Source organism: Tympanuchus pallidicinctus, unplaced genomic scaffold (assembly GCF_026119805.1).
Source record: "Tympanuchus pallidicinctus isolate F22 unplaced genomic scaffold, pur_lepc_1.0 scaffold3, whole genome shotgun sequence".
Classification (NCBI taxonomy): domain Eukaryota; kingdom Metazoa; phylum Chordata; class Aves; order Galliformes; family Phasianidae; genus Tympanuchus; species Tympanuchus pallidicinctus.
The window spans coordinates 87,471,470-88,048,185 of NW_026294747.1; the positions used below are offsets into that span (position 1 = coordinate 87,471,470).

The 576,716-nt window shown below is 37.4% G+C and overlaps 3 protein-coding genes and 2 long non-coding RNA genes across 17 annotated transcripts; 2 read left to right on the forward strand and 3 right to left on the reverse strand.

The window, feature by feature from the left end:
* Positions 1-16,243: 16,243 nt before the first annotated feature.
* LOC128086943 (uncharacterized) lies at positions 16,244-18,794 on the forward strand. The gene is made up of 3 exons (XR_008209607.1): positions 16,244-16,521; positions 16,615-16,779; positions 16,977-18,794. It is a non-coding gene; the product is annotated as an uncharacterized LOC128086943 (long non-coding RNA).
* Positions 18,795-35,404: 16,610 nt separating this feature from the next.
* Positions 35,405-473,549, forward strand: HDAC9 (histone deacetylase 9). Of its 13 annotated transcripts, XM_052696013.1 has the most exons (26): positions 35,405-35,639; positions 68,245-68,358; positions 256,045-256,286; positions 257,238-257,388; positions 259,458-259,584; positions 261,556-261,677; positions 277,195-277,326; positions 279,805-279,920; positions 285,407-285,529; positions 287,317-287,527; positions 287,889-288,106; positions 295,848-296,117; positions 332,530-332,707; positions 336,943-337,076; positions 344,892-345,012; positions 351,119-351,168; positions 365,899-366,006; positions 376,751-376,806; positions 377,050-377,137; positions 381,310-381,429; positions 381,762-381,859; positions 416,651-416,769; positions 448,314-448,447; positions 458,210-458,294; positions 463,225-463,378; positions 472,475-473,549. In XM_052696013.1, the coding sequence occupies exons 2-26, from the start codon at positions 68,337-68,339 to the stop codon at positions 472,512-472,514; spliced, it is 3,219 nt and encodes a 1,072-aa protein (XP_052551973.1). In that variant the 5' UTR covers positions 35,405-35,639; positions 68,245-68,336; the 3' UTR covers positions 472,515-473,549. The 13 variants fall into 13 exon arrangements, with proteins under 13 accessions (XP_052551973.1, XP_052551966.1, XP_052551964.1 ...); XM_052696014.1 differs by lacking the exons at positions 35,405-35,639; positions 68,245-68,358 and adding an exon at positions 205,601-206,351; XM_052696006.1 differs by lacking the exons at positions 332,530-332,707; positions 336,943-337,076; positions 344,892-345,012; ... (9 more) ...; positions 463,225-463,378; positions 472,475-473,549 and adding an exon at positions 206,289-206,351 and having other exon boundaries at positions 35,524-35,639; positions 295,848-298,422.
* A 43,332-nt stretch (positions 473,550-516,881) lies between these two features.
* Positions 516,882-519,131, reverse strand: TWIST1 (twist family bHLH transcription factor 1). Its single transcript, XM_052693880.1, has 2 exons — positions 518,258-519,131; positions 516,882-517,752 (listed from the first exon to the last, which is right to left on the reverse strand). Exon 1 carries the CDS (start codon positions 518,872-518,874, stop codon positions 518,302-518,304), a length of 573 nt encoding a protein of 190 aa, XP_052549840.1. The 5' UTR covers positions 518,875-519,131; the 3' UTR covers positions 516,882-517,752; positions 518,258-518,301.
* A 16,051-nt stretch (positions 519,132-535,182) lies between these two features.
* Positions 535,183-535,731, reverse strand: FERD3L (Fer3 like bHLH transcription factor). The gene has a single exon (XM_052695454.1). It carries the CDS (start codon positions 535,729-535,731, stop codon positions 535,183-535,185), a length of 549 nt encoding a protein of 182 aa, XP_052551414.1.
* Positions 535,732-562,558: 26,827 nt separating this feature from the next.
* On the reverse strand, positions 562,559-570,820 carry LOC128086470 (uncharacterized). The gene is made up of 3 exons (XR_008209377.1): positions 570,595-570,820; positions 565,879-566,002; positions 562,559-563,075 (listed from the first exon to the last, which is right to left on the reverse strand). It is a non-coding gene; the product is annotated as an uncharacterized LOC128086470 (long non-coding RNA).
* Between the last annotated feature and the right edge of the window lie 5,896 nt (positions 570,821-576,716).

The following is a 576,716-nucleotide window of genomic DNA, read 5'->3' on the forward strand; positions in this document are numbered from 1 at the left end:
CTGGCTTGCATTTTTTCTTTCTTAGAATACAAAGTCCATCTATAAAAGGAAAAGGTGTTAAACTTTCCTCTTAGGTTTCATTATACCACTTAAAAATAGGAAGAGGGGGCATGCTTCTAATTTGGGAAGAGCATTGTGAGTTTTCTGCTTATCTAAGAAGTTGCTGATACACATAGAAATCTTAGTAGACTTAGCCAGTAACTTTTCTTTCCTTACTTAGTAACGATTACTCATATATTTATTTCAGTATCAGTTTAATATGCTGTTTCTTTTTTCAAGTCTATTACTATATATTGAACAAACTGGAAAGTATTTTGCAGTGGAGCGATTGCATAACGTACAACTTCTGTATGCCAGAAACAACAAGTGTTCATTTTGGCTTGCTGACTTCATTAAGTGTGTATAACACTAAAAGAAAAATGCGGCATAATGTTGTTCTATCTCTTACTTGAAATTTAACTCCTTTACCATTAACTGTACTAGATGCAGAGTTATGCCAAAATCAACAGTTCTCTCTGCATGCTACCAACTCATTTCTCTTGAAGTTCTCTTGCTTGACACTTCAGATTAGAGCTAATAAAACCATTTCTCTCTGTAGAAGTGTGTGACAAATCTATTGCATGATCTAAATTACCACAGCAGCTGTGGGGAGAAGGAAGCAATGTGAGTGAAGCAAGCAAGACCATGGCTTGCTGGAAAAATCAAGGGTATTGGATGATTCCTTGTATTTTAAAATGTCCTGAGTGTTTTGTCACCCACTGATGGATGAAGTTGGTTTTATACTGGGGCTATGATTGGTAGTACTGATCTTTTTATGTTCTGCAAGAAGTGCTGGAGAAACAGTGTAAACTTTTATTGTGGAATGTGCTAGAACATAAGATGAATTTACCACTTTGGGAAAGCAAATGAAATTGCTGAGCCTAATTTACTTGGAGGGTGGTGGGGCACTGGTGCAGGCTGTGCAGGCTGCCCAGATAAGCTGTAGATACCCCACCTATGTAAGAGTTCGAGGTCAGGTTGGATGGAGCCCTGGGCAGCTTGATCTGGAGGGTAGAAACCCTGCCCACAGCAGAGGAGTTGGAACTAGATAGTCTTTAAGGTCCCCTCCAATCTAAGATAATCTGTGATTCTATGAATCATTGATGTGACAGAGGGTGGAGCTCTACTTCCATAGAAGGGCTCTGTAGATGTCAAAGATGTCACAGATGGATCACTCTAGTGTGAAACTTAAAGGTTAAAAGACCTGGAAAAGGACTTTTAAGACCTGAGAGGAATGCTCTCCTGGGGAACAGCTGAGAACTGCAGCTGAATGTCCAAGAATGATAATTTAAAAGGTGTTTTACACATCCGCTCTCCAGGGAATGGTGTAACTCCATGTAATAGCTTTTTAACTGTTTGCTTTGTGTACAGCAATTCTGAACCTGTGAAATGCCAGGCAAGGGCTGGGAAACATGATTGCTCTGTTTCTAAGAAAACTATCTTAATTACTACTAAACACTATGGCTTGGTTCCATTCTCCAACCCAGACAGGCCCATGGCCTTTGCTAGCACTATTGGGTGCTGTGCATCAGCAGGACTGCCGCCCTGGAGCAAGCTGCCCAGCCTTCTCTCTGCCTCCTGGGTCTCTTCACTCCAAGCCTCTCCTCCCCCAGGCCAGGGCAGCTCAGGAGTGCTGTATTGACCTGGTAAAGTCAGGAATACTTTACTCATTGGTGCCTGGAGAAAAAAAGCTTGACTTTGCTTATTAAGTTACATATAAGAACTTCTGTCCTTAAGCAAGGATTCTGTCCAAGCTAATACTAATTTCTATCTGTCTTTGAAACATGCACTGAAAGTGTTAGAATTTCTGAAGGTTTCAAAGGAACGTGTGGCTATATATATATTCAGATTTTGTTTCCTTCATTGTAGTCTTTGTCTTTGAGCCATTCGGCGACACCTGAAATAAGAGCAGGTTATTAACTGCTGCTTAGAGTTTAGCTCTGCAATTAGACTTCCAAATTGCAATAAATGAATTTCTGCAGCCAAAGACATAGTCAGTGAACAAACATTTCTGTTCAGTGCAGTGTTGTCTCAAATGTCACATGCATGATATCATTCTTCCTAGATGAAGTTGGCAAAGTGTATACCTTGTGGATCAACTCAGCTTACAACTTTGACAGCTGTCAAACTTAAGATAATGGTAGTTTTGTTGGTATTTTTTATTTTATTTCCCTTTTATTCCTTAGATATGACTTGTAAGAAATGTTTAATGCCATTCTGTCCATATCTGATAGCTAAATACACAGCAAAGCATGGATTGTATTTGGCAAGAAAAGGCAGGGATATTTCACCATTTCTTTTCCCAAATGGGACTCAATTTCAAAATTTCACAGACTGAGAAGGTCATAGGTTTTGTTTCCTCACATTTGGAACTGAGTCATTAGAATTTGCAAGACATTTTACATCTTGAAAGTGCTCAGGTTGCTTATTGACCAAAGTCTGCCTGGGCTACTTGTAGAATTGGAACCCAACTTCTGCTAGTTTTTTGTTGTTTTGTTTTAAACAAAGATTGCCAGAGAAAAAAATGATAGGAATTCAGTTGTATGACGAAAAAATATGCTTTTCTACTGTCCTTTTGAGTACTTTGATAGCTGTCTGTCACTGGAGTTAAGTATAGAAGTGTACAAGTACTTGAAGAAACACACCTGCTAATACTGCAGATGAAAGTAATTCTGCAGTTGAGATCTTAATGCAGACCAGCTTTGAGGGAAGAATCATGCATTTGTGAATAGTCCAGGTGTTCAACCTAGTTGTCATAGGAATCTGGGGCCTTCAGGACTGACTGCTGTGGTGTAACTGAGTAAGGCATGAGCTTGAACCCCATGTAGACTATCTACAAAGATAATCGTACTTCTAACACAAATCATGTATTCGTAAGCTTTCAGAAAATATTACATGCAGCATTCCTTTCATATAATACTGATCTATGATAGAATTCTGAATATATACAGGGTATACTCAGAAGGAAGAATAGGATCCTTTAATCAACCAGAGACAAGGAATATTCCTTCTAATAATACCTAAAAATACTACTGATACTAAAAATTTTACTAATGATACTGAAAATACTATTGATAATGAAGCCCAGGAAACATTCCCAGTGTGAGAAAGATTATCTGCTGGCATGTGTCCGCATCTGTTCACTGTTACCAGGTTAATACAAAACTAAAAGGACTGAAAGGAAAGGAAGGCATTTGAGGAAGGCAGGAAAAGCTTAAAAGCAGAGTAGGCTTAAGGTAGGGAAGCCATTTACTTTTACTGTGTAACTACAGCTTGATAAACAATACTTATTTGATGTAAACTGACCTGCACAGTTTTCCTGTACCACGGGAACTCAATACTTCAGCTGTGAAAGTAGATACAACTTTTTTAACATCTGATGACTTGTAGTGAACTCTGTATACTTTTTTTTTTACTGCTTTAATATTGATGATGTCAATTCTTCACAAGCCACAACCATGGATGTAGCAACAGTAAAAGCATGTTTTCTGCAAGGGCTTACACAGTGCTGGTGACAGACATAATGCTGCATAACAGCTTTATAATGGGAACTAACATGATTATAACAGTCAGATGCTGTATGAAATAGAGTTTATAGGTGGCATTAAGTTCTACTGTAAGCTATTACAGAGGAGAGAGACAGTATTTCCAAATATAGTGGCTGCATAGTGGATATGCACAAATGAGCCTACTTTAAAGTAGTGAGTATCTATCCAACTATATAAAAAAAGAACTCCCTTTGGTTTAAGTTTTGCTGTTGGAAGGAAGAATATAATTCTGGTCAGGATTATAGGTGTTAAGGAGAATAGTACAGACAGCCAAAAAAGCTTAGCACGCTTCAGGAGAAGCTGGAGAAAAAAAAAAGTATTTGAGAAAGGGATGATATTATCCAGTCTGTGTAGCTTATACCTACTGGAAATTTAGAGCAAGGCTGTTGGATGGTTCTGCAGTACTAACATGAAAGCTTCTGAATGAATGTTTTGTATTTTTTCTTTGAAAAAAATCAATGTCTTATATAGCAGTACAATAGACATTCTTTTATATGAGGAAAATGTTTTCACTAACATAAATGATTCTTGAACATCAACTTGCATGGTGACTAGAAGGCCAAATTCAGTAAGTCTGAGTATAAAATTAATCCCTAAGAGATTCATTCTTAAAAAAAAAAAAAAAAAAAGTATTCTTACTGAAGCTAATAAAATATTGATAATTTCTGTTCCAGTCAGATAGGATAAAATTGCATGCCTGCACACTTTCACAAGAGCACTTGCTCAACTTGATATTTTTGAGATCCAAAGACAATCATGGAGGAGATTCAAGAAAGTAAAACTTCATACAGAGAAATGATATTATGTTGCTCTGAAAGTAATACCTTCCATTTATTTCCATGGAGACTACAACAGATATAAAGAGCACTGTAATGCTATTTGATAGAGCAAATTCTCAGCTATAGAACACTGTGTTTTTTTTGTTTTTTGTTTTTTGTTTTTTGTTTTTTGTTTTTTGTTTTTTGTTTTTTTTTTTTCCATAGCCAGCAACATTAACTATGAATTTTCAACAGGAATGAACAATTGCATGCATGCCATGCTCTGCACCAGCAGAGGTGACCCACTGTTTCACAGCTGCTATGACAGTATCATTGCTAGGAAAATGTTGCCCATGCAGTCTATCTTTCACTGGCCCAAATACATGGAAGTCATAAAGTGCCAAATCTGTATCTGGAATATACAATGGATTTGGTAGGAAAGTCCAACTAAGACTGGCAACATGCTTCTCAGTCTTCAAATTGGCATGGAGTCTGGCATTATCATATAGCAATGGAAAGGTTGTCTTCTTCTCTGTCCTGATTCTGGAAATTTGAGCCATCAGCTTAGTTAATCAATGTTGTGATGCACAGGTCAGAGTTGATGGTTTGCCTGGCTTCCAGGAAATCTAGAAATATTACTCTTTTCCTATATCCAAAAGACAGTGTTCGTCCCTTTACCCATTGAAGGCTTGTGTCTTGAATGTTTTATTTGTTGGAGAACTCACATGTCACCACTTCATGGACTGCTTTTGAATCCAACTCACAGTGGTGACATCACATCTCATCACCAGTAATTATTTGATCCAGGAAACTGTCATCTTCAGCCTTGTATTCATTCAATAATTTCTGACATACATGCTGACATGTTTTTTTCAGTTCCTGTGTGTGATCATTCATGGGACCTGTGTAGTGTAAACTTTGTGATATTCCAATGTTGCTAACATAATTTCCAACACATTGAAGCTGATATTCAGCTGTATAAACAGTTCCCTGTTTGGAATCCACAGATTTGCACAGATGAGCCAATCAAGAAACTCTCCTTTTTTGGTTGTGACTGCTGTGCACGGCCATTTAGAATATGGCCTACATTAGAGGAACCATCCCACCAGTATCCCATTACATTTTGTTCCTGTGCAACAGATGGCAGTAGAGGGGCAGTCTGACAGAATAGCATCTGACATGGAAGTGCAGATGAAACGAAGGTGTGCCATTGTATTCATTCATAAAGAAAAAGTGACATCCACTGACATTCATCAATGCTTGCTGAACGTTTATGGGGACCAAAAAGTGGATGTGAGCACAATAAGCTGGCGGGTAGTGTGTTTCAGCAGTAGTGGTAGTGACACAAAAGAAAAGCCAGTGGGACATCAGAGGGATGGTTCAATCACTACCACCACACCACCAACATCCACTTCTGACGTCATGGGGCAACACAATAAAATAGGAGGCATTATTTTGGAGCACTACTTCTAGCTAACGAACAAATTGCTGTTGAGGGAAGAAATAATGATTTCTTGTTTGTTATGGATTTCTCTTATTCCTAGTGCCTCTCTCCACTGCAAACCAGTCTTAAAAAAAAAAAAAAAAAAAAATAGTCAGAAAGATCAGCATGGTGGAAAGATGAAAGATGATACAGGAATGGAATAGCAAAAGGGACAACAGGAAATAAATGCTCACCCACCCCCAAGGAACCAGGCTCAGAGGGGAAAACTCCATAAGGGAGGAATCTCCAAGTAGAGATGCTTCCCTAGTGGCTGTCAGCCCTTAAATGGGGTCTAGGAGAGGTGCAGCCAGGCTCCACCCGTTCTGGTCACACAGCTGAATTGTCTTCACCTGTGCTCCCAGGGCTGACTTGGTTCTTTCCCCAGGTGATCCATCAGTGGTTCCGGCTGTAACTCAATGGTTCTCATACAGTATGTAATAACCCTGTCTTACATTAAAGGGGGTAGGCGGTGGTGCAAGGGGAGTTTTTCTTATTTCTTTCTTGCTTTCTGTCTCAGACTTGTACACTTCTATGATGTACTTGTATCTCCAACAAGGAGTTAATTTGTTCATATAAATTATGTGTAAAGTGCTATAGAAAGTCATGTTTGGAGAATCTAGGGACCTGTGGCATTCAGTAGCCTACGTTGTTTGTACAGTGACCGTGTACAAAACTAACTGCTGTCCCCAACTCTCACAATGGCTCTATATAGAAATCAGGATAATGTAGTTTTTCAGCTTATGTTACTTAATACAACAGTTCGGTTCATATACGTCAAAATTCAAGTCAGTATGTGGGGGGCAATAGGTATTATAAAATATCTACTAGATAACATGAACCAGCTAATGCAATTGTAGAAGCTTATTATATGTGCATATGCAGTCCCAATCGACTGAAATTCTGTCAAGAAATAAAAAATAGTTCCTTATTTTTATTATGCTCGTTCATTCTATTTATCTCCGTTAATATTCAGTATATTCCTGTCAAATGGGGTGAGAATAACATGCTAATAATGATCTCCAGTTCCTTACTGATTTTAAATTGATTGATATCTGTCAAGAAATCATGTGCATCATCACATCCCGCTTGTAATCTGTGACATATCTCTACCTATTTTGTCAGCGTTCAAACACTGTACTGACAGGTGCTGTTTAGGTCCTGAATATTGAAATACTAAAGCTTTCTATAAATATCACCAACATTAACATCAAAGTTTTAACTCTAGGTGGCAGTTTATTCCATCTTTTTTTTTTTTATTTAAAGTAGGCTTAGCAGCAGCATATTGATTATCAAGCTTTTCTAAATGCAACATTATGAATATTGAAAGAAAAAGCAAGTCAGACTATGATAACAGCTATTCTGATTTTTATGTATACTTTCCTAGAACCAGATCACTGAGTGTCTGAGTTTTAGAGGGTATGACTCACAAATTTTAGCTACCAACTGATTGTGATTATCACTGAATCAGAGATAATTGGGAATGGCCTGATCCTGATCCTAAAAACTTTCTGAAGCTTCTTTTACCAAATGTGGCGACAAACCAGTTGGTAGCTACTTAATAATTTGTCTCCTATATTCTTATTGTTGCCATATCAAGTACTTGATGTTGGTTGCTGCTCCTGAGCAGCTCACAGCTGTTTCTGCAGCCTTATGCTGAGACTTTTGCTGTTGCAATGCAACCCTTTTGCCTTCTGCAAGACATTTGCACCAGCACTGTGCATTCACAGCAAGCTAACTTTTTCTATTTGCACTTGCTGAACTGTGTAAAACTACTTCTTTAAGGATACGACCTCCCCAGCATCTTTCAAAATCAATCAGACACAAGAATTAAATAGGGGTGAAAGAAGAACCAACAAGCAGTGGTGTAATAATGCTGTGTTTGTCCCGTGTGCAGTTAAACCAGTGTAGTTCTCCAAGAACAGATCAGATCTCTGATCAGATCCGTTTTATTGCAGCTTGACACCCATATTATGTGGAAAAGTAGATAACTGTTAGAGTACGTAGGAGTGATTCAAAAAGAAAGCACTCTGAAAAGTTATTGGCAAATTCCTCAGTCACTAGAATTGAAAAAGATAATAGGTTTTCAGCACAATTTTGGATGTTTCAATTTTGTTCTTTGACTTTTGACTGTGAAGGGCAATTGTGAGCATTCATCATTTAACAGGCAGAGTCTTCAGGGTATTCCCAGTAAGAAATGCTAATACTCCGATGTAGTAGATGAAAGCTGTACTCAGTTTTTTTTCTGGAGCTTGAGTTTACTGCAGATATTACTGCTTGAAGTTAGATTTTTAAGGAGTTAATCAATTTAGGCTGCACAGTTGAATTAAATCATTGAAGGCCTGTACAAAGCTAAGAATATTCTATACTGAGCTCCACAGCCTTTAACATAGCTTGGTATGCTTAAATTCAGTCTCAGAGGCTTGCCACCAATCTGGTCTTGTAGAAGCACTGGTGGGCTGATGATTTTAGAGAGGACATTTTCATGTTATGAGGAGAATCATGACACCATAATGTTGAGGTTGGAAGGGAAGAGCTCTGGGATATTCTAGTCCCAGCTGCTCTGCTTTGAGCAGGAGGTAGGAGTCAGACTGGGTTATTCAAATCTCTGCCAAGAGGTTCATTTTGTAGGACGATGACTGTTGCATTACAGATGCAAAGAAAGCCAAGGGAGAGGAAGGCACATCCTTCACATTGGCAGGAAGTTATTTTTGGAACTAACAAAATACCTTGTAATTGCTAGAGTCAGTGGGCACTATTGGGCGTTACTTACAAGGAAAAAATGCTACCCTTATTAACAGGCATATACTTCAACAGAATTCTGATGTCTCATGTGATGCACCTTGTCACTCGAGGCATAAGCATTTGACAGGCAGCAAGAACCAGGACCACTGTTTGAACCATATTTTTTTCAGTTGGAAAATCTAAAATGTAAAGCTGAGAATTTCACTACAGACCTCCTTTGTAAAACGATGCACATTGGAGAAGTTCAACAGGAGAAATATGGACAGGTAAGAAGGTACACAGGAAAGGCATAATCTGTCAGAAACAAATCTCCAGCAGTTACTGTGGATGGACTAGGCTATGATCTGTCTGCTAAGCAAGATGAATGAAGACATGAACTGACATAAAACATAAGCAAAGTGGACACAAAGTGTTTTGTGGCACAACTAAGATCATCTCAGATGGTCTGATATTCTCTTCTAGACAGAAAATGGAGAAAAAAAAAGTCAGTGAGTGCTTTAGACCTTCTTTGTTACTGACGGAGGGAACTGAATACAGCATGGTGTGTTGTCAAACACTAAGTATTTGGTAAGAGGAAAATATATATATCAGCTTGGAAAATTCTTTTGTGTGTGGTTGTAGATTATCAAACATTACTTTCACAGAAATTACATATACACAGGCAAAATCTCGTTACGGTTCACCAAAGGGAACAATCTAAATACCTGAGGGAAAAAGAAGAAATAAATAGTACAGAGCTTAGAAAGACAAGAAATTGAGCTAAAAGAAAACATTCAATGTTAGGTTGAGGAGCATACTTAAAAAGGAGAGACTAGAGAAGGAGTTAAATATACAAAGAAGGAAACTGTATGTGCTTTTTTTTAATGTTGCCTTTTGTTGATTCGGTAACAAGAAAACCTATCCTGCTGTTATCAGTGACAGTGAAAAAAGTTCAGTGGCACCAGCTGTGTCCGGATCAGGCTCACTAACTGCAGCACCTGTAAGTGAGGTGGTAACAGATGTGTGTGCTCCAGCTAATCCATGTGCAGGGTGTACCATATGCTAGCTGTTTGGTTTAGAGTTAATTGGAAAATGTCCCCAGGTTAGACTTAAATGTCATTGTTGTGTTAACTATTCTCCTTGTGCAATGTTTCCCACCTGCTGGAGTGTTTTTACTTGTTGATGCTAAAGATCTCAGTTGATGTTTCCTGTGAGCCTAGATGAGTGTGGATAATTTTAGGTGTTTGATTACTAGGACTCTGTATCATATCTGAATACTCAGACTATTATACGAAGATAAGCAGAGCTCTGTTGCATGACTGGCAAAACACCAGCACCACTTCACTTGTAGGCAGACTAGCAAAAAGTTTTTTAATCTGACGGTATCTAATTTAAAGAAAAAGTATTTACATAAAATGTGAAATGTCAACATTTTCAGGCAGACTTCTCTGAACATCAAGATATACACGATAGTTCCTAAGTTGGAAAGGACTTCTGTATTCTATATTTATAGAAATGAAGCATTTCAACTGACATTGTAGTGCCACAAAAAATTTGAGAGACACTTGCCTCACACTTCCCACAAATTATAGGCTACTTGTGGGATTTGTTCAGACTTGGTTCACTTTGAGTAATGTTTAATATTACTAAAAACAGCAAAATATTTGAAAGTTAAATGCTGCTTTCAGAAGTGATAAACAATTTAAGAGTTAGCTGAGAGTCCAAAAAACTGTGTCACAGTCCCCATTGCAACTGCATCTATTTCTCTTATACAACATGGTTTTTGCTCGTACATAATGGAAATACTAAGTCATGTCTTGAACCAGTGATTGAGCACCTGGTGGGAAGGCAGGGCCAACCCAGAGCCCAGCAATGCACCTGAGTGACTGGAAGGGGTGAAGCCAGGATCCATCCCTTCCCAGACCTCATTTAAGGGTTGGCAGCGGAGGCAAAGGTATCTCTTTGGAGATCCTTTTGCACCTGAGGTCTTCTAAGGGTAAGTACTTCTCTCACTTTATCTAAGAAACTCTGTGGATAACCATTACAAACCTTATATCTCAGGCATGTAATCTAAGTGCTTTAAATAAGGACATTCTCTAATGACTTTGTACAGTAACGTATGCTTTCATTTTAATGAATGCTCCTTTTGAAAAGGCCTAGTAGAGCTGTACTTAACCTAAATGAACTAGTGGAGCACTCACGCCAGAAAGAACCTAAAATCTTACCTAATCTTTGGTGTTTCTGTAACTATCAGCTATTTATCTGCCTTCGCTAAATTCTGTACAATTGGGATTTGATGCTTGCATTCTGGTAGATCTGTGGAATACACTTTATTATCCCAAAAATTTCCTATGGAATTCAGTCCATTACAGAATATTCTTATTAGCTAATCGCTCTGAAAGTTCTTTCCCCTACAGCAGGTTGGTACATGTCTTACTATCTAGAATGAAACTGTAGACCACTATGTGGTAAGCTTTACTGATACAAAAGTAACTGAGATCCATGTGATACATTGCCCTGCAGGAGATAACATTGTGCAGACACACCTGAAGAGTGAGCAAACTGTGTCAGTACTTAAGTTCTTTAGAATGCAAGTAAATGAAATGTTTCTCAAAGAAGACAGTTAAAGGAGAAGACATCCTCCACAAGATGAGGTCCTTCCAAAAACTCATCGTAACAAGCTCTGCTTTCCTGCCTTTTTCTTCACTTAATACAATTCAAATCAAGGCAGGCTGTACCATCTGCTTTTGCCATTAATGCTTTATGTGCTATCCATTTTTTCTCTTCCAAATCCTATTATTTTCATTATAACCAACTAAACTGTCTGACATTAAGAACGGTAAGCTCAATCACAGAGGCTCTTGCATTGGTGTCATTACAAAATGGGAGGCATCTCAGGGTTGGTAAGTTCAGTTTCAGTGCTTTTTGAAGACCTTCATATGGTATATAACGCTTCTGAGTTCACTGACTTCTATGGTTTTGTTCTTTTATTTCTGTCTTGAAAATACCCAAATCCTGAACTCACAGGCTTCTGGCTCAGGAGGGATTCATTACTAAGACTTCTTCCATCTCTTATCCTCAATTCAGTTATCTCCCTTAGATGAATGCCCTCTCACACAGGTCATGCATTGTCATCTCATCTTTTTCCTCCAGAAGATATGCTCTAAGAAAGACTATGGGTGAATTCAGACCACTGAATGCAAGTTCGAAGTGCTGTCTCTTCAGTTTTGGCAGGCATGTGACTACATAATAATATCCTTTAAGCTTTCTGCTCATGTCGGAAAGCATGGATGCAAAGTGGTTTATCATAGGCTAGATTTCTGTGCACTATGAAGACAATAGGGGACCCAAAATTATGTTAGTTTGATGCAGTCTCACTTTGAAGCACCCCAGTTGCAGTTTATAACCATTCTAAGCATTAACATTAATGACATTTTTGTTTTTCTATCACTATTGTGATTCATCAAAGCAGTGCAAAACTCTACTGGTTCAACAACTTAAGATGCAGTACATTCGCTAACATATGAAAATCAGAGTGAATTTTGTTTTCAGAGTAGGCACGAATCTCCATAGAAAAGTTATTATTTTTTTAATAACTACCTTGTTACTTTAAATACTCTGTTTTTCCTCTATTGTGCATTTCCCCCCACATGTCATTATGTTAACACAGGATGTCCTTAACTTCACACTGCTATATAAGCACATGTTAGGAGTATGCCATTGATACTCAGAAATAGATGATATGTAAAGTTAGCTCAGGTCTCTCATCTTATTCTGTACTTACCTTTTCCTGTACTGCAGGATTCCTCCCAAGGTACACATCCTCAAATAGATTTCCAGATGTACTAATAAAAAACTTCATTTTTTGAGCAGATTCATTCTCCATGTTTCTGATGGAAATTTAGAAAAACAAACAATTAAAACAGTATTTCTTCTGGAACACATACTGAAGTTGATAACCTGATGCAACTTTATCTGCTGAAACTTCAGTATGGAAAGACTATTGTTCAAGACCAGGTTGGATGGGGCCCTGGGCAACCTGGTCTAGTATGAGTTCTGAAGGTCAGTGGCCCTTCCTGCGGCAGGGGGGATGGAGATCAGTGATCTTTGGGGTCCTTTCCAACTCATGTCATTCTGTGATTCTGTGACTATGCAATGAAACAGTTATCTTCCAATCAGTTGACTGCTGTTAGTGTAGGACATCCATTGCGTGGACTCCTCTGCTCTATATTATGGAGATAAGGAACTGCAGTAGAACTAATCTGCATATTAGATAAAAATATTTTATGTCAAAACCTCATGATAGTTTTGTGGATTTGTGTGTGTGTGTGTTTTTTAAGCTACTATTTCTAATGAGAATTAGTTACTTATATTTAATAATTGTTGCGAACTTTGTATTTTCTTTAGCAGCTTAAGCTATTAAGGATCTTGGAACAACTTTGAAGAGACGAGAGTTTCTAACACGTTAAAATCCAAGGAAATTATGAAGAAGTTTAATTCCAAAATATTTTCTGGAAAATAACTTGTTCTGAATGTTAGAGACGTCAGCTCTTCTAACAATGATGGACTTGGGCATTTCCAAACTCTTGTTACGAATACAGAAAATAAAGAGAGAAGTAATGGGATTTATCAGGGAAACATCAGCTTTAAGTAAAAAAAAAAAAAAAAAAAAAAAAAAAAAAAAAAACTTGATTGAATGTATAGTTGCTATTCTTACGCAAAAACAGATTCCCAATAGAGAAAATTGGACTGTGAATTTGGTTAAAGAATATGTCACAAGCAGCATTAATTGAGGAAAAAAAAAAACTGCTGTAAAGCAAGTATTAGTTATTGAAATATTTTTATTATGTTTCAAAAGCAATTCTTTTTTTCTTCTGGGCATTTCTTGATAATCATCAGCATTCAAACATTTTTGTGCTCAGTAGTAGCTGGTAATTTTTAGGCCTTTCTGACAATTTCAGCCTTAAAACACAGTTGCAAAGATTTACAGGGAAATTATTCTGTTGAAATAAGCAAACATTATAGCAGAGCACCTGGTAGTATTATGAAGAGGAATATATGCATCCTGGGGAAATAATATAATCAATCTATCAGAGTAGGAATGTTGTGCCAGTTCTCCTTCAGCCTCTGCTGTTGTTAATTGATTTCAATGTGATATTTGGCTTTTCATAGCAGTGTGAATCTGCTAACTCATTCCTTTCATAGTGTATATCTCTTAGCTCTTCTCCCAAAGTAGTGTTACCTAAACTTTGTGTATTTTGTACTTCTCTCACCCAAGCACCGTATTTTCACTTTCACTATTGTATTTTCCCCCCCCCCCCCCCCCCCCTTTTTTTTTTTTTCTAGACTTGCTCAGTAATTTGTCAATGTCCGTGAATTATGACCTTCCCCTTCAGACTCCTTCTAAGTCTGTCTTTTCCTCAGGTATAATAGCTCTCAATATAACTCTATTCAAACATCAAAGCTGCACAAAACATTGACTAGAACAAAAGAAAGGAATCTTTACATTTACATCTCTTTTCCCAGGGAAAAATACATCTTTAGGTATATTGCCCAGTTTGCATCAGTTTATGGCAGTTCCACCTGGGCCAGGCTTCCCCTGTTTCCATATAAAGTTATACTGAGCAGTGTGTAGTTATACTGAGCAGTAACTTTGTTACTTCAAGATTCAGGAACCTGGTTTCCTTTCCCATTAAAGCAGTGATGCCTATTATAAAGGAAAACAGATTGGTTTGATGTCAGTTGTTTATAAAATCTTCAGTTATAGATAATTTTGTGGGGATTTTTGTTCTGGATTTTTGTGTGGTTTTAAAAGTACAGTTCTGGATCTAGAGTTTACTCTTCCACTTTATTTCATAATTATTCTGAGCAGTGAGGTTAAGTTCTAGAGTTTATCAGCCTTTTCCATTACTATTTTTTAAACGTAGATATCATGTACACTTTTTCCAGTCTCCCAGGAAGTATGCTATTTTTCATGCATTTCTAAATATACATGTTTAATTCTGCAGTTATGTTGATCAGGTCTTTATGTATTTGATGATGAAGTTCATCTGATTGAGCTAATCTGAATTTTTTTGCATTAAAGTATCAGTTCTCTTCATTCTTTGAAATAGAAACGTATTGCTCTGCTGGTGGTATTAATGTCTAGGCCTCTATCAGTTAGTTGTTTTAGTAAAAACATTTAATTAAAAAAGGCTTTAAGCACTTTCAACTTCTCACCATAATAATACTGTGGTGTTTGCTCATCGTCTTATTGCTGCTTATAAAATTAGTTCTTGTAACCTTTGCTTTCTTTTTTTATTTGTCTGTATTTTATGTTCCTAGTTTCTGCCTTGTGTATCCATGCACTTTAATATTAGATAATTACAAAGAAACCTGATTTCCACTTTCTCCCTTTGTTACATATTATACCCCCGAGATTTTTTAATTTATCAAAGAATTCATGATTTTGATGATTTTGATGATTTTACTATGCTTTCTTCCTTCATCGTATTTCCTCTGCTTTGGGGTAACGTGTATGTGTGGTTATATTTGGGTTTAATATAATTTATCTGAGGAAGAATTCGTTTTAATTTTTTTCTTTTTCCTTAGATGCTTACCTATATTTAATCTTCAGTCTGATCTTTCTTTCTTTCTTTACATTTCCTTAGGTCACTATGATTTTATCAGCCACATCTCTGTGTATATGGGGAGATATGCATTGTTGTTAGTTTCCATTCTTCACTTCTAGGGAATAAGAACTCTTCAATTTCATCTTTTCCATCCAATTTAACAAGGACTTAAATCTTAGTATTCTTATTAGTCCTAATGACATTTGGAAGAATTTTCCTTCAACTGTCTTCTCCATTTCCTGTATTAAAAAACCATTGAAACATATTCCCATAACTTGCTAGGAATTCTATGTTTTGCAGTATCCCTCCCCCGGTGCAGCTTGTAAATATGACACTGCCCTAAATTAGCCTCTCAAATGCATTGTCCTTTTCCTGAAAATATGAATAACATCTTACCTGTATTACAGCTATGGTTATAATTCTGAGAAGATGCTTGCGTACTAGGATCCTCCATAAACAAAATACAAAAATGTCTGAAAATTTTCTGTCCATTGGTTCAGGTTTGCTTCATTCCAGCATGCAATTTGAGTTACTCCTCTGCAAAAGGCAGTGTTACACTTGTGTAGAAAAAGCATCTCCAAGCAAACTGATTTCTTAGATAAAAAGCTTTCGCCACAAGAACTGAAATGCTGGTTTATTTTTCACTGCATCACTTATTCATGTGCATGAAACACAATCTGTACATAGATCCAATGGCTTGTGGAAAATGAGCATGGAATTACTGGACACTGGTGCTACACAAGTGTAGTGTTTGTTTCAGAACGTGCTTTACTTTAGGTAAACTTGCATATCCTGAGCTATCTTGTTCACAGAGCTGAACATAACAGAACAAGTCTTATGAGAAAACAACAATGAATGGCATCATTTAGGCAAATGGTTAATTTTGTCTTTGTTTTACTAAGTCACAATTCATTGTCCTTCTTGATGGTGCAAAACTAATTGGCTCTTATTGGAGTTACATTACTTCCAAAGGCAGATAAAATTAATGCAAAGTAAACATCACCATGATCAGAGACTGATTAAAGGGGAAACAGACTTGCGTAAAGTTGATGCAGAAACCCACTCTCAGAATCATAAATTGGAAAGTTCCACAGATTATCAGATGCTGCTCTGGTTCATTATTTTGCATTCTTTGTTTTAACATCCGGTCATCCTTAATGTATCTTTCTGCAGTGATTAATATTACTGATGAAGATGAACTACGGAAGAGCTGTGCTGTGTTGCATGACCAATTAGTCATCAGATTGCATGTTTGCAGCATTTTAAAAATGTTTCTCTTCACAGAAATAATTCAAAGCATGTGAAGCTCCACATCGTGTGAGAAACACTATCATATCTGACCCTGGAACTTCCAAAGGCAGGTACTTTTCTCTTCCAAATAATTTAAAAATTGAACCACAATGTCTCCTCCACCTTATTTTCTTACATTAAATCTCTTTAACATTTGCAGGAAGCTCCAGTGAGAGTCTGGGAATTATGTTATTTCTTTCCTCAGAGAGTTCACACTTTAACAGATCTGTGTACCAGATTCCTTCCAAGAAATCTCAAATGTCTTTGGCAAGAGGAAATCACTGTGGAGTCTGACTGGATCAAGGAGAACAGGGCATGCTCACTGAGAGGTCAGGGTTGTCATTTGCCCTTATAATTTTGAAATGAAAATGCTTGTAGCTTTAATCCTTAATCTTTGGAAGAGTAAGGAAATGCTAAATAAGCCTGTAATATTTAATCAAAAGGTGCAGTTTTATGTGAAGCAGGTGAATATCTAGAGAAAGATGAAGAGGGATTTCTATTTACAGGGGATTTTTTTTTCTTTTAGGGATTTCACAGTCTCTCTGTTCAAGATGTTTGACTTCTAGTGAATATAATTCTTCACTAAACTGGATCAAGGCCTCCTATGTGCGAATTATTAAAACCTGCAAAGAATAGGGAAGTTCAGAAATCACGATGCTGAACTTGATGAAGATGTAGAAGACTCACATAAAAGAAAGAAATGCATTGTTCTCCATGTGTGCTTGTGTCTGAACAAGAATTATGTGGCTTAAAATGTAAGGAAGATGCCTCTGTGAAATGTGTGTCTACCTGAAGGACAGGGAGGAGGACCTCCTCTTCACAAATGTGCCTGGACAGTCTATCTCTTTCTGATCTAAATAAAGTGTGTTTGTGCTTTTGCAGAGGACACACTGATGATGACAGGCTTAATTAGTTGTATCTATAATTAATATTCTCTATAATGTTTGATATGTGGAATATTAAATACCTGAAAGAGTTTTAAGATTTTACCTGACTGAATCCAAAACATTATGAAAATGGGACCTGGGATTTTTCTATATATTTTCTGTATATTTCTGTGTTTCCTATAGAAACATGCTGAAGTCAAAAGTACAGCTAGAAGATGATATTCTTATATCTATGGTCAGCTCTGTTTTCTGTTTAATTTACATGTTTGTTGGTTTTTTTTTTTTTTTTTAAATTCATCCTTCAAAGCACAGTTTGAGTTTCAATTTTTCAACTTAAAACAGTGTGCGATTATTTACATTGCTTTACCATCACCTCTTTCTCGCTTTATGTAACCCGGTGGGTGGATCGTGTTACAACTGGAAAACTAATTGTGTTCTGTCTTCATGAAGAGAAGGAATTAGTATGTAAATGGAGTGGTGGCAGTATAGAAGGAGCTAAGCTGTAGAGGTTATGCTTCGTAAACTGAGAACGCACAGAATTTGCTGAAAGTTTCCAGAAGTTCAACATGCAGTCACTATGCAGTCAGACGGTGCTTTTGAGGTGTTTCTGATGGGTGTATGGCGATGGCCTCTTGTAGGCTGCAGTCACACATTTTACTGCACAGGCCCTCCTGCAAGGCATCAGAGTAAAGCTTCCACTAGACAAGTCCACGCTAGGTGGAGGGTTTAGTAAGCTGTCGATTAGGTGGGAGGTTGTGTAACCGTATTTAGAGGTTTCTGAGAGCAACACTAATGCAAGACTTCTCCCAGCAATGGCAAGATACATATGATTTAACTTAAGAACATTGAGGTTTTTGAAACTGTTTTCAAGATCGTGTTTTTGACTTCCTAAAATCCGGCACCTATTTTATGGAAAAGAATCTGTATTCTACTTCATTTTGTTGACAAATGGTATGAAAATGTTCACTTCCAAATATATTAATTTTTATGTAAAGACCTGAACATGTGATAAAGACAAACTGTACTTCTGTGTCCATAACACTGTTTCAATGACATGTACACTTCCACCTCAGAGATCAAGTCCAGAGAAGAATTAAACACAAATCTGTTGCCATGCACTTGTACAACTGATTTCTTAGTCATTTTTGTATATAGGAATGAATAACTGCAGCTGTGTTCCCTACAGTAGAATTGGTAAACAGAAGGTAAAACTTCTGAAAATACCAGCTAGGTCATCCTATAATGAGGGACTGAATCTGGGGCAAACATACTTGAGGAATGTAGGGAGTTCAGATAGGCTTTTTCATGTTTAAATGTACTTTCTTCTTTGTTAATCTATTACTGGCTCATTCTAATATACGTGTTTGAATCTGAAAATCTTATCAATGTGTCTTTTATATATATATGCTAATTCTTTTACTTTTCTGCCACGTCTTTGTGAGTGTTGGAGAGCAAGTCTTTCTATTTTCCTTTCCATCAAGGTCAGCTTTTCTCTTGCATGAAGAAGCTTTCTTGCAGGGCCATTTAGCTGAGGCTGCTGACAACTGTCAGAACGCTTTCCCATGGACCTCCTAGCAGACAGTTGTGTCAAGGCCTGGGTGCTGCTCTGATGGCCATTAGCCTGCTGCCACCATTTTGCTTAATGTTAGCATCTTTGTACCATAGCAACATACAGAAATGCTAAGCACATCTAACAACACAGTGGTGTTTTGCTACAAAGACAATTGGAGAATTCCTGACTCTTACATTTGAATGATCTTTATGAGCAAAGGCTGTTTCACAAAGCAGGTTTCCCACATGAGGTACATAAATATGTCCTAGTGTCAAACCAATTTCCAAATAAGTAAAATGACCTCTTTCTGCCTTAGAGTACGTGACTATATCACCTGTTCTTCCATCACACAAGGAGAAACAAGTTCTGCAAGGTTGCAGTGATGGAGGCAGGTCAGCTGGTTATTTTTAGCTCCAGCTCTCACATTTAGCAAACTTTCTTTACCTGCAGCTGATTAGCATTCAGAGCCACACTACTCCATCCATTTAAACATAAAAACAGCTATTTTACTCTTATTCTTAAAACCAAAAGCTTGCTGTTCGGTGTGAGGAAAAAGGTACACTCCAAAGAAATGCCATAAAGCGTTTCTGATCCAGAAAGCTAAATGCAAATAGTGATTACTGAAGTCTCTTACAGTGGAATAAAAAGAACATAAACATCAGTATTGGAACACAGTTACCTTGTCACTGTGAAGGCTGTAGCCATTAAATCTTCCCTGGAGTAAGGAATGGAATTTTCCGTGTATTTTTTTTGTAAGGCTTCTTTTGATGGAAGTTCCCATTACCAGTTCAAAAGCTTTTATTTAGGAGCTGTTAGGATATTATTTTAGGACAGGCAGAGTTTCTTTTAACAGTGCCCCTTGACCCGGCTCCAGAGTTTTACACACCGAAGACTTTCACTTTCTCTGTACTCAGCTCGCCAGACACAGGTATCCCAGGAAAAATGCCAAAGTACCTGGAAGGGCTGGAAGTATGATTTAGGATATTAACGGCATGCTCCAGCAGAGCCACCTGAGAGTTACTCTCAGAAAGAACCTCACAAGAAGTCCTCCTGCAGACTGTCATCTCCCAGATTTCTTTCCCATTACAGGGGAACTCAATGTCATTTTAAAACTGTTGTTTACCAGTAAAGAGCAGAAATATTCTTTCCTTCTCTTCTACAGAAGCCTGTTTAGAATACAGAAAATATTTTTTATCACTTCTCCTTGTATATACTTACGGACAGTACTTATGATCATAAAATCTGAATTATTGAATCCTAAGATGAAAAGGGCTCTGTTGGTCCCTTTCTAGTTGCAGTAGGTGCTGAGCATTTATCAGGGACTCTTTGCATCCTCTTAAGGTCTCAGTGTGCCATTTTCTATTCCCATCTTTTCTAAAGATTTCCTGAACTCTTCTGCCTCCTTCTGTTCGCTGCCCTGTAGAGAGCTCCCAACCCCCATTCCCAGAATTTCAACATTTCTGTATATGTTCTAAGCTCCTTGTTCTCACTCCCATCCAAAGCTCTTTCACTCCTCCTCTTAGGCTAGTGTTTCACTTTACCAGGTTCATTTTTTAGGTCATTCAGGATGATTATAAACTGCATAGCACAGCTCAATAGCCAGATAATGAACCCACTGTTCTTCTGGAAGGTGTTACTAGTTGGCAAATAACTGAAGCATTCTTCTGTCTCCAGTTACACACACCTGAAGCTGCTGGATATCTGAGCACATTGTCAGCATGTTCATTGGTCCTGTATTGCCGAAGTTATCTCTTCCAGTTTCCACTGAGCACTTCAGCCACCTAAGGGCGGAATTCAGTTATGCTTCACTGTCTGCGACACAGGAACAAGAATGTAGAAAAAAATTTAATTAATAAGGAATATACAAGCACTGCTCAGGAAATAATGCCTCATGTTTTATAATATTGCACTATGATATTAGAGGCAGATGTTGGTGGTATGACAATAGAGATTAAACCTTCCCACCAATACTCCTCTGCATGTTGTTGTTATGTGATAGATGGCAGCAGAGGGGCAGTCTGACAGCAGGGCATCTGACGTGGGGAGTGCATACGAAGCAAAGGTGTGTCATTGAATCCCTCCAGGCAGAAAAAATGGCACCCATTGACATTCATTGATGTTTGCTGAATTTTTATGGAGACCAAACTGCGGATATGTGCTCACTGAGGCAGTACATAGAGGTGTGCTGTGGAGACAATGACAGTGAGTCACCTCTGCTGGTGCAGATTTTTATGAGAGCAGCATGCAGGCCCTTATTCAAAGCTGTTTAAAATGCACAATTAAAGGTAGTGACTATGGTGAAAAATGATGTTTTATAGCTAAGAATTTGCAGTTAAATTTATGTTATAGTTCTCTTTGTGTCTGTTATAGTTTCTCTGGAAATAATTAGGAGGCATACATTTTGGAGCAAACTACTTATAAACTGAGACAAGTGTGAAAACAAGAACAAAGCAGCAATTCTTTGTATTTTGGTTTCCTAGCACACTCCAATTCAAGCACCAGAGAGGAGGAAGGTTCCGTGTATTTGCTGACCCCTCCAGCCAACAGAGACAGAGCTTGCCCTGAGCATCCGTACAGCCCCATCTCAGCACAGCACAGTCAAGCCTTGGGTATGCATTTCTAAGCACTGGCACACATGGCAAGGGGAGGCCAGGCATGCAAGTTTAGATCTAGGGTCTGAGGATATCCCTTTGTATGCTTTCTTGCTATAGTGTCACTGTGACACCAATTGCATGTGGAAAAAGTGCCAATTCTGGCATAAAAGCTCTCCAAAGCACAGCTTGCTGCTTACTACTTGTGAGCATTCCTGTGAATCAGATTTGATTGCTGGATTGTTTGTGGTAAATAAACACAGAAGTACCGTGAATGCTGCCAGAGAGATGAAAACAATGCTTCTGATGTAGTAGTGGTGACTTTTAATAATTAGTATTTCAAGAAAGCAATTAAGGTGAACTCTTTGGCCTGATGAGGTTTAGGATGCTCCTGAACCACCCAGGGAATGAGGAGTTCTGCTTTAGTTGCAATCTGAACTGTGGAGGCTGTTGAAGTCCAGAGGCATCTTATTTCCCTCATCCAAAGCTTCCCTTGCTCTTAGAGCAACAGCTCTTGTCTCCATCCTGCACCAATGTTTGCATGTGCGTTAGAAGGCCTATAGGCAGAGGACGAAGTTGACATTGTTACACTTATTGAGAGTAACAAAATCAGCAAATACTGGGATATTTGCTCCTCATTTTCACCTTGGTTCCTGTTGTGATATTCAGAAGCATGTCTTTCAAAACCAGCTTGATGTTCAAGACTTTTCAGTGGTGTCAATATCTTTGTAGATGTGCTCACAGAATTTCTGTTCGATTGCTGTTGGTTTCCACCTGCTAATCATTATTCTTTTAATCTGAAAAGTTTCAACTTCTGTCACTGGAAAATTAGTGACAAGCACAAAGGAGTAACAAAACAAAACAAAACAAAACAAAAAAAAAATCCTTAAATCTGACTTGCAACCTCTAATGAGAAAAGAAAAACAAATCTGTCATCTCATTCAGAAAGAAAAAAATGCTGTGTTTTTTTTTTTTTTTAAGCGAAATAAATGCTTTCCCTAAACATGATCGCAGTTGACAAAATGCTGGATGTTTAGGTAGCAATTATAGCTCTTTCAGAGTCTGTCAAATCTTGTCACAACACATGTTATAAACGAGGACAGATTTAGACATCCTTTATGACAGTTACGTGTAGGATGTGGATGGTTGGCAGTTAAATTTCAAATGCAAGGAAATTTTCCTTCCAATAGATCTTTGCTTGTTTATTAAGAGGGAGTTACCATGCGCTGAATCTTGTATCTGCCATGTGCAGCTTTTCATCCTTACAGCTTTTGACATTTCACTTTAACTTTCCCCATGACAGCCATCTGAACATTGTTTTAGGTAAAAAGTAACCTTCAGTGCTCTAGAGACGCATGAAATTTTTAAAGCTCTTCACGTTTTCGTATTGAGATTGCAGATGGAAATGTGTCATATTATACATGGATGGATAGATAGTAAGAAAGCAAATAACATAGATGGTAACAATAATGATTGAAGGGAGCAGCTTCATGATATTCACAGAAAAAGGGATAATGCAGTAGCCCACATTCATCATGATTCACATAAAATGTTGACGAAATATTAAGAATAATAAGGTGTATCACAAAGTACAATTCATGTGATGACAGTCTGTACAGATGTCATTAAAGCTAAGCCTGACATGGATTTTAAAGTGCTCCTGATGTTAACAGCATAAATTGCATGAGGAGAAGAGATAGAAATGAAGTCATGCTGCCATGGAGAAGAGTCCTGACACGGTCAGACAGAACTTTTTTGGAGAGTGTGCTGCAGCAGCCTAAATGTCACATTTCTGAGTGCAGCATAAGCATTTCTGACTGCACCAGCCTCACTCTGCTAACCAGTACAGACACTGACAAGCTTTGCATTCACCCTTTCTGCAGAGCTCAATAGAGGTGGGAAAGGGCTTGGCAGTATCTCCCAGATGGGCAATGTACAGCATGTGCTACTCTGTATGCAGCTAGTGGAGAGAGGGAAGCTATATCTGCTGTAGCTCTCTCTCCAAATTCTAATAAGTCTTTCAAGCTCCTGGAAGAAACTGGTAAGAAGAAAAAAATCCGTTTGCCCATTTTGTAGTCCTCCCACACTTGAATACAGCAGGCTATAGACTAATTTTTATGAATGGTGGTGTATGAAAATCCAGAGAGTTATGTAATGCCAGCATTTCAACGAGAATGTAAAGAAGAGTTGTCATCTATGATATCAGGACCTTGTGGCTCCTCTATTTAGCTATAGTAGCAGTTTAGTGCAGCAGAGTTATTCATGTGCATGCTGCTAGGCAGATACTTGAGCTTGCTGGACTGGGACCAAAGTGCTCGCTGTGTTGGAGGACTGAGCCCGTAAACTGGAACACTGTGGGCAGCTCTACCTTTTGCAGAACTGAAGTTTTTGTACTTTCTATTTTAGTAAGAGTGACAGTGTTATGTAACTAGCAGATACATGAACTTGTGATCATAAAATACTCAGAAATATTTGTGAAAGTCTGTCTTGAGTAAAACAGCCTAAGCCCTTGAATTCTGAATGGAGTAGCTCTCCTCTTTCTGTCTGGCTTCAGACCATTCACTTAGCGTTAATGACATGCATCCAAATAAAACTTGCTATTTCACAAATGTGAAAATAAATGTACTGTTTCTATCAGCATTCATTGCCTCATTTGGGAAACCAGCAGACTCACTTGGTTCATTTATACTCTATCCAAATAGTGTTTCAAGACAGAGACCAGGATCTTGCATCTCAGAGCTTTTCATAAACAGCTCTATATCTTCCCTTCTAATCGCTTGTACAAAAAAAAAAAAAAAAAAAAGACAAAAGATTATAAGATATGCAGCCTTAATTTACTTGCAAGTTGATAAAATGCAACATAGCCACAATCTGCTATTTGCTCAGTTCCTAACGGATAAATTCTTATGTCTGTTCTTGATTTTAGAAATTGACTTAATTGTGTGTGAATAAATTCTACCCAACAGTCTCTCTCCTCAATCTCTTGACCACTGAAGACGTTCTGGTAATAAAACATTACAAAAAGTTTGCCTATTTGAGAAGTATTGTGGAGTATTTTGAACTTCAAGGAAGAGTCATATAAAAAAATTGGTGACTTTAGAAGACAGCCTTCAAATAATCAGTCTGTGATGGGAATGCATCATCTAGTTTTACGGCTTTATATAGTAACTCTGGTTGTGAGAAGCACACAGAAATTTAAAAGTACCCACAATTCCAGTCCTCTTTAGTATCATAAAACGAATCTTTAGGACTGTCACTTCTAATTGAAGGAAAAAAGATACTCTCCATAAGGAAAAAATAACATATTTTTGGGTAATGTTCACAGTGGAACTAATGACTGAATTTGAAAAAAATTAAAGTGCAATGACAAAACATTCATCTTTAAATAGAGGAACTCTAAGGTTTCTCAACGGCTCTCCTTCAGGTCAGATAGACCTTTTTTTAAACTCACACAGTAATAGGTATACCTATACTCTACCTGCTTAAAATCTTGACCTCCAAATTCTCACTCCAAAAAAGAGCTCCAGGTCATAGATAATAACACTGCCTTTGAGGCTGTAATGATATTCTGTCACTATTTCTGCTGTTAGTGTAAGATGGGGACAAAGTCCTCTTAGATTATAAAGGGATTTTTACAAAGAGAAGCAGAAGTTTAACCCCTCTGCTTCATTCCTTGATGTCAGTTCTTAGTTAAGTGAAGGCATGAATATATGGAAGCCCTCTTATATTGCCAGGACACTGCCAGGATTTACTGCCCTTCTTCCCAGGACTCAATTCCCACCTCACTTGATCTGAAAATTGCCGTCCCTTGGGTAAAGGAATCTGAATGGTGAAACATCATCAGAATGAGAGATCACATCTCCAGCAATCACATCTACTTCCAGCAAAATCCACATGGGTTGCATTGCGAAACTAAGAACAAAAGATGTCTGATCTAAACTTGCTGTATTTCAATGAAATCAAGAGGAAAAATGTGTTGATGTAGATTTGTATACTTAATTCTATGCACCAACATTCTAATGGATTTGTTGTAATCAAGAGCAGTATCCAACACTGACGAAATAGCTGTGCAATTCTTCACCATTTAGCTGCCCACCACTGAGATCTGAGGGATACTTTTATTTCAGCTACTCAGTCTCCCATTAAAAGCTATCTGTAATTGGTGGTAAATGGAATCTTCTGCATCACTGCCCACAGAGTGGGCCCAAAAATAATTAGGGTGGTTGTAGATACTCATGCTTGTTATGCAATCAGATCTTGAAGAGTAGCTTGATAGTTTTCTTCAGGCTCTGGATGAAAGTACAACAGCCATTCCTTATCTTCGCAGTGTTCTGGGATAGAGTTACATCTTAAACTTATCAAGATGCTAGGTCACCTTGGTGCGAGAAAGAGCGATAGAGAAAACACAGGAGAATGTATTTGGGAAGTTTGATTTTAGACAGAACAACAGGGAAAAACAAACAAACAAAGACACAAAACAACCACAAAAAAGCACAGCTTAATTGGAACTTATGGTTGTCAAAGTGATGACTATTTTTTCAGCCAGCAATTGTAAGCAGACCTGGTATATTCTGCTTAGTTTTTACGGGGGTTATTGTTGATGATTTTCTTTCCAATCAAGAAATCCCCACTTAATATAAAACCTCTCAGATGAGTTTAAGATTTTCTGAAGTTTTAGTTGGAATGACTGCTTAAGTTGCACAGTTGTATTCCTTGTCAACAAAACACACTTTTTTTTTTTTATTTAAACAACCTCACACAAATAGTTGTGAGGTTGTTTAAATTGAGTTCTTTAACAGACAAATCTAATGTTACTTTTTAATCTTATTTCCAAAAAGACCTGATTATTCTCTAGTAACTACAGTGAATGAAGAGAAGATTTAGAGCTAAGATGATAGTTCCTCTGCCTTACATGCAAAGGACAGAAATATTGAAAGAACAGATTCTCTTTATTTTCTGCTTCTATAATTCTACTATTGTAATTCAGTGGAGAAGGAGGAGTTTGAGAGGTTATGCACAGGTGAACTTTATTATATTCTTAAATTCCTTTTTTCCAGGAAACAGATTGCAGTGATTTGAGATAATATTTCTCATTTAATACAGACAAGCACCCCAGCTCTCAACTGTAACTTGGAATGTGCATGTGCTTAATATATAAATATAATACATACACATCTATACACAATAAACTTATGTTATGTGTATATGATATGTAACAGATCTTCAGGCATACGACAAATACTACAGATCTTGTAAGATCTACATCGCACAATTCAAAAATATTCCTTTTAATAGAATCATTAGCAAAAAAGGAATAACAAAACCTGTGACTATTTCACCCCTACAGAACAGGTGGTATTCAGTGAGTAAGTACATTTTTCTCTTCAGGGTACAATACAGAGCATGAATTCTTCAAAATCAGGCATTCATGTAGTAGAGCAAAGATGTGTGACCCCTACAAAGGTATTCATCTATGCAAAATAACGGTGAAAAAAAATGGTAGGCTGATAACAGTTAAACGTGGGCCTCTTGTCAGCAGCATTTCCTGAATTCCTTTAGCTGAGAAATAGTAACTGTGTAAAACAACAAAAAATAAAAGAATGATATAGAATAGAGGACACAGAAAATTAAAAGACACCCCTTTTCACTGAAACAATTTTGTCCACTCTCAGGTTTGTCAGGAGATCACATTCAAGTGTTAAAATTGAAAAACACTGAAATTCTAGAAAATGCCTCCATTTGATAGTCTTTATGTACATAACATGCTGCCATAATGGCAGGTGTACTTTTAATTGGATATTAATTTCAACAATCCAGATTTCACATTAGAGTAGATATGTCTCTCCTTTACAGTCTCCTTTACTTCTGTATGTGAGAAGTTCTATTTCTTGACCACTAGACTGATAATAATTCCCCTACAAGACTTCAAACAATAAAAAACCTCATAGGGAATGAACAAAAAACAGCAGACACCTTGGGTAGGCTTCATCTCGTCTCATTTTAGGCACCTGCAACTGGATGAACAGTATTTCTCTTTATTGCCTTAAGAGGGAACCTAGGGTAATGCAGCCTCCTAAGTTGTGGAAAATCAGTTCCACTCCTTGTGTGAAAGAAAGCAGGCTGCTGATACAGATTGCTGTTTGTAGGATGTGTCTGTTGGAGGATGCTGATACAGCATGGTAGAGCAAGAAACATTTTTTGATGTTTGTTGGGGAAAGAGAGCCTTGATGCTCTAGGCACTGAGACTCTGTGCCTCCTGTTGGGTTTCACATAAACTGGTGGTTCTTCACACCTGATGTGGCTGCAGGATCAACACGTTGCCTTCCTTGATCTCACCAAGTACCTGCTGCGAGGTGCTGAGCAACCTCAAATTTCATTAAAGTCATTGGATAGAGCCCTCAGCTAACTCATGCGATGAAGTTGCACTATTTATATGATGAGAACATATGCATGCTGTACTATTAGTGCTAATATTTTTGTCAGAACACTTTTTTGAAGTAAAATGTGAGAACATTTGTGGGCAGTAATCACAAAACAGGGTTGACAGCTCCTTCCTTCTCATACTCAGTCACAAACGTTTTTCCTTTCAACACATTATGAAATGTAAATGGAACTGGTCATTTTCAGAAACCAGTGTTATTTGGTTGATAATATGTGAATACCAAAAAGGAGCTGACAAGGTTATCACTAGATAGCAACTGATAACAGCAGGCTGCCTGCAGCTCTACCTTAAATTGAAAGGGTATCTACGCAGCTTGACAGCAATACCTGTGAGAGGAAACCACATACTGCACTTGCAAAATTTCATAAGAGATGAAGAGCACTAAGACTTTCTCTTTCATCATCACCTGTCCAGCAGTGATTGGGCATTTTTATTTAACTAATAGCCTTCCATTCCAGAAGTTGTGATAATATAAAATACGTATTTTAATGTTAATATCAGATGCTATTACAAAACTATCTTGATTTCTGTCTCTGTGATTACAGGTTCAGGTTGTATGTTACGAAAATTTTCTTCTCAGAAAGAGTGGTGACGTATTGGAACAGGCTGCCCAGGGAGGTGATGAAGTCACCATCTCAGGATTTGCTCAAGAACTATCTAGATGTGGGACATGGTTAGTGGGCATAGTGGAGATGGATTGACAGCTGGACTAGATGATCTTAGAGGTCATTTTAACATTAATGATTCTATGATTCTGTGATCTATGAGGAAATGTGTAACAGTGAAGTCCTTCAAGGTGACCGCAACAATCAGCCAAGTCTATTGCACATTTCACCTTCCCCAGCTAGAAGAGCCATGACCGCATCAACAAGAATCTCTCTTCACGGCTGATAACTGCAGGAAAAGCTCTCTTTCTATGAGCATCCTGATTCACATTGCTTTCATCCTGAGCTATAGGATCTCTGGAAATATAAACAGTACTGATGTTTCAGAACAAAAGGCATGCAATCATATGAAGGAATAATAATATCATCAAATTATTTTGTTCTCCTCATCCAGAATGGCAAAAGACTTGCTCAGATATTCACATTCAGATGTTTGATGTGCTTGATCATCACTGAATCACCATTGTGCTCAGGCAGCCTGAACAAAGCTTGACACAGGCTTACGGTAGTAACTCCTGCCTGTTCTCCATCACAACTCTGTGTCATCACTATAGAGCGTGGGATAATATAAAAATAATGATTAAGCAAAAAGCTGAAACAAATTCTACCTAATGAATCATTATAGTAAGAAAGGTCTGTATAATTTCAGGCTCACTCTTTCCTTCAGTATTATCTATTAAATCTGCTAGTGCAGTTAATTGTAGTAAGCTCATGACAAGAACAGATGCAATTGTCCACCGAAAGAAGCATGACCTGGTCAGGTTTAATGTCAGTGTGTTCCTCAGAGTTTCTCTTCTCAGCTTAAATACAGCTTGTGTTCTGAAAGAGCAGCTCAGTTAGGAACTAAAGAAATTCATGTACAACAACATTTCTCTTCTAACAATGCTTATGAATTGTCAGATGAGACATACCAAGTGCAAAGACCAGATTTTTTTTTAATTTTTTTTTTTTTAAGTATTAAGTACTTTTACAAAGACTGATGCATACTGGAATTTTGTAAGCTAGATATATTTACGATCTGTGGGCAGCTCTTTATATAGTTACGATCTATCCTTGTTTGGATAAAATCCATTTTCTATTCAGGGTAAAGGACTAATTTAATATCTCCTAGCTTAGTAATGGATGAAAGAATAGAAACCACCTTCCAAACTGTGAATCAACATTGCAAGGCTGAAATAGGTGCTCGAACTCCAAAACTCAGCTTTGTAGAATGAGATGTGAATCCAGCAGCACTCCTTTGGTGGAAGGGTACATTGCATGCCAGGAAGAAGCAAGGACATTAGAAAGTCAAGAAGAGAAGAACATGGGGGTTATGCAGATAGGGAACAGAGTGATAGAAATTGCTTCTTGGTGGGAATAAGGCTGAGGGTAAAGACAATGGCTGGATTCTGTCATCAGAGGACTTCAGAGAAAATCATTTCAGAATGAGGAAGAGGTGTGGTCAGGGTTAGAACATCCCATAAGTTATTCGCTTCAAAATAATGGGATGTATATTTTCAACACAAAGTTTAGAAAATAGAGCATCTCAGCAGCAGAAAGAATGGAATAAAAAGGTCCGGACAAAAAGCATGCAAAATTGTAACAGAGTCAGAAAATGCTTAGGGTCAGAATAGTAGAGGGTTCAGGATCAAAAATGAAGAACAGCATTGAAAAGCAAAGAAAGGGTTCAGCACTGGTCAGTTTAATTATACCAGGAAATCTCTGAACAGATACCCAAGCCAAAACAGACACTTGGATCTTCTTTTTATACAAAAAGAGCTATGCAGTTCATCACATATTCAGGGGTCACTTAAAAACCTTTATTTAATGTGATTGAAAGAAGTGCTTTGGGGGCACAGCACTGCTCCGTGTAGGCAATGCAAGGGCTTGGCATTCTGAACAAATGGCTGGGTCCTGTCATTCATGTCATACTTACTGTGTTCAAGGAGACAAGATTTGTTTACATTCTCTGCATGCAAATAGGTCTGGATCAAAAAATACTTGACTCTGTCGTGTTTCTGAGAAACAACCCACACACTTCCAAATACTGGCTAACCACTGGCCCTAAAAAAAGGGGTAATAACATGTTTCATTTTAACCACCTTAATAAAACTATCAAATGTAGGTATGTGTATACATTCCTGAAAGTTCCCACACTGAAACAACTAATCACACATTCAATTCTCTCTATTGTGCAAGAAATACATTTTCATGAGACATTTAAGTATGCATAAAACTATTCTTTTCAATGTCAATACAAAAAAAATCTGTTATATTTAAAATGTTGGCACTGATGCTGGTTTGTTCAGATTGCACACTTCTGTAGCAGTTGAGTGGTTATTTACAAATCAAGTAAAACTCTCTGATCAGCCAAACCACTGTTCTTTTTCTGTAAACAAAATTGACAATTGCATCCAATCTGAAATGCATGCAATTTTCATCTTCCTGAGCCACTAAACAAAATACTTGCTAAAAGGCAAACAGTCTTACTCAGAAGAAGACTTTTTAACTAGTTCTCAGTCAGACTAACAGATTTCACCAATAAATTAGACTCTAGCAAAATTTCCGTTTTTTTGATTGGAGAACAAAAGCAAATCTTAAAATCACGGAGAAACAAGCAATGTAATTCTTTTTGTAAAATACAAATAATTGCAAAAGCAGATAGTTTTGTAAGCAAAATACCTGGACAAGCTTGAGAACTGGGCAGTAAGAAACCAGATGAGGTTCAACAAAAGCAAGTGTAGAGTCTTGCACCCAGGGAGGAATAATTGCATGCACCAGTACAGGCTGGGGGATGAGCTGCTGGAGAGGAGCTCTGCGAAGAGGGACCTGGGTGTCCTAGTGGACGACAGGTTGGCCATGAGCCAGCAGTGTGCCTTTGTGGCCAAGAGGACCAATGGCATCATGGGGTGCATTAAAAAGAGCGTGGCCAGCAGGTCGAAGGAGGTGATCCTCCCCCTCTACTCTGCCCTGGTAAGGCCTCATCTGGAGTTCTAGGCTCCCCAGTACAAAAAAGACAAGGATCTCTTGGAAAGAGTCCAGCAGAGGGCCACAAAGATGGTGAAAGGCCTGGAGTATCTCTCCTATGAAGAAAGGCTGAGTGAACTGGGTCTGTTCAGCTTGAGAAAAGAAGACTGAGAGGGGACCTGATCCAGCTCTATAAATATCTGAGGTGTGGGGGCCATAGTGGTGAGGCCAGTCTCTTTTCAGTGGTACGTGGAGACAGGACAAGGGGAAACGGACATAAGCTGGAGCATAGAAAGTTCCGCACAAATGTGCGCAAGAACTTCTTTACGGTGAGGTGACGGAGCACTGGAACAGGCTGCCCAGGGGGGTTGTGGAGTCTCCTTCTCTGGAGATGTTCAAGTCTTGCCTGGACACCTACCTGTGCGACCTGGTTTAGGGAACCTGCTTTAGCAGGGGGGTGGTCTCAATGATCTCTCGAGATCATCCCCTACAATTCTGGGGTTCTGTAAGCAATGACTACAGCTGCAAAGAATATATGGAGAACTGCACAATGGTTAGAAGTGACTGCAATTTTTATGTATGTGGTACATGGATGTTCTTTACAAAATGTGAGGCACCTGTTGATTTTCCTTTTTAGAAATCTAAATCCCTAAAAAAAAAAAAAAAAAAAAAAAAAGTGACTGAAAAGATGTAGCTCAAAAAAGGGCCAGGTGAGAGGCAGCAGCTATTGATTTCTACAGAGGAGTGCAACATGACTTGAACTTCTCAGGACTTTAAGGATAAAAAGCAGAGCCACAAGTTCAATTTAAAACTGGATGTGAACTGAAAGAATAGACGTCAGCTAAGTTTTGGTGTGCTAATTCATCATGCTCAAAAAGTAAGTGGCTGCCTCTTTGATCTACACACTGAATTTAAGAATCATCTCTTCAGCGTACACACTGTTAGTCTGCTCTGAATGTGACTAGAAGCCCTGGTGCGTTGCAAGATTGCACCAGGGAAGAATAACCAAATGCCTTGACTGTTGAAGAAAAGGTTCTACTGTCTGACAGTCAAGGAGTAGAAATACATGAAGACTAACCATTTCAAGAAAGAGCTGGTATACAATAGCAAAGAATGCATCAGATTTAGCTTTTGTTCTTTCCTCAACATATATTTTCATGGGCAAGCATTACTGCTTATTTAGATCCACATCAGCAAGCACTCATGCACTGGGAGTGCAGTTTGGTCTTGTTAAATGTTACAGATCTTTTTCTGTTCGTTTATTAAAATCTGGGTTTTGCTTTCAGTGAAGTGATGAACTATGAATTGGATTGGAATAGCTGAATATTGTCTTAATTTTAGTGGTTGCAGAGTACAGAGTATCCCACACATTTCCTTGTGGTATTATGGAGAGGAAATTGTGTGGACAGAGCCTGTGATTTGTTCAGCGTGTTACTGCTTTTGTCAGCTCTCAACTTGTTTTAAGCACTCCTCCATTTGTGCTATACCTCAGTGGCTTTTTAATACCCAAGGTGGTTCCCAGTGATGTAAAGGAATTTCAGATAGATACTTTCCATACTACTAAAATGTGTCATTGTGAGAAATAATTTACTGAGAGGTACAAAATTTTGTATGCATTGGCTTTTCCATTGTTTACAATTTTTTACAGTGCTTCTAATTGAATAAAAACTTGTTATTTTCCCCTTATGGGTCCTTCAGCCTTTTCTGGTGAGGAAACAGTTGGAGAGAACATAAGATTGAATGTAAGAGGAAGCATGAAATTTTCATTATGGCCTTTCTCTCACTGTCCCTTATAAAAGTATTCTGATCTCATGAGGACCACAGGAAAGACATTTTTTCTGTTTCTGTGTGGTTTCCAAAACCCTTCTGTGGCCCTTCCAAAAATGACCTTACTCATCTTCAGTGTGACAAATATACAGGCTTTATTCCATCCAACCCCCAGTTACTGTAAATTGGAGTGTATATGATGGGCATCAGAACTTTAATGGCTGGCAGACACCAGTTCACAATGTGCAGGGATGCTGCTACAAGGATGTTGCGAGTTTTCTTTTAGGGATGAAAATCTTTTAAGGGATTGAGCAGCTCACCTTGGTCTTTTACAAATTAAACTTATAAATTATAACGCAGGCCCGCCACATTCTTTTCTGACCCCCATGACTTTCAGTAAATGTTTGCAATAACTCAGAAAGACAGTGATAAAACGGGGAACACTGTGTTTGGAAGAACAACTACACATATCCACTCCAGCAAATCAGCCAGGCATATATATCATTTTCGGTCAGTAAGATTAGGAGTTGATAATGTAGGAATGGAATAGGAATGCTGAATCTAACAAAAGCAAGATAAAGTCTGCCTGATGATTACCATGCAACATTTCATTTTATTTTTTAGCTCAGAATGGAAATGAGTAGGGCAAGCATAGCAGTAACCAAAACTTGAAGGTGCCTCCAAGGCACTCTCACTTCTGAGAGTAAGTTCATGAGTTTCCAAGGAAGCATTAGAAAAGTGACTACTCTTATAGAACATAATTACAGTACTGATGCTTCCTTTGAGTATACAGAAGACAAGAGAATATAATGAGACAGAAAGTTGTATCAGATTGAAGAGCATCAATTTGTTACAGCATGGTATGATTTCATTAGCCAGTTTGGACTTGGACCTGTCACATGGTACTACATGAGTTACATATAAACGTAACATTTGAAAACAATATAGTGGAAAGTATAAGAACAGTCAAGACATAAAAAAATAGAAAGCACTGAGTAAAACACAGTGAAGTCTGGGCAACAGTAAGCAGAAAATTAGCAAATACAAATTCTGAAGACTCATCCACAGCATGCTCACTAACCATGCCTGTCAGTGCCACATCTACCCTCTTCTTGAACATCTCCAGGGACAGTGACTCCACCACCTCCCAAGACAGCCCGCTCCAATACCTCCCTATCTTTCTGAGAAGATTTTTTTCTTAACATCTACAAACTGAAACAAACACCTTTAAAACATTCCATGGACTTAAGTGCTTCAAACACCCAATAAAATAGCATTAGGAAAAGGGAATTATGGAGGCTATCAAGCATTCCCAGAGGAGAAGTCTGACATGGGCTCAGAAAGATAAGGTCTTCTTGTTGAAGACCTCGAGAATGTTAAAACTAGCAAAAAGATGTGAATGTGGAACACCGCTAAATAGAGCTGCAGAAATTCACAATAACCTTGGGCTATGATGGCCCAAAGGAGCCATCCTGTAGTCTGTGGTTTCTCCCAGCGGGAAATGCCAGAGGCACAGTGGTCGTAGTGAGTGACACCACCTCACGGTACTCCAGCACACCTTTCCTTATTGGAGAGACGACCCACAGGTGCACCTCCTCCTAGAGATGCTGAGATGTCACCATTGGAAAGTGCCACCGTGTGACACTCCCGCAACCAGCCCGGCAGCAGTCGGAACGGAAGCCCCGCGGGGGCCAGGTTCAGCCCTGCGACGGCTGGCACTGCCTTCTCAGGCCGGAGCGCGAGCCCCTTCCCGCTCCGGGACTGTCCCGGTGCTGAGCGGGAAGCGGAGCCCAGGTGGGGTCCGCCCGACCACGCAGCCAGGCGCTGCCGACCCCGCCCGCTTGCGCCGCGCAGCGCCCGGTCGGCTGCGGTGCCCCATTCGCCTCGCGGGCGCCGCCCGGCCTAGGCGCTGCCCGTCCGCCGCGGCCCGGCCCGCTGGCCCCCCCAGCGGCGGCGGCGGGGAGCGCGTTGCAGCCCGGCGGCCGCCCCCCCGCCTCCTCCCGCTGCCGGGCGGCTATTTTTAGTAAATCCTCCTCGTGTCGCCACGGGCTGCGAGCGCAGCGCTCAGCCCCTCGTCAGCTGCCGCCGCCCCGGCGCGGCGCCCCGCCCGCCCGGCCGCACTCGGCACGGCTCGGACTCGGGCTCGCCCCGCCGGCTGCTCGCCGCACCCTGCCTTGCCCTGCCTTCCCCTCCTCGCCGCCCCGATGGCCCCCTGACCTCGCCGCCGCCAACTTTTCCTGGCCGCCTACTCCCCGTCCGCTCCCGCGGAAGATGGCAGCAGGGGGAAGGACTGGAAGTTACAGCCCGAGAGCAAAGAGATAAGGAGGCGGCGCGGGAAGGTGAGTGGCACCGGGCGGCTGCCCAGCTCCGCTCCCGGCTCTGCCCGGCTCCCGGCCCCGCCGCGTCCCGCTGCTCGTGGCAGGTTGGGGAAGTTGCGCTGTGCCGGCATCCCGTGCAGCTGCAAGCTGCGGAGGTGGGCGCCCGCGGGCAGCCTTTACGGCAAGTTTCCTATAGCTGCAGCGTGCCTGAAGCGGGAGTTCTCTGCGCTGCTCCTCGGGGCCGCGGGCAGGTGGGAGCGGGGCTGCCGCCCGGGGCAGCGCGGCGGTGTCAGCCGTGCTTCTCCGAGCGGCGGTTTCAGAGGGTGGCGGAGCAGCGCGTTGCCTTCCTGCAGCGGGACTTCCAGGGCAGCAGCGTGGGGTGGTTCGGGGTGAAGGTACGGCTGTTTGGACCTGATCGCTCGTGCTTATCGTTATATGGGGAAAAGAGAGATGCTGCTTACAAAATGTGTACTCGTCTTAGAAAGGCTGCCGCCTTTTGTTTTTTTAAGTGCTCTGAGGAGGTCTCAGAGCATCCACAAACTGCATGAAAATTAAGTAGAGAAGGAGTGTTTAGAACAAGCCTAGCGTTGATGCTGAAGTACGGAAGCAAATTGTGGAGCCCTTCTGACACGTGGAAACGCGTGAGTGTTCTTTTCTAGTGCGAAAGCTGCTGAGAATGTTTGTCATAAACAGCACGGGATAAGCACAAGCACAGAAAGCAGGGAATTCTAAACATATCTGTCTTCCAACGTTGTCAGCTTTAGTTCTGTGACATTTTGTTTTCTGTGACAGAAGTGTAGTTTTATGACAGTTCCTCAGGATGCAGTCTGCAAGCTTATAAAGGCCTGTGAGCTTTGGTCAGAACTCAGTGAGCAGAAGCTGTTTCAGCATTACGGTTGTTTACATGCCCTCTCCTATTTTCCTCTCCCATCTCTCCTCTCACTGCTCCCCAACAGTTTCAGATCTGGGTGCTTTATCTTTTCCTTTATTGTTTCTAGATTTTTCTCTCATGTCCAATGCATTCCTGTGGCAGTGGCCCCAGCCCACATATGGCCCCAGCCCACGTATGTTTTGTACCCAAAACGCCTACTTTGTTCAGAGAGAAACACAGGCTTGTTCTCTGCCATAATACCGGAGCGTTCTTGGAAGGCGGTTCCATCCCCACATACTACTTGTGTTGTGTCATTATGCGTATGAAATATATAGGTCTCAACTATATATAACTTTCCACAGGCAATGATACAATAATGCACTATTTTGACACCTCTTTTTCATTACGTTGGCAGAGCTCTGATCCAAAATGTAGGAAAAAAACATGTAATGGCCCGAGAGGAATGCTACAGTCATATTTACCTAATGATTGTGCCAGCTTCCTCCTATAAATATTAAAATAGCTCTGCTTTATATGAAAATGGCATTGTCAGTTGAAAATTCCTAAAAGAAAAAACCACGCCATTGTATGTGGCAACCAAGTTCATGCCAATGCAGCACCGCAATTAGTTAAGCCTACCCAAACACTGCTCTCAAAAGTGTCAGATTGCTTTTTATTTTGGTATCAAAATCTGTGTTTAATACACACAAGTATCTTCAACCTGACGTTAAATTGCCCGTTTTTGAACAAGTAGTGTTTGGTTTTCTGTGAACCCTTTTTTCCATGAATGAAGAGCAGCCTACGTGCTGAAACAGGAGTAGTCATCTGTAAGCTGCTGGGTGTCTTCTGTTTGACACTGCCTTCCTGTGCTGAGAGCACTTTTTGAAAAAAGAAGTGAAGTGTGTCCCATTACATGCTTGATTTGATGCAGTTGTTCCTATTAGATCTTATTTTCTTCATGACAAAATGTTATATCTTCTATTATGAAAAAGTGTAACAGTAGTTTCATTTATAAAACCTATCTACTTTCTACAAATATTTGAGGTGGAAAACAGTTTTCAGTTGTTTTGCTGCCCTATATATTTCTGTTGAAGCTGCTGTTAAAAATACAATTTGCAGAAAATATAATATAATACAGAAAATGTTGACCAAATTCGAGTTTTTCCATTCCCAAAATGACATGAATCCTGGTACGAATTACCATGAATGTTGAGAGTGGCCTAAATATTGCTGATATAGTTTCATCTTGTTCACGTAGTGTTCATTATGAGAAATGTAGTTTTGAAAATAATCAAATCCTGATGTATATGAACCATTAGAACTAATGAAAATGACCAAAGAAAGTTTGAATGTAGCAGAGTGATGTCCAAAAAGACTAATTAAGTTCAGCACATGTTGACCAGACATCCTGCACTGTCATTGTTTTTTATTCATCAGGATTCAAACCAGTTAATGTAAAGTTGTTTTGGGTACATGTACACAAACTGCAGAGCAAAGTGCCTCTGATTTACAGCCTGATCATAGCTGAATCATGGGGCTTAGTAAGCTGCTTTCCTCTCAAGAGTGAGGGATTTTTCCTTTTTAGAGAAGAGATTTGGGCCTGATGTCCTGAGAATTATATGATGTTCCTTATATGCATACTATATAAATGAATTTCAATAGGAACTCAAATTAGAAGAATCAGTATTTATCAGAGCTTTCCAGTCTCTCTAGGTCTGTGCAAGAAAATGTTTTCTATTTCTGTGTTTAGATAGGAAGGTGCATATTACATTGGAAGAGTTTAAAAAAAAAAAATAAAAAAAATAAAAAAAATAAAAAATGATAAACCACACTTAAGGACAAAACATTGGACTATTCCATGATAAAAGATATTTGTCATGCTTTGACCTTTTAGTAATGATTTTCAAAGGAGTAAATGTTTTCTCAGACAATGTTGGGTTGCTGAATCAAATAAAGTTAGACTGTTTACTGGAATTGATGTGCAAGTCATTTTTAGAGCTAACATATTGACGAAGTCACCTTTCATTTATTCACTTGGTTTTGAGTATTTGGATGAGAATAATCATATGTGACCAAAGAGTTTATCTCTTATTAGATGTAGCTTCTGTGGAGTTAGTATATATCGTGTACTTTGAACTATGTCAGCTAGTGTTGACTTATTATATTAACATTTATAATACTATGAAATAAATTCATGTTACACTATGTTGTCAACTTGAAGCAACTCTAAATGGAAATGAAATAGTGCTTAATTTCTGTACAAAAATGTTTTAATACCTCAAATCCACCTTAAAATCCTTTCCACCCCAAGGTCTGATCTAACCCTGGTGAGACATATCAAAACTTTCTGATATTTATCCACTTTTATGTACTTTATAGTTTTGTAACTCCTTGATAGAGAAATATGTCAATGTAAAATGTTAACGTGAGTTTAAAAACTAGAAAAATTCATAGATGGAAGAAATGAGCCAAGGGCTAGAAAGCACAATGATGGTAGTTCTAGATCAAAATGTGTCCAACCTGCATATATCCCAAAGACTTCAGGGTATTCCAAGGAGGTACTGCCACTTGGTTGCCCCACTGTTCCTTACTCATCTGCTGCTGGGTATCTGGGAACCAGGAGTTGGGCTGCACAGATCACAGGTCTTCACTTTCTTAGGTCATACAGTTCATACATTCTCACACGGTTAAGCTTGGCAAACTGAAATTTTGCAATTCAGAAATTTCTTTGGGAGGAAAAGGAACTGTGAAGTTTGGTTATACAACCTTCAAGCTCAGATGTTCGCTTATCTTTAGCATTAATTCAGTGTGTTATGAATTGGGCAGATAGCAGGATGCAAATATTTATCCTTATTTTCCAGTAATTCTTGGTTGTTTTTTTAAATATAAATATTAGTGTTTATCCCCCACAAATCATGATATATTGTTGAAGTTTCCCTATCATACGTAATGACTATAAGGACAGTTTGGCTTTACAGCTGTTGCGTAACTAAACTGGTTTTTGTTCAAGGAAATGAGTCTTCAGCAAAGGTAACTCAGAAGTTAACTCAGAAGATGATGGCTTACAGCACTTATTTTGTTCTCAGTTCTTTAGTTTTGGAGCAGAGGATGCTGGGTTCCATATCTCACCATTTGATTTCCACTCTGAAGGATTCAGTCTTTGAAGTTAAATTCTGTTCAGGGTTCAGAGTGTGTGCTTTCTCTGGAAGGGATGGTTCTGGGCCCTTGAGTCCCACACCTTGTTGAGACTGAGCAAGTGTGAGCAAGTCCAGTTTGTTGTGCTGAGCAAATCAAGCTTTTGTTTCTGTGCTATTTCAACCTGTAAAGCCTTATTCAGAGTACCTTAAAGATAGTGCCTGCTCTACCAGAGAAACCATCAATATTGAAAAATAAATGAGCTTTGTTTTATTTATACCAAGATAGAAAGGGACTCGAGCTGTAACTTATCTGTGAGGGAGGTGGTGTGCTGCATGATGTTATATGTGCCTTAACTATTTGCTGAGAGTCTTCCATGGATAGCTCTGCATTCTGCTTATCACGTGGGGCCCTGTAAGTTTTCACAGAAGCTGCTATGGCACTGTTTTTCACTATAATCTTCGTGCTCTTCTCATGGCTTTGTCCCTGCAAAACTACTATTGTCAAGTTTCCCCTGGAAGTGATCCCCACTGGTGCAAGAGCCACCAGCTTTTGCTTTTCCCTTTGCCTTTTCTATCTTGTCTTCTCTCTCTCTCTCTCTCTCTCTCTCTCTCTCTTTTTCCTGAAGAAACTTCTGTTATTGGAACTGTTGTATGATGTATTTGCACAGTTTATAGCTGACATCAAGAAGGGGTGTGAAAATGCTTACATATTTGTGGTGAGAAGTCTATGTATGTGGGTATTTGTACCTGTTTAAATACAAATTATCAAGTAGCTTTCCTTGTTTTACTTTTTTGGTCGAACAGAAATTATACATATTTGCTTTCATTTTGACAACCTGAGTTTCTATTCCTTAAATATATTTGAATCCTTCTTTGTATCCTTTTCAATTGAGTTTATATTGCCTCATTGAATGAGATCAGAGTGATAGTCTGTGGCCATGTGAACTCTCATTAGCATCTTGTTCAACAGCGTTAATATTTTCTTTTTGAAGAAGCTCAACTGATGTATACTAGAATCTATACCGGTCAAAATGGAGGTTTCATTTTCTGTTACTTTTTGAAGCTCTTTGAAACACTGAATCGGAGAAACATTCAGTTAGAAGTGACCTTGGGAGCTCTGTTGTTCAGCCTCTCACTGGAACCAGGATCTGCACTGAATTCAGGAGGGATATTCCACAGCCTGTCTGACCCGATGCTTAATTAAATTCATGGTGGTTTTTTTATTTGTTTATCCTGAGTTAGAACATCCCATTTTCAACTTATAACCATTGTCTCTTGTCCTTCCATCATGCGCATCTGTGAAGAGCCCAGTTGCATCTTCTTGGTTACCTTTTTCTGGCAGGCAGTTCTTAGGTCTCTTCTGCAGGCTGAAACATTTCTCTCAACATCTTCTTATGGGGTGAGTTCTCCAGCCTTGGCTGTTCTGGTGGCTTCTGAAGGACTCGAGAAGAAGCGTCTTTCCTTTTACTGGGAGTAGTAAATCAGGAGTAGTATCCCAGATGAGGTCTATTGCTTGAAAAGAGATGATTCTAAAACATCATGTTGGTAAAAGTACCAAATACTAAGCACAGGATCTGAAAATGCACAGATAAGGCGTTGAGCAGAACTCTACTGTCTTGAGATTATAAAATTAAAAAGATCTATTATGTGTTTTGAAGAATGTTGTCTTGTATTTTGCATGGTAGAAACACAGTTTAATTTACGGTTCTTATCAGATAAGTTCTTGAATAGTGTTATTTTCTTGTAGTAATGTGACTTTGGAATTTTGTTTTAACATGACTTATGTGGATTGAAGTACTCCCTTTGTAGAAGCATACAAAGCAAATGACATAAACAACCTGTGTCTAGGGTTTTAATTATGCAAAATTCTAATTATTTGAGTTTTTGACAGTTATCACTAGATATCCTGGGTGCCTAACTATTGAACTGAAACCTTGCTTTGACAAGAGGTGAGTGAACTACAGGCATGAATGTAAGATTTCCAAGGGAAAACATTGAAACACTAAATTCCAAATGGAAAATAAACAGCGTGCACAAAGTAACTGTATTTTGTGTTTAAAATAAAAGATTTATTGACGTGTTGCATGATTTATAGGCACAGCTATTCAGATGTTCATACAGAGCTCAGAAATAGATATATTGACAATATAAAATAGGTACAATTACTACTTTAATCTTTCATGTTTCTGCTTTTGGTGGACAATATAACCAGCACTGATTAATAAGCCATACTTTTAATTAAGTGGAATTTGATATTTAAGATTGAAGTAAAAGCAATTTTATTTGGGATATAGATATATATTCTCTATCTTCTCTGTGAATATGGTATAAATGGGAAGATCAGTGAGTTGAAACAAGACAGTATTCGGTGGCTAGAACTGCATGTATGTTTAAGATTTGTATTTTTAACATATTTCTGTTGTTACGAACATAACTGAAGGCAAGTTAAGAGCTGCTGCAGTCATGATCAGCATATGAAAAGAGTGCAGAAACTGCAAGGAAGTTTTTCCTTGCTTTTCAGTATTCCAACACATAGAATCTATTGTTTTGGTCTCTTAAGGAGCAGGAACTGACATGAGAATACCGCATTTTGTTATATTGAGCAGAAGTTAATAGAACGAGCAGGAGAGAATTTCTTAATTTTCAGACTACAGCTGGTGTGATCTTCCCAAGTCCCCCCTAAAATGTTTTAAGAGAGAACATACCATCTGGGAGTGATACTCTGTCACTGCAAACTCTAAGCAGCAAAAACATGAGCATTGAATAATTCAGCAATCCATTCTAGATATTGAAATAGTTACTTTCTCTGTACTGTATATATCTGAATATCAGAAGTCACTTTGGTCTTTACAGTACCAGGGATGTGGCTGGATGTTGCCATAAGAGCTCTTTTTTTGGCCCAGTTGTCCTTGCCATACAGATTAGAGTAGGCAGAGCGGAGAAAAGCTGTTGTTCAGTCTCACTGACAGCAAGAAGACATGACAATTTGCAGTCCTGAAACTCTAGGCCACAGAACTGACAGTCAATAGTTGGTGAGGAATCTGAGCTAAGACCAAGCCAGAGAAAGGAATTGTCATTTATAAATGATATATCTAGATTTACTTTTCAGATAGTCATTCGTAGCTGCCCAGCAATCAGTACCTCTTACACATGCTCGTTCCTTGCTGGAAGATAGATGCACTTGACACAGACAGAGAGAGTACTGTTGGGCATAATATGATGAGGAAAAGCTGAGCAAAACCTGTTAGAGGTGTAAATTCTATTGGTTACATATTGATCTCTTAAAAAAGGTCTATGAATGATGTATGTGTCAAAGAGAGCGTTCAGCTGCTCTCAGTGAATCGAGATTTCTTACGCATACTTGCTTAGAAGAGTGTAAAGGATCCATGTTTATGTCATCACATATACCTTGTCTCCTACTCTATCTGACCATATCTTTTTTTTTCTATGAAAGAAAGAAGTTAGAGTCCTGATATGAGAATGCTATTTGTTACAATTTAGTTAGTATTGCTTTTTGTGCTGGGAAGCTTCCATCAGAATCTACTGAAAAACTACAGGATTAATGTGATGAATTGGTGTTACCCTAGGTTTTTACTACACTTCAGTGATGTGCTCATGACTTCTGAATTACCAGGCCTCTTGCTGTGATGAGATGTCTTCTAGCATGTCCAAGATCTGATAAAAGTCTTTTTCCCTTTTGCTTACGTGTATCATCAATATCTAGGTAAATGCACCTTAAAAAGAAGGTGTGCATCTTATAAATGATTTGTTGAGATCACTGCTGTTAATAGTGTTTGGAATTTCACTGCAAAGGCAAGGATTTTACTTACAGATGAGATGTTCTGTCATTGACTATAATGAGGTTAGGATGTCAGCTTTGTTTGTACATAAAATTTTCCCCTCTCTGGTGTTTTTGTATTGGGCAGAAAAGGTAAGACAGCATAGAGAGCTTGCTGAAAGCTCTCTGCAAGGCATATACTGATTTAAGACTTTCCAGTGCTTCCAGTGTGAAAGGCTGTAGTATCATCATTTCTTTCCCACCAGCAGAAACAGCAGGGAGTATGAACGATGGGCTTGCAGCTAGCAGCAGGTAAGCAATGCTTAGTGCTAATTTAACCATTAGCTAAATGATTTAATTTAGGCAGTCCACCAAAGCAGTGGACGATCCACAAAAATATATCAAAATAATTCTTGATGATTCGCCTTTGCTGTCTTTTGTCAATTACTTCGAAATAATTGTATTGGATTTCAGTATGCATGCTAAGCTCATTTTTCCTGCATCAAAATATATGCATGCTTTTGTCTCTTCCATCACTACTTTTCCTTGCTGCATAAGGACAACTTTGTAGCTTCTTCACTGTATTCTTATTATGTATAAATGCGGTGTGCTGGTACACACGGCAGGTTGTTGTGGGCATTTGACAAATGAAACCCTTTTTCTCCAGGTTGCAAAGTAGCAAAAGAACTGCTTTCAGAATTTCACCGCATTTTTATGCACTCTGTACACAGAGCATGTGAGAAATGCTGACTGACTTTGTAGTTAATAAACAAGTATCATTTCTGACCCTGCTTCCATTTACTCATCCTCAGAATGGCCTTCTATACTTCTGGAGTGAGATGTTGGGATTATCTTTTCCCCATGGCATCTGAACACATCATTTCTCTTAATTGCTTTCATTTCTATATATATAAATATATATACATATATATGTATGTGTGTGTGTGTACATATATACGTGTATATATACATATATATATATGTATATATGTACACACACACACATACATATATATATATATAATAGAATAATGCACCATCCGATGCATAATTATTGAAACAAACAAACAAAAAAGGTATTGATAGAACAGCCTTTCATTCTGTGAAAGACTGTAAAATCTACCATTTTGTTACAGAACGGGCTGTATTTCCCCTTTTGTCATATTACTAATATGCAGAAGATATTGAAGTGCAGAAGGTACATTTCTGAGTACATAAGCACTGGATACTGAATTGGAGTCAACTGAATAACTCAAATAAAGGAGCTGAAGGATGCATTCGATACCTGATTTTGTTTGCACAATGAGCTATGAAAAACTGATGTCTCACTTATATGAAAAAGAACTAAACTTTACATTCCTCTCTACAATAAAGTTAAATGCAGTTAATATGAATCTGCTATTGCAGTAATGAAAGAGGATGTTTTCTGTGTGATTCTTGCTGAAAGAATGTTTGTTTCTTTATAATTTTATTCAAATGTCAATAACCCTCTAATTATTCTGTGCAGTTGGCATAAATACTATTTAGATAAAGCACAATGCTGTGTTTGTGTCTAAGCATGCAGAATTTCATCTGTGATTGTTTATGAAGGCTGGGATTCATTTCCCTGCCTGGAGAAAAGTTTGGTGCTCAAAACTATGAGTCTGAATTTAGTTGTGAAAAAATTTTCTTGATTAAAGGACTAATTTCCCTATGTGCAACTTTATGCCCTTTGGATGTTCAGATCTGCATTTTAAACTATTGCGTGCATCTCTCTGTAGGCTCTTCTAGATATCTGAGCATTCTCAAGCATGCAAGGTGCTGAAATATTCAGCAATGTGTGTAATTTTCCATTCTCAGAGTTCTGTACTGGGATATGCACTTTTTTTTTCTTTTTTTTTTTTTTTTTTTCCCAGAAATACCATTATTCCATTTTACAAAAAAGCCATGAAGAAACATATTTTTCTGCCTCTGAAAATTTTGCCTAACAATTGGGGCATTCAGTGTGGACGAGAAGGAGTAGGATGTGTCCTGAAACTCCTGAAGGTGTGGATTCAGCCTTCAGTCCCATGGAATGCCCAAACTTCTGCCTGTTTGTCATTGTCATTTCTGTCCTTCATAAATATACAGGACAATCCAGAATATTTTCAAGCTCTTTGCTGGGTTCTGGCTTATTCAGGAATGCCTCAGAGAAGGGCTTTTCTTCATGCAGTATAGAAAATAAGAAGAAAAGAGAAAGCAGAGATGGTAGTCAGTTCCTGCAGTTCTTAAAACAGAGAACTTGAAGATATCTGCTCTCATTTCTCCGTGCTTTATTATTACAATTCCAAAAGAAGTATGTGGAGTACAGAGACATGATAAGGTGTCTGTGTGCATTGCCTCTTCTCAGGTCCTCAGCTGACCTAGTCACTGTATAGTCATGCACAATCACAGAGGTGTTATCTGTGCACACTTAAAAGGCATGCATGGAGATAATATTGACTTGTTCTTTGTTTTTATAAATTATTCTTAAAGTTGACAGTGCTTTCCATTGTAAGAACATTTATTTCCCTATATTCTTTCCTGCAACTTTTTCCAGTCTCCATTGCATCCCAGTCTGTTTCATAGCTTGTAACTGGCAGTTCTCTAACAGCCCTAGACAACCAGGATGGACAACTCCTGTCCTAATTTTCTCCCTCTTCCTTGCTTGAACACTATTGAATTTTGAAGTATAGGCATCTTAGTGACTCAGAATCAAGAAAGACAATTCTTTGTGGAATGAAAAGGAAAAAAAAAAGCTTATCTTTTCGTGGGACAAGTCCTGCCATGCTCAGCATCTGAATCACAGAAACCATCCAGATAATCCACGTGTTCTTCTGTCACAAGGCATATAAACAGCAACCATTCAGCTGTGCTTGCAACTTCTATTGCTTTTTGTACAGCCCTCATGAAGCTCTAGCTACTGGTCTGGGGAATGTCTGCTTATAGGCAGGAAGATGGTGACAACCAGAGCAGTACAGTCGTGACAGTCTGAAAGCAGCAGAAGTTAAGCAGGATCGTATTAGTGTTTAATATATGAATGTTGACTTGGTCACAGCACACAGTTCTTGACAAGCTAAACACAGAACTCGGGGAGAGTGAATGAGTGTCTTCTCAAGTGTCTTCAGCACATGCTGCTCCTAGCATAACCATAGGTGCCTGTGGGGTATGTTTCTGCCCCATTTGATTCTGATCATCTGCTTGTTCACGGCTGTGAGTGTGGACCTAAATATCTGCTGTGTTTGAGATACAGGGGATGGAGCATGTGTCTGGGGTCAGCTGGGATCTGGCAGACTGTGAAATTCATCCTAGATAGGAACCCTCAAGGCAAGAGAGAAAAGACTGTAGTAAACCGATGTATTGATGCTGCGTTTTTGTTCTGTCTGTTTCTAAACTAAATGATAAGTGGATCAAGACACTCTTGATTCAAGTCTCCCTCCTTCAGACTGGAGTGGGCACTTGAGACTAGCAGTCATTTGCTCTGACTATTTATGGCAAGGCTGCTTCATTTGATCATCTGTCCCAGTCATATCCAGGAGAGAGCTGAGGTAGCAATGCTGGAAGTGTGACAGCTGTGTTTGGTCTGAAATCCGGAGGTCTTGCTATGTAAGAAGTTTTCCTGTTTTGCATTTCTCAAGTAGTTTGGTGTCTACTGAGCTGCAGACAGGCAGTCCCAGTAGAGAACAAGAATGCTGGGAAAACTGGAGTTTCCAGAATGGCAGTCAAGGATTTACTTGGGATTTCAGGTCAGGGATTCATATTGAAGTTGCAAGTTGTCATTTCCCTCTCATCTTGCCATTAGAGGATATAAAATCTCTCCTCCTGTCTGATACAAGTGGCAAGCTAAGTCTGAATTACCCACTACCTCTGGAGTTTGGCAATTGCATAGGTTATATAGCCCACTACTCTGGCTTTTTCTCTTACTGAATGAAATTGGGTCACTCTTAAATGTATCTGGTCTAGAGCCACTGCTGTTTTTGTGTAAGAGCAAGTTTTGGGACTATGAGTTGGAAAGGACAATTCTATGTTCTTGAGGTGTCAGCTTCCCTGTCGTTACTTGGGCAAGTTGATCTGCAGATACGTAGAAGAACATGTTCTCTAGGCAGAACCTATTCATCATTGTCCTTGAGCTTATTTTCTGCCTCAGTGACAAAATTAGGAGCTATAGATACAAACTTAATCTAGTTCTTCCTCACTACCTTAAGGGAAATCGGTGAGGTCTAAGGAACCTGCTTGAGGTACTTGAGGGTTTGCAGTTTGTTTCTCAGCTATGGCCCTGGTGTGGGCCTGAGAGAAGGCCTTGAGACAAAGGAGATTATATCTGGAAATCATGCTGGTACTGCAGTGAAGATGTCTGTAGAACACATTGCTAGCATCGATGGCAACCTCTGAGTGTTTTACATTGAGCTTCATGGAAGGAGCAGGCATGGCTTGAAAGGTAGGAGGGTGTCAACATTTTTTTTATATTAAAGGAAGCTCTTGAACTTTTAAAAACTGAAAACTAGAATGTTTCCCTTTCCTGGAGGACCTGACATTGTTCACAGGCCTGGCATGTGGACATGACATTTTGCTGGTAGCACATTTATACATCTACATGTGGCCTTTCAAATGTTCCCAGATCTCCTTAGTGCTATAAATTCTGTATCTCCCTGACTTGAGCCAAAGTATTTCCTTTAGAAATGAAATGGCAATTCCAGGTTTTTGTGAGTAACATTTAGTAGAGGAACGCTAAGAGAAAGGTGAGATATGATGGTTTGGCAATGTGATGACAAACCTCTGCTTGTTTGTTGTTTTGTATAATTTTCCTGGAAAGATGTTTGTTAAATGATACCAACATATTGCTTCCCTAGCTGAACATTTCTGAAGCTAGTTTTGTATCAAAAAGACATTAGTGAAGAACTTTTAATAGCAATGTGTCTCCTCTCTACATCTAGGGGGAAATATAGTGCTGTCCCTTGAAGAAGTCGCTTATTTTCTGTTTAGAATGATTCTAACAATTTGTTGTTTCTCCTGTGGCATTTGTGGATCCTTCCATCTGACCTCATGTAAGTTAGATGCAACATGAAATGTATGAGGGCTGCTTCAAAAGTAGTTCTTCCTACTTTATTATGTTGGCCTACAATGTCATAGGCAGATGTTGGTGGTATGGCAGTAGAGGTTGAATCTCCGCATCAATATTCTATTCTGATTTGTTGCTGTGCGACGGATGGCAGCAGAGTGGCAGTCTGACAGAATGGCATCTGACATGGAAGTGCAGATGAAGAAAAAGTGTGGAATTGGATTCTTTCATGCAGAAAAAAATGGCACTGACTGACATTTTTTGGTGCTTGTTGAAAGTTGATGGAAACCAACCAGTGGCTGTGAGCACAGTGAGGTGATGAGTTTCAGCAGTGATGACAGCATTAGTGGCTCACCTCCTCAGATGCAGATTTTTACGAATGTGTCATGCAGGCTCTTATTCATCACCGCTGAGAATGCACTGGTGGTTCCTATGCTGAAACATAGCATTTTATAGCTGAGAATTTACTCTATCAAGTGGCATTACTGTGTTCTTTCAATCTGTTGTAGTTTCCATGGAAATAAAGAGGAGGCACTACTTTCTGAGCAATCTATGTAGCTAAGGCAGGTTATAATGTGAATAAACACCTTGGTTCACCTTTTAAAATTGGCATAGATAAGCAAGGGGTCAAGGCATGGGTCAGGCTCAGGCTTCTAGACTACTTAATACTCTTCAGCTGCATTCATTGGTTCATATTAACTTTCACATGTTTTCACATGTTCATCTACAGTTGCTATGGAATATAATAGTAAGTATGTAACCAATTGGAAAAATAAGTGGCTCTTTACCCTTACCTCCAAATGACCTTCTGTTTTTTTTTTTTGTTTGTTTGTTTGTTTTTTTAAAAAAATATAGTATCACCTTTGGAGTCAGGTTTCAAGTTATATTTTGTTCTAAATTCTTTTGTTTCTCCTACGTTGTTTCTCCTACTCTCTGTCTAGTTTCTTGAATGGATCATCATTCATCCAGTAGTCGTTCTTCCCTAGTAGTTTACATTTGTATTACAGTGTAGTTTACATTTATATTTATATTGTTTTTTTTCTCTCTTACACAGTCACATACTCAGATACTGGTTTCAATGAGTGGGATTACTTTATTATCTTATCACCGCTTGTAGGTTGAATTCCTAATTCCTATAGCAATTTTACTCTTCTGTCTGAGTGAATCTATGAGCTGTGAGGACTTTTTTTTTTTTTTTTTTTTTAATAGAAGATAGTATTTTTATAAGTATTTAAATACCTGCAATTTTGAATATTTCATCTCTTTCATTTGCTTTTGCAAATGGTCTGCTGTTTCGAAAATACGTGTTTGTTAAATCTAGTTTATACTTTGAAGTTTGTTTCTTTCAAATTTAGATTGCATAATTTGGAAGTTAGGCCTGCAGAACTTCATAGACTCACAGTCTTCAAGTGAAACCAAGGACTGACACTTTTCAAAGTACCCATGACAGATAGTAGGCTTCCATGTGCTATAGGAGTAGTACTTAAAGATGTTTGCTCTGTTCTTTTTTCCACTTGGCTTGTCTTGATTATGGTGCTGTAACACTTGTCCCAACCTCTCACCACCTTAAAAAAAAAAAAAAAAAAAAAAAAAAAATTATATGTAGGGAGGTTAAATACATTTTCTCTAAGAAGCCTGATAGAAAGCTTAGTTTTTAGCTCAAAGCAACAATGCACATCCTGAGAATTTATTTTTTTTCCAATACAGAAAGGCCTTTTGAAGAAAACAATGATGGTACATTCATTACCTAGATAGCAAAGCTCTTAGATTTATTTTGTGAGTTTTCCTTTGGTTTAATGCCTTCTCTTTGATTTTCAGTGGTGAATATGACTCATATGAGATGAAGGGTCTCTTTGACATAACTCGTATTTCATCAACAGTGGAAGTGCTGTAGTCACTGTAGAAAGACACAGATGAAGGAACACAAATCATAGTATTTGGTGACATCAATGGGCAACGTTGAAAAGAGAGCCTTAAAAATCAGACTAAATGGATTAATGGCCGGGGAACAAAACTAGATAGAACAATCATTGTTATATGATTAACAAATGAAAGTAAGTTTGTAGACTGAGATCTGAAAAGAAACAGGAAGAGTATAGAGATGCAGATGCCACAGATAGACATAGTATGACACAGATAACCAGGAAAAGTCACAGCCTAATCCAATCTGATAAAAGAAATACAGGTTGAAACTAGTGCAGGGTGAACCCCTGGGACACTCAATTAAGTTGAATGTATTTCATCTGGGAGTGGGAATGTAACCCTAAAGAATTATAGGAATTATAGAAAGATATTAAAGCTAAATCTGAGGAAGGAAAATAATTAAATATTAGTTGAGGTTAATGGATTGTTGGTAACACCAGGGCTATGTAAGCAAAGATGTAAGCAAGCTAGGTAGTTTTGGAGGCTTTGTAATGAGATCAGAGAAATAGTTTAGATGTGAGGAAATCTTAAACTTAGAAGGACAGTTGACACAGAAAATTGGTGGTAATATTGGCACCTGGGAAGTAGGGCATAATGCACAAGTTAAATTGATTAGAGGGGGAACAAATTAAGTTCAAATTAAGTTGATGAGCTGGACAAATAAAGTTGATGTGTGTAGTAGGACTAAGCTATTGGTAGCTAGCTTGGGATCTGTTCTGGGTGAATGAGTCTAAGAAGTGGATGAAAATTTTAAGTATTGAGAGGTGTTTTTCTGATGCTCTGATAGATGTTTCAGAGTCAGTGTTTCAGGGAGGCTGTTACAGGCTGGAAGAGTCTGGTTAAATTGTAACCATTATTTTAGGTACTTAGTGGGAGAATTACTTTGTTATCAGATCAGGTAAATAGGAAACTGTTTAACTTCACAGTGTTACTAGTTCAGGCTAGCTTTGATGAGGAGACTCCATTTTATCCTCATGTATGTTTTAAATACACATCACAGTGTAGGAACTTACCTTGATCATTTTAGCTTGTTGAGAGCCTGAATCAGAAATTTTTGTTTTCTTGCTTCTAATGCTAATGATAATTCAAAGGATTATGAGTGCGACACTACCTTGACATGCAGATGCAGGTTGTTAATAATGATGATAGTAACCAATTCAGATTTATGTGCTGAATAAGTCCTTCAACTGTTCATTATGCATTTAAAGAAGTTACTTGTAACAGTCAGCTTACAAACCATGTTTTTAAGCACTAGCAAGAAGTAATTATATTTAAGTGTGGTATCATTTTAGAGACTGACTCAATTCCTTTCCCAGTGTAGTTAATTAGTCCGTTTGAGGTATTGAACTTGTTCTTGCTTTTATAATGTAACATAAGTATGTCAGCAATTACATTTTTGTGCCTTCTTAGAGGTACATAAAGGCAAAATTGGGGTCAAATATTACACTGTAATCAAGTAAGAATTTTTTTTTTCCCTAATATATATATTTTTCCCCCTGTTTCTGTGGTTTTGCTGTTCTCTTTGAGGGGAGCAAGTAAGAGTTAGGTATCCATCTAACTTCATATTCATTATTAATTCCATTGATGATTATTTGGATGACTTGGAACAAAGCTTGTCCTTGTTAGATTAGGACTTTAAATCTTACCAAGAGTGCACTTTGTGAATGTACTCACGGTTGCATAAATGTAGGTAATAAGCCTCAAGGGGCAGATAAAGACCACAGCACTGTGAATAGAGTAACCTGTGACAAGCACGCTGATCCTCTCCAAAACCAGTCAAGTTTGAAATACTGTTAGGCAAAGTCCTCTGAAGAATTTAAGTAAGCCAACATAGTGAGCAGTGTGTACTGAAGAGGATGTGAGAGCTACGAGAAAATGGAATGTAAAGTGAGAGAGCTTAACTCACTGTGCTCCAAATGATTGGAGCTTGTGAGAATTATATAATGAAGTAATGTTTGAAAAGTGGATTTAGTGTGTCTGAACAAGAGAACCAGAGTACTTTTGTTTGTTTGCTTAGACCTGTTGTACTGTTTGTGCTTCGGGTGTTAGGCTGTCCTGTTTGGGAAATCCAGTGTTCAAGTGATGATGTGGTGATCTCAAACAGAGCAAGTTGGATCACTGGAAGAAAAGATGCTGACAGAGGTTTTAGAACTGTTTGTAGCAGTTAACAAGGTATCAGCTACTTCATGGAGCATTACTAATAGCTCTGACTTCTGAAGAACCAGCTGTGGCCAGTGGAAGGATCTCAAAGATAAGCTATTCTTTAGTCAGATACTCCACTTAATAATCCTCATAGCATATAGAAATTCAGAAATATGAAATTCAGAAATAGTTATGAAGAACTACCTGCATTGCTTAGACTCAGTAAGTCTTCTATGTGACCCTTGTCAACTTACTAAGGGTAAACAAGGAGTGAATGTAAGCAAGTTATGAGGAAAGACAATCCTTATTACTATTTCCAATTAAGATGAACTCAATTAAAAGATGTATATAATTCTGATAGAAATGGCCAGACATGAATTTTTGAGTTCAAGATAGCAATAAAAGTATAAACAAAGTTTTATTTAAATTCATTTTACAAGTACTGTAAATAAAAAGTAATAACTTGATTAACTGAAATATTTGTGAAAATGTGAAAACTGAGTCAGCTTCTCATACCCACATTTTGTTCCTAAATGTAAATGAAATACTTTATCAGATAGTGAAAAACAGAGTCCTTGTGAATAGGTAACCTTTGTCATCAGAACTTACAGCCCAACCTTGAAGATTCTGACCTTTAAAACCTTTCCAGACCTGAGCTTTCCCTATCTGTAAAATGATTTTGATGGTATTTTTGAAAGTACTTGCATTGTCTTTAACTTTCAGATTTCAGATCCAATTTCAGGTTCATAGAAAAGAACTTGATGTAAGCAAAAGCTCAACCAGCAAAGGCTCACAAAAATTGAGATTTACTGTTTATAAGTAGTGTCAGGGTACATTAGGACTGATAGTGAATTGCTTAGGTAAAAATCAAAATCTTCTAAGTGACTTTTAAGAAGAGTTGAAGTCTGGGAAAGAGCTGCGACTGTAACAGGTAGTCATGTTAATGACAAGAAACTAGGAGATATGGGATAAACAGAAAGGACTGAATATCAAAGAAGCACTATGCTTTTATAGTGGGTGAAATGGAGAGGAGACAGAAATGGAGAGGCTACAGGAGGAGAGATGGCTAAGAAAAACTCCCTAAAATGTGAATTGAAACAGCCAAAATTCCACTGAGTCTTAATCTCAGGAGAGCTTTTACATAGGAAACTTGACATGATATTAGAAAGACTTTTTGTTTTTTGTTTGAACAAAGAATAAATGGATTATTGCTGAATACTTGAAAGCCATGTGAAGTCACTAAGTTATTGAAGACTGAAGGCTGCCATTCTCTGTAACCCTTACTTTTTAAAGTAAAACCCCTGTATGTAGCTTTCTTTAACTTCAAATCTTGAGTTGCTTTTCCACTCCCCAGCTTAATGAGGTATTGACTTGATGTAATGATAGGCTAGGAAATGTAGCACTTCAGATAGTTGACCCAAACCACAGGACACTTTCCAAAATGAAGCTCAGAGTAAATTTTAACTCATTCATTGTGTGTAAGAAAAGTTTAGTGGTAAAAGTGTCTGAAAGAAAGAGCTGTGTTATATGTGTTACCTCTTCAGTACAGACTGTCTTTAAAGGGATGGAGGAATGGAGCTGTGCAGTGTCTCCTTCAATCCAGGAAGGAAAATCTAAATGTTACTTTTTCTGAAATGAATTATTCCACAAGTCTGTGCAAATCAAAAGGAAATTTAATTCGCTTCTTGGCAGCTGCCAACTTTCTATTTATTTATTTATTTGTAAGATGGTAGATGCAAATCTACTAGACGTGTTGAAGGAAAGTGTCCTTTGTGTCCCTGAATGTGTTTAAAAACCACTTGGTGCTCAGGGACATGATTTAGCAGTCGTTAGAGTCAGGGTAGTAGAGTCAGGGTAGTATGGTTGTGGTTGGATTTGATGATCTTTAAGAGCTTTTCCAACCTGAGCAAATCTACGATTCTATGTTTCTTATGCTTGCATTCTTCTACCTCTCAGCTTAACCTGGTTATTTCAACTGGTGCCCTGGAAGAAGAGGTGACCAGTGCCTGTTAAATCATGGGCCACTCACACAGGTAGCAGCATGTCTGACATGAGTCCTTAGAGCAGTTCTTTTATTTGCTTTTTTTAATGAAATGCACTGTAAAGTTTACACAGACACAGCTTTTTCGCTTTATTACCGATATCCACGTACTCTGTTATCTGTATGAGAACAGTAAAGAGAGATAAACATGTGAAAGAAGTAGGTTGGTGCAGATGTTCACTGGACAATGCCTCACGGTCCTGCAGAGCTACTGCCACAGCTCCTGCTTTTGTACAGGCACTGAAAATGGTCTCCCTATCTTTTGCCAGGTCAAGAGATAAGGAAAGGAAGGAGGTGGCCAGCACTGTTGAAGGTTTTCTGAGCTTTCTTTTACCAGGAGGTGAAGGGACACGTATACAGTTTTTAACAAAGTTATTAATGGTAATGAGCCTGTTGTGGTGGTTAGTTTATGGCAATGTGTGTTGATAGGGTTCAAGTCTTGCTCTGGAAATGTGAAGTAGGATGTAGACAGCTATGCATCCATTAATTTAAACACAACTGTTGGAGCGAAGATTAGAATCACTTTTGCATAAACTGTGATTTAGAATGGAGAACTTGGTGAGTTCTGAAAGATCTGGAGTTGCTGTCAGTTTTTTCCTCTTTCACATACAGAGGGGATGCATGTATTATTACAGTACTGTGGTTTTATAGAGGGTAAGGTGTAAAATGTACTCTGAGCAGTGTGGTTTAAAAATATGCATTGTCATAGAATCAAATGAAAGAGTTTGTTTCCTACTCTAACTTCCTAAACTATAGTAGTGCAAATAATATTTCCATCAGTGGAATAAATTCTACAGATCTATATTATGTTTATTGTGGGACTGACATCTCATTTTGAGAAAGCAGAGTTGTAGCTTTAAATGCTTCTCTCTCTCTCTCTCTCTTAACTAAGGTTTTAGTGTGGCAGAGGAACACTAATAGTGCATATTTTTCATCAAAGCTGCTGTAGTCTGTAATGCATTTTTTTTGGCAGGTGCCCACATTTAATTATGAGTTCCGTGCCTAAACATAGGTAACTGAAGTCTCTCCTTCCTGAGAAAAGAAGTGTTTTTTTTCACAGACAGTGGAAGCAAATATTCCTTGGAAAAGTTGCTTTACCATTGGAAAATGCCCCTTAATTTTGTTCCTCTGACTTTATTCTTTTGCTGTGTGAATTGCATCATGAAAAAGCCTTTTTATTTATTTTTATCAGTATCTGTTGCTTTTCCCTGCTGAAGTCGGTCATGAGACTAGGAAGAAAAAGCAAAGCCAATGAATGTTTTCCCAAGTCTTGGCATGTTCATTATCTTGCCTGCATATGTTGATTTTTTTTTTTTTTTTTTTTGTAATGTTGTCTAAGTAAGAAGAAAAATAATAATTAAAAAAAAAAAAAAAAAAAAAAAAAACCATGAAAAATTAACAAAGACAATAGATACTACTTTTTTTTCATGGTCCAAGAGCTCAAGACAATGAAGTTGAAGTAGTAGCACATTGTACCTTTAAATTTTACCAGGATCAGATTTTTATTATTGCATTAATATATATTTTTCATTTCCCCGACAATGCATTACTCTTGCCAAAATGTAGATGTTTGTAGTCTTGATCTCTTTAAACATCAAAAAAATACTCGAAACTGTGGGTTGTGTGGCTTGCCTCTTACATGAGTTGCTTGCACCTCCCTTTTTCCCCCTTGTTTTTCTCCTCTGCTGATGGTTCCATTTGTTTCCGAAGGAAAATTCTGCATTTTTTGAATGCTGCTGTACTTTCACTTGCTGCTTCTTTTCCTTGTCCCTTTATCACAATTGACTATTTTAGCTGAAGGCAAATCTTGGGATAGGACTCAGAACTGTCATTCAGGATGTTTTCTGGCAGCTTAGTGAATTCTTATAACCTCTTCCAAGCCCTCTTCTGTTTCCTGCTCTGTTTCTGAGCTTCAGAATTATTTTTTCTCTTTCTCTGCAGATCTCTCTACGTGCCTCTGGGAAACAGGATTTCTTCCTGCTTATACCAAAAAGGAGAAGGAAGGAGGGAGGAGAAAAAAAAGTGATGTTGAAAATGAAGTTTGTCAGCCTTAGAAAGCTTTGCCAGTGATCTCTTCTACCTTTCTAGGGAGTAGAAGAAGGAAAAAGGAGGGGGAGAATACCCACAAAACTAACTTTGTAAGGTGATCAAATGGCTAAAATACTATTAAAATACGTGGATGACTGAAGCATCTGCAGACCTGAAAAGTGTGCATGCTGTTGACCTCTGGCAGCATAGCTTCTATTGTATGCTTACCCTATTGTTGTTTATGGAGTTCTTTGTGGTGGTGTTAGAAGTGCTATAACTCACTGATAAGGTTTCTTTCAATTTCCCACAAGTAGCTCTTTCACCAGTGTTGAACTTCACACCTATATAGCAACTTTAATTTTTTTGGCAGAAGCATCAATTCATCTTTCTTCTAGCTTCTTCAAATTAGAAACACAATAAATGTGAACTGAAATTATTTGCCCAAGGTAGAATCCATTCCATGAAAAGAGTTCTACATTTTGCTGTGAAGGCAGGTCATTGGCTAGCACTGAAATAGCTGAACACTCCAATAAGTGGGTAAATGGAAGGTTACTCATTTTCTTTTAGTTTTATTTTCAGTCAGTTAACTAGATCGTATATTTTCTTCAATTTTCTGATTGCTGTGTTAATCAGAAACATCTGTAGTCCTGAATCCTACGCAGTGCCTCTTGGTTTTGCTCAGTCCTTAGACCAGAGATCCATGAAAAGAAGTTCTATGCCACTCTGGCCTAGCTGTTGTTTTCAGAGCCTGACGTGACCTCCCATTTGGCTCCCTTGGAATGTGAACGGCTTCCAAGAGGAGATGACGTCGCCAAAGTCGTTTGTCGAGAGACCTCATCCGGTTTTACGCAGGAGCTTTAGCCACAGGTTTATGGTTAGGGATGTTTGCATTCATGAGGAAAGCAGCTTCTTCCAGCTGTGGGACAATGCTGTTCTATAATTGCTAGTTTTAAGCTCAAATTGTATATTGCTGTTAAAGTATAGCTGATGTCAAGTAAGGAACTCCTTCAGTATTAATATCTGTAACTTTACTTAAGGTTTCTATGTCTATTTAATGTGCGTTGCTCTGTGAGTAATTAGATCAGGCATTTTCCTTTAGGTAGGACAATTTTTTGCTGTTCTGCTTTCAAATTTGCGTTAGGTTTTAATTTGCTGTAACTTTGTGTAGATAATTCTGAATAGGAAGTTGTCCATGGGTTGGGAGGGGTTTTATTACCATGTTATTTAAAAAAAGAAAAAATCTCGACTTGAAGAAAACTAGACAGATATACTGAAAAATATTTCATTGTGATGCTTATTTGCTCTTCAAGTGCATTGTAAGGAATGCGTAGTATCCTTGAGTGTAATGAAACTTCTCTTGAAACTCATTTCTATCTTTATTTGCAGTATGCTAGGTGAGAGAAGTGCCTGCTGTCAGGAGGCTGCAGCAGGAAATCTGCCACTGGATGAGCTGCCATGGGCTGCGGACAGGTTGTTGGGCCTTTGCCAGTCCAAGAACATAAAAACTATTTCTGTTTGTGCATCTGGTGTTACTTGCTGCAAGGGCTTGGCACTAGATCCAAATATAATGCTACAATTTTAATTATTTTTTTTCTTGTGCTTCCTGTCTGTCGTGGAAAAAGAATCTGTGACCAGTTTCATTAACTTCTCCCTTTCTACAGAAATGCAGTGACCAAGGTGACTTACACCTAAAGGGCGAGCTATTGTTCATTTGGATATATATGTAATTTTTTTTATAGCGAGAAGGATGGTAAAAAATTATGTTCATATTAATTTAAAACTTGAGTTTTCTGAAAACTGGACTGTTAAATTCTGTGTTGAATATCTTGTAATTCCCTAAAACCTTCCTTTCTGGCACACTCATAAACATTGCATCTCTGGTTTCTATCTTAATTCCAGTTAGTTCAGAATGGAGCAGTATACGAGTTTGGAATAACTGTTGGTGACTGCAGTTTTGGATTTCTTTTTCTTACAAACGGAACATCCCATGTCTGTGAATGTTGCATAAGAAAATTTGTTTGCCTCGTTTTGTCCATCCCAAAATGTGGGCTAGAAATCAGGCTGTTTCCCTCTCCGCCACCTATTGTGTCCCCTTCCTGTCTCTGTGTCTGTGCACTTTCATTTGAGTCCCAAAGGCTTAAGGAATGTCCTATTTTGTTTGACATTAGCTTTGTTTACATTAGTTTGACAGGTGATGCTTTGATTTAGAATCGCCTCTGCAACCTGGAAATCCTTTTTTTGACATATGACATATCTCTTCACTTTCAGATGCTTTTGGACTTTCAAGGCTGCACAGCAATATTTAAAATCGTTGCATTGTGTAATGCTTGTGAGTAACAACACCAAAAAAATTGGCATGTGATAAATTTGGTTAAGTTCTGTGTCACTACCAGTTATCATAGGGAATAGTCATTATTATTTTTAATAAGGTGATTACTCCTCCTTTAGCTATTTTTTTTTCTCACTGATATGCAACAGCAAGTGGAGTACAATCTCACTGAAGCATAAAATGAATTATTTGTTTGGCTGCTTGACATCCTCCACCTGTTAATTCCTAAAAGATTAAAAATAATAAAGTTAATAAAAAAATTCACAAGCTGAGGGCCAACACCAGAATTTAGTATGTTTGTCAGGAGATGTGGTCTGTTCTATGGGTATTCAGGCTGCTCTTTATGACAGAATAGGAAATAAAAACCACAAGCTTTTAATGTTAGAAAAACTTGTTTAGAATTTTTATTTATCTATTTATTATTTAAACTAATGACAGCAGTAGTGTTATACAGTGCACCTACTGATGTGTTTGCCAAAACTTCAATTTTTAATTCAAACTGTTTTCATGCAGACAGAGTTGCTCTTGTTTGAATAAGTCTTTATGGGACTCTTTGGTTTCAGGTGTGATTTTTCTTGAGGCCTCAAGTATATTAAATCTGCAGTTCAAAATCAAGTTTTAGTGCTGATGGAGCAAATACACATAGCTGAAACTTAAATGACTGCATGTGAAATCTTTCAAACTAAAATACATGCTGTAGTTGGAATTGTGACAAGCAGGGAAACTGAGTCACTTGGAAAGAAGCTAATATTTTTTTTTTTTTAATGCTTGTAACTAAATGCAAAAGAGAATGGATACAAAGTTTTCCTGATATTTACTTGTAGCTTGTCACTAGATACAATTTTTAAACATTCCTATTGAAACTGATATATGTATCAGGAATTCGTACATTTGTAACTTTTGTGTGAATAATTGAATGTACAGAAATATTTGCTTTAAATTTCTTACAGTTGTTCATACTCAAATTATCTGATGGGCAAAATGGAGCATTTTGATTGGGGTTCTTTTCCTCAGAGGGGAGAGGAAGGGTAGGGCAGCACTTTCTTTAACCCCTCTGAAGAAGACTTAGCGTCCATGATAATTATGAATGTATTTAGGTTTTCCCATTATGTATGTTTGCAGCAGAGATCAGAATTTTCTCCTGAGTTCTGGTTTATGATTTCAGTTCATTAGACAGGTGCACCACTAGTTCTCTTATGTTGTGTCTGGCAAGTTCCTCTATATTATCAACTTAGAAATCACCAAAGATAATTCTTGATTTTATTTTTTTAATTTTTTTTTCACATTGATTATTGATCTATGATTGATCAATCATAGAAAGCTGATCCTACATGAAAATAACACTGGCAGGAGCCAGTTAACAGATTAACAGATTGTCTGTGTACGGGAACTGCTGAATCACGGCCTGAACCTCTGATTGATCACCTGAGGCGAGCACTGAGTCAGCCCTGGGAGCACAGGTGAAGGCAATTCAGCTGTGCTGCCAGAAGGGGTGGAGCCTGGCTGCACCTCTCCCATTTAAGAGCTGACTGCCAGCGGGGAAGGATTTCTTTCAGGAGGTTCCTCCTGTGGAGTTTTACTGTGAGTCCAGGACAAGAGTAAGCGCTCTATCTGTTTTCTTTTTGGTATAATAGCCTGCTTAGCCAAACTCTCCTGTTTATTTCATAATTATAACATCTGTATATTCACTGATTATACAATCTGTTAACAGTTAACAGATGTGGAAGTCTTGTATTCCACTGCTGACAATGCAGAAGTGTTAATCAAAGTTAGTGTCACTTAGCCTCTGCTCAACCATACTCTTAACAAACATCAGTTTTAATCATAAGTTTGTTTTGTGAAGAAAAGCAAAACTCTACTGTAGATAAACCAATCATTGAAGGATGTCCAAAATAAGAGTTTTTAAAGTGTCAGCTTTAGTGAAAGGTTCATATTCTTGCTACACAGCTTCTGCAGAATTCTTTTTTTAGCTCCATGAAATTCATTACTTTTTTCTTTTTAATTTATCCTAGTTAACTAGAAGAGGAAGCTTATGGTTTGTTTTTTGTGTACGCAAACATAGAATAAACAGGCTATGATCTTCCTACTTTCTTTCCTATATTCTACTGTAACCAATAATTAATAATTTCCATAGTTAAAAATCAAATTTAAATCTCATGTATTTTTAAAGAATTTTTTTGAATCATCGTTATGTGAATAAATTATTGATGAAGATTGGTAATAAATTATTGATTATTGAAGTCTTGCATCAAATACCCCCTGAAGCACAGTGTAAATAAGCAGCGTGGAGCTCACGCTGCTTGTGCAAGTCTCTGTACTCCTGCTCTCATTAAGATCTGCCTTTGCTCTACAGAAGTTGTCTTAAAAGTTTTTCAAAGGCAAATTTAAAAATCTTCTTACAGTCTGATACAAAGCATTACTCTATTAGGTACCTCAGCCTCTATCTGGATAATTGGTCCTGGTAGTGTTGGAGAAGAGGAGTAGGATAAAAAAAATTAGAATTTGAGATTTTATTCGGATATTCTATGCTCTATAATTTCTTGCAGTAGCTTATTAAATACAGCTTTTTGGAAAAGAAAATTATACGTACATGAAAGTTGAATACTTTCCTTTAGCTATGTCTATCTCATGCTTTTCCACACCCTAGTATTTAGGGCAGTAGACCATACCAGCACAGAATTCCCTACCAGAGATGGTCTGTGTGTGTCAGATCATCTGATTCAATGGCAGAGCAGAAAGCATGTTCAACTGGAATAAACTGGTTAGGACCGTGTCCAAATGGGTTTTGAATACCTCCAATGATGGACACTACACATCCTATCCAGGTGACTTTATGCTAGTGCTTGGAAAGTGAAGGAGCAGAGGGAGCAGTGTGGAGGAGGGAAGCAGGATAGCCTAAGCTGCAGCAGAAACATTTCTGCAGCTGCAAGGTGAACCAGTTCAAAAGTCTGATGAAGCTGACAAAAAAGATGTTTTCAGATAGATTGTATTTCCTACTGGCTTCACTGAGAAGTCATAATTGGCACTGCAGAAGTTCAAGCAGCTGCTTGAAAGCGCATCATTTAATCCTGATGATTGAAGCCTAAGACTGTTTTCTGATGGAAGGCATCATCATATCTTGCTGTTCAGAAATCTTATTTACTTCATCTGAGCAGTAGGTGGTGAATGCAAAAGAGACTGACCAAATGGCTAGATGGCTATTTTGCTTGAGAGGGCTTCAGAGAGAAGGATTTGCTGTCTTAGCAGTCTGACATTTCCTGTGTAGAATTACATAAGTAGTACGCTCACAATATGTGAGCTATGAAACTATGATGTTGTGTATGAGTGACTGGAAAAGCATGATGATGTAACTTTTCAAAAGAAATAATCTAAATTTCTTGGCTCTGCATCCAGTAGAAGCAACTTAAATGTGTGTGTGTGTGTGGGGGGGGGGGGGAGGGGGGGGGTTGGTGTCCTTGCACGTGTGCTGCTGGTATATTGAGACACACCAACACCTAGCCAGTATTCTTCTTGGATGGGAAATGAATTGACCATATCATCCGAGTTGCACAACACGGTGCACCTCCTGCCACCCAGTGCCATTCTGTACTAAAGTTAGTTACATGGTAGCATGTCTGGAGATTACTAACAGGCTCAGTGAAAAAAAAAAAACAAAAATCTGATTGGCAGAATAAAAAATGATTTTAGTGGGGAACTAAAATAGTGCAACAGCCCAGATCTTGTGGATGGAGTAGTTTCTTATTGACAGTTTTGGTGTTATATATAGTGCAAAACTGCTATTGACTTCAAAAGTTAAGTGGGTACCGAACTAAGAATAAGGAGCCTGAATAGCTTCTTGTGAGATACTTAATCCCGAACTGAGCATAGGATACTGAAGGCTTGGTCTATGGAAGCCCTAAATTCCCTCTGAATGCAGTTACATATCCCAGTAGCTCTTGTAGTTGACTTTGATAATGCTGCCAGGAAGTTTGCACTGTTAGGCAGTAGCCTTTATATATAGCCTTTGCCAAAGAGTGTCATGCTGCATTATGCCATGGTTTTAGCTTACCTTATTCTTATATTTGTAAACCAAATATGGTAAAAATTCAATAAAGAAGCACATAGCTATTAATAACTGATTTGCTTTTTTGAGGTGATATCTTTTTTGTGTTAAGATGTTGGTGTGAATTCTAAACATTTGTGATCCTATTTTTCTCCTTTTCCATATGCCAGCTTTCTAATCATACTCAGATGGTTCACGTAAAGTTAAAAGGGTTGGATGTTGCTACTTTGGAGTTAGCTCACATTGGTGAATTTAGTATATGTCCACTGTAGTTTATTGTCTAGTCGTAATACTGCCATGCAGTGTTTTTGAATAAGATCTGTAGCTTGGTTATTATTTTTTAGCATCTAATTTTCATTACATGTACTAGAAATACTCATTCAAGTTTTTTTTTTTTTTTGAAAAGTTCTTTGAAAGAGATTTTTTTTTTTTTTTTCAAACCGTTGTGCACTGTAGTGATCAGTTGTTATTTTGTTGGGTTTTTTAACTTTCAGGTTTTTTTTTTAATCATGCATTTTGCCCAACTGCTCAGTGGATAACAGCATTTGTATTTATTCTGATAAGCTGATGCTTAGTTTCTACACACAAGCTGTTGTGAGAAGTTACTACAGTTCCTTTCCTCGAGGCAAATGACCTACAGCAATAAGAGAGAAAAACTTTGTCAAAAAGTAACAGAGCTATTTTAAAACAGTATATTCAGCAGAGAATCAACAAGATGTGATCAGGGGAACTGTTCATAACTTAATGAAGTGTAGCATTCTATATTTTTTATTTTCAAAATCTCTGCATAATGACTTTCTAAAAGCCTTTACAAGTAGACATAATTTGAATTTTTGTAGAGATTCTCTTGGAAGAGAAAATCCTAGAGACACCTCTGGGAAGTAGTTTTGAAAACGATGTGCCTATGGAATCATTTCAGAAGTGCACATGAAACATTCATCTTAGGTAAGAGGGAAATGGAAGTAGAAATATCTATTTCATTTGAATCCTCTTAATTTGTGTTCACTATGTCCTATTTCAGAAACTCAGTTCTCTAAGGAATTTTGAAATATAGGCACGAGATAGGGGGAAAAAAAAAAAAAAAGGTAGTCTGTCAATGCAGTCTTAGAATAGCAGAGTGAAAGATGACAGTTAAAAGGAATGGCATTAATTGATTTGCTTATTTCTTTTTAAAAGTGTTGTATCTGTTTATGGTAATGGGAAACATAAGCTTTATGGTGGCCACTGGGCATGAAAATCTAAATTGTTTCACCCTGCTTTTCTGTAACATTTTCAAAGCTGCAACTATCCTTTGGAGTACATAAACCACTGAATTTTTTTTGAAGTACAAGGAGTAGCATCACTGTTCCTGAGTTTTGCTCATTCAGGATCACAAACAGAAGTCACTGATGCATTGCATCACCTCCAGTGATACACTGGAATGTAGAAAGTAATTTGCTGTATACTGGGCTATGGTGAAGTTGTGACACTAAGGGACATGATTTAGTAATGGGACTTGGTAGGTTGAGTTGAAGACTGGACTTGGTCTCGAAGATCTTTTCCAATCTGGATGATTCTGTGATAACTTGGCTAATGAGTAAGAGATGAGTTATTGTCCAGTGAAAGTGGATTGCCTTAAGAGTTGGAGATAATATATAATGAGCCCTGCAATCGCTTTATCTTCATGATTTTATATTTTACACATAAAATTTTAATCTACTGTGGCCAGAGCTACTCTTTTTTTTTTTTTTTTTTTTTTTCCCTTTGATTCAATGCTAACGTATGGCACTGCAGGTCATACTGTATGACATTTCCTTAGTTAAAGGAAAGAAACGAAGCATATCAGCTTATAAGTAGAAGTGCATTTAAAAGAGATTCTCTGTGTTATGGTGTAATTCTGTATATGATGATGGGAATTTTTCATGGTTCTAAATGCGAAGTCTGATAATATGAGTCTTCCATCATAGTTGTAAGGAGTTGTTAAAACTGAACCTGAGCAATAACACTTGGCTTAATGAAACTTTTGCATTTCCAAGAAATATATGGAAATAGAGTATCAGGCAGGATGCCAACATCACTTCATAAAATATAAGATTACCAGTGCAGTTGAATTCACAAAATTAGTTAACAGAAATCTTTTTATGGAGATCCCAGAGGAATGTTTTATTACATGGGAGTTATTCTCAGAAGGTTTAGCTTCAATGATTATTCAGTTCTGATGCTCTCTGTGATGATTTTGGAAGGGAAAAATCCTTAGCTTGCTGATCATTAAGTTTCAGAGTAGCTGAGGATGGACTCTGGAATGGATCTCTGGAGACAGCCAGTCCATCACCCTCCTTAAGGCTGGGTCAGATAGAGCAGGCTGCCCTACATAGTCTACAATCAGACTTTGAATATCTCCAAGAATAGAGACTCCACAGACTTTTGGCAGCCTGTTAAGAGGCGTTTGGCCTCACTAATGGTGGAAAAAGTGTTTTCTAATGTTTAGATGGAACTTGCCATACTTCAGTTTTGCACAGTATCTCTTCTTCTGTCACTTCGCATCACTAAAAAAGCTTGGCTCTACCTTTGCTTCTTAGTCCATCAGGCATTTATGCACACTGTTAGGCTCTCCTTGAGTTTTCTCCTCTCCTTTCTAAGCAACTGTCTCTCTCTCTGCCTCACCTTATGTGAAGGACATTCCAGTGTCTTCAGTATTAGCAATGTTTTCTCACTCTAATATTTTCATGCAACACTGGCACTACAATGCCTTGAGCTAGACGCCAGTATCCCTCCTGGTGTACTTCACCAGAGTCAGTGCTGGACTTTGGGCTGCAGATCGCATCCTTTTGAGACTGGCATTCAGCCTACCTAATTACCTGTCTGTGTTTCACCAGTTCATCTGAGGATGTCACAGGAGATGGTGCTGAAAGCCTTGCTAATTTCAAGATAAATCATGTCCACTACTCTCAACAAATCAGCTGATCATTAGGTTAGCCAGGCATAGTTCTCTTTCTTAAATACATTTTGACTACTTCCCATCATTAACTTATCCTTCAGGTATTTAGAAATTATTTCCAAGATTATTTACTGCATCATCTTCCCAGGAATAGAACAGAGTATGACTAGCCTGTAGCTCTCTGTGTTCGCCTCGTTGCCCTATGTTAAGATAGGAATAGCATTTATTTCTGGTCTTTATGAACCTTCCTTGGTGCCAAGACTTTTCAAGGTAGTCTGAGTGGTCTTGAATTGACATTAGCTATCTCCATTGGCACTCATCAGAATATCTCAACCGTCAGCTCACGCGGGTTTGTGTATGTCTAACTTGTTTAACTTCCCTAACTCTATAGAGTTTAGCAAAACTGGTGTCCCTAATGCAGTAGTTTGGTATAGGCACTGCTACTGTGTTGATGGAATGTGGAGCATCACTATTTGCAGTGAAAGAAACATGCCAAGCATACTACCTTGCATAGGAATCAAAAATTACATGCAATTATTTTTATTGAGGGGAAGAAGTGAAGATTTGACGTGAAATGAAAGCTTAGCTGTTTGAGAAAATTCTGAGCAGATGGCGTGTTGTACTAGTGGTACTAGTTCAAAAAATAAGATAGGAAGATCTATGTGAATTGAAGTCAAAAGAAATAATAGTTTTAGCTTTTGTGATCATAAAAGTGTTTTTATCAGAGTACTGGCAAATCGCAATGTTCAGACTTTTCTGTAATGTTTAGTTTAAATCTCTACTAAAAATTCATTCTGTCAAAGGTCACAGTTAAGTGTTAATATCCATTACCTTCTATGAGATACCAAAGAACCAGCAACTGAGGCTGGATACTGAATAAATGTATGTTGGATTCCTGGAAAATCTTCTTCATTATCTTTGTAGCTGCTAAAATGAAATTAAATAATAATCTTAAAACTCCACTAGTCTGAATTGTGCACTTGTACTCATTGAAATTTCCTGAAGCTAGATGGGAAAGTAACTGCTTGCATCAGTCAGCATAAAGATATGCATAAATAGAGCTTTTGGATTAGATTAACACTGGAGTCTGTTCAGTTTAATAGTGGTTACATCTAATGTTTCAAAAAACTTGATGCACAAGGTAAGCAAAGAAAAGTACTCAGGATTTCCATGAAGTATAATGAATCTTAGTTCTCCGGATGCTGTCTGTTGGAACACTGGCTGTGTCCAAATAGCATGCCTGTTTGTGCAGGCTACTTTAGTGGATATAAAAGCAGAAGTTATATGTCTAAGTGTGACCTTCCCTTTCTCAAATGATAGTTAAGCTATACTTAAATGATTGTAATTGGTTAAAATATAAGTCACTAGCTGAAATTTGGCTGAGCTCAGCTTGAAACTAAATGTGCAGTTGGTGGTTTAAAAAAGTGACAAAAGCTGCTAAAATATTCAGCACTAAGAATATCTTTGGCTACTTAAATACTTCAGGAACTGTGGCTGAATAGGGTAGTTGCAGTCATTGTAATACACTACAACCTTCTCTTCTTTCCCATTATGCTGTTTATATCCTGCTTGAATGGAAATATATTTTCATTTCCTGATGGCCTCCTCTTTGCAGCTTAAAACTTTCAGCAGATGGGAATATTAGAGGAATATTATTACCTCTGCTTCTGCTTTGAGCTGAGAGTGCAATTGGGCTGTGAAAAGATACAACAAAATTGCAAAAACTTCCTTGCCTGGCTCCCGAGCAGCCCACGCTATTAGGAGCTGTCTTGGTAGTGTCAGAGATGTCATTAGCTAGTAGTGGAAGATCCATTAAACTATGCTAATTATTTCACTGAGTTCTATTCTAAACTATGTAAATATTAGAGATAAAGGAAACAGTACATCTTCCAGAAAGGCTTTTGAATATGGCTCTGCTTCTGCATGCTCACATTTCAAGGCTGACTGCAAAAGTCTGCAGTAAAACTATGAATTAGCCACTGCTTAGCTGTAAGGATATGACCCCTTTTTCTCTTCTTCAAGTCTTTCAAACTCTTTCAAACAGTTCTTAAAATTCCCTGATCTTGCTGGAAAGATAAATGATGTGTTCAGTCTTTTCTTTCTCACACTGTGTTGTGGCTATAAAAGGACTGTTAATAGAAATTTATCTAGTCTGCCCTGAAGCTTAAGGATTTTCAGTTTTAATCATGTTTTCAGTGGTCCTTTGATTTTGAATTCAGAGTAAAAATTGATGTGACAGAAAGAACATTTAGTCTTGATAAGGATTTTGGATATTCTGTGTAATTGTGATTGACATCTCTTAAAATAGCATGTTGTTAATGTATAGGACAAATATAGACTTTTTTTTCTTTACTTTCCACAGACCCACCCCATTTCAGACAGAACCTCAAAGTCTCTACAACATCTGCCAGTTTGACTTTACACCATCAACAAGTTATCATTCCATCAACAGCAATGAGCTCCACAACACAACCAGGTCAGTCTGCTTCTTTCTTTTTTTTTTTTTGCACCCCACTCCTGAAGAATACTGTCCTGTGTTAGGATGTACAGAACTTTGTGGTGACGAAATGGATTTGGCAAGTGACTGATATGCCAGCTACAGTTCATAAGATGTGACTATCTTAAAAAAGATAGAAGCTATGCAGGTGAAAAAGGCTATTTTTTGGGGAGCGTCTTATCAGAATTTTAAGCCAGTGCTTTCTAAATATTTTTGTAAACCTTATATAGAAATTGAATAATCACATCTGGACATGAATAACTATTTTTAAATGTTTTAATTCTTAATACTTGTGTTTAGTGATTACCTTTATATTTGCACAACTTCTTTTTTTAAAGAAAGAATGCAGATGGCATTCTGTTGTTTTTAGCTCTAAAGTTGTATTTGCCCACACTGGGTGTTCACTGCAGAGCTTCTTCCTTTATGGCTGCCTAACAGGGGTTTCTGGATGTGCTTCATCTCATGCCTGGAAAATGAGCTACTGCAGGTAAATCTGCAGTAGACAGTGAAATATTAGTACCTATAGCCTTATAGCCTGTGTTCAAACTTCCAAAGAAAGAATGCTGCATATGGAACATGCATTGACTTGAGCCCATTTGAGAAGTGAGAGTCCCCAGTTCAAATCTGTGCAATGTTGCATATGGTTCACACTTCATTCACCCACACTCCATGTATCTATTCCTAGTACTGTTGATAAAATAACCCTTTACAGGTGGCTTATTTTATAACTGCTTTGCTTTTGTACAAACAGCTTATAAAAGCATCAGGGAAAATGCTGTAACAGTAAGCTCTGTTTATGTGCTAGATACCCTATCTCTTAGAAATATAATTCATTGAGGTTTCTTGGAGAATTGTTGTCTGTAGAGTTGAAATATGGCAGTAATTGCTCTTACATTGAGTAAAACAGCTGGGTTTCATGCTTTTTTGTTGCAGTGTGATTCAGTACATGCAGTGAATTATCCATATAAATTGTCATGGGGTAGGCAGTATAGAGGCATTTCTTTATTTTATCTGTATTAAAGTAACTAGTAAGAAATTATTTTATACTTTCCTAAATGTACAGTTCAAGTTCCAAGATACACCATTCAATTTGATCTCTTTCCAATGTATCTTTTCTTGCAGTAGATGGTATACAGAAGCCTGTAGCCAAAATGAAGCTGGTTTTCATTAAAAAAAAAGTAGTAAATTTTCCAGTAATCTCATTACTATGAAAACATAAATGTTGCATTCATGTCTGCTGTCTTTCTAAATCCAATAAAGGAGAAGCATTCAATATAACAAGGTTACTTGTAAAGGAATCTAGGCATTTCAGAAATATTTCAAAAGAAATTGGATGCCTAAATGTCTTTAAAGGTAGTCCTTAGGGTCTACTCTTCCCAGACTCACTATCATCAGTTACCCGACATCCCAACTGAGTTCCACCAACAATTTTGGTATTGCTTCAGTGTATATTATGTTCAGTTTTCCTTGTTTTAATTAGTTCAGTGTGAAAACAAGTTAAGTATCTTTGACACACAAAAGCATCTGTGGAAAATTAAGCCACTGATTGGCGTGAAAGGGGAAGACAAAGCAAAGTGTGCTGATCTCATAGCAGGAACCATAAGATAGGAATATCTTAAGTTCACAGATTTCTTAATGAATATCACACAAGTGATAGCACTTCTCTTCCATTAGCCATATTTAGAGCATTCTTCTGGAAAGTAGAAATATATTGAAATAATTTCAGAACTAGTGATCGTGGATTTATCTCTCCTGCTGATGGGAAGTAGTTGGTTAGGAAACAGCTGAAACACTGAGCAACAGCTTGAAGAACACGGTGAGTTGCCTACTTTGAATGAAAAATTGTTATGTGTTCTGTTAGCGTTTTTGAGAACTTCAGATTTTTAAAAGAACTTGTCAGGAAGCTTGCACAGTGTATAACGGAAGTGACTTTCATTGCTTCTAACTTCTGGTACAAACTGAGTCTTCATGCTTTCCTATTTGGAGATGTGAAACATGCATCTACTGTATACATCTGTTCTAAGTTTTATTTTTCTAAATTGATATTCTCTGCTTTTCTGAGAGCTATTAGCTATGCAGCACATCTTTTAGCTTTTGTACAGATTTTAAGAGATAGAATGGTTTATATACATTTTATATGTACATTCTGACCACTGAACTTTCTGATTCAGAAGGGAAGCAGGCTCACTGTTTGTTGCCTATAGCACTACACTGATGTTCTCACATATGAACAATGCAGTACATTGTACAGAGCCAGGATTTCATTTAAAATACTTGTCGCTATGTTATCTCACTGGAGAAGTTCTAGCACCTTTGGGAAATCACATTAGAGGTTGACAGACGGCGGGGGAATGAAATCTCAGATCTGCTAAAGAGAACAAGACTACCAAATTCAGTGTATCTGTATCTAGTAGCTTAACTTCAATGTATAAAAGGTATTTGAGAGATTTAATAAAAAGTCAAGTAGTCAGAAAATGCCATTATTATGTTTGCCTGGAAAACTTTAATTAGTCTTCCTAAAATGTATGCAGTATCATACAGTGTGAATTGTATGTTGACATATTATTTCTCAGAAGGATCTGTTATTTGTTCAACACACAAAATGCTCTGTAGTCTCTTAATGAAAAATCTACTTAATAGTCTTCAGTACATTGTCCATTTTCTACCTGCGCACTTTTCAGAGCAGATTTTGAGGATGGAGGATTTAATTCTATTATCTCTCTGAGCTCTTGCATGCTGCTAACAACTGCACGATCACAGAACTTGAACGTGCTTATGGACTTCTGTTCCTGAACTGTAGTGAGATGTTGGAATGTTATTTTACTGTTCAATGAAAGGTGAGCAAAGGAATAATTAGGATTTTTAAAATGAGATAAAGTTTGTGTGGCCAACTTGATAGACAGGTCTTTGCTTTATAAGAGAACTGTGCCATGCTGGAGTTCTTCCTATCTAATGGGAAAATTCGTGGCTTTATAGCTTGCGTATAAGCCTCTTAGGAGTTCAAATTGCAGGCTTGTTCCTCTTGGAGCTATGAGAGCACTTGGATTTAGTTATTTATTAGTTTTAAGGAAGAGGCCAACATTTCTGCCATTGCCAGTGTTTACCTGTGCAAACTTCATTATTTCACCAACTATGTCAAAACACCTCTGTTGCACGCACAGGGTTATGAAATTCAAGGACAATATCACTAGCAGAATCCACATTTTTCTTTTCCTTAGTCCCTGTCTTTTGCATGGTATGGATTTTGGGAAATAATCATCTTCTGTTGATGCAGGAATTAGTGGTGTTGCTTCATGTCTTAATGCTTTCTAGTGTCTGTAGACTAGTACATGGATATAGAAGCACATCTACAAGATGACTTGCTTATCTCCCTCCCCACCTGTTTTTGACTACGAAGGGCTTCTAGAGTGAATAGTGGCCTTCGTTAAAAGCTTGAAATGAGGCAACTTTTATCTGAACTCCGGTCTTGTGCCCTGCTAAGGGTAAATGCTGTGTACCAATCAGGATGAGCTTATTTCAGTATTTCTTCTCTCTCCTACTTGAAAGATTCCAAGATGTGTTTTCTGTTGTGTTTTGTCACCTTTTCATGGTGTATAATCAATGAATATTAAGATGTTTATTTCATAATTATAACAAGAGAGTTTGGCAAAGCAGATGATGATAACAAAAAGAGACTAGATAGAATGCTTACCCATATCCTGGGCTCACTTAGAAAATGGCAGCAGAGCAGATCTCCAGAAGAGATCCTTCCCCACTGGCAGTCAGCTCTTAAATGGGTCTAGGAGAGGTGCAGCCAGGCTCCACCCCTTCTGGCAGCACAGCTGAATTGCCTTCACCTGAGCTCCTGTGGCTGACTCACTGCTCACCTCTGGTGATCAATCAGAGGTTCAGGCCGTGACTCAGCAGATCCCATACACATGGTAACTCAAACTTCTGCTACAAGAGTAGTCACTGTAATAAAGTGAAAGATATTATACTGATAGGAATGTCCTCCTGTTTGTGTGAATGCTTAACACTTTATTGTTAACGTTTTAGAGGATTTAAAATAACTGAATGCTCTTATTGAATCCACTCATTTTATTTCTAAGATTCTGCAGTAGTGGATGAAGAATGCCTCGTAGCCCCAAAGAAGTATTAATTGGATTGGCACTGACATGGGCAGCAGTTTTAATGATAAAAGCCTGCTGGAGATGTGTTGGATAGTGTTAAAGTAGATGTTTTTATGCTCTTGCTTTTTTTTCCCCCTGAAAATCTTGTGCCTCTTCAGGCAATATATTGCCATATTCTGCCGCAGCCAGTAGTTAGAGCAGTTTAATGTAATTTCTTGGTGAGAAACTGTAAACATTCCCATTTAGTATAGACTATTCAAAAACACATTTTCTATCGTTCAATACTGGGATGCTACTTCATATAAAAGTCAGTCTCTGTGCCTTCTGTATCACTTGAATTGTCCCTAAGGTTTTTGTAACATCAGTATTTTTTGTCATGGCTGTAGATTACAGCAGAATGGTATTTCTGCTTTTTATTTTAGAGTTTATCTGGCCCACATTTAAAAAGCTTATGTATGAAGCTTATATATGTACATTCATATGTTCTTCTGTGTAAACAGCATACCTTAAAAAAACAAACAAAAGGAAAACAAACAAAAAGCAAGTTGCAAATTGGTAAAGCAGTGCAACTCTGTAGCTGAATTTAGCCATTTCAAGGACGGTTTGTTCTGTCAGTGAGAAAGCTTGAAATGCTATAGGAGGCTTAAAGTATTGTGCATAGTGCTATACTTTTCTGTATTTTCCAATGGGATCTCTAAGTCCTTGAGGTATTTCTATTAGCAGAAGCTTTGTGCTGTGGTGTAGAAGTAGAGGAAATATTTATTTAGAATTGCTTTCCCTTGATAGTTAAAATGTCAGAAAGGCCATTGAAAGACCTGATGTGGAACTAGAAAGAATTACGCATGTTTTATTGAAATAGTATCTGAGAAATCCCGTTATATAGGATTTGTTTGCAGCACCAATGCACATAAGTATTTCCTTAGGTTGTGTGATGGTGCAATGAATAGGTCTCCTGTGTAGCAACATTGACTTGCAATAACACTGCAACTTGTTAAATTGATCTCAACTCTCTGAACCTGGAGGGACTTGGCTCTTTCTAATCTGCAGGGCTAGGAAGTAAATGCTGAATCCCAACAGGGAAGATGCTGATGTTTTGTTGTTTGCTTTGCTTGTTATAAATTGTAAGATCATTAAGGAAATGTTTACATCCTGTTGCTACTGCATGTTCTCTACTGGTCTGTATTTAGAAAAAGCTTTAGACAGAAAAAAAATATATGTTTATTTGCTCTTACATGGAATAGCTGAACTGTTGTTTTAAGTGAGACTTGTTTTTCTATAATACTAAATAATACCCAAGTGATGAATTATTACTCATGGATGTATTTTGGACTCATTTATCTCTGACTGCCTAATGTTTTGAAATGCATCTCCTATTAACATGGTTGTGTGGTTGGGGATTTTTTTTCTTGTTACATAAATACCAGTTCAGTTCCCAAGGATTCTAACCCTTGCTTCTTTTCTGATCAGATCATTTAAAATTATTTCAATACAGCATTTCTTACCCAGATCTTTTAAAAGAAAAACAAGATCTATTAGGAATGGTGGTCCATAAATATTTCTGTAAAGATCATGGGGATGTGAAAATGCTGGGTTTTTGTCTTGTACCCAGAGAAAAATTCAGGGTGATCCCATTCTGCCCCCCTGTCATCCTGATCGTTCAGATTTTGTTCTATGCTTGTCACTGTGAAATTAAAAATAACATTAGAATATTTAAGTTGAACCACTTCCATTAAAAACAAAACCAAAAATTCTTCGCTAGTTCATGGAATTACTTCAGGTAGAATCATCTCTGTTGGGGAAGATGGGTGAGTGATGTTGATAGAGGATATTCATAGATGATATAGAAAAAGTACCTGGAAATCCAAACTGACGAGCAGCTTTGTAGCTATTGCAAACTATTGCTAAATAGAAGGTGTTATATTATGGAAAGCTGTCCATCGATTAGGATGAGAGAGCTTCTCAGCATCCCAGGGATCTTGCTGGTTTTCAAAAATATGCCATTGTTGGCTCACTGCTAAAGAGAACAGATTCAAAATTTGTGGAACTTACTCATTTACAACTAGGTAAAATCAGGTTTTTTTTACTGTACCTGTAATTATGGAATTAAAATCACAGTCATATTTTTGATGTTTAATATTTTGGTAATATTTTTTCATTCCTTTTGTTCTTCAATATTACTTATTTTTTTCAGGTCTTTAGTATTTTTAAGAGCTGCTTGTTGCTGCAGTCAATCTGAAAGCGATTTCAATTTCCTCAATAAATTCTGGGGGAACAGAGGGGAGCTGGGCACTGAATATTGCCAGTTTCTGCTGTTACATCACTTTTTTTTCTGTCTTAATTCTGATTTTCTTTAATAGATATTGTTTCTTCCCCTTGAGGAGTTGCTCGCTCCCTCTGTTTTTTTTGTTCTACTTTTCTCTACTTTTTCATAAGTCATTTTCCTCATAGACTAAATATAAAAAATGCTTCCTGTAGACTAAATACAAAAATGCTTCAAATTGGTATTACTGCTGCTGATTTAATATTAAAATCCAGTGAAAGGTTACACTAGTGTTCAGTAAGAGTCCATGAACCAGGAGATAATTCAAGAATATTTTAATTGTATAAGCAAATTTTTAAATATTATAAAATCTAGGAACATATCTTGTTTTAAATACCTATAGATATACATAAAGGTAAACATATGTTTTTATTTTGAGTGACCTCAGGAAAGGCAAATCAGCAGATTGCATTCCATAGAGAATGAAATGTGGTATTGTAACTCGTGTCAGCTAACGTGATTCTGATGAAATAAAAGCTACAGCTTTTCAAACAAATGGTTAATATTTTTGGTGGTAGAAAGCTTGCTTGATGTAAGATAATTGTTGAGGAATATAATTAGGCTTCTGTAGTATGTGACAATCTGTTGAAAATCGTACTATCCAAAATCATTACAGCAGTAAATGAAATAAAAACTGTCTAACAGATCTCAGAAAGCATCGTGCATAGGGAAAATTTTCATTCTCTGAAGATTTTCCTAGGAAATTTCTCTAGAAATTTATTATTACTTTAACATTATACACTATTTTTATCAATTATCTAGAGAAAAACATTAATACTGTTAATGCTAAGATCAGTTATGTTGGAATAAATGTTTTTTAAGGTTATATGGGTCCATTCGATGAAGTTGCTTCTTTTGAAAAACAAACATTTTCATCAAATAAAGGAAGCAAGGATGTGTAAGAGGAAAATTGTAGAATATTCATTAAAAGGAGCCTGTAAATATCTTGTAAGAGTATTGCCAACCCTATGGCTTGGGAGCTGAGTGCTAAGTAATGCTTTTGCTATGGTGGCCAAATCTGGTATTGGGGATAGAGAGAAGCTTTGACTAAACAGCAATGAATATGTCTTAGTTTTCTTTTCAGTGCTAAGAAGAGCTGGTCAGAGTTGAGCTAAACTTTTCCTTGAGTCTCCCTTTAGACTAAGCGTACAAAGCTATTCTTAGAGTGCTGGTTCTAATTCTGATAGCAACATTTCCAAAAGGGCTTTGAAAAAGATTTTTCAAAAATAATGCTGAGTCTAGAAAACGTAACTTACTGAAAGAAGGAACTCAGTCTGCCTTCTTTTCAGAAGGTTGAGAGACTATGTGATGTAAAAAAAAAATATATATATATGTATGACTACTCATTTGCCAAAGATTTTGGATACATAATATATTTAATCTTATAGAGGAACTTTAATGATATCTGTTGGCTGAAGATGAAACTAGACAAATTCAGGTTAGCAATTAGGCTTCTTTTTTTCAGTCTTGCAAATTAACCATTGGAACATGCAAGTTAATGATAGGGATCTAAGTCTTTGTGTGGCACATCTTTACAATCTATTAATCATGAAAGCTGTCCAGAAGTTGCTTTAGTTGTTACAAAATATATGAAAAAGTATTTATGTACTCTTACTGAAGAGAAATCTGCCATTTCTCTAAGTAAATCTGGAAAATCAGGAAATAATTCTTTGCTTCTGCTTTGCTGCCTGTAACTCTAAGCTGTTTTGTGGTAGCACGCAACTTGCACAATGAGAGCATCTTGCTTTGCTTTATTGAAGCTTGGCTACACAACCTAAACTGTGAAGCTTTCCCTAAGTACATACGTTTGCTTTGAGAAGAGGATGGAAATAGCGTCTCAAACCTAAAGGATCAACTAAAGGAAATGACTATGCCACATTAATTCCAGGAAGTGTTCAAGTCCCATACGGTGATGTTGGGATCTGAATGCTGTAGTGGGCCTTGCCGCTGTGGTGTCTGAGCAGCTGCAGCTCCTACGGATAGGCAGGTGGATTTGGACTCATGGCCACTTCTAGGCTGGAAGCTAAGCAAAGCCATCATGGGAACCTGCTCTTTTGTCCATGGGCTGCTAAGTCTGACACACACAGAAGGCTCAGAAAATGCGATCAGAACTGTAAGACTTAGGGAATTGTTTTTATAGTACCTAGTTAAACAACAAAATCATTTTTTAAATATCTCTCTTAGCTTGGAAAGCCCTTAAAACTCATATTTGACAATGCAAGTAGTGTAGGAGGTGCTCAGGGTTCTCTGCACAGCTGCAAACTTATTTTGCTTCTGAATGATCTCACTCATCAGGTTGCTGATTCACTTCAGTGAGTAGTAAATGGTTTGGTGTCAGGAGTCACTGCTGTGTGTCTGTCAGTGTGTGGGAAGGGAGATGGAGAAATGTCAGCATGGGAATGCATGAGAGCAGCCAGCAGTGGGAGATTGAACAGGGGAACTGTGCAAGTCAGGAAGCCACTAAGGGGAGATTGCATTTTGAGAATGGCCTTGTTCAGTGGTGGACTAGAATAAGCACTTCTGGTTCTTCCTCTTCTCATTGACTGTTCAGTTGTTCCAGGTGTATTTATTTGTGTGGCCATAGAGTGAACCAGATCTGGGAGCTGATCCAGGCTCATCTGTTCCCAAGGGGGGGAAAAAAAAGTATTCTTTTTAGCCTGGATTGGTTTCTTATTATGGTTTACTTCATAGCCACACAAACAGTGATATTGGCAAGGAGAAGAAGAAAGATGCAAGATGAAATTGTGTACTGCCTTTAAAAGAATTGGTTACAAGTAATCTTTAAGCAGAAGCATGGTCAGTCTCCAGTACTGCAAGATTACTTAGGACTAGGTAAAGCTGGAGGGAAAACACCAAGAACTTCATATCTTCAACTTATTGGCCATTTCTGGTCTTTGTATATTAAAAGAAGCCAGTTCTGCCTTGAGTTTGGAGGCCCACTGGAACTTTTCCATCCTTCAGCTGAGATGACCAACAAGTTCACGTTGTCGGTCATGAAGAGTGCCACTTTAAAATTCAGCATCATTACTATTTATTAGGATTAGGATTTATGCATCAGAAGGCAGTTAGAACCATGTGAAACTTGTTTTGATGAAATGAAATGCCCTATTCCTGGAGATGTTTGAGGCCAGGTTGAATGGGACTCTGGTCAACGTTATCTAGTGGGCGGCAGCCCTGTCCATGGCAGAAGGGGTTGGAAATGGATGGGCTTTAGGTTCTTTTACAACCTGATGATTCTGTGAAAGATCATGCAATAATTTATAATGTTAACTTTTTTTTAGTGATCTGTTCCTAAAATATAAAATGATGTATTATACAGAAATACAAATATGAAGTCTTCAAACTTCCTTTTAATTTCTTGTTAAATTAGCTGCTTAGATATTGATGATATTGAACACTTTAAAAAAGGTGTGTTTACCAACTTTTAATTTTTCTTCTACCCACAAGCCACATCCTAATTTTGTCTTTAGCAGCCCAGATGTGTTTCTGCAGAATAAGTGCTTCTGCAGTGATAATTAAAACACTTATAACAGGTAATTTTCAGATTGGGAAACTCATAAAAAGCAGGACTATTTTTTAGCATCTTAATTTTGAAGCTGGTGATGATTTCAAATTTTCATTACAAACTCCGAAATGTTATAGTTTGTGAAATATGTTAATCTAGAAGTTAAGTACTGCTCTGTAGCATATCGAATCTGAAGGTCTAAAGGGACCAAACTTAAGACAGTATTTTGTGCTGTGTGAGTTGTGGGTTGGATTCAGGCTCTGCTGAATTAACGGAACTTGTGGTTTGAACTTATGTCAAGACATTTTAAAAACCCTTGATCATCCCTGTGGATGCCAGGCAAACACCTGTCTTAAAAATTGATGGTAGTATGGATTGCAGGATCTTGATGACCTGATTCTATGTGTGATTGTATCTGGAAACGTGGATTTCTTTTCCTTCATACGCTGCAGTTTATGCATACAAGATTTGTAAACTCTTAAGATTTTTTTTTTCCAAAGTTTACTGTGGTCTGAAATAGATCAATAAAATAAATATCTTATTTTGAACTGTTGCTCATGTCAGATAGGGAAAGGATTTTGAAATCACATAATTCCTAGATAATGCCTATTCTGTCTGTGTGCTAAGCTGTGAGGAAACCTGACAGAAATGTTTTAGCTGGGCAGCTGTCAGGAATCCTAGGGCAAAACCTAATTCTGGAGAGAACTGTAATCTCTTAGGCTGTGATGTGGTATGCTGGAGGTACTGGCTTCTGGCTGGTAATTTTGGCTTCTAGAAAGGAGGCAACCTAAGATTATGTGGCAAAAACTCATCTCAGTGAATCTGGAATGTTAGGGATTTTTTGCTCAACTCACAGACAGTTTCTATGAAAACAGAGCAGCAAGTTGTATTGGTATTTCTCAATTCCTAACCAGTGTCCTTTGTCACAGATTATATTTAACTACTGATCAGTCTGCAGATTTGAGAACTAGTGATTGCTACTACCCTTTTTGCCTCTTCGTATCTTCAGCATGGGTTCCCTAGGGTTTGCTAGTGTTTCTTTTCAGTCTCCTCTTTGATGGATTCATTTATTTAATCTTTTGATATAGATAATACTAAGTCTTGTAGTATTTTTCAGTTTTATCTCTTAAATTCTCCATTTGCCACCTAAAAATGGGTATCTTCTTCTAGTTAGTGATATTGGAAAAAACAAAAACAAACAAAAAAAGCCAGAAATCTTTACTTTGCATCTCCACCTTCCACTCTTAATGGTATTTTGGAGAGTTACCTGTTCTTTGAATAACTTTTTACTGTTGGCTACTATAAATTTTAGTGCAATAAATCGTAGAAGTGGGATCAGGGTTACCATTATCCAGTCTTCTATATGTTGCTTTGTATTTCTGAGTTTTGTTTGATTGTTACTGTGTTTATTTTTTCATTTCTACCCAAAATATATTACTTTTTTATTTTCCTTTGTATTTCATCCTATTTATTTATGACTCTGCACCTCCTGTATAAGGATAATTAGAATTCTAATATGTTTTTCTATAATGTTTGTAACTCTGCCAATTTTCTTTTATCTGCAGTTGTTGTATATTAATTTTTGTTTTACTTTAAACTCCACAAATATTCTTTATATCTAGTCCTTCTGAGACAGCTTTCTTCTTTCTAAAATTACATCATAACAGTTGATCTATGAAACTTCCTCTAAAGGATTCTTTAGGCAAAGAAATGTGATTTCTTGATAGTGTCACTCCAGTGCAGTGGTGTGTCTGACCTTGATACTTAAGTTGTTTCTATCCAGAAACTGTATGTGGACAATAAAAACCAAAGGGAAAGTTATCGTATACAGGAGTGCGTAAGAGTTTGTTAATCTCTCACTGCTTAATAGCTCCTAATTTGCAGATATAGTCATTCTCAAGTGTCTAGATTATGTATAAGCCAGGTTTCATGTCTCTCCCCATTTGGCTTGTAGGACTTGGCCACAGCACAAATGAAGAAGATGGCAGATGCTCACATCTGTCTTCCTCTACACACTAATGTATTCAGCTACATCTGTTCTTTGCAGAAATTAGATATTTCTTCAAAACTAAATGTCTATGTGATACATAGATGGATGTTTCACATTGTCTTTATTTTGATTCTTGCTATGCTGGTCAATGGAAAGTGACGGGAATGGAAAATTTATGAAGGTTTACTTATCTGGGGCATGGTAGAGGAAAAAGATGTTTTCTGTAAGTGTGCAGACTTGTTAATTATTGTATATTCTCACTGTTCTGTGAATCACATAATGTCCTAATCAGAGGTGCAAAATGATGTTAATCATTTCAATAGTCAGCTTTCTAACTCTGAAACAGCATTAGCAATCCTTTGTCTTGTTATAACATGCAGCCTATGTGCTATTTCCACTTAATTGGGATCTTCTCATTAAGAACAGAGGGAGTTGAGTCTGAATAATGATGCCAGCAATGTATTTCAACAGAAGCTATTTAACAGAAGCTGAGCATATCCTCTGCTTTAAAATGAAGAAAGAAATAAAATACAACTAGTCTGCACTTTGAGGCAGCAGCATTTTGAAGGAGTACTCTGCAGTAAAGGCTCTCTAGGCTACATGAAGAAAACAGACATCAGATATTTTTCACAGCTTCCCCTAGGGTACTTGCAGTTGTTCCTCTAGCCTTGAAATGTATCTTTAGTGAGGTCAAGTGAATACAGCTCATTTAGATATTCCTGACTCAGCTCTCAGAAGCTGCTGTGGATGCTGACAGCTCTTCTGTATTGCTCAAAAGATGTCTGAGATACTGGTAAATCTCATTTTTTTTTGCATCAAAACATTCAGAATTTGCCTTAGACAAGGTTTTGTGGACACGTTTTCAAGTAAATGTAAGCTATGATGGGGTAATCTTGAAATAGCCTCTGAGTGCTTTGTATATTCTGTTCAGCTTTTTCTCAAAACATAACATCCCTGTATGAAATGACTACATAACTTTTCCCTCGTGTTATTTCTGTGACTTCATCATTGTTTTACCTTCTCAAACCGTTATATTAGAATATTCATTTTGCTTGGGTACACTTGAGAACTCTATTTGCTCTCCCTAGCTGAGAATGCAAGAAAGTCATGTGTGCTCTCCATTAGCATCTAAGGAAGTTGTGACAGATGACGAATAATGTTTTGATATCAATCAACTATTCAGGAGTACTTATAGACTTGCAGAGGGCAGGGAGACACCTGTCCTGTGGGTGCAGTTTTGTCTGTACAAGGCAATTTAGTAACATAGTTCTTTCAGCAATATAGGAAACTCTCAACTGATCAACTGAAAAATGATCTATGTTCTCCCTTGAGCCTTTCTCATGTGTATATTTAATATCCTCATGACAGGGTTTAATTGTACAGGAAAGACCTGGTATATTAGAATTAAAAAATCGTGTGTAAATTGCATATGCATTTCTGTGCATGTATATCTGCAAATAGGCTTTCCAGTGCCTTCTAGGCTTGCAGTATTCATGGTTTTGACATCTGCAGAGCTTTAGAAGGAGCTTACAGTCACTCTAAATCATGCATGTTTTCTTGTTCAATATTAATGTTCTAAGATGGTGGGGACAATATTTACACTACCTAATACATTTGGTGGCACAGCATGCAGAGATAAGCTGTCCTGGCCCTCTATAGATTCTATTGGGAAAAGAAATTTTCTTATGGAGCAGTTGGATATATGTGTTCTACCACTAGGACACGCGAGGAGAATGCTATTTCTGTAGCAAATCAGCCTGTTGTCTAGCACTTTCTTCTCCTTCCTGCCAGTCAAGCTCTGTAGAGATGCTTTCTGCAGTCCTGTGGAGAGATTGGAGGTGGGCAAGGACTCTTTAATTAGTTCACATGATGTTTTATTCATCTATCCATCTTTCCATGTTGTGCAGTGACTTTGCCACAAGAATTGCACAAAGCTTTTCTTAACTGTAGGCGGTTGTTCACTTATTAATGTAAACATCATGTGCCTGGGATGTGTGAGCCCTAAAAATAAACCTGTGGAGATAAAAATAGAACTCTGGGAGTACTGAGATGCTGCTTAATCAGAACCAGCTGCAAGCTGTCTAGAAAATGTAAGTTATATGAGCCAGATGGCTTTTGCCCTTTTTGCTTTAGACAGCATGTAATTTGGGTAACTACAGCTACAGTAATGTATTTTCCCAGTCAAACTGTTTGATAAACATATTTGTTTCAAACAGACACTTCCAATTAGAGAACCAGTAAAATGTTAATTTATTTTAATATTTCTCCAGACGGGTAAGCCAAGGGAAGGTTACATAATGCTGCATACAGAGGCATGCACAATAAATGCTCGTGGCTGTATTTGGTAGGAACTAGATCATGATATGCATCTTTGTACAACAACTCTTTTACACTGGGGAATAATCCCACTGAAATTAGGGTGAGAATAGCTGAAATGAAGTTGGTGGTGTAATGATTGATGGGATTTATGGAGTAAGTTTGTGGGAGTAAAGTACTATACAAAATGTAAGTGCATCATAATGATATGTGGTCCTGCTTCTGGGGACCTGTCATTGGACAAGCTAGCAGTCTAGGAAGTGAGAATCTGAAGCTCAAGTCCATTTTATCTGATGTGGAACAGTGTGGGAGAGGGAACTCTGCTTGGCATGAAAGGCTTGAATGTGACTATCTCACCATGCAATAGCATCTTTGCTCTATTTACAAAGTCTACAAGTCTACTTCTGGGGGAGCACAGTGTGAAATGAGCACAGCCTCCAGATAATTCTATCCATGTGCATCTAAGTTGTCATGTAGAATAACAATTATCAAACTAGGCTAGTGTTTATGTGAAAACCTGGGTGAAGGAAATGGAATGTATTTCAAGATGCAGCCTCTTTTATGAAATATTTTAACAAAGCCAAACTATACAATCCTAAAAAGCTGTGATCAGTTTTTGTAGCAGATAAAAACATAAAATCAAAAAATACAGAAGATCCAGAACTGAATTTCGGCATAGAGAAACACCTCTGAAAACAAGTGTTGGTTAAGGTGCTTACTTCACTGGAAGCTGATAGAAATCACATACGGCTGACATGAAGCAGCCATATGAGTGATAAAAAGTCTTATTTGTCCACCACCCATTTGTTTTGCATTTTCCATGATAACTGGACTGAGATTTTGATGTTCTTTTGTTTGTCATTATTATTTTTTCCTCAGCCTTGGCCCTCTTTGCTTTTATTAAATGCGTACTTACATTTTCTGAATGGGATGCCTGTTCTTCCATACCTTTTTCTTTATGTTCAGTAAGAACTTCTCTTCATCTGACCTCCCAGGATTTCTCAACTTCTGTGCCTATCATACAGATTGTCATCACTGTATAAAGTTAAATCTTTTATGAGAAGCCATGTGAGAATTCCAGCCTACTTCTGAAGGGAGCAGGAGCTACCTGAGCTTGCTTAGAGATGGTTGGGTAGGAATCTTTTTTTTTTCCTAAATATTTATATTTAAGTATATCTGCAATGCAAAGCTGTCTGAAATTGTTTGTGTGGCTTTCTTTCCTTGCCATTTAATTCTTTTGCACCTGTCATGCTCATGAGTCATGAGGCTATTATTTTTTTTTTAAAACTGTGGGAAATAGATTTATCAGTCTTTTTCTGGCCTGTAATTTTTTATACTAAATGATGTCAGGCAGAATTTTAGGTTACAGGCTTTTTGAAAGTATTTCAGAATGAAAATAGCTTTCAGAAGTGCTTTTAAAATGTGTTAATTTAGATTTATTTACTTTTTTAAAATTGCACTTGCTTGGTCTATTTGATCATTGGCTGAAACAAGCAGTGATTTAAGAACTTGAAAATCTGTCCATGCCTGAGCATGACTGCAAGTTCAATTTACAAGTGGATCTTAAAATAGTAACTCTTATAGTCAGGTTCTAAGATGTTTTAGATTGAAACCAAATTATAGGAATTTACTAGTTTTTGACAGGAGAAGAGAAAAAGCTACGCAGATGAATTTTTAAGTAGCTGTATACATGACACACAGTCTTAAACTGATGAATGTCTGGATTTAGATCATCCCAACTGTAGGAAAAAAAAAAACAACCCTCTGATTTGATTGCATCATGCTCCCTCGCTTTAATATTTTGTCTGTGACCTAGAAATGGTTCATAGTCTTATTTACCATAGGATAAATACGACTGACTCTGAAATGGGAGAACGAGGAAGGGGGAATGACATCCCTTGAGCTCTTAGGTTGAGATTTTAGCATTTCCTCAATTAAGAACCTACTAGAGAAGAGAAATAATGCATTGCCTATCTAGTACTGTCACCCAATTTAAAGCAAATAATTGACTTTTTATTTGGTGAATACAATGTTTTTAAGGTTCAACTTTCTTTTCATGTGCCATATGTAAAAGGCATTCCAGCACAAAATTTACTTGTTCTCATGGTTTTTAGCATACTTCTTTTGTGCTTAAAAAAAAAAAAAAAAAAAAAAAAATTAAAAATTTGAAATAACTTGGGATTATGCTGATTCTCAGCTGTTTGAAACATATTTAGTTTTTGTATAAATCCATGTCTAGGATGGACCACAGCAAGATGTAGGAGATGCACTGAACAGAAAGTCATGCTAGGACAAGAGACTGCTTTCCCTCATTGCTCTTCATTCAGGGCTTGTTTCTGCTGGAAATCCCTGAGCGTTTTAGCTCCTGATATACCTTCTCTGGATGCGCTTTAGGATATTACAGCAGTTAAATCATTCCAGTAGTTTAAGTATTAGGCTATATACTAGTTTAAATATTTACTAACCTGGTATATCTTGACTGAAGAGTGGCATGATGCATGGCCTTTTGGGGATCAGCCTTGTGAAAAGGCCTTGATGATACACAAGTGGGGCACTAGTAGGAGGTAGCGTTGCCCTAGCTTTGTTTTTGCAAGATTTCTTATTAAACGAATCAAATGAACTCATTTCCAAATTTAAGAAATTATAGATTTGCTTACTGAGAAATACTCAATAGCTTCAAGTGGTTATCCATTCAGGATTCTTTGTTCCAGTATAGAACAGCCTCACATTGATTCTTCAAACATGGCTTCAGCATACTGTTTGTCAGCTGCCTGATGTCCATAGACCTTTGTATTTAGGTGACAATTATGTTCCTCCTTCCTTCACGCTGTGTGCAGCCTGAAAATTATTACAAGCAACATGGGCCTAGAATTTTCTGTGAGCAGTGGGCAATTTTAGACTCTTTTACCACCTGCTTGAGTTCGTATGTGAAATGAAATTACACATATTGCTTTGTTATGTCTGGGACTGGCTTATGTCTATGTATAGATAAGGTAGATAAACTCTGAAAATAGCAAAAATAATTTCAGAAAGTGCATTACTTTTCAGATAAAAAAAAAAAATTGTGTTGTTTCAGAAATTAATTTCCTTTATAAAAATAGAAATGAATGCAGAAGTGTCTGATTATTATGATTGTTACTGGATTTAGCTGGAAATCTCCCTCTGAGATTTCTTTTAGTATTAATCTAAAAATACACCTTTGTCCCTGTTTTAATATCACACCAGAAAAGAGAAATTCTTTATTTCAAACCTAATAATTTAAATGCAAATATGCTTTTTAAAAATAGAACTAAGCAAGGAAAAACAAAACAAAAGCTGTAAAAGCTAATACTTTTTATAAGTGGTCTTATGTAAGTATGGAGTATGCTCTTAAAATCATCCAAGTCCTTCTGGATACCATTTATAAGATCATTGTGCTTGTTTACACAAGGACACTCAAAAAATTAATCTGCAGTAACTAGAATTATAAATTGAAGTGGATTAGCTAAATTGTATAAAATTCTTGTTCAGCATGCATTCAAAATTACAGTTGTCGTAATTTAATTTATCTTAATTTATTTTGAATGTGAACTAAGCTGCATGGAATTAATTTAATCCTGAATGAATATCCATAATAGAGTTTAGCTGGTATGACCACTCTTCTTTGAAAGGAAGTCTGGATTATTTTAACATATTTTGCTTTTGAGAAAATCTTGTTAATTTAGGATGAAATTTCTAAAAGTATTGTTGTAGATGGTTGTTTTTTTTCCCCCGCTTTAACTCGGAATGTTGCACTAAGCATAAACATTTATTTGTCCAAGTTTGGTTTTATTGCATAAGGAAATTCACAGTAATGTCATACTGAAACCAGTAAAATTGCACTGTGTAGTACTTTGAGTATGAAATTGTCCCAAGTCACTTAAATTGGTTATTTGTAATTCATAATCTGAATAAATTGTAGAACAGTCAGTAAATACCAAGAACTGCAGAGTTTTTGTATGTTTTGTCAAGAGGAATTCAAACCAAAGTGCTCAGGAAAAAGCATTCTTACTCTCTTAATAGGCACAGTCCAGACCTGGGAATATCTGGGCTTGCCCTGAGGTGCCTTTTTCACTGGGACAATGTATGGTCCAGCTACTACTTTCCCATTTCCCAAGGAGGGCTTCATTAGATAGTCTTCCTCTACTTGCTTCTATTGAACATGATTTTCCAAATTCTTTAGAGCTATTTGCACTTTCTTGGAAATGTGTCTTTGAGAGTTACACTGGAACCATGACATTTGCAAACTGCTTCATTGTATCCTTTCGTTTTGCCCCCTCTATTCCAACCCCTACAATTCTGTGATTCTGTGATGTGAACACAAAGTAGTTTTGTCATCTGTATTAATGTTGATATCTAAATTTTAAAATCTGTTTAAGACCTTGTTAATCTTGCTCTTGAACGTCTGCTTTACAGTTATTTGAATTGTTTATGCCATACATATGTTGAAAGATGTAGGCATTGTGGGTGTTCCATGTTATACTGACCCTTGTCAGTGCTTATTTAATATCCATATGCTTAGAATATCTCTTTTCCAAGGTGCCACACTATATCAATTCCCCCATTTCATAACAATTATATTTAAGTCTTATTCAAATCTCCTGTGCTATGTATGCGTTCAGAAGATTTATCTTTGCAGTGGAATTGCCAGCTCACAGCCTGAACCAATGGTTCAGCACCAAGTGAGAAGGCATGGCTAACTCAGGGAGCTCAGGTGCAAGCAACGCACATGAGTGACTAGAAGATCATCCCTCCTCACCCTCGTTTAAGGATTAGGAGCTAAGGGAGTATTATCTTTCTGGATAGTGATTACATTCCTGTTGGGCTGTCACTGGTCATTGGAAGGGGTGAGCTTTTTTTTTTATCTGCTATTGTTCTATGGGGTTCCTGTCCTACTAGAAGATACTATAATTGCCTTCTTTGCTATACAAACCTGAACAAATTAAAGTAACTTTTCTGAAAGTGGCTTAATTGCACTTGAGTTTCTGTATCTTTTATGTATTATATATTCTATTTTAGTATACTGGAGAATTTACACTTCTACGTTTAAACTGTTTAATACTTCTTATACATGTATTCAGAACATCTCCTGGGTGCTTGAAGAAATATAATGACTTATTATGTTTGTTGAGTTTAATAATATTCCTAATGACAGCTCAAAATTCTGGATTTTTTTTCTATACCATATCTTGTTGATACCCTTGCAAAAAAAATGCAAGACTTACACAAGCTAGCAACAGTGATCAGGATTATATGGCAGCAGCCTGAGTATGAATGTACAAAAATTACCTCACTTGTAACTGGAAAACAGAATCTAGCTTGAAATGTAGAAATATGCACTTGAAGACATTCACATTTCACCAGTAAGTTTGTGTTATTCAAACCCTCTTTGCATTTTAAATGGGTATCATTCCAGCATCTACTGAATTTTGTAATTGACAAGTTCCTGTGTTATTTCATTGTGAATTGTGAGAAATGTGCTTTCCTTAATAAGAAATATTAATACCTAAAGTATTTCTTTTAAATTACTTTTTCTTTTGAAATATATAGAATCACTGTGATTTTTTTTAAATGGTGTAAAAGATGCAATGTGACATAAGAATTGCCTGTATTTTAGACAGATTACTATATCCAAATTCTCATCTAAAGAATGGTTTCTTTGAATAACATGTCAAACCTGAAGTAAACTAAAAAAGCTTGAAGTCGTGATGTATAAGAATCCAGAAATTTTTCTGAGGTTTTCAGAATTTTAGAGGTCCAACAAAGCTGGACAAGTTGACTGGGAATCAGCTAGGAGAAGTCGGATAATGCAATTCCAGGCATTTAACTTGAATAGTGATTCAAATAATTCTTGTTTCATTTTCTGATGATTTAAATGCATGAAACAACTTGTCTCTGAGGTATTTTGCAGTATGTTGTTGACCAGTCTTCAGGTTTTCAATTAGCACAAATAAATCCAGCAATGAGCTTTGTGGACTGGTACAGCTTCAGCTTGACGAAGAAGTGACTCTATGAAGCGCAGGAAAGTCTTTTTTATATTGTACAAGTCACCAGAGTCTGTAAGGAAGACCAGAATAGAGGGCATCTAGCTAAAAAAAAGATGCAACCATGACCGAAAAAAAAAAAAAAAAAAAAAAAATGACCTCACTTTAATAAAGGCTTAAACCTTTCTCAAGGGTTCAGCAGCCCTGTGAATGAGGGGAGTTTGGACAGCATGGTCTCTGGCTTCTCAAGATTTTTGTTGTGAAAATATAACATTGAAGGTTTTTAAGGAAATCTGGCCTGAATTGCTATATGAAGGAAAACTGTTTATTAGTGAGATGGATAGGATGAGAAACTGGATGAAGGTGGGAAATATGAGGAAATAAGTGGTCAGATGTGGTAAATATGGGAGAATCCTGCAAGGGTCTCTGCTGGGACCTCTGCAATTTGGCAGTTTATTGTTAAGAAGAAAATGAGTTGTAATACATGAAAGTTTGCTGGTAATATGGGCCTGCTTAATAATTAAGGATGAATGACAGCTGCAAAGAAGTTCAGAAAGAGTTAGAGTATCATCTATGTCCTAATTGTACTTTTCTCTAGACATCTGCTTGTGAATACTCTTATACATCATCTAATGATCAACTGTTTGTGTTACGTGTTATTTTTGTTGATTTCTAACTCTCCATCAGCATCTAATACATATAAAAAAAATTATTCTGCTAGCCAACAATATTAAAGTAGAAAAATATATCTTCAGCAGAATTCAGCAGGTTTTATTCTTCAGTTTGTGATTTTTATTATGCTTCTCTTAATACAGAACCTGCTAGCTTCCAAATGTGAGTAGCTTGGTATGTTGCAGCATAGAATGCTGAAGATTTGTGTGGCTGTAGGGGGGTTAATGATAATGATTAAGTGATGATGACCCAGCTGGTCTGTGGGTTGAGGCAGTAATCAGCCTCTCAAGCAGATAAACTGTGGGGGTAGAAGTAGAGTTTATCTTGGTAAGTAAGAGGATTTCTGATGACTAAAGCAGCATGCCAGTTTCGTGTTTGCTTTTATTCCACTAGTTTATGTAAACTGGGTAATTTCATTCATGGTACCATGTGGAATGAAGTAGGGCATGGAAAATTGAAAACCAAAGGCAATACATTTTGAGACTTCGGGATGAGCAGGCCCGACTTCCTCCTCAGCATCTGTGTATCAGACTTAGGAGCCATGAAACAAATGCAGAAAACTGCAAATGGGGCTTAGAGGATAGGTAACATTGAGAGGACAATACAAGTAGAAATCTCTGCTATACACTCAGGTGAGAACTCACCCAGAGTACTGTGTTCAGATATGGAGTCCTCAGTACAGGAGACGTGTGGACCTGTTGAAGCAGATGCAAAGGAGGTCCACTAAAATGATCCAAGGAATGGAATGCCTCCTCTATAAGGACAGACTGAGAGATCTGGGGCTGTTCGGCCTTGAGAAGAGAAGGCTCTGGGGAGATGTTACAGTGGCCTTTCTGTGTCTAATGAAGGGCTTTAAGAAGGCAGAGGATAGACTATCAGGGTCTGTTGCAATAGGCCAAGGGGAAATGGTTTCAAAGTAACAGGAGAGATTTAGATTGGATATAAGGAGGGTATTTTTGCAGTAATGGTGAAACACTGGAATATATTAATATTAATATTGCCCACGCAGAAAGTGTATGTGCTATCTTTGGAGGCATTCAAGGTCAGGCTGGAGGGGGCACTGAACAATCTGATGACCTTTAAAGGTCCATTTCAAGTCAAAAGATTATATGATTCCAGGAACTCATTTCGGCCCCAACAGCTTAACTTACGATCACAAACAGGTTAGGGTAACGTTTTCTTGGGTAATAATTATCTCTCAGGGCATCCCTGGAGATGTTCAAGGACAAGTTGGATGGGGCCCTGGGCAGCCTGGACTAGTATTAGATATGGAGGTTTGTGGCCCTGCATGCAGCAGGGAGTTGGAGCTTGATGATCCATGAAGTCCTTTCCAACTCAAGCCATTCTATGACTGTAAGGAATATAGATTAATAAAAACAGTGAATTTAAAAAGTGTGAAGGTGCACTTAAGAGGAATTAATAAAACTTCATGAATTATTTGTTGAAGTTTGATGTCCAGAATCTACCCTAAGAGGTTGGGCTCCAATGGACTGAATCTGTGCAAGCAGTGCCAGAGGCAATCACTGTGTGACGAAGCAACCAGTTTTTGGAATTCTTGTATCCATAGCATTTCTTGATGTAGCTTTAAGGCATTCTTAAAAGCAATACATTTCCTCTCAGTACATCCCCAAACAAAGAAAAACTTTCTGGTTATTTAATGGCCACTTATTGAAAACATGTAGATCAATCAGGTCATAGTTTCTGTAGCATGCTTAAAGATAAGCTTACAGAGGAATATAGATTGTCACTGAGTGTGTGCTGGAATCAATGATTTGGAAAAATTCTTACCAAACAAAATTGTTTACAAATCTCATGTTCTGAATGTTAGGCCTTCTTTTTCAGGTACTCTTCAATGACATAATCATGCAACTTGGCCAACTACTGTTTTTCATTCAGAAGCATTTACAATAGACAGGAAAAAAAGCCATTATTTACTAGGACATAAAACATGATACCATTCCAATTTGCAGGACTTCTAATGGGGGAAAACATGCAAGACTTTCTCCTTTTTCACTGCTGCTGTTCCATCAGTTGATCGGGACTGATAAACAACTGGTTTTGCTGCACTCACTCAAAGCAGATTCATTCTTTGTGAAGAAGTACTAGAGCATGCTTCATTAGATACTCTTTTCTGTCACTAAAGTAGCATGGAAACTAGCCAAAAAACCTCTGAATTTATCTGAAGTAACACTTGCAGCTTTGTGGAAGTATGCAGCTGAGTAATAGCATAAAAATAGCAAGTTATTTTGAGGAAGAGCATATGTACTGTAACAATGAGAAATTGGTATACAGATAAAAGAAATTACAGATCCAAATATAAATTTAAGATGAGAAAGATCTGTGGCATAATGCCATGCAGCCTTATGTAGATGCAGCCATTAAAAGTTGCTTAAAGCTCATTCTTCTATCACAGTTATTTAAAGAAGCATCATATCTGATAAATTGCTGTATTGCCTTAAAGGTGCACATCTTATATTCTGTAGCAGTACAGTTAGTACAGTTAATAGGCATTCCTTACATTAGACTGCACACTGATGTATAGGGTACCATACAGCAATAACTGCATGACCTTTTCTTCTTACTGGCAACCAAATGCAGATATCTTCTGTTAAAGATTAAGAAAACATTTGAACACGTTCTCAGGTTACTTGAGAAAGCATTTAAGTGTGTGCTTAGACACAGGCAAATAATTCCTGTACAAACACTTTTAAAATACAGTTTAAAATTCTCAGTGCTTCATAGGATCATAGGGATCACGAAGGTTGGAAGAAGCCTCAAAGATCATTTAGTCCAACATCTACCTACCAACACTACTTCCTCACTAAACCATGTCCTCTAATACAATGTCTAAACATTTTTTGAACACCTCTGGGAATGGTACTCACCCACTTCCTTGGGCAGCCCATTTCAGCTCCTGAATGCTCTTTTGAAGGAGAAACCCAACCAGAACCTCCCCTAGTACAACTTCAGGCCCTTCCCTCTAGTACTATTGCTAGTTATGTGAGAGGAGAGGCTGTTTCATCAGGGAATTGTGAAGTTGATGGGTTTTTTTTTTTGTTTTTTCTTTTTTTTTAGAGTAGAAATCAAACCAAATTTGAGGTACTGCTCTGAGGATTTGGATTTTCATTTATATCACTCTATTTCATGGAAGAGCATAAAAATTAGACTGAAAAAGGAAATAAGGGGTTAGAAGATTAAGTCAGAATTACATTTAGATAACTAGAACCTAAAACAAAGCCAAGTAAAATCTGTGTGGAGCTGCTCCTTTCCTCAATTTCTACATGGTCAATGTAAAGCTATTTGAAAGCTTTGAGAGTAGTTATGTAACCTCCTGAAAAGTATTTCAGTTAAATTTCAAAATATTAGACCATGTGACAGTCTTTGCAAAGCAAAAATTGGTTCTTCTTTGATTTTTGAGTAAACTTTTTTCTTCTTTTTTTCTGAATCACTTACACTTCAAACTAATCGAAACGCCACTTGCTGTTATTTCCTTTCTATAAGAAGGACGGGTTTCTGCAGGACTTCTCTTTCAGAAAAGGAAGACAAATACAAGAAAAAAGATAAGTACAATATTTAGGAGAAAAAGCCAAAGGGAGCTTGAAGAACTCAGCTAGCATTAGGCATGTAATTTCTGAATAGTGGCTTTTTTTTTTTTTTTTTTTTTTTTTTTAATCTTTTCTCTCTGCCTCTGGTTAACCATCCTGATCTGATTAATGTCTTTATGAACTACCTATGTTGCTGAGAGAAACAAGGAATAAGGGACAACTCCAGCAGTGGTAAAGAAAATTACTGAGAAATTAGGAGAAAAGAAGAAGAAGAACAGCAAGAGATTATCCATCTTTGTTTTTTTCAGATGTTTTCTCTATGACACTGAAAGTATGAAAGACAAAAATAAATTCAGTAACTTGAGCTCTTGCATTTATGATTCCCTGAGAAAGGATACTAGGTTCCTAGGAGCTCATAGTAATCTCTGTAGCTAGAGCCAAAGCAAGGAAGCACAGGAGATAGGGTAGTCTTTAAATGGTTGATATTTTAATGCATGACTGTCTATTTGGCATCAGAAGTTGTCTTCTAATTATAAAAGATAAAATAAAAAGAAAACAAACAGCAAATCGGTGATTTTTGTTCTATATATCCAGGTTCTGTTCCATATATTCTTTTGGTACATGCTTGGATTCTGGCTGTGCTGTATGCTCAGTTTTATTTTCTATCAAAATAAGCATTCAGAGGATGTCTGGATTTCACACTAGTACGAATTTCAGATACAGCCCAGAAAATTAATAAGTTAATTATTGGCAAAAAGACAAAACTATCACTATCTGCTCCAGCCAGTTGAGAAATCCAGGCAGTTACAGAGTTGTTCTGTTGAGTTCTTTTGGCTTAAATGAGTGGTTATGGAGTATGATCTCTGACTATTTAGAGGAAAGGTGGAAAATCCTTTTCTTTGATAACTGTTTTCTTTGTTGTTTGCTCTATAGAGATGTTGCTAGTATGGCTTTTTTTTTTTTTTTTTTTTTTTTTTTTTTTTGTTTTGTTTTGTTTGTTTTTTTCAATTGTGATTTCAAAGAAGATGCATCCAAAATGCTCCTCCTTTGTAGCATTGTACATCAATGCCATATGTTGAAAACATGGTGAAGAGTAGTTGTAGAATCTGTGCTGCAACACTTCTCCTTTATCTCTCTTCCCACCCACACTAAAATAAGAATTGGAGTCTGTTATCATGCACACCAGTTTTCCCTCCTGCAAATGTAGACTTTCCTGATACGCGACATTAACGCTCTTCAAACTGTCCAGGGGTTTTTGCTTTTGTTTAATTCTTGTGACTCACATTTGAGGATCTATTTTTAGATTCTTTAAAACATTGGAGTGGTGTAACTGGAATGCATAAGTTAAAAATTGAAGCCTTAACAGCAACTGAAGGTGAATGCAGAAAATCACTTGAGTTTTTTAAAGTGTTGCTGCAAGTAAGTAGCGTACCAAATCTGTAATACATTATCCTTTTCTTTTATATTTTCAGTATGTCATCTAGAAGCTAAAGCAAATTTCAGAATGGTTCTGAAAGTAAACCTGAGTTGTTTTTTTTTTTTTTAATCTACCTTAAATTGTTTAGTCTTGAGTGAGAAATTATATCCCATTTAACTTGCATGTTTTGGTATTTTGGCGTATTTCCATTGCTGCTACTTACTCTGAAATGTGCAGAATAAAAGGGCAAAGGATCTCATCCTGTCTGATCTAATCTTGTTTCAAGTTTTTTCACTTCTAGCATCCTGTGACAGTCATTTTTAGCAATGGGATCATAAACAGCCTTTAATGCTTCATTTGTCTCCTTTCGTGCTGAGAATAAAGGAAGTGTCTAGAACCTATTATGGAATACAAAGTGCGTGCAAATGTAGTAGAACATAGAGATGTTAGTAGAAATGTTGCAAAAGGTAATATTACCGTTTCACACCCAAATACCTGTGGATGGATGTAAATGCGATGATTTTCACTGCATAAACATTTTGCAAATGAAGCATCATTGCATGTTTGAAAGAAAAGCACAGTGCTTTGGGCTCGTGTCGTGATCTGCATGTGTTTTGACAAGTGTTTGTAAGAACCTTAATCTGCAAAAATGGTATGTTTTAAAATGAACAGTGTATCTCACTTCAAGAGATTTATTTCCAATGTGCAGTCTTTTGTGGCAGCTTGACACAGGTTGCTTTGGTCATCTGTTATTTATTTAAAACCGAAAGTGGAAAATGGCCCAGATCGTGGAGTCAAAGATAATGGAATGCTGAATTGTAAGAGAAAATGTTATGTGAAAAAGTGAGCTTATCCTAAAATAGCTTTAGAATTTCTGTCATCCTCAGAGTCTTTTGGTGCACTGAAAATATGTGATCTAAGAACAAATACCTACAAAATGTTTTCTCTTCTGGTGGTGGAACACAAAAAAACATAAGATAGAGAGGCACTTGTTTGTGGCTGTCGCTCCTTGAGAGGATAATGCTAAAACCATCTTGGAGTGGCTCCATCCTGGAACAGCTCGAAGTGCCCATTCTAACAGGGATCAAGATACAAAATAAGTTCGTTTTCTGCTCTCTGAAAATAGTATATTATCTTTCTGAAGTAAATTGGCTGCTTGTTTAACCTTGTTTAAGAAAATAAGGATGGTTCTTCTCTAAATTAGTGCTTATTTAATCTTATTAGAGCTCTGGATCCTTTGGATGTTAGAAAATCCTCAACATTAGTGTGCAGGTGGGGTTGTTTCTGCTGCAATGTGAATAATTCTGTGCTGCCCAGACTTGGAAATAGGAAGAGTGTGGAGCAGGGTTTTTTTTTTTTTTCCAAAAAAACATTCCTAGAATTTAGAGTTCTGTGACTACTTGGTAACATCCTTCATACACATTGTGATTGAAGCAGTGGGCATTGCAAAACTGAATTGGGAATTTTTTGCAGTCTGTTATATGGACTGTAACTTTGTTTAGTAGTTGAAGGTCAATTTTACAAAGGAATCCATTTCTGTTTTGTTCTCATGAACGCCTTTTTCAGATTCTGCTGGTTGTTTTTTTTCCTATGTATTTTTATTTTCCCCACCCTTTAGGCAAAGAAATAGCTTAGGGAAATGAAACAAACTGTCCAAATATGTAAAAGTTACACTTCCTCAAGGAATTTCACCAATATATGACAGCTGGTCTAAATGGGGATTTGAGCAGTTCAGATATTTATTTCAGATAGAAAAGAGAGCTGCAATGATTCCTCAACTGAACAAGGATGATTTTTTTAGAATATAGCTTTATATTTACATAGTTAATAGTTATACTGCAGTAAAAATACTTAATATGTAAACCAAAACTTTTTCTATGTTATCATGTTTCATTTTTCAAAATGAAAAAAAAAAATCTATTTTTCACGCTGTGGTGATATTAACCTAGTAGAAATGTGAGAAAACACCGAAGTGTTTGCACGTGTAAAGTGTAATGAGTGGAGCAGTAGAATAAATACTAGCAGTAACAGTAACACATAGTTAACTATACCAAAATGCGTGGTATGCTCAGATATCTAGCATGTTTGCTGTGTGGCATAGGTATTATATATATTGTAACTACTGAAGTGTTACTGCACTACCTCCAGTAGAGTAACTTTTATCTTTTTTTAAGCATACTCATTCTCAGTAAGTTAGTTAGCAAATGAACACTGAGATTTCAGTGTTCAGAACAAATCCTTTTGCAATCTGCTACATATGGATTTTTTCTAGAGAAGAAGTATTCTTTTTCTGTGATGAAATCCACAGCATGGGTAGTTTAGCTTTGTTCTTGCTGTTGAAGTAGCTGCCTTATTTTGTGTTGTAGAAAGACGCAAGCAGGTACAGAGGCATACTGATAGGATTGGCAGTTTTACTTTTCTTATGTGTTCTAACAATCCCAGGTTAGTGGATTTTTGGAAAAAATGTTGAAAGCTTTTCATGGATGCTTGAATGACAACTTATTTGTTTAGTAAGTGGAGAACTGTCTGAGAGCTACTTTTGAGAGGCAGTTTTAGGTGTAGTTTTTTTTTGTTGTAGGATTAGCATGCATAAAGCACTGCTGCCCTTTTGTATTTACAGGACTGTTGGCTATGGATAGGCTTGTCTGAATAAACATGTCTCAAATGTGTGCAGGTAGGATGTTATGATAAGGTAGGTAGGCCATAATTATAGAATCAGAGGATGCTTTGGGTTGGAAGTGACCTTGAAAAATAATCCAGTCCAACCTCATTGCCATAGGGGGATGTATGAAAAAACTTAGGTGGAAAAACATAATTGCAGAACTAATGAATAGGTTTCCTTGAGAAGTGATGCTCTTCACCTGTCAGTTTTCAACAGGATTTTGGAAATGCCCTTGATAACATGCTTTAACATTTGGTCAGCCCTGAAATGGTCGAGCAGTTGGAATGGAAGATCTCTGAAAGTCCCTTGCAACTGAACTGTTATGTGCAATTCTACCCTACCTATGCTAGTTAGACTTAAGTTGGGAGGATTAATATTACAAAATATTACCAAATATTATACTGGCTAGTGAGTTGGGTGGAACACCTATGTAAGCTCATCTTCCTTTTCCTTTATTGATAATTGATGAATCAGCTTGATTCATTGATAATTTTTATCAATTTTATTGATAATGCTGAATCAGCATACTTCTGCTGAAGTCAGTACAGGAGCAAAAATCTACCCCAGCTAGCAGTCTTATCCCTTGGTTAATCAGAGTTCTATTCCAGAACTGACAATAGTTAGCATTGCCATACATCACAATTGAAATTTCTAGAACATTTGCAGTTGGAAAACCAGGGAAAAATATGAAGATGCTCAAATGGGCTGGCATCATTCAAAGAAGGTAATCTTTTTATGAATGTAGTGTTTGCAGTAGTAGAAAATGGAAGTACGGAGTTGTTGAGGCTGTGCTGATTCTGATTAGTATAGGTGCCTAACAGTCACATTCTTTTTTATTTTTATTTTTTCAAAACAAACAAACCACCTTGTCCATATATCACCTTGCACGATGTTATTATTGTTTTGTAAGCTTTTTAGGTAGATGAAGTAGCATTATTAATTACTTGACTTGAAGATGAATGCCTGTGCAGTAGGTGTGGCAAACACTTGGAAAATAACAAGGCAATCCTGGATAGAGGAGATAGAAAAGGTTTTTTTTGTTTGTTTGTTTTTTGTTTTGTTTTGTTTTAAAGCACATAAAAAAAAAAAATCATTCAATTTGAATTTTTAAAGAACTTATTGTGGAGAACTGGTTTGAAAGAAGCTCTGGAAGCTCTGTAAAGTGAAGAAAAAGAGAGGATAAATCTCTTCAGTGAACTTGAAAAAATGATAAATATTTTAGGGCACAAAGAGGAAAATGGATTGCATGGTTAATGATTTAATGATCATTTCACAAAGTGAATATGGCACATGGATATTGCAATACATGCTAAAAATATGAAAGTAACTTTGATTTTGAATGAGGTGGTGTAGTAATTCTTTCAGAAATGAAAAAGAATGTTTAAAAAGCCTTAAGGGAAGACATTTTCTTGGGCCTGTGGAACCTAGCTAAAGACACAGTACATACTCCTCAACTTCCCTGAATGAGTGCAGTGGAAAGCGCTCAAAACTGCTCCAAATCAGGCTTAGATTTCTTTGCATCAGTGCAGCCATTACAAGGGTGAGAAAAGCTGTTCTTAAGCCAAAGGATGACATCCTTAGTGTTAACTGAAGATGCTAAGAAACCAGCTGTGAGTAAGCACATGTTGAAATTTCCACACATGATTTTTACTATCAAGAGAGGAAATTCATGAACGGTCTCTTAACAAGGAGATGGGGAGACCCTTTGCATCTACATTCTTTCTTGTTTCTGAACATGAAATAATTACTTACTATAGCAGAAAGTTGTCTCAAAACCAGTTAGCATCTCCTGGCCCATATTCTTACTCCTCCCGGGCAATGTCCTTTTCATAACTGCCACAAGTTTTCTCTGGGCTCTAGAGAGTCTTGTTCTTGCCATATCCTGCTTCATTCTCCTTGTAAGAGAGGAAAAATAGTTCCACAGAGCTTGTTAAGTAAATAAATAGTACTATTAATTTCTTAAATATTTGTTTGTAAGGTCTTTTTCAAGCTACAGCAAATGGTGCTTGTCAGTATCCAGCTGAATGCTGTTACAGGCAAGATGAAACACGAATGCTATGGTAATTGTCCTGCTGTGACAGGCAGTTGTTGAATGTTCCCCATTTTGCTGGATGGATAATCCCTACATGTGTGCAGGAGAAAGGTAATGTGAGAGACAAGTGAAGCATGTCAGTATCTGTGCTGGATGGTTATGGGGTCACCCCTGCAGGAAAAACAGGGAGCTTGTGTAGGCTGTTGGCTGAAGCGTGTGGCCATGGGGTGCAGTTCCCTTGGCTCTGCTCAGGTGCCAAATTTCAGTGTGTTCTAAGATAAGGAGGAAAGCTAAACTTTTATCTAGTTTATGATTTATCTCAAGTAGATGAAACCCCTGAAAACTGAGCTGTTAGACACTCAGTCTTTGAAGTGCTTTAGAAATGCTAAAGGAAGGCTTAGAGTAAAACACAAGACCACAAAATATAAAAATAAACCAGGGCTATTTCTGTGGCTTAGCTTTAACCCATTTGTCTTTAGCTCTCTAGCTGTTTTACATTATTGTCATGCACAAAAACAAAGGAAATTTTTTTTTTTTTTTTTTTTCTGAATACTGATGCTAAAAGTAGAAATTCTTTCATTGTGTTTAAAGGAGTTGATGTTATGGTAATTCTTTCAGAGTTACTTTTACAAGTGGTGTTAAACTTCACATTTTAGAAAAAAAGAAATTGTGGCTCAGCAATGAAATTGGAATTTGAAATAAATTCCAAAGAATGAAGCTGTTACCTGTTCTGTGTGCTTCTTCATTTCAAATGTGAAAATTTTATGTGGAAATGTAGCTTTAAGACAAAAATTGAATATACTAATTCAAATGCATTTATGTCCTTTTCAGTTGTTTTCTATCTCATTACTCTTGGCCTCTTTTACCCTATGAAAATACTGTGTTGTTAGGCAGCATCCAGTTTTCATGTATAGATGTATAAATGTCTGTTCAGTGGTTAAAACATGAGAATTGCACCCACTGCCCTTCTAGGGAAGCATTGCTTTGAGAAGTTGATGTGTCTGCTTTCCAACCTTAGATTTAACAAGTAAAATTCTGTCACTGATGAGCTATCAGTGTAATCAGCAAGTGGTTGCTGAGGGAGGAGGGAGCTGTGAGATTCGGTAGGAACCTGGGGAGAACACTGGATGCCAATGGGAGGTGACCTCTGCCTTCTGGCAGCTGCATGCGTAGGACACAGTGATGCTCCCTGCAGTAATGCTAACTGCAGGTTGAAAGAGTTGATCTTAATTCAGAATACTGACCTGTCTGGGTCTGAACCTTTGGTTTGATGTTGCATTTTGGAAGAGTACCAAGATCTGGATGGATTCCGTTACATAACTTGGATAATGATATATGCAACTACTTTATTCTTTCATCCTCACTAATGCAGAATGGTTTGCAGTTTATCAGCTTCATTTCAAAACAACAATAAGAAAAAGCTGCTGTTAGGAAGATTTCTGTCTAATCTTTCTATTTTTTCCTTTTCAAATGACTGAAGGGAGGAACCAGGTTGGTGAACAGACTTATGAGCCCACGGTTATGGACTGCTATAAGAAGTGGGAGGGAATAACAAAACCAACTAGTTGACTAACCACTTCCCTTCATTGTTGCTTTTAATATTAGAAAAGCCTTGCTAGCTTTCTAACCCACCATGAGTTACATAAATGAGACGGTGTATGCTCTAACTGGTAAGTTCCTTTCCTTTAAGAGCTAAATTGAAACCTGAATTGGAATTGATCCTTGAAGATTAAAATTTATAAGATGTACTGCTTTCTATTTTTCATAATCATAAAAAATACAATGTGTTACTCTCAGTAAAAAAAAATAAAATAAAAAAAGTAAAAATAAAAAAATTGTGCAGTCCTGCCTTATAAGCAAATTTTCTTCACGCAGGATCAGAAGGGTGTATTTCCTTGCTAAATTACTAAGTACTGAAGTAATGGTAACAAATGAAAGAACAGTGCAAGCCTGTAAGTTCAGAGAAGTTTCTTCAGTGACTTTTTTATTGAGTTGTAGAATGAGCTTCCATCTCAAGTACTAAATCTGCACAGTTCTTCGTGAGCTGAAGCCATCTATATTGGTTGCTGTTACTACTTTGTAGTTGGAAAATTCTTCCTTCTTTATTTCTATTTCAGGTCTTATTACTAATAATTATTAAAGTTAAAAATTCTAAATATCTGACTATTGCACCAGGGCAGATATCTGTGTTTATTTTGCCTGTTTAGTACTCTTCAGTACTGAACAAATACTGTTCAGTAGTTATTTCTTCTTGTCTTATCTGTAGTCTGTCTGTGATGTGGCTAAACGTACTTGAAAACTAAGGAAGGACGTATCAGTTTGTAATCTTGTAATTTTATCCCACTGTTTAGCAGGATGCACTAACTTGTGTTGTCGGTATGTTTACTTTCTCAATACAGTTACCTGAAATGTGTTATCAGCTTTCTGATGGCACCTCTCCCACTGAATCAAACAAGCAAATAAAAGAACCACAAACTCATCGCAATGATAGCAAAACACAATTAAAAGTGTTTTTCTTAGGGAAAGCATCATTTAAAAAGCTGCCAGCACACTTTAAATTCTTCTTTTGAGATATAATGTAAGCAGTTGAGTGAACATTACCTTATTGCAAGCTTTCTTTTCATATTAATGCTTTACAATTTCTACATGTATGTTCAAAATGTCTTCTGTGTTTTCTTACCACCTTTATATGTTCAATCTTTAAAGACAAAAAACATTAAGTCAAACATGTTGGGAATTTCACAGGGTTAATAAAAACTAAGTTTTTGAAATTACTACACTTCTATTTACATTTTCTTGCTGCAAATCATTAGAAATAATTCAATTTGAATCTTGTAGCGGAAACGGATGCAGAACGAAATTGGATGCAGAAACATTCTCTGAAGATTCAGCTGAAAGCATCCTTGAGTCTACCTGCCACTCTTGGCCTAGAATGTGAGCTTACTGTAATACAAAGGCTTTCACAGATCTCATTGTTAATATCAATATTTTTGGAGAACCATTAAGCAAAACATCCAGAAAGTCTTGTAAGGGGAGGAAAAAATACCTTACTGATAGTGCACAATCTACAGGGATGTAATGTCTGCGATGTATTGTTTTCTGAAGCCACTCATATCACTCATCTGAGCAAAACAGATGCAGCTATAAAGACATTTCTTCTTCAAGTGACATACAAAACAAGCTCATTTTGATTTTAACTTCAGATATTGCTCTTCTGCTGTATGTTGAAGTCAATTATCCTTCAGCTCAGCTGCCCAGCTACGTGGGATCCTCCTGTAGTATTTTAGTGCTTCCTTCATTCACTTCAGTAACAAAGTTCACTGTATTACAGTATTTGGTCCTCAAATCTGCCCTGTTTTGTTGTTGGTGGTGGTGTTGTTTGTTTGTTTGTTTGTTTTTGTTTGTTTTTTAAGTTTTGATGCCTCTATGGCAAGATTTCTTACAGAAAGTGAGAAATTTCGTCAAAGATGCAATCAGTGGAAAAGTAGTCATCCCACCTTTCAAAGAGGCCTCTGGAGCAAAGAGACTGATCCTTCCTACTCCACCTGGGCTCCCAAGTGACAGAAATGGAGCTGCCTGATTTTCTGTGGGTTAGGGGAAGCTCCCGTCTACTCTACCTGCTGTAAAAACCGCAGAGGGAGTATTAAGTAAACTTCTTTCCTCTCCCAGATGCCATTTTTGGGAACCTAATGTGTTTTGGATTGTCAGCGTGGTAGTCTGTGAATTCAGAAGTTATTGTGATGAGGACCTAACGGATAAGTTTCATTTCCTTAGGAAACGAGGCTAAAAATAAATTCCTAGCTCTTTGGTGTGGAGAGGAAAATATTAAGCAAAAAGTAATTGTTTTTAAAGTTTTTTCCTTTAGAACTCAAATAACATTGGCTCAGGTTTGGCAGTACAAGTTTCAAAGGTTAATATAAAATTTTAAGTAATGTTCAGTGCTGAGTATGGATGATCTAAGGATTTTGTTGATTCAGTTTTCTACCAAGTGTTGTGGAAAGTAAATTCAAACAAAAATAATTTTAATGGTATCAGCAAATTATGTCAGGAGCAGAGTTAAGATTATCAAATAACCACTTGAGAATATTTAAATGGAGACTGGAAAACATTTGTCCTAACTGAGTGTCTGAGCAGAGTGATGCTTCTTATATCATAATGTTAAGTCATTTTCTAATACTCCTTTGTCAGCTTTTCTGATAAGACTGATAATCATTGCAAGCTGTGATTGAAAGAAGAAGGAGGAGAGTATACAACATATTGAGAATATTTACAGTTGGATTTGGTACAGCAATAGAATAGCGTATGTGGACAATTGCTAACAATTGCCACTCCTCAGTGCTGTTATATTTTAAAAATCATGCTCATAAATTTGATACCCTGACCAAACCACTCTTTTCTTTTTTTTTTTTTTTTTTTTTTTTTTTGTAATTTATAGTTATTTTTGGCTTCGTCCTGGTAGATTTTCATTAACCTTTTATAGTTTGTCATGTAAGAAATTGTTAATGCTGCTATTTATATATTAAAAAAATGTATGACTCACAAGTTTTCTTTTGTTTCATATAGGATCTATTTTTCAATTCTGTGCATTCTGTGAAAATAAGACAAAAATTGCAGGATATAATATGTTGTTTTGCTACACTAGTGGTATAACTGGTTTAGCATTGATATAGACTAGTTTAGCATTAGGGATCAGCATACTGGTTTAGCAAAAAGGATCAGTGAATTCTAGTTCTAAAACTTTCCAGTTCAGCTTTGCTTGGTGTGTGGACAGCCAGTTTTTCTCTACAATCCTGCTTCACAGGGGCACTGGAGTCACAATAGACTACTCTTATCTTTGTATCCACCAGATGCAAAGACTGTTTCCTTGGATTTCACCTATATTGTTTGGGATTGTAGTTCACTAAGAAACTTGTTCATTATGGCATAACAAGCAAGGGAAATTTGCCAAATTGGGGAAAAACAGCTAAAGTTTGGCCAAAAGACATTGTGATGAAACTGAAGATGGAAAAATGAAGAGGGAGTAAGTGGTCTAAGACTACCGTAGGCCCCTACTGTGCATCCCAGAAGGATATTAGCATATTATTGGAAAAGAATGAATATGTATGAATAGAGTATTGCGCGTATATGTCTGAAAAATGCCATGCAGTATTTCCTTGGTGAATATTTATTGTTTACAATCAAACCCCCATCTCTCTGATATCATGCATGTCTTAGATATTTAATGTGGAGATGGAGTTAGGAGAATTCTTTTTTTCTAATTCTTGCTTTATTTTCCATGAAAGCAAGAGAAAACTTGGAGTGTGTCTGCTGAGAAGAGTTCTACCTTAGATTAATTATTTCCTAATTAACTTTGGGTAATTATCATGCTTGAGCACATATTTGTAGACCAGAACAAATGTGTAGAAGGACTATTTCACAATAGCATTTCTACTGCTTTGAATTCTTCGGTAGTAATTTTCCCCCCTCTATTTAACTTACAGAATCATTCCAGAATTTGATTCTCTGTTATTATTGTGTGACTCTTAGATACATTGCAAATCATCATGTATAGCTTGCAGATTATCATAGAATCATAGAATATCCTGTGTTGGAAGGGGCAAGATCACTGAATCCAACTCCTGGCTCCACACAGGACCACCCAAATATCAGATCGCATGTTTGCGAATGTTGCCCAGATGTTTCTTGAACTCTGGCAAGTTCAGTGCCATGTCTCCTGTCTTGGGGAGCCTGTTCCAGTGCCCAGGCTTAGTATTTGAGGAAAATAAACCAAACCTGAACTTGGACAGCTGTATTGTGTTGTGTACGTAGATTGTATCTGCTCATTTCCTAAAAACCCTGTTGCTTCCAGCACACTTCACTGTGTTAATCTGTTTCTTCTGCAAGGTAGCATTGTAGATTCTCTTTGGTTTTATATGATTTTCTGAGGGTCTTGGATATCCACTGTCTTATTTGCAAAGAATTAAAGTAACAGGGATGCAGGCTATATGCGTAGCTATAGCTTCTCCAAAATTCTTATTTTGTAATGAAACAAAACCTAACCCACAAACAATTAAAAAATACTTTCCTTTTCATTGTTATGAAGCATTTTCTGAAACATAATTTGCAACAATTTGGATATAGCTTAGATGATTAAGCTGCTTTCTCTGGTAGTAAAGCTGCAGCTTTCTGAATCTCTTATAGTTCAGGAAATTGCTTTGGCTCTGTATTCAAGCCCTCAGCACAGCAGTGTATTTCTAGCAAGTTACCTACTTTTTTCCAACCAATTTTTATGAAAATAAATGTTATGTTTCAAATAATTCAGCTGTTTGAGAATTGACTCAGCTGTTTCAAGTCACTCTTCCTCACAGTTGTACTGTAGCAAAATTCACAATCTGAATGCTCCCTTATAGCTGTCACTTCACAAAGTCTGTACATCTTTTTCTATACAGGTGTGAGTTTACTGTTTCCATGCTATAACAGCTGGAAGTTTATTTTCTCTGCATCCTGATATTTCTGTGAGCTCTGTTGGTACTATGCCCAAGGTAGGCCAAAGTATTTCTTAGCAGCTAGCTGCTATCCTAATTGCAGTTAAACAATTATCCTAGGAGGCAGTCAGCATTTTACTGCCTTCGAAGAGATATTTGCATTTAAATCCATGGCAACTCTTTCCTCCTGTACCCAACCACAAACACGTACATACTTTGACTCTGAATTTTGAAAGAAGGCATGAAGATAATAATGGACTGTCTGTAATTAGGCTGTGGAATAATAGCTAGAAACACTCTAGTAAAGAGGTTTTTAGTTTGTTTGGGAATTTGCAATTATATGCAGTACAATACATGTAGGACAACATACAACTGCTGTTTGCCTGGAAAGTTAAGTCAGTATTGTCTTCTCTGAAGTCTGGTAGGAAGGAAATTCCTATTTCAGAAGTGCTTGTACCTTCTCTGTCTTTCCCTGTGATGTGTCATTCTTAATCAAAGCTATTCAAAGATATATTGTTTTTATTGCAAATAAGAACAGGAAAAAAATTTACTCTGATTTCTTCCTTTTCTTCTAAGAACATATTCCTAAAGTCTAAATATGCCTGTTTTTTTGTTGGCAATGTTTTGATGTCAGAAAAAATTAAATGTTAAACAAGTCCATCTTTATGAAGTTTAACAACTACGTATGCAAATAAAGTCATTCTTCTAATTAAAATTCAGCTGGTTATTAAAAGCTGAATTAAAATGACAGTGAAAGAACAGCCGCAGGTGTATGACTGTGAATTCTAAACTGCTACATTTAATGTTTATGCAGAAGGGTTTTTATATTTTAGAAAGTGATTAGATCCTTGGCTGTACTGATTTCAGGGGACTTTTTTTTTTTTTTTTTTTTTTTTAAACAGTGTGCAAGATTTCCAGATTTTATTTCAATGTTTGTGACCTACTCAGGGGAAAAAAGTTCTGATTAGGACCATGTAATATAGTCCCTCATTTTTGGAAATGCCTTTGTGTAATGTATTGTGGAGAAAAGTAATCTCATCTAGGAGTGCAAATGAACCTTATCACATTTCAAGATATAGATATTTTCCCTTCTATTCTCTGTGCCTAATTTAGTCCTTGGATTCAGCTATCTGTTTAATGAATCCACATTCAATTGGCATGCTTTAGCAATAGCTTAATTCTGTTTGCATACAAATTCTTTTCTTCCTTGATTGATTAAGAATAATTCCTCCCTTGCAAGATGGCACAAACAGACCCAAGCAAGTTGCTTGGTGTGTAATAAGCTTTTTCTTGTTTTTCATTTTTAGAGTTTTGGAAAACACTACATAGTTAGCCAGGTATAAACAGCCTTGTCTTCAGAAGGCAGAAGTAATTTCTAGTTAGGAAAGAGATGCAAGCAAGCAGGACACAATTTAACAATAGCCATCCAGTGGGAGCAGGGTGGATTGGAAAGTACTCAACTGTTTCTGTTCACTTTCTGTGTTCCCACAATTATGAACATTTTTTAATATGATGGACAGAATGCGATAATATGCTGCTTGTTTTGTGAGCTGTTGATGGATTTCCTAGTTACTTCATTCATAATAGTAGTTGTATTGAAGACAGTTCTTCCTTAAAATATATTTAACGAGCAAAGAATTGACACTTTTTACATTTGAATTTCAGGGCTGACAAGGAATAATGACTTATAAAAATTTTCTGCATTGCTTTACATTGGGCTTAAAGATGAGAGCATTGATGAGAAAGACCTGTCTGTCACCACCCTAATCTGCGTGAGATAAGGATGGATAAATCCCAGTTTGTGCATAGATCATGTAAAGAGTCGTAAGGATTTATGGAATAAATTCTTGACTTTGCCTCCTATAATTAAATGTAACCTTCACGGCTTTGTGGTTTTAGAAGTTTCAATCCCCTGTTCTGAATTCAGGTGTCAAACAGCCTGGTAGCAATGCGGTGCGATTTTTGGTGAATGATAATCACATCTAATAGCAAAGCAAGGCTGAAGAATTGGTAGATGGAATAAAGCAAAATTAATGAAGTAAAATAAAACGCTGTATTCACAGAACAATAATACTATTTAAGTCTTCGGCCTGCTTAAAGTAATGGTTCCCAACTCTCAACCAATCACCAATAAGAGTTCTGAATACATCAGGCATTGCAGGCAGTCCTGTGCTTCATGCTTGGTGCTAAACTGATCTGAGATGTGGCCACTGCCCTGTATGCCAGTCTGTCCTGCTGCCTAAGGGTTCTTTCTTTTTGACATCAACTTGAGTATATTCTTAGATCTTCAGTGCAAACTTTTTCCATCACTATACTATACTTTCCGTGGTGTGGCTTTTTTGTTTGTTTTGTGTGTGGTTTGTGTTTGTGTGTTCTGTGTGTTTTTTTATTCTTGAATCAGAAAACTCAAAATCTATTTGTACTGCTCTTATAGCCGTCAAGGCTTTTGAAACTGATTGTGCCTAGGATATATTTTGAAATTTTTTTCCCTTAAATTTGCTTCTTGGACTATGGCAAGCAGTCAGAAAATGTTTGGGATGCATATTGTCAGTCCTTGTGAGAGCTGTCTTCCTCACAGAGAATGACTGTAAGTCTGCAGGGAAAGGAGGTTTTTGTTTGCTTGTCCTCTTTTTCCCTCACTCATCTTCATGTATGAATGTAGATAAGAAATGCAATGCTGAATTACAGTTGTTTAATATAATAAATGTGACATTTGACATTCATCTTCTGTAATATATGTCTAAGTAATAGGCCTTACCAGAGAAAAATTGGGTAAAGAAGCTGGAATTTACTTGAAGATTTTCTGTACATTGACTGCATCAGATTTGGGTATTTCTGAGTTTGGTGTGTGAGCAGTAGTTTTTATTCTCCTGCAGTTTCTCATTGTATATCTAATCTTACATTAAAAAAAAAAAAAAAAAAGCAACAGCAGCCAAACATGATTTTTTTTTTTGTATTTCTGCCTATCATTTCTTTGAGCTCAGATCTGTAAAAGAAGAATGAAATTGATGCAAAGTCACTGCACTGAAATTACTGAAATGATCAAGAATGTATTATGACAACAAAACTGTCCTCAATTCTTCTGTAAATCAATTTATTACTCAGATTAGTAGGAAATGGAGAGCTAAACTTTGTGTGGAGTGCTTTTGAATAGCTTAGAACTTTTGAAAGTGAAATGAACTGTCTAGGAAAGACAGTTTGAAATCTTCCTGTGTACTTTGCTATCTTTAAAAATACCTTGAATGATTAGAAATCTACTTATTATAGAACTTTTTTTTTGTCAGTACTGTCAGCAGAGAAAGGAAAAAGCTGAATAGATATAGTCATAAATTAAATGGCATTGTTTGCAAAACTGTGTGTGTTTTATACACGTATTTGTATAATTCCTGTGTTTCTCTAGTTAGGTTCTCTTTATTTAGTCCCATATCTATCAAGATGTTATTCTTATCTCAACACAGATGCCAAGTAGGTGGCTCTCTGCTAGGTTTTTTTTAATAAGGGCAATGATCTGCTTATGTCCTTACATTGCAAAATGGTGTTTAATTATGAGTGTATGCCTCCAAATTGTATGTTTAAAGTAGTTGGTATGCATATCTTGTCATATTCAGTTTTCAGATCATCGTAATGGCATAGCAGTATAAATGTGTAATGCATAGTGAAATATTTCTTTTGAAGCAGGAATGTAATTCATTGATTAAATATGCAAATTTTGATAACATTAATTTTTTAATTAATGCAGCTTACTGACTGCATCTGTAGCTTATGGTAACAATAAAAATTATATTTTGTTTCCTTTTTGATGTTTCAAGTGCCTACAAAGTAGTAATACTGATAAATAAGCAGAAATCATAAATTTTGAAGGCTTTGTGGCTGATGATAGCTTTTTCAGGTCACAGACTTGTATGGTGGTAAGAAACAAAGTCAGTACTGGAGCATCTCAAAGTGGATATTACCCCGGCTCCTGTAGCAATCAGATATCTTGAATAGTGCTGTCAGTTGCTGGTCTGACTGTTGAGTACTTGGAACAACAGTGTCTTTAGTTGGACTGAGTGAGTGTCCCCAACCCAGAGTTTCACTGAATGCTTGCAACCTAACTGACACCTGGTTCTGTGTGACTTCTCAAGCATATGAACAATCCACTTCTGTAGAATAACTTAAGCTATGTATGAATAATCTCCTAAATAACCTAATAAATTACAAAGACTGTTGTATGTTACCACTTCTGCATCTTCAGAAACAAATTATTGTTTGCAAGTGTCTTATCTATGTACAGTTTGGTTAATTCTACTGCAGGAACTGTGTGGATGTCTCTTTGGAATGGCCAAAGACTCCACTGACAATGTGAATCTATCCTTGAAGCGGGTGACTTTATCGAGGCACAGCAGGATCTGCCTGGGGGAATCATTAGAACTGCAAAATTCCCACAAGGCCAGTTTCCTCAGCAATTAGTCAAGTGCAGATGTATTTTCAATTCTAGTTGCAAATAAGTGCTTTATCTAATTTCTGTAGATGACTACTGAGGGAGTTCCTGGACCAACATGGGAATTAATGATTTATGGTATGCAAGGAGATGCAGCCTTGATACCGAACTATACCACAACTGAGGTAGATATAGTCCTGGAGAGAAGAGAGGTAAAGAAGAGACATTAGTTTTTTCAGGTGTTTCTTCATCTAAGCCCAAGAGCTGTCCATCCTGATGTGTACAAGAGCTGGGGGGAAAAAAATTCAGGCATAAATAGCAAGCATACAAGAGGTCAAGACAAGAACAGATGAATGGGGGAGTTCCAGATGTATTGGATTTGGAGAAGCAAAGAACGTGTAGAGTTGGGTCAAGAGACATTAAAATGAAAGCAAGGAGAGAGAGAACTTCTGCAGGTATACCAGCAGCAAAAGGAACAAAAATTTTGAGTTTACAACTGAATGTTGCAGGGGATCTAGTGACATAGGACGTGGAAATGGCCAAGATACTCGATGCATTCTGTTCCTCTGCCTTTACTGATATGGCTGACTTTCAGGAATCCCAGTCCTCTGATTGAGTGGGAAAGTCTGGACCATTGAAAACTGACACTCAGTAGAAAGGAAGCAGGGAACATTGAAAATGGACACACAAATGAACCAGTGGTAGCTGATGGGATGCTCCAGTGAGTGCTGAGGTAGCTGACTGATGGCATTGTGAGTCCGCTCTTGATTATCTTTGAAAGGCAGAGATATTTGGAAGAGGGTCCTCAATACTAGAAGAAATGTCATTTCTGTCTTCAGGCAAGACAAGGAGGTGAGTATGAAGAACTGTCGACCCGTCAGTGTCACTTTGGGGCATTTAAAAGATGGAGCAAATAATCACGGAAATTGTTTCCAAGCATGCAATGGATGAGGAGATAATTGGGGTTTGATATGGTATACTTATAAAGGAGAATCACTCTTGACCAACTTGATACCCTCTGTAATGAAATGCCTAGCAAAATGGGTGAGGGAACAGTAGTGGATTTTGTTTACCTTAACTTTAACTAGGTTTTCAGAATTGTGTCTGTAGTGTTCTCATAGACAAAGTAATAAAATACAGACAGGTAAGTGGATGTTGAGGTAGGCTGAAAACTGGCTGAAGTGCCAGTCTTTAAAAGGTTGTGACCCTCAGCTCTGAGGTCCAGCTGCAGGCCGGTCACTAATGGAGTCTCTAGGAGTTGGTAACTGTTGCTAGTACTGCTTAACAGCTTCGCTAAGCCCCTTGACAGTTTAGAGAAATTGGCTACCAGGAATCTCATGCAGGAATTGGCATTTGTCTTTGTTGAACCTGGGAACCTGGGGAGGCATAACTCCACATAGCAACGCAGGTTGGGACCAACTACAGTTTTGCAGAAAATGACTTGGGGTCCTGGTAGGCACTGTGTAACAAAGTAAAGGAGCCAGCAAAGGAAATGTAGCAGCCTCTTAGGTTGCATTAGGCAACCTGTGGGAGGGTGAACAAGTTTAAAAGACAAATGGTATTTGTGTAAGTTATAAAAATAGATTAGCTTCAGCTAATTGTTTCTTTGAAAATATGTTATAATATGCACATTGTAGTTTTGTAGTAAGACTGGTATTATTTCTTTTATAGTGATATACTGAGATAAGGCTCGCATAAAATGAGGGTTCTAGAGCTCAAAGGCAATTCCAGCTTCCATGGACCTTATACTGTGTACTACAGATTCCATCTTTTTGCAGTTATTACTTGAAACTGACAACACTTTGGAGCATATGTGCTGCTGTCCCTATGGGGTTCACAGAGTAACAATTTCATGGGAATAAGCTAAGCTTTGTTTTGACTGCTTTAGACAACCCACTCTCCATTAAATCTAAAAACAACTGCAAAACCCCACAATTCCCCCCTTCCTAAACAAAATAAAAACAACAAAAAACAGCGTGCGTAGAGATGCACAGTATTAGATGCCCTTATGAGGAGCAGTAACTTTTAAGTTGTGTCATGCTAGGAGATGTTTTGATAGTGCCAATAAATAGAAAATTGTTTCTTACTCATGTTTCTTAAAGCCAGATCTGAGAATCCAGCTTTTTTAGTTCATACCCTTCAAGTGCTTTTACAGGAGCTTGCTAGAGACTTCTGAGTCTGCTATGCAGGATAATATAGGGAAAGTTATAAATTCTCTACCTTTAAAGAGAAGAAGGTTGCACGTGAATTCTCATGTTGTATGAAATGGTTGACAGCCCTCTGTGTGAAGGTTCAGTGGATGATATTTACACCTACTCTGCCCCTCTGACACAAGGTAGATGCTTTTGGAAAATCTGGACTTAAAGATACAGCTTTCCTTATCTCATGAATCCTTATGAAGATTTCCTTATCTTTTACAAAGAAAAAATGAATTATTCATGGAGTTTTTCAAACTTCAGTTTAGTGATGAGGTGAACTGTAACGAGGCATATAGATGGAAGTGTTTTACAGAGGATCTGATAAGAAGGACTTTTATATAATCCTAAAACACGTGAAACAACCTGAGGAGGCTGCCATAGCTTGGAAAGGCACTTGAGATGCCATTAAATTGCATGGACTAACTTCCAAATCTGCAATTTTGTGCATGACTGGGGAAGTGGCTATGTGGCTTAAAACTGGATTTGGCCACCTGCTGCTGGAGCTGTGGGGACCAGGTGTTCCTCATGTGAGTGTGTGGCAAGCTGTGCAATGCCATATACATCACAGCTGGAGATGAGTAGTGCAGGCTCAGGTGGGCACCTGGATCACCCAGGTGATCAGATTGTGAAATAATGTAGTGGTGGTCAGACGGGTCCTGGTTTAAGGCTTTTGTTCTGTCTTTGTGTAATGGATGATATTTCCTAACTCAGAAATGACTTGCTATTTGGAGAAGAAAAGTCTAGGCTTAAAAAAATTACTAAAGCAAGTCACAGAGGATTGGTGCCATTTCCAGCAAGTGAGAGCCCTCTTGGCTTGCAAAGAGAGCAGTGTGTTTGAGTCTTGTGTTTGTGCTTGTCACAGGTGCTGTGAGATATGGAGGAGACAAAGCTCACAATAATGAATCTGCATTTCTCTGACTTTCTTTTAAAATGTTTCAACTAGTCTAAAGTGAATTGGGTAAGGGACCTTTTACAGGTTTGAGAAAATATTTCAAAAAAGTCAAAGAAAGTACTTGTCTTTAGCTTTGCTAAAAACACATATCCGGAGTGTCTGCAGTAGACACCTAGCATAGCAAATTTTATTCCACGTTCCAATTCTAAAATCCCAGTAAGGCTTCTTGCCTGACAGTAGTGAGGTGTTGTCTAGTGGATTCATGTGATAACTGCCTAGAAAAAATATAGAGTAACATGAAAAATACTGAGAGAAGACAGAGAGGCAGAGAAGACCTGAGATAGTGCACAGTTTTGTTGCAATTTTCATTTTGACCATTGCATTGATTCATTTCTTTCTCATAATTACCCATGTACTGTCTCCATGACAGATGGAAGAAATGGCAGTACTTCTACTTATAAGATTACCTAGTACTTATCATTTTGAAATTCTTTTTTCACTTGTTTATGTCCTTTTCACACTAGCTGTGTGGAATAAAATTTGCCATGCTAAGTGTTTACTGCAGACACTCCTGGTATGTGCTTGAAGCCAATATTTTAGCAAAGCTAAAGACAAGTACTTTCTTTGACTTTTTTGAAATATTTTCTCAAACCTGTAAAAGTCTTTGACTCCTCCAGTTTCAAATCAGGCACCTTTGTGGTCAGTATTGTCTGAGAAGATGGGTCTCTGTGCTCATTGTGTGTACTTGGACCTCATGCAGCCTGGGAAAAGTTAAGCTGCAATTGCAGGAAAAGCCTCTCTGTTTGAAAGCATGCTGGCTGCTTCCTTTGTCGTGTAAGAGTGAATTTCTGATTTTTACTTTTTCCTTGTGGATTACTTTTGGAATAGTGTTTTTCTTTGGATTTTCTTTTTGCTAAGAGGAAGTAAATAAGGAAGAGTTTGCTTATTGGTACATACAATTCATCTGAAGCACCTATTCTGTTCCATTATACAAATGATATATGGTAAACTCAGTTTTTACTGTCTATACATTTTACTTCTTTGCATTAGTTTTTTGCTTAAACACTTTTATCATGAATATAGGAAAATCCTTCAAGCTCTTCTGAAAACATTTTGTCTCTTTGACAGCTTATTCTAAGTAGCTCAAGGAGTTGGGCTTGATTTTAACATAGTTTCTGCAATTAAATATTTTGACAAATTACTACCAGCTTTTTTCTGCTGGCAATATTTTGACAGATGGGAGAAATCATTTCAATGTCAGAAAAGTATTTTAAAGTAATAAAAAACAGGGAAGACTTAGAGATAACATTATCTTTGAAAATACCGTGTTCAGACTTTTTTCATACTGGAAAAAACTGGAACTGAGACTTGATATGCTCCTTGTGTTGTAGGCATAATTCATTCTTTTAGGATAATTTAGAAAGAGAATGAAAAATATTTTGAAAAAGCATAGATCAGTGTGCACAACTTTAAGACTCCATGGTACTCACTGTTTTATGCAATGCCACTGTATTTGCGAATTTGTGGATTGAGCAAGATAGCAAGATATTACCCTAGAAGTCTTGCTCTCGTGCATGTTTTAGTTGTCACAACAGATTCTTTAATATAAAAATATAAAATATATAGTTTTATATATACTACATATCTTGTATTTTACACTTCAAAAGATAGACATTTTACTTACAGATAGGATGAAATTCAAATGATCTTAACTACAGCATATTAGTTTAATTGGAGCTATGATAGGCATAGATTCATGCAACGGAAAGGCTGGATTTCCTAAAAGACCATGCAGTAGAATGGAAAACTTTTTATTTTTGATCCTTTCTAAATGAGATAGATTTCTGAATGTGAAGGAATACAGGTCTTTTAAACATAGTCATATTTAAAGCCCAAATGATGCTAGAGATAAGATGCATATTGTCACTAGAACATAGAAGACTGCAGAGGAAATAAAATTGACTTTTCTTTGTGTTTATGTATATATGCATATGCACACATGGTATAACAACAATATTTCTTTAAGTGCAAGTGTATTTTCTCGTATTATTTGCAGTTTTCTCTTCCAAACATTAAGCTGTGCCTATGTTAGTCAGCATTCTGAAAGGTAGTGAAACAGTTGCTCTGACAGTTTTTGAACTTTGATTGTCTAAATTGAAAAAATGATTATAATAGAAATTTTTATTCTGTGATTTAACATTTTTTTAAAGGATGCACTGTCTTTGCAGGACTGTACTCTAATGTTAAACGTATTTTTCTCTAGATTTTTCAAATATTGAATATGCAACAAGATCTTAAATATGAATTCATATATGAAAGATGGAAAAAGTGGATTAAATAATCTTTCGTGTAGTTGTGGGTGCTTATCCTTCAGAAGACAAATATTTATGCTAATTATTCATAAGTAGAGATTGATGTCTTATAACCTTCCTTCAGGTTTTTCTATCAGTGTCATCATTTGTGCCACAAGCTGTCTCCAAGTAGAATATTTCTTAGCATGAATCTATGGGAAGAGGATGTGTATCCTATGGGCTTTTCAGCATGTACAAGTCAACCACAAAAATAACGAACAGTAAATAATGAGGATAACACTATTTAAATGGCTTAAATACAGTATCTTTATGGATAAATTTGAAAGCACTCATTAATGAATATTATTTTCTTTTTGAAGCATAATACTGTAAGATCTGTGTGCTTTCAGGGTTATTAATCTGACCAATATTTTCAATATATGAATGAAATGGACTCCTCCTAACGATAAAAATGTGTCATGTGTTACAGGAGGTTGTTCTCACTCTTTCTTCAGCATTCTGAGTTTTAAGTGTATTATGAGGTTGAAACAACTACGTAGAAAGAACACAAGGAGGATGCTTTAATTATTAAGAAGCCTACTTACTGTGTTTAAAATAACTGTACTGACATTTTTATTAGCTAGTAATATCTTAATAATATCTTAAAATAGATCCATAATTCTAACTATCATGTTTTATACTTGTGATCTATCCATTACAATTTTGTTTTATGTAAGCCAGAGAATGTGAGTATTCCTCGTTTTTAATTCTTTTGAGTGTTTAGTGGATAAGAATTTCTGATGCACTTGCCAGTTTGGGTAAAGGGAATCATTTCTCACCATCTGTGCAATTTTGATATGGCTGGCCATATTGCTACAGATATAAATGAATGAATGTAGGAAATGAATTATGTGGAACGTAGAGCTCTTAAGTTCACTTTTGATATCATCCCTTACAGTGCAAGGACTATACAACAGCAGTAGCTATGCAGTGCCAGCAGACCCCAGCTGGGCTGTGAACACGTGCAGATCTGTTCGCTTTCCTCCTAGAGGAAGAAATAGAGGCTCCAACATGGAGCCCCAAATAGGCACATGCCTGATGTAGGTCCTGCTTCCTTTACTTCTCAAGTAGCCAGCTTCTGTGTAGCTTTGGACACACTTTTTTTTCTTCTTTTTTTTCTTCTTCTTCTTCTTTTTTTTTTTTTTTTTTAATTTCTGAAGAGGTTTGATTTCAGCCTGTATTTCAGTTTCTGAATTAGCTCTTTGTACTACTTCCAATATCAATTCATCTTAACCACAAAATCTGTTCATATGTTAACTGATGCCAGCATGAAGTTAGTTGTATGGTGAGTTACAAGATTCCTGTTGGCTTTTAATGGGCTTAGAGTTGTGCCAGTTGCTCATCTGGGTCTAGATGATATCTATAATTTAGATAGCAAATAACAATTTATAGGTTGTTATTTAAGTAGTCCAAGAAGGCGTAGGGCCTTGCTGCCTCCTGGCTTGCTCTGGGTAGCCAGTACCACTGCCATGTCCATGGGAGCCTTTTAGCCAGGCTGTCTTTTCCTGGTTACTGAAAAAAAAAAAAAAGGGGCACCTCAACTGAACAAACCGAAACTGTGTCTTCACCTTTAACCAATCTACAAGTTTTCTCTATTCATAAGCAATATTTTGAGGAGTCTATGCTGGACAGGGTTTCTTTCTTCTCTGACAGAAAACTGACTTGAAGAGAATTATGTTTTGCTGTATTAGCTTACAGCTTATGAACCAGAGCCAGCAAAAGGGGCAGACTATGCTGGAAAACTTCAGCAAGCATCACTTTATGAATCTTAAACTGCACTGTTGTTTTTTTCTAAGTAAAATGACTCAGGGGGCAGTTGCCTGGTGGGAGTGGGGAAGCTCTCCATGCAGTATATTAGAATCCAAAACTGGTAGCCAACGCTGTTGACAGATATGTCCAAAAAATTTTATCTCAAGTTGTTATAAAAGAATATGAAAAGATAATATCAAGAGACTCCACAGATTATCAAAGCTTCTGATTTTATTTTTTTCTCTGTGTATGTCATACTATGGAATGTATATGATATAACCTCTGAAACAAATTCAGAAAAAATGCAGTGGGTTGAATAAACGTTCATTTGCTTTAACGTTCCTTGAAGCAAAGCCCTCTGCATGTGTGGCATTTTGCTGGTGTCTGTGAACATTACATATCTTTATCCAGGTGACAGCTGTACTAAACCACGTAGTGAAAACAAGGTCAAAAGAGGCAAGAAGCCTGTGTCTATTTGTGGTACTTTCTGTGGCAGAGAGAAACTGCTTCCTGCCTGTGGAAAGTAGATGGTACAAGGCTCTGCTAAATAAATACTTCTCTGTCAGAAGGCCACATTGTAGCCTAGTTATCACTTCACAGCTTTGCTTGCTGCAAGGTGCTAAAATAAGCCAGGCCAATTGCACCTGGGAACTAGTGAATAGAAGGTTCTCCTGGGAGTCTCTGCAGTGTTAGTGCATAAGGTAGCAAAATGCAGTCTCAGCTTCCTTAAGAAAAAAATGTTTCTCAATTTATTTTTAATTTGGAAATGTGTGGATTCTGATTCTGAACCAATGTGATTTAGGGTTACTAGGAAGCTTTTTACTATCTAAACAATGTAAGAACTGCAGTGAGACTATTGGCCTTTCAGAAGGCATTCAGTCTCAGAGTTAGGACTGTAGGTATAAGATTTTGTAATAGATTACCTAAGATGTTCAGGCTCTCAGATTACCACTTCCTCACATATAAACACATTCAGTGATCTTGACTAATGAAGATCTTTGTAGCTTTTGCTGTGTATTCTGTATTGTGCTTTTCTGAACTAAAAGACTGCCTTTTCACCAAAACAAACAAAAATAGTCACCCACATTAATCAGATTGATTTTCTTTTTAAGCAACTTCCTGCTTGTGTTCTGTGTCCTTTGGTAGAACTGGTTACATCAGATATGTTCTTCATTTAACAAGTGGTTGAGATCTGCTCTTAAAACGTATAATGTTTGGAACCACAGCTGAGGAAGACAAAAGGCCAGGTGAGGGTCTGCCAGTGAGGGATGTGCAGACTCAGGATCCAGGCAGGAGCACAGTGGTCAGACCCAGCCCCAGGTTGGCTGAGCTGGGCCATGTCCCAAGGACAGGTCTGTGGCAGAATTAGGTGGCTGTGCTAGGGTGACTGGGCAGGGACAGCAACTGCAGAGAGAAATTAAATATCCATGAACTATTGACTGCAGAAGGTGACCACTCTCTTCTTAGTACGACATGAGTTCTGGGTCCTTGCTTGACATATCAGGAGTAGTCCAAACTTTGTTTGGCAGCTCTTTCCCTTTGGCTGTTCTACTCTAAATAGTGCCATCTTGGCACCATTCTCAGATAAGGAGAGAGTGGGCTCCAGTCTAACTGTTAATTTAACACTGCCATAGGGTGAATTATCCCAATGCACTGGTGTGAATGGGACCAGGATGCTTTTCAGAACTAGAAAAAAAACGTGTTTGTATATACATAACATATATAATTTACATGCTTTATTATTGGAGTGAAAGATTGGTATGGGGAAAGCAGATAAAGGAGAAATAATTTATTCATTTATCAAGCACTGGTGGGATCAATTCCTAAAGACTTGAGCCTTCTTTCTTCATACTGGTCTGTGTCTTCCTCAGAAACAAACACAAAATGCTACTGCAGAAGTTGTGAGTGTTGCACATTCGAACTTGTCAATATCCTTTCCTGTTTGCAAAAGAAAAAATAAAGTCTGAAAGTGACATTCAGTTATTAATACTGGCATTGTTTCAATATGTTCTCACAACTGAATATCAGTTCTTCATCAAAATGTTTATTTTTGGGGCGTATTTTATTCTTCATAGTTCGTTTTATAGCTGTTCTGATGCATTAGGTAGTCCAATGCAGTAATTACCTTTGTGTTCATTGTGAACACTGTTTCTTTCCCCCCACCACCAATGTGTTGTTATCAGTATTTTGTCATAACAAGAAACTTCAGAAATTTCACCTGACTGGGCTAAGCATTTTAAGAGCTGGCTCAGTGGTAATTCTCCAGCCACTTTTCTGCCTAATTATAGACAGTTCAGTATAATTAAACAACTATGCAGGTGGGGTTGTTAGCTGTATTCCAGTTGTACCTAAAAGTTTCAGTCACAATCTGATTATGCACAGCATTAACTGAATGCAGAAATGCTTGGTTTCCTAACAAGGAGCTTTATAAACACCTCTGGACCACATGGGGCTGTAAGAGATGGAATTGACATGTTCTCAACATTTCTGTTTACTAACATTTGCTGCAGTGCAGAATAAAGAGGAGTCCTATTCTGTATAGGATGCTTGTTTTGCACAACTCTGGAATTACAGAAACAAAGAAAAACCCAATGCTTCATATCTCTGTCTATCACTACCTTCAAGAAAAAGCAGAGCTACGGTGCTTGTTATTGCTTAATTGTTATATTTTGTTGCTGTGTGACATACAACAGCAGAGGGGCAGTCTGACAGAATGGCATATGACATAGAAGTGGGGATGAAGCTAAGGGATGGAACTGAATTCCTCCCTGCAGGAAAAAATGGTGCTGATTGACATTCATCAATTGCTGTTGAATTCTTATGGAGAACAAACAGTGATTTTGGTGATGATCTTACAAAGAATGCTGAAACAAAAAGATGGCCCTCTCTGAAGAAATTTAGGCTATAGATGTTGAATAATATTCCAAGCTGTTATGGGCATATGCATAGACTAGATTAAAAAAAAAAGAAAAGAAAAGATACTTTTGCTGCTCAGACAGCTATCCCTATGGAAATGTATTAGTTTCTGGATGCATTTGGTACACAGCTTCTACTGTTAGAATTGTCTTTTTACGTAGCACATGGATTTTAACAGTATTCTGTAAGCAATCAGTTCATAGAACAAAAGACAGTTTGGAATGTTGTCTTTGCGTAAATGAATTCTGCCTCAAAAGGAGACTTGCACCAACTACTAACCCTGAATTCATAAGTCGTCTGAATCTCAGTTCCAATAGCTGCTATGTTCTTGAATTTGCTTTATTCCATGTTTCGATATTCACTATGTTAAGAGATAATAGTTAAAGAATCTGTTTTCTGTGTCATATCCAACTAGATAGTTTGTCAGCTTTGCTGCAAGTTGTGAAGTGCCTTGGGACTTGTAATGTGACAGACTCCGTTTGTGTTGTACCACATTAAAGTAGTGTTTAAAAAAATCACATTTTTATTCCAGATCTGTTTGAATGCTTTTTTAGCTGAAAGACAGACTAGAATTTTCTTAAATGTATTTACTAGATTTAGAAGTTGTAATTTATAAGCACTCAGTACTGTCAAAATACAAGCGTGTTCTAGGAAGAATGAATGCTACTTCATGCACTGCTGCCTCTAATGGGTACTGTGAAAATATGTGGTAAGTCATGAGAGTCTGCCTGATAACAGAAAAAAAGGGTATTAGGAGATTCAGAAGTGAGATAGAAGTTGATAGACATCTGTTAAGTGGAAGAGTAGAATATTAGAACAGAAAACCAAATTTGGGTTAGGAAATGAAGACTGGAATAGTCATCTTGATGTGCTTTTTTCCTATTATTTTTGTTTTATTTATTAATTTATTTTAGAAAGATGGGAAGTTTGGGACTTGATCACAGTTAATCTCTGACTTCAGCAAATGTGCTGTACTATAAAATGTGATGAAGCCATAGCAAGTTTCCTTTTTCATTTCTGCATTATGCAGAAATATACAGTTCCTTATTTACCTCAGAAAACTGCTAACTGTTACTTTCCCAGAGATTATTCATCTTTTCTGAAAAACAGGCTTTTCATTGCTGTACATTTCAACTAGCTTAAATTAACTCAGCAGAGTTAATCACCTTTATGTTGTTGGTGCAATCACTTCAAAACAGAGGAAAAAAACCCAAAACATTGTTAAGAGGAAATATTTTCATCTTGATTTTAAAGTTATTTGTAATAATAGGGATATCAGTAGGAATAACAGTGAATTTTGTAACTTAATCTGAGCGTTTTAACTACTGATAGAAAATTAAATTTTAAAATAAAAATTTTTAAGTTCAATTTTAAAATACATTATAGAGTATTAGTAATACTCAGATGATATGCTCAATTTTCATGCGTCAAAGCATATCAAATTGCTTCCATAAATCCTCTAGAATTAGTTCTCTTCCTAAGGCCAAACTGGAAATGTAGGTGTTATTGTAGCTTTAACATCTAACTAATTTATTGTACTGTAGGGCTTCACTGGACTCTTGCTTCTGATGTCAGTGTAACCATTAAAAAAAAGCAAATACAAGAGTCACAATAATTTATGTATTTTGGTTATTTTCTCTGATTTGTGCCCAGGTGTGCTGCCATACTTTATGAAGTTATGCCTTGTTGCATTTTAGTTCTTATTTTTAAATGGTTTTCAGATTTCCTTCTTTCCTAAAAACTTTAGTTCTCTCTTGCAAAGCAGTCTGTGTCATAGCTCTCTGCAATTCATGCTAATATTCAAAGCTTTAGACTTCGTCAGTTTAAATCTGTTATCTGGATTTTGTTTTATACATGCAATTTTTAGAATTGAGTACATAAAGGCATTCACATCTTGGTCCTCTGTTTTTGACAGGCTCTAGGGAACTTTTTAGTTATGGTAACAGGGGATAAACAATATATTCGGGAAGAAATATATAAACCTGCAACCTGCTGTGGTGCTAACGTATAACTGACTACCCAGAAAATGACAATTCCTTTGTGCCATTCAGTTCTTGAGAATTTTTCCCTGGGTATTTGATTTTAATCTTTCTGGCCTAAGACCTTCCTGTGTCTTGTTAGCTTTTCAGAATGGAGGGAAAATGAAAACATGAAAAATAAAAAGAAAGCACTCTTCCTTTGTCTCCTTGGCCTAAGAACAGTTGGCGTAAATACCAGTAGATAAGTCCTTTGAAGTCCATATGTGCCAAGAATATTTTGCTGTTAAATCACAAATACAGTACAGTTTATCCATGAATACTTTTTTGTTTGTCTATTTGCATGGGTTCATTTGAGAATTTAATTAAAGTGTGTATAAGAAAGTGACAGCACAAAATGTAGCCCTCAGTTGTCTGGATGTCTATTGTAGCATTAGATTAACAGCGTAGACATACGGTTGTGTTGTATGAAGCCACAATATGGAGTTGTTCTCTCTACACAGAGAGGTATCTCTTGAGAGCCAGAGGAGTGTTACACTGTTTTTGTCTCTTTTGTTTCCAACAAATAGTATGAAGAATTAAAATTCCACCATGCAGGTGGAAGCCCTACTTGTACAAACAAAAGGAAGAATGAATCTTTTGTGAGGAATAACTTGTCAATAAACTGCAATGCACCAAAGCATGCAAACAAACATTAAAAAATCTTGGTAATATTGGCAAAAGGTAATACAGTGGAAGAGAGTTGCGCAATGTTAATTTAAAAGTTTGGCATCAGCCGTGAATAGGCAGAAAATGTATTTGCTACTCAAATCTTTTTTTTATTTTTTATTTTTTATTTTTTACTAAATTGTGCTGTCAACGTACATACAATTACTCATTCCTCAAAGGATCAGATAAATTCCATTAGCTGGCCTCAGAGGGATGAGATGATGAATTTCTTTCTTTACAGCACTTCCTTTATTATGCTATATAAACTCAAATTTTACTTTTAAATAACTCTGTATTATGTTTCTCCAACCTTTAACGTTAGGCTACCTTTAAAACAACATCTTTCAAAAGTTGTTGCTAGTGTGAAGGCTGTTTGCAAAGGATTTGGGTACTGCATTTAAAATCTCAGAGCTGGCAAATTTACTTGCCAGATTTGAAGGAATATGCTATCTTGAAAAGTCACAGTTACTATCTCAGGCTTGACTTCACAGTAAGCAGTTCCCAAGTGGGGCATGACAGGGGCTTGTCTATAGTATGCCTTATGGACAAACCCTAAGACTATAATGGAAACAGTTGTATCTTCCTAAGATTTTACTTATATGTTCTAAATGTGCAAATGGCAATCGTAACTGGACTATTTACATCACTTATTTCTTTCAGATTTCTCACTTCTTTTGCTGAAAAAAAAAAAAAAAAAAAAAAAAAAAATTGTAATTAAAGAACATTTATGTTCTCTTTTGCTTTAGATAAAGTGCTAGTTCAAAGCCTATGGAAAACAGAAACAAAATATAATTTTGCACACTCAAGGCTGTTGGAGAGTTAGTTAGTATTTTATTTGGTCTAAGCTAAACATGAAGGCTCTGAGCATATTGCCCTTTCCTTGGGCTTGGCTGCCTCAGCTCCACGCAAGGTTTGATGTAGTTATCTGGGCCTGAGGAGCATAAGCATATCTGGATGTGATGTTAAGATGTGGCAGGAGTGTGAGGATGATTGGTTCTCAAGGAGTGTTGGTGGGCATCTTTCCTCTTTGTTAAAACCTTGTGCGCCTTTCACTGGCAGCTCCATCTTCTCAGAGCGCAGAGGCCAAGAACTGGCCTTAATCTAGATCAGTCAGAAACTTTAGATGTTTTAATAAGTGGGAGTGTATAACAAGTGCTCAGTATATTGGATGCCAGTTTCCCTGGTACTGAAGAAATATTTTTGAAGTCTGAGTCATATGTAGGTAATTCTGAAAGGGGTAGCAGATAATAATAATAGCTAAGCAGAATCTGTAGGTTTCTCAGGTATAGTGTTGGTAAATTAGGTAAGAAAGCATTCCCATGACACTAATAATATTTTATATCTTATATTCTCATTAATGGGTGGTCTGTGCACAGGCAGCTCTGAAAGATAGTGAGCTTTTAGCATGGACAAAAGCCGTTAAAATAGCTCAATTATTTAAAAAAAAAAACCACGAAACAACATGATGATGTCTTCTGCTGGTAAGTTCAGTTTAACACTGAAAACTAACACAGTATTAGTTGTTGTCATGGTTTTGTGATTTTTGGCTTTCGGTATCCCACATCATAACATCATGTGGGGCACTGGGACTTTAACTGTTAATGCTCAAGTCCTGGGTACCTGCCCTGAAGAGAAGAAGAACTACATTCCCCAGGGGACTTTGCGGTCAGGGAGAGGAGGTTTAACTCCTGACAAGGTCACTTTAGTTCTCTTTTCTCGCCTGCCCTTCGTCGTGGACACTGCTCCCGTCTCCCTGCTGCTCAACTGGACTGCGCATCTCACCTCAGCGTTGTGGTGAGGCCTATCCACCCTTTCAGACATTCTCTCTCTCATTATATTTGATTTATTAGCTTCAATTCTGATTATCTTGTATTATAGTGTGTTATCTTGCATTCCGATAATATACTTAGTAAATTAGTTTGTTTCTCCTCAGATCGGTGCCGCTGTTTTAATTATTTTGGGGTCTCCTCTTTCCTTTTTTTCTGGAGGCGCGGATCTGCGGATCCCTCCGCCCCGCTCGTCACGGAACCGGGCCAAACCAGCCCGTAAACCGTTGACAGTTGTCAATTTCAATTGTTAATTCTGAAGCATTCCAAACCCAAAGGCAGAATTTTGCACACATCACCACCCTAAAAAATAAACAGAACAACAGGTTCTGAACCTATAAGAAATGCTAGAGAAATCTCCATCTTCTACTTTTGTTTTGCATTCCTATAGGTAAATATGCCAAACTGATTTTCTTCCTGACATTCGGTGAAATGAATTTCCTCTGAGGCATTGTCTTGTGTGATATATGCTGTATTTTAGTTCAGAGTAGACTTTTATGTGCAAACTATAACTCTCAGAAGGAAACTGTTGACACCACTTAAAGCACAATTGCACTGGCAGTGATATATCTACATGGGAAGAATCCACTAAACAATAAAATTATGTAAATTAGATATAGGAAGATTATTCATAAACTAATGCCTGGATATAAGCTTAGCATCTCCTATGTGGCTCATGGATTTTGCTAAAGTATGACAAACAATCCTGGCAGAAATCACAAGAGAAATTAAGATCAAAGCTTAAACATAAACTGAAAGAAACAAAATATTTTCTGCTGATCAATTAATGATGTGTTCTGCTGTCAGCCTGCACTCATTAACTGAACGGAAAATCAGATCAGGCTGCTTTTATAATCAGGAATAGAAATGGTACTTATGGCTAAAAAGGGAAAACTCACTGCATTTATCTCTATTGTTTTTTAATTGTTTTTCATTGTTGTTATTTTTCATCATTCATATTCAGATTAGTTACCTAATTTTAGACAGGCAACCAAGTGTGCAATAAATGCGTGATTTCCATTTGGTTTAAATATCCACATCTAATTATCTTGTGCTTTTGTTATCAATTTCAGATGTTAAGCATAATGACAAAAAAATTTTTTTAGCAATTAAATAATTAGTGGAGTTACTGTAGAGGACGTTGACACCACACACATCTAGTTTTAACTATAAATAGCCCGTGGAGGCTCTTAGTAGGAATGAGATTAAAAAGTAAAAGAGTAAGTCCGATAATTCATGTCCTCTGTGTGTGGTTAAAACTAATTTTTGTCTCTAGCCCTGTTTGCCATTTTGTAAGGTATCAGGCTTTTCCTTTTCTGAATTTCTTCATCTTCTCTTACCTTCTGAAGAAAATACTGTGCTACTGAAAATCATAGCAGAGCATAGAAAGCGCTCTCCTGTTGCTTCCTGTAAGCCGAAGCAGCAGTAGGTGCGTGTAAAGATGGGCAGTATCTTCTTCAGTGTTGCTTTCTCCCTTCTTAACAAGTATTTCATTGAAAAGAAGATGCAGGAAGGCATGTTGCTGAAAGGACACCGTGTCTCTCCTTTTGTAAGGGCAGCAGGGTCAGTGTGGAATTTTGAATGAGATGTGTAGGGTCACAGTCAATTATATACCATTGCCTTGATTTCCATGGTAGCAAGTCAAGATGAATAGTGGACAACAAGGTACCTTCTTGTATTCAGAATGAGTTGAGTTGTGTCTTAGTTGTTAAAGTAAGAAACACAAAGAAGAGAAAAAAATGAGTGCCTTCAGGCCAAGGTAACTGCAAAGTTTTTTACTTTTCTGGCTTCTCTTGATGGGCTTCAGGCTGGAGTTCCTCCCACCAGTTAAAAATACATGGAAAAAAAGGAGAAAAGGAGTAAACAGTAAATCCCCATGGTTCAAAGAGTGATGTAGAGCCTGCTGCCCACCTGCTGTCATTCCTTGCCCTGTGTGTGTTTGGTGGTGGATGAAGCTGGCAGTCATCTTGCACTTGCATTTCCTCCATTTGGGTTATAAAGGCTGTTGCCTACTTGTGTTTTTGCTTGTTCTGTGCTCTGACTTGGGCAGTGACATGCCCAAGTTGCTGTGGGACAGCCTCAGGCTGTGTTGCTGATGGGCAGGAACTTGAACTGCATTTCCAGAGGTCTGTGTGTGGGCTATGTGCTGGGCTGTGCTTTAGCTTGGAGCTGGTGGTGTGAGGCCCAAAACGTGGCCAAGGAAAGTGGCTGTACTGATTTGCTTTGTGAAGGCAAATAAACAAAGACCAAGACTTGGCTGAGGGACATGTCAAGCATGCTTGTTCAGGTTAGCTCATGGCTTGCTTTTTGGGACAGGAAGGAATTTTCTGCTGAGTCATATTGACAAGAGCAGATGTATTTCATTTTCCTTCCTATGCAGTACAGAGCCTTGTTCATTCCCCAGGACCATCGGGTATGTTTCACCTCACACAAGGATACTCGACAGCTTGACTGTGGTTCTTCCTTCTCTTCATTCCTCTTTCCCTTTATCTTTCTCTATTTCTTCTTTACCACATTGCTGTTTTTGAGACACATGATATGTTGTACCATCTGCCATTCATTCAATTTATCCATGCTCTGAAATAAGAGCAGAGGTATGGATCACTGTATTTCCCATTCAGGTCTATTTGCCAGTCAAATTAACTGTTAAAGCAATAACTCCCTTTGTTGAGTGAGTTCTTGGACTTGTACTTGACTTCTGAAATTACATGTGAAGTAAAACCAGAGAGAGCATGCTCCATTCAACAGTGGGGATTGTGGGGATTGACTTTTGATTTAGAAGATTTTATTGAAAAAGAATGCAAAAACAACATCCTCCTTTTTTTTTTTTCTTTTTTTTTTCTTTTTTTTTTTCAATTTAAAAAATCTGGTCTGTATTCTAGGAATTGCTTGTTGGCATGTAGAAAGTATACTGTCATAAATTCTAAAATCACAACAGCTGTTGTAGTTGACCACAATGTTCACTCCGTGTTTATTAAAACTTCTAAAGTTTTGTATTTACTAATTGTTCATCACTAAAGATGTGGGCATCTCTTATTGGGGTCACTTCTAAGCCTGTAAAAATTCTCAAATGCTGTTTGATCGTGCCTGTTCAGTGGGCTTTGAAATCTAATTAGGCAATTATAGCTTAAATTCCATAGCTCAAAATAAATGAAGCTCCATCTTTTCTATGATCTATTTTCTGACAATGAAACCTGCTGAGTACAGACTAATTACAACAAGCACTTCATGTTTTGTTCATCAAGAATAAAAATGATGCTTAAGCATAAAAGTGAAATATAGAATTTACTGAGAAATATCATGGGCCATGCTTTGGAGAAAAAAAAAAAAAAAAAAAAAAAAGGCATGTAGCACTAAAATCTGTCAGTAACATGTCAGGCTCCCACTGAACTTGCTAAAATGTCAAAGAAACTCTGCTTCTTGATTCTTATTTGAGATATATAGGTATGCAAGTTAAGACTGATCTGAGAAATTAGCAATTTATCCCAAATCTTCAAGGGCTGACTGAGGATACAATACTTCAACATGTTGCACATAGTTATATAGGGGACTGATTGGGAAATGATTTTTCTTCAACCTTCAGTAAAATCATCAAAAACAGAGAGAAACATACAGATGGTGCCTTAGGTTAGTATTGATATGGTGCTGAAAAAAATCTGTAGCGCTGAAATGATTTTCTAGGCTCATCATTATCACCTAAAATCTACAAAATGACAAAAAGAGATTTTCCTTTTTCTCTTCCATAACAGTATCTACACAGATGGTCTGAAGGTGAAACTTAGCAAATGTCCATCCCAGAAGTATGCTTTGATTTTAAATGTTTAAAAAGTTTTCTGATAAACCCTTCTTACAGCATGAGTTTAGTATGCATATGTTATTTCACTTATTCTGATAGACTAAATCAAGTATTTTGGTGATGGTGTTTCTTAAGCTTCTTAAAAGTGAGTGAGATGATGTTTACTGCTAAGATCTCTCTGGTTAGCTTAAGATCACAGTGCACTGCAATCAAGAATAGAGTTTCTTTTTGATGTAGTAAATGAAACAACTGTCTTATTTCTCCCCTCCTGAGAAAATTCACAGATACTTTTTTTTCTTTTAGGAGCTTTTCATAACCAATTGAAATTTTAATTCCTTCCAAAGTGACTACTCTGGAGATTAGATTTTAGCACATCTCATCTTGCTTTGTTTATAAAGGCTTACTGGATGAAAAAGAAAATGAAGAAGGAAAAAGATTTGAATTTTTTCTGAAGACTGTTCTGATATCCATTAGATTCATTTGCAAAGTAACTCCTAGCATGGTTGTAATATATTAGGGAAGTTTGTGTTAATGATACCTTACGTTTCAGCATATTTGCCTGTGGGCTCTGGATTCTGTGTTGGGACGTGGGGTGGTGGGCACTGTTTCAGGAAGGAAAACAAAGATATTATGGACACAGAATGTATGATGTCTTGTTATTGGTTTGGGAGAATATTTACAGGAGAAGAACTTGCTAAGCCATGCAGGTGTTTATTCCCTTCTTTTATTTCCATTTAAGTTTTTCTCTTTTGCCAAGGTATTAATGTCTTAAAAGTCTTCTTTCATTCCTCTGTTTTTCTTTAAACATATATCTTTTCTAAACTGATTTCCAACCATGCTCCTAAGCTTCCTCTCCTCCTGCCTTCCCCCTCTTGTATCCCAGTCTAAATCCCTCTCTCCCCTTAGCTTTCTTTTTCTTTCTTCCCATCTTCAGCCATTCCTTTAAATAAGTGCATCTACAAAGATTTCTGTATGCTAAACAAAATGGAGTAAAACAAAATATTGTTCCCCGCAAAGGACTTCTCCCTTATCCCAATGATCACGTGCCATTCTATTTCTCATCTTTCTTCACTTGTTGTTTGTTTGAATAGATCTCTGGCAAATATCATGGTGTTTGTCTTAGTGTTGCTAAAATCTGTCTCTATGCAGACTCAATTTATGCCAAAGCTACATCTAGCCATGGCTATAGAGGATTCCCAATACAACACAGGCAGTCTGAAGGGTCGTGTCACAGATTTCAGAGGAACCTATCAGTCAGAAAGAAAAGAAGAGGAAGGAAACAATGATATTTTTAGAAGGGAAAACAAGGAGAGAGAAATTTTTCCTTGCTTCTGCACTGAGCACTGCAGCCACGCTCACTTCCAGCTGTCCCTGATGCAGTGCCTGGGCCGTGCTGCCACCTCCTGCCTGGAGCCGGCCTCGCGTAGGCCGGCTCTGATCCAGTCGGGCAGGAGGGACCCGTGTGCTTGAGGCTGCTCAGCATTTCCATACCATATGTATGTGGGCAGCTGATGAGCATGGTGTAAGTACAGGCACAAGATAGCTAAACTGCATTGCTTTACTTCCAGACGGTGCAATTCATTGATGTATTAAATGTACAAGCGAAAAGGGAGCCAGAGCCTCCCAATTTGTTTGCATTGTTGTAATCTTTCCTTTGAACAGAAGCCCTGATCTAGCAAAATGCTGTCTGCACCCTTTCTTACTGCCATACTTCACAATCCCACCAACAAACTTTTCCAGTTTCATTCTGCAAGAGAAGGTCATCTTCATCAAATATATGTTTCTAGCATAAATATATAACCTTCTGTATATTTATAACTGGTACGTAGGAGTGTTTTTTGAACAAAATCCTGTTGAGGCAGATGTCTGGAACTTTCTTTAGTTTTGTGTCAAAGACACATGGATCGTATCTTGTCTAAATTTGCTTTATCCAATTTACATTGAGCAGAGATCCAGATAGGAGTGGTTAGTGGTCTTGCAGTGGTATTGCTGGGGCAGATCTTCAGCTGAAATTTCTGCTGGATGTCAGTTAGAACAGGTCAAAAATCATGCAGTAGCCGTCATTGCTATCATTTCTTTGCTGCGTATCCTGTTTGCACATGTCAGAGTTTCCTCTATTATGCCCTAGTAATGCAGTATCTTACTGAACTTGCTGAGGGGTGTTGCTGGGTGGCCTGGTGTTCAGAGGCTCTGTGTGAAGCATTCTGTGCACAGCCAGCAGGGTAAAGCATTGCATTTAGTGAGTGCATCGGGTTTTGTTTTGGTGACAAGATGCTTATCATGCTTTCTTGTTAAAGAACAGAGGAATGGCAGATGTCAACCAACAGTTCTGGCCTATGGCATTGTGGTTATGTTTGCTAAGTAATGAGCTATGCACTTCTTTGATATGTTTTGCAAATAAAGGAGGCAGTGTTGATCCTGATTTGTAAAACACATAGTGGCTCTGACTGTAAAATTAAGGCCTATAATAACTTTTAGTGATCCAAAGTGAGAACAGAAGCAAAACAGTTACCTAATGCCTTACAACTGAGTTTTCATGAGGCAGCAACAGGCCTAGTATTGGAGCTAGAAGTTTGGATTATTGTCTTTTCTTGTAAAAAAAAAAATAAGAAAGCACTGCGATTCATCTTCCTGATGCTTACCAGGATGTCCAAATAGCTTGCTCTGAGTAGTTACTGCTTTGGCTCAACTGACAGGACACAGCTTTCTGCTGCTTTGTTTACCTTGATTTCTGGGGTGCTGCTGGAAGGAAGTGGGGAAGCAGCAGCTGGGGCTGCTGGCATCCATCCGTCCCTGGCTCAGGAATTGCTTGGACTGCGGCACTGAGCCGCCCCATAGGTCCCTCTGCTGGCCTTTATCCTGGGTCGAGTGTTTACAGATAAAGTCAGTGCTTCTCCTCAGAGCAGCCTTTTGTGTCCTTTGCATTGTCGTGAGTGCTGCAGCTGGGGTGAGATACAGACAGAAGACGCAGCTTCCTCAAAGTTCAAACCAATTCTCTACCATTTAGAAGGAAAAAAAAAAAAAAGAGTGAAATACTTTGGAATTGTTTATTATACTTTCAGATTATCATGTTTGCCAAATAAATGCCTATGTGAATGCACAGAATGTGTGTGGTAGAGAGGTCTGGGAGTCTTCTTTTTGTGGCAGAGATGGATGGGAGTATTCTTAATTAAATTCTAAAGATATAAAAATGCAGTACACAATCTGTACTGCTTCTGATAGGTTTATCTGGTATTTTTGTTGTTTTTTTTTGTTTGTTTTACTTCTGTTCTCTTTTCATATTGATGATCATTTAATTGATTTGTATGAGTTTAGGAATTGTAATGCTGCTTATTCTTATTTCTATTTTCTTTTTTCAAGTTTATCTCTGCAGTGGATGTCATAAATTTCTTAAGCTCCAGATTATGGACTTCTGTTTCTTCTTTATCCCCATCAACCTGGATTGCATTTCTCTTTCCTACAGCTGAACAAGCAGAAGGCCATATCCATCAAATCTGTGGTCTTGAACCAAAGGAGTTGATGTAAACCCTGTCCCTAAGCAGTACTGAATTAAAATTGATTTGTACATAAGGGCCAAGGAGTCATCTAATGCTTTCTGTCTCCTTGTTTAATTTTTTTAGTTATCTAAATTTAGTCTGAGTACATGCTTTACTTAGTAAACTAAGTTCTAAATAAGAAATCTTGTCTGGGGAATAACCTCTCCCCCTTTCTCACCTCTCCTAACTAATTGGAGTCAGGTAATTCCTTCAGATTTTGCAAAACTCCAGTCCCCAGTCCCACTGCTTTTGCCTCAGAGAACCTTTGTGTGTCTCTTGCTGTTTCTGCTTTTATTGCTGAACTCACCATCTGAGCTGATTCACATAGGCTGTTGAAAATGTGTTTTGGTTGCCAAATTCTGATTAAAGCCTACTCATGCCTGAAGCTAGCTTGAGATTTTCAGGTTATCAGATATCATTGCACTTTGCATTGTGCTAAACTGGCTGTTTGTATCAAGTCTTTGCTTTTGATATAATTTAAAGGAAATCATGTAGAGAAAAAGAAGAAAAGTAGAAAGAAAGAAAGAAGCCCATAACCTTGAATTGGCTAGCTCCCTATATCACACTGCACCACATGCAGGGAGGGCCCAGCCCAGCCCCTCCTGTGAGACCTGTGTGGGGCTGCTCTGCACCAAGGTAGTGGGCTTGGGGCACAGCATGAGTTATTTAACTTCAAAGAGCAGTCAAATCCAGTGCACCAAAGAAACTTGGATCTATTTTGTTCTAATCGTGTTTCATGGCTTTGTGGACCCGGCTAAGGATGCCGGGTTCCAATTGTTCACTACGACTTGTCGGCCAAATGCGTTGACTTTGAAATTAATTTCAGTAATGTTACACTTACCTTAGTGGTACTTTCTGCCTTTTATGCACTTTTATTTATGTAATTATTAGGGCTGCTCCAAAAGTAATGCCTCCTATTTTATTATGTTGGCTCACAACATCAGAGGTGGATGTCGGTTGTATAGCAGTAGAGGCTGCTATACCACCAATACTTTCCCACCAATATTCTGTTAAGTTTTGTTTCCATGTGACAGAATGGCGTCTGACATGGAAGTGTGGATGAAGTAAAAGTGCGTTACTGAATTTCTTCATGAGAAATATGGCACCTATTGACATTCATCAATGCATGCCTGTTTATGGAGATCAACCAGTGGCTGTGAGCTCAAAGAGGCAATAAGTGGTGCATTTCAGCAGTGACAACAGCAACAGTGGTTACCTCCATTGGTGCAGATTTTTATAAGCATGCAGGCTCTTGTTCATGGGTGGCAAAAAATGCACAACAAATGGTGAAAAATAGCGCTTTGCATCTGTTGTAGTTTCCATGGAAATAAATAGGAAGCATTACTTTTGGAGCAACCTAAGTATATAACTTATTCAGTTGCGTTTTTTTCTTTTTAATGTAGAAACAGTAAATGACAGTTGTTACTTAGCATAGATTTTTGTGAGTTTGAAAAGAAGCCAGAATGAAACTTTCAAAGCAGCCTTTTTTGTTTCTAATTCTGAAGTAATTTGTTCCTACTGCTTAATACAATGCTTTTTCTTTTATAAATCATACTGCCATCAGCATTCTGGTTATACGAGAAGCACACTTTCATCAAAGCACATCAATAGAATTATTACAAACACTGGAATTTTTTTTTTTTCTCTTCCTACCTGAATTATGGGAATCTCTTTGTAATTGAGGATGCACGTGTTGTTGACCCTCCTGCTTTTCCAGTGTACCCAAGCAGGTTAGGCATTTCACTTGCACATGGAAAGAAATGTCACATACTTTTTTTTCTAATTTTGTTTTCTTAATTTGGGCTCTGCTTTTATTATTTTCATATAACCAGTTCTAGAGCTTTCCTAAAACTGCTGTTAGTGTGCTATCCTACTTTCTGACTGATTTCTGAGTGTCTGCGTCTGCTTATAAGTGAGAGGAGCAGTGTTTTGCTATCTGAAAAGTTTTAAACCTCTCCTGAGTTAGCAATGGCACTAAACCCTGTCATTGTACTACAAATCATAGAATCATAAAAAGGCCTGGGTTGAAAAGGACCACAATGATCATCTAGTTTCAACCCCCCTGCTATGTGCAGGGTCGCCAACCACTAACAAATAACAGTGAGTTATTTCTTCTGTGAATATTGATGACTTTTGTATGTGTTGGGTTTTTCTCCCCCGTACACACAAAAAGAAGAAAACAAAACAAAAATATATGAATCCCTTCTTCTCTTCCTCGTTCTCCTCCTCCAAAAAATAAAGCAACACAAGACAGAAAAGAAAAATACAAATGAAAGAGCTCTGTCCAGTCTCATCTCCCCCACAACCAATAGTAGTTCTGGTAAACATTATTCCATATAGTAAAAATGTGATTGTTGCACAAACATGTCTATGAATTTAGTATTTGCGAGTCTCTGAGAAAGAAAAAATAACTTTTTTTTAGAGTGTTTTGTATATAGACTGAATCTGTAATTGGGAACTAAACCTGAATTTAACAGTTATGTTTTAGTAGACTATAGAATCGGTGTCAGGGAGAGATTAAATTATCTTTGTCCTCATATTATGGAAAAAGATCAAAGTGTCGTATGTCTCCTGAGCTGGTTGGAACTATTTCTTTTTTGGTACTGTACCATAAATCTCTTGAGGAATTTATTACCATATTTCTCACCATGTAGTCTGTGTGTATAGTTCAGCATATATTAAGTATTTCCTTATTTCACATTTCTTAGATGCCCTTACACTTCTTAAGGATTCAAACAAAATATCATTATAGGAGTATAACTGTTTCGAAGTTCATTTCTACTTAAGCAGCAGAAGGGCGCCCTGCCAGCAGCGGCTCGCTGAATGCACTCTGTTGCCATAAAGATGAACTGCATAGGTTTCCCAGCAATGAAGGTCAAAGGACACATGCACAGCTATTTATTTGCTTTTAAAACAGAAGGAATATGATTTATGTAGGATATTAGCTAATGTCATAGTGTTGAGCTTTGCAGGTGCGGCCATGGGAGCCTGACCCCCCGCTAATCTCCCGGAGTGAAGTGGGCATGCATGCAATGGCTTTGTTGTTGCCGTGCTGCCGCTTGGCCTGTGCTGTGCAGCTTCTGAGAACGGAATTCTGTATGGGAATTCTGATCAGATCAGAATTAAGCAAGCTACAAACGTTTGGCAGTACGACTGGGTGGAGTTACTGATACCCAGTGTTGCTGTTATTCTTACCGCACTTGTTAGCTGGGCTATTTTTGCTGCTTGTTTTACTCAGCAATCTTTAAACTTGTTCTGGAAGTGCTTCCTATTTTGCTGATGCTGTGCACAAACCAAAGTGATTGACATTGCAGATTCAAAGTAGTGATCCAGACCTTTCAGGGAAATGAGGAAGCACTGACACGCAGGTGTTCGAAGGGTCTGGGAGCACATCCCCAGAGCACCCTGAGGCTGCATGGCTCTGTGAGAGGCAAAGGAGGATGGCCTGCTTGGTCTGAGGAAATGGGAAGAGTCACAAATATTTTCAGGCTTTGTTACCTTACTTATATGTAGAAAGCAGAAGTATGTTATAATAAGCATGTTATATCAGATTAGCAGCAGTTAGTTTGCCTTAATTTAGGACCATTAATCCTAATGTGCAGTTGGTGCGTAAACTCCATTTGAGATGTCACTAGTTCACAATCTGTAGCACAGGATTTACAGCCGAGACCTTTGTTCCTATCCTTGTGATATTTGATAGGATCCAAATCCAAGGAAAGGCAGTAATTCTAAATCCAAACAAAAGAAAATCTTGTTTCAATGCCATTTGAAATAACAGCAATGCAAACTCCGTGCAACTGGACATAGAGAACGTTTAAAAAAAAAACAGGTGTTTGTAAAGAGGCAGGTAGAAACCTCTAGAGGGAGCTCGAAGTCTTTCCTTACAATTGCAGTGACACGCTTTTACAAGGAGTTGAAACTATTTTCTGGAGTAAATTAAGTTTTTTCCTTACGATAGGGTAGTGGTTTTTCTTCCTATTTTATTACCTTGAGGTTTAAGCACACTTATGTCTGTTTTGCTGAAAAATTATGATTTCTACATGTTTATATTTTCTGCTTATTCTACCCATAAGGGACAATCCCACTTCTTGCATTTTTTCTTACTACAAGTAGTAGAAGAGAACAGAAAACAGCTTCGTCCACTGCTCCTTTCTCATCGCATAGCTCTGATCCCTGCACCCTGGCCACACACTCCTTACTTCACAAGTGTCATCCTGTAAGCAAATTTGGTGAGAATGTTGTTGACGTGTCTCCTTCTGGGAATGCCAAACTATGCAGTCAGCAAAACGGCTCCCTGTACCTTAGCAAATCAGCAGAATGTTTGAAGAAATGCTTTATTTCTATGAACCAAATACTCTGATGGTTACTGGATTTGTCACAGCATATTGGGTTTCTCCTGTAGCCATACTGACCTTCATATGTTATAGCAGATATAGTTGCAGGCCAACTCTTTATTTAACAAATCAGGAAAAGAGTGCTCTATTAACATAAACAAACCCATTGTAAAAAGCAAATGATAACTAATTTTGTCATTATTCCTTTATTTTTATTTATTTATTATTATTTTTAAATTTGGTAATTAGCATTTTGCCCTACAATTTGAGAATACAAGAGCAGTGCACAGAACTGTTTTTAATTGAGAGGCCTGCAAATGGCTTTCAGCAAGACACCGTGCTCACGAGTGGACTCAACTCTCATAATGCCTGAGTGCTGTAACAATGAGCAGGTTATGAAAGGCTTTTCTCCTGAGCAAAATATATGTGCTGTTAAGCCATAAATCATGATATACTCTCATTTTAGCACAAAGAATTAAAGAATGCTAAGTAATTGGCTTTTTCCCTTCTGCCTTGAGCTTCTGAGTCTTGTTGTAAAAGCTAGGTCCTGTTGCTGAGTGATCCAAAAGCTACTGTCGCAACCTTTTATTCCCTGGGCACAAATTAATCCTTTGGAAGGTAATTGGAGGAAATTGATGACATTATTTGCTGTATCTTGGGTATCAGTGGTATGCACAAAGGGGCAGTGGAGAACCACTCAGCATTACCTATGTGTTGTGGCTCAGCTCAGCAGAGGAGTGAGGAATTATTTACCCAGTGGACTCTCTTTTAGTTTTGCAGTATTCTTCTAATTATCTTGGTATGTCTTTCTGGACAGTTTACAGTGTGCTGCTGTCGTATAAAATAAAAATAACCATGTTATGATAAAAAAAAAACCAAACAAACAACAAAACAAAACAAAAAAACACAACAAAAGCTGCTCCAACAATTCACTTCTGGCGCTGGGATGCAGATTAACAGGAGAGCAGTACAAATTAAATTGTATTTTGTTGGAGTTCTTTTGCAAACTCTGTCATTGTTTTTAGTATGAGAGGACTATTTGAAATAATTTCTGTAACTGAAGTTCTCTGCAGACATCAAGTGCTTGATAATAGCCCTGAATAAACACAGCCTTGTTTTAGTGGCTGGGTTTTTGCTCTTCAGCAAACAAACTTTGAACTTTTGATGTGGATATCAGAGAGGAAACAGTAGAATTTGAAGGATAGAAATAGTAGCTTTTGCATTCCAAGCATATGAATTATACTTTTAGTTGAATATGCTGTATAAATGCACATCTTATAAAGCTGGATTAAAAATGAGATAGTAAAGAAAAAAAAAGAAAAAAAAAAAAGCCCAAAAGAGAACAAAAGGTTGTGATTTATAAAGTGTGCTAGTTACAGCAGCATTTCGTAGTTCCATGCGTTAAACACCTAATCTTGGCCTGGAACTGACCTTGCAGTTTATGAGCTAAAGGTAACAATTATGCAACAGCTAAAATATGCAGACGGGGCTTTACTGCCTAAAAAGAAGTGCTGTCCCGTATTTTGTTTGAATTAACACACTTTGCTGTTTATGAAACTTTACTTCATGCTGTTGGCAAGCGGGGGAAAGGAGTGTCATGCAGCAGCCTGAGAACAAATTTGGGGCTGGTTGCATGGTGTTAGGTCGGATCTGCTTCAGGAGCTGATGGTTCTTTGTAGCGTTTTGGAATGAGCCAAGTTTGTGCAGCGAAATTCTCCTGCTGAAAAATCTCAGTTGCGATGTACTGTTTCAAGGAGAATGAAATGAAACTTTGTCATTTAAACACTGGCTTAAAATAAAGTGACCTTGGCATAAACTTGATTTTATTAATTTTGATAACGTGTTACAGCCGGCAAGATGTCATCAAACTTTAACCTACTACTCATGATATACTCACAGTGCAGTAAGGTGACTGACTGTATTGCTTTTGCTGCACATTGCATCTCTTTTTCTGAAGCCAGACAGAAATTAAATGTGAGAAATAATGTGCCCAGACTGTCATTTGAGCAGTAATCGCAAGTCACCCTTATAAATTAAATTGATGTTTGCATTTCTCACTCTTTTGTATGCAAAAGCTTACCTGTCTGTTAAAAAGAAAAAAAAATAAAAATAAAAAATTGTCTATTCCACTGGATGATGCAATAGAAAGTAAGTTAGCCTGCATAATGGCATTTTCACCTACATATCTAATTTTACATAAATACTGAATTTTTATTATTCAGACATCAGTGACGTGAAATCTCAAGGCAATACTCTCAGTTCATGGCACACGTGCAGATCACTAATTTTGTAAGTAAATGAAGCATCCTGTGGCATCTGTTTTACTGTTTGCATTGGCCACAACCAGCTGCTTTTTCATGAGAGGACTGCCAGAGGTGGTTTCAATTTTCCTACTGTTTGTCATACTCTGAGATCTTAGAATAAGCCACACGGCATCTGCATCAGATGCCCCGTGATATTTAAAGCAAATTACACATAGAAACACATTGGCGTGTTCAGGGAAGATGCTAGTATTTACAGAACACTTTTGTGATAAAGACTGCTGAAACCTTATGGGTTTGTCTCAGACAAACTCAAATACATTCTCATAACATCTCTGCAACAGTGGCTGAGAAAGCCATTGAGGTTTTAGGGAATTGCTTTGAACAGCAGGTGCTAAGACGCTGTGTCTTTCCCAGACAGATGTTTTAGCCACAGATGAGACAGGCCAAGTGCACACACCCAGCTTTGAAACAGTCAAACCAAAGTGTTTGGATGCATTAGAGACATGTATTTTCTTTGTGTTATAACTGCAGCGTTATCATCATCGTTAAAATATTAGCTAATGATAAAATGTTCCTGGAGTGCTTTTTCACAACATAATGAGTATGAATTTGGTGTGAAAATGTGGTGCTAAACAGTGTGATTTCCCTTGAGAACCATTTGTTATACATGCCATGAACTCTCCTCAGTGTAATATACATCTTTGGCGACAGACTTTCCTAACGGCACCAGAAAACATCTTCTTTCATATTTATGCTTTAATGGAGAGGTTTCTAATGGCTGCAAAATCCTGTAGGAAAAAATAATGAAACTCTAGTTTTAAATTTTCTCTAAAATGAGGTGTGAATGCTATTCTTCTTTTGGAAATTATAACACAATGAGTCTTTTTGCACAGCTGGCTTTCCTGGGAACTACAGGGTTATTTTAGGCAGAATAAAATCAATCTCTTTGGAATTGCCAGTGTGAAATATGATTTGTCCTTCCCGCTACCTTAAAAATTTGTTACACTGCTGTTCGAGGCTTCATGGGCCTTAAGGTAAATTATGACATCTCAGATATGATTGTTTTTCACAATTTCTATAAAAATAGCTGGTTATCTATGCGTGAAAGAATTATAATGGGAAGTAAGAGAAGCTTTTTCCCTTAGGCTCATATTCCAGTATAATCTAATGAGCTTAGAGCCCATCCCTGACCTTTGCAGGTTAAAGAGAATTCTCGCTGGGAAACAAACATACTTTAGATCTAGCCCTCTGTATGAATTTTGCTGTAGCACAATATAGAGAAAATAATTTCCTTATTATGTAATATGTATCTAAAGGCTGTGGTGATTCCCTCTGTGGTTTTCACAACTTTTTGCCTCCTCTCTCACTTGCAAGATATGAGAATTTTTCTTTAGGGCTTTGGAAGCTGCTCTAAATGGATCCAATAAAGAAACTTTTTACTGCAAAAAATTGATTTCATTGACTTAAAACAAAGCTTTGGTTAAGAAGATTGATGTAATCTAGAAGAGAACTGACTTCCTGGAGCATTCCGCAGCCTGTCTTTCCCTGCAGCAGCTGCAGCCCTGCTCTGGTGCTGACACCAAAGTGTCCAGCTGTGCAACTACTTGGCAGCTTGGGACTGAGTTTCTTGTTTTTCTTTTGAATGTATTCATTTCATTCCAGAACCAAGCAGGAACTTTTTTTGAAGTCCGATATTTTGCATTGTAGCAAAATCATCTTTGTTTTTCCCAGGAGAAGGTCTGCAAGGCTTTTAGTTTAGGAGGATCCCTAAGTCCTTTGCTCAGCAGATCTGGTAGGATTCATGTTCAGAAGCCGTTCTGCTGAGCCTCAGCGTGTGACGCGTCACTTATGCTCTCTGAGGCAGCCATGTAGTAGATGCTGTATATAGATGATGTTACTTGTCCATAAGGCTTTAATTCACTTACTGTTGTAGCTCCTCGCAGTTGCATTTTTTTTCAGAATCAAGGGTGGGAAACCTAGTTGCAATGTTGGCATGTTGGACTGAGTTTTGTTGGTATTGAAAAATTGTTGTGTCTTCAATGGATATTTTTAACTAGATCTACAGTAGAATGAAGAGATGAGAAATTGGAGTTGTTGCATTCATACTTTTCTACTCTACAAAGTCAGAAATTCTTTGCTGGCCCCAGTGGAATTCTACCAGTTTGCTGGATGTAAAGATGTTGAAACACAATATGCTCTTCCTCATCCAAAGGGCTGCCTCCTTGAGGAAGGACTGGGTGGTGAGAGGTGAGAGTATGAATAGGTACCAGGGAATAAATGCATTGCAAGGGGCATCATCTTGCAACATGTCTGCTATGCCATGGTGATTTCTGGTAGCATGCACTCTTCCTGGGTGGGAAAGACACCAGTGGGGGTGAGCATGTGTGTGCAGGTTTTAACACAGAGTAGCTACTGGTTTTTGCTGTCACACCCTGTGTTATTCACAGTAATGTTTTCATCTGCAGAGAAACAGTGATCTCTGCTAAAATGGAATTTATGATGATGAATGTATTCAAGTTTTTTTTTTTTCTCCGAGTATGTTAACTTGTTTTTTCAACTTCACATGTGATACAGTCTTAGTTTCCACTGCATATTAATATTGCCATATGCAAGAAATAAAATCCAGAGAAAGGATAAGTGCCTTTTTCAAGACCACACAACAAGTCAGTAGCAGAGTTGAAATGAAACCACAAGAATTCCTGGCTCCTTAATAGATTTTTAAGGCATTTTGCAGGGCTTCATCCATGTACAAAAAAAATTTCCCTAAAATGTAAGTTTTGAACACATTCAAACACATTAGAGCACGTTTACACTGAGCTGTATTCTGCAGTTTGGTATGAACAGATGTTTGATGGCATTGCTACCTGCTGACATTCTTCTGAATGATTTTTCCAGCCATTTGGTGGTACTGTGTTTCTAGTAATAAACAACTAAAGTAAAGTAGTCTTTGATAGCTACGAGCCACATCTTCTCCTTAATAGCAGTCTCACAATGTGGTCCCTTAAGGGAGCAGCAGTGAAAGAGGAGGCATAAAAGCTACCTTGAGAACTATGGTGGTATTGAGTAGGTGATGTAGACAAAAATATTTTTTATAAGTAAATTTAGCAGTTAACGGTCATTCCCTCTCAAGAGTAAGAATTGAGAGTAGATATTCCTATAGAATCAATTGATCATGGACGCAAAAGGTAATAATTGGTTGAAAAGTTTATGTAAGTTCCTATCTCCTTGAATGGGAACAATGAACTGGGGATGGGAGAGAAGGAGATAGAATTAAAAGTTCAGCATTATGTGCTTTCAGAAAAAATATTCATAGCATCTTTACAAGCTAGTTTTTCGTTAACCTGAAACAGTTTCATGCATTTACATCAGAAAAAAAGGATAAGAAAGGTAATATCTGCTTTTATATTCACTTTCAAATGGTGTAAATGACAAAATAAGGTGAATAAATCCCATTATTGCTTTCATTTCACTAAGTTCTTATTGCAGTACTATATTCTACAGAGCCCTAATTAAAAGCAAATAAATGCACAGAGATCTGAACTGATGATCATTTAGACTACCTGGGTGGTAGAGACCAGATTGTTCATAGCATAATGGAAAATATAATGGATTGGCCTTGTCCTTGATGCTCTGCATGGGAGGCCTGGGAATTGGTAGGCTGGCCTGGGAGAGCATGGCATTACTGACCATGTATATATTGTCAGAGCCACTAAATATCGAATTTGTGCCCCACAGCATTTTTTTGTGTGTGTATGTGTGTGGGTGAAAAAGCAGCAAATCTAAACTGTGTCTGTAAGTTCAAGGAGGAGGCTCTTCCTGTCATACCTTTTGCAAACTCTTAACTCAGATTCCATCAACTGGGAAAAGGAAATCATGTGTTATTTCTGGCTTAGCCTACCTGGCAGCAACCAAAACGAGGTCATAGATCTCCACGTTCGTAATAATGTACAGCTTTTAAGGTGTTCCATTCTTTTAGTTTTGTCATTGAGTTTTGTTTGTTATTAGGGCAGTAGAGTTTGCTCAGGATACTAAAAGATATACTGCCTCCAGGAGTTTTTATTGCCTATGTTTAACGTAGGGATTTTAATGTGTCATTTCTTTTGCGATGCAGAGAGAGGATTGTTCTGTGTGCCAGTCCTTTACAAGGAGATCTTCTAGCCAACTTGTCTCTTGAAAGAGCCATTCCTTCCCCAGCTGTTTGCTCCGAGCACTGCCTCAGCACTTACCATCTCTGCGTTCCTGCCTATCCAGGATATGCGGCTCTTCCAGAGTGATGGATACACTCTGTGAGAGAGTGGGCTGATGTGTTGAGCTGCTGGGGTAATCCAATTGGAGGCTGCGCTGCCCAGCTCTGCGGAGTAACATTCACCAGGCCCAATACCTGTTTCTCAACACCAACAAAGGGGAATGATTGTTCCTATTAGAAAAATACAATAAAATTGAGAGTGTTATGGAAAAGTTTGTTATGAGAAGTGATTTGGTATTTGCTGTGCATAAAGCTGAGCTTTGTCAGTTTTCCTGGAAGCAATTTTATTGTTTGTGAGAGGTGCTGGTCTTTTTCATTTTTAAGATTTGTTTTTCCTTTTTGAAAATACTAACAGGCATAGATATTAGCTTGATGCTGGAGTTATATCGGCACTGAAATGACGAAGAGTTTGTTTTCATGGATTTGGGAAGCTTTTGTCTAATTTAATCTGCAAATAGAATGAAATTATAGGCAGTAAAAGGAACTGCCATAGATAAAACATTGTGTCTTCTAATTGCTTCATCTTAGAAAAAGAGAATTCTGTGTGTGCTTGACTTAATACCAAAGTGTGGCACTGAAAGGTTTTTTTTCTGTCGCTTTCTTTTTTTAATTGGAATGTCAAGTCAAGAGTCCCGTATGACTAGAACAAACTGTTTCAGTGTAATCACAGTGCAAGCTATATTTATCAGCATCTTTGAGTGTTAAGATTTTATAGCAACCAATGTTCCAGTGCCCAGAATCCTAACACATGCTCAGAAGAGGTATGGTACAACTGAAATATTTAAATGAATGTTGTAATTCATTAAAAAAAAAAAAAAAAAAAAGGCAAAAAAAGCCAACAAAACAACAACAACAAAATAATGGGGAGAGAAGAGGGACGAGGAAAAAAAAGGGAAAGAAAAAAAATAGAAAAAACTATAAAAAAAGGCTGTAACTCTGCCTGGTTTTGAGCTTCATACTAAAAATGAGAATAATGTGGGTAGACATGAGAATCTGTTGCCATGAAGCTGAAGCCAGTTAGCCATTTTTTGTTGTGCCCCACTGACTGGCCAACAGCCTGAATAAAGGGACATTCCTGGAAAGCAGAAACTATACACTGAAGACGCAAAGTGACTTAGTTTTCCTGCTTTCTGTTGAAATGGGCTTTCCCACAGAAGTTGGCTGGAGTCTGGAATCAGCCATTACGACTGCATTTTTGACTGAAGCCTAATTTTGTTGTGATCTGTTATGTAGAGAGCATATCTAACCCAGAGTGAGTGCTGTTCTGCCTAGTTTTGAGGCAGACGGTGGCTCAGCCTCAACTGAAGCATCAGATCAGACAAAATGTAATTCACATGAAGAGAAGTCTTGGGGTACTGAGAAGCATCCTCAGACCCAAAGGAAAGTGCAGGGTGAACTCTGATGCTTCTTAAGCTGTATGGGAGTTCAGAAAAACCTTTTTAGGGCTTTTCAGTTTGAAAAAAAAATTCAGCTATCTGTATTCTGACTTGGAGCTGGACTATGATCTGTTAAGAGTATTTAACTCCCTGGGTTGTGCAGTAAAATTACTAATGCAGATATGTCCTGAAGTGCCGTGAAGTCTATTAACTATAAGTAGCTGATGTAACAATCTGGGTGTGAATGGCTGTGGTCAGTGTCTCTGCATGACATAATACATCACATAACATCCTTTATAATGGTATCATCTACAGGAACAGCCACTACCAAGCTTGGAAGTGCATCTGGAGAAGCTTTCTGAAGCAGGCTGAAAACATGTTTATAATTATTTTGGCTTAGATTAATGCTAATACTTGGGATATTTGTGTTCAATTCCTCATTTTCCATAGATTCATGGAGTTTAAGACTATATGGGGAGTCAGATCATCATTTGTAAACGCAGGAATATGAGAATCAGTAAATGTTGTTCTAAGGCATTTTCTCTAGCATTCCTAACATTTTCTGCACATATTGTGCACATATTACCTTTCAACATGAGCTAACGCTGGGCTGGCTGTAGGGAAATTATGTGACTGTGACATAGAAACAGAGGTAATGATTAAGGTGTGGATATGTGTTCTGTTTCATAGGACAATCTCTGTCAGTACATTATTCACCATTTTAGAAGGTGAAGATGAACAGGGAAAATCAATGAGAAATTCCAGCTTATTCTACACACAGGAGTCCTGCAGCAATCTGTACTCAGCAAATCTCGGCCTTGGGTATTCTTAACTTCAGAATTATATCTCAATTTTTTTCTGAGCAAACTGTTCTGGATTTCCTAATGAGCAACACAGAGCACGGTGTGCAAATTGGAGTGATTTTTCTTTTCCTTGATTCTGGTATCTGGAGTGAGCCCGTTTTGCCACTCTCATATCGATAATTTAATTGAGAAGTAGGCTTCAGCGTAGTGGCCTGCTTTGATTTTTCTTTTCAAGGCAAAGAAAACGCAGACTAGCACTCTGTTTTTCTCTCTAATATATACTGGAAGGAGCTCTTTTTTTGAAGCCAGCAAAGCGTTTTATCTTGCAGTCTGTCAGTAAATCAGACACGTGGGCTGCGGGGCTGCCTGCGCTGCTGCGTGTGAGAGCGTTCCCTGGGAGCTACTCTGACTTTCATGTAGCCAGTGCTGGCAATATACTGGATATTGATTGCAACGTTTTGCATTAAAATTGTGGTTGGCCTCAGACAGTTTGCCTAATGAACCATTTGTCCTCTGGTAGGTGACATTTTGAAGCCCTTCAGGGAATGTCAGGTGAATCGCCCTGCTTGGCAGTGAGGGACAGATATGTTGAAACACTACACAAGTGCTCCTACAGAGTGCTGATGTGAAATTCTCCCTATTATTGAAGTAACAAAGTTGTAATTACATAAACAGAGCCATTCCAGCCAGCCCAAAGTGTCATTATGAATTTTCCAGCTAATCTGTCCATTCATCTTAATGGTCCAGAACTTGTGCTCTGTGTCACCCCCTGTCTTTGCTCTGTTCCTTGATCTCTGGAAACATCTGTCATGAAGAAAGTGTTTACCTTGAATTATGTGTTGAAGAAGGTTAGAGTGCACACTTCTGAAGCTTGGCATGAAATTTCCTAAACAAACCTTGCCAGTTGCTTCAGGAAAATAACTGAGGTATGGATTTCAGATTAACGTTGTGCATTAATGCTTTTGGAAGCACACTGAAATAACCTTCACATTAATAGTGAATAAAGGAATCTTGTTGAACTGCATTATTGACAAATCAACTTATTCATTGTAATGAATATTATTATGCTAAATGTAAACTTAATGTGTGATGATGAACAGTTATTGCAGAGACTTTACTTACTGAAATGTTTTGTTGCGTTACATTTTAAGTTAGTACAGCTCAAGACTTAAACACTTTTCTACTTGGATGTTTTTACGTTGGAGTAATGTTAGTATTGTGTTGCTGTGCAAACGTGTGAGAGCCACACATATGTGAGGAAGCAGAGAATGATATTAAGGCTCAGGGACCCTCAGGAGCTTGAGGCACAGGAAGGATTACACTAGGAGCTGTAGAAAGTCTGAGTCACACACAGCTCACTGCTGTGGAAAGAGATATTCCTGTTCTCCATGTGTAATGAACTTTGCCTATTCTCATGTGATGCTTTGTATTTTTGATTTATTTCTAATTTTTTTTTTTTCATCAGTATCAGCCATAGCTCTGTGCCCTTTAATATATATTTTGTATAAAGATGCCTGGAAAATTTATTAGGAGAAATAAATTAGCTCAGTGCATTTGTAAGGAATCAGATTTGTTTGGGAAGCTGCTGCAGTTCTGATTTTTTTCCTCTGAAGTCATGCACAGAAACAAATATAACAGTCTAATTAAACACACGTGACTACTTTGCTTTCTTAGAAATGAGGATGCTGCTTCTTCAGTTCAGATGTCCATTAGTCAATATTCAGCAATTTATGGAGACAAGCGTTAAATCTTGAGAAATTAGTAGTTCTGTATGAATCAGTAGGATTACCTGCGCTCCAAACTGAAAATACATCTATGTATTTTCTTACTGATGCCTAACGTGTTTTCTAATTCAATTATCTACTCCTTTTACCCACACTTTGTTTTTGGTATTACAGAAATAGGACATTGTTATTTTTCCTTTGGATTAAGGATTTCTGTATAGCTGATTTCAATAGCAGTGTGAATTTGCAAATGCAGGTAATACTTAGTAATCCAGCTGAACATGCTGAAATTCATAGATGTAGTAAAAGCAATGCTTCCAGTTTAAACTCAAGTGACAATCTGCATTCAGATAAAATTCTTGCAATCTCAGTAAGCTCACAATTGACAGGTGGCATTGAAAGTCAGAATTGTTTTTCTTTAGGATGCAATATGAAATTGTGCATAAGAGCATGGAAGTACTTCATTTACTCTAAGCATAACATCAAGGCTTTGGAAATCCTTGTTACAAGTAAGTGTAAACCAAAACAATTGAGTAAGAAAACTGAAGGCTTTTGTATTCTTTTCTAATCTTGGCATTATGTTTATTATAGCTCATATTTATTCTAACTTGTATTTATTCAAGGTGTGGAGTGGAACCAACTGTTTTAGATCAATTTCTCTGTAATATAGAACTAAATTGCTCAAATCCTAATAATTACATTCTTTTTTTTTTTTTTTGCCTAAGGAAAAATATTAAGAGAGACAGAGCTAGATTTACTTAGGAAGGATAATAGTGTATCAGATTGGGAGTTTCAAACTATACAGATGTTGACAGATGACTTTGTCTTCAAGAATATAGTTGGACTGGAACATATGCTTTACATGATATTGAGGTTCCAATAGTTATTGAGGAATTTCATGACGAGACTGAATTTGGCTCTGAAATTTGTCGTTTGTGTTTCTTTTGCTGTCAGACTTTTTTGCTTGTTATTTTTTTGAGCAAGTCATTGCATTACATGGTTACTTAGGAAATAAGCTACTGCTGCAGAATTTGAAATGTCAGTTTTGTGTCACTCTAGTCGTCTTAGAAGTGAAATGTGAGCAAGAACTAGGGTACTATGACTGACATTTCAATAATCTAAGTCACTGACACAAAATTAGTTCTGAAAGGGATGCGTTTAGTACCACTCCCAAACCTTGAATTGTTCAAGTAAATCTCTCTTACTGATCATTAACATTCCACAACTGTTCATTGAAATTCTGGTTACCTACAGCTGAGAAAGTTCAAAAATACATTAGTTGTACTTTAGGACTGGGAGGCTTTCAAACTAACTTTTAAACTGTAAAGGGATTTATTCCTTTTGCTGCTGTTAGTGTTTTCTGCTGAGATCTCTGGGCTACATTTTGGGAGGGAATTTATTTTTATTTTTAAATTATGAAAACCACTCTGCAATTTGTGACACTTATGGGGTTCCCTCTTATTCTTAGAATGAAAATAATGCTTAAGAATTACAAATCTGATATTAACTCAAAACCTTTGAGTCACAAAAACTGGAAAGTTTTAGCAGACTTGATGCTGCAGAGTTCTTTGTTCTGCCTGGGTGCTGCAGCTCTTCTAAGTGAAAGCCTTCTCTGGCTGCTGTGCATATCGAATTAGATCCTCAACATAACACTGCATTCAGTGTTTACTAGACTAGATTGCCGCATTGCAATTAAGTATTTAAGAAGATATTCATTTAATTCATTTAAGAAGATATTTCATTAAAATGAAGGCCTGTATATTGGATGTATTTTAGGTTTTTTTTTTTGCACTTCCACTTTAGTCCTCTTGTGACATGATCACAGTAAGTAGGCTGGTGCAAGTGCCAAGTCTTCATCGTGAGGAGCATATAGCAGAAGTGCTAAGTTCATGATGTTCATTAAAATATCTCTTGTGTATGAGAAGAGTTTTGTCAAAACCCAAATGATTAATAAACATGTCATTGTTTCCTTCTCTGATACGGCTTTACTACATCTTTGTGCAGTCCTAGTGACTTCCCTGACCCGCTGGGATGTGGAGTTCCTGTGGGTTGAGGAGTATTTATGTTGTAGATATATCTATCTTTAGTATTTGTAATCCCTCTAATTAAAAATCCACCCCATTGCCAAACTAGACTAATCCCCTAAGGATGATCACTTCATCCCTAGGCAGGGATGAATGTGGGTCGGGAGGGAAGAAGCATAGGAAGAGAGGGGACAGGGTGCTTGTTGGCTGTAAGTGCATCACTGCTCATTTCACTTGCAGTCTTTGTGCCTGTACTGAGATGTTTCCAGCCAATCTGTGTGGCTGTGAGCTCCAGGCCAGGCGCTGGGTGTGGGACTAGCATCACTCAGCTTCTGCTGCCTGATGTGGTGGCCACAACAGAGCTGGATGTTCACAAGCCTGCCCATGGAGACTTCCATTGTCCAGCCCTCAAAGGGAATCATCCATCATTTAAATATGTGGGCTTGTAGAGGTGCTGCTAACTGTAAGATTTTGAATGCTTCTGCTGTGCCTTGTTCAAATGTAATGTTTGGAAGGCAAAGGTTACAGAATCACAGAATCACCCGGGTTGGAAGGGACCTCAAGGATCATGTAGTTCCAACCCCCCTGCCTAGCAGGGCCACCAAATTACAAATAAAATGATATGGTTAAAAATTACAAATTACAAAAAGATACAAATAAAATGATATGGTTAAAAACTGTTTCTTTTCTACATGTTTAATGTAGAAAAGCAACTAGCAGGTGAGCAATAAGAAAGAGTTTTGTCATGTCTCTCAAGTTGATTTACTATTATAAAAGCAAACATGGGTTTCCTTTCCTGTAGACTGAGTGCTTGAGACTGTGCACAGGGTTTTGTACAGCATTCCTGAGATGCCTGAATAAGCATGTGGACTTTCTTCTGTAAACAACACTGCACACACATAACATATATATATATATAAATGTTATTTCTTCCATTTAATTCTACATGGATTTTATGAAAGTAAAATACAACATAATGCAAATGGCAGGTGTGTAACTTTGCTTTTTGTTTAAAAATTTTGAGAGCAAGGAGAATAAAGGAGTGTCTGATCAGAATAGGAAAATGTTGTCAACTGTTTCTCCCCATGATGGAGTTTTCTAAAAGAAATTGTAAATTCCATCTGTTTCCAGATACCTGACCAAATAAATACTTGCAGATGCTTATAATCTGTTCCTAATATGGCTAACTCATGATTTGGTAAAGATTCACACAGTAATCAGAACTGTTGGTATGAAGCATTGCATTTGAACATATGTGGCAGTGTCGTTTGTGTCTAATAAGTTCAACACTGGGACATTTGTCAGTGAGGCACTGTCCATAAGGAAGAAGTTTTTTTACTGCACTTAAAATTGCATAAATGGGATCTATTCAACTGCTCATTTTCTCTGAGAGCACAAAGCTGAACTTTGTTTTTGTGCTGTTGCTGCAAGGAGATGTATGTACTTTATGTGGTGGCACCCTGAACATAGATGGGAACTTGTAAATTGTTATTTTTTTTAGGACTCAAATTTTGTGTTATTCCTGGTTGGGTAAAACCACCATGTGCAAGAATATGCATCAGTAAGAGTGCATCCAGAATTTGCATGCTTTGCAGTACAGGGTTCACCTGTTTGAAAACAGAATAGATATGGCTTCTTACAAGATGATAAGCAACAAACAAAGTATACAGTTTTTTTTTTCCTTCTGGAGAGCTATTAAAAGCCATAAGTCACCCCATTTCTCAGCTGAGTATTTTATATGCTCACCAAGTATTAGGAAAACCAATAAACATTTTAGAGGGCTTTAAATGGTATTAGAGGTATTATTTTTTGTGCTTATATAAGGTATAAGTACCTTGGTTCAAAGGTTGGGCTTAGAGAGTGTCATAAACATAATCCTAAATGAACTGAAATAGATTTGTGAATCCTAAGTGTATCACAACTTCTAGGATCAGTGTAGTGGATCTTTCTAAGCATTATAACTGTTTTTTTTTCTCTGGGAAGTTTGAGAATCTCACATTTTACAATGTGAAAAACATGTTCTGGGCTTGGTGCTGTTACACTATATTATTAACGTTATCCTCAGTTGAGGGAAATAACCATGTGTGGGCGGGTAAGGAAAACATTTGGTTGAAAGCAGAGGAATTTTGATTAAACATTTGAGTTGTTTGTTTGTGTGTTGTTTTTTTTTATTTAAAGAAAATGAAAGGAAAAAAAAGTAAATAGCTATTTGAAGCTGCTTAGCATTTCAGGATGTTAAAAACTGCTGAGAATCAGTGCGTAAATGAGTAGTTGAAATGCTTTCAGTAGTGCTCTGATGGTATGCTGGCTAGACTGTTTGCACAGGGATAGGTAGATTTATCTATCTGCTATGTAACGTTCATGAGCCAAATCAGACTATGAAGGTGTCTGTGTAATGAGTCCTCATGATAAATGAGTTCATTCTCTGTGCGTAGCAATGTAAGCGTCGTAGGCAAAAAAAAAACACAACAAAACTGCTGCTGTAAGTTGCTCCTGAGACATGCTGCTGCTCAAATGGTGATCAGAAAGGTATGTATAAAAGTGGGAACGACAGCTTTCTGCTACATGTAAGAGGAGATTAGCATGAAGATTGAGCTGGGCTTTTTACTGAGATGTTCAGCAAGAAAGCAAGAAAAGGTTCTTATGAATTGACTTAGGAAAAGTTCCAATTGAATATAAAGAAAAAAGTCTCTCTGAGGGTAATCAAGCAAACATTTGTGGAGATCCACCCTAGCTGTTTTTCAGTGTGCAATGAGACCTAGCCCTAAACAATGTGGCCCAAATTTGATGGTGAACCTGGGAGGTTAAATTAGAGATGTCCCCATGTCCCTTTGAACATTTGTGCTTCTACAAGTTAGAGACTTTAGCAGAAGACTTGGTCGCGTTCTGCTTTCAAATGTATGATGTCACCTACTGCAAAAGGTAAAGGTTGTCCTTCAGATGTAGCCACACTTAAATTTACCTATAATTTTATGAAACAGAATACAAAAGCCATTATTGTGTAGGTTGAATATTACATTACAGTTGATTGCAGTACTTTTTCAATGACTTGTGGAGAAGATTCACTCTGTTGAGACATTGTCTGTGTTACCAGATTCCTTGTCATCACAAACTGTAAGCAGGAGTCTCTGTTCTAGTACTAAACGTTTCTTGCTTTCACTGGAAAATTCATCCTTTCTATCACTGTGCCTTTGAACCCAAAGCAACTTCACTTTCTGCTTTTCTTGATCCTCTTTGCATTTGCTGACAGGGGGAGCTGTTGGTTGAAGTTCAGTCCACCCAGTTAATATTGTTTTCTGTTATTATTTTACCCTAGAGAACTGGCTGTTTACATGCTTGAGTGAAAAGACCAGCTTTTCCAGTTCCTGTGTTCAGAAAATATTCATTTGGGTGCAGAAAAGGAGAAATGAGGAAGCACAAACAAGAATATTTGGTACTCAGCTCCAAACAGCAACAACTTAATCCTTGGGAAGGAGAAATCAAATAGCATGCAATTATACTAGAATTACCAGGGCTTTTTAAAAGCTTGTGCAGTGTATTTGAAAATGGTATGTAACCCTGCAGAGATACCTTGATAATCTTCATTATGCAGATCTTAAAACCAGCAGGGTCTGTCTGTATTTAGACTCGTGCTCTGTTTCAGCATTTGGGAAGTGTTTGATTTGGCTGCAGAATTCCTTTCAGCTCCCGCCCTGGTTCAGGTTGTGTTTTTCCCTCTTCCCGTTCTCTGCTGGATGGTATGACTGAAGCACTTCTTCCCCTCCCACACTGGCCAGAATGACAGAATTCTTTCTTCCCTGGGTGTCAGTAAGGAAGGGAGTCAGGAGTGTCTTTTAGAGCTGGAATAATTGGTGCTTTTTGAGTTCTCCAGACTGTGGTCTGTAACTTACCAGTAGACATCTTCTGTGGTTTTGTCCCATCTGCTTGTTCCTGGCAATTTCTGTGGGTTTGTAGGATCTTCACCACAAAGAAGAATGTAATGTCTTTTCTGAAGACCTGGAAACTGTGAGAAAAAGGCCAAGCAACATCAGTGTTCAGAACTTTTAATTTAAAACTCCTGATCATCTCTTGTTCTACCGTGGTCTTTCTTGTGTATCCTAGGAGTTGAAGGCAGATCTGGTAGAATAGCTAAGGGATGCTTCTGAATGCAGATGTACCTCACTGGATTCACGCCATTAAGTAAAGAGAGACTGAATAATTTTCAGGAGTGTTGCTGAAGGTAGCTTAATGTAGTCATAGACTGCTCATGGCACAGTCAAACCAGTGAGACTTGTTTCAGGGTGCTGATGCACCTCAGTGTGCTGTGCCTTCTTGAGGGCAAGAATCACTGTTAGCTCCCCAGTTAGACGTTCAAAGTGTAGACACTTGAGATTACATATTTTTACCTACATTTAAAAAAATATAAATATTTGTCTTAGATTTATTTTCAAGCCATTTGAGGTCATCTGCCCAGTTGTGTACTTTTTTTCCCCAGCCAGACACAGAAGTTACATGAAACAAGCTCTGATCATGAAATACACTTTGGGACTGCAGCCCAACCCCTGCAGAGGCAGCTGGCAGAGAAGAATTCCTCCTCTTCTCTTCCTTGGACTGTTGAAAAGATTTGGTGTGCATACAGAGATTTCTTATTTCCTCAGTTTGAAAGGTTGACTCTTTGCTTGCAGATAATCTTTTGATCCTTCTTTGTCTGGCCCACAAACTTGAAAACCATGTCATTCATGTCCTCATAGTTGCCAATTGTATTGATGTTTAAAAATAAGGCAAGCCAGTATATTTCCTCGTGGTAGACATTCTGGAGCCCTCTGTTTTGGATGCTATAGGCATCATGCTAGACTAGGGCCAAGAAAAAAAAAAGAAAAAGAAAGAAGCATTTTTCAAATTAGAAAACATTTTGGGACAACGTATTTTCAAACAAATGGTCCTGATTTTACCAAAAATGCAGTGAGTCATAATCATATCAGTATAACATTTCTCCCTCCTGCTGGGCCGCTTTGGCTTTTCCAACTGACTAATAAGAGTATTTGACAGTCTTTATTTCTGATATGCTGGAAATGTACTCAAGGATTCCTAAAAACATTCTTAATACAGACATGGTAGTATTAAAGAGGCCATGGGATCCAGGTGCTAGTTCCCCTCACTGTTAAAAACAGAAAAAAAAGCCAAGTATTTGAAATGAATTTGGGTCACTTTCAGGGATTTCACAGATACTCAGCTGAACAATGATTATTATTACTGCTATTATTTTTCCTCCCTAGGAGACTGTTTCTTTTTGATTTGACATCAGGTAGATGTAAAAAAAAAATTCTAAGTGTAACAGAGTTCTCCATGCATACCTATATTGACACACACATTGTTATATCTGTAAATCTAGAGTGAGCTGGTTGCATCCTGTTAGGTTGCTTAATTTTTCCCACTATAAACAATTTCACTGTTCTTCGTTCAGATAGTGTTTCTGTATTTGATGCGATAGGGTCAGTATGTCTGCTCAAAACAATGTTTATTTTCCCTTTTATTTCTGTAAATGCATTCTTACATGCTTTGTTTTTTTCTGCTTTAAAATTGTGTTGTTTGCATTGTGAACTCAGGCATGCAAAATGGAGATATGCTGTTTCTCAGTAGCCTGCAGAAGCTTGTATACATTTATTAGATCAGTTTTTAAATGCATAAATGCAAACCAAGATTTCCAGAGGAAATCTTCTCTGTTCAGTGCACAGAGGTATATAAAGAGCTGTTACATCTTTGCAAATCCTGGTAATTTCACTTACATAAATATCTAGATGGACTCATAAGTTACAAGCTTAATTTTCCAGAGTACACAAGCTGTACCTACGCAAGCGAGTAACTATAGAGCAAACTTATTGAATTTATATTTAGTTTAATCAGTTCATGGTATGTGCACAACTGAGAGTTACAGGAGAGAGGGACATCCTTCTGAAAGCTTGTTTCACTTGTTTCAGCTTGCTGGGTTTTGTAGGATAGTTAGTGGAACCAGTTATGAGTTTATCATCAGCCTCAGTTCTGCACAATGTTCTGATTCAGAAAGCATGCAGTTGGGGTCTGGACTGGACAAATTATCTTAAATTCACTGCTACTCTCTTGCTTTCATAGTAGTTTGCATTTGGAATTTGGACTTCATTTCATGTATTCTGATAATCTACAAACTTTACCAGTAGGGAAGTTTTTCAGTAGCTGCAAAAACCCTTTTCTGAAACAGCACCTTGCTGTCTGTGACACTGTAATATTATGTATGGTTAAATGAGATTGAGTAAGGTGCAATATGCTGCAATATGCCAATTAAAGCAGGAACACAAATTTCTGTTTCCATGTTCCCTTTCACTGATAGTGGTTTAAGATTTGGACTGCCAATGGCCTAAGTGTCCCTCTGCCCACCATAGCCAGTGTTTCTTTAGAAGTGTCACTTCATCTCAATGTTGCAGTTCTTTTTTTTACATCATAGAGCTAATATGGTGCTTCTCTTCTTTTTTAGTCTTCATATCAGTTTTATCTCTACTAGGCAGTTGGTCTTTTCCTCCCACTCTGTTTTGCCAGTGTCTTGCTTGATGATGTTCCCATCTCAGCTGGGCCCCTAACAACTGCCACAATAAATCGATTTAACAATAAATAATCGTACTTTAAACCCACAATCCCCATTATTTCTAGAGGATTTTACACTCTATCTGTGCACCCTATGGAGCAGAAAGACCCTGTCTCTAATATTTCAACTGCCTTGTAAGCGTTTAATCAAAATTTATGGCAATAACTATAATCCTTATGTAGTCTGAGACGTTTCTGCTGTGAATTTGTTGAGTTCTATAGCATTTCAACGTATGTTTTCCAGAAGTCTCCTTTAAAAATTGAGGTTCTAAAGTAAATGAGAAAATACAGTACATTCAACATATTATATTCAGGTGTTCTTTTAAAATGTCTTTTATTTTTACTGACTACACAGTTTCTGTTTTCAGTATTTCAGTCTTTTCTTTGACTGTGCATTAGTACTTCCTGTGATATTGAAAGGCCAGTTAGCTGTTTCAGTGTTTTTGACAAAACATTGAGTGATGGGAAGGTATGGAACGGTGCCCAGTCTGGTATTGTGACTATTGAGTGAGGCCAGAGGACACCAGCTGGACAGGTGATCACCACTGGCCACTTGTAGAGCAGGGCACCAGGTCCAGCTCAGTGGTCCCCCAAGTCACTTACTGTTAGCCCTGTAGTGACAGCAGCTGCCTGGGGAAGTTCACACACTTGAGAATGTGCTGGGGAATTTCCAGCGAGCTGTGAATAGGTGGGGCAAGGCAGCAAGTTATTTAGGGTTTTGGTTGAACTGTACAGACTGATCTATCAAATGACAAGTTCTACCCATAAGAAGGGCTTTCCATGCGGAGTCCAACAAGTTGAACAAGTGAAATGCATGAGGTAAAATATCCTCCATACTGTTGTAAGTTCTCATCAGTACCAGTCTGTTACTTTTTTTGACTTAGGCAATAACCTGAATAGCAAATCACTGTTGTAAGTATTGTATACCTAGTATTAAACTCATTTTTAAATGTTCCTCATTCTTATTCATAATATAGTGGTTTATTTTATCCTGGCAAGCACTAATTAGTATTTTATTCTGATGCAGTGTGGTACCTCAATCTATGAGAAGTTAATTTTAACATCATTACGAATGAAGATTTTGAAACAGTAGTCTTCAAGTCTTTTTCTTGAATTTTAAGAATTTCTTTATTTAAAGTCAATTTGGTTAGTTTTAAATAAAATAGACATTCCCCACAACATTTTTGTCATAAATACATCTCAATACATGTAAAGTGACACTCAGTCACTGATTTGCATAGCTGCATCCAAAACGGTTCCAAATGCAATACTGATATTACTAAGTGGTGTCACTCTCTCCTCTATTGCTTGCGACTGACACTCTGACACTCTCCTTATGCTGAACCATCTCTGTGCAGAACCTCTGTATTCTTGATTGTGTGATAATTCTTCCAAACTATTGCTGATAAGCTAGGCAATATTGAAAGATGTCTGATAGCAAGATCCAATCTTACTTTATGTTGACAGAGTTAAAACTCTATCGTATCTGTGATTTTTTAGTACTGGTGATGAACCATAGAATTCAAAACAATTTATGTAGTATGAGGAAGTGCTCATGCTATATTTTTACTTCTTACAAAGCAAGAAGTACTTTCTCTAACGCTCAAATTGTCCCTTGATAAGAGGAAGACAACCTGTTAATTGAAACCTAGGCTACTTTTTTCTTTCCTAAGACCTAATTTAGACTAGATTTCAAAACCTAAATAAACACCAGTCTGCCTTCCCATTAAAAAAGAGTGTGTCAGGTTTCTGTGTATTTAAGTCTTTTAAATAATCTCCACTTAACCATTCACAAGGGGTCTTGTAATCTTTAAAAACTTATATTACCATCATGTTTGGACTCCAGATGACAGGTATGTGTTTGTGTGTTGTAGGGTGGGAAAGATTTGCTCACTGAAATAGAGCTCTGGTTATATCAACACAGGCTATGTTCCACTGTCACTGTGGGTAATGTACGCTTAGAAATGGGGAGAAAAAGGTTTTGTCTGTGGTGACACTTAGTGAATTTGAAACCTGTACCTGATGCACTGACAAATGTAAATATAATTTTTAACTGATATAACCTGTCCCTTTACAATTTGTCTATATTTAAAAGTTTACTTTACTAAGGCATCTTAAACTTTGGTATATAAAAGCTGTATGTGACTTCTGTGCATGATACCTTTGTTTTGCTGGCTTAAGTGTCTGCCATTCCCCAAGGGACAAGGATATGGGCTGATGAAGAAGAAAAATAGGCTGAGGCCCGGATCAGAACTGACTGTAGTGATTTGCTAGTAGAAAAAAAAAAAAAAAAAAAAAAAAAAATTTGGATTTTTTGTGTTGTTTGAGAGCACATTGCAACTGTTTGGAAAAAGAGCCTGGTGCAGGGTAGGTTACCATGCTTCTCTGAACAGAAAGAAGTTGATGCATTTGGAAGTGGCAAAGTGTTTGAAAGAGGGGAACTACAGGGTGTGAGCGTAACTGGGTTGCCTTGGCAAGGGCACTGCTGCTGTGATGGAAAACTGCAGGGTTAAAACTTGGGGCTGGCTGAATGAGGAGGCTCAGGAAGGAGATAGGAAGCTTGCTAAAGAAAACTGGAACAAAGACAAAACAGAGCACAAAATCAGAGGTTCAAGTAGAGTAAAATAGGCAGAAACATTGTTCACAGCCAGGATCAGAGCACAAACTGGCTATGTGCCACCACATTTGCTGTCAGCAAATATCAGATAATTGCAAGAGATGGCAACACATCCTCCTTGGGAAACCTGCTCTTCATCAGTTGAAGTTGCTTTGGGGCCTCGTGGGTGCACACACCCACGTGGGGCTTTCAGGATGATGCAGATGGAAAAGCCTCTGTCACAGGTCTCCAAGGTAGCATGGCAGAAATCACTGTGCTGACAGCAGTGTGCTCTGGGTGCAAAGGTCACACTGCTTGTGTTAACTGTATTGAAGAGACAAAACCTCCTTCTCAGAAAGAAAACAACTGCCATGAGCAAATGTCCTGAATTCCGTAGGAAAACATAGCATGCAAAGGTATGGTTAAAGATTCGGTTACAGCACCTGTGCACAAAGACCTTAAAATGAAAGTTGTGCCATGAAGATTAATTTGGTATTTCTTGCCTTCTTAATCAGAGTTGTTTAAGTTCATTTGAATTGCTGTGCATGTGTAGCCACACACCTGTGTGCAGGTGTATCTGATTGTACTTAGATCGCTCCAAAAGTAATGACTTCTATTTATCTCTGTGGAAAATACAACAGATAGCACAATAACACTATTTGGTAGAGCAAATTCTCAGCTACAAAATACCATCTTTCAACATAGGTGTCACCATTAACTATGCATTGTCACCAGTGATGAATAAGAGCCTGTATTTGGCGCTCATAAAAATTTGCACCAGTGGAGGTAACCCACTATTTTTGCCACTGCTGAGACTCACCACCCACTGCTTCAGTGTGCTCACAGCCACTGTTGGGTCTCAAGAAACATTCAGCAAACCTCAGTGAATGTCAGTTTGTGCCATTTTTTCCACAGGGAAGTATTCAGTTACACACCTTTGCGTCATACAGATGTCCATGCCAGACACCATTCGGTCAGACTACCCCTCTGCTGCCATCTGTAACACAGCAACAACATGTAACAGAATATTGGTGGGAAGGTTCAACATCTACTGCCATACCACCAACATCTGCCTTTGATGTTGTGGGCCAATGTCAAAAAATAGGAGGCATTACCCTCATATACTGAATATTGAGTCACTATAAATGATTAGTGTTTTGCACTAAAAGTAAAAAAAATATCCAGAGATATCTGCAGAACTTTCTTATACAGTGACACCATGTTTTTTGTTTTGTTTTGTTTTTTTTAATCTTGTAATATTTTAAATACCTCAGAGAGCACATCCTACTCAAGATGTTGTTGAGCTGAAAGTAGTTGGAGACTGAAAAAACAGAATATTTGTTCTGTGCTTTTTCTCTGGGTACCAGCTTATGAGTTGCTGAATGAGACTGGATACAGGACTAAATAAACCTGTAGTCTGACTCAGGGTATCCATTCCTATGTCACCTTAAATTTAATAGTGCAAAGTGAATGAAGGCAAATTCATTGAAATATTTTTGAAGTTTTGATGTCTTCACTACTGATACCTTTAAAAAATGCCATGACAGAGTAATTATTTTTGCTTGTTTAAGTGGAGCATCTTGCATTTCTTCTTACCGAACCAAATGAGAACATTCTTTTAGTTTCATTGCAGTTTTGAAAAAGATGTGCATAAAGGGATAAAGATTTGAGAAAGAACTCAAATATTCCTGAAAGAGTATGGAAAACATCCAAACATCCTTTGAACACTGCTGCAATTCTTAGGCCACTCTACTGTTATCATTGGCTCCGCTTTGCTGGGGGAATACTGGGCTTTGTCAGGCAGAGCAGTTCACTTATGATGCACAGTGAAGAGATGACTTTTAGCTTTGGGGCTCAGTACTTCAAGGCCAGACTCAAATCTTTGCAGGTATGGGGTTGTTTTTTTTTTTTTGAACGTTTGGCATTTTTCCAATTTAAAAATGGCTAAACTAAGGTTTTCACATTGTTTTTTTTTTTTTTTTTTTTTTTTTTTTTAAGTATTCATTGAAAAAAAATGCTGCTGAGCTGTCTTTACATACCATATTTCAGCCCCAAGCATATTTTTATGGCTGAGTAATAAACCCCCTGGAAATGGGGTTTTATAATGGAAAATGCAACTTAACCTAAAGTAAAACAGTACCTTACAATAACACCTATTTGGAATCTACAGTATCCCTTCCTCCCAAGGGTGATGTTATAGTGAAAAGGAGTGTAATAACAGTTTAATTTATCATAAATACATAACATATTTTATGGTGATTTGATTGCGTTGAAAAATTTCACCTTATAGATTTTAATAAAGCAACCTACTGGTAAACTTATTGCAGTTGGCTTTCTTTTCTTTTGACTAGGGGTCTCAGCACACTGAAGCATAAATGACTTAGTTTTAGAAGCTGGTTAATAAAAAATAGATTTCCTTTCTCTTTGACTTGTTTATGAAGCTGAAAAATGACTAGGCAGGTCACTGGTGTGTGGCAGAACTAATTTATGCAGTTCTTCAACTGGCAGTGAGTAGAACACTATGGTTAAGCCAAATAATTCATTTTCCTTCAGGAACGTAAAACTGAATGAATGGCCTAAGTTATAGATAACAAAACAGGAGAATTGCTATCTTCTGCAAAACAGAAGACAGAGATAAGTGTGGACTGTGCAAATGGGTCACCCAGAGTGCCTCATACTAGGGACAGATTGGTCTTGCTTTCCTAGTTTGCAGTGGTATGAGAGCTGTTCTTCTTGTAAATATTGTAGTGGGACAAAGAACTTCCACAAATCAAAGCAGAATTCATGGAGACAGTTTTCTCACCTAGTAATCAGTCTAAGATTCATGATACCTTCCTGATAAAATAAGGATATCAAGTTTGAGCATTATGTTCTCATCTTCTATAATTTATAAAGAAGAAATAGAGAAATGGATGTTGTGGGTTTTTTTTATGCTTCTTATTGTTGTGCTTCTTAAGCAATGCTTGTCTTATCTAATTGATAATAATGTAGAAAAAATTCTATTATTTGACAACTATCACTTGGGAAGCATTGGAATTGTTTAGATAAAACTCAGGAGGACTTTTAATCAAGCACATGTTACATAGTAACACTGTATAGTGATAATAATGATGATAAAAATAGTACTTTGCATATAAAATTATGGCGCTTATAGACAAAATATAATAATGTATGGCAAGGCCATGAAACTTGTCAAAAGTTGCCTAAATGACTTGAACAAACACAGTAGTTATGAATTAAATGTTTTATCGAATATCTAGAGAGCCAGAAACAAATGGTATTGTTTGCTCCTTTTCACTATTCTTCTGATAACCTGTTCCTGAGAAGCTCAGAGTTTGAGATTCTTCTTAAAATGTAATTGCTATAAAATGTGAAAGCAAACTGATTTTTTTATTTGAATGTGAATTGAATTGATGACTAGTAATTGAGTATGTATCTCATGTTAGAATATAAGTGAATGATAATTAGATATTACCAGAGCATCATATCTTTACTTTTTTTTGTTATCAAATATTGTTTCAGACTGTGCACGTAAATGATTTTGATTTCATTTCCTTTGTAATAATGAAATGAAAATGAGAGCAGGTAAGAATAGTGTGAAATCTGAATGTTTCCAGTTAGGGTTTGTGGTCTGTATCTGAAAAAGTTTGGGTTGTTTTTCCTTTCAGCATTATAATCACATCCTTTCTCCTTCGATCCCTACAAATTTTATTGTTAGTCTCACAAAAAGAGACACCAAGCATTTAAACTGATTGACCAAACAGAAGCTAGATTATTTTTTTCTTAATTATTAAGTGTGCTAGAAGATGCTCTGAGTGTGTCACAGATGCCACGGCTACTTTTTTCAGTCAGTCTGTGGTCAAGTAAGGGAGCACAAATCAGTTGCTGGGTAGTGTTTTATCGTAACACAATGTTTGTCAGAAGTGTTGATAGAAAAGAAAAATTCTTATAAGTGCAATACATCTTTCTCTTCATCAAGTGGGCTGGAGCACTAGAAAGGTACCTGCATTCAGAGTGTTTCCAGGACTTGTTTAGGGCTATTCCTTTCGCTCCTAGAAATGGTGTACACTCAATTTGCATTATATTGGTGAGTTTGTCACCCTGGATTCAAATAATTTTTGACCTGAAAGCAGTGTGTATCTGCAGCAGCATCTTGGAGGCCCTTTTGAATGCAGTCGTGTTCAGTTGTAATCCTGTAGTTGCACTGACTATATTAGACACCTGTGGCAGAAAGATGTCATGTCAAACCAAATTATTTTCTACCTATCATCAAGTTTCATTCCATTCCTGCAAATCTTCCTTTTTAATTCAAGTCCTCTGTCTTACTCCCTAAGCAATTTATAGCTTCTTGTCTTACTCTTCTCTCTTTTTCTCATATGCTCTCATCCTTGTGAGATTGCACCCCTCTACAAGTAAACTGTTTGTTTTATTCCACAGAATTTCAGTCTTACCATTCCAAGCACCTCCTACTAGCTCTGATTTTTTTCCTCATGTTTCATGCTACTTCTTCTACATCCCCCATCGTCAGCAGTGGGGATGTATTTTTTTCTGCTCAACATCTTTTGTTAACAGTTTCTTATACTTTCAGATGGACATCAACATACTTTCTTATTATATTTTTCATGTTTAGGAGATACTATATTCATCTGCAAAATTGTATGAAGCCTTCAAAAACTTAGTTCTTGTTAATTTGATGCATATATCTCGGTACCTGTTACAGCTGGTGGGTACTACTGCTGGTATACATGAGAACTTTTTTTGCTTTATAATTAAATCTTAGCTCACAGAAGTGGGTATATTTTTTTGCTGCTTGGCTTGTTTGTCCAAGCCTTGAATGTTGGTCAGAATTTAGGACTCGTGACTATCAATAGAATCATAGTATCAAAAAGGTTGGAAAAGACCTCCAAGATCATCCAGCCCAGTGCAACACCTAAATGTTTCTTGACCACCTCCAGGGATGGTGATTCCACCACCTCCCTGTGCAGCCTGTTCCAGCACCTGACCACTCTTACAGTGAAGAAGTTTTTCCTGACATCCAGCCTGAATCTCTCCTGGCACAACTTGAGGCCATTCCCTCTAGTTCTGTGGCTAATTACACAGGAGAAGAGGCTGACCCCCACCTCAGCATAACCTCCCATCAGGTAGTTATAGGGAGCAACAAGGTTTCCCCTGAACCTACTCTTCTCCACCATAAATTATCCCAGTTCCCTCAGCCCCTCCTCATAAGACTTGTGCTCCAGACCCTCACCAGCTTCCTTGCCCTTCTCTGAATGTGCTTCAGGGTCTCAATGTCTTTCTTGCAGTGAGTACCAAAATAATTTATACTTTGATACATCTTTGAACACCATTCATCTGCCACTCTGTGTCCTCAGCTGCCTTTGCTGGGTACTCTGCTGTTATGTTAACAAAGTTTTGAATAATTAAGAATAGTTTAGATTTAATATTCCATGGGCCTCTCCTAATATTTTCCCATCTCTCTAATAATACCCTTATTACTTACTAGATCTACTAAAATTCACACCAGAGCCAAGACATCTAGCCCAGTTTTAACTCCCTTTTCAGATATACATAAATCTAACTATTTTTCAATTGCATTGATTTATTCCAGAAAATAGTTTGGAAGTTAAAAATTCTCAGTTAGTTTTTAAAGAACTACTGACAACTAAGATAATGTTTTTTGATCTCATTATTTCATTGCTCTGATATCATGAAATGACACGAAAACTATTGCAGCATACTTCACACCTTGGTTAACATATATCAAATAGCTAAATTCTGTTCTTGCTTAAAGCCTCATCTCCTTTTTTCTCCCTTCCCTTAACCAATAAGTGGTTTTTACCTAGATTTGACTTTGGAGGGTCTACAGCCATGTATAAAAATTATTTCTTTATGTACAATACATTTATATTTTTCTCCTACTACTAATTTCTGTAACAGATCAGATCAAAACTCTGGCTAGCAATTTTGTAGAAATATTTTCTGCATTTTATGGAAAGCTCTTGGAAGCAATCAAAATATTGTACAAGGCTGGAACTTTACCTAGTTGTTAATTGGCAGGTTAAACTTTTATGGGTTTCTGGTACCCTGGCAATACATGACTATTAAAAATTGCAGGTGGTTTAGGGGAAAGGGGGAGGTGAGTTCCTGTGCTAGTAATATATCATAAAACTATATATTTCATGTGCCTGTTGTGAAAGTGGAGACCTTAATACTTTTTCGCAATATAAGCTGATTAAAGAATCTTTATGGATCTCATTACCTAAAGATTTTCTCTGTGAAGACTGAAAAATGTAATGCTTATGGATAAGAACAGCAAAAATAATTAGCCTCTGTGGTGCCTCCTTTGGTTTAACAAAAACAGTGTGGTATTAAATGTGCTTATTCATTCTGAGCTTAAGCTTGTCGTTTTGCACAAAATGCTGTCAGTGTTTTGGTCATTTTCCTTAGTTCTGACATGATCAAGCATAGGAAGTGAAAGGGTAGGATTGCTGCATGTTTCAACTACAATGAAATGCGACAATGAATGCTACAGCAGGTTGGTCTGGGCCAGGTTCAATCAGTCAGTCATAGTGTTGGTTAATACATGATTATATCCCATTTAGAGTTTTGTGTCTGTTGCAGAGTGTTTAATTCATTTAGTATTTATTTTTTTATTTATAAAATAATGACAGTCAAATGTAATGATTTAGTGACTAAAACAAAAATATTTGAGTACTTCATGTAAATATTTTTCCACTCGTATGTCCATCTCCTCCAATACAGGCGGTAGATTACATTCTTATGTAAGATAAGTAAAGATATTTCGCCTATTACATATCATAGATATTTAGTGAGAAATATCTCACCTTTTTCTTTTTTTGTGAGAGACTTGCTTTTAATTTTTCTAATAATCATTTTGATACTTATATCAAAACCAACAGAAAGCCATGAGATGGATTTCTAGTGCTTGGTGAACCAACACATAGCAGAGAGGTTGAAACTAGGTGATCACTGTGGTCCTTTTCAACCCGGGCCATTCTATGATTCTGTGATTCTTGGAATAGTTTACAATGGCCAGAGGTGTCTTTCTAATGTTTGCCAGAGACTTCAGAAGAAAGGTAGGAGATTACTGCTGAAGCCTAAAGAAGTTTAAGGTTGTATTTTAGTTCATTTTTACTCTGTTGTGTTAGGACTGGGACTGCACAGCCTCTTTTGGGGAATGTAGGATGATTCTGCTTGTGAAGTAGGCACACTTCTGTGCATGAATTCACTTTTCTACTCACTCTAGAGACACTGTCTCTGGAATTTTCTTACTGGTAAGATTTATCCACTCCCTGGGCAGCTATGAAATTTGGGCTGTTCTGAGAATCTAATGATGATTATAGATTTAAAACAGCTATGTGGGAACCTGAAATGTGATGCATGGCGATTCAAGAATGAAATAAAAAATACTTAGAACTTCAATGGAAATATTAAAGAGAAAATAAAGAAATTGAGGTGTCCGAGCTTTCTGACTTCCTCAAATTCTGTATCTCTGTTAGGCCTCCTATCCATGATACAATTAAGCTGGTGTGAAAGCTCTGGTTTGTTGTTCTTCGGTACTTTTGAATTTCTTGTTGACTCATCTTTGAACTCTCCACTCTATAGCACTAGTTTAAAGAATAATAGAATAGTTATGAGAATAATTAGTATATTTAATCTCCTCTACTCCCCCCACCCCCGTCTTAGTATAATTTCATTTTATTATAGTTTTTGTGTGCATAGGGTCCAATTTTCTTCTTAGGGTATGCAGTACCAGTCATTATAATAACAGAGACTACAACCAAATTATCTTTGAATTAAGCTACTGTCATATGGGTAGGCTGAGTGCCAGTTTTATATTTGGTCACTAGCCCAATATAACTCCCTCCACTGATAAATTTAACAAAATATAATGATAGTGACAGTTACCAGAACTTGTGGATGAAGCATTTTTATAAGTACATGCACATAATTCATGGTCATGAAAATATGTAATCTCCAAAAGGACAAAATGTTTAAGACATATGTTAATTCATCAGCAGAACTGGAGCTCTAAATGAGTGCAAGATTTTTCACAAATCTACTGTTCTGATGGCTGCAATTTCTGAAAACCTTACTGGCTTCTGCTATATTACAGGGCAATCCAATGCTTGAGAATTCTGAATAATTAATAAAGTACTTAATTGTTAATGCAAGGATTCTTTTCTTCAATAATGATTTCTCCATATATTTTTGGGTCTGCAAAGAATTTTAATGTATCAATACGCCTTACCATATATTCAATCAGTTTTAATTTTGCTACTGTAAAACTTACAGTTTTCAGGCAGTATGCAGTAACACAATGACCTGTACAGACTCAAAACAAACCTGCCTTGCAAAGCCTTTCTAAAAATTTACAGAGCACATGCTTTTTATAACATAGATTGTATGGAAGTGAAGATCAGCAGGAGTTGGCAGCAGGTTTGTTATTGCTAGAACATAAACAGAAAAATTCTATGGTATAAGCATGCAAGAAATATTTGAATCTTTTTTGTAAAAAAAGAAAAAACAAAAAACAAAACCGAAAACCTTCATAGAAAGACTTGCTATGACATTCTCTCTTCTTATCACTTTAGTATAGTGAGATTTCAGACCAAGAAGGAGAGTGGGGGGTGCATTAACATTATTCTATGGGGTTTTTGTGGCAGTTATTCAGCTAGATAGCATCATATTTTGGCTATAGCAAAGGTTTTGACTTTTCTCTGCTTTTTAAAGGTTTTATTATTACAAATATGGTAAGGACTTAAACTTATATGTCTCCACCTGCCCTTTGAAAACAAACAAAAAAGAGTGTTTACATTTATTAAATAGCTTTGTCTCCTACATTTGGAATTGTATCATTTAATGTTGCTTAGTTATTTTAAATTCAATGTCAGTTTAAAAAAGTTTAGAGATGGCATAAAACCTGTCTATGAGGTGTCACTGTACAGGAACAAAAATGATTTATCATGCATTAACATGAAGAATTTACACAAAAGATTATTTCTTACTCTGTGGTCTTCACCAAACTTCAGAAAAACAAGTGCATGAATATAATTTGAAAAGCTACAAAGATTTGAACTAGAAAACCAAGATCTTAGTACAAAATTGCATAATTCTGAGCAATGGTGAGGCTATTACAAAATTCAGAATTACCATAATAAAAAAAAAAAAGGCAAATGGCAAGGATGTTCCTCAAAGATATACATTTTTTCACTCCAAATGTTCTTTTTCCTTCAGTAAGAAATTTTGTACTTTTCATGACATGGAATTGAGAACAATTCCCACTATTAAATGAATGGATTCCAGAAATTTCAAAGCATGCCACCAACAAAGCAGTGGCTTTCAGACACAAAAAGAATAAAATGGCTATTCAGAACCTACGCGCTCCTCAGCTATATTTAATACTACAAAATAGAGGACTACTTTTACATTTATTCCATAGGGCCTCATTCCAGAAAACACTTCCATGAATAGCACTCAGAGGCACTGCTTATATGCATTAAAGGTGCTTGCTGGCAGTAGTGTTTCTAAGAGGAATTGCATCTCAGTATTTCAAAAGTTGCAAGAGTTTAATTAAATAAATTCTAAATTGCTCCAATAAAAGCCATGTAGAGGCACCTAAAGCCTGTCTAGCTTAATTAAATAATTACTGATGCAATTTCATTGTTTTAAATCTGTTTTCACACTAAGAGTAATGTTCAGTTGTTTATAGGTGAATGTGATATCTGTATTATTTGTTCAAGTTTCGCTAGATTTCATTTAAGACTTCATTTTCTTCTCCTTTAAAACTACTTATTTCTTATAAAATACAGGATCTACTAGAAGAAATGAGTTCAGTGTACGCTCAATTTCATTTAATGTAAGCTGAAACCATAAGGTCTGCAAAAGAAGTTCTCAGAATTTCAGGTATAACTAGTGTTGAAATGGAAGTAAAAAATATAAGATCCTTATAAATTCGATTATTTGAGCAGTAAAATTTGCTCCTTGAATGCTGAATGACTATGTGAAATACAGAGTGAATGAATTCCGCTCTCGTTCTTTAATTAATAGCTTTCAGCTTGTTGTCCTTCAGATTCCCTGCAGCAGCATTATTATAATTTTAATACTATGTAAAATCAGTCCTTCAAAATGCTCTTAGGCAAGTGTAATGACATCTGCACATTACTAGCATTGAACAGTAAGCAAATCTGTGATGAAGGAGAGCCTGATGTGCTACCACACATCAATGATTCTGGCTTGTTTCCCTGATTTGTTTTGCCATTTACATTTTCAGCGTCATGTTCTTAACACTCCTGTTTCCTCCTACCCATGGAGACAAGACTGTTGTTCTGTTGTTGTTTTGCATCTCAATGCTATGAATTTAGATTAGTTTATTCCATCCTGTTCCCAGTGAACAATTAAATTTTCAAACAGTGGTCAGAGGAAAAAACATAATGTCAGACATCAGCGTTTTTTGTCTCTTCTACTCTCTCTTGCAGTGAATGAGAGTTGTCCATCTAAAAATTAAACGACTACTCCATTATGCTTTATTCACTGGCAGTCATTGGGTGTCCTCTTTAGCTGCCTTTCTGCAAATCCTGGTGGAGTTCTATGGCCAACATTAGATTCATCCTTTTATTATATCATATTTATGTGTAAATCTCTGGTAACATCCCTATAATTATTCTGTGCTCTTAAAAAGTGTAGCAATTGTCCAATGATATGTTTTTATAGCCTTTATTTTCTGACAAAAATAATAAAAAATAATATTTTTCCTTCTTACCTATATGAGAGATCTCTGGATACCAACTCTAGGGATGAGTGTTTTAATTTTGTGCAATTCATTAATAAGCATAGGCATTATATGAAGAAAGTAAAGACATTCCAAGCATCCACACTAGCAAGGCAGAATCCTTAACAAGATTGAACTGTGTTGAGAAAAAAAGATACAAATCACAGTCCAGAATCTTCTGAGTTGAAGACTTTCACAATAAACTCATGTCTGACAATCCTCTTTATACCTTCAGGAAACCACTCTTAAAGTACTGCCTGTGTTTTTGTACCTCTAGGCAGTTATGTATTGTATTAAATGCTAGAACAAATGTTGTATAAAGCCATTGACATTCTGACAATCTTGGAAGGGCAGAGTTCTTATGAAATTGAATATCCTCACCCAAGAACAGGAAGAATAATCTTACAGATTTCAGTAGATGGATGATGTATACACTATTTTATTTTTCTACAACAGTCTTAACTGTCGTTAATCATTTCAGAATTGGTGCATTGCTATTTTTAGGAGCACAAAGAATTTCAGTATTATAACATGATCTGTGCTAGACAGAGGTCAAATAAATGGTCTGCAGTGGAGATCTGCTGCTAGAAATACATTGGTATAAAGTCCAAAATAACTTTATAGCACAAGACTACTGGGTGGGTGTACTGTAATTTACTAAATTACCACAGATTTAAGCTATTGGAACATTTTTATTAATGCTTATATTTGTTTTTACAATCCAGTTACCTCAGAACACAGCAGTTTATTCAAAACAGGTATCTTGGATTTTGTTTCTAAAAATATTTTGATATTTTTTATGAACATTTAAAACCCAGAGGCTCTGTATTCTGAAAACAATACACAGGCATTTTATGGCTTTTTCACTTTTTGTCACATATATTATAAGACTGCATGTACTGTACCTGATTACCAAATGGAGGCACCTGTGATGAGAAGCTCAGGGACCAAGCACTTCAACATCTGTGGGATTTGGTCTTTGCAGGGCCATATGCAAGATGTGAGGAGCTCAAGAAATGCCCCTCATTTGCATGCAGATATGTATATTTTTGAAGAAAGGCTTGTCAGCCAGGGGTAAATTCTCTTGCTTTTATGAATTTATTTAACAGTGCCAGCTGCATAAAATACTATGTATAATAAGGTGAGACAAAACTGATTCTAATTGTGACTTAAGGACAAGATTAATTTGATGAAAGTAACACTGGAGCTTAAATTTGAGGGTAAGCATGTCTTTCCAATGCAGGGGTTCACTGCAGAAAATCTGGTTTAACTCAAAATTGGACAGTTAGTCAGGGAATACAAAAGCATCTAATAGAAATACAAAACACGCAGCCTAAATTTCTGGATTGCACTAGAGTCCCTTAGACTTCAGTAGAGCTGGGTTCAGATGTAAGCCTGTGTAAGTGCAACACACTACAAGTTAAGGAAAAGAAGTTAATGATTTATGCATAATAAGTTTGTTATTCTCTGAACTGTCTGGATGGCAGTTATGCAAGTACATACAGTTGTACCCATCTTCTTTATTAAGTAAATCAAAGGCATTTTTTCTTTGAATGCAGTTGAGAATCTGTAACTTTTGCTAATGTAATGAAAACTAGAACAATACTATCAACCTGACAAATAAGCTGACACATGAATATAGTCAGAGCTTTATCATATTTTGCATCAAAAAGAATGACTAAATATCTAGTTTCTTAACTAGCTTTTTTTCTTTTCTTTTCATAAATTCTATGTGAAATAAAGGTAAGGGAAAGTAAAACGCTGTTAAAAACAGGTGTACGCAGTTGGGATGTGATGCTGATAGATCTCAAGCAGTTTTGGCTTAAGACTGTTGATCAGCTCTGGTACTGATTTACAAACTGTTTTTCTTGAAGACAATTTTTTTTTCTCTTTTAGTCATCACTAAATTGGTGTTCACAGTGTTGTTCACAGTTCTTCTGGAGGTTCTTTCAGCTATGTTATAAAATGGAAACAAGGGAATTAATGTTTAGGACAATCAAATGCTCTAAGGAGTTGAAGTCATAGAATCAGAATCTTTCAAGTTGCAAGGGACATCTTGTCCACATTCCCTGCAATGAACAGGGACATGCACAGCTCGATCAGGTCGCTCAGACCATGGTCAGCCTGACCTTGAAAGCCTACAGGGATGGAGAAACTTGACAACTCTTGGCAACCTCAACTGTAGAACTCTTGCTGACTGTCATATTTCACAGAATCATAGAATGCCCAGGGTTGGAAGACACTTCAAGAATCATGAATCCCCCACCTCCCTGCCACATGCAGGGCCACCAACCTCCCCATTTTGTACTAGACCAGACTGCCCAGTACCCCATCCAATCTGGCCTTGAACACCTCTAGATATGGGGCATCCACAACCTCTCTAGGCAGCCTGTTCCAGCACCTCACCACTCTCATAATAAAGAACTTCTCCTTGACATCCAACCTAAATCTTCCCTCCCTCAACTTAAAACCCAGCCACTAGAGCTAGCAAGAAAGAAAGAAATTTATTTTCTTGTTTGGAGTGCTGTTCAAACACTCATGGCTTGGAAAATCATCTTATATAACAGTTTCATGGATGGCACTGATGTTTTTGTATAATCTTTGGCTAAAAAATATTAATCACAAGGGAAGGCAGAAAGCTGTCCAGAGTTCTCCATATAATTAGCAACCTTCAAATGCTATATGTGTGCATTAGCATATAGAAATAGTATTTTAGACTTATGTGTATTTAAATATATATTTATTTTCCATTGGAATCCCATGCTGCTTTCAAACTCAGATATGTTCACTGGAAAAATAAAAATGCATCACCTAACCTCACAGAAATAGAAAATCTTATTGTGCTGCGAGTTTTAAGATACTTGCAATTTTAGTTTTAAAAACAACAGCAAAAAGCTTGCTAGTCCCTTTACTTTTTACCCTTGTCTTTTTGTCAAGAGTATAGTTTATGAATCTACGAATTATTGCCTTCGTTGAAAGGTTGTGTGTTATTCAAGATGACTTGTAGACTTGATTCAGTCTTCCCTAGTAAGGGAAGCAGGAAATACCAGAGAACACTAGACTCAGTAAACCTATAAAATTTGAGAATGCAGCCCATTATTTCTAGAGACTTTTCACATAACACATTGGGAAGCAATGACTAATTAGTTCTTGGCTCTAACAATAACAGTTTGAAGGGTTTTTTTGTTTTGTTTTTATAGCTTTCATATTAGGTAGAGGAGGGAAAGTGACTCTGAATGATGAAATATTGGCAGTGTATACACTTGTTTCTCAGTAGGAGCTCAGCTCTTTGATCCCTGGTACAATTACATTCATTGCCCAAGTTTTATCACCATGCCGGAGAGTTAACAAGAGCCAACAACTGACAACAGCATCCTAACAGATTTCTGTTAATAGGTAATTGAATAGTTAAAATTAATGTCTTAGATTTTCTAGATTCTTGGTAATAATTAAATGTTTGTAACATTTTTCTCGACTACTTTACACCAATAAACAGAACATTTGCCTTCATTTAATATATCAAGTGTTCAAACCACGCTTCGAAGCATTAATGCTAACTAGAGGAACATTTTAGCTGTGGTTCTTTTTTCCTGTCTGAATGCTTGTAGTGCTCCTTTCTGAATTCACGAAAGGCAAAGCTCAATTGGCAGGAAGCGCCAGAGCTTCCTGATGGATATTTAAATCTGTGCTCAGTTTGGGTTCTTACCAGAACAGACTTCTGATCAAGTACTAATGAATTTTAAAAAAATCTTGCTTATGTTTTTTGTTGTTGTTTGCTGTCTTTGTGAGCTCAGTTGTTAATGATCCTTCAAAATTATAGCTGCTTTTTTGTCTAATTATGAGTAGATATATTACGTGGGTAACTTTCTGAACAGCAGCTGAGGAAGATCCTATTACCAGTGATTAGAACAGGAGACTGAAAATGGGAATCACTGAATTTTATTTGCATTTCCTCCTCTTTGCTAAGTGGCCTTGAAAAAGTGTTTCTACCCTTAAGTGCTTAAAGTATTTATTTTAGCCTTTATCTGTATTTTCTTTTTAGTTTTAGGGTCTGACTTGTTATTTGCAAAATGTATATCGCAGCATAAAAGAATTAAGTTTTAGTGTTAGTAGAGACAATAGCAGTAAGGAAACAATCGTAATGCATTCTTTTTTTTAAAATTCTACTGCACATTCTGGAATACGTTTTAATGATTTTGATTTCTATTTGTAGCATTTAATTGGGTAGTGTATAAGATATTCATGAGCTAAAATAGAACTAATTACCTACGAACCTGAAGTCTTCCTATCTGCCAAATATGTGAGACATCACATAATATACAGAATAAGGTACTAGAATTTGTGCCACAAACTGTAACTTCTGTCATAAGTAGAAATGCAAAACAGTACCTTTGCGACACTAGATTTTCATATTATCCTAAACCAACCATCCTGTCTTGTTTCCAGGATCAGCAGGTCTCACTGGGATACCTCTGCAGATGGTTTTCATTTTCAGAGTTCACTGTCACTCTGAATCATCACAGCATGACAATCATGGCTGTGAAGACATACTTATATATTTATTCATATCAATACCATTTATATTAAAAAGCTATCCAAGATACATCAAATCTGAACAGTATTCAACATGTTCTATTTAATCAACTCATAGTTGATCAATTGACAAATTCAAAGCAGCTGTATTAACTAGTAAGCTGCTTTCTCCCAGATTAAAAAGACAGATTTCTTACTGCCAAGCTTCCATGTGGTTGCTTGTTTCTGACAAAGGAAGTACAAATATAGATAAGAAAAGCGCCATTGAGGATTTTCTCTACATGTCCTAGCCATGTTGGTGACCTTCATTTTGGTAACTGAGGAGGATTATTTCATCCTATTGGTCATACCCCTAGTCTCAAATGGAACAAAATGTGGAATAAGGGAAAGACAGTGATTTACTAGAAGCTTGAACAGTGAAAGAGAGCAGGTACAATACTTTTCTCCATAGCAATGAGGGAAATGCATTTTGCTTTCCATCCTCCCTCAGAAGTGATGGAGTTATGTACAGCATGTAATGCTTGGCTGACTCATACAGTCTCTCAAAATAGTCTTTGTTATGTGTACTAAGAGATAAAGTGCTATGCACCCTTTTGAAACACTTAACGAAGTAACTGATTTAGGACTGATGTAGTGAACTATATGTAGCAGTGTAGAACCCATCTCAGGCTGATTAGCTCAGTGACTAATCAAACATTTTTTGGATGGGTTAAAAACTGGCTTCCATCAGGAACCAAAATTAGTGATGTTAGTGCTGTATTATGTGGTGATTACAGCAGATACTACCAAAAATAAATTAAATAACAGCAGTTCTTTAAAGGATTCCTCTTGTATTTTCCCTTTAGAACTATACTTGAACAACCCTGAGAGTAGGTCTGTCGTGTGAATCACAGCCCACATGGTTGACTGCAGTCTACAGGTGTCTTCAAAAAGGATATATTCCTATTTGCTTTATAAACCTGTTGAAATGCAGTATATTATTATGAAACCTGCCAAGTATCTGGAGCAGCTTACAAAGGAAATGAGCAGGGTTGGTTTGCAGTATTTATTTTTCTGCAAGGCAAGAGGTAAAGCTGATGTGATGGAAATGACTGACTCTCATCTTGAAACCTTAGAGCAGTTTGTGCTAATTCACTGATGTATGCACTTAAACACATTAATAAGGCTAAAGCAGACAGAGGCACCTAATGACGCATGCTGGGCTAGGGATAATGGAACAGCAGAGGGGCTTACTGAGGACCTGTTCTACTGGGAGCAGAGCCTTTATATCCTAATTAAAGCCCTGTAAACCTCCATTTAGTACTGGAAATCCAGTATCAGGTTTACTGAGCTGATTTTAATTAAAGCTGATGCTGGCCCCAACTTTAACATGGATTTCTAACCAAAATAATCTTTTCTAAATAAAGTGTGGGTGCATGCATATGCATGTATACATTCATCTGTTGGTGTTTACTTATGCATATGTTTGCATTCTCTTGTATTTAAATCTTCTGTAATTGAGAACAGATCATCCCCATGTTTAAACTAGTAATTGTCTGCTGGTGAAGGGAATACTGACAAGTTATTTTTACTTCTATATTATCACCTGTCATGTTAAATCTAGTACCAGGTGAGGACTCTCTGACCCTTGTGCTAGGAGAGGTGGGAGGGAGGTTTGTGTTTTCTTGATCTATAGATAACCACCTCTGTGTAACTGTTTCAGAGCCAGAGGTAATGCTGTAGAAGAATAAAGAACTAGTACTTATAAATAAGACTGTAATATCCCAGGAAAAGAGAGAATTGTTTCAGTTTAATTTTAGAAACCCGGTGTATCAACACATTTAAAAATAGAATGCACTATAAAATTGTAAGAAGGACAGCATTCTTGTTTTTTCTGCTTAGGTGGAAAGGGATATGCTTAATTAGACAACATACAACATATTTTTTGTGTATTTTATAATATGTGTGTATGTGTGTGAGTGAGAGAGAGTGAGATACCGTTGTGAAATTGGGGGTTAAAAAAGTGAGAAAGAGAAGTAGAATAATGGAAAGCTAAAACAAAAGCATTGAGCAATAATTTGACTGTCCACATATCCTTCATTTTCCTCCTTTTGTCTGAGGCATAGCTGTTCAACTTTCATTACTGCTCTTTTTATTTTTTCTTACTGGATCTAGCTTGCTTGATAATACTTGATAGATGCTCTAGCTGTCTAGGTTGCTTTGTAAATATGTCTTATTCTTTGTACATTAAAGCTCTAACTTTATTTACCATTGCCTTCTGGTCCTGCACTGAATACAGAATTATGTATGACCTGTAGGATTTTTCAATCATGCGTATCCATTTTATCTAAGCGTTTGACAGATGAATTTGTTTTCAGAATGTCTTTAAAAGATGAGCTGGTGTTATTTTTAAGTTACAGCTAGAAAAATCAATCTCAGGCTCCTGCCATGCTGAGTTATTTCAGCAAGTTCTGGTTGAACTAGGCAGGCTCCCAGAAGCTGTGCAGTAAGATGTTCTGCACCATGCTTCCCAAATTAGCCTGAGTGAAGCACTGTGGTTGTGCTATATTAAGACAGGGTATCTCTCAATTGCACAGTGTTGTACTGTTTAGACACAGGCTTACAAGCTAAAATAGCAATATAACTACTCAATGTTAAATCTGATTTTTCTCAGAGTACTTAATAATATCATAGCTGTCTGTATCAGATACAATCCTTTACACCACACCAGTCCTTCAAGTTGTTATCTTTGGAAACAGAAAACACAAGAGACATCTAGGATAAATTTGACTTAAAAGCCATGTCCCAGAAGGGTCCCGTGCAACCAAAGATTGTTGCTACACCAGCTCAGGGCTCCTGCAGCAGGATGCAGGGTATAGGAGCTCACCTGTCACAGTGAGACACAGAGAACAGGTTCCCTGCAGAGCAGGAAGCCCAGTGAAGAGCTGCTCATGGCTTTATGCTGAAAAATCTTGAGAACAGAAGTCTGCCTGTGTTTGCTAGGCATTTCGGAGCATAATGGTGGGTGCTCAGGGCTCTGCCTTGTACAAAACTGATTAGAAGCTGGTGTTCTTTCAAAGCATGGCCACTGGAGAAGAGTGACATTGTGCCTTTTCATGGAATAGCAGCCAGGGAAACACAAGCTTCTTTCCTGCAAACAGCGTGGATAATAATCCAAACAGAAACCAGGCCAATTAACAGCTCAAAGGCAGTGCTGCTGGCTGCTCCCTTCTTGCTGTGTGTTAACGACTGTGCAAACAGCTAGCTTAAACCACCTAGCATTTCTTCTAAGGGAGGAGAGGGCAAGGTCCCTCTCTGTGCTGGGATGGAGGAGAGATGCTGGTGGTACCATTCTCTGAGGAGCAATTAGCAACAAGCAGTAGAGCTGGTGAGCATCGTTGCCTCAATAGAGGCTACTGCATGCTGTGTTAGTGTTTTGTTCCACTTGATGTCATGGTTTCGCACTGGAGGAAAGGGAACTGGCAGCCAATTTGGTTGCCTGTGCCTTATAGAGAGGACCATTCTCCTAGTCTACTGCAGTTAGACAAAGGCTTCTGTGAAACAGCAAACAGATGGCTCTCAGAGAGCAGAACAGCAGAATCCAAGCATGCAATCTGAATATGCCATTCAGCATTTGCAGGAAGGAAAGGTGTCTTATGTGAAGGCTGTGTGATATTAGCCTGCAGATGTCTTCTTCCAGGAGTCTCCCGTAGCAGCTGGGCAGTCAGTTGCATAGGAAAAAGAGCAGTAGCAAAATACTGTGTTTTAAAAGAAAATAAGTTGTGTTCACCTGATTGTCTCTCAGTTCCCGTCCAAATTTATTTTGCAGTTACTTTTCACTAAATGACTGGTCCATGGACACACAGAAACCATGTGCCAGTAAAAGGAAACATTTCAGGTCTCAGGGACTTCTGTTATCAAAAGGCAGACTCTTATTTACTTGCATTTATTTTTCCTCATTTGCACCAAACATGCTAACCCTGTCAAACAAATGAACAAACAAACCCAACAAGGTAGTAATCCATTTATGTTATGTCCTGTTTGCAAATTAACCATGGGATGCAAGCAAGACTAATCTTTTTCAGGAGTTTCACTGTTGTTTGTGACTCTCGAGTGACAGCATTCTTCTGCGTGTCTTGAGTTGTGGGTAAATGCCACTTATGGCCCTACCCTTTATGGCCACGCTATCTTCTCATTATTTATTTTAAAACTGCTGCTCTCTCATCATCTCTTCCTATCATGCCCTTTCTGCATGCCATTCTACAGCATCCCCCAGTATTTAAGAGCAATGTCTGGATCATGCTCCACTCACAATCTTCACTTTTGGTTAGAATAATTAGATTTCTTAATTACAGTATGAGAATTTTCCCATCACTAGATTTGTGTAATCATGGGCAATTTTTGTTTTGTATATTAGAGCTGGTGAATAAGGATGGTAGATATGTTAGTACTGTATCAAAATGGTTTGGAAACCCCAAATGGCATAGTGTGTTGGGCAGGAACTACTACCCTGGGAGAAGGTAAGATTTTGCTAATAAAATAATTGATAGTATTTTGCCTGTTGGATAAACAGTCTCCAAGCTAAGCATGCATAATGTTGAATTTGGAAAAGAAAAATAGTCTGGCACAATGCCATTGCTTTAGACTACCTAGACCCCAACAGGGTTAAACCCCTTGAGGACATTAATTTACTGGTTTTACCAGTTGACAGCCAGTAGCCAGCAGACATTCCCATGGTCTGGTTCACATTTCTGGCAGAAGTTTCTGGCACTGCCAAATAGTAAGCTCAGTCTCAGATGGCTTGCCTTTTTTCAGATCACAGAAACAATGAAAAATATAGCTTAGAAGGGACCTCTACAGGTCATCTGATCCAATACCCTGCTTAAAGTGGGTCTATCTTAGTTATATGATCAAGAACATTTTTTCTTATTAATCCCCAGAAAGTCTTTTTTCTTGCACAATATTCAAACTGTGCTTTTCAAACCTGTAAATCAACAAAATTTTTATTAGGTGGGAACAGTAAAAGACCTCACTCTGGTTGAGTGATATCTTTTCTGGCAAGCTTCAATAGTGATTTCTAAGACTGTGGAAATGTAGACTCTAAGATGCTGGAGGTGTTAGTCACAAGAATTTTGCACAAACAAAACCATTTTTCCCACCCAGATTTTTACCAAACAAAAAAACCAAAACAGCTGCTTATCTGTTTGAGCTGCAACTTTGCTTCCCTACACCTTGAAAATGCAGGAGGCAAAGAGCTATGTAGGAATATGAGTAAGTTCTTCTACAACTGTGAGGAGATAAATACAGGTTAGTGAACCAATTAGGTAACCTGACCTGCAGTTTCTTTCTGGTATCTGTCTCTGTTCTGAAATGGAGATAACCCAGGAGGGGAGTAAACTCTTCAGAAGGGCTGATAACAGCAGGACTAGGGGAAATGGATCCAAGTTGAAGGAGGAAAGATTTAGGTTGGATGTTAGGGGGAAGTTCTTCACAAGGAGAGTAGTTAGGCCCTGGAACGGGCTGCCCAGGGAGGTTGTGGATGCCCCGTCCTTGGACGTGTTCAAGGCCAGGTTGGACGGGGTCCTGGGCAACCTGATCTGAATGTGTATGTTTGGTGGCCCTGCTAGGCAGGGGGGTTGGAACTACATGATCCTTGAGGTCCCTTCCAACCCGGGTGATTCTGTGATTCTGTGATTCTGTGATAACCATGATTTAATTAGAGATATCCTCATACTCTGTGAAAACTATTGGGAGATGAATGGGCTGAAGCCCCTCTTTGTTGATAATTTCTGAAATGTCTTAAAAAAATATATCTGGCATTGCTTCTCAAAAAAGACCAAGAACAGTAGGGAGGTTCTTTGCTGTACCAGGGATGGTGTAGTCTCAGCTCTGAGCCAAGAACTGCCTTCCCACAGTTCTGCTTTCTAAGTGTAACTTTGCTCTGGGGGATGTGTTGTGCTGAAGTTGAAGAGGTCAAGTGGCCTATGCAGAAGTTTTGTCCACTTTTTGCCTTTCTTAGTGTTGCCAATGACAGTTTCGAAGTGAGCCTGGCTGGACACCAGAAATGACACCTTGGTGCATTCAGTAAAGGAGAGGTTTGTTTTGTTTTAGCACAATCTGCATTATGCCTGTAAAAATGGTCCTGAAATTTATGGTTCAGAATACATTTTCCACATTACACCAGTGCATACAGACTCTTTTACAAGAGTCTGCAGAACATATGGGTAATATGCAGCTCATACTCTGAAACTTATTTTTGACACTTGTTTTAAAAACAGAAAAAAATGCAACAGTCTGGACTCAATTACAAATGGATACTTCTTGGGTAACTTTATGAACTACAGTGAGATAACTGGCAATATATTGAGAGAGAAACTAGAGTTCGGACCAATAGCTTTTTCTTTATATTTATTTGAAAAGCCTGAAGTAATATTATTTATTTGACTTGGGATGCTCACCTATCTGCTGTTTCCAGGATCAGAGCTTGCTTACTTTTTTACAGTAATATTCTTGATAATCAGATTATTCATGCAGTTTATATTAAATCATAATGTTTTCCTTGTGGCAGATTTTATATGTTGTAGTAGGTTATGCCATAGTTTATATAGCAAGGCTCCAGTAGATGGCAGAGAAGATAGACTTTGAAGAGGTCAAGATATCAGGTAATCAGTTAAATTAGTATAAGAAAATAAGTTCTATTTGAACTTCAGAAAACCTGCCAGTTTCACTTCACTTGTTTTCACTGAAATGAAACCAGTGTGTATAGTTTATAGGGGCTCACATGCCCGTCATGGTTCTTGGACCTTGATTTGTAAAAATAAAGCATGCTCTAATAGAAGCTGCCCATTTGGGATCTGAAAAGATTACAAAGGTCTTTTTTTTTTTTTTTTTTTTTTTTTTTTTTTTCCCTTATAAATTTAGTCATTGATTTTAGCATTAGTGCCTGAGGGGAAAGCAACCTATAGGCACAGTCCTGTTCTGTAACTGAAATACATCATAAAATAAGAATATACATCAAGGGTTCTGAAGTTTGTAGGTAAGAGCCAAGGCCAGTCTCTGTTACCATTTACATCACTGTAAACCCAAAATAATAAAACTGACACAATCCATATACATTATCAAGAGACTCAGTTTGAATGGAAATCACCTGTGTAATCCACTCTAAAAAACAGCTGTAGAAATCTCTAGATGAGTAAGAAAACGGTACATAAAACAGTAAGCCATATGCAGCCCTTGGTAAATATAGAGAATGCTGAAGCAGCTGGATTTTTCCTCTTCCAGATAGGTTTTTCAGTATACTACATGTTTACCTGAATGACAGAGAACTACATCTCTCTCGGCTGTGCAAAGAACAGCAGAGGTGTAGGTGTGAACACACAGGTAGTGTACTCGGGCTAAATTCACTGAAGCTTAGTCTGAGGAGACTTGAAGGAAGGGAATGCATAGAAGGAAGAGATCTGTAATACTGCTACAATTACTTTCATTATATTTTCTAGAAGGGAACATATGTTGGAGATGGGGGTGAATTTACAGCTTCTGTGAATCTTCCCAAGTACCTCCCCTTTTTTTGTTGAGCTTTCTCTCCACTAAAAGTAAATAGTTCTTGATCTCCTGTGACCCTTTCGCAATGCAACAACAACGTTTCACTGGTGATTTCTTTACGCCTTAACTTCACAACAAAGTTGGTATGTTTATCCTTGAGAAAGTCTGTCCTGCTGTAAGAGACACCTGAGCAACTCTACCTTTCTGATTCTGTTGGGGACAACAAAAAGCTATAGTAAAATAGGAAGCTTCACTGAATAGAATGGAAATAACACCCAGTTTGGGGAAGGAAGTGAATTTAATCTGATTAAATTCTTCTTTTGCTCCTGGATTGTACACAGAATCACTTGAGTTTTGCAGGTTATAGGAGAGTTTAGTAACATATGAATGATGGAATGCTTACTGTATTGCTGAGCAAATTTGTTGAAGAGAAATGTGTACCTGTAGCAAAATTAATAAGGCTTTTTTTTTTTTTCTAAAGACAATAATCATGTCAGAACCAGCAGACAACATACTTAATACTAATCAGCTTTCACTAATCACGGAAGGTAAAATTAGTTATTAAGTGTTGAGTCACAACTTTCTTTAAGTAGCAGTCTAAATCGAATTACTGTAAGTTGCTTTACTATCCACTTAATACTTCATTGTTATCCACACAGATTTTAGACAACCAGAGGCTATTATAATTGGGTTTCTGACGTGTTATTTTTTTCTTAGTTCACTTATTTATATGATTGATATGATTAGCTACCAATTCAGATGCTGATTTTGCTGCTGAAAAGTTCATGATTCCTTAGAAAGTGAAGTCTGGTATCTTGATTAATCATGTGATATATTTTGAAGCTAGTTTCCACTTTGTGTAAACTGACGTGATAGCACGACCTTTCAAATTCAATAATACTTATATCTGCATTTGTAGAAAAAGAGATCAAAGAGGAAAGGAAGGAAAAATAGTTCATTCTTAACTGTAGATTTTATTAAAATATAAAGTTATTTAAGTTTACATACATTATTATTTAAAACAAACAAACAAACATTAAAGGTACCTCAGCATAAGTACATGTGGGTTTCTACCAAGGTCCTGTTATAAGTAACATTATGGAGGTAGTATTATGACAGTAGAATCTCTAAAAGAGTAAAACTGAAATTGGTGGGGACAAAATAAGACCAATGCTGAATGTTTCCAAAATTTTTGTTCTAAAAATACACATGCTGTCTTATGAGTTGTTTCATGTGGTGAGGTCATGTGCTGGAACTTGAACTCAACAATTGACGTATTTTACACTTTAATTGAGAGCACATGAAGCTCTAGCAATCAGCTTGCTGATGGAGCTGCAGATCTTTACATCTCAAACTACCTGCAGAACAGGCTCCTCACTCTGGACACCAAGGAGCATGAAAGGCTTGGGTTTAGGCTGAGGGATGTGCTATCCCTGCCAGCCCCTGGCAGTCTGCTGCTGTAATGAAGACAGCTTTGCTATCTTTGGTGCTGCAGCATGTGCATTGGCCTCCAAGCGGAATCCAAAGACTGTAACCCCAACAAGTGGAATCTGAATAGATGTGTCCTCTGCCAGGTCTGAGTTGGGGCTGGAGTGCAGCCCCAGGTCCCTCAGCTGTGGTGATTCTGCAGCCAAGTCAAGATACCTGATGCATAACAGTGCCAGGAATTTGCATAGCTCACTGACGCAATGACAGTGACCAATTCCAACCACTGAAAATGGGAGGAAGAGTGGCATGACCACAGTAGTGATGTTTTCAGTCTAATTCCATCTTCTGTCCTGTCTGTCTCCCTTTAACCAATTTGCATGGATCCTTAGTCCTGGCAGCAGAGTATAATTTATCCCTCAGTGATGTTATGCTGTAAAGTAAATAAATCAAAGTAATTTTCAGGCTTTTAGCATAACTGCAATAAATATTTGCCACATAATATTTAGAAAGAAATACATTTTTTAATAATCTTTTTCTCTCTCTAAAATGGAAATTTGACTAGAAGATCAAAAGCAATTTGAAAAAAATTCCCAAATATTTGATATTTTTCCCCAAATAGTAAGTTCCACTTCACACTGACAAACTATTGGCGTATCTTTTATACGTGTTTGTATTGCATGTGAGTTGTGAAAGCAGGTACTCAGCATTAGTTCAGAAAAACACCAAACTCTTTTTTCTCTTTTTTTTTCTTTTTCTTTGTGTGTATGGTTATACATTGCAGAAATAATACAGGAAGCTCAGATTATTATAAATCATAACAGGGTTGAGCCATAGAGGATTCCACTCAGATCAAAGAAAATAATTATGCATGTAAATTTTTTTTCATCAGATCATTTTTAAGTTAGGAAAGACTGTACTTAAACACAAAGTAAGACTGATTTAAGCCTTAGAAAGATTGTTTGGTTTAAACTGAGATTGTTTTGGTTTCACTGATGACTTTTTCTTTTTCCTCTACCAGCAATGGTGTTTCTTGAAGGCCTTATTGTCCTTGCCAGATGCTGGCTGTTTTCCAGCTAGGGCTTATTATTTCCAAAACTTTGCCAGAATAACAGCTTGTGCAACTTCTCCATTGGAGACACACACACACACACACACAAAATAAATAAAGAGGAATCTAAAATATCTTCTGCTGGCAGAGTTTTGCAGGCAGGGCACTCTAGTGCTGGACTGTAGTGGGAGCACTAGCATATTGAAACAACAGGGCTAGTTCTGCAGCAGGCAGTCCATTCATGGCATGAATTTATGACCTAGGTGTTTAAATGAAGCAAAATAGGCTGCTTTAAAACTGAAATAAACTTATCTGTGCTTGGCCTGCCGTGATAAGCTAGTTTACAAAATCAGTTAATGAAAGAAGAACCCACAGAACTGGTAAATGCTGATCTAAGGCTGCCTCTGAGAAGTCTTCCAGTGGCCAGCTCACACATGCGGTGCACCACAGAATATGGCAGATCTCTGTGAGAACAAGATGATCATATATGAAATGTTGCTCATCTTGTTCTCTTTAAGTTCTGATTTCTCCAAAGAAGTTTTATTTTTTTTCTATTTTTTGTGATAATAATAGATTCACAGAATCTTGAGGTAGGGAGACACCTGTGGGATACTTCTTCAACCTGAATGTTGAAAGCAAGGTCAGCTGCAGCAGGCTTTGAATATCTCCATGGAAGTTGACTCTAATATATATATGAGTATCAGTCTTAAATTATCTTGAGATGAATTCAAAGAATTTTCTTTTTAATGCAGCTAAGTATTATATTAAAAGTAAAGCTATATGTGAATTTTCATCTGTGATATGTGAAAGACTTTGATATTCCTGAGTGTATTTAACAGTTGCAAATTAAAGAAGAAACTCAAAAGTGAATATGTGTATGTACCCCTGGTTAAAGAAGCCTGAGATGGGGAACTTTTATTTTCCAGCAAGCCTAGATAGTGCTCTGTACTGGATGGACCATGACAAGAAAATTTGTATGCAGCACAAATCTTTTCTCGAGCAAATGAAGTTAGGTGGTGGCAATGTGTAATGTGTGCTCTCAGCTGAGCCAGCAGGTGCCTGAACTCTAATGCTAGATAGCAGGTGGTCCTTTTTAATCAGCTGCTAGGTCATTAAGCAGGTGAATATGGTTGTACCTACATTCTTTTTAGAGGACAAGAGCTTGGTATTTCAAAGTGGGTTGTTGTTTTTTTTTTTCTGTTTTTTTTTTCTGTTTTTTTTTTTTTTTTTTTTTTTTAATCAAAACATTCTGCATTCTCTGATGAGCAGAAAAAAAAGTCTGTGTGCTATTTGTCTTGTTGCTTTGAAAACAAACAAACAAAACAAAATCAAAAAAACCAAAAACCTCATGTTATTTCATTTAGCATTACCTGGTGGTGAAAGTCAGTGCTGTACAGCAGGAAATCATGCTTGTTTTGCCAGCCCTCATGCTTCATTCCTGGAAAACTATGAGAGTATCTTACGTTGCTCAGCTCTGATTTCATGGTCCAGTTAAGGAAATGCATGAGAGACAGCACGGCTATACTGCCAACCCAGAAGAAAAGTCGTCAGTCAGTCCTCAGAATGCAGTAAGCTCAGAGGCCAGTAGCTGAAGAATTATGTATTGTTTGAGTATCTTTAGAAGATACTTCCCTTTTTTTGGTTTGTGTGTGTTAGTTTTTTTAGGTGATGTTTGTCATGTTCATGTCAGTGTTTTGCCAATCTTGCATTTGAACCTTGTGGTATAAAATTACATTACATAATATATACATATATTTATTGTATATATACACACATGTATATAAAACAAGTTTTATAAGCATTTCATTTTCATTTTTATATATGTATTTATGCATAGATATGTGTATGTAAAAAGTTAAATTTTTAATGTTCTCATTGCTGAATTCATATATTTAGAGAAAAATAGCAGTAACATCTGTGATAGGCTTGAATGAGAAGCTCCATACCGCATGATGTTCCATTTCCCTAAGGCAAAAGACAATAGACAAATGATGCTATTTTGCTTGGAGTTTGTGATGGGACTTCCTGGGGAAATTACCTTTGTCTCCACTGTGGATTCAATCAGTAATACAGAAGAGTTTTGTTTACCTACATATTTCTTACATTTGATTATTTTGAGATGCATATAGGACATAGTTCTTTTTTAATTACTCATTAATACAAACAGAATGAAAAGGAGTGGTTTATCTGCCATAATTTGCCCTCAGATCTCCTCAGAATATTAGAAAGCATGCTGTAACTTTACTACCATAAATTCAGTAGTTCAGTACTACTGTTCTATACCAGTCCAACAAATTACTTTGTTATATTACAGGAATATCAAATTTTTGGTATAGAATGTCATTTTTACTACAATAAAGCTGAAACCTCTATTTGCTTATAGATTTCCATGACCATTTGTACAGTGCCTCTTCCCAAGAAGTTTGCACTTTTTTTTCACATTCTATGCTGATTTATTCCATACTCTCTCATATATAAATGGTACACAGATATCCTGTTTTAGCAATCCTGATGCCTTGTTGCAGCAGAGGGAGACTCATCTTTCCATCCATATGTCTGGACTGAGAGTGTTTGTGTGATTGTGCTCTATGCATTAGGCCAGCACTTCCACAATGTTCTGAATTTTGCATCAATTTCAGATTTTCTGTTCATGTGCCAATTTCCCTGGCTCTACGAGCTTTTGTATGGAGACCTGTTTAGAAGCCTACCAGGGAACATTGAGGAAATATGTCAAGTGGCAGTGGAGAGTTTCTGATAATTTATCTATTTTTGTGAGGTGCTGCAAAATATCTCTGAGAAGGCTGAGAATGTCTGCCTTAGTCTATGATGTGTCTGAGTCTTTACTTTAGTGGTCATTTTCAGACAGATACACAAAAATAGGGTTTATGAGGCGGATAAGAATTCTGCATATTTTTTGACTAAATACAAGAACAATAAAATCCATCTCTTTTTCCAACAAGGTTCTTTTAACAGACATAGGATGGCTTTGGCTGAAGACCTTTGAATATAATTCATTTATCTGAGTGAAGAGATGAAACAGAATGCTGTTTTGATGACTATGCTCTTGAAAATGGTGTTGGAAAGTGTCCTGCTATGACATTGCAGAGATGTTCCTTACTATGCTCTTGTGATACACACTATGGAGAACTGTGTTCTGTCTCCAGGACTAGCTGTGAACAGATGTCTGAGATGAGCATGTATTTCTCTTCAGTAATCTTACATCTAGCTGTTGGGAAATTATTTTGCATCTGTAACATCCTTTTTCAAGGAGTTCCATGGGTCTGATATCTAGTGTGGGAACAATTGCATTGTTTTATTTCCTTTCAAGTAATTTTTTATGAGTTTCTTTTGAAGGTATCTAGCTCTTTTACTTGAATACAGTGAACAATTAGTCCCCATATACTGTCTCTGTGTTACTCTCTATTTTGCAGAACTTTATCATACCCATACTTAATCACCTTTTTTACCCAACCTGATGAGTTCTCACTTAGTAGTTCTTCATTCAGATGTCAGATGTTCAGATGCAAATCTAAGATTTCATTCCTGTGTAGTTGTGGTTTTACGATGTGAATTCTACGTGAAGCGAGGTTTGCTTTTCTTTGTGCATGTCACTTTCCCTTTACCTGCCTTGAGTTGGCCATTTTATCACCCTTTCAATTTCTTTTACAGTTCCACATACTTAGCTCTGGTTTTAACTATCCTTAATTGCCTGCTAGCATCAGAAGGCTTTACCACTTCACCACTTACTGCTCTTTGTAAGTGAGCCCATGTTCACTGTGCTTGCAAAGATTTCATTTTACTTTGCTGCCATGGCCTTATCTTCTCTGTGTGCTGTTACATCCTGAACACTAACTGGGCCTACCAAGGCTACTGATAGTCACTGTGAACCTCATGTGTTTGAAGTTATTATTACTGGTCATTTTGCAGGCTGTTCTTTCTGCTCTCAGGGTGGGGTTGGGATTTATTGCATTTCTGTATTTAACGGACTATAACTTGCAATCCTGTAAGTAATTTTATTTTGGGCTCAACGTGAGCATTTTGTTCTCAAGCTTTCCTAACTAGGTGAGATTTGTCAGTATTGAGTCTAGTGTTTTCCACATGAACTCTGTGTGGCCTCCAAAGGAGTATTGCTACTTAGTTCTCATCCCTTAACTTCAATACAGTGTTGAAAATAAGAGAAAAAAAAGAAATCTGGCTGCTTTTTGCAGTAGTGTTCCTGCATTGGATCAGGACCTGACAGTTCAGGTCAGGCAATTACTATTTGTAATTATATCTTCTTTTGCAAGGTTCTGCTGTATTGGAACTTATGCTTCTGTGTTTGCAAAAGCCATAACTTTTTATATTTAAGGATTTATAATATCCTTGTATGGTATTCATCAACAAGGGATTTCCCTGCAGTGGAGCAGCTGATACGTGTAAGCTCCAGTGGGACACTTTTATGGGTGGTAAAATCTTAGATTAACTCCAAGAAAGATGGCTTTTTTGCATCAGCAGATGAAACAGTGGAATGCCAGCTCCTACCTTACACATGTTGCTATTCTGCTTGCTACACAAGACTGAGAAAATAAACAGTGCTTACAAGAAATGCTAGAAATAGAATATTTGATTAATACTATTGCTAGGAATAGAGGAAGGCATGAAATTCAACAGTTTACTACTAGTAGAGCATTGAATTATTTTAATTCATCAAACAATTAAATTGCTTATTTCTATAAAAGGTAAAAACAGAGACTAACCAGAACAAAAGAGATCTTTATCGACTCTGTCAATTATAAACATGCCATAGACAGGAAAATGGATCTGCCAAATAGCAAGCAGACCAAGAATCCACTGCTTCATTTTAGGGTTCTTGTGTGTGGCTGGGGAATGGTAAGTCTTTTATGGAGCTAGGGGCTGCATTTTAACACTGTGAAAAAAGCTCAGTTCTGCAGTCTGACACTCTTCAGCTCTCTGCCTCTTTCTCGTCCTCAAGAATCCACCTGGTACTGAACACTTGACCCTGAAAATTGGTTATTGGTTATGGGCAACTTCTTGTCTTCTACCTCACATTGCTTATACACCTACAGTTCTAACTATCCATCAGGTGGCCAACCTTTAATTGAAGTCTGCAGGCCTTTCACCTGAGTGAGTATCACAGTTCTCAGTAGGATGAGACTACTTGCAGTTATTTTGGCCGCTCGATAATTGAGTGCCAGACTGGCCTTTGTAAGGAGCCTGGCACTCATTGCTGGTAATGCTGTTACACAGGCAAAGGAACCACTAAACCACAAGTGTTTAAGGGACATGACACCTTCATATGTTTTCTCCATTAAAGGAAAATCAGACTCTTATTGCACTGTTATTAGAGCTAAGAAAATACAAAATGAAGTGGCTTAATGCTTGCAAACCAATATGGTTTCAATTACAAAAAACAGTGTAGAGACATTTTATACCAAATTAAAAAAAAAAAGGAAATAAAAATCTGTTTAGTCAAGAAGACTAAAATAAGCCCATTAGGTTAATTTTAGATTGCATAAATAACTGATTACATCAGGGATTTAAAGATTGAAATCATTAGTTCAGTACTAAGTCCAATCCTAATAATAAAAAATTTTCCAGGACACTCATGTAGATGTTGATGTTTCTCTGTGGCTTGAGGCAACCTGCAGAAAATTATGAATATCTTTTTAAGAAAATAACGGATTTTTGAGAAATGAATTGTTTCATATAAAAAAGGAGCATTGTGGCTGATGTGTGTGTTCCTGTAGTAAGGAAGCAATTATACCTAATACAACCAGCTGTCCATACCCAGATGTAAGCTTTCCCTATCAAATCCTTTGTGGGAATTTGGCATGTCGCAGCGCTATTAAACCAGGTACACGAATGCTTTTCAGTTAGTTGTAATAAGTTACCAAGACAGTGCTGAATTTAGCACGATGAAACTGGTCTTCAGTGGTTAGATAAGCTTTGAAAACAATCATAGACAATGAACCTTTATGTATAAAATGAATTTATGGAGGAAGAATTTTATTGAAGCAATAATTCTGCAAGCAATCACACTGTTAACTGTTATCTCTAGGTGGGAAATAAAAAAAAAAAACAAAACATTTCTATTAAAGTCATATTTCATTGCTAAGCATTATGTGGATTTTAATTTGTAACCTTTCAAAGGAAGTAAATAAGCTTTTTTTTATCCCTGTTCAGTGATTTTTTTTCCCCTCTCCTAATCAATCCATTTTTCCCTGTGAGATCAATTTTATGCTATTTTTGGAGCTTATCACTTGTAACTGGCAGTAGGCAATTTTCTGTGGATTAGACAGATACTAAATCAAGTCTTTATCATTCAAGTGAGATTGCAGGTGAGGAAAGGGGACAACTGTGAAGAGTTTACATCTTCGCTTTTTGAACACTATGGAAACTGAAATTCAATTCTTCACCTTCTTTAGTCTATATCACTTCTGAGCTGCAATAGAAATCTATGTACTGAAGTTTCTCTTCTGCAGGTTCTTTTTCCATAACAATGAAGTTGAAAGACAACAGAGAAGAATCTGAAATGTCATTCAATAAATTTCAATGTAGTTGGAACTAGGGAGCATTGTTGGTTTCATAGTTTTGGCTTTGTTATTTTTTCACATTCTAATGTCATTTTTTTCCACATTATAATAATTTTAAATAATAATTCTAAATAATAATTTAGAAATAGCTAGCGGACTCATTGAACCTCTCAGGTGATATACAGAAATTTAAAATGTTGTTATTTTTTCTGTGGTCAAATGGCCCACAAACCTGCCGGGCTTAATATAATTTGAAGAATTTAGTCCTGTCAACTACCAGCTTAGATTTTGAATTAAACCTTAGAAATTATAGAGTGCCTTTATGAAAACAGTCAGTATAACATATAAATGGATATCAGTGACCATGCCACTCTGTTTTCCTGCAGTACCTATTTTAAATCCATCTTTATTTCTCTCTCTTTTTTTTCCTCCTTACACCTCCTTTTTTATTGTCTTTTGATTTGCTATTCAAAATCTGTATGCTGCTGAGAAACCTTGAATCCATTTTCCTGTACCTCTTGGAAGGCACTCAGCATTTCTCAAGGTTAGGCTCACGGTTAAAATCATCACAGTTGAGACTTGTTTCTAATTTTAGGTGTGACACCGTCTTTTATGATGTGACCATGTTTGCAAGAAAGGGGTTAGAACAACAGTTGTATCTTTAGCCATGTATTTAATATAAAAGCAACAAATGATGAGATGATTTTGCAAGAATGCTGTTGTTTTATTCACACACACACACAAAAAGAAAGAAATCAGGCCAAAAACTTCTGCAATTAAAGTTGCAGAAAATTGATATAGTATTTCTTTAATATTTATCAAATATGGAAAACAAGTAATGGAAAAAATCAATGCCTGGCTTGATGGAGGGTTTACTGCTGATGCTCTTTGCAACATCTCTACCTGTATTTATAGAGCTTGTAGAAGAGATGTCAGAGCTGAAGACTGTAATATGTTGTAGGTGTGACCTAACCTAGTTCATGGAATACCTCTAACATTAGCTCACAATGGTTATTTTAAGTTTTTCTTTTAATATAACCTAGTAATTTCTTTGCTATTTTTTGCTTAATTGGTAAAGGCACCTGTAAACATCAGGGTGGAATGTCTTGGTAGAATGACAGACCTCATTTTTGTTATTGTTACTTCTAGAAAGTTTGTTCCATCATGAAAACAGACTGAGTCACTGACAGGAGCTATTTTTAATATTTCTCTGCTGCCATGATATCTTCTTTTTCAGTAGCTTAGTTTCCTACTGTTTGGCATAATGCTTGATAATATTTATCAATATTCAACTAATAAAGGAGGACTGGTGCCAACCTTGCAGACACACAGGCAACACATTTTATGAAACTGGTTCAGTCATATTTGATTTAAGGCCAAACAAGTCTGTAATATGCTTCAAAATATTTTTCTGTTGTTTCCGAAGCACCATCCATGTGCATTGTTCATAACATAAGAAATATGAAAATTTCTCCCATTCTCTACATGTGAATGTACATTTGAAATGAAAAGTGACTGACTTTGAGCACACAGAAGTGTCAAAGCAGGAAGTATGTGGCTGAAATGTATGTGGTCTGTACAACATGGTGAAGACTGGCAGCCAAACAGGACTGATTAAAGCATGGTTGTGACTTCACAGATGCTGGCCAGGTGATAGCCAAAAGGTATGCAAAAGTGGATGAATGAGCAATGTTACTAAGCTACTGCCTTACGCTGTTTTAAGGCAAGCAGAGGAAAGTATCCATAGAAAGCTGAAGAAATACTCGAAATTTGGACATCTCTATGTTTTTGTTTTGTTTGGCTTTTTAAATAGATCCTAGACATATTTGCAAAGCTTTGCTGTATGCTTTGCAAGCTCTTTTGTTTGGTGAAGTTGACCGTATGCTTTTAAGTCATTGTATCTTGGTCAGTCTCAGACTGAAAAACAATGTGGTTTTTCCCAAATTGCCATTTTTCTGTGTTTGTTTTTTAGCAAGCTTCCAAGTTCCATAGTAACTATCCGTCTTCTGCCATCACCTCACTTCCCCACTCCTCCTCCATTTCTATTCAGGATCCAACTCCAGTTATGCTGCACTGTGGGAAAATGGTGTTTTCTCTCACAAAATAAAAAGCCTATCTTTTTTTATTTAATGTTGGTCAAAAATAGGGTTTCATACCTCTCTTTCTTCACAGTAATAAAGGAAAAAAATGGCTCTAGAGAGATAATTACAAATGAATATTAAGTATCAAAGCCTCATAGTGTGTTGTCAGTGTCCTTTTATCAGATTTGAAATGCTGAGTCTTTATAATCGGAAAATGAAGCTGCTTCTAACTGTTGTATATTCACTGACATTACACTGAGATATAAAAAAAAAAGTTGAAGTCAAAAGTTGCCTCTGTTACTTGAATAGGTGGTAAAACAGGAAAATGTCTACCTCCTTCTGCTGTCATATAAAGAACTAGACACTATCAGGATGTAAGAGACCTGATACTAGCAGCAACAAAACTTAAACAATGATATGAGATGATTTTAAAATGCTTATAACCACTGACACCCTCTCCAAAAAATGGAATAAGACATGGCAGAAGTGGCTGCGATTGAAGTACTCTTTGAATATGGGAACTGAAAGGACAAAATGTCAGTAGTTAGGAAAACAATTCTGAAGCATCTATCTGGACCAAGGAAAGATGAAAGTCTGCAAATACAATAAGAAAAGAAGTGGTTAGGAATGAATTTTGAATTGTATTTGATGAAGAATGTTCAGGTTGTGAATAAAGGTAATAAAGAAATTGCAGGGCATGATGTGTATTGCAGGATCAAAGAGAAGAGACTAAGTTGTGAAATACGGAGATAAATATAGGCAGAAGAAGATTAAAACCGAGAATTAGTGATCAGAAGCTTCTGGGAAGAGAGATTGTGGAGGGCTCTTTATAGAAATTGTAGAAAGCAAAAAGGAGAGAAAACAATAAAAGAGAGAGACATTTATTTATGCGTGAAAAGAAAGGAAGACCTGATAAACACTTGAGTTAGCTGTTCTTTGAGAAGTGCTTTGCATTTCCTTTCTGAGTTCAGCACACCAAGATTATAGCAGTTAAAACCCTGTGAAATGAAGTCTGAATTAATGAGTTTGGAATAAATGTGACTTTTAATGATTGTGGGGTGTTTTCTTAGCATGTCGCAGGTCACTGGAAGAGCTTTCCTTGCAGGAGCAGGCAGGCGGAGATTCTGTCTCAGGGACCCCAGAAAAAGAGGAAAGTATCTCTGAGGTGGTAGCAATCATAGCAGGAGTACAATTACTGCACAAAGCTGTAGCCTCTTAGTTTATCTCCTGGAGGGTATTTTACATATATCAGCACAACAAAGAGGCCTTTTCCAAATGATTTTCTTGCCTGGGTGGAAATACTTAGTGTAATTTCCATAGAAATTCAGATGTGGAAGAAAAGAATATTGCCTGGTAATGTCAGTGGTTTTCTGAGCATATCAGCTCAATTGTAATGGCTGAAGGAGAGTTTTAAGCCAGCTTTTCGAAGAAGAGCAGCCAGGTATTTGAAGAGAATAGCGCAGGAAAAAACCTCAAAACTATGTTTTCTCTGATCTTTTTGTAAGTGAACCATGGAGAGAGTCAATATTTCAGTAGCGAATGAAAGATGGAGTTAAAAGAAGAGAGCTGGAAAGTCAGACATCTGCACTAACTGAAGAGAGGATAACAGCAATATAGGAAACATACAGAAAAAAACGGTCATCAGTTACTAATTTGCTCTTCAAAAATACCATCCTTTTTGGTGGGAGTAATAAACACCAAAGGAGTGGATAACATTTGTAAATATGGGCCCTCCAACAATACAAAGATTGTTTTTTCTCATCTGTTTAAAAAGCCAAATCCAAGAGAAATATTTTCCCTTTTTTTCTTTGCAACTGAGGTTTCCAGAACCATGGAAGAGGTACAAAGAGGACTGGCTAGTTTAATGTTTAGTAGAGCAGAGGCAGCTTATCCTGGTCAATCATTGTTCAAATATCCTCATGCCAAAAATAGCCTGTGAACGAACAGCCTGGGCCAGCTCTGTGCTGGGGATGAAATAAATGGAGCAGGTGTGTGAGCGTAGCTTCACCTGAATGGAGAAGACAAGTCCTGCTGCTGATCTCATTAATTTATCAATTCAAATACAGAAATGTTTCTCTAAAAGTGTGTGGGTTTTTTTTAAGCTATTATTTTGAGCTAAAGTAAACAATTTTTGCTTTCATATCAGACATTTAGTGTGTACATTACTGTGATAGCTTGCTTGCCACAACTGTTGCTAAGCTGTCTTGTTTTGCTTTGTGAGTGGAAATATCTCTAAGTTGTAAACCTGGGAACCTAGAGAGAGTGAGGAGAAATTTATTTCTTTAGCTGAGATTTTTTGCAAGCTGCAATGTTCTGTTTACAAAATTGCTTCAAATCTTCTGAGAAGAAGGGCAAGTTAGCCAAACACAAGTAAACCCAAAAAGCTGTTGTAAGTATGGAAGAAAGCATGAGCCTTTTGTGTTTGAGGAAAAAATCAGCTCTTCATGTCGTTTTGGAAAGTCATGTGCAATTTTATTATGGTAATGATCAGCTATCTGAAAAATTAGAGGCTTTAAAAGGCATTGTCAGTCATCAGTTGTAAATAGAGCCTCGCCAGCTCCCTGTGGAAGAATGCAGGTTTCCAGTTTCTAACTGACAGGGTGCTGTAGAGGTATTTAAACAAAAATAATTTGGCCTGAGAAATGGAAATTTCTTCTTCTGCAATGCTTGAGCACCCTGAAAAGACTCGTCCCCTTGGCAGTAATGTAGAATGCATTGCTGTTTGTTCCCTTGTTGCCAGTTGGGGACCTGGAACACCAACTGTGTGAGGAGTCTCAAATCATTGCAAAGCTGTGTCTGGAGGTTTCAGCTCAGGAAGTCTAAATTCTGAGTGCCCCAACAAACAGCTAAAACTTATTGTTTTTAAAATATTCATTAACCATCTTTCCTGAGCTCTTATCACGTGTACAATAAATGCATAGATATACGAAACTTCACAACATTTTTATCAGTGTTACCATAGGAAAAATAGAAAACTATAGGCAACAAGTCAAACAAAAAAAAATCACTAGACTATTTTATGTACTTAGTATTTCCTTAATATATGTGAATGAAATGCAAATTCCCTTGTCATTACTGGAAACGAAGACTGCTGCAGGTCTTAGTTTCTGCCAGTGAAGAATTACGTTGCTTCAGGTAAAGAGACTAATGTAACCTTGTCAAATTTGGAAACAGATCGCCTATGTCAGAAATAGATTATTAGCTCCACGTGATGGTGAATAGCATGAAGCATGTTCAGGCTGGTTAGTTCTATTCTTTAAGAAATCATGCAGTGACACTGTACTTCCAAACAGAACAAGGATTCAGTGCTCTTCCAGACTGGATAGAATAATACCATATTTTGTATCCAAAATTAATATTTTAAAACTGCTTTATTAATTGCAAATATGGCCCAACTCAGTTCACTGCAAGTCTGTGCGTCAAGCAGAAAAGCAAATTATAAGCATTATTGTTTCATTTTGCTCTTGCATAGGTGACAAAAATAAATACAAATCTTAGCAATATAGATTGGTCAAGCAATACAAATTGTTTATCAGCCTTTCCAATGACACCAGCACCAGGCTTTGTGCCTGTCTTTAAATTACACTGAGTTTGGGTGGTCATTTTTATCTTATATATATATGCTTGGAAGTATAGATGTTCTGTGAATTATCAATGTCCTATGAATTATCAGTTTAAGATGCAAAGCTTCTTATGGATTGAACTTTCAGATAGTATAGTGCTGTCAGAAATACTTTGAACTCCTGTCACTGTTGCTTGTGGCTTGATGAGAAGGAGGAAGTGATGGTGATAAAAAGATCTTGCTTTTTTCATTTGTGCCTGTGGGGTCTTGCTTTTATTTCTTTTATTTCTTGTGATTTTGGGGCTGTATTGGAAAACTGACCTGGTTTTGTTTAGAATGAGAGAGTAAATAAACATAAAACCTTGTTGTGCTGGACAAGGATAAGAAAGGAAACAGGATCATGTAGGGATGTTCTTATCATGATGTTGCCAGAGAAGCTTCTGTCCATCTAGACAAACATCATTCTTCTACTGATCAGCAGAGCAGTGATACTGCAGAAGCTGATTTGATTTAGACTTCCCCTTAATGGCTTGCTTAGTAGCACACAGTTTCTGAAATAAGAGCATCTGTCCTGGAGAAATAGCTGCTCTGATTCCTGTGCTGCACGAAGATCATTCAGTGCAAACCTTCATGGCTGCAGGTGACTGTACAGCATAAGTAGATATCAAAGGTCAGGTGACTATCTCAATACCTCCCTTCTCCTCTCACAGGACACACAAAAAACCCTTAGCATCCTGTAATAAGCTCATGATCTTTGGAGCAGAAGATGAAGCATCATAAAGCAAATGAGTGCCACAAAAATTGCTCGAGAAATGGAAGCAGTTACCAAACCTATTGGTTGCTGGTGCAGGGCTGAATGACTTGGCAGACAAAAAGCAAAACAAAACAAAAAACAGCTCTAGATGGAAGCCATGGTACTGTAAAAGAGTGACTGGATGAGATATTTCTGTTGGCAATCATCCTAGAATGTTTCTAATCTGAAATTCTTGTTGGTAGGTACGCCTTGGAGATTTCCCTTTGCAAATATAGCTAGTTGCTCAACTCTCCAACTCATTTTCTGATGGGTCCCAGAATGACATGCTGCATATCTGAATTGCTGGAGGCTTTTTGCTGCATCTGAGAGGACACTAAATTAGCAAAAGTAAATGTAATGATTTAGTTCCCAAGTCAATAGAATACTCGAACATCACATGTTTTGAGCTAGATACTTGTTTATATACTTTTCAGCTTTAATCTCCTGCTTGTGTCAGTGTACATTCATGTTTATATTTTAGCTGTAATGTGTGATACCAGTGGCTTAAAGTATGTTGTATAACTATTTATCTTTCTGTATACATACACAAGATCTATACATCAGGCATCTTCAGAAAAAAACAAGTTTATTCACCTGTAAATACTGATTGAAGGAACTGTGATTAGATAGCTTATAGTAGCGTTTTTTTGAAGCCATCTAAATAAGACTGGCTCTGCTGTATCACTTAAAATAAATTATTCCTTAAATATTTTTGTATAGTACAAAATGGAGGAAGGTCTTTTTTTAGAATGGTGATCAAATTAATATAATAAAGCATAATGATGCTTCTTTTACTTTAGCTGCCTAGTGGCAATTAAAAAGGGAAAAGTTTGACCAAATATAAGCCTGTTTCATCACACTGGTGATTTACTTATATGGATTTTTTCAGCATTATTGTTACAGTACATCTATTTTTAATTAAGGCACTGCCCAAATTTACTGCACTCATTTATCAGATTGTACACAAACAGACTGGTAGCTTCAGTTATTTTCTAGTTATTTTAGTTATTTTTTAGTTATTTTAGTTATTTTTATCTGCTTCTGAGACATAGAGAGCTTCCTTACTCACGGCAAATAGAACATTTGCAAATAGTGTGTGCACATTGTAGTTGTCCAAGTTCCATTGTTTTTAGCTTTTATTTTCCACTGGAATTCTGGCAGAGGTAACGATAGGACCTGGAGAATACTATTAAAACTAAAGACAGACTAAGAAGCCAGATGCTTCATTTGTTTGTTTTCTTTGTTTGTTTTCTTCTTCTGAACATAGTCCGCATGTGATGCCAACTCCTTTGAAGAGTTTAGCTTTTGTTTGTTCTTACTTTTAGCCAGAATTGTCACTTTTTTTACAATATGCTCGTGTGGGCTGCTGACAGTGTACTCACTTTTTTTATAGGCTAATGGTAACGACTTAGCTGCATTAATTTTACATTAAAAATAATTAAAAAAAAAAAATTACAAACCGCGAGGAAATGTTCTTAGCAGTTTGCTTTGTTCATCTGTTTTAAAAAGAGGCTTAGAAATGAAGTACAATCATGGCACAGACAGGCCAGTTTATCTGTGACTGATTGCTTACATGAATAGAGAAACTTGTGAGAGTTTAGAATCTCTGATCCATCGATTGAAAAGCTTTGTTTTTCCTGCCTTTATCAAATATCTTGCCGTCCTTCTCTTTTGAGAGCAACCGACAGGATATGAAGTGCTGCTTCATGACGTTCATAAAGCTACGCTATTTTTAGAAAGGCTTCAAATCCAAGTTTGATTCTACATTCTGACCACACAGAAGCTTAAGTTCCTCTTGAATATTCTGCTGTCTCTGCTGATGGCGATGAGATTCCAGCAAGCTATCTTTTTATTAATTCATTCATTTTTGGACTACACTTTTCCAGTAGATTGAAGTGAAATACGTGAGCTTCAGCTTCTCAGATTCTTGCAAGATTTAAGCACACCTATCAGTATTGATTATAATGTTGTCTGAGCATGGATTCAGTGTATTGTCCCAAATGCCTCATGCCTTCAGTGGAAATAATTAGTTCTGTCCTGTGCTTTTTTTTTTAGCTACTGCACAGTGGTTGGAGACCTAGTTTTATTTGGCAGCTTTTTGTGAACAATTCTGTTTCCCAGAAAATTGTGGAGCTTGGAACCAGTTTCATCCCTTTGTCCTACAGAGCATTAGCACTCGCTCCCAAGCTGAAGCCAGAGAGGGATGCATGGAAGCAGCAGCTGCAGCTGCCCACATCTGCCTGCCAAGCAGCAAGCTTGCAGAGCACTTGCTGTACGCTTCCTCTGTCTGTTTCATCCTTTCTATAGGAGAGACTGCCTGACAAATTGTGGGTTGTACTATGTAGCTAGATGAACCTGAAACATGGATAGAAACCAACTATAGAGTGATTTTGGCCTTAGCAACAACCAGTTGGGTAAGTTTCTTCATAAAACCTGGAAAAATACTCAGGCTTGTTACGGGTTTTGGCAGAATCATAGTTTACTATAAGGTATTTTCAATTACAGTATGTAGCTGCATTAAGATTTTCAAAAGATTTTATTTAGTTGGAAGAAGTTGTATTCAGTTTAAATGTGTTGTATATTTCCTTTCAGAATTATTAAACCTTTCTTTCAATTGTACTTTATATTCTGTTTTACAGCTTATGCATTTGTTGATTTCATGACGAAATGAGGGTCATATTCCTTCTCGGGAGAAATCCTGGTTCCACTGAAGTCAGGCAAAACAATTACAGTTCATCCATTAAAGTCACAATTTAAGCCTTTCAGCATTGCCCCAAATTCACTGGCATGGTAAAAACAGCTCCCAAACTGATATATCAATAATGTTTTGGTAAAATATACACTGCAGATCTGTTCCTAATCAGAATTAGTGACGAGGAGGAAAGTTAGACCAAAACTGGATCTGGGGTCATTGAAAGATCTGGCAAATGCAGGAGAGAACCAGAACTGGGCTTAGCTTTGTCCTGATCTGACTAACCAGAAGAGCTGCATGTGGTTTCATAACAGCGTTATTGACCAGCATGAGACGTGACCTTTTCCTAGCAGAGTAGCAGTCAGTTTGTTACTGCTCTCACAGGCATGCTTGTGCATGTAACACTGCATCACCTCCACGTGCATCAGGGCTCCGAGGTGAAGGCTATGTTAGCTGGTACAGGAAGGAGATCAGAGCAGCCTGGCATCTTGGCTAAATTCCTTGTCCCACAAAGAGAGGCCTTTTGGTTCTTTATGTAAAATATGGCTAAGATTCTGATGGTTTGCAGTTGCAGTTCCGTAACTATACACATTGTTTGATATTTAACGAAAACTCGCTGGCATACTTCAAAATTTATCAGCTAAATTTTGGGTTGTTGTCTCAAACGATGTAGGAGGCTTGATGGTGTTGTGGAAGCATGTTATGTAAAAGCCACCTCGTTCCTCAGCTCTAAGTGAATCCTAGCCTGAGTATGAAAATACCCTTATCTTGAGATCTCTTTATTTGACTTAAAACTTTGAATACCAAAACCAAGTGAGCAGTTTGTTGTTGGTTTGGTTTTTTTTTTTGTCTATTTTTTTTTTCAAAGATAGATAGATTTGATGCAAGAGAGAATGAACTGAGCTACTCTTGTAAAAAATTATCAAATTTCATAGGAAAAGAAGTATTTCCATAAGAGAAGCAAGGAGTAGAGAAAGAAAGAAAAGAAAAGAAAAGAAAAGAAAAGAAAAGAAAAGAAAAGAAAAGAAAAGAAAAGAAAAGAAAAGAAAAGAAAAGAAAAGAAAAGAAAAGAAAAGAAAAGAAAAGAAAAGAAAAGAAAAGAAAAGAAAAGAAAAGAAAAGAAAAGAAAAAGGAAGGGAATGTACCTCTGTTTTATAGGAAAGTGTGATTTAAAAGAAAAACTTTTTTGTAGGAAAAATTACTCTATTTAGTTCTTATAAATCCTATCACTTAAGCAATAATTTATACTAATTCAAAGTAGGCACCCCCGTGATCCCCAGCTCTGATCTGTTTGCTTTATAGAAGTGTTAGAAGTTTCTTTCCAGTGTCACAGCCATTATAGAATTCATGTATGTGTTCGGCTGTGCTTTTAAAACATTTTTAAAATGAGTGTCCACTTTTAGCCTAGATTTTTCCTAAACACTTGGTTCTTAAATAAAGAACATTTGATTACCCAAATGGACATAGTATCCTAGGTCTTAGAGTTTCGGCTTTCTAATCATTTTATAAATATCATTCTGGTCACAAATCTATCCATCCTCAGTTTGTCAATACTCTTCACTACCTGTACTGCAAGAAATTAGAGTGAGTTTATGTATCCAATTATTTTATTAGCCTTTTTGATCACGGTGTAATCCTAGGATGTCATATTCAGTTGGCTGTCTTCTGCTCTGACCCTAAGTTCTTTGCCATAGTCACTGGTTTTCACAGTGCAGTTCTCTAAATGGTAATCATGGCCTACATTTCTTGGCTTAAAACCAAAAAAGCACTTAAACTCATGCATGTATTATGGGCTAGAGATATTGTTCATCCTGGTTCTTGAACAATAGGAGCTTCAGTCTTTTCTTCAAGAATAATTCTCAGTGCTCAGTTCTGTTGAGCTGACCTGCTCAAAATGCTCAGCGTAGGCACAGATTATTTGCTCAGTATATGTGCAAGAAGCTTGAAGTGCATGAAGTACACGGAATGTATTGCAGTCTGTTACAGGTTAGGTGCTCCAGGGCTGCTTTATGTCTATCTATTCAAGTGTGTCTCCAGAGCAGCTACATGTCAGACTCAGCGCACATACACATGCCTAAGAAAGCTGGGCATAAACATAGCAGACCTGGTAAATCTTATATTGTGTATATATATCTACTTGCCTCATTCGTGGCATAGAAGAAGCACAGTGCTTTGCTGGTCTGAAGGATTTATTTATCAATACTTGGCATTGCTTTTGGCTGTGTGGTTTGTATTGTTTGTATGCAATTTACCTTAATTTTACCACAAAAATTTTAGGTTTTCGTTCCAACAAATAACAGTGTTAGTAGAATAACTGAACTATGCACGTATTTCCTATCTTAAATATCACTTATTTTTATCTCTGTGGTTTGTTTGTTTTTTTTTAATTATTTGAGCTTTGTGATTCAAGAGAGTATGCTTGAATTTATGAAGCACTTAAGCTTGTGCTTAACTTTAGCCTTGTGCTTATAATCAAGCGCATGTTGCTTGAGGTCTTGTTCGGAATCTAGGTCTTAATTTTCAGTAGACTTATTTATGTGAATGGAAAGGCATATTTTAAGAGGAGAAAAAGTGACAGGTAATCAGCACAAAGGAGAGCTAGTTCCAAAAGCCCTTAGCTCATTTACACGTGAAAGCTGAGCGGCTCTCTCTATTGTCGTAAGGAGAGACGGCAGGCACCCATGCATTTACCTAGGGCAGCATTTCTTATTCTCAAAACTTTATGAAGTTCTATTCTCCCATTGTTTGCCACAAAATCTCCCGAAGCTACAGATATGCCTTTCTTTGTCCCAGGAAATTCCTTTGAAGGTTGAATTGATCTTAAGGTGCTTAGAACCACAGTTTTCTCCTCAGCTGAAAAATGCTCCTCAGGTAGATTCAGGGTGCTGTGAAGAAAAAGCGACATGCATTCCTGCACAGGCAACACCAAAGACTTGCTATACAGGAAACTTACTGCAGACATCCTTGCATTTGCAACTTTCCAACCAGACCATGTGGATTGAATGATTCATCTTTGCTCTCCCAGGGCTCAGAATGTGGTCCTTTATTTCCAGGCAGCAGTTAAAACAGGGTGCTTGATCAGCTCCACTGGTTTCTTTCTGCTCCCAAAACATCTGCTTCTGCTACTTGCTTCCTGATAATTAGATACACAAATAATAGTTAGGAACTGTTTTGGTTGCAGGGATTAGAAATCAAAATTTCAGTACTGAAGTAGGCCGGATTGCATATTACCCATACAAGCTTAATTTAGTTAGCACTTGGTCATGCATTATTTTATATCAGTGCATGGTATTACTTGATGCTTTTTCCTTGAATATTTGCCTAATGAAAAAGGGACTGAAGGACAACTTTATGGGACATCTCTAAGAGTTGCAATATCCCAACTTAAGTGTGCAACTAAAAACAGATAGCATCTCTCTACTTAATTTTGTACATAATAATTATATGCTACAATGAAGCAACTCAGCAGAAGAATAAATGTAAGAATTCCTTTATAAATAAGAAAACTGCCAAAGCTGAAACTGCAGTCAGAATATTAATGAAGGCTGTGCTTCAGAAGAATGTGAGTGATAAATGAGGTATGCTAAAAACAAACAGTAATGTATTGTTTGTGCTTAACGAGGAAAGTAGGAGCAGAAAAGTGCTGCTTAATTATAATGGTGCTGAGTTAATAATGGAGTAGAAATCCTTGCTCCTTCTAATTTGAGCACTTAATTTCTCAGTCTTAATGTTGCAGTAATGCTGTTTCCCAGTATAATTTCCTTACATTTATTTATTTTTAACAACTCAGAAGGAAAACAAGAGAGAGATATTGTGAACCTCCTGTAATGAGATCTCAGGCTACTAACATGCCTTACATTTTCTGTAAAGGTGCTGATTACATTTAGAGTCACCTGAGCAGTGCAATCAGATTAACAGTTTACTCTTCCCTTTAGTGTCATTAAAGTTCTCCAAGTTTAGGAAGTGCATTTGAAAATAATAATAATAATAATAATAATCCCTTGTTTTCTTATATGAACTGTACCTTATACCAAGCATAGCTTCAAAAATAAAAAACAAGTTTTGTCTAGGCACAAACCCCTTTTCCTTCTCCTGTGGGACTCTAAAGGAGCTATTTAAAGCCATGCAATCATACAATTGCTGACTGGGCTGACACAGCAAAATGCTTACTTCATGTTTAAATTCTATTGCAATCCATAGAATTTGTGCTTAAATATGTTGAAAAAGGATGGATTTACACAAGTGTTTTAAAGCAAGCATGTACCAGAGATTTTCGTAAGTGGGCCCATAATACAATGAAGCATTTCAGTATTCAGACTGTAAATGTCAGGTGTAAGGTGACTGACTTCATAAGGGAAATTTTTAGATATAACTTTTATCTATAATCTCAAAGATAAAACAATACAATACTCCGTGGTCTGTGGATTAGCTAATAGTGTAAGTCATGTCTGTTATTTTAAAATACACATGCCAAAATTAAGAATTCTTGCAGCTAAATGTCTGAATGTACATTTTCTACTCTTGAAAATAGTTTACTTTTTTTTAGTCACTGAAGTGTTTAAAGTCAGTAGGTCAGAGCTTTGAATGATATCTAAATAAATACAACCACATATACAGGAACTTAGAAACACATATAGATACCTAACGCCAGTCTCCCACACTGCTGAATTTTCTGTGTCATGGCTTGCTTTTTACTTACTTGTGTGGTGTTTCCCAATAATACAAGACTTGATTATTTTGTGATACTGAATCACTAAATAGGGTCATGTTCTGGTTGGCTCAAGGGCATAAAGCAATTCCTTTTTTTTTTTTAGTTTACCTTCATCTATAAAAAGTCTTTTCTATGTTAGATAAAGTTTCTATTTCTGTTGGTCCTCCCCCTTGCACTTATTAGACATCTTCTGCCCTATGCATAAAACATTTAGATATTCTTATTTTCAAGAGATAAAAGAACATTTACATTCTCAGCCCTCAGTTCAGGTTATCATTTTCCTAATGTGATTAGAGGCTGAAGCATTTCCAGCATGAATGGGATTGCAGGATTCTAGGCAGGTCTTCTGGAGCTCTCTGGGGGGCAGCACCAGGATTTGGAACCCCTGGAGCACCATGGATGAAGAAGAGTGAACAGCTTTCCTGGGAATGAACTGGAGTTGTTGATTATTGAGTAGTCTCAGTCCAAGTGAGCTTTCTAGCACTGGCTCTGAGAGCATTATGAGCATTACTTTAAATGTTCATGTTATCAAGTTGCCAGCTCTCAATATAACCTGATATGCATGCTATGCAACTACTGGCTTGCATTGTAACACCCTACTTGCTGCTACCACCTTTATCCTTTCCCCTTTGCAGAGCAGGGTTTACGGTGCCTGCAGAGCCCTCCTGCATCCACAGAAGTACTTTCGTACCCTTTGCCTTTCAAATGAGAGCACCCTTCCACTTTACGATGTGTTAAACTCTGTGAGGAGGAAAGATGAGGAAAGATGAACATTGATCGGTGCTAGGTGATAACTTAAGGATCCTGTAGGGAAAATCCCATTGTCAGCTGCTGCAGTCTTTCTCCATTTGTCCAAGGTACAGATCCTATCCTCTGGCAGGACTAGATTATTTTGCATGCAGAGAAATAAAGTGGTTGCAAAAAAGGCAGAACACTGGAACTATGGACCTCCCAGATGCCGTAAAAGTCTCCAAATATTATAACAATGTCACAGTATTTTGTCATTGAGCATTTTTTCTTTGATAAGCAGAACTGTGACAAGTAAAGAAAAAAAAATATTGCCCTTTGCTGCAATCTCTTGTGTGAGTTAAGCAGCAGACTGGCAATTCTTGGCTGAAAGGCAGAACTGAGCTTCAAGTGTTACATAGCACTCTTGTGTCTTTGAGAACAAGAAGTGCTTGAGGTAGTTCAGGACTTGATGGATTTCTGGAAATCTCTGAGACAACCTTTGCATTGACTTCCTGATCCCAGTGAGTAATCCTGCTTCTGTTGCCATTCTCACTTCCCCAGAGGAGGGGGCACAGAATTTTGGCATGTGTGTGGCCATAGTGCAAGGATATAGGTAGGTAGTGACAGGCTCTGGTGACCTGTGTAGTAAGCACGGTATGGCAAAGCGGGTCAAGTATCATTTGTAACAGTGAAATGAAACTTTGCTGATCTGCATATAGATGCAATAATCAGAAAACAAGACGTGCAACTTTTGAAATGTCTTTTGAAAAATGAAACTAATATAGCATGTGAGAAGCCTGCCAAGACGTAGAGCAGCATGGTGTTTTTAGTCTGATCTGCAAACGCTGCCATTCTGAAACTACATCACCTCATCAAAGGGAGAAAGATGTACAAATTGCCTAATGCTGCTAAAGATAAGCGAGAGCTGCTCAGCCCCTGTCCACATTTTAAGTAAGCCGACAGAATGGTGCATAGTAGGCAGGCATGTCGAATATGCTGTGCCACAACTGGTGCCTTACTATAAGCATTATACCAGGCGTGCTAAATATGGAAACGCCGCTTATAGCCGGGAGCACCCACCCGGCTCCCCTTAGCATGCCCTGCGCCTGCCTCTCTCCCCCAGCCCGCCTGCCTGGCTCGCCCAGCCCAGCAGGCCACGGCCCCGGCACCCAGGACAAGGGCTGCCAAAATAGCCCCGCGGGACTGCTGTGCGTGGGCGCGGCAGAAACCACGTTGCGAGCGAGAGCATCAGTGCTATTTTAGAAACATTTTTTTGTTTTTCTTGCTTCTCAGCGAATGCTGCCGGGGGAGGGGAGGAGAAAGGAAGAGAGGGGAGGGCAGGGCGCGAGGAGTGCTTGTGCCCTGTTGCTCGCCCACCCACCGGCGCTCCTCCTCACAGAAATAGGCTTGGCAGCAGGAAAGGGTTAATTACGCTCGAGGACGAGGGAGGATTGCAGTTTGAAAGACAGCGACTGGACAGCTGTGTTTGCTGTGGTATTTTTAAATGCATTAATGCAGGCTCCAATCACCCGGCTGCGCTTGACCTATTTTTGGCTCAGGCCAGCCATTGTTCTATTTCTGCCGCCTCTGGGCCACGCTGTTGTTGATTCAAATGCAAATGAGTTGTCACTGCCCAGGCCAACTCCAGCAGCGGGACCTGGGAACGGCTGCGGGACAGCAGTGCGGCGGGGGGACCGCAGCCGGACCCCGGGGATCGGTTCCCGTTGGGTGCTTGTGCTTAGTGTGAAGCTGTGTTTCCCCACGCACACTGCCAGAAAGCACCGAGATACTTCTTTGATTCTTCATCCACCTGCTGTTGGCTCCCAGAGCACAACTGGTGAAACTCTGAGGTGCACAGCCCAGCAGGCGCTTCTTGCCCTCCCACTGCTGTGTAAAGTGGATTTTGCCTTTTCTCTCCTAATAGATACTTGTACAAATGCTTAAACACTGCTAATTACTGAAGTGTACTGTCTGACGAGTCCGGCTGGAGGAGGTAGGACGGCAGAGGGTCGTGGCTGACTCCCCTGTGCAAGTGCCGTGATGAATCTCTCGTGTAGCTGAAGTGCAGACTGGTTGGAATATGCTGCAGACAATTTACGAGAGTGAATCGTGTTTTTCCTCAGATGGGGTTTCTGGACGTGAACAGCTCTTGGCTCAGCAAAGAATGCACAGTATGATCAGCTCAGGTAAGAGACAGCTCAGCACCTCAGCCTTGCCTGCCTACATTGTGACTTACTGAGAAAATACAGCCCATCACAGCAAGAAAACACCCCTCCTTTAAAGAACTGATGTATTTTTGTGGGCTTTATGTAAGTTGTTAAATAATTCTCTCTTATCACAGTATGTTAGATACTAACTATCGCGTTTGTGGGGAGTTTGTCTCCTTCAGCCTGCTACTTTCCAGCAAGAGCAAAATGCTAACAACTGAAATATAGTTGGCATTTTGTTGGGTTTTTTTTTCCCATTTATTTTGTTTTGTGAGTGCAAAATGGGGTTTGTAGTATGAGCTTATTCACAGAGAGAATTTCAGCAGCAGCCTGTATCAGAAAGAGCTGCCATTACAGCCCATCACAGTTCTTTTCCTATGTGTTTTTGTAAACAGGATTTGGTCTTGTGAGTTTCCTTTCCTCAGGTTTACATGCAGAGAGATTTTTATGTTAATCCTGTTCTGTTTTCATTGTTAGGTTACTTTAACAAGAATGCTCTTAAAGCAAGACAGTCTCTTCAATATGCATGGCTTATCTTGCTATTTAGAAAATATTTTGGAACCTGGCAATAGTCAGGTAATGAGTCACTGAAATGTAAATTGGATGCATTTTTAATGAAGGTATTTCAAAGCTGATCTTATGGAACACTGGATGTTTCTGCATGTATTTGTATCTCTCCTTGGATTTTGTGATTTCTCTGTTAGCTGTGTTTGAGACATGAGGGTAATGTCTTAATGATGAATTAAGCCAAAATAATTGTAGCCATTCAGATGAAGCTTCATTTTGAAGAGGCTAAAAAAGTCGAAATTTCAGGTTACTTTTTACTCTACTGTGAATTAGCTGCTCTATATCTTTTCAGTCCTAGATTTCTCACTTTGTTTTTCGTAAAGTTGTCTTTATAGACAGCCTGTAAGTAGAATGTAATGTGAATTTTTACACGTATGATAGTCTTAGTTTATTGCCCTTTTCTTCTTCCCTTTTTCATATCTATTTTTAGCAAAATTTGCAGTGTTTCCCACCTTGTAAGCACAAATACACATGTAGATCACAGATCTCTTCAGAAATTCCCTGTTTTGGTACACCTGTTGAGCTCATGTTTCTTTGCTTCTTCTAAAAAAATGTTCATTTTCCTGCTTTACAGATGGAGAACTTAAACTTCTACTGTTTCTTTATTAAATAAAGAGCAGGCTTATGGTTTCAGATATTAAACTGTGAATGATTGTGTCAAGTGGCAACATTTTTCTTGTTAGGAAAGTATTTAATGTTTTTAAACTTTATTATTAGTATTACTCAGTACAGAAAGTCATAAAATCTCATAATAACTAAGGAGATGAAAGAATGAAAGAGTGAGAAATTGAAGAGGTATTAAGTGCACATTAAATTAATTGTAAATATGTAAAGGGAATGAGCAGTTCAAACTTGTGATGTTTAACATCGGGGATTTTTCTCTTCCTTTATAAAGCTGCTGGGTTGATTTGTTTCTTTATGGATGTCTCAAAGAATTTATGGTTTCTTTATCTCCTTAAAATACATTTTGAACACCAATTGCAGCTCCTTTGTCAAGGACAAGAATCAGGTGAAAGAGTTGTTTACAAATATGGGCAATGAAGTTCTACCTATGAAAGTGGAAAAAAAGCAGAATGTTCTCTGAAAGTGTTGCATTTCTGCAAACTTTTATGTTGACTTACTGTTCAAGAATGATTGCGTTTCCTGATCAGCTCAGCAAGTGTCCAGTGCTTTTATACTGGTCAGAGAGATAAGACCCACTGCTTCACCTTCCCTTCTATTTTTTTTTTTTTAAATAGTGTCTCAAGTTGAAATTATCTGTATGCAAGTGCAAATCTATTCTTTTTAAGTCCACTGTGCTAACTTGTAACCACCAAGTAATGTTGTTCATGTAATATCAATTTTCTCATTTCAAACACAAGAAAAGGAGGTAATTTTCTATATGTTTATAGCTCTGAGTTTTTCCTTGGTGGAGACAAGAATGTCTTGTAACATTTGATTTTTAGCTGATATTACCTTAGGCCTCTGTAACATATATAATTTCCTCTGTAGCACCAAGTAAAATAGTGGGGTTTTTTTGTTGTTTTTTTTTGTTGTTTTTTTGTTTTGTTTTGTTGTTTTTTTTTAACACAGTCAAGAAAATCGTCGAGGTAAAAGATGTTTAAATATATACTCTGTAAAGCACAAAATGTTCTACAGTGTTTCTGTTGGCCTTTGAGATACACAGCGAGACCACAAGTAGTTGATACTGTACAGAGTCTGTAGTTTAATTCATGTCTGATGAGACCACAAAGTCTGGTGTTGCTGTCAGTTACCTTCAGTTCCTTTGAGATCAGAGTCTTACAGAATCAGTCTTGATAACTTTTGATGCACTGTCTCTATGCTGCATGCATACAGAGGAGAAAGGAGTAACCAGATCATAACTACGTGGTCTAGTGTTTGTAGTAACTAAAACCAGTCACCTGAATTTTGCTAAGAGCACTCACTCCTTACTTAAAAGTTATCTTCACTTCATGCACTGCACAGATTAAAAAGTTGTGCATATTTCGGAAAAAAAAACACAGATACCTGCACATTTACAACATGCATTTTTAATATTCTTGAAGTCTTGGAATAAGCACAACTTATGTTGTCAGTGGGTATTTAACTTTGCTAGTTCCCAGGTGCATGTATTACACAACTCTAACTGGAGTCATCCCCAAAGAGGACCTATGCAGTGGCCACTGGAAACATTTTTGCAAACCAAAATGTCTAAGGTATTTCTGACAATAGCAGGCATACCAAATGCTTCTGTCATGTGAAAGCAGTTCTTCTGGTATTCCCTCAATTGCTGCTTTGCCTGTCTGTCTCCATCCCTGCTTGTAAATCATACTATGAATGAGATTATCTGGATAGTTACCAATCAAAAGTCTAATTATGAATGGAGCAATCTAGATAGGCACTGACTCAAGAAGCTGTGTAATTTGCAAACACCTACACCTTATTGCAGAGAGCTGTTTCAGCTATCTTGAGAAGACTGAACTAGATATTCCCATATGGTACTGTTGCTCTGAAATGCAGCAGTATGTACCATGCATCTTTATTTGAGAAAATGATGCTTATCCATTCTTATTTGATACCATAATTATCTTTGTTTCAAGATTTAAAAAAAAAAAATCAAATAAAAAACAACGTGAGTCTAAGTTTCTTATTTAGATAGTATTATTTACCTATGATATTTCTTTAATTTTACCCCCAAAGTCACAACTGCCATACGTGCAATGCCATAACAGGTTCTAGCATTCAGGTCTCCCTTTCCACCACAATATGATTCATAAACTATAACCCCTTGAAAAAAAAGCCTTTGGTCCAGCAGGAATGATTCCTTGACAGGAATCATTCACATGTAACAAATAAATTACTAATTCAGTGCTACATTAATCAAACATATTTCACTTCCATGAAGGAGAATGAACGACCTACCCATCCACGGCATCTGCAGATCTGTGACTTTAAGGAGTGATGCCAACATTATTAACCTCTGGTGATTAAACATACTGTGATGTTTTTCCAAAGGGTATGGTTGCTTCTTTCACCGTATTTTGTGAATGTACCCTTGCATTGGCCTTTCTAAATTCCACCTCAACTTTTATTGGGTAAGACATGCTCTGCCTCTTGCCCAAAGCAGCAGTGTTGAAAAATCAAGAGTTCAAGGAGATCTTGAGCTTAAAGCCTTGGCTTGTCACTAGCTGACAGGTGACCTGAGTGAGTTATATAATCCTGCTGACGTCAGCTTCCTCTTCTGTGAAATGGGGAAAATAATACCTGTCAGGCTCAGAAATCTTTGGAACAAAATGGTTCTAAAGGGAATATAACAATTCAGAGTGATTAATTTGATTGACTGTCCCTGGAGGTGCTCAGGACCAGGATGGATGGGGCCCTGGGCAACCTGGCCTAGTACCAGACCTGGAGGTTGGTGGCCCTGCCTGTGGCAGGAGGATTGGAACTTGATGATGCTTGGGGTCCATTCCAACCTAAACCCATTCTGTGACTCAGTCAAGATACACTCTTGCAAGATACTTGTGATTTCACAAATGGAGTAAGTTAATGTAGTTGTGGTATTTTATTCTCTGCACTGACCAGAAAATTCAAGCTGTGTCTCTTGAGTATAAATGGCGGAATTGGTGCTTGTGAGCATCATGTTATATGTGAGCTGGTGGGTCCTTTTTAGCTGTCTTCCCTCAGTAAGCCATGTTGTACAAAATTTATCCTATGCGTTGCATCTGTGTGTGATGGCATAACCACACATGCATGTTTGTACATGTGTATTTATATTGCCAACAGGAAATATTATTTGATATTTGTTGGCCCTTTATTTCTGGCCAAACAAAACTGTCACCTGCTCAACTGGTCTCATGGAGAGATTGCAACAAGTAAATTCATTTAAAGGTTGGTTTTTGTTTTGGTTTGGTTTTTTTGAGGCACATGAAAATCAAAAATCTTGGAATATTTGCATTTTTGAATCCGGGAGTTTTATATTTACAGATAAAACTTGTCTTACATATGTGTTATCTCAGGCAATAATTCTTTGAAGTGAGGAAGGATAACAGAGAACTATGTTTTACTTTATGATTCTCTTTAGAGTAATGAAAAAATGATGTGAAACAGCTCAATTCAGGGAAGTTCTAGGCAGCAGTCAGGAGAGGCTGTTTTCAGTACCTCTCAAAAGCCAGGCAGAAAAAGAGCTAGTTCTTCATAGGAGCTGAAGTATTTGGATTCTTTGTCATCGGAGAGTACGGCTTAGCCTTAACAATCAAGGCTATGAGAAGGGCAGTGTAGACCTTGCCTGGTGATGGGTTTCACTGACTTTGGGTGAAGGTATTGCTCAATCACATGTGCTGGACAAGGCACTGATTATGAATTCAGTTGAACAAAAAATGTGGTAAGGTGAAATTAAGCTGTTTTTTCTTATATGTGTTATTTGGGAAGACACTGAATACAGACCAATGTTGCCAATTTTGTGTGTCCTCTGTTGCTGTCATATTGCCTTTTTAAAAAAGTTTTTCTCCCTTATGTCCCAACATCTAGAATCATGTGATGGTTACCTTTGCATCTAACATTGTATTGAAAGGTATATTTATAAATTGTGGAAAAGGACTGGAACAGGAGTTTCAAAGTAAATGATTTAAAAGAATAGCAAGCCATTAAAGCTGGAAAATAAGTAAAATTGTTCTGCTTTTATTTTTAAAACCTCTTTCGCCTTCTTTCCTGATATCATTAGACACTACCTGTACTACAAAGGTTCGCTAGCACTGGCACTAGAACAGCAGCTCTTCTCTCTCTGAGCGTTGAGCTAAATCACTTATAAAAGACTTTTTTTTACTTCAGTTGTTTATTGTTTTAGCTGTTCACCTTTCTTACATACACTGCTTTGCCCCTTGCTCAAAAGCATGTGTTTTCAGCTGGTCTTTCCTCGTGTAAAACTGTGTACAGAAGTTATTCCCCTCATTAAAATTAGCATCTGATCTGAGGAACATTTGTAACTGCTCCTACTACCAGAGCTATAATCAGACTTTTATTTCTATAACAACTGCCCAGCCCATTTCTTTTGCACAGCCTTTGCAGAGGATGCAGAAGCTATGAGAAAGCAGAATACTTAGCTGGCTGGTCTGCAAACATTCATCACTTCTCCTGTGTACATTTGCATATATGCATATATACAGTGACTTCATGTTTTGATGTAGATGGTGGGCAGGATTTCAAGTGAGATTGCATTTTACCTTTTCTGAACTACTGTTTTATTTTTATGTGATGAATGCAATCCAAAATATTCTATGAAAACTGGCTGGCAGATACTGTTGTGCATGCATGAAAATCTGAAATGCCCTGTTCTGTGGATCTTCTTTCACAGGCTGACTCCTCTGGGTCAGTTATTCTTAGCCTAGTTATTTTCATCTTATGGCATTACAGGTCTAAGATTAGCCTGTTAGGCGTTATCATGCCATCTGAGTTACCTCCTAATATAACTGTACACCGGAATGATTATTTATAGACAGAGCATTCTGTCATTTTTGCTTTATTTCTGGTAGTTTAAATAAAGAAGAGCAACATTCAAGAAAAACCACAGATTCCTTCCTGCTGCCAAAACAACATGATAGCTGCCTGCAAAGGGGCAAGGATATTGTTTCAAATGTAGCAAATCCAACATCCTTTTTATCTCCTCTACTTCTACTAAAAAGAGGTACCTGGGGTAGAGTTCTGATCCCCTGAGGAGGTAGCAGGGGGCAGGATTGCTGCCTAGCCGTGCAGGGGACAGGCTTGTGGCTGGTGAGAACAAGGATATCCAGGATCTATTTTTAGGGGCTGGCACTGTCAAGCTCCATGTTCAGCGTGAACATGTCACATATGCACACAGCTCCTCCGAAATGGACCCTTCTCATTTTGTTACGTAAAAGCAGTGCCTGCTGTTTAATTAGCCTTCTAAATGCATTTCACAGACATAACAGGAAGCTTTGGCAAAATGACACATTTTTAGCAAACCATTCTTCATGGCTGCTTCACAAATGTATCTGCTAGAAAACCTTAATCCTGAAGCAGAGTTGTCATTCAAAAACATGGTAAAGCACATCCTCCCCTCAGGAAGTTTGCTGCGATCTCAGTGGCTGTAACTAGAAGCAAGTTTTCAGTAACAGTTTGATAAAAAGCAAGACAAATAAGAAAGTGGCAGTTTGTCAGCTAGGTGTTGGTGCAGCCTTTGAGTATAGATGAAGCTGGCCATTTCTAAAACAGTGAAATGTTAATAGATTAATGAACTCCATTTTTTCTTTTTCACCTTTCTCCTCTAAATAAGTGTTATATTTCTCTTTGTGAACATTCTGAATATGATCAGGATCTGCTTCAAAATGTTTTTGGTGTAAAAAACATGCAAAGGCTGCAGAAGCCTTTATGTGGTTGAGGTACGGTGCTAGTTTCTCTCTCCTGTTGCATAATAAACAGCTCCTGTAGTTTTGTCAGACTTGCAGTTCTGTACATTACTCTAAAGGTACTCTGGCATTTTATATAATCTGAGCATAGCCAACACATATGCTTTATTAGCTTTGTGTCTCCTGATTGCAAACTCCTTCCTGCTTCTGGAATGTACAAATATGACAAGAGCTCCAAGAATTCAAACCTTTTGTTGATGACTGTGCTCAAAATGCAGGATGCTCCATGCTAATGGTAACACATTCCTTCTGGTAATGAAACTGAGTATCATCAAAGAGAGACAGGAGAGAAAAAGGAATGAATTCTTTTAAAATGCCATGTTTTTGCAGTCAGAGATGATTGTTCTCTTTTGCGATCCCTGTGGTTGAAGGTATGTGTGCCACAACGAGGAATAACAGCTATTCAATTTCTGTGAAATCTGGAATGGAATAAAGAGAAAGCTTAATGTTAATGTAATAATTTCCTCTCATTGTTTTGTTCTTAATCCAAATTTTTCTGTCTTGGTGCCCAAGGCCAAAACCCTGTTGGCTTTGCAGAGTAACATTTTGAGGAGGAATAAGGAACACAGACTGCTAGTGCTTAGTCTCCTGTGGAGTCTTTCTGATGTTTATTCCTCCTACTCCTAACTGCAGTAAGATGTGGTAGGGATTGCCTTATACTTACCTGTTCACATCACCCCTCCTTTTGGAGAACATGAAGTCTTTATTCTTTTCATCCACTTGTTTGATCTGTAAATTGACATGATTACTGAAAAACACATGTTTTTCCCTACCTTTGTCGTGTTTTTGCTATGGATATGACTGAGACTGTTCAAATTTTTATATATTCTTATTTGGTTCTGGTTTTGAAGTTATAAAATGCATAAAAGAATTCCCTCGTGAGGATTGCACCAAGAAGTATGAAATAAAACCCCTGTTTTGTGGGATGATTTCATGTTGAGATGAATAGTGACAAAATTCGTAGTATTTTGATGCACGTAACAGCATAGGAAATAGCAAAAAGAAAATTATCAGCGTGTTTATATGAATATATATACTTTTACATGAAGGTATTTCTTAAAAGATATATCAGAATTCTCATCCAAAAAATCCTTGCACAGCAGTTGCTGAAATCTGTTGGGACTTGAATTCGAGAGAGCATTTTACCTTGGGAATCCAGTAGATGCTCATCAGCCCATGTTGTGCATGTGCTCAGCAGTGTTCCAGGCTCAGAAGACAGATCTACTCATTCCCATGCACGTCAAGAAGTTTCCATCCTTTTATTTGCTGTTACTGATTTTCCTGCAGGATCTAATTCAGAAGAATGAAGTTTTATTCTTTTATTTGAAGAATTGATACTACTATCAATTATCATTGAAGGATTTCTATTGGAAACAATAAGTCTTACCTGTGTTTCTTCAAGTTGTATGAAGGAAGGATTGGCATGAGGTAAAGTGGTTTGGTGGAAATATCAGAGAGTGTTATAAATGGAGGAATAGTGAGAGATTATACAGGCATTTCCTGTATTAAAATGCTTTATGAGGGAGGATGGAGAAAGAATGGAGATGCAAGGGAACCATGTAGGAGATAGAAATGAGGGAGACTGGAGCACATGCCCTGACAATGAAAGTAGTAGGAAAAATATGGCTGAAAGCAGTTAAGAAAGTAGTCACATTTGATAGAAATGAGAGAAGCTTCTGTCAAGAAAAGAGAAAAAAAAAACACTAGAAAGAAGACATGGAGAAATAGCATTGTCTTTAGAATCAGCAGAAGCTATTAAAAACAATATAGGAGTGCTTTACTCTACACAGTCACATAATAAACCAGTATTCAGGGATTTTCCAAACCATCCTAAAGACTGTTTTTCTGTTTTTTTGTTTTGTTTTGTTTGTTTGTTTGTTTTCTGAGAATGAATAAATTGTTTGGGAGAGGGAGAGTTGTGGGACACAGTCTGTTTATGCACATGCTACAGATTCTGTTCCATCCCACCATCTCTAACTCCCATCCCCCAAGCACAGCTCAGCCTTCCTACAGAACCTGCAGAGCAATCTCATCTGTGCTTTGCAATGAATTACCATTGCCCTGACATTTGCACCATCCTTGGCTTTGCCTTTTCTGGTTGCCCTGATTGGCAGCTTTCTCAGCTCTGTGCATATTTTCTGGTGTTTTTGTTGTTGTTTTTTTTTACCACTCATTCCAATGAATATATGGATAATGGGGCAGCTGAAGAATTTACTCAGGAAAGAAGAGAAATTATAGATGGCAACATCAAAGGACTGAAAACAAAGAAATAAACAAGGAATGCTAATGTGGATGAATTAAGTAATAATGATGCGAGTACGAGTAAGGATATAAATACTGACACAGCTATTTTGTTCAGAAAATGAATGGCCAGAAATGGAAATATTTTTAAAAAAATGCCCTTAGGCTAGAGTTCTGAAACTTCATGTAAGAGAGAATGCATCTCTCCTGTCACTGATAATATATAAATTTAAATCAGATGCATATATAGATTTATCACTGATCCTATTCTGTTTTCCAACTCTAGGATCATTTTAGACTTACGGGTATATTAAAATTTGACAAAAATTTTAGGATGTGTTGAGTTTCATGGATTAGTTGGGGTGAGCTTGAATGCATGTCTAAGGCCAAGTGCTGTTCCTCACTCTGTGCACTTTGCATCACAAAAGGTGGACTTATATCTCACAGAATCTTGCAAGCTGCTAAGGGCTGAAGACACCAAGTACTTCAGTAGCTGATTCTTAAGACTCATGTGTGTTGTTGCCTCTATGAAGTACGTTGCTGTATTGCTGTGAATTATCCTTGATGTTGGAGGGCCATGGAGGGAGGGAGGAAGCAGAACTTCAGCCATATTTCCATGAGAAACTTCTCTCAGCATTTAAAGGACAAGGACTAATGTTTCACGCCTAATTAACACCTTATAAAACTCCGGTTTAACTACATAGCACTTTACCATTGAGTAGAATGTACGTTAATACTGTTCCTGTGAAGCAGCCCGCACTTCTCATCCGCTGGGCAAATTTCGTGTGTTAGAATGAAAAGAAAAAATCTGACAAGTGTGCATCGCTCATAATCAAGAAGAAAATATCTGTGCTGGCTATAGCAACCTGCAGCAAAATGAGATGTTATGGAAGCTGTAGCAAATCTGCACCCCAAATCACATCAGTGCCGGTTCAGTACCATGTAAAGTTTGCTCCAGCAAAGCTTACATGGCTCTTGGATGCAATTTCTTCTTCATTCTTTCTCTAATCCTCCCTCTGTGGAGAAAATGTTTTGCCAGACATTCTCCCACTGATAACCCCTATTCTCTTTTATTTTTGTAACCTAAGTATGCTCCTATATGCACTTATCCTTCCAAGACAACCTGGAAATCAGTAGAATTCAAGCTATGGGAGGAAAAATTTCTTTCCTGTGAAGCTACTCCCTTGTTGCTACTTACAGAAGCATTTGATACTGGGATCTATGTAAGCCAAAACCATACAGTATCTCTAAATGATGCTGGCATGCTAGCAAGCACAGGTCAAAAGGACCTTAGAGGTGTTGCAGTTTTTGCTGTTCATTTCTTACTGAATATAATTTTGAGTTTGAAGCACAGTTTGATTCTCATGCCTGTTGCTGTACTGTTTGTAGCCCAACTGCACTGCATCTTTTGGATCAGAACTCTTCTAAATGATTCTAATCTTCACAATCACACCTAAGGTAAGCAATCTGAAAGCAGATTTCATTGCTGCTGCTGTGAAGGTCTGTGATCCTGAACTGGGGACAGCCACAGATTGTCTGTCATAAGCAGACAACAGAGTGTAAACCCAGAAACATCAGGGATTAATAACATGCAGGTAGGAAATATTGTCTTGCATCCAGCTGTCAGAACTTAGTATTCCAACTGATTGTCTAAAATATCAGTAGAGAAAAGAAAACTCAGCTTTCTTGTTAGATAACATTTTCAGATGTTTGAACTTTGTGATTGTAAATGCAATTATAAAATCATTCCAGAAGACAGTAGTTAGTTTTTGGAAAAGAGAAAGGCTGCATAGATTAATCTTACTTTTCTTCACTGAATCTACTTTATTATTATCTAACCCTTACTTCCACTCCCCAGAAGGCCCATAGTTATGCAAATATGCTCGTTTATAATGTGGTTTTCCTCTTTTAGTACAGATGGATGGATGCTGAAGTAGATATAAATAGTGGTGTTCAATGCAAAAAAAAAAAAAGAAAAAAAAAAGAAAAAAACCCATAGAAGTGCAAATCAGACTTTCTTCTTATGGAAGTCCTTCCAAACTCTTAATCATTTTAAATCCAATTAGCCTTTTCCTGTTTCTGACTTGGCTCTTTTTGAGATAGGATAACTAAACTGTAAATTCTTGATGACAAAGCCTCATTGAGAAATATGGAAACTTTTATCCTAGATTCTGTACCTCCCGTTTTCAGTTTTGAATCTTGATTTATATTGACTTCATGTTTCTGCCAAGCTGTCTACAGTGACAGCCATCTATCGTGGATGTTATATTAAGGTTAATAAAGTAGTTCTAAGGTATATTCCGCTCGTGCCTCCCAGCAGAAATTACTGCGCACATCTGAAAGAATGAACGAACCCTTCTATTTTGGTTCCCAATCACAATGGTTTATAAGGACCTCTGGCATTCCTCAAAACCTTCCATGAAATATCCTAAAGAGATTTGTGCCATCTGCAGTTTTAACCCCATCAATCTTTTTTCCATTATTCTTCTTTCCAGACCTCTATTAAAAGGGCAATTACTGTTGCCTCAGTGCACTATCAACCTTCTCCTAATTCAAAAAAGAGTATTTATTTCCCTTCTGCTTTTTATCTTTGAAACTGTTCCTGATCATTGAGAGAATTCTTGTAACTTCATGCAAAGCCTAGAGAAGCTAACAGCACAAACTCCTGTGGCACACCTTATGAAGGACATTTGAAAGCCCATTTGAGTCTGTGGAACATATCCTTAACTGGTTCCAAGTGTCGCAGCCCCACTGAAGATTGGGCCATTATTTTGATCCCCATTTTGTTAACCCTTTGAAAGAATTTGTTACCCTTTCAAGTCTCAAAATGCATGCAATTAAAATTCACAGCTCATAACTGCATCCTACACAGTCTGCATCAGACTTGATTTATTCCCTGAATGTCTGTGAGATTAAAATTTAAACAAAAATTGGCTCTGTTGTTGCTATTAAAAGAGGATATAGTCTCTGAGAGAACATACAGGGAAAGAATATCCCTTTCTCTTTCTTCTTTTGAAACCATATACATTGCTGTCTTTTGGCTAAAATAATTTTTGCTCTGTTTTGTGAAATTAATCAGTAAGCTCAGACAAAGCATATGAAATTGTAAATTCAATGCAACTTGGTTTAAAAATAAAGAGATGAAAGCAATTAGAATAGTTTATGCATTTCAACCTGGGCTAATGCGTTCACAATTATAGTGATGTAAGATCATATTTAAAAGGAACAAAAGATTTTGGCTTCACCACTCATTTGCAATACAGTGTGCAGTTGCAGTCCAAAGAATTTGAAATGGAGAGAAAATATAAAGATTACAATTCTGGTACAAATAGTAGAGGATAAAACATATGAGGAGGGATTAAGGGAGCTATATTTATAGTCTATAGCAGGGAGAGCTCGAGGGACATGGGCACAAGCTATAAATAACTTCAAGGTAACAGTATAAATGAAGGAAGGGAATTATTTGTTCTCAAAAGATGGTAAAACATGGAATAACAGCCTGAAGCAAAGAAAAGGAAGTTTAAGTTATGTGTTACAATATTTTCTAGCTGTAAGAGCTGTTGCTAGCAGAGATGTAAATAACTAAGTTAGGAGGAGGCTGAGGCGTACCCAAAGGACCAACTGCAGCTATTTGGCTACAGATCAAAATTACTTGTAGATGGAGTTGTGATGTAGATAACAAAATTCACAGTATTATACTCAGTGGTGCAGACATCTTTTTTTAACCTGTTGTATTTTCTAATGTCCTCACCTCAGGGTTCTTCAAACAAGTGATGCATTTATGTTTGTGTGCATGTAGCAGAGAGATAAATCAACTGAATAAAGGTGAAAAATTGTACAGAGATGTTTGTACCTTTACAAGTGACGCAGCACTTTGAGGACATGAATGACTTTTCAAGTACTAGTGCTTTTCACTCACTGTGACAGCAATGTGATAAAATGTTGCTTTATGACAATGCAAATGTTGCAGCATGGAAACATTCTGGCAACTGTATTGTTTTCATTTGCCCAGCATGTAATTTATTAGGCAGTGATATTTTGGAGAGACTTTCTTCTGACTTTAGGTTTTATAAGCAACATCTGTAGTAAATATTGTTCCAGTTAATATTGACCAGATCATGTTAAACTGGCTTGTGTGGCTTTGTGGAGTGCATGTGTATTTAAACAGGGAAAAGAACATAATTAATGCTCATTTCTGCCCAAAATTTCACGCTCATTACTTTGTTCACTCCAGCCTCATCACAACTCTTCACTCAGAGGCTTCTGGACACACCTGAGCCTGAGATTTCTAATCAGAAGTGGATTCAATCCATTCTATAAATAGCTCAGAATATGAGCCTTTAATCTCTCAGCTATTTGCATCATGTTTGGTTAGTATTTGGTTCTTTTCTGTATCCATTTTTTCGATATCACTTAGCTTGACATTTTTTCAGCTTTTAAAAATCTCTCTTAATAAAATAATAAAAAATATTGTATCACGTGGGTAATACAGAAAAATGAAAATGCAGTAGTGCAGTAGTGGAGGGCAGCGGTGGTAGAAATTTGATTTTACACTTGCCACCTCTTTTTTCATCCCTTCTTGGGTGCACTCTCAAAGCCATGTTTCCTCTTCCATCAGATGGCAACTCTGGAAGAATATATCTTTCTCAGTTCCTTTTGGAACAAGGAGTGCCCCCAAGGCAGGCAGTTTGGTGATGTGCTGTTGATATAAACTGTCTAGCCCTCTTGCGTTTGAGGTAAGGTCTTAGAAGCGTGCTGTTGCAGTTTTGGAAATCAGCAGTAGCTGCGTATCATCCCTGGCTACCTCTTGGAGTAACTTGCCTCATTTCACTCCACTGATTTAAAATCTTAATTCTTTATATCAAAATATTGACTATTTACTGAGTATTGCTAATTTCACTCAGAAGAAACACGTGCAGTTTGGGAAAGCTCCAGCCTTTTGGAGATTTGACTACTAGGAAATCTGAGTTCAAGTTTAATTTCTGTAAATTTTATGTTTGCAGCTGAATGCTTGTGTCCCATATAAAGCATAGTATTTCTTATTTTCTGTTTCTTCACCTAACTTGCTACAACCTTTTCTTCTGCTTTCTCATGTCTCTTCTTGGGATGACCCATCTACGATATACCAAAGCTTACTAACTCCTGTTCATTGACTTCTTAGCTTTGGCAGAAAAAGCTGAGGATGTCAAACAACCTAGTGGCTACACTGTGGTCTCTGTACACACAAATGGACTCTGTGGAAATTTTCATAATCTGGTTTGGGATTCTTTGGCCTGGAGGATATCATATATGTGTAAAATGTAAATATGTTAGGTATAAGACCCCTATGCATTAAAAGAAAACAGAAAACCTTGTGGCATGCTGGAAATTCGAATCTAATTTAAAACATTAATTGTTAATTTCCCAAGAATAATAAGCTGGTATTTGCATGCTTACTGTGACTTTTTAGATCAAAGAATAAAAACAAAATCCTGCGCTCATGAAGTTTTCAATAAGTGAAAATGGAGTAAGATGAGATGTCGAGGTATTTGGCATGGATAGTGGCACATTTCAGTGCTTAATGGCTGTTATTTTCTGAAAGAGCTGTCCATAAATATTTTCATGTATTTTTCTGCCAAGAGGCATCTGTCTTCCCCTGTAAAAGTCCTTATCACTTTGCTTATTCATTTCACCTTCCTGACTGACAGTATCCTTGTTTCACATCGACTTTTCCCAAAGTTAAAGAAGTGCAAGTCAACTTTTTCTTAATTTTCATTTCTATTGGCGTTTTTCCTTGTTCTTTTTCTATTCATGCAAAGCTATGGATTTCATAATAACATCTTTGGGAAACTAGGACTCTGTCTTGGTGCTATGAAACCAGTCCTCATGAGAGGGCTATCAGTAGCCCAAGGAAGCTGCAAAAGCTTTAGAAAACTATGTAGAATCTGGGGACCAATTCCAACATGCTTCATTTCATGACTTTATATCTAAAGAATGAAAGATGTTGATCAGTTATTCACAGTGATATGAATAGATATACAACTGGTCCAAAATCTTACAAATAACTGCTTTTCCAGAATTAGTGATCTTAAGTTATGTCTATTGGCTGCTGGTCAAGTCTGGGATTAAATTGCCATCTTCTTTAAGATGGCTGCATTTATACAAAGAAAAATATATGGGAGAAGGTTACTCTCTGATTTGAAATTTAATTTGCTTGAACATAGAGTAAAAGTAAATATGCCTCTGTGAAGGTTTATGTACTTTCACTGACTTTAAAGAAAAGTATAAAATTTAGTATTATTCTTACTTGTTCTAGAAAGAAGAAAATTGTATGAAAATGTTTTTCAGTCTCTCAGGAAATATTTCTTTGGTAGAACTGAGGCCTGCTTCAGGGCTGCCATGCCTGATTGAGCCTGAAGCCTGTGAAAAATTCCATATTCTTACACATCTTTTGGCACTTATGTCTATACTGCAGCTCTTACTGCTTGAGAAGTAAAGAAATTATATAGGCTCTTAGGCTATGCTGAGCTCCATGCTGCTGAAGTTACTTTGCCACAGGTAAGCTGAGAAGTAAATAAAAGCTGTTGTCCCTGTTTTATTACTATGCAGTTATCATGCTATTGGGAAGAGCCCAAGGCTCATTGTGGCTTAAGGGGCCACAATTTTTTTTTTAGCATTCTTAGTCTGTAAGTAAATTCTTAATGAGTAAGGTTATAAATAAAGTAGTTCTGCCTGGTTAGTACTGCATGTTTAGAGACCCATAAATTCTTCATCAGTCTGAAGTGTTATGTACTGTATGTGAACCTCACTCCATAATTCTGTTGTATAGAACACCTTTTGTTGACTGATTCTGAAAATGTCAAGTCAAGAAAAGTTCATCTAAAGGTGAAATGTATGGACTATATGAACAATTTGTAGTAGTTGCATGCTAAGAATAGTTACAATAGTAAAATTATGAGTCCTATACTTTCTGGTTTCATAGAAAAAGGCATCAGATCTTTGCTTGAACAGAAAATAGTAGTCCTAAATGATGAAATTTTCTTCCTTAAAAGAGGCTTTATCTCTGCTGCAACTCATAACGGAAAAGCTTTTATTAAAAGATCTGATTTACATCTTGTTTTAGATACTGCACTAAAATATACTGATTCTGTAGAAATCTATTTATACCTTGTGAGAGTAAGAACATTTAAAATTCATAATAAAGTAATATTGGTCAATTCGTAATAAATATTAATAAATAAATATGGAATTTTCTGGGTGTCATTGCTGACTTGGTTGGATGTTCATTGTCCCCTTAAACTGATTTTAGTCTTTGAAAAGTTTGTAAAAATTGTATCCCTTTAACCAGGAACATATTTTGAGGAAGTACATCTGGTAGGGAAAGAAATAAGTTTCTACTTTCATGGTTACAAAGAACTTGTAGGTGAATTTATTTGATTATTTAGAAAACAGCAGGACTCAGTTTTATATGGTGCCTTAAATTGGGTGGACGAGCTGTCAGTCACCTGGAATTGTTGCCCAAGCTTTTCAACAACCATGGGAAAATGTGAGTTAGGACAGCAAGGAGAACAACATTACCAGATGCCACGAGTTACATCTGTTAAGTTGTATTTTTAGCCATCTATTAATAGCAAATAACTGATCAGTCTTCTTTCATCATCAATAACTTTTATTCTTATAGCTGACGTATCAGTGTGTTGTTTTGCTTTGTGAATGAAAGCTAGTCATTTGTACTGGATTAGAATAGAATGGCATTGTAGATATGGTCAAAAATGATGAGATTGACTTGTAAACAATCTGAGATTTTCATACTAATGTGACGTGCTACTGACATTTATGATTTAGAATGACAGTAAATATTTATGAGACTTTTAAAGGTGTCATTCAGCTGCCTGCTAAAATATGGCTTTCCCTCACTCTCATTATTGTTGGGCAAAACATTTCAACCATTCTTGAGAAAAGGACTGAACAGAAATAAACTGTTCTGCCCTTGAAAAGTTCCATCAGTCTTCCGTATTCTACAATGAGAAATTCTGTTGCTTTCTGTGCCTTAAATCAGGAACTTGGCATATGATATTTGTAGCTGAAAGGCAACTTTGTGCAAATCTTTTTTGTTGGCCAAATTTAAACTGCAGATCAAGTTTTACTGTTGTATTCCTGATAAAATGTTCGAGTGTTCTGTCTCCAGTTAGCATGTTGTGTTCTTATCCTTTTTACTGATCTTTTTTGCTTACTCATCACTGGGCAGCTAAAAGCAGCCCACATCCAAGTGTGGCAGGAGTCTGGTCTATCCTGAACCCATTCTTTCTCCAACTGTAGATGTGGTAGGGAGTAGATTTTGATGAAACAGCAGTTGGAAACCAGAAGCATCAGATAGGCAGGAGAAAAACAAATTGTGAGTGGGGAGGAAATAACTGGTCAGCCAAGGAGCCAGGGCAAAGTGGGAACAGTGAGACTGACTGAGAAGTGGGAGCAGGAACATTTAGGAAGGAGATAACAAACAGTGAGTAGAGAACCTGAGAAGAGATAATAGGGCAGGAGGCCAATACGAATAGGGAGTGCATCACATTTTCTTCATACTGGGCCTCTGCTTTATCTAATGAATGAATGAAAGATAAATTCTCTAAATTCATTGTTCTGTGCCTGCCCAACTGCAGTGATTATAAAATTCACTCCATTTGTATCCTACTCAGCATGCAGTATTATTGATTTCTTCAGGAGGTCACATTATGCAACTTTCTTTAAACATTAATATATTCACATGATTACTTTTGTGAAGTGTGTGAGCTCTGTGCTATGGATGGGAACTAGAGCATGCAGCATAAAAAATACCAAATGTCTATGAATTGCCTCTTTAAGCAGATAAGGGCTTGAGGTTTCAGCCCTTACTTTATATGCTATTATTTAAGGCAGAACATGGGGACTTAAAATTGTGTGGCGAGTAAAATTCTATTGCTACAGTCAATTAACATAAAAAATGTTGAAATAATCTTCAAAAAGTCAAACTTTTATGTGAGGCAAAAGATGATTTATCTAAATCCAGGGTGAAGTGAGATTCACTACAGGAATAATTAGCTGAACCTTCCGCTCTGCTTCATGAATATGTTAGATATGGTTTCTGGGAGTTGTAACATTTTCTTCCAGCATATCATTTCTTTGAATTTTACTGAAGCCTGATTAGGTAAGACTTGCTAACAATAAGTAGCTGATACAAACCAAGTACATAGGATAATATTTCTAAGAAATTCCATGTATTCTTTTTGGACTGTCTTTAGTGGCTCTTCTTTGTTTCCAGCTGCTTTTCTACAACTTGTGAGCCATTGTTTTATTGGTTCACCATTTTATTTTATTGGTTCTTAACAATTTCAGAAAAAATCTAGGAACAAATATTATCCTTCTTTATTAATCAACATGTTTTCTATTGTTTTGCATAAGTTTTGCATAAAAACTATAAAGGCTATAAAGATTGCAAAATTGGGAACTAGGGGTATGGTAAAATAAAGCTGCTTGTGCAGGAGGTTATAAGTCAAATAGTTATTCTAGAGAGCACTTAGAGATTGTAAAAAGGAGATAAATCATTTATTATAGTTTGCCATTTGGGAAACACTTGGCATTTTCATTAAAATGCCTTTGAGTGTACATAATGCCCACAGACTTATTTCAAATCTGGTACCTAAAGGTAACAGAAACTTGTCCTTTCCAGTGTTTTGGGCAGTGACCATGGAACTACAGAACTTCAGTATCCTTGTGGCACTTCTCAGTGCCTTACTAAGTTAGTACAGCTCTGGAAAGCAGCAGATTAAGTGTTAAATCTCACCAGCTGATTCCAATAACCTGACGGAGCTGTAAGGAACAAGGTAATTCTGATATGGAATGAGGAACGGAGGAAATGAGGAAAAGGAAGATGAAATGTTCTTCTGGGAACCTGTTGGTGAAAACTCCAAACATTAATGCGGAAATTATTTACTGTCAGCTTCTCACCAAGTAATCAGCATGGTTTCAGATGCAAACCTGATTGTGTTCTAAATCATACCAGGTTCATATGGTTAACAGCCAGGAAAACTGAACAACAGTGGCTCGCTATTGGTATCATCACTGCAGTATTGACGGGAAGAATTTCTATTTATTTATTTATTTATATTTTTTTAATTGTTTAGCAATTGTTACCATTTTAAACAGAGAGTATCGATACTGTTTGTACATCTTATTTGGAATCACTGGCTAATGAAAGCTGAAGCCTCTTGCTGTTTTCTTCTTACACAGTGTTCTTTTCCAGTGAAGGAGGCTAGAGGAGCTCAGAAGGCCTTGATGCTCCTCTGAAATATGCCAAACTGACATCTTACTGCTTATCTTTCCCTGAGCTGTGTGGTGAAGTTGGGCTTTAGAGCAGCTGGCACATTGCATGTGTGTGTGTGAAGGTATTGAGGAGGAGTAAGGATAAAGACAGATGTATTCTGATTTTGTTTCTTTTGAAATATTTCTGCTTTGTGTCCTTGCTTTCTGTTTAGGAAGCAAAACTGGCCAATTTTATTTTATTTTATTTTTTTTTGCCTTCTATAGTTATCTTCTCAAGCAGAACATTGAAACTTTGGTCTTACACATTGCTTACCTGGAGGGAGGAATGTGCCCCTTTGAATAAGCTTGAGTCAGTCGAAACTCAATTAAATGTTTGTTATTGGCAATACTTGGGTCAGGGACTACTGATTCCATTTGCTTAGTAGCAGAACTTTATCTGATGTGGTTACTGTTCAGAGCTGCTGCACTTTCTGAATTAAAATGATCCATGCAGTGAAGTTACTGGATTAAATTTGCTCTTGCCAATTCTGTGCTCACATACAATAATTTTTATCCAAATGTAGTTTTTTTATTAACCAAATATATCATTTGCTGAGATGTGAGTGAGCCTTGGCTCTTTCTTTGTATTTGATCCTTAAAGCATATGCACTGACGTAGGGATTCCCATAATGGGAGTGCGATAAGAATGGCTATTGCATATAACAAGCCTGGAACAAATACAATAGGCAAGCACATACGTAAATTAAGTACAAAGATAAGTAATTTTGCAATCCATATACTACATTGCCTTCTTGATACTTGAACTAACTTGTGAAGGATATCTCATAGCTTTACATGGGCCATCTTCATTTATGGAGCATGCTACATTTTTAAAGTAGAGTTAAGATACTGATTTTGATCTTATTTAGCAAGCTGGAGTTGGAACCATTTGTGATTTTTGGAATTCCTTCGTAACTTTGTACCTGTAGTTATTACATTTAAAATTTTTCATTTTGTAAACTCCTGATTTATGTAGTTTAAAAGAAGTATTTGAACTGTGAGCACTGATTTGAACTCATAACAGGAATTGCAGTGATGATTCCTTATAGTGTCCACAGCTTCTGAGCTCCAAAGGAAGGGGAAGGGAAACAGAGTACAGGAAGCTCAATTTTTCTGTTTTCCCTCTCTTCCATGTTCAGGTGACCTCCTGCCAGGGACATAATCTAGTTATTAGTCTAAAGCTTTATGGACAGACAGTACTATGAATTAATAACAACTGCAACAATAGTAGTAGTGATAATAACACATTTCAACTGTGTTCCTTCACTCAGTGGTAATAAGCTATAGATATGAAAGCTAGGTAGAAAGGAAAAAAGCATAGTTGGATTCCCACTGGGAAGTCTTTTTCCAGAATAGTATTTTATTTCTGGAGCACTAAGCAGTTCTCTTGTTAGCATAAGTTTCTTTCTGTGTAGTTTTAATGTATGGTGCAGAATGGAAAGGGAGCATGAAAAATATCAAAGATAAGAATAGAAAACAAGATTTTGTAGATAGATTACATTGGAAGAAAAGGAATAGGGGAAAAATAGCAAAGGGGAAGTGAATAAAGAAAATAATGCAGTGTGGATGGAGATAAAGGTTAACACTGAGCTCTTGTGATGATCATGTGAAATCATCAACGAGCAGGAATGATGTTCCATCGAGTTCCATAAAGCACGTGGACAACAAAGAGTTAATTAAGTCACAGTCTGGCAATAGAAAATCAAATGTGAGATGACATTTTAGCTGTGAGGCCCACTTTAGGCTGTTGAAAAGTAGTGGAGTACTAACCATGTTCTATTTTTTCCACAGCCTCAAGAAAACCTCATGGCTGCAGTGTCACCGCTAATTTGCTTTTATGTTTCATCACACATTCATTTTCTAAAGCTCATTTTATGTTTTCTTAAAGCTTTTGTTAGATGTCTTTACATTTTAAAGGTAGATAGCCTTGAAGGGTGGTTGCCTGTTCTTTACACTATGGGTATCACAGCTTACAGCATGATTAAGTGCCTTAGCAGAATTAGGAGCAGTCTGCCTCAGTAGAATGAATTCTATAAATTACTGGGACTTTTACTGAAACAAATGCCACTAACAGAGCTGAAGAGCTAAATGAAAACACATGGTCTGAGCTTCTCTTACGTAGTTTGAGGGGATATATTTGTTATGTTACGTCTTCTCTTTCATTTAGGTACAAGATTGCTTTTCTTTATCCATTTAAAAATGAATGAGAGAGAGAAGGAAGCCTATATTGTTTCTACAAGGACAGCTTATAAAGAGATTATCAAAACAAACATTTGTGCCGCTCTTCATTCCATGAATAGAGGGCTATCTGATAGTAGTCAGCATGGTGCATCTCGTAGGGAACTTGAATTTAATACTGGTGTGGGGCTTTATGTAAGGAGATAGCCTATAAAGCTGCAGCCCTGCTTTGCTGTGTCGACATGTCTGGAGCTCAGAATAAAATGGAGTTTCCTGCTCAAGCTATAACTTGGTCTTAAAATAACCTGAAGAAATTATAGTTCTGATTACAGAGAAAGTGAAGGACTTAGAACATTCTCCTAATAAAGCCACAGGATGACACAAGGCTTAGTCATCTGTAGTCTGTCTGTAATAAGCATTTCAGAGAGGGAAACAAGCCTTTGAAATTGGATAATTTGATTTGCAATCAGGTCTAATTATTTTAAGAACATAGAAAACCTTTGTTTTTCTGGCAAAAATAATCATCTGGAATCCAATTAGAGGAGCACAAACTATTTTAAATATAATGAATGCCACACAGCATCTGTAGGAAAACTGATGTCTCGAGGGAGAGAGCTATGTTTGAAATAAACTCCACCTCTCATTTTTCTTATTGCCATTTCTGAGAAAAAACAGTTATGCTCAGAAGTTACATCACCATAAAGGATAAATAAAATGTTTGTTGACTGAAAGTATATCCTAAACCAATCTCTTTACAGTAATGTAAAAATTCTAGGGAAGTCTTTCTAGCATCTTCTGAATATTGTGGAACTATACTAGCAGAAAATTCAAGAGAGTAGATAACACCAGAAAAAAACCATGACCATCCTTGTAAAAAATGCAGAGAGCAGCACCAATGAATTGAAAAGAGTTATATAATGCATATAGGATAACTAATGTTATCTCGAGATCCTTTGACTCTTCTCTGCAGTTTCTTTTCGCATGATGGAATTTTGGTAACTTTTTTTACTTTACTACTTTATTAGTAATATTTAAAGGCTCTGATGAGCATAAATAATATGCAGAAAATAGCTAATGAAGAGATCAACTGATACTCCTCTTCTAGGTTCATTATGGGAGAATGCCAGTGCAACTTTGTACCCATATAAGAATCATCTTGTATTCAGTGTAAGCCTGAAGATTGTTGCCTATATAGTTTTTCTGGAGGGGAGCCAAAGGCATAGTATATTATTTACATAGTGAATAAGCTTTCCTTATTTGCTCCACTAAATATGGGTAATTACCAGTCTCTTTAGTCTATTCTCTATAAATGACACAGATGTCCAGACAACATATTTATAATTTCACCCCATCTGTGCTAATTTTTTTATAAATGTCCTTTTAGTGCAGTAATCATCCTGTTTATCAACAGTATCCTCAGTGTTGAGCAACATATGAAGATGTGTCTCATATTCAGCCCTATTAAAACAAAACATTTCCACCCCCAAACCTGGTGTCAAGGCCCTGTGGAAATAGTCAGGAGCATCTTGGTAGTTTTTTCTCCAGCTGTTTCTGGAGTCTGCTTTCCTCAGCCCAAGATACCCGAGCTATTACTGGTGCTGCAGGGTGATAGGCAACAAATCCCTTCAGCTTCAAGGTGTTATGCAGCTACTTGTATCTGGCTATCCAGAAAGAAAGAAAAAAACTCTCAGAAATGGATTCGTATTTCTTCTGAAATAAGAGCTTTGCTTTAGAACGTCTCTGCTCTACATGCTGGTGGATGGAGCAAGATGACCTATAGAGTGTTGTTTGTGCTTTGTTTGTTTGTTTTAAGTCCTCACATTGTGACCCAACTTTGCATGACACCAATAGGAAAAGAGCATAGTGTATGGGGAACACTCTGCGGTCATTCATTTGCACTGTGCTGTAGGTGGTTGGGTTTCCCCTCATCTCTCAAAAATGTCAGCTCACACCTGCAGAGGCAAGCTCATGTTGGAATAGATTTGGTACTTTTTGAGGCTTGCTTACATAAAATGGGTCACATTTGTTAACCTCAGACTCACCAATAAGATGCTGTATATGCTATAATTCTTAGGAAGTTTCTTAGGAAAATAATCAATAGAAATTCAGAGAAAATGTATTTGTAAATGAAAAAAATTTGGTCATGTATAATTCTTCCCTTCACCCCCCCAAAATAAATAAATAAATAAATAAATAAATAAATAAATTACTGAAAGCCACTGCTGTACTTTACAGTTTAATGACCTGGAAAAAAAATGTTTCCAGAAACATGGTCATATTAAATGATAGGAGAAAAAGTAAATAATCCAGAATCATAAAAAGCTAGATATTTACAGTCCAAACCCCAAAACCATTTCTGTTAAATTAGCAAAAGCAATTGAGAAGATGGGGTCAAGACCTCCAAGCTTAGTATTAGGAGCAAAATATTACAGCCCTGGAAATTCTAAATAGGGTACAGTTTAAAATAGAAACAGTTTTATCAAAATCACAGACTTCTGAATGCCCTCTTGCTTAAAAATGCATTGTAGGATTTCCAAGCAGTATTAAAACACACTTTTCAAGAAAAATAGCATAAGTGTTTTAAGGTAAGTTGCATCTGTTTCTGCAGCTTTTTAAGTTATTGGATCAGTTATGTATGAAGCACATTCACTGGAACTTTCCTTAGAAAAGAATAAACTGTATTTGATATTGTTGTTTGGGCTGATAGATGGAGAAGGAAATAAACTGCTGCTGTTTTTTCCAGTTTTGAAATGAATATTGTGCTGCAATGTTTCCAGTGTAATCTGAGCTTTCACAAAAGAGTTGTAACTACACCAACTTGTAATTGTCCCGATGGAAATGGAAAATTGTAGAAATTTCTTTTCTATATGTAGGCATGTAGCATGTAGGTATCCATTTTCTGTATTCTCCTTGGGTATGTCCATGCTAGTTTTTACATGCCAGTAAGATCTGTAGCTTCTGCTCTATGTGAGCACTAGAATTGTAAAATATTGCTGAAAGGGTAAAGCTGCTTCTTCCTTTGTATATTAAAAAAAATCCTTTCTATCAGAAAGTTTTGGCCCATAACAGGGTCAGAGGAAATTAAAGTAGCCTTTCATTCTGTGCTAGAGGAACTTCCTCTGAAGTTTCAATCTACCAGACTAGCACACTATATTCAGCAGCAGGGATGCCTTCAATTAACTATATCAGTTCTATTTGTAGTACAAAGGATATGAACGGCCTACATAGCTTAAAAGAAAGGAGGCTAAACAGAACTTAAAGAGATACCCGGCATATACCATGCTGAAAGGAAAGCAATAGGATCTCTACCAGTCAGCAGTTTAAGATCATAACTAATGCAGAGGATTGGACTAAATTCATACAGGTGTGCTGTCTAGTCAATAAGGCATACAGGAAGAATTTCTGTAGGAGAGATTGCTTAGAATGTAAAACACTGCTGAGAATGGTGAAAGAAGTGGGCAATGCAAATGAGTCAAAGGCAGAATTAACCAGTTCATTTTAGAAGAATTCATGATTAGCTCAGAGGACTGGTGATCATCTTCAGATTCTTGTCTCTAGGGGATTTGAATTTAACTAGATTGTTGATGCCAGTCAAAATATATTGTCCTTGTTATTGAGCTCTGTAAAATGGCTCTCCAATGTCTTTGAAAAAATTCAGAACGTGCAGTTGGCACATTAAAAACAAACAAACAAACAAACAAAAGAAATGTAGCAACATGGTGATATACGTTCTGTAGACTCACGCAGTCTCAAACTGGCAAAGAGCATGGGGAGTATTTTCCTTGCCCCTTTCAATTAGTATATTTTGACCGTAATATGGCAGAGGAGTGAGATAAAAATTAAGCTTTAAATAAAAGGAAAAATAATGAAGGTTGTATTTACTCTGTGTCTGGATCTGATCACTCCAGGTTGCATTGTTTTGCAAGGCTTAATTGCTAAAGAATGAGATGCATCCATCAGACTGAAGGGATGGAATCACCACCCCAACCAGATTATTTACACAGTCTCCATTTTAGCAATTAGTTTGCTTATCTCCTTTACATACACAGTTATTTACAGGTAGTAGAATAGATGCGACTTAATAAAGTCTGCTATTCAGAAAGCCTGGACTGTTCCACAGTGAACCAGTGGAGCTGCCTTTTCTACTCTGGTCAAGAAGAGTGGAATGGATTTGACTTCCAGTACTTTTCAAAATCTTCTTGAAAGAATCTCTCAAACTTGAGACTATGAGGGCCTTTGTCTCTTTTTGTATCCAGAGTGATTTCAGAACAAGGTTGCTGGGATTCAAGTGGCCTTAATACTTTGGGTACTAACCGAACTTGGTGTTGGAATGACATCTAGCTTTCTTAAGAATATAACAGATGCAGTTTTTTCATGATTTAATGGCGTTTGCTGATCTTAAATGTAGGTGTGAAAGACAAATATTTTCCTTGGTCACTATGCCCCAGGAGTTCCAAAGAATAAAAAGGAAAGCTGCTTCAGAAAGCAGTTGAAAGGCTAGCATTTACTCAAAGTAGAAAGAGAACTGTAGCATACAACTCTGAATTCACTTATGATTGTTCAGAAATAACACGGCAGCACCAGTGATTTCACAGTCCCTTTTACAGTGCTGGGAAGTGCAGAGATTGTGAAATCTGGTTTTATTTTGTCTAGTGAAATGTTAAAGGTGGCACAGATTGCCAAGGTTTCCATTTCAGTCAGCAGAGCTGACTGTTATCTGGCTTGAGACAACTAGGCATTCACTGATGTCATAAGTTAAAACAAATGATAAATATGCCTTAATTTTTATGTGTATTCAGTAATTGAGTAAAGGAGGGTTTCACTTCAGGGAGGAACAGGCCAAGATCAAATTAACTGTTTTCAGAAAAATAAAATATTTAGGATTTCTGCTAAGTTAGATTTATATGACTATATTTAAAATAATTTTACTTAGGAAATTTGCGAAGTGTATTCCATGCCTAGTACCATGAAGGAAAGCCCAACGTACTGTCTCTCTTAGGTAGGCAAACTCTCACTAAATTCTATTTGTAGGAGATGGTTACTCATTTCAACTAAGACGGTATTCTTCAGTGGATTTTATAGGATAGAAGAGTAAAGGTTTCCCCCCAAATTTTTATTTTTTCATGAGATCTTCAGTCTGTAGAACTGCAAGACTTCCTCTCAGTGGGAAGAGGAAGGATTTACCAATATCTGCTGAAAAGCTTTCTCCCACTTGTGAACTTCTTGCAATGAGAAGGACTGATGCTGCTAACTTTCAGCTGATATAGGCCAACCCTAAAGATGTATGCCAGCTAAATTCTCACTAGAAAAATGAGAACTTGGCATCCTACACTGCCAAGCATTTCATTCTTAGAAACAGGATTGTGTGAGAAGATTTCATAAATTCAAGTGCCTTGTATCAACTGATACATCCACAGAGAGCCTATCTGTTTTTAAGTGCAGCATAGCTTCACTTGCATTACAAGTGGAATCCTCCATATTTTTTGTGTTAAAGCTTGCTTTTGAAAGAAAATCAGCTGAGGATTTTTGAAGGATATAGTTGTCTTCCTAATTAGATCCAAAATAAATTATTTATAAATGGAGAATGCACACAGAGATTTCAAACATATTTGATTGTTTCTTTGTATCACACAAAATTATGTTGGTTTTTTTTTTGTTTGTTTTTGTTTTTTTTTTCAGCTACTGTCAAAGATTTGCCTAAAGGAGTGAATTAAAGTATTTTCCATGACAAGAATCATAAAAGTCAGATTTTCATCTTGATTAAAAACATTTACCTCCATATATCTATTACCAAATTCTCAAAAAATAATCTATGCTTTGGATGTTTACATTTTGCCTTAATGTGCAATTCATTTCCTCCATCAAAGGGGTTTCACTGAACTTTCTGTGTGTTTTGTAAGCTCCATCTCTGCCAAATCAAAATCTCTGTGACATCTGAATTATATTTTCCACTCAGTTATTCTGAGCTCTCCAAGATCACATATTCGATTCTTTGATTTTAGATCATCTACTTATCCAAAGACGTATTAGGCAATATAATGCCCTTGATAAAATCACAGTCTTTGTGTGATGAAAGTTAGTAGAGCTGTGTAGAAAATCTGAAAATTTCCTCTGCACTGAGTGCTCTCTGTTTCAGATCTCAGCAGTGTAATACTTAGCTGCTGTGGGCTGAATCTGGACCTGGATCCAAGTGCTGATGGGACATCTGTCATTCCTGTGCTCAGTTATTCTTCCTTCTTTTCTCGGGTAGGAAAGGGACAAACCTGACAGTATAAATTGGAACACTGAGACTGTGTTGGCTGAGTGCATGGAATGTATCTGGGAGCTGGAGAACAGCCCTATGGAAAAAAAAAAAAACCATTTATGATTCAATATTTGATGTAGACTAACAGCTGTAAAACTACTTTTTTCTATTCTATGCAATTGATTAACATTTTTTTCTTTAATTCTGTAGACCTGTTGACTTCTTACAAAACAATACAGACACGATTGCCAAGTTGAGTACTTAAACATACAGCCAAATTAGACAATGTATTGAATCACATGGAATTTTTATAGCTGTCTAGGAAGTCTCTTTGGGAAGAAGCTTTTAAAGGGTATCAGTTGTATTCTGTATGAATGAACAAATACTTTTAAAAGAATAGATTGTCTCTGGAACATTTTTCAACTGGCAATTGATCTCTGGTAATGCTTATGGTTTCTGCATTCCACCGCATAGTTTCCTGCCAAAGACCATGACCATGGCATCCTGGCTAGTGACTAAAAGGTAATATGAGGAATCTTTCTGCTCCTTTAAGAAATGTGTCTAAAGGTCATGTTTGCATAGAATCATAGAATTGCTCAGGTTGGAAGGAACCTCAAGGATCATCAAGTCCAACCGCAGCCTAACCATAGTACCCTAACTGTAACAACCCTCTGCTAAATCATATCTCTGAGCACCACATCCAAATGGCTCTTAAACACATCCAGAGACGGGGACTCAACCACCTCCCTGGGGAGCCTATTCCATTGTTTAACCATTCTTTCTGTAAAGAAGTGTTTCCTAACGTCCAACCTAAACTTACCTTGGCGCAGTCTGATTTCAACTGTTTGTTAATCATTTTGGCTACAAATAAGTCTGTGTAAGATTTGGTTTTCCACAAAACAGTAATTTCTTGGTGTTCTGCATATTCCCCTTGTATATTCTTCCTTACAAACAAACAAACAAACAAACAAACAAACAAACAGACAGACAGACAGACAAACAAGGAAGGAAGGGAGGAAGGAAGGAAGGAAGGAAGGAAGGAAGGAAGGAAGGAAGGAAGGAAGGAAGGAAGGAAGGAAGGAAGGAAGGAAGGAAGGAAGGAAGGAAGGAAGGAAGGAAGGAAGGTAAATAAACAACACCACAAAACAGAGGGGAACTAAGTAATTCCATTTTTTTAGTCTTAATTTGTGCTTTATTTTCTCTTCTTTAAATCTGTCCATGGATACTTTCATGGTGGCAAGTGCTTTGTACAGATTGTTGACTTGTTTCTTCCATTCCTTCCCCAGAAAGCAAAAGCGGAAGGAATGAGGAATAAGTTGCCAGCTGCAAAGGACAAGCTGTTAATTCAAAATTATGTGACTGAAAACAACAAGGGTTTGATATATGATATTTTTCTTGATATTAAATATATCAAACATTATAAGTGATAAGTTAACTGGCAGAAAAACAAACTTTCATCTTTCACCTGCCAAAAGTGGGGCAAATATATGATTACTTTCATGTTGCTAATTTGGTGTCGTGCTCTCCTTTTTTACATTTTCTTTAAAGAGAAAGGGAAAACAAGGACAAGGACAGAAGACAACCAGGATGATTCTTTTTTCATACCTTTTAGGAAAGCATCTAGTCTTCTTTGGGAAGTGAGGTGGCTGTCATTTATCTGGTGTACTGTCCACTCTGGGTAGATGAACAAGTGCTGTGCAGCTGAGGTTCTCATGAACGACCAGCTACGCTTGGCTCTTCACCACTGACTTGTAAGCTAGACTTCCTTGGGGAAATTAGTCTTAGAAGTGTTATGTATATGACTTGTTTGAGGTCTGACCATGTTGTCTAGGAACTGTGACTATTTTTCTCTTATTTTTTTTGTCTGTGGAATTCTTTGTATTCTCTTACCCAATGCCTCCAGTGGTGATGGATATGTGATCTCATTCTGGGCACACCTCACAGTGCTGCTATTCACACACAACCCACATTAAACATGATTTTGCTTTCTGACTTTTTACTCCCTTGAAATATAGAAATACTGTCACAGAAGACAACAAAACTGTGTCAAAAATGCATGCTGTGCCCTGAAATGATATGAATTTGTTCAGTACTGACAGCAGCTCATTTGTGTTGATGGAGACTTTCCCATTTTGAACATAGACACAATCTGTACTTGTTCCAGAAATCATTGTTTCCTACCTGTACTGTATAATCTGCTCCTAATGCCTATGACCTATTTTTAAGTCTTTCTCTTTATAGCTGCTTATGTACAATATTTATGGAACCACTACTGAAATGATCACAGTCAGAAGTGCAGATAACATCCATTTATCTCTCCTGTGTATCTCTCCAGATTTTGCAGTACGTTATTAAAATAATCATGAAGTTGTTTGTCACACACAGTTACTATTAACAGGAAAAAATGTGTCTTTTGTCATTTATCCACAAAGATAAGTTGTGCTCAGAACTGTTTGTAGCTTCTGCTGTTTTTTGCATACCTATCTGAGCAGATGATATCTGCTCCCTATTTTCACAGTAGAACTGACTGTTTTGTAGTTGACCATCACAACTGCAAACAAAAATGTGCTGGGAAAACACCGTCTACAGAGGAAAGTGCTTATAAATTAAATATGCCATGCAGCAGGATATTCAGATTGCAGAGTATTTTTGTTTAGATTTAAAATGACTTTGCAATGGATATGACATTAAGTTGCACACAAACTTCTCTGAATTTTTCTAACAAAACAAACCATAGTAGTTTAATGTTTCATTGAAAGATTAATTAATGTGATCTGAAAAGCAAACCACATGGTGGTTTTCAGAAAGAATACTGGCAGTAGAGCAGATTTGTATATATGTGACATTCCTTTATAGCATTTCTGACTAAGGAACAGATACAAGACCTACTGAGGTATCACATTAGTAGATTAAACTGGTAATTGAAAGCTGCAGTTGAAAATCTAGACAGACATTTCATAAAATCATTTCCAGAGGCCACAAATTACTGTTTATCAATCCAAATATTAAGATGCAATTGCAGAGAAATTTCCAGTCTGATTAGCCAGATTATAGTTTGGGTATGTGCAAATATATGTAGATCACTCCAAAAGTTATGCCTCCTACTACAACATATACAAAGAGCACAATAACGCTATTTGACAGAGCAAATTCTCAGTTATAAAATGCTATTTTTCAACACAGTCACCACAATTAGCTATGCATTTCCACCAGTGATGACCAAGAGCCTGCGTGTCATGCTCATAACAACCTGCACCAGTGGAGGTGACCCACTGTTGCTGTCTTTACTACTGAAACACATCACCCGCTGCCTCACTGTGCTTACATGCACTGTTTGAGCTCCAGAGATGTTTAGTAAGTGTTGATGAATGTTGTTGGGCATCATTTTTTCCCATGGAGAAGTTCAGTTCCACACATTTGCTTCGTCTGTACTTCCATGTCAGGTGTCATTCTGTCAAACTGCCCCTCTGCTGCCATCTGTCGCACGGCAACAAGATGTCATAAAATGTTGGCTGGTGTTATTGCCATACCACTAAAATCTGCCTCTGATATCCTGGGCCAACATAATAAAATAGAAGGCTTTTGGAGCAGCCCCTGTATATGCTATATAAGACAGAGATTGCAAAATACCTATGTGAGGTATTCAGTGAGAAGATTCAGACAGAAGTCTTTGTGGAGAGAGAGAGAAAGAGAGGGAAAGTGAAGAAAGCAACTGCGGCATGCACATGTGGTATATGCCTGTCTTCCTTTCTGAGCACAGAGTAGAGTTGCATTTAGGAGCCTACCATAGTCTGGAAAGCATTAGCAGACTCTAAGCAGAGTTTTTTTTGCTGAGAGCATCAGTCAAAGGGTACAGGAGAAGGGTTAAGAATTAACAGAAAAGGCACAGGTTTTCTTTCAGATGCTTTCATCTCCATAAATACTATAAAAATTTGCAGATCTTTGCACATCTGTTTTACTGAAGTCCCAACCCATTTTTGTATGAGATGGGGTTAAACGCATGACTTCCCTCAGTGCCTCTTCATCCGCTGAAGGTTTTCTCTCTTAAGAAATGATCTACTGTATGAAAATTCATTTCACTTCTGCTAACAAAATAATAGATCTGCAAAATATTGTGAGATGGCTGTTGCTCTAAGATGATGAGCATTGTACTGGTGAGTACTTCAGTAAGGGCTAATGGCCAAATGAAGTTGGCCAAAAAGGAGTGAGCAAAATCTAGGAATATCAAGCGAAAGCAACATATATTTACTTATCATTTTACTTTACATCTTTAAGCTGAAGAGAGAATTAAAGCTCATTGTCTCTTAAATGTGTAGCTATCAGATCAGAAAAAGAATACTGACGCATCAGTGTAGATAAGTATCTGGTAGACATAGGTTATTTCAGTCCAGTTCACCCAAACTTCAAAATCCACCTCAACACAGCAGTTCATTAAAGCCACAAGCCATGAGCAGTTTGGAGTCCTATTCCGTTAGCCTGCCACAGTAAATCGCAGCCATTCCTCACACTTTTACTCCAACTCATTGCCTTCTAGTGTGCACCCCGTGTGGATTGCAAGGGAAGAATTTTGAGCTGTTCCCCTGTGTTACCACATGTGCTGGTGCTCTGAGGCCAGGTAAGCAAAACAGTGTTTGGAGGGACCCTAAAAATGCCTTAGAAAGACTAAGAGCCATTTAACAGCCCAGTCATTGAATGACAGAGAATTCTTGCCAGATGGTTTTCTTTACTTAGATTGAAACTAGCTGAGGACTGTTAGCTTTGGGTTGGTGGCTTTGTCTTTCACAGCCTGCAGAAACGGTCAGTGAAATGGCTGTGAGGTTGCTGCTGGGGGTTGTCAACACCAGTTATCATGTGCTATTTTTTGATCTCAAGTGGTGCTACTGTGCTGTAAGAGTTCTGCTCAATAGAAGAGTGGCTTTATCATTGCTGAATGACAGCTGTTCCCCAGGCACTAGGCTACCCAACTCAATACATTTTCATATGGTTCATATGGTGTTAATTGGCTTAATTGTATTAAATGCAGTGTTACGTTTTACTAGCAAAGTGAGTGATGTAGGAGTCATATTCACCCCTGAAGAAACAACTCCATGCACTGTCTGCTTCCACAGCTCCTGGCTGTTTTGCAGTGCACATTCTCAGTGACAGGTCCCGATAATGCAGATGGGTTTAGTGAGGCATTCTGGGCTCTCACTGGGTGTATCTCACATGGCTGACATTGTGGCTCACACCACGCATACTTAGTGAAACTTATCAAGTCTCTTGCCTCCTGTCTTAAAATTAGAACGGGGAGCTCATACTTGTCTTCAGAGACAACATTATTAGAGCAGATCTGGTAGGGAGGGCTGGCATGTCCTGCAAGGAGGAAGAGGGGAACTGGTTTATGGTGTGAAGAGGCTTAACAACCTCAGGGTTGATTTTAAGGTCTCACATTTAGGAGTAATGAATGTACTTGAGCCATTTTTCTTTAGGTCGCCATTCTAATCACTAACAGGAACATTATTCAAGAAGAAATACTCTGTTCTGGTATGATCAAGTGATTCTTTGGTTTGCAGCCCTTGACACAGACTTATAGTAGACAATGCTTAGTCCAGCTGTTGCACTGGATTTTGCATCTAAAAGTTTTCAGTAAATAAAATTGAGTAAGCTGCTAGTACCCTTTCCTTCAATTGTTCTTTCTTGGTGGCTTGGTTGTTTTAGGATAGCAGTGGTGCCAGTATTTCTGTTGCTGTTGACTTAGTTGTGAGTATAGCATGTTTTAATAGTAAAATACAAGAAGGAAGTTTTTTTTTTTAAAATTAGAATACAAAATTATATGTATACTTATTACATATACATTTTAAAAATTCAAGATTTTCATTTTAAGGGATAGATTTTGCATACTTTTATTTTAAAGCAAGTTGTTTTAATGGCATAAAAAGATGTGATTGAGTTTATATTATGGCTAAAGAATGCTTCAATAAGAAACCTACAGTTGGTTTGTGTTTTTATTGTATTCCTTTATGGTGGTGCAAGCTTTAGATTCGTAAGGCTAAGAAAATCATTAAAAACATACTCTGCTGGAAAATACAGGTATTTTGATGCATTAATCATTTTACTCAGCAACTGCAGTAGTATGTTGATATTTCTGTACTGAGGAGACTGCGGTTCTGTCCCTGGTGCCTAAGGTCAGGCTGAGGACTGGAACCACAGTTATTTAGCAGGAAATTTATACTGCTTCAGACCATGCTGTGGAATATTGGGTAGCGTACTGTGGAAAAGGAAACCACAGGAAAGGGATAAAAACAAAACCACTCTGCATGTCCATGCCAACATACACCATGAGTTCAATGGCCACGACCAGTGAAGTTTCACAGTGGGAGGTGCCAGCAAAGATTGCACAGCCAAAAGTAGTCCCTGGAGGTGATGATGAAGTGCTTATGAAGAGCATAGGAAGGAAGCAAAATATACAGGATCTGTTCAAAACACAGAGAGAGTCCACTGCATTTCACTTCATAACCCATTTAATTTTAATTTTTTTTCCTGCAGTTCCTTTCCTTTTTTTTTTTTTTCTTTTTTTCTTTTTTATTTTCCCTGTTTATGCCACTGTATTCTTTCAGAAGATTTATATTTATTTGAACTAAATTTTTGTTATAAATGTAAATACTGCTGTATGAAGAACATTAGTGATTTAGCAGAGCAGAAAATAGTTTTCATAATGAGGCAAGAGTAATAATTATGCACTGAGTGGATTTCTGGGAAGTGGATTCCCTTCACTGCCTTTTTTTTTTTTTTTTTTTTTTTTTGAAATACAATATAGCATCTTAAAACTATTTTGCCACGAAGTCCATTATATTAAAAGAAGCAAGGAGCATTTTTAATCTAATGTGGTGGTAGTAGATGAAGGGGAAGATACAATAATCTATCATGATAAAGTTAGGAATGATTTTGCTGTTGTTGGAAGAAGGTCGATTCTGACATTTTTTATTAATGGTAATTTAGAAGTGATTTATAAGGTAACACAGTTATTTCTAATTATTCATTTTATCTTGAACATCTTTTGACACTTGACAAGATCAGTGGCTCTTGAAAGGCTGCATTAACGTTGGTCTTTGAAAGTGGTTTTTTTTTCAGTGAACGTTATAGAAATCAGACTTGCTTTTTTGAGACATGTTTGTGTCTTTCTACCCTTTGTTAATATGATTCTCATTTAGAAACAGGAACTGTGAGATGTGCTGGGGAATAAATAGTTCTCTTCTAAATAGCTATTGTCAAGGAAGAGTGAAGGAAATGAATTGTGTGAATTCTTAGAACCAAGCAACGTTTATTTCAGAAAAAGACATGCTTCTCAGGTCAGAATGGCTTTTGCTTTGCAAATAAGTTATTTTTTCTCTGTCTTTGTAATAATGTAATAATGATAATAGGGAAAATGGCATTTTCTGCAGAAGAGATATTGTAGAAGGCTGTTTGATAACCATTTGAACCAGCTTGATACGAAAATTGGAAACTCTGGCAGAGTTTTAAGTTTTGGTTGCATTGAAGCTTGTATCATGTGAGCCTGCCTGACATTATCGGGGTAGTATCAGCATTGTAGCAGTGTTCTGAACTCAGAAACGCGTGGAACTGAACAAACACAAGTGGAGAAGATGCATGGTGAGATTTCAGAGAGGGCTTTATTTAAAGGCATGGATGGTTTGGTGGGTAATTTTCCATCTAGTCTCTCTCTTTTATTTGAGAGAAAAGTGGTCAGCAGGTCCTCACTAGAAAGGCACAAAGCAGATTTAAAAAAGATTAATATCATTTTGATATCTCATTCAGAAATAACTGAAACAAGCACCGGTTTCTGTGCAGTGCTCTAAATCATTTCAATGTGGGCAGTTGTTTTTGAGGAACTGATTAAATTCTGAAGATTCTTTCATGCAGTTTGCACACAGGTACTTTCTCAGGGTATTTGAAATGTTTAAGATTACTACTAAGGATTTTCATTCAATTCTGGAAGTTTGGGGTCTTTAACTAGATTTCATTTTCAGGTCATTCTGAAAGGATATCATTTGATGATAGTCATGAGATGCTGTTTCAGTGGGTCTACTTGGGGGTTTTAGTGGCAGAAGGAATTTTAAATATTGTTTTTTGTATTCAATTTATTCTGATATTAAACTGTGTATCTGATTATGTACGTGCATCCTTTGGTTTGTACATGGATTTGAAAAGCTGAATATCCAATTGGTGGATATATTTTCTAGTCAAAAATTACATTTTTCAATAAGCTTAATTTGACTGGCAGCAAAAATAAGATGAGATGATTCAACAAAAATATCTCAAATGATTCCTAATGATTTTCTTGTAAACTGTTCTCTGTAATAGTTTACCACTGTTGATGGAAAGGGCAATCCCATGCAATAGTATTGGGGGAGATCTTCAACTTATGCCAAAATAATATGCTGTCATTATGAATGTGTTTGAGCAAAATTATGTTGTATCTATTAGGTCATATATATGTCTCTGTTGATAACTAATGCTCCTTGATCGAAGAGTTTGGGATCTGCAGTTGTTCAACATTTTGACTAGAAGACATTCAGCAAGCACTATGGCATTGGATTTCCATGACTCTGTAGAGGTGGCTGATAATACAGTGTAGTACTGTCTGAGGTCAGAGTCCTTATAATTACTAGTGGGCTCTCATCAACTTTATCCCAGTCTGAAGCCTTCTCTTTACTAGAATGACCTGTAAGGTGAAATGAAGCAAGCTAGCAAAAGCCCATAAAAGAAAGTGCAACTTCTGGAAATGGGTGAATTAAGAGGCTTGTAGAGTGATAGGTGATCAGTTGTCATATTTCAAGAAAGACCATCTGCTAAGTTTTTATGGTCTTTGACATGGGATTTATTTCACCTGTATTCAAATGACATTTAAGGCAAATCCTTAAGTAACCCTTTTCCCTTTCTATTGACTGTCAGTTTACATAATTCTTTTTTCTCTATGGAAGATGTAGTTATAATTGGAAATGAAATTGAATTTTATGGATGCGTGAGTTCTTTCTGAACCAAGATCTAGACAGTTTGTCAGTTTGGTATGCTGAGTTGTGGAGAAAGTGGAAAGTGATAGTATTGGGTATTGTGCTGTTTTGTCAAGTGCATAGCTCTAAACTGTCAGATTGTCAGAGTACATTCATGTACTTGGTATGTATAAAATCACTGACACCTCCAAACCTCCTTTGCTTCACGTAGGCTGACTCCTGGTAATTCTCCAAATATTTATGCCATGTCCAAACATCATTATTCCTTTACTTTCTGAAGGGCGTTTCTGTCCACAACAAGGAGGAGCTGGTAATTGTGTACATTCTGTGGTAATTCTAGGAAATGGTGTTTTATGACATTGGCTAGGGGGAAGTCAGCTTCATGCAATATCTTCTTTAGCTTCAGTCCCTATGACATTTTGCTTTATGGATATACTACCATGTCTTAGTCTTCATTTGATCAATTGAACTTTACAGTCAGCAGAGTGTGCTGAGCTGGAGTTGGCAACAGGGAACTCCATTACAGTGTAAAAATTTCAGTTTGGATATTTACCATCAGATACTAACTCATTAGCAAAAATAAATTCCCATTTCTGATCAGTGTAATTCATATGAGTGTGTATGACATAAGGATAAAAAGCTGTAGAAAGTGAAGCTGTACTTTCTGGATGCAGAATTATTATAAAATTATTTGTATTTTATTCTTAATTTTGATATAATAATATCACTGTACTTTCTTCAATAAACTAAAACCACTGAAAATCACTTTCTGATAACACTTGTAACATTTTGTTTCAAAGAGAGAAGAAAACTAAAAATTAAGCAGATGACTGCAGTCAGGAAGACTTTTTAAACTATGAGTAGGAGTGTGTCAGGCTCTTTGTTTAGCTTAGAGAGCTGAAAATGCTTTGCCGTAATGTTTATGGGCCTATGTTATTTACTTGTATTCTTGGTCTATTTTGTAATTTTAAAAATTGCTTTGTAGAGTACAATATTCAGAAAAGAAAATACTTCCTTTAAAACTGAAGTTTCTAATCTTTTAAATACTTGCTTTGTCAAATGCAGAAAGGAAAAGAAATAATTTCCAAAATGTATCAGATATGGACATGGAAGTAAAAGAAAGATGGAAGGACTATATGCACATTACTGAGGAAGAAAATAAATGAGATTGAACAGAAGAACCTAGTAAAGAGCACTGCTGCTCCAGCTAAGACACTCTTGAAACTTTAGCAATCCTTCTGCAGTGCACTCTAGTTTCTTTCTTACGACACTCAACGTTTTTGAGTTCTGTTTGATACCAAGCTCTCTCAGTGATTTGTCTTGCAATTGGCATGGCAAGTTTTCAGTGGCAAAACTTTAATTGTGCTCCCTTCTCCCAGTCCTTAACATGCAGTAATTCCATACCATGTTGTGAATCCTCTCACTGATCACACAAATTTCTGCTTAAAGTGCAAAAGCAGAACAGTTCTTTTCACGTTGCTTTTTGCATTGCAAACTCTCAGTTTATGAAGTCATTTACAGCCAGATTCAAAGGCTCAATCAACAAAACTAAATGTACTTCGTAGTGCAACGTGCCAAGTTTTTTTTAACCTTAATTCTGTTGAGAGGGAACTTCTACTCTGAATGATTAATTTACTAAGTGTGGAGGGCTGAGGGTTTCAATATGGCTAAGTTCTATTTAAATGATTTAGTCTGAGATTCTCAAAGGACCCAAAGTGTTTCTTGAAGAGTAGTTTTGAATGCTTGACAGCATTTAAGCAGTCATTCTAGTGTGCATGTTCCACACCTGATCTGCAAATTTCTAAAATTTGCATTTAAAATTTGAGTAAGGTTCCCATGGATTTTTTTTAACTTCTTAGTGTGAAATTTAATTTCTGGAAAAACTTTTCTGGGAAAAAATCTCTTATTTGAGGTTGAAGAAATGCCCACCTGACTGGCCTTCTGCTTGTCAAATGAGTTGAGATGAAGAGAAAAGCAGCCAACCCACTAGTAAGAAATAGACCTATTGATATATAGAAAAAAAATGGGTAATAATTTTTGGATTTCCAGTTTTTCTGAAATGTGCTTGCTACATTGCATCAAAAATGTATGGAATTTTTCTGTTGCTGTTGTGGATTTATTTTTAAAGAAAGTAGAGGTGTATTTCTTATCTGTCTTCTTTTGCATTATTTCTTTGAGTATTACAAAATGTGGAACCTTTATTCAATATTCATATAGAATAATAATAATGGAAAATGTATTCAACTAAAATAACAGTATTATACTAGTAATTCCTATTGTTTTCTTTTCCACTGCTCAAAAATTACAAAGACAATTGTTTAACAGATGATAGACTGACATGACAGTCTACTCTACATGTCGGTTTCTTTCCAATGCTCACCATCATGTGTTCCTAACTCTACTTGTTGATTGAGGTAACTTAACTGTAAATTAGATGGACAGAGCTTTCTTTGTTTGCAGTTTTGAGTTCAGCCAGCGTATGTCTGAAATCAACTTAAAAGCATGGTAGTGGCTTGAAGTCAAATAAAGAAATAATATTAAGTTGGATAGAAGTATAATGTATCATTCCAATGATGTAAATTATTAGTATTAGGTTGGATATCAGGAAAAACTTCTTTACAGAAAGGGCTGTTAAGCACTGGAATTGACTCCCCATGGAGGTTGTTGAGTCACCATCCCTGGCTATGTTTAAAAACCGTTTGGAAGTAGGACATGATTTAGCAGAGAGTTGTTAGAATTAGGGTACTATGGTCAGGTTGTGGTTGGACTTGATGATCTTTAAGGTCTTTTCCAACCTGAGCAATTCTATGATTCTGTGATTCTATGAATTCTTAAAATATAATTAATCTAAAAAGTCATCCAGGGAAAGGATACTAATAGGAATTTTGTTAATGAACATTTAAAGCAAAAAGATTAATTTTATTGTATCAATAAACAGTATCTCAGTTAAGCTATGTTTTTGTTGTGTTTGGTATCCACATATACCTGGATATAAACCATGGTATTTGTTAGTAATTACTTATTTCACACTGCTTTCTCAGTTTATGCTAGCTTTCTGATTGACCTGATAAACAAGATTTCCCCCCCCCTGGTAGTTGAAATTAGGTCTTTACATTTTGGGGAATGTTTTCCAGAGTTCTATTTAGTCTGAAGAGTACAACCCATGAATACATTTTTAAATTTTATTTTTAGTATATTATTATTTTTAAAATAGTGTTATCATTCTGTTATATGTATTTCAGTGCTCGTGGTAAGTTGCTGTTGCCATCTGAGATCTTTCGAACTCATAGCAGATATCTACATCTTGTGGTTCCTAGGAACCCAAGTAGATAGTCAAACTGAAGTAAACAAATGTATGGAGACTGTAGGGTTAAAATAATTTACTGCGATGACATGAGTCAAAATAGGAGAAATTGAGATAAGTGATGTAATAATGATATTGTTATGTGTGTCACAGAATTACTTTTCTTTACTATGAGAGTGGTGAGGTTCTGGAACAGGATGCACAGAGAGGTTGTAGATGTCCCATCCCTGGAGGTGTTCAAGGCCAAGTTGGATGGGGCCCTGGGCAGCCTGGACTAGTATTAAATGGGGAGGTTGGTGGCCCTGCATGTGGCAAGGGGATTGGAAATTCATGATCCTTGAGGTCCCTTCCAACTCTGGCCATTCTGTGATTCTATAATTTCATGAACTAGATGTTATATCTCTAGTTTGAAATTAGCTCAAGAACATCATTTGATCTTAGAAGTAAAAATCTGAATATATGTATTTATGTGTGTTTATTTTGTCCAGGATAGCCTTTTATTACAAAATTGAGGAGTTGTGTAATACTTAGGTTACAACTGTGAACTTGAGATGTCTCTCTCCTTTTTTCAACTAATTCCCCCAAATCCCAAATAGCAGAATATGAGAGAGATACTTTTTTTGTTACTATTATTTTCTGCAGATGGTTATTGTTTGAATCTATTCACTACAAAACGAAAACTCTCTTTGCATTAATGAGAAGGGGAAAAAAAAAGTAAGCATCCTGGAAGACAGGAATTTCCTTGATTGTGAGTTCATAATGCTTTTTATATTCTTTATGTAATCTCTTTTATGAGAGTGCCTGCCCTGTGTAATGGGGAAATGAGGCCATTTTCATGGTACTCAAGGTTGTTTTTTGAAAGATGTACTCTTTCTGCAGAAAAACAAACAAACAAACAACAACCCAACAAAAAAACAACAGATTAAATCAAGGCTTTTGAAATATTCACAGCTCTTTCATCAAGATAATTGGATCTTCCTCAGGAACTCCCCCTTACTGTCCTTACAGCAGCCCACTGTCTGCCTGTTGACATCTTAATCCATCCAACTCTGTGGGTCAGTAGCTGCATAATATTCTCCTCATCTGCATTGCCATTGTTTCTGTCCCTTTTCGGATTCTGCCACTCCTAATTCACTTCTGCAGTCTAGTAAACTCTACCTGATTTGCATTTAATCACCATTATGATAATTTCTTCTCTTTTTCCATGCTTTTCCCATGGCTTTTTCTCTATGCATGCTTTAATCTCTGATCTGAGATATCAGTATTCCAACAGGTACAAACTAATGATCTAATAGTACTTATGTACTTTATTTTAGTCACTATGCAGATGTACTGGGAGCTACCTATTAGCAAAGGAGAACAGATTCCCCAGACTATGCTATAGTCCAAGGCAAGGTGGTATGAAGGAGAGCAGAACAGGAATAAGTACACAGGAAAAAAAAAACATTTCTTCGCTAATAAATATCTTGTTAATTAAACACGTTAATTTTGTATTGAACGTATGTGAACTATATTTCTAGCTGACATAGTAAGTTGTAGTATGTTACCAGCCTCTGACTGTTGTTTCCCTTAATCTCCCACTAAAAAGTTTCTTTAAAAGCTATTGTTATTCTTTGTTGGACTTTTCCTCTCCTCAGTGGGAGATTTTAGTTCAGTCCCAATTTTCTGTGTTTGGATTTGAAACCGTGTTTAGCCTCATTTGTATCAAAGATTAGGATGATCCATAAACACTAATTGATAACACTGGAATAATAGAAAGTCATTTCTGATTTCCCTTGAAAAATGACTTCTAGAGACATTGTAAGCTTAATGAGTTACAGCCACATGTTAGCTATTCAATTGAAGAAGAAGAAAAAAAAAAAAAAAAGGCTTGAAAGTGGGGGAAAAAATGCTTCCTGGTTATTTTTGGTTCATTCATTTTTTTCCCTAAAATACCAGTAGAGTTGCAGCAAGAATTGCCAGTAGTCCCTTGGAAGATTTGCACCAGAGCTTGGCTTCCAATGGTGTCAGTCTGAGCACTGGCTGTCACGCACCTGAAACAGCAAAACTATTTGTGGATACTTGTTCAGCAGAGCTCTACCCACAGCCTAATTGGCTTGAGCACACTGTCCAATGATGCTAAAGATATAACTGTTGGCATACCCTAATGGTATCTTTGATATTTAAGGGAGAACTTTTTGCCCTCTCATCTTTCTTTGTATCACCCATTTAGGACTAGAGTAGTGACATCTCCACTGGACATTGTGTGTACAAATAAACTAACTTGATACTGTATACCAACAGCATTATTAACACTGAAGTATCATCATTATAGTGTTAATAATATAGGTAGTCTTATGTGCATTATAGTAATACTACTGGTATGTCATACACTGTGGAACTGAGAAGAAAGAAAAAAATTCTATTTTTTTTACTATACACACATTTGTCTTTGTCGTGTTTCTATATTGTCTGCAGCAGAAGTATCCAGAGTTCCTTATATCAAAAAGGCGTTTTCTGGAAAGTGAAGATATGCCTGTATGCTGATGGGTGTAGAGAACACGTATAAGAACTCTCTAGCTGAAATGTAAAGTAACCCAAAAGCCAAATATAGATCAGCTTGAATTTCTTGATAATAGATCATCCCAGGTTTGAGTTTAAAAGTGTTTCACATTCTAATGTGACTTACTGGGCACGTTTGCTTTTATTCCTCTGACAGAAGTGGTTGGCCTGCTATTTGCGTGAATCCTGGCAAGCTAATAAGTAGAGCTTTTGCTCATGTGTTCACTGTAAAAGAAAGAGCAAGTGCTAACATTTTAAAACTTCTTCATTACAGCAAATTAGATGGCTTTTATGTTTGTGTTTGTTATGACTGTTTGACTCAAAGGCATATTTGCAGAGAAGGAATCTGATTTTTGTAAATCAGTATAATAAAGCCTTTGATTTTTTTTCACCAAAGCCAGCTAGCTATAACTTCAGTGTTGGTGTTTCAAGGCCTCTCACTGATATTTTAGAAGTCTGTGGTTGTTCGAGCTTCCTTTCCAGGCCCTGGGGAAATAAGAGAATGGTAAATCAAAGCACAGATCACTGTTTGCATTTATTTTACTTCTCATTATGACATGTATGCAAACATTTAAAATAAATAGGGAAAAGGTATAATCATGATAAAATCCCTTTTATAGAACAAAAGAGAATACGTTTATAGTCTAATTTATTACACTTCTCCTTAATACCATAAGTCAGTTGAGTGCCTCATCAAGTTTGACAGTTCATTTATACTTTTGTGATAGTATTGTTAAAATAATTACTGACTTTTTAAGTATAATCCAAGAAAATAAGTAGAAATTATTTTCTGTGATCTGAAATGAGTTGTAATTTCTTGTGTTTTTTTTTTCTAAGAGAGGAAGTTTTAAAAGTACAGATTGCAGCAGAGTACTTTGCTGTCCAAAAAATCATTGTGCTGCCTTTGAAAAACATCTTTCATTTTTATTTGCTGTCTTGTTTTTTCTCTTGCCACTGACAACCAAAATCCAGGCTATGATTGAGGAATTGTAATTAACCAAAAATATTTATTATATATAAAATTTGAATATATAAATGTCTGAATTGAGTGAAATCTGAAGGACACTGTTTGCTACTTGGGTGCATCCTTTTGCATAATTGGAGGATAAAAAATTTCTGTCAATTTTAAATATTGAAGGAAAAGTTTTATTACAGAATCCAACTACCATCCACAATTTGGATGCTTTTGTCTCATTAAAGATATTAAAATGCGATACTTTCAAGCCCATCTTCTTTCACCACTATAGTCATGAGAGAGAATCTGGATCAACCTTCTCGTGTGGCATAAAGAAGTTTCGCCTGTATTGAAGTCAACAGAGGGATGACAGATTATACCAGCTGAGAACTGAGGGACAAGATTTTAGCCACCAGAGGTGAAATGATAAAAGCATCCCATGAGAGGTATCCTAACCCTTCACGGCTTATTGATCATCTGACTTGTACATCTGATTCTGTACTGGTTATTCTTAATATGTCAACTTCTAAAGTGCAGGTCTTGTAGAGAGGCCCAGCTTCCACCTTAAGGTTATGAAAATCTCTCCTTTGTGGAGTAAGCTCCAAATTAGGAAATTTGTCTTGGTTTGTTGAGCAATTGCTCTAGAAGTTTTCATGCCAGACTCCATCCTCTTTAGTCACGACTATTCAAAACCATGTTGTTCACTTAATTTCCAAGCATCCCCATAGCTGACACATTGCTCTGTTTTTGTTTACACTGCCTTTGAGGGCAAGCAGATCCTTATCAGTATGCCAGGACTCCTCTTAGATTACAGTGAGCAATGCTCCTGTAATGCTGCTTCACTGTGAAGAAAGCCCTGCCCCAGTTAGCTCAGAAATTTTAACTCCTTTCCTTGTGCCCCATCTCTGCTGTGTTATTGGTGTTTCACTGACTGGCCATTCTTTTTCTGCCCCATTCTCTTTTCTCTTATCCAATTGCCAAAATTTCCCTCCTACCTTTTATTCCTTAATTCTGAAACTTCCAGCCTCCTGCAGCATTTCATCTTTTCAGTCCTTTTCCATCCTTTTTAGACATCATTACTGCTTTTCAGATATCAGTGCTTTTCAGGTCTTGAATAAGGTGGCACATAAATTCTAGGTATAAACTGGAAAGTAAATGTGATGTCCAATTTTGATGGATCTTCTACTCTTTCCCCTGTTTAGAAGTATTTTCTGTAACTTCTTTACTTCTTTGAATATGTCGTGATTTACTGATGACTAATACTGAAAGGGAAGGTTTCTTCACTTTCTCTGAATGAAGAGGTAAAAATGGAGGCAGTCTCTTTTACACTAAGGTGTACAGTAAGGTTGTTTTCATGAAAAACATGAAAACTATGCAAAGCACTGTAAAACCTAATAATCATTTCAAGAGGGGTTATTTTAAAGAAGAGAGTTCAAAAGAGTAGCTCCGGTTTAAACAGCTCTCCTATTCTCTTCTTTCTTCGTAACACTTCACTGGATACTTGGGATGAGGAGTGCCCATTTCCTGACAGGATTATTCTTCAAAACTTTAGTTGTTGTTTTCAGGAATATACTTTTCATGGCAAGTACTGAAATTTCCAGCTGGGGGTTCTCTTGCCAGATGTGATTCTTGTTTAGCATTGCAACTTTAGTAGTTATCCTTGGTCACTCCTTAAGCCTTAACTGCTTCTCGAGTAAAACACTGCCCTAGATGGACAAGCAAAAGCAAGAGCCAAGCTGACTTTCTTTGCTGCTCCTCTGTCCCTCTCCTGGTCTAAAAGCACTATTGATGGCATGAGAAGTTCTGCTGTGAGAGGGTTAATGTGAATCCCCACAGTCTCAACAAATTAACACAGTTTCCCTAACATAAGAATCATAAATGCCCTGGACATGTTCTCATACACAAGTGGACGAGAATTCTTCGGTACATCTCAAATTAAGAATGGCAACACTTCAGCTGATGGCAGCAGCCCTTCTTTAAGTTCCTGTTTTTAAAAGTGACATAAATGTCTGCCACGAAGGGTAACTGCTAGTAACAAAAAAAAGAAGGTTGCCTCTCTTACCATCTCTTGGGAGATGATGGTAAGAAAGCAGGCTATATTATTTGCTGGTATTTTCCTTTAATGTTTGCGGTTCGTAAGACTTGTATATTCTAATATACCAGTGTGCAGAAATTACTCACTGAAAGCCAGCTTAAAATTCTGTCTCCTAGTGAAAGTTTTTCAGTAATTCCCATTTTCAAACATGTTTTCAAAAATCAACACACTAGGGTAACTAAGTAACTAAGAAACAACTAAGCTCTTTTACCTCTTTTCATTTGCACTACAAGCCTTTAAATATACTCAACAAGCATGCCATTTTGCAAGTACCTTATTTTCTTTCCACAGAATGTCAAAAGCACTGCAGGCAGTGCAGCTATGGAATATAATTGATATGGATGTTCTCCTGAGACTGTTTTTGTTGTTACATTTCAAGAGAAAGGCTCTTGAGATTTTATATGAAAAACAAATACATATGCCTTTTGCAATTTGTTGTAGCTGAAAATAAAATATTTTTCTACTAAAATGTTAGTATGTTTCCTGGAATCACTGAGCATTCAATAACATTTTTAGTTAATATTCTGCAGCTTCCTGTGGTATTCACCACAGCTAACTTGAGCTCAGGGAGTTCAATTTCAGTTATTTGTAGGGAGGACTCTCTGGGTGTGCCCTGCAGTCATCAGGGATGTCAAGAAGGGATGTCCAGACCATAGCTCAAGGAGCACAGAGCAGGGTCCCACCCTGAATTGTACCTGCTACAGCTTTTCTCTGTTGGGTACCAGAAGTACTGCAAAACAGGGTTCCTCCGAGCGGAGATAACCTTTAGGAAACTCAGACTCATATTTTATTTCATTATCCATCCTTTTCCTTCACTGGCTAGTAGCTTGATGAAAACCTACTGTTGGAAGTCCTGCTTCCCACTGCTTCATGTGATGTTTGGAAGCTGTGTGTGCTGATTAGGGCATTTATTTTTCTACTGCAAAAATACATATCTCTTTGTGTCAAGGGGGTTAAAACATAAAGCAACCTAATGAGAATAAACATCCTGTATCACCTTTTGCCTTTTTAGAGTTAGTTAGTGGGTGGCAAGGAGAAGATGCTCCAATTAAAAGTCAAAGTTTTTAAATAGACTGGTTCTGATTTTGTGCTCCATTACACACTTTTTCACACACTTTGTTCGAACTCCACAGAGCCTCTTGGTCACTTCCTTGTTAGCTGATAACAAGTAATAAGAATGTAAAGGGCATGTTGCATCAGGTTTGTGTAACAGACAGTAGCTCAGTATTTGGTTTGGTGATTTTTTAGTTATGTGTGTGGAATAATTTGGTGGAGGAGGTTAACTGTTTTCAATGTAACTATTAACTCTTAGAGTTTTGAAACAGTAATTACACATTAAAGATAATAGCTATGTCAGCAGTTAGTGGTAGCATTGGAGGTAACCTTACTGTTAGCAATATTTACAACAGGAAATAACTGTTTGTCTTTATTTGTCAGTAAACATTGACTTTTAAATGAAGGAGTAAGTATTGATTTCTGTGGGTTCAAGAAATACTTTAATGTTTATTTTCCCCTGTGTTTCTGAATGAGGTAAAGTTGAACCTGATGAAGTAGGTGCTCCAGGATTAGATTTATTATTTGGGTCTGTAAAAATTCTTGAAAATGTGTTTCTTACCAAACCGATTTCAGCTCTCCATTTTACTAATTGTGGAAGGAAGTTTTCATTATTGGAAAAATAAGGAGACTTACCCTCACTGTTTCAGAGAAGCGCTCTGAAAATGAAGAAGTGGGATGCTCATCAGAGGTAGGAGGTGTAATCAGACTGAATCTCCACACAGACTTCTAGGGGTTGTTTTGCAGTCAGTATCTGCAAAATAAACTGCAGGATTCAGTTTGCAAACACTGTTGCAAATCAAACCCTGCAAGGTTTGCAGGGCTCCAGTTACTATTATTGCTCTTAGTAAGGCTTATTATCCTGTCACAGAACTGTAAGAAAATCCATCTCTCCACTTTAAACATGATAAGCCTTTGTCACCTACAATGCAATTAATGTTAAAAATAGCAGAGAGTCTGTGATAAGATTGTGACTTGCAGGCAACGAGCCATTGTCCAATGCTGGAGACTTATCCAGAGGGGCAGCCAGCCTGCAAAGCTCTGTCAGCTTGCTGATTGCCGTTTCTCTCAGAGTTGGATGAAATATTCATGTCTTTGCTCTGCTCTCTGCAAGCACTATTGATTTCTTGTATAAACGCAGCTATATTTAGTCTAGACAAATGGAATGTGGATTGCTGCTGAATAAGTGGGATGAAAGGCAGGGCTTTTGCCTGTCCATTTCTCTTGGTCTGAGGCAATTATTTATAATCAAGAGCAGTTTTTGTAAGTTAAAGGTGATTTTTTATAATTTAGCGATTAATCTCAGAACAAAAGCAAGCACTTACACACAATCATTCTGTTGGGATAGCGGGTTAAGGAGGCAAATTATGCTCTGAGGTTTATAATAACAGTTACTAGGATTTAAAAAAAAATAAATGCAAAAACAAACACAGGAAATGTTATGTTTGCAGAATGTTGACAAGAAAAGAAAGAAAATAATGTGGTCAGTGAAACAGATTCAGTGCCTCACTTTTTTTTTTTTTTTTTTTCTTTTCACTTTTTTTTTTAAATATCTGTTGTATATTTTGTGCTGGTAGATGTTATGGTGCAAATAGAATTCAGTTCTGTCCATCTACAATTTTCTCTGCAGCTCTACTGTTCCTATTTGCTAGACTTTTTCACCATCTCATTTTGGTTTTCTCCTTGGAAGTAAATACAGTTTCAACAGGAATAAAAGTAGAAAATACATATACAGCATATTCCCTGTTTGTTTCCTGAAAGCATGCTTGTTTTCAGTTAATAATCTTATTTTTCTAATATAATAGTAGGAATTCGTTAACGTGTTTGTATTCCACTGTCCTCTAGTGGGTGGAATCAGAACTGCTAAGTGCAATCACAGGCCCTGTGCTATTTTCCTGTTGTAAAAATGATATTAGTTAGTTTTTATTCTATTTCAACAGGTAGAGTTATGTTCTGTCTTGTCATTTAATACAAAAAGCTGGACTTTAGAAGTACCATGGTGAAAATCATCAGGTCTCTCTTTTTTGTTCTGCTTTTTAGTCCCTTCTATTTAAATCAGGAGATGAAAAACTACAAGATTCTGCAGTAACTACTTTAATACTAGATTATAAGTATATACCATTATGGCAGCAAATTGAAATAATGTGTTTTGATTTTCTTGAAAGTTATACAGAGGGTATTAGGCCTAATCCATTCCAAAGACAGTGGTCACTTTTTGATGAAGCTTTATCGTAACTTCTCATCTTGTATGTCTAATTATTTTCCTATTTCATGTGACTCATTCTTGTGTATTTGCTACAAAGCCAGATATATGCAATAGCTATTTATGCATAACACAATCCTTGGATAATCTACGTCCTAGCTTTCACTTTTTAGTGAAATCTCTTGCAACCCAGTGAGAACTACTGCCTTCATCTCACTTGAAGAAGTGCCTCAAGTGTTTGTGGTTAAGCTGTCATAGTACCTATGAGGTTCTCAATAAATACTGCTCCCTAAGGCTGTGACATGATTTTAGACCTCGATTGCTTGTTAATCTATTTAGCAGAATATTAATCTGGAAATATTTTTGCAGAGAACAGAAACAGAATAATAAAATAATTTGGAAAACCTCAGGTTGCTAGTAGGAATATCAGAAGATTGCATACAGTATAGTTTGCATTCTTGTTGGCTCTGTAAACTGAGGGAGTCTATGAGTGAAACTGTCTTTTTTTCATCAGTAAGAGTCATCTCTATTCTATTTCTCTGATTATATTTAAATGTAGATATGTTTTGTTGTTTTCTTTTCTCAGTGGATGTGAAGTCAGAGGTTCCTGTGGGATTAGAGCCTATCTCACCATTAGACTTACGAACTGATCTCAGGATGATGGTTCCCATGGTGGACCCAATTATGCGTGAAAAGCAGCTACAGCAGGAGCTACTTCTGATCCAGCAGCAGCAGCAAATTCAGAAACAACTGCTGATTGCAGAGTTTCAGAAACAGCATGAAAACCTGACCCGCCAGCACCAGGCCCAGCTCCAGGAGCACATAAAGGTAGCAACATTTCTCATTTATCCTTCGGTTTATTGCAAACCGTGTATGTTTAGGCAGACATGAAAAGAGAGTGTTCATGAAAGATTTGCTGTGTCTGAGAGATGGACAGTGAGTGCTTACTCCTATGTGTCTGGGTGATATAAGCCTTTTCAAGAAAAAAACATTACCACCAAGTTGTACCTAGCAAACCAAGGTCGTATTATTAGACTCCCCAAGCTCATGAAGCTGCTAAATGCACTGAAAGTCAAAATACCAATTTCACAGTGTTATTTTTTCAGCCAGAATACAATATGGCTGTCTTCTCTGTGTGCACAATTCTCAGTATATGAAAAGACTTATTTATTTGGCTGCAATCTGAATTTGTGCCCACAAATCAGTGGACATGTATGTAATATTTGCATTTTAAACGAAGCTAGGGCCTACAAATATTTTCACTCTTCTGTGATCTGCCTCACATGACATTTAAACAAACAAACAAATAAATACATGTATGGGGTTGCATATGTTATGGTAGGATTGCTCTAATGGATTTTGACTGGGAATTTATGTTCTTCCATTTAATTTTAATTTTTCTTTCTGATCTACTTGTCATTATACTACTTTGCAAAGCTTCTGCTAGCTGAAGCTGACAAATGCAACTGAGTACACCAGCCACGGTTTGGTAATACTTTGGCAAAGACTATTATGCAGTATTCATGCATTTTTGGCAAAACAGAAAGAAAAGAAAGCACAGCAGTCAGCTGCTACTTGATGTTAGAGTTCATTTTAGTGACAGCTGGTGATGCACTGTGCTGATAAAAAGTCTGGGGAAAGGCAGTTAAGAGATAAAAATAAGAGTAAGCACAAAAAAAAAGCACTAGTGCTCTGTTATTCAAGGGAGTTGTTTTGACCAGGACTGACCTACAAAACACTGCAAGCTGCACATTCTCATGTCTTTTTGTTTTGTGCAAGTTACAACAGGAACTCCTAGCCATTAAACAGCAGCAAGAACTTCTCGAAAAAGAGCAGAAACTGGAGCAACAGAGACAAGAGCAGGAACTGGAGAGGCATCGCAGGGAACAGCAGCTTCCTCCCCTCAGAGGCAAAGAAAGAGTCCGAGAAAGTAAGTGCTAATGTACCCTGAATTCAAATACAAAATTAATATATTCCCCTTTATCTTCTCGCAGCTGAAGAGACCTGAAGCAAGTCTGTGACAGTTGAAGCTGTGCTTGCAGAAAGGCAGAACCACCTGTTGCACAAAACAACTCTGCTGTTTTGTGTGCAGATTTGGAGAACTGCAGGAAAGCATATTCTGACAGACTTGTAGATACGTGTCTCTTTTTATGAAATGGGAGGGAGTTTGAAAGCTGAATCTTCACTTGAATTTCTCTTTGAAAAGCTTATTTCCTAATACAGATATCACTACCAACCAGCAATCTATGTTAATAGTGAGGTTATTTGAGCATTTTTTCAAGACTGAAAATATTATGAAGTGTTTTTGAGTATCTTCACCTGAGACATCTAAATACTTTTTTCTTAGTTACAAAGACAGTACTTGAAACTGCCTTATATTTCTTCAGATACCTTTTCATGAGACCCAACAGGAAGTTATTTCTAGCTCATATGTAGCTCTGAGATAAATGACAAAAGATACTGTTGGAATTTGATGCTCACTAGAGGGAGACAGATACAAATAATTCACTTCAGTCAGGTCAGCTTAAAAGTCAGGTCATGAAGATACATTGTGAAGGTATTTAAAATGAAACTGCCACATGTAGATATTGGTATCTGCCCTTCTAATTGAGCAAGATTCTAACTAAATAAAGACCAAACAAGAAAAGAGTTGTACATAGTACTTATGGGAAACATATACTCTTGCTTTTTTTTCTTGGAAAACTGTATCAGTTCGATAGTTTACCATACTGTAGACTTTATAAGTTAGTGTCCATAGGGCTTCCTTTAGTTTGGTAAACATTGAATCATAAAAGCATCATATTGCTGTGATGATGTTAGTTTTACATTCTTTGGGGGAAACTGAGGAATACCTCCATTTCTTTGTCTATGGAATTCCTTTGTCTATGTTTTCTGGTAGTGCATTAACAGTCTGAGGTTGTTCCTTTAACCTTTTCATCCTAATCTAGATGGCTTACTTGCTCTCTGTAACATTAATAAATTATTTAAACCACCCAGAAGGAGAAGGGTAACAGAAACTCCAACCAAAAAAGGATCCTATAAGGGATATGAAAATCAGCATTCATATAAACAGTTTGACTTTATTCTCACACCAAAGATGAGCAGCTCAATGGTGCCTTTCTCCATTTGGCTTGCTCGTTACACTGCACCTAGCCAAGCAGCACTTATGACCCCTAGCCCTAGCATATGCTGCTACTGATCTGCTTAATGAGTAAAGGAGGGAAGGAAAGTACTAAGGGTGCCGTTAGGATCTGAAGCTGAGGGGTAATAGAAGTGCTTTATGGGAATCAGGTCACAGGGAGACGTGCTCACTGGCTAACTATGCTGTTGGGTAACCAAATACTTAGAGTATCAGTATTCCTGAGTACGGCTACTTTGAGAGAATCACTTCTCTTCCTTCTCTTTTTTATCACTGTTTGGGGAAAACGGAAAGATTTTTTTTTTCTTTTGTGTTCTATTTACAAAGAATATTATGGCTATGAGTAAGAAAGCATTCCCCATGTTGGAAGAGGGAATCAGTTTACTTGACATTGACATGCACTGCCCTACCATCAATTTACAGAAAGTGCAAACATTCTTCACTGCTACTTCAAAATGACCTTTTGTTACTTGCTTTTTAGTTTTTTCATTGTTTTTGGATTTGGGTATTATTAGGAAATGATTTAAATTCTTTGGATATATCTGGCTCTGGATAAATGGCCTCATCTACTGATGTAATATTCCTCATGACTTCATTGATTTTCTGGTTTGTGGCTAACTTTAGTCTTCTACAAGCAAACAATCCAAACGATATCTCCTTTTGACTGATTTCCACCAATGCTTTTTATAGTTTACAACTCTCTCAGCAGTAAGGACATAGATTGTTTTTTTCCTGTTTTGTTGTTGTTGTTGTTGTTTTGTTTTGTTTTGTTTTTTGTTTTCTTTAAAATAAAAATAAAATAAATAAAGATTAGATGTGTTTGATTTTTTTTTTTTTTTTTTTTTTTTTTTTTGTCTTAGGGGCAGTAGCCAGTACAGAAGTGAAGCAAAAACTTCAGGAGTTCCTGTTAAGTAAATCAGCAACAAAAGACTCTCCAGCAAATGGAAAGAATCATTCCGTGAGCCGCCACCCCAAGCTCTGGTACACGTATGTTCAGTGTTCAGCTGTTTCCTTTCCTTATCGAGGTAGCTCCTAACAGTAGACAGAATGCTTCTTCAGTGGAGATGTTGGGAGTCTAACTCCAGAACAAGATGGAAGAACAAGCAAGAAGTTAGCAAAAATATATATATATGATATATATGTGTAATATATCTAGCTGAGCTGAAGAGTACTTGGTAGACAGTAATGACATGAGAGGTATACAGATCAGAATGGTGTCTGAAATTTATATAAACCTTTTATTTCAACTGCTTAATCTCTTGATGCCATCACAAATTTTCCAACTACACTTGCCATTTTTCCAAGTCTCTTCAGTTTTTACACTTAGAACAATTTGTGCTTGACTTACTCAGATTTTGAATCAATCACAGCTTGTTTCTTCTTGAAGAGATCCTCTTTTCCAGTGAAGTTATTTATATCCTGTAAGTAAATCACAAATATAATGGATCTTTTAACTTTTTTTACTCTGATAGAGTAAGAAACCTCTGATTCAAAACAACATTGTGATGATGGCTTGACACTGATAAGAATATGCTTAGGCACTGAGACAAGTGATTTTTTCAGATTCTGTTATGGATATATTACTGTTCCAAGAGCTTACAGTGATTACTCCCCCTTTTTTTTTTCTTTATTTTTAACTAATTAATATATTTTTAACCTCTTTATTACAACAGACACGTTTTTAAAAGTCAATTAAAAAAAAAAAAAAAAGAAGAAGAAGAAAAGAACTTCGGATGCATTTCTAAAAGAATTTCAATATTATCCCCAAACTAATCTTTACAGGTCAGACAAACAGGAATGCATATGGTACACTAGATTTTAACCTAGTACTTGTCCTTTTTAAAAAGCATTACTGAAGCACTTTCATCTAAGCTTCTCCTTTAGCTAATCAGAGCACTGTGATAACATGATTTAATACACAATTACATTGTTTCTTCTAGAAGTAAATAATTTCCAAATGATGTGTAAAATTCTCTTGAGTACGCATGAGTTATGAACTAATGGTCTGAACTTATTCTGGTCTTCAGATGTATGAGAATTATGCGTTCTACAGGGAGATGTCTTCTGCTACATGAGGGAAACTTTCATGTTAGTGCTTCTCTTTGACAAAAAACATAGCATCACACGATTAAACATTTAAAAGAAAGGGTGAGGCTCTGTAAGTAAAATGATGTTCAGACAAGCACAAAGTACAAAAGTTTCTGTCTTTTCCCCTCTCCTCCTTTAAACAAAAATATCAACCAAACAAAAAAAAACCTGTCATTGAGCCAAACGATGCAATTGCTTTGCAATGTACTATTTACATGTTCAGAAAAATCTGCCCATACTCTTTCCTTCATTCAGCATTTGTCAGAAAGTGCTCTTCAGTTTAGAACTCCTCTGCTGACGTGTTATGTTCTGCAGAGTTGTATGCCCAGAAAACTTATAAAATGAACTTGAATGCAAGTTTTAACTTCCCTGTCTAAATGGTTTACATTTTTTTCAAGAGATAGTAATATCTCAATATTTTTGATTCATTTCATATAACACCTCCACCATCCCACCCCACAGAAGTCCCCCTGTCTTTTTGTTGGAAAAGACTGGATCAATGTATATCTATTTGTACGTAATAAACAGGATTTTAAATGGCTTTTGCTGTGCCTCAGCTGGTTCACATTAAAATACAACAATCTGAAATGGTCAGTTTTCCAAACTGGTGACAGATCCTGTCTGTAGGTCAACGTGACTCTTATCCTATGTGACTTTTATAATGAGTGCAAATAGTACATTCTTGGGAATCCCGAGGAGTTCCATAACTTACTGTAAAAGTAAGAAGTTTGTTACATGAGCCTGTGGTTTGTGCACACTTAGAGGAGCAAGAACATAAACACAGCTGAGACATGTGTACAACACGTGTAGATAGTTACTGCTGGTCACCTCAGTGCCTGCTAATTTGTGACCTCTCTGTGTCTGCTGCAGGGCTGCCCACCATACCTCACTGGATCAAAGCTCTCCACCCCTGAGTGGGGCCTCGCCGCCATACAAATACACTTTACCAGGATCACAGGATGCCAAGGATGATTTTCCACTCCGTAAAACAGGTGAGTTAGAGTAGTTCATTCAATCCCCTTACTGAGATTTCTTTCACCCTTTATTTTAACCAGGTTGTCCACCAACAAGGCATATATCATAATCTGCAAAGTCTGTTCAAGTTGTTACTAAGAGTAAGCTCAAAGATCCTGACTGTATCTTTATAAGGTTGGCTTGACCACATAGTATCAAGAGTCATTATTTCCCACTCCTAACAGCTTGTGCAAGCTTCAGTCCTGATGAACTTAGTTTCTAAACAAACTGTAATTTCATGGATCTTTTGTGGTATTGTCTTTATCTCAGTATTACTTCTGGGTTTAATAGCTCTCTCTCTCTCTTTTGCATGGTAGATATAGTATCTACTTCAGATGATATGCTGCCTGAAGGCACATTTTTTCAGGATGCTGTGAAGAGAATTCATGAAAAGAGAAAAAATTGGATTAATGTTGAATTTTGTGAATGTGGTTGAAAAAGGCTATATGCATATCTCTATGAATGTGCATACATGCATATGTTTGCGTATGCTTTTTACTCACGAGAATGTCAAGTTTACAATAAAATGTTCATTTGAACATTTCAGAATATTTCAGAGGGTTTAGAAAATAAACCTTTTTTTCTTGACAGCAGGTGAACTGTAGACTTGTCTTTTTCTGCACCATAAAGCTAGAAGGATGATGGTGGAGTCCATGTGGCTGTTACCTCAGGTCTTTGGTGCAGTGACCGGTATCCAGGAATGCAGGGAGACACTAGGAGAGGAAAAAAGAAAAAGAAAAGAAAACATTAGGTCTCTTATTGCATGAGGCTGCTGTTGAGTGATATAGTTACATTCAGAGGGAAAGTCTGACCCCCTACTGTGCTAACAGCCTTTGAATGTAATTTAGCCACTGGGAAATTGAAAACTAAGTGCAAAACTGGTACTGACTTGAAAAGAAGTGGCATTTGGAAGCACTATACATTCTGAAAGAAAATCCAGTCTGCATCTAATACTTTAGAGTAGATTCTCTAAGCACGTATTATGTCCCCAAATATTTTTGAAAGAATGAAAAGCAAAATGCTGATTTATTCTGTCTGAATTATTCAAAGTGATCATTGAAAAATATGGTGGCAGTATAACAAGATTCCATGAAATCTTGCTCAGGCTGTTCAGTTGCAATAAACCTGTACTTGGTTCTCTTCTTAATTCCACTGTACAACATAATTTCCCGTGCCATTAGGCTATACATTTTCATTTTTTAAACAAAAGAATACATTCTACATCTTCTAAATGCTATGAATTTATCTAAGTTTCTGAAAGCAAGTTTTAATTTTTCTTCCACGTTTATGTATCTTAAATGTTATGATTGATATTTATGATGTGTCAGACTGTTGATCTGTAAAACAAAACATTTTCAAACACTGTAATAGTAAAGTTCTCGTGCAGCTGCTAATACTTTTATATCTCTGTGGGGGTTTCAAAATATTCCTTAATTCAATTCCCATTGTCTGCATAAGAGGACTATAATATAATTAAATCCAGATGTTTTCTATATGTTATTCCAAATATTTGGGCATGCAATGCATCAGTTACAAAGCTGGACAAAGGACATGATGACTCTCTGAAAAGATATCTGCAGAACATATAGACAAATACTAATATAATCATTAACATGACTGCTTTTATGAAATTTACATAGTGATTCTGATAAGCATATAGAAATGAAGTGTAAAGCATGTTGTGTGTTAGCAAGGAAGCGTACTCAATAGCTCTCTGCATCCATGAAAATAGCAACTGTTAAATATCCTGTTTACATGTTCAGTCTCTGCCTGTCCTGGATTTGTAATTCCAGCCTTCAGCTACATCCCCACAAAGGTTCCAATGATTGCTCGTCAGGTTGAGAGTAAAAGCAACAGGAACCAGACTGACACAAGTCAAATGACCCTAAACTTATCTGAGTGGTAATAGGGCCATCCTCCAGGCAGAGGGGACATTGTGGAGCCGGTGTCATCCTCAAGGGACAAATCTAGACAAAGATGTCCCACGAACACTCGTATCTATGGGCAAGCTATAAGCCTGCAGAAATCTGACCTTTGCCATGAGGGGTGAACCTCTTTTCCTTTCCTTAGGGCTATGAACGCTTATTGCCACTGGCTCCTGGTAAACTTTCTGTGCTGCTGAACCTGCATGAAGTCAGCAATTCATGTGAAAGTGAATCTTACATTCCTTTCAGCCTCCAGAAGGGAATACCTTTTATAGGCTTTAATCACAGTTTTGGTTTGCTTCTCAATTTTATTTGCCGTAAGCATAATATGGAATACAGAGGTATCTTTCATTTCAGCTTTAATGTAATGCTCGTTAAAGACAATTCTGGTTCGATCTGTTACTCTAAGATCAGATTTAATGTGAAGCAAAAAGTGTGATTCCCTCATGATGTCCTGATATGTTCTTCCCTACCAGAGAACACTGAGCGTTACACAGGCATTGCAAGTCCTGAGACCTTCTTGCTTACTTTCTCAGTAATCTATATAGCCCAGTCCTGATGTATCATCTCCTTGTTAAACTTTTAAAAATGAATGTGGATGGAATATGGCTAAGGAGAAAATATTCTGTCCAATTTTTATTCTTCTGACATCTGGCTACATAGGTAACTAGGGTAGTGCTTAACAGCTGTGCTGTCTGTATGCTTACAGTGAGGTACCAGACTTAGTGTACCAGTGCACTGGCTCTAATTATTCAGTACCTCTCAGGCATGTGGATTATTCCTTCCCTTACAAGATGCAGCAGAACTTGCTAGCAGTAGGCTTTGTGCAGTTTAGCTGCATGGAGGATTGGGACTGTCCTAGGGGCTAGAGGCCAGGAGATGCAGCTCTTTGCACAGCTGCATTCAGATGCTGTGTGTTGACAGACTTTCAAAAAGAGCAGAGCAAGGGCAGTTATTCCTTCACTGGACAGCTAAATATACCATAAGGAGAAGCTATACATCTGTAGCTGAGAATAGAATTTGGCCGAAATAGACTAAGAGCAAATTTTAAAAATGCCCAAGATTTCACCATGGATACCTGTTGTAATGTGTGAGCTTTCTGAAAACACCCAAAAGTCTTGAGCAGCACATGGCTCATTAACTTCCAATGATACTAATGAGTCTAAATTGCCCAGAGAGGTTTGAAAATTCCTCCCCATTACTAAACACTTTTGAAATTCATACTGACTGCTGTAAGAGCTCTGATGGGAGCTGTGCACTTTTTAAAACATGATCATTTAATATGGAGAACTTTTGATTGCTGATCTCCATAATTCAGTGGTCTATTGATCTGGGAAAATATTATCTGTTTGAAGAGATTGCTGTAAAGCTGACAGAAGTGTAGCAAGTCACATGGGTTTGATAGGCAAAAGGTTCTCAAGGAAAGCTTTTCCTTTTTCTTTTTTTTTTTTTTTTTTCCACTTTGTTAAAATGAACACAGAAATTCTGGCAACTGCCCATAATGTTTGCACTGTCTTCACTCTGTAGCATTTCATTTTCTGTGAGGTGTTGCTGCAGAGCTCTCTAAATATCTCAAAGATATGTGCTTTTCAAAAATATTCCTAGTGGTGGAATTTCTACATTTTGCTTCATGCTTTGAGTTTTGAAGAGATTTCTGGGATTATCAGCATATCAAGTATAAAGTGTTTTTTCTTTCATGAATTTAGCGCAGTCATTGCAGAATGGGAATGTCAATCCCAAACCAATTTATTTTGGTTTTATGCCAGTTGAATCTTTCTTTGCTCATGGACTTTATAAGCTTACAGTTTGCATTTTTGCTTAGATATATGAGTATCACTCACAGTAGCACTATTTAAGAAGATGTTTGTGACTTGCTTACCAGAAACTGGAAATATGCTCAATGGAAATGTAACACAGTTTTTTTTTCTTAAGTAGCAGATAGTACAAAGTTTTAGTTTGCAAGGGGGAAATTGTGTAATTTCACACAGGAAAAAAAGAAGAGATGAAGGATAGTTTAATGTTGTGATGAAAGAAAGGAAGAAGGCTGTACTGCATAGTCATGAAAACAACTTTGTAAAAATGACATTATGTTAACCTGATTAGGCAGTAGAATAACAGCATAGCTCTTGTGTAATTAGAGTGAAAGATTCTTGAATAAGAACTCAGTAGATGCAATTTTTTTAAAAAAAATTAATGTGAACATTAATTTGAACATCATTCTTTCTGCACTTAGTGACTCAGTAATTTGCTGGAGTGGTTGAAACTGAGAAGAAAAACGTTTTGTGTGTGAAAGTTTTTTTCCCTTTCCCTTTCATGTCACCAAATTCCATTTCTGTTTGCATTTTCTAGGAAAACATTCTCCTGTGAAGTAATAGTATATGAAAAAGTTGGATTTCTTTTGGTCTTCAGTGAAAAAAAGAAAGGCTTAGAGAATCACAAACCCTCAATTATTGTGTCTGCCAAAATGAAGAAGTCAGTCTCAGTAGAAAGTCATTATTTTTCTCTCTGTTTATGAGCAAGCACAGCGAATGGGAGAGGCACTTTGCTTATTGAGGCAGGGAAAGAAGGCAAATTTTATTTCTTTTTTTTTTTCTTTCTGATTTTATCCAGTTTTTCAGAGATGCTAAACATTCCTGCCTCCTAAACAGTCTTGGTAAATTCAGACTAGGTGATTTGACTGAAGAAAGTCACCAGCACTTACTGCAGAACAGGAAAATAGAAAGACATATCCTCCTTTCCAGCCCTTCTTTTATGATTTCTGTTCCCATATAGTCATCAGACTTCTGTAGCCTTCCAAAGTTCATTATCAGTACATAGAGAGGGCATAAGAGTGTGTCTGAAGAAACTGTTGCTAACAGCTTTTTCCAGATACAGTATCTGGAAACCACCAGCTCTTGGGAAGTGTAACACCACTGTAACCACCATGCCATGCTGTAGCTATCCCAAGTCTGACTGCATTCTGTAACTTGCTACGGGGTGCACAGGAAGCAGTGCCATGTCACTCTAATTCCAGCTACGTGGAAAGTATTCTGAGGCACATTAAGACCAACTAAAAATGAATGACACTGTTTCAGAGTAAAGAGCTTGCATCGGTATGCTTTAGTATGCATGCCAAGGTCTGCACTGGGATTTAACAGGAGTCATCACTACAGTGATGACCAAAGGCCATCTTCATCTTTTAATTAACACTTGATTGTTCCTCCTATATCCTTTCTTGAACACTTACTTTTAATCCAGGAAGCCAAGGTGTTGTGCATGGGTGACTAATCTTATTCAATGATGACCTAGATAAAGATTTTTCGTTGTATTTTTGTTTCGGCCCAAATTTTACTACTTGTATGTATATCACCTTCTGTCCTGCCAATTATCACTCTGTTGTGCTAGAAGCTGAATCTTCTTGATGGCTTGACTAATTATACAGTCTTATTCTAAATGCTATCTTCATTTTCCTTTTGCTGCCCTTTGAGTAGCCAAAATTGATTTGCAAAGTTCTCTGTCATGTGTTTAGCTAAAGATTTTGTAACACAAACTGTGTGTGTTTTCAGAAACACTTTATATATCAGTACTGACAAGTAGCTTGCATCATTTTTATAAGTAATTAGATAGTAGCCACCATTTTTTACTTTTGAGCCTAAAGAAACTTAAATAAAAAACAATCCTAAAATATGGAGGATTCTAAGAGCACAATGTCTGTTGAAATTTAAGTGAAGTGATTGTTATGTTATTTGACAAAGTCTCTGTTTGGATAAGTAAGTTACAAAATATTGCGTATAATATCTGAAATTCTTTGAAGTCAGTAGCAAACTTCAGTTAGATTTGAATGAGCGATTTTTTCTTCTACTGTGTCAAGGGCAGGGACAGTTGACAATTTTCGGTAAAGTAAACAAGTCTAAAAGATGGGAAAAAGAGAGAAACAGAGAGAAGTGGTATCATATCATCCAAAGTAGAATACGTTGGTCAGTAAAGATTGCACTTCTCCAAACTCCTGCAAAACGCACTTTCACTGAAAAATCTCTTCAAACCCACAGTTCTAATTAAAGGTTTTAGTTGCCAAATAACATGTTCAAGCTAAAGCCAAATAAGTATTACAGAGCCATTCATGAAGATCGGCATAAGCTTTGTACTTTGCTTTTGATTTTCTCATGGGAAAGTAATATAAATGAGAGTGATACCTCCCTGTTGGCTTTAACTGTTAGAAATGCAAAGCATGCTGAAATTGTACATAATTCTCTTCCAAAGGAAAGGAAATAGCATTTCAATGGTTTTCCTCGGTGTCTCGTTGAGTTATGGTGGTGCACAATTATTCCTGTTAAATTACTCTACCAGATGGAAGGTTACATTGTATATTTAGCTAATTAAGTTGTTGGAGACTGGAATTATATCCCAGAGCATAAAGAACCTATCAAAAAGTAAACTTATATTAATTTGGTTTTGTTGTTAAGATATAATATCAATTTCTAATTAAGATATTTAACGAGTGGGGTTTTTTTTGAGACATCCTTTCAAAAAGTCAGCCTTGCCTACAAAAGTCAGACAAACAGGCTTTTAAGCTCCAGACAACTTTAGAGCCAAATTTAGCTTCATTTGCCTTCATACCTAGGTGTGCTTGAGAGCAATGTTGCCCAGAGTTCTTATCTGTTAGGGAAATAGTATATACTGCATTTTGGTGCTCCTGTTTTCTTGGCATCCAGTACCATTGTAACAGAGTCCCTCTGCTGAAATTCTGTTTTGCTTTTGAGCAACCCCAAGTAGTATGCTTCAGCAAACCAGACCTGTCCCTCTATCATCTACTAATATCTACTCTTCTCAAAATTGAGGGGAAAGAAATCACGCTTAATCATGAATTTTTAAGGACTGAAAATATACTTCGTTGTGCTAACTACCATCAGTGAGTTATCCCTGCTGGATATTTTTGTAGATTAAAACCTTTGGGATTTAGTCAGCCTATTAACCAATTCCTTTTTTCTATAAGGCTTGGGGAATAACCTTATAGTGAACAATCTAGGAGAAGTGACTGATACACCAGGAAGCTGTGCTGCCATTCAGCAAGACTTGGACTGGCTGGAGAGTTTGGCAGAGGGGTCCTTATGAGTCCAACAAGCACAGATGCAAAGAAGGAAGTAACTGCATGCACCAGTACAGGTTAGGGGATGACCTGTTGGAAAGGAGCTCAGAAGAGAAGGACCTGGGCATCTTGGTGGACAACAGGTTGACTGTGAGCTAGCAGTGTGCCTTTGTGGCCAAAAAGTCCATTAAAAATAGCATGGCCAGTAGGTTGAGGGAGGTGATCCTCCCCTTCTACTCTTACCTTGGGAGGCCACATCTGTCGTACTGTATCCAGTTCTGAACTACTCAGATCAAGAAAGGGAATTTCTAGAGAGAGTCCAGCAGAGGGCCATGGATGATGAGGAGCCTGGAGCATCTCCCTTCTGGTGAAAGGCTGAGAGCCCAGGGATTGTTCAGCCTAGGATGGAAGACTGAGGGGAATCTTCTTAGTGCTTGTAGTTTTCTAAAGGTAGGAATCAAGTGGATGGTGCAAGGCTCTTTTCATCAGTGTCCAGCAACCGAACAAGTGGCAGTGGGCACAAACTAGAGCAAAGGGAAGTACCATATGAACATGAAGAAAAGTTTGTTTATTTTACAGACCACTGGAACAAGCTGCCCAGAGAAATTGGGGAGTTTTCTTCTCTGGAGATATTCAGAACGTGTCTGGACACTTTCCTGTGCAACTCAATGTAGGGAACACACTTTAGCAGATTGGTTGAATTACTACATCTGAGATTTCTTTCCAACCACTAAGATTCTAGGATTCTGTGATTTTCTAATTCAATTATTCTTAAAAATGAAATAATGTATCTAGGGGTTACATTGTGGTCCTGAAAAATCTGACACTTATTCACTAGAGAAAGTAACTTTTCCTTTGGAAAAAGTTAGTGATTCAATGGATGTTGAAGGAGGATTTAGGGTGAAGAGGGAGATTTGCTATATTTACAGAAAATATAGTATTATATTCTCATTTCATCTTTGCAACTAGAACAGACTGGTGTGTATGGTCAGAAGTAGGGGCATGAATAATCAATGAAGCCAATAGTACTACTGGTCATGCACAACTAAATTTGTTTTTTGTTATTCAAATGAGGGATGCCTTCTGTCAAATGGCCTGCTTCACCTTCTTCTTTCCTACCTCCTGAGAACTAGGATACAGTTTGGCTCCCATAATTACTATTAAAGTGCAAAAAAATTTACAGATTTGAAGATGGACAGCAAAGATGAGAGTTAATTTTAAATTATAATTTTTCTATTAGTCTGTGTGTCAAGACACCATAGTATTACTTATCTTTTAATCCCTTATTTATTATTGTAAAAGGAGTATTGTTTCATATGGGAGAAGATTAAAATTAACCTGGTATGGAAATAATATGCTGCAGTTTCATTCTACTTGAAACATAATGAAGACTCAGGAGATCTCATTGAAACAATTATATAGCCCAAATTGATGCAAATGAAAGGAGATAGTGCTTCTCTGCTAAGAAAAGAAATTATTAAGAATTGTATTAAGTCCTCACTTCTTTTGCCTCACAGGATACAAGCAGAACAGTTCTCAACAGGAAATATCTCTTATTGGTCAGCCTTTCATGAACAGTATAAAGATCTCTAGTTCTGGCTAAATGGACACAGCACTAAGTTATTCCTACTCATAACTTAGTAAGGCATTCCTAGAAAAATAATACTTGTTTGCATGGATAATCAGAAATTTTATATTTTCATACAGACTGCAATGAATAATGGGGAAAAGTTAAATATTCAAAATGGCTTCAGGGAATATTTCATTTTTGAACCTTTTTTAGGAAATCAATGAAAAATTGCTAATCTTGTTAAATTGGCTTCCTTAGCCTGAAGAGAGCTAAAGAGATCCTCTCTAATCTAATTAGCTGTTTTACCATGTGTTTCACTAAACCTGTTTTTTTATTTGGGGAATGGATATTTTCCTTAGTCTGAATAAATAAAGTGTTCTAGCTTTTACAGAAGTAAAATAAAGCAAAGGACTAAAGGGTTTCACATATGAGCAACATTCCCCTTAAAGCACATGGTTGTACAGGAAACAGTTTCTGTATAGACTGAAAACACATTAGGTGATGCAAGCCAGAAAAACAAAGTGTCTCCATCCTATACCTCTGTATCTGGTAACTCCCTCCTGGTTGGGACCACCCAGCGGTCAGGTCCATGTAGTTCTTGGAAGAACTTTAGAGCAGATATGTAAATGACTTTTTAGTCTCATGAATCTAATTTAATACTCTTTCAGAAATATATTTTTTAAATGACCAGAATTTAAAAGTCAACGAGCCTAGAGAATTATATTATGTTCTGGTATCTTCCAGCCTGTCAGCTAGTGGAAAGAATGTTTTGTACATTTATTGTTTAGTATTGTCTTGCACTGGAATGTGGCTCTCTACAGCAAAAATTAATCATGTATAAAACCAAAAAGTATCTACTTGTCTTGCCCAGCTCTAATATATTCAGTGCTGGGGAGGTGGCTGCCTACAGGAAGACAGACCAGAAGTACAAATTTCCAAGCAGAGCAGAGAAAATTTATGTGTCTGCTAGAAATGTGTGTAGCAGAGGAATGACTGGGAGACCATCAAGTCCCCTCCCAGAAGGACAAACTCATTCACATCTCTCCACAAAGCAGCTGGGGAAGCTGGAAGAAGGTTTGGTCCCTGACCTCTGTTCTTTGCATTTCTAGCTTTCCACCTGCATTCATATTTTGATGAAGAAGCCCAGATTATCTCCTCATTTATCCTTTCTGGTGACATTAGGAATATACTGCCTGCCTCACTGATTGGGAAACTGGGAAAATTCTCCCTAACACCTTGCTCTGAGGCTAAGATCTTGGAAACTTACATATGCCTCTTCTGATTGTTTTCATCAAAAACAGCAGTAGTGAGGGGGGATTTGATGTTTTCTTTGATCTCCGGGTCCTGGCATGGCATGGATACACAGGCTACTTTCTTAAGTGTATTACCATGGTGAAGGGAAGCCCACAGCATAGACAAGGAAACTTGTGCTATGCATTGAACCCACAAAATAAACTGATTTTCACAATATGTTTTCTTCCATTCTGCTCCTCCTGCTTCAAGGGAAGTCACCACATACACCTCAGATTTATATAACAATCCACATTCAGTGTCTTCTAGGGAATTCTCATTTGTCATAGTACTAGAAATAAGCTTGACAAAGGTTAAGCCACTGGCATGCAAGCAATAATACTATCATGCTAACCAGTGTCATCTCATCATTTTCTCTTGTAACTCCAAAGATCTATACCCATACATATTCCATTTGTCCTGTAATTTACACTTCGAGCTTTCTCAGGTACAATCTTGTCATGGTCGTGTGTTGGAAAGCACATAAAGCTTGTCTGTGCATGAATCTCTACTAGAATAATACAAAAAATAACAACCTCAGTGGGAAAAAGAAGGACAGATACAGAAATAGAGAATAGCAGTGACAAGATAGAATTACTTCATAATCATGAAGTCTTTGTTTCATAGTTTTTTCTATTGGCTTAAATACTTTAGAGAAGTATGTGTTATTGTTTCAAAATGATCTTAGTGATAACAGTTGGAGACTGAGCAACAGGGAATGATTTATATTTCTCAAGTAAAATGTGAAATTTTGCTGCTGATTCTGCTGTTAGAGAAATCGTTGTAGCCAAATTTAGTATCATTTACCTCAGCTGCCCCACAGCTTTTTTAAGGCAGCCTACCAGCCAAGAAAAGGAAATGCTTTCACTTTAGAGCCTTTGGAAGCCTGGACAAAAGCTCACTTTCTGTTCTTCAGGTTTCCTATATATGGCTTTCTGCTGGAGATGAGGACCTGCTCACTATGCACTCTCTCCCATCCCCCATTTCCTGCCTGGGTTCATTAAATGCTGATTTGGAGTTGGCACACACTTTTCTGATACAAAAGTAGTACTGTGTTCCTGGAACCATCAGAAAGTAGTGCATTATTATCTTTCACATTCCCTTCATATATATGCACTCTCTCCATGCATAGAATGGATTTTTATCCCTTCTTCTTAAATATCTGTGTATTTAATAAAAAGAAACAGATTGAAGCAGAGCTCTGTCAAAAAATAAAACCTCAGCTCATTTGGGAGCAACTTTGCCCCAGGCTGTATTCTTTAATGCTAGTATCTGCAAATTGCTAGTATTAAGCAAAGTGGAGTATGTGATGTAATGACTTCATGAATCATTTTCATATCTCTAATGCTTGTATTTCGATGTCATGTTACTCAGGAGAGAATACTTTCCTATGTCCTGAACAAAGATAGTTGTAATGAAATTAGTGTATATCCATACAGAAGTCTGTGTATTTTCTGTTTTAACAGTGCAGTTAGTTACTTCTTTCTCAGTAGATGAAGCCACCATAAGAGATGAGAAAAATCACAAGATGCTATCTTTTGTCTTCATCTAAGAAGAATTATCAACATTTTCTGTTCTGTTGAGATAACTGTAAGTCCTAAAAGGAGTTAGGTAACTGATTCTTGGATTGCTTATAAGATCTTCTGTTGTTGTCCCTTTACAGTGAATTAAAGAGTAACAGCAAGCACTAAAAAGATGCATTAAGGAAGTAGTGCTGATACTCTGAATAAGCCATATTACTGTAGCACTCATTATTCCAAATTAGCCTGCACAGTTGCATAAACAAAGTCATTCTCAGGTTCATCTTTCTTAAAATCCATTTGACTGAATCGGTCAAATGGATGACAAGTGATTCCCATCAAAATAAATAACATGGACTTTGATGTCCTTTGAAGAAAATCACTGTTTTCTTTTCTATTAAATACTTTCAAATAATATATTTTCCCATTTTCCATGTGGGAACAGATTATTGCTTGTCCCAAAGTGCTAAATTGTGTAGAAGCACAAAGATTTGCAGACTGAAGAGGCTCGGCTAATAATGACCAGCCAATATCAGGTGTATCCTGGCTCTAGGTAAGTAGACCAATCTATCATCTTACTGCCTTGAAAAAGCGTAGCCCTGTTTTCGTCATCTGCCATGATCCCAGCTGTGTGCTTCTTTTCTCTTATTTCATGCACTCTGGCTCTTTGGTCAGATGTTTCAGCTCCCTGTAATTGTAGGAATCTAACACAGCAAACCTCACCTCAGCACCTTCAGCAGTGTAGAGCAATTCTATTACCTCAGGAAGATGAGATACAGGACATATCCTTTATCAGTTAGAATTAATTTAATCTGGAGTATTGGACCTTAGTGGGATGCTTAGTGATGTGCAGAAAAGTAGCCACATGCAGTAACAGCTGCAAGACTTCATGAAGGATTTTTCAATGATTTTGTGATATTAATGGGTGAAAAAAGAAGGTTAATTCTTGAGTTTGTACCTGCCTGAGGAAGCTGTTCTGCAGCAAGCTGGTGCGTAAACTTTAAGCCTCAGGAGTTATTTGGCACTGGCTCCCCAAGTGGCGCTCCTGTTCCACACTGACAGTGATTTTTAGTGATGAGCATAGTCAGATTTGCTACTGGATTAATTATACTGAGCAAAGATTTGAACCATGTGCAACAGAAATACTTGTGGGATGGCTAATGCAGAACAGTTATTTAAAGCAATGTCCCTCTGAAGACCAGTTCTAAGAACTATGAGTTGAAGTATCAAACCAAATACTCATCTAAATCATAAAGCAAATTGATTACTATAATTCTTCAGCATTCACAACTAAGGCTATTCAAGCGCCATGCAAATATTCAGGTTACAAATTAACAACAATTGTTTTTAAAAAAATTATTTTTCACTTTGTTCACTTATTTGCATTCCAGAATCTAAAGGATTAGAATCATTCAAAGGTATTCTCATATAAGCTTTGGGCCAGTAAATGAACATTAAGCGTGTATGTGCCTATTTATAATTTTAATCTACTGCTGTATCTTTGAAGCTTAAAATACTTATTTTTGCCTTTTTGACTATCAGAGAAGTGTTGACCATTGTAGGTTTGTTACTATTGCCTTCATGTAGGAGCGCACTGAAGAACATAAGATTGCTATAGCGATCCAGACCTCTTGAAGCCAGCAATAATTGTGCTTCAGCTTCAGTGGAGATGTTGGTGGATGAAAAACTTAACAGGAGCCAGCAGTATGCAGCTTGGAAAGCAAATGGTATCCTGGGCTCCATCAGAAGACTGGTGGCCAGCAGGGAGAGGGAGGTGATTGTCCCTCTCTACTCTGTCCCCATGAAGCCCCATCTGAGTACTGTGTGCAGGTCTGGAGTCCCCAGTGCAAGAAAGACAAGGAGCTGTTGGAGAAGGAGGAGGGCCACAAAGATCAGAGGTCTGGAGCATCTTCCTAAGAAGACAGGCTGAGAGAGCTGGGCTTGTTCAGTTTGGAAAAGAGAATGCTGTGGGGTGACGTCATTGCAGCCTTCCAGTACCTAAAGAGAGCCTACAAACAGGAGGGGAGCCGACTCTTTACAAGAGTAGATAATGGCAGGACAATGGGAAATGGTTTTAAGTTGAAGGAGTGAAGATTTAGGTTGGATATCAGGGGGAAGTTCTTTACCAAGGCTGCCCAGAGAGGTTGTGGATGCCCCATCCCTGGAGGCATTCAAGGCCAGGTTGAATGGGGCCCTGGGCAGCCTGGTCTAGTATTAGGTATGGAGGCTGGTGGTCCTGCCTGCGGCAGGGGGATTGGAGCTTGATGATCCTTGAGGTCCCTTCCAACCCTGGCCATTCTATGATTTTGTGATAGTGGCATCTACACTACTCAGCCACTGACAGGTATGAAAAAAACACTTTCCAGTTATGCTCTTTGTCCTTTGGAACAGACCTTCTCAAACTGGTTAAATTTATTTAGTGCACTAAAATACAAGTTCTTATTGCAAGCCATCAAGTCCTAGCTAGTACCATCTTAGAGGTCTGTCATGGCAGACATTCAAGAAAGCAGTCATGGAAGCTAACAGTTCTCGAACATTGTTTTTGTCTTTTTTTGGAAGGTTTATTTTATGATTTAGAAGCCAATCTTCCTCATGCTTTTTCACTTTAAAAAAGGTGTCAGAGTGTGATGAAGGGAGAAAGGGTACAGCTGGTCACAGCAGCACTCAGGCAAATGGACAAATGCTGAACTGAATGAAACCTTCGTTTATTATTTTTTTTCTGCTAATGCACGCTCCTCTGGAGCTTTGTTCAGGTCTGTATGCAGGAGGGAGAATTGATCCCAGTTTCCAGCTTTCTCTGTTTTGAGATATTGCTTAGCCAAGCTTCAGTTCCAGAAGGAGAAATAAAAACAAATTCTGTTCCACAGTTATCTTTCACTAGCTCTTAGTAGTTTGCTTGATAGAGGGTTTACTTATAAGAACAGATAAATGACTTAATACAGCATCAAGGTAAAATATCACAGAATAAAAAACAAAGTAGAGCTTCATCTCTGATCTTAGCATGAAAAGGTTGTGTCCAAATGGAAAACAAAGGTGGAACTTGCTCAAGGTGCATTAAACATAATCCTAGGTTTTCTGGGAATCAATCCTGCTTCTTCATTTTCAGAGCATATATTTTTCTGTGTAAACGTTTCTAGGACACTGTAATAAATCTAGTTGTTTGGTGTGTTACTGAAAAAACATTGAAGATCTGGGCCTAAAATTGCTGACCAAGAAATGTTCTGCCAGCAAGTCTTGTCATAAGTTATATTTCTAACAGAAATCAAAAGGCACCAGTGGAGGCTATTTTCTATTTCTGTCATCAGACCGTAATCCAGTTATAAGGTTCCAAGTTCCAAGCTATATTTCCATCCAAGCGTTCACCTTCAAGGGAGATAAAAATGATGTAGAATGCAAGTTTCATTCATCTATTATTAATACCAATATTAATGGTAATTAACAGGTAACTTTAGATTTGAAATGGGATGAGAAAAAGCCATAGTGGTTTGTTCCTTGGGGAGAGAAAGAATTTAACTCAGTGAGTTACAGCTAAAATTCATTTCTAACTCTTGCATATTGCTCTAGTATTGCATATTTTGCTCTAGTAGCTTAGTATCTGCCCCATGAATAAAAGACTATATAAGGAAACAGAAATGTTTAGAGGCAGAGAAAAGAACAAACCAACATTAACTTTATAAACTATATGTTAAATGTATACTTTGCAATTTTTGAAAACTCTATTTCACTTTAATGGTAAGGAAATAGCATAAAAATACTGTTTTCTCCTCTCTGCTGCTTACTGCTAGAGTTAAGACAGGTGGGTAACAGAGTTATCCTCGTCAATACAAGTTCATTTTGAAGTTGTTACTTTGGAAGAAGATTAGAGGAAGGTGAAATGGAGGTGAGGTTGAAAGTAGTAAGAGTATTGGCATTCAAAACTTTTCAGTGCCCATTCTCTCATTCGTAGTCTGTAGTCTACGATAGAGTTGTATGAGGAGAAGCAGAATGAATGGTGACGATGGGCAATAAAATCACTGCTTCTGAGCCCTACTTGGATCAGATGAGGTCCTGTAGGGAATTCCAGTGGTATCTGGGCAAAGCAGTAATTTGTCTTAAAAACATTGATTTCATTCTTTTCATTTCCAGCTTCAGAGCCCAATTTGAAGGTACGCTCAAGGTTAAAACAAAAGGTAACAGAAAGGCGAAGCAGTCCTTTACTGAGGAGGAAGGATGGAAATGTTGTCAGCTCGTTCAAGAAGCGACTCTTTGAGGTGACAGGTAATGGAGAAGGGAGAAATTCTGTCTTCACTGCAACTACTTGCAGACATGAATAAAATGTTTCCTAAGATAGTATATTGGATTTTTTATTTACTATTTCTTTTTCTGCTGCTAAAAAGAAAACAATCTTAAAGAAATCGTTGTGCATGTGTAAATTGTAATTTCTACCACTTACTAAATAGTTATTGTCCATTTGAAAGCCATTATTTGCAATCTGTTTCAATGCTTTACAATAGTCAGTAGTAGAACAAATAAATGATAAATTATTGGTGGTATAAGTAATGAAATAAGCAAAGAAAAGTAGGGCTCACTAAGCTGTTCTTTTCAGCAGGAAAAGTTGAAATGTTTTAATAGTAGCATATACTTGACCACAGCTGATAGAATTCTTGGTAATTAAAGGGGAACTGCTAGCATGTAAAAATACAGCATTCTTAATATAAAGAGATTAAAGGGAAAAAATGCAAATAAAATTTTGTTTTCAAGTAGTTTTTCTTTCAGTATTATTTATGTCCTTGAACTAAAAAGAGTGAAAGGCTGAATGAGTAGTGGATTCTAAGACTTTCTTCCACCTGCTTGTCATTGTAGAGTTGTAACTTATGTATATTATTTTGTTGAATCACACCACAGCTCCCAAACAGTTTGAAATCCTCTCATTTCAGTGCTGAGGAGTAGCATGTTGCCCTGTTCTTTGATCTGAAAGAAAAGAACATTTACAGCATTCAATATTTCTTGCTTTGACTTTACATTTGTATTGAGTACCTTTGTTGCTTATTTAAGTAATATTACATATGTTTGTACAGTGAATAGTTAAACTGTCATACTTGTCTGAATTTATTTGGAATATCAGAATTATGTCACAACAAGATAGAAGTATAAAACAAATGCGTGAATTCATTCTGGTGTTCCCATCAATGCAATTCTCATGACAACTTTTAACAACTTATCAGGTGTAAAACCGAGACACATATTTGAATGTATCAAAGTAACTAAATAAGGTGATTTGTCTATAAATTCCGTGTCAGATTTTTTTTTTACAACTGATTTGAGGAGAGGAGAGGAGAGGAGAGGAGAGGAGAGGAGAGGAGAGGAGAGGAGAGGAGAGGAGAGGAGAGGAGAGGAGAGGAGAGGAGAGGAGAGGAGAGGAGAGGAGAGGAGAGGAGAGGAGAGGAGAGGAGAGGAGAGGAGAGGAGAGGAGAGGAGAGGATCTGGCAATAATTCTGAGCATTACAGATCACCATTTCAGTTATTAATATCTGTTAATATTCTGCAGCTTTATAACTGAAGCTTCCCTAATCTAACTTTCAGCTGAAGCCTTTTTTTTGCCTTTATTTTAAAATCTCTTTTAACTGAAAATGATTACTTACATAAAAGTGCTATTATAGTTATTCAAAAACAGAAGAAAAAAAAATGGTTTTGTAGTGCTCTATGAAAACTAGTGAGAAAATAATGCAGGAATCTTACCTGACCAGCTATTATAGCTGGGCACTGATTCACTTCAATAAATTGAAATCAGCTCTAACAGGAAACAACTGCCAAGAAATCTCCCCTTACCAATGGTCACAGTGAGGATGTATTTTTGGAAATGAACTGAGAAAGAGAGAAGTAACCATAGTGTATTTACTACCACATTTAGATACTTATTATTTCAACTTCTTGGAGATTTGCATTTGAAATGTATCCCATGAGACAGTCTTATCTGTGCTAATGCCACACTCTATCATCTTTAACCTCATTAGTTGTTACCGTGTGCAGAACTTTTGTTTATCTCAGTAAAGAATTATAATAACGCAATACAACAACACACAGCCCTTTCTATTAAACAGAACTAAGGACATTTTAAATCGATGTAACATACAGACTTTAAAATGCTGTTTTAAGGTGTTTGTATACTGCCAATATTCTTTTATATCTGTACTAGAGATACAGTGAAAATGGCGTATATTCTGTCATGTCATGGTACTTGCATGTGTAAAGCTTTGACTGCCATGGGCATGTCCAGCACTATTTCTGTAGTCAAAGAATGACAGTAGGCCTCATGAATTGATGACACATTATTGTGACCTTTGTAAGCCTTCTATCTCTGTCATTTTGATCTTTTACAGAGGCAGGATTCTATATAATTATAAAGAAAAGACTATCTTTTCTTTTTACTTTTTACAAATCATATCTCTACCTAATACTAATTATCGTACCATTTTTGTAAAAGTAATTAATTTAAATCACTCCTTGTGAAGCAGAGAGATCAGAAGGGAAAAGACCAAGAATATATTACATTAGCACTGTAAAAGGAAAAACAAAAGAAACTGAGAGTGAAATAGAAATCTGCAGTGTAAGTAAATAGCTCATTCATAAGCGGTAGATACTTTTCAACAGCCAAAAATCCCACCCTGTGCCATACAGTACATATAATTAATTGAAGTTCTATGTTGTCCTTCTGGTGCAAACCATGAATTCATGTATGCTTCTTCTATTTTTTAGAATCCTCAGTCAGTAGCAGCTCCCCTGGATCAGGTCCCAGTTCCCCAAGCAATGGTCCAACCAGCAGTATAACAGAAAGTGAAACCTCGGTTTTGCCATCTAGCATTCAAGCTGAGGTAAGACTCTTTCTTTTCCTTGAGTAGATAGTTGCTCAGACTTCTAGACTGGAAAGATTTGAAACTTCACTTTGCATATACCTACAAGCAGAATTATTGCAGCAGTTATAATTATTGGGGATATCAGGACACTGCATGCTGACAGCAGAGTATGTTATGAATGAGATGCACATTCTACAAAAGAGGCCAGCATATAAAGAGATTCTGGTTACTAAAGCAGCAGTGGCACTGCCACAGCAGTTGGAGGAAGCTGTGGAAGAAACTTGAAAGCATCTATGTTGAAGGACATTTGGAAATAAACTGGAGAGGAAGGACACAGAGAACTAATGAGACAAAAAAAAGTTAACATGGTATGAACAGTCACTGTGATGTCACAGTGTCACTACAGCTCTCTTACCAGATGATACAGAAAAGCAAAGCTTTACCTATATTTCAGGATCTCAAATTGCTGTGGGTGGGTAGAAATAGGGATCTGGCTTACCTTTCAGGATAATTTGAAGAAGTGCACAATGCTGAACACTAATGAAGAATTTCTGCAAGCAAAACAGCGACTTCATCATCAGTGACTAACATGTAGGAAATGAGGCATTCCCAGGTTCAGATGCTGTCAGAGTGCATTTGTTTGAGTACAGTGTCAGAGTTAGGTGACTAAGTCCTTTTTCACATCTGCCTTCTATTTCAGTGCATCTCAGTTTTCCTTATCTGTGTAGTGCTTACCAATATAACCAATGTGTGAGGAGCTTTTGATTCTTGTATTGTGAAGCTAAATTGTACATGAAAAGAATCTTAATTACTCATTATTCTGTTTCATTCAAACGTGCCTATAATGACAGGAACGCAGATGGTAAATCAGTTTTGATAAACTTCATTTACCACAGATATCATACATAAATCATGCTTTTCATGGTAATTTTGTAAAGGTACAAAAAATCAATGCAACTAAACAGATTGAAATTCAGAAATATTCTGTATCCAGTGCCTATATCTATAGCAATTTTTACTTTTGTAGCAAAATGTTCTAATTGTTTGTTTATACTGTTTATATTAGAAAAAAAAAATTGCATAAGAAAACGTGATTTAACAGAGTTTTAGCTAAGGGAGCTATTTCTTTAGGTCAGTGGCAGGACATTCACCTCAAAAAAACCTGGAATGGGCAGTTCAACCTCCAGCAGTGACTTTTCCCCATAATGAATTAATTGTGTGTGTGAACTATGATCCAGAGGGCAGGTGGGTGACCTCTGCACACTGATTAGTAGCCTCTCTCTGGCCCGTAACCAAAAAGAAAAAAAAAAAATTGCATTGATGGCTAACATGTGGTCTTGCCTCATAGCTCCTCTGTATGTGATTGCAAAAAAAAAATTTAAATGATGCAGAGCAAGATCCATCATTTGGATTAGATCAGATCCTAATTCAGTTGTATTAAATGATACATTTTTAGGAAATTTGTCATATATCGCTGTTAATGCTGTATTAAACAGGAAGTCATATTCAGTTGGATTTTGTCTTGACTTGAGGATACTACAAAATTCAAAGGGAATACTGATTCAGTGTTTGTTATGGTGCATATTTTAGTTTCTGGCCATTTGCCCACAGCATTGAACCAACATCAGAAAAGTATTCAGTCCAGTCAGACTGGCATTCTGTCTGGGGAGATTTGGAAAGACTATACCAAACTTTAGTTTCTGTTAATAGAACGTAGCAGTCACAATTGCTATGCCAGATATCCACTGTTTTAATTTTGTACAATTAAAAATTTTCAAATGAGACTAAAAAGTTCCCTTTAAATTTAATTTCTGTATGCTGGAGTCAGTCACTTAGCTTGCTGAGTGTGGGCTAAGAAGCTGAAACTACTGACTTCCATTTCTGGGTATAGTCAGAGATTTCATTACCTCTCTGGTTACTTGACTGTTAATACTGTGGTCCTGTGGGCTCAAAATTTTTCCATAAATCTCAACTTCAGTGCATTTTGATTTCAGTGGGATTTTCTTTGGTAGTTTAACAGCAACCAAATTGCTACATATCTCTTTGCTAGTTTAGCACTAGCTGCCAACTCTCAAAGGCTATGTATCTAATCAATTTTTCATCAGATACACAAAGTACTGAAGTTTCTAATAACAGGCTATGCGTTCCAGAATCACCCAAAGTATCACTTGTTTTGCTGTAATCCTGAATGACTCACGTTGCTGTTGTTTCATAATAATCGGTCTGACATTTGCAGTAAGTGTTGTACTCGTATCTGAGTGGGTGGATAGCTGTGGTTTTCGTGGCAGCAAATAAAACTTTTTGCTGAGGAAAACCAGGTTGCTATGACGAAGCCATTTACCAGTAAAGCATGAGTCAATACCATAAATGATTACACTCCAGCACATAGACAAAATTAGAGCATTATCAGTAATGAAACAAATTTTTGAAGTAGTTTTGCCATACCCATTTGAATAATTAGACTTCTATGTGGTTTACCCTCTGGAGTACAGTCTGTTGGGCAGACATTTATATATTTTTGAATGTACAAAGGTGCACTGCGTTTGATGCACTTAGGCGGATAATATTTTGCTATCACAGTTCCCCTAATGGTACTTTCAGTAACATTTGTTAAAACATTGGTTTCATTATGTGAAACTTAAAAGTTAAACTCAAGATCTTAATTGCACCTTATAAATAAAGTGGTTTTTTGTATTAGGCCCAGGTTTCTCCAGCAGTATCAAGGTTCACCGCAGTAGCTGTTTGACTCTTGTGGTGTGTCATATGTTTTCAGGTCACCTGCTGTGCTTGTGCTAAATCTTACTTGCATGAGAGGTGCAGGCAGAACTGATCCCTGCACAGCATGTCCCTTGAGTTCAGAGAGACAATTTGCCATAGTCACGTGAACTAATTCATTTTAAGAATGCACAGCCTGGTCAAAAGCCAATGAAGGTAATGGGGAGTTTCTACTTGAAGTCACTGAACTTCTGGTCATTTTATTTCTCTTTCATTTGCTATTTGGAGAGCAAAATTGCCTAGAATATCACCTTACACACGAGACATGAATGACATGTATGGCAGATATACACATATTTGAGCTTATAAACAAGACTGAGACTGAGTTTTTACATGGTTTAAAAATAAAAGAGAGAAGAGTTAGTCTAGATGTTAGGAAGAATTTCTTTAATCAGAAGGGGGTAAAGCGCTGACACAGGCTACCCAAAGAAGTTGTGGGTGTCCCCTCCCTGGAGGCATTCAAGGCCAGATTTGATGTGGCCCTGGGCAAACTGATCTTATGAGTGGCAACCCTACTCCTAGCAGAAGATTGGAACTGGATGATCTTTAAGGCCCATCCAACCCGAGCCATTCTGTGATTCTATGATTATATCTCAACAAGTTGCAAGTATTTAAAGCCAAACCATTTCCTCTTCCCCTTCTAATGTATAAATGGGCATATAAAGTAGGTGTTCCCACTTCTCAACAGACCCTGGCAACAAAATAGAGCACGATAACTAAATGTAGGTGATAACTTATTAACTAATCCTGGTGATAACTATTCGCTGTTACATTTAGTTATCGTACTTCTATTTCAAGAAAGAGCGTAACTGTGTTGGAAGGCTATTTTAGGCACATCAGGAAACAGAATCCATAGATTCAGTGAGTAAGTATACGGAGGAGCGATAAAGTAGTTGCTCTTTGGCATAATTTAGATTTCAATCCAACCCCTTAAGGACCATGACTTATCGGTTGTGCTGCCTCCTTTAACAGTCATGCGTGATCTTAATGTGGGAATACATTTTGCTGTTATAAACCCTGTCATGGTTACATTTGTTACTTCAAATCATAAGGAAGTAATAGCGACATTCTGAAAACCAAAAAGGAAACGCATTTTTGCAATGGCTCTGCATAAATACTGCAGTGGATGAATAGAAATTTGACATTAGAGTTGCTACAGCATCCATTTGCAGTCAAATCTTCATAGTCTTCCTCAGTTCTATCTCCATTGTCTTGATTTATTTGGCTTTAATCAGAGTCAAAGGTGGATCTTATCAAGGCAAGACACTGTTAGCTAAGAATTAATGTAACACACAAGTGAAACTTCTTTATTTCGTATGCTATCTGTTGACATTCCCTAGGTACCAAAAGAAAATTACAGAGATAGACTTTTCTGTTTTTGTCTCAGTGATAGGTCATATCTCCAAACAAACTGTATGAGGAAGGTTATGTTTTGCAATAACATCCTGTGTTTTTGTGCTTAACCACTTTTCATTGATGGTCTGTAGTTGCATTGTATTAGCACAAAGTATTTTACAGAGTTAATTGATATTCCAGGTTTGTCCAGGGGAAAATCTACAGCTCCCCACAACATGCTTGACAAGTTATTATATTTACTTTAGTCAAAGCCCGAGTGTGCAGTATCCCTCTTGGAGGTGGTCTATTATTGGAGTCCCATATGCTTTTTGTTTGGGAAGAAAGCAGTCACTGTGTCATACTGTTACACGGGGTATTCTTTTTCAAGGATGTTGTTCCCTTGGGGACCATATCATGCCAGAGTTCCTAAGTCTAATAAGACCTTTGTAGGTCTCATTGTGTTAAAGTTCTGGGAGGGAAGCAAGAGTTAAAGAGAAAATGTAAGTCAAGCAACTATCCTAGACCACATGTTGAAAAACATGACTGTTAAAGCAGAAACACAAGGGCATTAAAAATATTCCTATTGCAGTAATGTAACTTTTTATATTTCTTCCCAATGAATCTAAAATGGAAAGATGGAGGGTGATCTTTGGAGTATGCCTGATTTTACTTGACATTAGCTATATCAGCAATTCCATGTCCCTTGAAATTATATCACGAGGATTTGAAACAAGTGTTAAATTTAAAGGAATTACGAAAGTTGTGAGGGGGTATTCCACCATCAGAGAATGATGGGATTCTATTCTTTGTGTTCACGCAGAGATAGACAAGGTATATTTTTTTAAGAGCTAATGTGCCTTTCTTTCTACCCCTAATTCCCATGTCAATGGAAATTAATAATGTGCTTGAAATGTCTTCTTTTACAATATGGGTAAATAATGCACAGTCCAGGTAGGAGCCATTTTTCGTATTTTACATCAACAATGTTATTAACTATGGTAGAGGTCTAATACATCTGTATTCATGACACTTTTGATTTGTCTAGATGTAATCCATAATTCATTGGCTAAAATCCCAATGATCTTTTAAGTAGTAAAAGTGCAGTTGCTGAGAGAAGAGATGAACTAGGAATCCTCAAGCATTTGGATTTGAGTAGAAATTTGTCTTATTAGCCAATGCATTAGCTTAGATGCATTTCAGATGTTTTCTTAAGAAAGAAAATATCAATACTTTCTTTACAAGGACAGTACCTATTATCTTCAACCTCCTTGTGATGCAAGTCAATCCACAGCGCATAACTGGCTTTAAATATAGCAGCATAATAGGCATGAAGTTGCCAAGATTAAAAAAGAGCTTGGAGGTTATATGTATATTGTTTTTCCTCTTTATTTCAGCATCTGGTTTCACAGCAACGCCTTTTGATACAGGATGAATCAGTGAACTTGTTGAGTCTGTACACGTCCCCTTCTTTGCCCAACATTACCTTGGGACTTCCAGCTGTACAATCTCAAATCAGTGTAAGTGATCAATCTTAAGCCTTTCTACTTTTTCTCCTACCTTTATTTTGCTCCTACTTTTTTCCCCCCCCCTACTTTTTCTTCCTACTTTTTCTCTGAGAAAACCTGCTTTCTGCCTTTTCTCCTTTTTGGAGCATAAGCAACCAGAGTAGGTGCCAGACCTTTCTTTGCACTGGGCAGTATCTAAAATTTTAGAGGAACAATTTGAAAGCAATTCTTATTCTTAATCTGAAATAAGAGCTGATGTGAAGTTTAGCTAAGTATGGGCCATATGTATTGCAGTTATATCTGTAAGAATGATAACAAACTTCAGATATGATAAAAAGTTCTTGAAGGAGACCATTGAGCATAAAAGTTCAAATTGTATAATCCCTCCTACCTGGTAAAGCACAGCACCTGTAACATTCTATAATGAGATGCCAGTGGAAATCTAAGCTGGGCTGAAGCATAGCAGAGGAAGAATCCAGCATTCCTGCAGCTAAGTTTGTTTTTCTTTGGGGGGCTTAATCATATAAATCAAATTTGTAGATACTTAAGCAACATTTAATGACTAGTCACATTCATATATCCTTTGTTCAATCTGCAGCAATCAAGTCTATTTAGAGCTAAGTGTTAAATTAGGGTGTGAAATGTATGAGAAAAGAGATAAAAAGTATTGAAATCATGTTGATGGATGTTGAAGGATCATTAGATTAGCCAAATTTACAGTAATCTAGAAGTAAAAAAAAAAAAAAAAAAAAAAAAAAGTACTGAGGCTCAGTAAAAGAACTTTTAATTTTTATCCTGGTCAAAACTTAGCCCCCTTGATTTCCTGCAAAAATCATCATCATAATATGTTATTTCTATACACCACTGTATATATTTTGAAGAAATTTTAGTAATTCATATTCTACAGAAAATGAATTGGTAACTTCTATAAAAATTCTAGATTTCCAGTGTGTAAAAAAATATATGTATCTAAACAGTCTACTATGGTTTGTAATAAGTACTGCACAATTCCAGTGCTTAATGTAGTTTCAGGTTAAAGTTTCTTGCCATTTAATGGCTTTTTTTAACCAATGTTGGTTAAAAAACCTTAACCAATAGCATATTGCTGCAGTGCAGCATTTAAAATCAGACATAGAACTTTGAAAGGAAAATTCTGTAGGCTTTAAATCATTTCTCTAGAAGTCTTTCATGAGATATTTATAAGCAAATTATTGCTTTTAAGGGATGGAAAAATTGAATTGATCATGAAAAGTAGTAGTTACTTTTCCAGATCATGTTGTCAAAAATTTCATAGCTATTTCACAAACAATAAAGTAAAAATAAAATCTAACTTCAAAGTGATTTTAGAACATTAAAAAAGGAAATGAAAATATATTTAATTTTCTCACTCAAGTGATGTGAGCTTTTTGATATAGTCAACTGGCCCCAAATATTACTTTTGGCACTTGAAAAAACAAAAGGGTTGATTTATGCAAATACTGTCTTTTTCTCTTAGCAGAAGAAGTAGTTGCAAACTGGATGTAAAGTTTACTTTGGTGTTTATTCTTCAGGGAAAGGTGATGGCAGAGTATAAAATAAGCATAAAGTAAGCCCCCAAAAGTTAGTTGCTTAGTTTCTTAGCTGCTCTTTCTTGCAGTGCTTGTTCCTCCTCCCTTTTCATCTCACAGTCAAAGTGCAAGAGAAAGATTTTAACTTTTTCTTCTGTATTCAGAAAGCATATATAAGACCATCTAATCAAGTGGAGATAACAGTGGCCAAGACAGTGAAAAGCAGTTACCAGTGTCATTGTGTCTTGACAGGCTTCATCATCATTCAAAGAAAAGCAGAAGGGAGAGACCCAGACACTCAGACCAGGAGTGGCCTTGGCTGGACAGTATGGGGGGAATATTCCCCCCTCTTCAACTCATCCTCATGTTGCTTTGGAGGGAAAACCAAACAGCAGCCACCAGGCTCTCTTGCAACATCTGTTACTGAAAGAACAGATGAGACAACAGAAACTTCTTGTAACTGGTAATGATTAAAGTTTCAACACAATAATCATTTTAGATGTTTTTAATGACATTTCTATTCTAGATGTTATAAAAAGAGGAAGGGTGGGGGAAAAGAAAGGATAGCATGTTTGTTTTCCCACTTCAGTGATTCTGCTCCATTAGCCTCAAAGGATTCCGTGATTACAGTAAAGAGAAAATGATTACTTCATCACATTCTTTTGCAGCTGCTGAACTTCCTAGCATGGCTAGGCGTATAGTACACTTCCCACTGCATCAGCATTGATGCAAAGTTCTGCAGCATACACCCCTCTTCTTACTCTTCTATTAGAACTAGTAGTTTATTTTTCTTCACACTGGAGTGAAATGTCATGGTTTTGCAGGAGCGGTTCCTCTTCATCCCCAGTCTCCTTTGGCAGCAAAAGAAAGAGTCTCACCTGGCATAAGGGCTGCCCACAAACTGCCTCGCCACAGGCCTCTGAATCGAACCCAGTCAGCTCCTCTTCCTCAGAGCACTTTGGCGCAGCTGGTCATCCAACAGCAACATCAACAGTTTTTGGAGAAGCAGAAACAGTACCAGCAACAGATCCACATGAATAAGGTGAGGTCCCAAAGAAAGTAATTTTTAATGAATATACATGTTGAAAAATAATAGTGAAGTGTAGATGCTGGGGTCATGTGGTAGATGAGAATAAACAAGCTCTTGCATGAGTACCTTGCTTATGCATACTGTGTACACATGTGCATAGGTCTTCAATTTTCATTTTTCTGAAATGTGGTACAAGATTTTTTTATGCCTGCTAGCGTCAATAAAAATACAATTCAATGAAATAGGGATCAAAGAATCTTTTAGGTTTAGACTGCAAATGCTTTCCTGCTGACTGTCGAATGATGTCTTACAGATACTGTATTTCTGCTATCCAACTTTTTTTTTTTTAATTTGCCATTTCCACTTTCAGAGATCATTCAATTCAGCTGCTGAATCATAGTTTAGGTTTATTCACAATGGAATTTTGTGTGGAGTAAATACATGATTCATTTGAAGTAAATCAAGTGATCAAATTTATCTTGTTTTTATTAAAAATGTATTGATCATCTGAAGAAATTTTAACCAGCTTTTATCAAATCAACTTCCTGTAAATTTAGCAGTAATGCAGAAGCTTGTTATCTATATCGCAATATAAAAATACCAGTGATAGAGAAAGAGAAGGATTTGCTATGGCTCATATCAGATACAGAGTTGAACTATGCCTGTTTCCCTGTAGAGTAACACATTTTTCTGAGTGAAAGAAAGAAAAAAATGACCAGCCACCATTAAACAAAGTACAGCAGTATCTAGATAGGCTTCTCTGGGGCAAATGTTTCTCCAGGAGATGTGATACCATTCCCTGCTCTAAAATGAAGATATGCAAGTAATTAAATACTTTTATCTGAAAAACCTTTTTCTTCTCTTACTACATAATCTGCCCAAAAATGTTTCCTCGAGCTTTTTGACTAAATCAGTGTTGTAGTAATCATAAATCTTTACTTTTCTTGTTTTTCTTGAGAGTTATTTAGAAAATATACAAAAGAACTAATTGCAAAGGAGAAAAGATGAAAAGCAGGACATTCAATCTTTATACCTATGAGAAAGTAAGAAAAAAAATCAATCCACCTTACAGGGTGAACTTCCCAGGGGGTACTGATTCTTTGGAATCTACTAAGAATTCCCAACAAAATTAGAAACAAACCTAGAGTTTAAGTACATAGTTTGTACAGTGGTTTGGTTATTAAATCTTGCCTTAATTAGGAAAAATGAAGACCAGAAAACTTCAAAGTTCAGTGCTGATCCTTGCATGTTAACCCCTCTCAGCTTGGGTGTTTTGATTACTCAACTAGGACTCCAGTTGGCTTTTCTTTGAGTATGCATTCCATATGTTTAATCAAGATGGCATATGTATATCTTGTAGCCTCAGGTTTTGAAAATATTTCACCTGCCCTCAGTTGTCTGAAAAGGATTTTTACCAGTGAAGTACTGGGTATTCACTGCAATCTAGTCAGTTACTGGTCGTGCATTCTTCACAAAGCAAAGAACACAGTGACATGTTTTTATCAGGTCATATGCTTACTGATGTACTTTCTACCATAGCATTTGGGGGTACATGCTGTGGCATCTAGATATATTTGTCTTGAAAGTGAAAATTAAACTTGAGTCATGTATATATATTAGTCACATATGACTAGAACTGCATTCATTGCACCTCACCAGATTTAGGCTGGAAAAGAACTAAAAAAGAGTTCAATTGGCATGAGATAATGCTGCTTTAGTAACTCTTTTTTTTCCCCGTGTTAAACTGCAGTGAAAATAAATGTTGAGAACAAAACACACTAGAAATATGCTTCCATTCTCATGTGGTTATTTGCAGTAAAGAGACAATACGATTCCTTCCCTTAAAGCCTAGTAAACCTAATTTTTATTGTCTACACTGTAGACTATATACTTATGTAGATACTAGAAATTTATCCCAGGGCCTTTCACTGCCTTGAAATATCACAGCATACTTCCTTCTTCCAGCTAGCTCAATTTCCTCTATCTCTACTCCCAGAGCAAATAGCTTTCATCAGGACCACAGTCTCTCATCAGAGCAGCAGACACCTGAGGAGGAGTAGGATCATGCTGCACCTACAGAAGCAGTGAATTATGTGAGGATGTGGGTAGTTTATCAGACTTTTTATGGTCTGCAGTAACAAGGTTCTTCTACTATACTGTTCCCTGATCCAATCTGCTGTGTAGTCCTAAAATGGACCGTGCTCCAATCACACGTCTGTTCTCTGCAAGAATACAGAAAGCCAATTGCTTTCTTACTTACCTAAAATAAATGTGATTTTCTAAAAACTGGCATTTAAGGTAGTCAGAGAAGTGGTGAGAAATGATCAAATCAGGAAGTGGCTATTAAGTACTGAATTTAAAATTATATTCTTTAAGTCTTCAAATTAAAGGTTTAGATTGAGCACCTGTGCTTGCATAATGTTTTTGAACTCCTGCAGCAAGATAGACTGTACTTTGTTCATTGTTGAACCTTGCCTTTATTTGCAGTTGGTGTTATTTATTCATTACCCAACCTAACACATTTCTAGAGCTCTTAAAATCAAACCTGAACTCTGCAAAGCAGAGTTCTCTGATTCTTAGAATGAGATATTCTAGGCCATGTAGCAAAGCAACTCATTTCTTATAACAAGTTTGAGCATGTATTGAGTGAATACATATATTTATTTTCCACTTCTCTATCCCTCACTATTCTGTACATAGGCCCTACATTGAAAACTCATAGAGGTATATATTCCCTGCTTACAGTCTTGAAAAAATATTTTGTTTAATGAGGAGTACTCAGACATTTTTTTTAAATGTTTGATTAGAAATACAAGGACCATTTTTAGCTGATAAGACTATGAAATGCAAGTTGATCAAGAGCTTAGAACAAGTTAAGACATTCTATTCATTTTCTATTTCTTTTTCCTTTTCTCCTTGTGTTTAGGACTTCGAATGCTTAAGGAGTTAATATATATTTAATCTGAATCTGTTATTTAAGTTATTTCTCTGAGCTGAGATGATGTGGCATGTGTCAGCAATCCTTGAAAAATGGATTTGGTCAGATCTTAGGTAACAACAAAAAGAGGACAAGTGCAACAGTCTCTCCCCACCCTATCAATCTTCTATTTATCTTCTATGTATCAGTGATTTCTTTCATACAAGCTCATATACTTCAACTGCAAGTCAGTGCTGCTGTAAGGGTATAACAGGCAAAATCTAACACAGGTCAGGGGTAAAGGATCCCCCTGGATCATTTCCATTCTGAATAGAAACAAATCATTGCCAAGAGGTGTGCCTCTGTCCTTAATAACAAAGAGAAGATCCCCTATGGATTATTTCTGTTCAGCTGTCAGATGCCAGGCTTTTGATGTTGGAAATGGAATACCTGCGGGATCTAGTATGCTGACCTCCTAAAAACATGTTGCATAAGTTGACATCATGTCCAAAAGGAGGTAGAAACTTGCATCCCAGCTTTCTGGGGAAAAAAAAAATGAAAATGAATGTGCAGTAAGCTGAACTCTGCTTGTCTCAGGAGAGCTTGACTTTGCCATTGTCAGCTTTAATATGCTTCTATCCAACTTGCAGCTTATTTCCTTGTAAGGCCCTTTGATCACCATTATAGAACTTCATTCTGCTCAGTAACGGGAGACCAAAGTCTGAAACCTCTAGCTAAAATTATTGCAATCAGGTACCAAAAGACTGCTGCTACGATAAAAATCCTGAAATCTTGATTCCATTTGTGTATCTCTTTATCTAAAAAGTTTTTGTGCTTCCACTTGCTGGAAAAAAGAAAAAAAATGTGATTTTGAGGTAATGAATGTAAGTGCGAAGTCCACAGGTGAACTCTTGAGTTTAAGAAAATCTCAGAAGTTGTAATGTAAGCAGCACGTAAACAGAAACCTCAGACTTCAAATGCTGCTTTTTTTGTGTGGTTTCTTTTCTTTTTTGTTCTCTATGTGTGATGAATAAAATCATTCCTCTGCTGAACCTAAACTTGCACCATCTTCATTGGGACCAACATTTCATTTGGTCAGTATGGGAACCCTACAAATGTTCTGAAAGTATTGTGTTTTTGTGCCATTTGCAGTGTGCGTTAAAGTACAGAAACAGTATTGACAACATTAAATATTAAATGAGAAGTGCCTTAACATTCCAGGCTGTTAGTCAACTTAAAGATCTTTCACCGGGCAAGACTGCGAGGTAAAAATTATATGACAAAAAATGTATAGGAGTGAATGTTCATTAGTGCTACAGAAGATTATCAAAATTGACCAATGTGTATTAATATAAAAATGAAAAATAATGTGGGTTATTTCTATTGATTAATTGTTGCAAAATACTAGGAAAATTATTTGTTAGGAATATTGAAAAGAGCAGTTAACCAAAGGTTCATCATTCACTCTTCTGATATTTAATGAAATAAGAAAGACTGTTTTGATCAAGTTCAACTTAAGTAAATGAACCTAGTTTCATTAATCATACTGTAATTGAGGTCTGGCTTTCCAGCTTACCTTTTTGACTTCCATCCTCAGAAGATGAGAGCAGAAACACATCGCTTCTTTTAAGTATTACTTGTAGTAGGGGATTATATGGACAAGGCTACAGCAGTGATTAAACATGTTTGTAACTGAAAACTGCTCAGAGCATTTTGTCCTTTAATAAGAACTAATGTTTAAGCCATAATGTAGAAGAAAGATCTTGAAAGCTAAATGCATCCCTTAGAAGTGTACTACATGAGTAATGAGAAAACAGTAAGCAGTTTCCAAGTTATTTCAGCACAGCTAACAACTTACATAGCTGGTCAGGGTAACCTGAGAGCCGTGGCACAGAAAGAGAAAAAATGTTTCCATAAGCATGCAAATGAGTTCCTAGAAACAACAGCCATGTGTTTCGGAAAGGATCAGTTAATTAAGGAAAGAAATGTATGTGGTGGCTGCAGCAGGGTTTTGTGCTTTGTCTCTTTGTAAGTACATTTTATTTTAAATCAATTTTACAAGAGCTTGTTATTACAAAAGAGACACAATGACAGTGGCTGCAACTGGAGGCCCTATAAAGTGGTCTGTTTCAGGGTCCAGATTATTTGTGCTTCATCATCCGTTTTCCTGTACAGCCAAGCAGGTTTGATTGTTTTTGGACTTTGTGTTTGTCTGACTCTTGCAGTTATACAATGGAGTTGATGTGTATAAATGCTTCATCTCCTGCTGCCGCTATTTACTTTGGCTCATGCCAATCCTTACAGTTTAATTTCCTGAAAATAAAAGGGAAAAAAATATAGATTACATTAGCATGTAAGCCTTTTTTTTTTAAGTAACTTTAGTTGGAATAGCAATAGCTGGAATGTATATTGGTTTAAGAAGACCAATCTGTACAACTAATTTATTCATGAAGTAAACCACTCCTTTGTTATTTTTTTCAAATGTAGCTTTACTAAAAATCAGATTAAGCAATCACATTCTCAAAATGATAAATGTGCATTAAAAACAGGAGAAATTCCTTCACTGTATCTGCAGATAAATTCAGAAAAAACAGTGGTAAGTGGAGATTTAAAGTGAAAGATTTAAATGTTAAGTGTAAGCAGAAGTATCCAGCTGCACTGTGAAAGGACTTGGGCAGTGCTTCATTCAGGGTTTTTTTTCTGCTGAGTAATCCAGCTTTAGATAAAGAAGGTAAGATAGAAATATTGACTGTAATCTGCTATCTTTGTGTGTCTCCAGATATGTAATTTTCTGCAGTAGGGCCAGGAGATAAAAGTATAAAAAAAAAGATGCTGCTGTCTTAGGAGAATTGAACAGTGTCCATTACTAATGTAATTACTGGAATAAAACAGGGCAAGCTGCCTTTAAGAACCACACTAGCAAGTACCAAGGTGTGGTGGTGTTATGGAGATACAGTGATATGGGCTTGCTGTAGCTTAGCAGACTGAGTAGCAGGAGTGCTTTTTCAGGTTTTCAGGTTTTCATTGTTGTTATGCTCTGCCCTATGAGAGGACAACTCTAGTGCCTCCTAGCCCCTTGCCTGAGGCTTGCTTTCATTCTCATTTCCACCATTAAGTCACAATATAAAGGATACCCTTCATAAGATTTTGCATGAAAGCTGTTAGTATTTATGCACTTTGTAAAATCTCTTGTGAAAATAAACACTTTAATCTCATAGAATTTTAGAAGATTTAATGTGTTTAGCTCTTCCTGTCATCAGTCTGGAGCAAATCTCCTACTGATTTCCATGGTGAGGGAGTAGGCCCCAAAACAGGCACACTGCAAGCTGAAATGCATGCAAAAACCACGCTGGTCTCACAGCCCCTTAACATATGCTTGTATCTCCCCACTGATTTCACTCAAGAGGAATTTAAAGCATTCTATGTATAGATTATATACTGTAGGACATCACATGTTGCATCAGAAAGCTCAGTGGTACTGAAGTTCTGTGCATATAGCAGCAAGAAGAAGAAAGCATCTGACATTAAAGTGAAAAAGCATAAAAGGGCAGCAGCAATGAGTTGAATATGTGTCTTTTCTGTGGACCTGCACTCCTTTTCTAGAATAGTGCACCTGATGTCAAGTACCTGGTACATGGAATGTTTTACAGATGGATCAGCATTAGTGACTCTTGTGGCTGTATATGATTATCTGTCACACAGATGTTTTAGTTGTATTTGATCGCTGGCCAGGCAGCCAGGCAGCCAGGCTTTCCTTCTTCTTCATGCCAGAGGAGTGGAGAGGGATCACCCACAGATGTTACAGAATAGTGTACCTGGTCTGAATACATGTAGCTCACTTCAGAGCCTTCCTGGTCAGTATCATCCCCCAAGAAACAACTGAGTCTGATCTGAGAAATTTTCCAGATTCTCCTTATTAAAAGGAGATGCTCTGCACTGGTTGCAGTATTGAAGTTTCCTCAGCTTAGTGCATACCACCTGCAGAATGAGGGATGCATATGTTGTGATTCTGCAGTGTCCACAGCAATTAAAAGGAATTTTTACTTAATTCTTTTTAGTAAGTCATTTTGTTCCCATTACCCCTAAAAAAAAATCCATATGCAAAATCTTCAGTAAGAAAGCATAAACTAGGTTTGATTGCAGCACCCAGGCATCTGGTACCTCAGCAAAGCTTTACAATGGTTAATGGTGTAAAACCAGCATTTTCTGAGTAATTGTACTATATCATTACTGCTGAGACAAAAGAACCTGTACCATGCATGACAAGGGCTGCAGTCTTTCAATCAGGGCCAGACATCTTTGCAGTCTCTGCGCCAGGGAGCAGTGACTGCTCCTCTGTGTCTATTGGGGCCTGCATACAGTAATTAGTGGATAAGCTTGTAGGAACTTTCCCTGATTTACTTATAGCAAAATATTAACCAGATTACTAATTCACTTATTTCTTAGAGCTCCTTTATTATTTTGGGTTGGGAAAAATGAACAGTAATATAGTTAAATAAATTTCTCCATTTTTGTTTGAAGAGTATGAAGGGAAGCTAATTGCTTTTGATTACCAGTAGCAACAATGTAATAGATGTGTTACAATGCTTTCATTATTCTACCCAATTTTTACTTAAGTATTACCATATAGCACTCATTACAAATACAGTGTTTTCTATTGCAGCATAACAAGTGACCTTTAACTTAGGAATTTCGGTTCTTTTTTTCTTCATAAACTAATATTTTAGTGATGCAGAGCTTGCAGTAGAAGCTGTAATTTTGTTGGTGTCTAGTACTTCCCAGTGTTCTACATTGGTGAAAGCAGTCAGTAACTATTCCCCCTCCATCTCTTTCCAGATGCTCTCCAAATCCATTGAGCAGCTAAAGCAGCCTGGCAGCCACCTGGAGGAAGCTGAAGAAGAGCTGAATGGAGACCACTCAATGCAGGAGGAGCGAGCTCCCGCTAGTGGGGCCAGCATTAGGGCTGAGAGCAGCAGTGCTGGTGAGGATGACAGAATAGGACAGCAGGCGGGGGCTGTGAAGGTCAAAGAGGAGCCACCGGACAGTGATGAGGATACTCAAACCCAGCAAATGGAATCTGGGGAGCAAGCTGCTTTTGTGCAACAGGTAATAGGCAAAGATTTAGCTCCAGGATTTGTAATTAAGGTTATTATCTGAACATCACATGCATTTTCTAGGCTTTGACGAGCAGTTGTGTTTTGATTCACTAGCAAATCCTGATTTACTATTCAAAGAATTTAACAAAAGCAAAGGTGTCGTATGCACACTTCAAAACATAGTGGAGCTCATCCTTATGGCCCTAATGAAGCAAATACCCGTTGCAGACAATTGCTATACATAAAACTTTGCGTATTAGATGATAGAATTTGTATTAGGCCAGGATTATATTACATCGCTTAGTTCTAGTGCAAGACAGCTCCTATCACCTAGCTTGTTGAGATCAGCTACTGCTGGACTTAGTTTCCAGATCTGATTGATGAAACATTCTTCTCTGATTTTGAATCCTCTGACTTTTGCTTTCAGCTATCTGTATATAATGTATCATACCGTAGTCTTGAACACTGTTAACAAACGATAGGGTAATTTTCCCCCATAGACAGGTACTGACTGCTACATCAGTGGTCCTAGGTTGGAGTACAAAGTTAAAGAAATATACCAGGTGGATGTAAACATGCAAGGCAAGGCGCTGATTGAAAATTGCATTGTTTTCATTTTTGCACTGCTTAATTCATTTTTCATTCTGTCTTATTTGATGACACTGTCCACAAAGACACCCTTAAATTAAGCAGATGCAAATACTGGCAAGAAGGAAAATGCAGCATTAGGTTCCAATCAGATATTACAGTATTGAAGGAAAAGCACAGAAGTGTTATCGTTATTATCTGATATCCAAACACTTGCTTATTGTTTTAAAGAAAGACTAATCATACAATATTGCATAACCTTTACCACTAGGTCTCATGGACAAAGCTTAAAATAAGGACAGTGTAAATAATGCCAACTTGGCAAAAGGAAACTTCAAATTGTCTGACAGTGTTTTGCGAATGCTGCAGAATGAAGTGCATTTGTGCAGCCTGTGCTTTCAGAGAGCTGCTGTCCCTTTTGTTGCTCCAAAATCAGACAGAGCAATGCAGGATGCAATGGCAGGCACTGTTTATTTAAGTCAAGACTTTGTCAGGTCCCTGCTGTTCTCCTCGAGAAAAGTGATTCTGAGAGGGGGAGCAGGAAATGCCTTATGGAAACAGGAAGCCCAAGTGATTCATGTGCTGAGGAATGTAAGGCAGGGGGAACGGGGTAGTGTTCTCTCTGTTTTTAAAGGCACTCTATGAATTGATTTATTGTCAAAGAAAATAACAAAGCGAGCAGGGAAATTGTTAAGGAAGCTTTCCAGTGAAACATTTCCTTCATATTCCCTTTTGATATGTTTACCTTGTTTTATAGGTTTACTTTTGTTAAGCTAGTTAAAGATTCATTGTATTAAGATCCCCTTTAATATGGATAATCCCAAACTGACCTGGAATCCTTGTCAGTTTTTTTTCTATTAAAAAATATTTATATTTCTAAAGCTAAGGTATTTTAAAGTGCAGTATCCTGTTTCAAAAGAGATAGATGTTTTGCCAAATGTAGAAATTGTTCTGACATGTTATTAGCATATGTTGTTTACATGATGCTCTAATACTATTGAAGCTCTTATAAAATGTTGCGACCTATAAAGATACATTATCCTTTTTCCTAAAAGATCTCAAATCAACAACTAAGTAGTTGCTGTATAGCGAAAGGCCTCCTGCAACTTAATGATGAACTTAGATAGGAAACACGCATTAATTGACAAAATGTAGACAACTTTTATGTGTGCTTTATATTGGTCTTGGATGAAAAAATCACTTTGCATTCACAATGAAAAGCATATAAAACTGAAATTGCATATTTTTCCCATTCTATATAACTGTACTTTTCCTTGAAGCCTAACTTCAGCCTCATCAAAAGGGATAGTGCATCTTTTTAAAATACATTTTATTTGGGGAGAAACTTGCAAATGAGAAGACTTTTGTACAATATCATTTCCAAAACAGTGTATTCACAAAGCACAGAAGATATTTTTATAATGTTCTGCAGGTGAGAAACCCCAATAGATTAGTAGACTTTCACTTCAGAATCTCTCAAACTTGGAAAAAAATGAAATAGAGAAATTACCTGGAACCAGTGAAAAGGAAAACTGGGTTTAAAAAAATCCCACATTTCTAATTGACAATTGTCTCCTACATTTTAAATCTACTGTATTTATTAGAATTTACACCCTCAGAGGTGATCTCTTGTTTTGTGTTGTAAATATATTGTTTGTATGTTCCCTTTTTTTGCCTTCTGATATAAGTCTCTTCCTTTCTCAAATAAAGTTTTTTTTTTTAAAAGATCCCCTTTCAGATATCTGACTTTGTGTAAAGTTGATACCTCAATTGTGCTTTTGCTTTGTATAATCAAATATGTTTGCTACACATTGTTGAAACAATTAAAGCTTTCAGGAGCAAGGTTTTTATTAGACTATTCTTACAATGATTACACAAAGTCTTCCTTTTAGTCTCTCATTTTATCCTATATCAGCCATTATAAGTTCTAGTGAATGTGAAAATAGTATTGATGCATGCTCATTTTCCCATCACAGCATTTGTCTTGAACATGTCTTCACAGTGTCATGTTAAAAAGGTAAAGGTAAATCCCATTTTATTTGCTCCTAAATTATAAAAAATATCCCAAATGTGGATGAATGGAAATAACTTCTTAGAACACAAAAAGTATTGAACCTGAGCATATACTGACCTTTTTGACACTCCTCAAGAACTTTGCAAAAGTAGAATCCGTCTGTAAATATATTTGGAAGGAGGGAATCTGTAGACTTCACAGACTTTAAAGCAATTGAGGGAGAAAATGAAGTCCTACTGTGAAGAAACACCTATGCACTTCCTTAAAGATGTTCAGTGCTTCACTGGTTAGTGATATTTCCCCAAATTTGCTTCAGATCTGCAGAAAGAAACAGTCTGTACTACATAACTGTCTCTGTTGCTAAAATACCTGCATTATTACTACCAAAACAGTTCAGAAAATTGTTGCTATCAAACTCCTTTCACTGTCCATTTCAATAGCAAAAGATTTTAGCTGCTTTGATTGATAGAATTTTAAATAAAATACAATTATTTAACAACATAAGTTTATAAGAGTAAATATTTTGTAAATCAAAAGTTGTTATTTTTAGTGATATAACAGCAAAGTAATGTTTTGCCAGTAATACACACATAGACACAAAAAAGTCAAGTTTTAGCTTAGGAAATCTTAAGTAGCATTAACAGAACAACATTATATTGCTTATTTAGTTGATTATTATGTATTTAGAACCCTATGCCTGTAAGTAAATCATGCTTTCATTGGTTATTTTCTTCAGATGCCATTTGTTTAAATACTTATGTTGGAATTAGAAGAGCAGCCTTAAACATTTTTGCTTTACAGTATTCCTGGTGTGGAGGCTACAACTACATTTTTTTCTGAATTATTTGTTTACCATGCATAAAAGCACATATAATGCAAAAAAAACAATCATAGTGTAATACAATCCACAGGTCTTATTTTTTTCTATGATAAATATTCATGTCTGTCCTGGGCAGGTTGGTCTCGTAGTTGGTGACCCTGTCCATGTCAGGGGGGTTGGAACTGGATGAGGTCTTTTTCAACCCAGTCCATTCTATGATTCTATGATTCTTTTTTTTTTTTTTTTTTTTTTTTTTTTTTTTGAGCAGCAGATAACATAATCTGTCCTGTTGTCCAAAAAGTAAAGTCAGCATAGATGCCAATTTAGACGTAATTACTACCAAATGAGGCAAAATGTTTTGGAATATTCATATACTTAAAAAATACACAGCTTATTGGAATGTAGATACTGTAACACTGGCCTTATTTTCATCTTCTGATGTTAAAAAGTAGCATTAAGAGCCAAATGCCACAGCAAATCAGGAGCACTCCAGACACTACCACCACTCATCTTTTCTTTCAGCAATTCATTCATGCACTACCTTCATTTTGTCTTCATTGTCATCAGGATCACTAAGACTTCTCTGTGTTATGTAAGCGAACTATACCCCGTTTTTGTCTTCACTGGCATTCTGAGGTACAATCTATAAACATCAGTCCCCAAACATCAATCTAAAAATGTTTACTTATTTCTCCCCATTATAAACACAATTTGCAGCCAAAATTAGCTAAGCCAAGTTAATTTCCTTATTGTATTCTGTGCCACTAGCAACATGTCCTACTTATCCACTTAAGAGATGTTTGTTTGCTTTTCATTTATTTGTTTAGTTTCTGATTTCCTTATGTAGTTCCCATCATCTGGGTCATAGCAGTGCTTCTGTACCTGGTTTTCTCAGTGGAGAAATATGCTGAACTACTATTCAGGCAATCAGAAGAAATATATATCTTCTATATCTATCTTCTGTAATGCTCTAGTGAAATCCCACTGTTCTGTTGCATTTTAATAGACTCTGTGCTTTGCATTTGGTAGACTTTGTGCTTTGCATTTTCTTTTTTCCTCTTTTAATTCATCCTGATTTAGAATTAGAACAAAAGGCGAGTAAATACAATCAGCCCAAGAGGCACAGCCAGTGACAAAGCTGGATGGGGGCACTTCAGGCTTCCTGTCCATGTTACCTCACTCAATCATGCAAGTAGATGTGGGAAGGACATTTCCTACGCAGTTCTGCTTTCTGGTCTTGGTTTGCTGAACTCTTCTAGCATCATACATTTTATTCTGGCCTCATACATCCGAGCCCATGCAGGCTAACTTCCCAGGCTGTTTGTGCGTACACACAGCTATTGGAGACCCCAAAGGTTACTTCATTAGCAGCGTAAAGTTAAAGGCACTAGCTTACTAACTTGAAATCATTCTTCATCAGTGTGTGATTCTGCATGATGATTACGTGGGGACCTTAGTAACTAAGAGCTGCTTTGGCAGACCAGATATTTATTTGCAAACAATGCAGTGTCTTAGCTGATTAAATGAGATGGTTTGAATCTGGCTGTGACACCTTTGTGGCTTTTGTTTTACCTTTGCATAGTTGCCTTGGAGTAACTGTGAAAAATAAGTAGGGTTGGTTGGAGATGTACTGTTAATACTCCTTGGTCCTTCTAAGCTGACGGCAAATTACAGCATTTTTTGGCCTTGATCAGTACTATGACGCCCCAGAAAGTCTTTTTTACCTGTACTATCTCTATGCACTCTTTTTTACTTCCCTGGCTACTTTCATCATATCGCTGAACTATGTAGCCAGTAAGAGAAGGCCAACTTTGTACTGTAATGACTTTCCTCAGTTCTGTCACTGCACAGGCCCAAAACAACCCTGAAATAACACAGGCTGGCATTATGATTTCTTGATTCAAATTTTGGCCTTAGGCTACTGGGGGAGGGTTGGGGAGGTTGGAAGGAGAGGGCAGTGATGTTGGATTTGTTTTGTGAACATTTTTCATTCATCTACATGAAGTCTCTGAGTATTTAGCCAGCTTTCTCTTTTTGCTCATAAGGGTCTGTCTATTAAGTTTTTAAGCGTAGTCCTTAAAAAATGCAGTTCATTATTAAATGCTACAGGAAGAATAACTCATTTATCTTTATTTGACAATTCTGTGTGAAATTCCACAAGTGATTTGCCTTTCCCAGTTGGATGTAGAAAATGATCACATTTTTCAGAAAGTATTGAATCCACTTTCTTAATGAATGCTAAGGAGATGACTGTTAATTTCATTTGTTTCTGCTGCTGTAAACCTTCAGTTACAGAGTGCAGTAAGACTTATCACTTAAATTGAGAACTAAAATGTGTGAACACAATGTGACATTACAAAACAACATTCTTTCATTTCATTGATACCCACATAGAATAATCTTGACAGTGCTTATATTTTTCGATTCAACATTTTTCACACTTTTCCTTCTTCTAAAACTTACAATATAGCAATTTGCTACTTCTGTTACTGCTCCCTTTTGTCAGCAAAAGCAGCGTGTAAGAAGACCACGGAGGCAATGTGAGGCAAAATTACTTAATTAGGGGTACATAACTAACATGAATCAAAAGGCTGTAAGTCTAGGTCCCAGTAATTATCACTTCACATTTTAACAGTCAGTTGATGTTACTTTCATACCAATGGGCAATTTATCATTTCCTGTATCATACAGAATGGGTTTATTATTATTATTATTGTTATTGCAGTGGATTATGTGGTCTTGGGAAGCTGCTTCTTTAAATGCTTTATGTTTGACTTCTGAATGTTTCTCTTTCTGACATCCAGGCAAATGCACGCTTGTAGGTTTTCCTCGTTTCCTTCTCTGAAAATACACAAATGAATAAATGTGCTCCTCAGTACACTGCTGGCTAAGTCTTAATAAAGCTCTGTTGGTTAATGTCCTGGAAGAGCAGTTCAGCCTGAATGCCTTTGAGACATAGGTGCTCTAACGCAGAAAGCAGTTCATAATCTGCCTCCTTTCATGGTCTGGCTTGTGACCTTTGAATCCAAGAGTTTGAGGAGGTATTTCTCTTCAAATTGTCTGTATTTCCTCTGGAGGAAAAAAAAAAAAAAAAAAAAGTGAAAGTTACAGTTATGAGAATGCAGCAACACTATGGGATTATGAAGGCTTTGCTTGAGTTCTCCATAAAGAATCTAGTGGAGCATCAGTCTCCAGTGCTTTTGTTAGCCTTTTCCTTTTGCACCCATCAAGAAGGGTACTGTGATATTTTCAGTTGGCAGTTAGCAGATATGGGGGTAAAGTGCTGCTGGGAAATGCTATCCCCTCTGAACAGAAGCAGTCAGAGAATAGTTGTTCCTAAGCTTGCTTTCCTCTACTGACAATACAAGTTTAAGAGTCGCTACACATCATCAGAGAGCATGGTTCTGCCACTCAGCCACCTCACTGCACAGGTGATAACCAGGGTTCTTCAGGGTTGTAATCCTCTTTGATAGCTTGCCTTAGGGTATGAAAGGTTCCCAAGCTTAACAGACCATCTCTTCATATCTTCCTTTCCAGTCTTTTTAGAACTTTTTTGTTCTCATTTGTGCAGATCTTTTGTCATTCTGCATGAATTTTAGTTTTCTTAAGTATTGACTTTGTACAGAGAACTTCAAATCTGTTTCTGTTGGTGTTTCCGACAGAAAAATGAATGCCAGCAGTGAATACTGCAGGCTCAGCTCTGGGATTTTTAAGGTCACAAGAAAGAATAGTTAATGTTTCATGCACAGCAAGTTGTTATTCATGTAGTGTTGATATTACTCTTATTTCTTCTTTTTTTTTTTCCTGCTTTAATATGGATGAGAAGTATTGAAAATGAAAAACTAAATCAGGTGAGATTCTATGAAATGGTAAATCAGGTGAGATTTGTACCACAGCTTCAGTCACTTAAGGCAAGTCAGAAGAAAGGGACAGTGTTCCACTGAAGTAGATTGCATTTGACCAACAGAACCTTCTAAATGCGGCAGGAATTTGCATAGGCAGTTTCATAGATCTAAGTACACTGTGGCATAATGAGGGCAAAGAAATGATACTAATTTTCCTCCACGGGTTAAATCTCCTCTGTCCAATGAGGATCATAGGGAAAGCAGCTCTTTCATAGATAGAGTATGCTCCCAAAACAGGTAATGTCGAAGAAGCGCCAAAGCTGAAAGTCAGTTGCTTTCCAAGGATGCATTCACAGGTGAAGAACAAATACACTCAAAGTTACCCCTGTGTTTGTCCCCTTCAGCAAACAACCCCTCATCATGACATTTCTAGCCCCTTCTCCCACCTGTGGCCTGAAGGCACATCTACAGGCATCTTCAGACCTGCAGATCTTTCTGAATTTGCCCCCTTCTGACTAACAGAAGTCAAGGGGGGATGGAAAAAATTAGATCCTCTTCAGAAAGGCCATGAGTTACCTTCAGTGCCACTGCTTCACCAATGTGCTTGGGCCCCTTGTGGAGGGACCAGCATCCTGTGGCAGGACAGGACAATGCTGGAGGCCAAGGCCAGCCATGGAGCAGGAAGACAGATGGCAAGATGTCTTCCTCATGTCAGCACTGCCGTGGGAAGCAGTGGTAGGGGAAGGCCAAGGAGAGGGAGAAGCAGCTATAAAATGTCCTACAGCAGCTCCTGCAGTTAGTATTGAAAGCCCTCCTTGTCTCAGCGAGCTGCTCCATCTCCTTCTGGTGATGACTGCATCACCCCAGCCAGAGGCTAAAGGCTTTTATTTGCTGCATAGGTTATTCAGAGAACTTTCTCTAGCTTTTTGTCCTCAGAAGACAACACTGTAACAAGGGATTAACTGCTCTGCCTTTTAACTGTTCTTTTTAACCTATTTTGTAGGTTTATAGGTAGGTCAGACAAAACAATTTAAGTTGAAATTCAACCTTTTTTGAACCTCCCAATTATAGCTACTGCAAACACAATTTGTCAATTTTCACATTCCTCTCAATGTTATCTCATTTGATGACTTTAGATTTGCTATTTAACACAGGATTTTCAGATCAAATAATGGAGATTAGTTATTAAAGAAAGTATTCAAAGGAGTATAAGAACGAAAGTTTCAATTCCTTATTCCAGGCTGAATGTGGCTCTGGGCAGCCTGGTCTAGTGGTTGGCAACCCTGCACATAGCATGGGGGTTGAAACTAGATGATTGCGGTCCTTTTCAACCCAGGCCATTCTGTAATTCTGTAATTCCATGATTATTGTCCATACCTATTATATCTTGAATTTTCTTTCAATAGCTTGAGAAATATTTTAATAAGTAAAGACTGAGACAAGAGCATCAATTCTCTTTGTTATCATCTTTGTTACATACTTTTAAAACATAAATTTACATTTATTTTTCCACCTGGAAGACTTTATTTCAATTACATTGTATTATTATTAGTTATTAAACTTAATACTTCAGTGCATTGAAATCAGGAGCACTGAAGTTTCTGTTGTTTTTTATCTGAGCATTCTGGGTTAAGGAAATAGGTGAAGTGAAGATGAAATATCTAAAATGATTATGAAATTATCCACTACCTATTGGACCAAAAGCTTCCAGATACATTTTTCTGTAGTTTAATTTCAAGGAGAATTTTTTTTATGCTCTGAAATACTTTTCCCTAAATTCGTAATTCTGTTTATATTAAAGAGTATTTCACAGTTTACAGAATTTTCTATTTATATTAAACGCTCCTGTGTGTCATCTCCTAAAAATCTCAAGGACTGGATGTTTAGTCAGAGACAGCACTGATTAATTGTTCCTTCCAAACTGATTTGCAACCTTGTCCTTATTATGCAAAATAATTAAACAAAACAAAACAAAACAAAACAAAACAAAACAATGATTTCATTTGGCATTATCAACCGCTGAAAGATGAATCAGAAAGAGATGAATAAGTTCTAGCTGATCTTAATGAGGCAGCAACAAGTAAATTCAGGGATGACAGATGATGTTGCTGACTGGCAATTCTGACTGTATTATGACATGGATAAACACACTAACTTTCTTAAGAACCACCCATGAAAACAAAGTAATTTGAAATCATATTGCTGTGGAAAACAGAACTCAAAAAAATTCCTTTTTGGATACAGATTTGGAGAGCCTGATTATTGCAAAAGCTTGGGAGAAGCATATTAAAACCTCACATCATAACATAACCAACATGATTCTCTTAACTTTATGGGGAGAATGTTGGTTTTTTCCTCTGAATCAGAGCAGCAGCACTAGCCACCAGTGTAAGCCCAGTAATGCTTCCTTAATGTTCACATGCTCAGGGCATTTTGAGCTGCACCTTTACAAATAAATAAATAAGGAATGAACTTGTTCAGCATTTCAGGCCTATGACTAAAGCCAGGGAGCCAGTTGAGTATGCTACTACATTCTCTTTATTTTTGTGGGCATCGTGCATTTTTAAGATGGCTATACATTTCCTTGAACCAATGCAATATAAAAGATTTACTGTTACAGTTTGTGTGTGGCCGGGCAATGGCATATGGAAAACATGTTTCCTGCTATTTAATTTAATTACTCTAATCACGTGCCAGCCCCGGGCATGTCATTCTGGACCTCTGAGGCTCTTTGTCTGTCAAAGAGATGGACAATATCTTGGCTTTGTTTAGTTGCTCTGCAGTCTACAGATAAAACCACTGAAATACTGACTGTTTGTTTAACCAAAACTTTGCATTTAACCATTTGGCTTTGATTTTTTGTTTTACAAGGGAAGATGACATTTTGGCCTTGGTGAGCTGAAAAGTATGACGAAGAACTGTCACTTTCAGGCATTATTAGATGAAAAAGAATACTCTAGCCTTCTGGTCAGAAATTGGCTTTAGAATTAGAAACCTAAGACATACATTGCTGTTATTTTAGAGTTGCCTGTTAGCAAGGGCAGCTGGAAAAGTCCTGTTTATAATTGCTTCATTCTAATACGGTTAGCCCTTCATTAGCCTGTTTCGGTAGATTTCAGTTTGTTTTATTTTAGTAGATGAAATGGTAATGGATGAAGCTCTCATTTAAATTCCATAGCAACTAATCATGCCAATAACATTGCACTGAGGTACAAGTTAGCTTTTACGTTAACACCCTATAGTGATTTTTATTTAAGACATAGCTGTAAATTAGAGCTTTAAGTCTTTTGACAAAAAGAAAAAAAAAAACCAAACACAAAATCAAAAGCAGACAATCAGATTACAGTACTCTGTTCATGTTATGAACCCCAAATCTGGAGAGAAGAGAGAAATTAATCACATACTTAGCTTTAAGTACGTGCTTAACACCACCATTTCCTTCAGCTGTGAGTGCTCAAGTCCTTGTTTTCCTGAGCTCACAAGCAGCACTAAGGAGTACTTAAGACTCCATGAGGACATGAATTCTAACAGTCATATTGTAAGAAGGAAGAATCAGAACCAGCTTTGAATAGAACTGAGTTCCAACTCATAAAGAATTATTATATGTAAAAAGACTAGTCTGTTCTTACATTTTTGAAGGCTGAATTAACTCAGTTTCTGAAGGTTTCAGCAGTGCATGTATTCACCCTTCTATATGAAGTCTATGAACGGTCTAGACATTCAGAGGAATACGTTGTATGGGATGGGATAGGATACAAAAGAAAGGAAAGTGCCCTTCTGAACAGGGTATGGCAGAGCTTATATATTTCTGAAATATCAGAAATACACAGCTTTACTTTTTTCCTTTTTTCTTGATGAATCAATGAGACACGAAGAAAAAAAGATTTCTTTAAGTTACACAGTACAAGAATGTATAGAAGTATAGAAGAATGTATATATACTGAATTACAGCTCCCACTTAGCTTTGAGTTAACCACTAGATGACACTAGTTCCCACTTACTGAACAGGTGCGAGCATACGCTGTGATCTTCTTCTGTACCAGTTCATATATATTTTCACCCTTCTCAAAAGAACATAAAAAAGAAACATTGTACAGGAATTGCCTTCATCTTTCTATATTTTGATGGACCTTCTATTTTGTTCAGGCAGATCTTTGCATGTTTCTTTGCATGATCTACAGACAAAAAATTGAATTATATCTCACAATGCAAGCCTTTAGGGTGCTGTAACTTAGCAAGCTGATGATAGCTCTACTTAGAAGAAACCAAAGGAACTCCAAGAAAAACTGAATAGGTTGGAGTTTGTGGAGAACATTCCCCTTGCCTCTCCTCCCTGCCTACCACCCCCAGCACCCTGAAAACAGGGCTGAGATGTTGGCATCTGTAGTGTGATCCTGGAAAGACAGCATAGAGAAAAAACATGAGAGAAGTTAGGAAAAAGCAGGCTGCCCTATTCAAGTCCAAAAAAGACAAACTGTGAGGAGAGGGAGAAAGACACAGAAGCATGGTCATACATAACCATGAGGTGGTGGTGGTGGCGGCTGCTGCTGCTGCTGCTGCTGCTGCTGCTGCTGCTGCTGCTGTGGTTTTTAAATTAGGAACAATGAACTTTCCAGAAGGATGTGTGGAAAGAGTCCCACATTTCTGAAAGCATGATTTTCAGAATCCAGAAGGTCCAAACTACTTGAAAAACAGATCTTCCAAAGCTACATTTATGCAGCTAAATATAGCATCATGCGCAGGGATGTGAGGATATGCAGTTGGAGAAAGAGCACCTTCAGATGCACTTCCATTTTCATCTATGTCAACAGGCATCTTGCTCTGTTATGATTCATCTGAATGATTTACAATATGCATGCTATAAGTGTAACACATACTGTTTGTGGTATATTTCATTGAAGGAGCATCTTATACAGCCATAGTAAAACAGCTTTAAAATCTGCCTGTCTCCTAGTAGTGCCATAAGGTACTACACGCAGACAAAAGAAAAATGATTATCCTTTGGTTTAGTAAACTGGAAAAAAATCTTTGTCATTGGGCACTCTAGCAGAAATGCGAATCACAGCTTGAACCAGTGATTGAACACCTGGTGGAAAGGCTGGGCAAATCCAGAGGAGCTCAGGTGCATGCAATGCTTCTGAGTGACTGGAAGGGCTGGAGCCAGGATCTACCCTTTTGCAGACTTCATTTGAAGGTTGGCCCTGGAGGCAAGGGTATCTTGCTGGAGATCTTTGCCTACATGAGGTCTTCTAAAGGTAAGCGGTTTTTCTTCTTTTGTTTCTATAGCTGCAGAGACGATTTGTTCTTTGGCTTGTTTTCGCTTGCTGCATCCTGGGGTTGTGCCACTCTGCTATTACTGTTGTACTTTCCATCACATTAGGGCATTTCAGGCATCAGTTTAAATCTTGATCCCCAGTAACTGTGATACTACGGATTAAGAAAATCCTCATTTTCTGTCACATTGCTTCTGTGCTCCTGTTGTAGGGAATCTGAAAGCAAAGCAATGAGACTCCTTGCCATCATGGGATGTGTTGCCATCATCGATCTGTTTAAGTTTCACATTCTACTATGACATATTATTTTAGTTTTATTTTTTCTGTTTTCTTCAAAGAGCTGTGACTAAAATATTGATAAAGCTTTGCAGTTTTGAAACACGAAATCAATGCTGTGTATATGCAGGGTACTTTTGCTAGTAAGCTATTTTTGTTGTATTGGGTTTTGCTCCGAGATGCAGATTCAACTGTTGATTTATAAGATTTCAAGAATTTCCTTAATTGTGATAGTTCTGTTGTATTTGTGTGACAGTGCAGCTAATGTTTCTTGTAGTACTATTGAATATTTGGGAATTGCTGGAATCATTTGGAATCTGTTATAGCAGAAATACTGAGTCATGGCCTGAACTAGTGATTAAGCACCTGGTGTGAAGGTAGGGCCAACGCAGGGGAGCTCAGGTGCATGCAATATTGCTTGCAGAGTGACTCATTTAAGGGCTGGCAGTGGAGGCCCCTTTTTGGAGATCCCTGCCTGTCTGAGGGTTTCTGAAAGTAAGCAGTTTTCCTGCTTTCCTGTGTTTCTTTGTCCATAGCTGCTGCTGCATTTGGGCTTGTTCTCGCTGCAGTTTAGGATTGGGACGCTCTGTTATTATTGCTGTGCTTTCTGTCACTTTATAGCTTTACAGCATTACGCGTGTAAAATCTGTTCCATTCAGAACTCATTCTTCCAGTTTACAAAAGTGTAAGTCTATAGTTCTTATAATAGTGTGATGATACACCAGATATATGTACCATATCTGAAAAATTATACTTCTGAGTCATCATTTGTCAACAAAAAGAGACGTGTTTATCTATTTGCAGTCAGTAATTTAGCTGAGTCCATGTAAGAACTGAGATTTTTCTTAGCAGTTTAAGGTGTCCAAGTCCCCAGGAACATGTTTGAAATCAAGACTACCTAAATTGCAACCATTAGCAGCACAATCAAAATCAAAGGTGTAGTTTTATCCCTGTGCATGTGCTGTTTGACCAGATTAATTTATTGAGGATAAGGGATCTGAAAAGAAAATACATCTTATTTCCAATATAAAACAAGAGAGAGACTGGGAAGTAACACGTTAATCAGAGATTTTCCTTCTGTATCACAATACAATCTTGTAATTAATTTTAACAAGTATAATTACTTTTTTTGCAATTACAGAATTACTTAATTTCTATTTCCTCTAACAATCCTGCATTCTTGTACTTCGTTTTAGACAGAACATTTATGCAAATTGCTGCTTTTATGTTGGTTTCCTGTGGTTTCTTAAATTTGTCAGTAATATACTCTTAGCTTTCTCTGAAAACTGTTTAGGAAAGGAGCAAGCTCTGTCGTTTTGTCTAAGCATGATCTCCAGGAAGTTTAGCTGGAGCATACAAAAGCAGGCAAGACAAGAAAGCAGCGTATTTTCAATCCGAAGTCCATAACACATTGAAATAAATATATCCTGTTGTTACATATACTACCCTTATCTCTGTTCTCTGCGAAGTGTTATTAAACAAGGATGCTCCAAAAATAATGCCTCCTATTTCATTATGTTGGCCCATAACATCAGAGGTGGATGTTGGTGTTATGGTAATAGAGATTGAACATTTCCTCTAAAATTCCATTACATGTGCTTGCCATCTGACAGATGGCAGCAGAGGGGCAGTCTGACACAATGGCACCTGCTGTGGGAGTGTGTATGAGCCAAAGATGTGTCATTGAATTCCTTCGTGCAGAAAAAAATTGCCCTCCTTGACATTAATTTCCACTTGCTGAATGTTTATATAGACCAAACAGTGAATGTGAGCACAGTGAAATGGTGGGTGTGCATTTCAGCAGTGATAACAGTGACATAATAGACAAGCCACATTCTGCCATCCATATCTGTCAAACCACAAAATGGAGAGTGTCTCAATCAGCTCATCCACACAAATTCAAAGATAATTAGTAGGGAACTGTGTACTGAGCTGACTATCAATTTCAACGCGTTGGTAATTACAGTGACTCCTTTAGAATGTCAAAGTTTGAATCAAGTGGATCCTGCAAATTCTCACACAGGAACAGGAAGAACCTCTGTTTCAAGGCTGTCTGACCTACAGAACCACTACAAGGCTGAAGGTGATGGTTTCCTGGATTGTATAATTAGTGGTAACCACATGTGGTGTCACCACTATAAGCTGGAGTCAAAACAGCAGTCCTTGGAGTGGTGACATGTGAGTGCCCCACTGAAGAAAAAGTTCAAGACACAGCCCTCTGTGGGTAAAGCGATGTGTACTGCCTTTCTGGGATAAGAGGTGATCTTTCTGGATTTGCTGGAACCCATACAAACCACGAACTCTGACCACTACATTGTAATGCTGACTGACTGACGGCACAGTATCACCAGGCCCCATACCAGTTTGAAGACCATGGAGCACATTGCCAGTCTTGGCAGGACTGTCTTGTCATACCCATCATGTAGCATGGATTTTGCATCTTCTGACTTCCATCTCTTTGGTTTGATGAATGTGGACCTGCATGGGCAGCATTTTCTTAGCAGTGATGCTGTCACAGCAGCTGTGAAACAGTGGTTCACATCTACTAGTATAGCTTTTTATGATCATGGAATGCAGGCTCTTGTTCATCACAGCTGAAAATGCACAGGTAATGGTGATGACTATACTGACAGACAGAGTTATGTAGCTGGGAATTTTCTCTATCAAATAGTATTACTGTGCTCTTGGCATCTGTTGTAGTTTCCACAGGAATAAATAGGAGGCATTACTTCTGGAGTAACCAATGTAGAATCATACTGTGCATCCTTATGCATTGCTTTTGAGGGGAAAGAAAAGGGGGGGAGGGAGGGGAGGGGAGGACAAGAAAATCACCTTTGTTCTCTCCTTCTGAGATAAGGACCTAAAAATACAGTGACAAAAAAAAATTGCTATCTTTCAGAGCTAGTCTTCTCTCTTCCTCTGGTCTGTGGAGCTTTACGAGGAATGCAGCTTGGTCATACCTGCTACGCACACTTGGTAGTAGTAGTGCAAAGCATGACTGAAGGAACAGACAGCCAGACAGAGCTGTTGATATGAAGCTGCCTCCATGCCTACCTGGGACAAACATGCGCCTTTTGACAACTGCTGTGAAAGCTCCGTGAATAGATTCTAAAATCAGTGTGTTTGGATTATCATTTTAACTGCCTTCTTAAAAGTTTTGTTTTTGTAATAACACAGGATTTGTAGTTATTCTACTACAACTACCTACCTTCTTACAGCCTACGCTAAATTCCAATGAATAATTCAAAACAATGTTTCAAAGCATTTATCCTTTTTCCAATAAGGAAAAGCAACAAAAAGTACCCTCCCATGTGTAGCTCTTCAGGCAGTTTCCACTGAGGAGTTGTTAGGAGTTATTACTTCCCCACGCTTTCTGTAGCATCAGGAATTCCTTTTAATGTATTCCGAAAACAAAACCAGTTGGGGTTAAGCAAAGTCCTAAGACAACTTGGTGATATTTTGATCTTGATAGGTAAGAATTTTCTCTTTTGTTTTCAAATCTACATTTTAGCAAAGGCAGCTAAGGTGATGTTCTTCTTGACATAGAGTCACGTATGGTGATAATTCCTGCAAATGGGAAAGACACATTTCTGAGCTCACAAGGAGACCACACAGGCGAAAGGAAAACACTCTTAAAGACAAACAAAACAAAGAAAGAGAATGAGGAAAAAATATAGGCCAAACACTGAGGAAAAAGTGAGCAGTAGATAGGAGTACAAGAAAGAAATGACTTCAAACTTGATAGAAGGAAGCACTTGAATTGGGAAAAATAAAAAAAATAGACCTGTATGAAATGAACCTAGTAAATGATTTACACCTACAGCACGATGCCTTTCTAGCAGCTGATCGTTTTACTAAAATTGTTGTAATGGCTAGTTTTTACACTCGTGAGGTAACAACTTTTGTCTAAGGCAAAAGATTTATAGTTTGCTCTGGGTATAATGGTATGAGGGGAGCTGGCTGCCAAGTGTGTCTGTGATTTGTATAGGGTGCCTTTGGTTTGGTAGGTGGTGTGTTTGTTCTGTGGCTGGAGTTCACTAGAAGTTGTTTGATGCACTGGCCAATGATAACTATCTTGAGAGAGAGAGAAGCCCAAATCCTCTAAGTTTCAAGGAGAGAACAGAACAAAGTACTTGTGTGGATGGAAAAAATGATGACAAACTCCATGGTAACATGAAGTACATCAACTCATGGGGACTTTGTGGTTTATCACTTGAAAAAAAATAAAAATAAAAATTATTGACCCCAAATTGTGGTAATTTTTAGTATTAAACGGATCTCTTTTGAAGACTAAGCTGTAGGAGTAGACGAGACAGTAGTTTTGGAACAGAGCCCCGAGCCTTAGAAATAACACTGTTGGTTTGGCTCTGCTTCCTATATTGTTGCCTAGCTTTAAAACTTTTCAGCAGGACTTCACTGTAGGCTGGTGACCAGCTTGAATCACTGTGGAGTAGATTAACACAGTGTTTTCCCAAGTGTCTAATCTCATCTTGGGATCAGAACACAAACAAGAGCAAAGCATCCTTAAGATCCAAGGAGTCCTCAGAGCAAGCTTGCAGTTCAGCCCTGCCAGCCTTAGCATTTCCTCAGGCTCCTCAGCATACCTTCAAATTCCCAGAATTCTTCGAAAGTTCTGACATTTCTACTCTGACCAAAAACTTTACCTTTGCCCATAGTACAGCGCTTGGCTTGCCCGTGAGAATGGTGTTTTATTTGTAGCATCTTATCCTAAAAATCCTGCTTGCTGAATCCAGCCTGCTTTTTGTTGCTAGAAGGCAAGTTTTTGGAGTAGCTATGTCTGTACTGTTGTTTTTTTTACTTGATTTTTTTTTTTTTCCTGCTATTGTAACATTCCTGAGATCAGTGAAGAGCCTTTCAGATCTGTACAAGCTTCAGAGGTAGTGGCTGACACTGCTTGGAAACTTGTTAACCTGCTTGCATACTGCTGCCAGAAGGAGAGAGGGTGAGAAAACTCATTGGGCTCTTGTCCAGTTTCTAACCAGTAAATTAATTTATTGTTGCTGGATTTGGCACTGTGGCATAAAGAGACTGTCATTTAAAATGTCCTGTGCTGTGTGTGAGGATGAGGAGATGTCAAAGGAAATGTGGTGATCTCTGATGCCAAAGGGAACCTGCAAAAGAAGGGTCAACAGTAAAACCTGTGGTAGAGAACATCAGAGCATGCAGAAATAAAGAAGGACCAGTTAGACACTAAGCATGCTTCAATTCAGTTCAGGTCAATGGCTATTGCAATGTATATGAACACACCTTAAGGTTGAGGTAAAACCACTGATGTGCTTAGGTATCCATTCTAACAATGCCTACTTGCCTGTATATATGTGTGTGATTTCTTTATAGATCAATGCAAGTTAAATGCAGGTGTGCTCTCTGATATCAAATGAAAATTGCTGTGTATTTATGTATGCACAAACCAGAACAAAAAGGAGCTCACAAATCATACAAGAAATTTCTATCCATGTTTTAAATATTACAAATTAAAATAAATACACACAATATTTTTGTATGTCATTCCACTGCCTTTTCTTGTGTTACTGTTAGATCAGAACTAAAAAAAAGGGACTGTAGTAAGTAGCAGAATATGAAATTATATGTTGATTTTTCCATGGCCTATTAATATCTTGTTACTATGAGACTGTGCTGCTTGGTGGTTTCTGGCTTAGTGGTGTTTGGCTTGCAGGTAAAGGAAATAAAGGGGAAAAAAAAAGTACAGCAATACCTCCTGCAATATGAATACTGATCTCCAACTACTATTTTATGTGACTGATTTTTGCTTATTTCCATATATTTACTGTTCATAGAACCTGGAGAGAGTGTCATCTTAGACTGTACACATTTTTGTACATGAGCAAACAGTACATGCAGAAATGCTTTTATCTTGCTTACAAGTTTCACCGGTATCAAGATCAGGCCCCTCTTAACTTCTTGATGCTTGGTGGAATTCCAAAGGACATTCCAGTGGGTAATATGGGTAATATAGTAGAAGATGTAAAATTGCCGGCAAGGAGGAGAAAAAAATTTTCTACTGCAACCATTCACAGGAGAGGGTGGGAAAAGCAGTGGAGTAGTGCCTGATATGTTCTGCTAGGGCAGTGCCATTCAGGCACACCTAAACCACAGATCAGTCATAATCCGCTGATTTCCTTCTCCCTCTCTTTCAAAAATAATTCTACTCCTAAATATCTAACAACAAGATGTTGATATTTATCTCTAACGCAAACTTGAATTTCCCTCTGCTCATGTAATGAATCAGAATCAGGAGAATGAAAATGCTACCGTACAGCTTGTAAAGGTTGGTGTTACTTAGTTATTGATGCAAGTACCTCCTAGAGGGACTGCACTGGTAGGGGTTTGCTAATCAAACACAGAACCTTTCGCCTTTGGGTCATTGGATCAAATCTGTCTCTTGTGGATAGTGACCAAAGCTTGCTACAATTTAAGATTTCAGTGCCCCATATAAATGAAATATGTAGAAATTAGAGATTGAAAAGACCTGTTACAGCTTGCAGCCTATTCCCCTACCAGTGTAGAGTTATTCTCTCTAACGTATTTCCTGATTATGGATTTTTCCAGTTCCTAGTATGTTGTGGGCACATTGCAAGTCAAAGCAGCTGGTATTAATTGATACCTGAGTCTAACTGGGTCCTTGCGGACTCTCTACACTGGCACTGGAGGGCAGGAGGGCTCTGCAGGCACCTCACTGCTGCTGCACTCGGTGGGGTCATGGAGGAGGCAAAAGCTTCCCACCCTGTTGTAAAATACCTCAGAATACAGGAAGATTACTGAATCTTATTTTCGTTGCCTCACTTATCTTTAAAAGTCCTACCAATGTCCTTCCCATAACCAAGCAGGCAAAGGTTGTAGTTCTAAACTGTAGTTCAGGTAGCTAAAGAAAAGGCTAGATATTAATTTAGATGTTGATATGGACGGAGATTTTCCCAAAGAATGAAAGAGATCAGTACAGAAAAGCTTGCTTGGGTCTTCCTTTTGATTTAAATGAAAAGGTTTGAACCCTATTATCTTTTACGACTTCCATTTGCAAGTAATTAAGCATGCTGCAGAATCCCCATTATTGAGTGCTAAGGAACTGCATACTGACAATACTAAAGTTAGTTGTGTAAGGTATTTAATGACACCCCAAAACCAGCCAGTAACAGTGACACATTTCAAAGTGATGTAAACATGTCATAACTTAAACCAGTTCTTATTCTCTCTACAGGAGTCCAAGTGGGACTACTTTTACGCACCCACCTTGAGTGCCTCAAGGTGCAAGTTGCAGCACAGTGTAGACTGTAAGTGGGATTTCCTCACCACTTCTAATTTTGGCCATATGTGCCTGTCCCACAGTCTTTATAATCCAATGTTTCCTGCTAGAGATGCTGGAAATACAAAGGCAGCCTTGAAACCATCAGAGTGTTTTGAGGAAGAGCGCTGAGAGCTGTTCTTCCCTCAGCACAGCAAAGCCTGTAGTGTCATAGGAGGTGATGTGGTGGGGCTGCCCTGCGTATGCTGTATGGTGCCCTGCGGGTGATGCTGGGGCTTGTTGTCACCTCCTGTGGCATCATGTATTGTCCCTATCCAGGATTTCCAGGTATCCCATAAAATGCAAGTCTCTTCATCTGCAGTTTTTCTAACAGCTACTGTGTTACTGGAGGCAACTCCTGTCTGATATTCACAGTACAAAAGTTTCAGCTGCTGAAAAATTCAAGCAGTTGTAAAGGAAGATCCTTTGGGCTTCAGGAATTTTACAGTTGGATAACTTAAGAAAAGTTGCTAAGAAATTAGAACAAAAGAGCACCAAGCTGGAGTACAAGTAGTCCAAAACATTGCAGTGAATTTTCAAACTGACACTCCACTTCTAATTCTGGGGGGGTGGAGGGGGAACAAAAAAAAAAACACCAAACAAAAAAACAACCCTGTGTTGTGAAATGTCTTTTTGAACACAGATTTAAAGAATGAAATTGAGGGTTATAAACTAATAGCCAACAAAAGCAAGAAAGGCTGGAATGTTGGTAACCAATTGCAAGCATAGGATCCAAGCAAAACATCTTGAATTGCTAGTACTGTAATAAATTATAGTTTTCACTTTTGTATTCTGCAAGTGAAAACAGCACTAAGTCAGGCCTGAAAGAAGAATAAAGGTTCACCCTTCCAGTGCACCCACGCCCCTGCATGTAGGAGGAGCTGCAATGCGGAGTAGGGAATACTGATGATGAAAAAGCAGTGCCCATCACAGCGTGAGGGGACAGATCCTGCTCTCATAAAATGGGGTTCCTGTGTCACTGAAGAGTTAATTGTCAGGTAGCAATAGATGAAAGCCAAACTAGGCTCAGGGATGGTCTGCTATGGTGGCTGTTATCTCATTTTCTTCCACAGATTAATTTTCCCCTCTTTAACTTTAATTAGATAAAAGTCCAGGGGTGGGATGTGGTCCTGGAGTGCTCAGAGGGCAAAAAGTGGTCAGGAACTGGTTTCTCTCAAACTTTGATTAGCCTATTTGATAACTGATACTAAGCACCCCAATTGGTTAATGAATGAGGGGTTCCCATGAGGTAAGTGGCTGGGAAATTCAGCCTCCCCCACAAGGATCACGAATATGTAAACTTCTGTCCTTCAGTTGGGTGTCTACTGTGGTTAGGAGTAAGGGTGATTTATGCCCTATCTGGGTCCTGGAGTGTATCTACATTGATTGACTCCCTTGATCTTGACATCAGTCACTTGGGCTTTCAGAGAAAGGGGGAACATAGGAGATAATGAAAGCTACATTAAAGAAGACATTGCTATTTATGTAAATGCTATTTTATCTTCAAAGGCAGAACTATCTTTCAACAGAAAGGAGATTTATTTCTTACTTGAAAATATTAGAAAGAAAAAGTTGCAATATATTTAGTATTGCATAATATGAATTTTGAATCTCTAGCTTTGATCCTGTCTCCCTCTTGGATTTTGTTTTTTTTTCCTCTTACTGTATTGTATTATACTTACAAATTGTATTGCATAGGGCTTGCAAGCACAAGTGCAAACATACCAATTGCTTGTGCAAGAAGGCATCATCCTCTCTTATATGAGTATAATGAGAACAAAATGAAGAGAAGGGAGGAAAGAATTTAGAGTTTGGAGAGTAGAGATGTAGAGAAAACATTTGGAAAGCTCTATCAAGTAAATGTGGCTCTTACACATGCAAGTCCATGGCAGTAGAAACCAGAACATTTAAATAAAACTAAAATGAACCTCACAAATACTCCCTTAGTGAATACCACCTACATAATGAGATTTCCCTGACTGGCTGCCAGGCTCTCTTTGGCCCCAAGAGCAGGGGGCAGATGTGGGGCATGCTGGAACTAGGAGGAAGCTGTCCTCACCCAACTCAGCAGGTAATCCACCAGCCTGACTGCAGCACAAACATCAATTAAAGCAGCTTTGTTGGAAGAGTAGTTCGTGGAAGGTTAATAATTGCACAAACTCTCCTGGGTAATCTTCTCTAATTCTCCTACAGAATATCTAGCTTTAGAGAGATGTTTACAAAATTATGAAGGCATCACAAAAGGGTGTGAAGAATTGTTTTTTTTTCCAGATCCTGCAACATCAGATGTGGGAGTTTTTTCTGAAATTACAAGGAGCTTAGTTTAAAATAGACAAGAGTTTTCCTTTGCACCATAAGTAGTGAACTTCTGGAATCGGCTGCCACAGGAGACTGAGGAGATCATAGTTCAAAATGGTATAATATAATATACCATATAAGTATAATGTAATGGGTGTCATAAACAGATAGTAAAGAGGAAGGGATGCTTCTCTAACATCTATACAGCAAAAATTTGGGAAGCTGTCATTAAATAGCATCTCCTGTTGCCGTGGTCTTAGAGAGTATTCATCACAATGGGCTGGTCTGATGCAGTAATGCATTTCCTATGTTCTTCTCAAATTGATTTGGCTCTGTTTGGAGCTACAGTCATAGCCTAATACGAATTTTGCTTATAAATTTATGTATTTTTCTGTCTAGCTTGAGGGGAAAGCTCCTTTCTGCTTTCTTTTTCATGGGCTGTGAATTAATCTCTTCAAGACATGCTGTCAACGACCCCAACAAAACAAATCTCTTTCTTTCTTATTTCAGTTTTCCTTAGTTTCAAATTTGTCTACACTACACACAAAATGTAGTAGTTATATTCCTGAGACTGACTCAGTTCTTAAAGTCAGTCTGAAAATGCAATAAAGTTCTCAAATCACAAGGGAGGGAGTAGTTTATAGTAAGGAATCATCTTATTAAATATGTGAAGAATTAGGAGAAGAATATAAAACCTTCAAGATAAAAAAAGAAAAATCCATGGCAAATCTTCGCATTAACTAATATGTTTAAAGGAGAAGAAGATGTGAAGAAATTCTTAGTTGCTAAGTCCTTCATGGTGTGTTTGCTAACTTAGCAGTCATAATATTTTTACCTCTAAATGGAATATGATCCTCTGTCTGGGACAACCAGTCATTAATATGTAACATGTAGAGCTAGGATATGTCTGTAGTACTGAATAACTCTTTTTGCATTGAGAACATTGGGAAAATGATATAGATCAAGGAGAGAAGGGAAATGAAGTTTTTTTTCATCTTATGCTAAAAAATTTTCCAATTCTGAGCATGGAAACATAGAATTTTACTATTTGAGAGAGAAGCTTTAGTTTAGTAACAATATGAGGACAGTAAATTGTAATTATGTTAAGAGAAACCCCCAAAATGAAGTGACATTAATATCTCTGTTCAGATCAAGATAGCAGGCAGTAAAAATTGTTTCTGGACAGATAATACCTACAGTAATAGATGTAGCATTACACTAATTCTGCTATGTTCCTTGATTTATTTTTTTGCACTACTTAAGTCTACATGTGTTATACTCCACACCTAAGAACATCTTAAAAATCTAATAACTGAAGCACAGTAAAAAGAGCATGAAAAACAACCCTCTGTCCAAAGAGCTGTTCTCAGGGTTTCTCCCCTGTGTGCTAGGAGGTTTAGCTGTACTTGACTTTGAGGTTTAAGCTCTCCCACTTCCCTACTCTTGAACAAACAGTAGTTTCTGGCAATAGAAGAAAACCACACCTGACCTTATATTTATACCTGTGATTTCTTTAGGTCTGCAGTGGTATTCTGGGAGAATAGAGAACTTACAAGCAGAATTCCTTGATGGATTTATTGGCTTTTTCTTACAAAAGTAAACAAATGCGACTCCTGCACTGGAGTAGCTGAGTTATGAGATAAGATCTGTGTTGATAGTCAGCCTAGCTCAGATGATGAAGTCTTCACTTAGCGATCAACAATCCAGAGCCACACAGCCATTCCTGAATCGCAGTCCCAAGACTCCTGGGAGTTGCTCAGAATTGCAGGCAAATCCCTGTCACCAGCCTTCAGAACATCCACTGGGCAAACAGCCCAGATAAGCAAATAGTTTGGTCTAACATACACACAAGCCAACAGTGCTAGACGAGAATCACACATGTGCACAAAATGTGCTCTAGATGAAAATATCTACAGAAAACTGTGTTCATGGTTTTTCAGGGTGTAGCATATACTCAAGGTGATAAATCATCTGTTTCTCCTCTCTCTCTCCTGTGGCTGCACAGTGATTAAACACCTCTATCAACTAAGTCTTTTAAGTTAAATCAACCTTATAAAGATTCCTCCTTCTTAATGCTTCACCATGCATGGGTTCACAAAATTAAATTACAATATTTTTATCTGTTTGGGATCAGTACTGTTTCCCCCTCCTTGTGTTTACTTTCTTTCAGTAGCTGACATCAAAATGTTTTCTGGAATGCTGAGACTAAGTAAGTTATGCTTAACTCAATATCTAATACAAATAGCCCTGGGGAAGCTCCAGCAGCTCAATCATAAAAGCTACAGTTTCTTTTAATAGCTTGCCACACTTTGCTGATATTATATTTCTCTAATCACCAATCTTTACGTGCCTTCCTGACCTTGGAGCTCTCTGTCCAAATGACTTTCTGGTATCAAAGGCTTGTGTCACTGGAAGAATGAATGGCTTTCATTTTTCTCCCTGAAACTTCCGGTTCCTGGCATCTGCAAAGAATTATTCCAAGCAGTGTTTTGCTGCCTTGCGGCCAGTGCCCTGTAGTGGCCTGACTGATGGAAGTGACTTTTCCCAAAAAGGTTATTGTGGGCAGTGGTGGGTGGGTGCTGCCACTGGTGCGCAGTCAGCTCTGCTTTCTCAGCTGATTCTGTCCCACCATCATGCTACCACAAACATCGTGACTCCACAGCAATTAATTACTGCAGCTATTGTAAGTCAGCAAATAAAGGGGTATGTACTATTAGATAGTGGAATATAGCAGTAAACAAGAACCTTCCACAATAACCACAGGTTCAGATGCCTTAGCGTTACATTAAAGGTGAAGTCCTAAGTTCAAAAATTCTTAAAGAAATAATCATTGCAGGGAGAGCTAGGGAGCAGGACCTTCTGTATGAATGTCCAAAAATTACACTTGTGTTGCTCTGACCATTTCTAGGCCATGCCAGTCAGTGTTTGGATCCAAATTCTAAGATATTTAGCTTGCATGATTTGTCTCTATTAAAACTGGATTCTTTTTCTCACCATACACACAATAAAACAACCTAAATGAAACTCATATATACATATTTTTCATTTTAGTATTGCTTTTTTTTTTTTTTTTTCTTTTCTACGGGAGAAGAGAATTTTTATTTTCAGGACATTCTTTACACACTTCAAGTGTATTATGGCCTTAGCTCCACAACTGCAGTCAGGCACTCTTAGTGCTGAGCACTGAACCCTCATGTTGCAAAGGATAAACTGCTTGAAAACTTTGTAGTTGGGATAGATAAAGCCAGATGATGTAAGATGACACAAAGTCTCAGGTTAGAAGACCGCTATAAGCTCATATAGCTGATAAATAACAGATAAAATTTGAAAATCCTGCTTTGTCTTTTAAGAGAGAACATTAAAACATAATCCATTTCTGCGGAATGTTGTATTTGAACTACTTAAATTAAATTTTAATGCAAAGAATGCAAACAAAACATCATCAGAGATACAAATCCTCTACTTGATCCAAACTTTGCTCAGGGCTTTCACCCTCCAGTGCCTCTCTCCCAGCAGTATGGCTCTGCAACCCTTTATTAAATGGAAAGGAGAATCTCTTCTGACCACTCTTCCCCTTAAGGGGAGGACACCCACCATGCACACAAAGTTTACGAAGCCTGAGGGAGTCAGCCACGATCCCTAGCTCAGAACTTCTCACTCCCTTTGTTCTATTAAACTGTAAAGATTAGGTGACACATTTCACAGTTCAGGTTTAGGCATTAAATGTGTGCAATGGTCATCTCAGGCTTTATCCTTAACCCATAGAAGAAACTTGTGCTTTAGAGAATGGTTCATTCAACACATTGCCTACAACAAGACTCATAGCTTGTTTCCCATCCTTTGGCCAGAGTCCTGAAGGTAAAAATAGATGACAGTGATGTGAATGCCTAATATAAGCAAAGAGGAATCCAACAATTAGCTCCTGTGTCAGAAGTTCTTCATTTCTTGTGGGCAAAGACTTTCAACAGTCCTAGAATCTCAGTACCTTCAAACCTCTGATAGATGTCAGTCATGAATTAACACAGGTTTCTCTTCATCCCATGTGAAATAACAGAACAGTTTAGGCTGGAAGGGACCTCTGGATGTCAGTTTGTGCAACCTTCGTCCTCAAGTGATAGTATGTTATTTTGACTGTAAAACGTAAGTCTTGCTGTGAGCAATCATTGAATATGAGGCAAAACTTTGATTTCAAAGAGCTTGGCCCTACTAGCTCGTGTAACTTCATCTAACACTTTTCGTAAGGAAAAAGTGTGTTGAATTTACAGGTATTATAAATGGCCTTTCCTCCTGAATATCTTCAGTTCTTCCAGATGCTGGAAAGAAAAGGGCTAGATGTGCTGAGGACTGCAGTGACCCTCAAAACTCAACAGATTAGAAGTTTCCGGGAGTCCTTTGCCAAAAAGCTTCTATGTGAGTCAAAGAGGTGATCAGCCTTCCTCCACTCATCCAGTCTGTTCAGAAACCTTTTAATTCTACCTTAAAGATATGGAGCAGGAGTTCTCCAGTGTGTCACCTTGTAGTGCCTTATAACTGTAATATTTTATAATTTCCATTGCTCCAACTTTTTTCTTACTCTTTTCCAAATCCAGCACAAAACAATTCTGACTCTAACTCCGCTGCTATCTGCTGTAAGAAGAAACAGTGAAAACCACAGTCTTGCATATTTCTCCATTAAAACAACCTGAAGTTGAGATTATTATTGGTGTAATGCAGTTACTACAGATGTAATAGCTACAGGAAGGACTAGGAAAATGGGATATCTAATCCTAGTTCAATTGGTTTCATAACTCACAGTTTTTCTACACCTTGGTTTCCCCACATATAAAATTCTCTCTTTATAGCAGGCAAATTACAAATTAATTTCATGATAGTATTTAACAGGATTGCATCATGCAAGGAATGTATTTATAGGTATTTGCACAAAAATTATTATAGAGAAAGATCTTCTGAGTAAGGAAAATGCAAGTGTAACAGCATATATATTCCAAAAGAAAAAAGTGCATTTTGTGTGCCATTACATTATATGTCTATCTGAAGATTATAAAAAAAAAAAACCTCAAAACCTTAAGAAATTCCAGCAAAAAGATTTAAAAATGAATAAACCATTGGCAGGTAATAGGGAAGTACAGCTTTATTTTCAGCATATTAGTAGCTACAGTCTTGCAGCACAAACATTTCCAGGCACTAAATGATTTCATTTGTCAGAGGCCCCAAATCTGAAGTATTTGGGGACAGCTATAATGTTATCTTGAGTGAACACAGGACCAACATAATTAGGAATAAAGAGGTAAGAAGCAGGGGAATTGCCTGCATAACTTCACTTTGCAAAATCCTCCCATGGAAAGTGGCAGGTAGGAAATCTGCATAATAACAAACTTGTCATAAGACAAGGCCAACTAAATACAACAATTAGAATTAACATTTTGCTTTGACTGGTTTCCCAGATTCCCCCTCTTCCCCTTCCCAGGTTTCACTTGATGCAGTTAAAGCTGTGGGTATTGATTGTGTGCAATATTTTCCAGTACATTTTATTTTAAGCATTATGTGGTTGCAAGACGACTGTTTCTCTTTGTGGACATTGTTTTAAGAAGCTTCTATTGAAGTACAAAACCTTTCTCTCAGATATCCCAATGAAAACCCAGAATAAATTTCTTGAATTCTCTTTATCTAGACTTAGATCTGTATAAATAAGCCAACCTAGCCCCAAAAAAGAGTATATGTGCTCACATAACTCTGACTTAGTAGTGGAGATTACCTTCTGCACTGTCAGGTTCTTTTTTAGAACTAGTAGAAACCCTCTGCTCTCTGGCTGTACCAGAGCTGTACCAAAACAGCTCACTAGATGCTGGATTTGATCTTCCCTGCTAGCCCATCTACTACTTCTGTCTGCTTGTGCTCTTCCTGCTCAGTCAGACTCCAACACAACCTCTGCCATGCGGGCACCCTGCAAGAGGTGCTGTGGGCCATGCTTGGGGGTGTGGCTTTAGGGACTGAATCATCAATGGAGCTGATCTACTACTACTAATTGTAGTAACGCTATCTTAGCTGGCCTTTAAACCTGATGTAGTACTTCTGAGAAATAAGCAGACATCTCCTGAAAAATTAGCCATTTTTAAATGCAGAAAGTGACTTTTATATTTAGACAGTTCTGAACATTAATAAATATATCTATTCTGTTGTGCTTTCTCTTGTCTCAGAAAGGAAGGAGATCTGATTAAGGAGTGACAGGGCTCAGGTTAGTATACACCAGGGTGTGGTCCTCTGTTCCTTTTAGCATGTAGAAATATTTTCCTGCAACTCAATTCTCTATGCTTAGGACTTCTTACTGGAGAAAAATATCATGTTGGCTAACACAGTGGTGAGATTATTTTGTAGCATGATCAAATCAATGAACCCCCTCCCAGAAGTGCTGCACTGGGACAAATATTCTTACTCCCCTCATTTTTCTTCTCAAGTTAGTCTTCTTTTTAGTCTCATGGTTTCTAGCTCTTGCAGTTTTCTAACATCTTATGATAGCTGAGGATTCTACAAACTCAAGTTCACACAAGATCACTTTTGGTAGAAAAAGAATAAATGAAAAGAAAAGGCTGTGGAAGACATACATGCAAAATAGTTTTCAAATTTTAAAAACCATAAAGAAAATGGAGAGCACTGGAAGAAAGATAATGGTGTAACGAGAGAAGAGATTGCACCTTAGGATGTTTGGTCCTTTCAATTCTGTAATATTACTACCCTGCTCTCCTCCTTTTTAATCCCATTCAGTCCTCTACACATATCCTTATGATAGCAGTGTAACCCCTGAGTTCTTTTACAGATGGGACATCCTTGAAGTAAATTGTGATAAAGCAAGCTTAAAGTTCAAATAAATTAAATAATCATTCCCATGAAATTTAATAAGCATTATGGTTTTTCTGAAACTTGAGGGCCAAGATTTTCTGAAAGAATGAGAAATTGGAGAATTTATTCTGTAGTCTGCATTATAGAATTAATGCTGTGTTAGCACATATTATGTTCCACATTTCTTTTTAATCCTCTGGTTGTTCCTAAATCAGCAAACATAAAGGTTTCTGCTTCATTTTCAAATTGCCAATTCTGGCAGTTCTCATCCTTGTTAAAAGCAACAAAACCAGTACTGAGAAGCATTTAGCGGCAAAGTGGTTTCAAGAAACATTTAGAAGTAATCTTTAGGTGTTCAAGATGATTTTCTTCAATTTACTTGTAAGTTGATCTTACTATATATATAAATAAAAGCATAGCAAGCTGTACCTGGTGATTGCAGAAATAGACATTTACACAATGCTTTTTATATTTACAGAATAAATATACTCCTTTAAGTAAACAGAGCTGAAAAAATTACTTTGTTATAGTTTCTCTTATTTCATCTCCAGCATCCTTCCTATATTCAAATCCTGCATTTTGTAAAGCTTTAATTATGCCACTGTCTAACTGTATATCAAAATTACTCTGTCTGCCAAAAATTGAAGAGGCGATGAGCTAAGCATTGCAGAGATAAAAATATTTTTGAAATGCTTCAGGATATTTGCAAATTCGTGTATGTTTTCAAGAAACTCTGTAGTTGTTTCTACAAACATGTTGGAGAAAGATATTTTAACCATACTGAAGAAAGGTGTGAGGTTTGGTAATCTCTTTCTCTGAACTCTTCAGAGAGGCAGAAATCCTCCCGCAGAAGTCTGGAACCTGGTATTCATCAGGTTACAGCTCTGCTGTCACTCAAGTGACAGCAGAAATGGATGGATTGTACAGAAGATCTGTGGCGTGGGCAGTGTCAGTACAAATGCCTGTTGGAGTTTTTCCATTAGATGCATTTAAGGAGATGATCTATGGAGAGGGAACAAAACACCATGGCTCTCCCTCTATTTGCTGACTACATCATCTATTGATACATCCCTTTCTGACCTGATATACATCCATGCAAGAAAGAAAGAATCTACAGGGGGCTTCAAATGCAGATGTGATATACACAGACATCAACATATTAGTGTGTATGGATTGTATAATGAAGGGCAGGGTTTTCCAAAGCTTTTTCGTTATATTAGACCGAAGTAATTTCCATTTATTCTACAGTAAATCCTGTAGTCAGCAGAGTTGCCTATAAAACCGGTGCATAAGTATGTAGAAAACACAGATCCTCAGTAGGGCTGCTGCTGAATTTAGCCTGGAGGCAACAATTTCTCTCTGTGAAGGCCAACCTAATGATATTTCACTTAAAAGGAAACCATACGGTCTGCTAAGAAAAATGGTTCCAATGAAAAGCAGAAAAACTGGAGTAAGTGAAATGATCTGCATAAAGTAACACCAAGTTCATTTGCTGGTAATGTTGAAGAGATTTGGAAACAGTTTGGATAGATGTTTTCTCATTAATTAATTTTTGTCAGCTGGCAGTTTAACAGAATGACTATTAGAAAGCCACTAGAACTGGATGGTTGTAATACAATCATGAACTAAGATTATAAAGCCAATTTATTCTTCACATCAGTGTAAAAATAAACGAACAATTGATAATACTGAAATTTAGGGCAAGATGTGTGCAACTATATTTTGCTATTGGTATTTATTTCTGTTCTCTTCTGCATTCTTTTATGCAAAGTACCAAATGATTTTGGGAAAGCCTTGTGCTATTTATAGTAAAGTAATTGCAGTATAACATAACAAGAATCTTCTAAGAGATTTTTTTTAAAAAAGAAAAAAAGAAAGAAAGGTGCGAGATATTCTGAAGACTCCTTTCTCCCCTTCACTGTACACCCCAATTATTTATGTATTTATTTTAAATCTCTGGGAGATTCAAAAAGGGAAGAAACAATTCAGCCAGGAGTGCAAGTTTTTTAGGAGGTGCTGCATTTACTTTGGATGTGTGCTGCACACACGGCAGAGTCAGCACTTTAGCAGAAGTGACAGAAGTCAAGTAGTTGCCAATGTTAGGAGTGGGGAAGGCAGATCTCACAGGAGTGGGAACCAAGAGAAAAAACAGAAGTTCAGCTGGGCCTTTGGAATTTCCCACCAGCAGAAGGTGGGAAGCAGTCTTCAGTACCCACCTTGTTGCCAGTCCCAGCCAAAATTTCGTATCACTCTCTCTTCTCTGAATCACACATATTTCACTGTAGTGACTTCGCCATTGTAAGTGAAGGTCTGTCAGTCCATGTGGTCACTTTGATTCCTCACTTATACAGATGCTTAGTTTTTTGGAAATTCCCTATATAAGGACATAAACTTGACCATTTCTCTTTGAAACCAAAGATCAGCAGTCCATCTACCTTCTAGAGCAGCAGTAAGGGTAAGAGGTAGAGCTCCTGACCCTGCTGCTATCCTATGACCTGGCTGTGATCCCAGCCCTAACCCATGTGTTTTGTCACATAACTCAAGGCAAGGAATACATCCCTGCATATGACTCAATACAGAAGCACCTTTTTATCACTCCATCAGTAGTAGTCATTCTTCCCCTCCTCTTTAACTACAAGGTAAAACATTGCCAGTCTAATGATCTGCTTTGCCAGCATGAAGATGCCCCTGTCCTAGAAGGGTGGCATGTCAACTGAGGGGCAGATAACTCTGCAGAGGTGGAAAACAAAGCCGTTTTGCATGGCAACCATGCCCTAAGCAGTCACTGCTGTATGGCCACCATGTACTAAGACCAACCCTGGCAGCAGCTGAAATAAGTCTTTTTACAGTCTTCAGGAAGGCAGATGAGCCATAGGGTTGTTTCTTCTGTATGCAGCAACCTGTTGCCCAAGGCAGGCCTTTTCTGCCCAAGACACCAGGCAGATCCAGGATACAGACTTCATACTGGTGTTCTGCATCTCACCCAACACTCAGTTAATGGCACTTCATCACTGTTTCATTATTTCATAGTCAATACAGAGTTCTTTGGACTACAGAATTGAGTTTTCTGTTGCAGTGAAAGCCTTGATAATTTCTGAACTAATATATCCAGATGCCTCAACACTATCTTCTGCACCATTTCTTCCTGTCTACTCTTCTACTTGCCCTAAATCCATTTATTTAATTTCAATGTGTGTATCAGTGTCTGTACTTGCTATTTTTTTTTTTTTTTCATGGAAATGCTGACTGAATTTGTGGTTGGCTATATATTTCAGATAATAATACTGATTTTTTTTTTTTTTTCGCTTTTATTGAAAGACTATTAAAGTTTGTGGCTTTACATGCGGCTTTGTCAAAAATAGCATTGGTAGGGTTTCTTGGTCATGTGTTTCTGTAAGTGATAGAACAATTTAAAAGACCTCAACATCTTCATATTTAGGGACATCTCTATGAATCTAGACTACCAAAATAGAAATAAATAATTTCTGCACTTTCTAGTTTATGTGTACAAATATTTTCAGAATATTTTATGACCCATTTTTTCCTCAGCTCTTGAACACAACTGCTTACAGTTTCATTTGAGGAGAGCAGGCAGAACAGTATTTACAGAATTACCCCATCAAAAGAGCTTCAATTTCTGTTAACCTAGAACTCGTCTTGATACTGCTTCCTTTTCTTTGTGTTCTTCATTTTTTCCTTCACTTCTGGAAGTAATAGTTTAATCCTATTAATACTGTCATAAAATCCATGATTTCTGTCAACAACTTACATCTGAATCACATGAGAAGTTCCTAGGTGCCCAGGACTTCTTCAAGAATCAGTCTTTGGGTGATGATGTTTTGGTTTGAGCCACAGGCTGCCACTGTGGGCATCTTGCAGCACACAGAGCTCAGCTTTACATGAATTAGAGGCTGTCTGTGTGGGTGCAGTCACAGGTCAGCCTAAATATCAATGCCTTGGATGCATCCAGCTCCCGCAGAATTGGAAAGGAATGGCAGAGGATGGCTAACATTTGAATGATCTTTAACATTTCCTTGACAGTACACATTGTATAATTTAGCAGAATGCATTATAGGTGTAAGAACAGACAGCTGTAAGGCTGGCTACAAATACACGGGAAACTATAAGCATTAAACTTGATATTAGGAATTGTAAATTTTGAAGTTTTGAAGAGGAAAGTTCTGTATCATAAAGAATAAAAGAAAAGAGCCAGTGCTGACAAGAAACATGTGGATATCCATACTTAGGATTATGATATAGGCGTAGAAATTCTAGAATAATTAAGTTAAATACAAGTGTATCAAATTGAATTCAATAACAGACCAGCAAGAAAAGTTATCAGTGAATCCCACTTTTTTTTTTTTTTCCTTCTTGAAATTGAAGGGTATTAAAACACAGACCACATAATGATCCAACCATATATATACTTGCAAGACGCCAGTTCTCATAGGCAGTTAAAACAAGAACATTCATTCAAATCTTCTCAATATTTGTATCATTAAATACTAAAACGTAGAAGTCATATCTACACATAAAGAGGATTCACACCAACCCAGATTTCTTCCAGCTCACCTTAAACAATAATCCCTACAGCAATATGAAAAGAATAACAATATTTAGATCCCACACATCCAAAATAGTCATTTTCTCTTTAGATACTGATTCTAAAAATCTCCCCCTGAAGATAATTACTGAAGGCCTGAGCTGGTTTCTTGGGAAGGTGAGGAATGGCCCCAGGTTTGCTCCAGCCAAGGCCCTAATTGCTTGCCTCTATTAATGAACTAATCTCGGACACCTGGAACTAGCAGACTCCATGCTGGGCAGACAAGGCTCAGGTTACCTAAGAAATGTTCAAAATATATTTGCACAAATCACTAACCCTGCAGATGTGTAAATAGCACTTTTGTCATATTGCTGGAGAGATGGACATGTGTTTGCAGTGCTGTAGCACATAAAACCTGAAGATGAATTCATTGTGTTGCACTAATCCCTTCCAGAGGCCAGGTGGGTTTTAAGGGAGCCAGATAAGCATGTTGATTATCCACCTTACTCTTCGTATTAATCCACTTGTCTACGTGACACAGAATATCACAGACATTCACAGCATAAATATACAGATTGCTGGAAAAAAAATTACGTGCTGCATAAATACATGCTGTCTGTAAAATGTAACCTAATCAGGAAGTTAGCCAAAAACCTTGGATAAAACCTGAACTAGTTAAACCTTTAAATGCAAACTGCCAGAACGCAGATTCACCAACCAGTTGATCCTGGAGAGTAGGGAGTACTTTTGCCACAGAGAGCAAAGTACCTCTTGTGCCTTCACTACTGAGCAATCAGTCAACGCTGTAAACAGTAATGCTAAATACTCATAAAGGAATTTATCTACTTCTGTTCTCCTTTGGGAAAATATTTAACACAATAATATCCATGCATTCTTTTCTTCTGCTTTCCAGTCACGCGCACCCTCAACAAAGGTCACAAAGATGTGCATGCCAAAGAGAACAAAATTAATCCCCTCTGAAGATTTATCACAATTAAAATCATTAGTGAAATTAAGTAAAGAAAATAAGGCACTTGGGTATTTCAGGGAAGAATTCCTAAATGTTTTGTTATGCTTATAAGGAAAGGGAATACATAGACCTGTTTAGATGCTTCCAGATATTTCCTGAAATGTTGAAATGTATAACACCATCCTGTCTTCATACATTAAAAAAAAAAAAAAAAAAAAAAAAAAAAAAAAGCTTGGGTCTGTATTTAAAGAATGGGAAATGGTTCATGACCTCAAACCAAGAAACTTCTTGTAAAGTCTCTTCTGCCTACTCATATTTTCTTCTTTATTTAGTCATTTATGACAAGGTCTCAGGTGATTTACCCTTCTCATGACCTTACATCTTTTCACTGAAGTGGTGACCTTGGATATTAATGTGGGTTTGAGGCTGACTTTTTAAAGCATTTGTCCTCATTTCAGATGTTACTAATGTACACTCGTTCTCATAAAGGCCTCCCTTCTTGCATGCAGGGCAGACATTCTAATTTCCCACAAGCTATGGATTTTTTCTGCACCTGAGCCAGGACTACTCCTGCCTGGTTTTCTACAGAACTTGATCTGCTGCCTTGGCTTGCAGCATTCAGCAATGCTAGTTTGAAGAGAAGAAAAAAAAAAAAAACAATCTATACCTTTACAGATAGATCTATCTATCAATATATACCAGACCTGGGTGAGAATAAATAAAGTCTGTAATTCTAAGATGCAAGTGTGAATTTCAACTGAATTTGTATGGCAAAGTGGTTTTGAAATCTCTTTCTTGAATTCACTCTCAGTTGAGAATTTGAATTAGATGAAAAAAAAAAAAAAAAAATACAAGGAAAAAAAATTGGGCAAATGGGGAAACAATCGTGATCTGTGGAGTGATTGAACACCAAGGTTCTTATTGACTTCAGCAGGGCCATGGCTTTGGCCTTTGTTGTGCTAGCAAAAGTTGTCATCTGTTGATAAGCAAGATAGAAGATGAAATTTACTTTTCTACTCTGTCTCGATGTTTCACTCTTGCCTATCTTTCTTTAAAGTCTTTGTCACTGCCTACTGCCAGCAGTAGTCGTGACCAAAAAAAAGGATGGTCCCAAAGTGGGATCTCATGTAACAATCTCTGAATTTCTAAGTGATTTGTGAAAATGGATGTTCAAATTATTACTGTTTTCCAGACAGCTCTAGGAACTCATAGTTGCTTAGCAAATTTGATACTGAGTAATAAGGACACTGCTCTTTGCTTTCAGTGCTATGGGAAGATGCGATTTTAATTTATTTGTATAGGATCATAAAGTGCATGTTCTAACACTATATTATGTATTCAAGATATTAGAGAAACTTTGATTTTTTGTAACTCTCTGCATGTGAAGCTGTCAGGGAGAACTGACAGGTTGCCTGCCATCACCTCCTCTCCAGCTAAGTCAGCAGCCTACACTGTCAGTGTGAAAACATCTGTTGAATGGATTTATTGACTAGGTCTTAGGAGCCTTTTTCTTTTTTTCTCCACACTGTTTATTACAGCCATGACCTAATGAACTTAATTTGTTGACATGTTTCCCTCAGTGTCTTACTTGATCCCATCTCACGTTTCTTTCTACTGTGCTGTTTTCTTGGCAACAGGAGTTCCTGGCGCATCAGCGTGTCCACCAGTTGCAAATCTACCAGGCTCAGATGGCTACAGTTGGCATGGCGGGATTAGATAAACATCGGCTGGTGTCCAGGACTCCATCTTCCCCCACTGATTCCACATTACCTCACCCAGCTGTGGACCAGCCCAGCCAGCATGTCTACACAACTGGTAGGATTCCCTAAAGACTACTTCTAATAGGCAGGGCAAATGCGTTTGTTCATGTAGGATCAACAGATTTAAATGCCTTGAATACCTCCTGCAGCATTACATTCAGTTTTAGCCTTACTGTTCCTTGGTTTTATGGTGCTGTGCTGGCTTCAAGTCAACCAGTGCAGCTGATAAATCACGGGGTTAATATTCACACAGTCATACATTATTATCATTGACTGGCTCTGGCTATATAGTAACAGGTGCATTTTTTGTGTCTTTATGTCATTTATAGCTTTTTCTTTCATTTCTCTATCCTCTGGCTTTTTTCTCCATGTTCTTGTTGCTTGTTTTGTAAAGAGGCCATCAATAAGTTGAAGAAAAATCTCCAGTAAGTAGGAAAGCTGCAGAATAATTTTCCATGTCTTCATTTGACAAGTCAGACTACACTACAAGGTTGATTCCCTTATAGAAAAAGCAAAGTTGCAGCTCTGACTGGAAGGTAATATTGACTTCAACTCAGGTATCCTCTAGCAGTTATGTGGAGTCTCTACAATAGAAAGTTTTCTGGTCAGACATGGACAGTCCAATAATGAAGGGAGAATCTCCTACCAGTGTGGTCTAGGCTTTCCGAAGTCAAAGGATTTGAACACTCCGAATCATCAGTGAAAGGAAGAAAATGATGACAAAAATTTCTTCTAGGTAAACTAGCTTCTTTTTAAAAGTTTGAATCCCAGTGTAATTTTACAATATGCTTATAAGCAAGTTTTACTTATTCTGTGCATAAGAAATGGGAAGCGAGTACTTAGATATACTGTTTATTCAGGCTTTTGCCAGAGGTACTAATTCGTTCACAATAGTTATCAAAATTTGTCATACTCCAAAAGCTTGTATTTCTTGAGACTACAATGATACACTTAGGAAAAAAAAAAAAAATATATATATATATATATACATACATATATACACATGTTTTAAGACATCCTTAAAACAATGCAAGTGAGTGGAAGCAAAGTGGCATTCAGAGATGAAAAAGATAATTTTTATTTTAAATGTAGTTAATGTAAGAATTTTACTTGTTGGGTGAGAAACATTTGGACTTTATGGAAGGAAATCTGCTAATTCACTTACCATGAGTTTCTCAAAAAGGCAGCTGTGCAGAGACAGTATTAGGGCAGGCCACTGCTTGTCTTGATGTAGTTCATAGAGTTCCCAAGACATCATAAACTCATTCTAAAAGACTCACAGAAGACAACAAAAGGAAGCTCACTGCATATATGCTTCAGTGTCCTGTTCAAAAGTCTGCAAATCTTCTGGAGGTATGGTGTGATATCATATTTCATAGCACAGCTTTATTTGTTACTAATTTCTTCAGGGTTTTCTCATTGTTACTGCTGTTTTCCAGAACATTTCACCGTCTTCAAAGCATGCTGTTAGATAACAATTTTTAAGTCTCTTGATCTCCCCCCCTTTGTTCAAAATGTTATTTAAAGTTGATCCAAATAAAGAATTTTAGAAAAGAATGAGTATTAGGGAGCCATAGTGGGGAGATTTTGCTTTTTCTGACTTAATGCAAATTCAGTTTCTTTTGTGTGGTGTCTTCCATTATTCTATGGCTCCGTGTTGCCACCATTTCAGACTGTCATCAGGGACACATTCTGACCTCAGTAATATTGGTGTAAATCCAGAATAAATCCACCAGTCTCAGTGGAGCTGCTCAGCTTTACACAAGGAATCTGAGAGCGCAATCTGGCTCTGTAGACATTTGTTCTGGAGAGACAGAATAACCATCTTTTATAAATATTTCACAGCCGTCTGCAATTGAAAACAGTTGTCTTTCTCTCTTTTCTTTCTGTGGGGGTGGGGAGATTATTGGCTGAATCCTGTTAGGGAAATCCTACAGGCTATTTTTAGCAGTAAACTCTACTACATCTATTGTACCAAGCACATGTGCTCTACAGCCAGCAGCAACATATCTGAATTACTTGCGCATCCTAAATTGATTTAGATGCTTGGAATAAATGAAAACATATCTCAGTCTTTTCTTAAGTTAACCCTGTTTATAAATAAGTTTTTGCACTCTTTAGTGTCAATAACTGACTATTTAAAAGTTTTTTGCCATTTACTGCTGACTTGACCAAACTTTGATTGGACAAAATAATTCACGCACATCAAGATTACATTTATATTTATATTCTGTTGTCTACGTAACTCTATCTCTAGCTATATATCTCTATCTTGGTCTCTTATCAGTTTGGACTATGCAACTCTAAGCTTGTACAGAATACTCAGAATAAAATGATTGCTGAAAGAAAGGCAGACAAGTGATTCTTTCAACTGCTAAACTACTTTTGTTAGTAATTAGAAGCATTTATGTTCACTGAAGTCCATTGGGTGTCAGTGCCTACTTTGGCCAAGTGCTTTGAAAATCCTATTGCACATCCATTTACTTTCCCACTTGGGCAGAGGGATGGGAGGGAATGTTTTCTTAATTAGCAGTATGATGACCACTGAATAGTTCTATGGTCTGGGTGTGCGACACACTTTAGAAGTTAAAACTCGGCGCCAAGATAAGGAAAGATGAGTATGCAAGCATGCATCTATTTGCATGCATACTTGCTATTTCAAATAACTTATAAGAGCTGATGATAGAGCTTCAAAATTTATAAACTGTGCAGTGCAAATAACTGCAGAGAAAGGAAATTATTAACTTTTTTTGGCAATACCGGCAAAGATTTTAAGCTGCATTAGTTTATTTGTTCCAGATTCCCTGGTTCATTTTTTTTCTTTTAAAGAAAACAAGCTGAAAAATCTGTACTAGAATTTATTGCTATTGTATTGTTTTGCATGTTGGATCATCTTTTAGCATAAAACTAGTCATGCTACATGTAGGTATTATTTTTGTGTTCTCCTTGTGCTAAACACAATTGTCATAACTTTATTTTTACTTAAATAGCATGATCCCTAAGTATTGGATCTAAAGGGCATGAGATAAGTAATATGGCGTATATGTCAGCCTACCTAGAGCAGTATAATTTAAAAATTTTGGCTTCTAACTGAATCATCTCAAAACCTTAACTTTGCATTAGCCAAGTTACAGATTCCCATTCAGCAGGGTTTTTAAACACTTAACATCCATTCAACTTCTTTGCCAAGTAAGGGTGGTACTGAGCATGTTCTTGAATCTGTACATTAATATTAATGTGTACAATAATTAATATTGTATTTTCTTCACTGGTTGACTCTTCAGTAGCAGGCTAACAAAATTTCCCCAGAACTGTGTTGGCATAGCATACTTCTATTGGCATAGAAGGAGGTTTTGAATACAAAGTTTTGTAGCTTGGAGAAGTTGTCAATTTGAGTTCTTTTCAAACATAAGAGGAAGAAAAATGTTTCTGAAATAAAAATGGTTGACAGGGGTAAGAAAAATATTTCTGATTCCAGACATTTCTGTGGGATATGCAAACAATGAGTAAATAAATAAAATTATATTTCAGTTCTCAAACTTGGTTTAAGAGCCTTGAAAACTGAAGATTTCTTTAGTCCTTAGCCTAGTTTTTAGAACTGCTCTCTTTCTTCAAGTGCACAGCTACAGAGCAATGTGATATTGATATCTCTGTGTTATAAGGTTGTTCTCTCCTGGGAGAAACAAGTATAGAAAATTCCAAACAAACCTTGCACTGTGGTATAACAATAGGATTTGCTCCTAATTGAGCAGTGGATGGAACGGAAAAAGGGCTCCGGCTGCCACTGCTGCAGCTCTGAAATTTCCGTCTGATGTACTTTGAGATCTGGACTAATACATTGTATCAGTTAAGTAGTATGAACACAGAGGGTCATTTTCATCGCTAAATTTAATTTAAAAGACTTTTCTGAATGATTTTTCTTAGACCGTCATGAATATATAACATTTTCTTGTTATACAGAGGTTAACCAACCTCTTAAAGAAAAGGAGATAAAGAGTAACACGATTTTTTCTATTCATAAAAGATATAACAAGACACCACTCCATTTTTTTTCTTTTTGACTTTTATGTTTTAGTGTAATTTTTTAGCATCTTTTTTCAACTTTCTTGGTATAACAAGATGTAGATTCTAAGTCAAAATTCAGTCTTTGAAATAAAAGAGGACTTAAAGATCCAGAATTTTCATCTTTCTTCTACTGGTAAATAACATCCAATTATGCAACAGTACACATGACACGAGACTGCATTTGTTTTACTCTCTGTTTCTTTTCATGTTGTCTTTGCACTGAAGGTGTTGTGTATGACAGCCTGATGCTGAAGCACCAGTGTATGTGTGGCAACTACGCTAATCACCCTGAGCATGCTGGAAGGATCCAAAGCATCTGGTCAAGGCTGCAAGAAACTGGGCTGCTAAACAAGTGTGAGGTAATAAAAAATAAAGACCAGATACATGACTTTTTTTTTCAGGTGAACAGCATATTTGTTAAATCCAAAATCTATCTTACTTCTGTAAGAATAGAGTGAATTGACACAGGAATTATTTAGATTTAATTGACTTAATTTAATTTAATTTAATTGCATTCCGGTAAAGCACACTTTCCAAGTATAAAACAAAAGTTCTGCACAATGTATATCATTATCTGCATACATCAGAACATAAAATCCAGCTACACCTGTGTTCTTCACCTTGATATAGGAATTTAGCAAGATACAATCAAACCACAAACACAGACCTTTCAGTAGAGCACCTTTTAATTTCTTCAAGCAGCTAACAGGTTGGGTTTTTTTGTTCTGAAGTAGTACAGAGCACTGCTTGTTAAAATGTAGTTTCTATCACTTCATAAGCATGTTTCACCTCGTTTTATTTCAGGCTATAGTCTGTTTTCATAAGCATTCACATTTGCCTGAAGTATGATGGGTACCAAGTCGAAAATCAATACATACAAGTGCAATATAATAAATATTGCAGAAAATAATATCAAAGCAACAGTGGAGCTTTATTCCATTTCAAAATCACATATTAAAATATCATGCTTAAATAAAATATGAGCTCTCAGATTCCCATATCACCCGGGCTACTGAAAAACAGCTTTTCCTGCCACTCACTGCTTCCCACGAGTTGTACAGCACTGTCAACTTCTGCAGAAGCCAGTGACAACTGAAGGTGCTTACTGCACTGCAGCATAAGTCAACAAAGTTCAACAAGTCTGCTTTATGTTTTGCAGGATCCCTGGATTGTTGGGACTCAGTCAGTTAATTTCAGTATATATTTAGGTTTTCACAAAGGCAAAAGAACTTGTACAACAGAGCCTTTTTTTTTTTTTTTTTTTTTTTTTTTTTAGTAATTTTGCTGCATGTAGCCTAGCATACTGGACAGTGAGATATTGCAGGCACTGGAAATGGATTTGTTGTATACACTCATCTAACTAGATGGCAGCACTCTAACAGGGATAATGGTTTTGTGTTTGTTTGTTTTTTTTTTTGTTTGTTTGTTTACTTGTTTGTTTTTTGTTTGTTTTGTTTTAGTTTGGATCATTTTTTAAATTTTAAAGACTTTCTTTCAGCAAGGTCCTTAAGGCCAAATATCAAATAAGTGGTTTCATTGATGAGATCACATACTTAAGAAGTAAGTTAAACACCCACTTGAATGCTTTACTAAATGAAGGCCTAGGTACCTTGTTGATTCCAGACTCATACAGAAAAGTCAAGAGAGGGCAAGTAAGTATGTGGGTCACTCTGAAAGTAATGCTTCATATTTATTTCTGTAGAAACTAGAACAGATAAAAAGGCCACAATAACACTATTTGGACCAAATTTTCAGCTACAAAACACTTTTTTCAACATAGCCCTCACCATTAGCTGTGCATTTTTGCTGGCAGTGAACAGGAGCCTGCATGCAACTCTCATAAAAATCTGCACCAGCGAAGGTGACCCACTGTCACTGTTACCAGTGCTAAAATGCACCACCCACTGCCTCACTGTGCTCATATCCACTATTTGATCTCTATAAACTTTCAGGAAACACCAGTGAATGTCAATGGATGCCATCTTTTTTCTCATGGAGGAATTCACTTCCACAACTTTGCTTCATACACATATCCATGTCATACACCATTCTGTTAAATTGTTCCTCTATACTATCTGTCATGCAGTAATAAAATGTACTGGAATATTTCTGAGAAGGTTCAACCTCTGCTACTCTAAGACTAACATCTGCTTCTAACATCATGAACCAACATAATAAAATAGGAGGCATTACTTTCGGAGCAGCCCTCTTAAAGTGCAACATGCCACCTTGTATTATTTTATTCAGCAATAAATAGATGTTGCTAGCACCAATTGCGTAGCTCTGGAAAAGTTGTTAATTGGTGAAATAATATAATTCTGAAGTGCATGCAGTTCAATACATCCTGTAAGGTTTCTCTTATAATTCTGGCATTTCAAAAATTGAAATGCAACCTAGTGAGTCTTCCAAAATCCTGAACGAGAAGAAAGGAAGTAAATCCACATGTTGAATGACATTCAGCTTATTTTGACTCCCACTGTGTACATAGAAATGAAACTGGAATGTGAAATGAATTATCAAAATGCAAACTCTGGTTATAAAACTTTGAGGAATGTTGGTGTGAAGCTCATGCATTGATCTGATGTTTATCTTGATTCTCTTACATAGCTAAAGACAGGATTATATCTGATGGTGCAATTTGTTCTTTGCTTCACTGAATTCTCTAGCATTTACTCAACAACAAATTCGACTTTAAATCCCCTTACTTTTAAAATACAGAAAAATTGAAATGATTTGCTTCAGTGTTAATTTGATTCTTTAGGAAAGTCATTCAGACAAATCATATCACCAACGGAGAGGCAGTTGCATTATTCAAGAAGTAATGCATTACTACAGTTAAGCTGCATTCTAGAATATACCACATTGAAAATGCAGAGCCAAAGCAACACTTGCACTCCACTGTCTCCTTTACGGACTTCTGAATGTCTCCTCATGGACATTAGTATTTCTTAATGTAATTTCTCAATATATGTTTTGTATGAGTTTCAGAAGGAGTTTGGGGTAAGGGAAGGTCACTGGTCTAGTTTTGCCAAGATCAATGCCTGGCGCACCGATTCTGAAGGATTGTTCAGGTAGACTGCAGTATCGTTCTTTGTCTGATGAGGAGCTCCAGGATCAAAACTAGCTCAGTCAGGGGTGGCTCAGATCTCTGCACTTCCAACATGTGCATCCTTAGCCACAGGAGTGTGTCAAGGGGACCTCCATATTTTGTTAATTTAGCAAGAACCTTTAGATAAATGAGCATTATTTTATTTAGATAAATAAACATGTCTGTATCATCCGTATTACTGCTATCAGGGAAAAGACAGCCCCTGCCATCAGTACATGTGAAATCAGACATACCTGGCTGACAGCTTATTACAGTCAAAAGATGAATCTGGGCAAATTAATCACTCATATTGTCCTCATAGATAGATTATATAAAATATAAAATATCACTTGGTAAAATCACAAGAAGATTTGACTGGAGTATTTGAAGCTGTATCTTCACTACAAAATGAAGTATGGCTGGATTTGTTCTCCACTACTATGGCCAACTGGAATTGGAAAGCCCATATTCACATTGCCAGGAGTGTACTCTTATGCCTATGTCGATGCCCAAGCCATGTTTGGGATTTTTTTTAGGACAGTGCCCATTGCTGCTCAACCAAAATGGTGTGAAGGACCCCATTAACACATAGCAGTACATAGGATTGTGTTCCTCTGCCTGTGAATGTTTCCTAGCACTTCTTCCTAGCACTTCAAAAATAATGCCTCCTATTTCATTATCTTGTACCAAGCATCATAGGCAGATGTTGGTGGTATGGCAGTAGAAGCTGAACTTTCCTGCCAATATTTCATTGCATTTTGTGGCTGTGTGACAGATGGCATCAGATGGACAGTCTGACAGAATGGTGCTTGAAGTCATGCAATTTTCTCTTCGTAAAGAGCAATGCATAGCTGCCCTACCTTTGGGACAAAAGAAAGGTTGAATGTTTTGGTAGTGATGTCTGCATTCCACTTGTTTTATGAAGAGGAAGTATTTACATAACTCCTGTGGGGCCTTAATTTATGCACAAATGACTGACACTGGACTACCCAGTTCAGTATGCTTTTGGAGAAGAAAAGAAGAATGTAGACAAGGTCTCACTTTATGCTCCCACCTCTTCTTCCTGTAGGGACTGTGGTTCAGAACATTTTCCTTTTCAACCTGGAATTTGATCTTGGTTTGGCTAGTTTTCTGTAATGGTAAGCATTACACCTCCTGCTGTCTGTATCTTATGGACTGAAAGAGAGAGCATGAAAGAATTTAAGGTTTTAAAAACCTTTGTTTCTTCCAGACCACATGATCAAAATATATTAAAAAAAATCATATCCTCTGAACCTCAACTTACTATTAATGAATAAATAATCCAGGAAAAGTCCATAAAGACACTTTAAGAGCCAAACTCTACTGTTTAAAACATATTCAGACCAGGCACTGGGAGATCAAAACACGTGAAGATAATAACTGCATCTCTCTACAGATGCACGAATGACAGAGATACAACTGGAGTTCCCACAAAAAGGAGAGAAAGAGATATACTGACTGGCAAAATACCTGTATTATCTGTATGTTTTTTCTTTTTAAATATGAGAGAATTGAACAGTGATGAGAATTGCCTGAAAAATAAGCCCTTGTCTGAAGACCTTGTTTATAAAATGGATAGCCTGGGAAAATTTCACAGAAATTCTATATCCATATGAATAGCTGCAGTAGAGGCAATGGACACATACTGAGAGACCTGAGCGAGAAATATTGCTTAAGCTAAGTCAACAATTCCTGTTAGTTCAGCAGAGAGAAACAAGTGGTGTCACCTTTGTCTTTGTGAATCTCTGGCTGTGCAAGAGTTCATTTTGCTGAAGGGCTAACCAAAATCTCTAGGTTAATAGAGGTCATTTGTGTGAAACTTTAATGGTACATTTTAAACTCAAAACCAGATTGGACAGTCCTTTTTACCTTAAATTCTGTGAGAAGTAAAAGCATTTTCCTGTTCTGGGGAAAATAACTTTCTGTTTCTGGAATGTTCTTTTGCAGCACTCAGGTGCATTTTACCCACCTGATATGTGCAGAAGTCTCCATTGATGAGGGAACTGCGTATGGCAGGGGAGAAAGCACACAAATTGTCATGTATGTTAGAAAAGGATGAGTTGCCCCGTGCTACTGTTGTGTGACTAGAGAAGCCCTTTCAGCCTCCCCCAAATGAAATATGTTCCACAAGTTCTGTGCTATTACACCTTTTTCAGTTGTCTTTTATGCCTATTTTCTGCTTTTTGGTATACTTTAAGCTTTTGATAACAGCACGGGCACTGAAAATGAAGAAGGATATAAAATAAAAATGACAAGTATAAAAGTGTACATCTAAAGTTATACAAATGCATGTTATATCATTGGATAGCTCATATCAGTGAGAGCCATAAGCAATTACTCTGCAGAACATATTTTATATGATTCCAGACATTGGCAACAAAAGCATGTCATAAGATGTGCTTTTGTGTATCTTCTAAATCCATACATCACTGTTTAAAAACGATTGCTCTTTAGCAATTATCACAGGTAATTTTCAGTATACCACATTTTTGTGTGTGTGTGTGGAGCCTTAGATAGTTGGAATTTTAATGTTACTGAAAATAGCTTTACCTGCAAGGATAGAGCAAAGGTGGGATGAAAGCTGAAAGGAGTAATGAATGAGGAGATGTGAACACAGAAACAGCACAGACATCTTGTGTTTACCCTTCCTTTTTCTCCTGTCAGTTACTGTGTATAAGTGCAGGCTGGTGCTCCATGTAGGAGATGGAGAAGCCTTGGAGAAAGGACAGTACTGGGCTCTGCATGTCCTGGCAGTTCAGCTCTGCCCCAAGAGCCTCACTGCTAGGAGTAGCTGGGAAAGGGCTGTTTCGTGCTGTTTGATTTCTTCACTGAGCCCATTTCTGCACAATCTGTTTCTTCCTAGAAAATCTGTCAATATTGGGTAATAGGTAGCTCCTCAGCAAAATACTTCTCTACTCTAATTCATTTTGGAGACATCACTACCAGACCCTACTCTGTTAGTGCAGAGCCATAGGACACCATGCAGCTCCGTGCTACAAGAATGACGGGTGGCTGTGGGTCTCTTTATAGTTAGAGTGATATGGCATTTAAGAGCACTTTAAAAAGACCCAGACAATTAACTGTCTTAAACGTATCTTACAGAGCTTTTGTGTAACTTGCAGAAAATATACGACCAGACAGTGAGTATTTTCCTCAAGGTTCTTTGATGTGACTTTTGCAAAATACCACTTTACTTTTCTTTCACATTTGTTTTAGTTGTTCTAGAAACCAGCCTTCCTTTCTTATTTTATTGTGAGGAACTGGGCATACAGATTTTGAAGCAGCTTATTAGAAAGACAGAACTGAATGAAAATGGATGAATAAATAAATATTACCAGTCACCTCACTTGTGAAGCAAAAGACTTCATCTGACTCAGAAGAACTATTGCGGAGTGTACTGATTCCATGAAGTAACTTAATGTGATGATTTTGATTGTGCAACTATGTGTTTAGAGGATGTGAATACATTGCTACAAAGTCTCATGTGAGACTGGGAGAGGCCTGAATAAATTGGAGATGAAAAAAGTTTATTAAGTCATTTAGTTCCTGGATCATTCCCTAAAATGTTTTTTCCACTGCTGTGTCCAGACAAGCTTTTAACACTACAAGGAATAGGGCTCCCACTATAACCCTGCATGGAATCTTGTTCCACAGTTATCTACATCCAAATTTAGGGCATTTTTCCTCATTTGTCAGAAAAAGTTGCTGCTGCTTAACTCTATATAAACAGGGCATGATTCCTCTGTCTGTTCCTGGGCAACTCCTTTCTTCCTTACTGTGCTTTCTTTAATGTTTATAGTACTGCTTTCTTCTCCTAATAAAGATGTTTGTGCTTCCTGATATGCATGAGTGTATGTATGCATGTATGATGGATATAATGACAGCTTAACCTGTAAAAAAATAGATGCGAGCAATATTTCTGTAAAAGGTTGACCAGTCTAGTAAAAATAAGATGGTCTGTTTAGGTAACTTCTTTACCTATTTATTTGTAGGCCTTGACAGTCAGAAAGATCCACCTTCTAGATTGTGACAGGTTTTGCCCATTGGTTCAAAATGACCAGCTCTTCAAACAGAGACTAAGACCTTAAAAATAGTCTGCTTTCTCTTTTTTGTTATCCAATATCAACAGGAAAGATGATCTTGGGACCAGAACTTTGTTGACAGTGCTGTTTATAACACCTGAATCTGAACAAAATCTGCTTCATGTTGTTGTTTGCAAAGGCACTTGCACTGGCAGATAAGTAAATACTTTTATGACAGGCTGTAACTCCATATACATATACAAGGAATAGATCTACCGAATAAAAAGAATTAGCCTTACTTTTTCTCCCTTTTTTAAAGTGATTAAATGTGCGCAATTGATTTATAAAAATAGTCCCACCCTCTTTTTTTTTTTTAACACTGTTAAATGAGGAGACTGCAAGCTGGCGAAACAGTTAAAGAGACAAGTCTCACTTATAAAAACAAAAGTAAGTAAGCGGGTCAGTATCTGCAACAAGAAAAATGACCCTTAGAAATCAAACATACATTCTAAAAATAAAAATACAGAGAAATATTTTACTTAAGAATGTAAATGCTAATTTTCTTCCTCTCCCTGGCTCTCTTCAAAGTGATCATGTTCTCCCAGCAGCATAAATTGCAGTAATTACAAAAAACCATAAATCTGCATTCAGAACACATCTGCAGCTTACAGGTGTGAATAAGGTTTTGTTCTTTAAACACGACATTTTCTAGTCAACTGTCTGATTTAAGAAATATCTTCTGTTTTGGTTTGTATTTCTTAAAATAATACATAGAAGAGTCAGGATCTTTTCTTTCTCTTGTATTTGAAATCCTTTATTAACTCTGCTACAACTTAAGCATTTGTGATAAACCACACAAGCATTTGTTTTTCATATAGCATTACTTTAATAAACAAATCAGTGTCACATTCCTGCATGACACAATTTCAACCCATTATTAATCATACTAAATGTTATTTCAAACCTTTACTTTTTTCTTTTTTCTTTTTTTTTCCCTAAATATTGTCAGTGGAATATTGTAGGCCTCTGCTGTTTTCTTTCAGCGAATTCGAGGTCGAAAAGCCAGTCTGGAGGAAATACAGCTGGTTCACTCTGAACATCATTCACTGCTGTATGGCACCAGCCCCCTGAACAGACAGAAGCTGGACCCCAGGAAACTCCTAGGTCTGTACAGGCCTCTATTCTACTGAGAACAGCACATTCCAGCACTGTCATTAGTCATAGCTGGTGTCAGTTTAAAATACTTGGCAAGCAGTGTGACAAAAATTCACTTTTTCCAAATGCATTGCTATGTGGAAGGAGAATGTCACAATGGAAGCCAAATATAGATTAGCAGAATGCGCAGGCTGGAAAGCACAAAGAGAAGTTTCTTCTCATTTGCTTCAAAATTGTCAAAAAATTAACCCTTTATTGTAATTTGTTCTCCATCAGAGATCGATGGCAATTTTGAACATGGTCTTCAATCTCCATGTGTTCTCTGCTTTGAAAATGAGAGTTTAAGATACACTTGCTTGTCAGAACTGCTTGTTTGCTGTTCTCATTTGCTTTATTTCAATGACTTCAGCCATGCTAAGTGCACATACCATGCCTGAGTCTTGTTATGAAGTGCTATGAACTTTATTTTAATGCCTTCCCATTATGCAGAATACCATATATTTCTGAAGAATGGGGAATAGACTTATTAAAATATTAAATGGACCTATGAATATACAGAATGCCATAAAACTGTCAAGATTTCTTATAAAATATCTTCAGGAACAGCCAATGCTCATCATAAGCTTTCATAGTAGAGAAGTAAGGTTAAACTGGGCACTGTCATGACAAGTGCAAGAAACAGAGCCTCTTCTCACACCTGCTACAGTGATGTGAAAGGAAAAAAAAATAGAGCATTTTGAAAATAATCTGTGAATGAAATCCTGCCTTTTTTATCCTCGCACACAAGATGAAACACATTCTCTGCTATTTTTAATACATATATCCTAAAATGTGGAGATTTGCCTAAGTGTAATAAAACTAAACCCAAAAAAACCACAACATTAGTCATCAAGAAATTGCTGTTCTAGTTTTATTAATACATAGCAATTATTTTGCTTTGGAAAGAGTTCCTTCCATAAGGTGAACTGTGGCTTCAGTGAGCCATAAAAGTAGATAGGAGAAATATACTGATCACAGTAACATCTAAGTTTATACATGTTTGACAAAACAAAATCAAAGCTAAAAAATAATTACAACATGATAGATTATTAGAAGCTAGAATTTTTAAGGTAGGAAATCCGCACTACAAACAAACAAACAAACAAACAAACAAATAAGCACTAAATTCCTGCAAAATGAAGAATTGGAAACATTTTGATTTGGGTTCATCAACATTGTCAAAATGTTCCGTTTTGATAGAGTCAAGCATTTCATTTAGATTTTCTTTATTTTAATTCATTTCATTTTAATTTTTACATTATTTAATATAACATACATTTATATGAAGTCTTGTTCCCATTTTGGACTGTTATATGGGATGCAGTAGTAGTGTAGTTTCAGTTATGGAGTCAAAAAGGTAATGAACCCAGGTACTCTTGCTGTGTTTCTACCTATGTATACAGAATGCAGAAGGCTCTGTTTACCGAATCTCAAAATCCATTTATTTGTTCACAGTTCTTTGCTCAACACTCTTTGCCTTTGTCATCTGGCACTCAGTCCAGAACATTTACTCTGAGTTTATATCGAGATCACACTTTTAGCATATATCCTGAGTGTATCTTTGGTGAATACCCTTTTCTGTCTCTGTAGGATGTTTTCTTGCTGCCTCTTGCAAGGCCTTTTACGAAGACAATGGTCAATTAAACACCCTTCCTACATGCTTTTGCATGTGCCTGGTTTTTTGGCTGGAAACTATAACCATTTAAGCTTTCATTCTCCTATATAAAATAACTTACTTTTCTTTTACATTTTTCCAAAATGCAGTGTGACTTCCATCTCCCATTGTCCCCAGTTCAGTGTGGTTGAACCTAAACAATGCTGACATTAAAATTAACATCTTGGTATGGTACGAATATTCAAAATGATGTGTAGTGAAGGAGAAAAATCTAAAGGAAATGTTTCTCATCAAAAATGTCATCAATAACAACATCATCTCATAACTTTCCCATTTCAAGTAAAGTGCATTTTTTTTCCTACAGCAATTGTTCCATCAGATTATGGTTTTGCATTCTAATGAAAAGGGTTTTTTTTTCCTTCCCTTACTCCTCTGTGCACTAAAAAAGACAGAGTCACACTTCACTCTTCATTTAAGTCTCAGAAAAACATTTGTTCCCTGTCCCTGCTCAGAAGAGGACACTTGCATTTTCTTAAGGTCTTTTCTTGCTCACATGAAGTTTCTGTCTCTTGTAAATAGAAAAGAAACACCTGAAGGAACAAAATATATTGAATGACTAGAACTAGAAATGTGCTACCTGTCAATAAGTGCTGATTTCTCTGTTAACGAAAACTCTCTGTTCTGGAAGGCTGTGAAGTAAAACAGCTGTGAACTACTGAAGTTGGTGAGAATTGTGCACATAGATATTGTCCACATATTCTTCATGCTTTCAGAGTATAAACTGTCTTGAACTCCTGGCTTTATTTCTCCAAATCAGGGGTTGCCAAAGCAGCTATTGCAAATGATTGCTTCAATTTTTGCACTATCATGCAGTTTAGCTTTTAACTGATCATATTTCACTGTGGTGTGTTAAACAACATGTTATGTTGCATTACATTTTCTTGACATGAATGAAACTAATATGGAGACTGTGTGTCACATCACATTATGGTTTCATGTGACAGAATACAATCTTTCATACCTCTCTGAATGACCTCAAGGGCAGAACAGTTTGATTGCTTTTTACCTCCTCAACCATAATTAATAAAGTGTTTCTAAAAATCAAGTTTCCTATGATCACAAGTTTTTAAAAGTGGGAAATACCCTGTCAACACATCCCTGACAGCGAGGCAATATTTAAAGTACAACTAAGAGATGCATTTATAGAGCATCTCTGCATCTGCAATTACTTCCTTAGGAAAAATGTCTTTGTTCTTAAAGGATGACTCTGGAAGCAAGCAGATTCCTCAAACTGACATTGCTTTTTACTAAATGGTGCCTTTTAACAAGTAGACGCATTGTTAGTGGATTTTTTTTTGTTGGTGGGGGTGGTGGTTTTTTTGTTTTGTTTTTTCTTTGTGTGTGTTTGTGTGTGTTTGTTTTGTTTTGTTTTTTTTGTGTATACGTTTTGTTTTGTTTTGTTTTTCCAGAAAGGGAGCGTTTTCCCATCACTTTTCTTGCTCATCAGACTCTCATTCAGACTCTGAATAGCAAATCTCAAAAGTGGTATTCTTGGCTTCTATAGGGGTTTCCTGCTTGGCCACCCAGTTTGAATAACCAGCTCCTACTACCTTCATGGGTTGACATTTTTGAGTACAATATTTCTAGCTCTACCTATGAATTTTTGTGGTGAATCTTCTCTAGATCTTTCTTGTAAAGTGATTTGCTTGTGACTGCAAATACTGACATGATACAAAGCCATTCGTCTTTGACATAAGTCACTCTGAAAGTAATGCTTTCTATTTATTTTGATGAAAACTACAACAGACACAAAGACCACACTAAAACTACTGGACAGAGTGAATTTTCAGCTACAAAACACTATTTTTCAACATATTCATCACTGTTAGCTATGCATTTTCTTCCAGTGATGTGCAAGACCTTGCATGCCATGCTCATCAAAGCCTGCATGGCCATCCAGAACATGGCTTGTTTTTCACATTTCTGTCACCTCTGCTGAAATTCACCACCTCTCTGTGCTCACCTCCACAGTTTGCTCTCCATAAATGTTCAGGAGGATAGGAGAATGTCAGTAGTTGATGTTTTTTTGTGCACAGAGGAATTGATTTCCACACCTTTGCTTCATTCCCTTTTCTAAGTCAGATGCCATTTTATCAGACAGCCCCTCTGCTGCCATCTGTCACACAGCAACAACATGTAACAGAACATTGGTAGGAAGGTTCATCTTCTTAGTGCCATAGCACCACTATTTGCCTCTGATGCTGTGGCCAACATACTAAAATAAGAGGTATTATTTTTGGAGTTGTCCTCACCTACTGAAGTATCTCAATGTCTTATTTCTATTATTGTTTTATGCTGGATGTATCCTAAGTAAGAAAGGGTAACACTGGGAAATATCAACTATTTATCAAATTCAGCTGAGGCAACAACTCCAAGCACAATTCTCACTATTCATCTTCAGGGTTTTCATTTTCAGACAAGTGTTGTGAGCTCCTTTCTTTCTTAGAGGATAGTCTAGTGATGGTCTCTCCCTCTCTCTGTCTTACTGCAGATCTTCCTGACGTTCTTTTAATGAATTCTTGATGCTTTTCCTATTTTGAAAATTCTATCATCTTCAGCTTTTTTGCTCTTGTGCAATAAGAAGTTAGTATCCTGGCAAATTTCTTGATGAACTGAAAAGGCTTTATGATTGTTTTTCTCTGATTTAATGCTATCCGTTGATTGATTTTAGTGTCTTTCCTCACCATCTGCTTTTCTGTTTCCCCTTTGTGTTTGTTGTTTTTAATAGTGTTTACCATGTACAATGTGCCCTGCTGCATGGAGATAAATGAGAATTCATCTGTTCTCTCTTATGCAATGGAATTTAAGAAAAAGTCTAATCATTCAATATTCTAAAAACACCTCCTTTTATCTCGAATTTCAGTCTGTGTTTCTATTAACATCTGTCACTTTAACAGCACTAATTTTTTAGTTAGCTGCTCAAGACTTTTTGATCTTCCCCATAGCAAAAAGTGAAAAACTGCTGCTCACATTGGTCCCTGGATCTGCTTAGCAAGAAATCTGGAAAATCCTTCCATACCTCTGCTCTGACAGTCTTTGTCAGTAAACATTTCCTTGTGTGTCTGAGGCCATTAGGACTCGCAGTACGAGAACTTTGCATAGCCGCTGCACCTGCATTTCCCTGGTAGCTCCACGGGAGGTTTTGTTTCGCTTCTCTAGCACACTGTGCAAACTGATCAAAGGCCTCTACTCTGTTAAAAATGCATCTTGGATTTTACTCAAAGCATAAAGCACTTTCTTCATCTCAGACCTTTCAGTCTGGTCTCCCATACTTCAAAGATGATGGCTTATAATTGTCTTTATACATTTCATTGGCACCTGCTAAACATGAGTAACTGCAGTGTTTGCCCCTTCCATAACAATGGGTGGCTCCTCTTGGTAACTTGAGTGATTCACTACCTAACGCTTCCTCCATATGGCAAAGCCACAAAACCAGTTCTGTGATATGGCAGAAGAAAAGTCTGCATTCTCTTCCACAGCTGCCTTAGGATCAGATTACATACTTGAATAAGAACGAAGTCAAGTCCTGAGATTCTTTTTTGAGATCGTCCTTATCAAGAGAAACAATGAGTTTAGTCGTTCAAAAAAAGAAAATGTGAACAAATAAAAAGTGATTATAATTATTAACTTTATCACATTATCTATAAAGCATAATAAGCTAGAAATTAGATTCTAAAACCTATTAAGTTTATGTTCCCTTTGGTAGAATGTATACACTGAGTATTACTGGCATAAATAATGAAAAAGATATTTCATGTTATGTTCTAAAATATTAAAACATAAAAATAAAAATAACAAAATATTCATTAATGGGATATAAAAAAACGAGACCCACTTTTGAATAGCTAAGAAGATGAAGACAGCAGTTTTCGAAGGATAAACTTTTTGGAGAGCTGAAGTTAAGAAATAGTCATCAGTTGCATGTGAAGCTTAATGACGTTCCCTCTGTTGTCAGTGAAAAGAAATAGGCACTTCTAAAGTACGATTCATCTCAACAATCATCAAGGCTGGGGAGAGATGCCTACCTCACTTCACTGGCTGTGTAATAAGCTGAGATGAGTAGCGTAGGCAAGCTGCTTATCTTTTCAGCAGCTAAAGATACCAGGTTGACTACCAGCCCTAGTTCAGAGTGATTTTCTGCGAAATTGAGTTCATTACCTATACACTCGTTAGAAACCCTTGCATACCAATCTTAGGATTTGTCACTGTTGCAAAAAAAAAGTAATTTAAATGTCCCATGGCTCATTTGCTTTTGAGGTATTAATCGAGTTCTTTATTTTCATTTTGTGATGCTTAAATTCAGAAATCAGAATTACAGTAGAGATTGCTGATCCAGTACTCAACTGATTTTTTGATAATTGATACTTACTGTTTCTTTTTTTTTTTTTTTTCAATATATAGGAAACGTGTCTCAAAAACTCTTTTCCTTGCTGCCTTGTGGAGGACTTGGGGTAAGTAGATGTTTGGTTGTTTCTTTCAAGAGAAGACAGCACACAACAAATGTGTTAATTCATAGATTCCACAGCACTGTTTTACTAAAAATTCAAATTCACAAGAGGTTGATAAATCTAGAGAGGAATTCTTGGACATTATCTTACTATTTTCAAATACATGAGTAAAATATATTGCTATAAGCGTATGAAACAGGTAGGAACATGTTTTGTGGAAGTGTGGTTTATTTTTTCGCGTGTGATCTATTTTTGAGAAAAGTAACGTGTGCAATTTCTTCTAGCAAAATGAAATTTGATGAAGCTGCTTCATGTATTGCTGAAAAGTAAATATAGCTCTGCATTGCTCAGAGAGCAGAAAAAAAAAGTACCAGATTACCAGAACAAATTATTCTGAAATACAGGCGTTGAGTATTAGTATTCAATGGGCAAAAATTTATAGATAATAATGTGTTGAAACAGTAGGTAAACAATTAATCCAAATTATTGAAAGCATTTAGAATGGAGAATTTCTACTGATCTTGATGTCATGCTCATACTAAATTCAAGGGAAGATAATAGCAGGATAAATCCTTTTTCATGTACAGGTGTTTCATGAATTTTCTTTTTTTTCCCCCCACTTTCATTCTTTTTTTCCCCACACTGCAGTTTTCCACACATCTAGTTCAGCTCAGTGCATTATTTACTAATGTCAGTGAAATCAAAATGCTGATATTACTATGTATGGATGGGCTGTCTGAGTGACGCTATATGCTTTAGGTTTTTGGATGTTTTTGCTCTTTCTCAGTAAAACCACAATCTCTGGAATGAAATCAGAGATATACCTCAATTTCCAATACAAATTTCTAATATTTTATTTACTTTTATCCTTCACAAAGGATAAGTTCCATGACATAGTAATCTTGTTTATAGCTTCTTTTTTTTTTTTTTTTTTAATAATGAGATACTTGACAAATAAAATATATGTTGTAAGATTTTAACTCTCAACAACAATTCCATTTGAGTTTTCAGTATTTAGTAATGTTCAAGGTACTGTGAGTTACAGAGAATGAAAGGATCTCAATCAAATTCCTTTATTGTGGATTTAAGCTTTCTAAAGATTCTAATCAAAATCTGGCACTTGGTGATTAACAACTTGCTATACTTGAAAATTGGAGATCATTCCTTTGTATGGATCACCTAACATTACATGAAGTCATGCAGACATGCACGTACACATGCGCCTCCGTGCATTTCTGTGTACACAGATGCATGCACACGCTTGTGTACACAAATTTATCTATAAAAAAGGTGAAATTAATTGTCATCAAGGTATTTTTTCACAGTTACTGCAGTAATCAAGATGTTTAGAGACGATTAAGCAGGAGATGGATGATGTTATGAAAGAATTTTATTGAGACTTCTGAGCAAGGAAAAGCTGGTGCAAAATTTCTTGACAGTTCTTTTTGAGGGCTTTGTAAAGTCAGTTGGACTGGGGTATGCTTTGAAAATAAAGCTATAAAAGATTTTTCCACGAAACATGTTATTGAGACATGGGTGAGTTAGTACTAAAATATCATAAATAGAAATGGAGTTTGAAATCCTTTGAAATCCTTTTAGTAATGAAAGTGTGTTGCCCACTGTAAGGAAAACACAAGATAGTAATGCTCAGCATAAATTAGCTCTTTAAACACTTAAATTTATCTGTACTTTCTTGAGTCTCTTTGCTTTATTTCTGATTTAGAATCATGGAAAATGGATTAAAGAAGCTATTGTAGAAATAGATCCTTTATTTATATTTTTCTAGTTGGTTTCCCTTTCTATGCATTATTATTGTCAGCCTTACTGTGGGCCTCTTAAAGAAATGGGTTGTGACCTTTTTCAAGGTAAATAATCAGATTAGGAGCTCTCTTTCAGTGATATTTAACTGTCTGTTGGTTAAGATGAGCTCTGGGAAAGGGAGCTGCTTCAAACTGCCTGGAAAGCAATTCCTACATTTATATTCAAAAAAGATGGTAGAGAGAAAGAAGAAACATTGGTATTTAATGGTTTTCAACTTAGTTGAGGGTTATGAAGCAGTAATCAGAATGAATGCCATAGTTCATGCAAAGACTGTGAGGAGGCATAGAATCATTTAATTTTTTTCTTATCTTCTGTGTTTGTTGTTTTTTTTTTTTTCCTTGCTTAATTATTTGTTTACTAAATAAGACAGTGAGAAAGGCTATTAAAAAAAAAAAAAGAAAAAGACCTCAGTTCTTGCAGAATACTTTATAGCTTTCTCTTGATTCTCTTGATTCTCCCACAGAGATATGGGAACCTTGCTGACTGTTATTAGTGAGCCTTTCTATTATTACATATATGTGTGGTTAAACTACTCAGACAGGAGATGTTCCCATCTAGGATTATTTCTCTTCCCTGCCAGGTTGTATTTAATATCAGAGTTCCCATTTCTTAAGGAATGTTGTTATTACTGAGGAGATCATAAATTGTTTCTGGGTGGGGACCCTCACAGCACACTAAACCTGCACCACTGTTGAAAGGAGCACTGGGCCAATAAGACAGAGCACAGGAGGGAGCAAAGGCCATGTGTCTAAGTATATAATCTATCTATCATACATTAATAAAGTGAAGTCCTAGCACCTCTTTCACAAAGCTTATATATTTCACATGAAAGAATCACGTTGACAAAATGTGAACTATTCTTGGAATAAGAATTAGAATTTAAGACTTCATAGGCATCGTAGGCATAATGAACCAATGGGCAATAAAGATTATTGGCATGAACTTGGATGGCTTGCCTTGTCCTGAAAGGACTTAAAGGTGCAACTAACTTCTTCAACCCTAAATTCCACTATATTGTTGATTTTGTTGTCATCTTTATCTGTTCTAATAGCACTAATAAATTGCTGCCAAGATGATGAATCCTCTTTTTTTTTTTTTGGATTTTGCAATTGCAGAAAAAGAAAACTTTATCAAGAATTTTGATTTTTTTCCAAAAAAAAAGTTCTGATATTTTGGAGTGCTCTTCCATTGCAATTCTGAATTGTTTGCATCGATACATTTAAAGCTACTGATTCAGTAAAGAATTTTCACCTCTATGAATATATTTTCAAGTGATAGTGACTAATTAAGTTGGAGTCACTGTTGAATTTTACTTGCCAGGATTTCTGAAGAAGAAGGAAAGAAAAGTACGAATAAGAGACAGAACAACTAATAAATATCTCCCTATCCAAGAATCCAAAGATAACTTATACTGACAGCGAAAGTGAACAGATCTAATATATATAGAAAAAAGGAAGTCTATATCTGACCTCCTAAATTTACCCATAACAGGTTTTCTTTCAATGACAGTTCATTTTTCATCTGAGAACTATCTAAAGTTAGCAACACGTCTGCTGAAGTATGAGACTTCCTTTTTGCAGTAATGTTTTTTATTCTGTTGGTTTTTTTTTTTTTTCAGTTTCAACATTGCAACAGCCTTAATTGTTATTAAAGAGTTCTAATACTGGGCGGTGTGATTCCTTGCACTAAAGAGACACTATTAGCTCTATAGCCAACATTTCTAATAATAACAGATTTTTCTTGTAGCTTGTCAGAGGTTTGGAATGTGGAAAGGTTTCCAGGAGGTGGGTAAATTGCGGGTGAAATGGCCAAATGGGGAGAACAATCACAAATTACTTTCTGGTCCTGCAAATTATCAGAAAATGTCATAATTTTTCTTCTGTGAACAGCCACTAGAGATATAACTGATCATTTGGTCAGTGCATCCATCTATTGCAATTCCTACTCTTCTGCTGCGAAAATGACAAAAAAAGAAGCAGAAATGTACTTTTAATGGGAGCAAGTTTCATCTCTGCCTTATTCTGTCACTAAAAATAGTGGTTGTTTTCCTGCCTGTTTGACCTGCTGCTGTGTGAAGAAATCTTGAAGTCATTTCTCAGCCGTATTTTTTTGCCTAGTTGATCGGCAAAAAAACCCACAAAAGCAAAGAAGAGCAGTCTTTTATGATAATGTCATCATCGGCTCCCAGCTTCAAACACTTCTGCGGCTTTTGAATTGTCATTTATAACTTGGAACTGAACCGACCCATAATTCCCTTGATGCATTTAGAGAAATTGATAACAGACTGCTTCTTTTACGGCTCAGAGGAGGCAACTCCAATCACATCACTATTGGCAGTCAATATTATTTTCTGACATGGTTGTAAAAGTATAAAGGGGCTTATGGCATTTGTTTAGATGAGGAATGGGCTCTCAAGCTGTGCTGGGGTTTATGGGTCCAGATTACTGAGTAGCAAAGGGAATATGATGTTTGCAAACAGGATATGATTTTATTTAAGTTTGGGTTTCATACGTTGTTCCCTGGGGATTACTCTGCAGACAGAAGAGAATTTCACTTTTATCATATGAAATTGGGCAGTTGTCCAATCCTCCCCCCTCCTTCTCCCTCTCAAAGACACTGCTCCAAACCTGTAGTGTGTAAAGTCAGATTTTTAAATTGCAAGAGAAGGAGATGGGGAAGAATACCACCCTGTAATAAATTAGACTTTTACAGAATGAATCTTTAGTAGGCTTAGCAGTGTTGTTCATGAGCTAAATACTGAGCTATCTGAGTGGCTAAGAATGGCTTGTACATATTAAGAAAGTCCATTGCATTTCCTTTAATTTTGATGTTGTTGTAGTAAAAGAGGAGAGGTTTTCTGCTAGGATAAGCTGGTCTTGTTTCATTTCTGGAGTACAGGTTAATTATTGCATACTAGGAAATAATTTGGCCTGTAACTATTAAGAAAAGAAATTTAAAACTATGAAACCTCTCTTCTCTTTTCCAAATTCTACAAAATATTCATAGTATCTCTCTAAATATGATGTATGTTGATTTTGGGGTGGCCAAAAGGGACAGGGAGGTGATTGTCCCCCTCTGCCCTGCTCTTATGAGGCCCCATCTGGAGTACTGTGTCCAGGTCTGGCGCCCCCAGTACATGAAAGAAAGAGAGTTGTTGGAGAGGGTCCAGAGGAGGACCACAAAGGGGGCTGGAGCAACTCCCCTACGAAGACAGGCTGAGGGAGCTGGGCTTGTTCAGCCTGGAGAAAAGAAGGCTGTGGGGTGACCTCATTACAGCCTTTCAATACCTAAAGGGAGCCTACAAACAGGAGGGGAATCAATTCTTTGAAATGGTAGATAATAGCAGGACAAGGAGAAATGGTTTTAAGTTGAGGGAGGGAAGATTTAGGTTGGGTGTCAGGGGGAAGTTCTTTACTATGAGACTGGTGAGGTGCTGGAACAGCTTGCCCAGAGAAGTTGTGGATGCCCTGTCTCTGAAGGTGTTCAAGGCCAGATTGGATGGGGCACTGGGCAGCCTGGTGTAGTATTAAATGGGGAGTTAGGTGGCCCTGCATGTGGCAGGGGGGTTGGAGATTCGTGATTCCTGAGGTCCCTTCCAACCCTGGCCATTTTGTGATTCTGTGATTTTCTTCCTGTTATTCCTTGCTGCAGTAGTTGTAGAGTACTGCTTTTTGTCCTGACTACACAGGAAGAAATGGAAGAAGGAAGGCAAGACCTCAATAGTGCACAACTTTAATAAGTCAACCAGGGAACAAATGGTTCTCTTCTTCTCCTCATTCTTCTTTCTATCTCCCCAACCTGTGCAGGAAGATTTCTCAGCCTTTTCATTTGTCTTATAGGTATGAATTATATCAACCTAATGCTATTACCATGGTATCACAGCACAGAAATTATGAAAGTATTTGTGGTAGTATTGTCTCTTTTTTTGTATATTTTAACTTCAGGATGATTTGAGGTTTTCTCCTCAGATCCATACCCAAAACTGGCTTTAATAAAATCAGACTCGCTATGGTTTGTGCATTCAAATTAAACATCACCTCCACATATGTGTTAAAATTAATGTGTGTTCTTCCCTTGTATCCCAGATTGTACCAAAATAGGCATATTCCTGTTATGATATCAACCAAAAATAAGTCTGTTTCCTTGGACTCAAAGTTACACAGTTTTGATTGTGTGATGTTTTCTGCAGAAGACATCAAAGTATGCAGTGACAAAGGCCATCCTTATGCCACCCCAAGTTTCAAAGTACAGTGCAAGTTGGTATGGAAATGCAATGAGGGCTGGAGGTTTGTTGTCTCAGAGCATTCAGGGTACTGAGTGACCCAGTGCCATTCCAGAGAAACGAATTTAGGCTGGCCACAGGACAGGGCAACAGTGTGTAATGTACTCGTGGCTGCTCTGCTGGCATTTTTTTTAAGGTGACATCCACTGTCAATTCTGACAATTCATAACAACCACTTACTTACTTCAGTTGAGAATATTAAGATGTGATTGTGAAGGGTCACTAGTTTGGCTACATATACATAATTTCAGACAAATTACTGAAGCCCTCAAAATGACAGCCTGTCCATCCTTGCTTACATACCTACCAACTAAAAAACCATGAATGACCCTAGAGCAGGACTCAGTTTACCTAAGAAGTGAAGAACTAGCTGGAGGAACTCAATTCTTTCAATTGACAGGGATGTTAAGCTACTAAGTTTTTAATTTTAGACACATTACTTTTAGAGAAAAAAGGATAAACATGATCTGAACTGATCAGAAGAGGAAATAATTAGATATTCTTTTGTTAGTGAGGTGCAGAGACTTAATCTGCTCATCTGGAATATGCATCAGTATCTCTGTCAGAGAGGATAGGCAGAATTTAGAATATCAATACGGTGCCCACAACTAAAGGAAACAATTTAATCAGACTTTGTCCTATTTTTATCCTTTCGTGGCACAGAGATGGCCCTGTGCCACAGAACTTGATGCTTAGATTAGTGAGAGGTGGAACTGTTCAACTGAGAGACATAGTTCTCTGACATTGCTGCAGGCAGGTCTATTTTAGAAATGTCCCAGTCGGCTTTAACTTTCAGCAAGGAAGGGTGGAAGCTCAGAAGTGGTAATCTGCCAACTCTGGCACTGAAGCTGATCTTGTCAAACACAAGATTTGGTTCCTTAGTTGTTGTTATTTTTTTTTTAACAGATCACTTTTCCTTGATAGTAGACCAGATTCAATTTAAACAAAAATACACAACATAGAACAAAGAAAAACAATGTGAAGCTAATGAACTATCATCAGGTCAATTCAAAGATCTTATCTAATTTTGTTCATTTCCTAAAAATTGCTGTTGCCAAAGCCAGCATTATGCCAAAAAAAACCCAAAACAAACAAACAAACAAACAAAAAAAACCCCTCTTATTTGCTAAGCTTATTTGTATGTACATATCTGTATATGTATGTTAAGTGTACACAGTGAAATAGCATTATATTCAATATAATATATAAAATCAATCTCTCCAGACTTAATCATGTACACATAGACTTGCTGGAAATTTGTTAAATAAAACAGCATTCACATTTGCCTTTAAAAAGTGCACTATGTGTTTATTGATAGGATTTAGCTCTTGAGACAGACAGAAAAGCTCTCTGTAGAAGAAATGTTCACGTGCTACTTGTCTGAATAATCATTAGGTTCTAACAGAGCTCCATGGTGTCCTTTGACAGAAAGATAATCTATGTCCAAGAAGAAAGCTGAAATATCATATACTGCTTAAATGTGCTCAGGCCAGTTTTTTTATTTTTATTTTTCTATTTTTTTGGTTTTTTTTAATAAAGCTTGAATTTGGCACATATTTCTGTAATTGTATACATTTGATTACAAATGGTCATACACTGTTTTATCTATTAGCCCACGAACCCCCTGGAAACTGCAAGATCAAACATAAGATGGCAATTGCACAATCATTTTCACACACTAATCCATTAAAAACTAAAACGAATGTCAAGTTAAATTAATTGAGTACTCAGGGCTAGGTCTGTAAGTGCAGTAACATTTTTACAAGCATCTGGTGATATATGCCACGTATCTGAGACTTGAATCTGGACCTAAGTGTTTTATTTATGAGCTTTTTCTAAGAAGAAGTTCTAATCCACATCTAATCCATTCTATCCTCCCTTCAGTCTCCCTACCAATGATCCACACATCACCATTTCACTAAGATTTTAAAATCTTTGTGGATTTTTAATGTGTGCTATGTGAACCAGAGATTCTGAATGCTTCAGAGGTTTAGGAGGCTGACCGAATCAGACTATTTTGTCAGAAGAGATCATTGTATTCTAGCTTTAATTTGGCTTATCTCCATTATTATTCTCATTTTGAGTACAAAGGATTAAATTTTTCATACAAATATCACACATTTATTTGACTTTTTGCAAACATTCTGATGAATTGTTGTACGGAAATAGGAGTGGTGCATTTATTTTAACTGTGCCTAAGCACCACCATCAATAACAATGCCAATAGCCAAGGAATTCAATTTTTAATTTCTGCTTAGAAAAGTTTTGCTAGTATTTTCAGAGATTTGGTTTTGATTTATGAGTTTATAGGGTTATATATATAAGTTTACATAGTTACCATTATAAATTAGATCACTGTTGGCAGGTAAAACTTGAAAATCCTATATATCCAATATATAGTATATAGTAGGTACAGGTACACTCAGCATTTCTTTTTCTTGAAAGAGGGTTTGAGGTCAAATTTAATAGCCTCTAAAATTCTTTTTAAAAGTCACTTTCCGTGAATATTATTGCTGATAAATTCTTCTACTGAATTACTCAAATGCAGCAGAAATGCCAATGCAAACTAAATGAATTCCACCTTTTTTTCCAAGCAATGGTTTGTGAAGATCCTGTGAATTATTCATACCAGCATGGTCTAAACATTGCATCCCCTCCACAATTTGTTTGTAAATCACAAGACAAGAAAGTGAGAAAAATTGATATCCTGAGTACTCTCTATGGCAAGCAGTTTTGATTAAAGCAGTTAGAATAGCTTTTGACAGAACAAGTCTATGATACAGCTGTGAAGTAACCATAAAAATAAAGGAAGCTCTCAGTACATATTTTTCCTAAAGTAGCCCACTGTTCCTGTACGTGGGATTTATGGAAGAGACGTCAGCCATACATACATTTCTTCTTTGTTCCTTACTGAGAGATGTGGCTGACAGGCCATTCATTAGAGATCGTTCCTTGGAGATGATGTGCACACCTTCGCTTCTTTAGTCATGGTGAGATGAAACAGCAGCTGAGAAGCACACCGAGGACCTTTTGCTTCTTAGTGGAAATCACAGAGGTGATGAATGAGCACTACTACATCAGTAGGAGAGGGAAGTGAGAGCTCCGAGTGTGGCTCCTGGGAAGCTGCACTTTTCATGGTCACAAGCAAAGTGTTCCAAACTTATGTGCTGGCATTCAGTGGTATCGGATCTTTCCAAGAACATCAGACTCTGCTGGCAGTAAGAGTAAAATGCCACACACAAACTTGAGAGGTTGCAACACTTTAGGAAAATATTTCATTTCTATTTTCATGCCAGAGAAATTTAAAAAATCAGAGATGGAAACATGTTTGCTCTGGCATGAGGGAAACACTGTGAGAATGAATTCTTTTAAAATGAAAACAAATGAATTTGCTCTCCAATACACAGGTTTTATTCAATTTTGGTATCTCTGAAGAGTTCTGGGTCTCCAATATTATTCTCTCAGAGGGTTTAACCAGTTCATTTAAATAGCTACAATGTTACTATCTGCATGGATTTTATTTACTTCCCTATTTTATAACCTTTTATATCAAAGGACAGCATTTTTTAAGTAGTAGTTTTTCCATATTCCTCTTGAAATATTTCAACAGAAATGCATATTGAATTAAATTCCATCTAAGAATAGTTGAGCCCAACTTCTACTCTTTAAAGAAAACAGAAGCAATCATTTTTAACTACCGTGAAAAAGTGCTGCTTTTTACCTATTTTATGCAGGACACTGTACATGTAGCACAAAATCACCGCTCTCACTGGTCACAGTTTAGTAAGCAGGTTGATGACAGACTGCATTTTTGAACCATTTTTAGAGAATAAGGAGTGTATCTCTGATAAGGACATGTGGTAACTCTTGGAGGACTTGTTTTCATTTCTACAATAGCAACAGCTGTGCAGAGAATAGAGGACATGGTGAGAGATGTATTTTTAAATTCCTTTTTGGTATGAAATCAGAATTTCGTTGTGGAAGCTGTATTTGAGTTAAATCACAAATTGTGTGTGATAGAGAAATCAATCTCTCAGATTTTGTGTCAGAATCTATCCCAGAGTTATAGCTTTGGCTTCTTATATTACCACTTGTTTATCAGTGAAGATGTATTTAAGATACAGTCAGAGTATACTGTTAGTTATTTAAAGAAAAAAATAACTCTTACAGACGAATAAGACGTGGCATGAAAAATTGCAGGGTTTGTCAGACTGTCATCAGCAAACCTGGTCAGCAGAACTGTGATGCAGTGAGCATTAAACTGATCCTGAGGGGTTTCTGGAAGAAGAACACCTAAAACAGAGAATGAGGAATGCAGTTTTTCTAGCAGGGGAAAAGACAGGTAAAACAGAAGACATTTATAAGACTGTTGTATAATTGTTAATGCCACTTTTTTTGCCTCTCTAAAGTTCCAGATAAAAGAAATAGCAAGATGTGTAACATTTCAAATTTTAGCCAGTATGGGGATTTCTAAAAAGTTCTTATGTGTACTCCCTCAGAAGTATTTTGATGTCCTTCCTCTTCATCTTCACACAATGTGAACAGTGTGTAAGGAGTTGTAACTTCCAAACTTTACAGTCAGTCTGTTTTAATATGAAACATTCTAGTACAGAGCAAGCTTTCTACCTGCTTCAACATCTTGGGTGTTTCTTAGATTGTTTTCAGTTTTCAACTTATCATACTGATAATTCTTGTAGAAAACATTCAAACATTCATAATTAGCTGGGTTTTTTTTTTTTGTTGTTGTTTGTTTGTTTTTAGGAGAGTTTGGTGTTTTTTTGTTTGGTTGGTTATTTTATTTTTATTTTTATTTTTTTAATTTATTTATTTATTTATTTTGAGAGATGGAAATTTTCTGCACACTGTGCTTGAAACACAAGCTGCATTCAGTCAGGAAAAGTTACCTACATTTCTTTTCACTTAAGTCATTCACTTCCTCTTTAATGCCTCCATATCCACTTCAGGGACAGGTAGCTTAATTTCTATCATCTGTAGCTTTACAGAGTATTAACTTTGCTACACATGCCAATGATTGAGCTATACTAGATGTGCTTGAAAAAGCCTACACTCTGCACTGCTCATTCAGGAAACCAAGAGTGAAGTAAACCCATATGTGTGTTTAAAAGTTTAGTGTTCAAACAGGGCTTGTGTTTTCTGGCTCTTGCTGATATCATGCCCAATACATATTGGAAGAGCTGCAGTAGTGATGGGGTTTTTGATAACACAATGTATGGCCTGTTCATTCTTTTCTTCTGGCAATGTGATGCTTTGAAAAAACATTCTTTTTCATTTTGCCCCAATGTTAAGAGTATTTTCCTGTCCTGTTAATTTTTAAAAGGATTCTTAACGTAAAATAATCCATGTAATTAAGCAGAAAAAAATATTTAGTTTCTCTGTCAGAATTAAGCCACGATTGCTGAATTTTCTGCATTTTATTTCAATATCTAAAACATAGAATCAAAAGTGAGATAGATATTTTACTAAATTCTTAGGCTACACCAAAGCACTTAGAAAACAAAAATAAGTGTCTATTGAATTTCATCTGATTTTTAGTAGATTGTGATTTAGAAAAATCACATTTGTCATGCATATTTTGCAGCAAGATAGACTTTTAGATAAACCTGGTCTATCACTAATCTGATATCCTTTCCTCATATGAGATGCTCACATGAATAAAGAAAGGCATGTCTAGACGGATTTTGCATAGCTGTATTTCATATACAGCTTGACAATTAGGCCAGATAGTAGCTGTAATTTTAATGGGTTGGCCAAGTATATCATTGTATTTCAACAGTAAGTTACAAAGTAAACACTGAATGGTGTTAAAAGGAAATCTCTATTTAAGCTCCTGAAATATCTGAGGCAATACGTAGCACTAATGGAGATGCAAAATGGAGTGGGATGGTATTTTCCAGTCATGACAGCTGAAGTGTTGGCTGTAGGATGAAAGCTTTTCTGAACTTTTTAATAAGCTGTTCTTTACAGTACGTTCCTCAGAAATTCAATTTGAATTTTGCATGAACATGAAACAGAATATGACATCCAAGCTTATAATAATATACATTTTCAGTCTAGTTATATGCACGTCGGTATGTTACTTAATTTATAATATTATAACCCTGTACTAAGATATGCAGCTTCATAGCTTGGCTACCGTTGGCTTTGAAAGTTTACATTTTGTTATATGCATCACGCCCAAGAGATCAGCTAAAGTATCCTAAATTTCCTGTGCACATTCAAGTGGTCATTTTTGAAAATTCCTCAGGAAATTCTGTTTTTTGTTTTTTTTTTTTGGTTGCCCATCCAGTCCAGGTACAATTAGCAGTGATTCCAATAGTCCGAGCAAAATTGTGCAGTGGAAGATATTTGGCCTTACTGTCCTGGCTCAGTCTCCTCACACTCAGCTGAAAGCAGAACATGATAAATGCCATATCTCAGCCAATACTCTGTGTTCAGAGGTTGGAGAAATTGCCGTCTCATGTCAGAGCAGACAACTGTCTTGAAGGGTGGGTACTCTCAAGCTGTGGTTACATTTTTAACTTAATCGGCCTTCCTGGAAATGAATCATAGTCCCTTTGAGGATGCAGGCTCTTGCTCGTGCCCTGGTTTACCTAGCAACTGCCACTGAATCATTTTCGTCAGCCACTCCTTCATGTTATCCTTAATTTGTTAACCATAAAAATGGCAAGACAATACTCCTTCCCAGACCTCTTGTTGATATTTCTTTATTTTAAAGTACTGCACTGTATTTTTCAAACTTTATTATGGATTGATTAAATTGATTTAACCAATGACCTCTACTTATTTATTTCCTTATTTGTTTTAAAAATAAAAATTGATTTCACAATTGCTTTAAAGTATCAGAGAGAAAACCTGGAGTTCTACGTAATTCTAAGTATGGCATGATTTTTTTTACTATTTGATTTCTTTATTTCTTGCTGTACTTTCCTGAGTTACCTACTGATTCCTGCCTTACTCTAATAACAACAAACATAATAAATCAACAGATATCAAGCTAATGATGCTTAATTGTGCAATATTTTGAGATTCTCGGTTGAGAACATAATGTGCTCTTATTATTAACATTATGTGTTCTTATTCTGAACTTCGCAATGCATGAAGCCCATGCTTTTTATTCAGGCCTACTGTGAACAGGAACTATTTTCATTAGTTCTGCTGCGTGCACACAAAATTGATCAAAATTACAGAAAACTCAGGTCCAGTAAACTGAAAAATAAGATTGTTTTAGTCACTTGAAATATAATATTGTTGTAACAGTAATGATGAAAACATTTGGCAAGTGTAGAGAAGATCAAACTACTTTCTGTTTCAAATGACTAATCAGAGAATTTCTCAGAACCTCCACAGTTGACGAGCAGTTGTATCCATTTTCAAGCTCTTAATTTCTTCTTTTATTCCCCTCCTTTTTTTTTTCTTTTCCTATATTTCTTTTTAAGGAAATTAGGAACAGAAGCTGATGGTTCAAACTGAAAACATGTCTCAGTGTAATTGGAAGTTGTCCAAATAGCATCTGCCACAATATTTTGTCTATCCCTAAACATTTTTCTTTTCATGATAAATTTGTGCAGTGTGATACAACCAAATGCACTTCTCATGGAGCATCAAGGAAGTCTGGCTGCCTCTTTAGATAATTTTTTCAGACTGTTTCACACCATCACATCAGCTTGGCATAATATCATAGAAAGGATATGCAACATTTCATTTATACTTTAGTGCGTATTTCAGCAAATCAATAGTTACTAAAAATAGATTTAATAAGTAAAATGTTGGGACTCTCGTTGAAGCTGTAGAGCAGAGCTGCTTAGCTGTATTTACAAGATTTTCTTTGTATTTTGTATTTGAAATATCTTTATAGTGTTTTATCTTTACATAATATTCATGTAAAGTTTTATAATGACACTTTCTTGTTTAGCATGTGTGCACGAGTGAGAATTTTTTCTACTTTAACCAACAACACTTACTGTTATTAAGTGAGACCTATAAACTTTCAGTCAAAACTCAGCCATCCATCAGAACTTGAAATATATCATTTGAATTTCATTTTATTTTTTTGTCCATGGGAAGAATAACTAGCGAAATTAATAAGCAGTGATTTCAATCATTTAAAAATGATGCCTGCCTGGGTCAGAAAGATGAGAGATCTTACTGCTTCTTTTAAAACCACATAATGATCCAGGCCGCCAGCCAGTTTCTGGTGGCACCCTTTTTTGGGATGGCGGTGCCCATTGCAGTGGGATGCCATGTCCCTTACCAGCAGCCCTGTCCCCTCCAGCATGAGGGAGGACTCAGCACAGGGCATCTGCTGGCTGGTGAGCAGGACCAGACCCGGCCAGCATAACACTGTTTGTAATAAGAAATCTAAACAGGGAATGGCAGCGAGGCATGACAGGAATGTGTTTCCATTGGAGAAGCCCGTGCAGAGAAAAAGCATAAGCAAAGCCATGTCCAGAAGGCCTTTCAACTGGCCCGGATGGAAGACTGATGTTATTGTACATAGGCTGTCACGCTGCCAGCCCTCCCTCATGGGTTTGTTTTCTCTCTTGCTCTCCTTCTCCCTCTCCCTCTCCCTCTCTCCTCTGCCCTCCTCTTGGGGCTGGCTGTTTGCTCAGGTGGACAGTGACACCGTTTGGAACGAACTGCACTCGGCTGGGGCGGCACGCATGGCAGTGGGCTGTGTCATCGAGCTGGCGGCCCGTGTGGCCTCCAGGGAGCTGAAGGTGAGGTCCGGGCCACGCGGTGGGTGGGAGGCAGGGAGGCAGGGGGCTGAAGGCAGACCTTGTTTGCCTGCTCAGCTCTGCTGAGCCACTGGAAGAGAACGGAGAGGATGGCCACCAAGGTGTGGCAGACCCAGTGGCTACTTGAAGCTGCTGGTGGGACTCACCAGGATCTATTTACCCTTGATGCTCTCAAATAACATTGTTCTCTTCAGAGTGCAGGGTTCTACAGCCTGAGCTGAAGTTACTCTTTGTGTGCATGTAGCTGACAATTTGCTGTGGATCTGCCTTTTGAAGTGATTTGTTTTAAATATGACTTAGTCACATGCATGACATCAGGGTACCACCCAGAGTGGGGGGAGGCAATCAGTGTGTGAGCAGGTTGTGGGGGAAGAGGGATGCTGTTGACCAGGAGAGTAATGATCCAGAATACACCTTCCGTGTGGCAGCTCCACGCTGACTGCCCTTCATTGTTCTTTCAGGCTGCCTCCTTGTCCCTATCTCCTTCCTGTACGATCTGCAAAGAATGATGTACGAAATCCAAATTAACCCCAGTCTAAACAATTTATAAAAGTTCCAGACCTGACGGACTTTGACATTTTATTTGGTATTTTAACAGCCCCATTTAAAGGTACACCATATGCAGCCCGAATAGTCTTGCCCCAATAAACACTGTTGGAGCTAACATGTCTCCTTAATGAAATTGATTGTATTCTTTCCAGTTTAAACACTAATGGATTCAGTCCTGTTTCCCAAGACAAGATACAAATAAATATTTTAGAATTAGCATTATGCAATGATTTTTTAAAACTCCAATATGTAATGAAACTTGGGAATTTGCTTCCTCTACTTGTCTCATTTCAGTCAAAATATATTAGCTACTTATCAGATGAGGGTCACATATGTTTGTGTATTTATAAATAGAATATATATGTATGTAAAAGAGCATTCAGTTGAAACACAGTTATATATCCCTGATCAAATCGAACAATTATTAAACTTTTCTGTTCAGATACTAAAATCATTAGCCAGGTGCTGCACCAAACCCGTTTAAGTTTTGAAATCTCAGATCCCTTCAGGAGGGGGTATATCAGTATGGGATCTTGTTATGTACCTTCTTTGATTATAGGGATCTCATCCCCATTAAACTTTCTTAACTCATTTGCATCCAAAACACAGCTCATAGCAAATTATTCTCCCTCAATGGCACTAATGAAAATTTTTAGCCAATTTTTAGTTTGTGACTGTAGGGCATATGACAGTATTTAAGATGATATACAGCAAGTTTTGATTAAAATTAAGAGATGTGCCAAAGATGTAGTTGGCATAAGCAGGACTGGTGCAGAATCTTTACTGCTTATCTCTGTGCCTTTGTGGTGTCTTTCCACAGTATGAATGCTCTGTCCCTCTTATCTGTGTGAGGGACAGCTGAAACAAATCAAACATCACCCACTGCAAGACCATGGTTGCTACTGGAGTTGCAACAATTTCTAAATAAATGCTTTAAGTTTAATACTAATGTGTCATCATATGGCAAATTGCAATAAGGATTTTTTTTCAGTGTATTCTGGAACTTTCTACATGGTGTCCAGGTTGAAATTTTAGTTAGCTGTGAAACTTTGGCTCCACAGATGTTCTAATATATTTCTAGGATAACTTTAAATGTTACTTTTCCATCTTGCTGCTATTTTTTTGTCTAGATACATATAGTGCACAGATCATCTAATTCTAGTACAAGGAAAATGCCAATTCTTTAGCATACTTGTGAAGATCTGAGGGGAAGTAAGTGAAGAGACTGCTTCTGTACACATTCATTCAGCAAATATGCATGTGAGGCATCCTTCTGGAACACTGAGTGGGAGGATTAAGCTGCGATGGGAATCTGCAAAGATCTGACACATCTTCAGAATCCTTGGATGACAAAAAATGCCTTCCAGTATTGTGTGTAAACTGTAACAGCTCTGCAGCATGTAAGCAGAAAGATGACAGCAGCAGAGAAATGTGCTGTTAGTTTTTCCCTGGAAGTTTATTGCCATGGATTGTTATCAGATGGCGCGCTGTCAGTTTTTTGTCATCTTAAGAAGAAAAGTAAATTATGAGACAGGATACACAGACTTGTTCTGAAATCCCAGAGTTCCCTGAGAAGCACTCCTGCAGTTCACAACATCAGACTTAAAATGCACAGCAGGAACTTAGCACAGGGCAACGCTTCAAACAGCAGCAGAAGAGGCAGTGGATTATCTCTCTGCTCACTGCACTGCAGAATGAGAGCCAACATGAATGCCTTCCTCTGAAACAGCCATGGCAAAACTGGGCAACCTTAGAGTAAAAATTTCTAGCATGTACAGAGTCTGAGTAAAGTAGCCTCAGGAATGAGAAACTGATTAGTTCATTTAAAAATTGCTGTTTTGATGTAAGAACTTTCAAATTTGTCAGTGTAGTTGTGTATAAGCAGCTCAAATGTTTGTTACAGCTAGATGTATCTATCTATCTATCTATCTATCTATCTATATTTTAGAAGGCTAATAAGAATTTCCTAAAATAAAATTGAATAGTATTTTATTTTGTAGATATATATATGCAGTCAAATTTAAATAAACAAAAAGGGGGGGGGGGGGCTTACAATATTGGGGTGAAAAATCCTCTCAACCGAGATTATAGAAAGTAACAAACATAAACTGCTCTGTATTGACTGGTGTAAGACATTTAAAGTCCATTTGAGGAAAGAAAGGACTTTTCCATGCTTACTCTACAGTCTCTGCTGATGTGTAGCTAAGAAAAAGAGTGAGACTACTATATGGGAATTGTTGAATCACAGCATGAACTGCTGATTGATCACCTGAGGCAGGCACTGAGTCAGCCATGGGAGCACAGGTGAAGGCAATTCAGCTGTGTGACCGGAAGGGTGGAGCCTGGCTGCACCTCTCCTAGACCCCATTTAAGAGCTGACTGTCACTGGGAAAGGCTCTCTTCCTGGGGATTGCTCCCTTTCGAGTTTTTTTTCTGTGTGTCTAGGACACGAGTGAGTATTTAATTTATTTTTGATTGTTTCTTTTCAACGCAATAATTTTTCTAGTTATAGAACCTGTAAAATATCAGCCTAACCATGCCACTCTGTCATTTGTGTATTTGTTGAGTGTGCAGACTACAAAATCAATTATGAAAGTATACGGAACAATTTAGGGATTCACTGGGCATTCACATATGAGTCAAACTCATAGTCAAGGCAAGTATTATGAATTTTCTGTGAGTACCAGGCCTATTTTCTCTTCTTAGAACTGCAATGTTTTGTTCATCTAATTTGGAGGGTGTTCAACAACTCACCTAAATAGAGTTGAGGTTCTTTTCACTGTAGTTCAAACCCCTTGAAAGGCATCAGCTTCCATTAATCTCCCTGACTAATGGGAAAAGTATCAATGCCAGTGCCAAAGACATAAAATAATAGAGTTTTTAAATGAAGATGGCTTGTCCCTTCTCTGGGGAGTACTAATTCTGGATTTTTTTTTATTTACTTACATCAGATTGGTAAAACTGCTCAGAATCGAAGAAAATCAAGGTTTTTGGAGGTTTATTCAGTATTATAATGACCGCTCATTAAGGTCAACTGAATACAACTCTAAGATAATGTTTAAGAGAATAAACTCATTTTTCATGAGTTTGTTTGTATTGGCAGTATTGCTGTATGATGATATATGCTTAAAAACTGCATCAAGAGTGACTTTTTTCAAACTTTTTCAAAGGGTATATCTAATAAAACCCACTCTATGTGATTGGAAATGAATTTCCATTAGAAAGGGCAACTCATTTCTGAAATGATTTTCTGCAGTCTCAGATATTCTCATTGGTACTACTATAAGATGGAATTAATTAAGCATAGTACTCATAACAAGGATAATCTGTAGTTTACTTTGTATATCCTTTAGGTATGGCAACACCCTTTTCTGTGATAGAAGCACTTAAGTGCCATAAGTTTTTAATATGACAGATTTGGAAAAGACCTCTGCAATAAGCTATCAAGACCTGGTAGACGTATGGTTGCTCTCTGGTTTTAAGAAACTTTGAATGAATTAAGAAGCAATTTTGAAGTAATTACATAAATAAAATGGAAGTTGAAAGAGAGCTTGCAATCACTTCAGCTGAATTAAGAGAAGCCCTTTCTCCTCCTTATCATATATGTGTGCATAGAAGAGCAAGCTATGTATAAAGTTGCCCTGTTGGTAGTCAGGGATCATTTAACAGAATGAAAGCAGTTGAAATGAGTTTCCTCCAAACCATAATATGATATATTCCTGGGATGATTTGTTCTGATACATCAGGTTGAATCAATACCAAAATAAATATCATGTGTTTGGCTACTGAGATTCTTCTGTCATCTGCTGAGTCATTCCCAGATAACTAAATTGAACCTGAAATTCCAAATGTACTTTTTCAAGGTCTTTGTTCCGTAAAGCTTTGGATAAATCATTCTAAAATTGTGCTAATCTAGTGAATAAGCAAGACAACTTTAACTAGTACAGCTGCCCCCAACTCTTAATTTTCTACTCTTGAAAGTATTTATATAAAAATAATCATTCTTTTTTTTGAAACTGTGCAGCATTTATTAGAACAAAAATTCTAAAGACAAAACAAGCAAAATGGGCTGAAAACAAATGTCTTCCTGGTCGTACAATGTGCTTCCTCCCATAATATTTCAGGCCAGCAAATCTTCTCCGCCTCCTGAAACAACAAATGCCACATAACTCTACTGGTTACCTAAGGAAATCTCCTTTCCTGGGAAATGCCTTGTGCTCAGGCAGCCCAAGGATAACTCTCCTTATACAGGCTCTGCCCTACCTTCATTTCTACCTCCTTGTCACACCCTCCGCCCTGTAACACTCTCTCTCTGACTTTCTGAATAATGTGTAGCAGCCACAAAAGGAAAGCTTTTTTTACATGCTGCCTAGACTCAATATTATTAACAATATCTGATGTGTAATAAATAGTAAATGTTTTATTTTGCTAGTGTTAGAGGTATGATTGATAAAAGATGTCAAAACCACCAATAAAGTCTTTTAGAAAGTACTTTATTTCTTTGATTTTTGCAAGTTACAGAGCTACAAAGTTATATGGAACCATCTCCCAGCAATTATGGCTATATTTATGTCTGAATGACTATCATTATTTCATATAGCAGTACAACTTTTGTTATATGCGGTGTGCAGCCTATCTCCCTGACCACTCTGTTTTTAAAAATGTTTGTCTGCCTTTCCCAGTGTGGTTAGCATTAGCTTTGGCTTAAGAGGTTGTCACAGTTGCATACATGTTAATCTGTGAGCACTAGCTTTTCATGTATATTCTCCAATACTGTTCTCTTGAACCTTCAAAAATGCAGACAGGGAACTCTTTGTTTAACGTTCATTTTTGTGTTCATGATTTCTACTAGCTTCCTCTGCAAGACAAAATGGTATTCCCTTATGTCCATTATTGTTTTCTTGGCAAATACACATACTGCTAACACTGCTCTGCTAAATCACAGGTTCTTGTTCACTGCATTCGTAGACCCCCAGGGCCAGATACCGGCTCCTGCTCTGGCAGTATGAATACCTTGTAAAATTGTCCTAAAGAGGTACCTGAGGATTGCCTCAGTCTTTCACCACCCTTATTCTTACTCTCCCTGCTGGATGGTGTAGTTTGAGGTCTTGTTACGGCAGAAGTAACCTGGTAAGAATATGGTTACCATCTTCAGGATACCACTTGAAGAGGTTCTTTGTTGTCAGCTGTGACTGAAAGCAGGCCTGATGTTTGTTATTCTAGGAGTTAACTGAGTCAGAAGCAGAAACAAGGTTAAAGATGGCACTAAGGCCAGTTCGGGGTTTGCATTTTGTAAAGAATACTCCATGGAGCACCTTTTAAATTTAGAGAAATAGGATTTCTTCTAGCTTTACAGTAACTATATATATATATAGTAAATATATATATATTTATAAATACATATAACATAAGGTATGCTAATTCTGACAGGAGAAGTGGATACATTTATGTATAATAACTAAACCAGTTTCTACAAAGAAATGAACTATTAATTTCAGTCATTTGCTCCTAATTCTAAAACCTAACTTGTACAGAATCGCAGAATTGCTCAGGTTGGCAAAGACCTTACGATCATCAAGTCCAACCTCAATGTAACCATACTACCCTAGCCCTTACAACCCACTGCTAAATCATGTCCCTGAAAACCACATCCTGTCTTTGTGCATACCTGAAAAACACTGTGGACACTGGGCAGTATGCAAGCAGTAAACATCAAAATGCATTCAGCTTTTATTTTGTTCTACAGCATCTGTGTACCTTTTACCTGGGAAAGTTTTTCCTCATATTCCATTTACTGAATTTTCATGAATTCTGGAGTTGTACAAATACAAACGCAGCAATACTGCCCATCAGCTTCCTGTAGACCCAGGGACAGCCGTGCTTAAAGCTATGAAACCTTTGCAAGAGGAAGCTGTAAGGCACAGAGCTTGTGTAATGCAGAGTAGGTTTCCCCTGCTTGCTAATTCCCACTACCAATGCAGCTCAGATGGCCTTGAAGTATCATCCAAAAGGGCAGTGCTGCTCAGCATTTGGATGGAGTCATCTCTTAGGTCTGCATCAGAAGGCCAGGAGCATCTGTAAATCTCTTGTGCACTGACATTGGATCAGGGCATATGGCAATTGACAGGCCCTCTGGAGGTACGATCTGAAAGGTTTATCTGCCTCTACTTTTTTCTGTTGCTGAGCTGCTGTGAGAATATATTTAAGGCAAGTAGCTTTGCTCCACTCTGGCCTCTCTGGCTTTTTATGTGAGGAGAGTGGTAATTTCATAGTAATCTTTCAAGAAGGTTTGTTCTCTGTATTAAGAGCTTTTTTGTGAATGCAAAGAGAACAGGCAAATATAATCTTTAGTGATAATTTAAGGCATCAATGCTTTAATTTAAGGCATTAATGCTGTAGAAGATATGATTTGCTGATTAGAAGGAAAAAAAATTCTTCTGCGTGGAAATGCGTATCATCAGCTAATGAAAACTCCTTCCCTGTTCCTCAAATGCTTATCTGCATCTGATAAATTCCAAATAACTTCCTAGTTAATACAGAATCCCCATGTACAGAGCATAGCAAAAATAAAAATTTTCCATTAAAAACAAGTGAATGTCTAAGAATGCCATTTTTGAGCACTGTTAATTTTAAGACCTAAGGGATAGGTATTTTAAGGGACTGAGACTTGTAAAAATAAGAGATTCTGACATCTGATTTTGGATGTAGAGCTTTTAGTGCTGTTCTGAGTTAGTTATCTGATCTCTGTATGAAATAAACAGAGGTTCCTGAGAAAGCTATCCTTAACATATATAACTGCAGTCAACTAGTGTATGGAACAATGTTCTGCTAAGAAATTTCTCATCCCTAGGGACTACACTTAACTATTTTCCTGACAGCTTCTTGTACAGGTACATGGCTGGGAAATGCTAAGGATAATCACGCAATGACTGAGACTGGAAATGCCTCTGGAGGTCATCTGGCCAAACTAGTATAAGGCTGGAGCTGGTATGTACTGCTTTTCAGCAGTGTCTAGACTACCAACCTGGTTGGTGGCTTTTGGTGCACTTGGAATTTGGGCAGACTCTTTCCAGACAGGGGAAGAGTGCCCACACAGTCACTGTGTGTTGCCCCAGGGAAAAAAATCCCTAGCTTTACTTCTATCTCCTTTTGTCATACCAAAAGAACTTTGCTGTAGATGGTAAGTCTCAAACTCTGAAGTAACCTACTGTGTTGTGGTGATGTTTTGAATACTAATGTGGGAAAGGTTCAGGCATTGATATAGTAGATACCCAAGCGTAATGTAGTGCGAAGTTCTAACACAGCACCATCCGGGAAAGAAACAACTGCGCCACTAAAGGAAACAAGGCTGCAATATGGGGATGTATACTTCTATCCATTGGAAAATGGATATCCATCTACCTCTCTGTCACAAAAGACAGTGGGGAAAGAGCAGTACTTTTTCTCAGGTTTTTTTTTAAGATTCATCTAAGTTGGTCTATCTGCAATAGGTCTTCTATGTAAACTGAATTTCAACAGGATTCCTTTTGTTCCTTCTTCAAATATGTACAGATTTTGGCATGTGTCTGTTTAAGCTTTACTCTTTATCCTCAGATTTTACTAAGGGTAAGTATATAATGACATATACATGAATTCTGTTTCTAATGTTTATATCAGTCAATTTAATTGTTCTACCTATAAAGATGTCTGTATCCTGTTATACATAAGGCTTTATACAAAAATGCTTTGAATTCGTGTATTGGCTTCATTTTCAACATACTCCTCTGTGTTCATCTTTCTGTATTTAAAGCAAATTTTTGTCTTTCCATCTACTGTCCTGATCTCACTGTCTGATATTTAAATATTGCCCAACTAAATGAATTAATGTTCTGCTGTGCTAATACATACTGAGCTCATGAACAGCTTGAAAAAAGAAGGAACAAAGTGTTTCAACAATTACTTGAAAGATTGTTACTGTGTGTTGACTAGTTCTCAGTGTTTGTTAGAATTTCATTACTTTATGTGCTATATCAATAAGATATTGTTCTCTTATGAATACTGAACTTATTGCGATATTATATAAATAAATAACAAAAGCCACAAGAAAACATCATATAAATGGTCACAACAGTAATGGAAATGTCTTGGGTGCTTATGGAGAACTGGGATAGCTAACTAGAGATCTGATTGCAGAAAATTAGCTATCTACAACAAAACAGTATTTCCAAACAATCTTGTCACAATAAGGAAACAGTAATGAGAAGCCTGTAGTGTAACTGTCATGTTAAAAGGAGAAGGGTAATTTTTTTTTTTCTTTCTGTATTTTCCCCTAAGAAATCCTGCCAGATATAATCATCTTAGTTATACTGATCTCTTGGGAGTGCTGATAAGCTTACAAATAATGAGCTGTGGGCAGCTTTAATCCTGGTGTGGATTTTTTTTCAAACTCTCAAATACTGAGAAAACAAAATACAGGTAGCATGATGCTTTCTTTCCAGAAATGCCCCTTTCCCATATTCATCTGTACATTCCTTGCATAAATGTACTTTATCTTTCCATAAACCTAGAAGAAATTTATTTATAGAATTATTCTCTAAGTCATATTTTGTGTGAAAAGGAAATTCAAAGAAGCAATTGAGGTATCGGTGCTTTATCCAAGTGCATAAAGCTGGTTTGATTCTGAAGACTAATGCAATCCATTATGCCTTTTTTATTGATGCTGTGTTTGATCTATAGGCAATTTATCCTCCAGGAATGCTTGCCTAAATATGAACATATACATTTATTCTGTCTTTAGTTTCTTTGTCTTTTTCTTCTTGAAGTGAGGACATCTAATTCAAACTAAGGCATGATATAAAATCCTGCAGATTCGTTCAGTGGTGACCAGCAGAACCACTCTTTACATATGTCCTCTGTTTTCACCGTAGTTTAAGTTTGCTGTAGTCTGATAGAAGTTTGGCCAAGGCTGTGCAAAACTTTGCAACTGGCTGCTTAGATTAATGAAATGATAGCATGTTGGTAACTTTTTATAAAGCAATGCCAGTGAAATCACATAGGTAGATAATTGTGCAGATGCTCACACGTACTCTTGTGTGAGTGAAAGTTCAGAAATTATATTCATTTCATATGAGTACAGACTGAAACACTGACACTTAACTTGCTTAAGTATATCTAACTGTCCTATTACTGATGATTAGAATACAGAAATATTCCGTCCTTTCCATTCCTTCCTACCTGAAAACGTAGCGTTCAGACTTATAGTCTTCAGCACACATATAGCATTTGCATGAAACTATTTGAAAATACAAGTTTGGCTGGTACAATCACGTGCAGATTTTAGCTTTTTATTTTGGTATATGTGTTAATTGTAACTATTTTGATGTCAAATATATAGCTGAATAATAGGAGAGACCAGCTATTTGGAGGAGGTTGAAATAAAGAGTAAATTTGTTGAAGGGGTTACTCTTGAGTCCGTTGTAAGAGAAATTTGATGAGATAAATCCTCCTGTTAATCTAACGTGGCTATAGTGGCAAAAAATTCCTTCATCACTGTTCCTAGTGTTGCCATCTGTGAAAGTTTTTATGCAATTTCAGACTGTGTGTTAGAAATTGACTTGAAGTGCTAAACTTGTTAGCCTGGCAGGTACTCAAGTTTAATTTATACAATGCAGAAATATGGGATGTTCATGGCTGTTCTTTTTCTACTGATAGGAGTTGCATGTGTGTGAGCCTGAATGTATCATTTTTGTCCATATGGAATGTAGGGTCAACAATGAATAATCTTTTAAAGTACATACTTGTATTCTACTTTCAGTTTAAAGAGTCTCTCAATCTAGAGCAATGTAAGATTATACAAATTTATATCAAGAATAGATTGTTTATTTTTGCTTCCTTTTAAATTTGAATTCTAGGCAGCAGCTTTGATAACAACACCTTTCTGATCCTGCCTTTTCCTGCTCTCTAGGTCACGTCTGTGTGTATGTGTATGCTTGTGTGCATATTATATAAGTTTATATACCACTATTCTCAAATGTATTATTTCTGGCACTACTGTGAAAGTGTTATTGAATAGAAAAAAGTGCTCAAGAGCCTCTAATAGATTTCAGTCCAGCCTGTCTGCTGCCCTGTTTCGCACTGAGTCAAACACTTTTTTTTTTTTTCTTAAGCTGATAATTGAAAACCTATCTTGTTCTTACAGAATGGTTTTGCTGTTGTAAGGCCCCCAGGCCATCATGCTGAAGAATCAACAGCCATGTAAGTACCAGGGAATATTGCCCATCTTGGAGCACTAAGGTTACTGGCAATCACCTGTGTTGTGCATGTCTCTGTAGATCTGTAATTGTTAGCAGATGACTGAAAACGCTTTCTAGGTACTCCCAGAAGCAGATTTATGGCCTCAGAGATCATATAGCATTTTTTAAAAATGCTCTGAGCATTATTTATAGCAGTTTTCCTGACTGATTTGCTTTCTTATTTCTGTTCTTCTCTATTCCACAGGGGGTTCTGCTTTTTTAATTCGATTGCAATTACTGCCAAATACTTGAGAGACAAGCTAAATATAGGCAAGATATTGATTGTAGATCTGGTATGTATTCTTGACAAGCATCACATTTTCTGCACGTCTAGATAAAAGATAATGAATTTGTATTTGTCAGACTTTCCTGCTTCTAATACCTACCTGTAATAAAGGTGTGCATTTCCTCTGATTTTTGGGAACTCATTAAAGCCAGGATGGCAGTACTGAAACCATAAACATCTATGTTTCAATTTAATGGTGTTAACTGCAATTTAATGAGAAGAAGGCACAGATCAGGGCAACTTTTATGGTCCTTAAATGAATTGATACTTCCACTGTTAAAATAACCCTACAGAACCCAAGTTTACTTCTCCCTATAGAATACAAACTTTAAATAGTCTGATGTATTTTGAGGAATGCTGTTGCTTTGGTAACAAAATGGGCTATTTCTCCCAGCTAGCAGTGATTCTACTTGTTGTGTATGTTCAATATCATTAAACAAATCAACAGGTCATTCCTTCTAAGAAGTTTGCAATTCATGTTTGCTAGCTTTTGATGGCTCCCTTAAGGAAGGCTATGTGATTAAAAATCCACTTCATAGGATTAGTCTTGTATTCTAATAGGAGGCATTCTTCCACAATGCTTAATAGTTTTAACAAATGGATTATTTAAATGCAGATGACATTTGGCATGTTTTCTATATTATTTTCATGAATAATGAATTGGAGTTCTGCCTTGCACTGAAAAGATCAGCCCAATGCACAGCCCAAGGAAAGTTGAATGCTGATTTATGAGCACCATTTTTGTTTTCTTATAGTTCATGAGGAGGTGTAATAGGGTGTCTGACAAAGCATAGACAGGAAATGAACCTTGGCATCAAAACCTAACCTGTTACATCTGCACTTAATTAATTTTTGCAGGTGATAAAAGATTTAAAGACAAAATATGTTAAAGGGTTTTTGAAGTGCAGCGCTTAATAGCCTAAATCTTGTTCATATCTGCACTCATAATTAAATCTTATTGTGAAGTCGTGGCCTAGCCATCTAGAACTTTAGTTCAGTTAAACATCCATACTGGTTGCTGAAGAGAGCCAGAGAAGGGCAGTGTGAGAGAAAGAGTAGCAAGAGGAAAAAACGAATTGTAAAGTAAATATATGGGTAATTTTGATATTCTTAGGATGCTTTTTAAAATATGTATCATCATTCTACTATCACTTAGGAATGTATTTAAAACTTACAAGAAACCAATATTTGTTTAAAAAAAAAATATTTCACTGTATACTGTATCCATTTGCTGACTTGAATCTTACAGTTTGCTGAGTTTTACTGCTAAAAATGCTATCTAAAATGAGCTGTGTTTATTACTGATATTAAAAAAAGAAATACTCAAAGTTTGAATTTTGTTAATGTTTCTCTGCTTTTTTTTTTTTTTTCTGTAAGTGTTGTGTTCACGTAGTCAAGAAAAGAAATCAGTTCAATTTGACCTATGCAACCAATAAGAACTTAAGAATTCCACTTCAATTTTGGAAAGGAGGGTTAAATGTGCAAATCATTACCTGTGCAAATGATTACCTGTGAGGTTTCTTATGCTTACGCGGAAAAGTGGATAGGGAATGTTCAGCCTCTCTCTGCCCATATTCCATTGGCCAGAGGATCTCAGCTGGTGAAAGCAGAGAAATATATGGCTGATACAGATTACTTCATTCATGAAGCAGATGCAGTCCCAATCCTAGCCTGCTCCATGGTCACTGCAACGATGCACAAAAATTCAGAAGGAAAACTTCTTATATACATAAGAACTATGGATAATTCTCAATCCAAACTGAATGATTGAATAACATTTATGGTGATGTCTATGTCCACCAACAAAATTTGGGCATCTGAAAGAAATAATTGAGTTGCAAATATTAGATTTGAAATTGACCTTTGAGATTATATTTTGATAGTGACTTCGCACAGCAGGACCCCATGCTGGTTGGCAGCTATGCATATTATTACAATTTAAGTGTTAAAAAGTAATGTTTAGTCTGACATATTAAACAGAATTCTAGTTAAAAATGGACTATAGTCTTCATGGTCACTATATGTTCATACAGAAATTCTTAAATTTAAATTTTTTAATCTTTATTTCTTTTCTACACAAAAATAAAAAGTCTCTCTGTCATGTTTTCTTTCCTTATTTCATCTTTTGACTAAATCTTAATTTTTGAACTGACCTATGTATCCTGAACTCCTTTGATCTACTAAGGGCAGAATTTGAACATGTTTCCTACGTGGTAACATCCATCGTCTTAAACAGTGCATTTCATTGTCTAAACTGAGAAGTTGCTGCTCTTGAGAACTTAAAGTTTAAAGTTTATTAAAATTAAGTGAAATTAAAGTTTAGACTAAAAAGCTAGCCCTGAGATTTTAATACTAATATTAAAGCTCTGTCTGCCCATTTGATTTGTTTTCTTGCTTGAAAAGTATTATAGCAAGAATATGTCCTAAGTATGCTTGGAAAAGGATTAATTAAAATCGCAAAATGAAGTACTCCCACATTTTTAAGCATGATGTCTGCAGAAATATCTATATTGCCACCACTGTTCCTCAGATTCTTATTGGATTCCCGGTCCTAATATCATCCATACCCATTTATATGCTAGCAAGATCTGGGTCTGTTTTGGAGTAGATCAATTAATTCTGTCCCAGATGAAAACTGGATGTGTTTCTGGCTACAACCCACATTTGACTTCATTTGCCTGCTAATACTATTCTGGTTGCCTTCTATCCTCTAACACCATCGCACCAATGTATGCTGCCTTGTACCCCAAGCATGCAGTTTTGCTGTGACTTTATCCTCATGTTTTTTGTTGTTTTTTTTCCAAGTACTTTCAAATGAGAGAAAAGCTAGTCATCACGATGTTAATCCCAGTAAGTCCTACAGCTGACTAAGTCAAGATTAATGCAGTATGGATGAGACTCAGTCTATGCAGAGAGCCTTGAGCAATGTGTGAGAACTGTCAGCTACATCAGCTGACAAAGAGAACAAGCAATTAACAATTTTTGCTGTGCTCTTGACTGTTTAGACTTGACTCTTTCTGAAGTCCAGGCATCCTAGATAAAATGTGACTGTTGTTTCTCTGATAATTTATTTCAAACCTTTCTGTCTTTGTCAGAAAATTTAAATGGATTAATTAAAGGTAGAGAATGAACAATATATATATAATTTTTCAGCTTCTTAAAAATCCCAAGAGTTTACAAAAAAGTTTAGTGCAAAATTTTGCATTTCTGAATGTATGTTATGATAGTATAACTGGAAAAAAAAATAAAAATATGAAAATTCCATATTATGATTCTTTAGTATACAGATACGCAGCCAGAATTTTTTTCTGGTATTTTATTTAATGACAGAATTTCTTTCATCTGGCATTCTATAATGTTTGAAGTATGAACACTGGCCAAGGTCACTCCTTGATTGTGGAAGGCACCATCCTATCGGCCAGATAATTTAATAGCTAATGAGATCATATTCCAATGTCTTCAACTGTTGCCGTCATGATTTTGTAAAAGTGAAGTATGAAGTCCTTTCTGCATCTGGCATCTCTTTTGATGTGGATCTAACTGCTGAGGGACTGCTAACTGAACTGAATGTTTTAAGAAAGCCAATTTACTCAGCTGGTCGCAGAGCCCTTGACCTCAATAGTGGAACTTGGCAAATCAATGAATACACTTATGTTTAGTGTTCTGTCAAGAATTGTGAAAAAGCTCTGTAAACCATGGATCCTTCTGCAAAATACTAGTTTGTAGTTTAAACATTAGTCTTTCTTCAGAGGCCAATGAGGCTAGTTAATTAAGCCTGAGGGGTTATGAACTGTTGGCAGTTAATAAGTCATAAAATTCCTCCATAAAAACAGGATGCTAGATTCCATCACTGAGGCAAGGAGTACAAAGAGCTGGTGTATAAATATCTAATTGTACAAAAGGACTGGGATTTCTCAATGACTGCTCATCTGGAGTCTCCAGGGCATGCTCGCTATGGTTTCCTGATTTTTAGAAGCCAGTTTAAAAAATGAGTGCATTAAAGAGTAATTTGCCTGAAAGTTCAGGAAGTATGGGGTGGTGAAGGGAGGGGGAAAAGGAAAGACAAAAGAAAGGAAAAGGAGAGAAACAGAGAGAGAGGGGGTAAAAAAAAGCAGAACTGAGCTCTCTACACTGAGTTGGACGTTATTACATTTGTCATCTGTTTTCTTTCTCCTTTAGGATGTTCACCATGGCAACGGTACACAGCAGGCTTTTTATGCTGACCCCAGCATCCTGTATGTTTCCCTCCATCGCTATGATGAAGGCAACTTCTTCCCTGGCAGTGGAGCCCCAAATGAGGTTAGGTTTATTTCTGTGGAGCCCCATTTTTATTTGTATCTTTCAGGTAATTGCGTTGCATGATTACCCCTAATTTTCTTGTCCTTCTCTGGTTCTTAAAATTACACCAGATTACCAAATTGTCCACTGGGAGCAGGGGCTAGTGAAGAACAAGTGCATAACCCAGAGCAGTCCTTGTCAAATAAGGCTGGCTGATCTGATGTTTTGTTTGATGTTTGTTTCTAAAGCACACTTCAGATTTTTTTTTTTTTTTTTTTTTTTTGCCCTCTCTTTCCCTCCTTTCTTTTCCTCCTTTTTACTTCTTTTTTGGTATTTTCTTTCTATTTTTTCAGGTTGGAAGTGGCCCAGGTGAAGGTTTTAATATAAATATTGCTTGGACAGGTGGTTTGGATCCTCCCATGGGAGATGTTGAATATCTTACAGCATTCAGGTCAGTATCTTTTTCTTTTACAGTTTGAAACCTGGTGGTACAACATAAACACATGAATAAGAATGACTATAATTTAAAAAAACAGGAGAATGGTGAAACCTATGGTGAAACTGTTTTAATACCTATAACCTAGTGTGTGAAATCTTAGTAAAATTAATAAATGGGTAGTTTAGTTGTAGTGGTCACTCACATAGAATAATAAAAATAAAGGTCTAATGATTTGATCACTCATCTATTTTATTATCATATTATGCCATTAAAATGACTTTGAGCTTCCTAACTTCTCTATCTACAAAATTTAAATGTAAGCAATGATACCAGACATAAGAAAAATACTGTTCATATTGATTATGGTCGTGTGGAAGTATAGCATGTACAAAGCATTACTAAGTATGGTCCAAGCCCAGTTGATCCTCGTTAGATTAAAATTCTCATCATGATGCTCATGTGATGCTCACAAACTTGCCCAACTGGCATTTTCTGTGAATTTCAGTGGAAAGCTCGTTACTTAAAAGTGAAACTCTCAATAAGAGTTGTAGGAGATGTTGCACGCTATGTTTCTCTTTGCTTTCAATAGCTCATTATAAATGAAATTTCATTTTCTCATAGGTGATTCATCATTAATCTTTAGTCCTTTTCATGGGACTGGAGGAGATAGAACAACTTTCAAACATGCTCTGTTAGACTTTCAGTAGTCCTGTTTTACACACATCATTTCCCTTCATTGTTCATCAGTTCAGTGGAAGGGTTTAGTGTGCACTCATTTCTCATAATTGGATAAATGACACATGTCTGACAAGAGATTTTAATTAGTGAAAGCTGACAGGCTGGAAAGGCAGTGAGACAACTTCCATATTGGATCACATCCAAGAATTTTAGTTTGAAGAAATGCATTTGCCTTATGTAGATTGAGTTCTGTTCTTTACAAAATATATCACAAAAAGTATAAAACACACTTTTGCTTTATTTTCTGAAGTACTCCTGTGTTGTCCACAAAAATAATATGCCAAGGATCTGATAAACAACATACCTGAATTGAAAGTCCCAGACACAGAAATGGCCCAGCACAATCACAGTGTCACACAATCATTGTGGGGAAAAAAAATCTTTATGAGTTTTATTTACAGCATTTGCCTGTACTTTAAAAAAAATAATAATAATAAATAAGTAGTGGCAAATTTAAAATCCTATATACCTCAACGTTGCCTCAAGCTCTTTCCAAGATCTTTGTTGTCTTTCAATGTATTATTCTGGAATTATTATTATATATGGAATTGAGAGGACTAGATGGTTCAAATAACTGATATTAATATCTGATACTAATGTCTGATATGATCACCCCAGATTTCTTGGTCTGGATGCAACATAAGCCAATAATGATATAGGTAATGTGACCACGTTAGCGCTGTGGAGAATGATGGTCTAAGAAGACTCATACAAATGACTACAACTGTAACTGGAATCCCTTCTGTTTTATTTTTCCCTATTGTCAGGAATAAATACTTGGGTTTTAAAAATCTTTTCAAACATATTCATTGCAGTTCTAGTAAAAGGCACACTCATTAGCAGTTTGAAGCAGCTCATACTACTGTTAAGCATTTTAGTCTGCTTCAGAGTTAAAAGGAATTTCAATCTGCAAATGTTTTGCCTTGCAAAATAGCACTATTCAGAAAAATAAAATACATGTAGACTTCTACACAATGACTAATCATTTGCAGGCATACCACTAAAGCAAGTGCTTAATCATACTTTTTAAAAGCAAATAAATTGAATGTAAGAGTGAAGTTATCCTTTAAAGAATTGCTGATGGTTGAAAATGTAATATATTTTAAATTTTAATAATAAGTAATAATTATTATAAATAATTTCAAACTTAAATAATTTTAGATGCACAATTAGTATTTCAATTAATGTGGGCAAGAGCTTATTGTTAAATAGTAAACAGCTATTTTTAATTTTTTTCTAGAAATACATGCTGTTGACTAATTACAATACATGCTGCCATGCTTCCATTTTTCCAAAAGTACTTGAACAACAGGAAGTGTTTCCTTATGTCCTAAGCTCCTTTTCAGCAAAGATGGTCTTTGTACCATCTGTAACGCTTTTGATATGGATTTTTTATGACTATTATGGCATCAGTGAAGAAAATAAATTTGTAGCATGAATACAAATAACTATAAATTATGCAAGATAAACCAGATAGCCTTTTTTTCTGGGTTTGCTTGTAGTGATAGGTAAATTTACAATTACTAATGATGAGTCAATCTTTCAAACAGAATCTATTCCTTCTATTATCCAAAATACCATAGATGGTGTAACATGCATTATGAATTTGGCCAGGACAGAATTACAAGACTATAGTCAGGAATGAGAACTCCACAGTGCAATCTTTGTCCATAGACAGGATGGAAGGTAGAGTCTGGGAGAAAACCAATATGAGGCCTAGTAAACAAGCCAGCAAGTCAACTGTTCAGGAGCTGCAACAGGTCAATTTACATGGAAGTATATAGTGAAATTTGTAGTTAGGAAAATGAGCATGTTATTTTTAAAATAAATTTATTTTAGAGACAGAATTATGTAGATGTTCTTAACAAAGAGATGGGGAAAGCATTGGATATCCTCATTTTTGAGAAGAGGAAAATGAAGAGACAAAATTGAGTGTTTATCTCTTCATATTAACTCCCCAGCAGGCAGAAAACGTATTCAAGATTAAGTCCCTAGCAGAGGCAGGACAGTGTGCTGTCTGAGGTCCTTACCAATATATTGAAGATGTCAGGAAGTTTGCAGGCAGACGGAGCTGAACTGGAGAGCGAGCAGTTGAGGCTTCCTGGTTTCCAGCAACTTGGAAGCTTAGTTATTTGAGTCCTTAGGAACTGAGCTTCCAAGAAGGTCCACATAGCTTTTGCTTTCTAACCAGCAGAATCCTTGTATCTTCCTAGAATTGCACTAAGCACTTATTTGAAGTTTCTGCAACCATGATACTAGATAACTCATTACTTCTTTATTGAGTATCAGATTTTATAGCAGAAATACTTCTGAATGATAATGTCCACATAAATAGAGACCAAGTCCCTTTGTATGACTGTAAAGATTTGCTGAGGTATTGCTCTATATGTGATGTATTAGACATCGGGAATTGTTCTTATGGAATATACTTCTTGAACTGTATGAGCATTTATACACACACACACATATATAAATACAGGTAGTAAATACATGTAGCTGAGTATTTGTAATTTTCAGCTGCAAAAATGACTAGATAGATCTATTCGAATTAAATCCTGTTGTTACTTAATGAGGTTTCACTTCAATGTCTTCCTCCAAACTATCCTAGAAAATATTTCTGCATTTTTGGAGAAAAAAAAAAAAAAACAACCAACAGTTGTTGTATAAAAACTCAAGACAGTTGAAGATGAGTTAGAACCACATCACAGAGTAATTACTTCAACAAAATATGGTGGCTTCTGTGGGACACTAGTAGGAAACTGGACACTGGTTTGAGTCTGCCGTTTAGCTGTCTGTGCTACATGGAGAGTTCTTCTTGTGCTTTTAAACTAACTTTTTTTTGTGTGTGTAAATTCAAATTTAAATGGTTTTAGATGTGTTAAAGATTTTATTTATAAAGTTGGATTTCATTTTATTTATGTTCAGTTTCTAATAAGAAAATGTATTTACTCTTGTTAACTATGAGAAGGTAGTAGAAAATGTAAGAGGAAGAAGTTTCTGTAGAATCAAATAGAAGTGCATTATTTAATTTTGCCAGAAAAGTCTTGTTTGATATTTAGCATAGTGAAGCAGCTGTTTTATCTTCAGAATTCCTTGAAAAGAATGTTTTTTTTTCCTGACGGATATTCATGTCGTCTTTTTTCTTATGATAATTAAAATGAACAGCTTCTTATCAATATTTTCAAGGCCTTTGGCTCTAGAGAGTTATGTTTCATCATTTAATTCCACCTATTTAAGTGAATTTTGTTTTAATCTCTTTGAAAACATAGAAGATTGTTGCTGTTTATTGAGATGATGATTCTACACTTCACTTTATGAGAGCGTAATCCACAGTCTTCTGCCAGCAGCTATAGGAAAAACAAGAGGGATGTTCAGATATTAATGTTCAAATAATTGCTTTCTTAAGCTACATGTTATACCATATGCTTTCAGTAAAAGAGGCAGAAGGTCTGTGTTGTACACACATGCATGTACATGTATGCACTGAGTTTACAGATGACAGAAGAAATCTATTTGTGTAGAGCAAAATATAGCAGATGCTGGAGGAAATGGAAACAAATGTGAGAGCTGAGAAGGGTGAAGAAAAAGCAAGAGACAGAAGGAAACTGAGTGTGCCTTCCAACTGCTTTGTACTGCTTTTATTCAACAAAGGAGTTGTAAATTTAGTTTAACCAGCCAGTATGCTCTGGCTGTTTTGCTCTACTCGAGAGTAGCGTAAAACAGCCACAGCATATCAGTGAACCTGGTCATAAAAGCTTGTATAAAATGAAATGTGTGTGTGTTTCTTGGAATCTTTAGAAATAGCTCACGACAATATTATATTTGAGGTTGATTGTTAGCAGTCATGTGTATGATTTTAATTTAATATAGTGAGCAAATTTAAAAGGCATAAATGACACTAAGGAGGAGTTAGGAATGAACTTACATATCCATGGTTTAATTGTAAATACAACACAATTTATAAGTATTTCAAAATAATTATTTCTTTAAAAAAAGAGAATTCAAAATCAAAATCACGTTTGAAACCGATTATGCTGAAGTGTAGAAATGAAGGAAAATAAGGGCATACAGAAAATCTTCACTTCCTTTCAGATAAATTATTTTGGTAGAAAGTAAATATGTTTAAAAATCACTGTGGACTAACCCCTGATAAAAAGTATTTAGAAATGTTCGTTTCAGTCTTATAATCTTATAGGGCATAATTAAAATTATTTCAGAAATTACATGGATGTATAATGACCTTTTTTTGGGTGTTAGTTTTGTGTTTCCTGATCTGGTGATGTTCTATTTTGATATTTATTGTGAAAAACATTGTAAATACATTTTTGTTCTTTTTCAAATATATTCTCCTTACTAACTCTGTTCTGAGCATATACTATTTTTTTTTTTGTTGATTTTTTTTCTTACTTTTAAAGTCACAAATTCATATATACGCTCCAAAAGGAAACTCAAAGGAATATTAGCGTGTTTTATCTATACTGTTTCGTGTAAGTACGGATAGTAGATATTTGTATACATTACTTCAATTTTCCCATAAATTTGCTTTTATAAAGTTTTGTTTGCCGCAGAACTGGTTATAACAACTTTAATCATTTTTGTATGTGTTAAGATTCTGTATTCACTTAATCTTTTGGTACTGAGTTTCCTGGTCTTATGTATGTGTGTCTGAAAAGAAAAATTCCTTTTTTATCTTAAATCTCTGGTTTTCCAATTTCATTAAAAATACATGTATTTGTGTACTATGTGAGTAGATGAAATGTATGCTCTTGCCTATGCACATCTATCATTTTAAACACGTTTGGATTCCCCTCACATTCTTTCTTATTTCTCTTCTCTGAAAAGTCAGCATTTCTTGTGGCTTCGATCTCTCTTTATTTAGAAATATATCTAGTTTTTTTTTATTGCAATTGCTCATCTCTTCTATACTCTAGAAGTAAGCTTAATGTACCACATGAGGGCGAACCATCGATTTATATTACTTTGAATATTATTATGGCTTTATTTTACATCCCCCTCTGCAATATATTCTAGTTCTCTGAACAGGAACTCTGGTTTCTGATAAATAAAACAAAAGAATGTGGGAGTCAAAAATCAACATTTTTCCTAGTGGTACCTAGCTTTATGTATAGTAACTCATTGAACAGTGGTATATTGTTATAAATTTTAACGAATTCCACTAAGAACAATTTTGAGACAATAATTGTAAATATTCATAGCTTAATGCTGCCATTTCTATGACTACAGTGTCCAGAGACTGCTGATAAGGTTATATTATGGTCTAAAGCCTATGTTAAGATTCAGTTTCTCTTTCTAGAACTTGTAGTGAAAAGAGATAAAAACACAAAATGTGGGAAAGGAAACAAAAAGATAAATTAGCTGCTCAGCCTCATGAGTCACAAAAAACAGAAGTTATAAAGACCCAAGATCTTCAGAACCTTAATCTACTGTGTTATCAGAGAATTCCATTGGCAATCAGCTCAGACTAGCAAAATGCCATGTTTGTATTAACTAATGGAAATAAAAATTTTATTTCTCAATATTTTATAATAACTGGTAAGAATTACCCCAGAAATTATCTTTAGTCTATTTGTGGACAGCAGTAGGTTCAACACTTCATAAAGAAGAAGGCAGAATCTCAGCCATATCTGCAAGAGGCAAGTAATGATTTACCCAAATGAAGATGGATGTTATGAAAAGTGCTAATTTACCATAATCCTGCGTTCTCATGTGTATAGTACAGCTTTATGCGGAAAAATATAGTTGAATAGAACACAGTTATGGAAGTTCTAGAAATTGTATGTAATGGTATCTGTATGTAGATAGATAGTTTGCTATCATCCACAGCATTCTACAGAGCTGTAAGTTAGAGTTACAATCAACTGTAAACTTCTGAGTTTGTCAGCTTCTACCAAATGTTGTTATAAGATGGGTATATCAATCAGAGGACTTTCTTTCCCATTCTGTCACATAAAATGTCTGAGCAGTATTCAAAGAAAGGTGCATGAAACACCAAAAAAAAAAAAAAAAAAGCAGTTTTTCCTGAGCAGTTCCATTTGAAGAATTTGGAAAAAGGTTGAAGATTTTTGGAATATTATTTTAAAAATCTGCTTAGAACATTAGTTTCATGTGTAAATATCCAGTAGTCTATGGATCAGTGGCATTGGAAAAGCTTTTCATTGTGACTTTTTTGGGGTATAATGATAAATTTAAATGTTATCTTTATCTTGACAAAAGTTCTGAGCATGCAGATTAGTATTCTATTAGTATTTATTAGTATTGGTATTGGTTTTGGTAGTGGTATTGGTAGTATTAGTAGTAGTGTTAGCACTGATAAAGTCTCCTTTAGGATATTGATAAGCAGAGTTAAAAGCACTTGAAACTCAAGCATAAACAGCTTTTCAACATTTTGTTATACTTCAGAGTTCACCAGCAAACTAATCCTGGCAGCACTGTTTATATCCTGCAACCCTTTCTTCTTCCTCCTCCTTTATTTTTATTTGGAAAATCTAACTTCTCACCAAACTCCTCTACATTTTCACATTTACTGTACCAGGATTTTAAAAACTACGTGTGATGCTCCTTTCATGCATTGGAACTAGAGAAATGAAACCTTTTGTTACATAAATTAATTAGTGCCAACTTACTTTTCTACAGATGCACAGCTTTATTGACATGGCAGAAAAGGGGGTGGAGGAGAAAGGATAATAAAATATGGAATGTGTCAGGTTTATGTGGTTCAGGTTAAAAACTTTTTGATTAAAACCTAAGCTGTACATGGTCTGTAGTTTAAAAGTGCCAAAAAGTACCTGATCTCTTCTGCAGTAGAAAAGTTTCCCAATTTTTGTCAAGTTAGAAAGATGAAAGAATAAAAGTGCATGGATAAAGAATTGTCAAATATTTCGATGAAAAGATGAGAAATACCACTAAAAACATCCTGGAATAAATTAAAAAGCTGGGAGAGAAGATATTTTTACTCTAACAGTCAAAATATCTGTGGTATTTGAAATAGAGATCAATCTTAGGTCTGAATTAGAAGTCCTAATCACTCAGCAACACTGAGTGATTGTGTAGATGTCCAGCCTCAGTTTAAATTTTGTTGGTTTATAATAACTTTTGAGAACTACACTATAGCCTGTAAAAAATATCCACATGTTCTCTGCTGGAACAGCTCCAGACTATAACAGAACCACTAGATTGCACCCTGGTGCTTTATGTATTGTTTAATTGTTTTCCTTTGGTGGGTATTTTTATTAAAAGCCCATTATCCAGAATCAGACAGAAGTGTTGTTACAAGAACAGCAGAAACAGAGGCCTTTCAGCTACACAGTTGTTATTCATGTCTTCTTTAGCCAGCTTAGCTAATGAGACCTCCACTATTCTTTTAGTTCTTCAAGAAAAAGAAACCAGAGTTTTTATTTTCCTTCTTTCAAACATAAATTGGATTGTGAGGTTGTGTGCATGCTCACATACTTGGTGTGTCTCTATAAGATTGTGTAGATACCTCTGGGGCATGTCTGTGCTTATAGATGTTCACATACTTTTGCATCAGTAACTCCTTGGATATATTTTTAATGTCTAACGATTTTGTGTGCCTATGCTACTCTTTGCTTGTACAGAAATTAAATTAAAGAATAAGTCTTTTTCATAATAATGAAAAACAACAACAACAACAACAACAACAACAAACACATACTCCAGCATGTGAAGTACCAGTAAAATAGAAAAATCTAGCATTACACAAATTTTGAAATCCTGAGTTATGCTGAGTAGCACTCTGCTCAGTGCTGCAAGATCGTATGGGTTTCATGTTACTGTTTGTTACTGGAGCCCCAATTCTGAGTATGTTATTACTTTTTTAAGTGAATTCTTAATCTTGCAAAAGAGATGTTTAAAACTATAAAAACACATATATCTTAAAAATAGATATCTAATGAAAAAGTTCAGGGAGGCCTATGACTCATGATTATGTGGTATTAGCACTGCTTGAGCCACCAGTAATGCCATTAAATCAATACAGCTTCGTGAAGAGTAGATTGTTACTCAGAGTGAGGGAATCTATCAGACTTCAAACTTCTACAAGTAGTGTAAGAAAAAAATCTCATTCATGGATTAAGTAACCATGTTTGGCATGTGTTTTTATTTCTTTTCTTTTTTTTTTTTTTTTTTAAGGAAAGTTAAGCCTTTGTCTTGTGATCAAAAATACTTAACTTTAGGTCTTCTAGGGTCTGCTCTGCACACCAGCATTAATTAATTAATGGCTAATATGTAATGTTGCTTATATTCAACAGTAAATTCTTGCAAGAGTCATCATAGAAAGTTTGTGAAACTGAAGGCTGTTCACCAATAAATGTGACAGGATCTGGTCCTAGATGATTTGACTACACTTAGCATGACTGAGTAATTAAATCTTTCAAATTATATGTAAACACTCATGATTTATCATGGCCTGAAACAAACAAAGCTTTTAAAGTTTGTCTGACTCATATACCACTGTCTTTCTAGTCAAAGTATATTGGGTGTCAAAATAAAATTACCAAAATTCTAAAGGTATTAAAAATTCACGAAAAATTAAACCAAAAAGATTACAGTGCATTCATTATAACTGGGCTGAAAATAGTTATGCCTTGGGGAAGGCATAGCTGGGGAAACAGTTTAGTATTTTTTCTGTGTCATGCTACAGTGTACATTCGTGTCAGATAATATAAAATAGGGGACTGAAAGAAAAAGGAAACTTATTTGGTCCTTTTTTCCCCATCAATAAATCCACTGGTCTTGACTACTTTCTTTCTCCTCTGCTGGGTGTGGTGTGAAATACTGAGTAGAGCTGACTAAAGACAGCAGTTCCAGAAAGTAGCAACTGTCCATGGTTTTGACGTGCAATTTTCTTTTACACTGGAACAAAAGCAAAACAATTTGAAAACTTCCAAGAAAACAGCTAAGTGTGTGTTTCAAACCCTTTCATGACTGTGTTCATATCTAGCCTCATGGTGACGATATCACTCTAGGAAGCAAGAAACTCTAAGTGAAAAAAACTCATCCCTGAATTATTAAAAACAATTTTTCTTGCCTTGTTCTTACAAACCAGGGACTTGAACCTGACCTTATCACATCAGAAGTTAATGCCTTTACTGTCAAGCTATTTGAAATGTTTTTTCTTTTCCGTGCTCTGAAAAAGGTTGCCCTCTGCAAAATATTAGGGATCCACACATATGAAATGATTCTATTTTAGTTAAAAGATATATGTCATGAAAAAGTTACACATTTCATCATGCATTATTAATCTGACAGGAGAGTGCCTCCCTATTACCAATTAAGAAGTTTACAGAGTAATAAACTATTGTTAAACCTCTGCAAGTGCTTCAATTCCTATGTGACAGTGACTTCTCAATCCCCATGCTTTGTTAACATCTGCTTCACTCCATTTGTGATCAGCTTTCTATGAAAACAGGTTCCCTCTGGATCTGAAAATTACAATTTATCACCCACCTATTTTCTCTTCCCTTATTCATCTATTTAAATTTGAATTCCTCTCATAAGAGGGTATTGTCACTGATGATACAATCATGTTTCACTGAAAAATAGAAGTACTATTAAGCTCTCTGTCACCCTCTCCTTTCTCCATCTCTGCCTCAAAACCACTGAGTTTACAGATTGCTGTCTGTCCTACAGCTCTGCTCTAGACCTTCTTCAGATTAGAATCTCAGCCTTCCTTTCCTCTGAAACAGTGCTGTATTTCCTATATGCAAACAGTAGCTGAGTTTGTACACTGCTGAGTTCTCCAGGATGTATAGTCAGGAGCCACTTACACAGGAGTCATCTTTTTGTTCTTTATTTGCAGTCTAATACAATGAGGTTACTGCGCACAACAGTAGTTCCAGTATAATGTATGTTATTATTACGAATAATAGTAAGATTTATAGAGTTAAAAGATTGATTTGGGAGATGTTTTTGATTGGTAGAAATAAGAAGGGAGGTAGGCTGTCTGCAATCTGCATCACATTGCATGAGAGGTACACGCACCCAGCACTGGGGACATTGGCTGAATATGGCACATGGGGTCATGCAAGCTGGTGGCTGACATTATCCCTTCAAGTCCTCAGATCTGATATAGAGAGGTTGTCTTCCTACGACTTGAAAGGGGGAGATGTAGGGATTGAGACCTCTAGACCAGAAGAAAGATATGCAGTTCTTTGCTTTCCTTGTGAATGAACCGATTTTATGTGGAACAGTGTAATGTGGTCCTTTATTCTGGAATTGTTCTTGTTTCAGTGAGACATATGGATATGGTACTGGTAGGATTCAGTCCTCCAAACAGGCTTTGGAAGTGTGATCCTCCTCCTGTTTGTTTAGCTCAAGAACACACATATTGCTCAGTATCACTGCTGTGATATGTCCATGATCTCATTGAGCCCATAAGTATGTCTATCTTGTTGACATCTAGGGAAACATGATGATTATCAACAAAATGTAGAGGCTGTTGTACACTGCAACACTTCAAATACAACAAGATTATTAAGGCTAGAATGTAGAATGTCTTTTACAGAGTTTAAGCGAGATATAAGACTTTCCTGAGTTTCTATTATAGTTTTATTTCCAGCACTATTCTTTAACAAACTAAATAAATTACTGCATGTATTGGACCTCTGAGGCTTGGGGCAAAGAATGGAAAAATTATTTACAAAAGCTTGAAAATATTTAATCACTAGAGGCAGGGGGCAACTGTGTTTTAATTAGCAGTTCCTCAGGCTATTGGCTGGCTGGAGGCTTTCTCAAACAACCACACAAACGCACTGAATAGCTGTTTGCCAGCCTTAGGGTCAGGCCTGAGATGAAACAGATAAGATAATTGGCTCTAATGAAATCCAGAAGGCCTTGGCTTTCTTGTTTGAGCTTGGATTTGAAAAGTGCGTGTGGAAGTGAGGCTTAATTCAAACCAGTCCTGAACTAGGCCCATTTTTCAGTGACTTTGATATTGTTTGAAGTTCTGAAAGTGTTCGCCACACCACTAGCCTGCTGGGCTGGGCCTCCCCGGTCACCTTAATTACTGAGCTTTATTGCTGACTTTACTACACAGGAAAGGAGCCATTATATGTTCCATCAACATCAGCTCTCCTCAGATTGGAGGAAAGGGCAGGGTGAAAGGCCACTGTAGGAAGGCAAAAACTTCACTTTGAGGTAGTCAGATCATTTACCCGTGTTAAATTTCACTGTGCTATGTGCGTACATTCCTCAAAACACAGAAGCCCAATTTCCATTTTTTTTAGCAAGTGATTACTTTTCAAAACATTTTGTTTGTGTCTGATTAGCAGGAGGGGACATTTATTCTTAGAGGTGGAAAAGAAGGCAAATTTTAACAAACGCCTAATTAATCATCACAGAGGAAAGGAATCTAGTTAAAATCTGTAATAAAGAGAAATTGTTCTTAATGCTTCTTTGAAGTGGGAATAAGTGAGGAAACCCCTACAGTGTGTTTGCAGACCTGACACCCTACAGAACCTACTCCTTGCAACTAGCCTGATATCTTGAGGGTATCTTGTAATGTGCTCTGCAAAAATAGAAGGGCGCCTGTGAAATACTGTAATGGCAAGCAACAGTTGAGGTATTTTAGCAATGTTAGTTCTAAGTTATTCTCTTCATGATAATTACTTTCAGAGTTTGGTCCTAATCTCTCTTTAGCTGCTCCAGCTGGTGGTGCTGCTGGAAAAAAAAGAAACTGGGTGAACCCATGTGCATGAATGAATTTTCAGATCTGGACACTGTAGTGGAAGAGATGTCTGTTGGGCGTAAGGAGTCAGTGTCTGAGACCATGGAAGTTCCTAGGAAGTTCTGCCGTTGGGAAACCCAGGACAGATCCCACAAATGCTTAGCATGTGGCTGAATGTTTTTATGTATTAATTCCATGCTCCCTAACCAGTTGGGCTACTAATCTCAGCACAGCTACACATGTGCATTAATGCTTGCAGGACTGGGCCTCCCAAGACTAACTGCCCAGTTTGCACCTGATCCCGTATTACCAATACTAATATATAATAAAAGAAATACTGATGAATATTACTTGCTGGTGGGAATCAGTGTGTGAAGTTCAGATCAAGATGCACAAACTGTATTTCCATGAGCTTGGGAGGAAAATCAGAAAAGACCAAAAAAATCAGTTTCATTTCTGTCTCCTTTTCATTTCCTTTGTTGCTTTGTTTTGTTTTGCTTGTTTGTGGTGCTGTTTTTTTTTTTATTGTTGTTGTTTTTAAGAAGCTAATAGTCCTGCTTTTCTTAATAGCTTGAACGTGTCTTCATTAAAATTAGAAATGTCACAAAGATGCTTTCTGCAGAGTATACTGCCCTTTCCTTAAGACAGCAGTTTCACAAAGAAGACTGCTATAATTTGAGATAGTTCCACCTTATGTTATTTTATGAATAATATCTGTGCTATAATGCACATTTTTCGTCTGTATGCCAGAAGATTTTTTAAACAAAGGATTCCTATTTAAGAAGCCTGAAGGTTTCTTGTTTTTCTTCCCTTTCATATGCCCTGTCATTTTAACATATTTTATGTTAGTAGAATGGTGAATTGGTTATACGCTTTATAAAAAAAGCGTATACGCTTTATAAAAAAAGCAGCGGGTTTTAGTTTTTTTATCAATATTTTGTGAAATTTTACCTGTTAAACCCATAGCTAGCATCACAGGGAGCTAGTTATATGTATATTGACACACATTTTATTTGCACTAGGTTAAGACAAAATACCTTTTGAAATAATCATAATTCATTGCAATTATCAGAAAACAATGATTTCCCTTCTAATATAAATGGTTGTTTTGAGAGAAAATAGTAGTGTAGGTGTCATAGTGTGAGAGTTCCTGTGAACAATATTTCCAGATTGATAGATGTTCTGCTCTTTATTTAACTGTAGAATTTGTTTGCTCTCATTTTTAATAACTAAATCAAAAATGAAAACTTCCTTCTTGATACTGTGCTTCTTAAGAGACAGTTTGCTATCTGAAACTCTTAACAAAACTATGTAGAAAATTTGCTGTTTTGAGAAATCAAGATTTTTTATTTAATGGAAGAAGCAGGGCAATGATGTGCCACTGAGAAGGTGTAGGTCTAAGTCTTCTGTGTCTGAGTGTAATTTCAACTATATTTCCCACATTTTGTGGAAATAATGGGATTTAGGGGAGCATACAAAATGATATAAAGATATTACGGTATTTTGGAAAAGATTTATTGACTGGGAGAATTGGGACTACATAATCTATTAGTGATTTAATTCATGCCTTACGCATATGCCTAATGATGTCTTAAAAAAAAAAAAAAGGGAATAAGAATATGAAATCTACTCGTGATTTAATCTGACCTTTGCACATCTGTCTGCAAATGTTATACAGTTAAGCTTGGGTGTTTGCTGTAAGTCATGCAGGGGATAGTGACTGAGGAAGCATTTTATTGCAGGAAAGAATTCCCTGGATGCCTAAGCCACTTATTCTTAATGTTTCCAACAATGTTTTTAAGGTGGTAGAATGTTCATTACTAAAAAGTGTATTTTTAATATAGAGCTGAGGGCCATGTACTTTCATAATTTGCATCTTATGGTTTAGTTACAATCATTTGTAAATATGCAATTAAAAAAAATAAGAAATCCTAAGAAAAATATTCATAAAGTATCCATTGTCTGATGTAATAGTGTTGTGTTATGTATTTCCAAAATACTATAGAGACCACACAGCAATTCACTGGCTGAGCCAAGACTACATCTTGGGCCCCACTGTTTTCACTAGTTCTGTGAAATTTCTGCATTTTTAAAATAGGGTTTAGGAAAAAAAAAGATTGTTAAATATCATTATTTTGTAAATCTATTGCCATTTTCTTAAAATTCTTTAATTTTCCTTTTCATTATTCTTTCTATGTGTCATTTTAGAAAGCGTGAAGAGGTGACTTGATCTAGTAGGGTTCAATAAGTTACTTTTAGATGAAGTGATCATTACATGTTTCAGCAGCACTGTATTTTGTTGTTCATAACGTTATTTTTTTTAATTCTCTGATAATAAGAAGGTAACTGGAAGATAACTGACACTAAGAAGATTTAACTGGATGCTGATGGTTTATGTATTTACATTATCCTAGATTGCTTTCATGCAAACCGTTAGTTGCACTGGTAGCAAACAATGGAAGAGTTAATAAGGATATTACCTAACTAGTATATACCTGTGGATTTTGACTGTGACATTTCATTACTGTAATCACTAACAATAGTGAGAATAGTTAACTGCAGAGGACTTTTGTAGAGGATTACAATAGGTATGTAATTATTTGGCTGAGGAATTCAGCTGGGATCTATTTCTCATATCATGGTATATACTATATTCTCTTAGATTACTTGTGTGTGATGTGGGAGATCAAAGGATCATACTTTTATTTCTTTGACCACAATAAACTTGAAAAGAATAAAAGGAGATCATTGTGAATATCATATAAAACAAATGGGGCTTAATATGATTCGAGAAAATGACAATTAGAAGAAAAATGAGGATATCGTACTTCTTTATCCTTCTTAGTTGTAGTGTGAAGTCTTGCACCTGCTTGTTAGCAAGGTCAGATTTAGGATTATGAAATGAAAGGGAGTGCTTTTACTTGTATTTTTTTCTCCTAATGCCTCTGGTGCTTTAATTTAATTCATATGTACAGTATTCCAAAATAACTATGGTGATTGATAGTGTTGTAATAAAACACAGGAACATACACACAAATTTAATGTTTCTTTAAAGATTTAAAAGCCTTCGCTTTGCATTCTATTTATAATTGAGCTTAAAATATTTTTAGCACAAATAAAATTCTATTTTAACTATAACATATACCATTGTTTTGAATTTGCAATCAAACGTCTCTTAGTCATCTTTAAAAGTGACTAATATTTCGTGCCTTTGATACTTAAAAACCAAGCCATTTTTATTTAATGGAAACTATTGTATAATTGTAGTTCCATACTATTTATGCCACATTAGGTTATGCAAGAATTGTGAAATAAACAAAGTGCTAAGTCTTGTCTTGTCCATGTGTTATCTTTGTAAAATTCAGATAATTATTGGTATAAACTATTATAATATTAGCTGCCCAGTTTGGACTATAATTTTTGCACTGAAAAATCAGCAGTGTACAAGTCATTAAGAAGAAACAGAACATTCTGCCTGCTGTGTAGAAACAATTTGTACTAGTACCTTAAAGGAATATGTGGGAGGCAGTCTCAGGTTTTGAGATCTTAGTTGAAAAATTTGATTATCCAATTGTGATTCACTTCCTTATGTCCTTTCTACTTTGAATATGAAAAGGCATGACTTTATACTTGGAAGAAGAAGGTTGAGCTCCTCTGCTGTCTGTCCTTGTCTGCACCAGTACCTCAAGATTGGCTGGAGAGTAGCATCAATGGAAAGGTTCTTAAAATGATTTATTTGCAGAAGCTTTTGATTTACTCAATAGTATCAGCGCAGTTGTGATTCATGGCTTCTTACTTCACTTTAGGTTACAAATAAAAGCTGGCATGCAAACAGAGAGGATTTTGGGGCCAAGATCAGACATGCAACCATTTATCTACAATGTTGGCATCTCCGTATGAGCAAGATGCCCAAATACCCACAGTGATTCAGTCAGCTAAACTGAGGGAGCTGTGTACTTACATTTAAGCAGGGATATACACTGCTTATTTGAATAATTTTCTAGTCTTCGATGTCTACTCACTAGGACCTTGATTCAGCTTTGGAAACACATGTCCAGTACCAGCTGAGAGGTGTTCAAGGAACTGATGTTTACTGTTATGGCAGAGAGCTTTGGCACAGGATTTCTGTGAGATCTGTTCCTTTTCACATTGTCAGCAGGTGGCCAAGAAGGATTCCTGTGTATCCCAAAAGCTGCTGAATACTTCTGCACAGGTAACTGAGATGAATACTCTGTCTCCATGAAATATAGTGAAAGTGCAGATCCTTAGCTCACATTTAGAACCCTACATTTGCATTTGGGTGCCATTCCTGATTAAATCAATCTCTATTATAGGTTATGATTATGGACATTCTTCTAGGAAAATTCAATTAACTGGGATTTCATCCCAGTCTAGTTAAAGATGTTGTCCTAAGGTAGTGTCTTGAGTATGCCTACGCTTCCTTACCTGCAAAGGAGGAGTAGATGTGCTCAATCCAGCTTCAAGCTACTCATGGAATGCCTGCAGCTGTAATTCTCATGGACTACATGTGCTAATTGTTTTTTCCTTTACTACACTGTGCCAAAATGTAAACAAATATCCTGTAACTAGTTCATATCTGTCTCCAAGTTTCAGGGTAATACAGTGCACTGAGATAAATTTCCTTTTGTTGGGAATGTAAAGGACTGTATGAAACAGTGCCTCTATGGCAAAAAGTTTTTTGGTATCCCAGCTGTCTCATTTTAAATCTAGCACAGATGTCTTTGCTTCATGCAGCAGTGCGCAGTACAGTCATATCCCTAGACAAGGTTATCCACTTCAATTTATTGATGAAGTGGGAGGTTTGCCACTTCGGCTGTACATTTTTTGTTATATCCTTGTATTGCACCTTCCATAGCCAACACTGTTGGCTGCATTTAGACCTAAAAGCATGATAATAATAGTCATGGATGAGGTTGTACTTTAGTCAGGTTGTACTATATACTCCTAAAGAGACTACCTCTCAGCAGTAACCCTTTCCAGAAATTCAGAGCTGATAATATTTATGAGTGTTTGGAGCAGTTGAAATGTTGGCTAGAGATCTTTTAAATAGCTAAATTTCAACACATTCCCTAAGGAGCTGAGATGGAGATCATTTCAGACCTGTCAGAGGAAGATCATACTTTAATTGTACTTCACTGTACTATAAAAAATGAGACCTCTCCACTAGATTTAAGAGTCAGTGGTATTGTGATCTGTGCGAAATGTTAGAGGAACTCACCTGGGATCTTACAGTGTGTATGAAATACTTTTGTCAGTGACACAAGCTTAAAAATAGTCACATAAATGTGATGGTTTCTGCAATTGATCTTTTCTAAAAGTATCTCCAGCTTGACAGAGAGCATCTTTTCAGTTTGATTTATTCTGTAATAGAGTACACTCTGGTGGCTGTCTTCCAAAAATGCTATCCTGAATATCTGTTTATAAGTAGAGCAGTTCCGAATCACTCAGTTCATGACTCCAGCATTTTACTGCAAGATAAATACTACTTTGGCTGTGGCACAGGTGCCAGCCTTCAAAATAGAGCATCTCTGAATGTAAAAGGGGCTGATTTCAATAGCAACTGTTACTCTTTTAAGGCTACATATTAGCTTTAAAAATTAGAGTACAGTATGCCACAGAGTATGGAACAACACTACTAGTACTATTTCTTAAAATCCAAGTTAGCCAATTTTTGCTCTCGTTTACCCGTTTCTCTATTCAGTAGAGAATGCATTGCTGTAAGCAGTAGGATAATTCTTTCTCCCGTTTCTGACAGTTTCCACAACCAGATTCTGTAATTGATACAGCATGCAAGCTGCCTCTCTAAACCCATTTGTATGTCCTACAAGTTGTGGAAGTCTTAAAGAGATTTCCAGAAGTTTTCTCCATGGGATGCTAGTTTGCAGTGATTGTGCCAGTGAATTTTCATTCACTGAAAGGAAGGGCAAGAATCTATTGTTTGTCTCACCAGTGCTTGGGCCTTTGGACAGCACAAGACGGGCAGAGTTTGAGGAATAAAAGCCTCAAGTGATGCAGTTCTCTGCTAGCACCACAACAGATGCTAAGTCTCATACAATAAGTAGGGCTTTCAAACTTAAGGAATACTTATTTGTAAGAGGTGCATTTCCTGAAAATGGGAACTGTCTTAAGGAAAAGGGACGCAGCACAACTGAACACCAAAAACGATAGTTAAGTGTCCAGCCAGTATTCCCAAGTCTGAGACAGAGAAATGCGTAGGTAATCCTGTGAATTATGCACCTGTGTACCCTTTAAATGATGGACCAGATGCTGAGGTGATGACCTTGTCAAAGTTCCTTTCTCATTGCAACTCTGAATGTCTTTCACGGTGGACTGTGCTGAAGGGATCACAAAGAAAAGTGCGCAAATATGAGAAACTTCTGAAAGCCCAGGAGTGCGTGAGAAAGTACACACTCATGCTTCTGCAAGTTCAGTGCTTTACTGCACTTTTTTGAGCATTTGTGAAAAACTGTTCTTTACTAAGAAAGAAAAAAGTTTCAGCTGACTCTTGCAGGAAGTTTCTTATTGAATACAATTTAAGGATTAATGATTAATTCTAATAATCAATGGGTTGATTATATGTTCACAGCAGGCAGAGGAATAATCCTGCTATGCTGAGCAATTTTCAGTGAATAATATGGGTATTTAGATCCTGATCCTAGAATATTTTAAATTAATGTCTTTTTTCCTTTTGTGAGAATCATACTTTTGCTTCTACAAGGGCTGCTCCAAAAGTAATCCCTCCTATGTTATTATCTTGGTCACAATAATGGAGGTAGATGTAGGTGGTATGGCAGTACAGGTTGTACCTTCCACCAGTATTTCATTACATTTTGTTGCTGTTTGACAGATGGCAGCAGAGGGGCAGACTGGCAAAATGGAATCTGACATGAAAGTGTGTATGAAGTAAAGGTGTGTCACTGAATTTCTCTATGCAGAAAAACAATTGCACACAGACATTCATCAATTCTTGCTGGACATTTATGGAGACCAAACAGTGAATGAGAGCACAATGAAGTAGTGGGTGGTGCATTTCTGTAGTGGAGACAGTGATGTTTCAGCAGCTGTAGAACTGTGGGTTTTACGAGCACAGCATGCAAGCTCTTCATTGTTGGGTTAAAATGCATACCTAGTGGCAGTGCTTGTGCTGAAAAAATAGTGTTTTGTAGCTGAGAATTTTCTCTGTCAACTAGTGCTATTTTGTTCTTTGTATCTGTTGTAGTTTCCATGGAATGAAATGTGAGGCATTACTTTTGGAGCAACCTCTGTATCACTGCAGCTTTATTAAATTGAGTATATTAACATCACAATGAATTTTGTTCAACAGATACAACAATTTGCAGCAATAAATCATTCACACCTTCCCTTCAGAAATTAGTGAAGTATGTACTGTGATATTCTGCTTACCTGTGTACAGGTAATAACAATACACTAAGAATACACTGTACCTTAGACAACATTCAGAAAAGTAATGTGCTTAGGTCAGTGAAGGACCACCTTAGAAATAAATAAATATAAGAAGTTCAATTCTTCAGAAAGTCCCCGGTGTCTATCAGAATGGAGCTTTTAGGTCTCATTCATTTTCCACCTCAGTGAGATAATTGGGAAGTAAATGGCGAAACAGAGTGCTGATCTAATAGTAATGAGCAAGTAGATGAGAGAAAACAGAGTAGAAAGAGAATGTAGATGAGACATAGGAGGAAAAGATGAGAGAAAACAGATGGAAACCAAAAAGCCAATGAAGTGTGAAAGACAAGGCGATAATGATTTGCTCAAGACATGGTGGAACTAGTCTGAATAAAATAAGAAAAGAAACCTATATTCTCAGTCCGACTTCAGAATAAACCAAATCTTTAATAACATTTTAAAAGGATTAAGGTAAAACTCTTTTCATCCTGGAATTAGAGATTCTATTACAGGATATTCTGATAGTACTCAGACCTTGAATAGAAAGATTGGAACAAACATCAAAACATTTACGTTTACACAAGCCAAATTTCACCCTACCAGAGGTCTAATCTTTGCTCGTACGTATTTCCTTTTATGTTATATAGAACCTAAAATTGATCACAGAGATAACATCAGTGGAACTTACAGTTGTATATACATATGTCCTGGAACACCGTTTTTTCTCACTTTACCCTTATCTAATAGTTATTCTTTGATCCCCTAATAATAAATCATTTGTTGCATTCATATAGATAATGGAATTTTTTAAAAAATTGAATGGGATATTTCAACTTCCTGGAGGATAATTTTTGAACAGTTAAAGAGCACAACTCTGTAGCAACTATGTATGAGGATTTGGCTTCACAGTTAGAAATGGAGCCAAAATGGAAGATGCACATGTACCCTATAGCTGATGAAAAAGCATACACCCTTTTCAAATTTAAGTGATTTTTCTCTGTATGTTTTGTACATGAATTCTAGTATTTTAATATTTTGGAACTGTAGGAGTTTCTGAACATCTTTAAGCCATTCTTGAGCTGTGTATGCCAGCAGTGAGCAATCCTGCTAAAAGGAGTGCTTCTTAGATTGCAAGCAAGAAGAGTACTTCTCTTTTGTTGGTTTAGTCGCTGATTTTTTAGTTTTATTTTTATTTCATGACCAGGTCAAAGTTCTCCTTTGGTGATTCAATGAAATTTAAAGAGAATGGAGAAGAGCCAGAGGGAATATGAAAACATCAGTCTTGGCAGGATTAGCTTACTTTTCAGTCCTCTTTGCTCTTTGATACTCCTCATCTCTATCATTGCTTTTTTGGTGAAGGAAGCAGTGCAATTAGGTGGTGTGAAAGTTGGCTTATTTTTCATCATGGCAAGCAGGACTTGACCCTTCCTCATTCCACAGTCAGAACTCCTCAAAGATAACTGTTTCCTTCCTGACTGCGGGTTTCACTTGGACTGACAGGTTACCAGTATTTCTGCTATCAGGACACCAATTGTTGCTTGAGATTGGAGTTAAATATCAAGATTCACAATACAAACTCTCATATTTTTTGCTAAAACAGAAGTAAAATAAAGAATTTACGAACTTTTTTTTTTTTTTGAAGGCTATGACAAATTTGAAATTTTGCTACTGCAATGTCTTTTTGAAGTCATACTGGATAAATAATGTCAAAAATGCCCTTTTTTTAGGTAATGTCTGTCAAGTTTATTGAATTGATTTAGCAATTAAAAAAAAGACAAGTAAATGAGAAGAAAAATATAAAATTCTAGAAATTTAATTTTTTATTCATTTACAAAAGTCAGAAGGTGTTGAAATTAGAGCTGCTAAATGAAGAACAATTTAGGTATTTATATAACAATTTAGACATTTTCTAACTGACCTTAGCATTATACTAACTTAGGCTTCTTTTTTTTTTTGTCCAGAGTCTGAACTATCTTGCAGAAAAAATAATATAAAAATTACAGATTTTAATATATTCTTTTTCCTTACCAGTTCCTGCTGAAGGGCTGACAATTTCTCTTTATTTAGGTGCCAACAGTCTTCTAACCTTTCTTGAAGAGGCCACAACTTAAAAACCTATTGGATCACCTCCCATTTATTAGCAGTGATAAAAACTTCCTCCTAATCATTGTAATTGCACAGCTCCATTTGACAGGTTTGGCAATTTTATGTTGGAAGAGTAATTTTAACAAAGAGTAGATGGGAACACAGTGCCAAATTTCTCAGCTGGTTTAAAATTACTTGTTTTTAAATATAGGTTGGCAACTGGGAGAAGAACTCCAGCAGCAAAAAAAAACTTTTCAGTGTTTTTGGGACTGTTGATAATCCAAAGATAACATCATGAAAAAAATGTTGCTTTAAAACTAGCAACTTGTGCATTTCACAAGTTCTGTTGGTAATTTTATATAAGGAATTCAAAATGACAAAGGGATTTCCTAAATAAATAGTAACTCTTTTTTTTCAGTAAGCATGCTAGTGCTGATTGAAAATTGAATCCTTAGGAGATAAATGAATATGAAGTTCTAAGGGGGGTTGTTGAATACTTGGAAAATGAATGTTTTATCAAATACATTTTGGCTTCAAGAAAAGTTCAGATTTTTGGACAAAATGAAAAATTTAGATTATATGATAACTAGATATTGTATTATCCATACATCAAAACTGCAAAAGGTTCTAATTTTATTTGTTTAATATGAAGTATATTTGAATGTACTTTTAACTTACATTTATTACAATATTTTCTGAAATTTTACTGTTGTTTTCTGATACATCCAATCTAAGTTATATTATTTTGTCTGTCGCTCCAAGACATAAGTGCAACAAAAATAAAGGTATAAGCGAAAACTATACTTAGGGATGTTTTTGTTACTAGTTTCAACATTGTAAATTGAGACAGACATTGAAAAAAAGGAACTAGGTGATTCAGTTCACTCTTACATTTTCTTGAAATTATAATCAATCTCAGTTTCCAAGGCAACTGACTACATGAGGATGGACCAGCCAATAATGGGAAACAGCTTTCTGTTTTATTACTGTAACATATGGTAGAAAAAGTCTTTTTTGTTTCATGCTGTTGAATAGACTATCCAATTCATCACCCCAAATAGAATAAAAAAATGATTAAAAGAGGTGTGAGTGGTTCAGTATTGAAGCAGAAATGCAGAGATGTAAGTTCATGGGGGAAAGGCAAAAAAAAAAAACATCAAAATGTAATACTTAGATGCTCTTCTGCTAAAACCCAAACTTCATCTTGATTTTTCCTCTGACCTTCCTCAGGGGTCCTGGCAACATGAAGGGTTGGTGTAGGTGATTGTATTGGCAAATGGATTCGTATTATATCAGTATGACTCTCTCAGAGTGAGTGGAATTGCCTTTCTGCTGTGAACTGCCTGGCACAAATAAAGGGCTTCCTCCATGTGCATCACTGAAAGAGGTATGATTGATGGAGGACCACGAGGCATACCACATTTCTTTTGCAGATGTCAGATAGAGTCTATTAGGAGAATTGTTGGCTCCTTGAAGTCAATAGAAGCTTAAGTAAAATATATCATGGTATATCTTCATGTTTTGTGTCTCAGTCTGAGATTCCAAGTGCTTTACTACTCACTACTCTTTCCTTCTTGAAGCTGTGATATATTTATTCAGTAGTTAAGATATTCCCCTTTTTTTCCTTTTTCTTCCAGGTGTGTTTAGGAAAGCATTTTTGTTTACCAGAATTTACTTATTGATCCTTGTTTTCCTTTTTTGGAACTTTTCCTGAAGCTGGCACTGTATCTCTTAACCATGAGATCTTCTGTTTCAGATATTGGATTAACATAGATTCCTTTGCTACTTTCTTATTTTATCAAGCTACCTATTTATGCCACTGCTTCCTTACTATTTCAAGTTATTTTCTATATGAAAGATTTCCATTTGAATTTCAGTATAAACAACTATTTATTTTTCATTTTACCAAAATATGAATCAGTGTTCCCTTTGTCCTCATTGTGCCATTCTTGGCTTCCTATTTCCCTAAGTCTCAGTTTCCTCCTTTCTTTAACTTCACTTCTAACATTTTTGGTGTAACTTTTGCAAGAGAGTATTTTGTATTTTAAAATACCATCCTACCTAATGGTACTCCCTGGACAGGGATGGTTTTGTGAGTTAAGGTTTTCTAATTGCATTCACTTCAGTTAATACTTAAGCATAGACACTTTTCTCTGTCTTTGGAGTCTACCATTTATCTTTTGTTGTTGTTGTCAGTAAGGGAAGAGAGGAGATAGAACAATATAGATTAGGATAATATTCCTCCAAACTGCCCAGAGCCAACATTAGATCACATTTCTAACCAAACTGTAGCTGAAACTGCACCAGAAAAAGTTGTAGTTTCTGACACTGTGTGGTACATAGGAATTATTGCTTTAGATGCAATGTCCCCTTTTCCCACAGATACCTTCTTTCAATTTTGTATGCGTGTTTGGGAGAGGGGAGTTGAGGGAAATGATAGGAATATAAATATAATACATATATAGGAATATAGGAATGTTCCCTTCTTATTTACCTCACATTACCTGTAAATATTTTCTCTAAATCTCTTAAAATTATATCACTGTGAGTTCCATTAACTGTTATTCATCTTTGGGAAAGTGAGAAGACTTGATGCTTCTGTATCATACAAAGCCTTGGTATATAAAGGGTGCTGTGATTTTGGCTGTCAGAATGAAGTCCAGCTGGTCTGTTTAAATATAGACTGGAGTAAGAGGATGGGCTAATGTGGTCCTAATTTTCAGTGTCAAAGTTCTTGCAAGCTGAGACAAGTAGATCTTTAGTTATCAATATGGAAATGCTGGATGCTATTGCTGTCTGTTACTTCACTGTCTTTCTGCTTTAGTCCAGAGACACTTCCTAATTTGGTTTGGGTGTAAGAAAATGTCCATATGTTTCTTTTCTACTAGTGTCTGTTGCTGATCAGGAAAAAACAAGAGAAAGTGACATATATCTGTGTATGTTTGAAACAATTCCTCTGACAAGCTAAAAAATCAGATTAGCCATGTGAGCTATCATCTGAGCATTATTAATTCAATAGTGACAATGTAATATATAAAAATAGTGGCTGTCCAGAAAATTTTGAAATTTCTATGTAAACCACACATGCAGAAAATAACATTAGAAATAGCAATGAATATACAGAAGAAATACAAGATGATGCAAGAGCACACATGAAAGAGAGAATACATAGACACCTCTGAGTAAAAGATGAATTCAACATTATGTGGGTACATCTTTGTATCCACAACCATGTGATGAATGCAGCATGCAAAGAGATTATGCTTTGACAAATGGCTTTGATCTTGATGAGTAATGATTTCTAGAAAATGTTTGTTATCTTTACATTTAAAAGGAGAGAGAACTTTAATACTTCTGGGCATACTGCTCTTTCCAGAAATGTAGAAAATGTTGTGGTAAAAGTATTTCTTCTAAGGGATTTGTGTCTTTTATCTACTTGAATTACTGATCCCATGAAAAATATGTCATTCCTCTATTATATATCTCCAGGCATGCTGTATTAGATTTACCCCACTGTTTCTCCCCACATCTCACTTTTACATGAGTTGAAAACTGTCTTAAACTTGTACTATGACAATAATGCCATAAAGTGCACTGCTGACACTGCAAGCTGATCTGTAGTATGAGCAATAGTCCAAAAGATCAGGTAGAAAAAGTATGAAAACTATAGAAAAAGTGAGTACTTCAGAGCTCTCTTCTCAGATTCATGAAAACTCTTATGCTTTTTAATTTACTTAGAATACTATATTTTCCTTGTTTTCCCTAATTTCACCATTTCCTAAGTAGTGTAAGTAAAATAAATTCTACAAGTTCCTCATGTGCTGTTTTTAGATGGCTAAGGAATTTGGATTTGTTTTCTACTCTAAAAAGACACTGAAAAATATGCTCCAGTTAATAAGCTTTTTTGGGAACACAGTAAATTGCTAAGAGAGGACACCATGCTACCATTTAGTTTGTGAACTCTATAAATCCAACAAACTGTGGCAAGTTTTTACCTCTGAATGTAGCTATTTCCAGTATTTTAATGTTTTTTTCTTCTTTGGAAGGATCTTTTTTCTATGTAATAAGATTTACTGGAAGCACTATAAGTAGTATTATTTTGTTAAAGTTTTAGGCTGAGTCCACTGATTTTCATCATAAAATGCTGTTGAAAGAAGAGACTTATCAGAAAGTTGAAAACAATATTTTGTTATAGTAAAAAGCATACACTGTAGCATTCTCAATCTTGATAGAAATGTACTGTTTTCTAAGCTCAGTGCTGCAGACATACTAATTTTAAAACAGAGAACTAAAAATACTCTCAAATGGGATTATTAACTTCCTGGCAGAAAAAATTCTGAAGATCAACTTTCCTTTTGAAAGAATGAAGTAAAAACAAAAGGACACCAAATTGTCTCTTCTGATAGAAACCTGTTACATCATGAAAGCTAAACACTGCCTTAAATATTGTCTGAAAGTAAAATTTGACAGTATGTCAACATATGTTATTACAACTTTCCATATCTGTTAGAATGGCTTTAGTAGAGAAATTATTGAATTTATATGGTGGGATTCCATAGTTACTGCATTTTATTTTTCCAGCTTTGGTGATATTTTTAAAGTCATGCTATGTTATATATTGAAGCTTTGTCTTTGTAAATGAAGTCTGTATTGTTCTTTTCTCACACGTGATCTTCAGTTGCATAGCTCCTCAAAGCCGCATCAGTCTTTTAACCACCAGCTAGAATGTATTAAATATGTTTGATTTATGTTGCACAAGATGGCATTCTAGCAAGTAGCTTTATCCGTGATCTAAAAAAAGAAATATAAGTTTAAAAAATAGTAAGCTTTTTCATCATTTGGCAAATATTTCCACAAACAAGACTCTAAATGCAGATTTTCTTATTCAGTCACTTTTCTTAGTAAAAATGTTCCATAAATAGATATTCTGCATGTGCTGTCTTGGCCTATAAGCCCATATAACATTTTATATTTGCATACTAGACAGCTGGAAGAATTTGATCCTTCCAAGGAAACCTCTCCTTTCAACATATAATAATTTAGGGAGACTTAGGCACACAGCTTTAGAACAAACTTTCCTCAATTTAGCCACTCTCTTTACCTAACACCTCTGAAGTTTGGATTTTACTCTGTTATCAATGTGGATATGAACATACATTCTGTGTGCTTGTATGTGCATTTTCCAGTGTCTCTAGAAGAAGAATAATTTTGTTTGGCAATACTTTTAAGAGAATTCCCCAGTACAAGAAGTAGTATTTTCCTCATGCTTTTCTTGTTTATTACTTCTTCTTATTTGGATTCTTTTTATATTAGATCAAAGACACTGACTTAAGGATACTGTAGATCAAACATGGAAGAGCCTTGTAATTATACTGAAACTGCTCCTTCTAAATAAAAATTAATAAATAAATAAATAAATAAAAAATCAGCAGACTAAAGTATTGCAATTCCTGTTGTAATAAAATTTAGGACTCTTGCATGCAGAATGCCAACTTAATTTTTTTTCTTTTTTTTTTTTTTTGAGGAACCTATAAATAGTAATCTTACTCTCTGATAATATCTTCAATAGCCAAAAATAAATTCACCAGTGTTTCAGAGACTTTCCTTTCATTCAGTGACACTTAGATACTCCTAAAATTCTAACATTTGAAATTTCTAAACTGGGGGAATTCCTGGAAGACCTTGACTCTTTAAATACTTTAGCATGTGATTAAACGCTATGCACAAATTCCCCTTTAAGGAGCATGTATTACATGTGTCCATGTTTTGTATTGATGTGGTAACTTTTGCCCCTTGACAAATAAAAGAAAAAAGATTGTATGGGAACTGTTGAGTCACAGCCTGAAGCACTGATTGATCACCTGAGGCGAGGACTGAGTCAACCATGGAAGCACAGGTGAAGGTAATTCACCTGTATGACTGGAAGGGGTGGAGTCTGACTGCACCTCTCCTAGACCTCATTTAAGGGCTGACTGCCACTGGGGAAGGTTCTTCAGTTGGAGATCCCTCCTTTTGGAATTTTCTATTGTAAGCCTAGGGCACAGGTGAATGTTTCATTTTTGTCTCTTTCCACCACAATTAACTTTCAAATTATAAACCTGTAAAATGCTATCCTAAAATGCCATACCACTATTTTAATTGTATGTTTGTTAATTGTACAAAGGTATTTTGCATCCCCAGAAAGCAAGTCAAGCAACTATAAATAGTAGTGAGGATGAGAATGTTTATACTGAGAACTGTGCTTATAGAAAGTAGTGAAGGAATAAAATAGTAAAAAGGTATAAAAGGAAAACTTATAAGAATAAAAGAAAAGATATGGAAGTCTATAAAGATATGAAATATATAGAAGATGAAACTAAGATGGAGAAAATCTGAGGAAATTTGACGTGCCTTGGAGGGTAAGTCCAGAACACAACTAGAGGTCGGATAGCAGCAAGAAAGGAATGTAGGGGGCAAGTTTTCAGCTATGATCTCAATGAACTTGGGCTGACAGCAGGACAGGCATAAAGAAATGTTAAAAAGTTCAGCCAAAATTTTAGGAAGATACACTAGTATAAATTCAATATTACAGATGGAGAAAAGAATCTCCAATAGTTACACAGAAACACTGTGTAGCTTTCTGTGAGGACTGCCATTTCTTGATATTGTGTTACATTAAAACATATGTGCAAACAACACATAAAAATAATAGATACCATAAGTTCCACATAACCTATCAGGGTGATCTTTTAAATTCTTTCTGATCTACTCATATCAGAGTGCGTTCTACAGAATACGTAAAATTGTGAAGTTTTAAGGTAAGACAATGTAGTGGTTGTTTGGAACTATATTTTATTTGCAGGATAAGAAACTTAAATACTTCACATAGGTCTACATTTTTTTCAGACAAAAAACTTGATCTCCATTTGGTGGCAAAACGTCCACTCTAAAATCACTTTATGTGATTTTATTCATCATATAGATCTAATATAACATGATGAGTGCTTTCATAGCATTTGCCAGTAGTTAAAGTAGTGGACTTAGTGAGTTCTGCCTTTTCTGTCTGAGTTTTTCCAAGGACTACTAAGTAATTCATTCAAGTCTTTTACCAGCTCGTAGTTCTAGCTGACCCACTTGAGAAGGGGATAGAAGAAATGCGTGCTTTAAAGGACTGCGCAATCAGGAACAGCCTCACTGATTTATACTGGCTAAAGTTTTGGGCCATCCTATTTTTTAATGTTCTGAAAGTACTTTGAGGTAATTGGATGAAAACACTGTGGATTTTAGGGAAAGAACCAATAATTTACTAAGCAATTCCAGTGTGCACTTTTAGAGCATTGTGGATTTTCTTTCTCAGTTATATAAATTGCTGTCCTGGGCTGGTTTTCTTGCTTGCTTCCTTTTTAAATTACCAACACAGCAAGAGAATTGTGTCTATTTGCATCGACTTAACTTTCTTTGGAGATTTCCAGCTCTTTGCAGTAGTACTTGAAAAGTCATTTTTGGGCTGGGTACTTTTCTGCAGTCTCTTCTGGGAGAACAAATGTTTAGGAGCATCTTAACCATGTGCTGTAAATGTACAAAAATAGAATGGAAGGATAAAAGGAACAAGATCAAGTAAACAGAGTCCCTTGGTAGAATCTCTTTAATGTCTTGCATCTGATGTTCATATTGGTGGGGAGGGGAGGGTCACATGCTTGATGTTTTCTCTGAGACTACACCCAACTGGAAACCATCCCTTGGCTTCTCCACGGACAGCAGCCTACCCAAATGGAATGTATTAATTCCTTGGGGAAATCTCTTTAGTAGGAGAAAAAGGAATCTTTTCAGTTTCTCAGGCACATGCTCTGTTGCCTGTGCTGTCAGGCTTAAAGGAGGACCTGCGCTACCTGGAGCTGGAGGACACAGTTTCATTGTATCTGCAAGGTTTAGAACGGATAAATAACTTCTGTGGTGCAGCTGCTCAGGCTTTGCAAATTTGACATGTTTATTAATGAAAATGTGACAGAAAAGAAAGAAACAGTCAGCTAAGCAAGATGCCCCTGTAACTCTGCTGTCATCATTAGGTGAATACAGAATACCAAATATTTATGCTTCTATATAATTCAGGATCAAGAAAATAAATATCTCTTTTATGTGCTCTATTTTCTTTGGAGAAGAGAGTAGAGGAGAGTGTGAGTCATAGTGGAAGAAAAAATTCACTTATTTTCTAACAAAAACTACTTGCTTTGGAGGAGGATCCGAGCATTAACTTCTGTATGCTGATAACCCCTGCAGCCTGGCTGCTTCTACCAAGAAGCTGACAGCCTGCCATTCCTCAGTCTGTACCTGTCTGGTGACCTATGGCCAGAAGCCAAGTCATATTTCTTGCTTCTGCTGTGGATGAGATAATTGTTTCTACCTAGGTCTGAGTACGGAATAGCTATGTACCCTTGGCAAGGATTTCTGATGAGCAGAGTTTTGACCCTTCACACCATAACAAATCCTGCCAGCTGCAGTCTGACTTCTGAGCATAGGGCTGGTCTGAGGAATTTGGGAAGGTTAATATTAACATCTATTAGTGTATGAACAATATTAGTTCTATGGCTTTTTGTGTTTGTTTTTTTCTAAGGAGCTTTTTTGCCATGATCTAATTCGGATGATTCTCTCCTTAAGCAATTTAAAAAAAAATGCTATGATTATTGAGCTCCTGAGAAGGCATTTGATGCACGGTAACAGCTTTAAGCGTTTTTCTGTGCCCTCCAAAGCCTATATGGAAAAGGAGCAAGATGCAGACTCATAATTCTCTATTCCCAATAGGCAGAGAAGTGTCAGGAGTTGTCCTGTCCGTTTAATCATATTCACTTTTCTGAGGTAAAAATCTTCATGAGAAGAAATTAATTTCATGTTGCTTTTGAGTTAAGGAGTCCACTGTTTTGTGTAGTCATCTATTTTTTAACAATTGATTGCCTCAAAATGATTTTCCAAGGACAGTATTCAGGAGTAACGAAGGGGCAGAAGGCTGAGAAATGGCAAATGCCGAAGGATTTTACCTCTATCCTTGTGGAATTTGGTCCATATTTAAATACTTATGCATTTAACTTGTGATTTCCTATGACATTTCATAGGATTGGAAAGTATCTATCACATTTGTGCAAGAATTTACACATGCCATAAAGAAGAACTTGTCAAAGGTTAGAGAGATTCTACCTACACACATTCCAAAACAAAATGCTGTGATGTTGCCAAAACATTACCCTTCTCTTCTAGGCAGAAATCTCAAGTAATTATTCCAAAGATGAAAAACCTTGAATGCCTGCTAGCTAGTGTAGAGGAAGACATGAGCAGAAATTTAGGGACTAGATGTCCATCTGCTCCTCTCTGCAATTGAGGGACTTAGTGCTGTCATCTTTTTAAAAGGTCAAATAACAATCCTGCTTGCTGTGACAAAGGTCGCAAACATTTTGGGGTGTTTTAAAGAGTCCAACTTGCTACTGAAGCTTGAAACAGATTAAATTTTCTATATCATCTTTTTTTTCTTCAAGAAAAAGTGCTTGGATTTTTGCTCAATATAAAATCAAGAAAAAAGTATAATCTGGATAGGCTCTGGCATTCCAAATCCCTCAGTGTTATGGAGAATAGAAGAGACACAAGTGACAACATCAGTCTTATGAGGCACAGAGGTGAGATGAACAGTTGGACTAGATGATCTTGGAGATCTTTTCCAACCTTGGTGACTCTGTGATTCTCTTCTAGTATGTAGTTTTCAGAAAAGCAGTAGTAAATTCTTCTCATATTTGTAAGAGGAAGAGTATTATAGCAAAAGTAAGGTGCTATTTTTCCGGTGAAATTAAGCATACACTTCTGTGTATTTTAAAAAAGATTTTATTTATTGCACAAAAAATCCTTTCAGGTCTTATTTTGTTACGTAAACTAAGGTTAATACTGAAAGTAGTAACATAAATAATTATATGTGCCACCTCTCATTATTATCCTTAAATCTTTCTCTGTTCTATCACTGAGATCACTACATTTCCTTTCTGCGCAGGTTTATCAACATATTTAATACTGTTAAATATGTTGTTAATAACTATGATAATAGCCTGGTGCTTTGTGCTGGAAGACTTTGCTTTCAGTAGTTAACAATTTTGCTAGTGTTATCCAGCATATCTTGCAGTTTCCTTGTCGCACATCTATCTAACAAAAAATTATCTTGTCTTGACAGAAAACTGACTAAAATATTTTTGTTGCTTGCAAAAATGAAACTATGGTTTGCTTTGTTTAGCCCAAGTAATTAAAAAAATGTGCTGACATCTTCGTACTTCAGAGTAAGACGTTAAAATGTGGTAGATGTGTTGTAGGTTTTCCCAACATTGCAAATGACTCAGCTCTCCAAAATCTCATTCTGCTTTAGCTTGTAAAGTTAGTGCTCTGTTACCTGAGCTTCCAGAGTTGCTTTTGACTTTGAACATGCTACATCCTCAGACACTAATGAGCATTGTCTGTGCTGTACCCATTGGGCTGCCACTTTATTTGACGTAGAGAAGAAAAAAAAGGGTCTGACTTGAATTTGACAAAATGTGAATGAAGAGTAGGAGGGCAAAAGATAAAATGGCTGCAGATAGGGAAGTTTTCCACGAGGTCTCTTCTTCTTTCACTACGTAAGATATATGATGCTATAGGGATAGGTAAAGTTTGCATATCAGCCACAGTCCCCATCAGTAATCAGGATTTGTGCCACATGTGTTTCAGAATTAGGGAAGTTTGGGAATGTGTTGCTTGTGTGTATATATATATATATATATATATATATGTTGTGTGTATGTATATATATATATATATATATATATATATATATATACACGTATAACACACACATATATATATATGTGTGTTGAATATGTATACTGAACGTATAATTAGAGTATCAGAAGGTACGTACACAGAAAGATAAGATGTGGTTACATGGGAGATCTTTTTTTTCCTTGATGTTGCTCCCTAGCTATGTGGAGTTTGACCTGCAGAAATGTTTAGTCACTGTAGTATCTAAAGCAACGTACTCTGTGTGTTGCATATAAATATAGAACAAAATACCTAGAAGAGATGTAATCCGACTTCCTGCCTCAAGGCCATATGAGTTTGAACCTATAGCAGGCATAATACATATTACTCTTACCTGTTATTGAAAACTTCAGAGATATCAGTTTAAATCTTCTTAAACAGTTTGAGATTATCTGCTCTTGATATTTGAAAGGTTTTTCCAGTGTCTGAATTACAGCTTTCCTGCTGTTATGTCTTCATATCCTAACCATACTAGAAATACAGGACAGGTTTTTTTCTTTCCTCTTGCAGCAAGCACTTACATATTCATAGACTGCTATCATATTTCCTTTCATGTTCTGTGAATCAAATAGCTTTGTGTTTGTTTGTTTTTACTTAGGTTACACTTTTTAGAATACTTTTCTTTACTTTTATTCTCTCAGATTGGTCTGAGTCCTTTTTGGAGTGTAACACCTGTTGCCAGAATCCATACTTCAGCACAGACCAACTAATATGTGATGTGTTGTGTGTCATTTTGCCTGTGAAAATTCATAGTCATGGGCTCACTGAAATCGCCAGGAAAATGAAATGGCCTAACATTTATTTTCTAATACAAAACAATTCACTGAAGTGCTGTATGACCTGGTAACAGCTTTTTATTTATTCTGAATTCCGCTTTCCTCTGGCCAACAAGTAAAAGTAACACTTTCCTAGTATTAAAAATAACTTTGAGGAAATCAGAACAGAAGAAAATCATAAAATATGGATCAACAACTGAACTGAAAGCAAAGAAAACTACTAAAATGCTTCTTTCACAAAAAAACCTTTTCAGCAGAACAGCATTAACTTTGGCCTAAGGTTTTTTAAATAAATATCTTAACTAATACACATAATGTGACACAGATGCAAAATTCATCTGTAAATTTTGAACTGTGTATACTGATTGGGATTTCCTTGGCTTAATAAGTTTCAGAAGGAGAAGTCATTATTTTTCTTTTCTGAATTAACACAGACATTACAAGCTCAAAGCCTGTCACAATAGGTGCAAAAGCTGCCCATTTGCCTTCCCTTCAGAATGTCAGCATGTAAAAAGGCATTTCCAAAGGCAGAGTGTAAGGCTATATCTTCTCCCTCAGCACAGCTTCAGTGCTTTGGATTTGGAGGAAAGCTAAGACAAAGAAAATGCCTCCTGAAGTTTGTCAAGGAAGGGGTTAAAAATAGTGGAATCTTTGTGACTGAGAGGGGCTGAATTATCTTACTGACACCAGCAGGGGTTGCTGTCACTGGTTTGTGGTTGCCACATTCCTGTTATGCTTGACCTTGGAAAGGCTTGACAACATAATCTGGATTTGATTAAGGGAATTTCATGTTTTTCCTTTGCTAGAGTCACCCCCCACCTCGACAAACATTTAAAAATGTTAAGAAGAAAAAAGTTTGGAAAGCAAACATTTTCCCAAAAGAAATTTATAGTTCAAATTTACACCAAGTTCTCACTAACTGGAGCAGTCCGGGTTTCCACTCAGGCTTTGAGCACTCTCTGTAAACCATTAGTCACTTCCCTGGAAGAGGCAGCTTTTTATAGGCAGCAGGGTAAAACAGGCACAGATGTATGTGTAATGTTAGAGTCTTTCACATGTACCTGCCTTTTTTCCACCCTAAGTTGTAGAAGAGAAAAAAGAATCAAATGATATGACACATCAGATTTTGTTTGGTGATGGCAATGATTGGCTTAACTAAAAGAGAATGTTTTTGATGCACAAAATCCTACGTTGGATTCATGAGGTTGTGGCAATGTATAGCATGGAGATGGAAGTTCTTTTAATTTTTAACCAGTTGTTCTTTTCTCTCTACAGGACTGTGATTATGCCAGCTGCCAATGAGTTTGATCCAGAGATTGTCCTGGTATCAGCAGGATTCGATGCCGTGGAAGGCCACGACCCTCCACTGGGTGGCTATAAAGTCACAGCTAAATGTAGGTATAATCTCAGGATGCGCTCTTCTGAGTTAGTACTTTTTCTGAATAGAATCTTTACTTGAAGTCCAGGTTACATTCGTATGTCTATTCTGTGACATGACAGAGGTGCAGTGGAGGGCGAGGATTCTGTTCATCTGTGCTCAGCAATACTGTGGCACTGCAGGACCTCACCCAGCTCACGGATGAGATAGAAATGAACATGTTAGCATTTCTGGCTTGCTCCTTTCTGTTCCTTTTGGCATTTCTGTCTTGGCTTTTTAAAGTATTACTTTTCTGGCATTCAAATAACATTTTAGAGGTTTCATGCTTTTCAATAGGCCCCATTTTTCAAATACTTGAGTAAGTTATTTCTTTTTAAATGTATACTGGAGATTTTAAGCATTGGAGGCCTAGATCCAATCTCATATTGCTGTTTTGTTATTGTAATCTCTTCAGCTTGATGGCACTAATTCTGAATTACATCAGTGCTCATGAAGGCCAAAATTTTCTAAAAGACTGCTCTGTTGGGTCTCAATATTTGGATGTCCATTTCATACCTCAAAGAAGTGTGTTCAATACAGTTTTAATACAGGTCTATCTGATACATCTCATACATAGTACTCCAAAGTCAAGTCACAAGCTTTACTGAATACTGTGGCTGAAATGATCTGAACCTGAGACACTGAGCATGGCTGGATAATGTAATAATGCTTGTACAGTAATGTGCAGTATGACTTTGCTATGCAGAGATGTACTCCCATGAAGCAATGCAAAATTTTCCAATTCAGTACTGTGAATAATTTTCTTTGCCATATCTCAAGACATACCATATTAACATTTAATTAGTTATTAACTATTGATCCCTGTTGCTAATCCAAAATGCTTTGTGAAAAGCCTGGAGTAATAAGAACTAATGTCGTTTAGCACGCTACACAAATCGGCTTCAGCTCAGAGGAGTTTTGTCCTTCTGACCTCTTGCACTTGTTATATATTTTGTTATATACATTGAATGAAGATGGTATCTACTTCAGGAGGACCAGGGAACAGGCACAAACATTTTTGCTTGCATTTAAACTGTGCAACATAGAGGTTTCTCTGAATGTCATGCACAACAAGTAGGTGAAGAGTGAGGATCTCTATTCATAGTGATATGCTGTGGAAAGTGAATATGTGCATAGAGCAGTGCAAGATCCTCCTGCACATACTCACATAGGTGCTAGATTACAGCTGGGTTGGAACAGTAATACCCCTTTGACTGCAAATAAGATGTACAGAGATTTTAAACAGTTTTTAATCTTAATGCAATGGCTGCATTCAAGAAGAAAAGCATAGTATATTTGAGTAGTATGCACTTTTGAGCACCACTTATCTGTGCACTACAATTTTTAGTAAGATGGATGTTAAAAATTGCTAAAAGATTTACCTACTTCAAAAAAAAAAAAATTCTGAACTATAATTCATCATCAGAGGCACAATTTCATGAGCATTGAATAGTTATTTGGACTTAGCACAGGAGATGGCATGTTAAGTGTCCTTTAAGTATCCATGATGCTCCAGCAGGATACTCTGGCATACGTTATTCCTGAAGATAGGACATTCTCATATAAGTTTGAGCAACTTTCATATAAATTGCAATAATGTTCATATTTTCTTCTTAGAATAGACTGAATTTCACATGACAATAAAGTGTTCAATGTTTGAGTTAATGCTAATTTCAATTCATTCATGAACTATCACCACAACATTTTAGAAACTGAGTCACAATATATCTATAGTATGCTGCACATCCATAAGTGGTACATATGTCTGTAAGTAGAAGAAGGTGATTTACAGTAGGTGAGTCTTGTTTAAATTAAGGGAAACGCCAAGAGAGATTCAAATGATCATATACCTGAGAGATGAATAAAACCTTTTGTACAGAGCCAAAGGAATTTATTATTTCCCCAAAACAAAATTCTCTGCATTCCTTCATGCCTTTGTAGAACATAACATACTATATGTGGTATGTAGAAAAATGAAGTTTATTTTAAAAAGACCATTTAAATTCCAAAGAAACCTCCATATTAAAAACTACGAATAGGTTTTCATGCAATTTTTTTAATATTTCTTTGTAAGAATTAAAAATTATGCAGAAGCAAGTAAATGTAAAGATTCATCTGAAAATAATTCTTTGTAAATCATAGAACCCTTAGAGATGGAAGGGACCTCTGAGGGCCATCTAGACCAACTCCAGTATTCAATTATTCAATCTTCAGCATTTTCCATGCACTTAATACCTTGGATTTTCTGATTCCTGATGTCCCAATACAAATTTCACACATGAAAAATAGGGAGATACTGACATCAAATTTACTAACTTTGTTAAAGACAGGTAGAGAGACACTGGATTTTTGATAGAAATTATGTTTTGTCTTCAGTAACAGCTAAAAAATTAAAAAGTATTTACCAATCAGCATTTCCAAGTAATAAAGTAAAAGCCAGAGGATGAAAATAACGGATGAGATCAACTACAGCCTTGGAGTAACTGTATAGCAGGCCATTACGTAAAGAAAAATTTGGTCTATTTAACCTGTGCAGTTTGAAATGTGTACACTATAAACTGTTTTAAACTAATATTTTAATTTTTTCCTGTACTGATGTATGATCTGACTTACTGAGCGGCTACCATTTCTGACTATTAAATATATCAGCAACAAATGCATATTTTTGCAGCTGATTCTAATGAATGCATTTGATGGGCAAGGCAAGATTTCTCACAGTGTGATGACCTTCAGCTCCTCTAGTAGACAATAGCATGGAAAAAAGCCAACTAAGATCAACGATAATAGCAGAGCTAAAAGATAACTCAATTTATCTCTAGTCTCATTAAGTAACTAAATCACTAAAGGTTTTTTCCACTGGGGAAAAAAAATCTTTAAAAGAGACTGGGGGAGTTGAATCTTTCCTTCCTTTCTGCACATTTTAAGTTATTTTCCACAAGTAAATGTTTTTTTCCAGCTGCCTTTGCAATCCTTCTTTGTTGATTTTTCTGAAGAAAAAGGTTCTCACTAAACTCATTTAAATAACATTTACCTGTCTGCTGCAATGTGGAAGTGAGAATAAGCATAAACTAAAGCACTCATTTAAACCCTAACTTTGAGGATTTCACAGGCACATTTTCTTTTGGTTGCTTCTTTTTATCCCTTATCCATTTCAAAGGCAGCATTATGCATACACAACTTGAAACATATACTTGATCTATGTGCATAAATGTAGTGATGGATTTTATAATCTGTTAAGAAAAACATGGGCTTCAAATACTTAAGATGTAGCATAGTATGTAACTTACTGGTGCCAGGAAGCTTTTAAACATTTGGTATCAGCTACGTTTCTAATATCTCAGTAAGAAAAAAAAAAAATAATAACTCTATAAACAATACCTTTTATTAGACCACTTAGATTAGCTGAAAATTGTGTATTTCTGAATGAAAAATCCCTTTTCCCAGAGTAAGGTCTTCCCCAAAAAGGGGACATTGTCTGAAAAGGAGTTGTTTTCCAAATAAACCTTTTTTATGATGAAGATATCCTTGGTAACAAACTGCCTATGTCCTTAAGGCTACCACAGCTGCACAAAGTCTGACATGAGGAAGCAAAGCAAAGAAAGCGAGGCATACGCTGGTCCTGCTGACCCAAGGTCTTGGACAGTGATAGGAGCCAAATCCTGCTCAGGAGCTTCTTTAAATTATGATAGGCCTGGATCATGTTGCCAAAGATATTCAAGCCACTTACCTCAGATTTTGCTTTCTGTGACCCTGTCTTATGACTCAAGCTCAACTTACTTAACTGAAACAAAGGAGAAAAGTGGTTTATTGCCAAGTGCACTTTTGGTGCCACAGCTGCCTCCATGTTGCTTGGTTACACTGGTTCCCCAAGCTCCGTTGTGCAGATGTGTGCAGCAGCAGAGCTCTCTTCCTCACAGCTCTCATATCCAGAGTAACTATTGATGTCATTGAGATGCCTTTGTTTGGACTAGGTGCTATAAATGTGCTTTAATTTCACTGTTAACTATAATCAACTAAGAGGAAACCTTTCCTTAGTTCATGACCTAATATTTCTTATTTCTTATTTATTTATTATTTATTATTATATTATTTATTACCAGAACCGAGTTATATTTTTAATAAAATAACAGGTATCAGTACAATATGTTACATACTGTAAAAACATAGCTGCATAAAGTTCTTTTTTTTTGTACTTGAGTATTAAAAATTGTGCTGACAATAAAACAAAGAAAAATAAAGGGCAAAGAAATAAAGGGGTTGAAGTGGTTTTGAAGTGGAGGAGTTACTAAATATAGAAATGATATATTTTGTGTTTTATTTTATAATTACTTACAGCCTCTGGTAAAATGCACTGTATTGTTGTGCCAGTTGAGAGCTGTGAGGTGTATGGGTCTGAGAAAGAGGTTCCAGGTCAGATCATAAATTTGGAGGTAGTTGGATCCTGTGAAAGCACTGCTTTCAAATTTTGCCCTGCTGACTGTAGAGGTTCTCCCTGTAACGTTATCCTGAGGTAAAGTACTTCCTCTTTGTTTTATAAAGCAGCCCTAAGAATAATGTCTGCATTAACGTCCCTGCTATCACTTTACTGATTAAGTAAATATTCTGCCCAATTGCTCATTAAATAGTAACTATTCAGTAAAAAGAATAAAATAAATAGAGAAGTGTCAGGCAAGACTTAAGAATTTTTCAGGGTACTTATATTTGTTAAGGGCAATAATGATTTACTGGAGTTTTCCTGTTGTTTTACTCTTAGTCTAAAGATGCTATTTGACACCAGAGTGCAAAATAAGATCAGCAATTAGCACTAGGAAAAGATACTGCTGCAGGCATTCATGGTGTAAATCATACCTGTCTAGTATTATGCCAAATTCATTATACAAGGTTGATGCAGTGTCTAGAATGTAACTGACTGAGCTGATTTGTAACTTACAAAGACTTTAAGCAAAGTACAGTAACTCCCTTAATTTATCAAAATGCTGCTACATAATGCTGCTATACACGTTGGTCAAGTGGGACCAATTCAAAAGAACACTAAGGCTATGAACAAATGTCCCTTCTCATGACTACCTCATCAGACAGAGCATAGAGGACTTCACTGTTAGCATAATGCAATCTATCTGATCAGTCACAGAAGAGGAAACAATGTTTTGAACATCAAATTATTTCTAAGGTATGCATCACCTTCAGTCATGGAACTTAATGCATAAAAAGAGTTCCTGACTTACACATGGAATTCAGGTCTTCTGTTGGGCAACATCCTCTTATGGCATGAGCCAGTGCTTCTCAGAATACAAGTAGGAGCAATCAGGTTAAATTTGGGTATCTGTCTTTTTGGTTTCTGCTTTGCCCTTCACATTTCTGTTCCAGCTTCCCAAAGGGAAAGAATAATGATTTTTGATAACAAGGTCTTTCAATGTGGCATACAACTCTGTAAAAGCGACCTAGCATCTGGCGACAGGCAGTTCAGGAGTAATGTGTTCAGTTCAAATAACGAGGTAATTGATCTCTGTAATAAACGATCTAGCAATGTGCACTGTCATCACTGAATACTTTAAATGAGACTTATAAATAGACTCCTTACAATGTCCTTAAAAATAGGTATGCTGTGGTACACTCTGACATCAGAAGCTTGACTTTGCAAAATTTCTGTTTAATGACAAGTGTTTTCTTGGATCTTCCCTATTGTTCCACTGTGCATTGGAATTCTGTTCAGCTTCTCATTATGTTTGGTGTGCAGTGCATATATTAGAAATAAACCAAAAGAAAGGGCTAAAACTGCACATCCCAAATTCAAACATAGAAATGATCTGGGTCTAAAGTACTTAAGATATATTTCAGAAAAAAGGTTTCTTGTATACAAACCTCACTGTTTCTAAAACATTCTACATAGCCATTCTGAGTATCTCTATGCTGCAAGCAATCTGAATATAAATGGTGATTCTATATGGTAAATGTATATTGTAATTTTCCCTGAAACACTTAATTTCTAAATCAGTCCCCAAATAATTTTTTAACTACTGCACTGTTGGACTCAGAGTTGTGAGTTATTTAGGATAGGATAAATGTTAACGTCTTTGGGGAGGAACTGCATGCTCGTCTGATGTTGAATCTCTGGTATGAAGGGCTTCCCTGACACTTGGCTCTCTGAAAACGAGTCCCGACTGAGACAACTGCGGCTAATGTAGTATATAAATGTTAAAGGAGAAAAAAGTCCATGCAAATTGACAACTGACTGAAAAGAATAGGGGCTTTGATTTGGTAGCTGTTTAAAGACAGTTCAACTCCCTAAAGATAGGATTGCAGGCTTTTATGATGCCATCTCATTTTTTCCTCTTCAAAAGCAGGAAAGTATTTTTTGATTCAACTGTTAGAACAAGAAGCTATGATCCTGAAAAGGCTGGCACTAAGTGCTTCAAAGTGCTGATCACAGCTGTAGAAAAGTAGGGTCACATGCCTCTTTCTCTTCTGAATTGTCCATTACTTATCTCCCATAGGCACAGATACTTGTCAGATATCTCTGTAAACATATGCAAATTAACTCATCAACCTAACAGAAAACTTTATCAGCCGAATAAATGAACGGATTTCTGTGGGGTTATTAAAGTGAATTGGCTTATGGAGGGAGCAATGTAAGCCGGAACTAGTGGAAGGGGATCAAGGACAGTAGAGGAAGGAAAAGATAAGGTATGATACCTTTTGCTGTGAAAGCTGTTAAATTAACTCAGTTGCCACAGCTGCCTTCTCAAATGAATCCTTCTGGGTTCAGATATTTGATTGGTTAACATAATTTGGTTATCTTTGCAGAACTGGAGATAAGATAGTTATCCAGCAGGATAGATTTTGAGTCGTTGACTCAGCTAAAAGCTTTAAAGGTGGATGTAGGGAAATGATCAGTTATAACGTTTTCCATGGAGGAATCTCTGATTCATATCAGAAAATTTCCTTGTACATTGCAATAGTCATTAAAATATATGACATGTTCATTGGTGACATAACCTCAGTCATAATTATTTTCATTGTATTTTGGGGGAGAAAAAGGAAAGCAGTTTGTGTTAGTTTTTTTTCCTCTTACTCCCTAGTATTGATTTCATATGGCTTAGATATTGTCATTGTATTGCTCAGCCTCACAAATCAGATTGTGCTGCATTTACTCCTTTATTTATACTCAAAGTTTGATCTTGTACTGCAAATTTCAGTAAATTCTCTGCTGGTGAGCTCAGGATTACGTATGTTATTGAAATTTATACTACATTTACAAGGGCAAAAAAGCAAAAACTTAGAAAATTCTAAGAATTATGCTCTGTGAGGATGAAAATCTTTTAGTTCCTGTGGAAATTTAGAAGAGATGAGGATTTACTGTATAAATTTAGTGTCCTCTCTAGAACACAGAATAGTAAATCACAGTGGTGAATATATGAGGGTAAGGTTTTTTTGTTTTTGTATTTTTTTATTTTATTTTATTTTATTTTTTTTAGATTTCTGTTCATATAAGGGATTAATCTTGGAGAAATACAGAAAAAGAAATAAAAATGCTGAATTGACAATACTAAGACTGAGGAATTCTTCACATGTGGTCAACTAAGCATGTATCAATAGTTTGAACTATGAATTTCAACCAAAAGAAATAGAATTGGATCAGTGAACATGTCACCTCATTTGGAGAAGCCAGAGAAATCCTCGGCTTCAAACTTCAGGCCAGTCATCTTCAAAGCATATCTTCAAGATTCTTTTGCTATTGCCCAGTGTTTTCAATCGTTATCTGTTAATTAGTAAGCCTTTCAGAAAGGAACTACCTAAGAAAGAGCTAAGAACAATTAAAAACATTAAGGAATCAGTGCTGATGGCCTGCTCTTTCACTTAGCCTTTCCTTCTGTAAACCAGCCAGGCGATATTTCCATTTTCCATTCCCACTCTGCCCCACAAATAGAAGATGTGCCTGCTGGATAGTTAACTAAGTGGTGCAAGTGAAAAACCACCTGTATACTATGTTCCAGATATACAGTCCTGATACATCTGCTGAATGCATCAGGTGCCAGTTTCTTGATTTAGGGCGGTTTCTAAGGGCAGGGAAGAGGATAGATTGCAGTGGGACAAAAAAACATCTACAGAACCATTGAGAATTATTTTCGCTTTTCAGTCACCTTCCCTTATCTCTTCATGTACCTCTCTTTTTTTTTTTTCTTTCATGCTACAGTAGTGCATGAAAGAATGTATGGCTAAGGGCAATAGCTGATGTGAGGGGTACACTAGAGGTAAAATTTGTTACATTTTCTCTCAATTTTGAAACTTAAACAGATGAAATCTTTTTTTAATTGAAACCAAAAGGCTGTCATTTCATAGAAGAAACAGGAGGTAAAAGTTTTTTTTTTCTTTTATTTTTTTGCTTAAGCAGTATTTAACTTCTTAAATTACAATTTAAAAACAACAAATTAAATATAAGGTTTTAGGGCTATTTTGAAACTAATGGAGGTTGACTCAGTGCTCAGCAACTTGCATGTGCTTTTTGCAGGATTGTGTCCTGAGAGAAATTGTTGAAAGACATCTCCAAATGTGGATTTCTCCATAACAAAGTGTCTGATCTTTTATAGCATCGTTGCATTGGGAATTAGGCTTGTCTTTGGGAATTTGTAAATCCTTTAGTAGAAGAGCATGATTTATGTCTTAGAATTTAACTATTCTCTGTAATAAATAGAAATGCGCCACAAGTATTTACTTGGTTGCGCCATGGGAAAATTTTTAACATATTGTTCACAGCTTCAGAATGCTATAAAAGAAGACGTAATTTGCAGACTGGACTATACTTTGTGATTTCTAACCAATATATTTGATTAATATCTTCCAAAAGAGACACTAGCCAAAATGTTTACATCTCATTAGGCAGAGAAGGGAGCACACACAATTTTGATTATGAGCTTGGATGTTTCATTTCTTTGGGTTTCACATCCCTACTACTTAAGGCAGACTGTAACTTTAAGATGTTATCTCTTGCCTGCACAAATAAACAGCCAGTTATGCTTTTTATGGTGGGTAGTTCTCAAACCAACAGGGGATTAGAAGATATTAGCTGGAGTTTGTGGTTCCCTGCTGAACTATCATGAGGTCCATGGATTCCTGTCCTGAATATTTCACAGAGCAAACACCTCTTATCTGGGGTGATATTCTCACACTGGCCTCTTGGCCATGGACTTCAAAAGATAATCACAGGGAGAGCTAGAGAGGCAATAACCCTTAATATAACAGTCTCTCCTGATAGGGACAGACAGGGTAAAGGTAAGGCGTCTCTGAAGTTTGCTCTTGTGTGTTTAGCCCCATGGGGTGATAGGGGGCCATCTGTTTTTCAGTCTGCAAACTCATCTTTTTCACGCTGTCCCAGTAGCAAGTACACTTCAGGTCTGACTAACATCAGCATCAGCAAATATTCACTGATTTGAAGAGATTTTTGTGGTACTTTTAGCTTTGACCCCCCCCAACCTTAGTTAATGTTGTGTTTTTGTTTTTAATCAAGTAAATGCATAAAATTAAATATAAAAAGTGAAGGTCAAGATACTACTGACTTGAAGAAAAGAAATATGATTAAGGAGGATCATTATTTGTGACTAAGAGGAAATGAAAGCTTGGCTATGAGATTAAACTTGAAACATCAACTTGTGGCTGTAGTTTTAATAAGTTACATATCATGCAGCAGCTCAGAAGATGCTTACACTTTAACAGATTACCCAAATAGATTATCATTAAATGCTATCATTAAATCATTTAAATGCTACTCAGTTATTTCTGGCCTGGGCCGCTCCCTTAACGCACTTCATATTTTTGAGTTATTTCCTGCCAGTCATTTATTTATCAACAGAACATTGATGCCCTTGCAGTCTCATGATTCTAATACCAATAACCCAAACACTTAATACTATGAAATCTCAATCAGATGCTGCAAGTTGCTAATGCTTGTGCATTAAAAAAATGCAAATTTTGACCACTCCGTCAACCTGATTGAAATTTACTAAAATAGTAAATGTTTACAGGGATAGCCCTTGTACTGTAAGCACTAACATAGTGCAAAGGCACATGCTAAAATATCTTCAAATGCAAATTAAAGTCAGAAGTCCATAATTTAAATCATTTAGATACTTCTGGAAGCTTTTTAGAATTATCTTGGAAAGAAAAAAAAATGATTCTGCTGTAAAATAAATCCCTTTGAAATGCATTTAGTAGTAATTTATTTCCTTAAGAATCTTCCTCTTTTTTTTTTTTTTTCCCTATCAATGAGTATTATTAAATATACAATAAAATAGCCCAAGGGACTGATCTCTGACCTGATTTTTCAGTTTGAGAGAGAAGACTAAAAAATAATTACGTATCCAGAACAACGAAATATTGCTAGTTAATCAAAATGTATCTACTTCCAAGTTTCTGTTTATGGCAGTAATTGTCATCACGAGTTAAATATTTCTTTTTCCTTTGATCCACAGCTTCATCCCTTTTCATTAAAGTCCAATCTGTAAAGGAAAAGCTAGTAAAAGAAGTACTGGTTCTTTAGCTATATAACAACCAAGATTTTTTTCAGTATCTGACAATGCATCTATTCAAGTGCAGTTTAGTTGTGAGAGCCACTTTCTAAATCTGTTTTGTGCCCAGAAGAGATAGGTGAACATTCTTAAAACAGCAACCAAAGAAAGCAAAACACGTGTAATAATAAAATTAATAATTCAGTAAAACTTCTGGGTTTTAAAAATGATAAGTTCAGAATTATTTTTCTATGTGATTATTTACATTGGAGGTGAATTCCAAGGTGTTTGGGCTGTATGAAAAGGTAAATGTTTACGTGTATTTCTCTGTAATTTGTGTTTTCATCTCTGATTGCAGTTTAAGCATATTGTATAGATTCATTTACATTTTTTCCTGCTATTAAGCAGTGGTTGAGTTCTGTACAGCTTACAGTTTATTTGCTGAATACTTTTAGGTTGTGACAATGCTCAATTTTAAAATTAAATAGAAATCCTTTACTAGTATATTTTAAATAGGGATTTTTTTCTTAGTTTCGATGATGTTCAAAAGCCTTGGAAAAATGAGCATTAGTTTTTGTTTCATTCATGGTTTGTTTTTGTTTGTTTGTTTGTTTTGCAAAAGGAAAACAACTTGTAACGAAGAAAATTCAATTGTTATTTTATCTATTTTATTTCTATTGAAAAGGCCAATATCTTCAGTGTCCCTTTATTCAGCTTAAAGTTATAGTTCACTCCAGGTAAGAAATCATTTTTTATAGTTCCTATAGGAGCTGTATTAGAGGAACAGCTTTAACTTGAAATCACATTTGAACATGTACTCTGTGTACCAGGAATTTTCAAGATTTTTTTTTTAAATCAGCTTGAAGAACTGTAGCATCTCTATGTCTTTCAAAGGATCTCAGCCCCACAGAAGTAACTGACAAGTTGAATAAAGTGCTGTTTAAACTGATTTTCATTCAGCCAAACAGTCACACAAGTAACCTTCTCAAGCCTTCATCAAGCCCTGGGAAAAAGAGTAAGGAAAATTTATTGATCAAGTGATAAGATGTTATTTCAAAACTTGTAATTTAATTAGCAGGTACACCACATCAAAGGAGTTATCATAAAAACTGTGATGTTTATATGAACTTGTGAAAAAAAACTTGTTTTTCTAGTGGTGTCAACTGCATTGTAACTTTGTAGAAAACACATGAAGACTGTGTATATGTACTGACCTGTATAATTATTTCTTTTTGACCTTTTTTGGGTGTACATATTCCCACACACAGTGCACGCTTCTAGGAATTTCCCAGCATACCTTTTGAGGGAAAACACTGAGGTCACAAAAGTTGAACAGAATTACAAAGCTGAGATGTTGAAGGGATATGGAAAAAAAGTAGTAGATCTGAAATGGTTACATCCATGATGAATTTTGGTCTTTCCATTTCCTTGAGGATTGTTGTCTTTTTTTTTTTTTTTTTTTTTTTTTTCCAAATGATGTTACGAATTTGAAAATTATCTAAACTAGCACTGTTTTTCATAGTGGCTTAGGCTGTTGATGGAGAACTAAGATGATTACTTTAAAAACACTTAAGGGGGGTCTCAGCAGTTTTAATAGCTTGAGTGAAACAAAACACCAAACAGGATGTCTTTGTCCCCTTTGAACTTAAAGCATCACATGAACATGAAGCTACTGCAGTCACCCATTAGTTATGTGGCACTGGACTCCCAGTGGCACTTAATGAAGATAAGTTTTTACGTGGTGCTTTTAAAAAAGAATGGGGAATTAAATCTGCCTGGTCAAATTTGGCACTTTGTCTTAGGTGTAATAAAGTTGAGAATGGGGGAAAAAAAAAAAAAAAAAAAAGAGGAGAGGAGAGGAAATTTTAGAACATAAAAAGTTTCCTGATTGCAATCTTCCTGTCATGGTTAAAAAAAAGAAAGGAAGATAAAAATGCTGCTAATTTTCTCCGTTGTTATAAAATTTTCTAAACTTAGTCTAATTTTCTTCCATTACACTCAGTGAAAATTTTATAATTGATTTCAATGGAACTCAGTATCTTTTACCTAGGGTACTTGTAGCATAATTGCTTTTCTTATATAACCATCTCTAGCATGGTGTACATATACATCTGAAATTGTTACATCTAAGCCCAGTATTTTTAATAGCACTGTTTTGGTTTAGTTGACTACTGATTATTATAGTTTTTAGAGACTGTAAAACAGATCTCAAACATTCTATCTTGAGGAAGCTGGGCTTTTTTCTTCAATATCTAGCCATCATTCTTGTCATCTTCACTCAGCAACTAAATTTATTCCATTGGATAGTACCGTCCTTCCTCTGTACATATCTGTATTTAATAAAACTGTAGGGAAAGATGCAGTGCATCTAGGAAATACATTGGTTTACTCTGAATGTTTCCTTAATTTTAAGAAAACTGATGCCAAACTAGTTGGCTCTGCTTTAGAAGATAAGTCAACTCCTAATCTGAAATAAAGGGCTTGAAAGCAGCAAGTTCATTCCTGATGATACAAGGTCATTTTCTTATATTTAAGCCTGGGAAATTGCAGATGTAAGGATGGCAAGACTGACGGTCAGACTTCCTAGCTGGAGTCATTTTTTTGACCAAGTGGTTTAACTTCTAAAGCACTTGGACAAATGGCCAAATTCCTCTTCTTTCTTTTTTTTTTCTTTTTTTCTTTTTTTCTTTTTTTTTCTAAAAACCACCCTGGAAAATGCATACCATTTAGCATCTTTTTATCATGTTATTAGCAAAGTACCAATATACTCAAGGGAAAAGGACAGTGGAATAAAAACACTCAAAGAGAGTGAGCAAAGTACAGAGCAGCCTTTAAAAGACCTGATGATTTATACCTTAGCCAAAGCAAGGTGCGAAGTGGGTTGACAGGGTAACAAATATTTAGTGTCAGAAGGAGGACTGTAGTTTGAGGAATTATTACTAGCAGTAATGGAACACATTTGGCATACAAATCCTCTATCTGCGTATATATAATTTAAAAGTTTATTAATCCAGATATATTCTAAGAAGTATTCATAGATGAATAGGCTTTCAAGCTAAAATGATTATTGCTGTGCTAATGACTTCTTCCATGTTATAAGTAGAACAACCAGAATTTCTGGATCATTTCTATGATTTCTGAATAAAAATATCCATTATGGCTTGAGCGATGAATGATTACTGTAAATATATTTTTATAGTGTTACTATATTTAGTGCATTAATTTTTTAGTGATTATGTAATTAATACATTAATATTACATTACTATATTAATGTTATAACTTGTTCAAATAAAAAAAATGAAAGCAGAGCTTTGAAAACTACAAAATCTCTAGCAAGAGCAATTTTTAGTAAGGTATTAACAGAGAAACCAAGGAACACAACACACACTATTCATAGTACTTTTTGTACATGAAAATGAGTTGATGTAAACAGTCCTTCAGAATCATAAATGAAAACAAAGCTTAGCTTTCTGAGCACTATATGTTTTACTAGTCTAATTTGTCCATGGCAATCAATGTAGTTTTTAGTTCTAAAGAACAATTCAACTTTACTGAAAATTGTTGCAACAGACGTTCCTAGGAAGCTTCTCTTCTCCCAGTGTACAGTTGTTACCCTGGAGGAGTTACAGAGGCAGGGCAGCTAACCTATCTTTGGCTAAAATTAAGAGTACAAAGGCCCTGATGAATGTTGAAGTCAAAGGACTTTTGAAGCATTATTTGCTTCAAATGGGGTGAAGTTAATGAGCTAAGTATGAAATTAGATGAAACCATAATCAAGCATTCTGTTAACATAAGCTGAGTTACTAAAATTGGTACTAAAATCCAATAAAGATAGGATAAACTGCAGGATCCTCTCTTTTCAGACAAAATTCAACGTATGATCTTAATAGCAGCTTTTAAGAGAGATGCTGTGAAACTAAGACACTGGGAAGTGTCTTGCTATGAGCTAACGAGTGCACTTCTTTGGAAAAAAACTGTTTTTGTGTAAACCCAGGATGTCTGTTTTGATTGTAAGAGGTCTTAATGATTCTGTTACTCTGCACAAAACCATGAGCAAAATGCTGTACTAAAAATATTTTCTCCTGACGTGCAGTTCAGTCATTGTTTCAATTAATAGTAAAAAGTATTGTAGAAGGAGTGTTGTTTTGAGTCAAGTAGATACAGGACAGTGATAGTAAAGGAGTAAAGAAATAGCGTGAGGATGTCCCCAGCAAATCCTCAGTGTGTATCTGTTAACCTTCCTGCAACATCTCAGGCAAAGTCAACCCTTGCTTCTCCAACCCCCTCAGCTATCATAAATGCCCATCACATATTCTACACACACACATGCTATGTATGTTTTTCAGCTGACAATAAACAATTATGCTTTTTCTGTTCTGCTTTAAACATCTGGACACTTTCAGGCCTTGATCCTTCTAGATCAATTTTCTACTTTCAGTATGTTTCAAAACAGAGTGCAATTGACACTGGTCTCAGCAGCATGTGATACCACTATGTTTAGCTTGCTCTCGTATGCAAAAATTTTCAGAGAATTGAAGAACCTAAGAAGGGGAATATGTATGGAGTCAGTTGTGGTGTTCTGTTGTTGCTTCAACAGTTTTGTCTTAGAGTTGAAAGGCAGAGAAAAACAGGAAAAAGCTGGCCACAGGATAAATAAATATGGAACTGGCTTATATTCATTACAAGACATTGGACAAAAAATGAGAAATGACAACTATCAGCTTTCATGCACTGCATTGGAAAATGTCACTGTTGCGCAACATAACCAAAATGACCACAAATACCAGTGCACATGCTCAGCAAGGAAGAGGAGGTCCAATAAGCAGTAGCAGAATTAAAGTGTTTCATGTGGGAACCATATTTTTTTTAGAATACATATTGTTTTCATTCAAAAATCTCAGTTTTTTGAATCCTCTTTGCATTTTATATTCTTTCATTTTTCAGAAAAAATCCAATAAACTAGTTTCTGCTACGGAATGTGTCCACAATTAGAAAGCAACACTGAGAGACTTAGTGGAAGGAGAAAAGAAAGGTCAACACAGAAGAAAAAGGTTAGATGAATAAAAGTATGTCAGAGCAAAGCTTCACATGATAGATTATTGAGAGTAAAGGCTTTTTTTTTTTTTTTAAAACAAACATAAAAAATATATATAAATCAAGAGCACAAGAGCCCTATTTTATGATTTTTTTTTTTTTTTTTTTTTTTTTTTTTTGTGCTGTTTAATTTCTTTATATCTTCTTTGCCATTGTTAAAAAAGCAGCCAGGACTTCAAAGGCAAGCTGCATATGTTCTAAATCAGGACTTCAGTCCTGATGTATTACGGCATAAAAATTAAAACTAAATAAATGTGCTGTCTAAACTCCCATATTTCTCAAAAAATTGCTTTTAAGGATTTAAAAATTTAGAATTATTGCTTGATCTTACTTTACCAACCATAATGCTTTCAGCAGACTAAATGACAAAATATTGTATTAAAAAGAAAGGAAAAAAAAAAACATATTTTCATCTGGATATAGTGAACACCTGTATTTGGCTGTCTTGCAGTTTTGTCAGATGCAAGGGGGAAAATGAAACTTAGCAGTCATTTGTTTGATAGTGAATATGAACTGCATAAATTTTCAGCTTATCTACTGTTTTCTGGAATGCTCCTTGACAGTCAGGGTAAATCGATGAAAACAAAGCAGTATGTCTGGTTTGAAAGAATAGTCTTCCTGTTTTATCTCAGAGATGACTGAAGAATGAATAGATTCTCTTGAAAAAAAAAAAAGAAAGCCTGCCAATTTTTTAGTTTTCTCTTTTCAGATTATGAACTTTAAACAGGTCAAGTTAGAATTCCACTTTATTTTACTGCTGTTTGACCTGATCCTTTTGTTTTCCCTCCGTTATGGCATGTCTGACTCCAAAAGTGTCTGGCCAGTGTAGACCAGTTAAAACTGCCCTCAAAATATTGCAGGACTGGGGCCTTTGTGGTATCCCTTTTCCTCTGGAGTTTGCTTTTACAATGGCCATTTGATGTTCTTCTGCCAAGTCATTTTGATTTGTATTCACTCGTTTGTTTTATCAGGTTGCAAAAGGGGCAAGTGACTCAGGTAAATACAAATGCAATGCTGTTCTTTTTAGTGAACTTTTTTTTTTTCTTTCTTTCATTTAAAACTCATTCATTCCTGTTTCTTTTTATTTTCAGTTAAGAGATAATCATAGACTTTGATTTATTTTCTCAATGAATGGCAGTCCTTTACAAAGATTCCTGGATGTTGGTGTGATCAAGAGATCTGCTTGTCTATTGTTTTTCATTTTGTATTAACTATTCCTACTCAGTTGTATATAAAAGTTCAATTTCACATTAAGATAGCAGGTACTTTAATCAGTTCTAATAATGCGTATTGACCTTATTTGCATATAATAAAAGAGCAGGGTGAACTTCCTAGTGAATTTAAGACATTTTGGGCCTTTTTGAAAGGCCTTAGCACCATCCTAAATGTAACCATCTAAACTTGGTGCCTGAATTGATAGTGCAGATCCCTCAGATAGCTGTGGAGCCCCTAGAAGTAGAATTAGAGTACCAGAGCTCTTCAAAAATGGACAGCAAAAAAATGCCTCTCAGCCTAAGGGAGATTTGAACAATATTTCAGGGTCAGTTGCAGGTCTTTGGATATTTACTGTGTGCTAAACTTGCCTCTCCTACAACTGGACTTCAGAGTTTGCCAACTTATTTGGAGTTGGTTGCCTTGAGATTTTCATAGTTTTTATATAGGTAACATTTTTTCATTTTTGTAAATTCTATAATAAAGACTTTGCAATTTTTAATCTGGCCAAGGGATTTGTCATTGTTTCAGTATAGATGTCACCAAGAACACAGTTACAGAAATGGTGTGTGCTCTGTGTTACTAAGATATGACCTGAATTTTTGTTGATAGTAAAAAAAATGTTAATTATTTGGATAATTGGTGAAGGAGGAAGTAGAATTTACATTTATGTTGCCTTTATTTTCTTTTCTGCCTTTTGGAGAAGTTCTCAGAACTTTTTATTTGCAGCAATCCTTTGATGACTGGAAAGGGAATACCCTTAGGCAGGCAAAGTAATTACGTTTTTGTATTATATTCTCTGATGACCAGTGAACTGCTAAAACTTCTCTATTCCATTTTCCTCATTTAATTCTTAATCAAGACATCAGCAGCATGTGAAAATGCATCAAGAATTTTTTTTTAATCTGACCCACTGAAAGAGGCTCTTTCCAGAAGAAGTTTACCAGTTTGGCACAAAGCTTCATCCAGCTGCTGGATGAATGAATTACTCAATTTAGGCTCAGGTGAAATTGTTTACACACTTTTTCTTTGCCACAGTAAATCTAGGAATTGCATATAAAAATGGTGCACAAAGGAACATTATTTGGGTTGTAAGGTCAATTGCTCAAGTGAGATTTATGATTGCTTGCACAACAGACCCCTTTTGCATATGCTTTAATATAGGTTTGTTAATTAAGTGAACATCTACTGTCCTAGACCTTTGCTTTCCTCATTATGACGGCCAGATTCAGACTATAATACAAAATCAGCAACAAATGTTCACTAACTTCAAAGTTTCTGTCTAATTCTAAAAAACAAATAAGCAAGAAAAACTCCAAAGCAGTGGAAAACAAATGATGCAAGCAACAAAATAGAGGAAATAGATTTTCCCCTACTCTTCTTGTGTGCATCATTTTCCCCTTTTGGCTTCTTCTAGAAAACAAAAACAAAAACAAAACAAACAAACAACAACAAAAAAAAACATAACAAGCTTGAACAACAGAAGCACTACTCTGGAAGTGAATTGATGCAAAAAAAATAGCACTGTCAAGCTCTAGATTTGTGTTTATTTAAAAAATTTCTTTCTTTTTCTGTTTGTCCAAGATGTAAAATCAACTGCTGAGACAATTCTTTATTGGTGGTGCATTGCAAATTACAACAACAAAAAAACACTGTTGGCAATTCAGACAGTGCTCATATAGTAGTCCTAAAAAACAGTTAATAGTCACACAGAAATAAATTTCTCCAGACTGTTTCCAGACAGGTGAGGGTAGAGGAAGACCTACAGCAGCATATGCAAGAAATAAAATCATCCTGGTCTTAAAGAATCACGGGGACTGTTCCTGCCTGCTTCATGGACAACTGAAACAGGACAGAACAAAAAATAAAACAAATTTTTGACATCCTTCTCTGTCTATCACCGCACACCTGCTCACTCACAACTTTTCAGCCCCACTATGTGTACGTTTGGCTTTTTACTATACATTGAGTAAGACAATGTGTAGCTCACATGTGGAATTGTATGCATTTTAGTGCTAGAGAAATGTGTTTTGTTAATAAGCAGCCATTAGAACTCATCTTAGATTTGGAAATATGTTCTTTCCTTCTGTACCTGCAAGCACTTTTCCTCTGCTATGTTTTCTATTTGTAGCTGAGAACTAAGTCCTTGTAAGTGTTACTATAAATGTATAACTTTTACAGCTTGAGTTTACAATGTGTATGAAGGAAAGAAAACAAAAGCCTTTCAGGCTGTCTTTGAGCTGTTCCAGGCTGGGTGAGGTGCATGCTAGTGCTGAGACAGTCACACACCACCTGGGAAGGCAGAGAAGCAACGCTTTTCCTTGCCGGTAAGGACTCATATAGATGAGGGCTGCTCCGAAAGTAACGTCCCCTATTTTATTATAGTGGCCCACAATGTCAGTGGCAGATGTTGGTCATATGGCAGTAGATGTTGAACCTTCCACCATATTCTGTGACAATTTGTTACCATGAAACAGATGGTAACAGAGGGGCAGTCTGACAGAATGGTATCCGACGTGGAAGAGCATATGAAGCAAAGGTGTGGAAATGAATTCCTCCATGTGGAACAAATGGCACCCACTGACATTCATCAATAGTTGCTGAATGCTTATGGAACCAAACAGTGGATGTGAGCATAGTGAAGTGATGGGTGGTATGTTTCAGCAGTGGTGGCAGTGAAATGAAAAACAAGCCATGTTCTGGACAGCTGTGCAACTGCAGTTGCACCACAAAATGAAGAGCGTCACAATCTGCTCATGTGAATTGACAGATTATGACCGAGGGACTGTATACAGAGCTGAAAATTGGCTTCAATATGTTGGAAAAAATAATGGCAACTTTGGAATATTGCAAAGTTTGCACCAGGTGGGTCCCACAAATGCTCACAGAGGAAAGCAAAGAGCTCTGCGTACACATCTGTCAGAATCTATTGAACCAATATGAATTTGAAGATGTTGGTTTCCTGGACTACATCATTTCCAATAATGAGATGTGTTGTTCACCACTCAGCCAAAACAGCAGACCATGGAGTGCCAACATGTGAATTCCCCACTGAAGAAAAAGTTCAGGACAGTCCTCAGTGGATAAAAAGATGTGCACTGTCTTTTGGAGTAAGAAAAGTGTGATCTTTCTGGATTCCCTGGAACATGAACAAACTGCTAACTCTGACCACTACATCACAATACTTGCTGAGCTCAAACTCCCGGAGTTGGGCCAGAGAAGAAGACAGTCTTTTCCTTGCAACACAGTAACATCAGGACCCATAACAGTTTGAAGATTGTGAAGTACCTTGCCAATCTTGTCCTACCACACCCACTGTATAGTCTCTCCCACTGAATATGACATCTTCTGACTTCCATGTATCTGTGCTGATGGAAGATGGACTACATGGACAACATTTTCCAAGCAACAATCTTATCATAGCAGCTGTGAAACAGTGACTCTTTTCCACTGATGCAGCTTTTTACAAGCATGGCACGCAAGAATTTGTTCATCATTGGTAAAAATGCTCAGCTAATGGTGGTGACTACATTGAAAAATAGTGTTTCGTAGCTGAGAATTTTCTCTCTCAAGCAGTATTGTTGTGCTTTTTAAATTTGTTGTAGTTTCCATGGAAAAAATAGGAGTGACTTATGTATATAAAAAGGCATTTTGAGCAGGAATTTATTCATGATGATCCACTAGAGTAAGTCATAGTCTGGGATGACACAAAAGTAGCTAAAAAGTTAGAAGAGTAACATTCTTTGAGTCCAGGTGATATCAGGAAACACATGCAATCTCTGTTCAGAGTGATAAAATGAAGAACTCCACTCACACATTTAAGCTTTATTGTGTATTTTATTCACAAGTTCTAAACTTATTTTACAGTGTTTAAAACAAGATCATGTTTACACATAGTTGGCCAAATACAGCTCCCAGTTCCTAAGGTATAAATTCATTATAGTCACTGGATTACTTCAAGTTTCTTTTCTGAGACTATGTGACATTATGTCTGAAAAGGCAAAAAATGTGATTGCCCCCTGACAGACTAGCTTGTTATCAGATACATACTTATTTAAATATGTCTTCACCTTATTTGGTTTGGGAGTTATCAGTAGCACTTTTGTCTACAAATACAAGAATGTCTTGTGGAACACAATTTATGTACAATTCACTGCCATCTGCCTATGTCCAGACCTTGACTGAGTAGGTAGCTTGTCAGTGAGCAATTCAGAGATCGCTGCTGACAAAACCTGAATCATTTCCATGATAACTGTAGCTGTGGGACTGCCTCATCTTCCTCTGTGTCTGAAGGATGTGAAAGTATATCTCTGGAGACGAATTCAGAAATGTTCTGCATTCTTTGCAGATATAAAGACATAAGCTTTCTCTATTCTTTCTCTTTTTTCTTTTTTCTTTTTTTTTTTTTCTTTTTTAATTTCTGATAATTGCAGATGGTTATAAGAAAATCTAAATCCTTGATCACTTTAATTTTCACATACATTTTTGCTTTTGTTCATCCACTCAGACATCTAGTAATTTCACTTTTATGCCCATATTATATTTTAGTCACAAAAAAGTACTTGTCTTATTTGATAATAGACTTTTTTACTGACTTAGCAAACACTCTTATCATTTTCTTCCATGTGTCTCTTGTTTTCTCTTTTTCTTTCTCTGACATAGTTACTGTGAATTAATTAATTCACTCTAAATTCATTCTAATGTAATGACCAGCTATATAATTCAGGCTAGAACATTGGGAAGATACTAGAATTTTGATTCATGACCATTTATTTAAGGAAATGAAATCAGCAGTTTGGTCAAAACCAAGGACGATTAAAAAGTGCATCCTTCTCTGATGAATTGCTGACTGTTACATTGGATGAGAGGAGCTGTTCCAATTTTGACATTTTTTCTTGTTGATCTTTATTTACCTGTAGAGAAGCAAACACCTGTGTTGACAGAAGTTTTTAAGTTGCCGTTCTGTGATGTTTGGATAACTTTTCCCAAGCTTTCAGCTGGTGTGGCTTTTCAGCTTTGTCAGAAGGAAGAACAAATACAATCCTGATGTTGCAGATTGATATATGTTTGCTAAGTTTCTAGTGCCACTAGGGATCTTCAGGTTTTTACAGCAGGTTATTTCACTTGCAGTAGTTAAAACGCTGCTGGGAGAAACAGTAGCTATTTGGTAGTGGAATTTCAGTGTCTCCATTCAGAAAAGCCAAAATATTATTTGCATTCAAAAAAAAAATTCCAGTTTTGCTCTAGAAACAGTCTGTTAACATTGATTGAATGATTTTTGCCTTGCTTTGAACTTCCCATTTTTAAGAGTGACAAAGATGACTTTGATAATGCAGCTGCAACAACATCTGGAGTCCTCAAATTACCTTGACATAATCTAACTGAGTTTCTCTCAGAGCACTCCATAGAAATGCCATTGTTTGTCTCGATGACTCTGTTGTTCAATGGAGATAAGGTCTGCCAGCTTCCCTTGGTGCTGCTGTCATGCTATGGTAACGGGAGAGATAGATTCTTCAAAATCGGTTCATTCCTGAATGATTCTACAAAAATCCAGAAACTAGTACTCCCTGACTGCTTAGCTGCCTGAAATCACTCTTCCCTTATGGTTTGTGAGGATGTACCTGCGTGCTTATTTCATTGTTTGGAAGTTTCTTGAAGAATCAGTATACAAACACAGAGGGAAGAATTCCATGAGAGTTTCTGGAGCATTGTTTCTCAAGCAGTGATTTGTAGGTCACTGCTCATCTGCAGAAGCTCACAGAAAGGCTTTTTCTGAGAAGTTTTTTAAGGCTGGAAGGACTGGGATTCTAAGAAAGGATTCTATTCTCATACATGCATGTAGCAGGAAAGTTTTCTGGGAAACTAGGATATCACTTCTATTTCTATAAATATTGCTCCAGAATACATGTTTAATTGTACATGGAGCCATCTTGTTCACCCAACATATGAATTTGGCCCTAAGATTTACTATATATATATATATATATATTTATTTTTTTTTTTAAAAAAAAGGAACATTTTCACTCTCATGCTTTAAAAATATTTCATATCTGTGATGAGTATGAGTCACATACTTCATTCTGAGAAGCAACAAATAAAAATATTCTCTAAATATTTTCACCTCCTGTGCATCAAAATGTCCTGCCTCCACTTGAGGCTCGTATAATTCTGTGCCATGTTTTTTGTTTTTGCTTATGTTTTGTGCTCCTAGTAGATTATAGCTTACAGCTCTTGTGAAGTCTGCTGTCTTATAGCATGTGAGATCAGGATCTGACATAACTTTTCCATTCAGGAAGGAGGCTATATGGAGCCACGTATGTCATCCAAATATTAGCTATGCTTTTTTTTTTTTTTTTTTTTTTTACCCTGTGGGCTTTTAACTGTCATTTCAAGGCACCTGTGTGTCCTTCTATTAGTATGAAAAGGAACAAAGGGTCTGTTGTAAATGGGTTGAAGTTACATCCTTTATTCTTACATGTCCTTGTAATAGAATGGCATAATAGAAAGTTGTTCTATTTATTTTGTTTGGAAATTGCAATTAATCAGAAGGCTGTAAGGAGTCAGAACTCAAACCTAGTTTCAATACTATTTCCTTTAGTGAGTTTTACACATTACCTTTTCAATAAGTGGTGACAGGCAGTGCATTTCTTGGTGATTATAGCATATGTCAGGTGGGGTTAACAGGCACAAGGCCAGAGGGAAAGTAACTACTCGAGGTGTACAGTAATCCCTTAGTAATGATCTGCCTTATTTCCTCCTGATATTATAAAATTATGTTTATTAAACAATGTGATCCAAATCCTGAGAGGCACTAGACCTCTGATACTAGCATTGAGTTCACTAGGAGATTTGATACTGAACCAGTCAGGAAATCAAGTCTATTTATGTACAAGAACTCATCCTTGATATACTTACTGTATCAATATTCCTCATCTTGAAATGATGAATGATCCACATCTGGAGGCCAGATCTTTAGATAATGGTATATGCTGATTAACACTGGCCAAGCAACTAACCTGTAATTTAATGTGCTGTGTTGATGTGACAGGATCAGTAAATGACTGCAAATGAAGTGAGAGCCTTAATTTGTAGACTCAGAGAAACTGTGTATGTTGGAAAGACATCTTAATCCATGCTGCTTTTCTTGGCAGAATTTTTAGACCATCTTCAGATAATGGCAGTCAGCTCACAGCTTCTGAGTGGTGGACTTTAAACCAGATCCTTTGTGTAAGTCTCTTGGATCAATTCAAAATTAACTGACTTGACTTTTCATCAGTTAAAAAAAATAGAAAGCTAGATATTTCCATCTGATTGTTTTTAGTCATAACACTGGGCCAACATTTCAGCTATATTCATTTATAACAGCAGAAATGTTGCCCCGTATATTTTTAAAACATAGCACTGATTTATAGGCAGTAGCATTATAGTAATCTTCCCCAAAACTTAATCAAACATACTGGTCTAATTGGATAGGCAATAGTAATATCTGATTTTCATTCCATGATGGATTAGAAACAACATCCTCATACTTTGAATTATTTATGTTTTGATCATATGTCATGTTTTCAAGCCAATTTCTTACTGAGTCTGGACTCAGGTTTAGAGATATAATCATCAGTAATTTCAGTAAAATCAGTAACATCAGATACAGATGTTGTATATCAGAAAGATGGGCAACTTGATCAGATTTGGAAGAAATGGTCATCATATCAGGGCTACCAGTTACACTATCAGCTTAGCAGATTTCACAGTATGGAGGGTAGATTTTAAAATTGTAGTTGTCAGTCTGTTTAGGCTATCCATATACAATACCTTCTGAGGGATATTTAATATAGTTTCAGAGAAGAATAAAGAACTTCCAAACTGCACAAAGAAAGGGACTCCCACCCTCTGCATGAAGCAACAGCCTGATTCTGAGATCTGAAGCTGAGGTTCTGACATGCCACCTTGTTGTCTACAGTTCTGTATTCTGTATTTTCCCTCTTGGCTTCTACTTTCTTTCCTGTTCCTGGAAAAAACATTGAAAACTTTGTGGGATGGATAATCTTGCTTCCTGTCCAGCTTTACTGAGTTGAGGATTTGCTGTCAAAATGAAAAAAGGGGGAGGGCGGTAGAACACTGAAGAAGTTATTACATGGGCCAGGTGTGAGACAGGGTAGATCTCTACAGGGTAGAGATGAAAAATATATGAGGAAAATGGAATAAAGGAAGAATTAGTGCAAATGCCTAGTATGAACAGACCTAAAAGCATCCAGACAGTTTTTGGAATATTCAAAATCTCCTGTTTTGACTTTGGCAGCTGAAATCTGTTGTTGAATTTTTTCCCTCTGAATCCACATGACAACACTGCAACAAGTCTAAAAACATAGTCATTATTTTACACACCACTATGACCTTTCCTGGAGGATGCTGAATCCCTGTTACTTGATAATAAAAAGTATAAAATAAATATTTTCATTTTTTTAGTACAAATAAGCTGAGAGAAGAATTCAGGAGGAGCATCTTCCTCCAAATGCTTTCTCTGAGGAACATTTTATCACATGGTCAGTGCTGCTATTGTATGGTGGAGGTATACAAATACCTCCTTCCCTTCTTGGAAGACTAAGCAAATGCAATAGACTACGTAACCCACTTGGAGACATGGGTGCCCAGACCATCCTACTGAGCACTGGCAATCTAACTTTTTCCTGTAGTGAGAAAAATTTGCATTACTTGGCCCTTGGAGAAACATCCTATGTATCCTTGAGTAAGTATTTAATAGAGATTTAATAAGTTATGTTCAGCGTAGCAGCTCAAGAGCAGCTAATTATGAAAACCTTATTACTGTAGAACTAACAGGCTTGCAATAAAAACATCTATTACATAAATTGTTAATCCATAAAAAATGTGTTTCTGGAACCATTGGTATTTGTTTAACGTACAATTACTGTCTAATTTAATCTAAATTAAATGCCTGGTTGAGACATGTAATTTGAAGTGTTATTGAGCTTCCTTCTCTGGTATTAAAAGCAAGAAATCAGCTGCTAATGCCTGGAGGCCAGGTCTTTACCATTTAAATTCAGGTACCTTAGCACTAGCATTCCAAATATCAACCATTTGGAAAGTGTTTTTCATAAGAATGTACGTATCTGGCATTTCCTCTCGCTTGGGGCCATATCCTGCCAACAGAGTCAAGACTCAGACATAATCCAAATGAGGTTTTGATTGAATAAAAGGTATTGAATTGAGATCTGAGAATAAAACATGTTTTCTTATCGTAGAAGACAAGCTTTGCAAGATGTTCTAACTCCTGCCAGTGCTGGAAGGGTAAATTATCATTTGACTCCTGTATGGATGTATTTATTTAGGACACGTAGCCTGATGACTCAGGAAGTTATGTAAAAACTGACCCAGTTAATTTTAGATGCTATTGTTGGAAGAATATCAATGAAAATTAATCAAATAGTCATGAAGGAACCACAGGGAAGGAGCGCAGAACACTGGTGGGTAGGCTTTTGGCAGCGATCATCGCAACAGTTTTAATGAGAGGAAAACACATTCTCAAGTAAATTAGAGAGCAATGACATGATTAGATGGTAAATAATAGTTAAATACATGCTTGGAGGTCCAGAACAGAGACTGTGGAGTTTTTGTGTTTTGGGAGTATTCCTCTCCAGTCTGCTCTGAATAGCCAGAGGAGTTCACCAGAACTCTGCCTATAATTTAGGGTCGGATTATAACTTTTCTGACACTGCAACCAAAAGAGCTGCTGGGGCCTTGCTGCAGCAGGAGCCTCACTGAGGCTTTCACCACAAGTACAGAGCTTTTGGCTGTTGACGTGTCCTGGTTCTTCTAGCAGCACCATGGTTCTACTCTGCTCAGACTGCTGTCACCCGTATGGGCTGCGCGGGAGACATCTGCTCTCCTTATGTGAAGGCAGGGAGATGGAAGGGCTCTGTCTTCTTCTGAGGCAAGTTTAGTCCTCATTAAGTGGGCGTTTGCACACTCACTGGTGGGTAAACGGAGTTGCGTGTGTGATTGTTTATGAAAACAAGGAGAGTTGAGTGGGAGTGGACTCTTTCCCTGGTTACTGGGGAAAGGGTGTGAAAAGGATCACATTCACTAGTTGTCTTCCTTCTCAAATGTCTGTCTCTCAAAATGTGAGGCTGCACACACAAAGTCTAACTTGTAAGCTTTTCTTCATCTAGCTATAGCACACACCAGAGTTGTTTGATGACTCCATTGAAGGGGATTGGCCTGGACTAAGTGCATTTTAGGTGCTCATTACCTCTTTTTGTTTTAGGTTGTCAGAGTAGACATGCTTCAGAAGCAAAAATAGAAAACTGACATACCTTCTGGTTCTCTTGTAGTAGGTTTTAATGTTTTTTTCGTGGTTTTCAATAAGTCTAGGTAGAGTCTAGCTGCTCCAGCCACTTTGATTAAGTGGGGCAGAAGTGTCACCAGTGTCATTCCTCACTGTTTGGCAGAACTAGAAGGAACACATGGGGAGGTTGTCTGTTACAAAAGCAAAAGCAAAAACAAAAACAAAGCTGCAAAAAAAATCCAACAAAAACAGGACTCTTGCTGTTACACTGAGACATCAGACAGTCCACTCAAAACTGACTTATTTAATTAAATGGTAATTCAAGTGAACAGCACACTGTGTCCTTCAATAACAGCCTGGCAGCTTGCTCATTAATATAATACAGTATTAATTTTCTCTCTCTGCCTTGCCACAATAGGACACATTCAAACATGAGGCTGAATGCTGTATTTCCTCCAGAAATAACATTGGAGGAGGGGTAAGGGTATAATTAACTAATATGTGTTGTGCTTTTGTTTTAAAAGTTTATTTTTTTGCTTTAAAGGTCAGCAGATAACAGCTTATATACTGTGTAATTTTCTAATGGATAACAGTGCCCAATAATACAGAAGTTCAAATTGTCCACTAGAAAGTAAAATTCATAATTTTCAATCTGCAGCAAAATACTTTAGTTATGCTACCCTGAATTTATGACTATTCATAATAACTTGTATACAATATATTACTTACAAGACTGATGCAGTTTGTAATCACATTTTTAATGTTGCCTGCTGGCACAATTAATGGAATCCAGGGTGCAAGATGAAGAGTGAACAGCAAGTGTTTACAGATCTGGCTCTTTGAAAGTTGTATGATATTGGTAAATAGAAAATCAGAAAGAAAACCAAGTGTTATTTCTCATATGCTATCATAATTTTGAGGCATTAGAAAATTTCTTTGTGAAATGATATTTTTGGCTTTTTGTTCTTCTGCATATAGTACTCACAACTACATAATTCCAAGAGGATCAAGCAGCATTTTGTGCTCTTCATATTTAGATAGCAGCTTATAATAATTTTAGTTTTAATCTGTTCTTCATTTTTTAATTAAAAGTACAGTTGTTCATCCACAATATTTTATTTTCAGCAAAAAACAAATCAGGTAACATATAAGGTTTCCAGAAATACCTAGTGGAGTTTTAATGTTACTTGTACCAACCAGGGGATTATCACTGCCTTTACTAGAATCAAAGCAAGCCAATATTATTTAAATTGTAAAAAATATGTCTGAAAATAATTGTTGGCACAAAATCATGCTCACAGCTTCCTAGTGCACTGTATGAGAATTACCTTAAATGTACTATTTCTCTGAAGTAAAATTTCACTGAGCACATTTACAATAACTTCTGAAAAAATCTCTGTATGTATAATCTTTTCTCACTAACTGACTAATTGAATGGTTGGAAATACTATTTATTTATGTTTTAATAGTACATAACATCTGTACTCATTCTCATGGGCATAAATAGTCATGGATACTCCTAGAGTTCTTTCAAGTCCTATGTGATGTATGTCTGTCATTCAGTCAGAGACTTACGGTGTAAATGACTCAAAGACAGTTGCACCAACACATTGCAAACTCAAAGAGGGGATAAACACTGCAACCTGAATTGGAACTCAAGAACTGATGTAGATGGCTTTTCCTTTCATAACTGTATATTTTCTGCTTTTTTTTTTTTTTTTAATAAAATGCCAATAATCTATAATTCTCATGCATCAGTACAAAAGCATAGTTTTACAATATATTTTAACCAAAGTGAAATAGTGTGTTAAGGTCAGCATTGCAGCTAGCCCCTGTGTGAGCTGGCACAGTGGAGGGGTCAAGAACTGCTGTTGACCATTTCTAGAAATTCATTTAAATAGGAAGATCCAGGATTCAGAATGTTTATCTGACTCCTTTCTCGCCTTGGAGTTGATCAGTGGGATGTCAAATATGTGCTTGATCTCCTTACATCAGGGGAGATGACTGATTCTTTTCATGGTGCTTGTTACTATTTTCTTCTTGTTTTCCTTAATTATTTGGCATGAACTATAGTCCATCTTAAAACCATTACTTGACTGGGATTCCTTTCTTTCCATTTTGTTACTTCTGCGCTCCAGGGGATTTCCTTGAGGAAGTTAATATCTTTTCTAGGTTGCTACAGTGACACAGGATCCAAGTTTTTTTGTTAAGAATTTCCATAACTCATTCAGTTTCAGGCAAAATTATTGGCTGAAGTTCTTTCTTTCTTTCCCAGCAACTTACCTTTACTGTCTTGTGGTAATTACACTAAAGGAAAGATCTCATCATATTGCTTTAATTTGGCAATACTTTATTTTCTTACTTTGATCTCTGATGGGAAAGATGCTTTCTGTATGGCTCATGGATCCCAATTCAGCCAGTAATTATTACTGTAACAATACTAGAAAAAACAAGCAGACAAACTAACATTGTGATGTCTACAAAATATATTACATACGGTTGCCTAGCAGAAGAAAAAGGCATTGAGACAATCTTTGCATTTTTTTGCCACACATAGTCCAAGTAATTGTGGTGTGGTTGCACTCATACAACTTTTTCAAAATGTGTGGAAAAAATAAGAAAGTCCTTTTTTTTCTTCATAGAAGTTCTGTAATGTGAAGGATAATGGTGTTGTAAATGCACTGTTGAGTTTCATCACAGAGCCTAGGAGTGAGTTGTAGTGTTTGTGGATGTGAGGAGTCTGTGCTTGTTCATTCTTCTTCATTTCCTTAAATGCTGTATGTAAGACTCACTTTATGCTGCTGGAACTCTCTTCTTATGAATCTGAAGATCATATGTATAACATGCAGACAGAAATAAATCCTGTAGGTAAAAGAAAGTAGAAACTGGCTAAAGATCAAAGGTTATCCTCATTCCACTCCTTCCTTCACTTTTATTATCCTGTCTAAATTCAGCCTTTTGTAGAGAGGTTTTCATTTTATTTTTCATGAGGAAAGGTTGAGTTTAAATGAGAGTTAAGATTTTATTTGTTTTTCAACTCAGTATGTAATTTGAACCACAGCGTAGTAACTTTGCTAGAATACAAACTGCAGTTCTTATAGAAGGTATATAGGGTATATAATGGCATAGAAGATTGAGGAGTGGATTAAGGAAACAATATTTCAACTCAAGTGTTCTGTGATCTATAGATTAAGTGTCAAGTAGATCTCCTTATTCTTTTCTTCAGAACTAATTGTATGTTTTCTTGCTTGCCAGAACAAGTATTAAACCTGTCTTGCAAAATTTCTTTAGATAACATACTTGTAATTTCTGTATTTATTTTTGTACTTTCGGTGACATTTTCCACCAGAATGCATTAAGAATTTTGCTTTTCCTACCTTTATTGAGCCTTCCACAGGTGCTATTTAAATGCTTTATTTAAGACTATGAAATGCACTGAAATAAGTAAGGATGACCAACAGTAGAGCAACTGAACCAGATTAAGTAGAAAAGTTAAGAACAATATGTAAGGAGTACATAACTTCAGTAGTTTCAAAGCTATTCTTATCATTACCCATATAAAGGAGATTAATCAAAACAACAGCTGTCCTGGGAAACTACCACAAAATTTAAAGTGTCTCTTCTCTCCCAATTAATATTTTTCATGAATTTTTTGTCATTAAAAATTCAATACATTACGTGAATAACAGTTGAAATGTTTTAGTATTTACATAATTACAGATCACCATAAAAAGTGTATCACATTTTTTTATTATGAAGCAGAATTACTTAGAACATTGTAAGTCAGGAGCAAGCAGTACTGGTAGAGATTCTAAAACATTCCAGGTAGTTTCAACTTATACCAAAATCTTGAATCAAAGAAAGTGATTCAATGTTATTTCTGCTTCCAAAAGTACTTCAAAATGGTGATAAGATTTGACATGTTTCCACCATTTTTCTATCCCTGGCTGTATATTAGGCTCGAAGTCCAAATACAAAGGAAGAAGAGATCCCTAAACAAAAATTTCACCTTGTTTGAAAAGCACAACTTTTAATTTTAGTATCATAGTCTAACTATAAATGTTATTTATCACATCAGTGCCATGAGTGATCATTTCTAAATAACACAGTTGTATTTTACATTGTTGTGCAAATGGGGAGAATCAAGGGTGATATCTGTTAATGAGAGGCAAACCTCATGTTTCAGCTGGTATCCAGCTACTGAGGATCAGCATGGTGAACATTATCTCACATCTGCCTCATGCAAAATTCTGTATACCTAACTCCAAAGCATCTGATGTGGGCTGTAGACAAAAACAGGATACTGAAATAAATATATCCCATACTCCATGTAGCCTTACTCAGCAAATGTGAAATATGTTAGTAATATTTGTTCTGCTTTAATTATTTGCACTGTGTTTGAATACTAGGTTTTGGTCACCTAACCAAGCAATTGCTGAAGCTAGCGGACGGACGTGTCGTGCTGGCACTGGAGGGAGGACATGACCTTACTGCCATCTGTGATGCATCTGAAGCCTGTATAAATGCCCTTTTAGGAAATGAGGTAAAACATAAATCATAGTTGGAGAGAATGATCCGAGATTGCTGAAAATATTATCTTTTCTTTTAGCAACTGTAGAGCAGACCTATTTTGATTGGATTTAAAAGACATGCAATTTGAATGTTTCAGAGTACATCTCAGATAAACCAAAAGCATGCTTTGCTTAAATAAATATTTCTAAATAATATGATTATATAAATCATTTAATGTTTACATAAATTATTCTCAGTTCCAGGTAAGATTTTACACTTCAAAATTGCATTTGGTATTGCTGTGCTGAATACCAGGCTTCATTGGTATTCAATACCACAGCCATTGGCATCATCTAGAAAGATCAGAGCTTCCAACCAATTTTTGGGGGAAAACAGTGGCTATTGCAATGTACCTGGTAATCTTAGGGGTTGAATATTGCAATGGCACTTTTTTTTTTTTTTTAATATTTTAACATTTCATCTTTACTAGCATATAGAACTATAAATTTCAAAGGTTCTTGACACATAAAAGCATTAATAAGTATGTAACCAAGATTTCAAAAAAACTTGTTACTATTTTTTAAGTTAAAAATGAAGGTTCAGTGTGATCTGTCTGTATGCAGTTTAAATGGAGTGTCCAAGATTTGTAAAATACTTTATAAATTATGAAAAATCTTTTGAAAATGGACCGTCAGACTAAGGAGATATGAATACATAAACACTCATTTATGAAAATAGGTTCTATTGTCCACTGGAAAATATCTTTTCTTCTATAAATATGATGAGAAGGACAATAAGCTTGCAGAATTTACAGAAGAAAACATTTAAGAAAAAGAAAAATTTTTACCAGAAACTGAACTTTGTGAGATCTCATTATAAAGTTCAGTATATTACCATTTTTCCTCAAGAGAAACAGCAATGGCTAAATAATTTATCCAAACAAATGTATTAGTGCTAAACTGAAAGCTGGTCTGCTAATTTCCTTGTACTTCAAGTCTTCATACCTATGAGAATAAAGTGAAGTAATGTGTCTTCTGATGGAAATTGGATAGGCTTTTCCAACTGTTCTTTTTAACCTTTTATTATCATGACTCATCAAGAAAGATAGTTTTATGCTTATTATTTTTTACATTATATGTAGAATGAATACAAAGATAACTTTCTCAAAAGTATTTTCAGAAATGTACAGAAGTAGACACGCTCAAAAAAAAAAAATTAAGCTTTCATCTGGGTTTTGTCTTCTGTTATGTTTGACAAGTCCCAAAATAAGTGTTTCCAGTTTTGTGATATATACTGTTTAAATGGATGCTCAGCTCAGTGTTTCTTATTTGCTTATTTATTTAACTGTTGGAAGTATTGCAAACCTAGATTGAGGCATTTTACAATCTTAGTGAACGCAGCTTTGGTTTTCCTATGAGGCGCTCTACCAGGGCACTCTGATTTCCTATTCCCTGTTGTGATTTTACTTGTAATAATAAGATGACATCATGGCATCAGTGGCTTTTCATAGCTCTTTTAAACCCATTCCCTGAAATTTGGATCGTTATGAGACTAATGCTAATGACACAGTTCTAATGTTATGATGCGGATTCCTTTTGTGAATATCTGTGTCCCTCTATCCAGTTATGACCATTTGGTGGTGCTACCCTTTTATGAAAAGTGCTTTGTTTTGTTTCAACACTATATCACACCCAGCTACCATTTCTGCTTTCACAGGCCAGACATTATAGATAGAATACTGACTATCAGAAAAAAGAATAGGATAAGTGTATTGGAATTGAAGATTTCTTCCATTTTCTTTTACAGTAACCTAGGCCTGGGAAATTAGATAAGTTATGAATCTATCTGGTTGAAAAATACTGCAAAGCAAATTTCAAGTCAAACAAAATTGTAATAACAGATTGAAGAAAAACATAACCACACAACCATTAATTATACACTTATAAAAGAGCATGATCCTTAATAACTTGAAACATCTCATGCAATAAGCATTATTCTCATGTGTTGTTACTCACAGATGTGTCCTCAGGGAAATTCATTGAATGGTCTGTTGCAGCAGAATTTCAAAGAGAAAATATGCTGTGGTTGCTAAGACAAAAATACTCCAGAGTGGATGTCATTACTAACACTAGCATAAGATATTGATCCTTACTTAAAAGAATAAGTAAAGGTGTTGCCGAGGAGCAGACACTAATGAGGAAGTCTGATACTGAGTTAGCAGTTAGAAGTCAGCACGTCCGTTGACATCTATAGATTTATGGAAATCTATACCACATGGCCCATAGCATACACATTGCTTGATTTCAGCATATTATTCATGAACTTGCACAGCAAGCTGTACTCAGCCAAGGACAGAAAAGAATGCTTTTCTTCAAATAACCAATCATTGTAATTTGAGGATACATTCTTTCCTGCATACAGCTCTTCACAGGTGATTAATAGGATAATTATAACTTATTGTCTGCCCTTCACTTTTAAAAATCATGGTATGTAGTGTAATCCTAGTTTAAAAACTTTGGCAAGATGAACTTCGGTTTCCAAATACTACACATGTAATTGAGCTTGAATTAAAAAGGTTGAGAAAGGCCTTTGCAAGGTATTCTGCAGTTTGTCAGATGTATTTATTCATATGCTGAGGATTAGAATTCATAAACATTTTGCAGGGTGTTTGAAAACTTCTTTGCTTTTTTAGGTTTTGGCCAGGACTTGTCAATACAGAAATTCACCATTTCATATGTTCTATTACCAGCAGAATACCACCATAGAATAACGTATATACACGCATGCACACATACAAAAAAAAAAAAAAAAAAAAAAGAATTGTAAAACTAACAGCAGCAACTTCCTACTTTCATGAAGATCTGATTTGATTTGTAAACATAAAATTAAACTTACAAACAAGCCCTTATTTTCTTAATTTGACCATAAGTACCAAGAAGGAAAATATTTTGACACTCACATTGGAGTGTCTTGTACTTTTCTTAGTTGTATGTAACCTGTAGGATAGTAATCTGTTTATCAAGATAACTTTTTATGCATCTCTTAACAAATGCGAGTCACTAGAAAAGGAATACAGTATCATGTTGATCTTTTTTAAATTTGAATATGGCACAGGAAAATCTTGCACATAATTGTTGATTTTGAAGACTAACCAAAAAAACTATTAAAAGGTCTCTTTTTCTTGGAAGACCTCAGAATTCAAATGAGCTGTCAGCCCCATCTCTGTGTGGTGAGAACTTCTGAACTTCACACCAGAAGCACTTTTGAATAGCAATTTCAAAATTCAACAGATAGTTAATGGGATTATTGTTGTCTTTTTTTCTTCTGATTGGACATACTTATATTGATGATTGATTATTTGTAAACCCTAATATTTCTTAAGCAGATGTGCCTAGTACCTTTAGATACTGTAGGTTATGCAGGAGATCTGATAGGACTCATAGAAATAACACAGAACTTAGAGGAGACCTATGCCTTTTATGATTGGCAGCTAGACATCGGGCAGAACACCCTGTACTGGAAAAGGTTATATGCGGTTTAGTTGTGTTTAAGCAACTAAATACCCCTTTAAATAATGAGAAAACCAAAACAGAAATGATAGAGGAAAGGAAAAAACTTGTTAAAATGAATTTATTAGTAGAGGGCTTTACATAAAAAAATACTTTTAAAAAATTAAGTCCTGGTGATCTCAGGTGAGATTACTTTTAAAAAATTAAGTCCTGGTGATCTCAGGTGAGATTACTTTGAAAAAAACCACTTTAACTATTTTCAGAGCTAGTTAGGAGCTGTGTGAGTTATCTTCTTGGAAGGAAATCTTCCCAAGAGTGAGAAGAGATTAAGCAGTTGGATTCCCTTGAAAACATGGAATTCCTTGGAAGGTAAAAGACAGGCTGAACATAAATTGCTTTAAAATGTCCCTGAGAATTTGAAACATGATTTAAGAACATGTCCATTAAATGAGCATCTTTCAAAACAAAGGAAATACTGAATTCCTGAATACTGAAAATTAGAAAGGAGACATTGCTTTTAAGGCTATATATTTATGAGATGCAGCGTTGTAATTAAAATTCAGTTCTCTCATTTATTAAGACAATCTTTAAACAATACTACAGCTTTTCATGGATAGGTTATATTATTTCAAATACATATCCTTAATATATATGTGTATATCTTTTCAGCTATGAAATTTATTAAGTGCTAATATATATGTTTTATCCCAGGAAGTGTGTGAAATTTGAATTCACTGTTCAGATATTCCCCTAGTCCTTTTGGTGCCAGGTGGAAAGGCTATTCCCTATATGAAAGACAGGTTCTGGTTTCTTTCCTCCATATCACTTTGAGGAGGCATTACTTCCATTTAAAAAGCCGTCAGGGGTAAGCGATTCTTAAGCTTGGTGTCCTGAAACCTGCAGCTTATTTCCACAACAACTACATTAAACTGGGGAATTCCTCAACAACCAGAGAGAATGAGGAAAGAGTCCTCCAAGTGCAAAACTCTTTGGGTTAAAAACTAAGGATTTAGTTCTTCCCTCATCTCATCTGATGTCAAAAACCCAGGTGGGATATTTCTGTGGGACTCAGAGGTCAGTCTAATATTGTGGTCCTTCTGATCTATCTACAGGTTTTGTCTTTTAGCTCTACATGGTGCAGCAGTTTTTCCGTAGTCAGTAACAAGTGATAATTGGTCACAGATGGGGTCATGTTCTCCTTTGCAGAGAGGAAATGGAAAAGTGCAGTCCAGAGTGTGCTCTGCCCAGCAGGACCCTGCAACAAAGACACACAGAGGATGTATGTCTACTCTCATTGATTGTGGCGTCCAAGGCAGAATTTGGCCTCAAGTGCAAAAACATTTTTGAGTGACTAAATTTAACATCTTCTACTAAATATTCTTTTGGCTTGGATATCAGTCTGAAACAGAATTTGACAAAACATTGTGATTGGTTGGCTCCCAAGCATGCTTAAAGTCTTATACCAGACAATTTTCTTCTATAGTGTGAAGTATGTGCTTCTTTCTTGCAATCTGTTGAGTTGGCATTTAGAAGGGGATGGTAATTTAAGTGGAAACTTGTACTCTGGATCTTTCCTGCCAATGATGAAAAGTTGGCATTTGCTCCTTTATGGAATTCAGAGTGAATCTGGGACTGCTTGCCAGCTAGGCAACAAACTCTGCCAAGAGAGCCTGGGCTGTGTTAAAAAGGGTTATTTGCCAGAACAGGTAAGCATTTCTCTCTTCAAAAAGGGAATATTAATGTAAGTGAATATAGTCTGAGATCAGTTTTAACTTGCATGGTAAACTTAGTCATGGTCTTACATTCTTAATGTTAATTTTATTCTAATACTAGAAAATAATTAGCACCTGTCAACTGCTACTTGCATAAGCACAGAGACCAGGAATTGGCTCACAAATAGAACATTAGAAGAAAGAGGAGAATGGAGCAATGTGCATGCCAGAGATTAACATGGTGGCATCAAAGTCCAGAAAATGGGCAATGCTGTTTGGACAAGGTGACAGAATATTCTGAATTTGCAGTTACGTATTTCCAAGGCAAGGCATTGTTTTTTAGGGACTGGTAGCTACTAATGATGCTTCAAGCTTTTGAATTTATTTCCTTGTGAAGACTGTCATTTATGTACAGCACTATAACCATGGATCACAAAATTACTTACCTTGAATGCTTATATATGAAATTAGAAGGTTCCAAAACTTTGAGAATAGTATTAATAAAAGAACATAGAGGACCTACTAGATCCTTGAGATTGGCTCTCTGTAATCATGGCAAGAATAACAAAGCCCAGTCCTGGTGCTGGAATGCTTCTTGTACAGTAAACTTGGGAAATGGAGATTGTAGCACTTCCCTCTGCAGCCTCAGTGTCTCTGAGGAGCCTGGCTGCCTTCTCCCCTTCCTCTGTGTTTGTGAGGACTCTCCATGCTCCTTACCATTTCCTTGCAGTTTCCTCACTTGTCAGTTATTTTAAACTGTACTCTGCAACAGTCTTCTCTGAAATGAACCTATATGCTCTAAAACATGACAGGACTAAGACAGTGCAGATATTGCTGGATATTCCAACTCTGTACAAACTGCTGCAGTTTCAGATTCTCCTCACATTCCTAAGGATCTTTGCAGATCACCTTCTGGGCACGTGAAATTTCCATCTGTAATTCCTTCTTCAGACATTTGTTGATATGTCTCTGGCACACTTTAGCAACCCAAGTGACTTTTGTTCATTTACATTGTTTTTCCTACTTTGAAAATGATTAGTTAATACAGTTTCTACTTTCATCTGCTACTTTGGGCACAAAAGCCAAATCCAGCCATGTAAAACTTTGAAAATTTGACTCTCTGTGTCTGGTCCAAAGTGTCTCTCCAGCGATTTGGTTATTTCTGTACTGACTTAAGCTGTTTTTCTCTGAAATACGTATGTTTCTTTCCTGAGAACATATGTATTTCCAGCTCTCTTTTCAGCTTCCATTCTGTTAGCCTCCAGATTAAAAAAGTTCATGATCTCAATGCCAATAAGTGTAGGAAGGAAGATGGTGGTGCCATATATGCCAGGTGTAGAGTAACTTCTTTTATTCACCATTGGGTCCAACTGGTGGTATTTTCCTCTATGTCTTTACAGTTGTATCCAACCAGTGAATAGCTGCCAACAGAATCTGGTCTGTTGAATGCAGACCATATCATTTCAAAGTCTATAGAAATATCTACCATAAACCACTGGCTTTATTTCTACAGTGTTTTTTAACAGCATTGCATTTAAACTGAATAGGATATATGGTATAATAAACTTATTTTGGAACCTCTTAAGATTTCCCTGATATGGAACCATGAAGACTCAAGTTCTGTCTGCTTACCCCTAACGATTAGGAAGATAGAACAGCTCTGGAGCAGAGGGTGTGTTTTGAATATGACACGAAAGCGTTGTGGAAAGAGGAGTTAAAGAGATGATCAGAGAAAATTATTACATTCACGTCACTTAGTTAGTTACTAAGTTAGTTAGTTAGTCATCCGTTAGTTGAACTACCAAATGTAATAGTAATTGGAATAATAATTGTTGGACATCTGACCCTTTTATCTTCTGCTAAGTGATTCATCAGCATATTTTATCTTCTGGAAATCCATCTTCCGTTTTTAATATTTGTCAGATATGTCTTGGTGTTCAAATATTTTCTATGTTCTACTTTTGTACTAATGAATAGAAATTTCATTGATATATTAGGAAAAATGGAGGCAAAGTTTTGTCTCCTAAAAAAATCTGTGAAGAAGATAACAAAGCATTCTCCTGTAGCAAGATATATTTTCTAGTTGTTATCTAGATCTTGCTGTCATGTGTAAGAGTTCTGCATGAAAATACTCAGGGTACTCAAAAAGGAAATAAGACAGAGGTTTCAAATCTTACATTCTGGCAATTTCGTACTTCATACTCCAACGATATTTTTACAATTATAGCCTGGAGCTATTAACTACTCAGGGAGTTAATTGGTCATAAATTATGAAATTGTCAAAACAGAACCTTAAATTTGTCATCAACTCTTCTGTGTTCCTGCACCCAGTATGACCAAATGGAACTTCAAAACTTTGTCTTTTTCTAGGCCAAATAATAGATTGCTTTAAAAAGAAGATAACAAGTGATAAAAGCAAGTGCTATCTGCTTACATAACCCAATTTATAGATTATTAAGAAAATAATATTCTAAAAACTGTGAAGCTTGAGCTGCTGCTGGGCATTTTCATAAATGCAGTTTTCCGCCAGGAACCTTCAAATAACCAAACAGGGTGAACTAGGGATATTGTGAAGTAGTTGTGATTTAGGAATTGCAAATATTTCTGTAAATCTGATTTTTATTGTTATTGCTTTCTTGGTTCTAATCCGCGATACATATTATATAGCAACAATCTTCCTCTACTGCCTGGCCTCTCCAGTAACTGAGAAGGGCTGGGGCCAACTCAGGTTCTACCAGTACTTTTCTGAACACATGCTCACTGAACAGAATGGAGTGATTTATTCTATTTGAAAACAAAACATAGTATTATTGTTTCTAGCCACAAGGAAATCTTCCAGCTGCAATCCCATATGGTATTCTAAGGAAATAATGACACAAACAGCCTTATTCCATTTAGCTATCAAGACACCTAACCACTGGAGTTATTTACAGTGTCTTTATTACTGGCAGACGTTCAGGGTTGATCTTACAGGTAGGTTCCCAGAATTTCTGGAATCTGTAGTTGAACTTCCTTAAAATAGCATTGTTAAGGGGATGTCTACACTGCATTTGCTTCCCACTTTGTGTGCTTGGGTCAAAGCTGATTTTATCTAGTTGGTGGGTAGCAATGCGGCAGTAGCAACCCCAGGAACAATATGTGATGGCTACTGAAGTACTCACTTCACAAGGAAGCTACTTGGGTGGGCTACACTTGACCTAGTTTAAAGCAGGCCCAGGCATGCTTAATAAAGGAGTTCTGTCTGCAGCACAGATGTCTCCTATCAATGATGGTTGAACTTACTTAGCTTTAAATAAGAGAGGTTGGTTCTGATATGGCTCTTGTTCACCATGATGGGATTTCTCCTTCCTGGCTCTGCAGGAAGCACGCCTCCAAGGCCAGACTTAGCCAGCCTGCATGAGGAAGCAGAATGGTCTCTAAGCACAGTTCAAGGAAAATGTAGTTGTTACAGAACAAGGAGGGACGCATAGTCCTAATTATGTTTACCCTTTTCTAGGAGAAAATGCGTGGACAAAAAAAAAAAAAAAAAATCAAAATACAAGTAGTTCTCGGTTGTTATCCTCATGAATTGTCAGGTTATAGTAATTTCTGATGTTAACTACTATCACATGTCTATTCTTCACAACTCTGAAATCCAAATTAGGATTAATGTAAGTCCTATGAAAAGAAGAAAAGTACTGTATGTTCCGTGCAGTGAAGTATCACTGTGAAACAGAAAAATACTGTTATCTCCAGATTATAAATGGGGATTTGAAATGAGTGAGGCACTGTTATGGCAAATTAGTTTTAAAAGGTTGAATATATGTCAAAAGTATCCAGGGATTAGTTTTTTTAAGGTATTTAGGTACCTAATTTTCCTCAATGAGAAGTGGTGAGGGATAACTCGTATTCATTGCAGGAAAGAAATTACTGTGCAGAAACTGAACACATCCTTCTGCTAATTTATTATGATGCAGCTCCACCCGAAGAATGCACAATTAAAATTGATGGATTAAAATTCAGTTGTCTCTAAAACAAGTGTGCTTAGAGAACTTGTACTGCTGGTCTGCACAATAATTTTTCACCTACTTCTTTATTTGAAAGTAATTCAAAGCTAATAAAAGTAGCTGCTTCATGGATTTCCCATATAAATCTTAAAGTGTATAAGATGGTTAGATTTAATAACACTAGAAAAATAAAGATAATGGAGTGCACACTTTGGTTTCAGTGTGGCTTCAGCAAAGTTTTGTTTGGAGTACCCAGCTGCATATACAGATGCAGTGGAATTTGGTTTGCGAGGAACCTACAAAAATTACACAAATAACTAGCATTTTTTTTAGTGAATAATACACAGACATGCACCTGCTTCAGAGACTCCATAGATTAGTCTTGCAGCCAATAGAAAAGCCCCTTGGAATTCAATTACGTGGCTGAAAACAGAAAACAAAATCATGGCTATACTTTTAGTACTCTAACCAGCAAAATGTTAACCAGTTCCTGGGCTAAGGTTTTCCTGAGGATTAGTTTGTTTCAGTTTGTTTTGCTTCCCTGCTTCTTACTGAAAATTTATATTATTCTATTCTATTCTTGCAGCTGGAGCCTCTCCCGGAAGATATTGTGCACCAAATCCCCAATATGAATGCAATAGCTTCTTTAAAAAAGACCACTGAAATTCAAAGTATGTTTCTCAGATTGGGTTGTTGGGTTTGGGTGTTTTTTGTTATTAATTAATGTCACAGACATTAAACAATTGTTTCACAGAAAAGAGAAGACAAGTTTTTTATGTACAAACCCACATGCTGTGTCTAGTTTGTATGTATCTACATATATAGATATACACACACACACTTTGTTTTTGTTGCTTTGGCATGTCTTTGTTTCTGCTATGTATTTATACGTGATGCATTAAGCCATTTAAATTATTTAGAGCTTTCCAATTTCTGCATTTTCCCAAATCTCCCCATTCCAGAGCAGGTTAAATGAAATAGATGTTTGTCAGTGAGGGACAGGAACAGACGCATAAATCACAGCTCAAGCAAACAGACTTTTCAGATTTTGTTTGTGCAGCCCTTTTCAAGTTACTCACTTCAGTACGTGGCGGAATTTGAAATAAAATTTAGAAGCTCAAAATGGACAATGATCTCTGGAACAGTGCTGGCAAATATATTGCGATTTTGTTCTATTTCTGATTCAAACAGTACTTGATTGCTTCAGTTCTGTGCCTTGCTCTTTACTAACCAGATGCTTTGGGGCACTGCTCTGACCTCAGGGAAAATTTTTCACTTTGCCATCAGTTACCTTAATCCTTCTGAACAGAACTCCCTTAATTTCTCTAATCTGCTTTCTGCCATTTTACCAAGGCTGCAGAAGCTTCCTGACTTCTCCTGTTTGCTGGCTCCTTAACAATAACAAATGGATAACAAACGTTTTGATTCATGTTAGGTTAATCACAAGTAAGTGGGAGTCATCTCTATAAAATAAATGCAGCTCTTGATGGGGACACCATGCATTATTCATTGATAATGTAGTACTTCTAAATGTAAATTTAGTTGTAAAGAGACTGTGAAATTCACTGTGGGTTTATAATTCATAATCCTTTATAATTTATAATCCTTCATATCCAGCAGTCACTCACAATATATACAGGCTCCAATTAAATCATCTGTATTTGATAAATTCCAGTATGACATTTTTGCTAAATGGTATCTCTTAGAGTAGCTCATGAATTTGTGTTTTTCTTAAAATTCCCTGTAAGTTAAGAAAATTCACATCCTACACAAGATCATATTGATTTGCAAATGATAATAGGAACAGAAAGCCACACACAGAGACCTAGAAAGCTTATGAACAGCTGGAAAGAGCATCTATTTCTGTTAGGAATGAGAACATATATTTAATGAAAAATGAATCTGAAACAAACAACAAAAATAGAATGGATGGGGAAAAAATAATACTAGATCTAGAGAAACATGGTGTCTAAGTGTCTTACTAACAATACTTATACACAAATGATGGTATTTTAGGAAGAAGAAAGTGGCTGAGAAACAAAGATATGGTGTGTATCTCAAAACACAAGCCAAAGCTCTGCAGAGTGACTTAATTCTGATTATTCAGAGCAAACTTTGGTTTGAGCAGACCCAGTTCAGTCATGGCAGTCCAATGAACTGCCAGACTGCTCAGGATTTGGAGTTGTACACAGTGCTGTTGATGTGGGATTTTTTTTTTCCACCTATTGCCTGAAAAGTTATGTATCCATCATTTTTTGAGAGAGACCAAGTATTAGAAACAAATGTGCTTGAAGGAAGGAAAAGAATATTGAGGGAGGTTAGTGAAGATTCATGCAGGATATGTAATTAAAAAAATTACACTGAAAAATTGTGGAGGAGCACCTCAAAATATATTCTTTTGTAAGTGGAACAGAATTTATATAAACTTTTTTTTTTTTTTTTTTTTTTTTTGTATGTGTGTGTGTGTGCGTGACAGTGATCTAAAGCCCTTTTGGAAATGTAACATAGTTGGAAGTGGTAATTCCCACACCCATGTAATATAGTATTTCTAAACAGTTCTGTTCACTAGCTTTAATATTATCTCCAAACTGGATTTTTCAAGCAAACCGTAGTACCGCATGTCCAACCCTATTGATGAAAGGCAATTACAAATGATTTTAGCAGTGACAGAATCATTCATTTTTATTATTTCCTGGTAATAATCAGTGCCCCTACAAATCTTTGAGAGAGACTTAAGCATATATGCATGTTGAAAGCCACAGCATACCTAGAAGACTGAGTTGGTTTCATTGTTCCTTCTTGCAAACAGCGATCTTCAAGTTTTGTATGAATGAAACCAGGGACATGCTCCATTCTTTTCCCTGTTCTCTGCAATATATTCAGTGAGTGTAACAGAACCAGCAGAAATTCACATTTCAATATAGCACAGCAGAAATGGCATTTTTAAGGTTTGGGTCAGATGCTTTAAGTTCACCCAGTTGTCGATCTACAGCATATCTAGAGTTTTTAAGAAAGCTCCTTTGCAAATGCATGCTATGCTTGCCTGTTTTGCAAGACTTTGCCTGCAGTTCTTTTGGATTGAACATACTCAAGCCCCATATATGCTTAGTGCAGAATATATATGAGTTGTGGTTTAATAAAAGAAGCATGCAAAGATTTTTCTGCTTACTACAACTGCTTGTAAGCTTTGTAATTTTAAAGAAAAATCTACCGTTGCTTTTTCATCAGCACCAGAAAATTCCACACGAGGTACCTGCTACTACCTGGATGTTATTCCTAAATGGGATTCCTTTAAAATTTCTTCCTATGAACCACAATGGGCTTCTGTGTACTCCCCTTCTCCAAGACCCTCCACAGCAGCATAGATGCTGACACCTGGTTACCAGGGGCTCTGCTGCCCCTCTAATGCTGAAACCCCCTCTATATTACATTGCTCAATATAGGGAAACAAGAAATATCACTGATCGCTTGGGAATGGAGGGCAGTTAAATGGGCACAAAGAGCCCGATAATATGCCTGAATTGGCCCTGAGTTTTGGTGTTACAAGAAAGGCCGGATTCAGGGGGCGGCTGGTGTATGAACCTGTGTGTGAATGAACGAATGCAATGGAGCAGTCCTCACTGATGCTGTTTTATTGTTGCTGCAGGAGAGCAACGCAGTGGTAGCTAGTTACTAATATTTTATTTTATGAATAAGAGCCCTTGAAAACTCCAGCAGTGAACACGGGTTCATTTCTTTTATAGGCAAGAGGAGGTATTATTCCCATGCCAACAGATTTGATTTTCTTGCACATCTGTTTCTGTAACGAAAACCCCACCCACTCTGTGAACATTTAGCTCGTAAATTATAGGGTTTGAATTGGGTGTATATTGCAAAGACTGACTTTTGCGCATATGATCTGTGAGAATGCTGTGGAATGCCCATATAACTTTTTTTGTTTGCTTTTAGTATATTTTTTAATGAACAGAGAATTTGGTCTCTGAGCACAGTAATAATAGAGAATATTTTTGTCTTGTTTTTATAAAATTTGCCAGGCTCCAATCATTGAGCCTACCATTATGTACATAACTTTTTAGCTGTGTCTTTCATGCTTCTGGAGCAAAGCCAACCTTCTAACACTTAATCTCAACTTTGTAGGATACTTAATACACTTTACATTTTATCCCCAGAAGGTCCCCGTTATTTAAAGATTCTGCTAACTACTCAAATGTGCACACTATTAGAGTTCAAAGAAACACTCTGGCCACGCTCGCTGGTTGTTCTTGCAGATTGGCTTGGGCTTTCATCTTGCAGTGATATTTTTGAATAAAGACATTTTCAGGTTTTATTGACAGCTGCTTTCACACTGGAGTAAAAAGTTCATCTTTTGAGAAGCCTGAAGTAGTGTGGAGAGCTGTGCTATCCATGAGGGAGTTGTGAGTTGGCCTGTGTGCAGCATGGCCAGCCAGCCAGCCATGACCACCAGCCCAGCCTCCAGGTGTCAGAGCCTCTGGCCACCCTCCGGATCAGCACCTTGCCTCAACCCACTGCCCAGATGCCAAATCTCTCCTTTTAACCCTTGGAAAAGTCCTCTTCTTGATCCCCTCTCTTTCACAGCTGCTGAAATCCTCCCTCTAATTCCTAGATAAGTACCCTGCCCCAACCTCTGCAGCAGCTGCTGGAAGCCTTCTGCTAAACACTGAGTAAGCACTGATGCGGAGCTTCCAGCCTCCCCAAAGCTCCTCATTTCCAGGTGTCATCCACCTGGAAATTAGTGAGTGCAGGGTGGATTACTGAGCTGTAAGAAATGCATATGTAAATTCTTTCTTGTCCACCTGGTTACCACTGATCGCCCTTTGTTTCTTAACAGCTGTGCAGCAGCAGACCAGTTTTGTGACAGTGATGTCACCTGCCACCATTGTTGATGCCAGTTGAGAAGCTCCTTACTGTATTTTCTGTTGTAGTCTGAGAGCAGGGTTTACTCATGGTTTTAATCCACTGCTGCCTTTTTACACAGCAAAGTAGAAACCATTCCTTATGATATCTGGCAGCTTTCCAGCAGCAGCCAGTTCGTATATGAAAGTTTTAAGTAAATTATTGTTCTAGTATACGCCCTGGGGTTGGAGGAGAAAGAACATCCAGGACTAACAAACCTGATTGTTCTGGCAGAATCACTTCAGTCCAAGCTGGCATTTCTAACATTTTCCTTTTTGAGACTGTGCTGTGTGAGCACTTTATACAACCATGCTCATTTTTCTTGTCCTATTTGTTGTGTATGCATCAACAATCTTCAATATCAAAGCAATATTTAGGTATTAACCCGGCCCTGAACTCCCTTTACCTTGGGTAGATAAAGCCAATAGCTTGTCTGACAGCATGAGTTCATTAGGCTGCATGTTACTCCTCCAATTTATTACCTTCTGGGGAAGGGTGTGACACAGCCCTTGGAATGAAAGCACTTTCCAACTTGGCATTCACAGGTTCAGAAACATACTTCAATTGCACTGCTAACACTGCAGTGATTTTAAATTATAATCACTCGGCATTGAACTAAGTGATTACTATGCTTGTACCACCGTGCTAGCTGAGATTCCCATAAATTATGATGTGTGTTTTCCTTAGGCAAGTACTGGAAGTCAGTGGAGCCATACTCTGTGCCAGTGGATTGTGCTCTGGCTGAGTCTCAGAAACGAGAGAGGGAGGAGACAGAAACGGTGTCTGCTATGGCCTCCCTTTCAGTGGATGTTGAGCAGTGCTTTCCTCAGGAAAGCAGCAGGTAAGCCAATGCAATTATTGCAGAGAGCGAGGATTTTGCATTCCAGTCACATGGGATGCAGAAGACAGCTAGACTGAGTTGTTTCCAGATTGTCTGCTAACTGAGCTACCTGGAATTTTTCCTCCTTCAATTTAAGATCTTCCTACTTGGCTGATGGAAACACAAAGGTATTCTATGCTAACAAATGTTTTGGTGTGCGTATCTCTTTACTACGGTTCCTGAGAGTACAACAACTTTGTTTCATTCCCATGTTAAAAGCTCTTTACTATATAAAAAGTGCACTATTTATACTGTCTGTGTGAATAAAATGGACATGATCAAGTATAATCAACAGTATTCTTCACATTGGAAGAAATTCAAAACTGGGTTAGCTTTAACTTTCTAGGAAGGCATCTAACTTATGCTCAGATAAATGTAATAAGGACGGACTTAAATCATTATTAAATGATATTAGATAGGCATTAAAAGTTACTTCCCTGGAAGCAATGGAACAGTGCCAGCATAAAACTTAAAACAATCCTGGCCAGGACAAGGGCCAACATTTTCTGCCTGCTGTTCTGAAGGTACCGGCTAAAAAGAGAATGCTGTCTTTTTCCAGCTTGCCAGCTGCTTTTTTAGGTTAATGAACATTGCTTTCATTTTCGCAGCCTGAGAAAATGACACAGTAACTGTTACTAGTTTTCTGCCAGTTAAAGATGAAAAAAAAAAAGAAAAAAAGCCTCTGAGCACTATGTTACAAAGCAGTATTTGTTCAAAGGGACATCAGAGTTTTGAAGAGCCTCTGCAGAAGTTCTTGGTGTTTCCTATTTACTCTTTTGGAGGACAAACTTTTCTGGCCTTCTCCACCAGATGAAGACCCAGAATGCAGGGAGCAGTTCAGTTTCCATCGGAGGAAAAAAGAAAGAGAAGCAGAAAAAAAAAGCCTTATAAGGAGACTCACCAGCTCCCTGCACGTTATAGAATGGAACTGCATAGCAGGAGAGGAAGGAGGGAGATGGAAGCAGACTAGAGCTGTGGTTGGACTGGAGCCAAAAGGGCTTGTGACTTCTGTGCCATGGCAGCTATTTGTTTAGTTTGGTTCTTGCTGTCTGCATGGGAATTTTATTCCAAACTTGTCTGATGGGCAACTGGGAGAACCCGTGGGGAGTAACACGGAATCAGCTCAAACCTATTGGAGCATTTGGAAGTGGACATCTTCCACTACTGTGACAGCATTCATCTGTCAAGAGATTTGCAGATGTGGCTCAAAGGAACACACTGGGGACATAGCTAGTCAGTAAAGTTTGTGGTGTTTACTTAGTCACCTTTCTTATTGCAACTGTGTTTTAAGGATGCTACATCTACTGTTGGGTGTGGATTATTACAAATGAATCCATAAAAACTCAGGAAGAATCCAGTGATGAACAGGAGACAAATTTTATATCTGTGAGAGCATTAATCAGTGATCAGCTAAGGAATAATAAGGTTTGTCATGTAGATTTGTGACTGTCACGAGATGTTTCTGTTAGCCAAGAAAAGAAAGCTGGGGATCCTGTTTGTGTATGCAGAGCTCTGAAATATAAGCAATTTTAATTAAAGGGTTGGAACTAATTCAGCCAAACACAGCAAATTCTTAAGTTGTATGAAAAAGGGCGTGGTTAATGTTGTGTATTTTTGTATTGCTCAGAATAATCAAGAACTGTATTTGTTATGATCCTCCGCTCACTTAAATCTACGGCTGTCAAGAGCAATCACTGATCTTACAAGACTTGAGCAAAATAACCCTTTGACTTAATTATTGTATTTATTGCCTAACTACTGATAACCTGTGGCAGTTTCCTCTCATTCTGAAAACAGTGTCTCAGAGCAGAGCTGAGAAAGTGGGAAAAAAAAACGGATGTGCTGAAATGTACACAAGTGGAATTCATGTGGCTGCCAGATTCATTACACTTCATCAGTCCTGGGCTCTTATAGGGGTGAAGCCTTTGTGATGAATTGTTCTGTGGAAAAATGGCTTTGTTTGAAATATCCTTGGTGCTGTTGAAGTTTTTCAGCAGCGCAAATAAATCCTTACAAGCATACATCCCTGATTATGTTTCCACATTTGTAACCTACAAAGAAGTCACCAAAAGCCAGCTTGCCATCAGGGAGCAACAGGACACCATAAGCATCATCTCACTGGGACAAAATTGACAGCTACTTTTTCTGAGGCTTCAGGATGTTGTTTTCTTGGCTTTCTCCCTACTGAATGTAAAGATGAATATGGAATGAAAAAGGGTAACCTTGAAGATTTGATTTCAGAGATGCAGACACAGTTTTCTGGGCTGCAGAGAAGACCTAGCTGCACTTCGAGCATGAATGAAAGTTCTGCGTGGGATTATGAATGCAGGGATTGATTTGATATTGCACACATTGGTTTTATGCCAGTATAACTCAATTCACTTAACAAAAACATATAATTCTATTCATAGGCGTATAAGAACACAAGCTGGAGTAACACAGTGATGAATTACAATTTTATCACATTTGTTCCATTTATTATAATTAAAGACCAAGTATACTTTGCTCCTTCTCCAACCTCCCTCTATGAGAAATGACAGAGCTGAGGAACTTGAAGAACCCTCTGGGCTCTTATATTCTCTGCATCACTCTTCCCCATTGTGGATTGCAGCCACAATCTGAAGACCTTTCCACTGAGTATTTCTGGGGGAAAATTGTTAGTGGCTGGCAGAGCAGGATCAGAACAGAAAGTGTCATGGCTGACAGGGAAGCCTGAAGGGTTCCTTCATTCTGCCAGGAGTCTGTTTACTTTCTCTTAATTGCCACTATGTTCTGCCAAGCTGATAATTCCGGTCTTGTTTCACATAGTTGATGATAGACATCCTGTTGACTTAGCTCTGGATGGCCAGGCCTGCAGATGAAGAGAGTGGCAGCAAAAGTCTCTTTGTGGGAAACTCTTGCCAGTTATGTTGGAGGATATGTTGGTGTTTGGAGTGAGATGACTCGTTTTAAACTCAGATTTTGGGTAAAGCAGCTCTTTTCCTGGCCAACTCGTATCTGACTCACTTACCACTGATGAATAAAGGATAAAATGCTCCTGGCTAAGGCCTGCATTAAGTATTTCTCTTTCTTTCTTCTCTCCTTCCTTCTTTTCTTCAAATGACAGTGCAGATTATTTTTTTTTTATTCGATTTTCTCTGAGACTAAATGAAGAAAATGGTGAAATCTGCTATGCTTTTGGTGTTTTATTTAACCAAACACAACTCTGCACTTTCAGATTCAATTGAAACTTGATTATAGCCTTCATGAGAGAACAGATATAGAAAAAAAGACTTTGTGGATAGGAAAGAAAACATGCATGATGCTAACACAGATTTAAATGCAGATGCAATTAAAGGAACCAGCATGCCCTATAAAGCTTTTCCAACTGCCATAACTTTTGTGTATAGATAACTGCTTATTCCCTAAGCGAGATACAGATTTAGCTGATTAGAATTTTGCTTTGGCCAGACATCTGTTTCAGAAGTCTTGCTACGAAAATACTCAGCACAGTGCTGTCCACAATATACTGGAGCTTCTGTACATCTTGTCTTAAAAAGGAAAAATAAATGGGTGTGGGGAGAAGTCTCCAGCACTTACAACTTTTGCAGCAAAGAGTAAATCTTGAGAATGACATTTATCAGGATTTAACTTTCTGGCCCTCATTCAGCTGAGCATAGATTTTACTCAAATGGAAATGAAAATGAAGCATCAGTTTTGGGCATTTCCCTTAGCGTTTCTGAGCTATCAGTTGCATTTTCAGTCATATTGCAATGTATTTTATAGCAGTGGAACTGCTTAGATTGGAAGGTACATCTAGCCACCAACTAGGGTCACATTCTCTGCCTGTGCATTGGCTCATAGAGCTTTGCTCAGAATTTCACTGTATGAGCATCCAGAAAAACTTCTGAAGAACTTGCACCTACTGACCATACCCCATTGCATCTGAACTCAAAGCCAGGCTCAGGAGTCAGAGAAGCTGCAGCCTTATTTTACCCACCTGGTGGCTAGTGCCTGAAGGAAAGGACAGGGAACAGATGAGTTGAGAGCAAGACTTTCCCTGATCATCTGTAATCTCAACGGCTGTATGTGACTCATCTGTGTGAAAGCCTCCAGGATACTTACCCAAGTACAAATTTTTCAAAGCTATTTTTGAACTAATTTACAGTTTTGATGTTCATGCAGTGAATCCCACAGCTTCATCAGGCGCAGTTTAGAGCATTTAGAAATGAAAGCATTTTTTTTCCTACTCACGTTCTCTGCTACATTTCTGGTTTTAAATATTTTAACTGTCTCAAGACCTTTTATTTTTCCTGGAATTAAAAAGAAATCTTACTTCAGATTATTCTTCTTGCCCCTTTTCATAATACTTGTAGTACTTTTTAAGAACAAGGACTAAGAATAGAATTCAGGACACCAGATGTTGAGCACACTATGGATATATACAGTAGATTAATGATGGGCATTTTTTGCTGCTTTTGTTTCTCTCTTCTACTCTCATTAATTCTAAGCTCTCAGTAATTGCCATCACAGTATATAAACAATTAAAGCTGTCCTCGCTCTGCTTTGTGTATTATTTTGCATCTGTTTACCTTCTTTTCCATTCAGAATTGGCACTATGGGCTTTAGAACTATCTAGTATCAGTAATTTTGCATCATCAACAAATGTTATCACTTAAATGTACTGGTACGTGGCCAAGTCTTGAAATGCTGTGGAACAACTCTCTATGGTGAAAATTCACCAGTGTTATTACCCATTTCTTCCTTCAGATGGCTTTTTAATCTATGGCAGGGACTTCTCTCATAAACTAAGTTCCTCAGAGCATTTGCATAAAATCATTGGAAGACTTTCTTTGTACATGGGTATCACTTGATCCCTCTTCCTTCAGTTCCTTCAGAAATTTGTAATAAATTTGTAAGGTTTGACTTCCCTGCAACAGTTAAGGCTTAACTCTTAGTCAAATTACTATTATCTAAATGCCTACTAATTCTATGATTTATTATAGTTGCTATCAATCTCTCCCCTCCCACTGCAGACATATTGTATCTCCTATAGTCTCCCTAAGGAGGACAGCATTTCTTACCTCTGGCATGGATGCTGATTTAACCAGTAGAATGTACTCTACAGTTATTTATTTAGAAACATCATGATTGCATTCCCTAAGAACTCAGTGGACAAATTTAATCTGCTCTTAGCAATTTGGCAGTGTTTAATATATCAGCTTGTTCTTGTGCTGATTCAGTTTAAGACAGTTCATCTGCAAATAATAAAATCTACCTGACACTTCTCTAGTTAACAGAGATATAAATTGTTCATTTTGCTCTTGTGGTCTACCTTTCTTGATGTTCCTCTTATGCTTTGATCATTTCTTCTGATGTATTTGAAAGATCTTTTCATTATTAGTTTTTATGCCTTTAACATGTTAGTCTTCAGATTCTCCTTTGCCCATTTTGTGGGTTTACATTGAACTTGCCAGAGTTTCTATTTTATTTGCCTTATTTGGACACGACATCCTCTTTTGGGAGTTCACATGTTTTTACCTTGGTTGGCTCTTAAATTGCAAGGTCTTTTTCATCATGGCTCTTTTCCTTTGATCCATAGAGACCATTTTTTACTAGGATATACACTTGCTTGGGATCTTTAATACGATGTCTTCAAGCACTCGCCAAATCATCTTCAAGGTATAGAAACATACCTCCTTTCCCCCATTCTTTGCTACCAGAGGATCACTTTTCAATTACGATGCTCTTCCCTGAGACAGCTGAGTTAAATTAGAAACAGATTATGGCATAAAACAACCATACCCCATAAGAAAATCTATCTTTTGTTCAGCAATTTCAGCAATTCTGGGGACTTGGAGACTTATCTTGATTTTTTTTTTTGTTTTTTTTTTTTGGTTGTTTGCATGTGGTGGTGTAGGAATCTTTGAGGAATCTCTGAAATTCTAATTTATAAATTAAGGTAAGAGAATTTTTTTATGATTTCCAGAATACATCTAGATTCTTATACTGGCTTTCTTTAAAGTGTAGATCTGATCTATTTTAAATAGAATTCTCATTAAATAATATGGTTGCCATTTACTCAGAACTACCACAGAGCAATAGCACTCAAAGTGTCTCAAGTCTTGCCAGATTTTATCCACATGGAAGAACTCTGTCTCATTGACTTCATTTGTTTTAATATGATCATTTCATTTAGCAATAACTGCACAGAGACTATTTCCTTCTGCCAGAGTGTGAGCTGCAGATAGATATCTTGTAGGCAAGCACTCTTCATGGTATATTCAAATAATTAGAATGAATGCAAGAGAGCTCTGCTCCTAGAAACCTGCAGTTTCAGTGTAGGTTTACAAAAGATCACAGTCGTGGTTCTTCATTCATTATAGTCCTAATCTGTGCCATTTTGGATCTGCCAACTGTGCAGATCAGCCTGGATCAGATCCAACCTCACTGTTACATTTCTGAGGAATTAGAGCATACAATATGGATTAGGTTGTTTTGTTTTGTTTTCCTGTTTTATTTTTTTATGCCAACTTCTTGCTAGCTACAGGAAGACTAAGTGAACTAGTGCAACTAAGAGTGACATAATTGAGGAACATAAATTTGGCCTGTCAGACTCTGCTCCCTCAATTTCATGGGGAGAACTTTGTATTTAAGCTGAAGGGGTACACACTGATTCATCTCTCAAACATATGTGATTTCAATGTTTTTCTTTCTGTACTAAGAGCCTGAAAACTTTACTTGATCTCTCACAAAACTCTAGCCTAAGCTGTTGTCCTGTAAACATGCACGTTTCTACTGACAAGTCATTGGATAGATCCAGTGACTTCTCTTGTGCTAATAAACTGAAGTAAAAGCACACACACAAATTATCAAAGCAGACTCAAGAAGGCTGAGAATACTCACTCTGGGAGATAGCAGCTGGATTTGCCAGGACACCTGAACCTCTTCTCCACTTCCAAAAAGGGCCTTAAGTCTTGCACTTGAATGTAAATATTTCTACTGGGGCTTAGGCTCTGGCTGTTGAGGAACACTGGGATATTCTTGGAGTACACAGGAGTTTATTAGAGCACAGTGCATGAGGTCAGTCCTGGTTTTCAGAAGTGCCCTCATCAATGAAAAATTACCCAGGGCTAAATGTTTAAACACAATTGTCTCAAGGTTGTGAGATATTCATGAGAATGTCAGAATCAGAAGCCAAATACATGTAAGTAGACTTGCACATACTCCTTCCCTAGCTCCTTATAAATAACAAAAGCTCCCACTTCCAATTGCAGAAACTTTCCAGAGCTCCACTCTTTCCAGTTCTGCCAGTCACCAGTTAAAATCTACTGAAAGCTTTCTTCTCATTCATTTGTTCATTCATTCATACATTCATTCATTCATGCATGCACAGCAGAATCTAAAATATTAACTGCCACCTGCTTTCAAATTGTTCTTTTCTCAGCAACTCTTGTCAGGTCCTGGGTGTTTAACAGGGCTTGCTGCACTTTTGCATTATTCTACAGGGGAAGCAGGTCTTCTGCTGGAAAAAGTGGGACCATGTGTTTAGCATGAGGGCAACAAACAGCAGCAGTGTGGAGTCTCCCCACAGCGCATGTTCCTATGCCATACTTCACTAGAAGGCTGGGCTCCATCCCACCTCTATTTCCTCTGTGCCATCCAAACCACAAGTCAGGAGAATGCAAGAAAGGATAAAAATATAGTGATGGTCTTGGTCATTTTTTTATTACTCACATTAAAAATCCTCCACTGTATGGCAAGGAATAGCAGATTCGAGATTTATAGATGGATAATCTTTTGGGTTCACAAACCCTTTGGAAAACAATTAGTCTGAAAAATGTCTACTTTTTCATATATTATTCATCTGACTTATTTTTTAACATACTAGCTATAATAATTTCAAATCATAAAGGAATAACCTGCATAAGATCTTTTAAAGAGACATTGCTGGTTTTTTTTGTTGAGAAAAACTTTAATAAATTCCAGATTAATTCAAAATTCTCTGGCTTCCTTGCTAAATAAACTACCAAAGCCCATGCAAGCCCCCATTAATTACTTTTTTTTTTCCATGAGATCTCATGATCTTGTATTTTCTGAGGGATTTTTACTAAAGCCAATCTTTATGTGAGCTTATCAGATTTAACTGGTAAATGTCTGTTCTATTTATTAATTTGTATTTACTTTTTGCCCCTCATTTCAAGCCATTCTTGGAGGTCTTAAACTCACTTTTTAGGCTGTGTTCAGCCAGACTGATGAAAAATGGTCTGTTTCTAAATTCTTACATCCTTCAACAGTGAGTTCTCACCGTGGTCTCAGAAGTTCCAAATTTTACAATTAGCAGCATAATGCTCAGAAACAGTTAGATATGAGAAGCTATGACACAGTGCACCAGCTCAGCATTTATCTCCATTTGTTACTTACTAGATGTTTTAAAGACTTTATCTTGCTTAAGTTAGATATTTCCCAGGAAGTTTCAAACAAAAGTTGCACTTAGAATCTGATGAGATATTATTAATGGATACTCTCTCTAAGACTGCTAGACAAGTTCAGAATTTGGTCTTATAAGTTGCAGGCAGGCAGGCAGCAGCCAATGCATTTATGAAAACGCAGAATTAAAACTCAAAGGATTGAGGAAAAACCTTGCAAGAAATATTGCTGATTGCTTGGCTACTGGTAAACTGGGGTTTTGTAATGGTATGGGCTCACTTGGGAAAACTAAATGCATGTATTTCCAGTCACAAGTGCTTGTAAAACAGAAGTATCACGGCTATTTTTTTCGTGAAATGATTTGATTCTGTTGACACAAAGCATGTACATTTCTGGAGAAAAAGTTATAAAATATTCTGACATATTTTAATATAAACAGGAACGTTTTCAGTGATTGCTTGGATCTAAAATGTTTTTCCACTTGACATTTGTTTATACTTCCTAGGAAAGAAACTCTATTTATGGATAACTGAATAACACAAATAAACACGAGAGAGAGCTGAAAAATCAGCTTTGATTATGCATGAAAATCTACAATGTCATTGTGTACTCTTATGCTGTATTCTGATTGCCTGTTTATTTTTACAGAGCTGCTGGCGAGCCCATGGAAGAAGAGCCAGCCTTGTGAAGTGCCAAGTCCTCCTTGATATTTCCTGTGGGTGACATCATTGTGTATCCCCCCAAAGCACCCTCAGACATGTCTTGTCTGCTGCTTGGGTGGCATGGATCAGATGGAACATAAACACTGGGCACAAAGTTCTGAATAGCAGCTTCACTTGTTCTTTGGATGGACTTGAAAGGGCCCTAAAGATTCCTTAAATGTAACCGCTACAATTGTAGAGTTACAGTAAAACAGGCTTGGGAGAAAGAGCCTAGAGCATGCTTTTTATATGCTGTTCGACCCGCTCACCACCATCGATTGTGAAATAGAGTATTACAAAATTCTACACGATAGATTATAGATATGAGTTGCAACAGCCAGCAAAATACTTGGTAAACTCCATGAATCACTTTCTGACACTTTTTACTGGGTGATTTTTTTCATACTGTGTTAAACTGTTAATAGAAATTGTTTTCTTTGCTCCTGTAATGAAAAAATGAAAAGAAAAAAAAAACCCTTTATTTTATGTGCCGTTTTTTAAACCCCTGTAATGAGTTCTTAGCAGAACAAGAGAAAGGTGTGTAAACTGAAATGAGGGATTTTAGTTACAGGGAAAGCACTTCTTATTGTACTATAAATCCCCCCAAAGTACTGTGCTTGGTGGTTTTTTTTTCCCTTTTATTTTTATTTTCCCTTCCCCTGGCCATCTCTCCCCATTTCCTGTAACCTTTTCTATCATAAAAACACATTCACGATTCCCTAAAATGAGTGATCTTCTGTCTTTAAAAGACTGCTGTACCCGCCATAGTTGACAGTAGCTCTCACCAGATGTGCAGCAGAGATCAAGTAGTCTGAAAAATAGATGGCTTTCCAAATGTGTTTTCATTTTATTCTGAAATGTTTCTGCATCCTGGCTCTAAGAACAGCGATCCGAAGCAACTGCGTGCAGCTCATTTGAAGCCTCAGGTGTTTCTGTGGAGTTTGTTGGGGGTGTTTTTTTACAGGTTGTCTTGTGAATACAAACTGATTCTTTTATGTAGTCCTGCACTGAGAGAGCTGACACTGCTTAAGGAGTTTCAAAGGGTTTTGGTTTTACGTTAGATCCCCAAAGTGCAGCAAGACTTCCCTGCGATGTGACATTAGCTATTTAATTCCATGTTTGCAAACGTAACAGAGTCGTGCCTTTAGCTGATAATGAACGCTTAAACTGTTACACGTGTTGCCTTACTGCTAGAGAAAGAGATAGGGCATGTGTGTTAGATGATTTCAAATGCAAAATTGTGCTACAGCAACTTTTATTTTGTTTACAACTTTCTCACCTAATGAACCCTGGGCGATACCTTGAAGTATTTTGCTTACAGTATGTGACAGCTCGCTTGGCTTTTGAAAGCAAATGATGTTCATTTTTATACATTTTCAAACTCAAAGGATATATTAAAGCCATAAGTGAAGACTGTCATGCTTTTTATTCTGAAATCTGAAAGAAACCTTAATTAAAACAAGATTCTGGTGAAGGCCATGATATGAAAGATATGGAACAATATGGTTTCACTTACAGTCAGACTCGAACCTGTAAATCAAAGATGAAAGATTTCATTCAAATAGAATTATATAATTCTCTTTTGTTATGCAGTTGAACTATATCTTTCATGCATTTGGGTTTGTTTACGATTAGCATTTTAATTTTAAAGACTTTTATTACTAATACAAAAGCTTTCTGCTACAAGTTAGAAATCCGAGGCATGCTTTGAAAAGGGAAATCTAAAAAAGGAATGTCATTTCCTATAATGCGAAGTAAACTTTTATTCCAAAAGGCTTACTCTAAAGTGGATATATGCCCCTAAGAAAGTTAAATAAAATTCTACCCACCATTTACAAGCCAAAATCTTGCTCATTTTAGTAATACAGAGGGTCCTAGCGGGCTAAATTAACTCCTGCTGCAAGCCACCTTGCTTGATTTTGGGCTTCTGAAGGGACTGTTCATATGACTAAAGCAATAAGGGTTCACCCTGTTTTTTTAGCAGACTTGTGATGGCAATCTTACTTGCCACTTACTGCAGTTTTCTTGTGGTCTTCAAAGAAGTTTCTCTTCAAGGAAACTAAGGGCCAAGCTGATGAGTTGGCTAATTTGTAAAGCTTTTCACATTTTGAAATGATGTCTGCAAAATTTTAATTGAATGCATAGTAAGATCATTCTAGAATTAACCCCACAAATGCAAAATCCATTTGAGCCCTCAGCTTACATGAAATGGAATATGAATTGCAGTTTGAAATGCGATTCACAAACTTTACCAATTAAAGTCTATATTCTGGAGTGGAAATCAGATAAAGCTGTCCTTTGTAGCTGAAAAAGCTTTTAAAATGCCAGAGTAATTTGAATTAAACCACATTATAAACTCACACTTATGCATTTATACAGGCATACTACTTGACAGACAACTAGACGTGCTATTGGCTAAAGTCAGGATCATTTGGATAAGCAAATGTGCAAATAAACTGCACACAGATTGTGTCCAGAACTCTGTTCTCACTGAAGGCAATAACAAAATCCTCTTTGATTTCAGTGGGAGATGAATCAGGACCTGTGGGGCTTTTTGTGTGTGAGTGTATGTGTGTTCCTTTGGTGGGTTGTTTTTTGTTTTTTTGGGGTTGTTTTTTTTTTATTATTTTATTTTATTTTATTTTTTTTTGAGAACACCATTTCTTTTTGATTATGTCATTACAAGGCACCGTGCAGCCCTCTGGGAAATGATCAAGGCTTATGGTGAATATCAACACTTCCTTCCAAGCAGACCTGGGCTTTCCAAGGGGGCAGTTTCACTTGCTGCTGTTTTCTTCTCACAGTAGTTTTTATTACCATCAATAGCTCCCTATGGATTACAGTTATAATATTTCCCAGTTCTTTTTGTCTTATTTCCAGGGAAATATTCATATTGACAATCTTAAAAAAGCAGAGTTTTAGCTGGATTAAAAAACAGATTTCCTGGGTTTCAAAAAGGTGTACAAATTGCCTGTTTCTCTGCTTGTAATATTCAAATCCAGAGGCTTAGGAGCAATTTCTGAAGAAATGTCACAGTCTCCTGTCTGCCATGGACCTCTGCTTAGGTGAAGGAGATTGACATCTCTGAAAAATAAATTCCAGATATTTCTAGCTGGCCGCCAAAATGTCAACATCTTAGTTTAGACTGCTTCGAAAAAATGAGCTGATGGGGTAAATAATGACTCCTTTGTCCAGTGAGGAGGGGAAGCTGAAGAGATGGCAAAGAGCCCTCAGAGCCAGAGTGACCCTCTGGTGGTGCTGGTGGCATGGGAACTGCAGGATGTCCTGCAGCAAAGCCTTGCCTTGCTGTATGAGGGTTCAGAGGCTGTATTCCGGCTTTGGATCATGATTTTCCTAAGTCAGCAATCTGTTGAGTCAGAAGTGCTACAGCAGCAAGTATTGATGTGCTACTCCATTCTATACTCTTCCCTCAGTGTTGAAGACTGTGTGTTGAGCTGACTGAGACATGTTAGGTTATTAAATTCATATTAGAATCTGAAAACTAAAAGATTGTACAACTTAGGATATCGAGAAAAAATATATATATTCAGCTTAATGTTTTTACCTGGGCAGTTAATTTCAGAACTGCTAAGCCTATCTCTTACTCTAGGAGCTTTCTGTGCCCTCATTTGGCTTTAATATAATCTGCAGCAATGAGCTATTTCATTATATTATCCTTCTTCAGGCAAAATTCCTAGCAAAAAATCAAAGTTCATAGAAATGTGGCCAGAGTAAAGATGACAGCATTAGTCTCTTTCTTATGTTCCTTCTTAATTTTACTTTCAGTAAAAAATAAGCACTTTATTTCAGGCAAGAGAATTTCAGGAAAATAAAATCATGAAATGATCTTAAATATCACAACATAAATAGAAAATACAGATTGCTGTTATGTAAACAAAGTTGAATATTTCTTTACTTGCAAAAAGTCAACAACCTGCCAGATGTAAAGAAGTGGCAAAAAAAGTCTCTCTCTTCAGTATGTGATGTTTAATTTGGTGTCTCGTCTAAATGAAGTCTCCCTGAAAAGCTGAGATTCATAACTGGAGATTAAATATTAGAAAGGTTTTGCTGCAGCCAAAACCAGAGGTCCTGTAGAGAACAAGAATGTAGAGACTGCTTAATTTGTGTAGACAGACAGCAGGACACTTTCGGGGCAATGTGTCTGGGATGAAGAATTAGAGGGAATATTTCCAAAGGCACTGGTGGCTGTGAGACAACCAACTACGATTAATTTGCAGAGGCAAGGAGGTGCTTAGTGAGTGCTTGCCCTTTGGGAAATGCCCTGTCCCATGAACACACCCACTCATATGCAGACATGAACCTCCCTACACAGACTTAGTCCTAAATAACAACAGCCCAGACTGTTGCCCAGAAGAAGACACTATGGTTTTGCCCCTCGCAAACATTTCATAGCAGGAATGACAAGAGGGGATATCCATACTTTTTTTTCAGTAGTAGCCTTTCCAAGAGTGTAACGGCACATGGTTGTTTTATTTTAAAAGGTCACAATAGAGCTTTGTGAACTATTGTACATTTTTTTTACAGACTCCATATGGAAGTAAAACAGAATATGTGCATGAAGCAGGGGGAACCTGCTAGGAGAGAATTTCTCTTAAACCAAGCCTCTGCTACTTACTTTTCATCCAAAATCTGGAAGAATTTGGATTTTAAATTATAGTTTAATATTTATATTGTTGTGTCGCTTCAGTTTTTCCCTTTAATTGAATTTGCCTTCATAGCACATGAGAACCAGAGAAAAGAGGCCCATCTTCCCTGGCAGATTCTCCTGCCCTTGGTGTGGGAATGCGAATAACTTATCCTTGTCACTCCTAGCAGCAATTAAATGTTTCATTTTTGTGACAGATCCAAACTGGAGTGGTATTTTATGAGAATGATTTAGCTGGCTGTCTGCTGATTGTTAAAAAAAGAAATTGTGAAACTTGCATTCCTCTCTAACCTCAAAAGGGACCCATTTTGATTTTAACAATGTAATATCTTCACTTGATCCAAAAGGTTTTTTGTCCCATGACATCTTGTTACTAGCTCAGTTTTAGTCTTTAGCAAGTAACACACCACAGAGAGCGAAGACCAAGGAGGACATTCCAGCAATTATTAATTATAATTCCCATCTACTATCTTTTACTCTACTCTAGTGCCATGCTCTGTGCTTCTGTATATTAGAAGAGCTTAGAGCAAAGTATAAACTGTTCTGTGTAATCTAAGACACTCTTGGTAGGATGTTAATTAGCACACTGTGATTTGGTCTGCAGTTTATGAGGAATACGTGCTCCTGTGTGAATGGATGGTCAAGAGGCAAATGGAGTATGAAACTGATGGCATTGTTACTGTGCAGTGAGAGTGATTCTGTGTTAAAATATCCACACATCATCCCCTTGCTGTTGGTATGTCCAAATGGCCGAAGGAATATTTGCAATGTCAGAGCTGTAGGATGCCTTTATTCAAAGGCCACTGAGCTTCTTCTGTAACGGGCTGTGGATAGGAGCTGGGAGAGAGCTTGTGAAGAAATCTTTGCTTTGCACAACCACAACCAAACTACAACCAAGTTCAGGTACGAATCTGAACTCTGCCACACATCCCCATTTCTGAAACGAAGTCCTTGTTGTTCCTCTAGAAAAAAATCTGTCTGAAAGAGCACTGGCACCAATGGATATTTACCTGCTGACTTCAGCAGGCTTCAGAACGGTGTAAACATCATGTCTTATGTGAACAAGTTCATACACTTGTTTCCTGTTTCTTAATTTACCGTTATTTTATATTTATGGATTGGCTTAATATTCTGTTAGGATGCAGTAGGAAAGTATAAAGCAATACCTAGTGAAGTCATAACTGAATTTTCAACCCAAACTTACTGCTGTGGGATTTTAGAATACCAAGCCTTCCACCTAGGGATGCACAGCTGAAATGTCCATTTATTTTTTTCTTTGAAAATTGTTGTAGCTATCTGTTTCTATGATAAAAAACAGTCCTTTTCTCAGAGCACTAAAAGTTTATCTGTAATTTGTCTTTCCAGGCAGATGAGATTCTAAGGAATAAAGTATCAGTGGGACCAATCCAAATGGTAAAATTTGTAAAGGTTGATATTGATATATTTCTGTGAGAGTAAGAGGAACCTGTGGATTGTTGTTATTATTCCTGATACATTTTTGTATCTGAAAGTATCCAATGAGTAATGTTAAGTAATACTGTGCTCCAAAAATTTGTTGATTATATATATATGAGCCTTGGATTGGTGTGAAATAGTTCTCAACTGAGTTGTAAAAAATCCTTTTGTTTTGTGTTTTGTAAAATTCTTTGGCTCTAGTCTTGTCCTAGTGTGAATAAAGGCTATTTGAAGTAAGTTTGTATGATACTCAGCTTTTTTCTTGTTTTAATCAGCTCTGAAAAGAAGTGGAGCTTTGAACATGCCACCCTGGTTGGATCATAGGAATCTGACTGTTAAATTACAGAGGGCGGAGCATGGGGAAGCTGGTGTGCATAAAAAAGGAACCACAAATGTTAATGTAAAAGTAATGTTACATGGCAGGCTAAAACCCACACAAAGCAGAGCTTTGCAGTGCTATAGCTTTAACACCAAGCTCATATTCTATAGTTCCTTTGGCTCATTGTCCTGAGGCATTGCAGAACACATAATTCTCCTCCCAGTGAAGCAATTTAAATAGTACGTGTGCTGTTTCAAAAGCCATAAGGCCCCTACTTTGTGGGAGGTGGGGAGTATCGCTGCAGCAGCACTGTGGACCATGGTATCACGCCAGCCCTGCTGCTGTAAAACCAAGACTTGTTACATGGACACAACAGAGCTTGTTTTAGAAAGGCACTCCGCAAAAGCAGAGAGTAAGGAAAAGCTGTGCTCACCGTGAACATGCTTTGAACACATGCAGAGCATCAAAAGCAGTGCAGTGGTTTGGGCCCCTGGAATCACTCCTGTGCATGGCACGTCATGCACCCAAGTCTGCAAATCAAGCAGGCAGGAAGGTGGCTGGAAGTACAGGTATTGGGTTTGCACATGCAAATCCCAGCTTTCTGGCACATATCCAGAGTGGCTTCAAAGGTGGATTAAAACCAGAACAAAGGAAAACAGCATCCAATTGTTTTAGCTCCAGCTCATTCTTCAGAATAACACATTTTTTTTCCTTTCTGGGGAAGAGGACCCCAACCCCAGAAAGTCTTCTCCCTATTCCAGTCACTAAAATAACTGTTTGAAAATTTGGAATTGTAGCATGCAATTTCCGTGGCATTTTTCAAAGAAGTTGCATGTCCAAGGGAGCTTAATCTATCCAGCCTATCTATCTGCTCCTCTGCTTTGATTGTTTCCTGTGATACCACTGTGATAAATTGCAGAGCCCTGTGATAAATTGTATTCATCATGTCTTTCTGGCTGCCACACCTGCATTTTGTACATTAAACTCCCTCTCCTGGGACTACTTCTAACATTCCAACCTTGTGAGAGGTTTCAGATGGACACCATTTCTGCTATAATATCAACCTGCACATAAGAAACCCTGTCTTTAAGAACCAGAGTGAGTTTTTGGAAACCTTTGGGCTAACAATACTTCTAGGAATCTTATGTAGGTGGGTGGGAGTGAATTCTTGCAAATTCTTTCTCTCATTTTTTTTCACTTCTTCCCCTGGAGATCCCCCTCCCTGTGCAAAGTCTTTCTTTCCACTGGCAGCTCTAAAAGAAGTAGCAAGATTTGGGAAGTTCCTTGTCAGGAAGGCTAAACACCGTCATAAAAGTGGGATGCATATGGACATTCTTTATTTCTGCCTTTTCCCTTTTAAATGAGAGGAGGATTATGTCAAAATTATGGATTCTGAATTCTATTGAGATATTACTTTTTTAACAAAGAAGGCTTTTATTTTTTCTTTTTGCTACCATGGTACCTGAGGTACAATACCTTATTCATACAAGCCTCTTGGGTTATTGGAAAATAAAGAGTTTCGGGATTCTTGTTATTTCCTTCTCCAGACTTGCCTATAAAAAGGAGCAGGTTCTGTGAAAACCCCAAATGAAGTTCTATATGTTATTAGAAACTGAGTAAGGGTATGGGTCCAGAATTTTTACAAACTTGAGCTTATATACTGCTCTTAGACTGTATACTTCTTTGGGCTTGGCTTCTCTACCCATGTACCACTGAAAAATACCCAGCCCATTATGGCTACTATATTAATGGGCTATTAGAGCATTGCTGATAAGAGCCCAAATTACTTATTTTGTGGTATACTTACAAGCAACAACATTTTGAGATCATTATATTATTTCAATATATTTTTTCTTTGATAGTCTAATCTAACTAAATATTATTCAGCACTAAATTTATTAAAACATATATCCACCAATCAATCAATCAATCAGAGCAAAAATATGCATTACAAATATTTATGTTCCTTCAACTCAATGCAGTTTCACTTTCTGTATTCACAGTACCTCATTTTAGCTTTGACAAGTACACTGAGTCTCAAACCACATGCAGTTCTACCTGACTCTGGACTCTAGTAATGAAAGGTATAAGCAGAGCTGGGTTTATCTGTATAAATTTTTTCTCAGTTTTTCTCATCTTTCATTTTACTTAAATTCTGCTCTCCAACTTTGGATGTTCTGGCTAGCACAACAGTAAAGATATAATATTTTTCTCTGTGTTACGATTACTTGAACAACTTTCTGGAACATCTATAGTTATTTCAGTCTGGTTATAGTTAATGTAGTCTACGAGCAGTGTTAAGTTAGATGATTCCCCTTTCTAGCTACCATGGCAGGAAAAATAACGACCAGTCCTTAAGATACAAAACTCAAACTTGTTCTGTACTGAATTTCTCTCCATTTCAGCTGCCTCTCATCCTCTCTTAAAAATTGTTATACATGAATATGAATGATGCATATTTTCTCTTGCTATATCTGACATAGAGCAAATTTGCATCTGGCATCTAAGCCAGAAGGAACTAGTACCATTTCCCTCCAAGACACTGCCTGCAGTGAAAATTTGGGTTTGTACTAAAAGTTGAGTATCTTGCTTAAGAACAGCTGTAACACCATCTGTAAACATAAAATAAAAAAAGGTTTAAAAATGACTATGTGGACCCTAGTTATCCTTTACGATGTGCAGTTTAATATTTCACAAGTAATATCATCAGAGTAGAATATTACATTGCAATGAAATCTTTGGAATTTCCAGGAATATCAGATACTGAAGAAATGCTACATTGGCCTACAGTGTCAATGTCCTCATTAGAGCAGGTATCTGCAATAGGAATATCAATCTGAAGTTGTGTCAGAATGCTTTCAGAATGCTCTTTGTAGTGGCAGCCACATCTGGGCAATTATTTATTCATTATTTCCTCCTGCGTAGGTGTACACAACTCTTTCTTTGGCCCAATATGGAAGCAAGAGTATTAGCTGCAAGCCGAATTTCCCCAGGCTCTTATGCAGATCTTGCTGTTTCTTGATGTGGTTAACCATATCATTCATTGGAAAATAAATGTTTTACTGATTGAGCTGAAAAGATTTAGAGAGGACTGATAGTGGTTAACATCTATTTCACTGAATAGACTTGTTTTTTAGGTGTGGAAAAGATATCATTTTATGCAGGAAAATGTACTATTTTTATTAATATTGAGGTGTTGACGAATGGTGCTACTGCATGCCAGCTATTTCTCTCTTCCATTTCAGTAGTAAGTAAACTTATTCTGAACAGCAAAATGGCCAAGGTGAATTACATTTATTTAGTACTTTTCAAAAACTGAACAGATTGTAGAGATCTTTTTTTCAGTGGCACTCATCACAAAAATCCAGTCCCTTATATTCACCCAGAATTTCATGCTCACAACAGCCACCAAAGGAGGCAAAGTTTTTCTTCTTTTCACAGGCAGGATTAAAAGAGTTGTTTGAGCACCCATAAAAATCTTGTAGCTGAGAGAGGAGTCTTCTGAGCTGTAGTCCTAACACCAGCACCCGGGCAGTCCATGTGACTATATTTCTTCCAGATGCCTTCACACCATAAAGTAAGTGTGTGTGTGTGACTTCAGCTGCTGAATCCGCATCCCTAATTTTAGCTCATTGTTTGAGTTTGCTTGTTCTCTGGCATGTGTATTACTTACTGGAACATCACTACAGAACAAAAACTTTATTTATTTTTTCATGGAAGACTATGAGCATATAGAGGAGACGTGGGATTTTTATGAATCATATCCTGTAGTTTACTTCTGTTTTTGGGTTTTTTTCTGTGTGTGTGTGTTTTTTACTTGCTCTTTGTTTTTCAATGACCTTTTACAAAACAGAGCAGTTTGTGTTGTGTAAAGATCCAGGCATAGAAACTAGACCTTTCTTTTTATCATGCTAAATGTGTAAAATGTTGTGATTTGAAGGTAACAGCAAACACAAAAATATTAATAAATACTGCACTTGTGCAGGAGATAACAACTGAACCTATTGAAGTTTCAGAGGATTTTGGAGGTTATCCCAGGGTCATGGTTCTTATTACCAAAGACACTTATCCCATTGTAACCTTAGGAGATCAATAAATGAACAATCAGAACAGGCACAGATTGTGTGCACAAATGAATGTAAAGCAAAGTCCTAGCTCATTTTGTTAGTTCTCAAAATTACTTCCATTACCTGCCTACTTAGAATTTCTTTGAGTAACATTAGGGACTTTTTAAGACTTATTTTGTTTAAGCCTCCTGTGTACAGCTATCTAACTACTTTTTAATTCATGAAGGATGCAGTGTGATACAGGTTACGGCATTACCTTTTTTAGGCTATAACCTTGCAGTATGACTTCCTATAAAGCTCTTTTAGAAAGCGAGGTGCTAAACTCAAAATACATGCTTTGACTACAGGTAGGCATGAAGTTAGAGGCAAATACATGTGTATATCAAGCATAATAAGTAATGAACACCATTTGGTTGACTGGGGCCTTCACAGCAGAACGTGATTCAAAAGCTCTAGGACATGGGTAGTCCCCTCAAAGAATAAGAAACTGCTGGAGAGTGCTATGCAAGCCTACAGAAGATCTAAGCCCAGCCTCACATGCTATGACTCTCAGGGATAAACAGGAAAGGGCGAGAAAAAAACTTCAGCTGCATCTTAGAGTAAATCATGAACCATGATACCAGCACCAGGTGGTATCTGAGTAACTTGAAGGAAAGTTTAAAATGAGATCACAGCAGGCAGTGCCTGCTGAGCTCTGGTCTCTTGTGCTTGTCCTTCATTCAAAAAGAATGAAGAAGCAAGGTCACAATATAGGAAAAATTATCCTGATTGTAGAAGATCTTCCATCTTCTCATGTTATGTATGCCTTTAGGAAAGGAGCTCAAAGAAAAATGGGACTTATCTCTTAAAGCTGCAAGGAGAATATGCTGCAAGGAGAGACTATACCATATGGTGAGTGATTCCATGATTTAATTCACAAATGGCACAACTTTTACTAAGAGGAGTGCACTAGTCACACAAAGGTGATGAAGAAGAGACTCAGTGATCACACTGGAACTGCAATTTTTTCTCTATCCCATAGAAATCATATATGTAACTAGTGTATGAAGAGTCACATAGCCCCACTGCAAGCTGAGCTGGGATAACTGGGATGCTGTCAGGAGTGCTGCAATACAACATTAATTTGCTTTGCAGGCTTTTTGACCAAGTTTAATGTGCACATGAGGGATGCTAGACTGACAGGAATAGCAGTGATATTTGAGATAAGTGATAATGTTTTCTTTCCTGATGCTGTTGTTCATTTCCTTGGGCTTTTGCTTCTGCTTTTAATTGAGTTCATACCTATAATATCTGTTTATACTGACTATGTTCCCAGATTATATCAGGAGAAAATAATCAGGAGATCTGGCTGTGCCTATATAACCACACAAACCCAAAATACCTTTTTTACAATATTTAATATGGATTTAGTCTGACTGAAGTCACAAACCTGAAAATGTAACTATTTTACTGTGATTATTTCAGAATGCTACCTTTAGAAACAGAATCAGACCAGCTTTTAAAATAAAGAAGCAATGTCTCTTTGCTAGCACTAGAATTCATACATTTTGTGATGAACACTCCCTGCTCCTTAGTCCACCAGTCACAAAAGAGTAACGACCACCCTGTTACTCAGTATTCAGCGAAGTAAAGGAGGGCTCTGTGAAATGCTCTGAGGACAGTGCATCAGACAAAAGACACTGAATTCCATTGTAAAGTGTAGGTATTTTATAAGGCAGTGCTACCATTTTTAACAATGTACATGAATTATGCCATAAGAATTTACATCATTTTCTTTGAGATGGTCTGTAGGTGATGCTATGGTTGCCTTCTTCTAGTGGACAGGGGCTGTTGCTATTCCCAAAGCTGCTACTGGGCTACTCCTTACTGCTGTGAGCAACCAGTGCCCAAGTCCTGTTGGCTGATATGATATGTCCTTTTGCTGAATTCTCTGGCTCCTCTCTACTGAGTTCCATTGTGATCTCAGGGTAGGCATTTTCAGAGGACATGATCTTGTTCATACTCTGCCAAGAGGGAGGCTTTTGTGATGATGTTCTTTCTCTGCCCTGTAGGCCTACCATTTGAGGACTCCACAGTTTTTATTGGTATTTGTGCTTCTGGTAATTTTAGACTTTCTCATTCCCAGCCTGTCTGATCTGAGAGATACATCAATTTTTCCCTTGTCCAGTCATTCCCATTTCCACAGAGTCCCAATCACTGGGACATGAGACAGATCTGGACAGAATTCAGGAGATGGGAAATGCCAATTTTTCAAATCCTGCTTTCATTCTTCCCCAGAACAAATTACTTTATCTTTTCTTGATCAATCTCACAAGAAGAAAACCTTGGGAGAGAGAAACAAAGGGAAATATTTAACCTTTGTTGTTGTTGATATTGTTTCATGTTTGGAGACGTGGCCATGTGGTTATTCCCAGGATGAAATATATCTCCTATTGCCCTGTCAGCTGCTGGCTACATCTGGTGGTGCTGTCAGATTCACAGCTCCTGTTCATAGCCATACCCTGCATGCTGTGAGAATGCACCTCAGAATCCCAAGGCAGTGTCTAAACACTGGGTTACACAGCCATGCCTTCTTGTACTCTCATTATGAACATTTAAGTAGCACATACTTAACTAGATATGAGGAAGAGCTGCTCTCTTTGTCCCTGGGTTCAGATTCCTCACAACCGCTTTGGGTTATCATCCCCCTCCAGCCAAGGAACAGCGTTGTGATTTTCCCAAAGCATTATGGATATAATCATGGGAGAAAAAGCAGAAGCACGTCTCTCCAGCTTATTTTTGACATGGCCTAGTCCTGGAGGCATAGTAAGAGAAAATCTAACAGAATGGGTATTGTGGACAGTATAGATTTTGGTCAGCAGCCTGGGTATGTGTTTCCTAAACCAGAGTGTCGCTCCAAACTGGAAGACTCAAAGTAAAAGACAGTTCTGAGGAAATGGACTCAAGTTTTACTCCTAAGTTTCAGCAGAGAAGTTCATTCCCTGAAACCAATCACATATTAATATTTATGTAAATCACTAGATTTTTGTCTGATCAGAATTCAGATCCAAATTCAGTGTTGCATTTGGATTGCAATGCATTCCTAATATGCCTATATGCAAGAACAGTGAACTACCCCAAAGGACCTAACAATTACCAATCCAGAGTTCTCTTTTCTTTTCCAAAATATTTTGAAATGTGTTCCATAAAGCAGTCAGGGGAGAACAAGAGACTTATTTGTGAGGATGCACGTAACCAGCCTCTGAGCAAGCTTGAACTCACAAGGTGAGCAGCAGCAAGCTAGGCAGACCAGCCAGGGCTTCTGAGGCAAAAATAGCCAGGAAAAAATGCTCCCTATACTGTGGATTGAAATAACAACAGGTGGGATTCCTGCTGACATTTTGGTTAGCGCTTACCAGACTAGAAATATAATTTGCTTTCCTTGTGCTAAATAATCAAATGTGAAGAAATCTTCCCTCCTTGTTTTAGCATTTGTCTGTTTTGTCCTCAGAATTATTTTGCTTGTTTATCCCATTTCAACATCTTCTTCTCCCTTATCTGTGTGTATTATAACTCATTCAAATCAAGATACTAAAAATATGTTTGTGTTTGTTGCACGTGCCCTGGGAGGACTAGTATGCAAAGAGAGGTTCAGAAAGCCAACGGAGGATATAATTTAACATTCATGTTCTTCTCAACAATTAATTGAGGTTAAGAATGAGAACAAAGCATACTGATTGAAACTTGTCCTTTTAGCCATGGCTTTTATTCCCATTTGATTTCATTTATTTTTCTACTATAACCTTTGCCTCGTTTGAATTATTGTTTCCCACAGTCAAATATGTTAGCGTAATGGTAAAGATTTCCAGAAGGGCTTTTTTTCTCTCTGCTGCTTTGGGAAAGGCTGTACATGTAAACTTTGGTATGACTGCATGTGAAGTACACACACTAAGCATGATACGTTTATTTTATCATTTGTAGCTAAAGAGTTGTAATTATTTAAGTGGGTGTAATTTAATGTTATGGCATCCCTCAAATTGCAGTACCGAAATTACTTTAATCTATACTTTGACTGGGTAAATGCATGAGAAATTTAAAAGCTTTCTGAAAAAAATACCCTGAAACCCAGAACGGAGAGGCTTCCACAGGGTGCAAAGAAGCTCTAAACATCCTTTCAAGAAGCAGTAGCACAAGACCACTTTTCCAAGTTCTTTTCTATATGTAGAACTTTAGAATAAAATACATTGTGATAGAGTAGTATAGGATAGGATAGAACAGAATAGATTGTTGGAAGGGGCTTTCAGTGTTCATCTAGTCCAAATGCCAGACTGCTTCAGAGCTAACAAATGCAAAAACATTATCTAAATACCTCTTGAACACTGACAGTCAAGAGGCATCCATGCCCTCTCTAAGAAGATTGTTCCAGTGTTTGACCACTCATACAGTAAGGAAGTATTTCTTAATGTCCACTCTGAACCTCCCTGAGAGCAGCTTTGTGTCTTTCCCTCATGTTTTATCATTGCTTATGAGGGACAAGAGCTCAGCATCTCCATCTCTGCTTCCCTTCCTCAGCTGCAGTCTCCTCCTTTTCTCCAGACAGAACAATATAAGTGTCCTCAGTCTCTCCTCATAGGACGTACTTTTCAGCCCTGCTACCAGTATCGTTACCCTCCTTTGGACATGTACTTTGAAGAACCTTAATATCCTTTTCATAGTATGGAGCCCAGAACTGCACATAATATTCAATATGATTATACATTATTTCTAAATAATCATCTCTTTTGACCAACTCTGCTGTATTTAATGCATTCCAAAATGCAGTTTGTCCTTTTGGCTGCCAGAGCACTCTTCTGGCTTAAGCTGACCCAGCTGTCACCAACACTTTCAGATCCCTTTTTGCTGATCAGTTCTCCTGCCACTTATCCCCCAGTCTGTCCAGCATTACTTCATTCCAGGTGCAGAACCTGACATTTTCTTTACTTGAATTTTATATTTACTTATCACCCAATTCTCCAACATATCTAGATCCCCTTTTATGCACTCTTTGTCATGTCAACACTTTGAGTCATTCACTACTAGGCTACTTATATGTCAAAACTGAAAGTTTGGGCACATACTGTCAAACTAATGCCTGTCAGAAAAGAGAGGGACTAGGTTGTTCATCCTTATAGGGATACTGAGTGCAGCTTTAAATCTTAATAAAATCCCTCACTGAAAGCTGTAAATCTTTTCCTATTGTTCATAAGCATCTTTCAAAGCCAGCAGCAATCAAGTTGTGTGTGAAATTGACAATGACAAGCTGGTGTATTTAGGCTCTCAAATACTATATATTTTGCAACAAAAACACTTCTAAATTCACATCTGGGCCTTCTAGCAACCAGTGCTCTCCCTGAAAATCAGTCTGAGTTACTTCAAGGGTGGCTTCACTAAAAATCTGTGCTTTATAAACTGGGTGTGGTATCCTCATTTTTTAATGACTTAAGCACATTTTGAGCTATGTAGACTGTCTAATACTTTTGCTAGAATGGAAATACCAAAGTTAGCTCTTATTATTACCGGATGAGATGCCACCACATATGCGAGATTATTATGTCTGTATTTAAATAAATTTAGCTACTTAGTAACTAATGTTAATTAGTCCTGCTCCCATTGAAGTCAGTGGGAATGTTGCCATTGACTTCAGTGAGTTTGTGTTTTGGTTTTCATGAGAATTTATTCTGAATGTATGTTCCTGCAGCTTCAGTTTGATACATGTCTTCATCCCAGTTTAATATGAAGTTAAAAGTACTTCTTGCAATAAACTAAAACATTTTTACTTCCTTTCAATCCACCTCCTACTACCACCCATTAAGACTAGGAGATCTGCCCTGTTTTTTGACTTGTTTGTGACTCTATTTCTTTTTCCACTCTGGATGACTACATAAACTGCTCCAAAATTATTCCTCCAACAACCCAGAATGTGGAATGGTTTATTCCTAGTCCACCATACTGATGATGATAGAAGATCTATGAGTGAAAAGTTACATTTTTCCCTTCAAAACCCTGGTATAAATAACAGTTAATGCAAGGGGAGAATAGGTTGTAAGCAATAAGCAGACCTGTGGATATAAGTTGAAGAGATCTGTGTGTATTTTATCTTCAAAAAATCAGCAAGTAGAAGAAATACCTATCAACTTAAACTGATCAGAAGTTATTTTTTTTTCTTGCTTTTATTCTTCTTTAATATGCTCCAGAAAATGAGATAAACAAACATTTTCTAAGACAATTAAAAAGAAGAAAATGGTAAAAAGAGTGTGAATACAAAATCTGTTTCTATTGGGCCAGATTTGCCCATTGCTACCATTCCTACTTTTGCAGAAGACACAGATAATTTTCTCTCTCAATTTACAGTTTGCTCAACCTTGGGTAGAGAGTTTATTTAATTACTGCTAAGGAGGAAAGAGAATTGCCTCAAAAATTAGCATATTCAATAAAAAGGGTCAGGAGGAAAGTAGCTATACAAACTGATCCTCAAAAAGGTATGTGACATCACAGAGATAAGGTAAGCCAAGAAAACACCAGAACAAAAGCATCTGAAAAGGGAGTGTAATTGCACACTGCTGCCTTCTGCAATACTGGCACGGCACAGCACCCAATCATCTCTTCAGTTCTGTGCAGTTCTGGAGTGCTTCACCATGACAAACACAACCCCCTTAGCTCTTGGGTGTGTTTTAGAAAGTTCCTACCCATATGACCCTTTAACTTGCATGGTATTCCTTACCTGAAGATAGATTTTAAAGGAGACACATTTTAGTTAGAATTAATGTTCATTTATGTAGTATGTGGGCAGCCTGACCAAAACCTACTGAAATAGAAATAATTTTCTAGTTATTACTGTCAACTAACACCTCCTAAGGATTCAGAGTTTAAATGTCCTAGCTCTGAGGATGCCTCTCTCTACCACAGGAATTCATCATTGAAACAATACCCCACTGCTTGGGATGGCTCTCACTGACATGCTAATAAGCCAGACTTATTTCTGAAGGTGCTTGATTTTCTCTTTGTGTGTAGTAAGTGAGCATTTTTAGTGTGTGTAGGAAAGGAATCAGTAGCATGTGAAACATGAGTCTCCTTGGGAGTGTAACAGATCTGGCTCAACAACAGTGCTGTTGATATTTCTATATTTGTATTTCTCTGTTGCTGTTTCTGTCATACTATTGCTTGCATCAGAAGTGCAGTTTCAGTATTAGCACGATTATTGGCTGAGATTTCTCTCTGCTTTCTTTATCTGATCTAATTATCATGTGCTCTTTATGACAAAATATTCCCACACCAGCCAGATTTGTGCTTTTTCTTGCTAATATTTTTGTGCATTTTTTTGCCCCAGAATGTATTTTGGATAGTTTCAGTAATTTTTTTGAAGCAAATATTGAACAGCAGACTTCAGCCACTGTATGTTTGGTCAGATATTGTTTCTCAACTGAAATCACTTTGAAACTGTTTTGAAAATGTAAAATAAAGATAAAAATGGAGACTGTACTATGATGTCAGGGGGAAGAGTTTAGGGAATGGCAATTCACAGAGACATTCCAGAAAATAGTCTCTGTTTTAAAAAGAAGATAGATTATTTTCTTTGTCCTTTCTGATTATTGAACCAGTCTATGTTATGCACAGTCTTAGGTACTGCTCGTTGCTTTTAAAGTTCAGTTTGGCTTAGAAAATATTTACCACTATCACTTGTAGCAAACACATTTATGAATTACAGAGCATCATTTTCTGTTCCTTTCAGCATTTTTAAATTAAAAATTCTGCTCAGAGCAGAATGCAGCTCAATAGGTATTTTATCCAAAGACTGAACTGTTATAATTTTATTCCTTCTGAGGAGTAGTTTCTTGAAGGAAAAATATCATTGAAGTAAGCAGGAGCAATTTATTTGTGTAATTTATTACGTTTCTTGTTCTTAACCATTTTTTCTTCTATATACAAATCTTTCATGAGAAGCAATAGCTCAATTTTCACATAAGGAATGAAACCAGCAGAGGTAACAATGCATGTGGAGGAGATTCTGATCACTTGAGAATTTATCTGGGATTTACTGAGTTTCAGGGTTTTTCCCAGAGTGCTACTTCTAAGGAATCATCTTTCTCAGAGTACAGGACTGTCAAGAGTGTGATAGATAAAAATGAACTTTGGTACTTAAAGTAAGCAGCTAAGCCACCAAGTACCCACAGAGAATGGGCATGTTGAATCAGAAGATACCACTTTAGTGAACTCACTTCACAAAGTAGTACTGTACTTCAAGATAAATTAGATTAGATGTATATCTGCCAAACTGCCATGCTATGTTTAGGTTAGCTACCCATCCAAATGCCAATTTACATGAGCCTAGAGTGCTCTAGTGTTCCATATATGTCTGTCTCCAGCTCTGTACATACCACAGCTATGAATATATGTACTGTCATGGAACTGAATCACTAGGGAGGCTGATTCTCAGTTGTATATAGTATTTTAGCTCTGAAAGCTTTGAAGATCATTTTCCTCCAGAGTGAATCCTAGCCTCCCTGAAGTTAGACTTCAGTAACTGTACGCATCAGCCTTGGGAGAGTCTGGCTTTTTGTATTAGTCTTCAGCCAACAGATGAACACGATACATCTAGACCATTAAGAGATTACTTCACCCAAGTGCTCCTGATGGTCCAGCATGTCACCAAGTATGCATGAGGCTGTTCAAAAGCAGGCAGGTGTGAAGAATGGCAAGCTTATGGCCCCTGTGGACTTTTCAGCAAGTAGAAATCAGCACAAGGGCTGTGACTTCACACTTCAACGTTTTATTTCTTAATTCAGTCTGTAATCCATTTATTCTATGAAGTGAAACATTCCAAAATCACTAAGGCATTTATGTTCCTCAAACATGTGTGAGCTGGATGGAGAGACTTGTGAATTCTTCATATCCTTTCCTATAGCTAACTTTTGGTCCATCTTCATGACATATTTGACTAAATTTTATTTCACACACCTCTTTAAACCTCTCAGTTTCAGGTTTGTTTCCAATGTGAGTGATATCCTCAAGTACTAGGATGTTTTAGAAGAAAATTTCTATAGAAAAATTTCTATAGAAATGTGAGGATAACTGCAGAAAGACAACGCTCCTAAGTGTGTGCCAAACATTAATTCACAGAAGCTGACCAAGTCCTTTGAAATGACTGTTGACCCTGGCAGTGAGAGGTGATTTTTCTCTCTGCTAGCATTAATGAAAATTCCATAGAGTAGGAATAATAATTAAATTAAATAAATACAGCGGCAATGGTGTTAACCAGGTTAGGCAGTGGGAGTCACTGTGACCATGATTACTGTGTTACATTGGTTTAGCCAAGAAAAACTTTATCTGATGAAAACAATAGTTCCCCAAATTCACTTCTTTTGGAAAAATTCATCTTGCTCAGTGTAGGTTTCCAAAATAAATATAACAGAATATTTTAAATTTACTTATGCAAATCCATGAAGCGCCACTAGCCAAGCAATGACTCAAATTAAGATAACCTTAGTGTGTTACCCCCCCTTAGCAATGGAACTGCTGTTTGTTTCACTTCTGCTATAGTTTTATCTACACATATTGGTACAACATGTGACAACATGACTCTGAGTTTTTTGTTTGTTTGTTTGTTTCCTTCACTAGAGCTGGAAATAATGCATTTTACCAAATGGAGTGCATTCATGACTGATGGTTTTCTGTTGGAGTTATGAATTTGAAAAGGATCACTAACTCCCATTGAACAGGCCCCAGAATTTATGTACTTTCTTTGGCCAACACTTGAATCTGGCTTTGAAGCCAGATATGAGGAACAAAACATGCTGGAAAATTTTATTTCTTTTCTTGGTTTCTTAGCCTATGCACACATCATATAGAGGAAAATATGTGCAATTTGTTCATTTGACAACTTTCATCCCTTTAGATGTTTTCTTGACCTCTCTTCACTGTCTATACTCCCTTCATACACCTTCTAAGCAGCTTGGAATGTGTGCAATGTGTTAAAAGGAAGAAATAGGTTTTGTGTTGTACAGAAAAATAGCTAAGATTTTGTTTTCATCTAAATCACAGGGAAACTTAAGAGCCAAAAACATTTTTTTCTTCTTTCCAAATTCTTCCTCCCCCACTTCCAACATCCCTCAGTGACTCTGAAAATACTGAATCTCAAATTTTTTTTTTACTCTCCTTGGTACCAGGGAAAAAATATCTTAGATTTCTTCTCAAATCAGAGATTAGCTGCAAATACAAGTTAAAGAGCTTTAAAAAAATTCTTATATCTAACTAGAAAGATATTTACTTATTACATAAGTTGAGATAATCTTTTGTCCTGGTGTTTCCACTTCAGAGCAGTGGATGTTGTCTTAATTTAGCTATTCTGATACTTTTTGTACTTTTAGAAGAATCCCTGAGGGTCCCTCAAGTCCCTTCAAAGGAAAGAAACCAAAAATAGCCAAGGTTTTTGTTAAAAAGATTAAAGCTAAATAACAATTAAAAAAAAAATGTTTCAAAGTTGGCCACAATTTCTGGAGTCCATCTCATGTGTTTGCTTTCTAATATAAGACATCTACAAAAAACAGTGAAGTGTTTCTGTCCTAGTTTGTTGTTTCTATACTGTAGTTCTTCCACTCATACAAAACTATTCTGCATATTTCTTCTGTGTTTTACTGTATGGAAAGAAGTGATTTTTGCTGGGACATTGCATCTGACAACAACACAGAGGGTTGGCATGAACTCTTCTAGCAGTAAATAACATATCTGTAAAAGCAGATTGGTGTCTTACAAAGCCACCCAACAGAGCTTTGATATTGGTATTTAAAGTTTTCTCATATTAGAAGTATCTCACAGGACAAGAGTATGATCTGCTCTTCCTCAAGGATACTCCATGCAGTGAGACTGCTCCATGGGTTAGTGAGCAGGAATATAGATACAGTTTTAGGGCCTAAGAAAGTGATTGTGGTAAAAGTTGAAGTGCAGAAGGAAGTGAAATGTACATTAGAGCCGGAGCTGAAATGGTTCTGGTTCACATCAGAGAAAAACCCATGGGAAAAAGCTATGCCCAGCAAACCTTCAGGCTGGTCCAAGAAAACTTCATTTCCACTAAGAGTTTAATACATTCAAATTCTTCCCATGCAAGCAACGGATCAAAGCCTTCTCTGCTCTGGCGCACAACACAGAGTCTCCAGACTCATGACACAGGCCAAATTGAAGCATTTTGGGGTGGGATCTCACAGAAGGTTACATCCCTTGGCTGATTAGAAAAGCTCTAGTTTCTCCAGCAGGACTTTAGAAAGAAAAGTTGTGAGATGTTTTCAGCACTCTTAAACGCATGTATGCATAGGTCACATTTAGGTGTTAGGTCCTGACAGCTGCTTCATCACACTGCTACTTGCTATGGAACAGAGATAGAGCTCAGCTGTTGGGCCATCTGTTTGAGTTTCTGACTACCCTCCTTCACACCAGTTAGGTGATGTCAAGGTGGGCAGCAATCAGCAGTAGTAATTATGATCCTATTTAACTTCATCAGCATCATTTATTTTGGTCTCATCTCTGTTTCCAGGTTTCTGTTGGTGCTCCTCACAAGTTGGGGTGGGAGATGCACACTTTTTCAGAAAACACACTTGTCTTCCATTGATGGATCCCCTGCAGGATGAGGCCATGATCCTTCTTACCTAGCCTGTTTTGAAGATGATAAACATCTTTTGGGAAATAGCAGGAGAGTGATTTTAAAGGTCAGAGAAAATTTCAACATTTTTCTGTGAATATGTATACAAAGTAGTGAAAGGAGGTTAAAGCAGTAAAAGCAACTGTGAGCATACCAAGGAGAAAGGCACTTGAGAAGGGTTGGAGATAAGAACTTTAAAGAGAGAAAGGAATGGAATTTTAATCAGGATTTTTACTTCTTAAAAATAAACAGAAAAGTATTCATCAAAGCATGCTAACTTTGTAGAAAAACATAAAGATTTACAAAGCTATAATCCCACTGAGTGATTAATAAAATAAAGTTAATTATTCATCAGTTGGATCCAGATTTTCTAGAAAGGGCTATAAGGATATTAGGTGCCAAATAAAATGGTTCCTTTTCAACACCTGCTTCATTTGAGAGAGTAATTTTCTTGAGGAGAGTCTCCAGAATGTTTCTAGCATCTCTAATATCAAGGAGGAGGAGAAGGTTATTGCATCCTCCAAATTTCTCCGGATGCATGAGTGAGGTTCCTGCAGCAACTTTCAATAAAAGTGGACCTCAGAGCCAAAGATATACTTTTGTTAGTTGGCAAAGAACTGTGGAAAATGTAAATCTGCCTTGCTGTGCAAGCTTGCATTTCCCTCTTTTTATTTATTGCATTCATAATGTTTTCTGTCACCACTTTTGCTGAAAATAATATTGAAAATCTTTTCTCAGCTTTATATGCAGTGGATTTATATATGATATCACAGCTGACCACCAGTGATGCTCCAGATTTAGAAAAAAAATATTTCAAGTGAACTTCTCAGTGTGTGCTTGGCTTTTACCTCCATCTCCAAAAAATTTTCTGTACCACAAAGGTAACAGTGTAGTACACTGACTAGGGATATTACAGCAGTGTTTCAGAGTTAAGAAATTATTCCTATTTTTCTGCAAGTTTTATATCCATCTCTGAACACTGTGAAATCTTGTGTGAACTCAAAGAATTTTAAGATAGGATCCATTTCTTCTCACTCTGACTTGAGTAAGGGAAGAGAGTCTCACTGACTGCCCTGAAAACATTGCTTATTTCATTTAGCCCCTTGGTCCTGCAGATTCCTGGGGGAAACAAATAAAAATGATTTCAGAAAAAGCAAGCAAACAAACAAACAAAAAAACCTGCTTCCCACTACAAATTGAGTTGAGGAGCTTACCTTGTGACTACACAGAGTAAACCACAGACTGATGTTTCCAGCATCCATAGGTCTTGTGAATCTCAGAGGGATAGTTAATACACTCTGCTTACTGTTCCCACACATTTGAATCTATTTGAGAGCTCGAAGAAGTCTGAACAAAAGACAACATTAATTGCAGTGGTAGAACAATCTAAACCCAGCAAAAATTCATAGGATGAAAGGAAAATAATATTTATGTTCTCCTCTTCAAATCAGGAAATTAAAGGAAGGCTTGCAGCAAAAATAGAAGAGAGCAGGATGAATGAGACATGAAGAGGAGCTGTGGCAGGTAGTACAGGGAGGATTAAAGCTGAAAGGTGCGTGAGAGAAAACTTGAAGGATGCCAAGTTTCAGTAGCTAATGAATAGGGGATTTGTGAGGTTCTTTCCTTCCTAAGGGCACTGCCTTACTCAGAATTTTTAAACGCTGTCACTGTCTGCTCTGTTTATGTGTATCATCGAGGGCTCTTGCTCCTCTTCTTACTTTTGAGGCATGTATCCTTCTCATTCCTCTTCTGTTTATGCAGTGTAGGGAAGTGAAGACCTCTGTTCCCTCTGGCTATTTAGAACATTCTACATATTCCATCTCAAATGAGTTCTGGAGCCATGCTCAGTAAAGTGTTGCCTATTTCTGCTGTCTCATGCATTCTGTGCGTTTTAGTCATTATTTCTTTGCCTCCATCTGTCTCTGAAGCTAGGATAGAGAATGCAGGGAGAAAGGGACTGCAGGAAGAAAACATTTATTGTCATCTTCCACTCAACAGAGGTAGAATATTGCATATTATTCTTGGATGAGCAGTGGAGGAAAAGCATCCTCGGTGCACGGCAGACACCCGAAGTTAGCGGTGTGAGGGTCAGGGAATATCATACATCCATTAGAATGAGTAGATTCTTTTGTGTCCTAGCCATCTCTTTTATTGAAAGATTGGTTATTCTCTATGTTCTAAATTAGGTATATTTGGGCAGGTTTTATTGATATCCTGAATGCTTACAGAGATTCAGAATAGGGTAAGTAATCAAAATGTGGCAGGATTTTAGCTACAGTAATGCAAATAAAACTCTTCAGGAAAGACATTCACAAAACTAAGTGAAACCAACCAAAGGAAAGTAAGAAAAGTTGAGAAACTTCATTTCTTGACGTTTGTTTTGTATAGATCCAGACAACTGGAAGTTGTCTCTGCAGAATATCCAAGGCTTTACCCCAGTTAGTTCTACTCTTTGGGGAAACATCACAGAACCTGAAATGCTTAGAAAAGTAAGATCTAAGACAGAAGTCTAATACTTGGCATCCTGGGACGTTTAACACTTTCCCAGGCAGGCTGGAGGAAGTGAGGCACCAGATCTTTCTAGTATTTTCAGCAGCCTCCTGTCCTGCTTTAAAATGCACCCTGGCCCTAAAGTATCTGGAAAGTTTTGTCCTCTATAGACCATGAGACTAATGCCAGTGTTACAGACAGTCACATCAACACAAAGAGTGCTAATTGTGCATCTAAAGAGCATCTGCATACAAGAAGCTGCATTCATCCCACTTTTGAAAAATAGGGTCAAAGTTATTTCTTGTCTCTGGAGAAGAGGTACTTCAAGGTTCACATTCAAAGATATTCACTTTTTCTTAATTCCACAGATTTTTTTTATTGTCTCTGGACATCTGTCTCTTGGTTGACTATTTAAAGGCAGTTTAAATCTTTAAAGTTCTTTCCTGCAGAAGAATTCTGTTCACAATTTTAAGGACTCTTGAATGTGTTAGACACATTCAGTTCCGGTGTTTTATAAATATTCCTTTGATGCCTATTTGGTTTTCTGATCCATAAGGAAATATAGGCAGCAAGATCACAAAGGATTTGGAATGTTCACCATTAACAGGAGCAGGGTACGTAAACTATTCATAACTGATCTTACATTCAGTTCAGAAGAAATAAACAAATTTTTGCATCATGACTGAAAAATGGAGATAGAGATTTGAGTTCTTCAAGTTCTAAAAATGTAATAGTAATTAATAATATATGTGTACATATATATATTCTAGTTGGAGAGGAGGAACAAAATGTTTAACCAAAAATTAGTAAATATTTCTAATCATAACCAAGGAAATGTGTATAAAATTTTAAATGTATCCAATCTTAAAATCTAATGTATTTGTAGAAGTGTGAGCCAAGCACACAACAGGGTCAACAACATTTAAAATTCTGTTAGATAACAGAACGACCTAAATTTTTTTCTTCTTTGCCACCCAATAGGATGCACAACAGTTATGTCCTCCTTTCCTTAAGCTGTCATATATACATACATGATGTAAAACATGCTGTTCTTCAGACTCACAAATTTTCATCTATAGAAATTCAGTTTAAAATCTCAGATAAAATCTGACAGCATTTATTTCCAAGAAAACAGTTTGATCATCTGTTCAAGAATGGGGTTTAATATGAAGTTAGCATCATTCAAGGATCAGCTCCTGCTCCCCATGAAGTTAATGGGAGTAAAAAATAAAAAAAAAAATAAAAAGTGGGAGTGCCAGCGTAGCTGTGATGCACCTTCTATAACCTATTGAACTGGAGGCTAGAAATGTGTGCTACTACAGCTGTTCTTGGCCCTGCAGGCAACTGTTCTTCCTCGTTTTCCTCAGAGGTTAATGCTCCCTAAAATGTACCAGCACAACTGGTATGTATAGTCTCATTGCTGTAAATTAGAGTTTATTTACTTGCATGTTTTTGCTCTATTATTTTTTTTTTTTAAGTTGTATTTGACCTTTTCCAAGTACAGTTGAGAGAGGATGGAGAGTAAAAGGAGAGTATGACAAGGAGAAGTGAACAAAAACTAACTGAAGGAAAATCTGTACCTGATGTATCAGCTAGAACTGTCTGACTGACTGCAACCTGAATATAGTCCCCTGTATTCCTTCCCTGCCAAAAAATGCTCATATCAAACATAATAAAATGAGCTACTGTAAAAATGGACAATTTTTCTGCAACATGCTTCTCACTCCCCAGTGGTTAAAGGAATGCATAGTCATCCTAAAAAATGATTATATACGGGTTCTTTAAAGCAGAGCCGTTGTAATGCCCACAGCTAGAGCTGATTATGTATTGCTAGAAGGGAGTCCTGGAACCACTTTTGTGAAGTTGTCCTCTTTATGCCCAGACTTAGTGTGGCCAATCTCATTTAGGGATGGAAAACAAGAGCCAGGCTATTAGGGGAGGATCATTCCACCTCAATTCCTCCTTCCCTCAACAAGAGAGGGAAGTGGCAAATGAAGTCTGTGGTGTTTTCACACAATGATTACTATCCCTCCAGGCATATTCCACTTTGAGGAGTCTTAAACAGAGCAAGTTCATGAACAAGCAAAAAACTAGTGAAGAAAGAGATGGTGGATATGTATTTAGCAAGGAACTTCACTAAATCATAGCTAGTGCTATGCTATGCTAATTCCAGCAGATTTCAAAAGATAATGTATTTCAGCCCAGGATTCTTAGAAGAGTGGTTTTCTTTGCAGCTGTATTTCAATACCCATTGAAGGATCCCCTGAAGGAGGAAGCTCAGAGCATAATGTTCCCAAACTGGGAACATTCCTTACTACTAAGAGTAAGGAAAAGATAGAGCACATATGTAATATTTCAGTGCTTCTTGCTGCCCTGAGTAAACTGCCAGTTCTGGGAGTCAATGTGAGACCTGCTAATGACTCCTGCTAATTCGTAATTTCTTCTATAGCTTGTAAACTGGAAATGCTAAGCACAAAGTAGGAAAAATAGAGTTGTGTAATCATAGAGACACAATTGTTCTTCCCACACACTGAGAGAAAAATAAAAGGAAAGAAAAAAAATAATTGGTTTATTTACAAAAATCAACCCTGAAGAAAGGCAGTTTGGAGATCAGAATTAAAAGGAAGTAAAGAATTACCTTACAGAAAAGTTCGAAGAATGCAACTGAAGAAGATGAGATGAAGGAGTGTACAAAATTACTTGTATATGAACGGTGCTAACAATAGTCAAGGTTAAAGCAGCAGTCTCTTAAGAGTTTTTATTTGAATTCAGAATAAATATTGTCTAAAACATTTGATTTCTAAGGTGCATCTTTTTATTTCAGCCAATTTTCAAACAGTGTCAGATCTCACTTCCTTTTTGTATTGTTGTTCCATTTGTAATTTAAATAAGGGCAGAGATAGTTCTCTGTCGTTGTACGCATTCCTTGAGAGGTTCCACCTCCACATCTGTTGCCCTGCTTGAATCCACAAGTTAAATTATTGTCTGACATTCAGTAGAGTCTATAAGTTTCTCCAATTAACCTATCAATTAACAATTCCCAATTGTGATCTTAATGTGCCTTGTAGATAAAAAATGGGGAGAGGGGAGGGGTGAAATAATGGTAACAATCTTTCAGCTGTGAGTAACCACACATTTGCAGAACACTGTGAACATAAACCTCTCATAATCATAAACAGTATTACATATAACCAATATAAATTTGTACATTCTGATGAATCAGCCAATTAGTTGATATCCACAATTAATCCTCCTTTCTCTCTCACCTAGTGAGCACTGAATGAGGTCGGTACATACTTGAATTCTCATGTGTTTCTTGATTGCATTGTAGAATATGATCAAAAGGTTCTGTTTGAATGTGAATGATTGTGTTGCTTGCTATACTTGATGGCAATTTACTTAAATATGATACTCTGCAGGAGAACTTGTTCAAAGAAAAGTCACAACAAGCAGTTTATCGTTTCCATGCGAGGTATTTAGGATTATTGCCCCTTGAAAGCCTTAAAAAAAAAAAAAAAAAAAAAAAAAGCAGAAAATAATGCCAAGAGAACAAGTCAAGCACTAGTAAGACCATATTCTGCATTATCTGTGTGTAGCAAAAAGTATGAGCCCCACATTAGAAATATAAATACCTTTACCTTAATAGCAAACAGCCTTCTACTTTGAGAGAGCATGGAAATATTGTCATTGACAACATAGGGTATTACAATTGTTTCCAGTTTGGCTAAATTCTATGTACCACCATCATCTGATCTCAGCAACTAAATCTTCTCAGTCCTGGTGACTTCTACTAAGAGCTGCAGTCTGCAGGCATGAGGCTAAGAATTACTGTCCAACATCTGGCAATTTTGCATTGCTATGATGAAAAGGTTGCAAGCAACTTGATTGTCACAGATGAGCTGGTGAAGGGTAATGACAAATAAACTATTCAAGATAAATGCTGTAAAAGATTGGAATTTTCATTGTTAATTCTTAGATCTCTATCAATTCTACAACACTTCTCACTTGATTAATAGAATTCTCCTTCACTGCAAAATAGACCATGGATAGATTATTAACATTATAATATCCCACTGGTCTAGGTTGTGTTCAAAGCGTAACATTTGCCACTGAGTTAACTGATTATAATCCTAAATATCTAGATATAACCTTTGTTGATACTGAAAAGAAGAATGAGTCTCCATTGGCTACATATTGATATTTCCTTTCCAGTATTTCTTAGAAACAGCCTTCTACATACATGAGACTTTATTCTCTGTAACTCAGAAAAGAAAGGGTGGCTACAATCTGGTACTTTATCAAGATTCCTACAACAATTTCTTCATCTTCAGATGATCTGAACTATACAGTGAAATGGTGATTTTAATCTTGAATAAAGTTGTTTTTCAGAGACACATATTCAAAATACTCCATAGCGGGTCCAGATTATGATTCCTGATTCAGTTTTCTACTGACTTACTCGCAAAGAAAGAGAAGAAATCTCCACTGTCTCTCCCTTCCTCCCTTTATCTGTTTGCTAGTAAAGAAGAAAAAAAAGCTGTTGTGGACTAGGACTGTGATGTACCTAGATTTAAATGAGAAGTAGATTGAGTAAGAAAGTGTTTCTTCAGCAGAATAAGAGAAGTACAGATCATTTGCTCTTTTCCTCCTGGCGTAGCTCCTGAGGCAGAACAATGCTCGACAGTTCTTACTCAACGATTTTCTAGAGGCTTCATCTATCAAGCAGAAAAGACCTTTCACGTGTTAAATTAGAGAAATAAATAAGAGTTAAGCATGAAATTAGTCATTTCTCATGTTTTTGAGCAAATGAATAATAAGAACCTAAGTAAAACCCTATTGGGTAAGAGCAGTGGTCCATCCAGCCCACTTTTTATGTCAGAGACAACAAAACTATGAATCTGGTATCCATTTGCTTTATACTTCAGCACGCACAATTGTTGCATCAGAGATCTGAGAGGTATACCACTCCCTGGGTTTCTATTTATTGATATACTGTCCATGATTTGCCTAACTCTCTTTTGAACCTACTGTCTGTTTCTACAGACTCTTGTTTCAGGACATTCCAGAAGGCAGATCAGATTGTAACAAAAACAAAATCCCTTGGGAAACTAAAGATTTCTCAGAAATGGTGTGGAGTTATATATATATATATATATATATATATATATATAAATAATAATCTTTTGTCCAACTAGAAAGCTAAGGACATGCCTAAATGTATGACTTGGTACACTTTTACCCACTTTCTATGGGATGCCATTGGCGCTCACCTGGTGAGAAAAAACAAGGGTAGCATTCAGATATGAATTCGTAGCATGTCATTCCAACTATCTCCCAGACCCTGTTCTTGTTGTTTATGGCTCTTGCTCAGAGGGGTGGTAGATGCCCCATCCCTGGAGACAGACAAGGTCAAGCTGGACAGGGCTTTGAGCAATCTGTTCTAGCTGTACGTGTCTCTATTCATTGCAGGGGAGTTGGACTAGATGAGCTTTAAGAGTCCCTTCCAGCTCAAATGATTCTATTACTCTGATTCTATGGTGTGATAATTGCTATTATTTCTGGATGAAAGCATAGGAGTGTTATATATTTTCAATATCCTTTTCTTTCATGATTTTTCAGTCCAGACGATTCTATTGCATTTTTGAGTGGGTAGTTCTTCTAGAGTGTTGGGGCTTGAGAAATTCGCAAATTTTGGTGAAACTAGTACAGAACATATGGGGCAACAACAAAACCAATCCATTGATTTCTGAGATCTTCTTGTGAGCTACTAGGTAAACTGTAGTAGTGCAGAGTGCTCATCATTCAGCTAACAGGCTGTCTGTAAGTCTAGGAGAACTCCCTAACTATAGGTGTTTTGGGCAGGCTAAAGAAGAAAAGTTAGCCAAAAAGCTATAGAAGTAAGTTTAGCAGTGGCTGTGGAGAGACTTCATGTGTCATTCATCCTACTAAACTAACCTGAGTATAAAAAGGGGTCTTGAATTTACCCTTTGCAAAGTTATATTTCGCTCAGGCTGTTGCATTTAGGTGCTACAGAAATCTCTAGTACTCCTCCAAGCAACATTCACTTCCTCATTGGAGACACCAGCTGTACCTATACCCTATGAGGTAAATTAAGACTGGAGTATAAGATCAGAGTTTCAGCTTTAACTCTCAATTTCCTGGCTTTTTGTGGGTTTTAGACAGACCCTTAATGTTACTTTAATGTAGAGGGGTTTTTTTGTGGTTTAATATTTCTAAGGGTAGTAAATTATTTCCAGCATATGTAAAAAAGACAAATTTCTCCTGCGGTTAGTGACCACGAAACAAAACAAGAAACAGAAATAGTCAAGAATAGGGTTCTTGAGAAAATGCTATGGAGCTTTAAACCTCCCTTTTGATGTTACATACAGGGGAAAAAAGAAAGAAAAAAAAAAAGAGTTCAGTACAGAGCTGATGATTAATACATTTATTAAGCTTTGTAGCAAATAAACACAACCTGTACCCATCACCTCTGTCTATCAGTACAAAAAGCCTTTTGTCTACTGTTAGTTAGCAGTATGAGCAAACACTTTGAAACAATGTCCCCACTCCCTTATAAGCATCCCATAAGAATGAGTAATAAACGTATCTTCAGTTATGAGAAGTCTGTAAACTGGCAAGCAGTGAAGAAAAATACTGTGTCAAAAATGTTTTGTTTCCACTAGTAGTTGATTGTTTTTACTTAGCCTTTCCCACGGAGGGGAAGGAGAGGTGAGTTGACTCCTAAAATTGCAGTAGAAATGTTAATGAGGTTGACTGAAGAGGTTGACTGTTGTCAGGAGTGCACTGATAATATCAGATAAAATCCACAAGGCTTAGGAGTTCTGCCTTTGGCTGAACAACAGCTAGCTTCATAATCCCAGACCAGTTTCCTTTAGTAGCTGCATTGTCCGTAGGACTTGAACACACTGGTATGGGTAAGCCTAAAACCCTTCTGAGACAGAAGACCACGTAGACATGCGGATTACGAGACCTGTGGAGCCCCTCCTACAGCAGTGATATGCTCACTGCCATCTGTTCTGTGCCCCCTCCCCAGACAGCTGGTCATTTCTCTGCACATCCCCAGGGCTCGGCAAGCTGACTTGGGACAGGTGGCCTTGGCAGACCTCCTACCCACATCTCAAAGCCAGGCTTGTGCAATGAAACCATGGTGGTGCAATGAAAAGAAACTATCATAGCCCCAGGGAAGAGCTTATTTTGTTGGAAATAGCAAAGTCTCTATTTCCTTACTTGTGAACATTTGAGTAAGAAGAGTAAGTGTTGAGAAAACAAGATTGTTTTCAGGAGGCGAGATCTTTGGCAGTACTGACAGCCAGATATATTGAGGATTGTTCATACCAGCTTTGTTCTCAGCCCCACTTTAAAAATCTGGTTGCATCACTCACAAAGCAGATTTCCAAAACCAATTGTTTTATTCTGACTTGGGAAAGAGAAACTTTATGCTGGAATAGTTTACCTTGCCTGATGCTCAGGAGAAGCAAATGCACCAGGGTTCTCACAGGACCAAAACCAAACGGAGGAAGAGATTGCACTGTTCTCTGAAGCTTTCATTTGGAGCTTATTAAATAAAGCTGTGCAGTGCATAAGCATTTAAGAAAACTGCACATTCACTTAAGATCACGATCTATCTTTTCACAGTTCAATCATTTTTTACCCTAACAGTAGTGATGGGAAGAAGTTTTAAACATAAAAAAAAAAAAAAAAAAAGCATGCATGGAATATCAAATAAACACCATCTCATATCTCTCAGCCACAGTTTCTGAGAGAGACGTTCTTCTGTTAATACAGCTGTGAGATCTACAGCCTGCATTAGAAAAGGAAAATGTGCTATATCTATGAGTTTGCAAAATGTCCACTGTAGAAGTTACAAAAATATTACTTCATTGAATTACTGAAGATTTCCCAAGAGCTATGACTAAATTAATTAAAAATTAACAGTTAATTTAAAATTAATTTCATGGACAATTAGCTCCAATGTTGCTGACCAAATCAGACTGACTATATACTTCTACTTTTGATGGAAAGAAGGTAAAGAAGTTGCAGTTTCTCTTGCTACATCACAGTTTGCAAAAATTACTCTATGCTATGACTGGAAGACGTATTATTACTGGCAGCATATACTATAGAACTCACTCCATGAACCTCATTCTAGCTTGTGAATCCTTTTTCTTCACTTAGAGTGGAAACTGTTTTTGCTTTGTCAAAAGTCTTCCATTGCTTGCAGATATTAATATATTTATTTCACCCTGCATTTAGATATTCTTAGAATATCTAGAGATCAATGAAATAAACATCTCATCATCCTTTAAGGTGGGCAAGTATTGCTAATTGCTATGAAATAGCTAATCTTCTGCAAGAAATACAGACCATGAAAATTTGGACTGGATGATTCCTGGCTGATGTTAAAAGTTTGCTTTTATAAGACAAGCATGCATAACCTTATGCAAAGTATAATGATGATATTGGCATTTATCTGGCATGCTTACTTTACTCAGCAATGGTGAAGTCATGCACGAGTTAGGTAAAATATTGCAAATTTAAATCAATAAATACTTTAAGCTACATTCTCCTGTCTGAAAAATTTGGGTGCAGAGAAAGGAAGGGTTAAATATTACATGGCCAAAATAATAATAATAATAAAGTTCATTCTTTGTACTTTAGAGACTAACAGAGGCCCTGTAAAGCCAAAATGTTCTACTTGCCCTACCTATAATTGTAAAAGTCTCCATGGAATAGAAAGCTGTTGCCTCATATCCAGACAGTTGCCAATGTCCTCTCCATGTAGACACTGCTGAGTGCCTGATATAATGGACTTATCAATGCTAGAAGCAAGAGGTGTGTTTGGACAAAATATATACATGTATTCTCAACAAACATAAATCTGCCTATGCTTCAAAAATATTTTTTAGAACTTTGCTTCAAGGGCCGTTTTGTGCTGGGATAGAGGATAAAAAGAAGGCAGGAGAGTTTTATTCCACATAAAAAGGGATGAAAAAGTCATCCCAGAGAAAACATTGGCAAGCAGTTTGTTGTTGAGACTGTCCAAGGAGTTGGAGAAAGACAGACTGCCTGAAAGGATAGGTATGTTTGGGTTACTTAAACAAATAGGGTATAATTTACACGTATATTGGTTTAGGTATCTTATTCTTCTTAATTGAAATAATTAAAGTGATGGCATGAATGTGTGACTTTATTTCAGCTCGTTCTGGAATGTAGTATCTGAAAGAGTGACCTCACATTTTAAGTTGTTACTGCCAAGATGGACTGACAGCAAGTCTAGCTAAAGGAACCATATGTAACAGTAACAGAAAAGTCTTCTCAGGCAATTCCATGTCAGTGTCCTTCATCTAGAAGATTCAGTTTTCCTTTATCTAACACCTAATTTGGGATATGCTAAAATAGCTCAGTAGCAGCCTGCTCCATTATGCCATGAAAAGAATTGAAGGACTCCCACAGAGCTGATCCTATTACAGCAGGCCCTACAAAGAGCATTCCTTGACATTACTAATGAGTGATATATTGAAGTTATTTTTAACTTCAGAATTTGGGATTTTCCTTCTGTTGCTTCAGGAAAATGTTTGGGATTTTTTTGCATTCTTCCCAAAAATGTACAAAGGAAGATAACTCATTTCAGACAGAAAGAATTTTATCAATACAAATATTCTTTTTCCTGTTGACTGTACAAGTAAATGATAAACACGTTATTTCCTGCAGAAGTTCAGCACTGCACTACTAAGCAGGGTACAGGTAATCACTCTCTGGTCACTGACCTGTTTATATGTCAGGTTTAGAAACTGCCAGGATTAATTGCAGTTTCAGCAGCTGATGTTACCTTCGGGTTTACTCCAGTTTTGTTTTTTTTTTTGTTTGGTTTGGTTTGTTGTTTGTTTGTTTGCTGGCGGGGGGGGTGGGGGTGGGGGGGGGGGGGGGGGAGGGGATTATAGTATATATACGGAGGTGAGGATATAGTCTTGACCGAAAAATATGAAAGTTAAGTTGCAGTTTTCCTCCTGATACCAATACACAGTATCACATTTTCAGTCTTGTAAGTGCTCCCATATGCGACAGAAATAATTAAATTTTTATTGACTTTTTGGCCTGGCTCCTAAAGAAGCATCCTTCAGATGCTACACATTTCATAGGTTTGAAGTTAGGGGAAGTTTCTTTTCATGGAAAAATAGGCTCATAATAGGACAAAGGCAATCTTCTGAGTCTATAGATACGGTTGGCCACCATAAGATAGCAGAAAAGAGTAAGGCTCCTTTTTTTAAAAAAGCAGGTTGTCAGACTAGTAGTCTCACATATATTTTCTTCCACATTGTGATTAGGTTCAGAGCAACAGGATCAGTTTTTCACAAAAACAATAAAAAATGGATTTGATCCATTATCATCTATTAGAATCAGACGTACTCATAGACTGAAACAATGTGGATGCAAGCAGTGTTATGTTTTGCCCTCTACATTAACCCTAAACACATGTAGCAAATTCTTACTTTTCTTTCTTCCTTTCTTCTTTTCTTCCTTTCTTCCTTTCTTCCTTTCTTCCTTTCTTCCTTTCTTCCTTTCTTTCTTCCTTTCTTCCTTTCTTCCTTTCTTCCTTTCTTCCTTCCTTCCTTCCTTCCTTTCTTCCTTCCTTCCTTCCTTCCTTCCTTCCTTCCTTCCTTCCTTCCTTCCTTCCTTCCTTCCTTCCTTCCTTCCTTCCTTCCTTCCTTCCTTCCTTCCTTCCTTCCTTCCTTCCTTCCTTCCTTCCTTCCTTCCTTCCTTCCTTCCTTCCTTCCTTCCTCTCTCCCTCTCTTCCCCTCTTTCTTTCTTCCTCTCTTTTTCTTTCTTTCTTTTTTTTTTTTTTTAATATCGTATGGCATAATTCCATCAAAACATGAAAGAATCTTCCTTATTGGATAATATTGACATTCCATAGAGGAAATGGTTAGATTTCAGTTAGCTGCTGTTGCAATGCTAACTCTAATGTGTTGAAATTCTTCTCCGTACACAGTACCAGCCAAGCTCAATATTGGTTGTTTTTGCTGATGCATTCAAATTGGGAGGAGCACTACTTCAGTTTCAGATGGAAATCTTTCTATGTTTCCTGGTGAGATCAAGCATCAGAGTCCACCTGCCAAGAAGTCCTAGGAAGAACTCACCACATAGTGAATTTTGATCTATTTTCATTTTTATTTCCTGCTGTTCATGAGAACTAAGAAGGCAGATCAGGCTCCACCATCCATCGAGAGATGTGCGTTAGCAAGACTTCCACTAATTCTTGGAGAGCACCCATCCTCTTGCAGTTGCTAGCCAAATCTTTTGTTCTCTGTGGGCCGTTGGTAATTTATTTGTGACTCATCTCTGGCAAGGGAATCCCAAGCCTCTTGGAGTAGCCTGGGAGAGTTCACAGTGATTGATGTGTTCAGAAAATGAGTGTACCCCTGTTTTCCTGTCTCAATTTTTCAGTCTGTGTTTGCTCTCTGCCCAGAGAAATCCTGAATAGCCTTGTAGTAACAATCTCTTGTGGAGACCCAGCTGGCCAAATGACAGAAACAGAGGAAGGTTGACAACTTGACAACTTGAAATGCAACTTCAGTTAGTCTCAAGGAAGGGTTTGGAGTAAGAAGTGGTGTAATGCATTCCTCCAGATGGGTAGGATGGGATCAGTGTTGCCTGTCAGAACAGCTTGGATGCTGGAAGGAAGGAGAAATCATTGTAGAAACCATCTGAACCAATGGCAAGTCTTATAAAAAGGTTTCTTACCGGGTTTGCAGCCCATCTTATTACCCCAGAATGGTCGCTTTAAAGAGCAGGCATAAACTCACTCTAGCTATTGCAAGCATGTTTTCTGCAAGGTGAAATGTTTGGCGTCTGTAAGTATCAGAAAGGAGCCTTTTGCATAAATCATGCCAAAAAGCACTCAAATCTGATAAGTGCCTTGAGACCACTTACAGGTTCACCCCTAAATTCCAATACCAAAGATCAGTGTCGCAAGCTGTAAACTCCTTTAATACATCAACTCTGACATAAGAAGATTCAGTAATGGGGTCACTGGATGGAGGGACTTACTGCCATCCAAGGATGTACAGATAAGTCTGGCAAACTGAGCTTCAGCAACACTCTGATTCCGGCGCTCTGCACCAGGAGCAAAAAGGCATTGCTTTCACTCAGCTGCAAAACTCACATCTCCTTCACCCTTTACCTTCCACCTCTTACTTCCCAGGTCATAGCAACAGAGCCAGCTGCTGGCATAGTCAGTTTCTGGGCATGAATATCTGACTCTGCCTGCAGGATTGTCCAGTGAATCAGACATCTCATCCTTTTTTCTTGAAAATAGCGAAATAATGATTGTCACTCTTTTCTTAGCACACATAAATTTTTCTCTGATCAGAAAGAAAATGTCTGTGGCACCTCTGCACTTGGGATAGTCACCAGTGGTCGTGAACTCCCCCCATACATTTTTTCTCTTGCTGAAATGCCTCCATAAATAAAACAATCCTCCATAAAACAGCAAGGAAAATCCACTCCCAACGAGACTCCTCGATGGCAGTGGGAGCATAAGAATGAGTCCGAAAGGTGGGGATAAGCAGCTGCCCCCTGCTTGCTCACGCAGACAACTGTCTCTGAGCCGCTCGCTTCTCCTGGTGATTTATGAAGCCCTTTGATCAGAAGCGAGTTTTAATTGCCTGAACTGCAGAATCTGACAAGTGCTTCATCAAGTCAAAAAAAGAAGACTCCTCCCCACGCCCTGCACTTCTCCTTGGATTCACTCCCAGTAGGATTTTAGGAACCCACCCAATCCCTAAACCCATCTTTCATGATAACTGCTTGAAAATGACAGAAAAAGACGGAAAAAAAAAAAAAAAAAAAAAAAAAAAAAAGACATTCCTCCTCCTTTCCTCCTCCCCCCATCTCCTCCCCATCCCCCCTCTTCCCCCCTCAAAAAAAAAAGTCCATTTCGTTGCCCAAAGTGCCTGTCGTGTTCTCAGCCCGTCCTCCCGCAGATCTCACGAAGCAGTGGAGGTCAGAGGGTGCCTCCTGCTGCGGTCCCCGGGGAGCGCTCCTGAGGGGAGGAACGGACCGCCCCCAGCCCCCCCTCCGGGACGCCCCCGCCGCCGGAGCCGGGTGCCCTGCGGGGAGCAGGCTGCGCGCTCCGGGCCCGGCCGGCGCGAGGGGATCGCGTTACTGGTGGGCAGGCAGGAGGAAAGCGAGCGCCAGTCACTGTCAGGTATTAATAGGACTATTTTTCCCCATTAAAACTATGCCTTTGAGCAAAAGGGTTGCTTTCATGTTCTCCTCCACTAATATTCCGGCAGAACTCCTAAAACGCAGGAATTTTCGAAATCAAAGGCGTAATCGTTGTCCTTCTGTCCGTTTCCCCCTCTCTGCCACACACGCTACACCCCAAACCGCTGTATCTGTCATTATCCCTAGTGCAGATGCCTGTTTGAATTCTTGATTCAAGACGGAGGACATTTAATAGCTGACTGGATTAAATATTGCAGACTGCAGCCCAGAATCTCTTTGAAAATACAGGTCGAGGACTATGCCTAAATTCGCTGGATGAAAACTGATCTATGATATATGTTTTAAGTTCAGATCTGAGGACAGAGGGGAAGGGGGAAGGGAGTCTGTTCTGGATCTGGTTTATATTGCAAAAACCTTGAAGTTGAAAGGTGTTCCAAGATGCTTGGAGAGAGGGAAAGAGAGAAAGTGAGGGAGGAAAAGAGATGAGGGAGGAGAGAGAAAGAGAGACAGATGGAAAGACACATAGAAAGAAAGAAAGAAAGAAAGAAAGAAGAAGAAAGAAGAAAGAAAGAAAGAAAGAAAGAAAGAAAGAAAGAAAGAAAGAAAGAAAGAAAGAAAGAAAGAAAGAAAGAAAGAAAGAAAGAAAGAAAGAAAGAAAGAAAGAGAAGAAAGAAAGAAAGAAAGAAAGAAAGAAAGAAAGAAAGAAAGAAAGAAAAAGAGAAAAGAGAGAGAGAGAGATTAAGAAAAGAAAAGAAAATTAATTAGCTAATCTTTCTACTTGGGAAATGGATATATTTTCCATCACAAGTAATTAAATATGAAGCACAGCAAAGCACTTTGAAAGTGCTGAGGTTTCGTGGAGGAATTAGCCGCCTGTTTGAAATTAGCACTAATTTGGCTCCTATATCAACAGCCCCTTCCGTAGACAGCATCTCACTACATCACTAAGCATGTTTGATAGCTGCAGGGTTCAGAAGGCAGTGTGTGTGCATGTCCGTGTGTGTGGACCATGTCCACTTTCACATGCGAAGAATAGCCGCACTCCTTTTCAAATCCTGAGGCAAATATAAAAGGCGTTCTCTTGTATTTTTCTAAATAGCATTAAAGATCACAAAAGAAATTGACTCTTGCTGAAAACTGTGCTACCAGCGGCATGTCCTGAGAACATCAGTTTCAGAATCGATTGGTAAGAAAGAAAAAATAGACTTCACTGTTGGTCCTTTATTTTAAAACCTCGAATTTGCATTCACTTTAAATATCCTTACAGGATCATGAGATTGGTATTCAAAAGGAATCGATCCAGATTAAGAATCCCCAGTGATTTTCAGACTGAGTGGTAGCACCTCAGTCTGTTTATCTGCATGGTGCCCGCATTGCCAATATCAATACTCAGTGCACACTGCCGACCTTTCTACCTTTGAAAACGCTTACGTTAAAAGGAAAATAAAGACTGGATTCACTTGTCTGGAAAAGTTCGGTGAGAACTTTTCTTCCACCACCGTTCAGAGTTAACATATGACAACGTAACCAGGCACCCACTTGGAATAAATAGGTTTGAAGGAATAAGCAAGGCGTATTCACAGCGCATCGAAATTTCTTGTAAGTCAATAATGCGGCGCACGGGCAGGTGTCCGCAGAGCTCCGAATGCCTCCCTCCTCCCCCAGTGGACCCTTTTCTTGAGGACCTGCACTATGGGGTTCGCGGGGGGACATCTCTCTGCTACCTGCCGGCGTGCGGCGGGACTCATAGCACGGGCACCGGGATGGAACGCGAGACATCGTTTTTAAATGAAAATGCCTCAAGTCCTTCCGGAAAATAGTAATAACGGTATGTAAACATATATGGAAACCACTCAGGGATGGAGAGCTTGCAGCTAGCGAAAGGCTGAGCGTGCTCTCCTGAAAACCTGTGCCTTTCCAGCTGAGCACCGCCCTTTATTTCCTGGACAGCCGCTGCTCTGCCTCTCCCAGCCCCCGGTGCCGCAGTCCGCACTGCTCCGCTTCTGGCGGCGGCGCGGGGGCCGAAGCGCGGCAGAGCCAGGCGGCCCCAGGGCTCGGGACTGGCAGTGCGGCGCTGCCTCGATCCTCCTGGCAGGCTGCGCGCACCTTCAAACAGATGGCAATTGATTAGTCTCAGCTTCTCCTCCCAGCAGAGATCCGATACTTTAGTTGGGATCAAACGGACGAGAGACTAAAGGAGGGGGTCGATGGGCAAGAAAGAATAAAGGGGAAAAATAATAAAAAAAAGGAGAGAGAGAAATGAAAAGAGAGAGAAAACTGGGGAAAGAGAGGGAGAAAGGAAGGGAGGAAGAGTCAGGAAGAAAGAGAGAAAGAAAGGAAAAGAGGAAAAGAAAGTGGGAAAAAAAAAGAAAAAAAATAGAGAAGGAGAAAGAGAAAAAGAGAAAAAGGACAAGGAAGGAAGGAAGGAAGGAAGGAAGGAAGGAAGGAAGGAAGGAAGGAAGGAAGGAAGGAAGGAAGGAAGGAAGGAAGGAAGGAAGGAAGGAAGGAAGGAAGGAAGGAAGGAAGGAAGGAAGGAAGGAAGGAAGGAAGTTTGACTTGGCACACTGGAAGAACGTACAACATTTGGATCGAACATCTGCGTTTTCCTTCCAATGAGCAAACAATTTAAAAGGAATATATGCATAAATACACACATGTATAAAATAGCATGAAATGATTTACACTTGATTTTCCGAGAGCCGTTTTCTGCCCATATTTACAAGGCGGGGCTCCATTTGCTAGTTGTACATCTGTTCCATTCACGTGACATTCTCACAAAGCTCCAACATCTGGTCAAAATAAACCTCCTTCAGGTACCTGCTTAACTTTTCACATGTCAAAATCCCTTCCCCTCCGAAGATCCCCTTTCCCCCACTGCTGCAGTGTGCGGATCGCTCCTTTCTTGACTGCTCGGTTAATGACCCTGCCTCATCCATCCCAAACAGAACAAAGCCGCCCTAAACATGAGGGGGCGACCCCGGCCCTTCCCGACTCATCCGTCCCAGCAGCCCCTGGCTCCAGGTCTCCCCTCTTTAGGAGAGCGCAGCGGGTCCCCTTCCAGCGCAACTCTGTGCGTGGGGATCTCGCACGGCAGCGAGAGGGATAGCAGCATCCCCGAACTCGGCAGTGTTGCTCCAACGTTTGTAAAGCCACATAATGAGTGCTTCATTATCCAAACCCGATAGCGTTATTTTTTATTCCTATTGTTAACTGCTGTTATCATCGCAGCACTGTTGATTTCCGCGTGGTTCGTCAGAACAATTTCAGAGAGAAACGCGTCCTTGCGCGGCACGGGAGAACTTTCACGAAGTTGCTGCAAATATATTACGACATCTTTCTGAAAGCAATGAGGAAGTGTTGTTCCCCACAAGAGCCCAGCCTCAACAAGAGGGTTCGGAGCTGCTAAGCGGGCAGAGACCGAGACTTGCGGTGTGGACATGCAGCTTTCTTCCTGCTTTGAATGTTTGGTTTTGTTTTGCGTTTGGTTCGGATTTTCGGATGGGTGCTATTGTCACTATTATATTTCCGCTGCTTTATTGTTCCCGTTCTGTAAAACTCGCAATCTCGGACGCTTTTTTTTATACGCGGCCTCTTAGCTGCATTTAAAAAAGAAAAGGGGACATTTGTACTCTTGATTGTAACCTGCTCCACCTTCCAGTGACCTGCCAAATGCTCCTGCGTATTTTATAGACATCTGGGAATTCCATACATGCCTTAAACTCCAATTACACACCTTCTTCAAAGGACACGTGCTTTGATTTGCCAGGAACATTAAGTGGGCTGAAGCCGAGAGAAGCTGGTGCACGAGTTAATGCGAAATACATCCTGTGCCACGTTTACTGCGGGCAGCTAACGCTGTGCGGCAAATAAAACGAGTCCTAGTGGAACGTGGGTGCTGAAGCCTCTTTTTTCCCCTCAGCCACCCGCAACTTTCTGTGGGGTGGCTTTCCACTCCCACTACCCCAAGACGCCTGTCGATGGCGGAGCGGTCGGTTCCCCGCCGTGGCAGGTGAGGGCTGCGCCTTAAGAGCTGCGGCTGAGCTCTTGGGGGGTCGTGCAGGGAACAGAGCCCCTTCCCCACCCCTCTCCGGAGCTACGGGACCCAGCGGTAGCTCTCTGCGAGCGGCAGGTGCCGGCGCTGCCGGCGCCGCAGGTGAGCCCCTCTGCCCCCGGAGCTTTCCGCGTCGTTTCCTTGATTTTTGTACCCTCCTCTCAACCCCCCACCCCTACCTCGCGTTTGTTTGTTTTGCTTAAAATTACAGATGCAGGGAAAACCGCCTGACATCATAGGAGCGGGACAAGCGTGCGCTTTGAAGGGCTCCTGGGCAGGACTTCAAGTGAAATCATACGCCTGGGAGGAACCCGATACCGGCCTGGAGAAAGCAGCGGGGCGGCCCCTGCCAAACCGAGGAATGCGCGAGGCCAGCGGCCGGCGCCCCCCGCCCCGCAGGAGGCGCAGCTCCGGGTCCCTCTTCTCGTTCTGCTCCGCTCCCAGCACTCCGGGACAGCCGGTGCGGCCGGGCCGGGGAGGTGAGCGGGGAGTGATGGGCCCGGAGCTCCTCTCCGCACGGGTTCGCGTGTATGTGAGTAAGTAGGACTCCCGTAGCGGTGCCTCGGAGAGAGAAGCAAAATCAATCAGTACTTCCAAAGTTAATTTGCTGACTGCGAGAATGTTTAAAATTCCCAGAAGAGGAATTAATATTCATCAATATATTTTTCCCCCTTTGAGGAAGCCTAACTCCAGCTTAATCACTTTTGGCTCAAGCTCTAGGAGAGCCAGGCCTACGCAATCCCCAGCTCCAAACCAGGAAAGGTCGCATTTGTGTTTTTCAATCGGGATTATCTCCTTTTAGTGAAGCGGAGGTGGCATTCAGCAGCAGGGAGAGAACGCGGGAGCCCACGGTAAGGCGGGTGTCCCCAGGGCCGTGTGGGACCCACGGACAGCTATAGGGGATTTTCTCACCCACTGCACGCAGTTTGGCGATGGAGTCAGTCCAGCTGGAGTTCAACAAGCGGAGCTGCTCTGGATAGCTCGGCCCGTTTCTCCGGGTTAGCAGAGCGTGTCTCATGGCTTCGTAAACGCGTCGGGATCCTCGCCTCGTATCCCGCAGGTAACCCCGCGCGCAAAGCGCAACGAGCATCATTTCTCCCCGTTCATTTCCCAATCTGCTTCATCCTAAACGAGCCACTCTCCCTAAAGGAGCCCTTTCCCTCCTTTGTGATTCTGTCCCGTAAAGAACGCTGACTCCCTCTCCCCGCTCACGTCTCCCAGCCCCGCTGCCCCTCTGCTCCCGCAGCCACACGTTACCTCCCAGCGGCGACCCACAGCGGGACGAGGATTCCGGCGAGGTGCAGAGGAGCAGAGGGGCCGCGGGGGAGGCAAAGCCCCTCGGGAGCTCACAGCGGGTCCGCGACCACCGCGGCCCCCATTCAATTTCCACGTCCTCGCTAATCCGGCAATACAAACAAGCGCTGCGGGCTCTCTACTGTAAACATTGCTCACTGGCCTAAAATATGCACGATATTAAATTCATTAGACTGTTATGTCAGCAATAGAAGGTAATATGGGGATATGGAAACAAAAACATTCAAGCAATAAAGTCAACTGAACCTGGGCTACGCAAACAGGCTCTGCTTTGAACAAATGCCCCATCCTCCTTGCCCTGGACACCGGCTGAGTCCCGGCTGCCCGACCCCGGCTCCGCAGGGGGGCTCTGCAAGGTTTCCAGGCAGCACTGCGCACCCGCGCAGCCTCCGCGGAGGAGCAGAAAGGGGGATAGGGGAGCCGGGAAATGAGCGAGGGACAGCAGAGGAGGAATCAGCTGCGGGTGTTAAGGGCTGGGGGTGTTTTTTTTTCTTGGTATTTTTTGTTGCTGTTTGAGCATCTTCCTCTTTTCACCTTCCTCCTGAGCCCTCAGGTCTGGAGATTTCCTCTCTCTTACACGGGGGTCTCGCCGCGCCCTATGTGTAGAAGAGAAGAGGGCGGGTTAGCGCATCCCCGTGTGTTGCACAACGAGAACGTGATCGCCAGTCTATATATTATATGGAAGACCCTAGAGAGCAAGAGCAGTCAGACATCACTTCCACCGGAAAACTCCACTCGCTAGGCACTTCCCTATTGCAAACTCACTTTCTCTTTGCCTGCGAATGGACGGATCTCTGCTTAAAACAGATATCTTTTGCTGAAGGATATGGGCAAAGCCGCTTGGGGATGGGCTCCTGCCTCCCACCTAGGGCACGGACAGGGAGGAGGGAGTCCACCGTGCCCCAAAGCCTCGGTGTGCAATAATAAAGCTGTCCCAATAAATAAAGCGCCTGTGTCTGTCAGTAGCCGGTTTATTTTCGTTTTTCGCCTGGTTTGTTTATACTGTGGCCCCTCTCTCTTGGGTGCCTTTAAGCCCAACTAGCGGGTGTTTATCTCCAGCTCCCAGCCGGAGTTCTCAGAGAGACCAAACCTGAAGGTTGTTAAAATTTCAATCATATTTCTTTATTGCAGAAAAATAATATACAATGATATTTACAAAACAATCATAAAAATAGGAATGCATTTAGACACCGGATCTATTTGCATTTTAACATGGGTCATCAATAAATAAATAAAATGTTTATTTTTTTTTCTCAGAGGAAAAATAATAATAATTAAAAAAAAAATTAGGAACCGGGTATATAACAGCTCGAGCCCAGCTTATTCCCCCCTAAAAAAAAAAACAAAACAAAACAAGTTTTCATCTCTACAGGAATACTTTGGTTGGGTGTTTGCTTTCACTCAAGAATGAAGTAAAGTCCACAATAACGTACTTCCTCTCTTCAGTGGCTCATAGGCACGACCTCTTGGAAATGCATGCATTAAAAAAAAAAAAAAAAAAAAAAAAAAAAAAAAAAAAAAAAAGCCAAAACGACAGCAACAATACAAAAAAAAAAAAAAAAAAAAAATCAACAACAAAAAAAAAACAAAACATAAAAAACAACAACAACAAAAAAAGCCACCTAAAAACAGGCAAATTAAAAAAAGGAAAAGATAGATTCCAACATTCTTCGTCAAAATTAAAAAAAAAAAAAATTGGAACGCTTCAGACTTCTATCAGAATGCAGAGATGTGTGGATTGTACCGACGCCCACCGGATAGGCACTGTCCAAGCCCTCGGCTCTTTCACTTTCCTTAAGTGCTCCCCACGCCCTGCTTTCACTTTGGATGCTGCTCTTTTAATTTCCAAGAAATTCTTGGCACATTTTTTTTTTTTTTTTTAAGACAAGAACAACAACAACACAACACGGTATCCAACTTCAGAGTCTCTAGATTGTCCATTTTCTCCTTCTGTGGGAACAATGTAATCTGCAAAAACCCAAAGAGGGCGGAAAACTCGTTACTGACGATGAAAGGTATGCGCAGAGCCCTCTACACCTCACTGTCTCCGCAAACACAAGCACGGTGAGAGCCTAAAGGATGCGAGACGCGTGCCCGTGCTGTGCCCGCGGTGTGGCGGCTCCGGGAGTCCCCACGGCTGCTGAGGCAGCGAGGAACTCTCCATGGGCCTCGCGTGGGTCCTCGCCCGAACACTCGCGGCCGGGAGCCACCCGCAGTCCCGCAGCGCAGCGCTCAGGCCGCATCCGCCCCGCGTCCCCGCCCGCAGCCCACCCACCCCCGCGGCAGCGCCCCGCCGCGCGTGGGACCTGCATATGAGGTGGCAGCCCCGCGTAGCGGCCCCGTTCTCCCCGCTGCAGGCCGGGCTCCTCGGGACTAGCAGGCCCCCTCCTCCTTCTCTCCCCCCCGGCACGCGTGGCTACTCACGACGCTGCCCCCTCGCCTTTCCCCGCCGTTCTGGGGGTCCCCGCCTTACCTAGGGCTCCTGCCGGGGGGATGCGTGGGGGAGAAAGCCGCCTGCTAGTGGGATGCGGACATGGACCAGGCGCCCTCCATTCTCCACACCGAGAAGGCGTAGCTGAGCCGCTCGTGGGCCACATAGCTGCAGCTTGCCATCTTGGAGTCCAGCTCGTCGCTCTGTAAGACCTGGTAGAGGAAGTCGATGTACCTGGCCGCCAGTTTGAGGGTCTGGATCTTGCTCAGCTTGTCCGAGGGCAGCGTGGGGATGATCTTCCGCAGCGCGGCGAAAGCTTCGTTCAGGGACTGCGTGCGCTGCCTCTCCCGCACGTTGGCCATGACCCGCTGGGTCTGCAGCTCCTCGTAGGACTGCGGGCTGCCGCCGCCGCTGCTGCTGCCGCCGCCGCCGCCGCCTCCCGCGCCCGCCCCGCACTTCTTGCCCCGCTTGCCTTGCGCCGGGCTGCAGGGCTCGTCCGCGGCCCCGACGGCGCCCCCGGCGCTGCGCCGGCTGGAGCGGCGCTTGCGGCCCCCCCTCTTGGCGCTGGGCAGCTGCTGGCGGTCCGGCTCCTCTTCGCTGTTGCTCAAGCTGTCGTCGGCGGGGGAGACTGGCGAGTTTGACTCGTCCTGCTGCATCATCTCTGGGGGGAGACGCGAGAAGCGGGCCGGGAGGGGGGGGAGGGCAGGGAGAAGAGGGGGGCACCTAACCCGCCAGCTCCCCCTTGAGCGGCTGCTTCGCTGGCCTGCGAGGAGAAGGAGGAGGAGGGAGGGAGGGAGGGAGGACCTCACTTTGGGGGGAGGGGGGATGGCATCGGGATCCAAGAGGAGGAAAAAAAATGCCGAGCAAAAAAAAAAAAATTAAAAAAAAATCCCTCCCGATCCCTCCTTGGAGCCCCTTCGAGGTGTCTGGGATTGGGAGAAAGTTGAAGACTTGGAGGTTCTTATAGCTCCTGCTGGCGGAAAGTTTGGGGGCAGCAGTGTCATTGGCCTGACGTGGAGAGGAGGGACTTTTGCTGAGTTTTATAGGAAAGTTTCCGCTTCCCCCCCTCCACGCCCTCCCCCGATTATTTTTTTCAAGCCATTCACAAGTGATTCGGCCTTCCTCCCACCCCCCCACCCCCCCACGGCACACGCATACCCCTATCCCAGCCCCTTTCTCCTCTCCCCTCTCCGCTATTTCTCTCTCAGACTCCCTCGGCTCGCTCTCGGTTGGGGGGTACTGCTGGGGGCCGGGAAGGTGGTGGGGTGCCCGGTGTGGGGCGGCGGAAGGGGCCTAAAGCCTCGGTGTGCACCGCTCCAGGGGGGCTGCCTCGCAGCACCGGGGCACTGCTTCAAAATCTCGGACGTTCCCTGCTGCAGCGGGCACGGCTAACTGCAAAAGGGGGAGGAAGGGGAAAGTCCCCGCGGGGAGCATCCAGGCACATCCTGGTTGTGTCCCGCTCCCATCTCCGACCCCCCTCAAAGTCCGGCTTGCTGAGGCGGCCGCACATTTCTGGGCCGGGAAGAGGAAAAGGGACAGCCCCGTCCTGTCAGACTGGAGGACTGCTCTCGGAGAAAGCCATATGCAGGGCTCGAAGCGGCAGGGGAGCTCAGCACTGGTTTCGGACACAGGCGTTAGTGCCTGCGCTTGTCTTAGGAGGACTCTGGGCAGGATCCGCATCCTTCCAGCCTAGCCTGGCACTGCGGTGATGGGACTCTTTGCCAGCTCCATGTATCCCCTGATCGCACATTTCAGTTTGCCCTCCTCGAAGGCACCCGAATTTGTTCCTGGGAACCGAGCGTATTTATTTTCAATTATATTAGTAGGCAAAGCAATTTCTCCCCATCCCCCGCCTTTGTGTCTCTGTCCCGGCTTGCTGGCAGCACCGAGCAGGTGGTATATCTTGTTAACAACAGCTCACGTTCGAACGGGGAAAGCGTATAAGAGAAAGGCAGAAGCTGCCAGCCGGGAGTAGCCAGGGCCGTGCACCGCTGGTACTCCCTGTGAAGGCACCGCACGGCCGCTTTCACGGCTGGGGAACCCCAACAGTAGCGCTGGGGCAACACTCCCCGGCAGCGACTTAAGTGGGTGTACGAGGCGGATTGAATAACTGAATAACGGGGAGTGCTATGGCTGAGGGTGAGGGGGAAATCCCAGGGGGGAAAGAAAGAAAAAAAAAGGAGAGAAAGAACAAAAAAAAAGAGGCTTCTTGCTCAGGGAGAAAAGAACCGTTTGTTCCCGCTGCCTGCGGGTTCTTTCCCCTCTGCGAGGAGCCAGGACCCCGAGACAGCCGCCGCCGAAGGCACAGCACGGCCCCGGCTCAGTGCGGCCCGGCCCGGCCCCACCGCAGCGCTCGGAGCCTCCCGCCGCGGTCAGGAGCTGCCTCCCCCTACCCTGCCGGGAAAGCTTGCCCCCACCGGACTTCCAGACGGTAGAGAGAGAAAGCAACTGCCTATCCTAGCTTTTCTCTATTGGGAGATAGTAAAGAACAGGATGGCAAGAAACAGGAGGACTTAGCAGGTGAGGGAAAGCACACATGGAACGAGCACACCTTCCCCACTGTTCACTTGTCCCTGCTGTGGTTGCTGAGACCAGCAGCCCTCTGCCAGCACCTCAACACCATGACCCGCCTGGGAAATGTTGCGGTTCCTTTATGTCAGAAGCTGCAGCTCCAAGGTAAGGATTGCCTCCTTTTCCTTCCTTCCTTCCTTCCTTCCTTCCTTCCTTCCTTCCTTCCTTCCTTCCTTCCTTCCTTCCTTCCTTCCTTCCTTCCTTCCTTCCTTCCTTCCTTCCTTCCTTCCTTCCTTCCTTCCTTCCTTCCTTCCTTCCTTCCTTCCTTCCTTCCTTCCTTCCTTCCTTCCTTCCTTCCTTCCTTCCTTCCTTCCTTCCTCCCTTCCTTCCTTCCTCCCTTCCTTCCTTCCTCCCTTCCTCCCTTCCTCCCTTCCTCCCTTCCTCCCTTCCTCCCTTCCTCCCTTCCTCCCTTCCTCCCTTCCTCCCTTCCTCCCTCCCTCCCTTCCTCCCTCCCTCCCTTCCTCCCTCCCTCCCTCCCTCCCTCCCTCCCTCCCTCCCTCCCTCCCTCCCTCCCTCCCTCCCTCCCTCCCTCCTCCCTCCCTCCCTCCCTCCCTCTCTCCTCCCTCCCTCCCTCCCTCCCTTCCTCCCTTCCTTCCTTTCTTTCTTCCACTCAAGCTGCAGCAAAGCAAGCAGCAATAATTGAAAGATTCTACATGGCGCCTGGGACCTGCACACTGCATGAGCGATCACTGCAGCAATCTGCATCATTTTCTACTAGGTTTTTGTTTTATCTTGGACTAGCTTGCTGTGAAGCAAAGGAAACTGAGCCCATGATGCAAACTGTGCTGAGTTCAGGTTGTCTGCTTCTAGGCTGCCAGTGGGAGCACACCTGGATCCTCCAGCAGTCAGGAAGGCAGCCCTGCAGGCTTCCCTGAAGCACTGAGTGAAGGATACCTGTCCTGCTCTCTGCTATGTGGAGGCATGGTGTGGGTGGGCACTATTCTGGCTCCTCAGACATCTCTCAGCCATTCTTCAGTCTTTGGAGGCAGCAAACAAAGCTGCAAGCAACCCCAGAGATTTTCCAGGGCCTTTTTCGGTCAACACACATCCATTTGTATGGCCTTTCTGCATCTTAGCCCCAGAAGACATGCTTCTAATGTCTAGCCCTTCATAGAGTGCAGTCAGGACAAAACAAAATCAGGTATACTAATGTCAATACATCACAGCTATAATGACAACTCCAATTACAGCTTGGGATGTAAACACAAAGCTACACAAATGCTGAGCTCCCAGGCAGATGAACTGGGGGATAATGTCAGCAGAGCAACACAATGAACTGGGCTTTAACTCTCATTGTGGTCTCAGTCGTGTGTCTCTGGAAACAAAATCCACTTGAGTGATTGTAGGGAGGCACACTGATGAGATTTCCCCACCAGTATCTCAATCCCTGTGTAGTATCATTGGCTGCTAAGACATCCTCAGACTGGAACACACAGGCCCCACTGCAGCCAGTGAGCCTCCCCGCTTTCAGGGGGAGTGGGCTGCCAATGTGGTTCTTCATTTCAAGATGAGGAATGAATGGAAGCTCTCATTTCATCTGCCTGTTTGTAAGTCAGCGGGAAAATTTAAGAACTTATGTGAACTATGCTTAAGAACTATGCATGGTGGTTACACGTACAAAGTTGCCCATCAGTGTGTTATTCTGCATACACGCAAATTACAGCCGTATTGCAGTAGGCTGCTCAGTGTTACCCATATGGCACACACACATGCTGTAATTTAGCTTGGGAAGGCTGTGCGTGGTGGTAATGTACTGAGTTCTCTCACTGGTGAGGATTTCTTGGGATATTCAACAATGCAATCATGGCATTATGTGTGTGCTCAGACACAGACTGCACGGCTGAGGACATGCACTTCCAGATATATCTTTCAGGAGAAGTTCAAAGCTGGTTGAAATCAGTTGAAGTTTCCCCACTGATTTCCGTGGGCTGAGGTTTTAATTCCTTCAGATGCTCTGTGACAGCCTTCTTCCCCATTTTCCTCTCTTCCCATTAATTGCGGCCGGTTCAGAGCCGCCAGACTCGCGGCAGGGAAGCCCAGCCGGGCTGTGCTGCCGGTGGCCGCCGGAGGGCACGATTCCCCTCCGGGCCGGGCCGGGGGCAGCGCTCGGGGCCGCGGCTGTTCCAGCGGAGCCTCACCGCGAGGAGATGCTGCCCTCCCGCTCGGGGCTGGTCGGACACAGAGATGCCGCTTCAGATAACCCCGAGTGCTGCTTCCCTCTGCCGCTGCGGGGTTGCGGGGCCTCACGGAGCCTCGCGGACGTTCAGATGTTTCTCCTAGATGTACTCCCACCCTAAGCTTTGTAAGAACGAAGAGAAAATTACTCGAGAATCATTCAGTGTAGCAATTTCATAGCCAAAATGACTGCAGTGATTTTTCTTAAGACATTTCCTTCTCTTTTAACCTCGACTTCGCAATTGCGGTATAACTGTTCAGTGAAAATTCCCGAAGTTCTACTGGCACAGGGTAAAGTGATAGGAGCCGTTTAATTACCTTCCCTACACGGCAGCCCCATGCTCGCAGCCCACGCCCGGGGCTGCGCAGGCGGCAGGGAGCGCTGCTCTGTGCCCCGCTCCCCTCTGCCACGGCATTGCCTCTGCCCCGTCAGCGAGTAAGCATCACTATAAAAGAGACACTTGTTCCATATATCTATCACGTCTTTTACTTATATGATACTTTATTCAGCTCCAGAAATAATTCATGGCAGTGGAAGAAGAGCCTAGAGGTGAGAGTGAGCACCTTGGTGGAAGCTTGAGCGGTACCCTCTTCTGCACCACAGAGAAGACTGGTTCTTCTCATCATAAAAGATCAACAGATCTGATGCTGTCGTGGAGCTCTGCACCTAATTATGGCTCTGGGTCTTGTTTATGTGGTTTCATGTCAAATATGAAAAGACTGCTTAGTAAAACAAGCTTATCTACACTCCAGGGGATAATAGTTATTTATATAAATAATGGAGTTTATTTGTTATTTCAGCTCCTTTGATTTTTTTATAAGTTGTTTTGTTTTTCCATCTCTCCTATCTTTCCTGAACTCTGCAAATCTCTCTCTCTTTTTCTTTTGTATTCTTCCTGCTCCCACACATCAATCAAATCTATTTCTTCAGTCTTCCAGTACACTTGATGGAAGCTCCATAAAACTTCAGGCCTGTTTAGCCACAAAATCTGTTTACCAGTCCAAGGTGAAGGAGAGCTTACCCTAGGCATTGATGATGGATGGACAAGGCATCCTTCCTAAGAGTGGGCTCAGACTCTTTTTGCAGCTGATGCAATTCAAATCAAAGTCCTAGAGTCAGAATTTCAGCATGGAAGCAAGCCCTTCCACTGTTAGTCCTGTCTGCATCCTGGGGAAAGATTCCCTGCACTCTGTATTCACTGTGGTGCGCTTTAGACCTATAGTTGCTTTTGAATCTCAAGAAAGAAGATGAAAAAAAGGGTCATGTGAGAAACTACTGTGACTCAGAAGACCCCATTGGAATTCACCCGACAGTGATAGGCTCTCCCTTACCTCTGAAACAAACTGCAAGACTTAGCGTGACACAGGGAACAGGCTTGTAAGGTCATTCTAACATACACATCTGCTCTTCTAGGGAAATGGAAATTATTATTTTTTTGATTGGTAGTCTGATTGAATACCAGATCTGGAAGTTGGATCCCATCCACCTCCTCCTCCTCTCTCTCAGAGACCACACAGGACTGAGTGTAACTGCATGGGAGGGGAGAGCCTGGATGGAAATGCTCATAGAAGTCAGCATCCACCCAATTCTTCCATATTCTAGTGGCATCCAGCTAGAACTTGAGGGATTTCTGAGAAAACAGGAGTTTATTTTCATCTCTGTCAAGTATGTTCTTTTTAAGAAGGAAACTAGAGTGGAATCAAAGTCTATGTATTTCTTTTTAGTGGGAATGTTTTGTTTATTTTCTGCTATGAGCTATCTGCTATGATACCTAAAGATCTACTGTACACCTTAAACATCATTTACAGCCCTGATCTCATTAGCCCGTTTTTACAAAATAGGGTAATTTTTTGTCAGTGTGCCTTACTGCCTATCTGTTCATAGGTCTATTGGTTTTAATTATGGACCAAATCATAAAATAATTCACACAAAGAAGATGCTCTAGATAATAAATCCTGGTTACCAAACTTACAGAGAAAATTACCAGAAGAGTCAGCGGTTTAATAATATTAATGTAAATTAGTGTGCACACAGTGTATGTATATGTGCATGTGCCTATGTATACTCTAACCATGAGAAAAGCATCTGCATTTGTATCTATGCTGCATTGTAAAATACCACACTGCTTCTTCTTCTGCTTCTTCCCTGAAGAATATCTATAGCAAACACATTCTCATGCCAAAGTACACTATCTGACCTTGCAGCACTAAAAATAGTTAACCTCACAAGCAAAGAAATATTAGTTTCTCCTTTTAGAATATTTATGCTTGCATTCATTAAGGACTTGATCCAAAACTCTTTGATGTCAAAGGGAGTGTTTCAGTGGACTTTAGATCAAACCCTAAAATGGGTCAATTAAACTTTAAATAAAATAAAAGTGAAAACATGTCCAGACTGAGAACATTGTTGAATAAAAAGAAATATAGGCTGCATTTGGAGGGTAAAGTCTGCAATTGTTCTTCAATATTCAACAGAGTTTTTAGATTTTTTTTTCATAATAATAATCTTTTGCTTGAAAATGCAATCTTTTTTTCAGTCTTCCAAGCATACTTATTTCTTCTGCATGGTAGAAATATTCTTGAAGTATGCTGACTTTGTAAGTGCAAAGATGTTTTACCTTAGTGATATGTATATGTACCAGACCCTAAATAGTAAGACATGTCCCAGATTTTCAAAGTCAGAACAAAAGCTTCATTCCAAAATATTATCCTAACTCTAAAATAAGTCCAGGTTTAGTTCTCAATTCATTCTGAATTGGTTTATGACATTTTCTAATGTTTGGTGTAATGTTATTCTTTGCTGTGATACACTTTGCAAACAGGCCAACGGAGCCCTTGGTGACAACAGATGCTGTGATAAATTTAAAGGCAGCGGATGTGCAAGGAATATAGCAAGGGCTTTATTACTTACAAGTGGCATTTATAATTCCAGTAGATAATCTTTTTTTCTACAGTACAGTACATAGTATTAAGAAGCATACATAAACAAAGAAGAAGAAGAAGAACACAAATATAAAACAAACATATACAGCCTCACAGTATTTGCTGCACTACTTCCCTTCAGTCGTTATATCCAGTATTTGGTAATCTGAATGATATAAGACTCTAGGAATTTTTTGCTGAATGGGGGTTATTAAAAATGGTCATCACTCCTTTCAAAAAGATAGAAGTTTGATCAATTGTATTGCAATGGCTTACATCCATATGTTATCTACAGTGACATTCATGATCTATTTTGGTTATCCCCAAAAGGCCTTAAATCTAGCTATTATCAGCCAGCATGTTAAACTTTTGGTCAGTGGAAATCTGTTAGTGTCTTGAAAAGACATGCAATGTTGTTCTCTGGCCAGATTCCATTATGGGTAACAAGAGCTTTATCTATATTCAACGTATGTAATTGAGTGGCTGTGGTACGGCACACTGTCATTTGGCTTAATTTCAATCAACCCAGATAATTCTTTGCATTTTCATCTTGCTGAACAAAGTGAAACAGCTGCCACATTCTTCTTTGCAAAGATGCATCCCAGAATGGGTTGTCTCTTTTGAGAGAACAACATAGCCTCCAATTTGGCAGGTAATATTTAGCAACACCAAATCCTTCCTTCTGTGGTTTCATGTTGTTAGTTCATTGCAGGAACTAACGGACTAGTATAGATTTCAAACTATCTGATTTGTGAGTGTAGATGGCAGCTTAACTATCTAAGCCTTCCCACTTCTGAACACTGTGGGCAGTAATTTTCATTAAAAAAAAAAAAATAAATAAAAAAAATAAAAAAAAAAAATAAAAATATCCATGTTTAAAGATTAAATTCACCATTTGGAAATTAAGTTCTTATTGCTAAATCAGATGCACAGTGAAAGGAGAAGGTACTTAATAAATGCTCATATCAAGAATACGTGGCTAACCCAAAAGCACGTAGATAGTGGAGAAGAAGCTGATACAGTCACTCAGCTACCATCATAAAAGCAGCTCTTCATGTTCACAGTGACACAGTATAGGTCAGAAGCAAACTATACTGCTATGAAGAGAAAGAAGATACATTTTCATTCTTTGTAGCTGTTGAATACATTGTGTTTCTTCATACATACAACTCCTAAACTGTTCACTGAGGGGAGGAAAACAGACAAACAAAACCCAATTTCCATCAACCCAAATTCCTTACTTCCCAGAAGTTGGGAAAATATAATACAACATAAAGTCATTATTATACCTTGATTAAGAGCATTTGAAAATGGTATGTGAAATCTACAGTAGATTAGATGCTACTGCAAGGGCACCAAAACCAAAGTAAAAGAATTAGTGACCTACCAGTAACACCTATGGCATGTCAGATGGCACACAATATAACAACACTCCATCTGCAATACGTGTGCTGGACAGAAGTGCCATGCAAGTAGCAGGAGCATTATGCGTAGAGTTGGAAGAAACCGCAGCAAATATGGCTTGTATTTTCCCCAGATTTTGTCTGACCAGGAAATCTCTATCGTGCTGCCAGCAGTTCCACCTATGCAGGGCAAGTATTACCATTCTCCATGAAGACTTCCTGCCATTTGAAAATGTGTCATTGAGTGCTTTCAGCAGAAGAAAGACTTTGGGCACAAAGCCTCCTCTTTTCCTCCCGTAAAGTCATTCTGCATCTTTGGGATTATGCTGCATGTTTGCATGGTGCAGAAGAATTTCAGAAACCCTCCCAATAAATAATGCTAATGATCCATAGCTTAAGGAGAACTACGATTTGGAAGGGGAAGTCAGGTTGAAAGACATGTCATTATATCATTTCACATTCTGCACCATTCTCAGATATGTGGTATGTCTTCTTAGCTTGGAAGAAAATATATCCCTGACCCTATCCTCCAAAATCTTCTTCAGTCAAAGAGTTGGCTTACGTACTGTATTCATCAAAGGATTTGAACAGTGGGACACCGAAAATTCATGCTTTTACTACTTTCAGAGAATATGAGAAATTTCTATTTTGGGGAAAATATGCTTGCATATTTAAAATATGACAAATACCATATGCTCACATCATAGCTTTGGCAGCACTCACTTCTCTCCATGGGCAGACTTCATGCTGTTAACATCACAAAAGTCTCAGAGTATAATGTGGTTCAGCCTGTAGGTATGGCATTTATGATTTGAGAGGGGATGCCGTAATCTCTGAGTTCCTGGATGTGTGGAAAATATAACTGTGAGAATTGACTTAAGCTATTGTGAACCCAACTACGGTTGACAGAGTAAAGTAATGGACATCTGCATGTCTCCAAATTTATTACCTTGAGACTGGTAAAGGTGTTTTCAGCAACAAGACTTGAACTGTGTCTTCCATCTCACTAGGGCTCGGTTTCCTATTTCAAGCACAGTTATCAGTACTTTGGTGAAAGCTCCATTTGCTCATGATTAAAATTTGGGTTCTGTATGTCAAGGAAGTGACACCTGATGAGAACGTAAACTATTCATTTGATCATATTTGGCAACGTTCAAGATATCTGCAAAAAAAAGTTAAACTGGCTCAGATGTAGTATGAAATGAATTCCACACGTTTTCAAGGAAGGCGGGGTAAGATCTGAGATAGCATTTCATTTCACAGTCTCTCAATCACCTTTCTATTTCTTTTTATTTATTTATTTATTTATTTATTTATTTATTTTGTCCATGACTATTCTTCATCATCCTATAGGACCTCTTGCATCTGGCAGTTTTGCAGAACTATTTGAGTCTAGATGCGTCAGAGTTACTGTATTTTTCTGGCATATCATTAAAATATGATTGAAAGTTCTTTCCATATGTTTACTGAATTTTCTTTTCTTTTTAACTTGTTTTTATGATATGAGGAACAAAAATGTGAGCCCAGATTATATTCCTGAGTCCTAGATCTCTGATTCAGTATGAAGTTATTTAAGAATAATTTTAAAATTATTTCTGTACTCCAAATATTTGCTGCCAACTCAGTGAATTAGTTATGTACATTATTCTAAAAGACTTCATAGGAGCTTAGATGGCCAAGATCAGGTTCAAGAGCACCTTGAAACATCTGAAACACTTCACTATTTGGATAATTACATACATTTGGGGCCAACCCACATTTCTCTTTGGAAAGTGTTTTCCCTTCATGCTTGCAGACAACAGATGGATCATGTGATCTTTGCATTTGGAAAGATGGCATAATTCTGGCTGTCAGTTCTATGAAGGGGGCTGATTTCAGATCCTTGTTAAGAAAATATGTAACTACATGGAGTGAACTCAATGGCAGAATGTGATCACTGGCGCCAGCTTTCATAAAAACATAGCACACTTGCAACTTGAAATCTGATGTGCTGTGGCTGGATTTAGCTCTACTGGGTTTTGCATTCATTTTTCAAATACATGTGTTTTGAAGGAGACTTTTTTGTGCGTTTCAAGGGCTTCCTGTTTGTGATTAGAAAGATGAGTATGGAAGTAGGGAAGTGGAAGATGGATGGGAAGGGCTACTAGCCTTTGGGTCTGGTGGAGATGTCAAGGCTTTGTTGGCTATTTCCTTATACTTGTAAAAGTTTCTCTGCATATTTTGTGTTCAAACCTTGTACTTCTAATCATGCAATACATTTATTAAAGTTGAGAGGTTTTTGCAACTGTCATTTTTCTCTAGAGACACTACCTGGACCCCTAAGATTCAAAGTTTCTTTTCACTTTGCTCAGTGACACCCTTGCAGCCAGATGGGCAAGCTTGGGAATAAATCTCAGGGCACTGTAAAATGCACTACAGATTTCCAGAAATATTGGGTGTCATCAGTAGGAGAATCGCAATCACCACTCCCAGCTGAACAGAAAAAAGTTACCACAGCTACAGATCCTCATTTCACCATTAGGATTTAAAGTAATGGCTGTGGCTTCAGTTCTCAGCTTTTAATATCCTTAGTTTCAGCAGCGATCTATGAAAAAGCAGAACTTGTATCTCATCCAGGCCATACAAAAAGTGAATGATCCCACATAATAGGTTGTTTTGTAAAACTTTCTTTAACCAATCTTTAATTCATCTCAGAGAGGTCATCTACCCCAAGGGAATGTGAGATGTTCAAGCAGTGAGGACATTTGTCGTGGAATAATTATTACAGTATCCTCTGTGGTACATTCACTATTCTTTCTTTTGATAACAACATTTCAATGGTAAGAATTCACTAGAAATGTTGAAGAATTTATAGTACGCAAACAATACTAGGAAAAAAAAAAAAACCATTAACATTTGAATTACTTTTTCCTCCTTGTATAAATTCATCTATTTCTGGTGAAGTTCCTTCTTAAAGATTTTGTCTTTGCTTTGTAGAAAATAAAATGCACTGCCCTCCCTTGATCCTCTGTAAGGCTTCTAGTAAGACAAGGTGAAACTGGAAATAACATGGATAATTATTTCCTGCTGAAGTGAGACAGTCAAGTCAGCTGAGGCTTTTTAGGTCTTCTTTTTTCTTTCTTTCTGAATTATCAGAGAGAAGAGACTAAAGCTTAAATGGGCCTAGCACCTGAGTGTGCTTGACCACCATGGTCTGATATAAAGCACTACATAACAATAGTGACAGTGGCCTTCTGCATTAAGTAATTCTATGTGGGAATCATTCAAAACCCCTTGGTGTGGGAGGATATGCTGTGATCCCCAGCTATGGTACTTGGCCACTAAGGCCTTGTGAGCAGTGTAAGCCACACAGAGTCGATGTAATGCATACAGAGATTTGATTGCATTGCAGTCCTTGCAAGTGTGGATTCCTGTGGAAACTGACACTACACCACTCAAAAGTAATGGTTGCAGAATAGCTCCCTTAGTTTGTATTCTTTGAAGGATCAGAAACTTCAAGTGTGTAAGGACCATGGAACTGGCTGGTTCATGAAACGGTGGATGTAAAACATATTAGAGGACTAATATGTGGTCCCAAGCAGATTAAAAGTCACTCCTGAATCTGGGATGTAAAAGGTAAAAGGTTGAATCTGAATTAAATGAAGACAAATTCCTAAATAATGCCTGAGCTGCAATTGTTAAGTGGTTAGATTTTTAGGGCAATTGCAGTTGAACATCTTTATTCAGTTCTTTTTTTCACTCTGGTTTTACTACTGTGATGAATATTCATTTCAAGTCTGAAACAAGCTTACTTTTTCAGAATAAAACTTAAGAAAAATATTCTGAATTTACTATGTATAATTTTTTTTTTTTTCCTTAGAATAGACAATAAATTTTATGGTAATACAAAAAGATTCCAATTGATACACCTATCTGTCTTTATTAACTGTTCTGCTCTATGTATACTAGGAGAAGCATGGCTGCCTTTGTTGTAGATTGGTAGCATTCAAGCCTGGTAAAAACAAAAGTTTTAGGAAATTAGAGTTTTTGTATGCACAGCAGTTACATGTTAAGTATTAGTATTTCAGTTATTAATTATTAGTATCTCAGAGTTACTTTTAATTAAAAGAAAATTCAGAGGGTTCAAATTCATTGGAAAGACCAAAGCAGCTACACAGAAAATCTCTTTTGAGAAGAATCACTGATCTGAAGAAGAATAAAAATAAATCAAAGATCCTTTTCCATCATTTTTGCTTAGAACCCACACAACTTCAAAAACTAACTTATTTTAAAGTTTGTAAAAGAAAAGAAGCATTGTTGGTATAAGGCTTCACTTATCAAGTTTCATTCTGGAGGGAATTTCTTTAGCTGGGTTAGAAATCCTCCACACTCCTGTTTTTATAATGGAAATGCTGACCAGTGCGATAATAAACACCAATCGTGGGGCTGTAGTAGCTGGTCAGAACGTGGATGCAGGAGTTTGTGGTGCTATCATAATATTTTGTTCTGTTTCCTGCATTAATTTGCTTAAAACTCCTTTTAGGTTGAGGAGATGTAAAGCAAGCTCAGCCTGGCTATAGACTGCAAAATCATTTGATTATTTATACTTCTCTTAGAAAGCTTGGAAATGCCTCTAAAACATGATTTCATCTAGACTTATTCCTTGGTTTACATGTCTGAATGCTAATCGTAACATGATAGCTGAAAGGGAATGCATCTGTCTACCAAAAGGCAACCTTTGGCGGGCAAAAAGAATATAAACAAACCCATCTCGGAAGAGTAAAAATGGGCTATGATCAAACTGCTTTGGGGCTTTAAAAAACCCCTTATTATCTTTTCCCAGAAGTAATTGACACTGTCAGTTTTTGTTCTTGATGTGGTGATAATGGCACGGTGCTTTGGGGAGCCCAAGGACTGCAATTGGCCCCAGCGTTGATGGCAGTGGTGTTTCTGAGCAAGGGGAAGTCCTGGAAATACAGTGAGTGAAATCCTACCCTTACTGAAGTCAGCAGCAGCTCTGCACTCACTGCATTAGGGCCAGGATTCCACTGGCTTCACAAACCCAACACGCTATTTTCTACCATGTGATTCCACAGACTATGAGGCATCTACTTTGAAGTAAGATGACTCTGTTGAGGGAACGGACCCCACAGTCTTGTTGCTTCAGTGAGCTGGGATCGTGTGCTAGGAAAGAGGCTTTCTGCAGTGTTTCCAAAATGCATTTAAATTCTCAGCAAACTGAGCTTCCAGGACTGAAGGTTGGACTAGATGACCTCAATGGTCTTTTCTAACCTAAATGATTCTATGATTCTATGATTTCAGTACACCTACACGGGAAGGAGATGGGTCTGCATGACTCCCCACTGCTTCAGTGAGCATAATGGTATGCTTCAGTTGTAGCAGAAGTTCATTCAGGAAAAATTACACCAAGACTCTCATTCTGTTAAATCTTTTCTTGCTTTGGAAAGGAACAAAGCAGAAAGCCATAAATCAGTATGCAGCCAAGAGGCTCCTCTGAAGCCTGTCACCAATGTAAAATGTGTCTTTGTGCTGTGTGCTATTCTCTTCACTGGCTTGTAGTGTGAATACTCTTTTAAATTCAAACATTATTTTTAGAATTGGTGGCTCATATAAGAATGGTACCACTGTTCTTCATTATTGTATAAAACATCTAGTAATCTTTTAGAAATAAGCATTGTACTAAGAGGTCCAGATTTTGATTTGTATTTAAAAATGAAATGTAACAGTTTCTTTTTGCTTTTCTCTCGTTCTTAACACGAGTATGGAAAAGCTTGAATACATTCCAGTGTTTTGTTATTAAACTAGGAAAGAAAAACAGCAATTTTTGAATTATCTGTTACAGACTTGTTTACATTGTGAATCTTCTAATTTAAGGCTCCGTGTACTATAGAGTCCTAATTTCATTCAGTGCATGAAATAATATGGAAGGATATATAATCATGTTGAGGAAATTGTGGTTGTGTGGAGATGACAGAGAAATAGTGTTAAGAAGTGAACACTAAACTGTACGTTTCGTTATCCTTGAATAATTTGCCTTCATCTTTTTTTTTTTCTTTTCTTTTTTTTTTTTTTTTTTTTCACTTGATGCAACCATAGCAGTAAAATGCACCTGGGTTATGTGTGCAGTCATTGATTTTGGAACATTTCTCATTCTTGGTTTAGTTTCTCATTTTATTTTTAGAATGAAAAAAAGAAAAAGAAAAAGAAAAAGAAAAAGAAAAAGAAAAAGAAAAAGAAAAAGAAAAAGAAAAAGAAAAAGAAAAAGAAAAAGAAAAAGAAAAAGAAAAAGAAAAAGAAAAAGAAAAAGAAAAAGAAAAAGAAAAAGAAAAAGAAAAAGAAAAAGAAAAAGAAAAAGAAAAAGAAAAAGAAAAAGAAAAAAGCCTGATGAGGTGAAACACCTCTGCTTCTATAGACGCTTCATCTGCATTAACCATCGAACTGCTTCTTGGAAAAAAAAAAACATCCCTACAACCAGAAAACAGATGCAGCATAAGGAGTCAGGGAGGTCAACAAAAACAAGGGGAAGAAGATCCGGAGAAACGAGTTAGAAGAGAAAGAATACTTCATTATCAAAACAGGATATTGTGATGGTAATACTAAAGTGAATGGAAAAAGAAAAAGGTGAATCATCAGAAGAACTCACAAAAGCATGAGAAAAGAAATCAAAGAGCTATGAGGGTGGGATGTAGATTCTTCTTTAGAATCCGGAGTAAATCTCGGTGTCTCTGATACCACGACAATTTCATGCACTAGAAGAAGAAGCTGTCTTGGAAGGCAACAGCCCACTGCCCTACCTGGGCCAGCTGCTGTGCTCCCGCTGCGCTCTGCCCCAAGCTGCGGACTGCTGGTTGCCGGAGGGCGGCTGCAGGAGAGGGGAGGAATCGGGTGAGCCACGCCTGCTGCGGGAGAAGAGGCAACGGCAGGAGCCGGCGGCGCCCAGGATTTGGTGAAATAATGCTAAAAGACCGACTCCCACTCCAGGCCAGAGGAAGGAGAGCAGCCCCCCCCCCTCCCCGGCCGTGGACTCTTGCTTCCCCATGCACGGCTTATCAACATCCCCCCTCCCCCCCCCGCCCCCCCCCCATTTTTTCTCCTCGCAGCAATGAAACGAGAATAAAACAACCAACCAACCAACCAAAAATACACCTAACAAACAGCAAGAGGGAAAGGCTCTTAGTAGCACCCTCAAAATCAAAGCCCACAAGCCTGAGGGTTTTCTCTTTCTTGCGGGTGGAAACAGGAACCCTACGGAGCCGCAGCTGCAGGGCTGTCCCGGTCCCGGTCTCCATCGCGCCTCGTCTGCATTACACCGCAGCCGGTGCAGTCACGGTCAGTCAGTGCTAGAGGCGGCATTGGCTGCACACGGGCAAGGGCAGAATTGGTCCTGGGAGAAAACGGTGGCTCCGTCTAGAGGTTCCATTTAACTCTCCCTGTGACACAGCTTGGAGTTGTCAAGGGTGGATTTCAGAGAAAAAGAGAGCATTCTTTTTATTAAAAAAGAAAATATTACAATATATATATTTTTTTCCTAGCCCCTGGCGGGCAGCTGGGCTGGCAACAGAATCCCCTGGAAAGCCAATCCTCTGACAGCAGCACCTCTGCTGCCCTATCCGATCTGTTCTGGAAGGCAACAAATTGCAAAACACTAAAGCAAGCAGACAAAGAAACAACAATCAAAATACCCCAGAATTTCTTTTTCTCTTTTTTTCCCCACTTCCTTTACAAAAGCGATATATATTAACAAATCTACACACATCGAGCCTCTCTATCTCCCCTTTCCCTTCGCACCCCCCTCTCTTTGAGTCCCACACATGTATGGTCCCGGCTGCGGGGCGAGGAGCCTGTGTTTAAAGGCGGTGTCCGGCCCCAGCCCGGTTCCACCGGGCCTCGCTGCCCCTAGCTCGCCTCCTGCCTGTTGCAGCCGTTCAGGAGCTCGGTCATGAAGGAAATGTACACTATGGCCAGGCGCAAGGTCTCTATCCGGGAGAGCCGCTTCTCGTAGGCGAAGGTGGGCACCTTCTTCCTCAGCTGGTCGAACGCCTCGTTGAGGTTAAACATCCTTTTCCTCTCTCGGATGTTGGCTGCCTGGCGCTGGGCGTAGGTGATAACCCGCTTTCTCCTGGGTCTGTCCAGTAGGGAAGAGCTCCGCGCCCTCTCCTCTTCCTCCTCTTCCTCGTCTTCGAGATCCCCGTCTCCAAAGGCAGTCAAAGGCAGTCCCCGGGCCATCCCCTCCCGCAGCGACAGAGCTCTGTTCCCGAAGGGAGGCTCGAGAGTTAGCCCCAGGCTTGACCTGGCCAGGGATGAGCTCTGGGGGGCTCCCAGTGAGATGTCGGCCACGAAGCCCAGTACCGAGGCGCCCAGCAGCCGCTCCGGGCAGGGGAGCGGCTGGGCTGCGCCGCGGAGCAGCTCCGGGCGCCGGTGGGCCGGGAAGAGGCCGGCTGACATCTTACTTTGGAGAGAGCTTAATGGGGTCCCCCATCCCAAGCCTCGGCGGCGTTAATATTTATAACCCTTCGGATAACAGGATTAGCAGGACTAGAAAGAGCGGCTGTGAAATTTTCCTCCGTGATGCTGATGAGAGGAGACAGGCAGCCCCCTCGGAGACGCGTGGATGCTCACGAGAGAGGAGTCCCCGGCGAGGCAATCCTGTCACAGCAATCAAGGACAGTTCCTTCTTGGCAAAACCCTAGGCTCTTACCTGCTGAGCACTTTTGTCTCTTCTTATGCACCCGCAACCAAATGATTTTCAGGCTCTTTACAGCTCGCAGGAGCAGAGCCGAGTCTTCCCTGGGCTCGCCTTCCTGCTTTCCGTCGGATTCTCTGAACCCTGAGATCCAGCAGCACAATTGATGTCAGGCAAGTACGTGGATACTTTTAATGATGTCCTGAAGAGGGGACCTGCACGCAGAGGGTCACCGGGAAATGTTTACCCTGTATCCCAGCACAGTGAGATCTGAATGGCAGGACCTCCATTAGCCTAAGTAAGCATTGTAGGGAATCCGAAATTGCATTCCCAGTAGTAACTGTTGGAATCGTCCTCTCCATTCCCCCTAAATCCCTTCGGTTAGAGTTCAAACATCTGGGCAGGGTGGCAGCAAAAGGCTGCTTCGTAATGCTCATTTCAGGCTATTTCTAAGCATTACTTTGAACTCCCTTTCTCCTGCCCAGCAGACGAGAATAAAGCAGTGCCATTCAGGGCAGCAGCTTTCACCCGAAACTTCGTCAAAGCCAAAGTCAGCGGAGGTGCGTAGAGAAATAGAACTGACTGTTTGTAATGATAACAATGGATACATGGAGCAAAATGGCATGAAATGCGCATAAACCTACCCGCACACACGACATCACTAAATACCTTCCTTTGATCGAAGTTGTCTTGGGGACGGACGTTGGGGATCGTTTTGCTTTCGTATTGGGAAGCTGCGAGAGGTGAGGGGTTTTGTCTTCACCCTCCCACACCTCAAACGTCTCTAAAAAACAGCGTGGCCTTCGTGGTCCGGGACGGCCTTAGGCACGCCCAGGTGGAATCCGATCGATTTGTTTTGGGCCGCGTGTCTGGGGGCGGCTGATGCCGTCATTCTCGTACTGCCTTCTTAAGCCCTAATCTTCTTCTTTGTCATGCACTGTTGCCACTCGCTTTGGGGCTAATTAGTCCCTAATTTCCAAGGAGATTTCAAAACCCATCAGATGAAAGCAGACGGATGGTGGCGGCAGAAGGATCAAGCCCTCAAAAATCCTTCCTGTTTGCCTACGGGACAGCAAACATTTCCGATGGCAGACTAGAATCCGCAGTCGTTTACAAACCAAATCTCCTTCCCCCCCCCACCTCCCCAAACCCCCTCTGCTTTTTTTTTTTTTTCCTTCACTTGGTTAAGGCGATGCGGAGACGACTCCCCTCACCTCCCCGCGTCCCGTGTGTGCGGCGAAGCGGAGCAGCCCGGCTACATTGGACAGCTCCGGAGCGGCTCCGGCCGCAGCGGCACAGGTAACGCGCGGCTCCGCCCGGACCTCCGTGCTCCGGGGACCAGCTCGGGATTCTGCCCCTCGGCGCCACCGTCACCATCACCGTTGTTGAGGCCATTGGTCAGAGGCGTGGCGTCTGCTGCAACGGTTTGGTGACATGCCTAGGATGTTAAGGGAGAAACAAGCAACAGGGAGATGAAAGTAGTGGGTTCTCTTACAAAATTGAGAGCTATTCTTTATTAAGGATTCATTAAAAACTTGGTGAATGAACTAATAAGAAAAAAAGAAGCTGTAAGGCTTCTAATAGGACAAGCATACAAAAGTAACAACAATTTGATGACGTTTCACGGGAAAAATGACGACTACAACATAAATATAGATGATAGACCTGCAAAGGAATGTAACATACACAAGATAGTTTTAGTTGAGATAGTAAGCGTTTCATTTAAAGATATGGAAAGATAATTAGGGACATATGCTCACAGAAGTGTGTGACCTCAGAGCAAATTTATTGTGAAAGTACAAATATTGCAGACAATTAAACAAAAAAAGGGAGAAATTTGAAACTGTCAGATTTGTGTCAGTCTTCACACGAATTTCTCAGTATGTAAAAAAATGGCTTCTACAGGGTGATAGCATAGCCCTTCACTGTGGTCTCTTCAGAAAGAGGCTCTTAAAACATAGAAGACATAAAAGGAATGTGCCTGCCTCTAGTTCCTTAAAAGTAGCACTAAAACAAGGATCGAGCAGTTGGAAGGTCATAGTAGCACATGAGGATTTAGCAAAAGTGAATCCTCATGTCAAACTTCTTTTACGTCTTTCCTTTTCTCCCCTTCGCTCCTCCCCCTTCCCCCCATTGCTACTTTGTTTCCTGCTTTTCTCTCTCTCTCTCTCTCTTTTTTTTTTTTTAATATTGATCTTCCTCTTATGCTAATGGTTGTAAAGTGTGTAATTAACTCAATGAACAACAATTGAGATATGTTTTAGGACAGTTTTTGTGGAGCTGAAGAAATACACAATGAATCTTTATGCTTTAGGAGTCAGGTTTTCAGCACAAAGACAAAGCAGTAGTGTGAGAGAAGGAGTAACGTGGGGGTAGCAGAAAAATCTCTCATGAGATCTGTTGCTTCTTCACTTTGAAATCTCAGATAGATTACCTGTTTAGACCAGTGCTCTAGATTTTTATTTTTATTTTTGTTTTTAAACTAAGTACACAGTTTTTTCTAGGATTGTTTATCTTTCTTCACATATCTTTCATCCTATCTTTTCCTTTCAATTTTTATCACATTTTATTATTTTCCCTCCAAAGATACTTACAGGTACTGAGTGCTGATAGCTACATCTTCAAGTTTCTTAACTATTTACATGATTGTTTTTCTTCAGAAATGTCAAAGATATGATTCTATATGTATGCACATGTAGACTTTGGCATAAAAATCCAATAAGTAGCTTGTCTCATCTATTGGCCCTATTAGAAAAACATATATATCCCTTTATACTTATCCCTGATTATGTCCTAATTATGAAATTTTTTGAAAATCAAAGTCTTTTACTATGTCTTCCTAAATAATAAAAATGCATTATATTTTGTACTAGCAGAAATCAAGACAATGTGCATTTTAATTCAGTATACTTCTATGGAAATTGTTTTCTTTGTTTTAGTCTTGGGTGCTGAGTCCATGTGCTGATAACTTTCTACATTATCATGTGTGAAAAGGCAGCCACGCTGATGATTTAGCATTACTGATGGAGATGTTATAGATTTTAAAAATATAGACCTATACTTTACTGGAAAATTATTTGGAAGTCAGCTGATCCTGGGATGATGAAATAAGGGGCTGCTATCCGTTCAACTTGACTCAGCAGGCAAGAAATTGGAAGATACTATCTACTCTACAAATTTCAGATTGCTAGATATACAGCTGAAGAAGTGTCTATGCACACATCTTGTAATATGGAAAAAAAATCTTCTCTACTTTAACTGATTCATTAATAGCCAGAAAGTTACTATCATTGTCAAGATGCGTTCTGAATAATAAAAACAGATGTAGTGTGCAGTAGGCTAACTCTCTTTCAATATACTGACATCGCAGCTGCTTGATGCTGTTGTTAATTTCTAAAATTATAGCAGTGCTCATGGATCAGGACCTCATTACCCCAGAACAAAAGACGATTCCTTTTTAGATTATCTTTTGCATTCCTACAAGGCTGGACAAAATCAGTGGTATATCTGCCTGGAGGCAGGCACATTTACAAGGATTTGGACAGACTCTGTAAAATATCTCAGCATGACACTTGCTCACTGCATACTGGAGAGATCATCAGTGAAGAATTAACACAGAAATTAAGTATTTAAGTGAATTTAGCTGAAGACGGGCTACTTTGATGCTAGAATAATGTAGTAGTACCCAGATGAAAGCAGAACACAATATGATTGAATGTGATATCACCAAAATGGTAAAAGAGATCTCATGTCTCAATGCTTTATGAGATCACACAGGCAGGGAACTGTGATGCAGCTAATGTTCAGAGAATTTATGTATGAGTCAGTTGAGAACTTGAAAAAGGCTAAAGCAAAGTATCAAATGAATTGGTCAGTTCTCTTCTTGCAAATAAACTAGAAAGGAGAAGACTAATGAAGTCAAAAGTAAAGCTAATATAGACCAGAGAAGGCAGGGCCTTGATCGCTGAAACTTCTGGGAAAACCTTTGATACAGTGGAATCAGGTAGGTGTGTGAGGATGAGGAAAGGATTATCTCCCTTTGACTTCTGCAGGTCTCATGCTAAAAGAATTGACTTCATCTATTAAGAGAAATAAAATAGATACTACAAATGAGGTGATATTATCTAACTGTTGGTTCTCATCCAAATTTGAGTTATCCCAGATAGCCCATTACCAACTGCTAGTCCTTTTTTTTTTTTTTTTTTTTTGTGAAAGGGTGCCTGCACTAAAACTCACGTCTAAAAAATTGGCCCTCTTATCCAAGAACCTGAAATACCCTCTGCCTTGCTAATCCTAGCTTTGATATTCTTCTGAGGATATGAGATTTTTTTCTAGTCCTGAATACTTCCTTAGCAATTTGTATAGAGTATCACATAGTATCTTGAATGAATTCCATTTCATTTCCTGAACACACTGGAAGTTGTTAATGTAATGAATATTGTTTTCTTACTACCTTGTTGCTCAGTGTTTCACCTTCGCTTTTTTTGTTTGTTTGTTTTTGTTTTTGTTGTTGTTGTTTTTGTTTTTGCTTTCCAGTGCTATTGTGATTTTAAGACAGGATTAATAATCTTAGATAAACTTTCTGAAGGCCTTTCTCATGCAGTATCAGCTGCCAAACCAATGAGGCATGTAATTGTGAGCTAAATAAATGCTATTTCAGTTTGAAGATGGGGAATAGAAATAGTGCATTACTGAAAATAGGAACTCAAATGAGTCCCAGTGTGAGATAGATCAAACATAACGTTAGAGGGCATTTGGAGTATATAGCACTTTATGGTAAGAAGATCTCATTGATTTACTGTTCCGAGCACTTGTCTCTTCCATGGGTAGCATACATTTTTAGGGTAATTATATGTTATTATACTTGCTATCCTTCCTTCAATTTTTTGTGCATTTTATGTTACAACAGAACTGAAATCTTGATATGCTACAGAATTTGGTGCTTATCAGTAGTTACAATGATGCGATTATCATGAATATGTTTAAAGCATTTGTAACTAAATAAAGAGCAGTCAAAGATGTTCTGGACCTTCATCCTGGCTATCAAAGAAGAAGGTTAGATGTTGCTTTTGTGGAAGCGAAGTGTTTCTTTCATTTTATATCCCAAATTAAGGAGAAAGGATGGCTTTCCTCTTTTGTCTGCTTTGGCCTTACAGATGAGGACTGAATCTTTGCATTTCTGCTGTCATTAGTGAGAGAAAAACCCCAGACACTGCTGGGATTTTTAAACATGACTGAAAAGTGAGACAAAGACTAACTTTCATACGTTTCATGAAAAAAAAAGTATTTTAGAAGAAGGAAGAGTTAAACTGAGTCATATCTGGAGAAGTCTATCAGGAAAGTGGAAGCAGGATGTGTGAATAGGTACTGATGGTGCTGATGCAAAGGGAAGGTGAGCCCTCTTCTACAGCAGTGGTAGGACTGGAGAAGAAGAAGCTGAAGTTAATTCTAAGAAGTTAATAAGGCAACTATTAAACCCCCAAATCCTTGAATTTAAATGCTGTTAATTTCTCAAATTCCAAATTCTGCCCAGTGAACTAGGAATGAAGGGGGAAGGGGACAAAATAAGGGCTACTGGAGTTGAATGGGTCATTCGAGGGCTTGTACCAAACTCCATGGGCAATGACAGCAGAGTGCATAGGGAAGGACTAGGGCAGGGGGATGCTGGGGATGCTGCTGTTCTAGGGGATCCTAGATCCCTTATAAAGGTGGCGAGACGGATAGCCTGGCTGAAGTGCCTTTATACCAATGCACGCAGCCTGAGTAACAAGCAGGAGGAACTCGAAACTGTGATGCACTCGGAAAGTTATGACCTTGTTGCTATCACAGAAACATGGTGGGATGACTCCCACAATTGGGATACTGCCATCGACGGCTATAGACTCTTTAGGAAAGATAGGCGAGGTAGGAGGGGTGGGGGAGTTGCTCTCTATGTCAGAGATTGGATAAACTGTGAGGAGCTCCCTACGAGAAACAGTCAGGAACAGGTTGAGAGCCTGTGGGTTAGGATTAGAGATGGGACTAATATAGGTCAGCTAGTGTTAGGGGTATACTACAGACCACCTGATCAAGGGGAGGCTGCTGATGAGGCTTTCTTGCTCCAGATGCGTGAGATGTCTGGCTCACGGGCTCTTGTCCTGGTGGGGGACTTCAACCATCCGGACATCTGTTGGAAAAACCACATGGCGAGCTGCAAGAGCTCCAGAAGGCTCTTGGAATCCATTGACGATAGCTTTCTGGTTCAGGTATTGGACAGACCGACCAGAGGTGAAGCGCTGCTAGACCTGCTGCTTACCAACGCCGAGGAGATCATCAAAGGCGTCAAGGTTGGAGGCTGCCTGGGCTCCAGCGACCACGCCCTGGTTGAGTTTGTGATCTCAAGCGATGTGGGCTTGGCAAAGAGCAGGATCAGGACACTGAACTTTAGAAAAGCAGACTTCAAGCTACTCAATGGATTGCTGGCCAAGATCCCCTGGCGCGCTGCCCTCAAAGACAGGGATGTTGAGGAGAGCTGGCGGCTCTTCAAAGATGCCCTCCTGGAAGCACAAGAGGTCTCCATTCCTCTGAATAAGAAAGTGGGCAGGCGAGGTAGGAAACCGGCATGGCTCAGCAAGGACCTGCTGAGAGAACTGAGGGCGAAGAAAGGGGTGTACAAGCTCTGGAAACAAGGCTGTGTCACCTGGGAAGAGTACAGGGATGCCGTCCGGACTTGCAGACGTGGGATCAGGGAAGCCAAGGCGCAGGCAGAACTGAACTTGGCAAGGGACGTGAAAAACAATAAGAAAACCTTCTACAGGTACATTGGCCAGAAGAGACAGGCCAAAACGGGCGTACCTACTTTGGTAAATTTAAAAGGAGAACTGGCTTCAACAGATGAAGAGAAAGCTGAGGTGCTGAATGAGTTCTTCACCTCGGTCTTCACTGGTGGCCAGGATTCTAGTCTTCTTCACGTCCATGAACCCTGCATCCCCAAACCTCTATGTGGGGACCAAGGAGGTAAATCCCTCCCCACTGTAAGGGCAGAGCAAGTCCGAGAGTACCTCCTTAGACTGAATGAATACAAGTCTATGGGGCCGGATGGCGTGCATCCCAGGGTCCTGAAGGAGCTGGCTGAGGTGGTTGCCGAGCCGCTCTCCATCATATTTGAGAAGTCGTGGCTGTCAGGTGAGGTCCCGGATGACTGGAGGAAGGGTCACGTCACTCCCATATACAAGAAGGGGAGCAGGGAGGACCCGGGGAACTACAGGCCGGTGAGTCTCACCTCCGTGCCTGGGAAGATCATGGAACAGATCCTCCTGGACAACATGCTCGATCACATAAAGAATGAGCATGTGATCCGAGACAGCCAGCACGGCTTCACCAAGGGAAGGTCATGCCTGACTAATCTTGTGGCCTTCTATGATGGAGTGACGGCATTGGTGGACAAAGGGAAGGCGACCGATGTCATTTACCTGGACCTGAGCAAGGCCTTTGACATGGTCCCCCACCACATCCTCATCTCCAAATTGGAGGGAAGTGGATTTGATGGGCGGACGACCCGATGGATAAGCAATTGGTTGAAAGGCCGCAGACAGAGGGTGGTGGTCAATGGCTCTATGTCCAGGTGGAGGCCGGTAACAAGTGGTGTCCCCCAAGGGTCTGTCTTGGGACCGGTGCTCTTTAACATCTTTATTAATGACATCGATGAAGGAATTGAGTGCACCCTCAGCAAGTTTGCTGACGACACCAAGCTGAGTGGTGCGGTTGATACGGCGGAAGGAAGGGATGCCATTCAGAGGGACCTCGACAGGCTTGAGGGCTGGGCTCGGGTGAACCTAATGAGGTTCAACACGGCAAAGTGCAAGGTTTTGCATTTGGGCCGGAAGAACCCCAGGCACCCGTACAGGCTGGGAGGAGTGGTCCTTGAGAGCAGCTCGGCAGAGAAGGACCTCGGGGTCCTGATGGACGAGAGACTTAACATGAGCCAGCAGTCCGCTCTGGCAGCTCGAAAGGCAAATGGGATCCTGGGCTCCATCAGGAGAGGGGTGGTCAGCAGGGACAGGGAGGTGATTGTCCCTCTCTACTCGGCTCTTGTGAGGCCCCACCTGGAGTACTGTGTCCAGGTGTGGAGCCCTCAGTACAAGAAAGACATAGAGATCTTGGAAAGGGTCCAGAGGAGGGCGACTAAGATGATCAGGGGGCTGGAGCACCTCCCCTATGAGGACAGGCTGAGGGAGTTGGGCTTGTTCAGCCTGGAGAAGAGAAGGCTGCGGGGCGACCTCATTGCAGCCTATCAATACCTGAAGGGAACCTACACCCAGGAGGGGAGTAAACTCTTCAGAAGGGCTGACAACAGCAGGACTAGGGGAAATGGATCAAAGTTGAAGGAGGAAAGATTTAGGTTGGATGTTAGGGGGAAGTTCTTCACAAGGAGAGTAGTTAGGCCCTGGAACGGGCTGCCCAGGGAGGTTGTGGATGCCCCGTCCTTGGACGTGTTCAAGGCCAGGTTGGACGGGGTCCTGGGCAACCTGATCTGAATGTGGATGTTTGGTGGCCCTGCTAGGCAGGGGGGTTGGAACTACATGATCCTTGAGGTCCCTTCCAACCCAGGTGATTCTGTGATTCTGTGATTCTGTGATTCTGTGAAGCCCGGATGATCTTAAAAGTTGTGGCAACTAATATGGTGTTACTTAAGGACACAGTGGTTTGACATATGATAAATAAAAACGTGTAATAAATTTTAAATACACATTGTAAAAAAATAAATCATCCAAGTAGATGTTCTAGGATAGAGAATGAGGAATAAGAACTCATACTCTATCTGTTTTATACAACTCCTGGATCTTAACACTATTTCTTCGTGTTCTCCCTTCCACACCATCTTTTAATCTAGGTTTGCCCCACTTAGGAATATAGGAATATAGTGAAGAATAGTGTCAATCACTTGCACAAAGAACCACAACAGGAGATACAACTTTATACTTAAAATTGCTCCGAGACCATAGTAATAATTATGTAAACATTTAAAGAAGGAATTGCAATTATTGACTGTTACCATAACTCTAAAATCACAGAGATACAATATCCTGACTATGACATGTTTTGCTAACACTGGAGTAAATATAGAAATTAATATTATTGTTACTCTGTCTTTTCACCTTGTATTCCATTCAAATATCTTACAGTGCATTCTGAACTATAATTACAGGCATGCACTTAGTACACCTGCAAAAACCCCAAATATTTTACCTTACACAAGCATAAATTTAAAAGAAATGGCTTAAATTATTTGCATTGGCTTATCAAAATACATTTGTTGCAAAGCTAAGAACAAAACCACTATCTCTAGTCTACTGGCTTAATACTTTAATTGCTAGGTAATACTGACTCACACACTCAATGAAATCAGATCACTCACTTTAGCTTTCAAAGCTAAATCTCACTGGGATTATCTCATTTGTGAGACCAGATCCAGAGAAAATAAGTTAGAAACAGAACAGGGACACATATGTACTATTTTACTTAGCTAGGGTAGAAAATCAGCATTGTGAATTCAGGCCTTGACGTGTAGCAGTACACAGTATTCATTCAAAGGAAGTGTCCTAGGAAGCAAAGATTACCCATGGTGGTTTTGGTTTAGACTTTATTGCCACGTGTGGCTTTTTCCAGGATTTCTTGACTCATTCCTCTAAGCCTATGTTGAAAGCATGTTTCTTAATGCATTCTGAAACAATTGCATCATTTATAATTTTTTTTCTCTGTTTAGTACTGACTTGGAATTATGTTGGACTTCAGGTAGAATATTAGCTGGTAGTGTTCTCTTATTGCACATAAGATAAATCTTATGCTGAACTATTTCAGGGGTATGAAGGAGCAGACAAAATTATTACTGTCCTCTTCTTGGTACTGATGAGTCTGTAAAAGTAATACAAAACAGTGCTCAATTTGGAGCCTCCTAATACCTGAGGTGATGCAGCAATATACCATGAAGATTTCCATGAGGAGCTGTAAAATTGGGCTTGTCTGACAAAAAATAAGAGGCTATGGAATGATCTATTAGCAACCTTGCAGTCTGCAATTGTTAAAAGGGGGGGGAAGCAAATCAGAAAGAACAAATTCTTCTTCACTGTGCCATACAGGCAGAAGAATAGTGGAACAAGGCGCACAGTGATGATTTGGAGTCTTCACTCGTGAAGATTTTCTAGGCAAGATAGCACAAAGACATGTCTGATTTGATCTAAAGCTAGTAAAATCCCATTTTGTGTGGGAGAAACTTCCAAAGGCTACTTTTAAACATCAGTTCCCCAATCCAGCAGTCATTGGAAACCAAAGTTCTGAATCTTTATTTTTTTAACTTTGAGAAGAACACACTTCTCACAAATAGGAGGAGACATATACAAATTGTCTCCATGTTCTGAAAAGTTTCAGCTGAGAATTAATAGATGTCCAGTAAAAGCTGTTAATTTTACTTAGGGTCAGGCTTCTGAGAAAATATCCACTAAGCACATAAAAATATTTTGAGAGGATGAAACTGATCTCTTTAGTGAATATTTAGGTTCCAAAAAGGCAAAACATTCATTTGTGTACAATACATCAGTAGTGTTATTTACTTCTGTAAAGTAAGGTAGTGTGATGAGATAGTGAGTTGCCAAGTGCTTAGGTGATTTGTTGGATCGTGGTTTTCATTCTTCTTTAAAATACTGAATGCAAAAGGCAGATGACTGTGTAGAATTCTTGTTACTAACAAGCAAGCAACCAAAAAAACCAAAAAATGCCAAAAATCCCCAAAACATAACCCCAAGGAGACAATCAGTCAAACTATTAACTATCTAAAAAATGAATCTGGAAAATAGCACTTTTAAAACAACAGGTTATGAATAAACTATTTGACCAACAAGAATGTAATATTTCCAGTGTTCTGATCCTCACCTTGGATTTTGTTCCTATTCAGTCACTTGCAGAGAACAGAGAACATCTGGAATGCTACAATGAAAGACAATGTTTGTACAGAATATCTTTAATGGTTAGATGATATGTTACCTGAAAATACAGAGCAAACTCAATAATTTGTACTGTAAAGGCTGAGATAATGAGTATCATATATTTTTCTTTGCTTATTTATATACAAAATTCCAGATTGAATTTCAGTTTTTATAACACACAGAGCATTTCACATGTATGCAGTTTGGTTTTCACAGGACTGTAAATAATTTTATATGTTTGCATAAGTTGTTGGTTTTAATCTTTTAGATACTCAAACTCTTGAATATTTACCAGGTTTTCACAAAACCTTGATACAGGTTTATCCATATCAAAAAACTACATTCCTTTGCTGTAAGTCTGAGAAGAATTTATATCCTTAAGGCTTTACAATGGAATATCTTTCAACATCAAAAAGGTGAAATTATAAATAGATTCTATTTCTTTCAGATGTTGATTTAATTTTTTTCCTTCCAAACTCTGTAATTTAATTTTAAAGTTCACTTTGAAAATAAACAATGAATGAATGTGTTTTAAGAGATAATGCTTTCTCTTTGGTCAAAATAAAAACAGACATCTGTTTTATAAACTGTTATCTGTTAAAAGTTAGCCTACTCAGTAGTTTTGAGGAATTTCAAAATGACATCTATTTACCCATCAGAAAAATATAATGCTGACACAAATCTCTTTTTTTCGTGCATGTGTATGCATCTCACTTGTTCTCTTTTGTATATGTCATTTGCATTCACTTACAGATAGCACTGTTTTTTCAAAGTGTGGTAAGTAAAACAAACTTTCCTTTTGTATGGAGCTTGCTATTTTAATTATCACAAAATCGGTTTATTCCATCTATGAGATCATGTTCAATTGAAATCTATTACTATTAAGTTCATACATATGAATATGTATATAATATTCATTTGAACTTCACTGTTTCTGCTGCTTGCAATCATTCACAGTCTATTGATATAAAACAATTCTATCTATCTTTCCAACCAGATGGTTGATGTTACATGTGATTGTATGAATACTCTGATATGAAATGCCTATGGCTTACTGGATTACCCTCTGCCCACATGTTTCAAATTAATAGTGAAAAAAAAAGAAAGGAAAAAAGAACCAGTGCAATCTTGCTACAAAAGAACAAGACTTTATTGTATAACAGGATTGCAGATGTGGAAAGGTGCTCATAATAAGGCTACACTATTTTAGTTTCATTGTGCATCTGGAATGCCAAAGGATCTTTAAGGCACTAGCAGCTCATACTAGAAAGTCTTGGATTTTTGATTAACTTAATATTCAGAGAAATGATTCCTTTTGGTAAACTCTATGTCATTCATCATCATATTGTCATTTATGTAATCTCAAAATGATTTACAAAGACAGGATTTTTTTCTATTTTCTGAAACAATTTTAAGACATCAAAGACTTTCAGATATAAACATCAAAGAGCAGCCCAAATCAGAGATTTCTGGCTAAGACAGTTTAGTTCATTTAATATCCTCTGGTTTTCTGAGGATTAAATTACAGCATATAAAATTCTTGGAATCTGTCTAAGGAAGTGGTACTGTATATTTGTTATTTATTGCAGCGTGATTTATTTTTATTTTTTTTTTTTGGTGAGGTGAAAGGCTTTGCAGTAGAGAAGATGCCGTCTTTTCAGTGTATCAAACTGACAGCAAATTCTTGCGAAATATTAGAGCTACAGTGATCTAATCCTACTGGGAATTGAGAGATGTGTTAACTGAGGAAATATTTGCACATGGGCTCAGGATGAAAAGCAGTTCTTTTCTTGTAATCATCTCAATACAGTGGGATGTTTATTTGAATCTGACAATAATATTCTGAGAAAAAGTTGAATTAATAATGAAACGTATTATTTATAGGAGGAAAATTTTTAGTTGCTAAACTTTATGGGAATTGATAAGCCAGGATTCTAGCATAATTTAAGTGATGTAATTCAGAAATGCTTTCCATGATTTCTGTGATTTAGAGCAGCACGATAGCATAGAATCTGGTTATATGTATGCTGGGCATCATGTACCACAGGCTCACGTGCCAAGATTTAGCTGCTGGTAGAGGTTTGGGGTTTTTTTTTTTCTTTTTTTTTTTTTCTCCAATAGAAAAAAAAATGTAAATAAATACAGTTTCACCCTCTATTTACCTGAGAAGGATGAGATGTTAGAGGATACCTTCAAGAAAAAAAAACAAGATAGGTAGAAACATGTGGCTGACTTAGCAAATACTGAGGACAATCCTGTTAGTCAGAAGGGCAAATCACATGAAAGGTAAGCTCTACATAGAGCTTGTTGCCATAGAATAAAAAATTGAACATCTATATGCTTATCCTTGAAAGGTATACCACTGCTGTTTCAAAGACAACCTACTGATCAAAGGAACTGAAATTCTAGGAATTGGATCTCATACTACTACAAAACATGATTTTCAACAGGTAAAATGTTCCTACTGTAATGTTCTCAGCAATCTGGGTTAGTTTTAAGACAGTTTAGAAACACAAGAAACATTAGAAAGTTAAAAAAAAAAAAAAAAACAACAACAACATTTAATTATTTCTATTTAAATACTTCCTTTCTCCACTATAAAGACAATGAGATTACATATAGAACAGACCTCGTGTGCAGAATTACTGTTCAAGATAACTCTCCAGGCAATATTAAACTTCCAAACAAACAAATAAGTGCATGCTTAACGTTCAACCAAGATTTTTATCTTTCAAATATTTCACTGCAAAACTGTAAATTTTGTGGATGTGTATAACTACTGGAGCACAGTTATATAATTATTTACTGATATGATCTGAACTTTATTTTATATAAACATTTTTTCAAAAAAGTCCTGCCAATCTTCTGCTACGATGTGCTAGACAGTGAGAAGTCAAGAGTGGATGTGTACTATGCTGATACAGGCTTACTATGTGTATGAAGGACATTGCACATCACTTCTTCCTTCTATCCAACATTTTACACTCACATAAGTCACCGATGAAACTTCATGCCTAACCACTTTGGGAAGAGAGAAGACAAACTGATACGCAAGAATGAGCTATATCATCCTTTGCACAGTTAATTCAGCTTAGGCAAATGCAGTTAACATTTTTGCCCTGTGAGTTACTGTTGCTCTGCTCCCTTAACATATTTGCAAGATGCCCATTGTGATGGTATCTCATGATTTTATGGAATAGACAGTTTATAGTCCTGTATAAAAAAAAAGTTTTGTCAATATATTGCATTTGGAGTAGCTTAACTTGTGTTTTTCACTAAAGAATGAAGGTGAGGGGAAGAAAGAGACAAGGGCTCCTCAGCCTCCATGAGGATTGGATTAAAACTTAGGAAAGGCAAACAAGACTCTAGAAACTTTCAAGGCTGAATACAAGAAGCAGCCAAAGAGGAAGCCTAGGAACAAAAGTTTAATTTTAGCAGGCTTTTGAAGTTCAGTTTCAACTTCAGTAGGAGATGGGATTTTTCTTTCATAGGCTACCACACAACCAATTGTTAAAAGCTGAAGATTTTGATACCTAATTTAGTTAAGAAAATTTTAGAGGTAGGGTTACAATCTCCTAGCATTTGGATAAATTCTTGTTCCAATGTTAATACAGGGAGATTTACAGAGGGATTTATTCTGTTCCAATGCACATCTCTGTTTGCATGTGTTTGGGTGGGTTGTGCATCTGCTGAAAGGGTTGTGGTTCTATGATGATTATTTGAAATTGGGGCATAATTTCCTAGACTGGAATTTTGTAAATAGTTTGGCTGGTTTAGGATGGGAGTTTTAAATAAACAGCATTTTGATCATATTGCTATTTGTCATTCCTCAGAATATTAACCAAAGAGAACAGGAATCTTTAGTAGGCCTTTTCTTCCTGAGACAAGGCCGCTTTTTACATTTTGTTCAGTGCCTCCGTGCAGTCATGTTTAAGTACTGCCTTCAGGCACTGCTAAAATATAAATGTTACATAAAAAATCTTGTCATATTTTCAGTGAATACGTATTATTTTAGGACTAGCAGCCAAGTGTTTTCACTACCCAGTAGCGTCCCCAGAAGAGCCATAGTACTTCAGCACCTGCAGCATATGTGTGTGTGTGCATGCATGATACCCTTTCCTTGCAGGCGTCCCTTCTTACTTTAGATTCCCTACAGCTGACACCTGCTCCTGTATATTCCCCATGTGCCCTAGGTAGAACAGCCTACCTTGTTCAGGAATACTTGGCATCTCTATCATTTCCGTCAGTTCTGGTTTTGTTCACTCGTGCACTTCCACACTAGCGCTGGCCCTGTGGGGGCTTTGCCTTACAGTGTAAGTGATTTCATACACTCCTCTTGGGCATATGGAAACTGATTTCTGCATACTTTTGTCCAAGAAAGTCCACTGCCTGTGCCTATTTATGAGCACTTGGGAATGTGTTATGTATGATTTCTTGTTATTCTAGATTATAATTTACTGTTAATAACAGTCAGAGGCATTCCTTATCACCCTGATCAGCACTAGTGGTAAGCAGTTGATTTGTAAATAATACTGATGTAAATAATACGATGGTGTTGAATTTGAAACATGTAGACTTGTGAAGCTTCAGATGGACAGTACTTGCCTTCAAAATGGACTTAAGTATGTTCATATTTATACTATTTATAAATTTATTTAGTAGCTCCAGTTCTCTGTCACCATCACTAAGAACTCAGAAACAGCAGACGTTCTCATCTTTTTATATTCTTTCTTGCTAATTGCACAAGTGGTGACTCTTCCAAGAGTGTAGTACCAAAGTGCTATTGTTTCACTGAGAAAGTAGAGCAATAGGTACTTCTTTGATCTTAAAGATGAATTGAAACAAGCATTTTTATTAAAATAAGTTTGGATTCAAAGAAGGTTTGGGGTTGAATTCCCAGGACAGAACTTGACCATATGATCTGTGGCCAATTCTGAGTTCAGTTTCAGTCTACAAAAACAGGGGGTTCACTCTCTGCTTTTAGTGTAAATTCAGTTTCCAGGGAGAGCTAGGAGATTTGCAGGGAATATTTTCTTTGATTTCAGCACATTTTACTGATTTGTCTGGCCTAAAAGGAACGTGGAAGAAGACTCATTTTGATATTTTGGATCATGATGTTTTGATTTATAAAGAAAGTATTTTGGTTTGGAATTCTCAAAATAATTCCCTCCCCCTCCCCCCTCTTTTTCTTTTTTAATAAAAATAATTATTTCTCTCCTCCACTCCAAGTTAAATATTTTCTGATCAGTCAGAAAATGTTGAAAAATTTTGTTCTGGATTTAACAGTATCTCCCAAGTCAATGCCCATGTAGTCCCTGGTCACTGAGTTGAAAAAGAAAAACTGTTATCCATAAAAAAAAAAATGCACAAAATGCAGTCATCTTAAATAAAGAGCTTATAATTGTACACTAATTTCTGTAGTATAAATAATCCACAGACAGTGCCCTCAAGAGATTTCAGCCAAAAGGATGTCAGAAGAGCTTTGATACATGAGCTTCTGGCATGGTTCTTTAATTAGAGCTTAACTCATCTGTAAGATGATTCTTTTCAATACGAAGTGATTTCAACCCTGATAATTAAGTGAGCCTATGAAATAAATTACCTATACAGACTCTCAGAAAGTTTAGCTACATGCTGAAAAAGTACCAATGGTCTGATGAGTTACAGAGTGGTAGTGAAATGCAGCGCGATCTGTGTGTCCTCAGCTCCTTGTGACTTCAGGGAGCAGTAGCTGTTGCTTGCGAGATGAATAGTAACTCATGAAGCTAAACCTGCATGTACTGGAGCAACTCAGCTGGTACAAATTTGCATGTGCCAACTTCAATTTGTAGAATGGTTGGTCAGATATATTGAGTCCTCATGACTCAGAACTATGTGTAAATCTTGGAATAATAAAATCAGTGCTTCTTATGGCCATAAACAAACTCCACATGTTTTGTTAAATTAGTTACTTAATGATTGAATTATATTTTAAAAGAGTCCTTGTTAGTTCATCTTTTTTGTATATGAACTCTTGAAAATATGTTCCTTTTGAAGATATCTCAACTACTCCAGTACATGCCAGATGCTTACCATGAGCCTTCTCTTCAATTTCTGTTATTTCAGATATCTTAACAAACAAAAGTGATGGATATGAGTGATGATAATGCTAAGTTTCATATTTCAATAGTCTGGCTGTTCACTCTTCATGTCTTGAAAGTCCCAGGAATTTAAATCTGACCCCAAAAAGATGTATGTTCTTAACTTTTGGACTTCCTTTTAGATCATGTAAGTATAAAACTCATTATGTCATTGCTTGTAAAGTCTGTGCCAAATTGCAAAACTTTTAACTTACAAGAAAGGATTTACCAGTGCTTTCTGCTTCTATTATTTTCTTCTCTCAATGACTCTGCAGGGACTGCTGTGGTCCCATTATTTGTGAGACATGATACAGTATGGGACATGATAAAAAAAGGTAAGGATACCCTTGATAATAGTTCCAGGCAATGCTATCTGCATCTGAGACTATTCAAGCAGAAACTGTTTATGTGAGCTTACCCTGGAATTATAAATCTCACCTTCTGTAAAGTAGTGGGTTTTGAGGTGTTCTGGGCTTGCTTTTTCTGCAGTTTCAGTTATGACATTCTTTTCACACAAATAAAAATCTTTTGCTATGAAAAGTAATGCCTGCAAAAGAATGAAGAAAGACCACAACTAAGACATAATGCTCAAGAAAGATGTAATGTAAAATAAATCTTTTTATAATCCTGAGTCAAGCAAGAAATTTCTAATACTGTATTGAATGAAACAGATTTTTAGTTGTAGCTCAGCAGTTTCAGAATTTCACAAGCACAGTAGGTCTTACTGGGTGACACCTCTGCGCTATTTTTTCAGACTGATGAATAGAACCATGGAAATAGTAACTCAAATTAGAAAAAATATTGGTTTAGAAACCTATCCATTTTTCTTAATGCAAAATACATGGTAACGTTAGCATTAGACTTGAATCATTTGGAAATCTTACGAGGTTTTGAATAAGTACTTTCCTCATTTCTGTAAATAGTGGAAAAGATATTTCTCAGCACATCAGCTGCACTCTAATTACAGGCTGTGATACTAACAAATAAGATAATGATGGAGACTGTCAGCCATAACACTCTCTGGTGAGCCACTGCTGTCATTTTTTTCCCCAAAATATAACTGACATCCTTCCTTTAACCCCCCCATAGCTTAATCTTTTATGTATGTTGGCACAGTGATTCTGCAACTGTGGAGCACTATATTATTGTTGCTAAGCACTAGGAGAGAATGAGCCATGGGAATCTTCAGCTGTAACTTGCATTGAATTCTTTGAGGCTTCCCTTCAGCACGAACAAACAGTGGAACTTTTAACTCATCTGTTGGCATTAGTGAGAAGGTTCTGCTTGGCTTTTAGCATGTTTGAAGGCTAGTGTCTGCTGAGTGATGGCTAAATAACAGAATGAGTAGACTGTCATTTATGAAGGTTTAAATGGAGTGAATCATACTTGCTTTTATTAGAACCAGGCACATTTCCAGTGTCTTCGGGCAGTAGAGCCTTCTTGGTCTTCTGTTAATTTAGTCCTGAATCTTCAAAGTATCATATTAAACTAAAACTATTTTAATTAGAGTTGATTGAAAATTTAGTGGAGGTGTAACTTTTATGAACAATGTGACTGGATCAGAAATCCATGGAAATGTTGGAGGTGCCAACATTTTCTAAACAGCAGTGCTAACTGAATTATAGATAAGAATTTTACTATCCACTGCAAAATTTTGATCCCTTAAAATTTAATCTGAAAATGAAGACATTTATTATATTGTCTATTCTGCTCTCTATATACTCTTCCTACCTCACAATCTTATTTTCCAGGTGTTCAACTTTTTGTTCCTTTTACTAAAATGAAGAGCAATGAAATAATTAATAAAAATGTCAATAAATCAGAAGTGAATCTCAGGAACTAATTACATAATTTCTGACTATGTCATTGTTACTAGATATGTCTTGCAGGGCAAGGTAGCTCACCAGTTCATCATCTATCATCAGGTCCCTTATAGAAGATTTTCCCACTTAAACACAGACAACAATTCTTTGATTTCCTTCTTGTTTTGCTCCTTTCTTCATCAGAAAATGATGCATCAATGACATACCAGAATAGATATTTGGTTTTATAACAGACTGACAATGGTACATCTCTACAGACAGTATATCACATATTTGGCAAGCTGAATGACTAAATAGCAGTTCCTTCTCTCTGAGCTGACAATTGAAATATTTAGAACAGTATGTGCTCAGAACGGAAAGAATAAATTATCCTCATGAGGCCAGTTTTTTTCTTAACAGTCACTTCTACAAACACTTGTGAAAAATTAGAGCTATAGGAACAATGTCTCAAATAGTCAGTCATTGTTTGACTATGAAATGTAGTAGACAAATCTCAAATTTACCACATCTAATCTGTATCGTTAATGGATTATCATCATTATTTTCATGCCAAATCTGAAAGTTTTCACTAGATTTTTCATAAACTTCTAAGTGTAATTTACTGGTTAAGAAATTGAGGGAAAGAACAAGCAAATGGTGAAATTGCTTCTTTTCATATTTCGCATCTCATGTACATTTTCTTATTCCTCATGAGCACATGGTAAAGCACCCCAAATGGACTATCCTCAGGGATAAGTAGTTGTATCAATAGGATAGATGTAAACTCACACCTAAAAACATCAAAGTAGTTACCTGAGCAAGTACAGAATCTTTTCTCTAATACATAACTAGAAGTAAAGTAATTTGAAAGTCAGTTTTCTCAGGTTAAATTATATGCTGTTCTTAACATCTACAAGTTTTTTCATTTTGTTTTGCCTCATCAAAATTTTGTTAGCTTCTCTGGAGATGAGAAGTTTGTTATTGCTTTCCAAATTAGGTCTTCACAACTTTGAGACTTGAAAAATCACAATGAATTTTGGTTTTCTTCTCATTTGCATATTATACTTTTTTAAAAAATATGATTAATTTGCATCTTGTGTACTTTACAGGTATTTGTGTCTAATATTCAAGTTCAGTTTCTAGAACAACAAATGAGCCCAGTGAAATTTTCACTTTCTTATGGACCTTATGGTCTTATGAGTCTTTAAGAAAACTAATATACATCTGGACACACAAGAGACAATCTCAGCTGTTAGCAGATTCAACCAGGAAATCCAGGTTATGCCTTCTTAGTGAAGACAGTCTTAAAGAATTTGTATGCCGAATACATTAGCAGGAGGTATTAGTAGTGAATGTGCCCCTTGGTGATTAACACTGTAAAGGATACAAAATAAATAAATGTCCAATGACATGTATACTAGGTCATCTCCTTTTGACTGAAATGCACAGGGCACAAATGCACAATACGGAAATCAGACACCCTCTGTTCTATGTAAAGTAGAGCATCATTCCTTCAACATCTCCGTGACAGCTATGTGCTGTCTGATCGCTGTGTCTGCCTGTAATTGTCATGTATCTACACTTCAGAGTCAACAAAGCATACATAAAGACCACATTTGCTCTGATAAGTGAAGGGATACACACAATGTTTGTACTCATTAAACTGTTAGATTTCCATCACTTTCAAAATTAATGTCTCCAGACTACTACCTTTTCACTATTTCAGGACTGGTCTGTCTTGACAGGAATTTTTGGCCTTTAATTATCTGATTCAATAATACTTTTTCACTACACTGATGCTATTCTTTTCATTTTATCTCTTCTCTTTCTGTGTGTTTATGTTGAAGCTGGCCCAAATAACATCTCTTAGGAAAGCTAGCTCAAATTGATATGTCTTCAAGTGGATTGATTGATTGGAGCTGAACACCAATGCATACACAGCATAGCTTATGCCATTTCTGACTGAGATAAACTTTTTTTCCTCCTTCTTTACTTTTCCCCCTTCTAGCACTTCTCTAGTACTTTTTGCATTCTCTGACAACATGTCTTCCAGGTAGCAGTAAGTTTTCTCCCCTTCTAGCAATTTTAAACTCTTATTCTGGACTTTCTTTAGGACTCTCTGTGTAACTGAATGTGTAATAAAGGGTTTTGTAAACTGATATGTACCTAATCAGCTTTCTGCTACCCAGGGTTTCCTTCTCATTGCATCAGCTGCAGTTTTGCTGTTTTCTCCATTGTAGTTTTACTTGGACATTCTGCTGAGTGTAAAATTAGTGTTTTACTCTATATCAGATTCTACTTATTTGACTTTAAAAGAACCACATTCTCTGCTGATATAATTAGTTACACTTGAATACTTTTATATCAGGAAAGACTTTAACCCTTTTCCACTCATCTTTAGAAAGGATGTTTTGTTGTGCCGAATGAATCTTACTGTTTTCTACATTATCTCAAGAAGTGTTTAGCACTTTTTTGGCTTTCTAAAGCTAAGAGAGGATTCTCTTGTGAGAGGAGATTCTTCTGTTTGGTGACTTTAGGCAGCAGCAGTCTGACTGAAAATTAAGTCCAGATTATATTTATTTATTATATCAGCTTTTGAAAGACAGCTTGCCTAAAACTGTACCAAAGGAATGATAGCGGAAATGAAGTTACAGGATCTATGCTTGTTTATTCTCCCTGATCATGATAGGAAACTTGCCAGCCAGACTCAGGGAAAAGACCAATCAGCATGGTTCTGTGTTGCCTACAGATTATTATAATTTACCTTGTTATTTTTATAATTTTATTACATGCAAATATATTTTGCATAGGCAAAGATATAAATCTTAAAATTTCAAAAGATGGCTTGTTTAGTAACAGGTTATATTAATTGAATATTGTATTCACTGAATTCATTTATAACTTGGACATAGTGTTCACCAGAACTTGCAATTATGTCTTTATTTGATTATGGTGCTACTTACTGAATAATTCTTGTAGATGAGGAAAAAAAACAAACAAAAGAGGCTGCAATTTAAATAAGAATTCCATAGTTCCAGTAAAGATGGACTTGTAGGAAGTTACCACCTTTTGCTTCCTTTTCCTTGTTTTGCTTCTCTCTTTTGGAGTCAGAGGGAAGATCTTTACAGGGAGAGTGGTGAGATGCTGAAACAGAGAGTGTTGTGGATGCTTCCTCCCTGAAAGTTTTTAAGACCAGGCTGGATGGGGCCCTGAGCAACATGATCTAGTACCAGATCTGGAGGTTGGTGGCCCTGCCTGTGGCAGGGGGTTGGAACTTGATGATCCTTTGGGTCCCTTCCAACCCAAACCATTCAATGATTCTATGATTTCCTTTTCTCCTATAATCTTTAAATTTTATTTTCTTGAAAATAAAGCAAAAGCAAGGAATTTGAATCCTATATGAGTAAAAAATGAAATATTTAGAATGCAGTCTGTCAGAATAGGTCAGAAAATTCAAAGTAACATTATTTTCAATCTCAGACCCCTTGTTTTTTCTCTTCTCTTACCAGAGCTCTTGCATCTTTCCTCCTATACTACCTTATCTGATATCCCTTGTGAAAATGAATTAAGATAGAACTTTCTGATAGGGAAACTTCTGGATGTCTGTTTACCTGTGCAATCTGATAACTTACTGAAATCAGCATAGGAAACATGCTTGTGCTTCTGGCCTAGTTAGCTCATATCTGTAAGATAAATATTTGGCCATTGCCCAGTGCTAAATGGCCATGTAATCAAAGCCTCTATCATAATTCTGAGACACAAGGGACAAAGATAAGAATCCAGTGTAAAGAGGACCATGGAGAGAAACAGGGCTGTTCTGCATCACAGACCTATTCCACTGGTGAAGTTTCATGAACTGAACACCTTAGTAAAAAGAGAATTTAGAAAAAGGAAGGAACTATCTATCCAACAATTAGTCAGGAAAACCAGAAACTAGTAAGAACATATTTTAGGACTGAGTGTGTAATCTAGGAGCTCAACTAAGAACTCACCAGTGAGATTTCCAAACAGCAAGACAAGAGTTAAGAAACAGGAGATTCTTTTCCTTGTGTCTAGTGGTGAGGAACATCCATGGTCCAGTGAAAGTCTAGCAGCCTGGTGGCTTTACCCAGCTCCATATTATTCCAGTGTTTGCTCTTCAATTTCCTCTGAATTATTTGAATAAAATTTTCAGTTGTCTGCTTTGTGTTTTATCTAAAATAATTGTAAAGAAGTGTTCTGAGGCTGAATGATTTCATGGAATTCTGATGATCTAGATTAGCTGGTGAATAATAATACGTGGCAGAGCTTCAGTCAGCTGATATCTATAGACATGTCCACCAAGCATGAACTGTGTTCTGCTTGAACTGAAATCAGAATGATTTTGTTTTGCTTTTGCTTTCAGCTCCAGTAGAAATAGGATCATATGCTGTATGCCCAAAACAAGAATGTTCTAACCCAGTATTGCCTTAAAATAGGATGCACAATTTGATATACTGAGATTTCTGTATCCCCCCTCCCAAACCTAAAATTTGTTACCATACAGAATAAATGCTTTAACAGTTTTGGCAATCAAAATATAGACTAATCTGAATTACACTGTCACTGGCAGTACTGTAAACATCACAGCTAATTATGTTCAATACAAGATGTTTACTGTAGAAGAGTGATCTGATCCAGCTGACTTAGTATTGATAGCAGAGTTTGCTTCACTCTCTACTTGTTGGCAGGCATATGTAAATGTTCAGTACTTAGAGTAGGGACACTAAATTCTGTTCTATCTTATTAATTCTAGATTTTATTCATCTTTATGCAATGACATATTACTTATTTTTAAATTATTAATTGAAAAAATCCTTCCCCTTAACCACATTTTTTTTTTTCTTTCTTTTTTTTTCCTCTAGATCAAAGTTGCTCTGCTAATATCATGTATGAGGTCCTAGTTCGGCAGTGTAAGCTTTCATTATCCATTCCTCTCCTACCTGATGCTACTAAAAGGATATTACTAAAAGGATATAATGTGAAAGAAGCTGGTGTGCTAAAACAACTCTTTGGCATTCTTTCTGTCAAAGGAATGTTGAAATCTATTTAACTGCTTTGTGAAACCACTTTCTCATGCTAGTTTTCATGGTGGATAAAAATGAAGAGGACCGACAGTATGGTCTCACTGACATTCTTGACTCAAGGCATACATATTTAAGAGTTTTTCTAATGTTGTGATGCAGTTTTTATAACAAGTCATTATGTATTTCCCATTTACTTCACAGTTGCCATCACTGAGCTGTCAACATAGGAATTTGTGTTGGAGTTGGTTCTGATTAATACAAAGTAAAGTCAAAGACAGAAATAAAAAGAAAAAAAATTCAAACAGACATGAGGTAATAAGTTAAATCTAGATTCTCTTGCTGCTTGCAGTTGTCTACCTTGTTCCACTGAAAAATGCTGTTGCCTTGGAGTCAAGAACATATCAGATCTTGGAGCCCTTCAATTTCCAGTCCAATCTGACTTCCATTTTAGTTTGTCTTTATATACCAGTTTGCAAATTTACTATGCCAAAAACAGAATTACAAAAACAGCAGATACCCGTTGTTCACTGAGAGCAATATCCATCCAAGAGATAATATCAGGAGATGTGATGACGTGAGAGCTTAGCTACATGAATTTACTCCACTGCATTGCCTACTGAAGGCGTTGGCCCCCTTGTAGTTAAAGAAAGTTATTGAATTCTATACGCAAACTTTATTTGCTGAGCTTCTTCAACCTTGCACTGTTCCCTTCTGGCTTTGAGGAATCTGTAGTTTACATAATGAGGGGAGGTGTGTAGTCCAAGTTCTAAAGGAGCTGAAATAACTTCAAAGATAATACAACTTTCTCCATTATTCTTCCAGCAAACCTCATGATCTATTAGAACAGTTAGAGATCCTCTAACACAGTAATATATGTCATTGCCCCTTCTTAAATTCTGAGACTAGGTAAATAATTAGCAATATTTTATACTCCTAGGAATCTGGTACTGTCATCTGATATCAGCACTCACTATGTGTCCAAGTTTTGTCTTTATAACTGAGTAATAGCAGTGTTGCCAAAAGAAAAAGAGCAGTTAGTTACACTCCTGCACTCAAGGATAAAATAGGAGAATAATTTCTACCCCAGAAATACTGAATGACATTATGGGTACAGTGATTTTCATATATAGTAACAGAAGTAATAAAAAAATATGTCATTGTGTAACTATTGGAAAAGACTGCTCCTTATAGTTCCTTCCAGTCATACGGCACTATAACAGGATAGATCACAGAAGCTGTTTCAAAGCCAGGCCCTATCATCTCCAGGCCTACAAGGCTTTTCATCTTATTATACCTCATTTCTTGGCATTATTCAAAATATGTAATTCCTGGCTGAGAGGGATGCAATTTTTTGTTCTGTTTAAGAGTTCTTTAAATAAAGAGGGGCCAGGATTTTCAATAAGAATTCATGATTTTCAGCATCTTAGTTTTTGGCTGTTCAACTTGATTTCATGAAATTCAAATGTCCTATAGATTTTGAACTTTCCAATAGAGAAAATTCTACAGTCACCAGCCTCTTTGAAAGCCAATTGAAAAAAAAGAATTTTAGTTGCTTTAATCTGATAAACTCAGATGCACGTATATTCTGAAGATAAACCAGGTACCATAGTTGACTTATTGCCTGTTGGAGTACCAAAATACCTAAAAGTCACCTACATTTCATCCATTAATATATGTTTAAGTTATTAATTAATCATTAATAAAGGCATTTATCTGTCTCTTGGCAGCAGTTGCTACTTTAGCTTCTTTTATTTTCCTAGCAGAAAAGGAAACACAACTTTGCATTCCAGATGTTACTATGGTAAGGCAAGAAACTGCAGCTGTAGACCTGAAGCAAAAGGGTGAGGTAATTTAGGCCCCAGAGACTTGGTAAATATTAACTGTAAAAAAGAAAGTTAAAGTAACCAAAAATATACTCCATTATATTGATGAGTCAGTTTTACAAGGGCCAAAAAATGTTATCTTGAGATTAGCTGTGTCTTGTAAATATTTTTATGGGGTTTCATGTATTTATATGACAGCAGTAATTTCAAGACCCTGCCCCCCATCCCTACATCTCCTCAGTGTTTATATACCTGGTTTCAAGTTCAGATTGGCTTAGTTTTGACCTCCCTGCATTGAATTTTCTGTCCAGATCCAAAGTGTTAAGACTGCAGTGAGCAGCAAAGGCACAACCCTACTCTAGGGAGAGCTCAGTTTATACAATTTTGGGAGCACTGGGGCTCTCCAAGGCTCTGGGCCCACAGAGGAGGAGATGAGTTGAATTGGCAGAGAGCAACCTGCCTTTTGCTGTTACATCCCATCTCTGTATGAGGTTGGTCAAAGGAGGGCTGCCTTATTCCTTCTCTATATCTAATCCTGCACTGTTCAGGAACATGACTTGGTTCTTGTCAGTGAGGTGCTTCATGCTGTATCCCATAGAGATGTGATACCCAGCCCACTCTCCATGCCCTAACATTCCTGGACATAACTACTTACCATCAATTTGAGATTATTTCAGTAAGGCTACTGATGCACAACTCACAGCAATATCAAGTTGAAAGCCTTTGGCAGTACAAGATAGTGGCTGCTGCTCATTACTGAAGGCAATTTCTATAGTTCAGTTAAGAAACTTTTGTTCTCATTATTCTTACTATACACTAGCTGGGAAGATACACTTGAATCTGAATGGTAACTGAAAAAAATGATATATTTTCTTAAAGCAATCTTTGCACAGAGCACATAATGCTGGGGGGAAAGCACCAGTACCTGAGACTCTGCCTACCTGAAGAAAAAAAAAAACCTTAAACATTAAACTACCCAGTTCCACTCCTGGGTCATCCTGTGAATTTTGACTTGGTTTCTGCAAGGAATATGTCCCATTCTCAAAGGTCTGGTGGCTAAGTGTGTAATATGGGTTTTAAACTCTTTGGAACAGACACATCTTCTGTCTTTGAAGTAATAAGCTTTATAGGAGAAGCTGATTTCTTCTAACTTTTACATTTTCACAAATCTTGAAAGATTTTTGATAGTCAGACATAAAGATACTCCATCTTGTATCTTTATTCTTCTACTCAGTTCATTGTATTAATTGACCTTAAGTGTCCCTCAGCATACAGCCTTGGATCAATGTGCAGATAGACCACCCTTCACTGAGATGACATCTTTTGCAGACAACTTCATAAATTTTCATCTCTAAACTAGAAAATAGGAAAATTCTGCACAATAAGACATGCATTTTCCTACTGAAATCTATCATTTTTCTACGGAACCTTAATATTAGCAAATTAACTATTTATGCATTTGTACTATATTCAGATCTTTCTGAAGTGTTTATGGGAGATAATACAGAAAATTGTAAATCCAAACTGTAAAAAGTTCTCAAGGACATCTATAAGTAAATAAATGAAGGAAGTAAACCAGATCTTTGGAAATGCAGTGATGGAGGACAATATCCATAATATAGAAACTGAGCAGCATTAAAGAGTCTTGGCTCAAAATGTAGTATAAAGGAAATTACTGAAGAACATGTGAAAAAGAAGGAAATTATTTATGGGAAGACAACATTAACTTTTGGATTACCCAAGATGAAGAGAAGTATAGAATTAATGAGATATAAAAATGGTGTATCAGATGATTGCGTCAGTATATTCATTTTGCATAAATTACCTGGTTTAAATAACAGTTTGCATTATCTGAATTACATTTTGAATTTAAATTAGAGGGAATCTCTTTCAGGAAAGTGTAAAGGAATCTGACAAAATGTGTTTATATACACATTTGGTTTCTTTTATAAGAAATCAAAAACCAAAGATTAACCTTACTTAATTTTAGTTCTTAAGATATGACAAAAAAAAAAAAAAAGCCCTGAAGGAAGCTTCATGAAAATGCTATTGCAAAATATTGATTTCCACTAGGGTATAAAAGTTTCAAGGATAAAAGTATTGAAACAGAGTTAATTAAATTTAGAATTTATATAGAAATGCAGGATTTCACAGTAGGAAATAAGCACTTTGTACAAAGAACTATTCAGGATATATTCTGGAATGTCCTTACTTGCCTCTTTAGGCAAATATATTGCTCAAGTCAAACATAGCGCTGAAGGGGCATTAGGTGGGTAATATAAATCATCTGAAAAACAGGAAATGGGTAAACTCAACTCTGAATTATGTTGTCTTATATATACTAAGGGTTATTTTTATGCCCTCCAATTTTAGCCGTCTAGAAGTTAACTGTCTGGTTGAAGGTAATCATCTCAATCTCCTCATTCAAAGAAAGATAGCTGTTTCAGAAGACAATTTTACTCTCTGATACTAAGGGCCTATTTCATGGTCATGGATTTTTTTTTTGCCCTTCTTCAGTTGCTGTTGAGAGAGCCTAAATTGGAATAAAATGTTCAGTGTGGTGAGATGAGACTGATGGTAATTAAAAGACTAGAAATTTCAAATGATAGCACAAATAGCCCTAATAGTGAAGGTATCTTGACTTCATTTTCATAGCTTAGTTCATAGTTGTCTAAATATCATTCTTGATTCAGAAATATAATGAAATCACAGCAGCTCAAGTAGTCTCGCCATCTGTTTTGTAGTCTCGCAACTTGTTTTAAAGAGTTATACCAATCTTTTACTAAGAGTACTTAAGTATTTCTGGAATTTATATATATACACATATATTGAAAATTATATTTTAAAAATTAATTATTTTTATTTATTAGTAGTATACATGTCAACACTGAGGAATACACAGTCAAGATTCTTTTAACTGATTTCATGGAAACAGATTCTGATTCCTGATGCACAACTTTAATAATTTGTAGCTTGGAGTTTTACATCAAACTTCAATTTTCCCCTGCTGCTCAACACAATCATAATGAAAAGAAAACTTTTATGTCAGGATGAATTGTTTTTTATCCTTTCTTGGCTCTTCTACTTGTCTAGGACTTTCAGTTTTAGCTATCATGGCATTTCTTCCTCCCCTAGTGCTACAGTGACAAAGATGCCAAATTGATAAAGTGCATAGATTCCCCATTTCCTGTACTTAGCCCTGAGAAAAGAATTATGAAAACTCTTCTCGTCTCTTTGAAGTCAGGAAAGACAAGTGCTGGCAAGTAAATACAGAAAATAACTGTTACCAATGAATATATCAATAAAATTTCCACTGGCAAGGGCTAGGGGCAGGGAATTAACATGCCATTTGCAAGATTAATTGTACATCTTGATGGTTTTTATGCCTTGTAGTTTGAAAACTGAATCCTAGCACAAAGTTTAATATTATATTCAGTTCAGGAAGGATACCTAGGAAGACAAGGATGCCTTTTGTATCAAGTGTTTAAAATGTCCTTGAAAATAGGCTGACAGCAGAAGACTCAGTCAACACTTTTAGCACTAAATAAGATTTGCATTTGACTTCACTGGAAAGAAAATTTTACTCCTTTCAGATCAAGAGGGCTTTCCAAATTCATGAGCTCAAGGCCTTTATTATTTTATTATTTTCAGAAGTAACTAGTAGATTTTTGCATACTTCAAATTTTTTAAAATTTACCTTTTTTGAAATAAAAATGGAAACTTTTAATATTTTTGACAAACTTGACTTACATAAGAATACATCTGAGAAATTATTTTTTTGTGAATTTTAGTCCTATTGCAAGATCATTTCTAAAAAAAAGTCTGTACAAGCCATTCTACTTAGGATAATGAATTGAATACAATAGGACTTTGAGTTTGACAAAAGGCATTGAATAAATATACAATTATCTGTGATCTGGGGCAAGCTGCTGTAGAGAGATTTTTTTTTAATTAAATGAAAGTATCTGCAAAGGATTGAAAGATTTTAATCTTCCACTCACAGTATCCTGTTCAATACATTTACTCAAAACACAAGATGCAGCTTACATTGCTGCATCTCTCCCTCTCCTTTATTTAGATCAGGACACATCCACTCTTATTTCAGGACTTCCTTAAAGTGATATAAGACAGGTAAGCTATAAAATGTGAAGGTATTTACCTCTTTGGGGACCTGATTTATATTTTTCCTCCTTATTTGGATGATGTCCAAGAGCTGCTCCAACTTTCTTGACAGAAGACTCTATTTCACTCTTTTAGGATAAGAAGTCAGATGGGATGGAGTCCTTAAAAAAAAAAAAAAGCTTTAGGGCCAACTAGTTTTTCTTTTTGTGTGATGAGATAAGACATTAATGTTAGTTATCTTCCAGCTATGTGCTGGCTGAATCTGAAAAACAGAGGCTTAAGGCTGCCACATTCTCTTGCTCCAAAACCAAGTCTACTCGTATAAGTAGAAATTAACTATTGTGTTTTGTACTCATGAAACTTCCTTACTATACTTGCCACCAGCAAATACAAAAGGCCTTCATCACTTCCTGGGAAGATAACAGAACAGAAACATGCCCATGAGGAAGCAGTATCACTTCCACTGACAAAACAGTATAGATAAGGAACGTGAAATATGTCATCCATATCCAGGCAATATTTCTGCTGGACTTTCACTAATGATCGCCTTGAAACACTCCAGAGTAACAAAGATTTCAGCACAGAGGTATCTCAATACAACATTAAGCATAGTCTTGGGGCAAAGCATAACAGAATCTATGGGTGTATGAGAGATGAAATCTAAATAAAACTTATCCTCTAAAATTTTCCAGTCATTCATATATAAAAATGTGCATTCTAAATATCATATTGATGCTGGACAAAAAGCTTACCATAAATGTAATACGAAAGTCAGACTGCAGATTTGCAAACAAGAACTTAAAAGCAACCCCAATCTTACAGAAAACTGCATTACCATTCAAATCTATCAAACAAGTTTTATAAATAATGAAGCACAAATGTACCTGGGAATCTCCTGGGACTTCATGAAACTGTAAATCAGTTTGCTGCCAAATTTGCTTTCCAGCAATGATGGAGTTGCATTAAAAAGTATGTGGTTTGCTGTATAGGGCAATTATTTGCCTTCAAGGCTGCGGGTTATACTGGAAAGTAGGAGACTGCCAAGAAATCTTTTAATGGAGGATTCTTAATTGTTGGTATTGACATTGCTCAGAAAACAAGAGGTAAAGTTAAAAATTAATGTACCAAAAAACATGATTAACATTCTTCCACTGTCCTGTAAGTAACTTTAGAGAATAAAAAAAGACACATATGTTGAGTAAGAATGGACAGAATGGATGTGGGTAAGTCAGCAAGAATGTGCATACTAAAACAAGAAGTAGGAAGATGTAAACATTTATACCCTTCGTCTTTTATTATAGCCCCGCATTTGAAATGCTTATACTCTTCAGTGCAATGGCTTTTTCATGCTCCTATGTAATCCCAAATACTTGCATGCAAATTTGAAAAAAAAAAATCTTTTAATAAGATTGAACCATTACTTCAGAATTTGTCAACTTTTCCAGAGATGTTGAGTAGTCCTTGCTAATAAGCCTCTTATATAGAATATTTCCCATGTGTTAACTTAATTCCCCCATTTTCTATGTATATAATGAGTGCAAGCATGTGCACTTGAACACAAATATGGCACACAGTGTGCAGTTACATTTTCCATTTGGATTCTTCTTGCCCTCTTGGTAGTGATGCTGGGAAATATTATATTACACAGAAAATTTTACTCCTAATAAAAGTAACTCCTTCTGTGACTGCCTTCTGTGCACATTTTGGACCACCATGCGTTTTAATGAATTTCCACTCTTTCTTGTAATGGAATACTGCAAGGCAGTGTGTAATGGTAACATAGCTGAACAAGGCTCAGTTCCTCCCTAGGACTACACAAGGCTGCACTGTGGGGTGTCATGCTTCTGACTAGTACATTTTCAGAAGAATACCACGTGTTACAGAAATACTAAAGAAATTTCTGTTGCTTGGGCTAGGCATCTTTATTGCGCCTCAGCTACGCCATTTGACACTGCTCCACTGTTTCCTTCTCTCACTCATATTTCCTTCCATCTGTCCTTTAAAATACACAATCTTTTTCCTAATTAAGATGTAGGTTCATAGCATGTATTTTATCACCTTTTTCATTCTGACTTTACGTGAGAAGCATCCTATTCTTCATTTTTCCTTCAAAGTTTTGACAAACTTCCAAACTACACATTCAAATCTTCTCATTCTAAAGGATCTTCAAGTGGTACAATTAAGAAAAATTAATATAAAAGGAAATGTCTTAAAATCTTCCAGGTGTTTTCACACTACTGTATTACAGCTACATGGAAAAAAAAAAACAAAACAAACAAAAAAACCAACAAAAAACTATATATATAAAAAAAGACAAACTGCAACATCTAACTACAATTTATTTTGAAATAAATATCTGAAAAGCTAACTTAGGCACACACCTACTCATGACCAGTACTCAAACAAATAGTCTAACCCAGTAAAAATCTGTTAGCCCTACAAAGAGCCATAATCTAAGGTCCAGAACTGAAGCAAGAGTCCTTGCATGTTGTTTTTCTTTCTCTTACATGGGACATTTGTCTGAGGACAATCTTGCAGTTTATATGTACTGTCCTGCAGGTTCGCTTTTGAGTTTGATCCAAGTTTTACTTTGCAGGTGAGGTCTGCAAATTTCTAACATAATAAATAAAACCAATCCTGAAGAAGTTCCTCCTCGCACCCCCTTGACCCCTCAGACTTCTGCCTGATGTCATCTAACATTTTACTGACGTTTGAAGATACTTCTGAAATTTTGGTACTCTTGGAATATTTTATGAAGATTTACCACAAAATATTTATATGTACATATAAATATTTATATGTATATAAAGCATATAGCTATTACTTTGTAACAAGGTTAAATATAAAAAATTATCCAGTTAAAGCATTCTTCCTGCAGATTGACAGAGAATGATTTACAATCTGTGATTTGTTTCACTAACATTTCCTTTTGCAGGTAAGACTTTAACAGGCTTCTTTTCTGACATTTACTCACATCCAACTTCAACCTCTTTGGTTTTCTGCCTTTTTGACTGTGTGCATTTTTTGTATTCTTTACATGTTTTTTTTGTTGTTGTTTTTTTTTTTCTATAGGGAAAAGGTATGTCTGCACTTAGTCTATAACTCCTTGGAAAATTTCAACAAGCATGGAAGGCCGTGCTAGGTCATACAGAGCATGCAGAAGTGAGGGTGACATCAATACAGCTGGTCAAGTGCCAACTCTATAATAGCAGCATGAACACAGAATAAGGCATTTTGATGAAACTACAATTGGATTGTATGTTCCTGAAACTCACCAATTGAATCTTCACAAAACTCTTCTCAAAGAAGTACAAAGCAATAACTATATGGTTTCCAGATTAAGTAGTTGACTTAATAAGCTCAGGTGGCATGACTAAAGCCATAACGTGACTGGAACTTTTGTATTCCTGTATGCTTGTATATCAAAATCTATCAGTCAATAAGCCAGCAAATGGATTCAGCAAAGATACAAGAAGAATATTTTTAGCTCAGAAATTACTACATTAGAAGTATTGTTAGTGTCTTAAAATGTCTTGAGTTTTAAATTAGTTTTAGGTTATCTTAAAATTAAGTAAACTTTAAATATCTTATTTTTTCTAATAGAAAGGATCTATGTATTGCCAAAAAGTAACATGAGATGAGTGACACATTTCAGTACACCAACCATAAGCTTACTCATCACTTCATACAGATGCACTCTATTTTTTAGTAGATTGTTTTCTAAATGACTGAATTTGCATGGCGTATGCAATAAGTTAGTAAGTAAATTTCTACTTGAGTGGAGGTGGAGATCCATACCAGCACCTTGCCATATCCCAGATCTCTGCTTCTGAGGGAGTGACTAGACATACAGTAAACAAACTCCTGATGGCCAGCATTCAACATTGCCTGATTTGAATGAAATAGTATTCAAAATTATATGATATTTAGAACAATGGGGCTTTCTACATTTTAATAGTCCTAGAAGCTCTACTAATATCTGTAGAATGTGAAGCTTCTCAGAAAAGAAGCCAAAGAGTTAGCATATTTTACTAACAGAAACCTCAGGCATTTAAATGGATGGCTCTGTATAAAGGCTGCCTGTGAGTACATCTTTAATTAAAGGAGAGTAGCTTGTTAACAGTAACGGCTGGAACTTGTCTTGGAAAAGGACAAAGGTCAAGTGATGACTTGGCAAATTGATATAATCACATCCAACCACTAGCTGTGAGCCACAATCAGATTTAAATAAATAAGCCTTATTTCCTTCCAGAAAAGAAGTTTCTTCCCTGTTATGCCATTACAATTTGCAATAAGACCTCGGTTTCATCAGGGAGGTCTTTAAGTTTGGAATTTCACAGTAGACTACCATCCAGAACTTTGATTACTTTTAACTCACTTAAAAAAAAAAAAAAAAAAAGAAAATTTTGTGTCAGGAAACAAGATTAGTGGCCTATATACAAAGAGCAAGTGTCTTACAGTGTTAAAATCCAGAAGTACATGAATGGGAGTTGTAAGATTACAAGAACAAATAAAAATAATACACATAGATTCATGATGGCTATAAAAAAATACCCTGGATATATTTCTATATATACTGAATTATTTATTATTTAAATTATTTATACTAGTAGAGGTAGTGTACTGAGTACCCTGGTGTATAATCAATGGATATCAAGATGTTACAATCACAATATAATCAAGAGAATTAGGCAAAGTGGACTATGATAACAAAAGAGAATAAAATGGAAGGCTTACCCTTAGGCTAGCTTACCCTTAGGCTAGGCTCACCACAAAACACCAATAGAGGCAATCTCCAGAAGAGATCCTTCCCCACTGGTAACCAGCTCTTAAATAGGTCTAGGAAGGATGGAGCCTGGCTCCACCCCTTCCGGCAGCACAGGTGAATGGCCTTCACCTGTGCTCCTCTGGCTGACTCATGGCTCATCTCAGGTGATCAATCAGAGGTTCAGGCCGTGACTCAGCAGTTCCCATACACCTGGGTAATTCTGACATACAAGATTAGTGTAGTAATGTCTTTCACAAACTCAAAATTACTAAGATCACGAGTCCTCTGTAGTCTAGAAGTCAGCCACTAGCATTGATGCTAGTGTACAGATAAGTCAGTAAAATCAGTTTTAGTAACTGTCATAAATACCACTGGATCAGTCTTATTTTCTAGATAAGAAAAGAACTCAATATGTTTACAAAATATGTCACTTGTGACATTTCTGAGATCATCTGATGTAAAAAAAAATATGGAGCAGGTTGCAATAATGTTGGAAATATTGTCAAAACAACTCTGTAACCATAATTATGTGTTTGTTCCATAATGATGGACTGCTCATCTTAAGGAATGCTGTTGCAAGCGGGAACATTATACAAATGGCCAGGTTCAGCAGCCACGATGGTGTAAGTATGAGCCCTTTTTGTTTTATTTACGAACTGAAAATTCATCCAAAGGTTTTCCATTGTCAAGTGACTACCACAAATGTTACAACGTTTGCCAACGGAGTTTTGAAGATATACCTCTGTTGCAGTATTGTTGCCAGAAGTATGCCACAAAATCTTCAGCTCTTCTTAAATAAGGATTCCAGGGCTTCTGGCTCACAGTCATAAACAACAACGACTTGAGTTCAGGCTCTGATTGCAGTCTGCTATTACAAAACTGTACGTTAGCAGTATTCTTGGATATTCCCGCAAGAATCTGTCAATCACAATCCTATTATAGAAGAACTGATGATGCAAGCACCAAAAAAAAAAAAAATAAAATTGCTTTGATAAAGCCAACTTCTGGCTAGCCTTAGAAAGAAGGCCTACATTTTCTTTCCTTTGGTTTCTGATGGGTTTTTGAATTTGAGCTTCCTTTTTTTGCATTTGTTTTAAATGACTCTCCCTGCTGTTTCTTCCACTGCAGATGACAGAAACGTATTTGTCAGAAGTAGGAGATGTTTTGGTCTCGTCACTCAAGCCTTGGTAAATTAAAGTTGGTAACTTCTCTGCCTAGAGAAAAAGGATTAAGAGCTCATTTTCACAGAATCACAGAATGCTTGAGGTTGGGAGGGACCTCTGGAGATAATCTAATCCACAAATGGCACATCTCTTAATTCACTTTGGGATTGGATTGACTTCTGAAGTTTCAATTGGCCCTTAAAATCATTAGGATTAAATTCAAACCTGCTTTGCTTACCTGACACAAACCCCAAACGTAATCCAAGCAAGAGAAACGTTTAGGTCATTCTAAAAGTAATGCATCCTATTTATTTCCATGGAACCAACATTATTCACAAAACACATAATAACATTATTTGATAGAACAAATTCTCAGCTACAAAACAATGTTTTTTTAACATAGTCACCACCATTAGCCCAGCATTTTCATCAGTGATGAGCAAGAGCCTACATGCTGTGCTGATAAAAATTTGCATGGCCATCCAAGCATGGATTCTATTTCATGTCGCTGTTGCCACTACTGAAATGCACCACCCACTGTCTCACTGTATTCACATCCACTGTTTGGTCTACATAAACATTCAGCAAATGTCAATGAATGTTAATGTGTTCCATTTTTTCTGCACATAGGAGTTCAAATCTACACCTTTTCTTCATCTGCACTTCTGTATTAGATGCAATTTTGTCAGATGCTCCTCTGCTGCCATCTGTCACACAGCAACAACATGTAACTGAATACTGATGGGAAGGCTCAATTTCTGCTGTTTTACCATCAACATCTGCCTCCAACATTGAGGGACAACATAATAAAATAGAAGGCATTACTTTCAGAGCAGTCCTTGTGTATACGAGTCCTTACTGCTAAAGGCTTTGTGTAACATAGGCAGCTGGCATTCCTTTACACTTTATAAAGCAATGTGCTTCGTTTAATGGTACTGCTTAGTTAGTTCCTCAAGAGTCATATGGTCACATACAAGGGCAACATATGGCGATATTTGGCATTCTGTAAAGAAACCAAAAATATTCCCAGACTTAATCTGTTAGTTAAATTCTGTCAGTAGCTATCCCTAAACATCCTTTTCCTATACCTGGAGAACTGGCACCAAGTCAAGAACACAGACGTAAGGTTGTACTATATGGGTAAAAATGAACCTCCAAACTGAGTGTTCATACTCTGATTCTTGTGAATAGTTGTTTCTCATAACACTTGGCCATAAAATCTTATTTCCTAGCAAGAAAACAAAACAAAACAAAACATCCTACAATTTGAAACTTTCCCGGCTTATTACGAAACTGCAATAGGCTTATTTGCTTCTCATTATATACCTGATATGTTTTTACTAATAACACATATTTTGCACCAATGGTTAAGTAAAATAATTTAGTGGCTTAGTGGGAATAAAATGGCAATAAAGGAAAAGAAAATGGAGAAACTGCTTGCTGGTGGAACACCCCACTATTATTAATTGTGAACCATGTGATCTGGCAAACTTTTGATTTACCAGCACAGTCCACTCCCTTGTAAATTCTAACTGGCTTTCCCATACATTATTATGTGGATTCCTTGCAACCACTTCCCTTTCTGATTTTCCAGAGACAGAGTATAAAGTTTCCCCAAATGCCAATAAAATGTGAAATCCTATCCCACTCTTTAGGTTTGCTTTGTGTAGTCATCTTCTATAATAAGAACAAGCAGAAGTTTTAAACATTGCTCTCTTCTATTTTTGCTTTCATTCAATAGTTACTATTCATTATAAACATCACAGTTTTTATTTCAACATTTGTATGGTGTTGTGTTTTCTTTTCTTTCTTTCTTTCTTTTTTTTTTTTTTTAACTCTTGGCTCTAATACTAAGAAAAAATATAAGTATTTCCTTTCTTCTGCTTAAAAAAAAAAGGCTTACATGAATGAGTTTGTTCCACTTCCTCATCCTGATTTTGCTTTGCCATATAACACAGATGTCTATAGGTGAATGAAGTTGGAGTAAAACACATTAAAGAAACCACATTTACCATGTTATTTTATAGGTAAAAATAACCCTAAAGCAATGCACAAACACTTGGCCTTAGAAGTTCTTTGCTTTTCTGCTTGAAGTGTCCTCTACTTTTCAGATGCATATTGATAATGCAGACAGTTTTTGTCTGAAGCAAAGAACACATGGAGTATTCTCTGATCCAATTTGTTGACAAGTCCATGAGGGGGAGAAGAAAAAGGCTGAATGTGTGTGGGTGGTTTGCAGCAGACTTCAACATCTATAATTTCTTTCTGGGGAGGAAAGGCTTTTGCAGGACACTGGCATGTAAGATTCTGAACACACACAGCATTACATCATTCCCATTAAATTATTTCATTTTCTTGTAAGGCTAGTCAGGTTTGCATTGGGCTTGTGGAGCTGTCAGAATAAAAACATTCACAAATCTGTGGAAGCTATAGCACCACCAAAAGTTCATGTCTTGTGTGGTTTGGCAGAGGGAAACCAGTGAGACTGCAACAGAGATAAGTTTAGCCCTAATTAAGAGGTGTTAAGGTAAGAAAAATCACCTCATTTTCCTTTGTGGTCCAGTGTTTCAGTACCTGACTAGATTTAGATTTTTCCTGTCTCCATTGGAGGTGACTGAAACTGATTACTTGAGCTTGGAATTGCAAACAACGCTGCTCTGTTCTAAAAGGGCAATGTCTGTGCTCTCAGATGTGGTTCAAACAAGCCATAGTAATCTCTCAGGACAGTTAGATAGGTACTCAGTAAGTAAACTAAATTTAAGAGAAAAAGATACGCTCCAGAAATTTCTGTAGCTCTTTATGTGTTGAGATATATTTATGCAGTAATATATTTTGTAAACTTTAAACGATTTCTTAAAGATTTCCTTACGTGAAAAAAGTCAGTGACTACATTTCAGCCATGTTTGAAGATTTACACAGCATAGAAAACGATAGTCTACTACCTCTCCCTGTACCTTCTGAAGCTCTGAAATCAATCAAGTAACTCCTGCCTACAATTACTATCAAGCAATGCAAATTTCCACTTCTGTAACTCTTGCTGCTTATTAGTTTTCTCTCAGGAACATTGCATAAAACTACTAATTTTCCTCAAAGCTGCATCAGCAACCAATTGGCAGATTAGGAACCAGAAGTTGTCAGTGAACTGCTCTTTTTGTCTGGCTGCATAGCGGAGTGCACAGTTTCAGCTGCTTTTCTGTTTGCTCTTCAATGCATAACCAGAGCTGGATTCTTGTTTTCCAGTGTTGTCCCTTAAAATTTTTGCAACTGTTTTAAATTAGTGATCTTCCCTGATAGAATAACCACCTCCTAAGTGCAGTTTGATGCATTTTAAGATAAGCATTTGAATACAGAGATATAAAACCCTATCTGCACATGTCTAAATATTGTCAAGAATTGTAGGGAGAAGCTGAGACCCATTGACATGGCAGTTAAGGTTTAGGTGCCTAAAACTAGATGTGATCAATTCAAAGCTGATCAAATAATAAGGGCATGATGAGAAGTAATAAAATATAACACTGGGCTATATTATATGGGAGGAGTTTTCTGCCTTTACTGGCAGAAACAGAATTCCATGCAATGGTACATGGGAAGCAACAGTCAAACGGAGGGGAAGTTAGCTGGTTCGTAGTCAGCTCTGCTCCTGAATTGCACAAGGGAGACTGTAAATATCTATGATCATCCTTTGGGTCTCTCAAAACTCGAGAAAATTAGGATTAAGATAGTCTGGGCAGTTAGTCTGATGGTTTCAGAGGCTTTTGGACAGCTTGGAAGGTTATTTTTCAGTCAGTGCAGCCACTTCAAACTTGGCTGGCCTGCAAAGCATCTGTGTCACTGCTTTCCAGATGTGAGAACCAGGAAAGAGAGGCGTACAGCTGGCTGGGCTGGCACTTTCAGTGTGCTTTAGGCAAGGGGAAATCTGGACAGGCAGGCTTCCTTTGCTGGCTAGATGGCAGCTTCACACTTTGCTCGGTGCCTGGAAACAGAGAAGTCAGTGACAAGCTCACTGTGGCCCTTGGGGACATTACAAAACCTCGGCTCACTGGCAGTTACAGTTAACAACTGTTCAGTGAGTCATAGCTGCACTGTGTTAATGGGCTGGACCTGGCTCACAGACAAGCACATTCTGCGCTTTCATTCCTTCCAGCTCAATTTAGTTTCTTCTGCTCATCTCCATCAGTATGCATGCAGAATTGGATAAATGCCTGCCTGTTTGTGCAAGTGTTTTATTTGCTTCTGCAACCTGTTCCTTAGTGTTGAAGTAGCCTTAACACCAAAGCTTAGAGATTTTTCTCCATAGCAGGTAAAACAAACAAAGCTCTTCCCAGTTCAGTTAGATGTATCTTAACCCAGCCTTACACTAATGATGACTCTTTTTTGAACACAAGTACATAAAGTAATGGAATCTGTCATCAGCAACTTTTGATGTGATACTAGATTTGCTGCATATATTTAGATGTAACTAAAATTTCAGTGTACCTGTTCTTGCAAACTTAATTTTGGGTACTACTTGCTACGCTGAAAATTTGATCTCATTTATGAATGGATTAAAAAAACTTTATTAGGTGACTTTATATTAATATGCAAGAATACTTAATTGCCTAGAAATTAATCAGTTGTAGTAAAGCTATAAATAACACTTGAGTAACAAAGGCAGACCAATATTCTGTCATTTGGAAAGAACCTTACATGTATGCAAGAAAGCAGTTGTAGGACGCCGGGACAACATGACAATTAAAGTAAGCACTTTATTGAAGATGGTCATAAGCAAATAATCTCTCTGCAGTCTGAACAACGGTCTGGCTGATTTGATTCAAGAAAATTCCTCCTCAGTGAAAAGCAATAAAAACTTCACAAGGATGAAATGGGGAAAAAGAGTGTTTAATGATTGTGACAATGCTTAATTCAGGATTTTCTAGACAAGTAGTAATAAAAAGAAATCACATG

Coding starts and splice junctions, on each gene's coding strand:
- HDAC9 (XM_052696014.1), top strand. CDS start 206,246: ATGCTGCAGACAATTTACGAGAGTGAATCGTGTTTTTCCTCAGATGGG. Junction 257,389..259,457: donor CAAAGAAAGAGTCCGAGAAA/GTAAGTGCTAAT, acceptor TTTTTGTCTTAG/GGGCAGTAGCCAGTACAGAA. Junction 376,807..377,049: donor GCTGAAGAATCAACAGCCAT/GTAAGTACCAGG, acceptor TCTATTCCACAG/GGGGTTCTGCTTTTTTAATT.
- TWIST1 (XM_052693880.1), bottom strand. CDS start 518,874: ATGATGCAGCAGGACGAGTCAAACTCGCCAGTCTCCCCCGCCGACGAC.
- FERD3L (XM_052695454.1), bottom strand. CDS start 535,731: ATGTCAGCCGGCCTCTTCCCGGCCCACCGGCGCCCGGAGCTGCTCCGC.